The sequence below is a fragment of the Ambystoma mexicanum genome, chromosome 4p (genome assembly GCF_040938575.1).
Source record: "Ambystoma mexicanum isolate Mex_15411 chromosome 4p, UKY_AmexF1_1, whole genome shotgun sequence".
Taxonomy (NCBI): domain Eukaryota; kingdom Metazoa; phylum Chordata; class Amphibia; order Caudata; family Ambystomatidae; genus Ambystoma; species Ambystoma mexicanum.
In genome coordinates, this window is record NC_090927.1 from 208,553,822 (window position 1) to 209,130,537 (window position 576,716).

The following is a 576,716-nucleotide window of genomic DNA, read 5'->3' on the forward strand; positions in this document are numbered from 1 at the left end:
GGGGGATGAGTTTTTAATGGCTACCACAGAAGATGTAGAAATGGGAAGTGATGGAGCCATCAGTAAGGAGAGATGGCTCAACGACACATGACAAGATGAGACCATCAAATTGGTACAAACATAAATTCTGAATAAATGGCTGACAGAGGGAAGTTTGTATGGGCACATGCTAATGAACTCACTCTCGAAGGTGATCTCATGTGATATGATATGATATGATATTTTATTTATAGCGCGCCTATACACAAGTGTTTCAAGGCATGATGAAGGCAAGGGAAGGGAACAAGGGGGGGGGGACAAGACAACGATCTTACTAGGCCCAGTGACATTGACATCGCACAAGTGCAAGGGAGAGGAAATATTCATACTAAGGAATTACGTTTTTGTGATATCTGTGAGCTTGGGAAACAACTTCATTGACAAAAACAAGACCCAGGGATAAAAACTTTCAAACTCAAATCAATACCTGACAAGCAAAGTGACAAATGGTTAGGTACGCAAAAAGCTCCCTTGATGCAGATGTTCATTCTTAAGCAAGCGTGGAAAAAACTGTTCCTGGGCTTTATTGGTCTGCCCGATCATATGAACGGTGAAGACAAGTACATACTCCCCAGGGATGTGATCTACACAACATTCTTTTTCCTAAATCCACCCTTGTGATAGATTGTTTTTAATTGCCTCTATTGTTGTTTGTTAACTAATTTTCAAATATTAAAATAACCAGATGGGACGTGAGGAATGTTTTTCCCACCCCCGACTGTTAATCAATTTTGTCATTTTTAGCTATTGTTGTTTGGTTGAATGTCACTGAGTATGATGTATGGTCTGAATGCTGCACTATGAATGTTTGTTGTGATTGATGGACTAATTTTAGCCATGTTTTATGTATACCCATGTTGGTTGTCGCGTTATGTGATATAATGATGCTATCTAAAGTAATGTGTCATTAATTGACTTTTTTGAATATTCTCTGTATCATGGTGAATAACATTTGATACATTTTTGTATGTAATACAGTTTGGCTCTCTGGACATTTTTTCAGACTTCCAGAGTACAGAGTCTTCCTGCTTCTTTCTGTTATTGAAGTACATACTTGTAGCCATTCATTGTTTGTTCAAGTGGACAGAATCACATTTTGTCAATAACATTACGACTGCAACCACATTACAGATGTTAGAAAAAATATTCCAAAGAGAAACATATCTGTCTGAGCTCATCACTGACCACACTGTCCAAATGCTGTCTCATGAGATGTGAAACTATGTTCAAAACACAGGCATCAAACAAACTAGGACTGTCCTTTATCACCCAGAAGTGATTGGTCAAGTCGAAAGAGCTAACAGATTTATAAAAGAAAGTTGAGAACTAGCTGCAGCTTCCGAGTTAGATGGCAAGGAAAGTGCAGTCAAGGCTATCACTGCTCTTCGCTTGACTCTCCCAATACCATGACAGGAATAGCTCCTTTGAGTATAAATAAGAAGCGGGTGGACAGGAAGATCAGAATTGTTTCTCACATAGATGCCAGCAACTGTGGGCATTGATGTGAGCAAGATAAACATAAACATTAAACAAAGGCAAGATGGCGCAAACAATTATCAAAAACATGCCGCAAAGACTCCTGTTATATAAGTGGAAGACAGTGTGAAAGTCAAATTACCAAAAACCTTATCCAAATATAGCCCATCCCAGTTAGTGGCCAGAGTCCACAAAAATCACATGGAAGTTGAAAAAGGCATAAAATGAACCATAGATAGAGTTTTACCCTGTCCGTTATGTTATGGTGCTGCATGGAGGTGGCGCAGTGTTGAGCCTGGGTGTTAGCGCAAGCATTACAAGTGCTGAGAGTGTGGAGTAATTGCTGCTGTTTTCCCCTCTACCCCATCTGTCCACCTATGTCCAACCATTGCAGTACTTAATCCAGTTTGAGTCTGCCGACATTTCATCTATGAAGTAAAGTAAAGCTGATGTTTGAATGCAACGGATCACAGAGTAGTTTCTGTACTTTAATGAAGTGAAGTTTGATATAAGAACGGTCGGGCTAACCACAGTGGCGGCTAATCGATCTGCCTGTTAGTGGGGCTCAAAAGTTCAATATCACACACATATATATATATATATATATATATATATATATATATATATATATATATATATATATATATATATATATTATATATCCACCGAATGTTCACCATATGTAAGAATGGTGGCATTTTAGGAACTGTGGTTGGAATGCTACTGATGGCCATGCTTGGCATGTATCCTGATTTTCTTTACGGTGCTTTGTGGCACTTTACTACCACTTGCCCCCAGCGCTAAGAGACAAATACTCCTTCCTTGCCTTCCGTTTCAAAGTAAAATCCTGGCTCTTCGCCACGATCCCTCCCAACTAAATCAACACCTATGAGACCATACGATGCCTGTATATTCTGTAAAATTGCCTAATACAGTCCCTCAACTTGTAAATTCCTGTATTATCCTGTACATTCTTGTATTCTTGTACTGCCCCTACTGTATAGTCCTGTAAATTATTGTATTGCTGTACTTATACCTTGTTTGTAACCAGCTCCACAAAATATTCCTGTAAACTACTGTATTCTTGTACTTAAACCTTGTATGTAACCATCTCCATAAAATAAGTGCCTAGCTACCTCAGGGTTCAGCGCGCTATATAAGCAAATAAAACAAACAAACAAACTTGTTTCCCCACCCCGTCACCCCGCACAAAGCCTTGTGGCACACTTTTATGTATCATGCACTTGCTATTGTTTTCCAATTAGCAGTTTCCCACCTTGTGTTGCCCCCTTGCATGCAACTAATCCGAAGTGTTACAAAATAATGTGAACATTGAGAACCTGTATCCTCTCCCCTTTTCTTGGAACTCCACAAAGCAATTGTACTGGCAGTGGTTGTCTTCCAAATCAACAATAAATACAGAGAATCAGTGCAGTATGTTTTCTGTGTAGTACATTTGAATAACTCTACAGTGGAACCTTGCCCGCCACATGGACCTGGGTGTGGTTCCTTGTCATCATAAAGGGCCTACCTGGTTCAGAGCGTCCATTGAAAATAACTTGGCAATGCAGTTGGCATATGTGCTGATGCTTCTTCCTTTAACAATAGTTAAAGAATTGCAAATTACAAGGGGATTAGAGAATCACAAGTTAGTTGGCACCGGGTGTGTTGCTAGGTCTGGAAAAGATCAGGGGCTACTCTAATGTTGAGACTGTCGGGACTCGGGGCTAGCTAGCCTTTTTGGCTGTAACCCCTGAGCTTCTATCCAAGGCAACAACCAAAATACCCAGGGCTATAGTCCCCTAAGCCGCACCCCACCCCAAACCCCTACCAATGCCTTTGGTTGGCACAGACTTTATTCCCTCACTACTAACTACTGTCAAACTTTCCCACTCCCGGAGATTGTCCGAGGTCCTTTCAAACGTGCAATTAATAAACTATAAGGGAAAAGGCACATGGTTTGAAATGGAAACAGTGTGATAGAATCTACCCAAACAACTAAAGAATTTACAATTAGCAGGTTAGAAGCTGTAGTTCTAGCATCCAGCAACACAAACATGGAAGATGGGTCAGGATTCTAACCCACTCGAATTTGATGGCTTGATAAATTGACAAGAAGTGTTTTGATTGTGTGTTGCTTGCTTTTATACAGGAGGATCACTTGAGTGCTTGTGGGTTAGGAAAGGCGCACTGGATACACAAGAACCTTCATTATTAATTCTATACAAACTGGTTCGACATTAACCAAAACACTCAAATATGCTTTTTTTGTTGATTTAGATGTTCCAAACAATACTAGTGGTTCAGGCAAAGGGTGTTGGGTGGTTTGGACTACAATAATTTAAATAGGGCATGCGTGGTTCAATTTTTTAGGCAGAGACAGAGGCCAGGGTTGCTAGAACAACTGAAGAATAGGGTTGTTGACCTAGAGAGTAAAGAAAGGAGAATCGACTTGAGTCGAGTCAGCCGCAGAAATCTTATTAACAAAACATTGTTGGGGACTTCCTGTAGCTACCAGCCTATATCAGGGAGTGGAGGCCAGCTCTGTGGCAGGCTCTCCTTGGTGGAGGGCACTGCAACCAACCTAGTTTTGAGCACTATGGGGCTCCATGATTTTGCACTGACTGTCAGAATCCGAGTCCTCGGATTCGTGACTCACCTGTTTGCTTCTTGTGGATTTCTTCTTTGAGTTTGCGGGTTTCTTTTTCCTGGATGAGCGTGCCTTATAAAGGTAAGCTCTAGAGTCTTCTGAATCCAGTCGGCTGGGCTCCGGAGAGCGCGCACGTCCGCGACTCCCGGTCGCGGTGACGCCAGGGCTCGGGTAGGTTCAATCGTTCCAGGAAGAGTGCAGGACTGAACCGGAATAAGGAGACAGGGCAACTGGGATCCGAATGAGCAGTAGAATGGAATAGGAAAGGGGGGAACCAGGAAGGATGGAAGATGGATACCAGGATTTGCAAAGGGAAGGGGGCTAGACACTAGAACACAACTTGCCCGACGAGACGCAGGCAAGCAGAGCGTTGAGATGCGCAGAGGCGCGAGGACGTGTCTGTTTTCAAGGGAGCATGGGTCCGCACAGGCGACTAGACCACACTGAAACATAGCGTCAGCCATGTTGAAGGTGAACGGAGTAATGTCTATTGGCTGAGGGACCAGGCAGACCAGAAGGGTCGATATCGCTGATTCATGAAAGCATGCATCCTCCTAAACTCCAGTCCACGCGGATGAGCCCGATGAAAACGTTGCAATAGTTGTGGTGCATTCATATTGGAGACTGGTTCCCAAGTTCTTTCACTAGGTGGGTATCCCTTCCATTCCACCAAATATTGGAGACGACCTCTTCTGTATCTGGAATCACTGATCCAGGACACTTCGAACTCGGTTTGATTGTCAACAAGGAGTGGAGGAGGTCGAAGACTTGACTTGGTTGACTGGTGGAAGGGTTTTAGCAGTGATGTATGAAAAACAGGGTGGATCTTCTTCCAAGTGGTGGGTAATTGGAGTCAGAAGGCGACTGGGTTGATAATCTCTATTTCCGTGAAGGGTCTGTAGAAGTGAGGAGCCAACTTGTTGGGTCTTAGGTGTCTGGGTAGATAACGCGATGAGAGCCAAACTTTATCTTCGACAGTGTAAGAAGGCCCGGGATGCCTTTTGGTATCCGCAAACCTCTTTATGTCCATTCTGGCCTTTTCTAGATGTTCCTTAACTTGCTTGTGAATGGAGATTAGTTGAGCAATCCAAGCGTCTACTGAAGGAGTCAACGTGGGTGGTGGCAGGAGTGTGGGTAACACTGAAGGGTGAAACCCATGGTTACACAAAAATGGACTGATCCTATTCGTGGAATGATCTGAATTGTTGTAAGCAAATTCAGCTACAGGAATGAGGAGTGACCAGTCATCTTGTACCTTAGATGCAAAACAACGTAAATACTGTTCCAGGGTTTGGTTTACTCTCTCAGTAATCCCATTTGTTTGTGGGTGGTAACCTGATGACAATGCCCATTGAATACCCAATTGCCTACAAAGATGCTTCCAGAACCTGGAAACATATTGTGATCCGCGATCAGAGATGATTTTGGAGGGTAGCCCATGCAACCGGAATATGTGAGTAACAAAGATCCCTGCCATCTGGGGCACTGATAATGGTGACCATTATGGTGGTAAATCCTCTGGAGGGAGGAAGGTCCATGATAAAGTCTGTGGCAATGTTTTCCCAGGGTCAAGATGGTAATTCTGGTTGCTGAAGCAAACCTACTGGTCTCCTGTTGTCGATTTTATTCTGGTTGCAGATTGAACATGCTTGTATATAGGCACGTACGTCAGATCGCATCTGAGGCCACCAGAATTTTCTTCTGATTGTCTGATAAGTGGCTGTTATACCACGATGCCTGGAATGAAACGTGTCATGACAGAGACTCATGATCTTGGATTGAATTTTCGGGGTAGGAATAACTAAATATTTGTCCTTAAAGAGGTATCCATCCATCATTGAGAGAGCCCAGGGATTATCTGTTAAATACTCCTTCCAAATGTCCGATGTAGCAGTCTAGTCTCTTCACGTATCATTTCTAAAAGTGAGTTAGCCTGAGCTATGAACACTTTGTCAGGAAACATCTTGGGAAGGAGTGGTACATCCTCTTTTATATAATCCGATCTTCGGGGGAGTGCATCTGCTATTACATTGGATGGACCAGGAATGGGTTGAATGCTGAATTGATATTGGGCAAAAAAGTAGGCCCATCGTGCCTGGCGACTGTTTCGGCATTCCATGGCCTGTAAAACCTGGAGATTCCGATGGTCGGTCCTTACCACGACCGGATATCTTGCGCCCAAAAGGAGGTGACGCCAATCTGTGAAGGCTTGTCTGATGGCGAGTAGTTCTTTTTCCAGGACTGAGTAATGAGTCTCGCTAGGCTGTAACATTTGCGATAAATAAGCAATTGGGTGTTCCAATCCGTCTTCGGTAGCTTGCTTAAGGACTGCCCCAATAGCATGTTCGGAAGCATCAGTTTCTACCAGGAATGGTTTGGTAGTGTCTGGTTGAGCCAGGATGGGTTCGCTAGTAAACAGATGTTTGAGTTTCTGAAAGGCTGTTTCTTGGCTGACAGTCCATTAGAAGAGAGTATCTTTCCTTAGCAGACGGACGATGGGTTGAACAATAGCTGAAAACGAAGGAATGAATTTACTGTAGAAATTAGCAAGTCCTAGGAACGACTGCACCTGTTTCACTGGGGTTGGGGCCGGCCAAGAAAGGATTGCTTCCACTTTAGATGGATCCATGGCTACTCCTTGGGGACTCAAAACAAACCCTAAGTATTTGACTGTGGACACATGGAAAATACACTTCTAGGGTTTGGCCAACAGATGGTGTTGGCGCAATCTTTGTAGAACCATAGAGACGTGTTTCTGATGCAAGGCCAAGTCTTGAGAGTAAATCAAGATATCATCTAGGTAGACGATGACGAAAAGAAACAACATGTCAGAAAAGACCCGGTCCATGAAGCGCTGGAACACGGAAGGAGCATTTGCTAGGCCGAATGGCATTACCAGATATTCATAGTGACCGAAGGGGGTGCGAAAGGCTGTCTTCCATTCTTCGCTTTCCTTTATGAGAATCAGATGGTAAGCCCCTCTTAAATCCAGCTTAGTGAAGATCACGGCTCCACGTAGGGCCTCCAGGATGTCTGAAATGAGAGGCAAGGGGTATCTGTCTTTCAAAGTACATTTATTCAAACCCCGGTAGTCCAGGCATGGACAGAGTTCCTTAGCATCCTTCTTAGGTACAAAAAATAGAGATGCTCCAGCTGGGGACTTGGATGGACGAATGGTTCCAAGGCAACTTTCTCGGGTTCTGATAGAATAAACATCCTTCCAAATGGAATAACTGCATTCTCTTCTGTGTCAATTGCACAATCTTCAGGACGATGAGGAGGGAGTGATTGAACAATAGCAGAAGAAAATACATCTGAAAATTGATGGTACACCTCGGGTTCCTGGGTAATGGCAGAGACTGTGAGATGTTGTGGTTGAGGAAGCTTCACTCCGGCGGACTGTTTGGGTTCCCCAGATAGACAATGAGTGAGACAGAATTTGGAACCCAGGAACAAGGATCCAGCTGCCCAGTTGATATATGGATTATGTTTCCGCAACCATGGCATGCCAAGCACTATGGGATAGTGAGGTGCTCTGATTATGTCAAAACGCAATATTTCTTGGTGATTGTGAATAGAGAGCATAAGTTCAGATGTTTGTTGGGTTATGGGACTGGAGGATAAGGGCCTTCCATCGATTGCTTCCACTACCTGGAAGACCTCCTTGGCCTCTCGGGGAATATGATATTTCTGTGCCCATTCGTCATCCAAAAAAAGACCCATGGCACCGCAATCCACCAGGGCTAGTATAGAATATATTTCTTTGTTGTGTGTTGAAAGGTTCATCTGGAGTAGCACTAAGGAATTGCTTAAAAGACAGTATTGTAAAGGTGAAATATCGGAGCAAGATTCATTTTCCCGAAACTGGGCTCCATTCAGGATCGGGAGCTGGCGTTTGCCGAGCGACAGGAAGGGGCAATCGGACAATTACGCACTTAGTGTTTATCCGATGCACAGTACATGCAAAGACCGCTATTGATCCTTTGTGTTCTTTCCTGGGTTGAGATGGGGCCTCTCAAGGACCCAAGCTGCATGGGTTCAGGTTCAGATTGACCTTGGAGTGAGGTTTCCTGTTCCCCGGGACTATTGTATTCAGGCAGAGGTTTGGGTGGCAAGCTCTGTGTCTTCTTCTTTTCTGCTTTTCTCTCTTGTATCCTGAAATCTATCTGTAAGGACAGACCTAAGAGGGCCTGATAGGAGGCTGGGCGGGCTACGCTGGCTAATTCATCCTTAACTTCTTTGTTTGATCCGTGCCTGAACGGTATCAGGTAATAATATCGCCATATATATGGTCGCCGTAAATAATATCGCCGCGAAAATGTCGTGGCGATATTATTTGGGTGACCATATATATGGGGACAGGGGCAAAAAAAAAAAACTTTAAAAGAAAAAAAACCATTTTTTAAAAGAAAAAAAAAAGTTTGGGGGTTGCGGGGGTGTCCCCCGCATGTTCTATGCAATAATGTCACCACAAAAATCGGCCATTTTTCGGCGATATTTTTGCATGGCGAGATGTTTGTGGCGACATTATTACATGGAACCACCTGAACAAGGTAAAACTGGCTTCTGGGGTCCAGTTAGCGTCCTTAGCCAATTGTTTGAAGCGGGTAACATATGTCAACATATCCTGATTTCCCTGCCGGAATTCTAACAATCTTTCCTGGGCGGAATACACCTGTTCAGAGCGATCGAACATGGTCTTGAGGGCAGAAAAAAATTCATCATAATCATCAAGTACCGAATCCCCAGCGGAGACCAAAGGAGTAGCCCAGGCCAGTGCGTTGCCAGATAGATGAGAGATCATGAACCCCACCTTAGCTCTGGGGGTAGAGAAGTAGTATGGTTTAAAGGTGAAATGAACCAAACAAGAGTCCAGGAAGGAGCGCAAGGTTTTTGGATTCCCATCATACTTGTCCACAATGCCTCCTACCGATGCACTTTCCTGATCTGCTGAGTCCCTGGATAAGATAAGCTGTTTTAGGGCCGCATTTTCAGCCTTAAGATTCTGCACTTCAGTAGTGAGTTCCTGCATGCCTCTCATTAGGTCTTGAACGGCCGCCTCCATGGCGGAATCAGTTGTAGTCTGTTGGCGTCTCAAACTGTCAGAATCCGAGTCCTCGGATTTGTGACTCACCTGTTTGCATCTTGTGGATTTCTTCTTTGAGTTTTTGGGTCTCTTTTTCCTGGATGAGCGTGCCTTATAAAGGTAAGCTCTAGAGTCTTCTGAATCCAGTCTGCTGGGCTTCGGAGTGTGTGCAGGTCCGCGACTCCCAGTCGCGGTGACGCCGGGGCTCGGGTACATTCAATCATTCCAGGAAGAGTCCAGGACGGAACCCGGATAAGGAGACAGGGCAACTGGGATCCGAATGAGCACTAGAATGGAATAGGAAAGGGGGGAACCAGGAAGGATGGAAGATGGATACCAGGATTTGCGAAAGGAAGGGGGCTAGGCACTAGAACACAACTTGCCAGACCAGACGCAGGCAAGCAGAGCGTTGAGACGCACAGAGGCGCGGGGGCGTGTCTGTTTTCAAGGGAGCATGAGGTCTGCACAGACGACTAGACCGTACTGAAACATAGCGTCGCCAGCCATGTTGAAGGTGAACGGAGTAATGTCTATTGGCTGAGGGACCAGGCAGACCAGAAGGGTCGATATCGCCGATTCATGACACTGAGTTCCTAATGTCTTTTATATAATCCGATCTTCGGGGGAGTGCATCTGCTATTACAAAGGATGGACCAGGAATGGGTTGAATGCTGAATTGATATTGGGCAAAAAAGTAGGCCCATCGTGCCTGGCGACTATTTCGGCATTCCATGGCCTGTAAAACCTGGAGATTCCGATGGTCGGTCCTTACCACGACCGGATATCTTGCGCCCAAAAGGAGGTGACGCCAATCTGTGAAGGCTTGTCTGATGGCGAGTAGTTCTTTTTCCAGGACTGAGTAATGAGTCTCGCTAGGCTGTAACATTTGCGATAAATAAGCAATTGGGTGTTCCAATCCGTCTTCGGTAGCTTGCTTAAGGACTGCCCCAATAGCATGTTCGGAAGCATCAGTTTCTACCAGGAATGGTTTGGTAGTGTCTAGTTGAGCCAGGATGGGTTCGCTAGTAAACAGATGTTTGAGTTTCTGAAAGGCTGTTTCTTGGCTGACAGTCCATTGGAAGAGAGTATCTTTCCTTAGCAGATGGACGATGGGTTGAACAATAGCTGAAAACGAAGGAATGAATTTACTGTAGAAATTAGCAAGTCCTAGGAACGACTGCACCTGTTTCACTGGGGTTCGGGCCAGCCAAGAAAGGATTGCTTCCACTTTAGATGGATCCATGGCCTCTCCTTGGGGACTCAAAACAAACCCTAAGTATTTGACTGTGGACACATGGAAAATACACTTCTAGGGTTTGGCCAACATATGGTGTTGGCGCAATCTTTGTAGAACCATAGAGACGTGTTTCTGATGCAAGGCCAAGTCTTGAGAGTAAATCAAGATATCATCTAGGTAGACGATGACGAAAAGAAACAACATGTCAGAAAAGACCCGGTCCATGAAGCGCTGGAACACGGAAGGAGCATTTGCTAGGCCGAATGGCATTACCAGATATTCATAGTGACCGAAGGGGGTGCGAAAGGCCGTCTTCCATTCGTCGCTTTCCTTTATGAGAATCAGATGGTAAGCCCCTCTTAAATTCAGCTTAGTGAAGATCACGGCTCCACGTAGGGCCTCCAGGATGTCTGAAATGAGAGGCAAGGGGTATCTGTCTTTCAAAGTACATTTATTCAAACCCCGGTAGTCCAGGCATGGACAGAGTTCCTTAGCATCCTTCTTAGGTACAAAAATAGAGATGCTCCGGCTGGGGACTTGGATGGACGAATGGTTCCAAGGCAACTTTCTCGGGTTCTGATAGAATAAACATCCTTCCAAATGGAATAACTGCATTCTCTTCTGTGTCAATTGCACAATCTTCAGGACGATGAGGAGGGAGTGATTGAACAATAGCAGAAGAAAATATATCTGAAAATTGATGGTACACCTCGGGTTCCTGGGTAATGGCAGAGACTGTGAGGTGTTGTGGTTGAGGAAGCTTCACTCCGGTGGACTGTTTTTGCATGGCGAGATGTTTATGGCGACATTATTACATGGAACCACCTGAACAAGGTAAAACAGGCTTCTGGGGTCCAGTTAGCGTCCTTAGCCAATTTTTTAAAGCGGGTAACATATGTCAACATATCCTGATTTCCCTGCCGGAATTCTAACAATCTTTCCTGGGCGGAATACACCTGTTCAGAGCGATCGAACATGGTCTTGAGGGCAGAAACAAATTCATCATAATCATCAAGTACCGGATCCCCAGCGGAGACCAAAGGAGTAGCCCAGGCCAGTGCGTTGCCAGATAGATGAGAGATCATGAACCCCACCTTAGCTCTGGGGGTAGAGAAGTAGTATGGTTTAAAGGTGAAATGAACCAAACAAGAGTCCAGGAAGGAGCGCAAGGTTTTTGGATTCCCATCATACTTGTCCACAATGCCTCCTACCGATGCACTTTCCTGATCTGCTGAGTCCCTGGATAAGATAAGCTGTTTTAGGGCGCATTTTCAGCCTTAAGATTCTGCACTTCAGTAGTGAGTTCCTGCATGCCTCTCATTAGGTCTTGAACGGCCGCCTCCATGGCGGAATCAGTTGTAGTCTGTTGGCGTCTCAAACTGTCAGAATCCGAGTCCTCGGATTTGTGACTCACCTGTTTGCATTTTGTGGATTTCTTCTTTGAGTTTTTGGGTTTCTTTTTCCTGGATGAGCGTGCCTTATAAAGGTAAGCTCTAGAGTCTTCTGAATCCAGTCTGCTGGGCTTCGGAGTGTGTGCAAGTCCGCGACTCCCGGTCGCGGTGACGCCAGGGCTCGGGTACATTCAATAATTCCAGGAAGAGTTCAGGACGGAACCCGGATAAGGAGACAGGGCAACTGGGATCCGAATGAGCACTAGAATGGAATAGGAAAGTGGGGAACCAGGAAGGATGGAAGATGGATACCAGGATTTGCGAAAGGAAGGGGGCTAGGCACTAGAACACAACTTGCTGGACGAGACGCAGGCAAGCAGAGCATTGAGACGTACGGAGGCGCGGGGGCGTGTCTGTTTTCAAGGGAGCATGAGGTCTGCACAGACGACTAGACCGCACTGAAACATTGCGTCGGCCATGTTGAAGGTGAACGGAGTAATGTCTATTGGCTGAGGGACCAGGCAGACCAGAAGGGTCAATATCGCCGATTCATGACACTGAGTTCCTAATGTCCCAGTGAAGTACAGCGGGCATGTTGAAGTCAGGCACATTCACAAACTCAGCTACAGCCAGCAAACAGCTGTCCATGTCTCTGTCTGACCTTAATATCACCCCAGTTTTGGACAGGATTCTACTGATGACATCACACACTGTGATATACCAGCCTCTTTGAATCAGAAAATAAAGGGTCAGTGCACCAACGAGAAGGAAAAGTCAAGAGGCAACTGACTAATTGGAAGTGATGTGCTTACCTCTGTGAGTGCTACATTCTCGAGTGCTGGGGTGAGCCGGATATCAATCTAAAACTTGCCTTCCGGAAATGTCTAGTATGAATCTAGATTTTCAATATCTTTAGCCATCAAAACTCACTTAGACGTAGTCAGATTTGGCACCATGTCAAGAACACAAGGAAATTGAAGAGGATAATTATGTTCATATAAATGATATGACATGTATGTTCTCATTATAGAGACCCTTGTGACATATACAGTCAATAATCAAACTCTTTCTTCTTGTGGGTACCTCTTTACAAGAACTGTCCTTTCCTGTGGGTCCCTGTTTATTAGAACTGATCTTTTGCATTAGAAACATCAAGAAATGTCATATGGTACTTTCAGATTTAGAATACACACTTTAAAAAATAAATAACGTTTTATCAAATAAAATGTGCTATATATAATAGTTCAAGAGTAAGCAACTCACACAATTGTTAATTGTACATTCCCATTGTTTAGGCTCGATGTCTGTTTCTTTAATGGCACACATCTATTTACTTATGAAAATGTATGTGTAAAGGAAATACACATTAATTGCTATAGTCTGAAACATTCTCGATAATTTAACATCCATCCCTTTTCTGGTGAAGTAACTGTGCACGCCCTGGTCACTTTCTGGCGTGCTACAAACAGAAAATCTTTGGAACAAAGCCATGTTGTATTAGGCTCGTTGGAAGGCAAAAGTAAAAAAATGCCTTTCAAGATTAGTTGTGCTGTCTCTTAAGAATATTGTGCTGGTGTTGCTTCCCTTAAACAAAATCTAGAACCCTTGGCCGTGTGTGGAGTGCATACGTTGCACAAGGCATTGCAAGTATGAGTGTTGAGAAACCCATTTGCAATACATTCAGTTAATTTAACACTGCATGCAATTCGATAACCCACAACATAATTACCGTGCTTAGAAGCTGTGAGGGGTCAGAAATGTGAGGCGGGATGCCAAGATGGGCGCTTAGTCGGGAGGACGCACCGTCTTGCGCTCCCGACCTGCACACACTAGCATAGCCCACACGCCGAACCAGCTGCCCTCCCTGGCGTCTGAATGGGCTGGTGCCGGCCCCCTGTCGTGACTGGTGTGAGCTGGGTCATGAGCTGTGGATACCCGAGGATCCGGGCCTGCAGAGGCATTTACCAAGCGGCGCCGGAGCGGGCGAGGTGTGAGCTTGGGCCCCGCTGGGGCGTCTGGGGTGCCCCTGCCGGCGCCCCACCAGAGCTTTTTTGCTAGCCCCTCGCCCCTTCGGAATTCGGTCCCCCGAGTCGCGGGGGTGGAGAGTGGAAGGGACCAGGAGCTGAGCCCCTGTTGAGGACACAGCTGCCGGCGCCGAAGAGGCGGCGGCCTGTAAGCTCGGGGCTGTCCAGAGCTGAAGCGGTAGAGCCTGGGCCCTGTGGAGCACCCTGGGGAGCCCCGGGCGGGGGACCCGCCGGAGGAGTGTGGCGGCCCCCCCTGGGCTCCAGGAGAGGCACCGTAGTTGTGGCGGCTTGAGGGTCGGATGCCGATTGGACCTGCAGCGGCGCCTGACGGGCGCTTCGGAAAGTGAGCGGGGAGTACCTGAGGCCTGCGGAGAGGCCCGGGGAGCCCGGGCAGCCGCCCCACCGGAGGACTGTGGCCAGTGCCGGGGCTCCAGGAGGATTGTTGTCCCGCGCTGCGCCCGCCCATCGGGGCCGAGTGGAGAGGCCGCGTGTTTGGAGCGGCGCGGGCCTGGAGGTTTGGCGCTGGGAGCCCGGAGGAGGAGTGGCAGTCCTTTCCCCGGCTGGGCCCCTCGGACTTGGGTGAACGGGCAGGCTTCTGGGGCCCACCAGAAGGTTGCCCCGTCAGGTTCCCCTGCGTGGAGGTGGCGTGGGGATCGGGCCACTGGTCTTCTGCAGGAGAACTTGCACTGTGGAAGGGTGTAACAGCAGTTGGTGAACATTGAGGAGCAGGTGACAACTTGAGCTGCATCAGCAAAATAGAGGACCCCCAGTGCCACGGGGAAAGGGTTGCCCCCGCGGTTGCTCTGCTGCCATTGTGGGCAACAGCTGGGGGGGAGTCTCCCCGAACTGGGGTGGGCCTGGGTGCGGCTGGAGGTCTCTGAATCGCTTGCCCCGGAGGAACGTGTGGGTCCGGTGCGGCCCTCCTTCCTGCCCCTGCGCCGCCCCTGCCCAGGGGGTGTCTTGTGGACGCTGTAACGTCTCCCTGTCTTTCGCCATTTGGGCCGGCCATGTCCAGGAGCAAGGGAAAAGAACATCCTTCCTAGGGAAAACCGTCCAGAAAAACTACAGAGGGCCCCCTCCTGAAACTCTGGCCTGAAGACATGGAGCTAACGGAGGCTCGAGATTCGGTCCGGGGGGCTGCCGGGTCCACCCCCGGGCCTTCCCAAGATGGTCAGGATCAACCGATAACCCAAGAAACACTCTTGCGCTTCATGGGCGAATTGTTAGAGAAGATCATGGCGGCAGGGCGGCAACAAATGGACAAGTTGCGGGAGGACCTAACTGAAAGCCTAAGAGACCTCAGAAGAGACGTCAATAAGGCCGAGGAGAGACTTGACACTAATGAGCGGGCCATTCAAGAACTGACGGAGGACGCGAGAAAAGTGGATACCCTGCTGGAGACCTTGGCGGTGGCTACACAAAATCTGGAGTTGCAAGCAGAGGACCTGGAGAACAGGTCTAGAAGGGCCAACATTAGAGTTAAATTGTTGTCAGAGGACATTCAGGACCAAGAGCTGCCGTCAGTGTTGAAAGGAATATTTGTAGGCCTGTTGGATGACACTTGACATGCAGTTTGACAGGGTCCACAGGGTGGGTCCGAGACGATTGGAACTGGAATCCAGACCACGTGATGTGCTGGTAGGCTTCCATAGCTATGCGACAAAGGAGAGAGTTATGGACAAAGCGAGAAAGGCGGCTCGGATCACCTACAACGGTCAGGAAATCGCACTCTATCAGGACCTGGTGAGGATTACGCTCATAAAGAGGCGACAAATGGGTCCTGTCTTGTCCTTCCTCAGATCGCAACAGATCGGTTACAGATGGGCCCACCCATTTGGTTTGTCCTTCGCCTGGCAGGGCTCCCAAAACAAGATCGCAACTTGCGACCAGGGTTTGGCCTTGCTAGGCCTGGAGGACCAGGCCCCAAACCCCCCATGCAGGGAGATATGGAGCAACAGTCTTCGCGCAAGCCTTGGGAGTGGTCCACGACTATGCGCAGGAGGGGACGGAGGAAGTCTTTGGGCCTGGATCCCGGTCGCCCATCTAGCAATGACATTCACGGAGACTTGTCGGGACTGAGTAGCCCCTTGGCTGCGACATAACAGGCCTATGGTTTTATCAAGCTTGAATAGAAGCCGGGGAGGGCTCTAATAGATACTGTTCAAGGGCTTTGGCTGGGCTGTTTGTTTATGTTGTATTGGGCTGCAGGTTGGGGAAGGGAGGGATTGGCTATCTTGGAATGGGATTGGGATCTCCCGTGTGGGTTTTTTCTGGGTCTGTTATTGGGGTCGGCTCTCGTATTCATTGTATGAGGGGGGCTGAGAGTCAGCCGATCCCGCCTAGAAGGGATGGAGGGGGGCAGGGCGATGGGAGGGGTTCAAGATTCACGGTTCGAACTTGAGTGGACACAATTGGGACTCATGGCGGGAACACTTGGAGCATCTAACGACTGGAATAGGGGTTAGAAGGCTCACAGGGACTCTCCAGACTCACATGACACGGGCGGATGGCCAACGTTAACGCTTTAAAATTTATTTCTCTAAATGTGAATGGGCTTAATTCCCATATTAAGAGGAGAAAAGTTGAGTGCTTTCTTAGGCGGGAACAGCCCCACATAGTGGCATTGCAAGAGACCCATGTGCAGACAAAAGATTCGTATAGGATTACATTTTGGGGCTATTCAGGCTACACAGTCAAGTAAGAAGGCAGGAGTGTTACTAGCTATACGTGATGGCTCAGGGTTGACTATTAAAGACATCCAGAAGGATAACCAGGGCCGGTATCTCGCAGCGTTGCTAGAGGGTAAGGGTGAGTCCTTCACGGTAGCAACCCTATACGTGCCCAATCAAGCTCAAGACCCTTCCATACAGAAATCCCTTACTCGTCTGGGTAAATTTGCTGGCGGGAACATCCTCCTAATGGGCGATTTTAATTTAGCTTGGGGCCCTGCCAAGGATAGGAGCTCCTTGACGTGGGATAAACAGGGGGGCCCTTCTGGGGATTTGTTGAGGAAAATGAGCGATCTGGCCCTTGTGGACACGTGGCCCGAACTATATGGCTCGGCTGTGGGGTATACTTTCTATTCACATGCACGGATTGATTATGTTTGGATCTCGAAACCACTGCTGGGAAGGGAGTTGGCACTAGAGGTGGGCGCGATTGTCTTGGGGGACCATGCCCCGCTCACCCTGCTGTTGGAGGTGCCCAGAGGCCCTCCAGCCATTTGGAAGTGGAGATACCCGGTTTCCCTATTTTGAGACCCTCTCCTGGTTAGCGAGATAGAGGAAGAGGTGGGGGAGTACTCTATTCATAATAAGTGGGAGGATTCCACTCCTCAGATTTGGTGGGACGCCTTTAAGGCCACAATCAGGGGCAGGATCATCGCTATCAAAGCTAGAAGGGAAAGGGAGTTAAGGCTCGAGGAACTTCAGCTGGAGGGACAGCTCAAGGAGGTTATGTCTCGTATGAGCCTTAGAATGTCAGCGGCCACCAAAAAAAGAGTATAGGGCGCTCCGGGGTCAGTTGAACCTCCTACAAACCAGAGCTGTCGAATGAAATCTTTGCCGCCAGCGACAGAGGTTCTATGTTAAGGGCAACAAGGGGGACCGCTTACCAGCTAGAAAGCTCTGAAAGGAGGCCGGGGATAGGACCATACTAAAAATAAAGGGCGAGGGGGGGGGCTTGCTCATGTCACAGTCAGATATTGAGGGTGCATTCACTAAATCTTACGCCGCCCTTTATAGTTCAAGTTGCCCTGAGATCGCAGAGCAGGAGGCATACCTCTGGGATACTGCCGTCCGACGGTTATCGCCAGATGATAGAGACACGCTGGAAGTCGAGATCACGCCAGATGAAGTGAGGAGGGTCATCAACAACCTTCCGTCGGCTAAAGCTCCTGGCCCTGACGGATATCTTCCTGAATTTTATAAGACCCACAAGGAGGTGTTGATTCCCATTCCCACTAAAGTATTCAATTGCATAGGATCCTCGGGGAAACTCCCCGGATCCATGAATGAAGCCAAAGTGATCTTGATACATAAACGAGGTAAGGATCCGACTGACTTCATGTCCTACCGCCCCATAGCACTGATGAATGTCGATGCCAAAATCCATGCTAAAGTCTTGGCCAATCGTCTAGAATCTATCCTCCCCAAGCTAATTCAAGGAGACCAGTCAGGGTTTATAAGGGGTAGACAAACCTCAGATAATGTTAGACGTTTGACGCACCTGATTGAAAAGTCCCAGAAAAAGAATATTCCGGCCCTTCTTTTGGCTATCGACGCCGAGAAGGCGTTCGATCGGGTTGAGTGGGGGTTTTTGTTTTTGGTCCTGGATCGGATGGGTTTCGGATCGGCCTTTATAACACGGGTGAAGGCAAGTTACCGAAACCCTGTCATACATTTAGCGTTAAATGGCCAGGTTACAGCACCGATACGTGTGGGAAGGGGCACCAAACAGGGATGCCCGATGTCGCCGCTCCTATACGCCCTCCACTTGGAGCCGTTTTTGGAAATGGTTTGTGCGGCTGACGACATCAAAGGTATCCCATTCGGAGGCGAGACCCATAAGATTGCGGCTTTCGCTGATGATTTGATCTTCTCCCTAACTTCCCCAATCGTATCCTTGCAGGCGGTGGCAAGAGAGCTGTACAGATTCGGTCAAGTGGCAGGCCTAAAGGTCAACGCCCTCAAACCTAAGGCTCTCCCCCTGACCCTGACGCCCTCTGAAATTCAGGACCTCAGGAAGGTGTACAAATACAAATGGGTGGAATCCTCGCTGAAGTACTTGGGGGTATACCTGACCAAGAACGTGGACCGATTGTACGTAGCGAACTACCCCCCGCTCCTTCAGAAGGTGAAATCTAAGTTAGTGGACTGGGGCACCCTTGAGATCTCGTGGTTGGGTAGGGTCAACGCATTAAAGATGTCCATTCTGCCCCTGCTCTTGTATCACTTCGTCGCCCTGCCGATACATGTTCCTGCATCCTTTTTTAGGGCTCTGCAAAAAATAACTAACAGGTTCGTTTGGAATGGAAGGCGCCCGAGGGTGGCGGCTTCCATTATGAAAGCTTTGCCTGAGAGGGGGGGAGTGAGGCAGCCGGATTTCCGAGTGTACTATTTAGCAGCGCATCTTAGGGTAATTAGGGACTGGCAAAGGAATGACAGGGACAAGGTGTGGAGACCAATGGACAGAGCGGTGGTGGGCACAGATCTGGAAGGCGTTCTCTGGTTGCCGAAGCGAGATAGGCCATACAGAATGTACTGTAGCGCAATAACATCGGCGACTGGCGAGGCTTGGGACCAGGCAGTCCGTAGAGCCCAGATGACTACCTTCCCTTCCCCATATTCTCCCCTGCACGGCAACCCGCAATTCACTCTGGCGGCCATTTCCGGACCAAGCTTTGATCCATGGTTTTCTGGGGGATGTAGGATGCTGCAGGACTTGCTCGTGGAGGGGGAGGTGAAAAGCTTCGAGCAATGTAAGAAAGATTTTGGCATGGGGGAGGAGCAGAGATTTTCATACCTCCAGTTCAGGCCCTGGATCACCCACCCGTCTGTAAGACAGCCAGGTTCTCGCTCTCTTACCCAATTTGAAAAGTATTTGGACACCAATTCGGGGGACAGGGCGGTGGTTTCGTCCATCTACAAACTCATAAAACGGGAAGAGGCACTACACTCCAGGTCCTGCAGGAGTAAGTGGGAGAATGATCTAGGAGCTGTCATAGGGGAACAGGAGTGGCTTAGGCTGGGGTCCCAAATTCCGAAACTCGCCAAGTCTATTCAAATTAGGGAGATTTGGTTGAAGCTCTTACTGAGATGGCACCGTACTCCGCTCAAGTTACACAAGATGTACCCCACGCTTCCAGTGCTTTGTTGGAGGGAGTGTTGCGAGGTGGGATCCTGGACTCACACTTGGTGGGAATGCCCGAAACTTGAAGCTTTTTGGACTTTAGTTCGGCAGGCTATAACTCAGGTGTTGGGTCCTTTGCAAGATGGAGGTAGGGGGCGGTACTTACTGGGCCTCAATGGGATGCTAGCCACCCTGTCCAACAAAGCGGACCACAAACTACATGTGATAATGATGATGTCTGCTGCATTGGTCCTGGCCAGGAAGTGGAATTCAAAGGACCCTCCTCAAGAGCATGAGTGGGTGGCGAAATTGTGGGCATTGGTGGCAATGGAGTGGCTCACTTATGTGATTCAGGGCGTGCCTATGTGATTTTACTCGGAATGGGCCACCTTGTTGTCCTTCTTAAAGGCGTGAGCCCGCCGGGCCTGGTGCCCCAAGGCGATGGAACTACTGGGCATCGTCCGCCCTCAGGCCGAATCGGACCTTTCAATTTAAAGTATGCTTGCCATGTTTCTTCTCCTATTTGTTGACCTCGGTCGCTCAGTGAACCGGTAGCATCTGGGTGCGGAAGGGGGAGGGTGGGGAGGGGAGGGCGGGGAAAAGGGATCTAGGGGGTCCTTTTGCTTATTTTCTCCCTGTTACTGTGTTTTGTTGTATAAGTTACAAACGGCTAATAAAAACTTATTGGAAAAAAAAAGAAATGTGAGGCGGACAACTTGATAAAGGTTTTTCATAAGTAACCATTTTATTAACTTAACTTAAGGTGGTGTCACCAGAAATCAGATTTAGGAGGGGCACAGAGGGGGCCAAAGACAAAAGTAGGGGGGGCACAGACAAATGAAGGGGGAGAACAGGGTCACTGCTCGTCTTAGGTAGGGAGGGCACAAGGGGGGGCACAGGGTTTCACAGGGGGGCCCGGCCCCCCAGGCCCTCCCCTAGCGACACCACTGGTGCTTAACCTAAAGAGAATGTCCCTGCCTATCCAACTAAGACTAAAGGAAAACACTCTATCAAAAGGACTCTGTCCCTCACACTTATACCTGCATCAAACTCATAAAGGAATAATATGGCAATTCAGCTTTAAGAAAATAACAGTTATGCTTAAAAATAACCCTTATAACCAGGTATCCTTGTAACTAGGGTTGGATCCCTTTCCCCAGGTACAAAACAGGATTTTCCAATTTAGAGTTCAAAATTAGAAAGTCACTTTTTGTAGCCAAGTTCAGTTTTGAATACATCACAAAGTTCTTCTCACTCCAAAAGTTTTTCTCTTGGCCTTTGGCAAAATTTGCACCAAAACAAAAAGAAAAGTCTGTATCTTCAAATTGATAGTCAATGTCTCAATATCACTTTTACTCCTTGGAAAATAAATACTTCCCCAATTCTTCTTCATCAACAATGTTTTTGTCAGAATGATCTTTCTACAATCTCCTCCTTGAAAAACAAACGCTTCTACAATTCTTCTTCTTCAACATCAATATCTCGTCAGGATGATTTTGTCACAGTTCATCAAACACATTAATGGTCTTGCCACTTTCTTTCCATCAAAACCTTCAACCACAATACAGTACCTCAATGTCCTCTTCCTGTTCCACTAATCTTCCAGGACTACCACTAATAATCCCTTTCCCGGTGTACTTGCCTGCCAGGGTAAAAGCTCCTAACTCTGCGACAAGTACTCCGTGGTGAGGTTTGTTTCACACTTTTAGAAAAGTCTTTGACTTTCAACAACATTAAGATTCACAACTGCCTCTGTGAAGACAAAATACACATATGTGCTGTTTATTCCACTAATTCATTTGCCACATGCATTGCAGGTTATGTTCCTCTCCTCCTTGAGACCTTTTACAAGTAGGGCTTCTCTCCTGCCACTTCGGATTTCCTACTTTCCCATTAAGTAACTGTTTACACGGTTTCCTTATACTTTCTCTTCTTTGACTTAGGCAATGCTTGTTGGTGTCTTACTTAACTATTGCATTTTCTTCACGCTTGAAATGAGGGTTACAATCTTTCTGCAATAGTCTTCTCTCTTCACTTTGCCAATATTGGTTACAGTCTTTCTAAAGTATTGCCACCTTTTTACTTTGCCAATACGGGTTTCTATCTTGATTCAATAGTGTCCTCTCTCTGTTTTGGCAATACTCTTGGTTTTGGCAATAAAAATTGTAACCTTTCCTTTCTTGCCCATTAGTTCAGTATTCCAAATAATGATTAGCAACTAGCGGTCAACTACGGAATATTCAGGAATGACATAATAAAGGTAAAACTCACCGGTTTCTTCATACGCGTCCGGTTGAGATGCTGCTGCCCATTTCGCTTCTTCTGATGCTTCCTGAATGACTGACTGCTTTGGTCGCATTCCTGTGGCCCACGGCCATCGTGAAAGGAGCCTCCTTTACTCCTCTTGCATTCCGGTGCTTTCCAACCCTTGGGACAAGACACGAAATAAGGAGAGTCTCTGTCTCCACAGGGATAGCCTGTCAAAACATTGTTCCGCTGCCGCGACCTCTGTACTTCAGATTTTCAATATCGAAGACACTCTCAGGACCGACATCTGCTTCAAAGACAATGGCGGCTCCAGTGTCTTTGTGCTTCTACTCCTGCATCTGGCAACTTCTTCCACTGCTCCACCTTCTGGTTCTAATGGCCTGCACCAGACTGCTCAAGTGTGGGTCATTAGAACCACTAGACTGCATACTGCAGTTTTGTACCTCTGAGTCTGCTTCCTCGTCGCAGTACTCAGGGCATCACAGGACTGGTAGTTCCCAATGATCTGGTTGCTTTTTGTATCACTAATTTTGAAGTTAGTGATACATTTGTGATGTCATCTCTGACGTCCTGGGTGTTAGCATTAGCAGTGGTGGTGTGAGTTATGGTTTCTTAGCTTACCATAAATGGCGACTTTCTGGTGGTTTTCAGTTTTACTTGTAACCCTAATGTCTCTTTAACAAAGTTTTTCCACTGAATTTCATAGGTTTATTATGAATGAAAATGTTTAATGATGGTACATCACTGTATATAAGTTATTAATAATTCCTCTTTTAATATATATCAAAGAACTGTAAACCTCCTTTAAGAATCATATTTTTTGCAACATTTACTGATGTGTGTCGTTATCAGCAGTGCATGCTAGGAATGCAAGTCATGGTTGAATTGCCTATAGCATGAGGCTCGACAATGACCCCAGCCCCACTAAACCACCCCCGTTATCCACTGCTCCTACCCTTCATCCTGGTTTTGTGTTCACTATATCCTCATAATGTGACCAATGGCCATCAATCATGGCTTGCAGCCATGGCCAGTCTCCACAGTCCATGGGGCCTGGGCTGTGGCCATGCCGCATTTCCCAATAGGCCAATCAGAGTAGACATTTGTCCTTGCCGAGGGCCCGGCCCACTGCCCAGGCATCAAAGTTATATCACTGTTTTTTGTACTTACTTTTTGACACGTTCAAAAAAGTAAAACACAGGACAGATTTGCAAAAGCATGCTTTCGTGTCCTTGCTCATGCTGCTCGCACAGGTTTGCTGCAATCCCGTCCAGCAATTGTTGAATTCTAACATCATTAAGTAGGTAATCCACACTGGCTTGGCGCTCATTTAATTTTTTCACAACGCTCACCCTAACTTTAAAGTGCTTGCAACCCTAACCAATATACACTCCTTCAGGCAAGGCCAGGATGTGTGGATAAAATAGCTGCAGCATTTGTCACTCTTTTTGCATCCGGAAACTGCCCTGCTAATTCTTTTATAAAGCATGCAGCAGCCCAAGGGAATTGTGATGCTGTTACAGAAATCATAAACATATGCTACAAGTGGAGGGCATATACATGCATTTGCAGGTGGCATAAAAGAGTACACATTTGTCTTATTTGAACAGCCATGTTTTGAGGGTTTTACAGAAATCCTCTTAGGAAGGTTCTGCTCTGGGCGAGGGGATCTGCGAATTGCATTGTTTGGCCGCAATTTAGGGGAAGCTAGCACCTCCCACTTTCGTACGTCTGACTTTGGGGAGCAGTAGTCTGTGGGTGTACAGTGTTCTGGTGGGTGTGGAGAGTGGGCTCTGATTATTTTCTGGGAGAGATAGGGCGAGGCTGAATTGACGAGGCACTTGTGCGTGATGGCCAGTGTTTTGAACAAGACCCTTTCTCTGATGGGCAACCAGTGGACTACCCTTCTTGCTGTCATGGTGTGTTCCATTTTTGGGATGCTGAGAGCTGCCCGGAGCACATTATTTTGGATGACTTGTAGTTTTTGTAGGTTTCTGGAGGAAATAGTCCAACCTTGAGCCTATGACGGCACCAATGGAAAGGCAACTCACAGACAAGAGCGGTTTGGTTCAGTAGTTTGGTGGAGTACACTGTGGAAGAGGCAATGGAGTTGACTTGGCGAGACATAGCGAGGGTGGCATCTAGGCTCACCCCTAGGGTCTTAACAGCAGAAGAGACTGGGATCTGTATGTTATCTATTTGGAAAGTGGAATATTGGCTGTTGAGTTTCTTTAGTGTCACCGGGGGACATATTAGCAGGATTTTGGTCTTATCTCTGTTAAGGCATAGACCGTTTTGCCACCATCCAGTCCTGGATGGTGGAGTAGGCTGTATTGAAGGCTTTTGGGTCATCTTTGTAGATGCCTGAGAGGGTGAGGAGGACTTGAGTGTCGTCGGTGTAGTTCGTATAGGCTATGCCAATGGAATCCAGGATGTCATTTGATTTTTTAAGTCAAGTAGCACGGATTCGGTGCCATGGCCGGGCAGAAGCCAGATTGGCATAGGCCTGGTATGTGGTTACTTCTTAGAAGCGTTGCATCTGTAGATAGGCTGCTCTAGCAATACTTTTTAGAAGATAAGGGACTTTCGTGATGAGCCTATAGTTATTGAGGGCTGTGGGATCTAGTGAGTTTTTTTGGGAGGCGGGGAGTACCCAGGCTTCTTTAAGGCTTGATAAGACAAGCCCCAAAGTGAAGGAGGCATTGATGAAGGCTGTGAAAAAAAGGAGTTAGGATGTCAGAGCATTCCTTAATGATCGTGGCAGGACACACATCTCCTTTGCATTTCGATGGTTTGAGGTTTTTTAAGATGGGGAGGACTTCGAATTCTGAGACGTCCTTGGAAGAGAACAGAGGGGTGTCTGGGGATCTGGGGAGGATGTGTTAAATGCAGAGGCTGCAGTTAGGTAGTGGGGTCAGCCCGGTCTGATCTGGTTGTTGCATATTTTATTGTTAAGCATGTGTATTTTGCTAATCATGGCGGTTTGGATGTTAGTACACCAGACTTTGTCTTTGGTGATAGACTGTGAGGCAGAAACTGAGGTCTCAATTTCTCTAAAGATGGTGAAGGTTTCCCTGATGTCTGATTTTGCATCTGCTTTGCTGGTATTGAAATAAGTGGCTTTGACTGAAATAATTGCCTGTTTGTACACTCTAGATGCTTTTGAGAACTCTATTTTAGCTGAGTCAACTGCAATTTTTATCCAGGTGTATTGGGCTTTCCATTTTTTGTTTCGGAGTTTGAGTAGCTCAGAAATGAGCCATGAGTTGCAATGCCTAATGGTTTTGGTCTTTGAGCTGTGAGAGGGGCAATAGAATGACTGCCTGCTTAATCCTGGAGGTGTACAGGTCTGCAAGTATGTTGGGATCCTTGGAGAACTGAGGTTTTGAAAGGGATTAGGTTATGTTTTGTCAACTTCCGTGCACTGTGGATGGTTGCGTGCTTGTGTTTCTTGGGATGGGGGATGGCGAAGTGGATGATATGGTAGTCTGACCACAGGCATGGGGAGTTTGATGTAATGGATGATGGACAATTGAGGTCCGCAATCCAATACAGTTTGTAGCCTTTGTTATGCATGGGAGTGGTGATGCGATGTATAAATCCTAAGGTTTCGAGAGCTTCGGTGAGTGCCATGGGTTGTGTGTCCTCAGGGTCATTGAGGCCTAGGTTCATGTCAGCTAATTGGAAGATCTTGGAGGAGTTCATTAGGTTGTCATTAAGGAGGTGGAGGAGATTGTCGTGGAAGCTGGACAAGGGGACAGGGGGGTGGTAGACAATGTGAAATGTGATGGTGCAGGTGGGAGAGATGGTGAGCTTGAGCGACAGGATGTCTCCATTTCCTTCTAGAGAGGTGTTGATCTTTCTGAAGAGAAGGTAATACACGTGCTACCCCTCCTCCTCTGGCATTCATTGGGGCGGTCTTGGTGGTAGATTGCGTAGCCTGTGGGGAGAGGTAGCAATATGGCGGGCAGGAGGCCTCCTGGAACCAGGTTTCTAAGATGGCCAGGGCATCCAGGTTCTGGGAGGTGAGCAGGTCATTGTTGTCCAGGGCATGTGTTGAACGGAATTGGGTGTTAATGAGGGCACATTGCAAGGGGTGCATGGCAGGTTTCTGATTCTTGTGCCTAGATAGAGTGGCTGGGTATTTGGGTGGTGCCTGAGACGGTCGTAGTGGAAGCATCAGCAATCTTGGGAGCATGTAGGCCTGCAGTAGTAGCATGCAGGGGTTTGGTGGCAGCATTGGGGTGTCTGCCAGAGTTAACATTAGTGAGCATTCTGGTAGAACTGGGTGTGGGGCTTGCAAAGTCAGCTATGGGACTGTTTTCTGTTTCGGCATGAGGTGGATGTGTGTCATCAATAGTTGAAGCATTGGAGCAACAATCTGGGCAGTAGATACACGTGAGATACACGTGAGTCAGCAGTACGACTACTACTAACACTAATAATAATAATAGTTATTATTATTATGTATTCTATCATTGTAATCATGGGTGATTACTTTAAAACACAAACAAATATAATAGCGATGATAGTAACTTATTTACTTATTTCACTTTTCATTTCCTTGTTTATCATCAATAACATAAACACAAATACTACTTGATAATGGCATGTTTAGATTGTACCGCATGACTTGAAGGCTTTATATTCTGCATCTAGTCTTTGATTCATTAAGAAAGAAAGAAAGAAAGAAAGAAAGAAAGAAAGAAAGAAAGAAAGAAAGAAAGAAAGAAAGAAAGAAAGAAAGAAAGAAAGAAAGAAAGAAAGAAAGAAAGAAAGAAAGAAAGAAGGAAAGAAAGGAAGAACGAAAAGAAAAGTAAAGTAGAATAAAAGAAATAAACAGAGAAAGAAAACAACCACTCCAACAATTCCATCCCGTAATGTCCCTGTCAAACCACCAATCAATAGCCATCTTGTCCTTTATTTGTATTAATTTCTTCCAAAATGTCCTATTGTCTTACTGCTCCTGTGTTTCAGTTAAGCATGGGGTTTTTGTTTGCTCACTTCACTTTTGTCATTGTAGGTATTTGGCATTGTGGTGTCTGTGAGGCAGGGCTGCAGACCTCTTATATCATGATCTCCTAAGGTTTCCTGGGGCCGGTGGTGTGGCCTGTGTGCATGCATTGGGATATAGAATCCCCCAGCTCAGTGTGTTGTGGAATGTGTGAGAAACCTGAGGGTATCCTCACTCGTACTCCCCCTGGATCTTCTTCTCAGGTGGCCAGAGAAAGTTCATTGCTTTTGGATCCTGACGCCGGGGGTGGAGAAGTGAGGGAGGATTACCTGAGTGGAGGGTTCTTGGAGATTGGGAAGAGGGTACCCACAAGCAAGACATAGTATCCTCCTTTCCCTTCTGAGAACTGACCTAACCCTCCCCCAGCCTTTACGGGCTACTGTGAACTAGCTCCCCTCAATTTTCCTCAATGAACCTACTGTAGTACTGAGACAAGGAAGAGGCGACCAGGAATAGTCTACACCAGCAGATATTTTCACCACTCAAGTACTGTGACGAAGAAGATGATTATGAAAGAGTACCATTGGGGACGTCAGGCATGTCCAACAAATAGGCTGTATAAAGGTCACACAATTAAAGCTACTGACCTACACCTGTGGACCTTTAAACACTCCTAGGGACAGGACTGTCACAAGGTGTGGTGAGGCCCGGAGTAAAAGATTTGGTGACGCCCCCTTATGATTATTTGCACTGGCCAGCGGCAGCATGGCCGGAAACAGACATAAGACATATCCTCTTGAGTTTTTGTCTGGAGGAACCGAAATATGGTGTATTCCTACAACTGCAAATCAACTACAGCAAAGTTAGGTTTCTCTACTGAAGAAAGGTTTTGTCAGACTAACTTTTGTATCATATGCATAAATATCTATAGGATGGCATGCAGATGTGTGGTGCCAGGTGCCAGCTTAAAGAAGCACCCATCCCTTTTATTCGCATTACAAAACACATTTTGAACAGTGACATGTACAGTGGAGGCTGGTGATGGAGCCCAAGCCAAAAAAGGGGTGCTTGATAGGGGTTCTCACTCCCAAGAAAAGGTTTGAAATATGGGTTAAAATGGTGTATTTTACATCACTTTCTTTAAAAAGTTGAGTAGAAAGCTATACAGTTTGCAATTGGTTTTGTATGGTAGCACATGGAAAAGACCATAGTTGCAAGTCACCAACCATTCACAGGAACATTTTCAAATGCATTTCATGCTGCCTTTGTCCACAACATATGCCAGTATAAAAACATGTTCATGCTGGCTGTTCCCATGTATATCCATGCAGGCTGCACCAATATATGGAAGCATTACCATATAAGGACTCCCAGCAACTAAAAATGTCATGCCACAGAAAGTATATCCAGACTGGCTGCACACAATCAGTGTTATTACTGGCTAGACTGACCTACATTCATTGTGGTCCAGATTAGCCATGTAGTAACACTTATGTTTGCTCTACCCTTGATGCATGGTCCTGTGCATCAAGGGTAAATCAAAACAAGCATTGGCAATGGCAACAGTTTGGGCTTTCGTGTAGGCATGTAAAAGGCACTGCTGTATTGGAATTAACTGGCCGTTGATGGCAGCAAGTGCAAAATGGTTCAATAACCATCACATCTAATAACAGTGCCTGGCAAATGCCTAATACCTATGTACACACCAAAACTGTTGGCTTTGCCAATGCTTGTTTTTAACAGGACTTCAGTAAAGGACATGCATGGTACTTTTAAATAAAGTGGCTGAAGGCAGATCTGGTCAAGACATTTTTATTACACCAGTGGTGTGTTTACAGTGGCCATTAAGTCATTCACTCTAAGAAGACTCCTTTGAGAAATCACTGGCAGGCACTTTGAGTGCAACATTTGACAGTAAGGCTTGATTAAAGCTGGCAAAAAGTGTTGCCATGAGTGGGTGTTTTTTCGGGTGGGGGGTCAGGGACTGGGTTGGAACTGCCATAGGGATTAGCATGGCCATAGACAGTCAATTGGGGGCATAGGGGGAATATCCAGACAACATCTACAAGCTTTGTGCCATTTCCCGCTATCTGTACCCTAATGCAGTAGTTTCAACTTATAGCTGCCGCACCTAATAGCTCAAACTAAAAAGGATGTCATAGTCTACCACTTGGATGATTAATATTAAGGATTAATATGTCTGCATTCTTGAGAGCTGCCTACCTTGGGTTAAAAAAAGCTGTGTATAAAAAAGCACTGCACATAAGAAAAAATGAAGTGTATTGGCCTTGAAGTCAAAAGCACTTTGCAGTCTGAACGCAGCGCTGTTAGCTAGAAAGTATAACTATGTTAAAATGCACACATGAGCATAGGCTGTTGCGACAAGACATGTTCAAATCAGGCTTAATTACTGGTGGACCTATGGTGCCCTTGCAGTGTTTTCATTTCGTCAAAACAAAACTTGCTCACATACTTTGCTTCTGGTGTATCGGATACTCACTTTTATTTTTTGTCTGAATAAACCCAATCAAACTGGTCAGGCAGAGGAAAGAGGATTTACAGTCAACAAATAATCAGCATTCACAAAGTTCCCAGCTGGAAATCCTGCGAACGCCAACCTCCCACAACAACCTTGATGAGGCCTGAAGATGTTTCTGTGCTTCTGGTAGCAGCGGGGTCATGCGCCCTCGTTCTGTACCAGTGGGTGGGAAAAGCGTGGCATCCCCAGTCTGCATCACGGGTCAGGATATTGGTGGAACAGCCTCCATTTGAAACCAGTGTAAGTGAGGGGATGGGGGCCAACATCGGCAGTTCGACCGCAGCATTGAACAGAAGAAAAGTTCAGCAGAGTCCAGCCAACTGCTGCTGCAGGATGTGCAGAGGAGTCGGTAGAAGACAGGCGAGAGGGATATCAACTGGCAGAAGGCAGGGGCTGGAGGAGAGGGCACCGCGATGCCCCTCACAGGCGCGAGGCCCAGGGCAGTTTGGCCCTCCTGCACCCCCCCTCGTGACAGCCCTGCCTAGGGAGTATAAAGGTGGGGCTACACACCAGGGAGGAGAGCAGGGAAAGGAACGGGCTGGAGAAAAGGATGTCGGAGAAACCAAAATTGTGAGCTGCATGTGTTTGGAGAAGGAGAGAGACACCCAGGTCAAGTGTGGGCCACGAGAGGGTCTGACTGTCCAGGGAACACTCCGTTCCGGGGCATTCAGCTAATACTGACACATATCTGAGAATGCCAAATGGACTGAAACAACTAATCTGTGAATGCTGAGTGATCTGAATGTAATTGTACATTGTCCTGAATAATATATTGAATACTTTTGAATACTGAATGAATTGAAAGTCCCAACGATCACTTTTTTGGAAATACAATTTGAAGCTGAGCAAGTAATGAACATTTGAGAATGAGATGTTAAGCAAATATTGAATACCGAACTGAATGAAAACTTTGTGGGCAAAGCTACGGTCTGATGGAAGACAAATGGGAAAGTGCCCAATTGAAAACAGCATTCGAAATAAGAGAGTAAGTGTGGACGTTTGTGAAAGAGCATTAAAGAAAGATGGGGGAGAAATAAAACCACCACACCATAAACTCTATGCATGAATGCAGTGTGGCAAGGCCAAAGACTGGCAGAGGATATGTCACACATTGCGGCAAAGCTAAGAGGCTAACCTGGGTAAGCCAAGTGAGTGTGAACTTGCACATAAAGCCAAGATACCGACAATGAGAAGCTAAGTGAGTGTGAATCTTAACACAGGGGCAATGACAGAAGAAACTTTGTGGGTGAAAGAGCGTAGGGTTCCTGGTTGAGCTACCTGTAATGATTGTACCATGGGGTCTGACAACTGTGCCTTCACCAGGGAACCCTCGATTGTGAAAGCCAAAGACATTATTGAAGTAACCCAAGAAGGAGTAATTTAAGTGAACTGTTAATTTAATCCAGAAGGATTGTCAAATTAATCTGGAGTTGTGCTAAACATTATAAGACTAGGTATACGTTGTTAAATTGAAGTATTAGGGAAGGGAACCCTTAGACTTGATAATCTTGAATGCTGTCTGCGGGGAGTCAAGGGTGCGGGGTGTTGGCATCCCACTGGCCTTCCTATGGCCATTTCTGCTGCTGTTTGGGTGTAAGCCCCTTCCAACTGCTGCATGCTCCCCGGCCATAAGAACTACAGGCCTCCCCCGCGTGGGTAAAGCTTGCAGGAAGTCAAGGGTGCGGGGTGTTGCATCCCCTTGGGGGTGTTAGCGGGCGCCAGGGGGGTTTTCACCGCTTACTTTTTGTGATATTCTGATGATTTCCCATTGGTGTATCAATTGGGTCAGCTATGGAAAGGTAATAACTGTTGGCTGTAGCATAATGTCAGGACACATATGTAAAACCGAATTTGAATCTTTTAAGGCACTGATATACAACCATCATGGCAGCACCACTTGTTTGGGAGCCAGAGCAGGTAAACGCTGAGGAACTTGTGGAGATCCCTATACCACTCTCTGTACATGGGTGTTAGGGAGAATTCTCTCTTTAGGCTACATTTCCTAACCTAGTGAGGCCCCCAGCAGTTTTGCTGGATTTCTGGAGTTTGTTTTTTTCTCCTGCCAAGAGTGAGACTCTTTTTCTCCCACTCTTGGACATGATCTATGGTGTTCCTTTGACTGTTAATGTGTTTTATGGGCTATGGGGTCCTTTACTCCATAGGGTCTCATGTGTTTTTACTATGTGTGTTACACAGCACCCTCCGTTCAGTAACACAGGGGTGTCATAGTGACACCCCACCATAGACTCCATACCCTGGGACTGACTACTGTCTCCCAGGGCATGTAAAGTCACCATTGGCTTTACTAGTCCCAAATTATTAACAGAAACCAGTACAAACCATCATATTGTGGACGTACTGGTCAGGGCAATTCGATTGCCCCGGGGTCTGTTAGTCGAGGGGGCACGTCTCCGTCCCCCCTGATCGAGTTTTGGCTGGTGGCAGTGGAAACTACTTTTTAAATTCGACCGCAAATATTTCCCTATGGGATTTTCCCATTGTTCGAGGCTACCAACTTTAATTATTTAATTCTCATAGCCTCGAACATACCGCCGGTTTATTTAATTAATATTAATTCTCCGGTTGGTATTTTTTGCCAGGACTTGATTCTAAAATGGCGTTTGTGTTCTCTTCTGTGATTCCAACCGAAGTCGAGCCCTTTGTTCCACTTTTTGGCGGGCTTCTCCACAGTAGCCTCCAAAAGTAGTGCCACTCTGTCTGGGTACCACAGGGGGCGTGGGAGGGGGTTTAGGCACCCTGGACTGAGTTACCTTGGTAACTCAAGTTGCACTCTTGTGTGATTGGCCCAAGTGGTGAGCCGGCCGCTAGGCTGAGTGAATGGGGGTATGCTGCATAAAAGCAGGGCTTTGGGGACTGGAACTTCAGAAGTCGCCACAGGACCTGAGAATCCGACGAGGGAGAAGCTGAGCTGACCTACCACGATGACACCACCGGTGGAGCCCTGCGGAACCGACTCACCACTTCCCGACGACAGAGAAGATCTCCCAGCTGGAGAGGCTTCTTCCCCTGACTGGTGGGCACAACCAGTTTACCTTCTTCTCTTTGCACACCAGACCGGTTTGTGATCGAACTGCCCGTGCCAAACACCCCGGCAGCCGGATAGCCACTTACCACTGAACCGCGAATCAACGGACCGCTTCTTGTACCTGAGAAACTCCGCGGCTGGTTTCTTCCCTGGCAGTTCAACAGACTCCTGCCTTCCTCCGCGACGAGATCCTCTCTTCTCCCGGACGAAGCACCAACTTGCATCCGCTGCCAGGAACAACTGCACCCGCTGGAGTGTTCTCACCACTTTAAGGTACCGTGTCCGCCAGGCCTCCCTTTCTAAAGATTGCTACAAGGTAATAATAACCCCTTAACCTTCTGGACTGGGCTGGCCGCCTTGACCCTCTAACTGGTCCCTTTCTTTGGTCCAACTCCTTTTTGAACCGTTACAAGACTTTTGTGCACTGCAACCGTGTGACCTTGGACACATTTCGTTTTGATCCTCTTAAAGCAGATCCGGCCTACTGACTCTGAATTCACAGTGTTACTTTGCCTTCCTTTCTTGTTGTGTTCGTGAAAAAGTGTTGGGATTTGTTTCAATTTATTCTCTGCTTTTCTCTCCCTTTTTAAAAAGAATTATTAGAGTGCCATCTACGTTAAGCGCTCACCGCTGTCTGAATACTCTGTATACTGCCTAACTCTTCTTGAGGGAAGTCTGACTGCTCAGCCACAGCTACCAAGTGAATCTGTGTGGTATAGACTACTACCAAGTGGGTTTACTGCCAAACACCTGTAGTCCTAAATCGTTTGCAGTGGTCCCAGAGGGAACTGCACAGGTTTCTGCCTAACAATGGGCCAGGGCTCAGGTTGGATCCTGGGTTTGGTCAGGGACCCTAACGGTAAATGTTGACCCTAAAGAGGAAACTGCGAGTCAGCAAGCCACACACCTCGATTTTTCCAGATGCTTTAGTTCCGAATAATTTGGGTGTAACTGTTGCTGTGGTCTCCTTTGGGAATGCCCACCTGCTGATCACTGAAATAGAGCAGTTCCTGGGCACCTCTAGTGTCCTAGGTAGCCTGCGCCATGGGGTGGAAGCAGACATTTATAATATTATTTAGACTGAAAACATTGTCATCACCCATGCTGTCAAACAACTGCTAAATCATCTGATATTCCACCTACTATCCCATCTGTTACCCCCAAATCATCCATCTTGTGTTGAGCCCAATGTGGAGTGCATGGGGGTGGTCCGGCCTGCCATACAAATACTACACACCCATCAACCATGTCTAGGGGCCCCGCAATTGTCACTGATCTCCCTGTACCATCACGTACCCCTGTTTACAGTAACCCCGGCCGCAGGCTGTACGAATGAGCCACTGCTCTCACCTTCACCCTCACTCCCAACAGGCTGCTTTCTCAGCCTTCCCACCCACTGGCTGTAAGCATGGGTAGTATGCTAGTGGGGAGTCTGGTGCAAGCACCAGGGGCCGTCAACATAGTTTTTCTGGACATTTTTCAGAGCCAATCAACGAACATAAAAGGAGAAGCCTTTATCGTTCCTTTGGAAAAAGGGCAGGTGGGTCCATGGACAAAGGTGTGTTGTTGCCGCCACAGTCTTGTGCTCCCCAAAGGTTGGCAGTCAAGAGTGTGCTCCTGTCCCTAATGAAAGCTGTTGAAATGTAAGCTGAAGTCGGGAACCCCATATCATCTCAGGGGGGCAACAAAAGGGCTACAACCAAGCCAAATGATCCACGGTCAGCTGGACCCTCGGTACAAGATCCATGTCTTGAATTACTCGAGCCAAGCAAGGGAGTGAACAAGCACAGTAAAGTGAATAGAGCTAATCCAAATAGGGTAAATGGCCATAGGGGCAAAGGATCCGCCTATAATCTAATTTCACCTGGCTCCGCACCCACAAGGTCCGCCCATCCAGCAGTCCCACGTCCATCGAGGCAAATCTGTAGCTTTCAAGGACACAGAATCCCTAGGGCCACTAGGATACTGGCGAAGCCAATCAATGACCTATTAGGCCCACAGGGGCCTTTGCATCCCGGACTGTATTTCTCTACCCAAATGGGTCACAAAGCAGTAGGAAGTATGGCAAACAATACAAAAGAAATGTTTTCATGGGCTCCGCTCAGTGAGGGGCTGTCATTGTTTACAGCAGATTGTAGACTGTTTCAGGACTTCAAACGTGGGGGATGATACATTCAAGTCTATTGAGATAAGGCTCCGAGACAATAATATGACCAGGGGCATTTTGAACACTACTAATTTGGTAAACCCCCCTGTAAGCAGTGCAATCACAGTGAGCCCAAACTCCTGGGGAAAAATGCCACCTGGGATTCTATTGACTGGAGCAAATGCAGCCCCACTGTAGGGCAAGGTCCGCTGGACCTTTTCCACCCGTGGCCCATAGCGGTGGACAGGACTCGATTTAGTATAAAAATTCACCACATTGTGTAAAGATGTCATCCGATTGTTTAGAGCATCTTGTTTCATGCTTCTTCATTGTGCCCATGTCTGCAAGGTACGGTTTTGTATTGTTTGAAATGTATACCTTGTTGTTGTAACTTTTATCGCGTCAAGCCGAAATAAAGTTACATGAAAATTAATGTAATCTTGTCTTGAGGACGGAGCGCTCAAGACCCTTTTCTTTGGAAAAGTATTGCCTTGAACTTGAGGAAGGGAACCCCGAGGATTTGTGGATGTGTATTACTTTGAACTTGGGGAAGGGAACCCCAAGCATTTGTGGAACTGTTTTGAATTTGAGAAAGATAATCTTAAAACCATTGTGGAACTTTCTTGAATTTGGGGAAGGGGAGCTGAAAAGCAAGCTAGGATCTGGAAACAGCCAGAACTCTGTTTGATCACCATTTCTTTTATAGTTGACAGCCCAACACATTGTTAGCATTAGTTGTGAAGGCAAGGTTCGGGTTTGGACAGAGACAGACATTTAAGATGAACTTTCTGACTCAGACTTTTCTTCAGGTAGGAAAATCCTACCTTAGCATAGGGAAGGTTAGGCCTTTAACCATCCTGCCATTTGAGTTAATAAACCATTTCATTCCTGACCTTGAATCTGTTGTCTGTGTCTTGCTTCATGACGCCTTCAATGGTTGTCGTTGGCTGAGGAGCGGTGCTGCAAGGTGCTGATGCTGGGCAAGAGGGAAGGCTCTTGTGCTTTGCGCACACCACGGAAGCTGGCAATAGACTGCAATTTTGTATGTTGGATGGCTTCAGGCAGGCATCCGTCTCCATGTTCCTCGCATTTGCAAGGTTTTTCTTTGGTCTAGCTCAGAGCATGTTTTGTGAGTTTTGGTAAAATGGATGAAGAAAAGACTTTGGGCCTCATTACGACCCAGGCGGTAAGGGGTTTACGGCAGCGTAAACAGCGCCGACCCTTACCGCCTGAGTACGAGGTCCCTTAGCGCCATGGCGGATTTAACACCTGCTTTTAGCAGGTGTTAAAATCCATGGCGCTAAGGGACCATGGAGTTAATTACGCCACCGTAATTTACGGTGGCGTAATGAACGCCTTCCCCACTCCCATTATGCCCTATGGGGCAAAAATGGGAATGGGGAAGGGTAAATGGGGATTGGGGACTTACCGCCCCGCCAAGGTCGGAATGGGGCGGTAAGTCCGCCAACCACCATGGCGTAAACGTAGTTTACGCCATGGTGGTAAAGTCACGGCCCAGGCGGTAACTTACCGCCTGGGTCGTAATGAGGCCCATAGGATCAGGATTCCATTTAGGGGCCTAACATTGATGAAGAGGGTGTAGAGTCAGGATAATAACCCTATTTGGGTGACAGGTCTTCTTAATGTATGATTCATTGTTCCAGGCAATTGATAAACCTTTAGACTGGAAAATGTCTGTTTTTTACCATTTACTCAAGAAACAGTCATGCCTGCATTGACCTAATGGAATGCCAGCAAGATAAATACATTGGGGAGGTTGGCAGGAGCTAATAAAGGTTAGTAGTGGTCAGGGTCATCATGGGAGAAGGCCCGTGTGAATGGAAACCCCATATTCTAAGTATGGAATCCTCTGGTATTTATCTTAGCCTGGCAACCCAAAGGCAACGGTGGTGCCGGGTCTGTTGCTGGTAGAATGGCTATGATGGCTCACAGGACTCTTGGTCCTTGAGGAAGGATTGAAAAAGGCTACGAGAACCAAGGTCTTGGTAGCTGTGGAGCTGTCATCTGAAGATCTGAATATAGATCCTTTTCTTTTGCTGGATGAGGATATTTGTGAAGTAGAAGACCCACTTTATCTTGATAGTGATCCTTTGATTGACCCACTGGAGGGTCCATCTGTTTTTCACGCTGACTGCATTGCCCACCCTAATTCAAGAGAGTGAATCTAATCCCAAATAGTGGGGGACTATGCTAAGACTTTCTTACATAGTTGGTTGGATTCTGCCACCCATTGTAACACGAGGGCAGACTAACCTATGTCATTGCTAGCTGAAAAGGCCTCTTTTACCCCATCCACTGACCTCAAGACTGCTACCTTTTTTATCCACATATGCCTAAAATGCTACCAAGGGGGTGGACAGAGTGGTCGGGATAAACCTTTTTAACACCTCAGCCTTTTGGTCACGCTTCCAGACCCAGTGAAACAAGCAGAGCCAAAAGGAGCTTCTTTAGACCCTGAGAAGATCAACAACTGGGCTCGAAGAGTGCTTTGTTTCGTTGGAGATGCCTTTGCAGCCATGATTCTGGAGAGGCAGAAGGGTATCCTTCTTAAGATCAGCCCTTCGTAGGGGGCATGGGGATTTACAAATGGCTGGAGTACAGAGGTCATTGTGTCTTTGGTGCAAGAGTGTTAAAGAGTTTTGCAAACACTGAAGTAAGGCGAGGGATTGTTAATCTCCCCCATTACAAGCAAGAAGAGTACAAAAATATGACAAATCTTATTGTTTATTGAAAGCTTTTGAAACATGGATCAAGTTATGGACACCACATAATTCTCCAATTCTTTCGCATTGTTCTCAAGCTTGTCATGAACCTTTATGGCAACTTGACGTCACAAAATAAGCGATACATTATAAAAGCCTAAGGTAACATGGGATTGGTTAGTGAGGTAGACTACATATAGGATGTATATGGGGTTAGTAACCTTATTGGCTAAACTGTATATGGTGGCTGCTCCTGTGACCACCTTCTTAACGTTGCAAATAAAGGCATGTCAGGCTGGCACATTTCTATTAGACCTAGCAACAGAGTGTGAACTAGCGTGGACGGTGAAGAGGGATTGGCCATTGTGGGCTTTCTCATCCTGGGAAGGTTAACAGCATATAAGCACAATGAGGGGCAGGGAGAAGAACCCCAGGGTGCTTCCTGTTCCAATGAGGCTACCACTCTTTGACTCTGGTGGCCACAAGCAAAGCCACTCCAGCTTTCAACTTTATGCTGTAATACTTTTATATCATATGTCTTCAGTTGGGTGGGAACAACAGTCTCAATCTGGCTTGAATGAGTAGGCTTTGTCTTCCAGGTTCAGATCACGTGTGCTTGGACCACAAACTTAATTTTCGTGCTCACATTTATGAGAATTTTCAGCGTTTACACCTGCAGGTGTGCCATCTCTTCTGCTAATGAGCAACATTCTCTCCCTCTACGTCCATGGCCAGAATATGCCCAATGGCTGCCCTGAAAGCCTGGTGTGTGTTTCCCAGTGAAACCAGTGTGTCAGGTCTCTCCCTGTGTTCTTGCGTCTCTTCAGTGCCTTCCATTCATTTCAATGAGGCTGTGGCTTTCATCTTGATTTACATGGCCACTCATGTTAGTTGCATTCAGCGTCAGCAAGCAGTTATATGTATTCTTGTGTGATTGCCATTTCTGCATAAGAGAGATAAGATGTATGTGATCTCTATTTTAGCATGTAAGCATGTTCTTCGTGTCTGAGAGCAGTTTGGCCTAAGTGTCTTTGTAGTTTTGTGCGTCGTGTCTAACCCATCTATGTGTGTGTGTTCAGCCATGTCGCCTATTCATGATTACTTCGGTGATTTCACCTGTTTATGGTCTGTATGGCAGCTTCAGTGAGTAGTGGCTGTCACCTTGTGGTATACTTGTGGGAGTAGATGCCTCCACAACAAAAACGTTAACACAATTTTTAATTTGCCTTCTGGACATGACCCAGGCCACTTTTCACAAAATCTTTTCTCTCAGGATCCCTTTCAGGTCCGGCCGTAGCACAGTCGTTCAGCCAGCCATGGCTTGCACTTCACAGGCCCCTTCAATCATATATAGGTGGAGTACCAGCCAACCTGCCCTGCACTCAGTGCCCAAAACAAATAATGTTTCTCTCAGATCCCAGGGCAGCAGAGAGTACAGTTTCAGAGATCCTGTGGGAGAGCCAGAATTAACCGGGGTAGGCAAGAGGGCCCTGGAGTGGTGATGTTGAGGTCCTTTATGAAAAACTGGGGGCATGTTTCGCAGTAGCCTTGGGTTCTCCAGATGGTCCTGGGGTTCAGGTTGGAATCTATAGCTACTCCGGTCCAAGAAGGGTGGCCTCATTCTCAATGGAAAATCCTCAGTTAGTTTTGTGGGAGGAATTTGTTCTCAAAGAGGGAAAACTAAAAATGTACCCTAGTAGCAATAGGTAAACAGTGCAAAGTATTCAGGGCAGCAGAGGCCGAGGAGAACCGAGGAGCCCCCAGAGCCAAACATGCCACGGAATGCTGTAGAACTTGGAGACGATGGAGAAGATATTTAGGTTGAGCCAAATACAGGGAATTACCGTAATAAAGGGAACCAGAAATGAGAGGAGAAACAACCGTAGAGTGAAGATAGACCGGGAGAAAAGGGAGAACTTTCCGAAGAACACGAAATTTAAAATGTACAGCCTGGCATACTGCACTCATCTGGGGAAGAAGTGAAAGGGAGGAGGATAGTGTGACCCCCATGTTTTTAACGATGCTGGAGGCGGTTGGTAAAGGACCCAGTTCCAACGGCCAGAAAGCCACGGACCAAAGGGAGGCATCTGGCTGAGGGCGACCAGAAGCACCTTGGTCTTGTCCCCATTGAGCTATCTTTGCTTCATCCCCCAATCTCAAATTAGAATTGGACGTAAGCTTGTGATGATGTGGGGCCAGTTGCATCACCTCCTCAACTGGGGGGTGGAGGCCAGCTCAGGTTTCCTTTTGGCACACAAACAGTTTGGAAATGCTTGTCGGATCTTTTGCAGTCGGCTACTTTGCAAGTTGATTTTCCCGTTGTGTGGTGCATCTGTTGCTGCGGCCATCAGGTACAGGAAGGACTCGTTCCAAGTCCTTGTTGGACCTGTAGAGGAATATTTGGTACTTTGTGCTGGGATTGCACATAAAGGTTCATATGAAAAACCTACCTGGTTTCCAGAAACTGGCAGTCAACTGGTGCTCTCACCATTATGTCGACGCAAGCGATTAGGGGGTACATTGGTCCCTGATTCTCAGGCTCCTGTATCTGTGGGTCCCTTGCAGCTGTGCCTTTTCACATCCAGCTTCAACACTAATCTCTGAGTTCTCTTCAGCTGGAGACCGGACCCCCTTCACCACGGTGATGGATGCATTCTTTCAGGTCTGCAGGGAGGGAATTAATTTCCTGTTTCTCTCTTTTTCACTAATAGCTCATCCTCCCCTTCAGGCTCAGTTGAAAGGCACAACATTGGTTCTGTTGACCCCGTTTTGGCCAGTGTAACCATGATATATATTGGCTCTGGAGATGTCCATAGAGGCCCTGATCCTCCTTCTGGTTTTCCAGGAGCTGCTGCTCGACCCATTTCATCAGCCTCACCATCTGATTCTGGATAGGTCCTTTCATGAATTGGCTTGGTTAATTTCAGAGAGCACTGGTTCCGCAAGGTTATTTCAGTGAGGGTTTCCGCACTCATGAGGCAGTCCTGGGACCTCGGTACCATCAAGGTTTATGACGCTGCTTGAGTTGTGTGGGTGTGCCAGTGTGTGCAGAAGAGTTTGGATCCCTTGCTGACTGGTTTAATCCAGGTTGTAAATGTATTGGCTGATATTGCTGCAGATCGGTCCTATCGTGCTGTTAATGCCTACAGGTCATGGATTTCTTCTAGGCAGGTGTTGAGAACATCCTTTGGTGTGTTGGCTCCTTGTGGGTATGTTCAGGGAGTGGCCGGATGGTTCCATGTAATTTTATCGCGGGATGTTTTTTCGTGGGGTATTTACAGTGGATTTTTTAATGAAAACAACTCATCGAATTTTTATCTATTTTTTATTTTTGGGCGGTTCTCCCCCTAGCCCCTATCCCCTTTAATTTTTTGGCTATTCTGGAACACACACACCCCATATATATATTTGTCTACCCCTCCTAAAAATTTTATGAGTTTTTTTCATTAAAATATCCACGGTAAAAACCCCTGCGAGAAAACATCCCACGATGAAAGGACATCGTACAGGCTGGATAATGCATATCCCCCTCTTCAGGCCCTGCCTACTACTCTAGCCATGCTAATGCTTTGTTATCCTTCAGGATGGTGTCTGATGTCAGGGTTCTAGATCTCTGCGATCCTTCTCTCCCGTTTTGATCAGGTTTCATCCTCTTCGTTATACTAAGACATGCTCCTCTCATATTGAGTTTCCTGGCTCCCAATTCATTTGTTGTGTGATAACGATAGACATATTCGAACCCCATATAGCACACTTGTAAATGTCAGAGGATCCTTGTTTCTTCTTTCTGTAAGCCTTTCTGCCTGTCTCTTCTCCTACTCTGGCTAGGAGGGTGTGCTGCGAAATGTCTCAGGCAAGGATCTATATGTCTTCTTTTAGGGTTCATTCGGGTAGAGGTGCTACGGCTTCTGATGCCTTTTGGTCAGCGCCCAGACTTGAGAGCATTCTTGGGTCAGCTGACTGCTCTAATGATAGTCAATATGCTACATTGGTTTGCAACTCTATTGTGCACTCTTCTCAGTCTATTTCAAAGAAGCTTTGATCATGCATAATAGGAAGCCATTGTGCGGTGCTATGCCATTTAATATTGATTAGTCCAAGTAATGTACGATGGACGGACGGTCAGAATTCTATTAATGGCAAAGAGGCAAGCATTATCCGACCTAGACTTTGCCGCCCTTATCTGCCGTTCTCTTTTGCTGCAGCAGTGGAGTTCCATTTAGACCAGCCTTTTTAAATGCTGATCTTCTAGAAAGTTCCCGGTTGTTGCAGCGAATTTGGTCAGTGAGTGTATGTCGGGTGTTTCCACCAAACGGAGTGTCAAATTGAGGAGTCATGTCACAATCCAAAAGAGGACCTTTTGGAGGAAACTTACACAAAGAAAGGACTAGATGAATTTTATTCGTGTCAGACTGGGGCCCAGCAGAGTTGAATTATGGGAGTCGTAGTTTAATCTGTTGTTGAAATAAATGATTGAAGGGATGTATACTCGCCGTTGAATAGAATCCCCATCTCAGTCGTAAATTACTAGGATTAATCACTGCGATGTGCTGTCCCAGTTTACATTGTTTATTTGAAATGATAAACTTTGATTTCATTTATATTAAAATACTTTATTTATTAGGAAAAAGGGATGTGGGGCACCTTATACTCGTATTTACTGGGCCCAGTGCCCTCATGTTTCCCTGGCAATTGAGGGCTTTGCAGTGTTCAAGGGAGATTGAGTGCCTCTGGGATCTGAAAGAGGAATGATTAACATTAGGCAGAAGAAAAAGAGGGATTATACACCATGAGGTGCTGACAGGCCTCATATATCAATGTGTTGAGGTTGGTGGTGGCTGGTATGTGGCTCCTGAAGACGGGTGCGGGAACATCTTTTGGGTTGAAGGTTGATGGGGTTGTCGGCGGCTCGCGTGAGCTGAGTTTTATGCTATCAGGGTTCCTTCAGTGGAGGTGGTGGTGTTGGGGAGCGGAACTAGGGCCTCCTGGAGCAATAAGGGGTTTTGAAGGAAGCGTTTTTTGGATGGTGAAGTTGTTCCGCGTGAAAGACCATGGGATGCTGAAAGTGGAAGGAGGGGTATCCAGTGTTAAAAGACCATGCAGGAGCTTAGAGTGGTGTGGCCGGATGGATTCGCTTATAGTGTGACGGGGGAGGGGGAGGGGGTTGCAGTGGCGTTAAGTGCGCCAGTACCAGGGCGCTGAAGGAAGATGTGGGGGCATCCGCTGCTGAAGGGGGCATCATTGCTGAGGTGGACTGGTTGCTAAAGAGGTCACTGAGGAGGCCTGGCTATCAAGGTGCCGAAAGGAAACAGAGGAGGCGTGGGGGTGCAGAAGGTGAGGCGAGTGGTTGCACACTGGGTGCTGGCAAGGGGTTGGGTTATGGAGGCACTTCAAGGCCAGGCGAAGAGCGCTGGAGTGCTGAAGGGGCGCTTGCATTGGCTGCTGAGGAGACGCGAGGGAGGTCAGGCACTGAATGGGGGGTGGGATGGCAGCTGCTGAAGTGGGCAACGTGTGTGACGTTCATGTACTATGCACATGCTATATGTGTAACGAGCATGTGACATGCGAGTGATGCTCAATATGACTTAGCCATGGGAACATGCAACGATTGTAACTGAAATAGCACTTGCAAGATGCAAAGAGGCAGGAAACACCACCCCAGGCACTCAGTACACATGATAATGTGGAGCCTGGCTTTAAAACATGCAAACGTTGCACCAGGCATGCAGACTGATTCACCAACGAATACGTGTGCCTGTGCAAAGTGGTTCCACATACTAATGCGTAATTTCCCCCTAACGCAAATGATATGCGTAAATGTAGACTAACACACATATAAAGGAACGCATCTTTGTAATCAAGTCCCTGGCAGGAATCTAGCACTTTGAAGATGAAACATGGGGTGTCAAACAGTTGGGGGGAGTGAAACTCTTTCAATGTGTATGCATGGATGCAGGGGTCAAGTCCTACAGATTAAAGTGGGGCCTCATCAACAAACACAATGGTGTGTGGCGTCGCCAGAAATTGGCATATCAAGGTGAAATATGCACATTTCATTAAATTGCTTTGCATAACCACCCAAATTGCGCAGGACGAATGGCAGTTGCCTTTAATACAATTAACACACACACACAAAATAAAGAGAGGATGTTTGCTTCTAACACTGTTTTTAAAACGTTAAAAGGGGCGTGTGCATGTTTTAAACTCCAAGAACCAATACAAATGTTTTCCCTGGAACTTGCAGTACCGAAATGCGACATTTCAGAGTTAGTTGTTTGCTATTTTTCATCAAGTTATATAGTCCAGTGGTGAAGTGTTTGGCCTGCAAACATTACGACTGTTGTTCGATCCCGAGGTCATTCAATGTTTCTCATTTTAGCTGGGGGGGCTGAGTCCACCCTGTGAAAAAAGTGGGTAGACTCCGTCCACCCACGTGTACCCCCGACTTGAACCCTACAAGTATGTATGGAATTGGTTATATGTAATTACATTGAAAACAATTCAACAAATATAATTTTGTTGATTTTTTTACTTTAATTCAATTTGGCTGCAAATATATGTTGGGAGACCCCCCCTTCCGCTACCGCCCACTTCCCCATATCTTATTTATCACGATTACACAACCCCACTTACATTTCTGGCCAATTTTTATTTAATAAATTCGTCAAATTCGACGAATTCTTGCATGATGTAACCGCCCTATCAGTTTATGGGAATTCGTAACGAGTAAACCTGGTTGGGAAGCGGCTGAGGGGGGATTGTGAGTGAGGGTGCAGGAGAGCAGAAGAGCGGGGTTGAAGAGGGGGGTCAGGAGCTAGGTCGAGCTGTAGAGGAGGAGAATTAGCGTGAAATGGAACGATGTTCATGAAAAAGTTGTATTCGTCACTGCACATTTGGCTGAGGCACAACTCTGAATGGTGCCAGGTTGCGAAAGAGAGAAAAGGAGGAAGTGAGGGCTCCCTTTTCTAGCTATTAGGAGGCCCTTCATGCGTTTGTAGCAGCGTTCTTATTCTGCATATGCAAAATGGGTGTTAATAAGGGGATCAAGTGACCAACCTCTGCCTCACACTTTAACACAGATATGCATGTATGTAAATTGCATAAGCACTCTTCATTTTGAACACAAGACAATTTTGGGTGTGGTTTGGGAAAGTCAATTTTGGGTGTGTTTTGGGATAGTCAAATTTGGGTGTGTTTTGGGAAAGTCACATTTGGGTGTGTTTTGGGAAAGTCAAATTTGGGTGTGTTTTTGTTCACCTACATTGCTACCTGCTAGCCCAGTGACCGCTCCATACCTCTGATCTTGTATATTTCTCCTACTGCCTCCTCTCTCTACCTGCCCATGGCATTATCTGTTTCTCCTATCTATTCCAACTGTTTCTCTATCAACTTTCGTTCCCTTCTCACTAGGTCTGGAGAGAAGAAATTCAAAAAGGATATCTTGGTTTCTAACCCTGGTCTCCCCATCGCTGATACCTATTGCAGCACCTCTGCCAGACAGACCCTCACTGACATCCTCGTTTTCGTTCCTTCACAAGGTCTCTGGACCCCTTCATATGATCTCTGTGCTCTGTACTGTCTCTTCCTCTCCCATTAATGGTGGCACCCGCTGGGAAGTATGTATGGATCTCTTTGACTCCTCTAGAGTCTTTATCAACATCTATCTAAATGGTATTGTCATAGTTGAAGGCCCTCAGGCTAACCTCCTCCTCTTTGATAGGCAGTTCCCTCGCCTCATCAACTTCCTCTCATCTCCAGCTGTCCCCTACTCTCTTCCTCTGGCTACCTTGCCCTCCTCCGCCTCCTCCTTTGCCCCATCTCAAGCTCCTTCCACACCTCCGCAGGGCGTACCTAAGATCTGTAGCCCTCCCCGGAAGGTCTTTATGTCTGGCAACCTTCTCCATCTCACCACACTAAATTCTTGCTCGGCTGTTAAACACTCGTCTAACATCACCTACTAGAAGAACTCGACCTTGATGTCCTCGGTCTCACCGAGACATGGCTCACAGCAAGCTCTATCACAAGTTTTGACATTCTCCTCCCCGACGGCTACAAGATCCTCTCAGCTTCCAGATCCAATTGGCCTGGAGGGGGTGTAGCTCTTATCTTCCCTGAGTGGATACCTGCCTCTCTCATTCCCACTCAAGCTTACTCATCGTTTGAATGCCTAGTCTGCAGGCTCCCTCTCTCTAAGCCACTCCTTTACTGTTGCTTCTCTCTACCGGCCCCCTGGTCAAATCACCTCTTTTCTCTCTGAGTGGGCTGACCTCTCCTCTTCCATCATGGCCTCCACCACTCAACTTCTCCTCCTTGGTGACCTCAAAATTCATCTTGATTCTACCTGTCCCTCATCTTCACTCTTTCGCGACCTCTGCAATTCACTCTCCCATTCCATCCTTCCCTCCAGCCTGACTCACTTGGCTGGCCACACACTTGATGTCTTCAACTCATCCGGCCTCCCCCTCTCTACCCCTCTTACCACTCCTCTCTCCTGGTGTGATCACTGCCTCCTCTCCTCTCCTCTCTCCATCTCCTCCCCTCAAGGTGTGATCACTGCCTCCTCTCCTCTCATCTCTCCATCTCCTCCCCTCAAGCCAGGCCTGCACCAAGATTGCCACCCACCTTCTCAGATATCCAGCCCATGAAGCGTGTGTCAGTCGAGGCCTTTGCTGCAACCTTCTTCCTCCCTCCTCCACCCCAGGCTGACTCATACCCTGACACAGCCCTCTCTCATCTCTACTCCTCTATTTCTGCTACGCTTGATACTCTTGCCCCCGTCATGAGGATCCGTGTGAAGTCCAAAGTCAGGTGCAATTCTTGGTATGACTCTGACCTAGCTACACTTAAACGGAAGTGTAGGGCGGCGGAAAGAAAATGGAGGGCTTCTTGCTCATCCTCTGAAAAACTGGCTTGCCGCCTGCTCCAAAGGCAATACTGACTTGCTGTCCACACTAAGAAGAGAGTCCACATACAAGCCCGCGTCTCTGCGCCATCTAACAACTCGGCCGAACTTTTCAAAATTTTCAAGGAGCTGGCCAACCCTGCTGCCGTCTCCTCCCATCCTCTCTCCTCCCAGGTTCTTTGCAATGCCCTTGCTTCTCACTTTATCTGTAAAACCCAGGACATCTTGTCCACCTTCTCCTCCGCTCCCCCGCCTCCTCCCTCTCCTTCTCAGCCTGCTGACCCTCCCTCAGCTACCCCTCATCCCCCTTTCTCCTCCTTTCCTCTTTTCTCCCTTGATGAGATATCTAGACCAGTCCGATCTATGAAAACCTCATACCAGGCGTTAAGGAAGGCAACCACCTACCTCGTAATGAGGCCCATTAAGTCTTAGAAGACTGTTTAAAAAAAACACTTTCAGTGGAAAGTTTAATGCTAAGTCTTTATTAAAGGGACCTGATAGAGATCCCATGAGAAGGTGTTTTGGGCGAAGAGATGCAGGAATGGGTTGGAATGGCCATGGGCAGTCAATGGATGGGCAAATAACCACACACCTGCAAGCTGTGTATCCCTCAGCATATGCCATTTCTCCCCATCTCTACTCTAATGCAATCATTTTGGATTATCAGTGTTGCAAGCAACACCCAGTAGGCCAAACTAAAAATCAGGACTGGCTCCAGTTGTCACCATGGAACTGGGAAACATGGCAGCTATGAAATTAACAGATATCTCTGAATATAGACACAGACATAAAAAGGGTGCTTTTCCAAAAGCCTTTAGTAGCGGTAACTTTATTCCATTTCTTAGTCCCTGAAGTCCAATGCCTGCATTGGAAATACCAGGGAACAGTACCACATTCCAATACTAACAGTGCCTCATTGGAGTCAAACACCAGTGTATTCAGTATTAGGGGCGAGGCAGTTACTAGCTATGTCATGGAGCAATACCAACAGTGGTGTTGGAAAGGAGACTCCGATAGATGGGTCCAATACCAATAACAGTTACTACAGGTCTTTGGAGCCAGACTCCTGCATGAACATACAAGGGTGTAGTACCAGGGTCTGTCACTAGAGGTCCTTGTACCAGTCACCAGCCACAGCCACAGCCACATCAAATCAACTGAAAAGACTTTTTCAACTTAAGTATTTGCTTTCCATCCAATACATTGGCACCGGATCAGTGAATTACTATATATTTCCTGATGAAAGAGAGAAAATAAACAATGGTTCTTTTGACTCTCTGGGTGATACTTTGGGAAGGCACTCCGCAAAACACATGGTCGCAGACAGGAAGTGCTTGTGGCATCATTAAGAGATGTGCACATACAGAATACGCCCCTTGCTCTCGTGCTCCATGCAGACAGCAAACATGAAGTAGAGACAGCTTCCTGGTTACTGACATGTGCAGAGTTTGTCTCAATGTCACCCTGCCAGCCCACTCCTCCTTCAGCGGTCACAGTCGGCAGACTCTTCATGGAAGCACCGACACCGTTAGCAATGGTGCCAGCGCTTTTGTGAACCCATTCCCTATGGGACTCCACGGGAATGGGGAACAACATTTACCGGTACCTAACTTTCCGGTCCGACAGGACTTGTAATGTCACATTGCCACAAGTAAGCTAGGTGCCAGTAAAATGTTACGAGTCCGGCGGCAACCCGCCGGTAGCACTGGCAAGGTTACCGCCGGACTCATAATGAGGCCCATCGTCTATTTTCCAGCATGCTTGCATTGCAGGGAGAGCAGGGAATGAATGCACTGCGGATTTGAACAGCATCCAGCAATGCATGCAATACACTGACATTTGCTTGCAAATACCAACACACTCAAGACAAACACAAAATAAAATTAAAAAGAAAAAGGAATCATTATTTGTTGCCATGCCAGGCTGCCCCCTGCCACTGTTTCAGTCATACGAGACTCATAACAAATACATACAGAGCGAGTGTATTATTGAAGCATATCAGAGGCAAAGGCTTGGCTAATGAAAACATGTTCTTTTCATTTTATGAAATGTTTGAAAAGTTATTTACGCTGATCAACCCACAGCACATTTCATAGATGGGGGCCCAACAATGCGGACGAGTTTGCAAACGCATTAGAAAAAGAGCGTGGATCCGCAGTTCATAAACTGCACTGGTCGGCGCAAATTCAGATTGCTGTGTTAAACGTTTCAGGTGGGAATATTATGCAAGGCAGTTATGTTATGGTATCGGATTTTATACCACGCTCCTCTGGCATTTGCACGGTCTCTTGGCGCTCTGGCTGATCCAAAAGAGAGAGGGGTTGGGTTTGGTAAGTGGGGACAGAGAAAAAATGCAAGATAGCTTTGCTGTTCTCTTGGTGTGTGCAGTTGGGAAGATCCCGGGTACCCTGGGTGGTTCTGTTTCTAGGTGGTTGACATCGAGAGCACTTGAGGTGCATGGGTCCAGAGGAAAGCAGTATGTGTCCATAGTGTGACAGTGAGTCGGTGGAGAGGGCAATATATAAGTTGGTTGGACAGGTGCAGCGCTCTGATGTTTGACGTTTGTTAGAAGGAGTGGTCATAATTTGTGGGTGGCTTAGCTGGTTTGAATATTGTGTTTTGCCAGATGGAATTTGAGCATGTTAGTGCGGGATACCTTGATGGGCCCTTGGAGGATCCTTGCGTTTTGCCGATGTCTTGCCAGTGGTGCACCTCTGGTTGGGTTATTCCCAAATGTCTCTTTTATGGATCTCACTGCCCGGTCCCTGTCAAAGCCAGACCCCATAGGGAACACAGGGAAATCACAAAACAGGGAAGGGAGGCTGCACTGTTCTTGACAAGACACCTACACAAACAGAGAGCATTTTATCACCAACTTATCTTGTTTCACGCCTTAGTTCCCAATGAGAGTCTTCGCTTTGGGAATCCCATCCTGCAGCCCCTCTTACCCTTGGAGGCAGTAGTGGCCTCTCCTTCCTGGTTCTCACAGCGAGTACCCATGCACACCTGTTCTGGATTTCCCTAAAAGGTCTTGTATCTTCCAAGCAAATATCACGGATGAGGGAGGGGATCCGCTAGAACAACTCATTCTGGAATCTGAGTCATGTCATGTACAAGAACCAGAAAGCCCCTTCCAGGATTCCGGTGGGTATCCAGTGATTTTACAGAGGATTCTTTAATCGAGACATGATTTGCGGAAAAATGTTTGACCAAAAAATACTGATTTCTTTGTAAATATATACATGAGGGGTGGGTAAAGGGATAAAACAGGTGTGGAGGGGTTAGGAGGTTAAAACCATGGGTAAACGTGAGGTTTAGAGGGGGCAGTCTCCCCAAATAAAATGAAATCAGTGTTTCTTTGGGTAAAAATGTTTCGGTAAAACATGCCTTGATTGAAAAAACTTTGGTAAAATCCCATAGAACCAATTCAGAGTACTGGGATGGAAACAAGTTAGTGCAAAGGGAACCAAAGAAATAACTCCCCAGTGACTGTGAGGAAGGGAATCTGCCACAAAGTCGTGTGTCGCTCCTGGGCAAAAAAATCTAAAGAAACCCCCAGAGATTATGGGGAAGGGAATAAGCCATGGGTTCACTGGGCGGGCAAGGAAAGCAAAGACTCTTCCTCACAAAATGGGAGAAAAAGACCGGTATGGAAAAAAGCAAAAGGGAGCGCAGCGTGAAAGACCTGGACGTACCGGGGAATGTGAACAACCTGTAATCCAGACAGTGGTGCCTCTAAGGATGAAGCGAGTGGCATGTGACCGCTGAACGGGGGACGGAGTTGGGACCAGCGGAAATTGGGAGCACAAATGGGAGAGAGAAAAAGCTAAACCCTAAGCACCTAAGCACCTAAGCACCTAAGCATGGCCAGAAGCCCAGGTCAGAGCAATGGAAAATGAGATAGAAAATGAAAAGGCAAAATCTAGACACGGCCTGAAGACTCAACAACCAGAACCTGAGTTAAAGCCAAACTAACCTGTTGCCAAACAACTTCCTTCTCTGGCTGTCATCTCAAGGTGTATTAATATACCTCCTCCTGCATACATTTTCCCCATCTTTCCTCTTTTCCCTGTGTCCCCTAGCTTTCGTATATTTCCTCTCTCCCCTATCTTCTAAGGGGCCCTTCCAAACGTTTGCTCTCTCTTCCTCCTCGTTTCTGTGTTTCCTAAATGATTCCTGACAGTACTCCCCTCTCCAAACATCCGTATACTCACCCCGGGTTTTGATTGAAGCTACATGTGTAGCTCCTCACCTAACCAGTGTTGGAGTAGTTACAAATCCTGCTGGTTGCAAAGAATGTTTCTATGGCCCACAGCCTTTCCATTCTACAACGTATTTGAGATGTTTCCTATGTATTTGAGAACCAACCTTTGCTGAACGTTAAATTCCTTGTTCCCTCCTGTCGTTCCTGCTCGTCAGTCCTCCCTCTACTGGTTTTACCAATGACACAAAATAGTTGTTCCGGTAATGTGGGCATTGCTACTGGATTCATCACTTTCTGAAGCTTAATTGACCCAACAAATCTGTGTGTAAAGTAACATGATAATTTCAGATACTTGGTTGACACCCATATTTCTTACCCCATCTTGTTTGTTGGATTTGTCTCTGGAGGATAGCTCAGGGGCAACGTGCTTGCCTTGAAAGCAAGATGACATGGAGCAACACAAGTTCGAGGACGTGGAGCAACACAAGTTCGAGGACGTGGAGCAACACAAGTTCGATCCCGGTCCAAGCTTAGAAACCTCTGGGTATTAAGCACGTTATAACAATTACAATTAAAATAAATAACCAATTACAATTTGGCATCCTTCCCCTTTCAGAAAATCTCCAATAGATAACCTTCTCTTCTTGCACGTTTTATTACTTCCTTTAATGTTTCCTGTATCCTTTTAAAGTAGTAATCTGCGTGTGGGACCTCAATTAACATTGTATCCACTGAAAACGTTCTTGTATGATAGTGTCAGAAGGGTCTGCTATGTCTTCGTCCTCTACTGAAGACTCCGTCTCTCCCTCCTCCCCTTCCACCTCACCTCTGTGTTTCCAACGAAGTGCCGGCTTCTGGTTTCCTTTGGGTCGGGTTCTCTCCTTTCTTTTTGTGTAGATTATTTGCGACCGTGGAAGGACGCCACAGTGTCACCTTGTAGGTAAACTGTGGCAATCCTCCGCGGCCGCCTGAGGATGGGGAAAATGCCAGAGGCACAAAAAACCCCAAAGCAGTCGAAGTCGGATGAAGAAACAGAACCAGGTTGCTCTGGAAGAAGATCCGTGGACTGTAGCGATGGTCTGGGTATGTCAGTGGACCGGAGAAGCGGAGCAGAAAAGAGGACACTCTGAAAGGTAGATTGCAGAAGAAGACGCAGCAAGGACTAGCTTGCCACAATACAGGACACCGGAGGAAGCAGTCCAGGGACAGGCAAGGTCTGTAAACTGGATGGCTATCCGAAAGGCAAAGGCAACTCAGGGCGAGGCAAGGCAAACCTAAATACAGGCCAAGTCGGTACATAGGAGGTCAATACAGAAGGTGGGAAAGAAGAGATAAAGGGAAAAAAACAAACGGATAGACTAGGAAGAGAACCAGAAAACAGCAAGAAAACAACAGAAGGCGGGCGGAAACGGGAGGTAGGGTAAAGGGAAAGGGTTAAGCAAGGGGAGAGAAAGTAAATGGAAAAGTAGGAAAGCACAGCGGAACAGGGGCAAGGAGGGAACGAACAAGGAAGAAAACTAGCCAAAAGCTACGAGTATACGGAGAAGCGTCGGCAGCAGCAGACGCACTGGAAAACAGGACGTTGCAACGCGCCCGATGCCGGAAGTGGCGAAAAGATAACAACCAGCGTCGTCAGCGTTGCACGAAAGACTAGACCTGTACTCTGCGTTTTGCAGAACGTGATGGAAACGGTAATGGAGGGCGCCGTTTCCATCGGTTCCAAAGTCACCAGGTACCCCAGGATGTGACAGATAGCCAAATGTGACAAAAACATGAGAACTTTGTGGAGGAGTGTCTTAGATTGATATATGAAAACTCAACCAGAGGCACCTATCCAGCCCACTCATTTTGAAATTCTGACACAAAACAGTGCAAAGCTACTCCATACTTTGGTCTTTGGTTTACTCTTTCAGTTTTACCATCTAACTGGGGGTGGAATATTAGTCTGGAATATTAGTAATATGGAGGACGAGACATATAGCTTTCCCAACTGTTACCACAAACTGCACAAATGTTTGAAATGATCATTAGTGGCAGTACATGCGATCGGGCTATAGCTTCAATGAAAATATCTGCTAATTGCAGTGTCAACGGAAGTTTTGGAAGGCAACAAAAATGTGCGAAATGTGTAAGTTGTCCTTCCCGAGATTCTAGCAGTTTAACCATGAAGTCCCGAGAGATGTGTTGCTGTGGAGTTATGGGGATTGGTAATGGCTGCAACAACCCCTCCTCGCTGGCTTCCTCCTGTTGCAGATCAGATATGTTTCCTACATATTTTTCAAACTGTTGGTTTTGCTTAGGCCACCAAATCAACCTCATTAGTAACCCTTTGGTGACCCCAAAAAGGTGCAGCGTTACATAACTCCAAGTCCTAGAAAGAGTATCACAAAATGAAAGAGGTGATGGTTGGAAGGTTTAGAATTAATCTTAACCTCTGCCATAACTCTAGGCATCACTCTGGGCATCAGGCAGGAACAATGGTCGACCTCAAAAAAGGACTTTCTTAATTCCGGTTCCAATTCAGTCCATTCTTTACTTGTCTTTCCTGCAGCTATTTGAGGACTTGTACCCGCAAGGTGGCAAATACTCACCTCCGTATCTGCATATTCTTTGTTCTTTACCTGAAGTTACTGCTTGTACACCAATTCTAGAAAAAACATCCGCCTTATTGTGTCTGTTCCCTGGCTTATCACCTACTACAAAATTAAAACAAGAAAAAAACGGAATCCAACATTAATTCCTATGATTGGTGACCATTGGCAACCAGAATCTCAGTCAAAGCCAAAGTAGCAGGTTTCCAAGCACCTTCCTTATGTCCCTTCTCATTCTTAGTTGTAATCTTCAACCCAACCCTGAAAGCCTCCTCCTCTTGTTTCCTACTCTGGCATCCATCTTAGAATGGAGCCCTATACCTCTGCCTGCATACTTTCTTCCAATCTTCCATTCCTCCCCTATCTCCTAAGGGATCCTTCCAAACCTTTGTTGTCTCTTCCTTCACCTTTCAATGTTTTCTTAATAAATCCTGACAGAGAGATCCAGAGGGCTGTGCCACATTTCTGCCATAGGTCGCACTAGAAGGGCTGGACCAGGAGCCTTGAGAGGGCCAGGAATATGAAACCACGAGCTTGAGAAAGAGGGGCTGGAGTCGGAGTCCCAGAGACTGAAAGCGGTAGGAGGTCAAGAGACCGAGAGGGTGAGAAGTGAAGATGCCCATAGGGGTGAAGATCTTGAGAGTGATTGTAGCTCAGAGGAAGGCATGCTAAGAGTGAATAAGGCGGCCAGAAGGATGAAGATCTTGAGTATGATAGCAGGGTAGACGAGGGCGGTGCTCATAGGGGTGAAAAAGGTACCCAGATGATTGAGCTTCTAAGGATGACATTGGTGTTGAGAAGAAGAATACACAGGGCTGAAGAGTGTGAGGACTGTGATCCTAGGTAAGAAGGGGGGCGGATAGTAACTTCAGCACCCAAATGGGTTACGAGGGTCAGAACATTGATGCTAGGTAAGGAGGGGTGGATAGTAACTTCATACCCAAATGGGTGAAGACTGTCAGAACATTGATCCTGGTGGAAAAGGTTGGGAAAAGAAAAAAGACTACCAATACATAGACTAACATTGACTATAAAAAGAGAGCCCTGGATGACAGATATAGGAAGTTCATCAACGTACTGATAGGGGAGTGTGCCAGTGAATAGTAAGGAAGGGAGCATGAGAGAGAAAGGGTGAACGAGAGAAGGGAGGAGGAGTCTGACCCAGAGAACAAAGAACTGAAAGAACCCCATTAGAGTGAGGAAGAAGCCAGGGAAGTAGAGTGGCAGATGGAGATTCAGGAGAGAAGCAGAGACCCCCAATCACTGGTGATCAGGGGTAGCATGACAAGCCACCAAGCAGTCTACAAAGTAGATGATTGCCCTCTTACCCAGCCCAGCTTCTCAGGCGCGCATCCCAGGCTTTGTGAGAAGCCATAGACAAAAGAAAACATTTGCCATGGGATCCTCTGGTCTTCAGGGGGGAGGTGGACAAGACTAGGTGACCACCCACCAGCCCCCTAATGTAGGATGCATATATAAGCTTTGAGGCAAAAGGAGACCCCTTATCTGGAGTACATCTCCACGTCCTAAGGTTCCTAGAAGGTAAAAACAGGTGACCCAGCCTTTTCTCCTTCACCGACACCCATGCCTCCTATCTTTTACTTATTGGTGGTTTATCACGTGCTATTGGTGGTCTAAACTGCTATGATGAGCTTGACAATATCGGAATACAAACTGGATCTGGAACAAGAAGCACAGCTTTGATAGTTCACCACTAAACATCAATGCAGTGAGGTGAATATATTGTAGTATACCTGAGCTGTGAATTTGAATTTTGGTTAGATCATTTGAAAAGGAAGCAGGAAGGACAAGGGGCAAACTTACCCCATGTATTCTATGCTATGTAACTAAGGCTACAGTGCAAGGTAAATAGAGCTTAAGAGCCTCGTCCTTTGTAGCCCCCTCAGGGCATCAATGAAAGGTATGTCTGCCATCTTGGCAACCATACAGCTGGCTACACATGTGAAAGGGCCGCCATAGTGATGTGACCCAGCAACTGGAGGAAATTCGAGTCTTCCTGACGAACAATGCACCATAGGCTGACCTTGAGAGAACATTGTTTTCATGTTTTCCCGCTGCACAATATCCCCGTGCAGCCGCCTCGGATGCAAGGCTCATCACACCTTTCCCTCCTTGTAGAGTCAAGCAAGTATCAGGACATGATATATTGCTTATGTTGATCTGTTGCAGGAGCCGCCTGGATGCGTAGGGTAATCTTGATTACTCTGGGTCGAATCTTCCTCGTCATAGTCATAACAGTTAAAGTGCGTCTGCAGCCTGGAGACCTGTGTTTGCGGTCAAGTCGTGCCGGGCCACTTTTTTAAACTCCACCCCCTGAACGGCTCCATGGAAGCGATCACTTCCCAATACAGCTCCTGTACACGTAGAGAAGCAGTAGAGGAACCAAACACAGGCCTCAAAGCATGACGATATATAAGGGAGAGCAGAACGGGATTGTTACTAGGAAGTGAGTACTCAGTAAGGAAGGTACTGGTAAGTAAAAGTAATCTGACCATTAGCATCCCCATCAATTTTTAGTAGGAGGAGATAGCAAACATGGGTGCCAACTTTAGATTTCAAGAAATTCCCACACTGAGCGAAGCAAAGGAGCCGAACAATCCCAAGATCAGAACGTATTTTACAGCACATTTAGGAGCAGGAATAAAAAAAAACCATAGAATTTACATAGAGCTCTAAACATATAACATCTCTGCGACAGTCGCCTAGCCTGCTGAGCTGTCTTCGCCTGCATTCTGCTTTGGGATCCCACACTTCTCCCACGCACGCAAACAGCGTTGGCCTACTGATGATGAGGCTGCCATACCACTTTGAAGTGAGCAGCAATTACTAATTTTGCATGGTAACATTACTTCATCCAGCCTGTGCCCAGCAGGAGAGGGGCCAAAAGCCCTGCCATGCCTAGTGAATCAGGAGAAGATGGCACTCAATGTAGATTTTTCCTTTTCGTTGTTGGTTGCAGAATCTCCACGGGGGCACAGCGGATCCAGCTTCCGTTCTAGAAGAAAAGGATTAACTGCCCCCACTCCCGATGTACTCGGCACCTATGGTAGAAAACATTGCTCATAATTACAAGTGCAGTGGTGCAGTAAAAAAGTGGCAGTAACTCCATTACTGCTACTTTTTTGTGATAATGAAATTACCGCCTTTTTTACCGCATCGTCAAATTCCAAGTTTGACCTTGAAGTGGAGGATTCACCTCTGGCGTGATGCTACTGATTAAATCCTCCACTTTAAGTCCAAACATCAGCATCAACGGGGATATACACTGTCATACAGCCATTAAGCATCCAGTGATAATGCCGAGGGACCGGGTGGCGGTAACAGTACATTATTTTTGTGGTAAATTGGCAGATTTACTGCTGATTTATTACCACAACTGTAATAAGGCCCAAATTGCCACTTCAATTTTGGCAAATATATCGAACACGGGTTAGAGGACTTTACGAATGCACGCCTAGTCAATTTATAAGAGTACGTGGTTATCCTTAAAGGAATAGTGCACTCAAAAATATTATTGTCCTGAGCGTTTGGGCATGTGATTTTAAGCATACGTTGATCGATTGTAAAAACATTTCCTATGCACCGTACCTTAGTTTTCCTCACTTTCACACAGGCAAAATCAAGCAACGGGCGCGGCCATCTTGTGCTAATCTTATCCATTGCAGTATCACCCTAAGGTGAACTGCCCTCGCGGCACTAAATAATATCCCCCGCCCCTGAAGCTGACATCGCTTGATGCGTACGGCCCATTTCACAATGCGAATGAACGTCTCGTGTCAATGTTCTCTGTGCGCCAGCTAATGATCCGTCTCCTTCAATAATTTCACTGTCTTTTTTGTGTATCCTGTGGCTCGTTTCTGCTCTGTTCAGCTATCTTCGTTGCTCGTAGCCCATGCTAACAGGTACTTGTACTATCATTACTATCTATTTTAATTTTGTCGTATAATGGCAACAGTATAGCCCTACCAGTACGAGCCGGAGTATTCCGAGGCAGAATTGGTCGAAAGAGAAAGATGAGGAAACAACAGGGCTTCGGACGACAGTTGGTAGGACGAATCACTGGATCAAGAGCCTGAGCCTAGTCATATGGAAGACGTTTCCACCTGGTGTACCTGCAATCGGTGCAAGGTCATGCCAACAGAGGAGGAGAACTGCTGCTGCAGAGAAAACTCTGGATGCTTGTCCTACATATCGGAAGAAGAGCCACCGCCGCTATGCGTTACCGATCTGCATGACTTCGGGGCAGCCTGGCTCACAAGGTCCGTGTTGAGGATTATGATGGTGCATATGCACGAACTTCGCGCAACAGTTCCCCCTCGCAATCCAAGTAACAATAAGTGTACTCTAGATGTGATGTCACTTAGGCCACTAACATTTCATGTTTGTCTCCTATATTGTCGTAACTTTGATCTATCATTGCCAAAAGAATATAGTCTTGCAATTCTATACATCACTCGCGATGTGGGGAAATCATAATGGTCATCTTATGTGTCTTTCACGTACAACCAAGAAACAATATTTTTCTGTGCCCCAAACGTTATGGAATGCATAGTTGTTCACTTTTGTAATGTGTCTACACTTTAAAGCCCAAGTTGATTGATTCATGAAGTAAAATTTGTACTGGCAACTATGCCATAGGATACAAGATTTCATTTTCAAATAAGGTTTGTACACTTATCATGCTCATTTAAATACAGTTTGTATGTTTCTCTTCCACAGTTGGTACAGGCTGGTGCCCTATCGTGCGTTTACATGGTGGCTTCATGGGAGGCTTGGATACCGCATTCGACAAGTAATACCCGCCTGTGCCGTTGGTGCCATTGGTGCCGAATTCCCCAGTGACAGCTGTCAGTACAGGGGACTTTCCCACACTGTGCTGCAACCCAAAGTATACAATGTGCAGTACATTTGTGACATCAACATCAGCAACAAAATAAAATACAACAGAACTTTTCTGAATAGTTGTTTCAATTGGTCAGTGAATAAAGGACAAGCTCACTTGTACTGGCAGGGCTGACTGGGTTGGAACGGCCAAGGTGCCAAACACCATGTACACTTCAAAGGATCTTACGGGCAGTGGCCATTGTACACATGGCCTTCCCAGACCCCGTGTCTCCGGGCATGCTCCCCTGAAGCAGACCGCGCCCCAGCAATCCACATAAGTGTGTCTCCATTCAGCAGTGTTCCAGTCCTTTTCTGCACACCTCATGCCCATCCATCCCCCTCCACTATCAATGGCAATTCGCACCTGTGGCCATGCCCTCCTGAAGGGGCTGGCAGGATGGGAACGGCCAAGGTGCCAAACACCATGTACACTTTAAAGGTATCTTACACACAGGGGCCATTGTACTCACGGCCTCCCCAGACCCCATGTCTCTGGGCATGCTCCCCTGAAGCAGACCACGCCCCTGCAATCCACATAAGCGTGTCCCCATTCAGCAGTGTTCTGGCCCTTTTCGGCACGCCTCATGCCCATCCATCCCCCCTCCACTATCAATGGCAGTTCGCACCTGTGGCCGTGCCCTCCTGAGGGGGCTGGCAGGATGGGAACGGCCAAGGTGCCATACACCATGTACACCTCAAAGGTATCTTATGCGCAGGGGCCATTGTGCACATGGCCTCCCCAGACCCAATGTCTCCGGGCATGCTCCACTGAAGCAGACCGCGCACGTGTAATCCACATAAGCGTGTCTTTATTCAGCAGTGTTCCGGCCCTTTTCTGCACGCCTCGTGCCCATCCATCCCCCCTCCACTATCAATGGCAGTTCGCACCTGTGGCCGTACCCTCCCGAGGGGGCTGGCAGGATGGGAACAGCCAAGGTGCCAAACACCATGTACACTTCAAAGGTATCTTACGCGCAGGGGCCATTGTACACATGGCCCCCCCACACCCCGTGTCTCCGGGCAAGCTCCCCTGAAGCAGACCACACCCCTGCAATCCATATAAGTGTGTCTCCATCCAGCAGTGTTCCGGCCCTTTTCTGTATGCCTCGTGCCCATCTATCCCCCCTCCACTATCAATGGCAGTTCGCACCTGTGGCCGTGTCCTCCGGAGGGCGCTGGCAGGATGGGAACGGCCAAGGTCCTAAACACCATGTACACTTCAAAGGCTCCCCAGACCCTGTGTCTGGGCATGCTCCCCTTAAGCAGACCGCGTCCCTGCAATCCACACAAGGCAACGCCATAAACACGTCACTCTTTCACATACACAGCCATTTTTCTAATTCTTTATAAACCCCTTGATATTTATCCTCAGAACATCTGTGAGCACTGCAAGTCAACTTGTGATCGTGCTACCTGAGAACATCTGTGAGCACTGGAAGTCAACTCTTGATCACGCTACCTGTTCTCCTGCTACTAACTACCCTGCTTGCTGAATCTAACTGTTTGTTAGTCAAGGTAAGGGCAGGTCACTTAATCATCTCTTTTTTATCTCTAAATATCTATCTATTTCGAACAAATGTAACCAGTAGTGTAATGTTCATTCATCTCATTGCATTTACCATTGTCTTATGTTTAATTTGATCTGTTCTCGTTATATAGCAAATGTCATCAGTGTCAACTGGGATAGAATTGCATCCTTCGCGGACCATGTCTATAAGCATGTTTCCTTTTGATGCATGAAAGTACATTCAACGGACGAGTAACACGTTACGATTTGCGTCACATCAATCTTTTTGAAAGTTATCCTAGTGTATATTTGACTACACTACACAGGTTTTGCTTCTGTGAGCAAAAAAACATTGCATAGAAAACTTTGATATAATTCCATCTTTCTCACGTATTCATGTAAAACATTTTTGTAATTATATGTACTTTTTCAAGAATGCCTGCTTGTATGGTTTACGGTTGACCCATGACAAAGCTAAGGGCACAATATTGCATACATTCCTGAGGAATATATATCTAACAAGAGAATGGGTCAGATATTGTGGATTTCCACTGGACGAGCTTGAAAGTAGAGCCCAGGATGTCTTGGGGGACTTGAGGGCCAATCGATATTTCATCTGCAGCCTGCACTTTACCCCGGATATGTACACCCAATTGCAGTAAAAGAATCGACTCAGAACGTCTCGTAAATTGCTTCCAAATGCAAATCCAACTCTATTAATGCACACGCAGGACCAGGTGAGTTCCGGATGATGAATAAGCTGTAGGCCTTGGGCTACTGAACAGCTAACTACATGAACGGATTGGTGCTTTCGGTGTAAGTGTTTCTTACTATAATTTTGCATATTTACCAGATTGTATTACTTTATAACTGTACCCCATTTTGCTACACATCTAACCCTGGTTTTAGGAGCATCGTAGAAATTAATCATGAACATAGAAAACTATGCCACAGTTCCCTTCGAAATAAGCCTTATCTTTTCGTAATTGGTTGCTTCACATGTCACTTCTTTTAGATGAGCATATTGACTGAAGCACAGACCCTCTCTAGTGACAACATCACCAACATGTCTAGTATACCAAAGGTGAGTCATACAGACTTGCAGCAGTTCATATTATTGGGAGTTGGATCTTCCCACATATCTAATGCAAATCTAATTTTCCCTTTTATCACTTCGTGACAATGCACTGAAAATGAAGGAGCAAGATTGTGCATCCGTTTCTTTTCCAGAGTCAACAACAACTTTGAGCGCCTATCATGTAGTTTTATTTTGCTCTTCGATTACGTAAATGTATTATGCATGGAATTTTAAATGATATGAACTAGTTTACATATCCTGTCATTTGTTTACATAATGTTTCATTTATGGGTTTCTATGTATATGTACCATTGTCTGCATCCTATTGTCTCTGTTCAATTTCACTGTTTTCATCCATGCTAAAACAAGTACTGTGTTACAGCGGGATGCTGGTACTTCGACTACAATTACATCATCCTTTGGAGTTGGTCCAGAGTATGAGGTATGCCTACTTACAGTTCCCTTGAATGAAAGAAAGTAAATTCTACATCGGATACTATTAGACAGTGACATCCATATAAACGTGCAGTGTTTCAAACGCTTATCATTTCAGTTCTAACGTTACAATTTCTACTCTAATGCAGAATACAATGCACAATGCTTGAGTGCAACATGACAATCAGCATGTTTTACACAGTGATGTCTGATCGAGTACACTTGCCATCAATCAGGTGACATTAGAAATGTCTATATTAACTAAATGATGTTCACTGTTTAGGAGGGTATGTATGTAAGCGATGTGTGCGATGAAAGACTTTGAGTTCAAATATGATGAATTTTGTTTTTTTAATGAATATTCTATTCAAGGAATGTATACAAGATCGGGAATTAGAAGAAGAGGCACATGGATCAGAGGTGGTGGACCAGCTTGCTGGTGCGGTCATTACAGTGAAGAGCACGGTTTCACAGAAAATCAAGAAAACAAGGGTAACTTACAAACAATTTTGTTTACTAAAAGTGTTTTGGACTGGTGTTGTCTTCATAACATGTTTATTTTATTTAATGTGCTATCTAATGTATGTGTGATTTACATTGAACATGTTTTTACAACCCATCTCCTACAGGCCCAGAAGGAAAAGAAGTATAAAGACACAGACAACAAATGAAACCAAAGATACTGCTTGCCAAACAGATTTCACCATGGAGCAACTATTATTTGAGGTGTAGCGTGGTCCAGTCAATAAGCAGACTCGAGATGCTTATGCCCAATGGCCAGAAAATGAATTGAATGTGACCGGCGAAGAAAGCAAATGTGAGAACTCAACAAGATGAAGATGAAACTGAATATAAGGAAGATGCTTTTGAATTACTCACTGACCACTTCACACAATCTACACCCGCAAAAAAGGGCCACCCAATAAACAATCGATATTGATGGTTTCTCCAATTCGTGTGCAAATAACGCAAGCATAACTAACAGAGACTGAAGCTTATACGCAATTGACAGAGGAACTTGCCAAAGATCTCGACTACAGTGTGTCCAGTTTGGCCAATATGTCTACAACAGTTGACTCACAAACCACATTTATGTAGGACGATAGTCTAATAAAGGAGCCCAAATACATTGTATTCAACAGCTGCCTGGTAGAGATTGTACTGATGCTGAAATGTGTCCATCCAGTGAGAGGGAAAATATGCGGGGAGCCATTAGTGAATGTGACTCGTGTATCACAAGGCACTAACCTGAAACTCCAAGCCACCTGTGCCCAGCTCCATGGTAAATGTTCATGGTCTGCTCAACCAATGCTGGGCAAAGTGCCAGCTGGAATTCTACTGTGTGCAGCAGCTTTACTTTTCAGTGGCTCTACGTTTAGTAAATTGTCAGTTTCTGTCAATTTGTTGGACTACAGTTCTTTTCTAAAACGCAGTACTACAAATATCAAAGAGAATTTTTAATTCCTGCTATTAGTCAAGCCTGGGAAATTGAACAAATGTCTATCAAAAGGACATTCTCTGGCAAACGGTTCAGGCTAGCTGGCGATAGACAGTGTGACAGCCCCGGATTTTCAGCAAAGTACTGCACATTCCACTTACAGGATATGGAAACTAAAATAAAAAATTGTGAGTCTGGTGCTCATGAAGGTGTCTGAATGTAAATCCTCAGTGGCCATGGAGAAACATGGTTTTATACAATCTGTGGAAGATCTTCAATCTAGTGGAATGCAAATAATCCTCATAGCCACCGACAGACATGTTTCAATAGCTAAGGCCATGGAAGAGCAGTTTCCAAACATTTGCCATCAATTTGATGTATGGCACTTTGCCAAATCAATCAATAAAAAAATCACAGCTGCTGGTAGAAAAAAGGGTTCTGAAAATATTTTACAGTGGTCCCAGTCTTTCAGCAACCATTTTTGGTGGAGCTCCAAAACTTGTGATGGGTCTGTGGAAATTCTACTGGAAAAATGGCACTCATTGATGCACCACTGTTCCAACGTTCACTCATGGACAGAAAACCTACATTTTCACCATTGTACACATGGACCTTTATCTGAGGAACAGGAACGCATGAAGAAGTGGCTGGTTCCATCTTCACCTCCACACAAAGCTCTTGAGAAGATTGTGTTTGATGAAACTCTTTCAAGAGACCTGAAGGGACTCACAGAATTCTGTCACACCGGATATTTGAAGGTGTTCCACAATATGTGCCTAAAGTACAGGCCCAAAAGATTGTATTTCAGCATAGACAGGATGCAATATCCAACATTACTAGCGGTATTAGCACACAACGAGAACATAGCACACAACGAGAACATAGGGAGACAACAATTGAGAACTGCAGGAAACTTTGGGATGCTTCGTTACACAATGGCCTTTGCAAAAAAGAAGCAGAAAATAGGTGGTCAAGCCAATATACCAGGAAATGGTAATCCCAATCTTGCTTCCAACTATCGCCCCATCTCTCTCCTACCCTTCCTCTCCAAACTTCTCGAATGCATTGTCTATTCCCAACTCTCTTCCTTCATCTCTAATCACTCCCTCCTTCCCGCTACCCAATCCGGCTTCCGCCCACTGCACTCCACTGGAAGTGCTCTCACCTCTGTTCTTAACTCTCTCCTCTCTGCACATTACTCAAAACACTCCTCCATTCTTATTCTCCTTGATCTTTCCGCCGCTTTTGATACTTTTGACCATCCTCTTCTTCTCAACTCCCTCTCCTCATTTGGCTTCAAGGACTCTGTTCTTAACTGGCTCTCCTCTTATCTCTCCAACCGCTCTTTTTCAGTCTCCTAGGGTGGCTCCTCCTCCCCCACCTATCCTCTTAACCACAGAGTTCCCCAAGGTTCTGTCCTTGGCCCCTTTCTCTTCTCTCTCTACACTTCCTTCTTAGCTCCTATCATCTCCTCCTTTGGCATCCTGCACCATTTCTATGCGGATGATACCCAGCTTTTCCTCTCCTTCTCCTCTTTCTCTCCCGACATTGATGATAAACTATCTTCTTGCCTTTCTGCTATGAAATCCTGGATGTCCTCTCACTTCCTTACTCTTAATACTGAAAAAACTGAACTCCTCTACTTCCCTGCCAATTCTCTTCCTCCACCCTCCCCTCCCGATTCCATTCTCTTTCCCCCTCCCACCTCTCCTTCTCTCCCCATGCTCGTAACCTTGGTCTCCATATTGACTCTCACCTCTCTCTATCTCACCACATTTCTCTTACTGCCAAATCTTGTCGCTTTCACCTCTACAACATACGTACATTTCGACCCCATCTTACCTTTCATGCTCATGCTACTAAACTTTTAATTATCCCCCTCATCTTCTCCAGACTCTTCTACTGTTCTTCCCTTCTCTTTGGACTCCCCTCCTCTCATCTCTCCCCACTCAAATCCATGTACCACTCTGCCATCCGCTCCCTCTGCCTTCTCTCACCTCTTGAGTCCATCTCCTCTTCTCTCACCTCTTTAGGTTGGCTCCCATTTCACTCCCAGCTCAAATTCAAGTTCCTCTGTCTTGTCTTCAAATCCCTCTATGGTCTTGCCCCCCCCATCTCGCCTCCCTTCTCACTTTCTATACCCCTTCTTGTTCTCTCTGTTCTGCTAATCCTTTCCTACTCTCTCCTCCTCCACCTCTCTGTGCCTCCTCCTGACCTTTCCAACTCCTTTCTCCCTTCAACTGGAACCGCCTCCCACTTCACATCTGCTCTTCCCCCTCCTTCCCTTCCTTTCGCTCTTCTCTCAAATCTTACCTTTTTCAATCACCTCCATAGCACCCTTTGTTTCCTCTCATTCTTCTCCCTCACCTTCATTCCTCACCTCCTACCACTGCTCTTCCCTTCCCTCTCTACCTCCTTCCTCCCCACCTCCTACTCTTATATAGTCCCACTCTTTCCTCTCCTCTTCCTCATTCAATCTTACATTCCCTCTTCTCCCGCTCTTACCCCCACTAACTCCTACTTTTCCCTCACTCACCCTGCCCCTCCTACTCCCTCCTCACCTCTGCAATGTTGTAAATTGTTCTTTATACTGTTTTCGAGTTATGATTCAATTGCCATCTTATGCTTGTTGTATTTTGCCTGTTCTTATGTAAAGCACTTTGGATTAAAGGGCTATATAACTTCAATAAATAAAAAAATAAAAATAAATGGAATTTGATTTTGTGAAAGATCTCACTTTGACTGTGTTGGACATGCATACTCATGGAATCGCTCATGATTTTGTTCCTAGAACACATACATTGCCACAAAACATTGCAAACGTGCTCTGTCCACCGAAAGCAGACCTCGTCGAACAGTTCACTTCTCCGTACAAATGATTAGCAGCGATTTTGTATGTTCAACAATGTTTATACATTGTACATGACCAATGAAATCTATTTAACTTCAATTTCAAAGCTATTAAAAGTATAAGTATTAAGCGTCCAAATTGTCTTTTCAAATGTATCCTCTTTTTCCATTTATTTTGCAAGAAGTGCCTATTGGAGGATGCCATACAGTGTAACTCTGTGCTTTCCCCCTTCCCGCTTTCTGTGAGCTCTTGTGCGTCCTTCACTGATCGGGGAGGATCAGATGGATATCAGCATGAAAGCAACTGCAGGGTCTGCAGTTGCCTTAGCAACCATGTGTCCAAATAGCTGAATAAATACGTGTCTCACTAAGGAATGAGACCTAGGCTAGATAACAAACTTGGCATGCAAGAACTACTGACTGTAATCAATATAAAGCATGAAAGGTGGCTATTGGTTTGATATTGGTGCCTTCTGACCCCAATATTCTGTTAAAATGCCGTCTATGTGTTCTTTGAATTCTTCCGTCAGCTTCCGCATCTGCATCTCATTGTGAGCTAAACATACTCAGTAGCACTAACCTCTCAAGCACATCATAGACTCCAACTTTCCACAATGTTGTCTCTGTGTTTCCATTGTTTCACGTTTGTGTTCATCATTAGTTTTCACACAGTGCAGAATTAATGGGTAAATTGATAAATTAGAATAAAGAACGGCTACTGAGACACATTTCTGTTATGTTTTCTGCACAGCTATATCCAGCCATTCTGTGAATGTCATTGTTTCCAGATAACAATTGATGCTACTTCAGCAGGCATTTGCAGATACACCTAAATGGCTGGATTTCTATCACACTGTTGTGGGATGATCGCCCCGGGCCGATATGCCCTTTTGCGGTACCAGCGACAAGGAGCACCCTGACATTGTTTACGGTGGTCTAGCAACAAGCTGATACCAAAGCCTTGCGATTCACGGTGCGTCCAATGTGCTTCTTATACCCAAAGGAACACCGTGTGACTCACGATAAAGATTTGTTGGTCAAAACAAAGACATTTCAAATTTGGTTGAATATGGAGATCGGCGGATGTTCTTGGAACATTTATTGTGAAATAAAAGCACACTATGAATTGCAGAGTATTGCGGTTTCCTTTAAAAATAGTGTTTTGTATTCAGAATTGGGACGCGCTGTGCTTTGAGAGGATGTTTGTTGATATTCCGGGTTCTGCGTCAATTGACATAAAGACGTAGGTGATGACTGGGTGCGTTTGGCTATGCTGCACAATAACGTCATGGAGATAGGCAGAGAATATCGCTAGGAATGGAGATGTCAGCTTCAGGGGCGGGCATATGATTAAGTGCCGCAGGGGCACTTGAATTTAGGGTGATGGATAAACAGATAACATTAGCACAAGATAGCCGCTCCCGGCTGCCTGATTTCGTATGTGTAAAAGTGAGGAAAACTAAGGTACGGTGCATATGAAATGTTTTTACAATTGATCAACGTATGCTTAAAATCACATGCCCAAAAGCTCAGGACAATAATATTTTTTAGCACACTATTCCTTTAAAGTATGAGTCTGTTTTTGTGTTGAGACAAAGAAAACTCGAAGACGTCCAAGATTTAACAGCGGGTAAGCAAGCAAAAAGACACTGATGGATAGAATCATGAAAAGAGGGACATTACACCAAATCTGTGTATTATCAGCATAAAGATGAACCTCGAAATCCAAAGTATGATAGTAAGGAAGCCAATGATGAAAAAGTGAAAAGAAGTTGACTAAGGACAGAGCCCCGAGGACCGCCGTAAGGAGAAGAAAATGGTGAACCAAAGATCCCTCCCAAGAACCAGTGAGTGAACAATTGGAAAGAAATAGGAAGAAAACCAGTGAAAAACAAAACCAGAAAGACCCATTTATTTATTTTGAATCTTATATAGTGCACTGAGCCGAAAGGCATCTGGGCACTTTCTTACAGAGTTTCGAAGTTAACTTTGTTACACAAGACACGGAAACAAAGAAATGGAGCCTGGAGGTGGCATTACAGAGAGCAAGAGTAAGCACAAAAAAACTGAAATTTTACAGAGTAGGGGGACAAGCGAGAGCAGTTGAGGGCAGGATGGTCTGTAATGGGTAAGTAAGTTGCACAAGCTTTGCAAGAAGAGGTGCATTTTGAGTTGTTTCCTGAAAATCCATTATGATTCTTGTGCTCTGAGTGTGAATGGCAGTGAGTTCCAGTGTTTGCTGGCAAACGTGGGAAAACTGCTACCACCTGCATTTTGCAACTTGAACCTGGACGTGTTGAGGCTATGCTGGTAGGATGCTCTGGTGGTTCTGGTGCGTTGTGTCATAGTGAAGTTATCAGCTAGGTAGTCAGGGGCCATCTGGTGAAGACATTTGTGAGTTAATGTGAGTGATTTGAACATGATACGTTCGCGTACTGGGAGCCAGTGATGCTGGTGTCTGACGGCTGATATGTGTGATGATCTGTGGAAGAAAAAATAGAATAGAAATGTGGTTTTATCAACAGTATCGAATGATACACGAAGATCTAAGAGAATCAAGCTAGAAGACAGTTTTAGATTGTGGGCGTGAAGATTAGAATTTGAAACCGATATCAGTGCGGTTTCAATAGAAAAACCAGAAGGAAACTCAGATTGTAGCCGAGGAAGCAAATGATAAGTATTAAGATAAGATGAAAGTTGACAATGAACAAGCCTCTCCGAAAGAGTTTAGACAAACAAGGAAAAAAGAAAACTGGAAGGTAATTAGCCGCATCAGAAGTATCAAGAGTTGTTTCCTTAAGCAAAGGGATAACAGTTGGGCTTTTAAATGCAGAGGGAAAAGAACCCGAAGATAAAGAGAGGTTGATAAAGGTAGTAAGGTCAGGTCAAGGATATTAAGTGTTGGCAGTAGAATGAGTCAGACAAATGAATCCACTGTCCAGGGATGGCTTCACTTAGGAGTTTGTCTTTCTCTGGCCGATGTTCACGCCACCCCTGAGGTTGCCACTGTAGCTATCCAGTGTCATGGTACACCAGGATTCCACACTTTTCCAGTCCAGGGGTTGCCATGCTGTCATGGGGGCAGATGTCAGAACTCCTTTGATGCCAAGGGGGAATTAAAGAGGAAACGCATTAGAAAAGGAGGTCTCGGTGTTACATATAACAATCCTTTTGATTTCTCGCTGGGCATAAGTGTGTGTCCTTATTCGCACAGAAGAAAACAGTGGTTTTATCATTCAAAGAGTTAATAAAGGAGGAGAGAAGTAGGACAGCGAGAGAGAATGGATGCCTGAGCGAGTCAGAGGGGGTATCATACACCCTAAACCAGAGGTTTGAAACCTTTGGCTCTCTAGATGTTTGGGACTACAACTCCAATCATCCCCAACCAGCATTGTAAATGGTTAAAGACGATGGAAGTTGTAGATCAGAACATCTGGAGAGCCACGGGATGCAGGTGCCCACCATAATCACGTTTCTTTTTGTTTTGCATTTGTATTGAATTTTTACAGCACTTTACACCTAAGAGCTTTAAAAACTAACATAACGGTATAATAAAGTAAAAAATGTAGACATAGTCAATCAAACGATAAAAGATAGAGTTTCAAGTCGGATTTAAAGAGAATAATTTAATTGTAGGTATGAGTTTAAGTCCTATTGCTGTGCTGTATCAATCTTCGAACTAATATAATTGTAAATTGTACCCAATGTAAAATGTTATCGCATATCCAATTACCAGGGCCTGCTACTTGCCTCTTCCTTCAAACATGGAAGTTGTAACTATCCTTGGAGAAGATAAGTGTAATTTTAATTTCTGTGATTTTACTTTTGTTGATATCACAAGTACATATACGCTACAATACAAAATATGACAATAAATGTACAACTTTAATTTTCATGCATTATTCCTGAATTGCCTTTATGTTCGAGATTTAAATACAGACAGAGAGGATAGGGAACGTAGAGAAAGAGGGAGAAAATTCCAGTGTTTAGGAGTCAGCAGCGAGAAGGAACAAAACGGAGCAGAAGCCCAGTGAGGGCGAGGGACTGGCACGAGGAACAGAGACTAAGAACGGAGCACCTGAGGAGGTGACTAAAAGGAAATCAGAGAAGAAAGATAAGTGGGGGCTAAACCATGGTGACATTTTTCAGACAGACATTTAAATACAAGGCATATCAAATTAAAGAGCAAGCGAGATTCAAACGATAACCAATGCAAAGAACGTTAAGCAACGGCAATGGAATCACGGGTGGGGGGGATAGGCTACACAGAATACAAACCGAACAGTGATGAATGGAACGGAGAGGAGGGAGTCAATGAGGTGGGAGGCCGCAAAGAACATACAAGCAATAAATGAGGTGGGAAAATATTAAAGAAGCAATAAGAAGTTGGGATGCCTTAATAGTAAGAAACCTACGAGAATGTTATGGAGATGTAAACGATAGAAACGGGAGGTAGCCAAGATATGGGAGGAACAGGAAACAGCAGAATCGAAGATTACGTCCAGGTTATGAGCTGAAGAGGTGATGTTCTCTTGAAGAATAAAAAGTTCAGAGGAACCATTACATAAGATCCTTCTATCCTGGCACTGCCAAGAGATGAAGACATCCTCCCATCCCCCCACTGGCCATTTTGAGGAAGGATAATGCGGGATCCACAAAGCCAGATACTTGCTGGATGTAATTGTGGGCTCAGGATGAAATTTGGGAAAGACAAGCACCTCGTCTCCAGGAAACTCTCTTGGAGGCTGACAACTGGTTGGAACATAACAATGTGGCAGAAGGTGAAGCGTTGAGGGGCTGATGGTGTAGGCTTACATTTGCTAGGTAGCAGGGCATGTTTGTTGTCTTCAAAGTTCCTCTTTGTTACCTGATTATCCAATTGGCCAATGGTCACGTATTGTAGAGCCAGATTGGTTTTACCCACTAAAATGTCAGAAATAAATCACCCAGCAGGATCTCAGGAAGAAAATGACATACAACCACCTTTAAATGGGAACCAACCATAAAACATTGAATGGGCAGTTTGACAAGACCCTTCCATTTCTTCCACGCTGCTGTGCACCTAGTGCATCACGCAACTGAGACACACATACAAAGGATGATGCAACTGCTTAAATAATCCAAAATCTGCGCAGGAAGATGTAAATCTGGAAAATCATGTTTCTTTGTCTAAGGATCCAGCAAGTCCATAAGAGCTTCTATGTGTATATACCTCTCCGTACCATCCAGGCTCTAGGCCTCCTGGGTGCCTTTGTCAGCCCATCATTTATTTTCATACACAGAAGACCAACAGATGATATCTACCCTCCTAAAACCCGTCACATCAGGTGGAGTGGCCAGAACGCTGGGGACAGATGAGCCTACAGAATCTATAGTCTGACAGCTCGGCCGGTGGCAGAAAGCCTCAAGGAGGTGAAGGACAGAACGAGTCCTGGGCATCAGCATCTGGAAGCTGAACATCCAAATGCTTGCACTATAAAGGGCATTCGCCAGGTGTCTATGCTTTAGAAACAATCCCTCCTCTATTATTCTTAAATGCCATAAAAAAGCCGCCATGTATTTGTTTATTTTTGCATTTGTAAAGCGCCAAAACCCTTAGGCATCAGGGCGCCGTTATAACCAGTTTCATACAGTGAGGAACAAAAGCTGGAAGGACTGGGGTCGGCTTGCCAATCAGCATTGCCCCCAGGCTTCCACGCAGTGAGCGATTTACTGTGGAAGAGGCATGGCGGTGACAATGGTGGTGGCCCAAGCGGCAACATGATGCCACCAGGAAACCCAATAAAAGAGCAACCGAGGCACCAGCCTGGCCTACACCTACCTCAATGCATTGCAGAACAGCTATGCTAATGCATCCATGGCAGAAGGGGCATACATGAGTAACTTGATATCACATAGGAGAAGCCAAAATGCAACATACTATACCGATTATGAGACATAGACCCCTGTCGAATTCCTGTTCACCCGGATACTTGCCAGGACCAGCGAGCACATGTCAGCACAAATAGGTCCTGATATCAATTGCTAATGCCTGTCCAAGGACACTGGGAACTTCTTCTATTTCTCATAAACCATGAGTGTGTCTAATAGAGCCAGATACAGATAGCCACACAGGCACTATCAGGCTCGGAACAAGGTATAACACAAAATGCAAATGAAATAGGCAGATCCTATGATAGATTCCAACCAGGCAGGAGCAGGTCGCCCAGGCGAGCCACAATAGTAGCCCAGGCCCTGCAGTGTTTCCACAAGGATACAGTGAAAAAAGTGAAAGCTCTATCCCTTATCTTCCTTTTTAAAAGTGAATATGGCTTTGTAGTCTCTTATAAGCATGTTCAAAAGAGCATCTGGTCATAGATGTTTGATATCAATTGTTCTTTTTTTTTTACAGGGAACCATAAAAACAAGCACTAGTCAGCTGTTTTAAGATCCAGGCACTGAAATGAGGAAAGGTATGTATGTGTGGGATTTATTAAAAGCCCTTTTAAAACTCATGCCTGGTCTGTATCTAACTGCATTCTCTCTTGCATCCACAGCTAGCAGTAGATTGTAAGCCACACTGCACCACTGATCATTAGAGGATGTCACGACCCTCACCCAAAATCCCCTCTGGCAAACCCATTGGCCAGGTGGAGTCCGGACTCGGGCCTCTAGAGCCTGGCATCCTCTTCAAAAGCCCTCATGGGGCCAGTCCTGGCGCCAATGGTGCCAGGCTCATACTCAACAATGTGCTTGGGAACTACTTTATTGTATTGTCAGCAAACATGGAGACATCCACATAGCTTGGTTCGTAAGAACCAAGCTATGCGGTCTAGTGTTTTGGGTGTGGCAGCCTAGGGACTACTTTACCTGGACTATTTTGTTTGGGCTATTTATACCACACCCGAGCAAGACAACACGCTTTGCGTTACGTTGCAGCTTGCAACGTGCCACTCACCGTGTCCAGCTATTCCCTCAAACCTCGGAGAAGCCGAACCTGCAAGGAGACAAAAGGAACATCTTTAGCAGCAGCATCTTACCTGCAGTCTTCATCTTTAAACACTAGCAGCTACTGAGAACAGCTTCCTCGAATCTGCACGCCTCCTGGACAGAACAACCTGAAAGATGAAGATAGAGGCAACATTAAAGAAAGCAGTAGAGACATTTACAAATTACGAACTGCTCAAAAGGCTTACCTGGCTGGTCGCCTCTCGGCTGGCACCATTCCGGACATTCCACTCACGCTGAAGAACACCGCGCCCTACAAGGAAGGAAAACATAGGTTAGCAAAGGCAAGACTTTGCAGCGCTGCGCATAGCGCTTACTTACCGCATCATAGCGCTCTTAATGCGCCATCATTTACCAGCGGGGCTCAACCAAGCCAGTTCGCCGCACTGAAGCTCCGCATACCTAAGGGAGAAAAAAAGAAACATTTTAAACAAAGAAAGGCATGCAGGATAGCAACAAAACTAAAGAAAAGCAATAAGACCTACCTGAACAATATCAAATGGGCCGGCGTCAGTGAAGTAACTGGACTGCACTCGCCCTTGAAACAACGCACCCCTTCAAAGAAGGCAGGATGGAGAGCACGCCTAATTCTACCACAAGGTGAGGAGAGGGCGCCAGAGGGACTGAAATCATATGGGGGTGGAGGGAGGATACTTACCCCAGTCGGTCAGTCTTGCACAAAGTCCTCCTGTATTTTCAGGCAGAACCTTCCCCGCAGACCACATCAGGGCAAAGCTGAGAAGCATACCAGCGAGTAACCCGGCCTGTGGATACCAGGTGAGCGTAACAGAGGGTTCCATTTTGCAATCTGAAGCCCACCTTGCAGTACTCTGTCCAGCTCCTTACCAGCATCCTTTGATCCTGCTGCTGCTTTCTGTGCCAAAAGAGGACTGACTACCTGCTTCCTGTTTATGTCTCTTTCCTGCTGAACTACTTCTAGGTTATTTAGGGAATTGAAGCACTTTCCCTAGAGCGTCCAGAGCAAAGGGCAGACAGAGCTAAGGGCTCCTGCAAATATATTTTCTATATTTCATTCCTTGCCCCCTGTTAGCCCCTGTTTGCCATTGGGTGCCACTAAAGATGCCACAAGCAAAGCACCCCCTTCCTCACTTACAGAACACATTTTGTTTCCATGGCCCTTTACCGTTCCGACTGAACCCAAGCCAAGTATTGGATATCTAAAGGATCCTCTCTATCTCCACTCCTCTTCAACCTAGATGTACAACTCCATGTACAGACACTTAACAAACGCAATGTCCGTTTCCACTAATAACCAGAGAACACAGAAATATACTTCCAAATCACATCCCCTTCAAAATTCCAAACCCTCAAAAGCTGACTCTCCACCGCCACCCACTGCATCAAGCTAATCCCTTCCAAAACAGAATACCTCCTTATCAGCTCTACAGGCACAAACCAGACCTCAAACCCATGATCAAATAACTAGCCACAGACAACCCACACATATCCCTCTCCACACCCATCGAATTGTTCTGCTTCACTATCAAACCTGACCTTTCCTTTACAGACCATTTAGCTGCTGACACCAAAACCTGCAATCTACAACTACACCTCCAACACAAGATCAGACACATCCTTCTCCCTGTCACTGGTGCGAGGGCCCCCAAGCTGGTGCCTCCGTCACTCTTTTCTTGGTTTTCCTAGTGGCACCCTGTTGCCTCTTGTGCCACCACCAGTGTCACCACCATGCCCCTTCCACAGTTAATCGCTCGCTGCATGGAAGCCAGGGGGCAGTGCTGATTTGCAAGCCCACCCCAGTCCTTCCAGCTTTTCCAGACCATGCAGATGCACACCCCTGTCTCCACACGAGCCACCATGAGGACGCCACTCTGGACTTCTTTTCTTTGCTGGCCCACTCCACTGCCTCCAGCAGGATGGCACAACCTTCAGCTTCAAACAGGCCGCCGTGAGAATGCAACCTGGGACATTTTTTCTTTGCAACTTGACAACGGGTTGGCTGGTTGTTCCAGTGGCACTTTGCTGGCTCTCATGTCGCTTCTGGCATATGTGGCCTGGCAGTTTGAAACTAGCCTGGGATGGGCCGACAGGCCCCAAGCTTGTGCCACCTCGTCTGGGGCCCCCCACTTAAGCAGTTTTCACTGGGACCGCACCCCACACAGGGCCCACAACTTATTGCTTCTGGGCCCACCTAATTTAGCCCCCAGAAGGAAGGTCAGTAGAGGATAATGGGTAAGAAAATTAGGATAAATGAGATAGAGGTACAAATATGAAAAGTAGTTCAGCAGATCGAGTGATTGTTGCTGAGATCTGCATGTCGCTGTACCTGATTGTGGGACTGGATCAATCCCTTCCTTTTATCAGACAAAGTGATGCATATGTGTGGTATGAACATATGTTTCAATTAACACCTTTCTTATATTTTGTCAGGCTGCTATATCATGTGACTTGGTGCTTTGAAAGCCAGATTTATTGAACAGTGCCCGAGTTTAGCCTTTGAAAAGAACTTTGCAGAAAGTGTTTTCTAGCTCCTGCGCTGCGTACATTTGAAATTATTGAACTTATGTCTCTTTAGGAACATGCATGCAATGGATGGGTTCACACAATAACTCTGAATCCAAATAACTGAACCAACTCAGGAATATGGCAAGTACAGTTATATTAACAATGTTCTAAAACAGGGAGTTACAACAAACATCAACGTACGTAAGCTTGATTTCTCACAACAACTTTTTCATTCTACCTGGCAAATAATAAACAACCTACTGGGGATTGGGATATGCTTAAGGGGAATATCTAAGTACACATTATATAGGAACTATGATTGTGATTGGCTGCCCACTGTCAGGTGGGCAATATATGCCTACCTCTAAAACATAGAACCTTCAAAAACATCAAGTACATGGTTTCTCATTAGTCTTCAAACTATAATGTCCTTCGTTATATGGACCACTACATTTGGCTGGTGTAACGCTCACCTGATTCTCGCAGAGGCGCCGGTCTTGACTGGGCGACTACCGTATCTTCAAAGGTGATGTGCAGCACCCGGTTGGCTCTTTGGGCTGGACCTCTGTGCACTGTATGCCTGACGTGTAGAGTAAGATGTCTGCAGATAGAAAATATGGGGGTTAATGAACTGGGGTTATTGGGGTGTCCCTATCTCTTTCCTCTTCTCCTCTCCTGTAGACCCCCAAAGGTTAACGCTCTCACCTTAGGTAAGTGAATGCCGAGCTCTCCATCTGCCTCGGGGCAGGGTGCTGTAACCAGTTTCCTCACTGGATAGGTAGCGCAGGCCTCTTGACTTCAGAGGACTGCTGTCCGTCGTTTACTGCACGAACGGTAAGTTTCGAGTAACTCAAATGTCTTTAAAGTCTTTAATAATGATGTCTCTTGTTTTGCAGGGTTCCGGCGATGGCGGATGACGGGCTGAAGTGAGTTGAAGATGGAGCCCGTGTGAGGAATAGAAGCGCCTGGAAGCACGTAAGTAAGCGCTTGTTGCCAGCTTCACGATGCGCTCTAACTGTCTTTTTATTTTGCAGGTACAAGTTCGGAGCGGCTGCAGGGTGCCGGAATACCCACTGGGTTAGATGTGGAAAGGAGTATTGGCACGTGAGTATTAAAGTTCCCCAATGTCTTTAAACGCACCTTGTTTTGTCTTTCAGATGCGGGATGCAGCGCCGACGGCCTCCGGAGCGTGCGAAGAGTTGGTAAGCTTTTGTCTTTCAGATGCCGGAATGCAGTGTGAAGACCTCCGGAGCGCACGAAGAGTAGGTAAGCCTTTGCCTTTCAGATGCCGGAATGCTAACCTGTTCTTTCTTGTCTTTATAGGTGTTGCTGAAGACTGGATTCAGGATGGTAAGCCTTTTCCTTTCAGATGCCGGAATGCTAACCTGTTCTTTCTTGTCTTTATAGGTGTTGCTGAAGACTGGATTCAGGATGGTAAGCCTTTTTCCTTAGGCCCAGGACCGGATGCAGAAGACACGATGAGCGTTCTGCTGCAGAGGGTGCAGAATAACGCAAAGCAAGATTCATCCACCGGGTGTGGTTTAAATAGCCTCCTGTAGTGCTTAGATGTCTCCTTCCACAGCCACGCCTAAGTAAGAAAAGAGTTCCTGGTAAGAAAAGAGTTCCTGCCTTCCAGAAGTGTTCCAGTGTTCTGAATCTAGGGAGTGGCTCCAGCCCCACCCAACAGGAAAAGTAGTTCCAAACAGAAGAGGATCAGAGGCTCAACTGGCAGGCAAGTAAGCAGCATGGTCTGCTGCAGGTAAGTCCACCCAAGCATTATGAGCCCGGTGCTTCCAGCGCTGGGACTGGGCATATTTATGAGCCTGGTGCCACTGGCGCCAGGACTGGGTCCAAAAGGTCCCAATTGGGACTGGTTGGCACTCGGAACCTGGGTTATGGATCTGCTTCCAAGGGAGTTGGGAAAACCCTGACCTTTTGGAAGCAGAGATCATGACAGTACCCCCCCTCAAGGCCCCTCCCAAACCGGGCTTCTCCGGGGGTTTTGGCTTGTCAGGAAATGTTCGGTGAAATCTTTTGATTAGGCGAGGAGCGTGGACATATTCAGCAGGTTCCCAGGATCTCTCTTGGGGGCCGTAGCCTTTCCAGTCAATTAGGTAGAATAGTTTAGATTTGGAGACCTTGGAGTCCAGAATGCTTTTGACTTCAAACTCGAGTTCTCCATCAACTAGGATAGGTTTTGGAGATTTGGTTAGTCGGGTTTGAGGTTGCACGGGTTTTAATAGAGAGACGTGGAAGACCGGATGTATCTTCATGTGCGGGGGCAAGTCCAACTTGACCGCTACTGGATTTACTATGGTAGTGATGGAATAGGGACCAAGGTATCTTGGGTTGAATGTGCGTGGCCCTTTTAGAGATAAATATTTGGTGGATAACCAGACTTGATCCCCTACTTGATAGTGAGGGGCTTCCTTCCGATGTTGATCTGCTCCTTTCTTGTATTGTTCTTTAGCCCTTTGAAGGTGAGAAACAGCTTCCTTAAAGGCTTGGGTGATTGTAGAATGCAGGTAGTCTACTGCTGGTGTTTCAAGATCTTGGAGGGGATCCAACTCCGAGGTTCGAGGGTGACTGCCGTACAAAAGAAAAAACGGGGTTTTCCCAGTTCCCGAATGGACAGAGTTATTGTAGGCATATTCGGCTATCCAAAGGATATCTTTCCAAGTTTTTTCAGTTTGTTGCAGCATGCAGCGTAAATACTGTTCCAGAGTTTGATTGGTCCTCTCGGTTTGTCCATCGGTCTGAGGGTGGTGACTGGTCGATAGTCTCACATCAATTTGAGCCGACCGACAGCAACTTCGCCAAAAATGAGAAATAAATTGACTACCTCGATCCGAAATTAGAACCGAAGGAAAACCGTGCAGTCGGACGATGTTTTCGAGAAATTCTCGGGCCAGAGTTGCTGCTGTTGGCAAGCCTTTGAGCGGAATGAAATGCGCCATCTTTGAGAATAAGTCCACGATTACTAGAATCGTATTGTATCCGGAGCATGGAGGTAGATCGCTGATGAAGTCCATAGAAAGCGTATGCCAAGGGCGAGGTGGGATGTCAATAGGGCGTAAGAGGCCTGCTGGTCTTTCCTTTTGACTCTTGTTTTGGGCGCATACTCCACAGGACATTATAAAGTCTCTGATATCTTTTTTCCAAGACGGCCACCAGAAGTAGCGCTTGATCTTTTCTGAGGTCTTGGCTATACCGGGATGACCTTCCATTAAAGAGTCGTGATAACAAGAGATTACTTTTTTCTGTAAATCTGTGCTGGGTAGGTATAATCGTTCTTGGAAATACAATAAGTTGTCCTTTACTGCAAAGTCCTTTCCCTGCAGATGCCAATTCTGTATGTCTGCTGGAGTTACAAGTTGCCTGGCTTTATCCTTAACTTCCTCTATGGATTCTGTGGCGATTACACCCAGAATTCTTTGTTCGGGAATGATTGGTACAGGTTTTGGGTTAATCAAGTGTTCTTCCACTCCCATCCGAGAAAGGGCATCAGCTTTACCGTTCTTTGTACCAGGTCGATAGGTAATTATGAAGTCAAACTCGGCAAAGAATAATGCCCAACGGAGTTGTCTAGAGGATTGGGCTTTTGCGGTTTTCAAATATTGCAGGTTTCGGTGATCCGTAATCACAGTAACGGTGTGTCGGGCCCCCAGCAGATAATGCCGCCAAGCCTTAAAGGCCGACTTGATAGCCAGAAGTTCCTTGTCAGTAATCGTGTAATTGATTTCAGGAGGCGAGAATTTGCGGGACCAAAATGCCACGGGATGCAACTGATTGGTTACCGGGTCCTTTTGTGATAGAACTGCCCCCATGGCAAGGCTTGAAGCATCAGTTTCCACGATGTAGGGGAGTTCGGGGCGAGGGTGTTTTAAGATTGGTGCAGAGATAAATTTAGTCTTCAAATCCTGGAAAGCTTGTTCCGCCTCGGTAGACCATTCAAAATGTTTGTTTTTCTTTAACAAGGCAGTGATGGGCTGGACTATTCGAGAGAACTCGGGGATAAACCTGCGGTAAAAGTTAGCGAAGCCTAACATGCTTTGCACACCTTTTACGGAGGATGGTGATGGCCATTTGAGAACTGCATCGACCTTCTTTGAATCCATACGCACTCCGCCAGGTGATAATATGAATCCCAAGAATTCAACTTCAGTCACGTTGAAAACACATTTTTCCAACTTAGCGAAAAGTTTGTGTTGACGCAATCTTTCGAGGACCATTTTCACGTGTTTCCGATGTTCAGATTCCGATGAAGAATAAACGAGAATGTCGTCAATGTAAACAACAACACACACATCTATGAGTTCTCTGAGGACATCGTTCATAAAATATTGAAAGGCGGCCGGGGCATTGCAAAGTCCGAAGGGCATGACCTGATATTCAAATAGCCCATACTTGGTGCGGAAGGCTGTCTTCCATTCATCGCCCTCTTTTACTCGTACCAAGTGGTAAGCTCCTCTAAGATCCAGCTTTGTATATATGCATGCTTTTCTGACTTGGTCCAGGATTTCAGGGATCAAAGGTAACGGATATCTATTCTTAATGGTGATCTGGTTCAGGGAGCGATAATCGATACAAGTTCTAAGGTCTCCTTCCTTTTTTGGAACGAAGAACAAAGCTGAAGAAGCAGGGGACTTGGAAGGACGAATAAACCCATTTGCCAGGTATTGATCCAGGTATTGTCGAAGGTGAAGGTTCTCAGGCTCGGTGAGGGCATAAATTCTACTACAAGGAGGAGTAGATCCAGGTATCAGGTCTATCTGGCAGTCATAAGACCTATGAGGAGGTAGAGAGTTAGCCTGCTCCTTCCGGAAAACATCTTGGTATTCTAGGTATTCGGGAGGTAACTGGGGAGTCTCTGAAGAAATTGCTGCCAGTGCAACACCAGGTGGAGGGTGACAAGTAGAGACACATTCTGGAAACTGGACCGTTCTTGCTCGCCAATCGATCAGAGGATTGTGTTTCTCTAACCAAGGTATTCCTAGAATAATCTGGAACTGAGGGGCCTTGATCACATCGAACACGATCTTCTCATGGTGTCCATCTTGACTTACTAGCGTCACCTCTTGAGTGGTATGTGTTACTGGCCCGGAGGCTATCTCCGTACCATCCACCGTAGTAATGACGTCCTTTACAGCCTTGGGACAAAGAGTTAGATTCATCCTCAAAACCATTTCATGATCCACATAATTGCCGATGGCACCGCTGTCGACGTAAGCTTCAATTGCATGTAATCGATCCGGATTATCAGGGCTAATGAGGACCATAGGTATCACGAAATGCGAGGTCACGGAACTGGTTTTCACGCTCGGCAAGAGGACCTCTATTCTTGTCGGGCGAGGTCGTTTCCCTGCTCAGAGTTTGTAACTGTGGTAACTGCAGCTCCTACTGCCTTCTTGGCAGGTTTCACCGGACAGTCTCGAAGAAAGTGCCCTGAGTTTCCGCAATATAGGCATAATTGCAACTGTTTTCTCCTTTCCCGCTCCCTTTGTGTTAGAGGGCCTTTCAGACCCCCTATTTGCATGGGTTCCCCGGAGTCTACTCCTTTGGAAGGAGTTGGCGGTTTGGAAAATACTCGAGCCTCAAACTTGGAACGATCGGCCTTCCTGTTCTGCAGTCTGTGATCTATTTGAACGACCAAGTCTATATAATCCGAACAGTCTTGTGGGGGATTCACTACTTGGGCTAAAACGTCTTTGAGCTCTCCACGTAGACCTCTATAAAACAGCGTAATCCTTTTGTCCTCAGGCCATTGAGTTTCCACTATTAGTCTATTGAAAGATGCAATATAAGCCAAAAGGTCTTGATTACCCTGTCGCAACGAAAGAAGCTCATTGTCCAAGGCCTGCCCCTGTGCATGTCTTGCGAACAGTTTTTCCATACTAAGCTGAAAGGCTTGAAAATCATGGAGAACCGGATCATCTTGATTAACTAGAGGGATCGACCAGTCTGCCGCATTGCCACTAAGGTACGAAAGTACAAAAGCTACTTTAGCTTGATCAGTTGGAAAGGCTGCTGGCCGGCATAAGAAGTGCAACCGGCACTGATTGATAAATACCGCAAACCTCTTTGGGTCACCAGAAAATCGTTCGGGCGGAGCCAGAGGTACATTCCCAGGTAGGTTGATCTGCACTGGATTCATAGAGGATGTTGAAGGAAGATTTGCCCCTGATGCGGGTAGCGGGGTCTGTCCGGCTTGTGACTGTAGCAATTGTCTAGCAAGATCATCTGTTCTCTCCTTGGAAATAATTAGTTCCCTTCTTAGAGCATTTGTTTCCTGACGAGCTGCATGCACTTCTGCCCTTAGTTCCCCAAGTAACCAGGCTAGGTGGTCAGTGTCCGAGGTTTCCATAGCGCCTGGGCGAGAGTTTTGCGGTAGGCTTTGCGTTCTGTAACGCTCACCTGATTCTCGCAGAGGCGCCGGTCTTGACTGGGCGACTACCGTATCTTCAAAGGTGATGTGCAGCACCCGGTTGGCTCTTTGGGCTGGACCTCTGTGCACTGTATGCCTGACGTGTAGAGTAAGATGTCTGCAGATAGAAAATATGGGGGTTAATGAACTGGGGTTATTGGGGTGTCCCTATCTCTTTCCTCTTCTCCTCTCCTGTAGACCCCCAAAGGTTAACGCTCTCACCTTAGGTAAGTGAATGCCGAGCTCTCCATCTGCCTCGGGGCAGGGTGCTGTAACCAGTTTCCTCACTGGATAGGTAGCGCAGGCCTCTTGACTTCAGAGGACTGCTGTCCGTCGTTTACTGCACGAACGGTAAGTTTCGAGTAACTCAAATGTCTTTAAAGTCTTTAATAATGATGTCTCTTGTTTTGCAGGGTTCCGGCGATGGCGGATGACGGGCTGAAGTGAGTTGAAGATGGAGCCCGTGTGAGGAATAGAAGCGCCTGGAAGCACGTAAGTAAGCGCTTGTTGCCAGCTTCACGATGCGCTCTAACTGTCTTTTTATTTTGCAGGTACAAGTTCGGAGCGGCTGCAGGGTGCCGGAATACCCACTGGGTTAGATGTGGAAAGGAGTATTGGCACGTGAGTATTAAAGTTCCCCAATGTCTTTAAACGCACCTTGTTTTGTCTTTCAGATGCGGGATGCAGCGCCGACGGCCTCCGGAGCGTGCGAAGAGTTGGTAAGCTTTTGTCTTTCAGATGCCGGAATGCAGTGTTAAGACCTCCGGAGCGCACGAAGAGTAGGTAAGCCTTTGCCTTTCAGATGCCGGAATGCTAACCTGTTCTTTCTTGTCTTTATAGGTGTTGCTGAAGACTGGATTCAGGATGGTAAGCCTTTTCCTTTCAGATGCCGGAATGCTAACCTGTTCTTTCTTGTCTTTATAGGTGTTGCTGAAGACTGGATTCAGGATGGTAAGCCTTTTTCCTTAGGCCCAGGACCGGATGCAGAAGACACGATGAGCGTTCTGCTGCAGAGGGTGCAGAATAACGCAAAGCAAGATTCATCCACCGGGTGTGGTTTAAATAGCCTCCTGTAGTGCTTAGGTGTCTCCTTCCACAGCCACGCCTAAGTAAGAAAAGAGTTCCTGGTAAGAAAAGAGTTCCTGCCTTCCAGAAGAGTTCCAGTGTTCTGAATCTAGGGAGTGGCTCCAGCCCCACCCAACAGGAAAAGTAGTTCCAAACAGAAGAGGATCAGAGGCTCAACTGGCAGGCAAGTAAGCAGCATGGTCTGCTGCAGGTAAGTCCACCCAAGCATTATGAGCCCGGTGCTTCCAGCGCTGGGACTGGGCATATTTATGAGCCTGGTGCCACTGGCGCCAGGACTGGGTCCAAAAGGTCCCAATTGGGACTGGTTGGCACTCGGAACCTGGGTTATGGATCTGCTTCCAAGGGAGTTGGGAAAACCCTGACCTTTTGGAAGCAGAGATCATGACAGCTGGCATGCTTGTGTCATGTCTGGAACATTCAGTTCATTTAGCAGCATGTAAGCCCAAACCCACATGCAAGGAGATGGGCCTGACTCTACCTCTCCACCCAATTAGCTCAGCATCTCTCATCACCCAAGCCTTCTGCCATAAAGATTGTCTTTGAACTTCACCTTGCAAAGTATCCTTGTCTCTGAGAATACATGGGAGTGCAGGCATTCACTATTGTAATCTAGGAATCCAAGTTTGAACTCTATTTTCATTTTTGGCATCACATGACAGGAGACCACGATTTGGTGCATCAGGTTTTAAATGCTTTACATGAATACAACTTGCCACTCTTGGTGTTCTTTCTTTGCACCTTAACAAGTGATGATTTATCCTTCGATGTTTACTCCTTTCCAGAATAGATAGCCGACCTTGGCTGCTCCAATATTGACTTTAGGCCAGATAGCCTTGCCATGCAGCTCCACGATTTCAGATTATTCTTACTGCAACACAATTCTCCCTTTCCCCTTCATGGGTCCTGGCTTACTAAATTCATGATACCACTGTCAAGCTCCTATACAATGGCGGCTCCGCCTGCATCCTAGTCACTACGTATAGCCAGATTCTATGATGACTTAATCTACCTTGCGTTTCAGCGTATGTACAATTATTGAATGGTTGATTCTCGACAGCACTTCATGCACGTGTAATCTTCTTTTTCATAATTAAAAGTTCGCTCCACTCTTTTCTTCATCATTAGTTTCTGTAGGATCCATACATCCTCTTCAGCCAGTATACTGACATGTCGTTCATACACTCTTATAACATCACAGACTTCTTTCTTTGCTTTTTTTTCATATTCCTTCAGGGAGTTCGTCCCGCAAATTGTCGTCCATTTGGTGATACATTCGATCGGGTTGTCTCAATGGGTACCTTCTTTCGGGTATGTGCTGCGACATAGTCACAACTGCGGGTGTCAAACAGAGCACAATCTCAGGCTTCCAACATATAGGAGGTAGGGGGTGGGATTCCTTGCAGAGGCATCCAGCTGCTCCTCTACATTCCCCCCTCTGGTCGAGTCCTAGACCACCTCCTCAATTCTTTCCACATCCTGATATTTTCTCTTGAAGAAGTGATTCTTTGGTGTCCATATCTTCATCAACCCCCTCAGGGTGCCGGCTGATATGACATGTTCATCTACACTCCAGGTTATGTAGTTACATTGCCCATTCGGGGTACAAAAGACCCATCGTCCCACATACTTCTTATGATTCTTTGGATACAGGAACTTAGTTCCTTCAGGTGCTACAATGCTAGCCTCTATATATTTTCTGACAGCTTCATCAGTCAGCTCCTTGGCATTATGTTCAGATTTGACATTGATCATGATCTTCATGCATGCCATCTTTTTTGCCATTATCTTGCATTGGGCAATCGCTATCCTGATTACACAGAATCTGAACATCACCAGCACTAATAGTACTCCTAGAATTTTGAATATATTTGCCAACCACTGCGGAATCAATGAGAACGGGGAGGCAAACCAACTGTCATCTTCAATGTCATCCGTCGTGTCTTCCATTTTGTTATGCATATCTGTGAACAACTTTATGGACTCTGTCAAGGTCCCATTTTGTTCATCATGAAAAGGTATGAATGTGCAACATGATGGCCCAATTTTGGTGAAAACGCCTCCTTCCATTGCTGTGATCATATCAAGGACATATTGGTTCTGGAGGGTCATCAGTCATATGGCCCTCAGCTATGCCTTAATAGCTTTAAATCCCTTTATGGTAGCATTGATTGTCTGCAGAAGCTCCCATCTGGTGATCTGTAGCCACTTGGTGTTTGCTACTGTTTGGATCCCAGGCATGAATATAGTCGTCAATATCATGGCAGTCTTGCTGAACAACCAGTGTTCCTCAGGAATGGAGTCATTGATCTGGCTGTGAAGTAATCATCTCTTTTTGTTTGAAGGAGAACTTCAAGAGATGTTCTTTTTCTCAAATGGGCATCCACTTTTGGAAATTCACCAATGTTCAGCTCACTTTGAGGAATCACTAATGGTGGAACATGGATGAGCACCAAAGAACATACTCTGCCCCAATCCTTGTCAACCTCATGTAACCTCTAGATCCACAAGCCCAATATAGGTCCACATAAGGACAGCTGTCCCTTCTCCCATCGTAGGAACATCAATTGTGGTTTTGAATTATTTGTTATATCCCACGTGATTCTTTCCGTGTCTTCGGAAGCACAGTGTCACATTAACCAATGGGATTACAACTACTGGGCCTGATTCATCTTCTACCCATGTCAGTAGTTTGGAGTGTTTGGCCCATGACTTTAAACACCCATCATTCACCTTCTGCACCTCTTGTACATAATCTGTTTTCAGCAGGTGAACTGCACAGGACATCATTCCTTCTTCCCATCCCTTCTTGGAATTCACTCCTCCATAGATCAATAATTGAGTTTGTTCCCAACATCTAGGTGATCCGGCTACCGGCTATTTCTGTCACATCAGGACAATTCATTCTCTTAATTTCTTCAATGATCACCCCATCCTGTCCTGCAGCAGGATACACAAGCATCTTGTTCTTCCATCCAGGTTCCTTTTCCATTTGTAACATTTTGTTTAAGTCATCCTCGTATGGAAACAACCATTTTGGTCTCCACCGCAAGATCGCCCAGCTTCTTTGGAATTGTCCTCGAGTTGTACCTGTGGCAAGATGAGTGAGGCACTTTGCATCATGCTCTTGAACCTCTCTGGCAATGAAAGTTCGTACTGTATTCATGGCATAGGGGATGAGAGAGCAGACATAGCAACCCTCCTTAGATGCTTTCTACCCCACTTTTCCCATGTGTTGGTACCACATGTTATTCCCCAGGTGAGCTTTGTTATCTAGATAGGTATTTATCACTTCACTATCTTCCTCTGCATTTCTTTTGTGTCTCCCAAAATCTGTATAGAAATCATAGAGTGTCCTGAAGTGACACCACATCCTCACCTGAGTCTTCTTCAGATGAGAACACCACCTCTTCATCGGATTGTGTTGTTGCGCCTTTCTTCTTAGAGGTCTTCCATTCTTTGTAGAGGAATGGTCGAACCCTAGGAGGTAGCCACTCTGCCAGCTGGATAAACTTCATAGAAAGGAGATTGACCTCCCGGGAGTCGCTGTTGAAGAAGGGAAAAAGCCTGAGGCTACAAAAAAAACTTCCTTCCAGAAATGTAGGTTGGTAGATCCAAGGTTTTCCAGGTGGCTATCTGACAAATAAAGCAGGTATGTCTCCAGAAAATAGGAAAGCCACAGAAGCAGGGAAGAAAGGAAGCACCAGAGGGCAGAGAAGCCAGGTATGCAGTGGAGATGAAAGCAGAGCAGCTTACAGCACGAAGAGCGGGGAAAGGAACAGAGCTGGAGGCTGCAGAGAAAAGAAGGAACGGCAGCAGAGAGAGGCAGGGCTGAGGAGCAGCCTGCTGAAGGAGCAACAGCAGAGAATGGCAGGGCTGAGGAGCAGCCTGCCGAGGAATCAGCAGCAGGGAATGGCAGTACCGAGGAGCAGCCAAAGGAGGGAACAGCAGCAGACAATGGCAGGGCTGAGGAGCAGCCTGCCGAGGAAGGCAAAGAAGCGTGGAGAAGAATTGAAGAAAACTAGTGTGCAAAACCGGGAGCCAAAGCAGAACAGAAGAGGGGGCAGAGCAACCACTTATGCAGTCGAGGCTGGGAGAACAGAAAGACTAGAATACGCGGGTGCATTGGAATGGTGGAACGTCAATCGAGGTTCTTCCATTGTCTCCAAAAGCTCCACGGGCACTGCCCGGTGACATAGAGTAGATCTAAAGTTGTTTTCATAGTGGGGAGAAACAAAGGGACTTCTCCTTCAGCAGAAGTACTAAGAAAATAGAGACTGTGAAAGATGAGGAACAGAAAGACGAGAACAATCATGCAAGCGTATATTATACACAAGAATCTGGGCATCCATCTCTCGCGCCACCCCACTACTTGTTGAATTTGTTCACTCTCTATCACCATACCACTCTCCTCATTATTCATTCTCAATACAATCATCAAGTTTCTTTATATTTACAACTGGAAAATGTGTTCAATTATAGCAATAAGGAGTCTTCTTATCATTGGGCCGTTTTTGGGATCCTTAACAAAGTGTGAATATTAACGTCTTTTTGACATAGGGTAAGACTGAAGTATAAACACAAAGACAGCAAGCACCAGCCAATAAATGTCACTGTCGGCAGGTACCATGTGTTTTATCAATGAAACAAATAATTTCGACAAAACAAATCTGGATATTGATCTTGTTTCCAATTTCTGATCAAGAACTGACATTTAGGCAGAACTTTGATGCATTATTCTCTGCTCCAATATATTTCAAAAAGTCTGTTTCACAAATTCTGAAATTCTCGGCAAGTCCTTTCCCTTCCTACTAGAATATCAATAAGGAGTGTCTATTGAATTCCAGTCCAAATAAAGTATGTGTTAATCACTCATTGTTTTATCATCCTTCTTCTTGGTCATCGATCGGGTCTCCACACGCTGTAATTCTTCTTCTTGTCTTGCTTCTGGATCAGGAAAGGTGGGAGGGAAGGTCTTCCCTTTTTACATCTTCACATCACCCAGGTGCAGCCAAGCTCTTCTTCCTTGTACCTTGGCAGCATAAGGGGACACTTCTTAAAAGGGCCATGAAAAGGTGGCTCATACCACTTCCTGGCAAAAATCTAATCAACACTAGGACCCCAACATACAACTTAGGTGGTGGTAATAGTTTGCTTGGATTGGTTGCTGAATTGTCTTCTTCTGTGTTCTTAGACCAACCCGCGTGGCGCTTGACTTGATCTGAAATGAAAGAAATTCTAGAGGTCATACATCTCAAATAATCATGCATCTCATCCCCTAAAGTTTTAGCTACACTCTAGACATCACTTTTACTCCTAGACAGAGGTGTAAGTGGCATTCTCATACTACGCCCTGTAACTAGCTCGTGTGGGGTGCGGTGTGGTCTGATCCTGGCTAATTCCAAAGGGCATATAAGGTGACGGATAGGCAAAACAGCCATCCCTTTTTCAAAGTCAATTTGATCTTGTCAATGCTTTCTTTGAGGAGGCCCTTGAGTCTCTCACATATCCCGTTTGCTTGCGGGTGATAAGCAGAAGAAAAAGTGTGCTTTATGTTTAATAGAAGTCCTATCTGCTCAAATAACTAATTTATAAAATGCGGCCCATTATCGGATCTTAGCACCTCACACACACCCCATCTTGGGAACACCTTGCACACTAAAAACTTTGCCAGGGCAAGTGGTATCAGGGTGTGTACAGGGACCTGTCTCAATCCACCTAGAAAAGGGACACACCACCACTAATAGATACCTATATCCATTACATGTCTGCAGCATATCGACATAGTCGATATGTAAATGCTGAAACAGACCATTTGGTCGATGTATTACTCCTCTAATCGTTCTCAGTGTATGCCCAGCAGTAAACCTTTGACACACGATGCAGTTCACCATAAATAGTGCAATGTGCTCCAACAAATTAGGAATTAACCAGTCTTCTGCAATACTGGCAGACTTTCTCTAGTTACATGCGCAGGGTAATGTAGCTGTTCAAGAGTGACTTTTAATAAAGTTACTGGTATCACTGGCTTTCCAGTGCTGTCCTGTCGCCATTATGCTTCCATGGGGATAAAGAACACCCCCTTTGTTTTCATAATTCTTGCTCTTCCTGTGGCGTACTTCCTTGAATCTCTATTAATTGGGTTATTGACACATTTTTAAACCCCTCTTGCACTAGCATTGTTGTAACAACATTTTCTTTAATACTCTCAGTGTCAAAACTCAAAATTTCTGGGGAATAGGCAACCCTTTTGGCTTCTACATCTGCGGCTTCGTTCCCGCAATAGATCAAATCTGTTTGCTTAGTATGCGCTGCTCATTTAATGACCACTATGGCCACTGGGAGTTGTAGTGCCTTGATGAGCCAATCCAATAAGGATCCAATAAGGATGCATGCTGCACTGGAGAGCCATCTGCACAGAGGTAGCCCCTCCTTTCCCAATGTGAAAATACTGCATGCACAGTTAACATCACATAGGTGGAGTCACTGTACACCGTCACTTCCTGCCCTTCATGTTTCTCAAGTGCGACAATAAGCATTACTAATTGTGCTTTTTGCGCTGAAAAAGGACTTGCTACTCCTTCAAATTCTCCATTAAATCTGTGTCTTTCTACTGCGGCACCTGAATGCCTTTCCCCACTAGTCTAATCAAATTTTGAAGAACCATCAATAAAAAGAATCTCCCATCCCACCAAAGCATACTCTTTCACACCGGGTACATCATCATAGAATTCAACATAATTGGCACAGTCATGCACATGATCGCCTTCTTCTACTGACTCAGCTATGAACCTAGCAGGGTTCACTATTTTACCTCTTACGATTTTAATCGCTGGGTTAAAAATCATTACCTCGGACCAAGATGGCTGGATCTGTGTGAGCTCCCGCAGGACATGGAGAAAGGGGAGGCAGAACCGGGACTCATCGGTGACTAAGAGTGCCCAGAAGTCGGTAATGCCCAGCTAAAAGGCAAAGCAGACAGCGGGCCAAGTTTTATTCCAGAAGTGTTCTAGAAGTCCGTAAACTGGTGGAGACATCATAGCCATGGGTCCCGTGGGCTTCACAGTGTGCCCGCCAAATTGGGAGCTGAGAAGGAGAGGTGGAGTGCAGGCGAGCAGGTGCTCGCATCCCCGAGGGGAAGTGGAGCCCAACATCTGGCTGCCCGCAGTGATCCTTATGCCGGGGCCGTCCATCGGGCGAGGTGAGGTGCGGTTAAGAGGGAGGTGCGGTGGGCCCCCTGTCTCCTGCAGGAAGGAGGGAATGAAGTGGATCCACAACCGCGAAGGCTGCTGAACTGAACCGGTGCCTGGCCGGCATGAGCAGGATCGTGACAGGCGAGAGAGTCACCCCAGCTCAGGAGCACACCGCTGGCGAACAGAGGAGGGCAGACCCGTGTGGGATCAGTGGTCTGCTCCTGCTGGGCTTAGATTCCTGTGGCTGATCCAGGAACGCCCTGTGAAACAAGTGAGTCCCCTGCACCATTGCTGGCCTCTCTTCTCATGCTTGAGGTACGGCTGCTGACCCACTCCCATTGGGGCATAGCGCAGTGAACACTGGCATTGAACAAGGTGGAGCTGTGGTCCGCGGAGGCCCGTACATGTTCCACACAGCCATCAGCAGTTGGCTCAGCAGGGCCCGACCCCCCTCCCAGTGACTTTCTGTGGATAGTCTGCCAGCCGTAAGCAGCAAGGTGGGGGCTGCATTGCATACAACCAGGCGAGGGGGCCCCACAAGCCCAGCCGAGTAAGGCCATAAAAATAACTGTGCAAAGGCTGGGTGCCCAAATCCTCGCACTACAGAGTGGACCCCGCCGGGCCCCGGGGAGATACACCATGGGGAGACCTCGGACATGCGGTAACAACGGGAAAACCCTGAAATATAGCCACTAAAACATGGTTCACTGGGCAGCAACGTCACTACTCCCGACCATGGCCAAAAGTACTGGTGCAGCCCAGGTCAAGACAAAGAGAGGGACACGCCAGGAAACTTGGCGGGGACACCATGGGGGTGGGCTCAAGACCTAGTCACATGCCTGGGATGGCCCTGGAAGGATCCAGCGGCCACTGCATAGAACAGCTACACTACACTGCTGATCTACAGAAGGTACACGCTGTGATGACTGGTGAACAGGGGAACAAGCTGGGCAGGGAGCTACAGCAGCTGGGGACCAGGTTCCCCCTGACCATAATGCAGCAGCACCCCGGGGTGGCAGCACAGCTCAGATAATGTGACAGTGCCTGGGGCAATACCAAACACAACGCTCAGCCTTGGATACTTGATAGGAGTGAAGTAGAAACTGCACAGAGAATAAGGAAGGGGACGGACATGACACTGGGTTCACACCGTGGCACGAAACCGTGCCAGAGCGTGGGAAGGGGAGTCCCATCAGAAGTTATATGGCGAAGGGGAACAAGCGGCAGTCTCACCTACCATTCACCCAAAAGGAAGGGTTGCGCAAAGAAAGTAAAAATCAGGTGGCCCCTCAAGTGGCACCCAAGATGTCAATTCCTGAACCTTTGGCTATGGTGACTGCCGGACCGAGCAGAGATGCCAGACGTTGAAATTGAGCCTGGTACAGGCAGAAATACGATCTTGGTTTTGCAGCCATCAACACAAAACTTGACAGAATGCCGTACAAGCTTGATAGAATGCAAGAATGCATTGACAAAGAGAACAGCAGAACCTCTGAGGTCGAGACCAGAGTCAGTATTCTCGAGGACACCAGCAATGACACGACACAGGTGGTCCAGGAGCTGCGTAGAGATGTGAGGGTGTTTAGGGACAAGAACAAGGATTTGGAGGCAAGTCGAGAAGGAACAACATCAGAGTGGTGGGAATCCCGGAGTCTGTCCTGCAGCATAATATGGAAGTATTCATGGAAACATGTATTAAAGATGTCCTGCAGGGGGTTAGGAAATATTTCCATTTCATGTGTAAATTCCCCTCCAGTTGTGTACCCCACAACTTTTTGCTGATGTATTACACCCTTGTCTGACTTTACCCGGGGAGCCCAGCCTTCTGCTGCACCCCTCTGGGCTTTTCGCTCACTTCTTATGGGGAAACTGACATGCCCTTAAGACAGTCAGTACGAGGAGACTTTGTTTCCCTTAGTCCTTTCCAATGTTGCAACTTTTGTGCAACATGTAACAAGTGTAAAATGTACCTTCCAGTACAATACACTTGGGGCTATTAGTCATTTCCAAAGGCCCTAGATACTCTCAAAGGATTTTTTAGGAGAAGTGCAGATGTGCCTCAGACAGGGCTGGTGTCAGCTTATCGTTTTGTATATTTTTAACCCTTTACTGCCAGGTAAACCATGATTACCGCGTTTGGCACGAATAGGTGGCCTGGCTCCAAAATGGCCATGCCACGAGTTTCTTTGTCCTGTCCTGTGGCCATCTTGCCCCTTCACCTTCCCGAGGTGGAGCCAATCCAGGTCAGTCCTTATTTGGGCATGCATTCTCCCACGAAACGCTAAGCTTTTGCGGGCTTCTACATGCCTTGTGTGTGTACCTCCAGGATGTGGGCCGAAACGTCTGGTTCCAATAAACATCCTGGGTGCAGAGAGTCTGGAGTGCTGCGATTTCCTGGGACCACCATTGTCCATGATTGGTCCATGTATGGTATGATTGCATGTGAGCAGATCTCCCATTGTGTCCTCTTCATTTTGGCATAAAGGAGATTCTGCATCAGAGAAGGCCCCAAACATCCATACCATGTCGATCTCTGGAGTTCTCACGGAACGAAGGATAGGATCCGAGTATCCTGAAACTAAGAAGCTGAGTCGAGGAACTGTTGGTGACCCTCTGGAAGGTTTGGCACCCTGAGCCTGCTGTCGTCCCATGGGACCCCTGTGCATCTGGTCATCCTAGAAGGTCTGCGAAGATGCTTCGACACATTGGAATAGTGGTACCAACTATTCTTGGCACTTTCATCAAAACCTGACCAGCTTACACAGACTCTTTACCCTGATACCTCCGCCTTATATCGCTAGCTCTGTGTTCACGGCACCCTCACACCGAATTTCGTACACTTGGCGTTCCCAGGTCTGAAGTGAGAAGAGTGCGCCAGAACCAGAGCATACACGGTTACTGTGTCCCCAGCCGTGGTGACGACCTTTGCAGGTGTGCTGCATTTGTGCCCCTCTTTCCCCTCTGGCCTGGACTGGCCTGGTCCATCCACCAGGAGCAGAGAAATCACCACTGTCCCATTTGGGAATCATCGCTGTATCTTCGTTGCTGAAAGCCGCAGAGCTGCCAATATTGCCGCACTTGAACCAGCAACCGAAGTGGACTCGGCTGCCGAGGTTTGGTCCAGAGTGCACCGGGGTCAGTGAGTAATCGCATCCCTAACTGGTGGCCCCTAGCACCTCCATCCATTTTTACACATGAGTGGCCCCTGGGGGCCCCTCTCCTTTCCACTGCTAGTGCGAACTAGTGAACTATTCCCAACTCTTGGAATTGAAATTGCCCTCAAGTGGAGACCCTCCTTGAATAGTGGGAACCTATTCTTCATCACCTCACCCACCTTCCTGAGTTGCTACAGACCCTTGAAGAGACCCTGTTTGCCCATTAAAACTACTGCGTGCGCTGGCATTGCATGTATATTTGAGCATTAGGCTCCACTCTTTTTAGGGATTGGACTGGCTCTTAGTTAGGAGTGTGTTGGATGCAGAAGGGACTAAAGACTATTTGCACTGCCTGTTTCCTTCCTCTTTTAGGTTATGGACCCATTTTGTGCATTACCTCTTTAGAATCCAATGGTCTTGTATATAGGATTGTGTTGGCTTAATAAGTATTAATGTGATTTGATATGTGTGTTGAAAGCCAAAGGCCTTGAAATAAATGTATTTGTATTTTTAATATATCTGCACCTGACTGGGAGTGATTTGTATGTGTCCTTTACTCTGTGTACTCATTAACCTTGATTGCTCTGGCTTGTCCAGAAGGTTACCCTGTTCCAAGAAACTAGGCTGGCCTCCTGAAACTCTGCCCACAAGGTCAGAGTTCAGAAATCCATTTTAACAAATTGGTACACAGCGGTAGGATAGGACTGAAGGTATCCACTGCTGCACTATAGTGAAGACATTTCAAGTTATTCCTATCCAGGACACATAGTGAATTTGTAGTGATAATTGTAAAAGGCCATAGACCTGTCTATTAAAATGGAAACAAGTACCCTTATAACCTTGAATGCTTCTAGATCAGAAACATTGAGAAAGATGTGTACTGAGAGGGGTTTACCTGCTCAAGGTACAGCATTGGAAATGATTCAGAAAATCATGGAATGGCAAGATTCACAACTCAGTGCCATAGCCTCTGTTGAGAGTGCAGAAGGAGGTGGGGCTGCTCCCATTTGCAGAATTGACAGTTCTGTTGCTGCCCTCATTAGTGGTGCCCATGATGATAGGGAAGATGCTATGTCTAGTGTTTCCTCTGCAAACTCTGATGCTGAGGCCATGCTGGGATTCAAGAAGCAAGAGCTGCCGTTTAAGCAGAAGGAGCTTGAAATTCACGTGGCTAAGCTGAAGATAGAACAGGCAGAAAAACAGAAAGACAGGGATCACCAGTTGGAACTGGCCAAGCTTCAAGTTTCACCAGGATCAAGGGGTTTGAACATGGGTCTGGGTCCTTCTCTCATCAAGGTTTCCTAAAAATCTGCTCAGTGTGTATGTGAGAAGAATGACATTACGGACTGGTTGAATGCATTTGAATATGCATGTGAAGTTCAGGAGGTTGTAAATGCTGATAGAATTGCATGGTTCCTCAGCAGACTACCTCATTCTGGCTGCAGTGCCATTATGGAAATGTCAAAAGCTGAAAGAGTTGATTTTGCAATGTTGAAGCAAACTCTCATTTTGAAGTTGGGGAAGACTCCGGCCCAATACCTTAAAAGGGTCAGAGAGTATAGAAAGAAAGAAGGAAGTACTTGGGTGTCATATGTGACAGATTCATTAAAAAACCCAACTAGCTGGGTTGAAGGCTATAAGGTATCCACCTTTAAGGGTATGATATGTCTTGTCATGGTTGAACATATTTTTGCATCTTGTTCCCCTGAGCTTAAGCAGCATTTAGCAGATTCAAAGGAGTTAGAGCATAAGAAGCTGGCTATTGCAGCAGATTTGTGGGTGTCACACAGAGTGTCCCATAAGGACAAGACTCATCCTGGTAAGCAGGAGGAGGGGAAAAAGCCCAAAGAAAAGGAGGATGGGAGCTCTGATAAAACTTCCTCCCAGAAGGGCCACAAAAAGAAAAATAATGGTAAGTCACAAGAAAACACACAGGGTAGTGGAAGTTATCCTCCAAAACAGAACTCTGGTTACAGTAAACTTCCCTATGCCAACAGAACCAGTGGATCTTGTATGGCTTGTGGAGCAAGTAGCCATGTGAATGGGACCCCAGATGTAAGGTCAAAACCTTGGGGGTCAACTCTGCTAATCTGGCCTTCTCCTCCCATGAGGAAGAAGAGATGACAGGGGCATCCTTCTCCTCAGATTCCTTCCCCAGTGGGATAGATTCTGAGGTAGTTTTAGTTTCCCTGGGTTCCTGGGAGCCTAAGGTCTCAGAGGCTTATGCTAGGATTCCTGATAATACCAAGCACTACTTTAAGGACAGTGCGCTGATTAATGGAGTAGATACTCCTGCTCTTAGGGATAGTGGGTGCAGTCGAACTGTAGTGGATTCTACCCTGGTAGACCCAGAGGAAGTTGCCAGAGCTCCTCTGATGCCCACTAAGGTGGCTCATGGCCCGTGTTAGGCAGAATCCTGTGCAGTGCCCTTAGGGACCACTACACACAATTAAGACTACAGGTGGCAATACAAGTTTTACCTTTGGTACAAGCCTGTACTACTATGTTAAAGTGGTAGCAGTAGCAGAGCAGCCAGGCTTATCTCAAGAGTATATGAACAGTAGCAGATATTACACAAAGGGACCACAATTACTGTGACTCAAGCAAACACTGACTCAAGGTTTCAGGTAAAAAATATAAGTACATTTATTTTTTAAACCATCTGTTATAAACACAACCCTTCTATTAATTAAAAACCACACGTACAATACACTACAACCAACCAATTCACTTTGGTAAGCTCTAACTCAAGGTAAGTACCCTATGTTTAAACGGACCGGTGTTGTGAAACAAAAGATGTTACCGGGAATACACTTGCGATCTCTTTTTGACAGTAATGACGGTTCGGTCTTACTAAAGAAACGCGTATCCGCGGCAATAAATGTTACCGGGGCAAAAATACACTTAGCACCTGAGTTAACCAGAGAGAGTTGAGGGCAAAAATCATTGGCAATACTTTTGTGAAGGCAGACAGAATCAGAGAACACTATTTGACGGAATTCAAGAGTCAATAGGCCGGGGCCAGTGTCAAGTGGAACCGGGTTCCTGTTGTCGAGGATCACACAGTCGGACAGTTCAAGATTCAACGTTGCCAGGAGAACTTAGATATTGTCAACAGAGGAAGCAAAAGTTATAAGAAGGAGGGAAAACAAAGCCAAGCCTTGGAGGTGAAGAAAAGGGTTTCACCCTAATTCCTCAAGCAGATCACAGTACCTTATTCAATGAAGAAGCTGGTGCCACAGCAGTTGTTCCTGTTGGTTTCCTGCAGACCCATGGTTCCTGGAGCTTCGGTGCAAAGGAGGACGTCTGGAGGGGTCTGCACCACACAGGGATGAAGCTGGCAGCAGCGACGGTGAATAAAAGGTGCGCTCCGTAAAAACAGGAGAGGCTCTTCAGATGGCTATCCGGACCACTACAGCAGTGTGCAGTGATTTCGACCAAGAAGAGGATCCTCTGGCTGTGGAAGATGAGCCGGGTATCCCCACCAGGCTCAAGGGAAGAAGGCTCCGGACTGGATCTTCTCTGGTCGTCGAAGGGTAGATAGCTCGGGACTGCAGCAGGGCTTTACCGGGACGGGGTAGTTGCAGAAGCCGTCTTCTTCTCCGCTTCTCTTGGGTTCCTTGTAGTTCCAGTGGCGACTCTCTGACTTCTAGCCCAAGAGACCTGCCTTTTATGCAAAAATCCCCCATTCACACAGCCTGGCTGTCAATCACGCAGCAGGGGGGTTGTCCAGCCCGGACAACCACCTCAGCCAATCATGGCAAAGTTCGACTTGGGTTTCCTAGGATACCCTGCGCAGGGGGTGACTACACCCCTCAAGAGCGAAACAATGCTCTAGGAGGTAAAGATAAAAAGGGATACGAAGTAACCCTTTCCAGTACTCCATGTAAGATGGGGTGTACTGGATCTGTGGTTACATGACTAAGTAAAGTTAATGGAAACTTTACCCTTTTCTGGGGGACTGTAGTCAGCCCCAGAAATGGAGTCGGTGGGAAGTCCAAAAGACAACCCTGTGTCACTGCACTGAAGGTGCTGTGTAACACACTAAAGAAGGGTGCTACTGAAGTGGTGTACTCCAGAGTCCACAATCACGAAAACAGATGAAATACACATGGCAAAACGTGGGTAAGTGGAAAAAAATAACTCCAGAAATCCAGCAAAGCTGCTGGGGGACTCACTAGGTGAGGGAAATTAGCCATAAAATGAGAATGCTCCCTAACAGCCCACCTCTCCAGTTCCCGGTTATACCTGTAAATCTTACTTTAAATGGTACAGTAGTCAGGATTCCAGTGAGCCTTCAGAGAGATGTCCCAGGAAAGGTCTTGCTGGGAAATTATCTCAGAGCTTTATGTCTTGTGGGAGATACAGCAGACAGACCCTGCCCAAGGTCACAAACAAGGGCAGCCCTGGCCAAGACCATTGCCATGCCCAAGCCAAAGGGGAAACCCAAGGCTAAAGGAGGCAAAAAAGACAAGAGAGGGAAAAACATTCCCCCTAACTCACCTATCACTGAGGTGGAGATAGTTGGTCAAACACCTAGACCTGACAAGGTAGAGGTGTTACCTGAAGTATTTGATCCAAATTACCATCCTGAACTAAAAGACTTGTTAGTAGAAGGTGGTCCTGACACTGATGAATTCAATAAGGGCCAACGTGAGTGCCCATCTCTGGAAGGCCTAAGGAGACAGGCCTGCTCCCAGTTTGAGGGTGAACCTCCTGGGAAGCATAGGATTTATTGGGAAGGTGGGCTCCACCATAGGAGGTTGGTGGTTCCCCTTGCTGTAAGACCCTTCCTCCTGCAGCGGGCACATGAAGTGCCCTGTGCTGGTCACCTTGGTATCAAGAGAACCAAGCAAAGGTTATCCGTGCATTTCTACTGGCCCAAGATGGGGTGCAAGTAGAAATTCATTGCAGGAGTTGTACCACCTGCCAGTTATCTGGTAAGAGTGTCACAACAATCCAAGCTCCATTGGTACCGCTCCCAGTTGTGGAGGTACAATTTGAGAGCATAGGGATTGACATTGTTGGTCCCCTTAATCCCCAAACATCCTCAGGCAATAGGTTTATCCTGGTGCTGGTCGACCATGCAACCAGGTATCCTGAGGCCATCCCATTGAAGACTCTGACTGCCAAGTCAGTTGCAAAAGCTTTACTTGGCATATTTACTAGGGTTGGCTTCCCCAAAGAAGTTGTGTCTGATAGGGGCAGCAACTTTATGTGAACGTATATGCAGGCCATGAGGAAGGAATGTGGTGTCACCTATTTGTTTTCATACGCATATCACCCACAAACCAATGGTCTCGTTGAAAGGTTTAAGAGGACCTTGAAAAGCATGATAGAACCCCAAAGAAGAACATGGGATCTTCTGTTACCATGCTTACTGTTTGCCTACAGACAGGTACCACAAGAGTGTCTTGGCTTCAGCCCCTTTGAGCTTCTGTTTGGTCACCCTGTGAGGGCACCCTTAGCCCTAGTCAAGGAGGGATGGGAGATGCCCCCCCCCATTACTACCAATTTAGTAGACTATGTGCTAGGGCTCAGAAAAATGATGGTACTCCTGATGTGTATGGTTAATGAGAAACTGAAGGGAGGGCAAGCACTGGAGAAAGATTGGTATGAGCAGAAAGCTTCTCACATCAATTTCACCCCTGGTCAGCAAGTCCTGATCATGAATCCCATAAGGCCTAGATCTTTACAGGACAAATGGTCAGGCCCTTAAACAGTGGTGGTGTCACTGGGTGAGGTCAACTATTTAGTGAACCTTGGAAGGGCTGGACAGGCTCCAAAAGTGTTCCATGTAAATAGGCTGAAGGCTTTCATCCCAAGAGTTGAAATCGCTGCACTGCTGCTGGCTTCAGATGTTGAGGAAGGGGAGTCAGAACCTCTCCCTGTCCAAGTGGCCCCTCACCTGACTGCTGATCAACAAGCAGAGGTGTAACATTTGCTGCAGCAATTTTCCCCCTTGTTCTCACAGTCTCCTGGTTTGACACCTTGGTGCAAACATGACATTGACACAGGAGACAGTGTACGTACCATAAGTAGGTAATACAGGATGTCAGACAAAGTAAGGTCTTATATTAAGACAGAGGTCAACAAAATGTTGGATCTTGGGGTGATTGAACCCTCTAGTATTCCTTGGTCCAGCTGTGTGGTTTTGGTTCCAAAAGCCAGTACCTCTGAGTTGGGTTTCTGTGTGGATTACAGGGCTCTGAATGCTGTCACCAAGACAGATGCCCACCCCTTACCCAGAACAGATGAGCTGGTGGATACTTTGGGTGCCTCCAAATACCTCAGCACATTTGAACTCACTGCAGGCTATTGGCAAATTGCTCTTGCAGAACATGCCAAGGAGAAGACAGCTTTATCAACACCAGAGGGTCTTTTCCAGTTCAGGGTAATGCTTTTTGGGTTGAAGAATGCCCCTGCCACTTTCCAGAGGCTTGTGAATCATGTGCTGGATGGGTTGGATGAATTCTCTCTTGCATATCCGGATGATGTAGCAGTTTTCAGTGCCACCTGGGAAGACCATGTGAAACACCTTAGGATTGTGTTGCAGGCTCTTCAGAAAGCCCACTTGACCATAAAGGCCAGTAAGTGCCAGTTGGACAAGGATCAGTGGTCTACCTTGGACATGAAGTAGGTGGAGGGAGGATACAGCCTTTACCCAGTAAAGTACAAGCAGTACAAGACTGGCCTACCCCACTACTCAGACCCAAGTGAGAGCCTTTTTAGGGCTCACTGTGTACTATGGGAATTTCGTGGCAGACCATGGCACCATAGCTGCCCCTCTGACTGCTCTTACCACTCCTAAGAAACCCAAGAAGGTAACTTGGTCTGAAGAGTGTGGGAAGGCCTTGAATGGCTTAAAATACTCCTTGTGCCAGGCCCCTGTTCTCAGGGCCCCTGATTACCAAATAACTTTTATTGTGCAGACAGATGCCTCTGACACTGGGATAGGAGCTGTACTATCACAAGTAGATGAGAAGGGTAAGGAACACTCTATTGGATTCATTAGTCACCAGTTTAAGGACAGAGAGCTCGATGGTCCACAGTAGAGAAAGAATGTTTCTCTGTTGTGTGGGCCCTAAGGAAGCTGAGGCCCTACCTCTAAGGGACCCACTTCACTGTGCAAACTGGTTTATAGTGATAATTTCGACAACAAAAATGTCGAAAGTCAAAATTTCGAAAAAAAAATGTCGAAAAAAAAAATGTCGACTTTTTTTTTCAATGCATTTTTTTAAAAAAATGGGGGGGTTCCCCCCCAACCCCCCTTTTTTAAATTTTTTTTTGTTTTTCCCTTTTTTTAACTCCCGAACCCCTAAAATAAATATATAATTAAAAAAAACGAAAGTCGACATTTTTTTTTTCGACATTTTTTTGTCGACATTTTTGTCTGTCGACATTTTTTTTTCGAAATTATGACTGCCCACCGTGCAAACTGACGATAAGCCCTTAAAGTGGCTAATGAACATGAAGGGAGAGAATCCAAAGTTTCTCAGGTGGTCCATAAGTCTGCAAGGCTTTGACTTCACTATTGAGCATAGCCTAGGTGTCCAACATAGCAATGCTGATGGGTTGTCCAGAATGTTTAACCAACCTGAACATGAGACTCATCCAGGTGTGGATTAATTCCCCCTGTCCTTGGTCTGGGAGGGGCGAGTGTTAGGAAAGATTTCCATTTCATGTGTAATTTTCCCTCCAGTTTTGTACCCCCCAAATTTTTGCTGATGTTTTACACCCTAGCCTGACTTTACCAGGGAAGCCCAGCCTTCTGCTGCACTCCTCTGGGCTTTTCGCACACTTCTTATGGGGAAACTGGCATGCCCTTAGGACAGTCAGTACTGGGAGACTTTGTTTCCCTTAGTCCTTTCCTATGTTGCAACTTTTCTGCAACATGTAACAAGTGTACAAATGTACCTTCCAGTACAGTACACTTGGGTCTATTAGTCATTTCCAAAGGCCCTAGATACTCTGGAAGGATTTTTTGGGAGAAGTGTAAACAGGGCTGGTGGCAGCTTTCTTTTTGTATATTTGTAACCCTTTCCTGCCAGGTAAACTGCGATTACCGGGTTTGGCACGGATAGGTGGCCTGGCTCCAAAATGGCCATGCCATGAGGTTTTATGTCCTGTCCTGTGTCCATCTTGCCCTTCACCTTCCCCAGGGTGTGCCGAACCGGGTCAGTCCTTATTTGGGCATGTATTCTCCTACGAAACGCCAAGCATTTGTGGGCTTCTGCATGCTTTGTGTCTGTCCCTCAATGATGTGGGCTGGAACGTCTGGTTCCAATACACATCCTGAGTGCCAGAGAGTCTGGAGTGCTGCGATTGCCTGGGACCACTGTTGTCCGTGATTGGTCCACGTATGGTATGCCTGCATGTGAGCAGCTCTCCCATTGTGTCCTCTTCGTTTTGGCGCAAAGGAGATTCTGGATAAGAGAAGGCCCCAAACACCCATACTATGTCGATCTCTGGAGTTCTCACTGAACGAAGGATAGGATTCAAGTATCCTGAAACTAAGAAGCCGAGTCGAGGAACCGCTGGTGACCCGCTGGAAGGTTTGGCACCCTCAGTCCACTGTCGTCCCGTGGCACCTCTCTGCATCTGGTCGTCCTAGAAGGTCTGCAAAGATGCTTCGACTTATTGGAATAGTGGGACCAACTATTCTCTGCACCTTCATCAAAACCTGCAAGTAAGCTTTCTCGGAAGTGTCCCTGGGCCAACCAGTGGGCTGGCCAGCTTATGCAGACTCTTTGCCCTGGTACTGCCGCCGTTTTGAGGAGGCCCTCGAAACTTGGTATATCGCTAGCTCTGTGTTCACGGCACCCTCACACTGAATTTTGTACACTTGGCATTCCCAGGTCTGAAGTGAGATGAGTGCGCCAGAACCAGAGTTTACGCGGTTACTGTGTCGCCCAGCCGTGGTGACGACCTTTGCAGGTGCGCTGCATTTGTGCCCCTCTTGCCCCTCAAGCCTGCTGCAGTGAAACTGGCCTGACCCATCCACCAGGAGCGGAGAAATCACCTCTGTCTCATTGGGAAACATCGCTGTATCTTTGTCGCTGAAAGCTGCAGAGCCGCCAAAATTGTCGCACCTGAACCTGCAACCAAAGTGGACTTGACTGCCGAAGTTTGGCCCGGAGTGGGCTACTAATCGGTGAGTAATCGCAATCCTAACCGGTGGCCCCTGGCACCTACATCCATTTCTATGCATGAGTGGCCCCTGGGGGCCCCTCTCCTTTCCACTGCTAGTGAGAACCAGCAAATTAGTCCCAACTCTTGGAATCGACTTTGCCCTCAAGTGGAGACCCTCCTCGAATAGTGGGAACCTATTCTTCATCACCTCACCCACCTTCCTGATTTGCTACAGACCCTTGAAGAGACCCTGTTTTGCCCATTTGAACTACCACATGAGCTGGCATTGTGTGTACATTTGAGCACTAGGCTCCCCTCTTCCTAGGGATTGGACTGCCTCTTAGTTAGGAGTGTGTTGGATGCAGAAGGGACTAAAGACTATTTGCACTGCCTGTGTCCTTCCCCTTTTAGGTTATGGACCCAATTCGTGCATTAACCCTTCAGACCCCAATAGTCTTGTGTGTATATATATATATATATAGATTATATATATATATATATATATATATATATATATATATATATATATATATATATATATATATAGGATTGTGTTGGCTTAATAAGTATTACTGTGATTTGATTTGTGTGTTGAAACTCAAAGACCTTGAAATAAATGTATTTGTATTTTTAATATATATATACCTGACTGGGAGTGATTTGTAAGTGTCCTTTACTCTGTGTGCTCATTGAGGTCTTTCAGTCACCCGCACCCCTCCTGAGACCTAGTCTTGACTGCCGCCAAGCTACCTTGATTGGTCTGGCTTGTCCAGAAGGTTACCTTGTTCCAACAAACTAGGCTGGCCTCCTGAACCACTGCCCCCCAGTGGTTCAGAAATCCATCTGAACACAGGGCCCGTCTCTATCTTCTCAGTTCCAGGTTGAGAGAGCACACCGGGTGACACAGGTTGCCCCGAAACCGGGACAGACCCCACGCCCAGTGCTTGCGATGGTTCTGCTACGAAGAGCGAGAGAACTCAAAGATCTTACCTACGAAAACTCTAGGGTATCTTTCTACCCGGACTTCACCCCGGCAGTCCAGAAGGCTTGCATGTCCTTCCTAGCTGCGGAGAGGGCACTGTGAGACAGAGCAATGCAATACTCAAGGCAATACCCCACCAAATTGTGGGTACGACACAATGGGAGAGCCCACTTCTTCACCGACCAGTACATCAGTTCATCAAAACCCTGCCGAAGTGACCTGCCAGGCCACTCATCACATGCGCCCAGGTCGGGGCGTTGACCGGTCGTCACTCCTCAAACTGAATAATTCAAGTCTGGGCAGTGGATTGGACAAACAGAAACTATGAGTGGGGAATGTCCCGATGGATCTTGAGAATCCTAAACTAAAAATGTAATGAATCAGCCCAAGTGCAATTGAAAGCATTGATAACTGTTAAGTCCTTTCCTCGAGGTCTGAAATGGGTGGAGGTTGCTTGGGAGGCGGTTTCTGGCGCCCCCGGGCCATCACCCATGGTAAATTGGTAATTGAGCGATTTGGGTTGGGGTGATCCAGTCACTGCAGGTTGGAGGTGGGCAGTGTGGGCAGGGGGAGGCAGGGATGGAGTTTTGCATGGTCGGGTAGGGCAGAGGGGACAGTTGCCCATGTGGCAGGTTTAAGTTAACTCAAAAAGGTTTGCATCTCTCAAAAATGGCCAAGAGCCGGTACTCCAAAAGACTGAGCAGACAGATGCCTTCATCTTCAATCCCCATCCTCGCTATGGCACATAGAGTAATCATCTGGAATGTTCAGAGCCTGAACAACCCGCGCAAGGGCCGCAAGGTGGTACAATACTGTGAACGTCATGGAGCCAGGGTTGTTATGTTACAAGAAACCCACCTTAAGGGGAAGTGGAATGAAGGGATCGCTAGAAGCTGGGGAAACTGAAATATTTTACTACATATTGAGCATATTCGGCGGGGGTGATGACATTGGTGCATAAATCATTGGGGTCCGGGCCAGCGACACAGTGATCGACCGTGGAGGGAGGTATGGGATTGTGTCAGGATGCCTGGTTATCATGTTGCTCACATTTGTCAACATATACGGCCCAAATGTGGACGACCCTGAATTATTTTGTACTTTGTCAGGACACTGCCAAAAATACTTGCATACCAACATAGTGTAGGCGGGAGACCTCAATGTGACACTAGATTTGGGAAAAGACAGAACTGGGAGGGAGAGACAACGCTCCAGGGCTGCGGAGGCGGTTCTTAGCGCCATGGATACACTAGAATTAGAGGATGTCTGGAGGCTGCTGAAACCTGAGGGGGAGGAGCACCACTCAACAGCCCATAATACTTCGGCTCGGCTGGATTATATTCTTATAGGCCCCTACCTTGTGCACTGAACTGAACACTGTGTGCTGCTTCCAAGATCTCTCTAGGACCACTCGCTGGTGTTGTGGTCTGTGCGCAGAGACCTGACTATCCCTCACCCCACTGGAGGTTCAAGCCAGTGGCTATGTCGGATATAGTGTTCAAGAGTGAGATTCACAGCCTAGTCAAAGATTACTTTTGCGAGAACCTGGGCACGGTGCCGGGGAGGGGGGTGGTGTGGGAGGCGTTCAAGGTGGTGCTTCATGGTGGGTGTATGTCACTGGATATGGGGGTGTTAAAATTGATCCGTAGGTAATTGAACAACACCAAGTTTGAGGTCAAAAGGTGGGAGGGGAAGGTAGAGAGGGGTGGCACACCCAGCTCTCTCGCTAAACCGAGGGAAGTGCTTGACCATTTTAACGCACTAGCAGGACAGGAGGTAAAATACCTAGCCCGACCAGCGATGGCCCGCCGATACGGGGAGGAGGGCAGACCGGGCAGGCACCTGGCAGCATTGGTGAGACACGAGCGAGGCTATAGGGAAATAACAGCTGTGAGAACAATAGAGGGGAAGGTGGTTGTGAAGCCGAGTGCAGTTGCAGAAGCCTTCTGAGAATACTACGAGACCCTGTATGCCTCGAGGGGTACACTACTGAAAGCAGAAATCTAAGAGTATATTGCAGCGGCTGCTCTCCCAAAGCTCAGCGCCGAAGCTAAAGAGGCCCTAGCAAAGAATGTTACAGCCGATGAGATCATGTGTTCGATATGTACCCTCCCCTCCTCCAAGGTGCTGGGCACGGAAGGAATAACCGCTGAGTTCTGTAAGGAATGGGGCCCGGAGGTAGCTCAGTACATGCTGGGAGCATGGGAGGAAGGGCTGACAGTGGGACATCTCCTTCCCACGATGCGTGAGGCGATGATAACACTAATCCTTAAGCCTGGAAAGGATCCCTAGGAATGCGCCACATACCGCCCAATCTCCTTACTGAATCTGGACACAAAAATCTTTGCCAAGGTACTAGTGGATAGATTGCTCCCGCACGTCACACAAATCATTCACATGGACCAATCTGGGTTTATCCCATGGAGGTCAACATCCCTGAACCTCTGGCGTCTGTTTGCAATACTAGCCCAGATAGATCCTGATGTACAAGCGGTGGCAGCACTTCCCGACATGGAAAAAGCATTCGATTACGTGGAATGGAACTACCTGTTGGAAGTGCTGTCCCAGCTGGAGGTCCCGGCATCAGACTTGTCCACGGTGCAGCTTCTATATGCGGGCTCGAGTGCCCTGATAGGCATTGGTGGCACAAGATCCGATCTCTTTAAACTGGGACGCAGCACCAGCCTTTACTCTTCGCCATGGCAATTGAAGTGCTGGCGGCTCGGCTGTGGAGGTTCCATGGCAATAGATGTCTGGCAATGGGGGGGGGTGATAGGGAACTAATATCACTCTACGTGGATGAGGCGATTATCTATATTAAGGACCCCGCAAGTAACTTAGCCCCGCTATCACAGGAAGTCGTAGAATTCAGAAGCGCCTCTGGACTCAGAATCAACAGGGCCAAATCCTCATTATTCACTCTAAACGGCTGGGAGCAGCGCACAGTCATGTATCTCATGGCATGGGTTAGTAGAGATACCCGGACCCTGCTCGAGGACAACCACAATACATATATACAAAGTCTAAAACCCAAGGTGGACAGATGGTGCAGGCTTTCTCTCACACTCATAGGCGGAATCGCGGTAGCTAAAATTATGGTGGTCCCAAACTCCTCTATATGTTTCAGAACATACCGGTATGGCCAGGGGGTGGGTTCTTCAAAGAAATGCGCTCTCTACTGATTAAACTGGCATGGCACCTGAAAAGCCCGCGTATCGCATGGGACACACTCACGCTGCCCTGGGAGGGGGCAGTAATTGGGGCTCCAGACATAGAAGTGTACTTCCTGGCGGCAAAACTATCCTTTGCAAAATGTTGGATGCCAGGGGCACAGGTCACCCCACATGTGCGCATAGGACGGCACTCGGTGCACCCATCCTCGCCTCAGAAGTGTTGATCTCTGGTGGAGCCCCAGACAAGTGCAAATTCTATCCAGTAACCTGCACTGTGCAAGCTTGGAAACGAGACTTGAAAAGACTAGGAGTGGAGCACCCATTCAACCCTGGCATTACGCTTTGGAACATCGAGTCCCTGGTGCCAATTTCTGATGAGGCCATAATACAGGACTGGAGGGGGGCAGGCATCACCAAGCTGGAAGACATGTACCCAAACAGGGAGTTTGTCTCCCAGGAACTATTTGCAGAAAAAATGGGAAGCGTTTTCGGCACACATTGCAATATTACAGAATGAAGGCAGCATTCAGAGGGTGGTCCCCAGAGTTCCCGGTAATCCCACACATAACCACATTGCTGCAATACATTAGGAGCTCCATCGGGTGCAGAGGAGTAGTGTCGGCGATATACAAACTAATCCAGATGGATATGCCCAGAGGACCTGTGAAATGTAGGGGTAGGTGGGAAGAAGACTCTGGGGTACCCCTTACGGACAAGCAGTGGGCAGCGATATGTGGTACCACACACAATGGTGCCTTTAGCTCTCTGCTCCAGCAAATTCAACTTAACCTTGCATAGAGCATATGTCTCTCCTGCACGCACGCACCAATATGACAACACCAAAATCGCTAATTGTCCGAGATGCAATGTAAACCCTGCTGATCTGATACATATGGTGTGGGCCTGTATAAAACTGCGACCCTTCTGGAAGGAAGTGGTGGGCATTATGACTAAGGTGCTGGGTCAAGAAGTGCCTTGTGTATTACTGTGCTGCATTTTCGGGTGGCTCCCAGGGTTACCAAAACGAAGCCGAAGGTTGCTCTCAACCTGCATGATCGTGGCAAGGAGGTGTATCCTGAAGAAACGGATGAGTGCACACCCTACTGGGGTGAATGTGTGGTTGGACTGGTCGAGTGATACAGACAAAAAATACGCAACCCTGTGCGGGATACAGAATCGACCCAAAAACGTATGGAACCTCCTAACAATATATCTGTTAACCCGGGATAGCGACACTGACGACTGGCTCCTCGTGCAATGCGGCAGGTGCCAGTAAAGTGTGAGTCCAGCTGGGTCAGATGCAGGTGCACCCTCAGGACAGCGATGGCTAACTTGCCCTCCGCAAATCCCCTTCTCTATGTAATATGCAGCTATAACGCTTACTGGTTTGACTAAATGCTCTGTGTGACAGCGTGATTGTTTTAGATTGTAACCACCTGCTGCTCAATGACATAACATTATTTGATATTGAATGTTGTAAGATGTAACAACTACAAAAGGTAATTCTAAAAGAGATGTAAACCATTCAATAAAGAAATGTTTGTTTAAAAAAATAATCATTACCTCATAGGCTGAAGCTCTTTGGGATGTTAATGTGCCCTTGAGTTTCTCTATAATGGTAAATAGAGCATGCTCCACAAAGGGTCATAGAGCAACCCATGACAATACTTGTAGACTTCTCAATCGCGAACGCGGCAGCTGCCAAAGATTGTTTGCAAGGGAAGTGTCCTCTCATAACTGGGTCTAAAATCTCACTGTAATATGCCAAAGGCTTGTACGCCAAAGTGGTTCTCTCTGTAAGCACTGCTGTCATGACTGTCCCATTTGTGTGCAAAAACAAATACAATTCCTCAGCATAGTTGGGAATTCCTAAAACAGGGGCTGTGCAAGTTGCTTTTTTCAACTCTTCAAATCCTTCCTCCTTTTCTTTCGTCCATTCTAGTTTTGTTTTACCAACTTGCGCTTTCTGTAAGTGGGCTCGTATATGTGCTTTAATCAAACAACCAGGCTCTGATATAGTTGAATAAACCAAAAAACTGTTGCATCTGTCTCACTGTGTTTGGTGTTGAGTGTTTCATAATTGCCTCAGATCTCTCACGTGGCACTTTCTTTCCTTCATGCAAAATCAACTGACCTATGTATAACACCTCTTCTTGGCAGTATTGTAACGTCTCCTTGTCTACTTTATATCCCTTGTCTGCTAGAATAGTCATCAACTGAACCGAATCCTGTCTGCACTCATTTTCTGTTGTGCTGCAAATCAAGATGTCATCTACGTATTGTATCACTTCACTTTTGAGATCAATATTACCTAGATCCATCTGTAGGACTCTGTTAAAGATCGATGGAGGCGCACAGTACTCTTGAGGCAGCCTAGTATGTTTCAGTCTTTTTTGGCAAAACGGAAATGAAGTCAAGTCTTGTGAGTCCTTGTGCAATGGGATTGAGAAAAAAGCATTTTAAATATCGATCACTGTAAAATATCGGGCTTCCACCGGGATACTGCATAATATTGTTGCAGGATTAGGAACTAAAGGAAACTCTGCATCTATATTCTGGTTAAGAGGTCTCATATCCTGTATAAATCTCCATGACCCCCCTTTAGATTTCTTAAACGGATACACTGCAGTATTACACAATGATTCTGATGGCACCAGAATCTTCTGATTCATCAGCGCTGAAATGGTCTGTAATATGCCCTCATCAGCTTCTTGAGACATGGGGTACTGTTTTGCTCGAGGTAAAATCGCTCTGTCATGAATAGAACAAGGGAACTGACAGGTCACATTCTCCTATGGAGACTGGTAATGTACCAGTAAAAGGAACATGACTCATAGCTTCTTGAGCATTCATGGCAAAACGTGACATTGGATATTTTCCCTCTCGTATACACAAATGAGTTGCTCCAGTGTCTACAAGAAAAGAAAAGGATTTGCCTCCTATCGTCACATCGACCCTTGGTTCCCCTTGGGGGTCTGGTGTCACAGATAGTACTGAACACATCAAGTCACCCTGTGAGCTGTCCTATTGTGGATACAGGCTCATTCCTGTCCCTGTCTGTGAAAGGATTTCCTCCTAGCACAGTGGCACCTCCTATTCTGGGTGTCAGTGATTGTCCTGTGTTTGCATATTGCTGTGTCTGCAGAGGGGCTCGTTGAGACTTTCCGTGTGTCAGATTTAGTTGTACTTGTCCCTGCTGTTGTACCTGTCGTACTCACAGAGTTTGTGTCTGATGAGATTTGTGATCCCACATACACGCCCAATATGTCCTGTCATTCCACAATTCCAGCATACTGGAGGAACTCTCCTATCAGTCCCTCCTTGGTTATAACCTCCCTGAGCACTCTGGTTCTCATTCTGTGTACCTTGAAACCCACCTTGATTATTTTGAAATCCGCCTCCTCTTCCTCTATAACCCATACCTCTGCCTCTTGGCGTAAACCCATATCCACTTTGGTCCATAAGGCGCAGATTATTCGCCTGCGATGCACCCGTTGCTACCTGCATTCTCAATCCTTCTCCGAACTAATTTTGCTTTCTCTATTTTTCTATTCTCATCTTTCTTTTTGTTTTTCTCTTGTAATAACCGACAATGGTGTACTATCCTCAGCTGTATCTCAGCCCATGGCTCTGCTTATATCCCTATCATTTTTTCATCTGCCTCTACTGGCTCAGGCAACCCCTGACATAAAATGTGGTAAAATAATGCCACTGTCTTTTCCCATGGCTCGCAAGTTTCAGGTTGCCATTTCTCCTGAATATCCTGAATGTAAGCAATAGGGTCTTCATCCTCTTTCATTGGATATGGTACCCCTACGAGCCCTCCAAACATCTGCTCTATAATTATTAAACAACGCCTCATCAAGTGCTGTGTTTTGTGCAGTCACACTTGAATATCGCGCTCTCCTCCATATGTCATAAGCCCTCTCTCCAAGAATGGCTGCCAAGAAACCTTTTATGTTCCCTATGGCCAATTTATTTCCTCCTGTAATTTTCTCTAATGTGTATATCCATTTCCCAGCACCCAAAGTCAAACTAGGGAGCATGCATTTTAAGTTTCCTTGTCTATATGGGGCCATGGAATGTATTGCGGTCTTGCTCCTCCTTTTTCTAACAAGAGAAACTGCGTAAACCCCGTCCCATAGTCGGATCCCACTATTAGTCTATCAATGGCAGGGATAATCGTCCCTGTCCGTCTCCTTGTCAGTAATGACCTTAACCTGCTTACATATGGTGGAGACTCACCCTTCGTCCTCGGGGATGCTCAGGATATGCTATGGGGTAGGTTGTTCCAAATCCGACCATCTCACTTCCTTATCCATTTACAGACTTCCTTCAGGGGCGCACGCGCTCCCTCCCTGTGCCCCAAAACCAGACTCTCTTTCCTTGTCTGACATGTCTAGTCCCCAACTAGTGTGGTTATCATCCCCTTCACCCTTATCCAAGTTTAGCCTGCTCAAAGAAAATGCTCGACGTTCATCACTGAACAAGTTTCCCTCCTCACTTCATGATTGAAATACTGGGGATCAATCACTGTTCCCTCCAGTTCCATACTCGCTACGTCACCTTAACTGTTGATAGACTTTATGAATCCTTTCTCCAATGCTTTCCACATCAAATCTTTCTTCTTCTAGCCCTACTCTAGAGCCTGCTGGCTTTACTTCCTTTATTGGAAGAATCTCTTCCACTCTGTCCCATTGTATTTCTGTGCTCTGCCTCATTTGTTATTTACGAATGAGACTGACGTCGAGACCTTGCTGTCTACTTTTCCATTCTATTTCTTCATCTACTTCCCTTTGCTTTCTCGCATCCCTTCTAATTCTTTCTTCCTCTTGCCTTCGTTCTTCTCCTCACACCACTTCCCTTTGTCTCTGTGATCTTTTCTCTCTTAGTCTTTGTGCTTCTTCCTCCTCTATCTTTCTTTCCTTTCTATCCCTTTCTTCTATCGTTCTCTGTCTAATGTCATAATTTCTTTGTTCTTCTGCCTGTTCTTCTATTTTCTCTTGCACCTCCTGCTATACCTGCTATCGTCACTCCCTGCTTTTCCTTTTCGCTCATCTTCTTTCAATATCTTCTCTTCCTAATCTTTTCTATCTCATCAGCCGTATCCTTCTCTTCTTTCCATCTCTTAATCGCCCTGTCTATTTCTGTCGACAAATTTGACCACTGACTCTTTTCTTTCTTATGTTGTAGGATCTTCTAAATCTCTTCCTTTCTCTAATCCTCCTCTGGACTATCGTCACTACTATAAGCAGGGGGTTCATATATCGGATTACTATACCCTGTCACTGCTCTTAGTTCCTTTAAAGGATACACCTCTATATTTTCTGTAGCAACACTCTTTGCTTCAGGTGAGGTTGATTAAGCATCCACTCCTCTTCTCTTCTCTTTTCTCTTGATACATCTTCCAGAGCTCTAAAATTGCTAATTTTCTCTCTTATTTCTTCGCTGTGTATGCAGCATGCAAGTATGTGGTCATGTGTTGCAATACCGCTTTTGACAAAGATCCCCCTTGTGGCCACAGCATGAACATTTTATCTGCTGTGGCTTTCACCCATTCCGCACTATAATGTCTGAGCTTGGGCATATGCTTTGGTAGTGTCTTGCATAGGTGCATGAGAGGAGTATCCCCCATAATGACAGGTCTCAATCGACTGTCGATTCTTACCAGACTGTTAAATAAATGTTTTACCTTGGCTTAAATCACCACTTTTCAACGTTTTAAAATAACAAATATAAGCAAGCACTATTGAATTCCAGTCCAAATAAAGTATGTGTTAATCACTCATTGTTTTATCGTCCTTCTTCTTGGTCATTGATGGGTCTGTACACGCTGAAATTCTTCTTCTTGTCTTGCTTCTGGATCAGCAACAGTGGGAGAGCAGGTCTCGCCTTTATAAATCTTCACATCAACCAGGTGCAGCCAAGTTCTTCCTTATACCTTGGCAGCAGAAGGGGACACTTCTTCGATTATAAAAGTGCCATGAAAATGTTGCTCATGCCATTTCCTGCTAAAATGCTTAATCAACACTAGGTCCCCAACATATAACTTAGGTGGTGGTAATAGTTCGCTTGGATTGGTTGCCAAATTATCTTCTTCTCTGTTCTTAAACCGACCCCCCCCTGGTGTTTCACTTGATCTGAAATGAAAGAAATACTAGAGGAAGCATCTCATCACCTAAAGTTTTAGCTATGCTCTGGGCATCACTTGTACTCCTAGACAGAGGTGTAAGGGGCATTCTCATTCAACGCCCTGTAACTTGCTCATGTGGGCTGAGGTGGTGGTCTGATCCTGGCTGATTCCGAAGGGCAGAAATAGTTTCAGTGTTCGGGATTAAGAGAAATGTCCATCCTCCTGCCTGATAGTTTCCACATGCAGATGTCGGTGATCTGGAGTTTCCATCTTGAAGGGGAACAGGGCTTCAAGAAGAATGATGCAACTCTTTGTATTTCCTGGATGTAGCTTATGGGGTTTGATGCAGCACGGTGTACATGTACATATAGGATTTATAAAACGCAAACCTAACTGGGAAGCAGAGGAGTGCTTTGCGTAGGGGATGTAGCCAGGGGCTTACAACTAAGGTGCAGGGGTAGCAGCAGAGTGGGGATTGGTAGGAGTAGCAGCATAGGAGGGGAGCTGTGAAGAGGGTGAATGGGTGAAAAAGGGTTCATTGGAGCGAACAGCAACTGTTGAGATCTTCTTTGAAGAGTAGGGTCCTTAAATGTATGATGAAGGAGGTCGATCTTATCTGCATTGTTTACTTGCTCTACAGATAGGGTGCATAGCAGAAAAGGGCCTGTTTAATATTGTTCCCTCTTGCAGGTCTTTGTTTCCAGCCTGGTGCTGTTCTGGCTTCAGCTGGTGATCTGGTCTTCAGAGATGATGAGCTTCTCAGCCAGGTTAAATGATGTTTTGGTTGTGACTCCTTTGTAGTTGATGCAGACCGACTTAACTATGGTGCATGCTTGAAGAGCTAGCCAGTGTGCTGGACAGCTTTCAGAGATGCCAAGGTGGCACCTGAGAATCCTGCCAGTAAGGTATTGCCACCATCCAGGTGGGAGATGACCAGGGCTTGGACAATGGTTCTGAATCTTGGGGCAGGGATGAAAGGCTTGACTTTGCAAAGACGCACACCTGGTACCATGCTGCGTTGGTCTTCTTGGTGAGGTACATTGACGAGACATTGCAGTCAGTGGTAAAGCCAAAATATTTTGCACTGGGTGAGAGTTGAAGCATGAATGCGCTGAGCTTCATGTCAGCCAGCTAATTCTGGACTTCGGTATATTTGGTGGAGTTTCCTAGGGGAATTAATTCAGCATTTTCCAGGCTGGGCTTCAAGGAGGCGCTTGATATTGAGGTTTGGAAGATGGCGAGACAACACTTGAGTCGATAGATGTCTTTGATGCTGTGGATCTTTAGGTAAAGTTTTATATCAATCATGTAGTGATGTATCTATCGTGATGTAGGTGTTCCCCCAGAAAATGACAGGTGGATGAATGGAACCTTGTAGAACTCTGAACAATACTGGGTAGCACTGGATCTGTTGGGGCCCAGCTAGTGAGCTGTCTCTGTTGTAGAGGTAGAAGGCGAGCCACCACAGCACTGTTCCTTTGAATCTCTTGTACATGTCAAGAATATAGGGCAGTGCTTCATGGGCAACAGTATCAGAGGTGTCTGATCTGTACACAAAACCCCTTTTCTGCTCCCAGTGGATTAACACAATGCACATCTACTACTTTCAGATGCACACCATTGTCGTTCAATGACAGCTATCTTCTTGTGCCTATACCCTCTGGCCCTCTACATATGACTTGCAGTATGCTTTCAGGTCTGTCTGTCTCTCCTTGTCTCTTGTTTCTGCTCCCCAATACATAAAGGAGACCCCTAATGTTGGGTACTTCGGGTTCTACAAAACATTTTCGGGTTCAACAAAACATTCTTACAGAATTGTACCCAACAAATCTCTTCAAAAGCCAATGTGTGTCTATTTGTACTGCAATGTATGCCAATTCAATTTTTAAGGACTCTCTGCTAGTGACCAATTTTTCAATTTGATTATTACTTTTCTTCTTACTTCACTTATTTAGTGCAATTCAATGTTTTCAACATCGCCTTTTCACAAGCATAATTTCTCTTTTACAAACAACTTAGATGAACATTGCTTCTTAAACATCGGAGCTATAAGGTGGATAGCAATTTTGACCACATCCTAACATGAAAAATAAACAAAACAAGATTCCTAAAACACCTTGTGCTGTGAACACCACTAAACACCCAAATGAACTCATGTTTTAAATCGAGGTCTACGTCTCCAAATCTATAGATTAAAATGTCTCCTATTGGGCAAACGGGTGTTTCGGCGGTTCTGCAATTCGAACACCTTCCTCGGGACCTTGCACTATGTTGGGACCCTGAAAAAACCACAAGTGTGTAGAATCTATCAGTGTTATACTTAAAATAATTATTGATACTAAACTGGTGAAATTGCTAACATCCCTATCTAAAAATGAATTAATCACAAATTACTGACTCTGCACTGTACTGCTGTCCTCCTTTTCTCCCACTCATAGAATTCTGGTGTGCCTGCTGCATACATCGCATGGAGGTTTCCTGTTTAAAATGACCAAAGTTAAAAATTTAACATTTGTCGATTTGCAAACGTGCAAATCCTGTACTTTAGGTTAAATGCATGGCTCTGTCTCTTACCCTGTGTTGCGCTTTATTGTTTGATATTCAACACGCTCCTTGCCAGTGCAAGTGGGGTCGATCCAGTACTAAAGCAGTTGTGCCATGGGGCATGGTTGGAGAGATATCCATCTTTTCAAATTGCAATCTGTAAACATTTTAAGCAAGGGTATGAGTCGTTACTCTGATTGGAGTTGTTTTTGAAGGTGACCAGTTCAAGTATTGAAACATTTCACAGTGTTCCCCTTGCTGACTGACCTGTCCAATGCTATTCCGTTCACTTTGGTTCTCTGCTGTGCTGATAGTTAATTGTGTACCACTCCGTTTGATTGCTATCACGTGTCCGCGATCCGGGTCACTGTGGATTAATAGTTGTGCACTGTTAATGGGTCATTCTTTCAGACCTCGCTCACCCCCTAAATGTGCGTTATGTGCCGGCATATATGTAGCTACTACCGGCAAAGGATTCTTCTTGGGTGAATTGTTGGAGGCCGCTGTGCGCATGTGCGTTCCTTTCTGTTGTCTGCAGCGTCCTGTACCTAGACTAAGCATTGCCCTGTGTGCATGCACTCGTTACTGTGGAGCACAGAGCCTCGTCGCTTGGCAACCAGCATGACCTCCGCGCTGTGACTTTCTTCTCATGTATGCTCCAGAAAAGGGGTGCTGACGTGTGCCTCCATTTTGGAGGTTGTAGTACATGTTGGGGGTGTGTCCTGGCCCCCATGCGGTCCCGTAAGCCCCGACCCTGTAAGGACCACACTCGACACACGTCCTTACAGTTCGGGCTTCTCGGTCGCTCTGACGCGGCCGGGAACGCCCCGTTTATTTATACAGCACGCGGCGGCGTGCAACGTCACGCCGCCACGTGCGCGTCCCGTCACGGGGCAGTGCCACACTCCTCGTTTTTCGGGGGGACACACAAATGCTTTTAATAAACACGGCAAACCACTAAAACAGTTAACTAACACATTTCACACCACACTTGCCTAACACCCCTTTAATGTCAGCCACCCGGATCCCTTCACTCAGATTGACCAACCAACTGTCCCAGCATGTAATCACTGAGGTAAGCGGGTTTCCCTCGCCTAGCCCTCAGGGGGTACCTCCCGCTTACCTCCGGCACGGGAAGTCCTTCGGCAGACGTCCCCCAGACAGGGGACCCAGGTGTGCTGGAGGAAACTCCTCCATCTTCCGGTATTTCCACTAAGTCCGGCTCCTGCGGTGGTTCAGTTCTTGGGTCACCCAGTTTCTTGAAGAAGCTGACATTCCGGGTGACGGCAGATCTTCTGTCAGAGTCTGTCACCATGGTCCCCTTTACAGCCACAACATCCAATGGCTCCGGCTCATAGGGGAGCGAGAGCTTTCCATGGGGATGTCGATTACGGATGAGGACTTCGTCCCCCGGCTCGAGCCGCTGGTGGTGGAGACCCCTTCGCAGGTTCTCCTGTTCAATCCTCACCCGCCGGTCTACCTTGACTTGTTGATTGTCAATCACCCCGGGCTCCTTCTCCCCGACCTCGGGTAGCAGAACCCTGAGGCAGCGCTTGAACAGGGCCTCAGCTGGAGCCACCCCCATTGATGCATGTGGGGTGGTGCGGTACACCCGCAGGAACTGGTATAGGGCTCGTTGGAGTGGCTGTCCTTGTCCCTGCGCAATCCTGAAGGTCTTATTCAGCGTCCGCATCAGTCTTTCAGCATCTTCATTTGCCCTGGGCCACAACGGAGACACCTTCCTATGCTGGACCCCACAGCTCTCCATGAGTTCGGAGAACCGCTCACTCAGAAATGGTGATCCATTGTCCGAGCACAGGGTGTAGGGGAACCCATGGGCCGCAAACACTTTCTTCACGGCCACAAACACGTGCTCGAAGGCCACCGACTCGACGAACTCCACCTCCGGATACCGTGAATATTCGTCGACGATTACAAGGAAATGGGTGCCTAGGGACGTCGACACAAAGTCTGCATGGACGACCTCCCAGGGTCGCGTGCCTCGGGGCATTGCTTCGATGGCCAGTTCTCGCTGCAGAGGAGACGCCGCCTGGCATCATACACAGGCCGCCATGAAGTCATCCACCCTCCGCTCCAGTTCGGGGAACCAGACCTTCAGCCGCAGCCTGGCCTTGGTTTTTTGGGGCGCCCTGGTGCCCATGGTGGGCCAAGGTGATCACGTCCTTCACCGTGGACTGGGGGACCACTATCCGGTCACCTCGGAGCTGCAGGCCCGACGCTGAGAAGGACAATTCCTCCTTGACCTTCCATAGTTGCTCAAGGCCTGTCTTGGCCTCCTGGATCCGCCCCGCCAACGCTTCAAGGACCGACTTCCAGGAGCCCTGTTGCATGGAGTGCTTTAGGATCCGGAAGCACTCGTCCTCAGCAGCTGCCGCCTCCAGTTCTGACAGGGGCATTGCGTTCGGCGTGGCCGCCTCCACCACCATTCGGACGTGATCATCGGCCTCCTCCGCACAGGTGTCATACTCATCTCCCCCATGCACTCCCGGATGTCTGGAGAGATAGTCCGCCGCATTATTGGCCACCGGCCGATACACCAGGGTGACCCCGTACTCGAGGATTGCGAGCATCCACCTCTCAATTCTGGCTGGTGGTTTCGAGGATGACCCTGCCAGAATGGGAAGCAGGTGTTTGTGGTCCGTCACTGGACACCCCAAGACATAGAGCCAAAAATGCCTGCAGCCCCAGAGGACCGCCAGCGCCTCACGCTCAATCTGTGAGTATCTTTGTTCAGTTTCGGAGAGCGCTTTGCTGGTGTAGGCCACTGGCTGAATGCTCCCGTCCCGATCCACCTGGGTTAGCACGGGACCCAGGCCAAACTGACTGGCGTCCACAATGATCTCTGATGTCAGCGCCGGGTCGAAGAACGCCATGGTGTCCTCAGCAGCCAGGGCGCTCTTGATGTCCTCAAAGGCCGTTTGCTCGAGCGGGCCCCAGTGCCAGGCTGACTCCTTCTTCGTCAGAGCCCGGAGTTTTTGGATGAAACGCCCACAGTAGGTCACAATGCCGAGGAAGCTCCGCACGTCAGACACTGACTCGGGGGGCTGTGCCTTCTTGATATCCTGAACTTTCCTCGGGTCTGGCGACATCCCCCCCTTCCTTGAAGACAAAACCGAAAAACTTGATGGAAGGGCGCAGGAACTCACATTTGTCCCTGTGAAGGGTGAGGCCTAGCGCTTGCAGTCTCTCAAAGGTCTTCCCCAGCTTTCTCAGATGGTCGACCTCAGTCCTTGCGAACACCAAAATGTCATCGCTGTTGTTTAGGACACCCTCCAGATCCTCGAGGGTGCCCTGAATGATGTTCTGAAAAACTTCTGCAGCCGATGACACCCCGAAGCTCAGTCTCTTATACTGGTATAGTCCTCGGTGAGTGGTGAAGGTGGTGATATACAGGGATTCGGGATGGAGGTCAAACTGATGATAGCCCGCTCGGAGGTCTAGTTTGGAAAAGAACTGAGCCCCTTGTACTTCCGCAATAATGTCATCGATGGTGGGGGTGAGATGCCGCTCCCTCTTGATGGCCTTGTTGGGCAGTCTCATATCTACACAGATCCAGACAGAGTCAGGGTGTTTGGGCTTCCTAGCCACAACAATCGGGGACACCCAAGGGGTCGGGCCCTCCACCTTCTCGATGATGTCGAGATTCACTAGGTTGTCCAGCTCCTTATCAACCTGCTTCCTCAGATGAAACGGTACCCTGCGGTGTTTCAGGGCGATGGGCTGCACAGAGTCGTCGATGTGCAACCTCACCGGGTCGCCGGCCATCCTACCAATGCCATTGAAGAGGGCGGCATACTTGTCGAGTAGATCATTGATGTCCTCGAGGTATACTGAGTATGCGAAAGTGACAATTCCAAGAGCCTCAGCGGCAGCACAGCTCAGCAGAGTGTTGTTGCTTACGGGTGTCACATAGAATCGGGCTTTGATCTGCGAGCCCTCATGCTCCACCTTCGCTACGAAGGCACCGTCCAGCGGTATCGGTTCCAGTCCTCCAACCGCAAATATGCGGGCTCTCGGCGTGAGTAGCTTTGGGGGCGAGTCGAGAGCATCATAATGTCCCCGGGCCATCACATTGACTGATGCACCCGTGTCCACCAGCACCGGGACCGGCGAGTGATTGACCTCCACCACACACCTCAGTTGCCTCCTGGCCTTCCCTTTCAGGATCTCTACGCTGGAAACAAAGAAATGTTTTCTTCCTCTTCGGCCTCGTCCACCTGGGCATCCTCCCCGCCTTGGTCCACCTGGGCCACATTTGGTGGGCGATTTTGGCGCGGGACCCACGTCCGAGGGAGGCCTCTCGGCACCATCACGGGCAGGGCTGCCTTGCACACTCTCTAAAAATGGTGAGGCAGGCCGCACCTACCACATGTCCTTCCAACCGCCGGACACTCCGTCGGGTGGGGGAGGTCGTACCCGCACTTCTGGCACGATTCCCCTGCTCTCCCCGCTCTGTCACGGGGTCCCACACCATGCCTTCTCACTCCTCTGCCACCACGCCACATGGCACACACCTCCTCCGACTTTATTGATCAGGACCCCGCCTCCATCTTGGCTGCCCGAGCCTCCGCCACCTCATGGCACCGGCCTAGTTCCAGGATGCGGGGTAGAGTAATACCCGGCTTTCTCAGGACCTGCCTCCTGAGTTTGCCCAAGGAGCACGCCTGAATCAGCATTGTGCGCATCATGTCCTCCGTGTCTCCTCATGCACAGCCCAGGGAGAGGCGACGTAGGCGACCATAAAAGGTGTCCAGTGTTTCATCGTCCTTTTGCTTGGCCGATAGCATGACAAATCTTTCATAGTCCACGTTGGCAAGGGGCAGAAAGTGGGCCAGGAGTGCCGCCTTGGCCGCGTCGTAAGAGCCATCCCCTGCAGGAAGCGATTCAAAAATCTCCTGGACCGAAGGCCCCGCGGAGTACAGCATAGTTGCCACCCTGCTGTCATCATCCGTTACCTGGGCGGCCCTGAAGTACATATCGAGGCGCCCAACCCACCTCCTCCACCTGGGCCCGATGCTGGATGGTGGGCCCGATGCGTCAAATTCGGGGATGGGCTGCAGGGCTGCATGGGCACGTGCTTGGGCCATGATGGGAAGTCCTTGCTGAGCAACTGGTTGTACCACCGGCGGCCCCTGAGGCACAGGAGCTTGACCACCTACTTGGACTTGAGGGGGCAGCTGTGCAGCCGCCACTGGGTGTTGCACTGGAAGCACCGGAGCCTGAATGACCTGCTGTTGAGCTGCCGCCTGACCACCATCCCGGGGAAGCTGTGCGGCTGCAGGAGTCCCACCGCCTTGACCACCAGAGTCACTCATGGGTATGAGCGCACAGGCACCCTGACCTTGGAATCTGGGGGCCGCAACTCAATCACCCACCACCACCATATGGTCTGGACACCACCCACAGGCAGAGCAATAGTCCAATCTGGGTGGGGATGGTGTATTCTTGTCTTCAGCACTCCTAAGACTGCCACCAGAACCGAAGAAGCAGAAGAGAAAAGAAAAACTTACTAACTTGAGGATCCACCACTGCAGTAATCCACCCTGATGATGAAGAGGATGAAGAAGAGGCCACAGCAGCCTGGTTATGAAGGGGATGAAGAAGCACCGTGCCCCTTCGCTGCAGCAAACACCCAGGGGTGTAGGAGTTCCAAAAATTAAGCGAAGAGAAAGAACTGGGCTAAACAGGCCCAGCCATTTTAGCCCTTCTCCTTGCTTTCACTCGACGTAGGAGGCCCAAATCTGGAGGAAAATCCAAAAAACGGGCATGGGCGTGCAGGTTTGACTGCCTGCAAGCAGTATGTCCAAAAATTAGACCTGGATCACCTTCACCATCCAAACCGGAGCATGGTGAAGTTCCATGGCTCTGCTGACAAAATGGCCACCAGCCGCATGTGCGATCCGCAGCCGCGGCATGAAACGAAATGTCCGTGCGTTCCGTTTCAGGGAGAAAAATTTTCAGAATTCTTCCACCGCCGGGCCCGGGCATCCGCATCCACTCGTCGCCACTGTTGGGGGTGTGTCCTGGCCCCCATGCGGTCCCGTAACCCCCACCCTGTAAGGACCACACTCGACACACGTCCTTACAGTTCGGGCTTCCCGGTCGCTCTGACGCGGCCGGGAACGCCCCGTTTATTTATACAGCACGCGCAACGTCACGCCACCGCGTGCACGTCCCGTCACGGGGCAGCGCCACAGTACATTGTGTGACTGTGATCATTGTGCCATTCTTGTAAACTGAGTGTTATGTGTGGCATGTTGGTCACATCTCTTTATTGGGGTTCAAACATAGCTTTATTCGGCTATAAAAACCATAAAAACATCATCAATACACACATTTCATAAAGAACTATTATAAAACCAGAAATTCATCAAAAAACATTAAAAGCAGGACCTAGCAAAAGTGCATACTACAATAATCAAATATAACTTAAAATGCACCACAGCAGTCCAAGAATACGCAATCTTCTTAACCCCTTAAGTGCCAAGGATGAGTATGCTCGTCCTTTTTGCATAGACTTGCATAATAGCCTGGCACTTGCCCCCAAAACATATTTGGAGGTAAAATAAACTGCATTCAAATCATTCGTGTTTTTACAAAAATTCACAGCTGCGGCAGACAATCTAACGTCCCTCAGCCTAAAGAGAGGTAACATATAACATTCCCTCAGATCCTTGTATCCCGTGGAAAGCAATAAAAAAATGTGTTGTCGTTTCCCGAGGGAATTCACAGATCTTACACTGGCAATCATTGGAACAAGTCCACTTAGCTGTAACTGTGGCCAGCTTCTGTGTGTTATTGCACAGCAGAATACATAAGGCCTGAGCATAACTAGGACCAACACAGTCTAAGTCAAGCTCAAAACCCAATGTTTGTTTCAGTTCAAAATACAAGAATCCAGAGCTCAAATTAAGGCAAGCCCATTTCATGCTATTGATAATTGCCTCATGGCATGCTTTTTTTAACCATCACCTTAGAACCAGAAGGCAAACCTGTAGGGTTGGACCAGGAAGCATCCAAGACCAAACCCGCTAGACCCTTACGAATGAACCTAAACCAGGGCAGAGAGCCAGATCGGGGTACATTTTTTGCAATTGCCCAATTCAAGTGCACTCCAAACTCTAACCGAAGTATAACCGTTTAGTCACCAGTACCTTGGAGATTGGTTAAGATCATATTCCCAACAATTGCACCCTTTGGTTGCATAGGTAAAGATCTCAAAATGTTGTTATCAGTGAAGGAATTGTACGGTGTCTCCACAATTCTGCCCTTTACATAGTTGCCACCCGACCCTGAGATATATACAGATGTATGGCCGCAAAAACTGCTCCTTTACCGTGGCTAAAATAAAATCGATAGACTCCTCCACTATATTTTTCCAGGGTCGCTGCTGCTTTTATGTTTTGGGCCGACCAGGTAACATCGTCTGAGAACCTGACCCCAGATAGTTGTATGAGCTCACCTGCTCCAAAACACACCCTTTAATTAGGATCTTCAATGTGTTTTTCTTACTGGATTTCTGGCTAAATACCACCACTTTGGTCCTCTCTGTATTAAGCAGCATGGAAAGTTCCTTTCATTTCCCAACAAAGGATTGCAAATTGTGTTTCAGTCTCATAGGAGTAGTCGATAGTAACAACACGTCATCGGGATAAAATAACGCAGGGAGCCTATCTTTCCCCAATTCTGGAGGGTCAAGACTGCAGACTAACAGATCCTCCATGATTACAATAATGCATAGACAAAATAAGAGGGGGGCCAGCAAAGACCCCTGGCGAACCCCCCTCTCCACCTCAAAGAGCTCTCTTGTCTCCCCTCCCAGCTCCCTCCTCACTGATGCCATAATATCAATGTATAGAGACTGAATATTAGCCAGAAGGTAACCTTGTTCGTCAAAATGGACCACTGCTTACTACGGGAAACTCAATCAAATGCTGTGCAGAAATCTACAAATATCGCTTAGATTTTAGAGTGCTGTGCAGTGACATGCTTAGCTAAAACGACGCTTAACCTAGAACAATGATCCACAGTGCTTATCCCGGCCTGTAAACCAGCTTCGAGATGATTCATTTGCCCCCCCTCAGATGCCCAATGTTGAAGGCGGGACAACAGAACTTTGGCATAGACCTTACCTACAGCGTCCAAGAGAGAAATGGGCCTGTAATTCCCAGGGTGCTTCTTGTCGCCCTTTGTGAAAATAGGTAGCATTATTGCCTCACCCCAGAATTGTGGAACACTCCCAGACCTGGTGACAAAGTCAAACACGCGGGTCAGCAACAGGCCCAGATACTAAGCTCATCCTTGAGCAAGTCAATAAGGTTTCTGTCGGGACCTGGATCCTTCCCAGTTCCCAATCCTAATATGGCCTCCTCCACCTCAGTAATTGAGATTGGCGGTTAATCCTCGCCTAGATGTTCAATGCTGACACTCTGAGGTAATTCATGGGTCTCACCCTGCCCATTTTTATATAAATTACTGAAGTGTTGAAACCATTCATTGGGAGGTATATGGCAGAGAACAGGCCATGTACAATTCGAGTTTCTTCCTCCTCTGAGCTTCCAAAAACTAATCTGGTCCCCTCAGGGCAACATGACAGCAATTCATCCTATTTATTGTTTGCATGTTCTGCTTTTTTGTAGGAAGCAGTGCCTTGTACTTGCTCATTACATTCCTTAGATAAGGTTTATCAATCAAAGCTGTATTTTTCAGATACATTAACAGATCTTATTTTGTCATCAGGCAGTCCTCATCATACCAGTCCCTTTTCCCTAGGGTGATCTTTCTAATTCTCCCCACTGATTTGGTGAAATAAGGATGTAAAACTTTCACCATTTCTTTTTTCTGCTGGTTGGGGCTTTTAGGTAAGGGCGTGTCTGCTAAGGCACTTGAATTCTTTGCCTGGTATTGTGATTTTTGTGGGTGAAAGCGCTCGGTGCGCATTGCAATATTCTTGTGCCTCCCACTTCCCGGCCCGGCGTGTTACCTTCCCCCCTCATACACCTCTCCTGGTTGGTTGGCTCCAACTCGCCCTTTTGCAAGGCTGTAGGCCCTGCAGGGAGGCAGATCCAGTATTTCTGCTGGTTGGGGCTTTTAGGTAAGGGTGTGCCTGCTAAGGCACTTGAATTATTTGCCTGGTATTGGTAATTTCTGTGTGTGAAAGCGCTCAGTGCGCATTGCAATATTCTTGGGCCTCCTGCATGGGCCTCCGGCTTCCCAGCCCGGTGTGTCCCCCCCCCCCCCCTCTCCTGGTTGGTTGGCTCCAACTCGCCCTTTTGCAAGGCTGTAGGCCCTACAAGGAGGCAGATCCGGCTTTTCTGCTGGTTGGGGCTTTTAGGTAAGGGTGTGCCCCCCTTCCTCCAGCAGCACATAACAATGAACTAGCACCCTGCACCCATTCACCTAGTGTTAGCTCAACACTGAGCGCAAGAGAACAGCAAGCAGCGCCCCCTCCTTAGTCCCCGGACGTAGTATCATACTCCAACCCCCGCCCCATTAACAACCAGCAATAAGGTTGCTTCAAAGGCATAACCGCACCCCCCCTAATCAGCAGTAGCAGCCAACTGCAGTACCCTAACATGGCACACGACAAACAGACTCCTGTCAACTAGCATCAACAGATAAGGTAGGAACAATTTACAACTCACAGTTACTATTATACCATATGCCCCCTCCCACTATACAGGATTCTCAAATCTAGGCGTAGCCTCCTTCTCTGCCTATTATATTGTGAAACCTACGGTTACATTGCATATTATATTGTGAAACCCACGGTATTTGAAACCTAGGCCTCTCTCCCACTATACAGGTCTCTCAAATCTAGGTGTAGCCTCCTTCTCTGCCTATTATATTGTGAAACGTACTGTCACATTGCATATTATACTGCAAAACCCACTGTTATCTTGCCTAATATATTGTGAAACCCACAGTATTTTAAACCTAGGCCTCCCTCCCACTATACAGGACACTATACAGGACTCTCAACTCTAGGTTTAGCCTCCATCTCTACCTATTAAATGGTGAAACCTACTGTATTATGAAACCTAGGCCTCCCTCCCACTATACAGGGCTCTCAAATCTAGGTGTAGCCTCCTTCTCTGCCTATTATATTGTGAACCTACTGTTACATTGCATATTATATTGTGAAACCCACAGTATTTTGAAACCTAGGCCTCTCTCCCACTATACAGGACTCTCATCTCTAGGTTTAGCCTCCATCTCTTGCCTAATACATTGTGAACTCTACTGTATTGTGAAACCTAGGCCTCTCTCCCAGTATACAGGACTCTCAAATCCAGGCATAACCTACATCTCTGCCTATTACATTGTGAAACCTACTGTATTGTGTAATCTAGGCCTCTCTCCGACTATACAGGGCTCTCTAATGTAGGTGTAGCCTCCACCTCCGCTTATTGTATTGTGGAACCCACTGTACTGTGAAACCTAGGCCTCTCTCACACTATACAGGACTCTCAATCTAGGTGTAGTCTTCGTCTCTGCCTGTTATATTGTGAAATTCATAATACAGTGAAACGCAGGCCTCTTCCCTACTATACAGGACTCTCAAATCTAGGTGTGTCTTCTCCTGTACCCATACTGCCTCCCTCTATACAGGACTCTCAAATCTAGATCTGTCTCTCCCTTACCCGAATTGCAACGTGAAACCCTATATACAAGTTCCCTTCACACTGTAAAATCCCACTCATTCGAAACCTAAACTGCCCCCCCTCCACACGGTACAGGACTCATAAATCTAGGCCTGTTTGCTCTGCTGCACTGAACAAAGACCGCTCCAGCCGAACAACCTCGAAGCCTACAGTATGTATATCTCACACCACTGTGTGGACACAGGCCCCAGGCATGGTCAAGCATCCATGCACAGTAGAATGATGCTATGGCTATACTCTTCTGGTCTAGAATCGCATATAGCCGTCCAGACAGAAACATCTGACGTACCTCAACACCTCTGCCACTAGCATACAGCGACTACCAACCGAAAGGAACATGGTATAGTTGGCCACACATCGACTCTCTCAACAATAGCAAGCTATCGAAAACAACCAATAGCGCCCACTCACGTGCCTGGCCTCTCTTTGGGCTGCTTAGTCGAGACTAGCCAGCCACCCAAGTCCTAGACAGGCGAAATGCACACATGCATCGGCCAAGCTAAACTGTTTAGAATTTTCCAGCACATTGACTATGGTCAACTGAAAAGCACATTGAGGCCACACAAGTGGTGAAAGAGCGCTATATAAATAACCAAATACAATACAATACAATACATTACCTAGGCCTCTCTCCCGTTATCTAGATGTCTCAAATCTAGGTGTTTAATTACTGCCTACAATTCTGTGACACCTAGGTCCCTCTCCCGTTATCTAGGTGTCTCAAATCTAGCTGTTTAATTACTGCCTGCCTCTCTGTATAACATAGACTCCTCTCCCATTATCTAGGTGTCCCAACCTTGGTGCTTAAGTACTGCTTACCTTCCTGTGAAGCCTAGGCCGCCCCCTGTTGTCTCGGTGTCAGGAATTGAAGTGTTTATTGTTGCTTACCTTTCTGTGAAGCCTAGGCCTCTCTCCCATTATCTAGGTGTCCCATTTTGTGTTTGATCACTGCCTGCCATTCTGTGAAGCCTAGGCCCCCCCCTGTCGTCTAGGTGTCAGGAATCGAGGTGTTTATTATTACTTGGCTTCACTGAAGCCTAGATTTCCCCCACCCTCTGATTTCCTAAATCTAAGAGTACTATCTCATTGACAAACACCTTTGAAACCTAGGCTCCTCACTATCTTGCCTTCTCAAACTACTGGGCTTTTATCAGCACCTGCCATAACTGAGTCCTAGACCCCAGATATCCAAGAGTACCCAGCAGCCACTTAAAGCTAGTAATTAAATAAAATCAGTACCCTAGTTAACCAGCACTCCATATCCCCTTAACCAGCCACACCACTCGTCCAACGCCTAGTACTCCCTTACTCCCTTGGACATTCCCCTCTTAGAAAGAGAAACACCCTAACCCAACCGACTGAACAGACAGACACCCTTGGAGAGCATCTAGGCATCGCAAGATAAGAAAATAAACTCAACACTATCCCAGCACAATGCATGACAGGTGGTCAACTGCCCTGTAAACTCAATACACAGACCAACTTCTACCACAGAGGACTCAAAATGCCCTGACCCAGGGTTAGACGCTGACAAAGAGAGCAGGAACATAGAACTACTAATACGGACACAAATTCAACCCCCTCCAGTAGAAGCCACCTTGAATACAGAACACACCCCGCCAAATAGTACAATCAACAGAACAAACAACATAAGAGATAAATCCTTATACCTTACTGTATAAGTAACTGTAGAGGTTACTGTACCTCGTAACAACCGCAGAACCCTGATACTTCAACAACACTAACATCTCCAGACAGTCAAAGAATCCCGAATCCCCCCGAACAACCCAAAAAAAGATAGGAGGACCCAAGAAGAGAATGGGATGATACCAACCCCCTTACTCCATATATCGCAAGAACAGAAGGACACTACTGATATCAATATGAAACCACAAAAGAAGATGAAGCAGCAGAAGTCAACAACCCAATTATCAATCTAACGGACCTATTCAATGACGAAGTAGCCACCACGGAACCTCAACCAAATGGCATCAACACAGAAGCACTCCAAGTGATCACCCACAAATCCAAACAGGGAACAACAAATAAACCAAAGTACACCAAAAAGATACATTGCAATGTAATCAATGCAAGGTCAATGTTCAAACATGCCATCGAAATCTACGACCTCCGTTTGATGGAGGTATCGACATCCTATTTGCAACTGAAACATGGCTAGATGACAACTACAAGATCATTCTCAACAACTGCCTGCGTGATAACTTCAAGTGCGTGCAAGCAAACAGGAAAACCAAAAGAGGTGGTGGACTGGCAATCATCCACAAGGAATACCTGGAAATTAAACTGGAAGACCCGTTAAACATTGATGAATGCGAATCTTTAATCCTCCGCCTATCAACAAACCCCAGAACAAACCGAAAATTCATACTGATATGCAGACCACCAATTTATGATGTAACCTTCGTAGATGCCTTCAAGGAAGCAATCACCAACCCAGCCATAAAACAAACTCACCTGATTATCCTCAGAGACATCAACATCTGGTTCGATGAAGAAACCACAGCCACACAAAAATCTCCAGCCAGCCAATTAGTAACAATGAAACTACATCAACTAGTCAAAGGAGCAACCCACACCGCTGGGCATACACTAGACACAATCTTCACCAACAAAAAACGAATTACCACAGCACCATCAATTCAGATCCTCTGGACTATGACAACAGAATCCTCAAAGCACCAAACACCCAAAATGAACTCTTCAAAATCATAAACTAAATACAAAACCCACCTGGCTGAAACAACACTCCAATAAGCATCAAAGAAACTATGCAATGACCTTGCAGACCATTTCAAAAACAAAATCCTGACCATCCAACAGACCATGCAACCACAATATGGAACCCACCCACCCCTACGAGGAATGCATGAACAAACTCTGAAGCTTCCCCCAAATATCAGTGGAGACATTCGTCAAGCTGGTAAATCAAAGCAACAAAACAGGTTCCCCTGCGGATCCAAGCCCACCTGACATATCCAAATCAATCCTCTCATAGGGAACACCCATGGAACACCACAAGAACATCTTCAACCTTTCTATCTCAACAGGGAAAGTGCCACAGTCCTTCAAATCAGCATACATCAGGCCACTCCTCAAGGATACAGCAGGAAATGTAGAGGACCTCCCCAATTACAGACCCATCCCCAACATCCCGTACCCAGCTAAACTGGTAGAAACATAGATATATAGAACAACCCAATAATTCAAAGAAGAACACTGCCTATTGGACCAGGCACAAGTAGGCTTTAGACCAATGAGAGGAACGGAAAAAGCCCTTCTATCAATATGGGATGATCTAAAGGAAAACGCAGACTCAGGCAATAGTACCGCTTTGATACTTCTAGACATTCGACACAGTTAACCACGACATCCTCATCATGAGACTGGAAGAAATTGGAATCACTGACCGCGCCTTACTATGGATCAAATACTTCTTAAGAAACAGTGCAGAAACCTCATGGATCAAACCCTTCAAATCCAACCCAAGAGAATCCTCATGCGTAGTACCACAAGGATCATCCTTCCCCCTGCTATTATTCAATATCTACCTATCTCAACTAATCAAGATCATCAAAAACATGGCCTCACCTGATACATCTACGCTGACGACATACAAATACTCTACAAAATACAAGACATACAAGAAGAAAAAACAACACTAGAGAACTGCCTTCATGAAATATACAACTGGATGAGCTTGAACTACCTCAAACTCAACCTAGGCAAACAGAAATAATGATCATCACAAAAAACAGAGGAGACAACCACTACATCCCCTGGCCAATAGAATTGGGTACTACCCAGCTCCATTGTCGATTGTAAAAAACCTGGGTGTCCTGATAGACAAAGATCTTACTCAAGTGCCACAGGTTAACACTCTAATCAAGAAAAGCTTCTTTCTCCTGTGAGCAGTAAAAAGGATCCCACCATTCCCGTCATTCGCTAACAAAACAATCACTGTCATCACTCTCGTCATGTCCACAGTATACTACGCTGATAGCTTATATCTAGGCATGCCTCAGCGACTTCTTAAAAAACTCCAACCCATACAAAATGCAGCGGCAAGACTGCTCGTCAAATTGCCCCGAAGAGAACACATCACACCAGCACTGGAAATGCTATACTGGCTACCAATAAAACAGTGCATCAAGTTCAAATAAATGTGCATAATGCACAGAGCAATCCACGACCAAGGCGTAGAGTTCCTAAGAGAAAAAATAAACCTACATCGCCCAACAAGGTTGCTGAGATCCAACAGTGACATCCATTTGGAACCAAAACCATTCAACAAAAGAACATTCGGAGGATCCTCTTTCTCTCACCTCGCCCCAATAACCTGGAACAAATTGCCAAAGAACATACGTAACACAACAGATCACCTCCTTTTCTGAAAACTCCTCAATTCTTGGCTCTTCATCCCATAATCGGAAGAATGCCTACAGGGGCATATACACAGCCGAAACACTGCTGAGAGAGGAAAACGATCTTACGTATCCCCTAAGCTTTCGCCCATCAACAAAAGTTAGTGAAGAATAATATACGGCACAGCATCCTACCTATTGAAAGATAGATAAGCTAGAACAATACCAAGAACGATCACGGAGAGATCGGGATGGATGATATATCAATATCTCCCTGGCCTACAAAGTACACACAGGACGCTCTGAACCACAGACAGGAAATAGATAGGAAGGGAGCGGGTAATTGTTAAAGTACAGGACCAACACCAGAGTGGGGCATAATGCACGGCCAACCTGGTACACTAAGGTCAAAATAACACAGTTTTGGGAACTTGCCACAGCATCACTTCTAACAATAGCCAGACAGGAAATAAAGAGAAAGAATATGTCTAACCACAACAGGACACATAGAACAAGAACTATAAGGACTAAGAGACATATATCCCACTAACCCAAAGCTCACATTTCTGCATACTTAACTCACACAAAAATCCAAACAACCACCTTCTCGGTCAGCAAACCGCACGCACTCCACCACAATGCAACAACAAACAAACAACACATAAATTGCGCTGACAGCACACGAGGACTCACAACGATCCGATATTCACACCCAAGCTCAACGCACAGTGAAAGCCGAACTGAAGCTGCCAACAGCACACCACCTTTCTCACTCTCCTGTTCCCTCTTCACCCTACTAACCCACCCCGCCTTCTTGTTTGCAGATCTGCCTGAGTGCCTGGGGACCAATTCTGTTGGTGACGGTGCGCAGTACAAATACCTTTAACATTAACATATCATTATATATATCCCCAGGACTGCGAACAGGGCCGTCAGCCATACAGATGCCCACAATTTGTGAATCAGTGATTGCATAGATACAGGGCTTAACCACAGAAAGATCTCGAAAAGAACATTTAACAGCCTGTCTTGAGTGTCCCGAAATGGGGATCTGGCCCGTATCCCTCAAATCATCAGTTCTGCGGGCCCCCTCCCATTCACAGCTCAAGGCGCAGCTGAGTGGGTAATGATCACAGTCGCCACGCTTAAGAACCTCCAAGCTAACCACCATGTCCCAATCCAACAAGCTGATCAGGACATAATCGGTCCTTGAACTCCCCTGGTGTCCGGCATAAGTAACTCCTGCAGGCCTGCCCGGGGGCACTCTACCATTGCAGGTTCAGAGGCCTGCCTCATACATTACCCTGGCAAAACTAATAGCACATGATTGGAGTCTAACAGGTTTAACTGGCTCTAATGGGGGGATCCGATATGCTGCATCCTGATCATCCCAAAGACCACTTAACACATCAATGGGTTCAAACTGAACATTGATATCATCCATTGCCAAAATGAAGCGGTTAATGTTATTAGCAATGCCATAGTCCTTAATGATATGGTTCATTGCCTTGACACTTTCCAACGGTGCAGTCCCACCAGCTCTATTGTAGATGTTAAAAATCAATATATTCCTCCCATCGGTAGAGACTGCTTCCACGCATAAGAGGTCATCCGAGCCTGAGCGAATCATTTTAATATTAAGGTCCAATGCAGGACTGACCAAAATTGCCAGCTCGCCTTTTAAGTCCTCCTCTAGTGCCCTTTATAGCATCTTTGCAAAAGGAGCTGAAAAACTGCAGCTCTATGTTACCTGCTGCCCATGTTTTCTGGAGACACACAGGATCATATAAATGGACTAATCTGACCCAATCTGAATCCATCACCAACCTATTAACCCCAGCCACATTCCAGGACATCATCTTGCATTCTACTGTTTTATTGTTACCAACCAACACCAGTGGCTCTGGGGCAAGAGTCTGAAAACTCTCAACATGTGCCTTGGTTAGTCAGTCCACCCATCCAGGCCTTCCCCCCTCCCCCAGTTGGACCAGACATCACACTCGACCCGTACCTATAACTAGGGGTATTAAAACTCGACAGTGGGGTATTTGGATGAAGGGTAGTTTGGGTACAAGCTAGTGGGTAAGTACAAGACACAATTGAAAACATTCCATCTACTAGTACTGTATTCACCAGTGAAATCTGAATATAATCCCGGTCTGCCAGGGGCTTCCGTCCTCCCGTATTACAGGCCTACACCCTCTGACATGGCACAACCAGCAAATGGGTTTATTCACTAATGATGAATGATTTTCAAAGCTTCCTACACGTAACCTTGGGACATTGTACTTACCCCCATTCCTTGTATTCCCTCTGTTTTGATGCCCCCTTTTATCTGATACATTAACATTTGTCTGCAGGCGAGTATAGGGCCTATTTGTAGCAATACATGTGAACTGTGTATAAATAAATTGCAGCGTCTTGTTCCTTGGTTACGGGCTGTCATGTGCCCATTCACTCTTTCTTGTGGAGTGCAGTATCTCGTTGCTTGGCAACCAGCGCAACCTCTGCGCTGTGACTTGCTTTTCATATATGCTCCGTAAAGTGGTGCTCATGTGGGCCTCCATTTTGGAGGTTGTGCTCGGTTAATCACATCTCTGTATTTGTTAAAATACATGTGTGCTGTGCATAAGTACCTGGAGACGCGTAGCTTCATATATTTTCAGGAACACTAAATGTATCTTCATTGATTTTATATTTTATTTTTGGGGGGCTTTTCACTTGGTGCCCCTGTCATAAGTGTCCTGGTTAGTAGACTGATTATGGTCTGTGGTGTGAGGTGTGAGGTGTTTTTCTGACCCAACACTTTTAAATTGTTCATCCAAGCACAGGTGTTGTAGCGTCAGTTGTCCTTCTGACGCAACACTTTTACAGTGCCCTTCAAATCCCAGGTGGGGATATTTATGTATCTAGCTTCTTGCTCTGCTATAAGAAAGGTAGATCTTCATTCAGTCCTGTGGTGTGGGAGCCCAGTTTATGGATCCACCAGGATTCTTTGTGTAGGAGCGCCCTGGAGCTGTTGGAAGAATTCTGGACTGTGTCTGCTACTCACCAGATTAAGGGCTTCATCACGACTTGGGCGGAATACCGACTGGGATACCTCCTAACTTTATTTGTGTTAGCCCCCACCCATCCGGGGGTATTACGGCCCATCACGGGTGGGTGCGCTAAACATTACTCCCCAATTTTCGGTGCAATTACCGTGCAGTAATACTGCTGGTGGTAATTGCACTGAAATTGTAATTTTCAGCTGGGGGTAAACACGCCAGGCTCGAGATTGGGTGAAGTGGTAAGTGCGGCGGTAACCGCATTACTGCCGCATTTCAGTGCTACCGCCCAACTCGTGATGAGGCCCTAAGTCATCTGGTGCCTTGGTGGGCTATAAAGCGTGCCACTAGGGGAGCTGCCTGAGTTCTGCATCCTAGTGTGATGCTCTCCTATTCTTTTGTGTATGGGTCTGGGGATATGACCGATGTTTTTCTTACCATATGGGCATTGTATGCTGTAGATGACATTCGATATTTTACTGTTGGTGAACTGTTTGAGTTCCCAATGTCTTCCTTCTACTGTGAATAAAGTCATTTTTCGCGTGAACCTACACGCTGTGCACGATCCACATGGATGGTGGCCAGTGATTTGTCTGAGGTTCCACAACGTTGTTTTTGCAGCTTTGTTGTGGAACTGTGCATGCGTAAAATACCACTTCATGTGTTTAGACCTTTTCAGGGCCATCCTTGGTAGAGGTTCTCCAGGAAGTGCTAGTTTGATCAATGGCCAGAATATTTTGATGAGAGACCTCAATTGTGGGGTGCTTTGGCAATATGTGATGATAGATGTCACTTTTGTTTTGTTTCTGCTCCAGCAAGCAACCTGCCCACGGTGCTACCAGGTCCTGACAGCATACGTGATTTCAAAGTAATTGACACCTAATATCTGCTTTGAAGCTCCTCTTGTGGATCAAACAAATATTTCACCCGTACACTTCCCATTAACCCCTCAATTGCTGATACTAGGCAGCATATTTCAAGTAGAAGTAATTACATGCCCTTTCTGCATTTAACGATGAATGTGGTTAGCACTGTGGAAGAAATCTTACTACGTGTAATGGCCTAAAATATCTCTTAATTGAGAGCTGGCAGGTTCCTTTCACTCAATATCTGCCACTCACGGAGAACCTGTAGTGCTTCACAGAGGATGTTCTCAACAAACCTCTCTGCAGCTCAGCTCGCCTCCTGTGCATTCTCCTCTCTCCAGGCTCGGAGGCTGCTGCCCTTTTCATAGAGACTTGTTTGATTCTGGCACTCTCTATGCACTCACCCAGTCCGCATCTCGATACATAACTCCAGGCTTGGCAGGCAGGTAGCATCTGTGCACAACAAATTACAGAATCACTCCCCATTGTGGGTCTGCAGCCAATCGCTTATCGTGTTCATCCTCTTTCCTTGGCTCTGTAGTGTTCCCAGTGTTCTTACCCAAACACAAATTCTGTTAAAGGTCCTTGCTAAAAGAAAAACTACTCAGTTTCATGCTTTAGCCAGAAATCGTCAATTTGCTCCCAGAATAAGTAAACTGACTATAAATAGGTAAGGGTCCACTTAACACTGGGTTCAATGTTTGGAAGTAAAATAAATATTCCTCCTTGCCTGGGAAATCACTACATTTTTGTACTGGCTGCCAGTTAAAAGCATGCACTTTAGGAGGCAAACACCTTGTGTATCACAGAGGGGAATATTTTACTGAGAGGCATGACGGTTCAAATTGCCAAATGAGCCGGCTACAAAATCCAACCCTCACTGAAAAGCAACTGGGGAAGATAGCTCAGGGGCAACGCTCCGGTCTTGGAAGCAAGACGATGTGGAGCAACACAGGTTCGATCCCTGGGTTCATACATAGAAACCTCTTGGTATCAAGAGCTGGGTTCATACATAGAAACCTCTTGGTATCAAGAGCGCTATAAATAACCAATTATAATTCTAACTGTGCCAATGTCATCCAACCTGATGCAGTCCCACCGCCTCTTTAAGCTGAATCCCACAAAGACAGAATTTGTCATACTCAGGAGTTTCACCAAAAATCCCCAGGTCCAAAGCTGGCTTCCTGTAATGAAGGTCAACGGATTCATGTTGCGAGTCACTCCCAGCACTTAATCACTTAGATTAACCACCAAAGTCAAGCTGTTCTCCAAAGCTCACATCTCCAAACAGGCACAAGAAACCTGGTATCAGCTCACACTTCTGAGCAAGTTCAAGCCTTCAACCATAGTTCAAGAAGTTCTCTTCCTCCCTCAACGATGCCCTAGTTGCAGGTACCCCAGCCTCTGGAATTTCAGCATGCATCAGCTCAAGTCATCAAAGGCAAAAAATAAATCTGGCCACATCACGCCTTTCCTCATGGAGCACAGACTACCTCTCCAACACCAAACCACCTCCAAGAGCCTGTGTTCCTAGAAGGCAAACCCTACCAAGAAGCAAGACAAGAAGCCACGACACTGCGCGGCAGGAAATCCATAAATTCAATTTGGGGTGCATTTAAAGGCCCCAAACAGAAATCCTGCAAGCAAAAACGGCCCTGCTTTGCTTTCCCTGTCACATGAGTGGCAAGCATTCCAATACTATAAGCAAAACGGCCCTGCTTTGCTTTTATTTCACCTGAATGACAAGTAGTCAGACGCTGCATCCAAAAGCGGCTTTGATTTACTTTTAATTCACATGAGGGGCAAGAATTTCAACACTACAATCATAAACCGCTTTTGTTTTCCCTTTCACTTGAACAGCAGACCTTTAAACACTGCAAACGAAAAACGGCTTGGCTTTTCTTTTGTTCACATCAAATTAAAGAACCATTTGGAAGGGGACCTACCCCTCATTATCAATGGACCAACAGCAAATGCAAACGTGCTCAAAAAGGAGAAATCAAAGAATCCTATGACCTGCAAGACAGGATTTTAAACATTAGAAGCAAAAAGCCTGCACACGTGTGAAAAGAAAATGGCTTTAAAAAGCCACAGTGTGAAGATAGCACTGCTCATGCAGAAAATGTCAGGGAAATATAAGGGGGATGGGGAGTCTGGCCCAAGCAAATGTACATTATGTTCCAACCCACAAAACTCCAGTCACCTTTGAAGAATCACTTACTGCAGGAAAAACCAGTTCGGGCTGAAGGCAGGAACTTCATAATGACAAAGCTTCACTTCACGCGGGATATCACACATATCCTATAACAATCCCGCAATAAAATGTGATGCTGCTGAGGGTGTCATAATTCCCTCTTCTGCAGACTTGAAGGCGGGAGCTCAGAGGGTTCAAAGCAAAAGTGTGGCTGGAGCATGACCAGGAGGTGTGAGCCCTTCATGCACCCACTTCAAACAGCAAACTGCAAAGTTCAAAGGGACTAATAAAAATCTCTGGTCACTGGCTGAGCCCAGAGGAAGACAGATGGCTCTGGGGGATGAAGCGGCCCTCACACGGGGGGGACCGACACTCCCAATTGACATTAAAAGAATGATTTGACTTTAGGCATTTTTTGCAGCAATCAGAATGAGAATTCATTTTGTTTTATGCTATTTTTTCATGTAATTTCCAGGTGGTTTTAAAGAGATAAATTGCATTTACCCAGGACTTTGTGGACTGAAATGGCCAGTTAAGACTAGTTTCTGGCTGATCTGAACATGTGAGGAATGGAGCAGTTGGTGAAAAGATGGAAATTGAAATTAGGAACATGCTTGATCATTTGCAGAGTCATAGCTATTGTACATTTTATGAAAATGAGAAAAACTTGCCAAAGGGTCATGCTTCCTCATACACAGTTGGCGATCGGCTTACTTAATTCGCTATGACCAACTCTAAACCGCATATCTAGTTCATATGGCAGGGGCTAGTAGAATTATGACATTATGAGACATAACTAGTTTTTGCCAAAAGGTGGTGATGAGAACAAAGAATTGTAATAAATGCAAACAGACAGATGGTGCTCTCTTCCCTTGAACCAATCATGCCAAGGGTCGGAGAGAGGAATGGTCAACTGTCCTATCCGAGTGGCAGGGATAATTACAGGGTACTCCCCGTAGATTGTAAAGTTAGTGATGTCATTCATGCTATATAAGAGGGACTGTACTAGGATATAGAGACAGACACACAAAAATCTGAGGGGACAGGAGAAGGAGGACGGAGAGAAGGCAGCTGAACCTTACCATTCTTGAGAGTGCAGTGACCAGACCCATTGCCCTAGCTGTCCAGAGTATCCTGAGATCCAGCTGGCTTTCCTGAATCCCAAACCAAGGCTGGCTTTGTAAGTAGCATATACCCCAGCCCTAAATTGCATAAGCCCTTCATTGTTGTAGCATTGCATCTAATATTTCTCCCATTGAAAACCCAAATGAGACCCCCAAAAATTGACAGTGTAATGGAGTCACCTTCCCATAGAAGAATCTATTATTAGCCTGTGTATGTTAGCAGATCTCCTTTGGAAAACCTCTCAGTGTCTGTGTAAATCCTTAGTATATTTTTAAGTAAATCAATTAATTCCCCCATTGAAATTCACGGTACAAGATTGTTGAAATTCGAAATTAACTATCTTGTACCTGGTGTTTGTATTTAATTGTAATAGTCATTAAAGTGTTGCCTCAAAAGAATTACTCTCCTTGTACTGAAAACCGAATCTGTCCGTGTATTGTGTGCATTACCAAACAAATTCCTATTTGCATCTGCACTATCAAACGCAAACCGTGGTTCCCATTGTGAGCAATCCCTTTTTGCCTAGAAGTCTACCTGTGATGTGCCTCTGTCCTTGTCATTGAATTTTTTTCCCTATTGTAAGCTAAATCCCTTCGCTGAGCTGCCTGTCATTATAAACCCCAGTATAAAAGAATTTCCATTTGCCACTGTATTTTCCCTTCGCATTTGCTTTTCTCCCAAAACCGATTTTCCCAATTAATTTCTATTGTTGCCCTGGTGTGCTGATTAGTATTCTCGAAACTTTCCCTATCTTCTAAAGTGAAAACAATATGAGTTTTCTTCTATTCTGTCCCCTAGCAGTTGTGATTAATAATCAAAATCCCATGCTGCCATTTTGCCACAAAAACAGGTTTTCATTTTCTTTGCTGGCTTCCCATCTGGCGGTGGTGGGCTTTACCCCAAATCCGATTTTCTCTATTCCCACTCCTTGCCACTGCCTTCCATTCAAAGGAATCAAGTATATCTGATGTTTGGGGATGAGTGTTGCAGGGGGGAGTGCTAAACCTTTGGGGCTATTACTTTGTAAAAATGTATCTTTTTCTGTTTTGCCATTAAAGACCTGTGTGAACTGTAATAGGATATCTTAACCTGATGGCTCTGTAGAGATCATTGCATTTGTGTTGCCACAACATTGGTGGCTGTGTATTTTAAGTATTTTCCTTTTGTTTTCATTAAATAATAAATTAAGAAATATCTTATTGATACACACCGCCCTGATTCCTAGTCCCTTGGGACAGGGGGTGTTTGTGGATGTTGGGTGTGAGACGGGTTGGAGGCCTACTCAAAAAAGAATTCGTAGTTTATTCAAAATAAAAAGCGCTTTATTGTGCGCCACTTCCATTGTAGCGGAAGGAGTTCCCTTCCGCTACAATGTTGCCGTGGGCTGTGCAATATACCTTTGACAAAGTGGGGGCTCGTGCCATGATTGAGAAAAGAGTTTTCACTTGTGGCAGTGGAACACAGCAGACTAACCCATTGAAGGTAGTGTTAATTTTAGTGGCTAGAAAACTGGGTTGCAATGCAAAGGTGCTATCCAAAAATGTGTACCCCAGGTATCAGGGCTGTCTCTCCTAACAAAATATTGTAATCATAAACTAGGCAGGAGCAGGGTGGAGATTCTGTCCTTGCAGAGATAACCCACCAGCAGTGGAACACACTTCACAATGAGCAAAGTGGAAATTAACATGGCTAGACAGCACCTCCTATCCAAATTGTTCATCAGTGGGGAATGGGCAGAGCAAAAACATGAAGCCTGGCTATCTAGTATGATGCAACAGGTGACATCTATAAATATGGATGTCTAGCAGGACAGTGGCCTGTTACATCAAGCCCTGACCGAGTTCTATATGACGCAGAAGATCAAAGATGAACAAATGAAGATGGTCCAACTCACTGCATACATGTACTTTGTAATAACGTGGAACCGTTGGTGAGTTAAAGATACGTTTATTATTCAAGCCCGAACACCGTAAACACCATCTCCTCCCCGCTCCTTCCTTTCAAAACCCCAACCGCCACCCCGAGCGTGGAACACATCAACGTTCTATGTTTAGAACCTTTGACAAAGGCTCGCGGAAGCACGAGCAACTACTACACATCTCCCCCTGTAAACTTCACAATTTACGATTCATTAATAGAACATAAAATAAGGAATATGGGAAGTAAGGAAGAAACAATAATATACAGTAAGAGACATATATATACGATTGCTAATTATCTACAGTCCAAAATGAATCATCTGCAAATTCTAAAACAAAATCCTTATACTTTGTAGGAATCTTCTTTATTCTGGTAGGGCGATCATTCACCCTGTTGGAAGCTTCCGCTTCCTCTGCAACCCTTGTTTCCACACCAGTCGGGCCAAGAGCACTTTTATCAGAATCACATTCAGAAGATTCATCCACCCCTTTTGCACAAGGTGCTCCATCTAATGGCGCAATTTCATAACTTCTCAAGGCAGGCACCTCCAAACTTGCATCCCCCACCCAAGTATCCTGCCCGTGCACAGTCACAGCCCTATCACTCTGTGGGGGAACCACACGCTCAGATGCACCAATTCCAACCGTAGCACCGCCTCCCTCACAACACTGGTCCTTAGTATCCGCCAGCTTTCCCTTAACAAGGACCACCCTCCTCAAACTCCATCTGCTACCATCTTGCAGTTTAACATATCCATGACCTACTTTGGTCACAACAGATGGTTTCATAAATTTGGATAAACCCTTTGCTACAAATCTTGGATTTTTCACCGCTACAAGATCACCTACTTGCACACGCAAGGGTTTCTTTTTGGCAAGCTGAGATTCCCAAAAACGGGATTGTTTAATGCGCACCTTGTCAAGAACTTCCTGCATGTTGATGCAACTTTGTACACCACCCCCAAGAGCGGCCACCCGGAGTTTAGATCCTGGTTTTCTACCCCTCATTAATTCAAACGGAGACACACCAGTAAATGATGAAGGGGTAACCCTATAAGCCTTTAGGGCCTCAGTCACTACACTGCACCACGGCAAACCATTTGCCAGGGCCAACTGAACCGCCCCTTTCACAAACCGGTTCATCCGCTCAACTAATCCATTGGCCTCTGGATTGTACAAAGCCACCCTATGATGACGAATCCCTAGTTTGGAGAAAAACTCTTGCATGGCGACTGACACAAATTGGGGACCATTATCGGTGACTACTCCAGCAGGAACCCCTTCCCTGTCAAACACTGCCGACAAAAAGTCAATCACCTTCTCAGTGGTGACAGAGGACAAAGCCGTGGCCTCCACCCACCTAGATGTATAATCAACTAACACTACAAAATATCTGAAACCTCCACCCAAGGTGTCCATGGGACCCATAATGTCTACGGCCACCTTTGACCACACGTCTTGCGGCACTTCCACAGGCTGTATGGGTTGGGGCGATGTTGTTCTACTCTTATCACTGACAGAACAAGCCACACAATCCTTAACTACCTTCTCAACCTCCTCATCCATCTTGGGCCACCAATACCCCTCTCTTAGCCTTCTTTTCGTCATAGATCTACCGATGTGCCCTTCATGTGCTAACTCCACCAACTTGGCTTTAAGAGATTCAGGTGGTATTAACCTGGTACCCCTGGCAACGCCCCACGGACCCACAGACAGCTCAGTCCATACTTGTCCGAATGATTTGTCCAATTCATCCATACCAGCACCGGTAGTCAGAGCAGCCTTGATGCTGTTCAACATGGGGTCCATTGCACACTCTCTACCCCATTCCTGCTCATTGACAGCCGGAAACACCTTGGCCACCAACACATATTCATCACTCGTCATAGCCTGCGTTTCGTTTTCCGCACTTGCATCTTGGCGGGGAAAACGAGAGAGACCATCTGCAACCATATTTTTAGTGCCAGGTAAATACTCCACCTTGAAATTATATTCACTCATGTTTGCCATCCAGCGCATCACTCTAGAAGATGCCTGGAACAAACCCTTAGATGTCAATACATGCACTAGGGGTTTATGATCGGTGCGTATAGTGTATTCTACTCCCCACAAGAATGTTCTAAAATGTTTGGATGCCCAGATAGCAGCCAAGGCCTCTCTCTCTATGACTGCATATCTACGTTCTGCCTCACTCAGAACCCTAGACGCAAAAGCAATGGGGCGGTACGCTCCATCAAAACTCTGTTCAAGAACCGCCCCCACCCCATACTCGCTAGCATCCACTGTCAAAACCGTCTTCCTAGATGGAGAAAAGGAAGCTAACGATGGAGCCTGGTCCACCTGAACCTTCAAGCCTTCAAATTCAAGTTGGCACGACTCTGACCACTCAAAACGTACGCCTTTTTTGAGCAACGCTCTCATGGCCACTGTCTTGTCGGAGTATGTGGGAATAAACCTACTATAATATTCAGCCAATCCCAAAAAGGACCGTAATTGATCTTTACTGGTGGGTGGAGATACCTCACATAACGCCTTCACCAATTCAGCCTTGGGATGTATCCCCTCAGCATCCAGTGTGTGACCTAAATAAGTCACACTCTCAACCCCTATCTTACACTTACTCAGTTTCACTGTCAGACCACTCTTCTCCAAAATGCCCAAAACTCGTAGAATCCTCTCATTATGTTCCTCACGTGACCTGCCCCACACCAAGATATCATCCTGGAAATACTCCACACCTTCCACTCCACAAAACAACTTTTGCATCACTCGCTGGAAAACAGCGGATGCAGACGCCAACCCAAATGGCATACGCCGGAAACGAAAAGCTCCAAACGGCGTAATGAACGAAGTAAGAGGTCTTGATTCGGTGTGTAAATCCACCTGGTGATAAGCAGAGGACAAATCTAAGGTGGAGAAACAAGACGCCCCTCCTACAAGTGAAAGCATTTCGTGTATATTCGGTAAGGGATGCCTGTCTATCCAGATGCTTGAATTTAAATCTCTTAGATCTACGCACATCCTCATACCACCATCGGATTTACGTGCCAATACAACCGGGGCTAACCACTCTGAAGATTCTACCTCCTCTATTACACCAGCTTCCATCAGTTTTTTAAGTTCTATCTGGAGACTTTCACGCGCCATGATGGGTACACGCCTAACTCTGTGCACAACAGGAACAGCACTCCTCTTGAGCACGATCTTGTGTGAGAAACCCCGCAACTTGCCCAGGACAGAGGAGAAAACTGATGGAAACCTCTCTTGGAGAGTATCGGCCGTCAACGCGCTCCCCTCACTGGAACCACCTCCTCTTCCCTTGCTCACACACAAAACAGGGACAGCTTTGCCAGGGCGAACCTCCATCTCCAGGGCAGCCTGCTCATCCCACCCAATAACTGGATCACCCTTACAAGCTATATACAGCTTTCCTCTGGTTTTCCGGCCATGAAACTCAATATCAACCCACTCATATCCCAATACTTTAATCGGAACACGGCCATACGCACAAGGATTAATATCAGACGGATTCAAACTTGACACCTCCCTACGGAACTTGGATTCGTACATCTCAGGCGAAATCATGGTGTAAGGAGAACCTGTGTCAACTAACACACTGAGGGGAACTCCATTCACATTAAGGGTGGCCCACGCACTTTTTCTCGACGGTCCCACACTCAACAGCGCACCTTCTTTTGGAAGCACATCTGCCATAACGGAGGGACTAACATATCCTACAACCGTTACATTACTGTCATCTTCTGCAGGGTCCACCATCCGCACCACCTCCTTTTGTGGAATAGCCTTACGCATCCGGGCAAAATGTCCTCTTCCCTTGCATTTTCTGCACACTACGGCAGAAGCAGGACATTCCCTAGCTCCAGCAACATGACCCCTCCAACCACATTTCTTGCAGAAATCTCTGCTATTCTGCGTCACTCTTTGATCCTTGTCCCTGGCCCGATTTTCTTCATTCTTGCGAGGCTGAATCATGTGTACAATTTCCGTCTTTTCCGTCACTTCCTTGACGCTCTTCCTTGACTCCTCCAGGGCGCGAGCTATTTCTATCACTTTCTCCAACGGGGGATCTTTCTCTGTCCATAATCTCTCCCTAACTTTTGAGTCACTAGTCTTCATCATGATCTGGTCACGAATGTATTCCTCTGCCATGCCCGTGAACTTACACGTAGAAATGAGAGTGCGCAGTGCCGTCACATACGAATCAATGTTCTCGCCAGGACCTTGTGCCCTTGAAAAGAAATGATACCTCTCAAGCACAATGTTAGCTCTTTTTCCGAAGCGTGTCTCAAGCTTCTTAAGAGCCGTCTCAAATGCCAAAATCACTGCCTCCCCCCCTTCTCCATCTCCTTCGCCTGAAGACACAGCCAAAACATCCTGGCCAGGAAGGTGCCTGAACACCCTCAAACCCTCCGTACCAAGGCAATTGAGTAGAGTCGCTTCCTTGTCATCATCAGACATTCTGGAACCACCTGACGCTCTCAGGTATACCTTGAAAGTGTCCACCCAAAGCTCCCATGCAATGGGGGGCTCCCCCGGATTGGGAAGGAAGGCTGGGGGAGGGCGAGCATTGCTGTGCTGCATGGTCACTGGAACCGACATAGCCACTGATGGAGGCCAAAGGAACGAAACAGGCGAAAATCTCTGCGTACTTCCCTGAATGATCTTTGACAATTGTGGTCACAGAAATTTGCAGTTCCCCTAACGGCTGCACACAAGGAGTTAACTTCCTCTCCTCGCAAGTCAATCAGTGCAGACACACCCACCAATGAATAGGAAGCCTCCGGCCCCCCTTCCTTTAGTCGTGGGCGGAGCCGAACGGCGCGACTTCAGTGGACTGTCCGCGCCTTACTGGCTACAAGGATCGCAGGCTGTGCCCCCTCCCAGGGTCCACCTCTCACCTGCACTAGTCCTCACTCCCTTTTAGCTGCACGGCTTAGCCGCACCCTCCCTCAAGCCGCGCTCGACCTCCTCCGGGAACGCGGCTCGGCAGGATCCTCTCCGTAGGGACAGCGGCCGCTCAGCCGCATGCACGGCTGCACTTCCTGCCGTGCGCCGCGCTCGACCTCCTCCGGGAGCGCGGCTCGGCAGGATCCTCTGCGTAGGGACAACAGCCGCTCAGCCGCATACACGGCTGCACTTCCTGCCGTGTGCCGCGCTCGACCTCCTCCGGGAGCGCGGCTCGTCCGGCAGTTGAAAGCAAGGTAACGCTGGCCCAGCTGACGCCAATCACGCCGGGGCCGCGCTCGACCACGTCCGGGAGCGCAGCTCGGAAAACAGCTGAGACACCAGATGATGATACGGCACGGCAAGGCGCGTGGGTCAGGCTTGAAGATCCTCGTCGCCAGTGTAATAACGTGGAACCGTTGGTGAGTTAAAGATACGTTTATTATTCAAGCCCGAACACCGTAAACACCATCTCCTCCCCGCTCCTTCCTTTCAAAACCCCAACCGCCACCCCGAGCGTGGAACACATCAACGTTCTATGTTTAGAACCTTTGACAAAGGCTCGCGGAAGCACGAGCAACTACTACATACTTCCACATGATAGTCATGGAAGAAAGGTACCAGGAGAGTGTAACTTCTGGGCAGAACCAATCTGAGTTATTGGAGCAAGTAAAAGGGGAGTTAAGGCAGGTAGAAGAGAAAGTGCGGGAGAGCCAAAATTCTGAGTTAGATTTAGGAAACCTTATTCAGCGGCACAAGGAGTTGGCAGTTCAGCAACAAACTAATTCAAACAGGAGGCCAAATTGTCTGCACAAAAGAGGAGTGCCAAGAAAGAGTTGGCTCTCTGGAAGAGAGTCAACTAAAATTGAACCAACAAGTGACATAGAATAGAGCCTGTTTGGAGGATATGATTGCATATCAAAAGCAGATTAAGCAATTGAAAGAGGAGAATAATAAGTAGGCTATAAAGGAGGTCCATTCCCGGGCAGATTTTGACCAGGAGCGCCAGAAGTTGGGCGCTATAAAACAACAGAGCGATCACCTCAGTGAACAGAATAGCAGACTTTGTCAGGAAAAAGATTTCCTGTGCCAGGAAGTTTGCCAGTTGATGGCAGACCTGGAGAAAGGATGGTCAGCTCTTCAGGAACTGGCTGACCTAAAAGCATAGTATGAAAAATTGATGGGACATATGAGGCGGATAGAATTTGATCTAGAGAAGACAATACAGGCCAGAAACTCACAGAGTGAGGCGATGGGTCTCCTGCAACAGAAATGGTCTGAGTATTCCCAGACAATACAAGAAGCGCAGAAAGAAAATGAGGCCTTTGGTGATGAGAACAGGGGACTCCAGAGCCAGGTAGTAGCACAAGGGAAGGTCATAGAAGTCAGTCAAGCCCTGATAGCAGAGCACAGGGCTCAAGCCTTTGCATACTATCAGGAAATAGGGACTGAGAGAGGGAAATTCGAGAGGTTAGAAAAATAGTGTGCTAGGTTTAATAAGGACTTGAGGAAACCCGAACAGTTAGAGAGTGACAGGGCACTTCCTAATTATGGTGTTTGGCCCTCTGTACCAGGGGCCTCAAGCCAACTTACTACCTTGTGTGCGCAAGGCACTGCTAAATTCATATCTACCAGTTCACAAGAACCGGGAACCATGTGGCAGCCAGACACAATTAGGCCTAGCATGATTGAGCATGCAGGCCAGCGTCCATCAGAGATTGATGGCCATGCATCACTGCTTGAATTCAAAAAATATTTTGGCCAATGTGTCTGACTAGGAGTACTCCTATGAACAGAAGATCAGGGAGTTAGAATGGCAGAAACATCAGCTACAAAGGGACCAGCTGGTCCTCTTTGCAAATAGAAAGGAGTCTGAGATTAGGCCCCAAAAGAGTACCCTGAAAACCTCCACCCAATCACGGAGGTGGGGGAAGTTCTCCACCAATCCCGGAAGAAGGGATGAGTCAGGTGAGTACTTCGCTGTGCGCAAGAGGGAGTTCAAGGGATGTGACCCAGAGAGCCCACAATACAACAGGGGAGAAGAGACTAAGCCTCGTCATTCTGGGAGAGACTCTCAGTCTCCAAGAATCAGGGAGCACCTAGAGAATAGGGATGGGACCTCAAATAGCAGCAGCTCTGAATCTGAGAGCGAATGGACTCAGGTGCAGCGGAAAAAGAAGGCTGCCAAACAAAAAATAACTTTTTTAAAAGACCCCATTAGAAAAATAAAATCCATTAGAAACTTCATGACCTTGTACCATAAAAATGCCAAGGACTCAGTCTAGGAGCATCTGGAGCTGTATGACCGGATGATGACGTCATTTGTCATAAACAATTACCATAATTCTATGGAGTTTGCCAAGTGGACATTCTCCCCAGAATACTCCAGTTTCTTTGCTGGGCTGGAGGATCAGAATCGTTCAAGGTGGTCTACCTACAAGGCGGCCATCTTGAAGCACTTCTCTGTGCACCGAAACCCCCAGGAGGCTCGCAAGGCGGCCTACAACCTGCAGTGCGGAGAGGATCAGGCTCCGAGAAAATGTATCCAAGAATTGAAGCGGGCATTTGCACAAATCACTAGGCAGGTGCGCACGAACAGTAGGGAGTTCATCAATAGCTATTTCCATGCACTCCCTAAGTATATTATGACGCAACTGGTTAGGGACTTCCACGAAGAAAGGACCCTGGACTGGGTAACAGAGCAAGCTACTATGAGTTCCAAAAGCCAGTAGAAAATAAGAATTCCCACAAAAATCCCAAACCAACCAGCACCCCCGCTGCAGCCAATGTGGCGGAGGTGAAGGTTACCCCCATTTTGGACCTAGAAATGCAGAGGCCCAAAAAAACACCTCGCGCTAAATAAACAAAGCAGAGGCAGAGAATACCCTCTAACCAGTCCCAAGCAGGTGGCAGCCAGGCAGGGTACCCCACAAATGTTTTGCCTGACTCTGCCACCTACATCAGCCCGAGGTACCAGGGGAGTAGACTCATCTTGGGGTACATATGGACTCCCCTGGCTGAGGGGGGATCCAATCAAGTAAGTATGGCCCTAGGAAACTTTCCTATAACCCAGGGTCTGACAACAGGCAACAATGACGGGGAGAAAACCATGATGACCAACAGGTTCCAGAGGAGGAGGCTTGGGAGGAAGGGGGATGCAAAACACTAGAGGCAGCTTCATTCCTCACCTGTGAAAAGCCCATAGAAACCTCTGAACCTGAACCCTTGAAACACTTGTCTATAGGCGCGTTATAAATGCCATTTCATATCATAACCCAAATCTCCTACCCTGAAAAGCTGCAACCTAGGGAACAGAGGGTAATCAATGCCAGATCCAATATTGGCTCACACCACTGATATCGCTGACACTCTAACTAACGAGAACGTGGACCTACTGGCCATAACCGAAACATGGCTCCATGAGGCTGCAGGTCCCGCTCTTATGATAGCTGTACCAGATGGATACCAGATACTTAGAGCCGACAGACCTAATGCCAGAGGTGGTGGTCTAGCCATTATCCATAAAACTAACCTATCTCTCAGACTTGCTACTACCCCATCATACCAATCCTGTGAGACACTTACCGCCAAACTTCACCTTTCTAACAACCGGACCCTAACCATCCATGTGGTCTACAGACCGCCTGGGCCATTAGGCTCTTTCGAAGATGACCTAAATTGTATCCTAACCAACAACACTAAAGACCATTCGCAAATTCTGCTCCTCGAGACTATAATCTCGGCTTTAACGATAATGATGGCAAACATGCCCAATCATTAGCTGCAATACTGAAGGACTATGGGCTGGCGGAAAAAGTTATTACCCCGACACATACCAAAGGAAGGACCTTAGATTGGGTTGCCGACCTGAACTGTAACATTACCATCACCAACACTACACCGCAATCTTGAACTGACCATTATCTAATCTCTTTTTCCACCTCTCTTGACCTCATCCGCCCTAAAACTATAATTATGTTACCACCACTCCCCACTAGGAGTAAAAAGGACATTACGGCGGGAAAGTTACTACCATATTTTCTCCCCGATCTCAATAACTTAGCTAACAGCACAGACCCCACCTTACTAGTGGAAGTCTTTAACAGCACCATGACCAAGGCACTAGACACTATTGCACTGGTCAAAATTCGCAAAGGTAGACAGAAATCTCACCTTAATGCATGGTTCACTCCCCATTACTCCCCAACTAAGGACTCAGAAAAGAAAGTTGCAATCTATCTGGTGCCACTCGCCTACTGAGGAGAATAAAGTCAAGTTAACAAACCTTTCTAAACTGTACAAGAACGAAATAATTAGCACAAAAAAGAACACATTCAACGACAGAATATCTAAGGCAAAATCGGACACCAAGAAACTTTTTTCTATCCTTCGTGAAATGGAATCACCAATACCACAGGCTGATAACACTCCCAAGGACAAGCATTGGTGTACCGACATACAAAATGCCTTTTCGAAAAAAATCACTTCCCTCCAAATTAAAATAGCCACAAAGAAAGCCTCCCTGCTCTTACCTTCAGAGACCTTACCTCAACAGCAACCTCCTCCTATCACACATGATAGCACCACCCAACCTTTTAGCTTCAGGAAAATCTCCATTATTGAAACAGAAAAAATTACACTCTCACTTAAACCTTCCAATTGCAAAGGAGATAACTGCCCAGCCCAAATCATAAAGGATGCAGCTAGAGACCTAGCCCCTTTCATCTCGAAGCTTATCAATGCCTCGTTCATGACGAACCTAGTGCCCAATAACCTTAAACATTCCTGGGTGCTTCCATTGCTCAAAAAACAAACTCTAGACCCTTATATTCTGACTAACTATAGACCTATCACTACAGTCCCCTTCTTACTCAAAATCATCGACAGAGTAGCCTACCTACAAATACAGGACTATTTAGAAGCCAATAACCTACTAGGATCATGACAGTCTGGATTCCGCCCCCTCCATGGCACAGAAACAGCCTTGATTGACCTCAAGATTCAAATTGACGAGTTGAAGGACAATGGGAAATCAGCTATGCTACTCCTCCTTGATTTATCGGCAGCTGTTCACTTGGTGGATCACGCAGTCTTATGCAACCACCTTAGGTCAGCTACCCATTTCCCAAGTGATGCCATAACTTGGGTTGAATCCTTCTTAGCGAACTGCACAATGAGAGTCTTCTCCCCTCTAGCAGCTGCTGATCCCATACAAGTCCCCTGCGGTGTACCTCAGGGATCATGTGTCTCCCCCACCATGTATAACATTTTTACTAAGCCCTTGTTCGACAAGCTGGGCATATTGGGTGTCACCTACACTAACTACGCTAATGACGCCCAGATCCTCATCCCCCTTTCGGGCAACTTCTCGGAGGATTCGGCCTTAGTAAATAAGATATACCTCCTCATTCAGGCATGGATGGCATCTAATGGCCTTTGCCTGAATGACGATAAAACGGAGCTATTGATCCTTGGATCTGAGACTGCCATTAAAAATCTCAACCCTAGCTATGCCTCTTTCAACATTGACAGCATTGGCCCTCATTAGGACCCTGGCGGAGTGGGTTTCCGCCAGCGCTAATCGCGGCGGACCCGTCCGCCGTACTACGAGTTCCCTTAGCGCCATGGAGGTTTTCTCCGCCTGGTTTTACCGGGCGGAGAAAACCATGGCGCTAAGGGACCTCATTGTTAATTACGCCGCCGTACTTTACGGCGGCGTAATTAACTCCTTCCCCACTCCCATTATACCCTATGGGGCAAGAATGGGAATGGGGAAGGGTAAAATGGGGATTGGGGATTTACCGCTCCGCCAAGGTCGGCATGGGGTGGTAAATCCGCCAACCCCCATGGCGCTATCGACGGCTTTCCGCCGTGCTTCGCGGTGCATTTAGCACCGCGAAATCCGCCAGGGTCGTAATGAGGGCCAATGTCATTAAAGTGATGCCTGCAGTTAAAATCCTTGGCTTCTATCTTGACTCTGCGCTTACCCTCAAGAAGCAAGTCAACTCACTAGCATCATCCTCAGCATATACCTGCAAATTGATCAGAGCCTGCAGACCATTTCTCTCTGAAACTAGCCACATCACCCTAGCCAATGCACTTATATTATCTAGACTGGATTATTGCAACAGATTATACGCGGGATCCAATAAGTACAATATGGACAAAATGCAAAGACTCCAAAATAATGCGCTTAGAGCAACCCTAAATATTCCGAACATAGATCACATCTCTGCTTTCAGAAGAGATGCCCACTGGCTCATGATTAAGGACAGGATCCTCCTCAAAACACTTTCCGTCAACTCCAAATGCCTAAATAACATAGCGCCTCCATACCTTGTAGAAAGAATAAACAAGAGAACTTCCAACCAACCCACGTGATCGGCCAACACCTACACCCTAGAGGTTCCCAGATATAAACGGACTACAGCGGTGGTTCGAGTTTCCCAGTTATAGTTGCCCAATCTTGGAATGGACTCCCCTTAGAGCTTAGACCAACCCTACTCTAGATTTAGGCAAAAAGTCCTATCCTGGTTATGGACTAATGATGCCTGAAATGAATTTCTTGCTGACCTCCTCAACACCTAACTGATCCCATTCCTAGACTGCATATTTCATTATGACGCTAGGCCCGTCCATTTCCAAATGTATATACTTCCAATGTACCACCTGACTCTACTCTTTGGTTTATCCTTTGGGACCTTCTGGTACTATTGTAAATTATGCTGTAGTAACTATGTCTTTCATTGTATGTAACTATGTTTAGCAACTTATGTATGTATATAACTACCCTGTAACTAAGCTTTCAAGTATCCTTGTAATGCTCGCGCCCAGCTACCTGAGGGTCTTGGTTGCGCTTTATCAAATAAACAAACCAACAAACAAACAAACAAACAAACAAACAAACAAACAAGTAGGAGAAACCAAGGGACAAAGAAGACCCATTTTGTTAAGGAGATCAGCCTCCTCCAGTTTGAAGGGGAAGAATCCCTGGAGGATTCTGGAAAGAAAGTCTTCTCTTTCAAGGATGGGGGATTCCTCCCAAAGAGAAATGGGTCCCAAAAGACCATAACTTAGACTGGGTAGGTATGGGGACTGACCTAGTACCGCCTATCCCTGACCCCAGGATTGTCATGCTGAGAATTCAGAAGTGAATGAGGGATCCTCCCACCAAACAGGTTCAAGTGACTGTCTCTGGGAAAGGGGGAAAGCACAGAATCAAGGGAAAAAGAGGATTCTAAAATCCCACAAATCTCTGGATGCCAAATTTTGTTTACAGATTCCCGAACTCTGACACAGAAAATTGCCCAAGATCACACATTGTCGGAGTCCAAACTAAAGAAATGAACTGCCCAACTGGCCCAAAATGTCCATTCCTCTGCCCTCTGGAGGAGGAAGAAGGTAGGTTTTATGCCCCCATCCGGGTGAAAGGGCAGTGTGCAATTTCAGTGCTGGTGGATACAGGATCCCAAGCCACTCTCCTGTCCAAAAGGGCATTTGAGCAACTTAATTCAGGAAGCAGAGAGACTCATCAAATTCCCCTCAGACCTCTTCCTGGACAACTCTAGAACGTTGACGGGAATGATATTCCCGTCGAGGGGACTGTGGATCTGGAGATCAAAATTGGGCGACACAAGGTGAAACACCCGGTTATAGTTGTTACTCCAGAGGGAACACCCTGTCTCTTAGGAAATGACCCCCTTCAGAGATTGCCACCACTAATAGACTGTGTGAACAAGGTCCTCTGGACTAACCGGCCAATAAAATAATTAAAACAGAGCACCAACTATGTAAGTAGTCAATGTAAGTCCCCAGTGGTTGCAGAATGCCACCTGTTGATCATAATCCAATTATAGAGATACGAAAAAATTTGGAAGAACTGCTCACTAAAGCAGAGGAAAGCCCTGAGGTGGAAAGGGCTGTGGAAGCAAGCTGTTTGCTGTGGCGAGTGGAAGAGTGTTATTCCCATCTATCATCCTCTTGATACCTTGAGGACACCAAAGAAGCCCGTAGAAGAGGGGGAGAGGTGCGTGTGCCTTTAACAGTCTACAGTCAAGCTGTCAGCTGACCACCCAGCTGACTACTTGAGGCCGCCTCCGTGACCCTTGCGGCGTGAAGCCCTGAGGTGGAAAGGGCTGTGGAAGCAAGCTGTTTGCTGTGGCGAGTGGCGAGTAATGGCATCTACTCAATCTTCTGTGCTAAGGACCCGGGCACAGAAGCGGCGTGACGGCGCGGTGGCTCCCGACGAGATAAAGGCTACTTGCCGACTTCCACGTTCTCGTTCACAGAAAGTAAGTCGCTATCATTCCTGCACTTCTGAACCTGAGTCTGCCGAGCTCAATGAAGGTCTTATTCAAGCACACGAGGCACTGGATTTTGAAAACGCAACAATCACCATTGCTAATCAGCCCCCTCGCTCCGACGATGTATTTGACAATACATGCAACGCTAGCACAGACTCTATCATAGGTTGCACTATTACTTACGGGTGGCGCGGGGAGGAAAACGAATGCCGTGCGCTGGACGCCGGCGAGCCCCTGCAGGCGATTGAGGGACCTGGATGTCGCGGTGCCTGTGAAGCCCCGCCGAAGCCCCGCAATAGTGACAGCGACGAACCGCCTAGTTGCGGCTGTGGCGGATCTCTCATCCCGGCTCTCGTCGTAGGGTGTGTCTGTTTGGCCGCCGCTCCCGTGAGCGATGACGCCGTAGGGGCGGGTTTCGGAGCGTGTGTGGCTACGAACACGCGCGGCCAAGGTAACTCAATCTTAGTCACAGCCCGAGGTCTCGGAGCCAACGGAGCAGCACCCTCTAGCAGCAAATTCACTGTAGAGCAGGAAATTGATCAAGAGAAGGAGCTGATCACTGCCGTAAATCAGACTGCTGGGCCTTGGCCGTCCACCTATTCTTTTTTTAGCTTACCTAGCGACGACGCGGGACCTTCTCTAAATGACTCTAGCACAATGATCAGTGCGAGTTCTCCAGTGAGTGTAACCACGAATCTGTTCACAGAGGGCTCGCATGAAGAAATCGTATATACGAACGCGAACAACTTTAGCATTCAACATAACATTTCCAATTCAAGTCTGCACGGCTGTGACCGAAATTGCGTTCTTAATCTGGAGAATGGCACAATGGGCGAGCTAGAGGCACGCAATTCAATGCCCGCAAGAAGAGACTCCCTTGGGGTAGTGAATAACGTCCTGCAGAATTTAACGCTCTTGAATAAAATGTGCGCTAGTAAGACACCCAAAGAGCAGAATCTTTCAGCCCAACCGAAAGTAAAATCTGCAGTTAAACGTGATAACAGCCAGCTGTTGGGAGCAATTTCTGATATATGGCCTGACTCGTGCTACAAACGGTTAAAATCAACCGATCAGTCCCTAAAGGCCGACTTGAGGCACGAGACATCTGAAATACACTTGTCTTCCCAAAAAAGACTTGCCTCCTCCAAATGGAAGTCCTATGGAGCCATTGACGAATCCGGTGGCAACGACCACTCCTCTCATAATGACTCCACAGATTCTTCATTAATGGAACGCCCATTTCCGAAAATTCGTCGTGAGAAGGAGCTTCATGAGGCCAGTCCTTCTGAGCCTCAACCCAATTCATCTTGTATAACTCTGCCGACGATGCCTTCATCAACGGAATTACAAGCCCTTTTTATGGCCTCTTCGTCGATCTCATTAGCCCCGTTCATGAAACTGTACGAAAACATACATGAAGCCACTAAGGACTTAACAACGGTGGTCGCAATGATGAGCTCAAAACTAACTCAGATAGAAAAAACTTGCGACCGCTCGTATGTCGAGCAACACGAGTGCCTTAAAAGACTGGAAGGAGCGTTTGTCTTGTTAAACGAGAGCAAGAAAACCGACTCATCTGATAAAAGATTGTTCGCCGAAGTGGCGCGAGAGACCCTTGCCCTATTTAAACATGACATTAAAACTGTAGGCGAGCGGTCGTCCGAAGAGCGCCCATGTAGTAAGCTCCCTAGCACGAAAGTTAAACCTCAGGTTGAACAAGCCTTTACTAAAGCAGCAAAACAACAGCATTCTCCAGTGGACGCTGTCTCTAACCAAGATCCTCTTTGCTCTCAGTCGTCTCAAGCAACGCATAATACCCTAACGGAGGTGGATCTCGTTTCGACTCCTGTAAAGGCCCTTGGAGTCCCCCATGACTCAGGGCTTCCGATTATCTGACCTACTTCATCCACTGGTCCTTGCTTATCGGCAAGTTTGCCTGTACCAAACAGTGTCAATTTGTCCTTTAACACAGTATTCGAGCAGGCTAGAGGCGCCGCCAATAAGGCCTCCGTTGACCCCCAAACGGCGTCTCCTTCGGGCATTGATACTGTAACTGAAACAACTACCGAAGTTGCGAGTATCTCCACAAATGAAGGTCAACCCAAGGTCTTTTCCATTTTTACACGATCCTCCAGTGTCACAGGGAAGTTGGCAACCTCGCCTTTAAAATCAAACCACGCTGTAACCAGCAAGAAACCTAAGAACCAAAAGCTAAAGAAAAACGTCTCAAATGGATCTCAGAAATTTTTACGAAATATAAAAATGGCACAAGCCTTTTCTAGTGTCTCGGCCAAAACTTCAACGTCTCAAGTCCCTGCATCGAGTAACACCTTAATATCACAAAAAAATGCTCATTTGACCTCAGCTAAACAACCTCAAATAAAGAATACCACGCCGTCTGAGGACGGCTTAACTGAAATCCTGGATTTCTCAACTTATGACGATTCAGAACTCGTAGAGTTAGAATCTGTCTTACCGACAAGCTTTGATGTGCCCCAAATCACTGTGTCATTACCCAAAGTGGTTTTGACTCAAGGTATGGAGACGCCTGTATTATTATTGGATAAAGTTGCTTCAAAGCCTGTAATAACGAAGCAGCCTTGTACAAAGGAGGCTATTGGTAAAAATCCTATTCTTAAACACAAATCTCACGAAAGACACTGTGAATTGATTGAAGCCTGTGATAATTCGATTACTATGTGTCCGCCAGTAGGCAGCCCTGTGTTTATGACCGTGGCCGATAAACGAAATCTTTGCATTGCTCAGGCGCAAAGCAGTAGACCAACGGGATCCTTGGCATCATCATGCCCCTTGATCAAAACAGACAAGAATAAGGAGCCCGAAAAGTCTCAGCTGGAACTTGTTGTGAATGATCCCCTAGAAAGTTATCGAAGAAGCTTAAAAGAATTGGTGGGTGATAGACGTTCCCAAATTTCACACGACAAGGGCCTAAAATCAGCGCCGAATAAAGTGTGTGTATACAAACTGGCAATCGAGAGCTTGAATCCAATTGCGAATCTGATCTTGAATCGTAGAACGGTTCTTCAACTACTTCACCTTGTACCAAGCCTACGTGCAATTTCCTCGAATGACATTAAAGTCGTGGAGTTTCCAGCTGAAGGCACGAATGATAAGGTGTTGCTTCACTTTACATCGAACCTTCTGATTACGTCAATATTAGAAGAAAACATGGCATTGTTTTCATTAGGCTTTGACGTCTATAAACTGAACGACTCTGATGAACCGCGACAAAACTCCAGTGAGGTCGTCAACGATAGAAAGGAAGCTCCTTTGTTTGCCATTGCAGCACCAACATCATTGAAAGAAGTGCCAACAAGGACATTGGAAGGGTCGTTTCACTCAACAATCACCTGCACTCAAAGTCTCAAGCAATCACCGTGCCGGCCAAGGAATCCTCTTTTCCCATCTAGCGAGGCTTCCGCTAAAAGCGACGGCTCCAACGCTCAGATAAGAATAACAATTAAAAGAAAGGATTCTTTCAATGGATCCTTCAATGAGCGCCTGCACTCGATAACATCTGCAGCTGAAAATCAAGAATGGAATTGGCTTGCTGGGGCTTTAAATATTAAGAAGAGCCAATAATGCCAGGTTTCAAAAGCCCCTACCATCTGCTCTGTAGCCTCCTGGAATACTCGAGGGTTCCTGCACCTGTTTAACACACCTTGGTTAGAAAACCTCCAAATCGTGTGTCTTCAGGAAACCTGGCTAAGTGATCTACCACTCATAGCGGACTTTGAGTCAGTATTAAATCCGGCTATAAAAGCTAGGTTGGGTCGCCCCATGTCAGGGCTCCTAACGATGGTCAGAAGAAGTTCTGGCTGGCGTATCTCGAAGTCTGTTAATCATTCTCCATATATTCAGGAAACCATCATTGAGAATTCAGGAAGACGAGATTTGAAGAAGGACACGATTGTAATTCTGAACGTATATTGGAACCACCTACGTGCCGGTAAAATGGAGTTCATCGATCTGATAACCGGTGTAATTGATCATCTGATGGAAACCACAGACTCTCCAAAGATTCTTCTGTGCGGGGACTTAAACATCGATCTATGTAAGGACCCACAGTTAGTTCATAATTCACTGGCACATGCTTGGGCAACTGAAATGAAGCTACGTAATTTTCAGATGCTGAATGGCAACACGTGCGGCGATTTACCATCTAGGCAAACATGGCATCGGATGAACTCATCCTCAACAATCGACTATATGTTCGCATCCGAAGCCTTGCATCCGAGGATTCAATCATTGAGGATTTGTGTAAAAGATCAGAGCGACCATAACATGCTGCTCATGGTATTTGTATCAAACAGCACCATTCAAAGACCAAAATGGCCTCATAATCTCGTGGTCGAATCTAATAGGGTTCGCCTAAGATTAGAAGAGAGTGAAGTCAAGGGGGTGATGCTCCAGTATTGTCATCTGAGCGCAGACCTGGAATATGAACATCTCTTGACACAATTCAAAACGGCAAAAGTGGGTTCCAAAAACTCCAACATGGTTCGTGCCCACCATTTTGATATTGAGATATTGACGCAAAAACGAATGATGCGCACTGCCATAAGGAGAGCTAAGGCTCTTGATATGAACACTCGTAAACTGGAAACAAAGGCAGCAAAGCAAAAATACAAAAATTGGCTGAAAATGCACAAATACATACAAGTACAAAATGATGCAGAACAGATGTTAAATACTCTGAAAAACAAAAACACGAGCGATTTTTGGAGAATCATTAACAACTTTCAGGCTCCTCAGTTGGCTCTACAGTCCAGCATGGTTTCCGAAGAAACCTGGATTAATCACTTCGAAGACTTATATAAAGCCAATAGCCCTGAGATTACCATCTTGGGATCGACCGCGATACCATGGAATTTGACGTTTCCAAAAGAAGAGATAGTGTCTATCATAAATAAAGCAAAAAAATCAAGAGCCCCTGGACGGGACGGGATTTCCAATTTCACCATTAAACAACAGCCTGAGCTATGGGCGACCATATGCGTATCCCTATTTGATAGGATCTGTAAATCTCAAAAAACTCTGAAATCCTGGAAATCTGCTGTGATTGTCCCAATATTCAAGAAAGGAGACAGAACTTGCCCAAAGAGCTATCGTCCTGTGGCTTTACTCGACAGTTTGGGGAAAATTTATGCCACAATGTTACAACACAAACTGGTAAAATGGGCAATTGAGACTAACCACGTAGACAAAAGGCAATCAGGTTTCGTAAAGCAAGTGGGTTGTTCTCTAAACTTGCTAGTGCTAAACCTGTTGAAAATGGAAGCATTAAAATCTAAATCTAAGACCTACTTGGCCTTTATCGACTTCTCTTGCGCCTTCGATACCATTGACAGAGCCCGCTTGTGGGCAAAACTGCAAAGTTGGGGATGTCCAGTCGACTTAATGGCAGCAATACGCGAACTGCACTCTGAAACCTCCATAAAAATCCGGTTGGATCAAGCTGGAAACGTATCAACCCCAATCAAGACCTATAAAGGGGTGAAGCAACTTTAGCAGCTGCAATATTCAGTTTATATATATCCGATATTGGACTGGCAATCAATGATGTAAGATCTTTTCCGCCGAAGATTGGAAAGACCTGCTGAAGCTGGCTGCTATACGCCGACGATCTTGTTATTATGGATCTAACTCCCGTAGGTTTACAGAGGAAATTGAATGCAGTAGCACAATATGTTGCATCAAACCACTTGGTAATAAACACAAGAAAGTGTGAAATTATGGTGTTAAAAAATCTTAACAGTGGAAGTCGAAACTCGAAAAACCATCCAAGATGGTATTTGGGTAAGGAGGCTATTCAGACATCTCAGAACGTAAAATATCTTGGAATGTTACTAAATTCATCAGTCAACGACGGGCCATGGATGTCTGAAAATAAAAGTAAATGCAAACAATTGGCCAGTCAAGCAGTCATCATACGGAATAAATATGGGAAATTTTCACTAAAACCGGTACTTGCCTTTTATTATCAGAAGGTAATCCCAGTATTATTATATGGCGCAGAAAACGCCTTGGGCTGTAGTGCTGACACATGGTCTTCGCTGGAGCACTGCTTTTGGTCAAAGGTACTGGCGCTGCCTAGGGGCATTGCAACAGCTTGTGTGAGGTATGAACTTTCACTTATCTCGTTACACGCAAGGGTTTGCTGGGCCCTAATAAGTTTATTTCGGAAATCACGTCAGTGTGAACACATTCCACAATTTGATATCTTTCACGATCCATCTCCGGCAAACAGCATGGTATCATTATGGTCGAAAAGATGTGAAGATATCTTAAGAAATTATGGGATTAGCATGGACCAGCTGCATAACGACCCGAACGCTGCCAAATTAAAAATCTGGCGCGCAGATTGGGAACAAACTTGTACGCAACGCAGCACAGCTTCCATGATGAAGGATATCCCGCTCGAGACAAGGCCTTTTAATGTTTTGCAACGTTATATTGAATTATTTCCAGACCCACAGGCTCGAGAGTGTTTATGCTGATGCGGTTGAATGCATTTAAAACCAGTGAACGGCTGACGTCTTGGAGTTCAAATAAAGTTGAATCCTTGATGTGTAGAATATGTTCCAAAGACAAGGAAACCTTAAAGCACTTGGTCCTATTTTGCACTAACCTCCGCTCTGAAAGGACAATCCATCTGGGCCCTTGGGGAGCAATCTATCCCTCCCGTTGTGCGGATGATTGGTGGGCCTATATGTTTCAAGGATGTGACAGGAAGCTGATATTACCATTAACCCGATTTCTGATGGTAATTGAAATTCGACTGAACTCATTGTCAGTGGAAGCTCAAGGAGATCAATGTCTTGCATAGTTGAATGTGATCTTGGCAGGGGTATTGCTAAGTGATTGCTAAGGGATGGCTAAGGGATTGTCAACGGACAGTTCTTTTCCTGATGAAGTGTACTATTGTGTGTTTGTTTGTAAAATATTTTTAAAGGTTTGTAATAAACCGATATAAAAAAAAAAAAAAGCAGAGGAAAGAGAGATGATAACAAGGAAAACCAAAGCATTTTTACTCAATCATAAACCCAATACTCCTCACTTCTATCTGCTGCCAAAATACATAAGAGTCTCAACAATCCACCTGGAAGACCAATAGTCGCCGCAACAGGCGGCATTCTGCAACCACTGGGGACTTACATTGACTACTTTCTTCAGCCTCTAATACAAAAGACAACTACTTACGTAAAAGACAGTACTCATTTTCTAAACATTCTGGAAGAAGTACGGCTTACTGAACAGGACATCCTCTTTACCATTGATGTGACTAATTCATACACAAGCATTCCCCACAACCTAGGTTTAGAAGCAGTAGAGTGGCTACTTTTACAGGAAGGTGAAATAGGAGCAGTGAAGGAGTTCATCCTAAAGCTACTCACTTTCATATCAATGAACTCTTATTTTGAATACAAGGATGAATTCTACATCCAAACCTCCGGCACTGCTATGGGCGCTACAATGGCACCTGCATACGCAAATGCGTTTATGCATCGTTTTGAAACAACTCATATACTACAGAAACCCGAATGGCAAAGCAAACTGAACAAATGGGTACGTTACATCAACGATATTTTTGGTATTTGGCAAGGAACAAGAGAGTCACTTGATGAGTTCATGGTCTACATTAACAACATAGATCCACGCATCCAGTTTACTTCAGAAATTGGAAATCCTGGGATACACTACCTGGACATTAATATAAATGTAAACAACCAACAGATCACAACCTCCCTGGTTACTAAACCAACCGACAGGAATAATTTACTGCATCGTATGAGCTTTCATCCTCAAAACACTTTGAAGAACCTGCCCTATGGACAAATGTTACACTTGAAAAGGATCATCAGTGACCAAAGGGAATGTGAACAGGAGTTAGAGACGCTGAGTAAAAAACTCAAGGAAAGAGGATATCCCAACGAAGATCTGCAAGCAGCAAAAGATAAGGTATCTTCGACAACGAGAGCAGCACACTCCTTCCAAAATACAAAAAACAACCCCCGGTGCTAGTATACGTGTCAAAATTTTCCTCACAACGTGTGCAGATTAAGAGATGCATCAATAAACATTGGACAATACTAAAAAGCGACAAAAGAACTAAAAATTTATTTTCGGACGGTCCTACGTTTGCCTACCAGAGATCAAGCAATTTAAGAGACCTGCTAGTGAACACCAGAGACACTACAAGGAAAAGGAACAAATCAAAGAAAATAGGAACTTATCCTTGCTTAAACTGCAATAATATCATCAAAGGCGGACTAGTCCCACATCCATACACTGGTGAAAAAATGACTGTTAGATGCTATGCCACCTGTAATACAGAAAATTGCATTTACTGCATTAGGTGTCCATGTGGACTTTACTATGTAGGAGAGACAGGAAGAAAACTAAAAATTTGCATGAATGAACATAAGTCGTTCATTCGCAACCACAATGTGAACACTGCTGACGCAAGGCACTTTAATGAGAAGAAACATAATGTTTCACAAATTAAGTTTCAAGTTCTGGAAACTATTGAAGTACGAGGTTCCTATATGGACTCGAAAAAAAGAAGACAACAAAAATAAGCGTACTTGATAGACCGCCTAGAAGTATTGTCCCCACGAGGACTCAATGAGGAGCTTGATCTTAATTGCTTTTTATAATAACAATGTCGTCATGGTTATACTTACTGTGACCACAATGTACTGTTATTGAAATCACTAAGCAATATGTAGATATGTAGATATGTTAAGCACTGATCTGATATCACTAAACAACACAGTAAATATGCCAGGCACATAACACTGTGGATATGTAGATATATTAAGCAATGACCTATTATATCTTAAACAAAATGAGCCATTTGACTCCACGAGCCTTAACTTGCTCGCATAAGGTTAACACAAAAGACTCTAAATCAATACCCAATGGTATTGTTCAGATATCTCTAAGGAGGGGAGATCCACATTGGCGACGAGGATGCTGGCTGTGCTGGGGGGGACAGCACAGAAGAAGAGACAAGCACCGCCCCCCAAACCAAGGAAGACCCTCTCTCTGAGGTAAGGCGAGCGCTAAATGCAGTAGGCGCAGAAGGGCCTAGCGCCAAGGGCACAGGCGAAGGCAATAAGGAGCTGCGCCAAGGCCAGATGCCAGCTGGCCTGTCAACAGTTGGACAGGTCAAGCACAGAGAAAGTCAAGAGACGTTGGCAGGGCTGAGGGCCCATAAACATATGTAGTGATTTAGGTTTTCATGTTGTCTTTGCAGAATGAGTAGAATGCTGAGTGAGTGACATGGAATCTTGCTGGTGAGAATGTTGTTGTATGGTTGAGAGTTCTGAGTGAGAGAGTTGGTGAGATGTAGCCTACCTGGGAGGATGCCGGTGCATGTTTGCCTTGAGCTCTGATGAACTTCACATAAGAAACATAAATGTACTGGAAACTCATTAAAGGAACAATTGGAACATCAAGAGATGTCAGAGTCATCATTGGGAACCCAGAACTTTACATTGGCGACGAGGATGCTGGCTGTGCTGGGGGGACAGCACTGAGGATGGCACATGCACCGCCCCCCAACCCAAGAAGACCCTCCCAGGTAGGGCGAGCGCTTATTGGCTTTAGGCGCAGTAGGGCCGAGCGCTGGGGCCGCTGGCGCAGGATGTAGTGATCTGCGCCATGCAAGAGCCATCTGGGTTGGCCTCTCTAACCGGAAGTTGGACAAGTTAAACTCAGAGGGCCAAGAGACTGGCAGAGCAACAGTGGCAGGGCTGAGGGCCCATTGACTGTCTTGAAGGGGTTTAGGAACCCAAAGCTGTGACACAGAGGGCTGGAAGCCCATGGCAGTAGCAAGTGAAGAGGCTTGGAGTCTGAGCTATGCCTGGAAAACTTGGAAGCCATGTTGCGTAGTTGAGGGGCTTGGAGCCCAAGGCAGCAGCAATAGGAGAGGCTTGGAGCCTAAGCGGTGCCTGGAGATTGAAGGATCCAGAGGTCATGTTGTGCAGCTGAGGGGCTTGGAGCCCTGGGCAGCAGCAATAGGAGAGGCTTGGAGCCTAATCTGCACCTGGGGATTTAAAAATCCGGAGGTCATGCTGTGCAACCAAGGGGTTTGGAGCCAAAGATAGCACCAATAGGAGAGGCTTTGAGCCTGAGCTGTGCCTAGGAGTGACTAGGGGGCCACTGCTCTCTGGCAGAGGGGCTAGGTGCCCACAATGATAACTGTGTTTCTATGAAAGTCAAACGTGACTTTGGTGGAGTTTAGAGCCCATTGCAAATCAGAGCCGTGTCCCCTAAGGTACTTTTTCCTATGGATGGAGATGGCAGGAGAAGGAACATGGCTACAGAATTATTTTGCAGGAGAAGGAACATGGCTACAGAATTACTTTTGGTTATATGGGTGCATTAGATAGTATGCAGCAGAGTTTAAGTTAACATGTTGTGTTTTAATTGTCGTTTAATTTAATAGGCCTGCGATAGTGGTGATATTTTGACACTATAATTGCAACATGAGCATTTATGAGAGAATGTACACTGGATGGGAGAGTGTGGTGTCATGGCCTTTGTTTAGAGACATATTTGATGTGAGCAATGTTAGTTTTTGAAGCAGTTGTGTTTAACGCATGTTCTTTCCACAGATGGACTTTTCAATGCTATAGGCAAAGTGGATTGATATAGTTATAGTACATGGCACGGAAAATGTGATAAATGGAACATGCTTACTAATTTTCTCCTTTGCAGGTGGGACTATAAGTTTGATGAGAGTTAAGAAGCTTAGTTAGAGCTTTAAGATTTGTTAGAGTTTTGCAGAAAAGTTAATTTTGAGCAGTAAGATTTGTTAGAGTTTTTGCAGAAATGTTATTAATTTTAAGCAGTGCTAGCTTGTTGCAGTGTGGTGATCTGCATGTGGGAGTCTTTGTGGTGTGCTAGAGTTTTAGCATTTTTGTGATTTTTGTAGTTGTGCGCTTGGTGGGCAGGTGCATGGTGTGTTGTAAGTGGTTCTTCGCAGCATTGTTGTTGGTTTTGTTTGTTTTAAGGAACAGAGGTGACGGATAAGGGGTGGCAATATCACACTGTTTGTGTTGTTTGGATGTTGTTTCACTCGGACGTTTGGAACGCCCAACCTGGTTCTTTGAGTGTGAGGTGCACATCATAGTGGTGTGTATTTATTTGGCTGTGAAGTTATGGGTGGCTGTGTGTAACAAGAGTACTGTTGTTCTGGTGAAAGTGATGCATTTATTTATATATTTTTATATTGTTTGACGATGCTTTGTCATAGTTGTGTTTGGTCTTTAGGTGGATCTTTAGAACACAGGCGACAAAGTGGGGGTGGCGGCATAGGTATCTTAGCGTGCAATGTGTTATTGTGTCATTTCACTCGGGTGTTGGGAATGCCCAGCCTTGTTCTTTGGTGTGTGTGGTGCACAGTTCGGAGTTGTGTGTGTGGTGTGGCTATGAGGTTAGTATTGGTTATAGTTTTTGTGTGATAGAGGAGGAGAGAGGTTAGAGAGATACCTGAGCTGTTGAAGATGGATTGCTAGTGGTACAATTTTCATTGGTAGGTGTCCTTCCTTTACTGTGTAGAAAAGGGGAGGGGCATCGTTAGTATTGTGTTATGGTACCATTTGAAACGGTGACATGTTCAGGTTGTACGGGTGTGGTGATAGTTCATGTGGTTGAGATGCACACGCATGTGTTGGAGTGTGTGTGTGTACTATGTGTTGTGAGCATGACCGGTTTTGATAGGTGTTGTTGTTGTTGTGCAAGGGAGATATGTAGTGATTTAGGTTTTCATGTTGTCTTTGCAGAATGAGTAGAATGCTGAGTGAGTGACATGGAATCTTGCTGGTGAGAATGTTGTTGTATGGTTGAGAGTTCTGAGTGAGAGAGTTGGTGAGATGTAGCCTACCTGGGAGGATGCCGGTGCATGTTTGCCTTGAGCTCTGATGAACTTCACATAAGAAACATAAATGTACTGGAAACTCATTAAAGGAACAATTAGAACATCAAGAGATGTCAGAGTCATCATTGGGAACCCAGAACTTTACACAATGACCTATTATATCTTAAACAAAATGAGCCATTTGACTCCACGAGCCTTAACTTGCTCGCATAAGGTTAACACAAAAGACTCTAAATCAATACCCAATGGTATTGTTCAGTTACCACCTACTCCTTTAAGTAACAATTACACACATAATCTTTGGATAAGAAATATATGTTGTACAAATACACAAAGTGGATTACATTTGTTTTAATACATAACCGTATTAAACTTAATCATGGCAGAAATGCAGAAGCCTTGAACAGTTATGAAAACGTAAACACAAGTAATTTGGCCCCACCAACATGGCCGACGCGTGATGATGCACGCGGCCATGTTTGTACCAAACATTGTCATAGCAACGTAATGAACCGCGACCGGCATTCGCCGATCGTGCGAGAAGGAGCAGAATCGAGCGTCTGACACTGGCACTACAAGGTAAGACGTTTCCCAGCAGAAACGACCAGAGATAGTTTTTACAAATATAAAGGTTATGCTGACATAATGCTCAACAGTTCTCTCATGTGTGCTCCATTTGCTGCCTCGCAGCGCAGTGAGATTAACGGCATCTACTAATGATAGTAGTAAACACGGCAAACAGGTCAGTGGGCCTCATTACGACCGTGGCGGTCCGGAAATAACGGTGGCGGTAAACCCGCCGCCACCGTTGTTTCCGGACCGCCTGATCCCGACCCCTGCAGGCGGGAGGTGATGTTCCCGCCAGGTCTGACCTGGCGGGTTTAACACCGCCCGCCTGCAGGCGGACGAGGAAACACCGGCAGCATTACAAGATGCTGCCGGTGTTTCCATGATCCCGATTCCCATTGAGTCCCATAGGACTCAATGGGAATGGGGATTTACACCATTCCGCCTCCGTGATTCCCGGAAAACCGGGGTTGTGATGCCCCGGTAATTCCGGGAATCACGGAGGCGGAATGGTAATACGAGTCCGGCGTTAACCAGGCGGTTTTACCGCCTCGGTTAACGCCGGACTCGTAATGAGGCCCAGTGACTTCGAGCACTATGCATGCACTTATAACTACACCTAAGGTGCTCAGGGTATAGCATGGAGAAACACTCAAATTAGAACCGGATGCACCGCACCGTATAATTAGATTCACCAATGAACGTGACAACTAAGGGGTGAACATGGTGACAATATTGAATGTCTCTTTTAAAAGAATGCCCGCAAATGACACGGGGTAATGAGGACATTGAAGATGTGTCACAAACTAACTTTGGAGATTAAGAAATCGAATAGACTGATAAAAGTTGCTTTTCTTTCCTTTATTGTCTATGTTAAATATTTGTTTGTACACGTGGGCACCCTGTCTAATTGAAAAATGAAAATTGGAAAATGATTTATTGTTTTGCATTAATGCTTTCTACCTAATCGTGACTCTGCATTATATTTTTGAAACGTGATAACTCTTAAATCAACATAATACAATGTGATATGGGGATATTACTATGTTAGTATTTATAACCCGGCTCTGAAGAAGGAAAACATTCCGAAATGCAATAGCCGTATGGTTTTTTTTGTTTGCCTCAGCTACAGCATTAGCCTAATTGGTGAAGCTGAACAAAAAAAATTGTTATCTAAAATGACCTTCTGAAATAATAAAGGAATTTGAAAACGGTTAAAGTGGAAAGAAAATGTATATGTACTTGCAAAGAACTTGCTTAACCCTAAGTGGGCATCAAGGGTGTGCGGCCTACACCGAAGGCTCATAAGCCTAGGTCTTTTCTCTCTCACAGTCTATTTGCAGTGCCCTACACGGTGGCACTTGATAGTGGGCTGCACCCTACTAATAAACATTGAATCAGCAATATAGATACAGATGATGCAAGTAAGAAGATTACAACAAAATAAGCTGCGCACTCTCGCCCTCTCTCTTTAGTCTACAACATATAGTCAGCATCTTAGACGGTGCAGGGGAGCCAAGTTAGTCCACTGTTGCACGCCACTTCAGTAAGAGGGCAGAGCTCTAAATACGACATAAGAACATCCACAGATGGGGCGCCTTCCTCAAGAACACTTGGCGAATGTTCTAAGGCACGTACACACATGCTGTGACATAACGCTCAGCCACGGGAACAGCTCTACATGTGGCAATGCTTAAAATAACTAGAAAGAAGTGCAGGTACTCACCAAGCTACGGAGCTGGACATTGCAGCACGTTTCCGGCAGTGGCCGTTTCGCTGAAACACCTTGGGCACATGTCTTTTTAGACACACCCTGTTGTTGGCAGGCAATGCCCATTGAGATTAAATTATGTGCCAAGGATCACACACTTTGCTAAAGCAGTGTATCTGAGATCCTTTCACACAAACTTTCTATTTGTTGTTCTGCCTTGTGTTAAGAAAGTTTGAATATATATATACATTGAATTAGACTTTCGTTTTTGTGTATCAAACTAGCAGCTATCAGAGCTGTAGACTAAGCTTTAAAGGGGGAGTTTTATTATTGCTCGCTTTCACTGCCTAATAAGAAATGTGGTAGGTGACTGGAGCTGTGTGTGAGATTTTAGTGGAAAACGTTCCATCACAACTCCAATTACTTAAACATTTACATATAAGAAGAGGCACTGCTGATAACAAAGAAGCATCTTAAAAAAGTAATTCCCCAGGCTTTCCAAATCAATCCCGGCTCCGTCAAAGGACACCAATGGTAACAGGTGAAGCCTACTTAGCGAATCAGTGTTCAGCACCTGGTGTGCTGAGAGCACAGTAGCTGCATGTTTGCTGGGAGCACAGTACCTGCATGTTTGCTGGGAGCACAGTAGCTGCATGTTTGCTGGGAGCACAGTAGCTGCATGTTTGCTGGGAGCGCAGTAGCTGCATGTTTGCTAGGAGCACAGTAGCTGCATGTTTGCTGGGAGCACAGTAGCTGCATGTTTGCTGGGAGCACAGTACCTGCATGTTTGCTGGGAGCACAGTAGCTGCTTGTTTGTCCCTCCTTTTGTGCTGCAGGGTGGGCTCTGAAGGAGACATTCTGGGCACTGTGGGTGGTGGAGAGAGGAGGAGGGAGAGGGCGCTGCTTTCCCCAGCACAGGCTGCAGAAGTGGAGTCCTTTCAGTTGCGATAAAGTGAGAAGTGCTGGTACTCAAATACTCAAAAATAAGAAGTGCAGGTACTGAGGGCAGGGTGGGGCCGGCCCATTTAAAACCCCTGCATTTGGAGAGGTTGCAATGGTGCACTGTAAATAAGTTAGCCAGAAAGACCTCAAACGGCTCATACTTTTAGGATGGCCATCCTGCTAAAAAGTAGCCGACCAGTAATCATAGCTCTCAACCATTTGTGTCGCAAAGGCTGGGGAAAACACCCGATTTTGGTTTTGGCGGGTTTGAGGCCATTGAAAGGAATGGGTGTGCAGGAGGCTTGGCGGGTGAGTCAGCTGTTTACAAGGCGGGTGACGCCCGCCACAAGCGTGTGAGTTGAGAGCTACGCCAGCTGCAGGTATCCAATTGTGCAACAGAAGTGATGATTCGGCGAGAAGTAGTCACAGAGTTCACTGACGTGTATTCATCATGCCCTCACACAGGCCCAGTCAGGCTGGATCAAGCAAAGGCCTCTCCACAAGGAGGAATGGAATGGAGGTCTCGGTAGGAGGGGCGAGGCACCTTTAAATCACTAAGGTGTCTTTGCTATGAAGGATTAGGGGGAAAACCCCTGCTACCAACCAACCTTAAGGAATGCTGAGTTTCCCCTGCAACCTAGCAGCCAGACTGACCCGCCGGCAGAGGGTTCCATATCAGGCTGAGATGAGGGGTTCAGGTATATTTTTGAGCTGGCACCCAGTCCATCATTGTCTTTTTTAGCGTTTTAAAGCCTCCCTTTGGGGTTGCTTCAAGAAATTTTCGGTAGAAGGACATCGAATTCCACCTGGCGATAGATTTTAAGGACGTTAACGCCAATTCCCTTCTGAGAATCTGTATCGGGATGCTTCTTGGTACTCCCAATACTGACTTCCAGAAGATCACCCCCAGTAGGGAACATGGGGGTAATTCATAGAATTTGGCGCACAAGTGGCGCACGCGGCTGGTGCACAGTGTGCGCGTGCAAATCCCTGCGCCAGCCGCGTGCGCTAAAATACATTTCCGCGCACAGCGTATTCATGGATTCCAGCCACCAAAACCAGCCGTGGTGCACAGTGGCGCAGCGACCCTGCAGCAGCGCCTGTTACGCCCCCAAGAACGCCCCTTGCGCAGGGAAAAGCCATCAAATTCCCCAATCCAGCGCAAAGGGCTGTGCTAACCCTGTACCAGCACGGCAAGCAGGGAACGCGTATCACTGGGGATCGCGGGAAGTTACACACGCGATTGGCCCTGTGCGAGCGGGGTACGTGTATTACTGGGGTGCGCGAGAAGTTACACACGCGATTGGCCCTGTGCGAGCGGGGTACGTGTACTACTGCGGTGCGCAGGAAGTTTCACACGCGATTTCAGCAGGGTACGTGTATTACTGGGGTGCGCGGGAAGTTACACACGCGATTGGCCCTGTGCGAGCGGGGTACGTGTATTACTGGGGTGCGCGGGAAGTTTCACACGCGATTTCAGCAGGGTATGTGTATTACTGGGCTGCGCGGGAAGTTTCACACGCGATTGGCCCTGTGCGAGCGGGGTACGTGTATAACTGGGGTGCGCGGGAAGTTACACACGTGATTGGCCCTGTGCGAGCGGGGTACGTGTACTACTGGGGTGCGCGGGAAGTTTCACACGCGATTTCAGCAAGGTACGTGTATTACTGGGGTGCGTGGGAAGTTTCACACGCGATTGGCCCTGTGCGAGTGGGGTACGTGTATTACTGGGGTGCGCGGGAAGTTTCACACGCGATTTCAGCAGGGTACGGGTATTACTGGGGTGCGCGGGAAGTTTCACACGCGATTGGCCCTGTGCGAGCGGGGTACGTGTATAACTGGGGTGCGCGGGAAGTTCCACACGCGATTTCAGCAGGGTACGTGTATTACAGCGGTGCGCGGGAAGTCTCACACGCGATTGGCCCTGTGCGAGCGGGGTACGTGTATTACTGGGGTGCGCGGGAAGTTTCACACGCGATTGGCCCTGTGCGAGCGGGGTACGTGTATTACTGGGGTGCGCGGGAAGTTTCACACGCAATTTCAGCTGGGTACGTGTATTACTGGGGTGCGCGGGAAGTTCCACACGCGATTTCAGCAGGGTATGTGTATTACTGGGGTGCGCGGGAAGTGTCACACGTGATTGGCCCTGTGCGAGCGGGGTACGTGTATTACTGGGGTGCGCGGGAAGTTTCACACGCAATTTCAGCAGGGTACGTGTATTACTGGGGTGCGCGGGAAGTTTCACATGCGATTGGCTCTGTGCGAGCGGGGTACGTGTATTACTGGGGTGCGCGGGAGGTTTCACACGCGATTGGCCCTGTGCGAGTGGGGTACGTGTATTACTGGGGTGCGCGGGAAGTTTCACACGCGATTTCAGCTGGGTACGTGTATCACTGGGGTGCGTGGGAAGTTCCACACGCGATTTCAGCAGGGTACGTGTATTACTGGGGTGCCGGGGAGTCCCACATGTGATTTGGCAGTGTGGGTCCTCCCAGGTGTTCCCTGTACACCCTCCACAGCCCCTGCAGGCAGCCCACACCACAGGGGACTACCCTGCATCCCTGGTCATGTCCCGCAGGCAGCCCACCCAACATGGGCATGCCCCGCAGCAAAGGCACATGTCTCCTTGCACTACTGATCACCAACTCATGTCCCCTTGCACCCCCACCCCCCAGCATTGTGGGGCACCTGCCAGCAGGCCCCCATTCATGTCCCACTCATGTCCCTCTGCACCCCCACCCCCCAGCATTGCGGGGCACCTGCCAGCAGGCCCCCACTCATGTCCCACTCATGTCGCCCTGCACCCCCACCCCCCAGCATTGCGGGGCACCTGCCAGCAGGCTCCCATTCATGTCCCACTCATGTCCCCCTGCACCTCCACCCCCCAGCATTGCGGGGCACCTGCCAGCAGGCCCCCATTCATGTCCCACTCATGTCCCCCTGCACCCCCACCCCCCAGCATTGCGGGGCACCTGCCAGCAGGCCCCCATTCATGTCCCACTCATGTCCCCCTGCACCTCCACCCCCCAGCATTGCGGGGTACCTGCCAGCAGGCCCCCATTCATGTCCCACTCATGTCCCCCTGCACCTCCACCCCCCAGCATTGCGGGGCACCTGCCAGCAGGCCCCCATTCATGTCCCACTCATGTCCCCCTGGACTCCCACCCCCTAGCATTGCGGGGCACCTGCCAGCAGGCCCCCACTCATGTCCCCCTGAATCCCTACCCCCAGCATTGCGGGGCACCTGCCAGCAAGCCCCCATTCATGTCCCACTCATGTCCCCCTGCACCCCCACCCCCCAGCATTGCGGGGCACCTGCCAGCAGGCCCCCATTCATGTCCCACTCATGTCCCCCTGCACCCCCACCCCCCAGCATTGCGGGGCACCTGCCAGCAGGCCCCCATTCATGTCCCACTCATGTCCCCCTGCACACCCACCCCCCAGCATTGCGGGGCACCTGCCAGCAGGCCCCCATTCATGTCCCACTCATGTCCCCCTGCACCCCCACCCCCCAGCATTGCGGGGCACCTGCCAGCAGGCCCCCACTCATGTCCCACTCATGTCCCCCTGAATCCCCACCCCCAGCATTGCGGGGCACCTGCCAGCAGGCCCCCATTCATGTCCCACTCATGTCCCCCTGCACCCCCACCCCCCAGCATTGCGGGGCACCTGCCAGCAGGCCCCCATTCATGTCCCACTCATGTCCCCCTGCACCCCCACCCCCCAGCATTGCGAGGCACCTGCCAGCAGGCCCCCACTCATGTCCCACTCATGTCCCCCTGCACCCCCACCCCCCAGCATTGCGGGGCACCTGCCAGCAGGCCCTGACACATGTCCCCCAGCCAACACGTCATCACAATCTAGATCCCTGGCCCTTATGGGCAGCCTCCACATGCCAAATACCCACCCAAGTATTGCATCCACCCACTCAGAAATGCAAATTACATGATACAACCCCAATGTCAAGTATGTAAATGAACACATGTCCCTCACATACACACAATGGGTGTAAGTGAATGTCAAAACCCATATCATGATATGCATGAAACCAATGAGATGATACTACACATTGAAGTTTGTTGAAAAAAATGTATTAAAAGCAACATAAATGGAATTAAAAATCAACAAACGACAATGGGAATTAAAAACAAAAAGTAGCATGTCCGTAAAATAATGAAAAACCACAAATCATAATCCAAAGGAGAGGTGTCTAAAGTCACAGTTCCAAAAAGTACATCCAAGGGAAAAACAAAACCGAAAACCATTGCTCCATGGGTAAATCCAAAAAAAAAACATAATCCAACAGTCAACTATATACAGATAAAAAATCCAGGGTCCATGATCCCAACTGAAGAAATGAAACATATCTAAAAATACTACCTAATAAAAAAACTATATAAAAAAATGTGGTCCATTGTCCAAAAGGTCCAAAATCAATAAAAAAGCAAAGGAAACCTAACACTAACTACATAACTATTTACAAGGGCATCGGGCTAGTCCAACGGCTCACTAGTTGTTGTCATGGGCCAGGGCATCATCGAACTCCTGTTCAATGGCTTGGAGGCGGGCATGTTCCCTGGTCCCGAGGTCTCGCAGGGATAATGCAGTGTCCAGCTCCAACGCCCTGCGAATACCCTCGAGGCACTCAGCCCGCCTCAGTGCCCTCCGCATGGAGTTCTCCACCCTGACCATTGTGAGCCGTTCCTCCTCTGCCCGCTGCTGCTCCACACCTATCTGCTGGCCCAACCACTCCCACACGGAAGCCACTCCCATTCCAGGGTTCTCCTGCCCTCCGGCCGATGCCTGCACCCCTGATGTTGATGGCCCCAATCCATGATGCCTCCCACGTCGAGCCTGCCGCTGCCTTCGACGCAACTGCCTGTGCCAGCACGACGGCATCCAGGCTGATGGAATCCACCGACGCCGTTGTGCACGTGCCCTGCCCGATGATGCCGTCACATCCTCCATCTGCTAGGGTCCAGTTGCTGGTGTGTCCACCCCTGCTGGACCTCCGACTCCCGACTGTGGCAGGGATGGGATCCCCACCGAGTTGGCTGCATTGGTCGGGGCAGGTCCACAGGGGGCCCTGGTGGCATCTCGGCCGGAAGACGGCATGGAGAACGACTGGTGCATAGCCTCCACAGAGGAGGAGAGGGTCGCCAGAGTGCCCGACACATGTACGAAACCCCCGACCACGACCGCTCCCAACTGGGCCACGTTGGCACGGTGCTCTTCGTGATCACGTGCGTGCTCCACCCGGGAAGCACGCACCTCATCACGAATGACACCCGTGCGCAACGCGACACCAATCTGGACCTTCTCCATACGGCCAGGGGTCCCCTCGTCCGCAGGTGGAGGGGAGTCAGATGTCATGGACATCCCCCCTGCCTGCGGACGGGCCTGGGATGGGGCATCCCTGCTGGTGCATGGTGGTGCAGTCACAGTGTCAGGGACAGTGACATGCACAGGCACCTCCACAGCGACCTGTGCTGCCTCCTGCCCCTGCCCCTGGACTGCACCACTTGCACCAGCAGGGATGCCCCCACCAGGCCCCATGTGCGGCTCAGTAGCGGCCTCCTCCTCCTCTGTGGAAACTACCAACCTGGATGGCTCCACCCCGTCTTCCACCGTTGCAAGCCCCTGTGGGGGCTCACCCACCCCTTCCGCTGCAGCCGTGGGGGCATCCCCGCCGCTTTGCTCCACAGCGCCGTCTCCACCCTCTTCTTCACTTTGCGTTGTCTAGAGGGAGACATAGAACACAAGCATCAGGGTACTGTACAATGGTCCCCTAGACAGGAAGCAATAGCAGATGAGTGGCACTGTCAAAGATCACTTTCATCATGTCCCTCCACAACACATGGGTCAGTGCAGGCAAAACACATGCAGTAACAGGCATGGCAAATGCTATGGACATAAGCAAACATGTCCAAGGGACTCTTGAAACATACAATGTTGTTTTTGAACTCACATGCATCATGGGTCATGCCTATCACATTCACACACTTCACCGTACTTTCATCCATCTGGACTCGTACACCCCAGACATAGTGGATGCAAGGATCGCTAGGCTGCATCAGTGGATCTGAACATTGACACAGACATGTGTCATGCATCCATGGCATTCACAAGTCACAGACACGCAGGTCAGACACACAGACATGGAAACCATACATGTACATGGCATCATCACCCATCCCTCACCCCCACCCATGTCCAGGAACAGAGACTGGCATGCTCTCATGTGTCCATTCCACATAGGGCTCCCCATGTAGCATTTAAGCACATACACCAACCGTGTGCTTCACACATTACTGGTCTGACATTCATGACCATGATGTCCCTGCACACACACACACGTACATGGACTATGTCACACATACAGGCAAGTATCAGACAACCAGCACACTACAACATGCCCTGTCTCACACAGCAATGCCTGGCCACTTACTGCTCGACTCCAGACGGGTCTGCCTCTCAAGGACCTGGACGTGGAGTGCTGGGGATATGCGTTCCAGGACCCTCATCTGATCTTCCGACAAGTGGCCCCGGCGCCCCTTAGCATCCGCTGCCTTCAAGAGGCGCCGGGCCTTGTTGAGGGTCCTGGACCTGAAGTCCTCCCAGCGCTTCTTGACATGTTGGAAGTCGCGGACTGCCACCCCCTCCGCGTTGATGGCAGTCACGATGTCCGTCCAGATCCTGTCCCGTCCATCCTTGTCGGCGCGTGAGGATCCGAAGAGGGCATCATAATGCCTCAGGACATGCTCCACCAGGACACCAACTTCCTTCTGACTGAAGCTGGTGGCCCTCTGCCCCTCTGGCTGGGGGTCGCCAGTGGTCTCGAATGGTGTTTGCCCTGATATGGCGACCCCCGAGGCAGGCGTGGGTGGGCAACTGGGTCCTGGGGCTGGCCTGTGGAGCGATGGTATCCCAGTCGGGAGTCTTCTGTTCCAGCAGGGGTGGACACAGCAACTGGACCCCTGCAGATGGCTGATGTGCAGGCACCAAATGGCAGGGCACGGTGGCAGCAGGCAGGCAGGCAGGCAGGCAGCAGCAGATGGCTCGTGGGAGGCTGCTCGGGGCTCTGGGGGGCAGTAATTCGGCCTTTTGGGCAGGAGCGTGGTCTTCCGTGTGCTTATGCATGGCCAGCTTGATACGGAGTGATTTGGCACGTGAAAATTCTGCACGTCAGCGTATAATTCGAGGAAAGGCCCTTAGCGCGTAAGCCCATCTGCACGCATACGCGATTTCATTGGACCGAAGGCCCTTCAAGCGTAAGCGCCTCTGTGACTTGACGTGCGCGGGTGTGCACGGGCGTTTCAGCGCACGTGAAAAACTGCACGTCCGCGTGGGAATGCGTGTAATCCTGGAAAGGGCCCATGCGCGTAAGTGAAGTGACGCGCGCAGGCGTTTCCCTCAGCACGGGTTAAAGGTGAGCGGGGGCAGCAGTTCGCTGTACGTGCCTTTCGTGGAGACCGACGTGTGTTGCTGCTTCCTGTTGTTTCGCGTGCCATCACAACTTCACAGCTATCAAGGATGTATCTCTTCTTTTGGTGGGGGTATTGGCTATGCGTGTTTTTCTGCATCGCGCTAGTCAGACGGTGAGCCGCACACTCTATTTTTCCCACTGCGGGTGCCCCTGTGTATCGCACCCATTTTCGAGGTCATAGTAGCCTGCGTGTCCCATGCGTACGCGTTATTCATGTTACTGGGTGCCACCGCGTACTGCGGGAGGTTGATTCCACGCACGTAGGCTGCAGGGTTGCGTGCACGGTTTTACTGCAGTTTTGGGGTGCCTGAGCGTTGCGTGACCCGTCACTACATCACCGGGGTCACATACAGCCTTGCAGCTGCAGGGGGGCTGTTAACATCTTGCTTCCCACCCCCTTCACCCCAATTGCCCAGGTCAATTGTGGTGTACACCTCCCATTGGCACTACTCCATCTGTGCCGGCACTACTACATCTGTGCCATGGTTGGGAGGACACCAAAGGTGAGGGGCGCCTCAGCTGGGCGTACTCCTCGTGGCAGGCGTGGTCAGGGACGTGGCCGTGGTGACCAGGGAGTAGCGGGACTCCAGGGTGTCCAGGGCAGCCACAGAGGGGGAAGAGGCAGGGGTGCGCCACTTGAGCACAATGTTGTGCCATGTGTCGGTGCAGTCATGCCACCACCCCCTGTGGTTCCGGGGGATGCAGCTTCTGCATCTGGCACTGGCACCCGTGTGACCAGGCAGTCCGTTCCATCGACTGCCACAGGCCCAAGGGTAGTGGTAGCTGCAGGTGCAGCTGTGGACACCGCCACTCAGGCTCAGAGTCTGCCAGCGCAGGCTGCATTGGCACTTGAGGAGCCCTTGGTAGATTTCCAACAGCCCAGCAGGGAAACCATAGGGGCACGCAGGGCTGCTCTGACCAAGACACGTGTCCCTGGGGCAGTTATGTCATCTGCTGCCCCGAACAGCCGGGTGTTGGCAAGTGCAGGGGCAGATGCACCCAACAACACCCCGGTTGTGAGTCTGCCAACCAGGACCGTTGCGGTCAATGACCCTGCCACAGCGGATGTTGCTGCGCAGGGTCCATTAGAGGGCACCCAGATGCCACTGACACAAGTCAGGCCTTTGGTCGTCCCTCCACCTGCCACTCCCTTGGCTCAATCCACCAAACCCACTGGCCATACTGGTCAGGGCGGCATTAGCCAGCTAGGGTCTGCGCCACAGTCCAAGAGGAGGAAGGTTGCACCTGCAGAATAGGCTGGGACCCCACACACAACCACGACCTCCTGCACGTCAAGGAAGAAGCCTTTCTGCAAGCAGGAACAGGACTTCCTTGTGGACTACGTGCGGGGCCACAGCCGTGACATGGTAGTGGGTGCCAATAGTCAGACTACGGCTGCCCACCGTGACACCCACTGGAAGCATGTTGTGGAACATGTCAGTTCATTGGGCCATGAGGTGCGCACGGCGCAAGAGTGCAAAAAGCATTGGAATGACCTCAAACGCAGCGCTAAGGCTAAGCGTGCCTCTAATTACAACTTGACTCTGGTGACTGGCGGTGGGCCTGCACCAGAGGAGGAAGAGCTCACTCCGCATGAGGCACTCGTTGCAGAGTTCATACCACCTGAATTGGTTGAAGGAGTGGGAGAGATGCTGAACTTTGATGCCCAGTCCAGTGAGTGTTGATGCGTGTTTGTTGAGGACGTGTGTGTTTCACTTGTGGGATGTGTTGTGCATGATTGCCACTACATATGACGTGTACATGGTTCTGATGTGCAAGTAATGCAATGCTTCCATGATGCATGTCTGCTCTGCTGGATGGTGGACATGTGGAGCAGACAGGGACTGTCCGCATCACCACTATTGCACCCCACTGACATGCTGGTTACAAGTATGCCCCTCCGGTCCATGTTCCAGCTCACTGGCCCTTCTGCATGTGGCGTGGGGTGACCTATCTCTCTGCCCAGGCACAATGTCATTGCATAACTGACGTGCATGTCTCCTCTGCCTGCATGCGGGGACTCCATGTAGGCATGCTCCCTTGCCCCTCCTCCGCCACTCTGCACCCCAGTTCCACCTTTGCACTGGTCTGCTTCAATCTTGCCAATATGTACTTTCCTGTTCATGCGTCCTGTGTACATGCTAACTTCCAGCGTACAATCTGCCAGACATATGCCGTGTGGTACAGCCTTAGTACTTGATGCAGGGTATCTCACTTGTACTGTGCATAGGTCAGATGTCGTGCAGGGACATGAGTGCCCATTCATGCTCCATGTGCATTGCACGCATGCCCCTATGTGTCCTTGACTGGATGATCACTGTAATACAAGTCCTGGGTGACATACATTGCATGGCATCTCATCAGCCTTCCCATGTCAACTGTGGCTCAGTACTGCGTTGCACACATGTTTAGGGTCTGACAATCTGTGTGGCTCACAGGCCTCAGCCTGTTTAATGGCCAATGACTCTGTCCGACTGTTGTAGTGTCTTCTTCACATGTGGGCGGCCTCCAGAGTTTTCATCATGTGTCCTGCTTACTGTCCCATCATCATTTGCAGTGTTGTCACTTAAATAACATTAAGCTGTTGATGCCAGTCAACACTGCCTGTCAATACACAGGTGTATGGTCAGCCTTTTGATACCATGCTAGGCATCCCTGCTTTTGTACTTGGGTGGAGGGGTGCTTGGCTTGTATATATGCTACCCATTGAATGCACAGTGCACGTGATGCCTGAATTTGACCTTCAACTGCCTTCACATTTCCTGACACACACCATGGAGTCCTTGTACATGTAGGTAGTGAGTGGCGTACACATTTTCTGCACTGCATAGACCCACTTCCATCGGAACTGCCACCTTTCAACAGGTCTGATCACAGAAGCAATTCAAAGTTGACCCAGCATGCATGCCAGGTTATATGTTGTGTGTCACATGGCTGCCTGATGTGTTTGTTGTCGGTGTGTGTGTGTGTTGTGTGCTTCTGACATGTGTAGTGACCTTTTTTCTCTCTATTTTTCAGGTAATGACGCAATGGAGGTGGAGGATGGTGTTGTCATGCCAGACACAGGGTTGTTACCACTACATCAACCCGGCACAAGTGGGGGTCGTGGGGTGGTAGGCCACGAAAACCCCCAAGTGCTACAGTCCATCTTGTCTCTGGCTGCCTATGAGTCCAGCCTTGATGACGACTCTGACGTCCATGTCGAGTTGGATGAGCATCAAGTCCATGTGTCAGGGGTGAGTGATTCTGATGTGGACACTCCTCTGTCCGCGACACCTGCACTGAGGGATCAGACAGTCTTGGTTCCTCCGCCCGTGGTGGATCGGGACGCAAGGTCACCCTCCACACCAGTCACTGATGTGCCTGGGACATCATGTCGACGGGGGTATGTAGTCGTGCAGCCGCGGGCGGTGCCAACACAGCGAGGACACCCGGTCCTTGGGTCCCGCAGGGGTCAAGCCCAGCAACGCAGTCGCCGTGCGCAACCGCAGTATACTGAGTGGGAGCAAGACATGACTGCCAATTCAGAACAGCAGGGGGCAGCAATGGAGAACATCGCTGAGAGCATGGAGCGTGTGGCCCGATCTGTGCTCCCCCCGGCTAGGCAGGTGCTTCTCCAGAAGCAGGTGGCACGGTCCACGGCCCGCTCGCTCAGGCTGGGCATGGCAGCCTCAGACAGGGCACACCAGGCTGAAATGTCGTCTCTGCGTAAAGCAATTGCTGCTCACGCAGAGGCGCACATGGATGCCGTGAGGGAGGAGTATGCTTCCCTCAAATCCACTCTGGGTGTCCTTTTGATGTCCCAGAGGCAGCGGGCAGAGGAGAGGTTTGCACAGCTTGAGCGTACCATCTCGGCTGAGCTACAGGCTTGCCAGGAGGTGCAGCGGTTGTCCAGCCAGGCCTTGCAGGAGGAACTCCGTGTTACACGTGCTACCTTGCAAGAGGAAGCACGTGTATCACGTGAGGTTCTGCATGCAGACCTACGTCACATCGCCACACAGAACCAGGCTCACCTGTCCGGCAGACTTGCTGCCGACGAGGGGCAAGCTGCGGCTAGGCGTGGCCAGGCTACTGTGCCACGTCCTCCTTTCCAGGATGAGCCAGACTCGGACGACCATCTGTCTCCCACATAGGTCGGGCTGTGCAGGCGTTGAGCCCATGGAGGTTTTTTTTTGGCTCAGCATCATCGCATGTGGGTGTTGAGCAGCACCCTGTACCTCCTCCCTCCTGGGTGCCTCCCCTCCCCCCTGGGTCGTATGTGGCCATTTTTGATTTTTCTTTTAGTTTAGTTATTTAAGTTTCTGTTTAATAGTTAGTTTAATTAGGTAATGTAGGTTTTTCATAGTTAGTGTAATTAGTTAATATAGTTTAAAAATGCTTGTCTATTGTGCTTTCATGTGACGGTGCAGTGCTTTGTGGCTTTTGAAAGCATCCACTGTCTGTTCGAGCTGGGCCCTTCAGGCTTGTCTTGTGTATGTGTTTGCTGCTTGGGGTCCTTGACTCACGTATGCCACTCCTGCCTCCCTTATCCATGGGCTCGCAAGGATGGTTCGGTGTGACAGCCTATTACACAAGGGCTTTGGACTGTCATATCTGTTGCATGTCTGGTGCTGTGTAACTTGTGTTGACACCCCTAGTGGGGATGATGGCGGTGTTATTGACCACTGTTCAGCTTTTGCTTGATGGGGTGTTTCATGATTAATGTGTACATTCATTGCTATGCATTGTGTAGTATGTTTCTTATCTTTACTGTACACGTGCTTGTTGCAATTCATGCCGTAGATAGTGTGTTCCACACTTTGGATGTGAAAGACGGACTGATGGTGTGATTTCTGATGTAAGTCTCTGACATGGTCCAGTAATGAGATGCCTGAAGAGACACACACAGATGACTTTAAAGCATTAATCATGTGTTTCATGCCCTTTCTGCAGGGGGATGAGCCTCCAGACCACCTTTGCCAGCAGACATGGCCCATTGGACGTCTGAATTCTGGACACGTTTGTTGGTGCCCACATGCACATGTGTGCGCAAGCAGAGGCACAGGGATTACCGACCTACATCCTAGAACTGCTGACGTGTTCCAAGGAACTCCAGGCAAGGTGAGCAGCACAGGGGGGCCACAACACAGCAAAGCTTCCACCAGGCCAGTTGCACATGCAGGCTTAGTAACAGCACCGAGGGTGAGCTTGGACGAATATTGGTGTTGAAGCACACAATACAGCTCCGAAGTGTTGGTGGACTGATGGCTGTTGATTGTAAGGTTGTCTGGGGCACCTGCAGGGGCAGTGGCACATACCCTCCGGTACACCAAGGTCCATTGAGGCACTTGTATCAACCATGTAGCCTTCCGACACATGGAAAGGAGCAGCTCACAGGGACATACAGCAAGGGACATACTCGGGTGCAGTGCATTTCATTTCCATGTACATTTTGAAACATGCACTGCCTACTTTGTTTTGGTCATGGTGGAACACGACTTGTTCTGAAGTCATGCCTTGCTAAATGGGTCTGTGTGCTTACCCAGGGAACATTGCATATTGTGTGAATTGTGACACATTGGTGTTCCATTTGCCACGCACCCACCGGCGGCTGACTTACTGCATTGACTGTGTATGACCCATCACAGGGGTAATGTTACATATGGGTACGAAGCATCCACACCAGATTGTCTGTTTGTAGAGTAGTTTGTTGCTATGGGGAATATTTGGTGGTGTGTTTTTGTGTTATGGGCACGCACAGATTATTAACTGTGGCTCTCTTTGCAGCATTGAAGTGCTCCTGTAACCGGACCTGAGAGTGCGCAGGCAGGAGGCCAGCACTCAAAACCAGAGCTAAGTGTCTTGTTGTTTTTCTTTCGAACTGCTCTGCATAGGCTTGCTTGGGGGTGCACTAATGCATGGATGAATGTGTAATTCAATTTGGTATGTTTTTTTTACCCCTAATCACCCAGAGTCCTATCCAATTCTAAACCCTGTACCCTCTACCCGGTGTTCCTGCTTCCCGTACCTATCCAACCAACGTTCCCTAACCCTCTTTCCCCGCTGGGGTTGCGGATGCCTGTGTAAGCCCCAAACTTGCAGGCGCCAAAACCCTAGAGGGGGTGGTTGGTTCGTGCCACTCCTAAGCCTGGACTCCAGAGGCCATGACAATGATGTACAAGTTTGTTCGGATTGTGTATGTGTTCATGCAGGTAGTACATTTTCGTGCATTCCCTACTTTCATGTGTCATTCCTCCTCCCCTCTCCTGCCACTCATTCCAGTTATCCAGTGTGCCAACACCTGTCCCGACTGCATATCCCTGACCCTCCTTCCCCACCAGGGTCTCAGAGGCCTGTGTGAGTTTGACCTTGCAGGCACCCGGGCCACGGTGGGGGTGGTTGGTTCGTGCCACTCCTGCGCCTGTACACGGGACCTGTGACAGTACACATCCGTTCGTGGTGCATCATTCTATGTTATGTACCGCACATGGCTTACATCCTGTGGTGACATTGTTTTACTGTGCTACCTTGGTTGTTACATCATTGTGGTAGTACTTGGCCTTTGTGAGGTACTGCTACGTCAAGTCATCTACTGGAGGCTGTTCTGGTTCGTTTTTCTGCCTTGGATTTTGTGATTTTGCAAATGAAGGTGGACTCTGAGGGTGCAGGCACCTTTTTACACACAAGGTGGGAGATGGTGACGAAGGGGAAGGGTGATCCTGTGGCCAGGTGAAATTGAGGGTTGAAGGCTCCATGACCCAGGTCCAGTTGTTCAGTGGGTCATGGTCATTTGTGAGGGGGGGGGTGTTTTGTTGTTGATAGTTGCCTTGCCCTGCAGTGTGATGGGAACCCTGACATTGTAATTGTGATATCCCATGTACATGTTGTGTTCTGCTGATCAATGCCTGTTCATGTGTTGTGTTTACCTTTCAGGTGTGAGGGGATAGTTGTGGTTTGACATGCTGGGGTGTACACATTGTGAATGTTCACATGTGATGTGTAGAGGACACTGATGGGCACTTGATTGCACATGCATATGTTGAGTGCATGTCCTTACTGACCCACACACTCGCACTATGATGCACTACATGTACAACCACCCTTGGATATCCACGTGTACACTCTGTTTGCCTTCTGGTGCCCACTGTGTCCCTGCAGCACATGTTCTGTGACCAATTATGGATCCTGTACATGCCTAATTTGCTTTTTGATGTGGTTTGTCGCTTAGATGTGATGCTCAGGGTGTGCATCACACACAATAGCTGTTCACTGTGCTATGCGCTGAGCAGTGTGTTGCAGGAGTTGGACACAGCACACAGAAGCTGCAGTGTTGATTCTGCAATGCACAATGTGCATGTAGACAGGCATTCATTGTTATGTTACATCTACAACTTTTGTAATGCATTTGGGAATGACTTATTTTGGGTGGGAGGTTGTTGGTCAGTCATTTCATCTGATTCCATGTCAGGCATCATTGTCTGATGCCACTGTACATTTTTTACATGGCAATGTGTACCTTATTGGTACTGTGTTGGTGTATGGCTATTGCTTGCCATGTCATGTTGTGGTTTGGGAGGGTTTGAGTGACATAACAGTGATGGTCATGGCCTGTTTTGGAGGTGTGTGTGATTCACACCTTGCATGTCAGGGTCAGCCGCTTCTCGAAGCAACGAGCTGGGGGTAGATCTCTCTCCGCAGCAGGGGCCTCCCTCTGGAACAGCCTTCCTGCCTCCCTGGAACTTGAGGAGAACCATCTCCGGTTCCGGAAACACCTCAAGACCTTCCTCTTTGCTTCTGCTTTCTCTCTCCCTCTCCCTTGCTAAATTCTTCACTGAAACTGCACTGGATCTGCAACTGGGCCACTCTCACCGACCCCGATCCCTGGCCCAGCCACTCTCCACTTGCACTGCCTCCCTGGCAACCCCCGCACTGCGGGACTGTCTCTCTATCCCTACAGCCTCCCCTTCCCAGCACTTGTCTGCACTTACCTTTGCAGTTGCCACCAGATGGCCTATTTATTTGTTTTTTATTCTACTTACCCTGTACTGCACTCCCCCCCCTCCCCTTTGCACTTTTCCCTTCCCCCTACCCCTGCACTTGCGCAATCTAAATGACACCTGGCCTAGTAGTATCGTTGTCTGTCTTCCCTTGTTCCCCCCTCCCTGCCTCGTTGCACCTTGAAACACTTGTGTATAGACACGTTACAAATGCCATATCATGTCATGTCATATGTCATATGTGAGCCTTTTGGTCACACAGGATAGCTTGTGTTTAAGTAGCTAGGGATGCAGACAATGTGGCACTTCCATGGCAACAATCTCAGGGTGGTAAGGTTGTGACAGTTGACTGTCTCTTTGTCATCATCAATTGTCACCTGGTATGTGCCAGGCTTGTGTGCACTCCGCAGGGGTGGGAGTTTAGGTGAAAAATGTGGCCACAAGCTGGGTCTGGGCTTCCTCGCCACGTGCCCTGTCCCCTCCCATGGGCAGCGCCTGTGCCTGTGGTTGGGGATGTGGAGGCACCACCATGTCCACCGGTACGCCCTGCCGTGTTGCAACATTGTGCAGGACACATGCTGCCACAATGATCCTGCACACTACTGGGGGTGCATAGAGTAGCTGCCCGCCAGAGCGGTCAAGGGAGCGGAAACGTGACTTGAGCACTCCGAATGTGCGCTCCACTATGGCCCTGGTTGCAATATGGGCGGCGTTGTATCTTACCTAGGGTGGTGTGGTGGGGTTCCGGATTGGCGTCATCATGTGGTTGCTCAGAGGGTAGGCACTGTCCCCTGGGGAGGTGTAAATGGTTGTGATTATTGGGGTTTGTGTATTTGTGTGTGTGACATGCATGCATGTGCAAGGGCATTTGTACTCACCTAGGAGCCAGGTGTCGCCATGCTGCCCAGCTTCCAGGGCCCGGCTCAGGGCGGACATTCTGTATATGAAACTGTCATGGGTGAAGCGAGGGTAGTTTGCATAGACAGAGGTGATGATTCCCTTTGCATCGCATACCACCTGTACATTGATGGAATGCCAGTGCTTGCTGTTTCGGTAGATGTGCTCAGTGGCCCTAGGTGGACGTAGGGCCACATGGGTGCAATCTATGACACCGAGCACTTTGGGGAAGTGTGCCACCCTGTAAAAATCCAGGACAACGGCCTGCCTTTCTGCGGGGGTTCTGGGCATGTATATGTGCCTGCGGACTGAGGGGCGCGCTGTCATGATTGCCAGTACCTGGTGTAGGCAGCGTGACTGCGTGGCCTGTGAGACCCCCCCCCCACTAGTAGTCCGCTGAAATGACCCAGTGGCCAAGTAATGCAGGACATTGAGCACCTTCTCCAAGGGGCTCAATGCTTGGGAGCAAAGGGTGGGGGATGTAAGGTCATCTTCCCACTCCCTGACCAGGTCTAGGATGATATGGGGTGGAAACCTATACCTGCCGTAGACCTGGTCGTCAGGCATCCCAAAAAGGCTTGTCCGTGGTGCGAAAATGCGTGCCCTGGCTATTCTCCTCCTCCTGCGGTGTCCCACGATCAGTGCTGCGACAAATGGGGCATTCATCATAGCTGTATATACGTGTTTGTTGTTTGCGCGCACTTTTATACTGTGCGCGGGGACGCTTCCGCCTGCCTTCCTGTGGCGGACGCGTTGATGCCTGTGTGCGTCTTTTGCCGTGCGCGGGTTTCCCGTATTCGAATCCATGAATACGGGTTGTTCGCGTGCGTTTGGGCGTTCCGTGTAGTTCCCTGCAGTACTTCCCCAGTTACGCCTTCTTTTATTTACGCGTTATTCCCCATTCCGTGTGTTACGCCCACTGATCCGCCCACTTTGGTTGTGTGCGCCGCGCTATGTGCGCTTTTGCTGTGCGCGTAGCGCACGCCGTGTGTGCCCGCGTGCGCCATGGCAGGATTTGGCGCACGGACAGCGGGAAACATGCGATGCGTCTTCCTTGAATCGCACGCGTGCGCTTGCGCTGGGTTTCTCACGCTTGCGCCACCTTGCGCCTGCTTGCGCTGGGATTTTCGGCGCACGCTTGCTCCATGAATCGACCCCCATGTGTCTTCGGCCAACATAAGCGATGTTTCAGCGCTGTAGGTCAAAATCTTTGACTCTATAAAATGATAATTAAAGGAATCAACGAAAAGTGGCAGAATCTCTTTAGAAAATCTTTACCTTGCGCAGCCAGATTTTTAGCTTTTTTGCGCAGCGCAACTCTTCGGGGTGCTTGTCATCTGCTAGTATTGATGTTAACTACCAGATAGGTAAATTCCGTCACCACTCTGATTGTTTGACCTTTAGAAAACCACGCAGATCTTTTTCTGCTTCTGCATCGGTCATGGTCGCAAAAACCATTACCCTAGATTTTACTGGGTTTATTATTAAGTCGTTCGCTTCCATATATCTTTTCAGGGCAGTAATCTGACGTTGCAACCCAATGGGCATCTGATAAATAATCACATTGTCATCAGCGTAGAGGAGTCTGCCAATGGAGATATTTGCAATCTTTGGTGGAAAACCACGTGTGTCCTCAAATGCGTCTTCAACATCTGATAAGAATAGATTGAAAAGCTTGGGGGCTAGTGAGCATCCTTGTTTTAAGACCACAATCGAGACAATTGCATCTGACAGCTGCCCCTCCTGATCTAGCTTGACCCTGATGGAAGTTCCCTGGTGCAGGTCTTTGATGTTCTCTAATAGAAACCTCAGGCACCTCCATTTCTGCAATTTTGCCCATAGTTTCCTTCTTCGTATGGAATCGAAGGCTTTCGACAGATCAATGAATGCCATATAAACCTTGCATCCATTTTTCTTTTCGGCTTTAGCTTTCAGTAGATTAATTATAAAGATATTACATCCTGTGCCAATGCCTTTTACAAAACCCGATTGCCAAGGGTCACGATGGCCTTTATCGTTACTCCATCTAGAAAGTTCTTTAGTCCGATGGATCCAAAAATATTTCCCGCTATGTCCAGGAGCGCTATCGGACGGTAGTTGTCCGGGTCTGATCTTAAGCCTTTTTTAAAAATAGGGACAACTACCGCCGATTTCCACGTGGCCGGGATCTTAAAGGACTGTAAAATGCCCTTATACAAATGATGCAAAAAATTTGCCCATAGCTCAGGATTTTGCTTCATAAGGGCGTTAGTCAGCCCATCAGGGCCAGGCGCTCTTGAATTTTTATATTTCCTTATAATAACTTCAATTGATGAAGTCTCTATATCAAGCGGATAATCCTGATGACCCGGCTCGGGTGCACCACTTAATGGCCAAGTTGTTTGAGGTGGTTCTACTTCCATCACAATCCTTTTTTCTCATAGTGCGAGTGCCAAGTCCCTGCTGGAATTGGATTGGCCAACAGCGTGTCTTGAGGTGCATCCAGTGCATTTATAATTAACCAAATTTCGGCTGTGTTCTTTATTTTAATTTAATGTAACATTCTTTGGGCACCTTGGTTCAGGGTAGTCATTTTGTGTAGCTTCAGCCAATTATGATATTTCTGTTTTAATTTGTAGATTTCAGTTGACCCTTCCACAGTCTTATGTTGTTTCAGCCTGTCAATTGCTTTCCTAAGGGCTCTTTTTTTTAAAACTATCTGCTGATCAAAAACATGTTGATGGGTCATTTTAGCTCTTCCATTCGGGCCACTTTGAGTCCCAGCAAACTGCTGTAATAGTGGAACATAGTTTATTCGCTGGTTTCCCCCATTCCACTGTATGGATGCGATTTCTCTTACAAGATTCTTGGTCAAACAAGCCATGTTTTTCGCTTGAATTTTCAATCTAGTACGGCTCGGGTTTACAGCCATATTGTAGTCATAAAGGGGCGGTTTATAGATGTTACTATTGTGGCAAACCAGTTTTAGTTGTTGTGATCGCTCTTGTCGGTGATAACAACTTCCACGTTTTTTAGGATCCCACTCATATTTGAGGAGACGCATATCTATTCAAGTATTTGATTGTTTGCTACCCCCCACCATGTGGGTTGCCTCGGGGAATCACCTTTTGTTATGCCATTCAATATAATACAATCCCTGGACTCCATAGTAGTTCTCCACATTATTCCCCTCTTTTCTTTGTTGTTAACAGTGGGCGATTTGTCAAGAATGGGATTATTAGTGGTCCAAACAGGTACAGTTTAGATCACCTACAAGCAATATTAACGGATTGTTCCATTTTAGTCTTGCTTCGTCGATTAGAACTGCAATGTCATCCGCAAAATGTTAATCCTTGAGTCTGTCGGGTTCCAATACAGGTTTAACAGTATCAAAGTTCTTGCTTTGACTGTCTGAGAGGCTGGAGGTTTTATTTCAACCAACTGGATAAAAGGTGTCGGATTACGAGAATCAATCAACGACCACTCCAAGTCATTTTGTACCGCCACCAAAAGACCACTTCTTTCTCTTCCTGTAGGGTTTTTAATGGCCGGATTTAACAGTACCCAATAGCCCTCTATCAAAGGTGGATCAACCAGCCAAACTTATTGAAGGCATATTATATCGATTTCTGGTAATTGGCTTGATTTAGCACAAAACAGATGTAGAAAGCCTCTTGCGTTCCAACTTATGAGTGACCATTCCGGTTTTTTAATGAGTTTTCGATGTTATTGGTTAGGTAGTTTGTATGCCAATAAATGTGCTAACCATCTCCAGTTAGCTTCATTGCCTTCACACTCAGCTTTATGATTGCGTTGATCTCTTTCATTTCTCTCTCTAGGGAAGTCATCATTAGTTTTCATCAAATGATGATTCCCTTTTCGCGCTCCCTCTGTTCTGTCAATTCGATTTTTCATTTTTTATGTTTTTGCAGGCTTATGTTCCTTCAAGTCAAAGCCTAATGGTCTTAACAGATGGGCTTCCCTGGGCAGGTATTTAGTTAATTTCGAAGATAGGTGAATTGTCACTTTATCTGTACACCTCTCCTCTGTGAATTCAATAACTGCCAGATCTTTTGATGTAACTAATTCCAGGCTTAGTACATGGTGTAATAGGCGAATAACGTTCGCTCTGTTTAGAACTAAACCATCATCAAGGAAGAACATTCTCTCTAGGGAGAGCTTTAAGTCGTCATCCTCTCTTTCTTCTTCATTTTGCTGGTTGCGATCCTTCATAGAAGCAGCGGCCTCTGATGGTTGTTTCGTTTTAAGTTTAGGTGGGGGGTGGAGCTTCACTCTAAACCAAGCATCTCCATCATGACAATTTACTGATTTTTCAGCCTTCTTAATTGGATTCTCCTCTTCCTTTTCAGTAACTTGATTATCAGCGGAAGGACTAAACTAACTGTTCTCCTTGGTGGTTCTTCGTTAGGCCGAACTTCATTGGCAAGCTTGATGCAGGGTTGTTGTTCGGTCTTTTTATGTAAAGATTTAATAAGCTCTTGAATCTGTATCTTAATTGCTTCCTCATCTACTGAGGGTTGGATTACACTTGGGGCAAGGTTTTCATTCCCCTGTGCTTGTAAACCTCCTTTTAAAGAGACTTTGTCAGAGGTGGTAATGTTTGATTTTTTCGTCTGAGTTTCTTCGTCATTATCTGAGATATCCATTCCCGTATCTTCAGATACAATTGACTCGTTTGATGGTTCTTTCTCCTCTTCCGCATTACTATCTTCATCAGAGATACTATAGGTAGAGAGGTCCATGAGATCTGGCTCACTGAGTTCTTCACTCTCTTTGGCCACGGTCTCACTCTCCTCCCAAGCTTCTATTTTATCCATAGTTATTACCGATGCTGGATTCTTGGGTTTATCAGTTACTCGCTGGTTTACTTGAGGCAGAGGCAGGTTTTTGACAAACAGGCGGCTTCTATTTGATTTGATTTTTGAAGGCTTACCTTGATTTTTGGTTTTCTTAGTAAGAGTTGTTTTGTCTCCGTTCTTTATCAACTGAGCTGACCTTTTTTTAGTTGTAATTTCGTCTCCAGCAGTTGATCTCATATTCATGTGCTTGGTTCTGTTTTCTGTAAAGATTTGGCAGATTTTTCGAACCAGGGTTTCAGTAGTTGCTGGTAGTTGGGTTCCTGTGACGTGGTCCCTGGGATCTAGGGGAAGATCTTTTTCTATAGACGAAGTTGTATTTAACTCTTCATTCACATCAACTGTAGGTACCTGTGTACTCCTGTCTGAGTTAGGATTAGGTACGTTCTTTTTGTCTGACGTGACATCAGAAATTTGTTCTCCCACTTTAGGAGCCTTAGTGGTAAGATCGAAAGAGTTCACAGCTCGATCTCCCTCCGGGAGTGGATGGCTTATACTCACAGAAAGGCATGATAATCTTCTTTCAGTTCTCTCTTTAATAATCGGGTTGAGTATATTGTAAAGAGGTTGGGCTACACCGGCACAGCATTTATTTCAATGGCAGTAATAAAGCCTTCAATAAAAATCATCTTGGTATGTACCATAGCCCACATGGTGGACTGGTCTTTAATTGTCTCTTCCGTCGTTTCGTGTAGCTTCATATATACGGGGCCAAAATGTTCGATAAGGTAGATACTAGAAGGAATTCATTCTTATTCAAGTCAGTGGTGTCATTTAGAATTTCATGTGAGGTTTGAGCAGCATTCTGAGTTTGTGAGGACATTGAAGCTGTTGTTTTCTTTAGGCTACATGGTATTTTCAGGCTGTCCTCTCCCATTTCTATCGTTGATGTTTGTGAACTTTAGTCACTAAAGCCATCTACGACTAGTTGTTTCCTGCCAAAAGGAGTGCTCCCCCCACATCCGATGGTTCTGATGCTTTGCCGTTTTCCAGCTCCATATTCGAGGATTTTTCCAATAATAATTGGTCCGGAATATCGAAATCATTTGTGGCGTATTCTGAGGGCGGTGTCTCAGGCCCCTCCTTACCAGTCTTAGGTCCTCATCACGACCCAGGCGGTAAGTTACCGCCTGGGCCGTGACTTTACCACCATGGCGTAAACTACGTTTACGCCATGGTGGTTGGCGGACTTACCGCCCCATTCGGACCTTGGCGGGGCGGTAAGTCCCCAATCCCCATTTACCCTTCCCCATTCCCATTTTTGCCCCATAGGGCATAATGGGAGTGGGGAAGGCGTTAATTACGCCACCGTAAATTACGGTGGCGTAATTAACTCCATGGTCCCTTAGCGCCATGGATTTTAACACCTGCTAGAAGCAGGTGTTAAATTCGCCATGGCGCTAAGGGACCTCGTACTCAGGCGGTAAGGGTCGGCGCTGTTTACGGCGCCGTAAACCCCTTACCGCCTGGGTCGTAATGAGGCCCTTAGAAACTGTACCATTAAAAAAGAATCGCCGCCCCCGGATATTTCCTCCAGAGCAAAACTGGGAGGTCTCCAGATGTTATTGGCTCAGGATAAGGGGTTAGTTATGGTGGTAGCATACCTGGTTGGATGACCTTTTCTCATTCCAAGGCCGTTTTTTTGTCCGCTTCCTGGCTGGGACTAGCCTTGGGCAAGTCCCACTTCGATTTCTTTCCATTTGAGTTAGCCATTTGGGGCACTGAATCCACCCCAGCAAGATTTACCGATGCCCCCTGTTGGTAAATGACACAATTTTTTAATTTTTTTTAAATTATTTAATTTATTTTATTAACAACAAACCAAACATTACAACTTTGAGGACATTTGCATACAAGTTTTGCTACGGTATGTACATATATCAAACATTGCGGTCCTCCCCCCTACCCCTTTAACTCGAGCCCCTGTTTCCATGGTGCCCGCCTGCATATCTCATTTTACTCACTCGTCTCCCTCGTATTGTCCTCGCTGAGACCCGCCTGGGGAGTACCTGCCATTGTGGTCAACAGTTGCCTCCATTCTATCAGAGGCCCCACTTCTTCCTCCCCTCCTCTGCTGATTGCTTCATACCAAGCTGTCGTTTCTGCGTTTGCCCATTTCAGGAGGTCCGCCCACCACGCCTCTATTCTGGGGCGCTGGGCAGCCTTCCAGAACATTGCAATTCTCCGTTTGGCCAGGACGTAGGCCAGGTCTTTCATTTTACTAATGTGCTTCAGGTTACATGGCCTAGCGAACACCCCCAGCATACATGCCCATACTGACTCCACCTCCAAAACAATCACCTTCTCTGCTAAGCATAGCAGAATCCCTGTCCAGAATCTACCCACCTCCGGGCAAGCCCAGAACATATGGATCAGCCCAGCTCCGCCTCCCCACACCATGGGCACTTTTGTACTGCTGGGTTCCCAAACCTAGCGATCCTACTGGGGGTCATATATGCCCTATGGGTGACATATAGCTGTATCTGCTGAAGCCTTGCGTTGCGGGACACCTTCATGTGGTACCTTTGAACTCTGTCCCATTGTCCATCTAGGAAGGGTTCTCCCACCTCTTCCTCCCAATCTCGCCTTAGTTGCAGCACCTCCTTACCCACCTTGGTCATCAGTATCTCGTATATGCGAGATATTTCGCACCCACACTCCGAAATATTGTACATTGTCTCAATAGCCATATCTGGTTGCTCGGTTAGCACTTCCGCAGATCATCTGTCCAGCGCCCGTTTAATGACTCTTGTATAGGTAATATGTTGGCCTATGTGCACCCCGGTATCATCCATCAACTTTCTGAAGTCTAGTGCCTCACCCTCTTGCCATACATCCCCAAGGGTCACAAGCCCTGTTGGTTCCCAATATTTACGGATCGCTATTGTCAATTGCGGGTCCTCCCCGCATACCGCTACCAGCAGCGCCTGCGGGGAGCATGGGGTTGGGATTCCCACCACCTGCCACGTTTTGTTCCAAATTTCCCAGCCCAGTGTCAGGAGTCTTGCCCTCCCCTGCACCTTAGATTTTGGCAACCACACCACCTCCGTCAAGTAATAAGGGGAGGAGTCCTTGTACAAAAGCCTGGTTTCAGCGGACTCTTCTTCGGACAGCCATCTGGCCACATACTGAATCTTCCCTGCCAATTGCCAATTAGTATAGCTCAAAATTCGGTAATTTTATGCCCCCTTTGTCACTCGGGTTTTGTAACTTCCAGAAGGCCACCCTATTTCTGGTGTTGTGCCAGATGAAGCCCCTACACAAGCTGTTGAGTTTCGCGAAGAACCGTCTAGGGAGCATATATGGTATATTCATAAAGAAGTGCAGCAGTCTCGGCAAGACCACCATCTTGATCAGCGCCGCCCTACCCATCATGGCTAGAGGGAGCCTAGACCAGAACTCCATGCTGTTCTTAATGCCTGCCACTGCCCGCTCCGTGTTGTGTTTGTGTTCAGCCTCGACCGAGTGGTATATATCGATACCCAAGTACTGAAAAGTCCTAGTCTGTCAGGGTATCGGCAGGACCGGCAAATGTTTCATTGGGACCCTTTTGTATCTCCCCAAGGGGAACTTGCTCTATTTCTTGGGGTTCACCGCTATGCCCGAGAGGGTGGCATAATGTTCCATCACCTCCAAGACATATTGCAAGTTTTCATCTGGGAAGCGCAGGTAAAGCAGGATATCATCCGCATACAACGAAGTGAGGTGCGTCCCTCCCCTTGTGGGGATACCGATCTTCCCATACTGTTGTCTGAGGCAGATAGCCAGCGGCTCCAGAGCAAGGATATACAACATGGGCGACCAGGGGCAGCCCTGTCTCGTGCCCCTACTGAGCTGCCATTTGTCCGAGATCATGGCGCCAGTTTTAATCCTGGTGATTGGGGAGCTGTAAATCATTTTAACCTACCTCAGGTACCCTGGCCCCATGCCATATTCCCTCAGCGTCGCCAGCAACCACGGCCACCTCACCGAGTCGAACGCCTTGGTGGCGTCCAAAGAGACTATCCCCATTTCGCCCGTGTCGTTTTCTGTTTGCTCAATTATTTGGTGGAGTTTCCTGTGATTGTCCGTAATATTTCTGCCTGGGACGTACCCTGTTTGATCGGGGTGGACCAGTTTCCCTATGACGCGTTTAAGCCTGTTTGCCAATGCGGCCGTAAGGATCTCGCTGTCCTGGTTGAGCATGGACAAGGGTCCCTAAGATCTGCAGTCCGAGCTTGGCTTACCTGGTTTCAAGAGCGGGATCATCACCGCCTCCCTAAGAGACTCCGGCAGCCTCCCTCGTTCAAACGCCTCGTTTAACATGGCGAGCAGCGGGGGGAGCACCTCCTGCTTGTACGTCTTGTAAAATTCACTCGGGAGCCCATCTGACCCCGGGGCCTTACACGTGGGTAGGTGCTATACCACCATCTCCAATTCTTCAAGGGTGATTGGGGCATCTAAATCCTCCCGCTCCTCGTCATCAAGCTTAGGCAGTTCTATGTCCTTCAGGGTTTCCTGAGTCTCTCGCCCCGTCTCCTCCCCCATATCCTCATATAAGCGCCTGTAGTATCGAAGAAACCCCTCATTGACTCCTTCTTGGGTATCCCAGGTCTGGCCATCTTCATCCTTTATCTCCCTGATCACTGAGTGCAGCGTTTCATTCTTGTACACCCATGCCAGCAGCCTGGCCGGTGTATCTCCCCCTGCATGTTGCCTTTCAATGTATTTGTTAGGTTTAGCTTGCAGAGCCTGTCCCAGTGCCCACTGCCAGCCTGCTGGAGTAGGGCTACCCTCGCCATGTCTGCCTGAGAGGTACTCCCCTTCTGTATTATTTCTTCCAGCTCCCTCTCTGTCTCCTGTAGCTCCCGCTCTATGCCCCCCTGGAGCCCTCTAGACTTAGATATGGCCACACCCCGTACTACCACTTTGAACGCCTCCCACAGGGTACCCTCCGACTGCACACTACCAGTGTTGATGTCAAAATACTCGATGATAGCCTCCCTTAGGTCCTCTCGGAACCCCCCCCAACCAAGGGGGAGTGATCCGAAAGCACTCTGGCCTTATACTCCGAACCTATCATCTCCCCAGCTATCCCTGAGGACACAAACATATAGTCCAGTCTGGTGTATAAGTTGTGGGGGGCCAAGTAGTGCGAGTACTGCCTGTCCCCGGGTGCAACAGCCTCCACATGTCTTCCAGATCAAAGTCCCGCAGGAGGGCCAATAGTGCCTTCCCCGCAGGGGTGGGTCTCTCTAGTTTCTTATCAGATCTGTCCATCCTGGGGTCTAATGTGCAGTTGAAGTCGCCTCCCCAGATGGTATCGCTGCCTATTAGGGGGCTAATTCTATCATATAGGGCCCTGTAATAGGCCGCTGTATCTTGGTTGGGAGCATATGTGTTCACGATGCTCACCTCCCTATTCTGCAGCATCCCCAGCACCACTAGCATTCTTCCGTCTGGGTCTGGCGTGGATTGAAGCAGCTGGAATGGTACATGAGGTGCTACCCACGTGACCACCGCCCTTGCATACGCTGAGTATGTGGCTCCTGTGGTGGCCCCCCTCCATTTTCTCTTGACTAACTCTAGTTTATCCCTGGTAAGGTGGGTCTCCTGTAGTAATGCTATATCCACTTTCAGCCTTCTCAGGTACATCATCACTTTATTCCTTTTCAGGTAACTGTTGAGGCCTCTTACATTCCAAGTTACAATCCTGAGACTATCCATAGCCATGCGAGGTATGTACCGCCTCCCCCTTCCCGGGGTCACTATTCCAGTCCCGATCAGCATGAATTTGGGCTCGTTGCCCTCCCTCCCCCAACTTGGGCTCCCCAACTGTCCTGTCCCCTTACCCCCACTCAACTATTCCCCACTGCACACATCCCCTTACCTCCCGCCCCCCAACCATGCCCCAACTAATACCCAGCTCCATCCCTGGATCTCAGGCTGCCCCGCGTTTGGTCCCACCTCGAATTGCCGAGGTCGGGAACCCGGCATGGTGTCACCAATATTTGGTGACCTAACTAATGTCCTTACTGTTGGAGTTAAGAGTGCCTCCTACTTGTCTCCTGTTAATTACCATGATACGTTGTGCATTCTTCATATCACAATAGAATTTGTCACCTCTGGGAATCAACACATCTCTACACTATATTATAATCAAGTCTCAGAGTCACAATATGTACAGCACCTCAGTCCCGGGGTCGGGCATCACTTGTCCGTATCATCCTTCTTCCGGCCATCCGCTCCCTCTGGGCCATTTTGGCCATCCAACCATTCTGTTGCATCCTCCGGACTCTCAAGAAACAGGGCCTTGGCTTTGTGGATCACTTTCAGTTTAGCTGGGTACATCAACATGTATCGCATCCCCGCCTATCGCAATCTCCTCTTCACTGTCCCATAGTTCAGCCTCCGCCTCTGCACTTGAAGTGTATAGTCAGGATATGCCGAGATGGTCACAGAAGCTCTTTGTATGGTGCCCCCCTTCCTGAAATATTCCAGTATCTTCTCTCTGTCCCGATAGTTCAAAATCTTGGCGATGATCGCCTCGGGAGAGTTCCGGGGAGGGTTTCCTTGTGAGCTCTCTGTGTGCTCTCTCCACTGCGAAGCCTTGCGTGAAGACTCGACCTCCTATCTCCTGCAACAACATGTTTTTAACATAGTCCGTCGGGTTAAGGCCTTCTTCCCCTTCCGGAAGGCCCACTATGCGCACGTTGTTCCTCCGAGCGCGCCCTTTGGCCTCCTCTGCTCTGTTCTCCAGGTTGCTCACCTGCTGCCTCAGGATTTGGATCTCTGAGGCGTAAGTGGTCCGGGCAGTCGTGTTTATGGTCACTTCTTCTCCAGCTCATCTGTGCTTTCTGCCATTTTCCGCATGTCCAGTGTGAGCAAGTTGACCTCCTCCTGTACTGTGCCAATTTTGAGCTCCAGCGCTGCCTTAAGTTCGGCAGTGGCTGCCTCTAGCTTGCTTTCCCACGTTGCCTTAAGGTCTGCGATTGCTTCTAGGATCTGCCGGTCGAAGCGCGTCGGAGTGGTGTCCTCAGGTGGAATCTTGTCATTAGGTCTCGCCCCCTCCGCCTGTTGCGGGGTCTTGGTGAAGTCTTCCATAGTGGGCTGCTTCCCCTTGGATTTGGGAAGTTTGGATGTCATCCTGCCGTCTGGCATTCCCCCAGTTAAGGGCGAGGCCTGCCGGCCCCTAGCCACAGTGCCGTAGATAAGAGAAGCCCACAATCTCCCTAACCAGCCGCCGGGCTAGCCGTACATTGGGGGCCCTCTGTTGGCCTCAGCTGCCTTCCAGTCTCAGGCAGATGCTACCGCCTTATTTCCAACCACTTCCAGGGCCCCACGGGAGTGTCCTGTGTCTACTGCGTCGGGTCCACAGAGCACTTGTGCGCCGCCGGGTCTGTGGAGCGCACGTGCACTCCCATTTTTGCTGGCCGCCTGTATCCTCAACTGAGGCGGCCGCTCCTCTGCGTACCTCAGCAGCACAGCTTGGGCACTTCACGTCATCACTTGGGCCGCTTTCCTGGCTGACAAGCGATGCTTCCCCTCAAGGCGCGCAGTGAGCCCTCCTTCTCAGTCTTCCCGCTCCTTTGTTCGGCGAGCTCGCACGGCTGCCATCTTTGATTCCGAGTGCCGTCCTCCACCGCCAGCACAATTTCCGCGATAGCCGCTCTAATACTTGATGGATTTTGAGCAGAGTGCTATCAGTCAATACAGCTAGTGTTCCCACCGATTCTGGTCTATCTCAGGTAGCGAATGTTCAGGATTAAGGTGCCCATGCACCCAAGGATCATTCCGGATCGGCAGGAGACGGTCAGAAATGCGTTTTACGCCATGGCTGCCTAGCCATGCCCCCTAAATGACACAATTTTTAAACAGATTTTCGATGTCAATCTGCGCTTTTCTTTTCACTGTGAATCTTGTTTCTGTCAGTTTTGCGGGAAGTACTCTATTAGTTACAGCAGGGATCCTCGAAACCAGCACTCCCTTTTTGGTTTATTGGACAGTGGAGTCTGATATTTTTATGGTTGGCATAACCCTTTTCCTCATCATCTTGGGGGGGAGACAGCGTTTTTTCACCTCCATTTCTTTGTGCAGCTAATCCTGTTCGCTTAGGGCTCTGTTGCGTTGTAAATACTTGAAGGCACTACCCTTGGGTGCCAGTGCTAATGTTGGGGCGTCAATAGTTGGTTCCTCATAAAGCTCAGTCTGAATGGGAGCTTGAATATTAATACAGCTCGTGGTACACGCAAGCACTTCCTCTGAAATGTTAAACGGGCAGACAGCTGCGCCGGGGTGGTGTACTGACGTTGTTGTGCGCTATCAGATCAGTCGGGTTAAGCAGCTCAGATGGAGGAGGACTACCCCCCTCTTTCCTCTTGCTTGGCAAGATGTAATTAATAGCGGCCTGCAAATGCGAAGGGGATATTGCAGGGCCCCTGACTTGCAGACAACTAGTCTCTTCCATTCCGAGGCTGAGAGATTTCAATGCCACCCTCCCTGAGCAAATCCCCCGCTTACCGTTTGTTTAGGGAGAGCCTTAGCACCAATCCTCTCCGTGCCTTCCGCCTTACACCGGACACCAGACACTCTGCAAACACTCTGCTGCGCCTCGCTCAGGGGGCAGGATTTGTAGCAGGAGCAAGCGTAGGTGGAGGTGTGTCTTGGTGTCCGGCAAACAGGCGCTGGGAATTGTAGTCCTGATTTTGTAGTCCTCTCAAGTCAGTTGGCGTTCTATGAAATCCACGGCACAAATTGCCAAATTTTGGGCACCAAAGCAAGTCCAACAGAGTCCTTTCAGCACACCAGACACTCTGCAAACACTATGCCAAAACTACCAAACCTACCTGGAAGAACTAACGGGCAGAATCCACAGATTGAAGCTTACAATTGCTAGGAAGATTTCACTACTAAAGATGGTAATACTCCCCAAATGTCTGTATTATCTTCAAAACATACCAATATGGCCCAGGCGTCTCTTTTTTAGAGAACTGGAAGCATTGGTATCTAAGTTTAAAATTGAAAACACTGCTCTTCTCATAGAATCCTCTTAGCCCCCTACGCCTCTTTGCTTGCTATGTTGTCCTATTTCTCCCGTTGTCCCGGTGTTTGTGTTTTCAGCGCCCCATTGCCTGTGGGTTTTCAGCGCCTTATAAATATATTAACGGATGTACCACTTAATGCAAAGAGAATCACAAGAGAAGTGCCCGGACATTGTTGTCCATCACTGTCGCCAACTGGAGCCACAGTGCTCCCGTTTCCTAAGAACATTTGATCCGAGGACGCTCTCGCCTGCACCGTCGACCACTTTGTCCTGCCGGAGCAGGTCGAGGCTGCCGATGTGCCGAGGGGGATCCACCGGTGGGTTTCCCGCCACCTGAAGACTGCAGAGTCACAGACGACCCGACGCCCTTGCTGGCTCAAAGTTCTTCAAACTCCAAACTTCCAAAGTTATCGAGGCGCCCCGCACGCCTCTTTCTTGCAGGACGTCTACGCTCCATCGTCGACGAGCACTGCTAGGAACAAAGCTGCTGCCTCGCTGCAATTGTTCACCCTGTTCATCGCCGGACGTTCGACCCGTGGCTCCTGCCTTAAAGGGAGTGCACTCAAGAAAGGCCATCCTATACCCAACGAAGAACACTACAACGCCAGGTACCTTGGGGTTGCAGGACTATTGGAAAGCCTCTTGTGAACAATATATGGACTGGGCTTGTACGATATTTCTTTATTTACAGGTTGCCCAGGTGGGGGAGATCTCCCCACAGAACTGTGCCTAGGTATCGGGGCCAGTATTCTGCCTATTGTTCTAACCAACTGCTTTCCTCCTGTATCTATTGTTGGTTACCTTTACGAATTGATTTGTGTGACATTTGACCACAGCACAGTTGATGCACTTTAATGAGATCTAAGATCTGTCACGGTCTGTCGGGGCTTAGGGGCCAGAAACGCTGTGCCTTCACACCGGACTACCAATTGCAGCAAGGACGCATCTCGAAACCTGACACTTTCCACAAGACTCCACCTGCAGTGTAAGCAGCCCGTCAGCCGAGGTCGCTACCTGCACCTTGTCTTCACTGTGGTATGCCCGCACGTTCATTGACAATTCAGTGACACAAACTTGGTATTATTGCTGTGCCTTTACGTTCATGTTTCATGTTGTCATGCTAAAAGTACCCACATACCAGATATACTGCTTCTCTCTTACAATGCATTATGCTCTCATGCTCATGATGCTACTCTAGCACCCGCCCGCAAGTTATACTCTTCCAGTGCGGCAACCACAATCGCTGCTGATTTGTGTTGTTCCAACTAAAAATGTCTTTTTCAACTAAAAATGTTTCATTAAACTTGTTTAATAACAAGGACTGTTTTCAGTATCTATGGAGGCTTAAAATAACGGTGATATCCGTTTTAGATACACACCAGTTGGAATTGTTTAAATTTATTAAAAATGTGTTCGAGCATAGTGGATAGCATTGGTTTCATATTTTCTCTGAATGTCCCAATCCACTTTTTGCTTTAGGGACTCTCCATAATTTACTTTTGGTATGAGATTTGTGTTGTACCCCATGCTCTCGCCGCCAGTCTAGCACTACTTGCTAGAAACATTGCTCTAGTTCCCTAGTCGCATCTCATTAGCACTTGTGCTGCGCCCCATGTTCATGCTGCCAAACTAGCACCAACCTGCTGCCTAAAACATTGTACTAGCGCGCCAGCCGTATCCTATCAGTTCTGTGTTGTGCCTTCTTGCTCATGCTGACAACCTAGCTCTAGCCTGCCAGACAAATTGCTTCAGTGCTCCATTCGTGTCCTATCTGCATAGACCTGTGACCTCACACGTATATTGGCATTTCTGTACTCCCTTCTTCCATAAACTCTCAGCGCCAGTAGACCAGCTGATCATTACACCACTGTGTTGTGCTTTATGCTCCAACTGCCTTGCTAACATTCTAGCGGCCCTACCTTAGACCCTCTACTATGCTAGGCCTCCTATTAGTCATCATGTTCCCATTCTGCATTATGCCAAACAACATCCCATGCACAGGCAGCACCTTCCTCAAATTCAACAATGGACTAGCTAAACCTGCCTGCCAACACCACCACCCTATCCCTTGCCCCACCCCTTTCTTGCCCACCACTCCCTCATTTCCCCACCCATTTGAACAAAGTACCATGACACCTAACAAAGCCACCATCAACCCAGAATCCGCCTCCACTCAGATCACCTCCTCTCCCTCCTCCACCAAAGAGACCTCTAATAAGACCAAAACCATCCTGGGCCACGCCAGATACAATAGACTAGTCCCGGACAAACTCACTCCACAATGCCACATTGCCCACTCCCATTATAACCATTAACACAGTGAACAGCCTCCAACATAAACGTCCCAAGAGAGTCCTACCTAAAAAACTCTGAAGCACCAAAACCGCACCACCCGCACCTAGACCGAAAACTTCTCCACCAGATCCCTCACCAAATCTTAACTGTGCTCTCATCAATGCCCGCTCACTCGGAGCCCATGCCATTGAAATCCACAACATCATCATTGACCAACAACTCGACATACTAGTGGTCACAGTAATCTGGCTACACCCTGCCTCAGGCCCCCTGCTAGCTCTCGCCATCCCCCCTGGATTCAACATTCTCAGGGCAGATAGGTCCAACAGCCAAGGAGGCGGAGTCGCCCTAATAGCCAAATCAACACGACATATCAGAGGCTGCCCTATTAAAGCAACACAAGGATACAAACTGCTACTAGCCACATTCACTTCCAACCCTAAAACCACAACCAAATTTCTGGTCGTCTACAGAGCCCCGAACAAAAATACAAACCCAGACCTCCCTCTCCTGGTCGCCCCCCACATTAAGCCTAACACTAAATGCATTGTACTCAGAGACTTAAACCCAGGCTATAATGACCCTCTTGACCATGCAGCCACAGCTTTCTACTCTGACATGAGCTTTTTGCAACTAGTCAACACCCCCATCCACGTGAAAGGGAGAATTCTGGATTGGATCCTTACACTGAATTCGCAAATATCTCTGGTATCCGTCCTACCCACGGATTGGTTTGACCACCACATTATTAGCTTCTCCCTAAGTAACAGCGTCACTGACCCCCTAGCGACAAATAAACCCGAAACCTCTGAAACCAGAAATATCAAAAAACTCACAGCCGAAAACCTCTCCCCTGTCCTAAGAGAATCTTTAGCCTCCAGCAAGCCAGACAGCAACAATCCCGCCGAGCTGGCAGAGTGTTACAAAAAATGCCTCTCCAACACCATTGACGCTCTAGCTCCCAACATAACTAAAACCCGCAGAACAGACAAACGCACCAGCTTCTGGCTCAACGAGGAATTTGTTTCCCTAAAACACGCCTACAAAAAAAAAAACACTCCAGACACAGTCTTGGCCTTTAACAATGCCAACAAAATGTACAACGCAGCCATAATAACTAACAAAGCAAATGCATTTAACCTACGAATCACTAATGCCTCCTCCAACACCAAGGAACTGTTCTCCATACTCAGAGAACCCCTGTCAATTCACCCCCCCCCCGCTAATACCAGCAACACCTGGTGCACCACAATCCAAGATGCACTAGCTTCCAAAATACTCCTACTACAAAACAAAATCACTAGTAAAAAACAAATCTTAGCCGGCAAACATCCTCGCACCACCTCAAAGGACGCTCCACCCACCAAGTCCAGCATTCTCTTCCACTTCACCCCTGTCACCCAAAAGGAAGTACTAGATGCCATAGCCAAACTAAAAGCCTCCAACTGCACAGAAGATCAATTCCCCCTGCACCTAATAAAACTCTGTGCACCCACGCTAACCCCCATTATCACTAATTTTGTCAATGACTCTTTCAACTCCAACACGGTCCCCATCAGCATCAAGAAGGCCTGGGTAACCCCCCTATTAAAAAAGCCACCAATAGACCCCTCCATTCCCACCAACTACTGCCCAATAACAACGGTCCACTTCCTACTAAAAATAATAGACAAAATAGTGTACACCTAAATACAAAACCACCTCGAACAAAATCAACTACTGGGCAACCGACAATCAGGATTTCGCCCCAACCAAAGCACTGAAACAGCTCTCCTTAATCTGAAAATACAAATAGATGCCAACAGGCAAACTCTGTCTCCTAATTCTGCTAGGTCTCTCTGCCGCGTTTGACCTAGTCGATCATGACAAACTCTGTGCCACTCGATCCAACAACTTTAACTTCTCCAAGGACGCCACCAAATGGGTCAAATCCTTCCTAGCAGACAGGACTTCAAGAGTCTCCATTGGCAAAGCCTCAGCTGACCCCTCCCAGTCCCCATAGGTGTTTCTCAAGGATCCTGCCTTTCCCCCACCCTATACAATGCTTATACTAAGCTACTATTCGCAGCCCTGGACGCCATGGGTGTCATTTACACCAACTTTGCTGATGACACCCAGATTTGTATCTCCCTATCAGGTAACCACGAGCAGGACTCTCTGCTCATTAACCAAATGTATGCTCTAATACAAAACTGGATGGACCACAATAGTCTCTGTCTAAACGACGAGCTGCTCATAATTGGATCCGGCCCCAGACTCAACTCCCTTCAGCCCGATTATGCTGCCTTCACCATTGATGGCACCACGATCCCAGTTCTCAAACAGGTCAAAACTCTCGGTGTCTACCTAGATGCTAATCTGACTATGAGTAAACAAGTTAATGCCCTCTCTTCAGCCACCTCATACACCACCAAGCTCATCTCCTTTAGTCGCAAATTCCTCACACCAAATAATTGTATTACTTTAGCAAGAGCTCTTGTACTCTCAAAGCTCGACTATTGTAATGTACTCCTCCTAGGCACTTCCAATGCCAACCTGGCCAAACTCCAACTCATGCAGAACAAAGCCCTTTGAGCAGCACTGGGAATCAAAAAGAATGAGCACATCTCGACCATCAGGAGAAACAACCACTGGTTACCCATCAAGGCGAGAATTATTTTCAAAACCCTATGCATCACAAACAAATGCATTGCTAACAAAGCCCCCAAATACCTCAATAACGCAGTCACAAAAAAAGCTCCCACCAGACACCTCAGATCCAGCAAGAGCACTCTCCTTGCCATCCCAAGATTCAAAAGCACGAGAGGTGTGGGCAGCAGTTTTAATGTTCTTGCCCAAAACATTGGAATGCTCTCCGACAAACATCAAGAACGAAGAATCCCACCAGCTATTTAAAAAATCACTGAAAACCTAGTTATTCAACCAATTCTAAACTACCGAGACTGCATACCCTCTACCCACCCCTGCTGCTAGGACCTTACATCCCTAGGCTCTTTCCCTTCCCCTTTCTCCTGCAGGTCTCATCCTGTGACCTTATGCTGATAAAAATAATGGGGAGATGTTTCTGAACTCTCGCTTCCGACTCATCCAATTCAGAATACATAAGAGATGGCACTACACTCCCTCGAGGATGCAACTGTTTAAGCAAGATTGTGAGGCCACCTGCCCCAGGTGTATATCGGATGGGAAGACATATTTGCACATGATATGGTCCTGCCTAGACCCAAGGAAATTCTGGCAAGAGGTATGATATACACTGGGGCAGATAGTCGGGTGCCGTTTATCCGGTTTATATGATAACCCTGACGCTTCCCCCCGGAAGCTTTTGAACTTTGGCCAAAAGATTTGCCCTGCTACGATGGACACAGTGGCGTGCTCCTACCACGGATCAGTGGCCGAAGGAGGTCCTTTGGGTGAATAACCGAGCGGAAACGTGGAATTTTCTGTCGCCGCCATCTAACCAACCCACAAAGGTTTGGCCAAAGTATAAGATGTATCTCCTAAGTGTAACTCCTTGTCTGAATATAGGAAGAGGAAGAGGAAGAGGAAGAGGAGGAAGAGGAGGAAGAGGAGGAAGGAAGGAAGGAAGGAAGGAAGGAAGGAAGGAAGGAAGGAAGGAAGGAAGGAAGGAAGGAAGGAAGGAAGGAAGGAAGGAAGGAAGGAAGGAAGGAAGGAAGGAAGGAAGGAAGGAAGGAAGGAAGGAAGGAAGGAAGGAAGGAAGGAAGGAAGGAAGGAAGGAAGGAAGGAAGGAAGGATCGTTCTTGCAGCCCAAGTCAGGAGTCACTCGCACATTGTTTCGGAGTCACTGCTGAAAATTAAATGGTTGAGAAGTTGAAGCCTAGTAAGAACAATGGAGAAAGGGCGGGTCTCCACATCTCCAAAACTTCACCCAGGGGTTGCTTCTCTTCTTTATACATGTATGCATGTGCTTCCTTCCTAATGCTTATCTCCAACTTTCTACTCCCCTCATGGCCTTCTTCACTCCTTTAGGCACTTCCCTCCTTCCAGGTAATCTCCCCCGATCAACTCAGATCCCTTCCCCGTCACCCTCCTCTTGATCTTCTCCTCTCCCCATCCTGATGCGCACCTTACTCAACCCCCTGATGGTCATCTCCCTTCACAACCTCCATGTCCTGATCTTCACCTTTGTTGACATCCTGATCAGCCCTCCCGTCCACCTCATCAATGCTTTCCATACCTTGACTTCTCTGCCCTCCTCCTGAATCCCTTCAATCACTTTGGCCACAACTCTCTCAGCCCACTTGTCTCCGCTTTTTCTTTGGCTTGCTTAACTCTCCTCCACTCTTCTGGGCCACTCCTCCAGGCCTGCGGGGTCCTTCCTCCATGCTGTGGTCTTCAGGTGGTGCTTGAGCCCCATATCCTTCCCCTTGCACCATCCATCTCCAAATGAACTCCTTTATCCTTTCTTTTCCAAAGGCCTCCCTTTTATAGGGTCCTGGCGCTGCCTTCATGCCTCTATGTAGCTTAAAGGGACTGCAGGTTTGGTACGGGGAATTTGGGAGTTGTAGTTTCATTGTATCTGGCTAGGCCCTTACATGACTGGATTGCAGTTTCAAGAACTGCATCTGACACCTTGTTGTTCCTCTCCCTCTGCTTAGCGTGCATGTGTGGGAATGCTGAGGCTCCTTGGGTGGCACCAGTCTCTTCCTCTCTGGCTCTGGGATTACAAGTGGTGAGTTGTAACGGATCACATGAATGCAGGAAGGGACAGTTGACAGTCTGTGATATTACCCACATAGCGCAGGACAGATTCGCACTGAGGCCCTCTGATGCTGGGATGTTGATAAAAGGGGCACCGTGCTCCCTTGTGTCCATGTGGGGATCTCTGGCCCCCACGCATGGGGATCCGAGCGGGCAGGCGCGGCCTGCTCCGCAGGATCACTGCTCCTTCTTAGTTTCCTTAAAGAGGCAGTCTCAATAAGTGTCTCTGCTCTCTGAAGGGGTGAAAGGTTGGTGCTGGAGGGTAAAGTAAACATCTCATCCCATCCATTCATTCTCAGCTGTCCCATTGTGAGACCTGTATCATCAGGAGGTCTCATGCCTTCAGATGCTTTGCATGAGCTCACCAACGCTGACTGTTGGGGACCGTGGAGTGCCCATCGCAAGTCCCTCCTTGGGTTCACTTAAAAATGTGTCATGTGTCAGTCTACTAGGCCAGGCCATCACTTCCCGTACAAACCTTCCAAGAAGACAAGGAGTTGATGGTCAGGAAGGCAGTGGCTCTTGCCCAGAAGGGGGTTATTCAGCTGGCCCAGTGCAACCCACTTGTTTTTCGGAGGAACCTCTTTTTGATTCACAGGGACGACACAGTGCTACATTTGAGGGCAATAAACAGCTGGATGGCCTATCATCACTGCAGGATGGAGGGCATACACACGCTCAGGGGTTTCTTGCGGGAGTCCCCATATTTTGCTGCACTGGAGAATCTGCGGTTTCTCTGGGCCAGCCAATTCTTAGGTTTTGAGATCCTTCCTTTCCGTCTGTCCTTTGCTCTGTGGACCTTTACAAATCTCCTACAGCCAGGGGTGGTAGCCATCAGCCTAGGAAGTGAGAATGGTGATCTACCTGACAGAACGGGCCTCATCCCTGAGCTGCCAGGAGAATCAGTGACTCACGTGCAGTTGACCCAGGACCTGATGGAAGGCTTGGCCTTCCTCATGAACTGGCTGAGGCCAGCGTTGACACCTTCCCTCAACTTGGAATTTCGGACACGTTTTCAGCAATTTCAGACTTGCCTTCTTAGAAGGTGTGGGTAATGAAAGAGGAGGTCTGACACTTTGCTGTGGCAGGGTGTCTCTCAGGGAACTAGCCAGAATAAGGAGGAGGAGGAGCAGAGAATCCCTGGAACACATGATCATGCAATATTTCTGGGAGAAAGTAGGAGTGATTAATGGAGGTAGGAGATGACTCCTGTTCCATCTGGTGACACTTGGGTGGAGGATATGATAGGTTATTTATAACATGCTTAATACCCAGAGATTTCTAAGAGCGGACACGGGAATCGAACCTGTGTTGCTCTGTGTCGTCTTGCTTCCAAGGCGAGCACATTGCCCTGAGCTATCCTCCCGAGACATATGGCCGGCTTCTTGGCTTCCTCAAACAGTGCAGAGTGCTGAGATCAGTCAAGGTATGTCATTTATGTCAGATGTTATCCTATTCTGAAGAGGCTCCCTGGGATTGTGAAGCTTCCAAAGGGCTTCAGTGGGGGCTGAAGGCATGGACGCCTGGAACGGGTGTGCAATATTTGGCTCCACTTCAGATCCGGTGATCGAATTGGATGCCAGTATGACTGACTAGGATGCCAGGTGTTGATGCAGGGACATGGCCGGTAAGCAAACTCCATATCAATTTCATGGTACCCTTGGTGGGCCTTTTCACAATAAAAGTTCTGAACAGAAAAGGTGTGACCTCCTGCATTCTTCTCAAGATGAGTGACATTGCCACGGTGTGTTCCACTAATCATCTGAGTGAATCAAAATCATGAATGCATTCAGAGGTGGTGAAGGAATCGTGGCATGACTGCCTGCAGAGAGAGCTAGAGGGAAAGAGGAATAGTTTCAGCGTCTCACACATGTAATGGTGGCCCAGTGTTCAATTCAAAGCACCTCCGTGATATGGCGAAGGGGATCTGGACCTCAGCCTGTTTTAGATACTTCACGAAATGTGGTCGATTTCAGTTAGGTCTGTTTGCCTCCCACCTCAAAATCCACCAGCCCCATGTCGTCAGCTGGAGACCTGATCCATAAGCAGTTGCGGCAGGTGCGCTGTTTCACTGTTTGGGTCCAGGGATGTACTAGGTCATTCATGCTGATGGTGAGAGATCTAGCCAAGGTGTGAAGGAAACAGCTGTGCTGGTCCTGGTAAAGTCTGTTTCAATAGCCCATGCGTGGTTTCTGCTTCTTCTGAAACTTTCCCTGTAATCTCCAATCCCATTTGGCCTGCTCCTATCTCTTCTGTCCAGTTCTTGGGGAGGCACTCACCCCCTAGTCCTGGGGGAGAGGGGAGTTCATGTGTCTGGTGGCTTAGAAGGTGTTGGGTCGTGCTGGAATGTGCCTGTCCATTGTCTGAGTTTCGTATCAGAGGCGTCTTGGCCCCCTCCACTTGTAAGAGTTATAATACGGCCTGGTTAGTTTTGATGGTGTTCTGTTTGGGATCGAGTATTGATTGCATTTCTGCACTGGTATATGTTTTTTGCTTGCTGGCTTCAGAACAGTAAAGCTTTTCACACCATTGGTTTGTACCCACCAGCCATTCATGGTGTTCATATATATAGATGGGAACCACTTGGATGAACACATTTTGGGGTAGGCTAGCAGGGTTTCTCGGTGCTTGACCAGGTGTTATGGTGCTACCTTGCCCCAGCAACCTGATACTATCGCACATGCTCTTCTCTCTGCTCTCCTTGCGGAACCGAGGCTCACTCATGCTTGGGTGCCTGTCTCTGGATCTCAACTCCGGCTCTCAAGCTATCTGTCAGCTAATCTCGGTATTCTGCCACAAGCCCGTTCCTCCTCCCACTTCCTCACACAACGGGTACGCCGATGTTGTATCACTGAATAACTGTAACAGGCCCTGTACCTCCGGCAGACCTCCCAGCACCCTTCTGCTTGATTCTCTGGCCTCTTTCTTCCTCAACTAGCGACCTTCCTTCCAGTTCTATCCTTCTCTTCTCTACCTTGAGTGCCTCTGTCTCTTTATTTCTCAGTTCTCTCTTGCCATCTCCTTCTTACTGTATGGGTCTCTCTCATTCCTCACTTCCCTCTTCCGATCCCTTCGCTGCCTCCTCCCTATTGGTACCCTCTTGCCTTCATTAATGGTGTCCTCCTCCAATCCATGTTGTAATCTCTTTATCTCCTTATCATCTATTTGGTACTCTCTTCTCCCTGTTGTTATCTTTATCCAACCTCCCTACTACACCCCCCTCCACCTGGATCTTCTCTTCTACCAAGCTCTCTACTTTCTTCTCCTTCTTATTGATCTTCTCCAACTTCTGCACACCTCTTCCCCTCTTGCAACTTTCCCTCATTCTGCTTCTCTGCCTCCAGCTCCTACCATGCCCTTTGCACCTCCACCTCTTCCGCTCTCGACTCGCTCCACCCTTCCTCCTCTCCCTGCACCTTCCTCTCTCCATCCTTTCACCTCCTCTCCCTGCACCTTCAGCTCGCTCCACCCTTCCTCCTCTCACTGCACCTTCAGCTCACTCCACCCTTCCTCCTCTCCTGCACCTTCAGCTCTCTCCACCCTTCCTCCTCTCCATGCACCTTCAGCTCGCTCCACCCTTCCTCCTCTCCTGCACCTTCAGCTCTCTCCATCCTTCCTCCTCTCCTGCACCTTCAGCTCGCTCCACCCTTCCTCTTCTCCCTGCACCTTCAGCTCACTCCACCCTTCCTCCTCTCCTGCACCTTCAGCTCTCTCCATCCTTCCTCCTCTCCTCCACCTTCAGCTCGCTCCACCCTTCCTCCTCTCCCTGCACCTTCAGCTCTCTCCATCCTTCCACCTCCTCCTGCACCTTCAGCTCGCTCCACCCTTCCTCCTCTCCCTGCACCTTCAGCTCTCTCCATCCTTCCACCTCCTCCTGCACCTTAAGTTCGCTCCACCCTTCCTCCTCTTTCTGCACCTTCAGCTCGCTCCACCCTTCCTCCTCTCCCTGCACCTTCAGCTCTCTCCACCCTTCCTCCTCTCCCTGCACCTTCAGCTCGCTCCACCCTTCCTCCTCTTCCTGCACCTTCAGCTCGCTCCACCCTTCCTCCTCTTCCTGCACCTTCAGCTCTCTCCATCTTTCCACCTCCTCCTGCACCTTCAGCTCGCTCCACCCTTCCTCCTCTCCCTGCACCTTCATCTCACTCCACCCTTCCTCCTCTTCCTGCACCTTCAGCTCACTCCACCCTTCCTCCTCTTCCTGCACCTTCAGCTCACTCCACCCTTCCTCCTCTTCCTGCACCTTCAGCTCTCTCCACCCTTCCTGCTCTCCCTGCACCTTCAGCTCACTCCACCCTTCCTCCTCTCCTGTCCCTTCAGCTCTCTCCATCCTTCCTTCTCTCCTGCACCTTCAGCTCGCTCCACCCTTCCTCTTCTTCCTACACCTTCAGCTCTCTCCATCCTTCCTCCTCTCCCTGCACCTTCAGCTCTCTCATCCTTCCACCTCCTCCTGCACCTTCAGCTCGCTCCACCCTTCCTCCACTCCCTGCACCTTCAGCTCACTCCACCGTTCCCCCTCTTCCTGCACTTCCAGCTCACTCCACCCTTCCTCCTCTCCCTGCACCTTCAGCTCTCTCCATCCTTCAACCTCCTCCTGCACCTTCAGCTCACTCCACCCTTCCTCCTCTCCTGTCCCTTCAGCTCTCTCCAGTCTTCCTTCTCTCCTGCACCTTCAGCTCGCTCCACCCTTCCTCCTCTCCCTGCACCTTTAGCTCTCTCCACCCTTCCTGCTCTCCCTGCACCTTCAGTTCTCTCCAACCTTGCACCTCCTCCTGCACCTTCAGCTCGCTCCACCCTTCCTCCTCTCCCTGCACTTTTAGCTCTCTCCACCCTTCCTCCTCTCCTGCACCTTCAGCTCGCTCCACCCTTCCTCCTCTTTCTGCACCTTCAGCTCGCTCCACCCTTCCGCCTCTCCCTGCACCTTCAGCTCTCTCCACCCTTCCTCCTCTCCCTGCACCTTCAGCTCGCTCCACCCTTCCTCCTCTCCCTGCCCCTTCAGCTCACTCCACCCTTCCTCCTCTTCCTGCACCTTCAACTCTCTCCACCCTTCCTCCTCCCCCTGCATCTTCAGCTCGCTCCACCCTTCCTGCTCTCCCTGCGCCTTCAGCTCACTCCACCCTTCCTCCTCTCCTGTCCCTTCAGCTCACTCCATCCTTCCTTCTCTCCTGCACCTTCAGCTCGCTCCACCCTTCCTCCTCTCCTGCACCTTCAGTTCTCTCATCCTTCCACCTCCTCCTGCACCTTCAGCTCGCTCCACCCTTCCTCCTCTCCCTGCACCTTCAGCTCACTCCACCCTTCCTCCTCTTCCTGCACCTTCAGCTCACTCCACCCTTCCTCCTCTCCCTGCACCTTCAGCTCTCTCCATCCTTCCACCTCCTCCTGCACCTTCAGCTCACTCCACCCTTCCTCCTCTTCCTGCACCTTCAGCTCACTCCACCCTTCCTCCTCTCCCTGCACCTTCAGCTCTCTCCACCCTTCCTGCTCTCCCTGCACCTTCAGCTCTCTCCACCCTTCCTCCTCTCCCTGCACCTTCAGCTCTCTCCATCCTTCCACCTCCTCCTGCACCTTCAGCTCGCTCCACCCTTCCTGCTCTCCCTGCACCTTCGGCTCACTCCACCCTTCCTCCTCTTCCTGCACCTTCAGCTCACTCCACCCTTCCTCCTCTTCCTGCACCTTCAGCTCACTCCACCCTTCCTCCTCTCCCTGCACCTTCAGCTCACCCCACCGTTCCCCCTCTTCCTGCACTTTCAGCTCACTCCACCATTCCTCCTCTCCCTGCACCTTCAACTCTCTCCATCCTTTCACCTCCTCCCGCACCTTCAGCTCGCTCCACCCTTCCTCCTCTCCCTGCACCTTCCTCTCTCCAACCTTTCACCTCCTCTCCCTGCACCTTCAACTCACTCCACCCTTCCTCCTCTTCCTGCACCTTCAGCTCGCTCCAACCTTCCTCCTCTCCCTGCACCTTCAGCTCACTCCACCCTTCCTCCTCTCCCTGCACCTTCAGCTCTCTCCATCCTTCTGCCTCCTCCTGCACCTTCAGCTCACTCCACCGTTCCCCCTCTTCCTGCACTTCCAGCTCACTCCACCCTTCCTCCTCTCCCTGCACCTTCAGCTCTCTCCATCCTTCAACCTCCTCCTGCACCTTCAGCTCACTCCACCCTTCCTCCTCTCATGTCCCTTCAGCTCTCTCCAATCTTCCTTCTCTCCTGCACCTTCAGCTCGCTCCACCCTTCCTCCTCTCCCTGCACCTTTAGCTCTCTCCACCCTTCCTGCTCTCCCTGCACCTTCAGTTCTCTCCAACCTTGCACCTCCTCCTGCACCTTCAGCTCGCTCCACCCTTCCTCCTCTCCCTGCACCTTTAGCTCTCTCCACCCTTCCTCCTCTCCTGCACCTTCAGCTCGCTCCACCCTTCCTCCTCTTTCTGCACCTTCAGCTCGCTCCACCCTTCCGCCTCTCCCTGCACCTTCAGCTCTCTCCACCCTTCCTCCTCTCCCTGCACCTTCAGCTCGCTCCACCCTTCCTCCTCTCCCTGCCCCTTCAGCTCACTCCACCCTTCCTCCTCTTCCTGCACCTTCAACTCTCTCCACCCTTCCTCCTCCCCCTGCATCTTCAGCTCGCTCCACCCTTCCTGCTCTCCCTGCACCTTCAGCTCACTCCACCCTTCCTCCTCTCCTGTCCCTTCAGCTCACTCCATCCTTCCTTCTCTCCTGCACCTTCAGCTCGCTCCACCCTTCCTCCTCTCCTGCACCTTCAGTTCTCTCCATCCTTCCACCTCCTCCTGCACCTTCAGCTCGCTCCACCCTTCCTCCTCTCCCTGCACCTTCAGCTCACTCCACCCTTCCTCCTCTTCCTGCACCTTCAGCTCACTCCACCCTTCCTCCTCTCCCTGCACCTTCAGCTCTCTCCATCCTTCCACCTCCTCCTGCACCTTCAGCTCCCTCCACCCTTCCTCCTCTTCCTGCACCTTCAGCTCACTCCACCCTTCCTCCTCTCCCTGCACCTTCAGCTCTCTCCACCCTTCCTGCTCTCCCTGCACCTTCAGCTCTCTCCACCCTTCCTCCTCTCCCTGCACCTTCAGCTCTCTCCATCCTTCCACCTCCTCCTGCACCTTCAGCTCGCTCCACCCTTCCTGCTCTCCCTGCACCTTCGGCTCACTCCACCCTTCCTCCTCTTCCTGCACCTTCAGCTCACTCCACCCTTCCTCCTCTTCCTGCACCTTCAGCTCACTCCACCCTTCCTCCTCTCCCTGCACCTTCAGCTCACCCCACCGTTCCCCCTCTTCCTGCACTTTCAGCTCACTCCACCATTCCTCCTCTCCCTGCACCTTCAACTCTCTCCATCCTTTTACCTCCTCCCGCACCTTCAGCTCGCTCCACCCTTCCTCCTCTCCCTGCACCTTCCTCTCTCCAACCTTTCACCTCCTCTCCCTGCACCTTCAACTCACTCCACCCTTTCTCCTCTTCCTGCACCTTCAGCTCGCTCCAACCTTCCTCCTCTCCCTGCACCTTCAGCTCACTCCACCCTTCCTCCTCTCCCTGCACCTTCAGCTCTCTCCATCCTTCTGCCTCCTCCTGCACCTTCAGCTCGCTCCACCCTTCCTCCTCTCCCTGCACCTTCAGCTCGCTCCACCCTTCCTCCTCTCCCTGCACCTTCAGCTCACTCCACCCTTCCTCCTCTCCTGCACCTTCAGCTCCCTCCATCCTTCCTCCTCTCCTCCACCTTCAGCTCACTCCACCCTTCCTCCTCTCCCTGCACCTTCAGCTCTCTCCATCCTTCCACCTCCTCCTGCACCTTCAGCTCGCTCCACCCTTCCTCCTCTTTCTGCACCTTCAGCTCGCTCCACCCTTCCTCCTCTCCCTGCACCTTCAGCTCTCTCCACCCTTCCTCCTCTCCCTGCACCTTCAGCTCGCTCCACCCTTCCTCCTCTCCCTGCACCTTCAACCCACTCCACCCTTCCTCCTCTTCCTGCACCTTCAGCTCTCTCCACCCTTCCTCCTCTCCCTGCACCTTCAGCTCGCTCCACCCTTCCTCATCTCCCTGCACCTTCAGCTCACTCCACCCTTCCTCCTCTTCCTGCACCTTCAGCTCACTCCACCCTTCCTCCTCTCCCTGCACCTTCAGCTCTCTCATCCTTCCACCACCTCCTGCACCTTCAGCTCGCTCCACCCTTCCTCCTCTCCCTGCACCTTCAGCTCACCCCACCGTTCCCCCTCTTCCTGCACTTTCAGCTCACTCCACCCTTCCTCCTCGCCCTGCACCTTCAGCTCACTCCAACCTTTCACCTCCTCCTGCACCTTCAGCTCACTCCAACCTTTCACCTCCTCTCCCTGCACCTTCAGCTCTCTCCACCCTTCCTCCTCTCCTGCATATTTAGCTCCCTCCACCCTTCCTCCTCTTCCTGCCCCTTCAGCTCTCTCCACCCTTCCTCCTCTTCCTGCAGCTTTGGCTCACTCCACCCTTCCTCCTCTTCCTGCACCTTCAGCTCTCTCCACCCTTCCTCCTCTCCCTGCACCTTCAGCTCACCCCACCCTTCCTCCTCTTCCTGCACCTTCAGCTCTCTCCACCCTTCCTCCTCTTCCTGCACCTTCAGCTCTCTCCACCCTTCCTCCTCTCCCTGCACCTTCAGCTCTCTCCATCCTTCCACCTCCTCCTGCACCTTCAGCTCGCTCCACCCTTCCTCCTCTCCCTGCACCTTCAGCTCGCTCCACCCTTCCTCCTCTCCCTGCACCTTCAGCTCACTCCACCCTTCCTGCTCTCCCTGCACCTTCAGCTCTCTTCACCCTTCCTCCTCTCCCTGCACCTTCAGCTCTCTCTCCACCCTTCCTCCTCTCCCTGCACCTTCAGCTCTCTCCACCCTTCCTCCTCTCTCTGCACCTTCAGCTCGCTCCACCCTTCCTGCTCTCCCTGCACCTTCAGCTCGCTCCACCCTTCCTCCTCTCCCTGCACCTTCAGCTCTCTCCATCCTTCCACCTCCTCCTGCTCCTTCAGCTCGCTCCACCCTTCCTGCTCTCCCTGCACCTTCAGCTCACTCCACCCTTCCTCTTCTTTCTGCACCTTCAGCTCGCTCCACCCTTCCTCCTCTCCCTGCACCTTCAGCTCACCCCACCGTTCCCCCTCTTCCTGCACTTTCAGCTCACTCCAGCCTTCCTCCTCTCCCTGCACCTTCAGCTCTCTCCATCCTTCCACCTCCTCCTGCACCTTCAGCTCACTCCACCCGTCCTCCTCTCCTGTCCCTTCAGCTCTCTCCATCCTTCCTCCTCTCCTGCACCTTCCGCTCACTCCACTATTCCTCCTCTCCCTGCACCTTCAACTCTCTCCATCCTTTCACCTCCTCTCCCTGCACCTTCAGCTCTCTCCATCCGTCCACCTCCTCCTGCACCTTCAGCTCGCTCCACCCTTCCTCCTCTCCCTGCACCTTCAGCTCGCTCCACCCTTCCTCCTCTCCTGCACCTTCAGCTCGCTCCATCCTTCCTCCTCTCCTGCACCTTCAGCTCACCCCACCCTTCCTCCTCTCCCCGCACCTTCAGCTCTCTCCACCCTTCCTCCTCTCTTGCACCTTTAGCTCGCTCCACACCTCCCTGCCTGCACCCACAGCTCTCTTCACACCTCCTCTTCCCCCTGCACCTTCCTCTCTCGCTCTGCACCTCCGCCTCTTCATACCATATTACTCCTCTACCCCAGACACCCACACGCTCACTTTCACTTTCCCCGGGATCGTATAATGCCTTACTGTCTCCCCAAGACCCCAGCTACTCTCTTCGGCTGCTCTACGTTTGATTCGGAATTGTTTTGCGCTTGTGATTGGTTACAACATACAGTCTCAACCGTATTCAATCATTGACGGTGTGCTCTTTCTGCCTTGAAGACAGAGCTTTTAATAGGCAGTCCACCATCTTGGAACTTGTGCTCACACGAGGATGACGAAGGAGCAGCACAGCAGGGCCACCAGCTGCTCCCTGTTCTGCTCAGGGACTGTGGAACCCTCAGGACTGGGATCAACATGGAACCCCCAGTCAGCGAGGTCTACTCCTTTCTCACCCCTATCTAACTCCCATGGATCTGCATAAGCGCGGGACCTGGTGGCTGGATTTGTCTGGCAAATAAAACGATTTAAGAGGCCAGAAGCAACGGGAGCACCGATATGGCAGTCCTCGTACTCAACGTCCCTTCTCGTTGTGGGGGGAACAGGGGATTACCATTATAATTGGTCTTTTATGCTTAATATTAAGGAGTGATTTCTAAGCGCAGTATCGGGATTCGAACTTTTGTGGCACTGCTTTGTCTTATTTCCAAGGCAAACTCGTTACCCCTGAGCTATCCTTCCTCCCTGTGCTACCCCGAACCCCACCTTGCATAGCGTTTGGAGGGCCCAGGCCCCTGAGTCACCATACACACACGCACGCACGCACGCACGCACGCACACACACGCGCGCGCACACACACATGCACACTCACACACTTACACATACACACGCGCACACACACACACACACACCTATGCATACACACGCGCACACACACACACACACATACCTATGCATACACACACAGACACACACAGACCTATGCATACACACACACACACACACACATTCACACATACCTATGCATACACACACACACGCGCACACACACATGCACACTCACACACTTACACATACACATACACACACACACACATTCACACACACGCATGCACACTCACACACACATACACACGCGCACACACACACACGCACACGCACGCGCACGCACACGCATGCACACTCACACACTTACACATACACACGCGCACACACACACACACATACCTATGCATACACACGCGCACACACACATGCACACTCACACACTTACACATACACACGCGCACACACACACACACACACATTCACACACGCGCACACACACATTCACACACACACATGCACACTCACACACTTACACATACACACGCGCACACACACACACACACACACACACACGCACCTATGCATACACACGCGCACACACACTCCAAGCGAAGCAGGGCACTTTCTCACACTTCCTACAATCCACTTCCCTTGTTCCGCCGGTATCCTCGGTGTCTCATTAGTGGACTGTCTGCATCTTGCATAGATTATTTGTCTATACATCTATGCATGATGGCTTTGATGATATGCCACATTATGAGCTCTTCGGTGCATTTGGCAGGGTATAGTGTTAGATCAGCCATGTACCAGATGAAGGCGGGAGATGGCTCCTGGTACCTTCAGCCATGTTTTTTGTGAGTCCGAGTGTCATTGGGAAAGTCCTTATGACCAAGGTCCTTGCACGGGCCGTGAATGGCAAGTAAAGGTATTTCTGACATGGAAGGGAGATTACTTTGGTGGAGGAGTTTGATAACAGTCTTGTCATGACATACGATGAGTCCCTTTGCCTGCCGGTTCAATTCCATCTATCGGTAACCTGTGAAACATGGACCATTACATGTAGGTTGCAAATGTTCTCGCTGATTCCGAGCAAGGTTCATGGGTATGCAATAGGTTCCTCTTACCAAAGCCATTCTAGACAACTGGAAGACGCTGTATGGGGTCTGCCGTTTTTTTCGTCACAAAGACTTCAATGAGCTGAATATTTCTCTTCATGAGGCTGGTGGGTGGGCTGAGAGAACGAGATCATGTCTGAGACCCAGAAGTCACGGCAACGGCCTGTGAGTGCAGCTAGAACCCAATAAGAGATATGCTGACCCACCCACATAGCGCCTCCATCTCTCAAGAAAGAGGGTCTTGAGATAAACCACTGCTCAGGTGATTCACTCAGCGGGCTGTGGTCCCCCATTCAGATTCAGAAAATGGGATTTTTGGTAGTGGACCATGCCTGTGTGGAAAAATTTCACCACGGACCTCCAAATGGATGCCAGGTGTGCATCATCCATTAAGTGTTTTTTTTCTTAGCCTTAGGTTTTTCTTGTCTGATCCTTTTTAATCCTAGGAGGCTTCGCTCGGGCCTGCCTGGCCTCGAACTGGCAAACCATTAAAGGCGGTGTCTGCTCCCCAGAGCGAGGGTGAAAGCCATATTCTGTTCCTGGCTTTTATGTTCCGTTGACATCTCCTATTAGTGACACATCAGTCATCTTAGAAAAAACGCCTATACCACCTATTCAATAATTAGGCAATAGTGCATGTAGTTCCATGCATTATTGCCATTAGTATCTCAGCATAATGTCTGTGGTTGTAATGCTTTTTTAGAGGATATAAAGGTTTGCACTGGGCTACAAACCAGATGACCACCATAGAATTGGAAAAATGAGATCAAGAGATATAATTTTTTTCAATTCTATGTTGGTCCATGAGTGACCTCAGAGTGACGAGAGCGTACGACGTTGTTTCATCGTCAGTCGTTTATTTGCCAGGTGTTTTTACAAAAACACTTTACTGAAAAAACTCCTCGAATTACTTTAGGGGGGTCGGCAACGGCAGATTAAGGGTTTGGGGGGTCTGGAACACTAACATATAGGTGGGGCAGGGGATTTTGGGGGGAACCCCCCAAAAAAATTACATTTCAATGACTTTTTTTAGCAAAATGTTTTCGTAAAAACACCCGTTGAAAAAACAACCATTGATGACATGACACAGAAACGACGAGAGAGTCTCGGATCCAGGCAAGCAGAGCTGGAGGCAGCAGGTAAGTGCAATTTCTTTAAATTGTACCTTATGGGGGTGGGGGAGCGGAGAGTAGGAAGAGCAAGCCACACCAGACAAAACCTTTGTTTGGAATTTGGGGTGATACTGCTGGATTCATTCGACATTCTGTGCAAATGTCTTGCTTACCTCAACCAACTGTATGGGAGGACAGGTCAAAGAGACCCCCCCTCCCCTGCAATCCCCTCCTTGTAATGTCTGTGGCTCATCAGGGGACCCCCTGCCACCAGGGCCCAGGTGGTGGGTGGACCACTGGCCGACACATGGACCAAAAATACTGTATTAGGTTAGACCCAGGGAACCATTTTGACAACCAGAACGCCATCTTAAGACATGACTCCATGTGCGCTGCAGCACGGCCCCCACCACCATAGAATCCTCGCCTACCCTGTTGTCCTCGCTCCTTGGCAGATCCGCTGAAAGCCCGTTCCCACGAACCATCGGACATGAGCTAGTGTTAGAGCAAACACTGTATCTTTCACCTTCCGCAGTGCATCATTATCCTCAGCGTGACCCGGGTAGCGGGGCCGGCTTGGAAAATAACTGTAAACCGACCTCGATGAAACAAAAGCCTCAATCCCACACCAAGAAACTGTTCATACCTATATATATATATATATACATATATATATATATATATACTGCATTTACAATGATATCCCTTCTGCACGACCCCGTGCCAAAAATCTACAAACACTGTACGAATAGAAGAATGTGTTATTGTAGGACAACATGGTCACGACACTCAAACCCCCTCAGTTATGTGCACCCACTCAGTGCCCCTGGCCCCCTACTATGTTCTTCTCTAGAGGTAATGTAAAGAGAATGATATCAAGTCCTTATGCCATGACTACCATGATGCTGCTAGAGTGCAAAGGAGCACAAGCGCGACAGTATTGTGAGCTCATGTAAATTGTTTAACGAGATACATAGAATTGCATCAAATGTAAATGTACGAGTTTAACGTGTATTACTGCTGTCAAACCATATTGGTCTGTTGCTCCTGCGTGCTCCACCAACCCTAATGCTACCTCACGTATCGTGTTTACAATGTGATGATTAAAGCTGCTAATCTTGCAAATACTTACCCTGTATTGACTAATAGAACTGTTGATATAGTTAACGTGTTCTGAAACAACTATGAACTGATGCAAATATTATAGACGTGTAACCCTTTAGTCATTTTACATTATACATTATGCATTATTACATTATACGAATCCCTTCGTCTTCAATGCAATTCAATACAATTTGCAGCTTGCGAGAAGACTATCATCACGGGCAAATCCAAGGCCACCTCCCCTCCCTTTCCATTGAAACCTGCCAGAGAAAGCTAAGGCCCGAGCTACACCGTCTCACCTCCTCCAATTCGGCTGGAGCCGCTTCAAGCATTCATGATTCCCCCGCAGCTCACATGGCCACGAACAGCCACCTGAATTATTTACAGCCCAGCAGCAAAATCTGGCCATAACCAGAGGCCAGAGGTGCCCCCTCAGAGGTCCCACAACCCACCAGTTCACCCCAGATTAATGACGCTTGTAAAAGAAGACACCTAATATTGCACCAACATTGTGTAAAAGCATCCGTCATTACTTCTAACGAGACCCAAAGCTCGGACAGCTTACCCCGTGCCCTGAGACCAGACTCCGTGGCCTATGATACCTAGTCAACAGGATTACAGCAACCCTGTATTGATGTATCGCCAAAGAACCTCACCTAATGCGCATTCCTCCTGTGTTGTATTAACCTGTAGAATAACCTATTGCAGGATTTACAGCGCAACTGACATTGCAGCATTGAATGAATGGGGTGTTCATGGCCCTTAGGACAGAAAGCCAAGAAAGACGTCCATCAATTACACTGACCACGCCTGACCGGACAGCGCCTCCCGGATGAGGCCAGCTGACCTGCCCACCCCACGTTGGCTCCCGGCGGTGTCCACCACCACGAAGCAACGCATCACAGCTGCACATATAGTTAGTCGACGCCACCCAATCCCCATGTACAGGTGCCCCCTACAGTGTGTAGGTGCCTATGACACTTTTTGTAAATATAAACGCCTGTCTTTGCGATTGTCAAACAGAGCGCTCTCGGAGTTTGCAGAGTTCTTTGCATGCCCTATTTGACTTAGATAAAACTTTCCTTGAGCTCACCCGCACTTGGTCGTAGCCTTATTCCCATTCGTGGGAGAGTCCATTATTGCCTCTCATTGCGGGGAGCGTCGTGCTATCTGGGGACGCTTGCCTTCAGTGGTTACCCCGATTGCATGATTACATCTCCTGGTATATCCCTTCCGTCCACTCTGGCACGAAAATCTCCGGTCGAAAGGGGAGACGCACGGTACGCCTGCTCCGGGAAGCTACCCGCCTACGGCGACTGGTACGCTTAGAAGTGCGCACTCATTAGAGAAAGGGTACGGGATCCCGTTTCAAAAAATCCCCTTTGAGTACCGCTCGCCGGAGCTGGGGCTGGCCGTTGAGCGTGTGGCAGCGCCACCTGGACGAACCCAGTTCGGAAGACTCTCGGTTCAAGACGGGCATGTGAGTATTAAGTGCGAGTGATCATAAGGGATAAGGGGAGTAGGGGAAGGGAGCAGGATTAAAAAAAATAATAATTAAAAAAAACTAGGTCATTTAATAAAGTGACACGTTTGGGGACACTAAAATCAATACTATACTTTCTTTCCTTTTTCTTTGCATATGGCCATTAGGATCAAAAGGTGAAAAGAGATAAAGAGACAGGAACCTAGCTCTGCAAGGGGGTAGAAGGCGGCACCGCATAGTGCTATCTTGACTAGTACTGGGAATATATGAACAAGTGGAGAATAAGATAAAGGTGTCTGGTAGAAAAGGGAGACACAGTGAATATATTAGTAAATGCTTTTCTTTCATTCTTTATGGGTCTATAAATAAAAATAGTTTAATACTGAGCAAAGACAAAAAGAGATTCGCGTGAAAAAGGGGGACCTCGTATCAAATAAAGAAAGACTGGGTGAAACAAGGGAGGGAAGAAAAAGATTAAAGGTTAACTTTCAATATTGTAGTGACTATCATTGTATATGCATTATATGTGTTGAAACAGAGCCATGTTATGATGACTTTAGTGAATGGTAAAATGTGCATGATCATGGTGTGGTCATGGTAAGTGTGACCAGGAAACATCATAAGGTGGTAAGCCCAATAAATTAAGCTGTTTCTTTTGAATATTTGTGCTGGAAATGTTGGTAGTGTGTAAAAGGTGGTTTGCTCTTGTATGTTTCCCCTAAGTTATTTTTAGTATAAGCTACACAACCACACACTCCCTTATTGCCAAGGTGTCAAAAAAGTACAAGGTTTTAAAGATATATATATATATATATATATACATATATATATATATATATATACATATATATATATATATATATAGTGTTACACAAGCCAAACTCATACAATGGGGACAGAGACACCCCTGGGCCATATCTGTAAGAGTTTACCTGGCTATGCTGAACGCATTCGAAAATACCACGATCAGTGGGTCACAGAGTTAAAGGGAGAAGGTCTGCCCCAAATATGGCCCGAAGGAGGATCGTTTGATAAAAATGTTCTAGAAATGGTGGCTACCTGCATCTTTATGAAATATAAAGGGAAACAGTTCCACAATAGGAGGGAGATATTAGATCTCTGGCGATTGTTTGAAGAGGTGCCTCCTATCAAAAAGAAAGAGCCAACAACCAATTTTCCGTCCACCACAGACAACCCATTAATGATACCCAAAGACGATAAAGAAATGACTGGAGAAGAAAAGCCAGGTAAAGTGACATGGTTGTACCCTATACTTAATAAACCAGTGCCCGCAGAAGGGTATAGCGACCTCACATATGTGCCCCCAACTCAAGCTACAACACATGGTCCGACTGCACCCCCGCCGTATGAAAGTCATAGACAGCATGGACAGATAAGTACACCCGCAGTAGACATAGAGAAGTTAACAGAGGACTTAGATTCCAGGCTCTCATCAGCAAGAGAGGAATTATCTAGAATTAAAAATATCTGTGAGCAAAGTAGGACTAATGCTGCCCGGTTAGAGCAAACACCAAGGGCACAAAACAATGGCAGGACGATTGAGGAGGGGTGGAAGAAGGGGGAAATATTGTTCAGAATACAAGAAGAGCCCACGCGAATAATAGAAATAGACGGGGCAAGTGAACATGCGGATGATGAGATTTTGGTCACATGGGGAAGAGAGGACTTGTGGTGTGATGTGGAGGACGATGAAGAAGAAGGTGGGAGATTAAGTGTGGCAATGGGAGGAGAGAGTGGGAGGATGGATGGTGCACATCTGGGAGAACAATGGATGAGGAATGGACAGGACGGTTAAGAAATAGGCTGGGGAGAATGGCTCCACTAGGAAAGAAGGGAACGAAGGTGAGTACAAGCAAAGTGACAAAGGGGAAGTTACAACTCCCATTGATACACAGGGGAGGAGGGATACCAAACTACATACCCTGGGCTCAAATGGATAAGGCCAATCTGTTAAAGTTGTTACCACCACTGTCCGGAGGGGCAAGTAAGCGGATATATGCATTCGAGAAGCACACAGCTGGGGTCCACTGGCGGTAGGGGATGTAAAAGGCCTACTAGTATCAGCAGTTGGGGACCAAGCAGATAGAGTGTGGGTAAAAACTGTTTTCCCGGGGATAAGAGTAGATTCTGACCGTCATGATGGTGCCTCATTCAACACAGTGCGATAAAGGAATGAGAAAAAGAAATAGCACAAAAAAGATTGACAGATGAGTCCAAGTTAGTACAAACGAAACTGGTAAAGGTCGCTGCAGCAGTAGCAGCCCTCCCACATAGCAGGGAGGGAGAAGAGGAGGAGGAGGGCCTGGTAGCAATACAGGGGAGGATGGCAGTGAATTGGGCAGGAGCGGGACAACCACAGTGGAACGGACAGGAGCTGTACGGAGGTCCGCAGTGGCAAGATTGGGCCCCTCGAGGGGGACGAGGTGGGTACAGGGGTCACAGAGGAGGTGGGCAGGGGTACAATGGTAATGGAGAGTATGGGGGCAAGGCCCCAGAGGTGCACAAGGGAGCCGCTGGAACTGCGGAAGGTGGGGGCACTTCTCACGAGAATGTAGGAACAGACCAAACAACGGATTTCAGGATATGGAGCAATACGGTAACCCCCACCCAGGGAGCCCATACGGGTTCCCAATGGGAAGACAACAGAGGCAACAGGAGCAAGGGTATGTAGACCAAAGACCAGTTCAACACAATAGAACACAGGGTCACCCACAGAACGACAAACCTATGCACTACACACCAGGAAACCCTTTTGCAACAGTGGCGAATGGGGCACCTGCCCCAGCCCCCTACAGCGTTGTAGCAGTAGTGTCAGGCAATGTCCTTAGTCAAGGGGGATCCATGAGGCAGCCAGCATAGGACAGCCCACAGGGAACACTTGCGTGTCCCATCCTATCTACCACCTACAATGCAGCGGAGGAACCATTAGTAGGGGCATAGATAGGAGACAAGCAGTTCATATTTATGCTGGATTCGGGAGGCGAAAAAACATGCATACGTGAAGGTCGGTTTCCGCTTTCTAACCGTAGGTTGGAGACACAGGTGTTCTCTGGGGCTGTCGTTGAAGTTCCTTACACAGAAGATTTGGATGTGACAGTGGGGGGATAAAACAGTGAGAACGCCCCTACTGTATTACGAACATTCCCCAATAAACTTGCTCGGAAGGGACCTTCTCCGCAAGCTCAATATGACTATATCGTTCACAGAAAGAGGGATAGTTTGCTCCACCCCAGGTATATGCCCGCTGCGTTTAATGCTAGTGGTACATGCGCGAGCAACAGCACCCGAGATACGTGGCATGCCGGTAGACGAAAGTGTGTTCATTGAAGGGTTGAAAACTCTAGCCCGAGTAGTACCTGAGCTCAAAAGGTTAGAATGGAGGGTACCAACAGAATTTATCTTCCGCCCAATAGTACGCACAGACATTACACATGGGTCAGTGATATCTTTAGATTTGCATGCGGTACAGATATCAGCCAAAAGAATTGCAGTAATTGGTATGGACATAGATGGGTGTGAATGGCGCACTGTGTTATGCATCAATGCTGACATTGCCTTACGTGATCTATCAGATGAGGATCTCTTTTCTGACTCAGAAAGTGACGGAGAAATAATAATGGAAATAGCAATATCATGTGATATCTTGATACAAACGAGACAAGTGCCTGTACAGTTAATGGCTGTGTTGGGAGCACCACCGTCCTTTTTTGATGACGACATGAAATTAGTGCCAAGCAACTTGTGGACTACAGGCCCCCATGATGTAGGGTTGTTGCACGGAGTTACCCCAGTCACGATAAAACTAAAACCAGGAGCAATCCTGCCCCGAGTCAAACAGTACCTATTGTCCCGTGAAGCTGAGGAAGGGATAAAAGAAACGATAAGTGCCTTATTGGCCCAGGGAATAATAACACCCTCAAATTCCCCATGCAATACTTGCATTTACCCGATCAAAAAAGTAAAGGGAGGGGCATGGAGGATGATCCAGGACCTACGCACACTAAATGACATCATACAAAAAGAGTTTCCCCTAGTCCCGAACCCTGCATCGATACTTTGCAGTATCCCAAAAAACGCATCACATTTCACAGTAGTTGATTTGAAAAATGCATTTTTCTCCATTCCCCTGGCAGAAGAGAGCAGATACTTGACGGCATTTACACTAGGGGGGAAAAGATATGAGCATTGCAGGTTACCACAGGGTTACTGTGAGAGCCCCAGTATATTCAATCGTATCCTCCACGAAGACTTGGGAAACTTGACAGCTGAGAGCACAATCATTCAGTACGTAGATGACTTGCTCATATGCACACAGAATGAGGAAGAGTGCAGGAAGGACTCAGTTACTCTACTAACACTGCTGGCTCACAAAGGGTACAAAGTGGACAGAGGGAAACTACAATACTGCCAACCAGAAGTTTTATACTTGGGACAGCTGATATCAAAGGATGGCAAAAAGATAATACCTGACAGAGTAGATGCGATCACAGCAGTAAAAGAGCCAAAAACGGTAAAATAAATGCAGAAGTTCTTAGGAATGTGCAACTATTGCAGAGCATGGAAACTAGACTACGCAGAATACACAAGACCCTTACTACAAGCACTCAAAGAGGCCCAGCTGGAGAATAAAGAAATAAAATGGTCAAAAGAGATGAGTGACTCATTTACGTCACTGAAAGAGCTAATTTCAAGCGCTCCAGTAATCGCCAACCCAGACTATGAGCGCAAATTTTACCTGTTTTCCCACTGCAAGGAAACACTAATAACAGCTGTTCTGACACAAAAGATCACTTCGCGTGCGAACAGTCTCTCGCTGCCGCCGCATTCGCCATTGAGAAAAGTGCCATTATAGTAATGGGGTGCTCCGTTACATTATATGTGGAACACTCCCTTTTCGCAATACTGGAAAGATCAAAAAGCACACTAACAACACAGCGAGCAACAGCGTACGAGATAATATTATCCAGTGCCAACATCCACATAGTAAGGTGCAGAACAGTAAACCCAGCGACATTCATCACAGAACGATGAACAGTAAACCCAGCGACATTCATCACAGAACGATGTACCATAGAAGACATGCAAGAGCACTATTGTGCAACATACACAGGAGAACAGGGAGAGGGCCCGGTGGTAAGTGAAAATGCCCTAACGGAAGGAGAAGAGTATTTTGTAGATGGATCAGCATCAATTGATACAGCTGAAAAACATGTAGGAATGGCGGTAGTGAGATTAGAAGAAGGTGAGTATGAAGTGCTAGTACAGTATCGCCTGCCATCACACTTTTCCGCACAAGCAGCATAACTTGTTGCCCTAATTGAAGCATTACGTGCAGCCAAGGGATGCACAGTCACAATATACACAGATTCAGCATACATGACTACAACGGTACACGGTGGTCTGGCCCGGTGGGGGCGGAGAGGGTTTCGCAGGGCGGATGGGACCCCAGTACAACATGCCAAACTGCTACAGGACTTAATTGAGGCACTAAAAGAACCTACAATGGTGGCAATCGTCCAGTGCCAAGCCCATACGTCCAATACAGATATTGTATCTTTGGGAAATGCGGCAGTGGATGTTGCCGCCAAGGAGGCGTCATATTTTCAAAAGGAAGCTGCAGGTGAGTACATATTGCAGCAACAAGCGAGTGAGGAACTACCAGAAGGGTACAATGCCATGCCCATATCGCAAATACTAGAGTTGCAGGAAGGAGCAAGTAATGAAGAAAAAGCATTGTGGGAAAAAAGGGGTTGCAGCCAGTCGGCAACAGATTTACTATGGCGCCAAAATAACACAGGTAAAGTGGTGATGCCTTTAAATTGATGGAGATAGCGTTCCAGCAACTACACTTTCCAGCACACAATGCCAAACAACACATAGCAGCAGAGATACAGGAAGATTGGTTTGTGCCAGCGCTCCAGGAACATATATCAAGATTAGCAATGGAGTGCACAACGTTTCACATATACAATTCTGGGATGACATTACGGACACTCAGAGGGACAATTCCAAAACCCACAGGGCCCTTCTGGGAACTACATATTGATTACGCAGACATGGGGGAAAGGTGTAATGGGGGACGCTACATGATAGTAGTTGTATGTCCATTTTCTAGATGAGTTGAGGCTGGTCCATGTGCACGCCCTGATGATAAGTGCGCCACAAAGTTCCTAATGAGAGAAGTATTCCCACGCTGGGGAATTTGTGACGTGATTCGCTCAGACAACGACACTCATTTTGTGAACGAACTGTTCAAGGAACTTACTGCATTATTGGGGATCAAACACAAGCTTTGCTCGATTTATCACCCTCAAAGTAATGGCGTTGTCGAGAAGATCAACGGCCTGTTAAAAGGAAGATTGTCCAGACTATGCTTCTCACTCAAAAAGAACTGGGTGTATTGTTTACCCCTAGCACTATTCGAATTGAAAAACCAGCCAAGTAAGGACCACCACTTATCCCCGCACGAGATTGTGACGGGGCGACGAATGCACACGGCACATTCCCCGCCGCATAGACACTCAGATGCACATAGAAGCGCCACGATATTAGGAGATGAGTTTACTGATTATCTGAAAAAACTGACTAGGGCAGCGCATGCAATATCAAGACAGCTTTCACCGCCATTTACAAGAGAAGAGGGAAACGAAGCTGTGTCATTTGTGGAACAGGGCCCCCAAGGACAATTGATGCCAGGGGATTTTATTTATGTAAGAAGTTTTGTGCGCAGATGGAGTGCCCCAAGATTCCATGGCCCATACGAGGTAGTTTTTTGTACTCCCACAGCAGTCAAGGTTAAAGGGCTAAGGTACTGGATACATTTAGCAGACGTACAGAGGGCCTACAATAATGTTCAGGAGGAAGTGAATGAGGAGGCACAGACAACAGCAAACGATAACGAATGAAAAACATTGAATGATAAAGGTGCAGTTAAAAAGAAGTGTATCAGGTATATTAATATGCTAACAAAGAAATTGAATTACAAGTACGAGGAAAAGATAACTGAATAACATTAATGATTGAAATGAAAAATGGAAAAAGTGATCTAATATGAATGCGAAAATATCTCTCTCTCTCTTTCTCTCTGCACCCATCCCCTCTCTCTCCCTCTATCTCACACTATAATTGTCTGGTGGATACAGTACAAAAAGAAAATGTTTACATGTATATACTTAATGCACTTTTATGTTTTAAATAGGAACAACCATGGCAACAAACGGGCAGCCCGCAACGGATAGCAATAGAATATCGAGATATAGAAATGCTACAGTAGAAAGTTGTAGATATTCGTATGAATGTGGACTGTCTGTATGCATCGTATTATTTTTTGTGATACTGGTTGGCATAAGCACTTATTGGTTCATATCATTCATCTCTGTTGAGATGAATGAGAGGGGAGGGGTTAACAGAAATATTATTGCAAATGAAAATATAACAACTGAAAATGCAAAAGAAGGTGATTTTTTGGTATGGAACGGATACCAGCTTGTATGGGGGTATAACACGAAACCGCCCAAAACAATCAACCACTCCAAGAAAAACAGTGCTGAAATAAATGTTAGCATAACTCCCCTGCCAAATGTCTCTAACTACAATGCCCACAGCCTAAATGATTGCAACCCTTCTGTCATATCATGGATTTACTATACCCCCACTACCCCGCCCACACAAGTAACCACCCCTACAGCTGCCAGTACATCATATCACAGAATAAAAGAAGAGAACAAAAAGATGGCAGAAAAGTTTGCAACCCTATATGATGAATGGAAAGAGGGGGATGTGGGAAAAGGGGGGTATAGAGCACACATCGCCCATGAAGCTGCAAGATACCTTAGAAATAATAGAAGGAAAAGGGAGGTGGGAAGCAGGAAGTATGACGAGTATTATGGTCTGGGTTTAGATCAAATGGAAGATCCAAGACACCCTCACCAGACTAATAAATGGTATGCGGACATGAGCGCAACTGCCAAGCAAACAACAAATGAGAGTTGCTATGTCTGCTCCCTTATCCCCCATGCCTCAGGAACACCCAAGGTGTTGCTACCAAAGGAATTGCCTCTGATAAATGCCCAATGTCTCCTTCATCTTATGCTGTGCAGAATTAAAAACACCTTTCAGGCACACAAAATAACTTTTAGCAATCTGCAGAACGAGAAAACATGCTACCCGAAAGTGGAAGGCGTAATATGCCTGAAAGAACCATTTTTTGTAATAAAGGGGACATTATTCACAGACAACAGATGGAAAGACGAAGAAGTTACATGCAAAGCGGAGGCACTGCGAGGAGTGTCACCTGAAAAGCTGCAGTGGATCGAAAGAACGTGTACACCCATCTGGAAGGAGCACATCACAAAGTTAACATGGGTGACTGCCATTGAAAAACCGTTCAAACTGCAGAAAGAAATAACATATGAACTATGCTTCCAGGGGGAAGGAAAGACCACAATGGGAATAAACAAAGACTGCAACAGGACTCTCACCATCCCAGCCATGAGGAAGGGGACAGCAGCACTCATGGACACCTACTGGGTGTGTGGCCGCCAGGCATACTTGCATCTCCCACAATCATGGAGCGGCAGTTGCTCATTGGCCACACTACCTTCAGCACTAATGGTGATACCAGAGAGCCACATTAGCGGGGGCAGGAAATGGCAAGATGCCCCCCGCGAAAACAAGGCCCAACCAACAGAAGAACCGCAGATGTATGTTTTGTCCTCTGGCACCAAGGAAGAAATGCTGTCCCGAAACAGGCGATCATCAAACTACATTTCCAAAGCATCTTCAGAGCTATTGGCACAGATCCCAGACAGATATCGATTGTTTAGCTCTGCAGAGACTTTCTTTGCCTCACTCATTCCAAGCATCCAGGCACGGGCAAATGCTAAGTGGCTCCAAATAACACGCTGGGAGCTGATCCAGTTAGCAAACGACACTGAAGAAGGTTTCAACGTGATCAAGGTAGAGCTCAGAGCCCTGCGGCTAATGACAATGTAAAATAGGTATTTCCTAGACCTATTAACAGCAATGGACGGAGGTGTTTGCCGGAAAATTGGAAGTGCATGTTGCACTTTCGTACCTTCTGAAGACGCATATAATGGTACATTGTCCCACGTGATCGCAGCAGTGCACAACCTAGGAGTAAGGATGAAAACAGAAGGTGAGGCAGAAACAAGCACGTGGTTCGACAACCTCTTCTCCTGGGTCCCATCATGGTTGGGAATGACTGTTAAACTACTAATGCCCATGGTAGTGTTTTTACTTCTAATTGTCTGTGTGTGCAAGGTGGGCCTTCGATGTTGTGCAGGTGCAGTACCAAACGGTACATTGATGATGGTGACAATGGGCAATGCTCGAGGCACAGTGCAAGCTATGCAGGAAGTTCAAGTACAAACAGGCGAAGAGCCTGGGCCTAAATACCAGATGGTGCCGGTATACCGCAATGGGGACATAATAGAAAGATTATGGCACACAACAATCAGAGAACCGCGGGAACTTGAATGGTATACGGAGGTGTGGGTGGACTTGGAGGGGGATACGGATTGTATATACCTAACTTGTACTCCAGACAAATATGCTAGAAGGGGAGAAAGCCTGAGGGGGGTGTGCAGGGCCTGGATGCCCATAAAGGGCACCCCAGCATGGGATGAGGCGGTGGCTGATGAAAAGGAATGTGAGCGGTTGGGGGACTTACGGTATTCGTTACTTAAGTAACGAAAGGGGGAAATGTATGGGAGGACAGGTCAAAGAGACCCCCCTCCCCTGCCGCCCCCTCCTTGTGATGTCTATGGCTCGTCAGGGGACCCCCTGCCACCAGGGCCCAGGTGGTGGGTGGACACATGGACCAAACATACTGTATTAGGTTAGACCCAGGGAACCATTTTGACAACCAGAACGCCATCTTAAGACATGATTCCTCGTGCACTACTGCATGGCCCCCACCTCCAGAGAGTCCTCATCTGCCCCTGTTGCCTCCACTCCCGGGCCGATCCGCTGAAAGCCCGTTCCCAGGAACCATCGGACATGAGCTAGTGTTAGAGCAAACACTGTATCTTTCACCTTTCGCAGTGCATCATTATCCTCAGCGTGACCCGGGTAGCGGGGCCGGCTTGGAAAATAACTGTAAACCGACCTCAATGAAACAAAAGCCTCAATCCCACACCAAGAAACTGTTCATACCTATATATATATATATATAAATATATATATATATATATACTGCATTTACAATGATATCCCTTCTGCACGACCCCGTGCCAAAAATCTACAAACACTGTACGAATAGAAGAATGTGTTATTGTAGGACAACATGGTCACGACACTCAAACCCCCTCAGTTATGTGCACCCACTCAGTGCCCCTGGCCCCCTACTATGTTCTTCTCTAGAGGTAATGTAAAGAGAATGATATGAAGTCCTTATGCCATGACTACCATGATGCTGCTAGAGTGCAAAGGAGCACAAGCGCGACAGTATTGTGAGCTCATGTAAATTGTTTAACGAGATACATAGAATGCCATCAAATGTAAATGTACGAGTTTAACGTGTATTACTGCTGTCAAACCATATTGGTCTGTTGCTCCTGCGTGCTCCACCAACCCTAATGCTACCTCACATATCGTGTTTACAAAGTGATGATTAAAGCTGCTAATCTTGCAAATACTTACCCTGTATTGACTAATAGAACTGTTGATATAGTTAACGTGTTCTGAAACGACTATGAACTGATGCAAATATTATAGACGTGCAACCCTTTAGTCATTTTACATTATACATTATACATTATTACATTATACAAATCCCTTCGTCTTCAATGCAATTCAATACAATTTGCAGCTTGCGAGAAGACTATCATCGCGGGCAAATCCAAGGCCACCTCCCCTCCCTTTCCATTGAAGCCTGCCAGAGAAAGCTAAGGCCCGAGCTACACCGCCTCACCTCCACCAATTCGGCTGGAGCCGCTTCAAGCATTCATGATTCCCCCGCAGCTCACATGGCCACGAACCGCCACCTGAATTATTTACAGCCCAGCAGCAAAATCTGGCCATAACCAGAGGCCAGAGGTGCCCCCTCATAGGTCCCACAACCCACCAGTTCACCCCAGATTAATGACGCTTGTAAAAGAAGACACCTAATATTGCACCAACATTGTGTAAAAGCATCCGTCATTACTTCTAACGAGACCCAAAGCTTGGACAGCTTACCCCGTGCCCTGAGACCCGACCCCGTGGCCTATGATACCTCGTCAACAGGATAACAGCAACCCTGTATTGATGTATCGCCAAAGTACCCCACCTAATGGGCATTCCTCCTGTGTTGTATTAACCTGTAGAATAACCTATTGCAGGATTTACAGGGCAACTGACATTGCAGCATTGAATGAATGGGGTGTGCATGGCCCTTAGGGCAGAAAGCCAAGAAAGACGTCCATCAATTACACTGACCACGCCTGACCGGACAGCGCCTCCCGGATGAGCCCAGCTGACCTGCCCACCCCACGTTGGCACCCGGCGGTGTCCACCAACCACGAAGCAACGCATCACAGCTGCACATATAGTTAGTCGATGCCACCCAATCCCCATGTACATGTGCCCCCTATAATGTGTAGGTGCCTATGACACTTTTTGTAAATATAAACGCATGTCTTTGCGATTGTCAGACAGAGCGCTCTCGGCGTTTGCAGAGTTCTTTGCATGCCCTATTTGACTTAGATAAAACTTCCCTTGAGCTCACCCGCACTTGGTCCTAGCCATATTCCCATTCGTGGGAGAGTCCATTATTGCCTCTCATTGCGGGGAGGGTCGTGCTATCTGGGGACACTTGCCTTCACAACCTTGAGTGCTAATTTAACGTAATTCTCACAAATGTACATAGACCAATCTACAGAAAAGCACACTGACGCCCAGCATCCCAAAACTGTTAAAAGAGAACTCTAGGGGGAATCCTTTTCAGGGCAGGCTTCCCGGGGTGCAAAGTGGCTTTTCAGTGGTGCAAAGTGACTTTGCACTGCCAACGAACACCCCTATTCATGGAACAGTCCAAAGTGTCTTTTTGCAGAACAAAGTGACTTTGCACGGCAAAAAGACACTTTGCACGGTTCCATGAATCAGGGTTTGTGTCGGCGGTCAAAGTCACTTTTCAATAGTTTAAAGTCACTTTGAACCGTGCAAAAATTCCATGAATCGGACCCAAAGAGTGCAATATTTGTTATAAGGTGTGTACTGGAATCCCCCCACCTGCCCACAACCCCTCTCTGGCGGGATGTCAGGAAGGCAGTCCTACATACCTGTCAAATGTTTTCAACACATACACTCATCAGGGAATACTCCACTCGGGCGCGCCCATATACTCACCCGCGCTTCATTTCCAATGAAAATCAGTGGGAAAGAACAGCCCTGGAGGGGTCTGGTCAGTGCTCCCGAGCTCCCTCCCTCCCACTGGTCCTAAGACTAGAACCCAAGCACCTTAAGTTCAGAAAAACTCTCAAACCTCTGCTGTTCAGGAAAGCGCACCCAGCTGGGTGTACAGCATCCCCTGTTTTACCACTTGGCCTTGTCCCAACTATACTGTCAACCACTGAATCCCCTTAGTACTAGTTCCGCACTTACAAAGTTATCAGGACTGTAACGCCTTTAATTACACCCTACAACTCTGTAGCACCGGAACATGGTGCACTGCCAAGGTTTTGGTGGTAACCGAACAGAATTACCACCCTTTTTACAGCACCACCGAATTCTGAGTTTAGAGGTAAAGTGAACGATTCACCTGCAACAAAATACCCATGATTTGATATTAGCGGTAAATCTGGAAAAAATCCCTATGGAGTCCTATGGCGGTAAATCAGTGGATTAACCGCAAAACTCCCAATAAGGACCTCTCTCCTTTCCCCACTCCCTTCTAGTTGCTTTTCCCTGTAGAAGCATGTGACATTTTGAACAGCAACATACAGGGTGAGCAGTGTATGAGGACCTGGGTTCCTCGATTCTGGAAATGAGGGGTGCGGAGCCTGGCATCTGTGGGAGACCATGGACAGGCCTGGGTTGCTCGAGTCACTGTACCTCGCCTTCGTGTGAGAGCATTAGCTAGGCTGTCCAGTTCTGGCATGAGGCACTTTACATTTAACCAGAGAACCATTCATCGACGGACCCCCAGCCACAAAACGTTTCCAGGAGACCTTTTGTAGACTCCACCGCTGCACGGGAAGGCGCTTTACAGGGGTGCGCTTCTTTTGAAACACCAGCCACTGCGCTTGAATACTGCATTGCGGAAGCGCACTTACAAAGTGTAGTGCCGGGGGCTAGCGAATGCGCACAAGGCTGTTTCTATACAGCCTCACAATAATATGGTTGTGTGAATGCAAAGTTAATTCAAAGGAGGCCGGGCTGCATTCAGCCGCCGCGCGCGAGGCATTGTGTGTCCCCATTGTTGCCTGAGAGGCTGCTGTGGATCAGGAAGTCGCCAATGGGGCTTTGGAAGCCCGCTCGCGCTGGCGCGCCTCTTGAACTCTGGGAAATGAGATTAGTTGGCAGGGCTTTTATGTCAAGCGATGCTCGCACGAAGCAATACCAGCTAGAAGGAGCAGAGAAACCCTTGAGGAAAGGTTGTGGGGGATAAATAAATTGAGAAGAAATCATTGCAAACATAAAGATTCTTTTTTATAAGGCTCTGGCTGTAACAATAAAAACAGGCAATACAGCTATGATTATAGGCGCGGTGGAATTTGCACATGCAGTATTTCATGGTAATATGGCATGCAGTGATTACTGGCTGTGTTATGACATTTCATTCTTCCTGTTTGCAACTGCAATTTGTAGTTATGTTCAACCGTCTTAAGCATTTCTTAGACATCCACAACCTTCGAGACCCCCTACAAGCAGGTTTGCGCTCCTGTCTCCCCACAGAAACTGCTCTCATTAATGTCTCCAACTTCATCGCCTCTGCTAAGCACTCAAACGTTTCCTCTATCCTAATTCTCCTTGACTTCTCTGCTGCCTTTTTACAATGTCGATCACTCTGATCTCCTAAATACTTTGTTTCTTCTTGGGATTCGCGATCAAGCCCTTGCCTGGATTGAATCCTACCTGGCACCTCCCAATTCTCTGTCTCCTGAAACAACACCTCTCAACTCACGCCTCTAACTGTTGGTGTTCCACAAGGGTCTTTCTTGGGGCCTCGCTTCTGTACACTCTATATCTCTGCTCTTGGGGCACTTATCTCCTCCTTTGGATTCTCATAGAAACTCTTCACGAACAACACCCAAATCTTCTCTTTTCTTGATCTCTGTTCTCATCTCTTTATCAAAAATGGCAACTGTCTCTCTGCCATTAAATATCGGATGGCTTTGCACTCTCTGATGTTAAACTCAGGCAACACATAGATGCTCTTCTTCCCTGCCAAATACTCTCTCTCATCTCTTCCTCTGCCTGTCCAATTCCCACCTGACATTCTCCACTACTCTTCTTCAGCTAGAAACCTCTGCGTCATCTATGAACCTTCTCACACCTTCTCTACGTTCATCTCCAAAACTGCAATGGCAGCTCACGTCAACCTCCAAAATATTAGAAAAATCAGGCACCTCCTTCCTTGCAACACTGCAAAGCATCTCTTAACCACTCTTGTCTTCTCTAAACTGGACTACTATAAAAGCATCCTCTTTGGTCTCCCCAACTATGTTTCTGTCCTCTCGACAAGATCAGTAGCTTCCTTACCTGGACTCTCTTTGAACTCCCTCACTTCACACCTACTCCCTGGATGGCTGACGATGCAAAACAGGGCCAGATTTAAATGTCTTCTCCTGGTTCACAAATCTATCCATGGTAAGGCACCACCATATCTATTCTCTACCCAACTCTACAAGCCTCCTCGTAATCTTAGTGCTGCCTCCTCGACTACTTGTGTGGCTCCCCGCTGTCCCTGTGCTTCCTCCCGTTTCTGCTCTTTCTCTCTTCTTACTCCACTTATATGGAATTCCCTTCTCCTGGGCATTTGAGAAAACAGTCCAGACTGATTTGTTCAAAACCTAAGTAAAAGCCTACCTCCTCACCACCGAGTTACCCTCTTAACCGAGCTCTCATCTGCCTGCTAACTAACATGTGTCCCTCGCCTCTAACCTGCCTTTGTCGCTCACATCCTCTGCCTCCACTCTATTACTTCACTACCATCCCGAGCACAGCTGGCCGTACTGCCTACCTGCACTTAAAAATGTCTAATGTTGGTTGTCATTAATGTTTCTATGTCCACTTATGTATTGTTCCCGTTGACTGCTCCATTTACTCCCCTCCCCAACCTGCTCAGAATGTCCGTCAAACTCGCCCCATTGTAGGTAGCACACTGCTTCCATTCAAATCTGATATCTTATCTATTGTTTGTTCTTTTGTGAACAAAAGAGCATTGTTCCTCTGGGTAAATAAATAAATAAATAAATGTAAAACTGCGTAGAACTCCCCTGAGAAGCAAGCCTTTGCATTTGTTATACCCCTCCGTGCAAATATGGTGGTAACGGTAAACACAGGCAACGTTTGACAATCCCGCTAGCGTTTACCATCCTCCTGATGTTGGGATCAGCAGAATATTTGTGCTGTTTTTACAGAGAAGGCGGTGAAAAAAAAGTATTTCCCATAAGCAGCAAGGGCTTCCATTCAAAAAAGCAAAGTGTCCGCAGCGCGTTCGCTCCTGAAAAAGGAGAAATCAGAAGGTAAGTGGGGATGGGAGGGAGGGAAGGGCGGGAAGGGGTGAGGAAAGGGAAAACAAAAAAAACATACCTGAGTCACCGGCGGGGGGTGATAGCACAACTTCTCAGCCGTGTGGAGGCTCGGAGCATGGATAACCCCGCTTCGAGCCTCCTCATTGGCTGCGGGGTTGCCATGCCCTCCCGCTGGGAACAATGGCCATGGAATCCTAGCCGAGGTATTCCCGGCCGGGTAACGACCCGGCGAGAGCCAATCAGAATGTGTTTTACATTCTGGTTGGCTCTTGCCGGGTGCTAATATATAATTGATCATGGTGTTTTATATAGAGCCACAATTGTTGCCTTTTTGCTACCTCAATGCCATTGTGTACAGGGAGCAAGGCAGTACATACAGCATGTGTCACGTACAAACTACCGCATGCAGAAAATTTAGGGTATTCAGCACATGCAGTACTTTCCTTTGCCCAAGGCCTTAAAGTTCCCACGTAAGTGGAGTTGCTGGCAGGATAGTTGCCAACGTGGCCCATTGTAACCTGTAGGTGCTTATCCAGTCCTGTTTTTTTTATTGCATTCTGGGACTTGTAGTCCAAGTTTTATTATGGTAAAAGTGGAACTACAAGTCGCAGAATGCAAAATTAAAAAAAAAACAGGACTGGATAAGTACCTACACATTGGATTGGATCATGTTGGCAAGTATGTGGTAGGCACCTTCTGCGGTAGAAGATAGGATAGAAGCAGTTGCAAAGTTAGTGTGTCTGCAGTGGGAGAGGGCAAATGAGAGGCTTAGTGGGGATACAGCACCCTCCCCCAAAAGAGAAAACGACCCAAAAAAATGCTATTGTGTGCCTTTCACCATTGGAATGATGTATATACAATGTAGTTTGCATTGCAATTTGTCCTACCACTTTTGTAACACGGTCAGTATGCAAGCCTTTGTTGAACTATTTAAAATCTGTGCAAAATTATGCACTATGATAATTGCGACTTATGCTCAAATAAAAAATGCTTGATTGAATTAAGACACTAAGGGCCAGATTCCTGGAAAAGTGTGCAGAGATCCCGCAAACACCACGTGCCGAGAATGCCTCTGCGCGAACATGCGCACAGAATTTGTTCTGCACGCTGGGCATATTCATGGAATAGTTCCTGCAAAGTAGGCTTATCTGCAAGTCGCGGCAGGAATGCTCCCTACACGTCCCCACACAAAGCCAAAACAGCCACATTCACCTTACCTTTGCGGCCTTCCCGGGCGCGAACACACGCACCCTATGAAAAGTGCGTGGGCTCCCCCACAACCAATCCAGCACCTCGGCGACACTGTGCATGGGTTCCTGTTACTGCAACTGGTACCGGAACATAAGTACCATTTCTGGTAACTCATGTCATATTTCTGTCAAACTGCGTGCAAACCCTCATGAACCGGCCCTGCACGCTGCTACGCTGCGTATGCGCAACCCTGAGTCTAATTGGAACGCGGTCTGCGTGCACGCAATCCTAAATCCGACATGCAAACTCACCTTTGTGCTGTGAATCCTATGTGCAAGTGTCTTTACGCCTGCCTTTGGGTGGCGGAATGATCGAGGACTTTGCATGGGCATTTTGCATGCGAGATGTTGCGTGGTCGCATCTATGAATACGATTTGTCGTGCGCATTTGCAGGCGTACTATGAACTGCTTGTGGCCCGTCCCTCATAATGCCCACTTTTTCCCTTGTTCTTCCTCATTTCCTGTGTTCCGCCCCCTACACCGGTCCCTGCGCAGGCCACACCCACCCCCTGTGTGGAGTCTCACACAAGGCACTCGGCTGATCGCATAGCCGTGCCGTGTCTGTGCGAAGTTTGACCAAAGTAAAAAAAAGGTGCCACGCAGACAATTCCATGAATCGACAAGCGTAGTTTTGCGCATGGTTTGCAGCGCAAAGTCTCTATTTACCGTGCAATATATTCCATGACTGAGGCTGTAATAGTACACCTAACAATCTCAAATTACTTGGATGAGATGCCAATATGTGTTGAATTGAATTCATATAAAGAATTACTAAATAGATATTGAACTGACTACTGGTAGGAACATCTCTTTTTGTGTATTAGGGACCTCAGTCTGCAGGGTGAAAGTGAAAATCATAATCATCATCATATGGTATTTTAAAAGCAGAGTAGCAGATATTTAAAATACTATTTGTTTGCAGTTTCCTTTATACTGATGATGAGGCTCACATTCAGAACTATGGGCAATAGGTTTCAGGAATGCAAGATGGCAGGCAGAAGGCAGGCAACAGGTTAGTGGAAGATGATTGGGGAGGAATGGAGGATGGCAGGTGGTAAGAGAGCCAGTCACTTAAATTCAATCAAGCAGTATTTAGGGACAGGGGCCATTAGCTTTACTCATTTTCCACAATGTCAAGTCACTTGACAGTCGAATGCTTCTGGGAAAGGCCTGCTCTTCAGCATCTGTCCTTTCTCAAGGAGAGATCATTCAATTGATCTTCAAAGGTCATATCCCAACTTGACCAAAGTGTCAGGTCCAAGCCACCTTGCCACCACGTCCCTGCCATGCCGCCATGCTTTTCTCTTTTCCTTTTCTTCTGCCCAATGGTCTGTGATTTGGACACACAGAGACTTCTGGCTGGAGTAAAATGCAGACACAGTTTGTGTGAACGTAGTTTAGGGCCTTTGTTCCAGACCTGTGAGTGATGCAAAGCATTGTGATCTTTATTTTCGATGCCAAGGAGAGCCAATGAAGGGATTTTGATTCTGATCTCAGGTGATCCCGTTTTTTCAGTTGAGGACCAATCGAGATGCTTCATTAGAAAGATCCCAAACACACCATCAAAACTGCCTTCATATCCTTAGCGAGGGAATAGAAAAAGGCCATCATCAACGCTAAAGCTGCAACCTACAACTCCAGGATAGCCAAAGCCAGCTCCAACTATCATGAGCTTTTCAAAATCCTTAGAGAACTTGAAACCCTATCCCAGCCTCCTAAAACCATAACCAAACATGAGGGCTGGTGCATCAGCATTCGAAATCAGAATTAAAAAGAAAAGGGCAACTACCACCCTCCTAGCCAACCCAACCATTATCCATTCCACACCAGCCTTTAACTTCAGAGAAGTCGAGGGAGAAGTTGCCAACATCCTCAAAAACCTCAAACCCCCCAAATGCAAAGGCGACATCTGGCCACCCTCCATCATCAAAGAATGTGCAGAAACAATCACCCTGTTCATTACAAGGTTCATTAACGCATCCTTTTCATCTTGCCAGGTCCACAGCAGTCTAAAAGAAGCCTGGGTTCTCCCACTGCTGAAAACACCACCCCTAGACCCCTGGTCACCCAACAATTACAGACTCATCACCACAGTTTCTCTCCTCTTTAGGATCCTGGATTGGGCCGCTTACCTTCAAATTCAAACCTACCTCTAAACCTACCACATCCTAGGCATGCGCTAATATGGCTTTTGCCCAGGCCAGGGCACTGAATCAGCACTCCTTGACCTCAAAATTCAACTGGACTCACTCAAGGATGAAGGCAAACCAGCCCTCTTGCTCCTCCTCGACCTATCTGCCGCTTTCGCTCAGGTAGACCACGACGCACTGAGCAACCACCTCACACACTCAGCAAACTTCTCACAGAAATTGGCAGCCTGTATAGCCTCCTTTCTCGAAAACAGAACCATGAGAGTCTTCTCTGACATTGCACATGCCTCGCCCATCCCCATCCCTTGTGTGGCGTCCCTCAAGGCTCCTGCGTCTCCCCATTTCTCTACAATATATTCACTAAAGCCCTTTTCGACATTCTAGACTCCCGCAGCATCTCCTATATAAATTACGCCGACAACACCCGAATCCTCCTCCCTCTCACAGGCTCCTTCCAAGAAGACTCCATCACCATCAAGAAATATCTGCCACCATTCAATTGTGGATGGGCACCAACCACCTATGCCTGAACGACGAGAAAACAGAGATCCTATTAGTTGGCTTGCCCACCAGGCTCAAGGAACTCAGCACAGGTTTCTCCTCCTTCTGCATAGATGGCAACCAAATCCCATCTTCTCATTCATGAAAATGCTACGTATCCACCTTGATGCCACTCTCTCCCTTACCAAACATGTGAAAGCCATTGCATTTACGTCCGCATACACAACAATGCTTATCAATGCAGCAAGGCATTTCCTATCTCCAACTAACTGATTAACCATAGCCAGGCCTATCATTGGAGCAAAGCTGGACTACTGCAACACACTATTTGCAGGTACCTCCAAACAGAACCTTACCAAACTTCAGGTAATTCAAAACAATGCCCTACAAGCACCCCTAAAAATTCCAAAAGAGACCACGTCTCTGACGCAAGAAACAAAAGCCCACTGGCTCCTGGTCTGAGAAAGGATAATTTTTAAAACCCTATCAATAACTCACAAGTGCCTCTCTAACACATCCCCCAGTTACCTAGCCAGAAAAATTGAACGATCCCACTTGTCCAGACCAGTGAGAAACACCCAGACACACCGACTAGTCCTGCCAAAAGTGAAGAAGATAAGAGCAGGAGGGGCTAGTCTCCCCACAGTAGCTGCTACCCATTGGAACACTCTGCCGTCTGAACTATCATCCTTTCCGCAAGGCACCCAAAACATGGCTCTTTGTGTAAGGACTACCGGCTTTCCACACCTCTTACAATTAGGACCTCTCAAGCCTCACCCAAGGCCTTCAACCCTCAGCCGTCTGTGCCCCCCTCGTGTGTTTCTTCTTTAGTTTCCGTTCTCTCCTGGCTGACTGTCCCTTTTCTGTTAAGATGAAGGTAACATGTATGAAACAGCGCCCTGATGCCCCAGGGCTTGGGCGCTCTTCAAATGCAAATAAATAAATAAATAAATAAATACAATTATTCAATTATCTGACTTTGTAAGATGTCCCACACTTTGTGGCCGGTCCATCAGGCATTGCCTTAGTGCCCTCTGGATCATTTCTGAGCCTGAAGCTAGACATGTGTTGAGTGTGTTTGTTTGGGCTAAGTCTTGCAATGAGCAAAGTTCCATTTTGTCCAATAAACCCACACAGGGTTTGGGTAGTGAAAAGACTCTAATGTATGCCTTTAATTTTTTGGATGTACAGGTGCAGCTCAGCCCCCACTGGGCATCAGAGTGCTGCTATCCCATAAGGAAATAAAAGAATGAGTGAGTACCAAAGGCAGTAAATAAAGGTACAGGGGGCTGTGAAAATCGTTAAAAAGATGAAAACGATACACAAAAGAAGCAGGAAGGAAGCTATGGCCCAATGTGATTGGAAGGTGAAACAAGCCCTCTCTGGTGGAGGGAACAGGAAGCTCAGTACATTCCATGGATAATGGAATGGTTGGGCTTTACCAGGATTCTTGACGTGTGAGCTCTTAAAACATAGACGTCAACTGCTATGAAGTGGTTATTGACCTCCCTTAGGAAGGGTGGCAATTAGCCCTATAGGTGAGGGCATAGACTCCACGACCTTTTTCCTAGTCTTGTTTTTGTTTCTACATCTTCCAATTCTCCTGGGTACGTGGGATCAGGGCACGGTTTGTCTGGCTCAGTAGGGAAAATTCCCTGGCATGGTGGCATTCCATAGCCTGTCAGACACGCACGCCACAGATACCTGGCGATGGTGCTGTTAGCAGAATTGCCAGCTATCTGCGGTATGGCTGGGCGTTCTGTGCACCACCCCAAACCCATTAACCCATCCACTGACATGATCATAAGTGAGGCCATATCTAGCCATACAAGGTATCATCTCCATTGATGTAGTGTGAGGAGGCGTGCACAGTGACAGCCTTGCATATTGTTTCTGCATGCCACGTGCAATGCGTTGGGCATTGGGCACAACACAATATGGGATACTCTGCGCATGTGCAATGACCCAGGGAAGAGTCCTTCCCACATGCGAGAAGGATATCCAGAAAAGATTCTGTGCGCAGCAGTTGTACAGGAGAATCGCAGCGGAAGAAGTACAACCTGTGGTACGGTAGCTGCCCGCCTAATAGAGAGTTATGTTGGAAGAACTAAAAAGCATTGGCAAAGCCAACGGTTTTGTCTTTTGTGTATGCATGGGATAGGCATTCAACATGCAGTGCTATAATGGCACTGCCTTCGAATAACATGGTAACAGCTGGAAAATAGTGTGATTACCTGGGCATGCAATAGCACACTGCCTAGCAAATGCCTATACACAAGCTGCAACTGTTGGCTTTGTCAACACTTGCTTGTCTTTTAGCAGGACTTCAAACCGATGACTTCAGTGCAAGAAACATATATGAATAAAGTGGCTGAAGGCCGACTTAAGACTTTTTATTAGACCAGTAGCACATGATCCGTAGAAGCGCTTACGACATTAACTCTCAGTGGACAGCTGAGAATAACACTGGCAACACACATGCTGGTGTTCCATGCGCATTAGGGCGTGCTCAAGGGGATCCCAGGGGGCGGTGCTTTGGGTGGGTGAGAATAGCCATCGGGATTAGCATGGCCGGGGGCAGTCAATGAGTGGGGTAAACAACCAAACAGGAACCACAAGCGGTGTGCCTATCCTCACAAGTCTTCTCTCCCCTAGCTGTTCTCAAAAAAGATAGTTTCAGCATATATGTGGCCCTTAAGCTCCGGCTAACAGCCAAAATCAAAAAGGTGCAAACGAGTTCCTCTTTCTTCTTCCTACTCATTCGAAATGATTTTTGATGTTTTTCTTGATGTATAAGCGCCTTACAAATGCACAATTAAATGAATAAATAAATGCCTAAAATGTTCCTTCAGCTGAACGGTCTCCACCCACTAATGATAGAAATCTCTCTTACGTCACACGGCACCGAGAGTGCAAGTTCATGGCTATTTCCTTATTTCAATTGACGGTCTCTTTAGGGTTATTCTGAAGAAATTCATAGAAAATACAAAGTTCCGCGATGGCAATTTGAGTGTTAGAGGCGACCTTCGTCCACTTGAGGTCTGTCTCAATCATAGCTAAATTCTGCAGCTGGTAAGAGCTAAGAAGTCCCGTGGCCCTGGGAAAAGAAAGCCTTCGGTTTGAGTATGAGGGTGCTTCAGGCTAGTGTCACTCCTGCTGCCTTTCCACTTTCACCCTGCAGACCCAGGTCGCTACCAGGCTTGCAGGTTTATGGGGCAGTTTTCTCTTTTTGGGGGGTGCGTCCGCACTAAGCCCCTCATTTGCTTTGCCCGACTCCAGACACACTATCTTTGCAACTTCTTCTCTCCTCTTCTTTATTTGAAACTAGTGTTATAGTAACTCTTGCTTTTCACTTGTATTAAAACATTCTTCTGCAAACAGACTGCTCTCCAAGCCTCACCTCTTGCATCATTAACCTTTTCGTCTATTTCCACTTTCTGTATTTGAGACTTATAGAAATGTACATTGGCGCGATACACACACGTTGTCTCCCTTTTCAGTGGAAACGCAATCTAAGGTAGCCAGTCTTTTAATATCATGCTCAGAGATGTTTTCCTTTGCAAGCATTGGATCTTAATGTCCAGTTGGAACATCAGACTTTTCACTGTAAGAGAAACCTTTGAGACATGTCTATTCAACCAGTTCAGCGGTAGATTCTGCACTTTGCACACTGACACTGGTCAGCACCTTGTTCTAAAGTGCAAGAGATAGACATGGGGCCTCATTACGACCCTTGCGCTCCCGTAATGAAGGGTGCCGGTACGGGACCGGCACCCTTCATTACGGGATGCGCAATTACGAGGTTCCCTTTGCGGGACCCGGTAAGGACGCCTGGTAAAAACAGGCGTCCCGCGAGGGGAAGAGGGAGGTAACAACGGGACACTTGTAATGTGCTCGTTGTTACCTCCCTCCCCATTCCCATTGAGCCCTATGTTGGAATGACCCGGTAAGTCCCCATTGCAGGAACCCGGTAATGGAGCTCGGTTTGGAGGCAGCCATGGAGCTAATAGCTCCATGGCTGCCTCCAAACTCGTAATGAAGCTCCATAGCGTTGCGCAGTCATACATCTTAAGGAGAAGATAGCACACATGAGTGAAATGTGCAGCCAGCACATGCATGCAATGCAACTGATTTCCACATCTTCCCTTTTCAAGTTCGTAAATGACCCTGCAGTCCAGTCCATTCAAGAGCCGCACACTCATCGATTATTTGTAACATTTTAATTTTGTATTTTCACATTTTCATTTTGATGAAAATAGCATAGAAATTATGCATTAATGTTTCTGGCCATTGCACGCTATCGCATAGATGAGCTTCTCTTGCTTCCCCAGAAACATGCTTGCTCACTATAACCTACAAAGCACTTTCGGGTGATGCTCCACCTTACATTGTTAACAGATTAAAAATTAACCAGGCAGCACGCACACTTCGTTCTAATGGAGATAGGAACTTACAAGCTCCAAAAACCTCCCTGGAATTAGTGAGAAGGGGTGCATTTTGCTCGAGTGCCCCCATGAAATGGAATGCCTTCCCACCAGCTGTAAGAAACTGTAGGACGATCAAGGAGTTTAAAAATAAACTCAAGACTGACCTTTTTAAATGAGGATTGGGCCACCTCTCTCTGCAGTGGTAGTGCTGGGTACAGGACTTGCGCGGCCGGATGCCTCCGGGCCTTGATGGTTGCACATAACAAATAATCTAATCATAATAAACACCCCCAAAGTCTCTTTGTTTGTTTGTGGAAGATTGTTTGACCTCTTTGCAGTCACTAATAACATTACTTTTCATCTTCATATCCTGTTCTACGTCTCACTAATAGCAAAAGTCACGTTTGACTTTTGAGGGTTACTATACTCATTAAAAAATCTCTCTGTGTGAGATGTATGTGGCCAAAAACTGGTCAGCAACTTTATCTATTCATTCTTTTAAATGCTCTAGTATTCTGCGAGTACATTACTTACTTTAGAAAACCGTGTTAATCAATTCAAAGCTCAAACAAACAATTTCCTTTTCAAATGAAAAGCTTTCTTTATGAGTGCATCTAATGTTCTTTTTTGAAGAAATTCTGATGTTGAAACATTTTTTTGAGGACATCTTTAATTCTATTGCGCACAACAAATGAACTAGGAGTGTGTCTTTCTTTCTTACTATTCAATTGTTTCCTTCTGTGTTTCAAGCTACCACGTCTAAACATTGAAGTAGTGTGTGACTAATATTCCTTTTGGTTCCACTTCTCTTTGTAATTTGGATACAACCGGCGGTAACCAATGGCGCTACTAGCGCCATGGTTGCTGCCGGTATTGTAATGAGTCCGTCAATGGTAAATGGGGAAATACTGCCCCATTCCAAGGTTGGCGGGGCGGTAATTCCCCATTTACCATTGGCCCTTCCCCATTCCCATTTTTGCCCCATAGGGCTCAAAGGGACTGGGGAAGGCGGTAATTACGGTACGGCAAATTGTGGTACCGTATTTACCTCGAAAGTCCCTTTGCGGTCCCTACTTTAAGGGCTGTTCCAAACCAGCCGTTAAGGTCGGGAGCCGCAAAGGAACCTCGTAATCAGGCGTTAAGGTTTTAACGGCGCCGACACCTTTTACGGCGCAGTTAACCCCTTAACGCCAGGGTCCTAATGAGGGCCATTGTTTGAGCAATTCTGCATTTGCAGACCCTTGTTGCACAGTGGGTGTCACTCATAAAGATTCATTAGATTCCTTTCCAGGGCATGCAACAATGTTATGAACATTTTTACTACTTGAAACCTCACTTCCCTAGAAGTAGTATTGTTTCCTTTTCAAATGTTTTTTCTGGTCTTTTGATGTCATTTCCAATCTAATTCCTGACCAAAAAAGAAAAGAAATACTCTGAATTGACAATTACAACTACAAATAAATAAGTACATAACTAAATAATTCCAGAGGAAGAACAATAGCTCAAACACAAAACAATGGAGTAAAGAACACAGCAAGAAAACAAGGGGAGCAAGAGTCGTGGCCTAGTGAGGTAAAGTATACCCACAATGAGCAGCATTTCAGGTAGAGAGCAATGGGCAAAGTAGAGAGTGAAATACCTCAGTTATTAAGAACATATACAAGTACCATTCTATCAGAAAAAGGTGATAGGTCAGAGGGTGAAGCAATGCTCTTCAGATCAAAGAAAGAGCAGCAGAAAGAGCACAGAGAGGAAACAGCGCAGAGAAAAGGCATAGAGGCAGTGCTTGTCCTCTCTATACACTTTTTCACTGTTGTGTTACATAGCTCAAGTTTGAGACCTATCTAAAGTATTCTAAGTGCCCACTAGTATTTTCGGACTATTTGTATGGGAGCCATATTGTTTTGCACTTGTTTTCAAGTGGCATTTTGTTTATTTATTTCTTCGATCCTGACAACACTGCCCCCCGCCCCCAGGTACCACAAACAGTTAAAGTGGTGCCTTGTACCCGTGTGGAACACTGCATTCAGCACAGGGTGAGCAACTGTCATGTATTTTGTCGGGGTGCCCTGATTGCAGGGTCTATATCCCACGTCCCATATACAGCCTGTCCAACAGGGATACACGTCCTAACTTTGTTACTCTGAAGTAGGACCAGCTCTGCAAAGCATTCCGAGCTTGCGATTCATACTTTTCCGTGGGATAGATCAAAAAGATGGGAAGCAAAGTGTCTAGACAAGGACTATTAAAATGTGGGAGTGCTATGTGATATACATTGCAGAGAAGCATAACTCTGCATACTGTGTGCAATAATGTCTCAAACATGGTCACCCATTATGGATTTGCACATTTCTTTCAATGCAAACACAGTTGTAAAGCCCAAATATTTTTTTAGGCTGGTATACCTTTGCAGCAGGCTCCTATAAACCTACATTCAGGATGGGATCAATTAAACGATATTAATAATGTTTACTTAATATGTTTAAATGACCATGTATATGTCAGTTTCGTTTCTTTTGTGATTTCTCCTCCCTTAAGTGCCAAGGACGAGTATGCTCGTCCTTTTAGCATAGACCTGCATAAGGCATTGCTGTAAATTAATTAATTAATGACTTCACACTCAAACCTGAACAGATACATATATAAAGTGTAGGTGAAGAAATAGGTGGTCAAGTGCTTACATCATACACTGGGCCCAAATCAAGATTTCACAGCTTTAAGCAATTTGAGTAATCCTGACCAAATCTTTCAAAATCACTCTCCCAGATTTGCGAACATGAGGAGTCCCCAGATGTGATTTAGCTCCAGTTGCTAGATATCCACAACAATGAGCATTTCTATAATGCACACCTGAAGGTTATTTCTCTCCTCACTTGCATGTGAACACCTCTTTTAATGTCACTACCAATGATGCCCTGGAGTCTCGATGACTCCTGACATTTAATACAACCTCATCCATCAGGAAGTCACTTCTCATAATGCTCAATCCATATTCAAAGGTGGGGCAGGGTGGCCATATTTACCCAATAGTGTTGCGGTACACTCCATAAATGGAGCTGCATGAAAAGCAGCATGCAGGGTACATGGTGCTCTACAGTCTAATTAATGACCATCTCGTCACCCCCTACATTCTTGGACATGTCATGCTTACACATAGACATCACAAAACAAAAACTGTAGGACCATTATACATCCAGGACAGCAACCTGTCAGATTTCGCTCAGAGATTCGTCCTGGGATTTCCGGGGAACTGTGTGGCAAAATGAATGTAAACCTCCTAATTTCTTTATGTACTTCCATCAGAAGTAACATCACAGAAAAGGACATTACAATGTCCTCACCCTGTGAACTGAATCAAATGCAGGGGCTGCACATTATACAGTGATTACATGATTTATTTACTTACGTGGGGATGCCGCGATGATGTTGATGGAAACCATTTTTTTGGAATGAAAACACCAAAGAGAGGGTCCCAGGAATGCCCCTCCTCGCCCCATGAACATGACAGGCTGAAGAGCCAGGAATGCTCGAAGTCACTCATCCTTTTTCGGAGAAACCCAAGTGCACCACTGGCTGGCACGTATACGGAAAGGTATCCCCTCAGGCAGCCATTCCAACCTTATCCAGTGCAGATCCTTCCAGATCCAGAGAACCTGATGGGACAAAAGGAGCAGACTCAGACTGCATAGAGAGCAACCGAGCTCAGCCAAGGTCAGAGATAAACAGTCATATTCCAAGCTCCAGACGACAAGGGACCAGCTGCAGACAAATTGGATAAATCCTCATAAATGCAGACCCAGAGAGCTCGATTTTGTGGTCTATAATTACGTGATGCAGCTGAACTAGATAATGGGCATTCACCCGTGGTGGGAAGACGAGCCGTTCTCAGCGATCCAGACGAGAAGTGAAACAAGTGTTGCAACATGGAAACGCACTCTCACAGGCAAAACGTGGTCTACTACCAGATACAATTCAGACACATAGGGGGTAACAACAAGGTTGGAGGTAGCCATGTCGCAAATAGCGGCATGGCTACCCCCTTACCGGGTACCGGGTCCGGGTTCCTCGAATGAGGAATTACTGGGCCATTCCAACCTTGGAGGACCCGGTAATTCCTCATTCAAGGAACCCAGACCTGGTACTTCCCCATTCCCATTCAATCCCCCATAGGGCCCCCATAGGACTGTGGGACGCCTCGTGGATTTTGGGAAAACGGGGAAAGTGCATCCCATGTAAATGCCATCAGGAGCCAGCCTGGGAAATATCCTGCCCGCAGTCCATGAGGAGTCAGGCAGACCAGACAGGTGGCATGGCAGCTTTGGGGGACGTGGCAGCCGGGCAGCGTCAGCAGATCACGGAGTCTAAGTATTGACTCAGCCACACAGCAACTGAGGGGAACGGGAAAGTAACAGGGGTGCAAGGGTTGTATTAGGTATTGTGGAGTACCTTTGGTGAGTATTGTCTAGTAGTGTGTGGCATTGTCAAGAAACAAGGGTACACTTGAATAGGTGAAATGAAATTTACCTTTGCACTCTCCTTTCGCCCTGTAGCCGTAACAATTAAATACAGACACTCAATTTGCGATACCCAGGTGGGGTAACTTCTTAAATTTTTATACAGTTCAGCAAGATGCATTGGTCAAAAAACATGAATTTTTCATCAATTTTCCTAGCAATCATACAGAATGAAATAACACAGAAGCATAAACAATATTTAGACCAATTGCTTGTGTATCAAAAAAAGAAGTGAATCCTTCACTGTCATGTCGTGTTGTAGAGGGGGCAAGTGAACATTTCTAAACAAAGACAACAGGACAAATAACACAATGTTCTTTCAGGAGACAGTGACACTACACTGTGGGTTAAAAGGTGCATCTACACTGGGGTGTTTCAGCCGTCTGCGCGGGCTAGGTGAGCCTCGTATCTAACACAGCCTTCATCAGGACGGGGTCTGTATGCGAAGTAAGTTCGTTGAGTTCTGTGGACAGGGAGAAGGAAAATTGTTCAGGGGAGTGCTCGAGTGAGAGTAATTTATATACAAATGAATAGTTTGCTGTGCCATGTGAAAAGTATCATGGAAAAACAGCTTACCTATGTGGACATTTTTTTTCTCAACAGGCACTTGTATGGGCAACCGTCTCAGGTTATAGTGGTCCAAAAACTGCTCCTAATGGCAAAATGAGGGGTGACATACTAAATATGGACTCCTCAAAAAATTGCATGGTCTCAAGAGAATACGTGATTAAATGTACATAATGTCTGTTTGAGAGATTACCTCTTAATGGGGGCTGTGGTCTGTGATCTGGATTGGCCTTGCGGCAATAATAGTCCTAGAAGAGGTCAATGGATCAGTGACCTAATTAAAAATGCAACTAGCGTGAAAGAACTAATGGCATCGGTTTCATACCTTTTACTTTCTTACACACGCGGCGCTCGCGGGCCGCTCCATGCAGACGAGGTGCTGCAGAACTCTGCACGAATTGCTGAGTCACTCCGTGAGTGGCAAAACAGGAAGCACAGTGTTGCGTTGCTAATGCCGTTGCTAATGGTTAGATCCTTTTACACAGGCACCATCTTGAAATGTCTAACACGGTCGTGCCGGGCCGTAGTATCAAGTTTAAAGCAAAAAGGCATTCCGAATTCTTTAAATAAACATTATTGGTTGGTGCAATGTTCCCTCGGAAAATTATGGTCAAGTTTAGTAGGAGCAGGAGTGGATATAGATGTGATTTTTGTGATTAGGGTGCATTTGGTTTTGAGGTAAAAGGTTCTGGTGAACAACCTAGACTATTGACTCGAGGGCACGGATGATAGAAGTTATGTACATTTTCCTGTGGGTTGGGTGTTTTAACTCGGGTCATAGATGATGTTATTCCGTAAAGTTTAGCAAGAGAGCTGGCCTAGATTGCGGAAGGTTATTCGGCTGGTTAAGTCTCGCGGAGGCAGTTATCTACAAGGCGACGCTGAAGGTACAGATCGAACACAAGAAAATAGTGGTATACTCTGCTAGGAGGCAGGAAGACAGCTGTGGGTTTATGTTGGGGTTGTGTGTATTTTTGGGTAACGAGATTCTAGCATTGTGCGCACTGTAAGTGATTCTTAGCACTACCTTGCTTAGTGAATTGGTGACATAACCCGTAGGTTTGCGCATAGGACTTTGAGAGCATGAGGTGGTGTGAAATCGGTGTTAAGAAACTTGAAATTGACCAAGGAGGCCATCCAGTGGCTGTGCACGGAAGGTGCATGCGCGGGTTTTGTGGGCGTGCCTAAGGAGGCAGAGATTTGTGAAAGGTTGTTGTGGAGCCAGAGACGCTCAAAGGAAGTTGAAATAATGACCATTGCACTGTGCTGTTTTCACATAACAGTGGATTGTCGAAAACCTAGACAGAGGAGAGACGGAAGCAGAAGAGAGCTGCAAGAGGGAGGAATAGAAAGAGCAAGAGAAACAAGAGAGGAGGAGGAGGAAGGAGCAAGAAGAGATTGAGAAACTAAGGAAATCAGATGAGAAGGAAATGCAAGTGTAAGTGGACAGGGAACGGAGGAAGTGGCAGATACAGTGAATTATGAGAGAGTGCAATCGGAAGGAGGAGGAGGTACGTGCGCTCAGGGGGAGGAGGTAGGCGATTAGAGCCAGACAGCACAACCCTGCCGAGCAGGAACACTACAGTATCAGAGAGAATGGGTATGGGGTCCTATGGGGGTAGGGGTGCCATAGACTTGATCGACTCTAGAGGGAAGCCTGAGGAAGACACGACCTCTAGGAGTCTGAGCTTCATGGTCTATTTTTGCAGCAATATGGAAACCGATCTGGAAGAAGACGCAGGGGGAAGTGGAGTCGAGGGAAAAAGGACGACCAAGCACAGGTCCCTGGGGGACAGCGCAGAGAGGAGCATGACATGGGAAGGGGGAAGGAATACAGGGACGACTAAGGACAATAGGGACGATCTGACACCAGAGACACATCACACAACTCTGACCGCTTGCTCCCATACATTGAGAGACTCATAGATCTTCCAGGACGAAGGAAGGGGGGTTGGATAAATGCACTCGACTGACATGAGGGCCGAACAGGGAGGTTGTGGTTCACACAGCTGCCCCTGTTGGAGAAGGGAGGGGGCTAGCTCAATGTATACCAGGGAAACACACAGACAAGGAAAACTTGAGGTGTAGGCTACCCTCGTTAACCGAGGGATCAGAGAAATGGATCTACAAAATGGAAAGAATGACAGCGGGACAGAAGTTAGAAGTGGGGGACATAAAGGGACTAGTAGTGGCAATCCTCGGGGAGGCCGCTGATGATGTATGGAGAAGGGCGGGGTGCCCAAGAGTGACTATTCAGGACATAGCGCATGATAGTTTGCCATTTGCAAACTGCCGAGCAGCAGTATGGCAAGCCCTAAGGACACAATACCCAGATATGTCAGACATTAGTGCAATTATGGCACGCAAGATGGGGGAAGATGCAGACCCCTTACACAATGTTCAGACGATTCAAGAATTTGGCGCCTTGGAATGCAATTACCGTGCGACAGAACAGTAGCATTATTTCATCACATATTGTGCCAAGGACTACCAGAGCTGGTACAAAAGCAGCTTAAGAAATTAGTGGCCATGGAGGTAAATCCTTGGCCACAAAAACAGCTCATGATAGTATATCACTGCAGGCTATTGCAAGAAAATGCGGGGATTAGGAAAGAAAGCAAGAGGAAGCAAAGTTAGTGCAGTGGAAGTTATCTAAATATGTCATGGAAGGGGCAGTGCTAACAAGCACAGGAGGACAAGGGACATCACAGCCACAGTACGCACAGCCGCCTGTAGGGGTAGGATTCATGGGGTGGGGGAATCTACAGAATGGATTTCAAGGAAGAGGGGGCCCACCCAGAGGAAGCGGGTATGGGCCACAGATACACCACAACCAGGGGGATTTATAAGGGGGCTCGTGGATACAGGCAGCAGGTGCAGCAGGGCCCAGAGTAGCCTTTTGGGGGTTTTCCAGGCCACCACAGTGCTGGGGGTGTGGCCAGATAGGGCACATTTCGAGAGTGTGCAAAAGCAGGGGGGTGCAACAGAATGGGGCGATCCAATACTAACCTGCATATTGGGGGAACAGGATGAGTACTATACACAGGATCAAACACAACATCATGGACAGGCACCACACGCATACTCACAGCCACACCAACCCATGACTCAGACACCGCAGATGCAAGTGCCTATACCACAGTATTTGCATTCACGGCAGATACCCCAGACTCAAGGAAGCGCATAGCACACATACGGCACAGCAGGTGCCACAGATACAGAACGACACACAAGCAAACAACGGGTCAGTGGGACGCACAGACTCCATAGCCACAGCCCCATTAGGAACTTGGGGGAGGTCATCAGAGTTGGAAACAATCCATTTTCAGAGAATGGGATATCCTTATACCCTCAACGGGACAGCCCACAGACAGACTTGATGTGTTCCATCCTGTCAGTTACACCCAACCCTGCGCAGGAAGCACACATAGGGTTTACGATAAGTGACAAGACTTTTTCCTCTCTTGTAGACACAGGGGCGACTACATCCTGCATCTGTGAGAGGAAATACAGACTGTCAGGTGATGCCATGAATACCCAAGGATTCACTGGGGCTACGGAAGTGTTTCCTTTCGGGGTTTTGTGATCTATCCTTACCTTTACTCTACTCCTGACAGACACCTGTAAACGTCCTGGGGAGAAACATTATGAGCAGACTCAACATGACGATCTCATTTACGGACAGGGGGATAGTCTGCTCCATACCAGGGATACACATTCTCAATGTAAGGGAAATCATTCAAGCCTACTGTGGACAAAAGGTACAGAAGGGGTGCCGGTGGATGAGGAACTGTTTTGATATGGGATTGCGATTGCAATAGCATGGCTCCTAGGGATCCAAGGGAAGATGTGACACATTCCAAATGAGTACCTATTCAGACCAGAGATACCATTGGATGAAGCAGAAGGGACAATAGTGCCACTAGAGCTGGAGGCAGTGATTGTGGGAGATGAGTGGATAGCAGTGCATGGGACGGACGATACAGGGCGACCATGGAGAGCAGTGATCGCTGGAGCTGAAGGATACAGGCTGACCACAGTAACAGACAAAGAATTATTCAGGGACAACAGATCAGACCAGATCATAACATGGTATTCCAAATAAGCATCACATACTGAGTGAGGATACATTACAGGGAGGTACCACAGAGAATGGCGATGTCACTGAAGGCACCAGAACCTTTATTGAGGAGGATTTGGCCAGGGTACCCAGCATCCTATGTCCCACTTGTCCCTATGATGTGGGGCTTGCTTCTGAAGGGGGTGGGAGGGTTGAATATCAAATTGAAGCCAGGAATAATTCTATCACGAGTGAAACAATACCCACTTTCAAGGGAGGCAGACAAGGGCATCTATAAAACAATTGCAGCACTAGTAAAGCAAAGCAACCTAATACCATCAGAATCACCATGCAACACTCTGTGTTCCCTGTTAAGAAAGCAACAGGAAGGTCTTGGCATTTTATACAGGACTTGTGACCTCTGAATCATATTGTAGAAGCAGAATATCCTTTAGTTCCCAGCGACAATCTTGTGCAGCATTCCGGTGGAAGATGCCTGTTTCACGGTCATAGACTTGAAGAATGCCTTTTTCTCTATAACTCTACACACAGACTCACAAGATCTGACTTCCTTTCTGTATAGAAATAAAAAGTGGAAACATACAAGACTTCCTCAAGGGTACTGTGAGTCACCCTCCATATTCAATAGGGTCCTCCAGATGGACCTAATCAATGTACAGATGGAGAGCACGGTCATACAGTTAGCCTCATTACGACCCTGGCGCTAATGGGTTAACAGCGCCGTAAAAGGCTGAGGTGCCGTTAACCCATTAGTGCCTAATTACGAGGTCCCTTTGCGGCTCCCGACCTTAACAGCTGGTTTTACCAGCCGTTAAAGTAGGGACCCGCAAAGGGACCTTGGTGCTAAGTACGGTACTGCAATTTGCGGCACCGTACTTAGCGCCTTCCTCTTTCTCATTGAGCCCTATGGGGCAAAATTGGGAATGGGGAAAGGCCATGGAGAAAGGGGGAATTACCGCCCCGCCAACCTTGTAATGGGATGGTAATTCCCCCTTTCTCTGTGGCGGACTCCAGCATAGACCATGGTGCTAATAGCGCCATGGTTTAGCGCCGGAGTCGTAATGAGGCCCAGTACGTAGATGACATTTTGATCTGCAGCACGACAGAAGAACAGTGTAGAAATGACTCAGTGCACATGCTGATAGTGTTAGCTGACAAAGGATACCAGGTGGGCAAAGCCAAATTACAGTACTGTCAAAAGGAAGTGCTATACATTTAAAGTATTATCTCCCAAAATGGCTGACAGGTGACGCCAGAAAGGGCGGAGGCAATACGCAGGACAGCAAAGCCCATGACAGTCAGAGCGATGCAGCAGTTTCTGGGGTTATGCAATTACTGTAGGGCATGGGTCAGCAACTACAGCACTTACACCAGACCCTTGTTGAGTGCACTAAAGGAAGCACAAAAAGGGTGCAAAATGATGCGATGGTCAACATTAATGACTGAGGCATTCAATGAGCTGAAGGAAGCAATATGCACAGCTCCGGTGTTAGGGATCCCAGACTATAAAACAGGACCAAACACAACATCACGGACAGGCACTGCACGCATACTCACAGCCAGACCAACCCATGACTCAGACACCGCAGATGCAAGCGCCTATACCACAGTATTTGCATTCACAGCAGATACCCCAGACTCAAGGAAGCGCATAGCACGCACACATGGCACATCAGGTGCCACACATACTCTGATCATACAGATACTGTATGACCATGCTCTCCATCTGTATATTGCTTAGGTCCATCTGGAGGACCCTATTGAATATGGAGGGTGACTCACAGTACCCTTGAGGAAGTCTTGTATGTTTCCACTTTTTATTTCTACACAGAAAGGAAGTCAGATCTTGTGAGTCTGTGTGTAGAGTTTCAGAGAAAAGGGCATTCTTCAAGTCTATGGCCGTGAAACAGGCATCTTCCACCGGAATGCTGCACAAAATTGTTGCTGGGTTCGGAACGAAAGGATATTCTGCTTCTACAATATGATTCAGAGGTCGCAAGTCCTGTATAAAATGCCATGACCCTCCTGTTGCTTTCTTAACAGGGAACACAGAGTGTTGCATGGTGATTCTGATGGTATTAGGTTGCTTTGCTTTACTAGTGCTGCAATTGTTTCATACATGCCCTCGTCTGCCTCCCTTGAAAGTGGGTATTGTTTCACTCGTTATAGAATTATTCCTGGCTTCAATTTGATATTCAACCCTCCCACCCCCTTCAGAAGCAAGTAGATACAGATATGCTTCTCATCTATCATAGCACCCCCTCAAACAGATAATCGTGAAATTGTACCACCTCAGCCTACTAGAAGCAAAAAAGACATCACTGTGGATAAACTACTTCCTCTACTCCTATCTGCCCTTACTGCTAGCGCCAATAATCCTGACCCTAACTCATTAGTCGAGACATTCACCAGCTCTATGGCTAAAGCGCTGGACACCATTGCCCCTATCAAACTACGTAAAAGTAAACAAGAATCACACCTCAATTCCTCATTTACCCCCCACCTCAAAGAACTACGAATCCAAAAATGTAAACTCCAAGCTATCTGGAGACATTCACCTTCAGAAGAGAATAAAACCCTACTTACCAACTTCGCGACCAAATACAAAAAAGAAATAATCCAAACCAAAATAAATGCATTCAACGAAAGAATCAGCAAAGCCAATTCCAACTCTAAGGAACTCTTCTCCATCCTCAGGTAAATGGAAAAACCTACTGCTCCCACGGACAATGTACCCAAGGACAAACAGTGCACTAGCAAATAAGATAACAAAGCTACAATCCAAAATTGCTACGAAGAAAGCTTCCTTGAACTCCGTAGGAATGCATACCACCCCTCTGATAGAAACACCAAGTACAGATGGATTAGGCAGTTGTATACCATTCAGGTTTACCAACATCTCCATACTGGAAACTAAAAAGGTCATCTCATCCCTGAAACCATCTAATTGCCAGGGTGACAACTGCCCTGCTCAAATAATCAAGGACGCCGTGAGAGACTTAGCACCCTTCATCTCTAAGTTAATCAATGCCTCCTTTAGAACTAGCACTGTGCCCACTAACCTTAAAGAATCATGGGTATTGCCTCTCCTCAAAAAGCAAACCCTCGACCCAGCCATCCCGACTAATTATAGGCCTATCACCACGGTCCCGTTTCTTCTTAAAATCATTGACAGAGTAGCTTACCTCCAGATCCAAAAATATCTGGAGACGAACCAACTACTAGGATCACGCCAATCCGGATTCAGACCTCTTCATGGTACTAAAACAGCCTTAATTGACCTTAAAACACTGATCGACGAGTTGAAGGACAAAGGTAAAACAGCTATGCTCCTCCTCCTTGACTTATCAGCAGCCTTCGACCTAGTTGATAATGCAGTATTATGCAAGCATCTAGCGTCTGCCGCCCATTTCTCAAGTGAAGCTATAGCCTGGGTACAGTCCTTCCTAGCCAACCGCACGATGAGAGTCTTCTCCCCCTTAGTCTCAGCGGATACGATACAAATCACCTGTGGTGTCCCACAAGGTTCATGTGTCCCTCCTACTATGTACAATATCTTTACTAAGCCACTTTTCAACAAACTTGACAGACTGGCGGTAACCTATACTAACTACGTGGACGATACGCAGATCCTCATACCACTTTCTGGCAACTTTGTCGCAGACTCAGCCCTAGTAAACAAGATCTACCTTATCATTCAGGCATGGATGGCCTCTCACGGCCTCTGCCTGAATGATGACAAAATAGAGATACTGATCTTGGGTTCCGACTCTAGCCTTAAAAAACTTAGCCCTAGCTACTCGGCCTTTAATGTATATGGTAACATAATCAAGGTGGTAACCGAGGTTAAAACACTTGGCTTCTACCTTGACTCTACACTATCCCTTAAAAAACAAGTCAACTCCCTGGCCTCATCGACAGCCTACACTTGCAAATTAATCAGAGCCTGTAGGCCTTACCTCTCCAAAACTAACTGCCTCACCCTAGCCAACGCCTTAATAATGTCTAAACTAGATTATTGTAATGCCCTATACGGAGGTGCTAATAAAACTATCATAAATAAAATGCAAATAATGCAGAACAATGCTCTTAGAGCAGCCTTAGACATACCCCGTAGAGAGCATATCTCTAACATTAGAAAATATCACCACTGGTTAAAAATTAGTGATAGAATCCTCCTCAAGACACTATCTATCACCTACAAAGGACATAACAACTTAGCGCCACCATATATAGCGGCTAGACTGACTAGAAAAACTACCAGCCACCACACCAGAGCCTCCAGCCACCTTTTGCTCGACACCCCTAGATTCAGACTTACTAAATCGGGTGGCGCGAGCTTCCCCGTTAGAGCTGCACAAGCCTGGAATGCACTTCCATCTGCACTAAGAGATGAACAACCATACTTTAGATTTAGATGTAAAGTGAAAAGCTGGCTCCAGACTAATGACACCCACTAAACTGATCCCCGGCCTCAACCATGGACGTAGGCATGTAAATATTCTGAAACTTGTACTTTTCTGAAACTTGTAACATAGACTATCCCCATGCGTGATTTGCTGTACATTTGCACTGTAAATACTGTTATAATATGTATGCATTTACTGTATGTAAACAAGCTTAAGCATTCTTCTACTGTTGTGCCCGGCTACCCCTGGGTTTTGGTGCACATTATCAAATAATAAACTAAACTAAACGACACACAAGCAAACAACGGGTCAGTGGGACGCACAGACTCCATAGTCACAGCCCCATTAGGAACTTGGGGGAGGTCATCAGGGCAGGGAACAATCCATTTTCAGGGAATGGGTTATCCTTATACCCTCAACGGGACAGCCCACAGACAGACTTTATGTGTTCCATCCTGTCAGTTACACCCAACCCTGCGCATGAAGCACACATAGAGGTGATGATAGGTGACAAGACTTTTTCCTTTCTTGTAGACACAGGGGCGACTACATCCTGCATCTGTGTGAGGAAATACAGACTGTCAGGTAATGCCATGAATACCCAAGGATTCACTGGGGCTACGGAAGTGTTTCCTTTCTTTCGGGGTTTTGTGATCTATCCTTACCTTTACTCTACTCCTGACAGACACCTGTAAACGTCCTGGGGAGAGACATTATGAGAAGACTCAACATGACAATCTCATTTACGGACAGGGGGCTAGTCTGCTCCACACCAGGGATACACATTCTCAATGTAAGGGAAATCATTCAAGCCTACTGTGGACGAAATGTACAGAGGGGGGTGCCGGTGGATGAGGAACTGTTTTGATATGGGATTGCGATTGCAATAGCATGGCTCCTAGGGATCCAAGGGAAGATGTGACACATTCCAAATGAGTACCTATTCAGACCAGAGATACCACTGGATGAAGCAGAAGGGACAATAGTGCCACTAGAGCTGGAGGCAGTGATTGTGGGAGATGAGTGGATAGCAGTGCATGGGACGGATGACACAGGGCGACCATAGAGAGCAGTGATCGCTGGAGCTGAAGGATACAGGCTGACCACAGTAACAGACAAAGAATTATTCAGGGACAACATATTAAACCATAAAATGGTATTCCAAATAAGCATCACATACTGGGTGAGGATACATTACAGGGAGGTACCACAGAGAATGGCGATGGCACTGAAGGCACCGCAACCTTTATTGAGGAGGATTTGGCCAGGGTACCCAGCATCCTATGTCCCACTTGTCCCTATGATGTGGGGCTTGCTTCTGAAGGGGGTGAGAGGGTTGAAGATCAAACTGAAGCCAGGAATAATTCTATCACGAGTGAAACAATACCCACTTTCAAGGGAGGCAGACGAGGGCATCTATGAAACAGTTGCAGCACTATTAAAGCAAAGCAACTTAATCCAATCGGAATCACCATGTAACACTCTGTGATCCCTGTTAAGAAAGCAACAGGAGGGTCATGGCATTTTATACAGGACTTGCAACCTCTGAATCATATTGTAGAAGCAGAATATCCTTTAGTTATGAACCCAGCAACAATTTTGTGCAGCATTCCGGTGGAATCTGCCTGTTTCACGGTCATGGACTTGGAGAATGCCTTTTTCTCTATAACTCTATACACAGACTCACAAGATCTGACTTGCTTTCTGTATAGAAATAAAAAGTGGAAACATACAAGACTTCCTCAAGGGTACTGTGAGTCACCCTCCATATTCAATAGGGTCCTCCAGATGGACCTAAGCAATGTACAGATGGAGAGAACAGTCATACAGTACGTAGATGACATTTAGATCTGCAGCACAGCAGAAGAACAGTGTAGAAATGACTGTACTGTCAAAAGGAAGTGCTATACATTTGACAGATGATCTCCCAAAATGGCTGACAGGTGACGCGAGAAAGGGCGGAGGCAATACGCAGGACAGAAAATCCCACGACAGTCAGAGCGATGCAGCAGTTTCTGGGGTTATGCAATTACTGTAGGGCATGGGTCTGCAACTACAGCACTTACACCAGACCCTTGTTGAGTGCACTAAAGGAAGCACAAAAAGGGGGCAAAATGATACGATGGACAACAATAATGACTGAGGCATTCCATGAGCTGAAGGAAGCAATATGCACAGCTCCGCTGTTAGGGATCCCAGACTATAAAAAGGAATTATTTTTGTTCTCACACTCTAACAGGGTAGTGATGACAGCAGTACTGACTCAGCAGTGAAGTTTGGGGCACAAGCCACTAGCATACTACTGTGATGAGAGGACATTATCCTTTTGAACAAGCTCTGACTGCAGCCGCATTCGAAGTGGACAAATCAGCAAGGTGCAGCCATTGGGTGCAGCACCACTCTTCATGTTTAGCATGACCTCTTCGCAATATTGGAGAGAACAAAGAGCACACCCACAGCACAAAGAGCATCAGGATACAAGGTGTTACTATCAAATCCAGCTCTCAAGGTAGTGAGGTGCAGACATGTCAAACGGGCAATTTTTCTCGCCGACGTGCCACTGGATGGTGACTACGCACATGACTGCACAGCAAAATGACAAGAATTCAATGACACTCACATGGTATAGGAGGACGCACTTGAGGGGGGAGACGTGCTTTAGATTGACGGGTCGTCAACCATTGACCAGGCAGATGGGGTCAGACATACAGGAACAGCAGTGGAGAGGCTAAGGGAGAATGGAACAAGTGAGGTAGTGGCCAGCTGTAACACTTACCTGAACTCTGCAGGGGCCCTGGAGACCTCTTCTTGATTTGGCCTTGGGAAGGGATTGGATTGGATGAATGCTGGTTCTGCAAAAACACAAACCAAGAATGACTGACCTATAGGGTTCCTGACCAGTTGGCCCGCCCTCCCTTCCAATACCTTTGCCCTGGTGTTTCGTAACAAGGGTGTGTGCAAGCTCACCTGAATAATTAAATAGTGAGCTCTCCATACTGTCTTTTGCAGGGGTGCGTGTTCCTGAAGATGGGCTGCTGACCAGTTGCTTCACTAGTTCCCTTGACTTGAGATATTCAGCCCAGAGGGATGATTGTTTAACCAGTTACTTCACTGGTATGCAATGTGTTGTGCTGAATGCGTCATGCGCGAACGTTCTGGCTGCGTGCTTCATTTTTTAATAACAATGTTCTCTTCTTTCTTGCAGGTGCCGAAGATTAATAAGAGGAGCCTTGTGTGCTTGTGGGATGCGTAATCAGGTACGGTCAAGGTCCAATGAGCGATTAAGGGCTGCTATGCGAGTAAGCGTCGGCCTGCTAAGGCAGAAACAACGCGAAGCACGGGCTCATCTCTGGGTGTGGCTTAAGTACCAGCTGCCCACCCAGGAGCCATCTTACTAGAACCAGGAAATGCCTAATTCCCCAATGGTATGAAGTGCCTAAAACTGCATACCAGGAACGCCAAGCCAGCACCCACTTATCCTCCAAGGGAATGTTCTGGGACCCCTTAAAACCCAAAGGAGAGGAGTGCCCTGATGATAAAGTGGTACTTATGACACCAGCACATGATTACTGTCACATTATTCAGCACAAGCAGCAGAACTAGTGGCCTTAATATTGGCATTAAAGCACAGCAGTAAAAAGGACGTGGCGATGTGCGCAGATTCAGCCTACGTGACATCCAAAGTACATTCAGGATTGTCACGATGGATGAGCAGGGGTTTCAGGAGGGCTGATGGGTCACCAGTACAGCATACACTTCTATTCGGCAGGCTAATAGACGTCATACATTCTCCTGAGCAACTAGCAATAGTGAAATGCCAAGCACACATACGAGGGGAAGACCCTGTCTCAAGAAAAAATGAAGCAGCAGAAGCAAAGTGTGCCACATATTTTGGGGAACTCCTGGAAATGGAGGCCTCATCACATGCCTGTGACTATGCAAAGGCAGTGATACTAAAGGAGCGGTACAAGGTATTGCCAGCAACACAAATAATGGAGCTGCAGGGAGCTGCACCCTGGGAGGAGAAGAACCTGTGGACTAGGAGGGGATGTACAGTATCTCCAAAAGGTGCTCTATGGTGGCAAGACAACACAGGGAAGGTGGTTATGCACAGCTACATTATCCAACACATACAGGGAATTAGGTGCTTGCCGACCATATTGGAGAAACGTGGTTCTGTCCTAACTTGGTAGAACACGTGGCTGAATTTATGAGCAACTGCTTGGTTTGCAAACAATTTACTGCAGGACATTCATTGATAGTTGTGAGAGGAGCCATACCTCGCCCAGTTGGTCAATTTTGGCACCTCCACGTCAAATATGTCAACATGATCCAAGTCTGCCAAGGATACTGCTTCATGATAGTGGTTGTATGCCCATTCTCTCTGTGGATTGAGTTTGGGAAGTGTTCCCATGATGGGGCGTGTGTGAGGTCCTGCGGTCTAACAATGGCCCTCACTTCGCCAATGAGATGTTCAAGCATATCACAATGTTGCTGGGCATCCAACACAAATTATTCTGTGCTTATCACCGACAAGCAAACTGAGTGCGTGAATGCCTCAACGGTCTGCTGATAGAGTCCATTGCCAAAACTAAAAAGAGTACCAATAAGAACTGGCTACATTGCCTACCTCTAGTCCTGTTGGCATTGCGCAACAAGTCCAGGTCCGACAACCCTTTAAACCCACATGAGGTGGTGAAAGGACGGTGCATGCAACTTCCCCTGGCTCCTCCCAACAAGGTACTCAATGATGCACAGAGTAGTGCAAATGTTTTGGACCAGGAAATGTACGATTATATTGCTTCCATCATTGCTAGTGCCTCTTTTATATTTTGACAGATACAACAACACCAGGGAGGCCTTGAAGCCAATGGAGAAAGTGACAGTCTCGTCAGCACAGAAGACTTACTTAAACAGCCACCTGTCTTTCTTGGGGATAGTGTCCTCCTTCAGAATTTTGTTTGGCACAGGGATGCACACAGATTCACAGCCCCCCCCCCATTGTCAAGGCAGTAACTGAAAGAGCGGTAAGGCTTGAGAAAAAAACTGTCTGGCATCACATGAACAATATCAAGCCCTACAAACCTGTAGCCTCACCAGGCAACGAGATCGTCAGGGCCAACGATCATCAGAAAGAGGAACAAGGAGATAATTCGGAACCAGCACTGCCGAGTGGAGGACACCCAATGGTTACTCGCTCATTAGCAGCAGAGTTAGGGCAAGGACTTTCTACACACCCAGAGTGAGGGTACACTGTCTGTTGGTTATTTTTCTCTCTACACACATTTGTTGAGAAAGTGCAACTGTCTTTTGTATAAATTGTTCATGTTGCCCAATGATTCACAACCTGATACTTTTTCGGGCCAATTCGTCCACTTTAATAGAAGGTTCAACACATTTCTACATGCCCACCTAGTGTGTACTACCATGATTTCCTAGCATGCTTGGCCCAAGCTTACCCACATATGAATGAGGAAACCCATCTGTCCTTGCAGTACTTAGAGACCCTAGAATCAGAACTGTGTGGGAACAGCTTTTCATATTCGCCATGAGTGACTATATGATTCACTGGGTAAAAACGAATACAACACTAATCAATTAACACACAGTCTTTGCGCATTTCAGGTGGGCAACTGATATCTTCAAACTGCACAAGGATCCAGCAGCACAGGTAATGGGTGATATAATGAAAAATATGCTTATTTTGTCGTGTCTTTTATTCCCAAGTGGGGTTCTTGCATTCATCTTTTGGTGAATATTTCTTGTGTCTAGCGAAACCGCTGTATCCTCTACTAACATGACCCCAACTCCAGCAGCTGGAATGACCATTTCACGTGGACAGGGGAGCAGTGTAAGCACGGTAAGCAGAGGTAGGTGCAGTGCTGACACAGTCATGGGGGAGTGGACATGTATCTCATCGACATCTCACCGACACTGCTTGAGTGTCTCTAACATGTGGTATAAACACATGATCAAAGTAGGTAAGGAAACCACAGAGGGGAGCTGTTATGTCTGCTCACTAATCCCCTATGCCATGAGTGCCTCCAGAACGTTTGTAGCAACTGAAATACCAGCAGCAAGAGCCCAATGCCTCAAGTACCTATCCATGGTTACAACACAAGGAAGATTCCAAGGGAAAACAGCAACATTGAGATGGATGTCTCAAACAATATTCCCCTATGAAGACAGTTACATAAAGTTAGACCAAGCTATAGAGTGCATAACTGATGGCCCGCAGAAAGGAGACACAAAAACCATAACCCTAAAGAAGCTGCCCTGCCCGAAGAGGGGTGTGAAGGAAATAGAAGGAGAACCAGGATGTTGGGAAAGACCACACATGCTCGTGTATGGCCAAGTATACACAAAGGCGGAAAACAATGGGATGCGAGTGCCAAGTTGCTCACTTGGGTAGACCATGAAGCTGGACTCTCTGGAGTCAGAAGCATCCCTAGATGATATACTGCCTGAACATAGGTTATTCAGCTGGAAAGAAATGTTTTTCGCGTCAGGGGTTTCAGTTGTCCAGACAAATACAAAGGTGAAATGGCTAAAAATAACCAGATGGGAGCTGATGCTGATAATAAACTCTACAGATACGTTCTAGAACTCCACACAGTGATGGAAGGAGGCGTTTACCCACAAATTGGGAGTTCCATGTTGCACATTCGGAGCTGCCAATGACGGAGAAAATGGCACGCTGACACAAGCAGTGACATGACTATCGAAGATGCATGTCAAAATGGAGGAAGAAGCCAAAGGGACTGGAAAAGACCAGAGCTGGATAGCATACCTATGGTCATGGAGGCCTTCATGACTGACGGACGGACTGAAAGTACTCTTGGGGGCATTGATACTAGTACTAGTTGGACTGTGCGTGATAAAAATCTGCATCACTCAATGCAGCAAGACGACTGAGAAATCGATAGGAATGAAGGTAATAATGGATGTGAATAAGGGAGGAGAAAAGGACAAGATAGTGGACGAAAGAGAGAACCTGAGAAAAAGAATAAGGGGATGTCCACTGTTCCCAACTGAGGCGGTAATGTTCGACAACCCATTCGACAACAAGATGTATGGGGGAAATGTGTATGGTGCAACCCCAAAGGAGAATGCAGTTACATGACCTGGAGTTTTGCGGATCATGCAAATTACCATGGACATCTTTGTGGAGTGATAAAATTGTGGCTACCAAGAATAAAGGTGAAAGGTATGGTGGAGTGGTCGACAAGTCAACCAGAGGGGGTGGGAGGCTGAAGAGAGGGTCCCAGGAATGCCCCTCCTCACCCCCATGAACATGACAGGCCGAAGAGCAAGGAACGCTCGAAGTAACTCATCGTTTTTCGGACAAACCCCATGTGCACCACTGACTGGCACGTATACAGAAAGGTATCCCCTCAGACAGCCATTCCAAACACATCCAGTGCAGATCCTTCAAGATCCAGAGAACCCGATGGAGATCGTGGATCCAATCACTATAATGGACTGCATCGATTAAGAAGCCACTGTGCTGACGTCACTAGTGACACCACCACATAGCAGTGTTAGTCATGAAGCACACTCGCAGCCCTGCACCACATTACATGGACATACATTTGCATACATGAAGAACATGCTTACACAGTTCTGTAGACAGAGGACGGATACATATAAATACTGTCAAAGTTTTTATAATTTTTCTCATTAGCCAAATGTAGTAATGCTGAAACGCAAGGCAACAAGAGATCCTGAGAAAGCTTGCAGATGCTTATGGCATTTAAATCTATGGAAAAACAGGAGTATATATGGAGCCTGGCAGAAACACGCACGGCTAACTTATAGGTAACATAGCACAATGAGAGCATGTAGAAATCACATAATAATTCTAAGGAAAATTACAGAAGGCCTCAAGCCACAGAACACGGGACAAGAGGTGCAGGCTCAGGCTGCAGAGCGAGCAAACCGAGCTCGCAGCCAAGGTCAGAGATAAACAGTCACATTCCAAGATCCAGACGACAAGGGACCAGCTGCAGAAAAATTGGATAAATCCTCATAAATACAGCCCCAGAGAGCTCAATTTTGGTCTATAACCACGTGATGCAGCCGAACTAGACAATGGGCATTCACCCATGGTGGGAAGACGAGCCGTTCTCAGCGATCCAGACGAGAAGTGAAACAAGTGTTGCAACATGGAAACGTACTCTCACAATCAAAAGGTGGTCTACTACCAGATACAATTCAGCCACATAGTCATTTCACATCACCTTGAAGAGGTGCAGAGAGGGCTGAGAACCGAACGGGGTCCCAGGCTTGGGGATACAAGATCTCCTAAAAATACAAAAGGCCATTGGCTGCTGCATCACCCGCCAGATTTCCTGTTCATGCGCGATTCCTGCCGCAATCTATCATTCGTGAAGAACATTTTTCAATCGAGCTGAAATTACAAATCAAACCTTGACAACTATAACCAACATTCCCACAACCAAAGGGAAAATAAAGAGTTTGTCTGTATTTCAAAGCATGTTTTTACCTGTACTCACCACATTACCGCGGGAGTGGTGACACACCTAAAAAACTCGAAATGCCATTGGCTGCCGTAAGATTCCCGATTTGCATGAGATTCCTGAGGCAACATTTTAATTTTAATTTTATTTTTTATTGTCATTGCGTTTTGAGTCTCAAGTAAAATACATGAGAAACTTTCACAAAATAAAAATTAAAAGTTAAAAACACATGATTGTTTAAAATCCAAAATGAAAAGAATGTTGCCAAGCATAAATATAAAATGGGGTAGATAAAGTAAGAAAATATAGAAAAAGAAAAAAAGAAAAGGAAGAAAAAAAAAGTATAAAAAGCCACAATGACAAAACTTAACTCATTTACATCTCGCATAATTGATGAAATCGACAAGATCTAAGCATATTTCATCTCCCCTTTAGTTCCTCCACTTTAGGTGTAAGCTGTTTTAGTCTGTTCAGTAGACCATAGAGGAAATCACACAAGGCCAAACTCAGTCCCTGTGATTGTCCATTCATAAAACTGCTCCCCCAGGCTACATTTCCCAGTGACAAACTTAAATGGTTCCCCCGTTCTTCCTCCATTGCTCTACACCCCATCACCCAATGTTTGGAGGTTTCTTTCATTCCCACCGTACAACAAAATCGGCAGCACAAATTTCCCGGTAGCCCTTTCCAGTTGGCCGTTCTTTCCAGCATTGGCAATTGGTTTAAGGGTGATCTTCTTGCACACGGGAAAATCAATATGTATTTAGAGATTTGGTCCCGTTTGTAAAGTAATTTTGCATATTCCATATAAAGGGAATATTGGGCCAATTCATCTATTGTTTTCCCCCAATCGTGTTGATAGAGCTTTTTTTTTACCTTCGCTGGAGTTATGGTAAGCTCTTCTCTCGAAGATCCTCTTTCTATTAACAGTTTATGCATTTGCTGTTTTCAAGGCTGTGATAGACGCCCCTGAAGCGCTTACTTGCGCTAATCCCCCCTCCCCAATTCTCATAAAGCGAGTGAGCTGGTGGATTAAACAATTTTAAATATACCAACATTTTCTTCCAAAGGGCCCTGGTTGCCAATGAGACGAACCCGAACTCATGGCGAATCACAGAGTTTGGTAGCGCCATTGCCAACCTCAAGGAATTTTTTTCAGATTAAACCCTTTACCTTGTTTAGTCTCTCCCCTAAATTGTTAGGATTTATGTCGAGCCCAAACAAAATTATTGGCTCCACCTGCATATGGTAAAATTGGACGAATGGGGTCAAGGAAAATTCACATACTCAAGGGAAAAGAAGCACGTCTTCAACATGGCCATATGAAATACTGGCTCCTCATTGGCTGCCAAGTCTTCCCACGAGAATTCGGCAAATTCGCTCAAATGGCTCAAAGCTTTCTCATTGCTATTCTAACTTTGGAGTATTGAGTCTTCTTTTCAAACTATACTACCCATAGAGAAAAGCAGTCACCCATCCTTTGTTATCCTTTTTGTCATTCCTCACACGCTCTTCTTTTTCTTGTGTTGTGTTTGTTTCATATAATTTATTATATTTATTTGTTATTTTATTTGTGTACACTTTTTGTTTATGTGGCTTTGTCTTTTTTGAAGTGCCTATTTTTTCTATACATTTTTCCTCCCACGACCCACTTTAAAGTCAGGCTGGAACATGACCTTAAAATCTTCAGGAGAAATTTGAAAACTTTTCTTTTCAAATTAATGTTTTCTAACACTCTTTCTTTCTTGTTAACCCTGCTTGTCTTGTTTTGATTGTTTAGTTCAATTGTGTCTATGTATGCGCCCCGATGCCTGCGGACTGCTGGCGCGTTACAAATACATAAATAAAATAAATAAATAAATATAATGCTAGGACAAGTAAGCAGCTCTTCATCTGGTGACAGTGCCAGCGAGGAAGTGTGGCAGATGCCGGTCATGCATGTCGGGGTCCCCTCCTCATCACTACCACGTAAGAAGGCAAAGACATCAATAGCTGGAGGTACTTCCTGTGCTTGGGCGCGGTGTGCAGTCATAAAATCGAGAAAAAAAAAATCGAAAACATAATGCCGAACCAAAAAAAGTCGAATGATTTATTTTTTTATTTAGATTTATTTTTTGGCTCTCGCATGTAAAAAAAAAAGGTAAAAACAAAAAAGTAATAAAAAAGGCGGGTTGGGGGGACCATTTTGAATAAAAAATGTAATAAAAAAGAAATGTGACTTTTTTTCGACATTTTATTTTCGATTTTTTGACTTCCGACTTTTTTGTTTTCGATTTTATGACTATAAGCCCTTGGGGGCCAGTTCCTCAAGGAGGTGGAAGTAGTGCAGCGCGCCTTTTGGCAAAAGGTGCTGCGATGGGGGCAGCCCACGGTGCCTTTACTGAGTTTGGGCACGTTGTCCCTGATTCAACACCTGATCTCTGTCCACTGGGACAAAGTGCACGAGCCCTACCAGCAGGTTGCACACCAACAGAAGAAGACGAAAGCACACACATAGCAGGTGGCACACCAACAGAAGAAGATGAAAGCACACACACAGCAGGCGGCACACCAACAGAAGAAGACGAAAGCACACACAAAGCAGGTGGCACACCAACAGAAGAAGACGAAAGCACACACACAGCAGGTGGCACACCAACAGAAGAAGACGAAAGCACACACACAGCAGGCGGCACACCAACAGAAGAAGACGAAAGCACACACACAGCAGGCGGCACACCAACAGAAGAAGACAAAAGCACACACAGCAGGCGGCACACCAACAGAAGACGAAAGCACACACACAGCAGGCGGCACACCAACAGAAGACGAAAGCACACACACAGCAGGTGGCACACCAACAGAAGAAGACGAAAGCACACACACAGCAGGCGGCACACCAACAGAAGACGAAAGCACACACATAGCAGGTGGCACACCAACAGAAGAAGATGAAAGCACACACACAGCAGGCGGCACACCAACAGAAGAAGACGAAAGCACACACAAAGCAGGTGGCACACCAACAGAAGAAGACGAAAGCACACACACAGCAGGTGGCACACCAACAGAAGAAGACGAAAGCACACACACAGCAGGCGGCACACCAACAGAAGAAGACGAAAGCACACACACAGCAGGCGGCACACCAACAGAAGAAGACAAAAGCACACACAGCAGGCGGCACACCAACAGAAGACGAAAGCACACACACAGCAGGCGGCACACCAACAGAAGACAAAAGCACACACACAGCAGGTGGCACACCAACAGAAGAAGACGAAAGCACACACACAGCAGGTGGCACACCAACAGAAGACGAAAGCACACACACAGCAGGCGGCACACCAACAGAAGAAGACGAAAGAACACACACAGCAGGTGGCACACCAACAGAAGAAGACGAAAGCACACACACAGCAGGCGGCACACCAACAGAAGAAGACGAAAGCACACACACAGCAGGCAGCACACCAACAGAAGAAGACGAAAGCACACACACAGCAGGCGGCACACCAACAGAAGAAGACGAAAGCACACACACAGCAGGCGGCACATCTTTTATCAAGCACCTCCACCACCTGCAGCACATCCACATCATCCACTCCTGCACCACCGCCGCAACCTGCAGCACCTACCTCGGCCCATCAAGGCTCAACAAGGCCCACACAAGCCTCAAACTCCATCTGCTAGGGATAGCAGGAGCCCCTGAACCCTCTTAACTTCCTACCCAAACTAATCTGCCCAAGCCACCTCTCCTGCTTTCTGCTCACCGGATGGCCCCATGTAATCTGTAATTATGCAAATACTGGCCAGAGGCACTTAATATCACACATGCATTCATGTGTGTCCTCTTGTATCTGGTATGCGTTCTCATAATCAACCCTTTGTCAGCCGGTCTAATTCATTTAAGCTATATGTGCCTTTTGTAAAGGCACTTTGCACAAGGGCTACCTCTGCTATTCGAGCTTACTTTGTAAGACATTTCTGTTTGAAATGATACACTTGTTCTATAAAACGAACATGCTAATACAGAACAAAATCACTAAAACATATTCAAAATATTCCACTAGGTGGCACTATAGGCCTGTACAATCTCTATGCTCCACACAGATGATATTTTCATACAAGAATCAACTGTGAAGAACTGGACTCTATCTTTCTCAGACCAACAGAAATATTGTAGGATTGCTGTTATGGTAATTCATCCAGCATTGCCACAGTGCGGTATTGCACCTCAATGTTTACTCATCCGACCATCAGTGCAAACAAATCAGGCAAAGGACATTGTTTTAGAACCTTATCCCCAGAGTTGTATGCTTGCTTAGCAGGAGGCAGCCCTAGTATAGTGCAACATTGGCTATTGATAAGAGAAAAGACCCTGCTGTTATTAAGAGAGAGACATCTGTGATTCAAGTCAAGCCACCATTTAACACACAATCTACCAATAACATGCGATGCTCTATGACATAATGACATCTCATAATGCAAGATTTAAGTAGAGAGCGTATTTACTTAACATATACGAGTTCAAATTCCAAGACTAGATGAAAGGCCAGACAAGCTTTGTGTCGTCTCCAACATACGGTACTCACACAATCCAAAGAGATGCAACAGAATGCACCGAAACTGAAGCGCCCGCAATTTCAAGTAATCCGTTCTGGGCTCTGCTTGGCTGCAAGATAAGCTGGCAACCAAAGGAGGGTTTACCACTGCACCTGCAAGAAAATGATAGGTTTCAGCTCTACACTACTAAAAAGAAAAAAGGATCCCGAAACGTGATTGTCCTAATTCTGGTCAATCACAGATGGGTGAAATCCTGATTCCACCTCGATGGGATTCAAGCATGTGACCTATAGATTGCATTCTGTGCTCAGTCAGCAGGATTTGCTCAACCCAGACATCTATCCCAGCTAGCAAACCTAACATTTTTCCCTGGCCTCTAACCTGCCTCTGTCCCTCACTTCCACTGCCTCCACTATAGTACTTCACCCATCATGGTCACTTCCTAAGCGCAGCTGGCCGTACTGACTACCTGCACTTAAAGATGTCCAATGTTGGTTGTCCTTAATCTATGTATGTCCACTTATGCGGTGCAGCCTTGGCGCAGTAGCGAAGGTGCAGAGATAGTGTGGGGCATTCCTGTCCTGGTGTTAAGTGGGTTTGATATGAGCCTAAAATGCTGCCAAGTCTCCAGATTGGCCACTGATGCCTGCTGACTGGAACAAAAGCAACCCTGAGATCCTGAGTGTTCTTCTGCCACAGAGAAAACAAGATGCATGTAGTGCCTGCTTTAAGAGTGTCACACCAGAGACCACTGCTGCATACGCAAGACAATAAGATTGGGAGGGAGGAGCATTGGGAGATGTGCAAATCTCACCATAGTTTGGTAGTGCAGGTAAATGGCATGGCGTCTTGCTTCATCACAGAATGGCTAAGTAACCACCTTTGGTTGACCCGGAAATACTTGAGCCTGCACACTTACTGGTAGTCTGTTCTACTGTCCCATGGAGTGTATTGGAGGAGAGTTCACGTTTCCTGTGGGGCGGGCACACCTTGCTCATCGGCTGGTGAGGGCATGAACACTTAAGCTCTATTCTGTTTCAATCAAGGAGGTAGCTAATCAATGATACACAAAATCAAGCGTAACTTGCAAACATGTCCCAGGGCCTGCCCTACCTGCAATACTCACCAGCCGCACCTTGCATCTCTGTTATGTGGTCCTTATGCTTCAGAACATGTGAAAAGCTATCCTAGCTGACAGACCTGCTTGCTGAGAAAAGAGGAGCCACCCAGCAAGGTCAAACTTGACCTAAACCAACAGAAATGCTTGCTTACCATTTCAAAAGCAGGTGGAATGTTTAAATGACAGTTCCTAAGTGGTAAGAAGACACTTCTACAAGCAGTTCATGTATTCTGGAAGCATTGACATTGATTTTCCCATTGAAAAAAAGTTTTTCAAATCAGGCACATACTGTTTACTAACAGATAGCATTGCCACACAGTTTTGTTTTTGTGTGTCTTTATGACTTGACTGAAAAGCTGCATAATGCATAGAGGATTTTATTAGGTTGACATCATTTTCCATTCATATACTTATATTCTTCCATTCCAAATAGGGAAAACAAAGTTACTGTCATACTATTTTTGGTTCACATAAGTATTTATATATTTGTCATTGTGGTTTACAATGTGATTTGTCTACAGAATCCCGCAAACACACAAAGGACAGTGCTCATAATCCATTAGCACTGTCCTCTGTGTGTTTGCAGGATTTTTCTGGCACTTTGGATTTCTAGTTCCCCACTGCCGGCATATGCCACGCTGCCGACAGCGGGGAGCTAGAAAGCCAAAGTGCAAGCAAAATCCTGTGAGCACATAGAGGACATTGCTCACATGAGCACTGTTCTCTGCATGTTCGCTAGATTTGGCTCACACTTTTTATTTCTAGCTCTCCATTGTCGTCAGCGCGGCGCATGCTGGCAGCGGGTAACTAGAAATCCTGAATGTGAACAAAATCCAGCGAACACACAGAGGACAGTTGGTTTAAAAGTGGTGGGTAAGGAAAACAACGGACAGGGAATACATCGATGGGCAAAAATAGAGGTGGGGTGAGCCAGACAATTTATGTGTGAAGCCGAGCACAAGCAGTTGGATTGCGGGACCATGCGGGGCAAGCTTTTGCATGACCCTTCTCAGCTAACAGAGGCAATCATTAGCCAGTAAGGGTTTGAGCACTACATGACATGTATCACAACATGGTACATTTTGTGTTGTAAGACATTGATACATATTAAAACCAATTTAAAAAGGACGAGCAACAGCCCTAGCTACAGTAAAGAAAAACAAGGAAATGAAATGCAGAAAGGACAGAAATAATTATTGCTGTCGAAAGTATTGTAAATTACTTTAGCTATTTAAAAAAGATTACACTCACATGGTTCAATGTATCATTTTATTTGGAGGATGTATGGTATTTTTCCTATTCAGAGAAGGCTGCTATTTTCGGCTTGTTTCAAGAGAGCTTCCTTAGAGACAGTCATCCAAGATGGCTGCCTCTATGGACGAGCTCAAAGAACTCAAAGAGTTCAGAGTTGGGCAGGAATGTGTGGGGTTAGCCATAGGGATTAGCATGGCTAGAGGCAGGGAATGGGAGGGACTCAATAACCTAACAACTGTGTATCCCTCCTCAAATGTAATCTCCACTGGAAAAGCATTACAGACGCTTATTCAAAGCCAATATTTGAAGCTCTTAAATTAAAGCTCCTATTTTAATGACAATAGTTTTGGCTTAAAGGTAACACGTTCAGCACCACCTAATTGCCCAAACTAAGAAGCAGTGTAGTGCATGGCTTCTCAAAGTGAACAGTGCTGCTGTAGTCGCTTGACAGCAAAACAGAATGCCTAGAAAGAATTAGCAGTTACATACAGTGTGCTCCTGCTGGCAACTTCCATATCACCAGAAAAGAAACAGTAACTTTTCAAAAGCAGAAAGCAAAACCTTAAAGAGACTACTAGAAAATGAGGACATTATCTTTAAACCGGCAGACAAAGGCGGAGCACTGGTCCTGATGGACAAAACTGATTATCTAGAGGAAGTGAACAAACAGCTTGGAGGTGAGGGGACTTACAAGGAGAACAACTTTGACCCTACAGACAAAGTACGTGACATCATCAGAGGGGTCTTGGAAGAAGCAGAGGAGAGAGGAGTTATCAGTGAAAAGATACATACATTTTTGGTAAAGACTCATCCCATCATGTCAGTGTTCTACATTCTACCCAAATCAATAAGCGCTTAGACAAACCGCCAGGTCGTCCTATAATTGCGGCAACTGAGAGTATCTTGGAACCACTTGCCAATCACCTGGATAAAGTCCTGCAACCTTTAATACAGAATAGCCCCATGCATTTTATAGCCCTGCTAAAAGACATTTGCTTTGTTAAAGGACGTGACATCCTGTTTACCATGGATGTCATGTCTTTATACACTAATATAGTCCATGAAGTGGTCATTGAGGCAGTAGAGTGGCTATTACAGCAGGCAGATTCGTACCTGGGAGACAGACTCTTTGTTTTAATACTCCTTAAGCTCGTCCTCATGAATAATTTCTTCAGGTTCAAGGACAGATTCTTCTTGCAATTGTCTGGCACAAGATATGACCAACTGTGTTTCTCGAGGAGACTGTAGCTTTTCAGTCGCTGGGCCAAGACTATGGAATAGCCTCCCACTTGATTTAAGAACGGCAAATTCTCTACAAATTTTCAGAGCAGGTTTAAAAACCTTCCTGTTCAAGTAGATGCAGTAAATTTGTTGGCTTTTATGCTTTTTCATCAGCACTTACACCTATTCGTATTGCTGATTTTGCTCCCAGTTTCTGATTCCAACTGCGCCAGGATACTATTCAGTTTGTTGTGTGCGCGATACAAATAATTCAAATCAAATCAAACAAGCATGGGGGCAGCAATGGCACTGAGCTGCGCCAATGCACTTATGCTATACGTCGAGACAGAACATGTCCTATATTCACCTCGATGGCTAAGACATCTATTTATGTTCATCCGTTATATCAATGACGTATTTGGAATTTGGACAGGTCCAACAGAAGAATTGGAAGAATTCTTCTACATGATGAACAACAGGAACCCAAGAATAAAATTCACGACTCAAACCAGTGAAACCACCATTAACTTCCTGAATGTACGAATTTACTGGGATTAGGACTGTCTTAACACAAGAATCTATACCAAATCCACAGATAGAAATAGCCTCCTGTTGGCAACCAGTTTTCACCCACAGAGTACTCTGGATAGTGTACCCCTTAGCCAATTTCTAAGATACAGGTGAAACATCTCGGACATTGATGACTATAGATGCCAGTCCAAGACATTGGATACGAGATTCATCTACTATCTCCACGGTAGCATGAAAAGTGGAAGGTATACAACGAGAAACCTTACTGGAGCTCAAATCCAAAAACTCTGAGCGACAAATGGTATACGTAACCACTCACTCTCTGCAACGTAACAGAATTAAGAACATTAGCAAGAGAAACTGGTCGATGTTCCAACTGGATCCACAGTTACAAAAGCTTTTTCCCCGTACACCCATTTTTTTTCTTACAAGAACAGCAAGGCCATGCGCAACAGTTTGATAAAAGCGGAACTCTCTGAAGAACACACTGGCGAGACCAAACATTGTGATACACAACCGTGCCACAATTGCCAACACTGTGAAACATTATCACTGGAGCATAGATCACCCACCCATACTTGGTAAGGAACATTGAATTGAAACACTCATGTACTTGTGATGCCACCAATGAGGTATATGCTCTGAAATGCCCATGTGGTCTGTTCTACGTGGGGATCACCACCCGAAAGGCTAAGCTTCGATGGACTGAACATAAGTCTAACATTAGGACGCAGAACATGAAATCACCAGTGGCAACACACTTTAAGGAATCCAGACACACACTGGCACAACTGAAATATGTAATCCTAGAACAGGACAAACTAGGACCTCGGGGAGGTGATTTACAAAGGAAGCTGTTGCAAAGAGAAATAGCCTGGATAGACATACTAGACGCGCTTACCCCTAGGGGCATGAACTGTGAGTTCAACGTAATGTGCTTTGTTTAACCGCAATATGGTCGAATAAGGAAAAAAACTGTGAATTTGACCGATTGTGCTTTGTTGGACCCAGAATATAGTCCAATAGGTAAAAGACTGTGAGTGGGTTACAGACCTGCGAGATAGTATTGAGTTGAGGTTGAAATAACATCAGTTATCTGTCATATTTTTGTATGTTATGTCACATTGTATTTTTCCATCAGTCACACGATTGTAACTGCATATTTTTTAACATAGCTAACCCTCATCTCCATTGAACTACATCGAGACATAAAGTGTGCGGTCACACAGTTATATCAACCCTTACAAAAATAAGGGGGCCTGAATACCCTAGAACTATACTTTTCCTCCATGTATGATATATTCTCCATAATAGTCTGGTGACACATTAAGCTCTTAATTTTTTACACGCATGTAACAGCACCTTATTGGACAATGGACCCACATCACCTGATGTGGATCGGTTTACATTTGAAACAAATACGACATGACCAGGGATGTGCCGGAGGGGCATCTGGTCCTCAGCCGAGGTCCCCCCTTCTATTGCACTCACAGTCTTGTCAGAGTTAGATCCCGTCAGGATCTGTACGACGCACCGAATCCCGAGCACAGGGAGTAGGTCATGCGCCACACAGAGACGACGACTTAACACCATTACACATTTGAGAATGTTCCACGCTTGAGGGTTCATGTGTATGATAATTCACTTACAGATCCCACAGAGGAAGAAAATAGTCATCATGACAATGCCTTAACAACACACAGTCTCACTCCCACACTAAGATGGAGTTCAATCGAGTCGTCTAGATACGCGCATGCCTGTAATCACCATGACAACCTTTAAAACTGCCCCGAATAGACGCGATCACACGTTTGGACACAGACAATCTAGTCTGGTAAGCACCACTAATGTATTTAAACACCACTTAGGATTGCATGTATATATTTGAGCACGCATTATTTCATCGAACTATGGCACTTCATTAGACCGGTATGAGCGTGGTTCAAATTAATAATACAGGGAATGGTGGCAGGCAACCGACCACATTAGTAGGAAGAATGTTGCTCACAACTGCTATCTGTGGAAGCATAGATATCACCGTATGGCAAAAACATTGAATAGTATGAGAAAGAAGCAATGGACTTGTGGCCTTTTTCTAGCTCACCTATTTGGGTAAAATGGAGGACGATTTGAACAATGAACGTCATCTTTTGACATTTCTATCATCCAGAAATCATGACACCTTACCTTATATCTTTCATTTGGGAAGCTCCCATGAGATCCCGTGAGCCTTTCATTACCATCCGTTCACACACAGCCCCGCACAGAAGACAATCCCTGCGGGGAGGCCGAGTACACTTTTGTGAAATCATTCTATTTTTTCACCTGCCTTTGTCCCACAGAAAGGCAGGGACAGAGATGACTGTCCTTTAATTTATAATACAAGTATACCTTTCTCTAGTAGCTTAGGAAACTGACCATGGCACCTTTGTGGTTTTTCCCGTAGGTGCACGCACTAAATGACATTTATGACATATAGAAAAAGGTTAGTACCTTGCATTTTATTTAAATTCCTAGATTTGAATTATGTTTAAGAAAAAGCTCTCAGGACCTGATGAGGCTAATTAGCACGTATACCTGTTACACTTACAGGATGAACAAAAAAAGTGGAACATTTAATATCACATGCCCTGAAGATGAACTAACAGTTCGAAACACGCTGCCAATAATTGTTTGACACCAACAATGAATTGAGTTCATTTGGACATTGCATCTTTCAGGTCTAAGGATGCAACATTGTTGTGAAGTCTTGTGAAACGGAGTGTATGTTGAAACAACGAGCTTTACTATTGTTAACACTGATGAGGTGGAGAAGAATGTGCACATATGTAAGATGTTAATACATTGCTGCTGGTTTTTTGAAAATACCTTGTTGACTGAATTTATTTGCATTTCGCTTTTCTGAGAAAACAACACACAGGACAATATGCCCCAATTGGATTAAATACGTTTACTTTTCTGCGTTGAAAATTCCTTCTTTGCGTGTATACTAATGGTTTGAATTGCCATTTGGCAACAGAAGCTTGGATTGCTTTGAAAATTTGAGTTAAAATACAAAAGTGTACATATTGTAATTATAGCCAGGGCGTAGCCCCTGAAGGAGTGCAAGAAGGCTCCCCCGTTGGCAACAACGCGCCTTTTGGTGTTTTCCAGGTGGCAGTGTAACCCCTGAGGGTTACTCACTGGGAGTAGCAGAACGGAGCAGGACGTTTTGGCGTGACCGTTTGGGCGCGGGAGGTTCTGGCACGGACGCTTTGCCGCTGCACCCCTTTCGGCGCGCCCTGTTGGCCGTGGCAAACAGTACGCAGGGACCTTTAGGCGAGAGTATGTTTCGGAGTACAGAAACATGCCATTAATATGACATGTACTCCCTCTAGTGGTCTGAGACAAATGTGACCTCCGTTCCATGCTCTTGCCTAAACATGGCATACTGGTGGAATGTGCTGAAGTCACTGCACTGATAAAACACTCGATAGAGGCAGCACTGCACATGCAGACCCAAGGCAGCCACGGCACGGAGACAATGATAGACTGCAGTGCACTGACCATGCTGCGGTCACTGCAGAGGCTACACAGTAGACCGCACGATATACAGAGACCGCACGCACTGCGCATTACATGAAACAACTCCAACTGTCTGTGTCAGTGTCCTCTTTCTCTGACAATCCCGCTCACTTGTTTCTTTGCTCCCTCAGGGGTTGCCACTCTCCCCTACTCTTTTTAATGTATATATCGTACCTTCGGCTGCTTGCGTGTCACCGTGGAACTAGCATCACCTTAATTCTAATAAAAACGGAAGTTATGGTGTTTTGGTGTCTGATTGTCCAGGGGATACTCCGTTCTGGACTAACCCTTTGGGATGGAGCAATGGACAATTGTCTACTCTGACAAAATCTGCTTTCAAGTTAACACCACTTTATCATTTACACCGCAGATTTTCCTCTTGCACTTTTGTATTCGTTTTTTGAATCAGATTGGTTTTGTCTTTCTCTGCTACAGTTCTGGCTGCCCCTGCTTTTGGGAATCAATAGGTTTGCAGCCGGGTGTACTGACATATTAGTATAATATGGTGCAGCCATTTCAATCTTGCCATAAATCCAATAAAAGAATGTTTGGATGGCCACCAGCATCCAGACACGCTAAGGAGCCCCGGACGCCGAAAGGCCCAGCGGAATAAAGTCGACAAAGTCTCCAAAAAATTGGACGTGGACAAAGAGAGGAAGTTGACCGGATCGTAGGAACTAGCCATCATTTCCGAGAACAGTCAAACTAGATCAGCTTCATGCAGTCGATTTCCCGCTAAGGCATACAAGATCTCGGTCATCCCTAACCATGGGATGTTGGAACAGCAGAGGTTAGCAACACCTACTAGCCAAATGTGACGTCAACTTGGGGACATTTGATCTCCTATGCCTGCAGGAAATATGGATGACTGAGAAACCAGAGCTGGCCGGATACGAACTGATCTTTACCGAAGCACAAAAAGGCCAGAGGGGCTGGTCATCTGCGGGGCTGCTAATGGCGATACGCTCAGGATGTGGCTTAGAGGTCCAAAAGGTAACCCATTCATCGCACCTAACACAAGCAGCTATTTTAAACTGGTCCCGCCCACAGGGGAACACGGGAAAGAAAGTGAAGGAAAAACTTCTTGCAATCAACGCATATTGGAATCCGGCACTGATTTCAAATGAAGACTTTCTGAACGGGATTGCCGGAATATGGGATAATACAGCAACAGTCCCTCAATGGCAACATGCCATTATAAATGGAGATTTCAACGCAACCTGCGTAGGTGTGGGAACAGCTAGCAACACTGGACACCGGGACGTTCCCTGTGCACTAAGAGGTAACTTACTAGAACCCTTCATGGCAGATAGAGACATGCATAACCTGTATTGGTTAAGGGGGAAAAGCAACTTAAAAATTCCTACATGGCAAAGAGACTTCCAACAGAAGACGATAGATCACATCTATGTATCGCAAGAATTACTAACGCTTATGGAGGCATCCTCAGTGACTGCAACAGAACGCAGTGATCATAACATCTTAACGGCCACATGGTCTGCTCCGTAGGGCCTAGAACCATATGCACCCTTGGAGATTGAAGTAGGATGCGGTGGGTCACGATTGAAACTCACGGAGGGTGCTATTCAAGAAATATCAAAGAAGTACAGGAGTCCCTTGGCGGGAAGATCCAGGAATCATACTATAGAACGGTTGGACTACGCCCTTCTCCTTACAAGATACTTTAAGCCCAACGGAAAGTCTAGATGCCCACCATCAAATTCTAACCATCAATACAACTGGGAAGTGGCCAAAAGGCGATGAATATTTCATCAGCTAGGAAGAGTAACAAAAAGAACACCAACAGAAGAAAACCTAAAAAGGTGGAAAACCGCCAAAAAAGAGTATAGAAACTGGTTACTCCAACATCGACACAACATGTACCAACTAGACGCCGAAAAAATGCTACATGCGCTACACGGGAAACAATCTAAAGACTTTTGGAACCTGATCAAAGGAACTACAGAGTTCAAACGACAAACTTCAAAACAACGTAGGGGAAAAGCAATGGTTGACACATTTCTCTAATCTATATTCTCGGCCTATGTCAGGAACAGACTTTCCAGCGCATACTCCTCAAACACAAATGACCAAAGAAATAAGATCTTGGACCATCTGTAGTGATGAGGAAATTATCTTGAATATGGTCAAGAAGCTCAACAACTCAAGGTCACCAGGACCCGACGGGCTGAGTAACTTAGAGTTAAAAAAACATCCAGAACTGTGGGCCAAAATGACCAGGAAGATCTTCAAAAATTGTAACATCAATCGTGCGGTCCCACATTCATGGACTAAAGCATTCGTAGTCCCGATCTTCAAGCGGTGGGTGCCGGATGACCCAAACCAATACCGGCCCATCGCACTGCTGGACGTAATCGGCAAGGTCTTTGCCTCTTTGGCCTTGGAAAAGCTTCCAAAACTGGCTTGGCAAAGTAAATCATGTGGACCAATTCCAATCAGGTTTCACTAAGAATGCAGGAACTTCGGTTAATATCCTGACAATAAACACAATTAAGTAAAAGGCGTTCCAAAGAGCAACAACTGTGTATATGGCCTTCATTGACTTGGTCCAAGCCTTTGACCAGGTCAACAGGGAACGTCTCTGGAACAAACTACAGGCTAGACACTGTCCAGCATCAGTTTTGGAACCAATCCAGGCACTACACGAAGGGACCTCAATGAGGGTTCGCCTAAGCTGTGATGGCGGTCTATCTGAAGAAATAAGAGCTAAAATTCAGGTTCCTCTGTCTTGTCTTCAAATCCCTCCATGGTCTTGCTCCCCACCTTTCCTTCCTTTGTGGAATTGGATAAAATGAGGAGCCTTGGATTGTTATCGTTATGATGAAATCATAGTCTCTCTGTAGAGAATCATAACACCCATTATTAAGACTCACTGTTAGAATCACCATTACCCATTCACCATTATCCAATCATTACTCTTTGCTATGGAATCATTCCATTATTGCATTCTGTTTAGCTATCCATAGTAAATTGCTGTAGTAGACACCATTACCCAATCACATATTAGACTGATGCATTTGCAATATGCTTTTAGAATGATTTTGTATGCATATAGTGCTTGCCATTTACGATAAAGAAGCATGCTGCCACTTTGCACTTTTGCCATTTGCAATAGAATGACACTTGCCATATATTTGAAGTGCCATGTAGTGTTTTAGAGACACGATATATACTCACCATGATATGCTATGTATTCATGCTTGCATTAGAAATAGCGTTTAGGCTGAGCATTAATGAACTAGGCCAGGAATGACACACACAGTGGCATATTTGAAATGCCATGGAAAGCCATTTAGAATGACACACATTGTTATGCTTTGTAGAGACACATTTAGAGACTGTCATGTATGTATAATTGAGTATCGATGTAGAATGAGTTTTGCATTTAGTTAGTGCTTGCATTGCGAGAGAAATGTTAAACGCTAGAAAGCATTTAGAATGAGGCCTATGATCCATTTTCTGATGGAGAGACAGAAGTTGTTCGCACTGGCCAGTGCAAAGAATTGTTATGAATTACCAGGGTACACTGAGAAGGTATTTGTAAACATTTGCTTGGCAGGAACACAGATAGAGCGAGAGGGAAGCTTCTCAGCTTGGCTGGTGTGCTTCGCAGAGACTGCAAAGGTGGGGGCTGCGCCAAGGGAGTGGGTAGACAGGAGAGAGGGAAGCCTTTTCACACAGAAGAGGTGCTTTAAGAACGGGGCCTAAGAGCCTTTTATAATGAAGAGAGTGCCAACACAGTGGAGAGAATAGGTATGAACAGTGAATAGATGGAATAGATGGGGTATTTCGCAACAGACTCGAAAGGCCAAGGCAGAGAGATATGATGTCACGCTGATAGCGCAGTAACAGGACATGCCGTGCAAAGAAACACGCAAGGAGACAGGCAGGCATTTTGCCAAACGCTGAGAGAGACATTCCATAGACATTCCGTGCGTCATTGGAGACTATAACTAGGAGTGGCTGGAGGGAAAGGAGTGAGAGAGTTTTGGGAGGAGTTCGGGGAGTTCGAGAGAGTTGTTGGAGAGAGCTGAGGAGATCGAGGAAGAGACACAGAGAGAGGCTGGAGAGATGGTGCAGTGCTAGATGCGATGGGAGAGGTGTATTGGTGCAGCAAGGGAGATCGAGTGACCAGATCTTGAGAGGCAGACACTGACTGACCTGGAACATGCAGAATGGGAAGTATGGTTGGCCTAGGCTAAACTGATGGAACAGACAGACACACACACACACACACACAGAGCTTTGGGTGAAGAGGGAAGATCAGACAGGGTATTGTCTAGAGTGAGAGTATGGATTGGTGTGGATTGAAGGAGAGGGTTGGATGCTTGAAGCTTGCATTAGATTGCATTAGAACCACACACTTGCAGCAACATAGTTACTGCATAGTAGCTTTGCACCAAACGTATATAAGGTGCAAATTAGACATTGCATTAGACCTGCTTGCATTGTTATGCATTGTGCTTAGCTGTATGTATATAAATAAATGCAATCCATTGTATTATAATTGAATCGATTCTTTGTGTTTTCTTTGTGTCTTAGTGTTATTTGTTATTTCCCATGGTAGTAAGATAGGTGTAATCTAGGAGTACACACTGCATGTGGCCTGATACGAATGCAGTCAAAGGGGGTGTATAGTGATCCACACCCCATTTGGAGATTGTCCAAGTTTGTCTGAAGACCGGAGCGTGCTTGCCCAAAGGGGGGGGCAACACGACGGTTAGGGGTTTGGGGTTTTCAGACTGACGCCTTCTTACTCTCTACTCCCCCTCTCGTTCTCTTCGCTCTGCTGATCTTTTCCTACTCTCCCCTCCTCCGCCTCCCTGTGCCTCCTCTTGCTTCCGCTCTTTCCTACTCCTTGCTCTATTCCACTGGAACAGCCTCCCCCTACCCATCTGCTCTTCTCACTCCTACCCTACCTTTCGCTCTTCTCTAAAATCATATCTATTCCATTCCCCCTAACACCTCTCACTTCCTCTTCTACTTCTCTCCACCCTTGCCTCACCTCCTACTTTTCCACCTCTTCACCCTCTCCTCCTCTCTACTTCCCCTTTATCCTACCTCCTGCTCTTACCTAGTCTTATCCTTCCCTCTCCTCTTCCTCACACCCTCTTGCCTCCCATCTTACGTCCGCTGACATCTCCTCTCACCCCTCCTAGTCCCTCCCATTCCTTTGTCCCTCTACACTACATCCTCACATCAGCAATAATGTAAACTGTTCCTTTTTCCGTTGAGTTGCGATTCAATCACCATCTTATATTGTTATATCTCCCACTCCTTCTTATTCCTTTGTCCCTCTCCACTCCCTCCTCACCAATAATGTTAATTGTTCCTTATAACGTTATCAATTTGTGTTTCAATTATTACCCTTTGTTTATTGTCTCTCCCCTCCTCCTATTCCTTTGTCCCTCTCCACTCCCTCCTCACCTCAGCAATAATGTAAATTGTTCCTTTTACTGTTTTCGAGTTGTGATTCAATTACCATTTTATGCTTGTTGTATTTTTTGTAGTTCTTATGTAAAGCACCTTCGATTAAAGTTCTATATAAATTCAATAAAATACAAATACAAATACAGAGGAGTGAAGGAGGGGTGCCCGTTGGTGCCCCCCCTATACAACGCCTATATAGCCGACTACGAGGAGACTGAGGGAGAAGTCTGATTCTTTCCGCCAACATTGGGCAGGGAAAAAATCTCAAGGCTCTTATATGTGGACGATTTTATTCTCCTGGACATCACACCAATAGGGCTACAATGCCAACTGGAGAACCTGGTCTCTTATCTTGAAATCGACAACTTACAACTAAACAAAGCAAAGACTAAAATCATGCTGATGGGCAAGATCAAGAAAAACAGACGAAAATTCACCTGGAAGCTAGACGGCCAAGAACTGGAAGAGGTCCTCAGCTTTAAATATCTCGGAGTAACGCTGTGCAACCATCAAAAAGAAATAGCTATGCAGGAAACACTTTGGGTAAAGCTGAGGTCCTTGACAGCACAAGCGACATCAATGGACCGCAAATACGGATGCTTTTCCCTCATGTCCCTGTGTTGAACTTTTACAAGATGAAGCTGGTCCCGTCCCTAACTTACGGTGTAGATGCAATGCCATGTCTTCCGGATGGAATTTGGTTGAAGATGGAGAGTCATTTATGGAGAATAATACTAGGTCTGGCGAAGACAACACCAATTGTATTAACGAGGCGTGAACTATGCCTACCATCGCTTGCAACTACAAAAGCGAGATCCTCGCTAATGCTCTTCATAAAATTGCTGTGTACTCAGAAACCTAAAGCATTGGACCTGATAAAGAAGGACCTAGACTCAGACTCCAACACAATGTTAACAAAATGGAAGGAAGAAAACCATCGACTCCTGCAAGATCTGGATTGTTCGGAAGAACTCCTAGTAAACAATCCAAATAAAGTCACAAAGAAGTTGTATGAAACTGACTGGATTCTCATGTTGGAATCTGCTAGCATGTACCGTTTGACCTTTACTATTCCAATGCCCGCAATGATAATACAAGAGGTGAGAGGTTACCTAAAGAAATGTCCCAATAAACAAGTGAGTAGACTATACTTAAAAGTCCGTCTTAACCAGCTGAGAACAAGGGAAATCCAAGCTTTGAGAAAGCAATCAGACTCTGCCATCTGTTGATTTTGCTCTCAGAAAGACAGGGTGGAACCAGTCGTCATTTTTTGTTGGAATGTAGCCCATTAAAATAGGCTAGATTAAAATACCTAGGAAGGGCCTTAACAAATTACTCAACCCTAAATGAAAATTAACTATGGGCACTTCTGACAAGTGGGGAAGACCACAGATGCGTGATTGGTGTCACCCAGTTTTTAAAACACTTGGACTTAAATAGTGGAGAACCACAGGGATAGATGGACAAAACCTAATGGTTAGACTTGGGGCCTCTAATTGTGACCACACCAGGGGAACTGCAGTTTTAAGCGGTCTCGAACATAGACTTTTAATTATGTTCATTGTAAAAATTGCTAAGCAATTAAATCAATAATAAAAAAATAAAAAAATAAAAAAGAATGTTTAAGCAACTGTAATAATCTTAGGTTAAAATAAGCCAGCAAGACACTGCTATAGCCTTTTAAAATGAGGGAACGTTGTTATTGTGACATAATGACTCCACTGAGGTCTATGAGGCTATTAACACTTAACAGTAAAAACACAATATGGTTTTGAGGAGGGGCATGCACCCTCCAGACTGAGGGTAATCCACTCTGCTTTGGAAACCACTTGAGGTGCTAGCGCTGTGCCTTATGGTCGCAGCTCGCTCTGATACTAATCCAATATGCAAACTTGGTTGCCCCTCATCATGTTCCCGTTCTGCATTCTCCCCAACCACACACCCTGCTTGGGCCACTACTACTGGCCCCATATTAACGGTCTCAGCAAGCCGGCATGCCCCCGGCATCACCCTATCCCATGTCCTACACCATTCCTTCCCTCTACTCCCCCATTCCCAAACAACGCAAGTCTCACCCCCAGGACCGATCAGAATACCATCAAGCATCATGCTATCAGCCCTGATCCAATCTCACACGCATTGCCCATTTCAGAGTCACCTCACCACAGCCATACTGAAAAATTCTCTAACCCCGTGATAGGTGTAGCAAGACACTTCCGATTAAGGTCTCGTACCTTCAACCACCCCAACCCAGTCAAATATGAACACACACCTCCCAAACAAACTAGGCCCAGAGTACTTCCCCCTCATCAAAACCATACTCCTAGCCAGAAACCCAACACTACCTCCATACCAGCTCCAGACACCCCCAATAAATTACTATCCACCTTTAAAGGAGCGCTCATCAATGCCCGCTCCTTAGGGGCGCATGCTATAGAAGTGCACGACCTCATCATGGAATCACAGCTCGACATACTAGTAGTCACAGAGTCCTGGCTCCATCAAGCATCAGGTCCCCTACTAACTCTGGCAATCCCATCCGACTACACCATATTTAGAACAGATAGGACCCACTCACAAGGAGGCGGTGTCGCTATTATAGTTAAGACTAAATTACAGCTTAGATCTTGTCCAATCGAAAGTATAGAAGGGTATGAAACATTACTCGTAAAATTTCCCATAAATGCTAAAACTACTATTAATTTAATAGTAATTTACAGAGCACCTAGCCCTAACAACCACCCAGAAACTGAAATTCCGTTGCTATTAGCTCCACTAATAAAACCTAGCTCGAAATACATCATCCTGGGTGACCTCAACCTAGGTTTCAATGACAGCCAAGATGCCAAAGCAGAATCACTTCATTCCGCCCTGAAGGACATGGGTTTCAGACAACTAGTTAATGCACCCACACATATCAAAGGCAGGACCCTTGACTGGATCCTCTCCCTTAATACCCCCATAACCATTGAGGCCATCTCCCCTCTCTCTTGGTCCGATCATCATAACATTGTTTTTACAATCAATCCCGCCAAACCCACACAAAAGAAACCTAAAACTATGATTACCTATGAAACTAGAAACGCCCGCAAACTCACGCCAGAAAACCTCACGCCTCCTCTTTCAAAAATCCTAGATTCTACCTCGATCACTAGTGACAACCCCTGTCACCTAGCTGACTTATATCACAACTGCCTCACTGCAACCATTAATGCTATAGCACCGCTTACCACCAAGGCAAAACGCTCAGACAAGCGATCTAGCTTCTGGTTCAATGAGGACCTTATCGCCCTCAGAAGAACCAAACGCGCGCGTGAACATGCCTACAGAAAGCATCCTAATGCAGAGGCAGAAAAAGCTTACCAAGAAATAAACAAAACCTATAAAACAGCTACTATTACTTATAAATCTAATGCATACAATAATAGGATCAGCAATGCTACCTCAGATACCAAGGAATTATTTGCCATCTTAAAAGAATTGGAAAACCCTACCCCAGCCATAAACCCAACCATCCCCAGCAAGGAATGGTGCACCACTATTCAAGACGCACTAACAGCCAAAATTGAACTACTCCAAATAAAAATCACAACTAAAAAACAATCACTAGCCAATAAACCTGCCCTCCTTAATCTAAATCGACCACACCAGGAATTCACCAGCTCCCCATTCCATTTCACACCAGTATCCCAAAATGTAGTGTTTGACACCATCGCCAAACTTAAAGCCTCCAACTGCAAAGGCGATTCTGTCCCTGCATCAGTAGTCAAATCCTGTGCCCACACCCTCACCCCTATTATCACCAACTTCGTGAACGCTTCTTTCAATACCAACCTAGTACCAGCTAGCATCAAAGAAGCTTGGGTCACCCCTCTCCTGAAAAAACCTACCCTAGACCCCACAGTGCCCACTAACTACAGGCCAATAACAACTGTCCCATTTCTCCTCAAAATACTGGATAAACTAGCATACAACGAAGTCCAAACTCACCTCGAACAAAACCACCTCCTTGGCACGAGGCAATCAGGCTTCCGCCCCAACCATAGCACAGAAACGGCGCTCCTTGACTTAAAAATCCAAATGGATACCATCAGAGATTCAGGAAAACTCTGCATCCTCCTCCTACTCGATCTCTCCGCAGCGTTTGATTTAGTAGACCATAATAAACTGTGTGCCACTCTATCGAAAGACTTTAACTTCTCCACCGAAGCTACTACCTGGATCAAATCCTTTCTTGCTGACCGCACCTCCAGGGTCGCCATAGGTAAAGAAGCCGCCAACCCAATCATAGTACCCATTGGTGTCCCCCAAGGGTCCTGTCTCTCACCAACATTATATAATGCATACACTAAACTCCTCTTCTCAGCGCTAGACGACATGGGTGTCATCTACACCAACTTTGCAGATGACACCCACATCCTCATCCCTTTATCGGGAGATTACACTCAAGACACCGACACTATCAACAAAATATATGCCATAATCCAAAATTGGATGGCACTAAATAGCCTCTGCCTCAATGATGAGAAGACTGAGGTTCTCATTGTGGGCTCCCAATCCAAAATAGAAGCCTTACATCCTGATTACTCATCCATCAACATTGATGGCACAAACATATCAGTACTCAAACAAGTCAAAACACTAGGTGTCTACCTAGATGCCAACCTCACCTTGACCAAGCACATTAACGCCCTCTCCTCCTCTACCTCCTACACCGCAAAACTTATTGCTCTCAGTCGCCAATTCTTGACACCCACCAACTGTATCACGCTGGCAAGAGCTTTAATCTTATCCAGGCTCGACTACTGCAACGTACTCTACCTGGGTACCTCAAAAGCCAATCTAAACAAACTACAGCTCATCCAAAATAAAGCCCTTCGGGCGGCCCTTGGAATAAGGAAGTCAGATCATATCTCAAATATTAGAAGAAACCATCACTGGCTCCCCATCAAAGCCAGGGTCACATTCAAAGCTCTGTGCGTCACATACAAATGCATCCACTCTTGTGTCCCCATCTACCTCAACCACGCCATCACCAAAAAAGTATCAAAGAGGCCCCTCAGATCTAACAGTCAACTACTCCTAGCCATCCCCCGATACAAGACTACCAAGGCAGGAGGCAGTAGTTTCCAATATCTCGCACCCACATATTGGAACACTCTTCCCCTCCCCATCAAAAATGAGCAAACGTTCTCAGGCTTCAAGAAATCTCTGAAAACGTGGCTATTTAACCAAGACTAAAATCCCCTTCCATGCTCCAGGAAATATCACTGTACTTAAGCCCTGCATTTAAAGTTGTCATGTATGATTATTTTGTATTCTCATGTACTGCGCCCGATTGGCAATTTCCAAGTAATGTTTTTAACCAAGCTGTCTGTAACATCGCCGTGGTACCTAAGGGTTTGGGAGAGTAACAAATGCAATAAAATAAAATAAATAAATAAAATAAGGTTGCATATTCTTGACTGCGGTGGTAGGGGAGGGACTTCCACACCCCAGATTGAGTGTATTCCATGCTACTTTGGGATGTTGCACGTTCTTGCACATGCAGTGGAATGAGAGACTTGCGCACTCCAGACTGATAGCATTGCATGTTAGTACATGTCTGAGCATGCACCACAGGAGTGACGGCTCGCGCGAGACCTGCCATGCACGCTCCGTTTCCACCATTACACTTGCTTTGATTTCTGTATTTGCATGCACACAATGGATGTACAGTATGGTCAGGATGATAATGATTAGAAGCGCTTAGAAGCATTCGCAATTGCCCCATCTGTAGCGCCTAATGGTCATTACTAGAATAAGATGTGATGGTCAGGCGACTACAGTTTCCATCATTACGTGTCTTTTCAGCTTGCTCAAACCATCCATATTCCTTAGAATCTGTGTAACTGGCCGTGGTGGTGATGCGGCGTTTCTCTTTTTTTTAGGAAACAGTTGCATTTAGGCCAGGCTCCATTTTGCACTCTAGTCCGCACACGCTGAATGCATTAACACAGGCAGGCCCATTTTTACACGAGGGCCATTTGCACATAGGCTGCAATGTCAGTCGCGTCCAAACGAACCTTGCGCCCAATCGGTCCCACTACCTGCTAGCGGACCCTCACCGCCCAAACTCGAGTTAACGATAACAAACACAGACTACCCTCCACCTGTATCTGTGTTATGAAGGAGATGATTGCTGACCTTTATTGCACTCCACAGATCAATGTCTTGGTGCTCACCACAGTGTGCACTCCGAAGAGTTAATTAAGCCATGTCTAGTGATTTCAAAGAGACATAGGATCTTGGGTTTCAAGACCTATTGAATAATAGAATTGGCTATCAGCCACATTCACTGTGTGTTATTTTGTGCTCATTGTTGTTGTGCTATGTGTACGCATGGTGTGGATACCTAGTGTGTGTGGGAGAGGAATGATTCAGATTGGTTACTACTTACTTTTTAGTTTTTGCAATGTCTGTCGGAGTAACAGACATAGTTTGATGGCGAACCTTGCATGATATGACTCAATAAATGGTTGTGTACCTTTAATTAGTTGTGGCATGTCTTGTGCTTAACTTAAAATGGATGTCCGGACATTTCATCGAAACAAATTCGTCGACAGGACATTTGGTCGACGTAATTTCGTCGAAAACCAAATGGTCGAATTCTTTTAAAATTTATATATATTTTTTTAAGGTTGTAGTTTAGGGAAAAAAAGGGTTTTTTAGAAAAATACCCCCCCCCCCAAAATAAAGGGTAAAAATAAAAAATCAAAAAATTCGACAATTTGGTTTTCGACCAAATTGGTTCAACCATTTGTCCAGTCGACCAATTTTTTTCGATCAAATGTCTGGTAACCCTTAAAATGCTATAGGGTATGCTCTGTGTCTGAGAAAGCACTCCTGTGCTGCGGGATTTGCCTAATATCTGATGTCCCCTTTACGTTGAGTTCCCTAGACCGCGCATGCCTAATAGAACAAGCAGGGGCAGGTCTGTTTGCTGCCCCATGCTTGCATGGCCCATTGGGCATTCTGGTTTGGGCTTCGCGCAGACTTCACTGCAGGCGGTGGCATGGAGTTCTGAGACGGGCAGGTGGAGTAGGTAAATACAAATAAAATTGTGTGCCTGTGTGAGTGTATATATTTATCTAATGTGTGTGCCTGTGCACATGTGAACGTGTGTGCTACTGTGTTATGTGCATGCAATGTGTATGTGTATGTGTGGGGGGGGCAGTGCTTGTGAAGGGATTAAGGAGGAGGGGTTTGAATCTCACCACAGCCGCTGCTGCGCTTTATCTTTCCAAAATGGAAACATTGAGGGTCGCTGAATGGGGTATAGATAACACCATTATTACAGCACTTAGAAAATGGAGGAACCTGGCATGAGGTGCTTTATAAACATGGGAAAAGAGTACTGCAGTGAGGACCTCCCGGTGTTCGCGGGAGAAGGAATATGTCTTCTCATGTCATATCGGGAGCAAAGTGAAACAATGAGCTGGGCGATTCTCCAGATCCTAGGTCTTCCTCGACAGAAGCAATCATCCAAAGTTGCTTAGCTGGGATTCCTTGCCTCACTTGAACTTTCTAGGGTTCCTCCAGGAAGGGGCTACAGAGACATTAAAACCCACCAGGGCGTTCCATCGGTCCTGTTACGGCCCAAGCACAGCGAGGGAGATTAATGAGGGTGAGGCAGCATCAATGACATCTGGAATGAGTGGCTCTCGCTTAGTTTCCTCCTCCCATGCTGCTCGTGCACATTGTTTAAGTCTACATGGGTCGCGGTAGTCCCTTTTCTGTCTTCATTAAAAGTGTTCTAAGGAAGACTGAAAATGGCATGCATTGCTCTGGCTTTAAGTGAGGAGAACAGCATGGAACTAGGAAATGACGTCACCCTTTGTAAAACCTAACCCGCTCAAGGCCACCCGCCCCTTTCTTCACTGCCACCCAGTACAGCTGTACCCTTCTTCAGTGCCCCTCTGTATCCCACTCCCCGCTGTATATCTGCTCTGTTACCTATGTGAAGCGTTCCGTTATGCATCTGTACTGTGGTATACCTCTGTGAAGCGCTCCGTTATGCATCTGTGCTGTGGTATACCTCTGTGAAGCGCTCTGTTGCTTCTTGAAGCTAGGTCCACGCTCAATATATACAATAATAATTATAATAATAATAACACATGGACATTAAATTAAAGCAGTAGAAAATGAAAGGCAGTGTCAAAAAGTGCCCCTCCTGAGCTTTTTGATTGGCTGGCATGCCCTCTAGGGTAAGCCCTTCAGCATGGGTGTAAATGCTTGTTGCTCAGATGTCCAAGTGGATTCATCCGTGTTTGCCTCATCCGAACCACTGAACACCGACACAGCTCATTGGATTTCCCAACACGCGCAGCTCCTCAAACAAATGGACTGCCAAATCATTGCATTGTCTGTTTCTGTTACACTCAGCGAGCTGAGGGGCGGGTCGCCTAAAGCGAGAGTAAGGGTAGTGGCAGTATGGTGGCGTAGCATGAACCAAGGCCAACGGGCTGGGGACATGGAGCAGGTGCAGTGCAGGCGGAAGAGGGAGCATCGCCGGGGGCTATCATGGCAAAGAAAGGGACGCAAGAGAGAGAGAAATGGCGGCTGGTGGTTGAGGGTGCGGCAGCAAACAAAGGAAGGCATGAGAGTGGATCCCCCCATTAAGACATAAAACTGTAAGAAAAATGCTGCGGCATTGGGGTGAAGCAGCAGAACAGAGAGAAAGAAAGAGATGACCAAGAGAAGGTCCCCCAAGAACACGTTTATAGCAGAATGTTGAGGAGGACAGAGAGCTTGGATTGTGAGCCTGCAGAACCAGTCCCCTGAGGGAGGTGGGGGCCTAGAGAGGAACCTCTAATACCAGAGATGTCTTTATGGGAGGGCAAAAGGGGCACTTGCCCCGGGCCCCCACCTTGTAGGGGGCCCCACAAGGCTGCCTGAGCTGAAGAAGTCAGTTTCCTTTGTTCACCACCAATAGCACACGTTAGGATATTTTATGGCATACTGCTGAGGATCTAAACCTATTGCCTCTCCTGTTGACAAATACATTCTGATCTAATCAATTAATCCGGTAATGCTTTCTGTGTTCACCTTGGTATACATAGTTTGTGCATTCACCACGGCTCGTTTTGATTTCTGCGAGGCAGCATTTCAAGCTATGGGTTGTGAAGGTGATGAGGGGGTGTGTGATCAGATATTCTGGATCCCTTCATTCGGTTCGGTGGAGGGGACCCCCAAAGAGGTCTGTGCCCCAGGCCCCAAAAGTGCTTAAGATGGCCCTATCTAATACTATTGTGCTCTGCATCAGTTTATGGCCAGCTCCAGTGCAAAGCCAACTGCAGGAGCACCATCAAGCTCCAGGGCAAAGCCAACTGCAGGAGCACCATCAAGCTCCAGTGCAAAGCCAACTGCAGGAGCACCACCAACTGCAGGAGCACCATCAAGCTCCAGTGCAACCTGAGGCCATATTTTCGCTGCACAAGAGCAACGCCAAGGAGATTACAGAGACTGAGACTTTGCTTATGGACAGAAATTACAAGAAGCTGCGTGAGAGGCTCTTTTCCTGGAATTCTTTGTTTATTTAGGACACTCATCACCCATTCCCACATTCGGTTTTGTTTGTTAAAGATTCTGTGAAGGGCCAGGGCCCAGCCCTAACAAGACGTGTAGGAACTTTTTCTTTGGAAGCTTTTGAAACTTCCCTGGAGACAAGGAGCAACATTTATCAGAGAATGATGCTGCCTCATTGCGTCACTCTATTTGTATTACAATGTATTCTTTTATTTAGGATTTTGTGAAGTAAAATAAATAGGGTCATCCCACTCTGTGGATATGTGCTCTGTTCTTAAGTAGGGCTTACTAAATAGGACACTATTTAGTACCTGGCAGTGTCGCAAACCTTAGGACTGTCCTCTGCGCAGAGAAGAAAAAGTGTGCCCTTCAACAAAAATAGTACAGAGTAAAACTAATGCCACAGAAGTGGAGACCACTGTAAGTGAAGAGGTAGAAATGGTCAGTACTGACAGGGCTGGCACAGGGTGAGGTGAGGCCCGGGGCAAAACCTTTGGTGAGACCCCTTTTTTTTTGCACTTGGCCAGGGGCACCGTAAACGAGTGAAGTGAGAAATCTCTACCTTAGTTTATTTATGGAAGAACTCGAATATGGTATATTTTTATGACTGCAAATCAACCAAAGCGTGTTTCTAAGCAGAAGAAAAGTTTATTCCAGAATTTGTTTTGTATCATACGCATTGAATATAGATTTGCATGCATTTCTTTTTAAAAGAGACTTATTGTCATACTTGCCTAAAAGTTCCATAAGACCAAGAAAGGTTCAGTTTTCTGGACTACCAATTAAAGAACTACTGCCTTTAAAAGACAGGTTCTGCCGCACTAAAAAGAAAGTCACATCAACCTAACGGTCCAGCAATCCTTTCCATTTCTGGACCTCAGCAACCATTGCAGTTTGCATAGCAGCATTGATGGCTTTTTCCTTTAAACTGTTCCGTCTATGTTGCCTCTCTAGAAATTAAAACAAATGAGGTTTGCTTTGCTCATGTAGTTCTATTTTTTCCTGTATATTTTGATAAGCACTAAATCTTTGAACAATGTATCCATTATGAACACTCACGCTTGATCTTTGTGCAGAATATTTGTTAGAAAACCAGCAAAATGGAAAACAAAATAAAGCTTGTTTCTTCTCACTCCACCATAGATAGTTTCAAAAACATTGTTCACCATTGGGGAGAACACTGAAGAGAACAGTTTTAGGAAACATTCTACTATCACCATCTATTGGGAGACCACTAGCCTTAATCACTGGTGGTTCTTCTTTTTTTTTCAAACTTTATTTATATTTCGGGACAATACAATTAGAAAACAAAACTTGATCCGCCCAACTGCGGGTCAGACAACTTGCACCAATTCAGTCCCCGACACCCGCCCGACCTCCCCCGCGCCACTGGACTGCGTGTAGTCTTTGTTTTCTTTCTCCCATGCCTGATACTGTTCTCCTTTATTATTTCTCCCTTTTGCACCAGTTCGTTATTTTCCTCAGCTTGCTGATTGAATTGGGGATGAGGGGGATGAGGAGTCTCCTTTGCTGGTAATCAGGTATGCTACATAGGGTCCCCAAATGTCTGGGGGGCTTGCGTGCAAGGGTAGAGTTTTAATAAACTCAGTCTCCACGTCTTGGCAGTAGAGTACATCTTTCTACTACTTTGCAAATGTGGGAGCTGGGCCTTGACCCCAGGACATGGCTATTTTTCTGCGTGCTAATACAAGTAATACATTTGCTAGTTTCCTTATTGTAGGTGTCAAGTGTTTTGTTATCCCAAGTAACGCTATTGTGGGGATGGGCTTTAGTTCTTCTCCAATTATTGTTTCTGTCTCTTGGAGGACTTGTGACCAAAAAGTGGTCAGAGCCGGTCAGCTCCAGGCAAGGTGAAGGAAGTGGGCTGCTGGCATTCCACATCTCTCACATTTCGCCGCTGACTCTGGTCTGTGTATGCAGCATTTAGCTGGGGTGTAATATGTTTGGTGCAAGTAATGGAAATGGATAAATTTAAACCATGAATTCAATGTGACCATCTGAGTCTGATTAAGCATGTATACCCATTCTTTATCAGGGATGGTAGCCTGCAGCGCTTTTTCCCACCTCTCTTTTGTGCGTGCATTTTTGACTCGTTCTATTTTAATGTGTGGCCTGATGAAATGAGTGGAGTACCAGTAACTCAGAAAATGTGCCTGCATGGCCCAGTAGTATCGTTCGAAGGCGGGGAGCGCAAGCCCACCTCTTGTCACCAGCAGTATGAGTGTCGTGTAGGCCACCCTCGCCGGTTTACCGGCCCAGATCAGTTCAAGTGTGAGGCTTTTTAATTTCCCTAGGTAAAGACGTGGGAGTAAAATTGGTATTTTGGTAAACAGGTAGAGGAGTTTAGGTAGGATTACCATCTTGACCAGTGACGCTCTTCCCCAGAGCGTCAGTGGCAGTGACTTCTATCTATTTACCTCCTCCTGGAGTGATCTCAATGTGGTTTCATAGTTGTCTTGGAAGGTGTGTCGGTGGCTCAGGGACAGAAGATTTCCGAGGTACCACACTTGGGCGCACTCCCTCTTAAAGTTATAATCATCTGCAAATTTACTGGTACTAGGGGTTAGGGGAAAAAGTATCGACTTAGAGTGGTTGATTTTCAGACATGAGACCATGCTGAATTTAATTATCTCGTGCATTATGGGGTTTAAGTTTTCCTTAGGGTTTTGGACGAATAGCACTACATCGTCCGCGTAGAGAGAGATAATCAATTTATGGGGTCGCATGGCAAGACCTCTTTGGAGGTACCGTGATCATAGGCCGGAGGCTAGCGGTTCCATCACCAGCGCAAATATTAGCGCCGATAGTGGGAGGCCCTGTCTTGTCCCGAGCTGGAGTTGACGTTGCGGATTTCGTTGTGCCAAGGATATTGGTTGATTGGGGTTTATTATACAGTAGCGCTACTAGTTTGATAAACTGGTTCCCCCGATCCGAGTTGTCTGAGTACCGCAAACATGAAGGGCCACTCGACAGAGTCGAAGACCTTTTCTGCGTCGAGGAGGACTGTGACCACCTGGTGTGTGGGATCTATTGCCCCCATGGCTCCGAACATTCTTCTTATGCCGAACGTCGTGTTGCGGCCGGTTATAAAGCCCGCTTGGTCAGTGAGTATCAGTGCTGGCATCAGGGGGATTAGTCTGTTGGATAAAATTTTGGCCAATATCTTGTTATCTAAGTTTATTAAGGAAATCGGTCTGTAGGAACCGCATTCCTTGGGAGGTTTGTCTTTTTTATGCAGGAGAATTACATTGGCTTCCCTTAGGGTTTGCGGGAGAAAGCCTGAGTCTAATGCTTCCTCGTAAACATTCAAAAGGAGGCGAGCTAGTAAAGAAGTGAATGCTTTATAGAATTCACCAATTAGGCCGTCGGGCCCAGGGGCTTTTGTATTGGACAGGCTCTTTATTGCTTCTAGGATCTCTTTTAGAGTAATGGGGTAATTTAGCGGTTTGCGGAGTTCTCTCTCTACCCAGTACAATTCCGTGTCTGCTAGGTAGTTGTGTAAGAGTTCGGAGTCATTTGAGTGTTTTGCACTGTAAAGGTCTTGGTAGAAGGCATGGAAAACTTCAACTATTTCTTCTTCCGTGTGGACTAGTGTACCTTGTGGGGATTGGACGCTTTCCACCAGGGTGGGCTTTCTGCCAGCGGCGATCAGGCGGGCCAGGAGTGCTCCAGGTCGTTGCCCCTCGCCATATTGGCGTATCTGGTGGGCGCGTCGCAGGAATTTCAGCTCTCGTTCAGCTGTGTTTCTGAATTTGAGTAATTCTTCCTTGAGTTCCGCTTGGACGTATTGTTGATTTGTAGTGGTGTACTGTAATTCTAAGGCTTTCAGGTGTTCTTCGCTTGTAGCTAATTCACGTCATATTGTTTTTAGAATTCCATTTTCTTTGGCAATGCATACACCTCTTATGTATCACTTTAAGGTTTCCCACAACATTCCCGCTAACAAGACTGAATCTTGATTGACGTCCAAGAAGGATATGATTTCCTCTTGTAGCTCAGCTGCGAATACCTGGTCTGTTAGTGCTCCGGGTTTAAAGCACCAGTGTGGTGCACTCGGTTTTGCGTTGGGGAGATTACCCGCAAGTGTCACAGTTGCATGATCTGAGAAGGTTTTGGGGAGGATTTGGCATTTACCCCATTGGAATATACTTTGTGCGGAGACGAGTAGGTACTCTATGCGTGAGCTTGTGTGGTGAACATCTGAGTGAAAGCTGTACTCACGATTCCCCCAGTTTCCGTGTCTCCATATGTCAACTAGGTTGTATGCTCTGCACATCTCTTGCACTTGAAGACTGGCCTTGGACGTTTGGGTCGTCGTAGCCTGTGATTTGTCCTTTTGTGGGTCTAGGTGGGTGTTAAGGTCACCTTCCCATATTATGGTTGCTGCGTCGATCTGCGTAAGATGTGAGAGGACCCAGTCAAAGTTATTTGCTCCATCCATGTTGGGGCCGTAAGAGTTTACGAATGCGATCTCCTTTCTGGCTATCACCCCCTGCACCAGGAGGGCTCTGCGTTTTCCCACTTTTATCAGGTAGAAGCCGGCTTTAGGGTTGATGAGAGTGGCCACCCCTCTAGCGCACGATGAATAGGAGAAGTAGCGGTGGCAGCCCCAGTTTCGAGCACAGAGGTGTTCTTTGTGTGGGATCAAGTGAGTCTCCTGTATCATAGCCACGTCGACATTGTGGCACTTGAGGTACTGCAGAATCTTTCTTGTTTTGGATGGAATGTTACCTCCTCTGATATTCCATGTTGCTACCTTGAATTGAACGGGTGAGTTTCTTGTTCACGCCGTTTGGGCTGAGTGCAGACTCCTAGCGATCTGTAGTGGTATAGCGGTCTATCCGGGGGCATGGTTGTGCTTGTTCGGCTTAGCCTCTGTGAGCAGAGGGGCGAGGCGGTGTGGGAACAGGGCCAGTTGGTGCCTAACCATAACAACTCTAGTGAACAGTACCTTACACGGACAACCCCCAACTCGTCTATTCAGTCTCCCCCCAAAATAAAGTTAATGCTGCTGCGCGTGGGGTGCTAGCGACCGCCCAGGGGTAGGTGCCCCTTTCTCGATCTAAGTGTGATGTCCTGACGTCCAGTGTTGTTTTGCTGTGGTTTCAAAGCGTTAATTATTTGTGGTTCATGGTGGGTTTCTCTCTCTGCTCGTTCCTTCCGTGGAGCCGCCGGTCCGTTGCTTGGGCCCTGGCATCCTTGTCTGTCGAGGAATAGGGTGGCGTAATCTGGCAAATTGAAGAATTGAACTTTCCCCTCAAATTGGACATGAACTTTTGCGGGGAACAGCATTGAATATGCAATTTGGTTGTCGCATAGCCAACATTTGACTGCTGTAAAGGATCTTCTTTGGGTTTGGACTGTCGGGGAGAAATCAGGTAATATTTGTATTGCATCCCTGTCGTACTGAAGGTTACCTTTTTCCCTTGCTAACCGCAGAATGGCATCTCAGTCTTTGTAATTCAACAGCTTGGCTATAATTGGGCGAGGGGGTGCTCCTGGAATGGGTTTAGTGGTCGGGATCCTGTGTGCCCTCTCTATGACGAATAGTTGTGAGAAAGCATTGTTGCCGAAAAGGTCCCGGCACATTTTTTCTACGTGGTCCTCCATTTTGTTGTGTGTTGGTTGTTCCCTGACTCCGACCACTCTTATATTGTTTTGACGAGAGCGTCCTTATAAATTTTCGTTCTTGGCCATGACCGATTTTATTTGGCTTTCTAATGTTGATACTCTTCAAGGTTAGTGATGTTGCACCATCGTCCAGGTCCGAGATTCTCTGTTCGGTGTTCTCCAATCTGTCTTTGTGTTTGTCTAGGCGATGTTGAAGTAAGTCTACCTTGGACGATAGCATGTCGATCTTGCTGTCCAGGTTCCCGATCCTTGTTTTTAGGTCCATTAGGATCTCACGGATGTCCATCTGCTGTGGGCATTCTTCTTCCAAGCCCTCGTGGTTTTGTGGAGGTCCCGGGTCGTTTTCTTGTCTTGGGGTTTTAGATGCGGGCCCTGTGTCGAAGTTGAGCTTCCGCTGCGATTTGTCGGATTTGCCCATTTTGTTGCTCGCCACAGGGCCTCTTAATGTGGGCAGATGTGGAGGACCGTCGCGGGCCGGGCCCAGTCCAGGCGTGCTGATGAGCCTTATTCTGGTAGGGGGGGGCTTGTGTAGACGGGCCTCTTGGTGCTTCTATTTGGTTTGAAAGAGGCTGTTGGCAGCGCGGTTCTGGCGGATGGTCTCGGGGGCTGAACACCATTGGTAGCTGTGCCGTAGGGAGAGGCACCAGTGCCGCGGTGCTGTCTGATGTTGGCCCCGGGGCTGGGGCGTGCTTCAATGTCCCTCCGTGAGGTTCTGGGCTGCGTACAGAGGGGATCCCGTTGCTGCATGTCTGCGGGAGGGACCCGTCAGGGAGTTCTGTGTTGGCAACTCTGAGGCTAGGGTTTTTCAGCTTCCCGTAGCTGGTGTTGCTTGTACCATAAGCGCACTGTGCGGCGGGAGGGTCTGGGTTCTTTCAGTGGCCTGGCTCTGAGGGGATCAGCTGATGCTTTGCTTATGGCCTGCTTTGTTGGAGCAGCTGGCCCCAGCCTCCAAAGCCCACACCCGAATGCAAATATCTTCGGAGTGGGGTGCTCTTCCCCACTCTGTGATTGGGCGGGGAGGGGAGGTTCTGTGTGCCGTGGCGCTCCACTCCGCTATGTGCCTCCTTACAGTTCTAGCTTTGGAGCATGGGTGGGGGAACAGGACGCTGCGGGGAGACCGCCCGCTCTCGCCTTCCTCCGTGAGTCTGTTGCGCACGATGGGTTCACTCTCCCCGCCTCCTGGTACACGCTCTGTGCTCCCCCTCGCTCCGCCGCCGCACCCTTCACCTTTCAGATTTGGCTAAGGATGGGGCCAGCTGTCACGACCTGGACCGGTGCTCTCTCCCCCACAGCTCTGCAAGCTCCAGCGCTCGGATGTTTCTCGCCTGTTCAGTTAGGAGACGCCGTGGAGGCGCGAGCCCTGCCTGCCGCGTCCCACCAGCTCCGTTGGCGCAGTGGGCTCGCATCTGATTCTGGGTTGCTGCTGTTGCCACCCGCGGGCTGGGGTCCGGCTTGGTGTTGTTCCGAACCCCAGTGGGTCAGTCCAGGCCTCGAGGGCACGGCCCGTTATGGGATCTCCTCCCACGTCGTGGCCTCACGGCATCCATGGTTCCCTGGGACAAGTTTCTCCCAGATTTTGGGCTTAGCAGGTGCTGCGTTCTTTGAGGGGTCCCTGTCTGTGTGTTAGAGATGACACGGTATCAGGATTGTGGCGATTGCTCAGGATTGATCAGGAGTCACTTGGGAGCTCACAGAGGAGCCGCCATCTTAGTTGGCCCTTTAGCCGACCCAACTGGTGGTCCTTCTTTAATGAGAAAGTCAATTTCACCTTGTGTAAGAATCTCTCTCCATGTTCCTGGATTAGAAGAAATGTTTGTGGCTGTTTGTCTTAATTGTACAGCAGCAAGCGCTATGCTAAGATATTATTCTGTACCACTGTCAAGTTGTAATTGAGGATGAGGTTGAAATTCCGACGATTGGGCTAATAGAAGGCGATTAGTTGAAAATGTAGGTTCCTGATCTTCAACTGCAGGTTCTTTTACGCTATCCTGGTGGATCCTCTCTTCCTCATGTGGTTTAACAGTTTCTGGTGTCTGCTCCTCTGCTTGGGCGATAGGTGCCTTCTTTGCAGTCTTTGTGATACCAAATTCAAGTAGAGTCCTTCTTCTTCTGTTAGAGCCTTTTCACATTGCAATTTCACAGACCCACTTTCATGCTTTCTTCCGATATCACGCATACGACCCATGTCCTCCCTGGCAAATAATTCTGCATAAAAGGCAAATGGAAATAGATCTTTAAAAGTAAAATATTCATCCATCCTTGGAGAAAGTACATCTTTTGTCTTAGGGACGTTGCAGTATTGGTTATTGGCTAAGCAACAATTCTGAAACAATTTCTAAGCACTGAAAGAGTAAAAGTAGGTATTATTGATTGGTACTTCATTTATCAACCTCAGAAAGATGAAAGGCTAATTAGCCCAGCTGACATTTATGGTATGCCAAAAAATTAGCATTACTTTTAATTATTGAGTAGTAAAAAACTCAGTGCGAAGAGAGAGCATTGCACCTCTCTGGACTGGGACCGTTTGATGAGTTACTTTACTATGCCGCTAGTAGTTTTAACCATTGTGGCTGGATAAATATTGTTTAAATTACACAATTTGCATCATAGTCTATCAAAAAACTTCCCGTTCCCCTATTCAAGCAGTCTATCACAAAAGGAATGGACTGCCATTTGCGCCTATGGCCACTTTTTCATTGGTTCCCAAGACAATCATTTGCCCCAGTCCTACCCAGTCCTACCCTCGTGACGGCCCTGCTTGGGAGACAGGTGTACCGTGTTCCCCACCTTCAATGTTCCTCCTCCAATCGTTGAATGTTGCACAATGCTTTTAAAAATCTTGCATAGGCATCCACTGCACAATCTCCACGTTTGCCATGGCAATGTACATGGCAGGTCACCCAATCCATATGCTTTCCTCCAGTGCCTCCATTACAAACATTGCTCCAAAAGTCAGAGAAAACCTCTTCAAGCCAATGTAATTTAGTATGAATCGGGTTAACGTAGCCATGTTTATTCAGGCCTGCAATAAGTCTAGCAGGTGAGTTGTGAAAAGGTTGAATTTGGGAGAGACCTGAAAAGGGGAGCCCTAAATACAGAGCATCGTCATAGTCAAGAAGCACGTGTGTGATGCTGGAAATGCATCTGGGGGACAGGGCCTCTGAATCCTTGTCCTTTTTCTGTTTCTACCGTGTGTTCTGCCATGTTTTCTGCCCAGGAGTCCATGTGGGACTCCTGGCAGTGCAGCTCTCTCTTTTGGTTTGGTGAACAGACCCATGGGATACCCTTATGGCACCCATGGGTAGGGGTACAACCCTGTGCCCCTAGTGTATGTTTTTGGGCACCTGTGGGTGGCCCACAGAGCAGGGTATGGGCTGGTGGCAGCTCCATGCTGAATCTGCCAGGTGCTCTGAGTGTCCTCCATTTTGGGACACCCAGGCCCTGCCATTGGGATCAGTTGATTCCTGATAGAAACAAGATGGCCCCTGTGGCCTCTTGCTTTCTATTGCCTGTTGTCTTGTTTTTCCCAAAGTCCTGGGAAGCCCTGACTCTGTCCCTTCCCCCTGACTGGCTGTTGGGTGGAAGTTCCATATATGGTGTTGTTGTGAAGGCCCAGCTAGACTGACTGGAGCCTTCCCATTGACTGTATGTTGTGGGTACCTCCTGTGGGTGGGACCTGGGTGAATGGAGTGGGTGACCAATATACACTCCTTGTTGTGGTTGTCTGGTTTCTGGCATGAGAGACAAAGACTGAGACAGCCCTGCCCGAAACTGGCCTGAATGCAGTGTGTAGTGTTGAATGGCTGGGTACTTGTCCCAATCCACATTTCTTGTTGTGAGTGTCTGGAAGGGAGGAGTGTGGCCTGAATGCACTGTGTGCCTGATTGGCTGACTGACTGCATGAATGCCCTGCAGTATGATTGGCTGCTGAGTGTGTGCCAGCAGCGTGGATGAGAGAGAGGATAGTATATCTGGGGACCTCTCACCACTGGAAAAGTGTTCAGAAGGAACCATTGGTTGAGAAGCGACCATTGTATTCAGCAGCGTTCTGGAGCTGAGTCTCCACTCTACGAGTAACTGGAACTGCTGATCCTCGACGTCCAGCTGGAAGAAGAAGACTTGCTGCTGCATTTGCTTCGACCGATCCGAAGGCTGCCGTGTTCGTCGAGGACTGACCCGAGAGAGGACCTGGTAAGGCGCCCTCTTCCCGTGCTCCGAGGGACCATCGAGCACCGCTCCATCTTCGCCGAAGCACCCTGGAAGACAGACCCTCGAAAGGTTGTCGACCCGAGACAGGACCGCCGAGGAGATCGAAGTGAAGCACCCGGACATCGACGCCGTCGAAGTCCATTGCCGTCGACCAGGGTACGCAGGTTTGTGTAACCGCTGGAGGCCCGTCGAAGTTGTGTTGCCCAGCCGTGGGAACCACTTGACGCCGTGCCGCCGACGACCGGAGCCGTCCGCTCCTTTGCCTAAGAACATCCAATCGAAGGACTCTCTCGACCGCTTCGCCGACCTCTTATCCTGCCGGAGAAAGTCGAGGACGACCAACGCGCCGAGGAGAAACCTGCCGGTGGGTTTCCCGCCACCCGACGACCTCAAAGACTCGGACGACTCGACGCCCTTGCTGGGCTCCCGTCTCTACAATCTTTGCGGTCCAGAACTATTGTCATCGAGGTGCCCCGCACACCTCCGCCTTGCAGGACGCCGACGCCCCGACGCCGACGAGCACCGCTCGGACGAAGCTGCCGCCTCTTCGACATCGTTCTACCTCGTTTGTCGACGGACGTTCGACGCCCCGTGCCTCCCGCTTGAAAGGGAAGGCATTCAAGAAGGGCCGTCGATTCCCCGTCGCCGAACAGCGAGTCCTTCGACGTTTGTCGACGCCTTTTCGAGGAACTCGACTCCACCAGGTACATTGGGGGGTAAAAACATTATAGGGGAAAATAAGACTTGCAGAGCAATATATGGACTGGGCTTGTGCTATATTTTTCTTTACAGGTTGCCCAGGTGGGGGGATCTCCACACAGAACTGTGCCTAGTGGTAGGGGTCAGTATTCTGCCTATTGCTCAACCATCTTATTTCCTCTCCTCTCGCTATTGCTGGTTTCACTCTATTGGTCTGTGTGACATTGTACAGTACTGTTCATGCACTTCAATGAGATCTAGGGTGGTACCACTTTAGGATTGTAAATATTTGTCATTGTAGATTTTGCCGGAGTACAAAGTGAGTTATCATGATGAATGTACATAACCTTAACTATTGATTATATAAAGACTGTGTTCTAACCAATACAGAGTGTGGATATTCCTTTGTGGGGGCTTGGGGTTACCAGCCTGCATCACCTCCTGAGAAGCTAGGCCTTGATTGCTCGACCATTGCTACCGAATAGAGAATCTTGGCTGGGGTCTCCTGTGCCTCCCCTCCACCATATAGGGAGCGGAAGTACAGACACCCCCCACCGGTCGTTGAGATCCGTTCTCTCACACTGGTGGCAGCGGTGGGATGCTTATGGTTTTAAGAATCAGTGTATAACCGTGCCACTTACAAAGGATATTTGCCCTTTATTGAATTAAGGTTTAGTTGTGTACAAGGTAACTGCATTACAAATAATGGAGTCTATTGCGAATGGCAAATTAACTCGGATGAGCTTGGAGGCTCTCCAGAGTGCTTGTGAAGCTAGGGAGTTAGACTTTGTGGATAAGTCTAGGGCTGAGCTGATAGCTGCCCTGGTGGACTACCAGACTGATAGTGAAACTCTTGATGAGGGGGGGAATGCAACCAATGAGGACTCTGCCCCTGGGGTTTCAGCTGAATCTGTTTCTGGGAATGCCGCCATTCCTGCTGCCTCTGTTCCAAACTCCAGCAATTCCTTAGAACTTGAGTTATTGAGGATGAAATTGGCCTTTGAATACCGCAAGTTGGAGATAGATGCTGAGCTTAAGAAAGAGGAATTGGCTCAACAAGTGGAGCTCAAGAATAGGGATCTTGAACTCAAAAATAAGGACCTTGAACCCAAGAGCCAGGACACTGAATGTCAGAGGATCCAGCTAGAGAAAGCTAGAGTGGAGACTTCAGCTAGAACCAGTGAGAGTGTCAGGTCCCCAGCCACCAAGTTTATGAAAGATTTGGTTGGTGTATTTGTGGAGGGTTCGGATATCCTCCAATGGATTGAAGCGTTTGAAATGGCTTGTGAGATTCATGATGTGGATAAAAGAGATTGGGCGAAGTGTTTGTTAAGCAGAGTGCCTCAAACCGGGTATGACTGTATTCTGAAGCTGAGTGTGGAAGAAAGGGGTCAGTACGAGTGTATGAAGTCTGCTTTGATTGCCAAGTTCGGCAAGACACCTACCCAATACCTTAGAAGGTTCAGGGATTTTAAGAAAAAGGAGAATATGTCTTGGGTTGACTGGGTGAGTGCTGCGCACATGAACAGATGGGGTGGATCGATGGATACAAGGTTAAGACTTTTGTTGAATTGTCCCACCTCTTGTTTTTTGAGCATTTCTCTGAAGCCTGTTCACCAGAGCTGCGTCAGTTTGTGGCTGACCAGAACATTTTGGACCCCTTTAAGCTGGCTAGGTTGGCTGACAAGTGGGTCTCCCACCGGGTGTCCCCTAAGGACTCCAGTGGGAAGGACAAGGACAAAGAGAAGGGGGCCTCTCAGAAAGCTGAGGAGTCCCCCAAGCAATCACAGTCGGGTAAACCAAAACCTTCCTCTCCTAAGACCCAAAAATCTAGTGGGGATAAGTCATCTGGGGGTGGGAATAAGAGTAGTGGTCCACCTGCTGCAAAGCAGGCTCCCAGTGGTTCCAGTACCGTACCCCGCACTCCTGGCGCTTGTTGGGACTGTGGGGCTCTGGATCACAAAAGGGGTGACCCCAAGTGTAAAGGTAAGGCACTTGGAGTACAGGCTGTCAGCCTGACCTACCCTTACCCCGTGTCTGAGGTGGAGGCCACTGTCCTCCCCTCCTCTGCCGGTATCACATTTGGTGCTCTGGTGGAGATTTCCTTAGTGTCCCTTGGGGCCTGGGACCAGTATGCGGAAGTACTGGCGACTATCCCACAGAACACCCGTAGGTTTTTGAGAAGTGTCCTCTTGAATGGCCAGCCTTCTACTGGTTTGAGAGACACTGGGGCAAGCATGACAGTGGTGGACAGGACCCTGCTCAGGCCAGAGGACTATGAAGGTGCTCCTCTGCAAACCACCAGGTTAGCTGGTGGGCCTCCCAAATTATCCCCTGTAGCCTTAGTCACACTCATGATTGGCGACAAGACAGCGAAGCTTCCTGTCCTGGTTCAGGACAATGTCCATGCTAACATTTTGTTAGGGAATGATCTAGTAGAGTTGGGGTTGATCTTGGATGGTCTTCCCATGACTGCTGCTGCCGTCACTAGATCACAGGTGACATCGGGTCTGGCTGTGGGTCAGATACCCGAGCCAAAGGCGAGGCCTAAGGCAAGAAGGAGGAAGACCAAGAAGGCCACCCCTGTGGAGGGAGCACCTTCTCTTCCTGCCGCACCCATTGGGATCCATGCTCCGGACGGGCTGGGTCCAGTGGAAAACCCAAACTCAACTCCTTTGGGAGAAGAGGCAAAAGACTCTCCTGTGGGAGAGGTTCTTAACCCGGAGGATCATTCCGACCTTCAATGCTTGTTAGCTGAAGGGGAACCCTCCCGGGCGGACTTCTGTAAGGGACAGAGAGAGTGCCACTCTCTCGAGGGACTGAGGAAACAGGCCCTGGCCCAGGCACAAGGAGAGGTGCTTAGGAATTTCCGGATTTATTGGGAGGGTGAGCTCCTTGTTAGTGAGCCCACTAAGCCTGAACCTGGTGCCCGCAAGAGGTTGGTGGTACCCCAGGTTTACAGGCCCTTCCTACTGCAGTTGGCGCATGAGGTGCCCTTGGCTGGTCATCTTGGGACCAAGAAGACTAAGCAGAGGCTCTCTGCCCATTTCTACTGGCCACGGATGGGAGTAGAAGTGGAGTCCCACTGCAGGACCTGCCCAACTTGTCAGTTGTCTGGCAAGACTGGAGGCAGTGTCATTGCCCCACTGCAGCCGTTGCCAGTGGTTGGCACCCCATTTGAGAGGGTGGGCATCGACATCGTCGGTCCCCTTGACTCTCCCACTTCAGGTGGACATCGGTTCATCCTGGTCTTGGTAGATCATGCCACCAGGTACCCTGAGGCGATACCCCTTCGGACGGTTACGGCCAAGGTGGTTGCCAGGGCTCTCCTGGGCATTTTCACCCGTGTTGGATTCCCCAAGGAAGTTGTCTCTGACAGAGGATCCAACTTCATGTCGAGTTACATGAAAACCATGTGGAAAGAGTGCGGGGTAACCTACAAGTTCTCCACCTCTTACCACCCCCAGACCAATGGTTTGGTTGAGAGATTTAATAAAACTCTCAAGGGCATGCTAGGGGCTTTGGAAGAACCCCTAAGGAGGAAATGGGATCTCCTCCTGCCATGCCTGCTGTTTGCTTACAGAGAGGTACCTCAAGAGGGTGTTGGTTTCAGCCCCTTTGAGTTACTCTTTGGACATCCCGTGAGGGGGCCCCTCGCCTTGATCAGAGAAGGCTTGGAAGCCACCCCTCCAGGTCCCGCCAAGCAAGTGGGGGACTATGTGTTAGGCCTCAGGCGGAGGATGACACAGATGATGGGCCAGGCAACAGCAAATCTCAAGGCCAGCCAGGAATTGAATAAGTACTGGCATGACCTTAAAGCCTCGCAAGTAGATTGGACTCCGGGACAGGAAATCCTTGTGATGGAGCCTACCAAGCCTAGGGCTTTGGCAGACAAGTGGACTGGACCCTTCAGGATCATCTCCAAGATGGGCGAAGTCAACTATCTGGTTGACATGGGATCCCCTGGGGTAGCTCCTCAGCTATTCCATGTCAACAGGCTCAAGCCTTTCCACAGGCGAGCAGAAGTCTCATGTCTCTTGCTAGCTTCTGGGCAAGAAGAGGATGAGAGTGAGCCCCTTCCTGACTTGCTGCATAGCAACCCTCAGGATGGCTCAGTGGAGGGAGTACAACTCTCTCCCGATTTGACAACAGAGCAACAGAGGGCCTGTAGGGCTTTGCTCCAACAGTACGCCTCTCTGTTTTCACTGAAGCCAGGCCTTACACCGTGGTGTAAGCACGAAATTGACACTGGTGACAGTGTGCCTGTCAAAAGCAGGTGCTACCGTATGTCAGATATCGTCAAGAACCACATCCAGGCTGAGGTCGCCAAGATGTTGGATCTGGGTGTTATTGAACCCTCAACCAGTCCCTGGTCCAGTCCAGTGGTCCTTGTCCCCAAGGCAAGTTCCCAGGCGGGCACCAAGGATTGGAGGTTCTGTGTGGACTACCGAGGAGTCAATGCCGTCACCAAAACTGACGCGCACCCATTGCCCAGGGCTGATGAGCTCGTGGACACCATAGGTGCTGCCAAGTTTGTGAGCACCTTTGATCTCACTTCAGGCTATTGGCAAATAGCTCTGACGGACCATGCCAAGGAAAAGACGGCCTTCTCAACACCTGAGGGACTCTACCAGTTTAGAGTCATGCCTTTTGGGTTGAAGAATGCCCCTGCCACCTTCCAGAGATTGGTCAACCATGCGCTCTTTGGGCTGGAAGCCTTTTGTGTGGCTTACTTAGACGACATTGCCGTCTACAGTTCCACCTGGGAAGAGCATTTGACACATCTGGATAAGGTGTTGCAGGCCTTAAAAAGGGCTTACCTCACTATCAAGGCCACCAAGTGCCAGATAGCTCAGGGGAAAGTTACCTATCTTGGTCATGAGGTAGGAGGGGGTCAAATCCAACCTCTCGCCAGTAAAGTACAGAATGTACAGAACTGGGAGACTCCCACTACTCAAACCCAGGTGAGAGCCTTTTTGGGCCTCACTGGGTACTATCGCAATTTCATGGCAGACTATGGAACCATAGCTGCACCTCTGACAGCTCTAACGTCACCCAAGCAGCCTACGAAGGTTAATTGGACCGAAGACTGTCAGAGGGCCTTTGATGGCTTGAAAGAAAGTCTGTGTAGGGCACCTGTGTTGAGTGCGCCTGACTACAGCCGACCCTTTATCGTCCAGACGGATGCCTGCGACACCGGAATTGGCGCTGTCTTGTCCCAGTTAGATGACAAAGGGAGAGAACACCCTATCATATTCATCAGTAGACAACTCAAGGGTAGAGAACTTAGGTGGGCTACTGTTGAAAAGGAGTGTTTTAGTATAGTTTGGAGCCTTAGGCGTTTTAGGCCCTACCTTACATGGTCTACTTTCAAGGTCCAAACAGATCATAAGCCCCTGAAGTGGCTTATGCAGATGAAGGGTGAGAACCCGAAATTGCTCAGGTGGTCCATTAGCCTGCAAGGGCTAGACTTCACCATAGAGCACAGACCAGGGAAGAGTCACGATAATGCAGATGGCCTTTCCAGAAGGTATGTTGACCGTCTGGATGAGGGTGTCTATCCCGTGGGAGATTAGACACCCTCCACCTCAGTCTGGGGGGGCGACTGTGATGCTGGAAATGCATCTGGGGGACAGGGCCTCTGAATCCTTGTCCTTTTTCTGTTTCTACCGTGTGTTCTGTCATGTTTTCTGCCCAGGAGTCCATGTGGGACTCCTGGCAGTGCAGCTCTCTCTTTTGGTTTGGTGAACAGACCCATGGGATACCCTTATGGCACCCATGGGTAGGGGTACAACCCTGTGCCCCTAGTGTATGTTTTTGGGCACCTGTGGGTGGCCCACAGAGCAGGGTATGGGCTGGTGGCAGCTCCATGCTGAATCTGCCAGGTGCTCTGAGTGTCCTCCATTTTGGGACACCCAGGCCCTGCCATTGGGATCAGTTGATTCCTGATAGAAACAATATGGCCCCTGTGGCCTCTTGCTTTCTATTGCCTGTTGTCTTGTTTTTCCCAAAGTCCTGGGAAGCCCTGACTCTGTCCCTTCCCCCTGACTGGCTGTTGGGTGGAAGTTCCATATATGGTGTTGTTGTGAAGGCCCAGCTAGACTGACTGGAGCCTTCCCATTGACTGTATGTTGTGGGTACCTCCTGTGGGTGGGACCTGGGTGAATGGAGTGGGTGACCAATATACACTCCTTGTTGTGGTTGTCTGGTTTCTGGCATGAGAGACAAAGACTGAGACAGCCCTGCCCGAAACTGGCCTGAATGCAGTGTGTAGTGTTGAATGGCTGGGTACTTGTCCCAATCCACATTTCTTGTTGTGAGTGTCTGGAAGGGAGGAGTGTGGCCTGAATGCACTGTGTGCCTGATTGGCTGACTGACTGCATGAATGCCCTGCAGTATGATTGGCTGCTGAGTGTGTGCCAGCAGCGTGGATGAGAGAGAGGATAGTATATCTGGGGACCTCTCACCACTGGAAAAGTGTTCAGAAGGAACCATTGGTTGAGAAGCGACCATTGTGTTCAGCAGCGTTCTGGAGCTGAGTCTCCACTCTACGAGTAACTGGAACTGCTGATCCTCGACGTCCAGCTGGAAGAAGAAGACTTGCTGCTGCATTTGCTTCGACCGATCCGAAGGCTGCCGTGTTCGTCGAGGACTGACCCGAGAGAGGACCTGGTAAGGCGCCCTCTTCCCGTGCTCCGAGGGACCATCGAGCACCGCTCCATCTTTGCCGAAGCGCCCTGGAAGACAGACCCTCTAAAGGTTGTCGACCCGAGACGGGACCGCCGAGGAGATTGAAGTGAAGCACCCGGACATCGACGCCGTCGAAGTCCATTGCCGTCGACCAGGGTTCGCAGGTTTGTGTAACCGCTGGAGGCCCGTCGAAGTTGTGTTGCCCAGCCGTGGGAACCACTTGACGCCGTGCCGCCGACGACCGGAGCCGTCCGCTCCTTTGCCTAAGAACATCCAATCGAAGGACTCTCTCGACCGCTTCGTCGACCTCTTTTCCTGCCGGAGAAAGTCGAGGACGACCAACGCGCCGAGGAGAAACCTGCCGGTGGGTTTCCCGCCACCCGACGACCTCAAAGACTCGGACGACTCGACGCCCTTGCTGGGCTCCCGTCTCTACAATCTTTGCGGTCCAGAACTATTGTCATCGAGGTGCCCCGCACACCTCCGCCTTGCAGGACGCCGACGCCCCGACGCCGACGAGCACCGCTCGGACGAAGCTGCCGCCTCTTCGACATCGTTCTACCTCGTTTGTCGACGGACGTTCGACGCCCCGTGCCTCCCGCTTGAAAGGGAAGGCATTCAAGAAGGGCCGTCGATTCCCCGTCACCGAACAGCGAGTCCCTCGACGTTTGTCGACGCCTTTTCGAGGAACTCGACTCCACCAGGTACATTGGGGGGGTAAAAACATTATAGGGGAAAATAAGACTTGCAGAGCAATATATGGACTGGGCTTGTGCTATATTTTTCTTTACAGGTTGCCTAGGTGGGGGGATCTCCACACAGAACTGTGCCTAGTGGTAAGGGTCAGTATTCTGCCTATTGCTCAACCATCTTATTTCCTCTCCTCTCTCTATTGCTGGTTTCACTCTATTGGTCTGTGTGACATTGTACAGTACTGTTCATGCACTTCAATGAGATCTAGGGTGGTACCACTTTAGGATTGTAAATATTTGTCATTGTAGATTTTGCCGGAGTACAAAGTGAGTTATCATGATGAATGTACATAACCTTAACTATTGATTATATAAAGACTGTGTTCTAACCAATACAGAGTGTGGATATTCCTTTGTGGGGGCTTGGGGAATACACTGTACTTAAGAACCAGCCTGCATCACCTGCTGAGAAGCTAGGCCTTGATTGCTCGACCATTGCTACCGAATAGAGAATCTTGGCTGGGGTCTCCTGTGCCTCCCCTCCACCATATAGGGAGCGGAAGTACAGACACCCCCCACCGGTCGTTGAGATCCGTTCTCTCACAACGTGTCACAGCAAAGCATTTGCACTGTTGAAAGTAGTGAATGCATTATCTTCATGCGCTTATTAGATACTACATATCTATATTAAGTCGCTTAAATTGTCCACATCCCGATTTCACCATTTAACCAAAGTGTGTGATCCTGGGCAGATCATTTAATCACACTGGGCCTCATTACGACCCAGGCGGTAAGTTCCCGCCTGGGTCGTACCTTTACCACCATGGCGTAAACTACGTTTACGCCATGGTGGTTGGCGGACTTACCGCCCCATTCCGAGGTTGGCGGGGCGGTAAGTCCCCAATCCCCATTTACCCTTCCCCATTCCAATTTTTGCCCCATAGGGCATAATGGGAGTGGGGAAGGCGTTAATTACGCCACTGTAAATTACGGTGGCGTAATTAACAACAAGGTCCCTTAGCGCCATGGATTTTAACACCTGCTAAAAGCAGGTGTTAAATCCTCCATGGCGCTAAGGGACCTCGGAATCAGGCGGTAAGGGTCGGCGCTGTTTACGCCGCCGTAAACCCCTTACCGCCTGGGTCCTAATGAGGCCCACTGTGTCTTATCTGCAGCTCTGTGATTCACTTCAGAGCGTATGTTAATATATCAAGCTGTTATTTAAATAAAGCCTGACTATAGAGTAGCTCCATATAGAACAATAGTGCAATTTAGGTATTTTGCACCAGTTATTTGCCACTTGGCTTACATATGGCAACTTATTCTAAAGTCGCTTCCATGGTGCCTCCAAGTATGAAAGGCTGATGATGCTCCTCGCAGTGTCATTTTCTGTGAAGTCACAACTTCTGTTGGTGCAATCCATATGCAAATTAGGAGGTTTGCATGTATTTAGCTCCAGAGCGCCTGGACAGAACTCTAATAGATGAGTTTCCTGCATCTGAAATGAGTCTGCAGTTTTATTTACTGTTGTGTTAAAATGCCATCTGCCACTTACGTCACCCAAAAAGTAGTTTGGGGCAGGGTTTGGCGGTTTGTGGGCACGAATGAGTCCATATGGAAATCGGCACACTGCATTTGGGGGGAAAGTAGCAGGATTATTTCATACTTGCCAACCCTTTTTAAGCAGTCCTACCGCCTACCGATTTATTAGCACCAAATACCGATTTTGGTTGTTTTTGGGGGGTTTTTACTTTTTTTTTTTTGCCCACGCCAGTTCGGGGGAGTCTTTCAAGGGCTCCCCCGAGCTGGCGTAGCGGGAGAAGGCACGGCATGCAGGCTTTTGATGTCAAAGGCATCCACAGCGGCGGGCTAAATGCGCCCCTCTGCCGTGGGTGCCTTTGAAAAAAGGCGCCATTAGCCCCCCACCACGCCAGTTCAGGGGAGTCTTTCAAGGACTTCCCCAAGCTGGCGTAGCAGGAGAAGGCGCAGCATGCAGGCTTTTGATGTAAAAGGCGCCCATGGCGGTGGGCTAAGGGCGCCCCTCTCCCGCGGGTGCCTTTCACAAAAGGCGCAATTAGCCCCCCACCATGACAACTCGGGGGAGTCTTTCAAGAGCTCCCCCGAGCTGGCGTGGTGGCAGAAGGCGTGGCAGACGCCTCATTGTCATTGAATGCACCCGCGGCGGCGGGCTCATTCAATGACAATGGGCTGCTGACGCGCCCTATTCCTATCATTACCTCCTCGCCTGACAATTTTTGAAACTTTAAGATTCCTACAGATATTTGGTCACAGAATGTTGGCATGTATGCTATTTTCGTAGCTCCCCCCCCCCCCTCTCTGCATACCCCTGTATGTAACGCTTCCGTTATTCCCGTGAGCACACGTGACCTGACAAGCCATCACACCCAGCCCGGCAGCCCGTGCACCAGCTCTATTAGTTTGGCAAGCACTATCAGAGGCGAGAGGGTTTGCAGTAGGGGGCCTGCATGCTCTTAGCTGCTAAGTGACCCCACGTCGTGCTTGACACATCTTGCGGCAAGTCCTCACTTTCCACTTTGCATGCTGGGTCTTGTAGTTGCTACACGGCCAGGCACGCAAAGTGAAAATACAGAGCTGCCTTATGGCGTCACTCGGGGCCGGGGCGTGACGCCACTCGGCAACCATGTGAGCTTCGCTTTGCTGTCGAGGGTGACGTGATTAATTATTAGAACCATGAAATAAAGTAAGCTCTGCTGTCTACTTTGTCTAATGCCATCTTTTGCAGCTTTCGATATTTGGAGACGTAGCATCCAGCATCGTTAATCCCGACATTATGCTTCTGACATTATGCGTCTGCCTCCCTCCCTCGTCACGCCATTGGCTGAAACCCACGCAGGAGATATATACCGCTTTTTCCCAATGAATCACAGAAACGCATTTCTGAGGAGCTAAATTTACCTGAAGCCAATCCCCTATTTATATTCTCGTGGAAGTGCTCCTACTTCTGCAGATCTAAATTAGAGCAGGCCAAAAGGCTGTGGTGAGGGAAGGAATGGGCTATTTATTTATAAACATATCGTTTTATAATGTCGACTGTTTGCACGTGCACACCGGATCCGTATCGGAAATCTATAGCCGTGATGGGATTCTTTGCTGCAGTCACACTGGCATCTCTCTCCAGTCCCAGCCTCCCAGGCATCATGTGCTCAAGTGTGGTGGAACCATATCCAGCCACACCCAATGCGCATGACAGGCAGCCTGGCGTCGGGTTGCTGGGACTCAGGAGCAGTAAGTGTCACCGATTGGCTGCTGGGCCTGGGCCGAGCAAGCTCACACATCCCTGCCAGGGGGCAGACCAGGCCAACCCATCTTGTTTATGAAGTGTGAAAATGACAACAGTCTTGAGTGTGCGGGCTGGACCCCTGCCTCCCCACCCATGCTATGTGCTGCACTTAACTTTTGTTTTGCATCGTCTCTCTGCTGCAGGCTGGCGCCGCAGCCAGCAGATCAATAGCACCTTGCACAAAATCTATTCTCGTGACACCCCATGACCCAGGCAGCCGCGAGACCCCGCCTGAGCGCGAGGCCTGGGGCAGTTTGCCCCCCGTGTATTGCCCTTGTGACGGCCCTGAGTACTGGTAATAATTAACCTAAAACATTCAACTAAGTAACAATAATCATAAAATAGATCAACAGAAAAAGGAAACTCCTTCTGGTCAGTAGGGTGCAGAGCAGGCAGGGAGTGTTATCTTCAGGCTCTTCGTCTCCAGAGGAGGCAGGCTGAACGTTATTGGCGGTCCTTGTATGGTTCTGAGGCTAAGCGGCTCTTATGTTAAATCTCTTCTCTTTAGCATAAAACTATTCATGAAGCTTAGCGTGTCCATTTTAGACACCGGGTTGAAGGTTCCCCTAATCAAGCCAGAGAATTGTTCAGACTTGTGCACTCCCTCTCCTCTTTCTCCCCTGTGGTTATTGTGCCCTCTCAGTCCCTATGCAATTCTCTCTCTGTTTTTTGTAAAAAAAGATTGAGATCCTTCGGATTGTGATCCGCTCCACCGGGCTTCAGACTGATGAGTCTCCTTGTGTGACTCCTATTTCTAAGCCGCCCTGTCTTCTTTTCCTGTTTTATCCCTGCAGGAATGTATCACAGACGTTACGAAGCTCAAATCTATTTCCCCCGGTGGATGCTATTCCTTTGTCTGTGATGAAGGAAGCTATGCCTCTAATTGCTCCTCGGATTGGACAGACTGTCAATGTTTCACTTAGCTCTGGCCATATTCCTGCCATTTTGAAGCACACACTGGTCATTCCTCTTTTGAAGAAACCTTCTCTGGATCCTTCTGTGGTGGCCAACCTTCGTCCCATTTCTTTACTTTCCTTTCTGATGTAGCCTTTGGATTCCTCAGTGGTTCCTTGTCTTACTTTGTTTCTAGAAGGTTCTTTCTTTTTTTATCCCTCTGTAGTCTGGCTTTCGACCAGGCAGAGGCGCAGAGGGAGTATTGGTCTCCATGGTTGATGATCTTGCACGGCTGCAGGACCACAGCGGTGTAGGAGCTCTCATTTTACTTCACCTCTTTGCTGCCTACGACACGATCCATCACGCGGTCCTGCTGGAGCGCCTCACTGGGGCTGGCCTCTCCGGTACTGTTTTATCCTGGTTTAGATACTTCTTATCTGACCAGACACAGACTCTTTCTCTTCCTTCTTTTCATTCTGTTTCTGTTCCTCTTACCTACGGTGTCCCTCAAGGGTCAGCCATTTTACTGTTCTTGTTCAACATCTACATCCAGCCTCTGACCAAGCTCATCCTCTCCCATGGCTTCCTCTGTTATTCTTATGCTGCCTATACCGATATTATCATGTATCTGAACTTCTCATTGAATAAGACTGCGTCCAGACTTAGGGCCTGTCTAGCAGATGTGGTGAGTGGATGGGCAAACATTAGCTGAAGCTGACTGGTGAAAAGACTCTTTTTGGACACCTATTTTCTGACCATCTTCACTTGCCCCTTTTCCTTCTCCTGTGACAGTTGTAAACGATCTGAGAGTAAAAATCTCTGACACTCTTTCGGCTGAAAAGCAGAACAGTGCTTTATGTGAGAAAGGCCATTTTCAGCTCAATGTTTTCTGAAAAGTCATTCCATTTATATCGGCTCAGTTCCAGGCTATGGTGGTTGCCTCTCTTGTCCTATCTGCCCTGGACTACTGTCATACCCTTTTTTGGGGACAGCCTGCCTATCTTATTCACCGACTTCAGGTTCTTCAGAACTCTGCAGCCTGAGTGGCCGCCTCGTTACTCTCATGCTACTCCAGTACTAAGTGGACAACATGGCTCCCTGTAACAAAGCACATTCATTTTAAGACCCTTTGTTTGGTGCAATGTGCTTACATTCCACCTGGAAATTGTGCTCGGCCTACATTTGTCTAGTTCCGGTCCCTCGTGTTAAGTTTGTACGTATTGGTGGCTGAGTGTTTTCTGTCGCTGCCACCAAACTTTGGAATTCACTTCCTTTGTGACTTTGTTCCACAAGCGATCACATTTAGGCAGTCTTTGAAAACCTACCTGTTTTGAGGTTGTGCTTGGTAGTTCTCTACGGTTATTGCCAAGCACCAAGATGCCCCTGGGCGATTGTCGCACTTTACAAATTCCCAAATACAATACAATACAAGTGCAGTGGAGAGTTGAAAGAGTGCTTGCAGTGCAGCGCACTACTTCCCCTTTGTTCGAAGTATGTGGTATGCCTGGAAAGCCCAGGAGGCGCACCATATAGTACTACTTTCCATTAAAAAGCAAATATAGGAGAGGCCACCAGGGGGCGCGGGCAGGATGGACGCCTGAACGTCGAGCTCCGCACCCAGCCCCGGGTGAACTGCGATTTACCGGCGGAACGAGGGTCCCATGCGCTATGTGACCCCCACCAAAAGACGTTGGAGCCTGTAGCCCCCACCTGGACCCAATTCTGGTCCCGATCCGACGCTCCTGTGCGGAGTTACACGGACCGAGGCGGCATCAGCTGCCCCTCCCCCACGACCTGGCGCGGAGTAACGCAGGAAGCAGCACGAGCCGCGCCGCCCACGAATAGGCCCGAGAAGGAGGGCCCACGGCGCTTCCTCCCCTGGACATCTTCCACGGCCCACCGCTTGACCCAGGGCCCCGACCCAAGGAAAGTCGTCCGCCCGCCCAGGGAGCACACGCCGGGGCGGCCCTCTGCGCCCAGGCGCTCCGCGCCCGGCGCTTCTGATACCCGAAGCCCGGCCCGACCTGGAGAGGACCATCCGCCGGTCCTGGGAGCTACGGTACTGCAAGGGGGCCGACGCGGGAGCACGCCCCCCCACCATCACAACACTCGCCGAGACGGCCCGCGGTGCTCGGGGGCCCCACGCCTAACGAGACACACCCGGTCACAGGGAGGCCCAAGTCCACCAGCCCCCTCCACGGCCTCAGAACTCGATCTGTTGAGGGCCACCCACTCACCCGTGGAGCAACGACGGGGCCGGAATAAGGGCACCAAGGACACCAAGGACTGCGTGGAACACACCGACAGCGTTGTAAGACCTTGGGGACCCCCCAGTTGACTTGCCGGGAACCCGCCACTAAAGGACCAACTCAACCACCCCTTCCCGGCTCCCCAGTCGACGAAAAGGCGGCGCCCGCTGATAAGTGGCCGGCACGAACCTTCCATGCACTGGAAAGAAAACCTGCAGAAATACCAGTTCGTTGCCAAAGAAAGTGCCATGGCCACCGGTAGCCCCACTCCCCCACCCCCAGACCTGGGGGCTATCCAGAACAACATCCAAACGATTCTGGAGGAGATACGAGGGATGAGGACAGACATGGGGGCCAAACTGGCCGACCTCACCACCAAAGTCACCACCCTAGAAGACCGCGTGGAGGGTGTCGAAAATAATCAACTCTCAGTAACACTCCTCGAAACCCAAATGGACATGAGACTCCGAGACATGGAAAGGCGTGAAGAAGAGCTTCGGCTTAAGGTTGATGACATGGAGAACAGGGAGAGGAGGAACAACCTTCGAATCTTTGGCCTGGTTGAATCCGAGGGCGAGTCCACACAAGGTCTCAAAGGCAAAGTGCACGACATCGTGAGGATCGCCCTGGGAACAGAGGGCGTGGGGACGATCAACTTCGACAGGGTGCACCGAGCAGGGGGGGGAGGCAGAGGCCCACGCTCGGTCCTGGTTCGGCTGCACTACTACAGAGATAAGGTCAGAATCCTGGAGAAGGCGAGACATCTTGGCATCATACAGTACGGCGACTCGAAGGTATCCATCTTTCAAGATCTATCGGCCCTGACCCTGTCAATGAGGAGGAAATGTGGCACACTTACAAGATGGTTGCAGGGAAAAGGGGTCCGATATCGGTGGGGGCACCCCTTCTACCTGGAGTTTGAGTGGCTAGGTGAGAAACACCACCTGGTGTCGGAGGAAGACATACGGAGAGCCACGGATGATCTGGTGAGTGACCAGGCGGGCCACTCGGGCGCCCAGGAGGGAGGACCACGGGACCCCCCCAGGGGCCCCGACAGACTAGGAAATCACAGCGGGAAATCTAAGGTCAAGGGGGCCCGAAAGTTTCGGAAAACCAGACACCTGTCGACGAACCTGGAAGACCACCCAAATTCATGATAATAGCGTTCGATTGGAGGTGGAGAAAATCACGAGGTGAGAGATGATTCGGGGTGCGGGCGATGGAGGCCCTGGGCCCACGAACTGCCTTTAATGGACGCCGCGGCGGCGCTGTGTTTAGCCCGCTGGACTATGGGACGGCAGAGCGTTTTGTTAAAAAGTTAACTGTTTATTTGTGTTGCCCCATGTCTGAGGTTCAAGTTATGGGTTGGTGGCCTGGGGGGGAGGCTCCGGGTCCCAGAATTCTATCTCGGCCATGTCTACCGAAGGCCTGAAGGGGCCGACCTGAATCAAGTTTGCGATCTGGGACTCTCCAAACACACGAAAACCCCGGGGCTGGGGTTAGAGTCCTTGGTGGTTCGTTGACCAACCCCAACATATGTTGGGGAAAGTGGACGGACGCCTTATGTTTCAAGGGAGGGGCGGGGGGAGGGAGGGCACAGGGAGGGGGGTTTGGAATAAGGGGGAAGGGGGTAGGAGGGACAACGGGGCAGTTAGAGGGGTTCAGGGGGAAATTCAGTTCAAACCACAGGAATACGCTTGGCAATGGGCTCTAAAATTCAATCACCACGAGGGGTTCAAAATGCACGCCCGGAATGATGACAATGATTGAAGGGAAGGTGGGCACGTTGAATGTCAAGGGTCTAAACTCTCAAAATAAAAGGTCCCTCACGGGTAATATGTTCCGTAAACAACACCTGACGGTCCTATTCCTACAGGAAACACATTACAAGCGTGGGAGAGAGTCCAGAATCAAGGGGAAAGATATCGGCAGCAATTACTGGGCTTCACATCCGACCTCTAAGAAGGAGGGGGTGGGCATTCTCCTGGGAAGGGCTCTCCAACTCACGGGGGTGGAAACCAAGAGAGGATTTGGGGGTCGATTCCTAGGCTTTAAGGGGCTTTGCGAGGGGCAACGAGTCACTTTTGCCACTGTATACGCACCCAACTCGGGTCAAGTAGAGTTCCTCACACGGATCTTTGGCGTCATGGATGAATGGGCTGAGGGGGCCATGATTCTCGGTGGGGATTTTAATCTCATAGCCGACCCCCAACTGGATTGGTGGTCCGCTAGAGGTGGGACACCCAAGGGGATCTCTAGGGACAACCTGGCTTTGCAAAACCTCCTGAGGGATCACTACTGGGTAGACGTTTGGCGCAAGGCGTACCCGGCCCAGGGTGGTTACACATTCTTTTCTCCCCCACACTGCACCTACACCAGAATCAACCTTCTGCTGACCTCAGAGGAGGGGGATGGGGCGGTAACCCAACCAAAGGTCGAGACCATAACGTGGTCGGACCACGAACTACTTGTAGCTAACTGGTCCCTGCCCATCGCCCCGAGATCGGCTCGATGGCGGTGTAACGACACGCTCCTTAGGGATCCAGTATTCCGTGATTTCATGAAACAAGAAATGCTGGCCTACTTCGAGATAAACGACACCGGGGAGACGGACATGTCCACGGTATGGGAAGCGGGGAAAGCCACCTTCAGAGGTCTCCTCATAGCGGAGGGCTCGAGGCGTAAAAGGGAAAGGGGCCTGATCGAGAGCAGACTCCGAGCGGAGTTACAGATCCTGCGGGCCAGACTGGGCATCCCGGGGGTGGACCGGAGGGCACTATTGGACGAGATGCAGGGCAAAAGACAGGAGCTCCACACGGTTCTCATAGGTGAGGTGGTTAAGAGGATGCGATATACCAGACAGAGATACTATGAACAGGGCGACAGGGTAGGCACTCTACTGGCACAGAGGTCGAGGGGGTGTAGAGCGGAGAGAGGGATTACCCAGCTAGCCGACGAGGAAGGCAGAATTCATGGGAACCGGCAGGAAGTGACGGAATGTTTTGCTGATTACTACAGCAAACTCTATTCCAGGCAAGTGGGTGAATCACAGGAGGATATTGCCTCCTACCTGGCAGAACATCCCCTCCCCAAACTGACCGACCAAGACTTAGAGGCCCTCGAGGGGGAAATCCTAGAGGAGGAGGTGGAGGGAGCCATTAAGAGACTGAAGGCCGGAAAGGCTCCAGGCCTTGACAGCTACACAGCGGATTTTTATAAACAGACCCAATCCACCCTAGTGAAACCCCTGACTAAATTGTTTAATCAAATTAGGGGCAACGACACAATCCCACCGACTTTCTTACAGGCCCTTATCACTGTCATACCCAAACCTGGTAAGGACCGGGCGGTCTGTGGGTCCTACAGACCCATCTCACTTCTCAACGTAGACGCCAAGATTTTTGCTAGGATCCTGGCCTCCAGACTGGAAAATTCCCTCCCACGCCTGATACATCCAGACCAGGCGGGATTCGTCCTTAATAGACAGGGTTCCGATAATCTAAGGAAAACACTTCATATACTAGCCACAACCGAGGCCAGAAACGAAGGCACACTCCTACTGGCTCTCGACGCGGAGAAGGCCTTTGACAGGGTCAGTTGGGCTTTCATGAGGGAGGTTCTCATGTCGGTGGGGATGGGGCCAAGGTGGTTGGGATGGATATCCGCGCTCTACTCCTCCCCTTCGGCCAGAGTAGTGGCAAACGGGATTGAATCTAGAGAATTCCCCCTTGAACGTGGTACGAGGCAGGGATGCCCCCTGTCCCCGTTAATCTACGCATTGGTGATGGAACCGTGGGCAATCTCGATCCGCAATGACATGGCCATCAGTGGTGTGCAGATGGGGGATATGCACTGCAAAATCTGCCTCTTTGCGGACGACGCCCTGCTCTACGTTACCAGACCGTCCCATACAATCCCTCGGCTACTGCAGGGCCTCACAAGGTATGGAGAACTATCGGGGTACAAAGTCAACCTGGACAAATCGGTGGCATTTATGGGTGGGAACCTGCCGGACACAGAGGTAGCCTTTGTGGAGGGCCTCCCCTTCAAGCGGAACGATGAGGGGTTCCGTTACTTGGGAGTCCAAATCACACGTAACCTTGAAGACCTGTATGGGGCCAACTTCCCCCCCCTCTGGTCAGCAATCAGGAGAGACATAGAAAGGTGGGCGGGAACGGGTCTCTCATGGATGGCACGCCTTAATCTCATAAAAATGGTGATTCTCCCAAAATTCCTGTTTCTCTTCCAAATGCTCCCGGTGCAAGTCCCTAAGGCCTTTTTTGATGAAACAAAACGAATCCTCCTTAGATTCCTCTGGCAGGGCAAAAAACACAGGATTTCGTATGAGGTATTGACTAGGACCAAGGAGGATGGGGGGGTGGGCTACCCCGACCTCGAGACGTACTATAGGGCATCCCAGTTGAGGATCCTGGTTGATCACTTCACACCGGGAACGAAAAAACAGTGGGTAGCCATGGATAATAGGCCCCTGGCGCCCGTCACACTAGAGGAATGGCTCTGGGTCCCAAGGAGTACGATCCCCAGAACCGCCTTGAACCACCCGATCCTGAAAGTATTGTGGTCTCTATGGAGAGAGGGAGGTTACTACAGATGGCTCACGACATGGCCCTCCCCCTTGAGCTGTATATGGGCCCCCCCTTTCCTGGCCAAAATAGCAGAACCAGCAGCTTACCAGACGTGGTTCGAGGCGGGCCTTAGTAGGACCGGCCAATTGTGGGTGGGGGGCTCCTTCCTCCCCCTGAAGGACCTCGAGGAAGCCCTGGGAATAGGTACGCTTTCCCCGTTTCGTTATCTTCAGCTCAAGGGTGTCCTCACCGAGCCATCTTGGGGCGATACCCTCAGGAGGGAACTCACAGACTTTGAAAAGCTCCTTTTGACCGCAAAGGGTTCCAAGGGGATAATCTCTCGCCTATACAAGCTCTTTCAATTCTCTATCCCCCGAGACCCACCACCAGCATGCACGCAATGGGGTAGGGACCTAGGCGAGGAAATCGATGACGAGAGATGGACAGAGATGTGTAGACGGGCTAATCGGTCCACATCCTCCCTCCAATATCGCCATCAGGCCCTCAAGATACTACACAGATGGCACTACCCCCCGCAAAGGATAGCTAGAATGCGGCCAGGATATGACCCACACTGTTGGAAATGCAAGACAGAAAGAGGTGACTATATCCACATGTGGTGGGGATGCCCAGTGGTTCAGAAATACTGGGACAAGGTGCGGGCCTGGATCAAAGGGGTGGATGGGATCGAACGGGCTTCCTGTCCTTGGCTCCTCCTTTTCGGGATTAGCAACGGGGAGGACCGGGATAGCACTCAAGACCACATGCTCCAGGTGATGCTGGTAGCAGCTAGATGCTGCCTGGCACAGAAATGGAAACACCCGAAAATGCCAGGGGAAAAAACCTGGGTGACCAAAGTAAGAGCCATCTACGACATGGAGTTCCTCACACACCTGCTTGATGAGTCCAAGTCCAACATCGAGGAAATCTGGCTCCCCTTTTTTGACAAATACGGCCGAGTGGTCTAGGACCTGGTGGTTGAGCTGAGGGATCCCCCTCCTCCCCAAGGACACGGGACCATGGCCCAAGGACCCGGTTGTGAACCGAACCCGTTTGATCAGCATGACTTTGACGTGCCACGCGCACAATGCACTGACGCCTCTATCACTAAGAGAGCCCGTTGCGCAAGTAACTACCTATGCTATGAACGCTCGAACTGAAGGGGGTTGGGGGGAGGGAAAAGGAGGGAGGGGTAAGGGGTGTGTTGCGTTTGGTTTTTTCTATATGTTAACTTACATTAATAAATGCAATGTAATAATGTAATCACGTAATGCACAAAGGAACCTAATAAAATCGATTTTCAAAAAAAAAAAAGCAAATATACATTTTTTAAACAAAATACATATTTTTTTGTTTTTTTTGTTTTATTGGTTTATATCAAACCTTTAACAATTAGTCCTAAAGTAAAACATAACCTTAAGGTACAAAATCTAATCATGACATACCATAAAGAAGAATTAAAATAAAATTTAAAAAAAAAAAAAAAAAAAAAAAACACATCCAAATTCACATTACACAACAGTCACATTCCAATCAAGTGCCCTTAAAATCTGAAACCATATCCATAATCATATCAGCATTGCAATTCAAAACAGAGGCAGTTCCCTCTCCATAGTCTAGTATCAAAGCTAACCTTTCAGAGGCATTCCATTAATGAATGTTATCGTCGCAAAAACTGCTGATTTACTTTCACCCCTTACAAGCATTAACCACCAAGCGTCCCTCCCCAATGTTGGTGCAGAAGCAATTATATGTCCCAAATATAAAGTATGACGATCTGTCCAACCTGCATATGCAGTCAAATGACTTTCGAAACCGTGAAAGAGATTTCCACAGTGAAGCACAATCCAAGGATCAGAGACCAAATTCAAAGCGAATACAAACATCGGCAAACTCTTTGGCAGCACCAAAATTCTCTTCCAAAAGATCCCTTTGAAGATTTCCCAGAGTTGCCATTGGAGATTTAGGCATGTTTCTGCCCCATAGGAAAGAATGGGGATTACCTTTTGGTTGTAGTATGTATCAGGGGTATCATAGAGAACTTGCCAAATCGCTGATGTAGAATCATACACTGGGCCGTAAGATTTTTAACTTTTAAGAGTTAGAGGTTAGCCCATGGAGTTTCTGCCACACTCTGGTTAACACAGACTCCCAGGTTGATAATGGAATCTACACATTCCATGGGGTGATCACTTACACAACATCTACATTTCTGGAACTTATTTCATCTAATTCCCCAGTTTAGTAGGATCAAGATCTTTGATTTTTTTTTCATTAACTCGCAGGTCATTAACGGTCATGTAGGAATGGAGAGCATCCAAATTCTTCTGTAGTTCTATAGGAGTTCTGTCGATTAATAATAGATCATCAGCATAAATCATCCAAGGCAGGGGGATTCCATTAAGCTTTGAGGGAAAACCACGGATCCCCCTTGCGACTTTGAAAAGTCGGACAGATAAGGTTAAAAAGAATGGGGGCTCCTATTTACCCTGATTTCCTTAGATAAGGGGCCATGGCAGTTCAGACATGCCTGCATAATAGAAACAAAGTAGCAGGCTTGGATAGGTTCCAATAGATCTTCAGGACATTACCGGTCCCTCAATTTGACCAACAGCCGCTCACGCTTTACACTATCGAAAGCTTGCTCCAGGTCAACAAAGGCAATATACAACTTGGTCTTGCCCCTGCCAACACCTCTAACAATACCAATTTGTCTAGGGTCCTGATGATCTGAATCAATGGCCCATCTTGTCAGACATTTTAACAGGATAGATGCAAAAAACCTTCCCCAAAGTGTCAAGAAAGGCCAGAAACTCATATTTAGCTGGATCATTTCTTAACCCCTTTTTGAAAATAGGAATGATAATAGCCTTCTTCCAGGACACAGTGATTAGCTTTTCTTTCAAGACTTTACAAAAAAGAGTGCAAGTGAATTCTGACCAGTCATCCGGGGCCTGCTTTAATGCATAATTGGAAAGGCCATCCGGTCCTGGGGCCCATGACGTGGACATTTTTGAAATCACCACTAGAAATTCTGATCTATGCAACTTCCAGTCCCAATCCCCTTGTCTACCTAGGTGTTGAATTGAAGGTGTAATTGACTTGTCCGTAAGGATTGAGTCAAAGTGGTCGATCCACTGTTGCTCAGTGACCATGAGCATTTGTAAGGCTACCTGTGGTGTTCCCACCTTATTGATCCACTCCCAGGTAAGTCTAGAGTTCTTCTTAGTTAAAATGTCCAACATAGAGGCCCCATACACCTACCAGAGTTCAGCCTTGAAGCTTCTCAACCAATTCTTATATTGTTGCTGACACTATTTTTTGTTGAACACCCGATTGATCAGGGGGAGAGTTTTTATGATCTTAAGGTCAGCTCTATACTGCCTACATTCAATCGCAAGTCTACCATTGTATTTGTGCTTCCGAATAAAGTTTGGTCTAGACCCTAGACCCTGTACTTGGACATATTTAGCCAACAGTGGAACATAATTTGGAGTGCCCTCAATTGAATCCAGTCTCGATTGCAGCAAGGAGGAGACTTCTAAAACATCCTGTCTGCAGAGACAGATTCGATTCCATCCCTGGGAAACCTCAGTCAGCTGCATTTGCTCAACCTCACCAACCCTCCAAGGGTTAAGACAGGTAATTTTAAGGAGTAGATGATCACTACACTCCAGGGTCATCACTACCAGGGATTCCATCTCACAGTAAATATCACGGGAGAAAAAACAATACTCTAATGTCGCCTTTACTGAACCACAGCTTCATGAATACCCAGCCGGCATGTCCCCTTTGATGATATTATTTAACATGAGCAGATTGCAATTATGCATCCCTTGAAGCCATGCTTTAGCCTTTAATTTACTGGAAGTGTTAGAATTATCCCTACGTTTACCTTGATCTCCCATGGGAACACATCTAATGTTCAAATCCCCCACCAATATGATGGACGGATTTTCCCATTCCAATCTTGCTTCATCGATCATTGAATTACAGCCTCAATAAAGGTGTCAGCTCTTACTTTAGCGGGGTTCCAGTGCTGATTAATAAGTACCATTACCACAGAAGCCTTCTGAGAATTTGACAACCCCTTTATTACAAGGACCTGGACCCAGGGATTAGTAGAAATGTGCCTAAGAATTTCAATAGAGAGAGACCTATTGATAAGAATGAGCAGGCCAGTAAAAGGTCTCCCCTTAATCCCTTTTACAGCAGCATTTAGAAAGGGGGTAAAGCTTTCACACAAGGAATTTCACGTAACCATGTTTCCTGGAAGAAAATAATATCATAAAGAGACCAGGCCAGACGAATATCATTCATAAGATGAACAAACCCCCTTGTGTTCCAGGATCCAATAAGTAGTTGACTCTTTCCACAGATCTTTATGAGCTAATGGTTGCTAGACCGGGCCACGGCAGAATGAATCCAGGACCCATCTTCATCTGAGGAAGCGGTTGCCGAGAGCAGAGTATCATATTCAACAGTTCTTAATTCATTAGCCTTCCTATGAAAAGTGATTTTCAGGGGCTGCTCGAGAATATTCGCAAACAATACTGTTTTGAGAGTAGCTGTAGTAGGAATTCCAACCTCAACCCTCTCATGTCTTTGGAGCTCAGGCTTTGAATGACAGATATCCTTGCTCCTCTCCGCCCTCGGTTTTGTCCTGAGCAAATTATCAGAGATCAGTGGATCGCTAGTCTCAACTTGCCTGAGATCAAAATTAAGAGACCACAGTAAGGGGGCCGCCGCCTATAACATTTCCATAATCAAATATGATGGAGTCTAACTCTGTCTGATCAAGCCTCATCAGTAAACTCCACCACAGGAATATCCCTTGATGAAATTGAGCATATCGCCGGTATATGATGAAAAAGGATCATTAAGTTTGCTCTGTTGAGGATGAGACCGCCATTCTCCGAATTTAAATGCTCAAGGGAGAGCACCAAGGCCTCGTCTTTCTTCAAAGCTTTTGTGGGAGCCATTTTAGCCACCCAAAGTTTTTGGAAAGAATGAAAGCCAAGAACTGGTGGACCTTTGGGAGAAGTGAGGAACAGGACCCAGCCATTGACTGGGACAGCTCCATCCGACAGCAGCGATCAGCCAAGGTCATAAAGCTCTCTCTATCAGAGTTAATCAAGATAGGTTGCCTTGTCCTAAAAGCTCGCTGCAACCTTGTTAAAGAAGGGTCAGGCAACTCATCCTGGATTGAGGCCTCTAGATCTGGAGAGTTCTGATTGAAAATCTCTTCAGAGGATTCGATTGAGTACGTGGAAAGGTCTAGCAGAGAGGCCGATACGCTGCCCTCTAGATCCTGTCCACCAGCATTCATTATTCCATAGCCAGAGATGGGCAAATCACCCCTTCCCTCCTTGTGCACAGGGCTTGGCTCTGGTCCGTCTTGCTGTGACTCCCTCATATCCTGTTGAATGGTAGCAACAGGCAGAAGAAATTTCAGGTTACGTATAAAACCTCTGGAGGAATTGAATTTACCCTTTTTGCATTGGGGCAAGTTCTTAGATTTCTTATTCACCTGCAATAATGCACATGGTCTCTTTTGTTTCATCTTTTTTTCAAAGATAGAGTAATTGGATTCCGAGGTTCCAGTTCCACCAGGTGACAATAAAGAGGTTAAGATGGTCAATGCCCCAGTCAGTCTTTGGCAGTCCTCAATGTTGGCAGGGGGCCATAGGAAGAAGCAGTGCCTCGGCTGGGGGGCCCTCAATCGCAAATGGATCCTTCAAAGTCGATCCATGCTTGCCAGATTTGTCAGATAGGACCACTGATGTAGCCATGGCTTGAAGAGTAGAAGGAACAGCTCTTCCTAGTGGATCAATAGTAGTACTCTGGAATATGCAAGGAGCAGCATATTGCTCTGCCTGGGGTTGCCCCATCACCCTTACACTTCAGGCATCACCTTAAGCGAGTATCAACACACCGTCTGACCCATTTTTGGGAGTCCAAGATTGCTTCCATCATTACAGTCTTGTCTGACTGTTCGTCTCTCACCATATCAGTCAATCTGGTTTGCCACTTATTGGACTGTTCAGCTTCATAATCCAGCCTTGCTTGCACTTTTGTTGCTGATGCTTCCAATTTTTTTTATTTCGAGTGGACCATGGCTAAAAGAGTGGCTTGGTCCTTAAAGTCCCCATTTATGGCTTTGTAAAGTTTGATGAAGGGAGCCAAAGAAATTGATAGAGCAGACATAATCATGGCCTGGATTTGCTGCATTGAGGATTTCCCATCTGAGGGTCTTTAAGTATGAAAAACAGGGGAAAAAGCAGAGTCATTCAAGAATGATCGCCTAGATTCTGACGTGGAAGCTTGCAAGATTGCAGAGACAAGGGGAGATCTCCTCCTATAAGCAATCACTCAACATCCAAGGCCGAGGAATTGGCCCTAACTACTCCACCTACTGCTTTCGCGCGCAGAGTGATGTTACTGTCGTTAATTCCCTGCAAAAGGTCTGACATTTGAGCTGAGGAGTTGGGCCTTTTCCAATTGGCCTTGTTGTTCAAGGTGGCCTGGATGAGAGCAATGTCCTGAGATGGGCGGAGTGCCGGTGAAGAGCGGGATAAACTGCTCGGGGTAACCGGCGTTCCCTCCCGCCTTTGATTAAGGTTTTTTCCAAACACTTAATCCCTTGTACATACGTGGACTGCATGGAGAGTGGCTGTTCATTCTCCGTGTTCAATCCTAAGGATGTCACCCCCGGTGTAGCAGGCAGGCAGTTCTTCCCCCCTTGCAGTTAAGCTCTACTTAGAACCATCGGTAGTCTCGTTAACCAAGGGAGGAGACATCAACCTGCTTATACCCGACCCGGGCCCCTGTTCAAGCATAATAATTGTCTGGACGCCCAAGAATGGCGTTGTAAGCTCACTTTTCAGTGCAGAGGAGCCGGGACTCCGGGCTCCGCGATGAGCATTTCCTCATCAGTAACATCAAGCCTGGATGATGCATGCCGACATATTGGAGCACAAGGATAAAGTTTGAAACCAGCTCCCAGCGTGAGCGGTTTATTCCGAATAGCAATTGGTGACAGTAGTCCTGCCGTAAAATTTGGGGGGAGGGTAACGATGGAGACAATAGTTCAGAGTGGATTTCATTGCATTTTAAAGTCACAAAAAGGAGGGCAATCTCACCTTTATAACGTGTCTGGAGCCACGTTCGACCCTGTGGCATCTCTCCAGGTGGCGCAACCATATCCTCAAAGACTGTGGTATACATGGCGGTTTCTCGCAGAGGTCAGGTAGTTCACCCATGGCAATAGGGGCAATAGGGGGTTTTAACCCCTCCTCTTCCTAATAGACTGCGACAGCAGACTGTCAGGATTCCAAAAATGCCAGCACAGATACAAGGGTCACAGCACGATATTACTGTTAACTGCGACTCTGCAGACTCCGCTGCGCTCTGCGCTGCAATAGGGGTTTTAAACCCACCTCCTCCTAGTAGACAACAACAGCAGACTGTCAGTACTCCAAAAATGCCAGTACAGACATGAGGGTCACAGTAGGGTATTACTGGTAACTGCAACTCTGCAGACTCCATATTTGTAAAGAGTGTCCTATATTATGAAGCGCAAGTAGAACAATAGAAGTAGTTATTTTTACTTTCTACATCCAACATTTATTTATTGCTTCTGTTTAAAGTACTTTCTGTGTAATATTAGTTTGTGCTGTCTATTTCTTTTTAATTCTTCTTTTTCAGTCTGGGTTCTCCTCATGACATTACACAGCACAAAAAACTCTATGCCATATTCCTCTCAAATCCTTGTGTGTTCACTGATTCAGTCAGGAAAGAGTCAGGTGATTATGCTGACCATGAGCGCTACGCAAATGACATCATTCATTTATTGAATCATTTATTTATTTATTGTTTGTTTGGCGCTTATACAATAAGAATATACTATTTCAAAGTGCCCACAGGGCAGGGAAGGAGGTTGGGAAATACATTACAACACAATATTAAGAGCAGAGGGGGAAGAGGGAGAGGAACAAAGCTACTATGCCTTGTGAGTATTCAGAAAGTGCAGGTGCATACATTCAGTCATTGGTGCAATCGTTCTTTCACTTTTGTATTCATCCATCCATTAAAAAAAATGCTGTCTTTAACAGCTCATGCATTGAATGTTTCCATTCACTCATGTCAAAAATATCAGTTTTAATATCTTCAAAACATTTTAGCATTGTCACTTGCTGAGTGACAGCTACATACACATTGAAAGGGCGTAATCCTGAACCACATGGCTCCCTGGCGAGGAGAAATACACAATGAAGAGCAGGGTCGTACTGGGGCATAACATTGTCTCGGGCACCAATGAAAACGTGTCCCACAGTTGCAAATGGCAATTCATTCCTTTTGTGAGAGACTGTTTGAGTAGCATGCAAGGGGGAGGTTTTTCATAAAATGTGATGAAAATTGTGCCTTTTAAAGAATATTAATTCACACTGGGCAAAACTACTAGCTGCATGGTGAAGTACCTTATCAAACTGGCCCACATCATGGGACAAAAAAGTGGGCTAATCCGATCCAAAAAAAAAAACTGGCCCACAATGGCATTTTCCCTTTCTGGTTCGGTTATTGCCCCATAGGCCAGTCCGAGCCAGCGTAAGAGGACATCGCTCTTTTTATCTAGTACCCGGTTTTGCAAGGAAAATCTGTTAGTTCTCGTTAGCCCTTGTTATAAGTTTGGGGGAATTTCACCCGCCATTAATAAGCCTGGGCGTACTCATTTGACTGAACTCTGTATCACCTGATTTTCAGCTGATTTTGGTTCTGACACATTTTTAAGAGATTCAGGTGACCAATTAATACTGAAATGCGCTGCACAAAGGGGACAGATGAAACGTTGCTGTAAAAAGTGAGCTGAAAAGGTCAGACTCTTCCTGGCCGAGACATCCAAAGAAAGCAAATGGTGCACTGGCCAGTCCCCTCTCCCGACACTAACCTAGGACGGGCTCCCAAACCCCACGTAAGTGCTGGGAGCGCATTTCAACATGATGTGCCCTGAAAGGCCTGTCATTGCGAATTGTATAAAACTGAAGGGCATCATATCCAGCTTAGTTCCAGGCATATTGATGTAAGTGGGAGAGTAGCGCTTCCCATCACTTACCAAGAAGTGCATGAAACAGTCAGAAATGACCCTGCTGTGCATTGAGCATCTACTGCACCTGCTCCTAACAGGCGCATGGGAATGTGTTTGTTTTCTGTGCATTTGTCAATTCGGAATGCAAATGTGCAGACACCTGCCCTTATTCGCACATAGGGGATTGAAAAGGGCATATGCTGCGCACATTCAAATGCCCTTAGTGATTAGTGCACATCTTTTTTGGTGCCAGTGATGATGTGAACTATCGCATCCCAGCACTTGCACCAAAACTGTTTTGAGAATTGTCCCCTTACTGTAGACATATGTAATGTTTTTCTACCCAGGTACAGAGCTCATAACATTGGAAATGCTGGAAGAAACTAGTAATCCTTCCTGACCTAGCCAACGCACTCCTTCAGTCTCCTCCCCCTACCTGCCTACTCAATGGACAACTAACCTCTGACACCTTTGACTCATGGCTCAACACCTCACTAATACGGCACACACCCTCTTGCAAACCATCAGTCCGCTGGGGCCTTTTCCCTAGATTGTTCACACCTGGACTGAGAACCACTAAACAACTATATAAATCCCTAGAACGAAAATGGCGGAAAGACAAAACCCCCCTGAGCAGATCGACTTTGGCCCGGCACCATCATCAGTACAAGGCCGAAATCCGGAAAGCAAAAAAAGCCCATTACAACTCCCGAATCCTAAACTGTAAAAACCCCAGCAAAGAACTTCACAAAATCATCACCGAATTCATCAAACCATCATGAATCACCACCCTCCCGGCCCCCTCACAATCGCTGTGCGACTCACTATCTCTCCACTTTTACACCACAGATCTCAAAAGAACAAATGCTCTAACCAACAAACTAGCTCTCTTACACCCACCAGGCAATCCACCCTCCATACCAGCCAACCCAACCCCTGTAACCACTACCCAACCAGCGTTTGACTCCTTCGGTCCAATATCAACTGACCAATTTCTCAAACTTCTCTCTGCCCGCAAACCATCCGGCTCTCCGCTGGACCCTTGCGCAGCCACAACCCTTAAAGAAATTTTTGCATCTACCTGCGCGGGAGAACACGCAAGAACCAACATAAATGACTCCCTTTCCTCGGGAATCTTTCCCGACGCATTCAAAACAGTTCATGTCAAACCTTCCCTCGACCCTCTTGAGCCCAAAAACTACCGCCCCATCTCAAACACCAGATTCCTTGCTGAACTCATTGACCGAACCGTCTACTCCCAACTAAATACCTTTGTCGAAGCCAACAATCTCCTAGACCCCGCTCAATCAGGTTTCAGAGCCCGACACGGAACCGAAACCACCCTAACCTCAATCTGGGAGGACCTTAAAAACACAGCAGACTCTGTGGGAGGCGCTGCATTAATTCTTCTTGACCTATCCACCGCCTTCGACAAAATCAACCACTCAATCCTCCTTGACCGCCTCCATTCCCTAGGAATTTGTGGAACCGCTCTCAAATGGATAGCATCCTTCTTCAAGAATAGGAACCAAATAACCCTACTCTTCGCCTACTCCTCCCAAGCCCGACCAGTCAACACTGGAGGTACACAAGGAGCATGCCTATCAGCCCTCCTTTTTAACGTCTACATGGCCACCCTCCCACCAATAATTCGCTCGCACAACATCCTGTGCTACAACTACGCTGATGACACACAACTAATTCTAAAACTCCTGAACTCAAAACCCAACTGCCGACCTGACCTCGCTTCCTGCCTCCTCGACATAGATCTCTGGATGACCACAAACCACCTCTTGCTAAATCCCTCCAAAACCAAAATCATAGTATGTGGCAACACCGAACTACTTCCACACCCTCTACCCTGACCATCCACCTTGGCAACTCCCCGACACCCTCTAATTCAGTAAAAAACCTTGGATGCACCCTAGACTCAGACCTAACCCTCTCACGCCAAGTCAACAACGTCTCCAAGTCCTGCCACTACCACCTTAAAACTCTTAGGTGCATCTTTCCATACCTCTCCTTTCCCAACAGACTCTCCGTGGTCCAATCCATTGTTATGTCAAGACTGGACTATGCTAACCCCCTCTACCTCGGAGTCCACGCATACCAACTGACTAAACTACAAAAAGCACAAAACGCTGCAGCCAAACAGCTACTAGCGCTTGGCCCAAGAGACCACATCTCCCCAGCCCTCAAAACTCTGCACTGGCTTCTGGTTGCCCGAAGGGTGACCTTCAAAACCTTATGCATTTCTCACCGAGCACTGCATAAAACCGGACCCCAATATTTTCAAGACAAGCTAAAACCCTGTCACCCTGCACGTACTCTAAGATCAAGCTCAGACGGCCTCCTAGTGATACCAAAAACAAACTTAGTCAGGTAAGGTGGATCATCATTCTCAGCTTTGGCCCCCACTCTGTGGAACGCACTCCCACCCCACATCCGACTCACCGAGGACCTCATGTCTTTTCGCAAATTACTGAAAACATGGCTCTTCCCCTAAAACCGACCCCTAACTCAAATTGGATAACAGCAACTCAATGACATTTTCCCAAAATGCTAGATCATAAATAACAATCCAGCATCATGATCATGATCCGAGCAAGAAATCGAATACTAATAACCGCTAAGGTAAACTAAAAAGGACACTCAAAATAGAATGAGTAAAAAGGATCAAAGCAGTGAAGTGGATAAAAAAGAATAAGTTGTATGAGAGCAGTAAAGTGGTTGAAATTAATGAAAAGGATGAAATAAATGTAATGGACAAGAGGATCAAAGTGGACGAGAGGAATAAAGTGGATAACAGCAACTCAACTAGCCAAAACTACTAGATCATAAAAACAATAACATAATTAATAATCCAACATCATGATTCCAAGCGAGAAATCGAGAACTAATAACCTCTAATGTAAACTAAAAGGACAAACAGAATAGAATGAGTAAAGTGGATCAAAGCAGTGAAGTGGATAAAAATAATAAATTGTATGAAAGCAGTAAAGTGATTGAAATTAATGAAATGGATGAAATGAATGTAATGAATGAGAGGAACAAAATGAATGCGAGGAATAAAGTGGAGAGGATGGAAAGATGAATACATGATCCGGATGAGTGCACAGAGTAAAAAGAACTGGTAGAGCGCATGAAACATGGAATGTATGAGGGCATGTATAAATGGAACGAATAGAGTAGACGATTCAAGTGCATGAGACGGGTTTAGTACTTGGGACAGATGGAGAACATGGGACGGATGAGTTGAACTGATAATGCATGATGAATGGATGAAGTGAGTGGAGCAGTTGAAGTCGGTGGAGCAGTTGAAGTCGGTGGAGCGGATGAAGTCGGTGGAGCGGATGAATGTGGGTGGAGAGGATGAAGTGCACAGAGCGTATGAGAGAGTAGAGCGGATGAGAGCGCAGAATGAATGAGGGCGTGGAGCGGATGAGAGCTGACGCAGGTTGTGGAGCGGATGTAGGGTGTGGAGCGGATGTAAAGTGTGGAGCGGATGTAGGGTCTGGAGTGGGTGTAGAGTGTGGAGCGGGTGTAGAGTGTGGAGCAGGTGCAGAGTGTGGAGCGGGTGCAGAGTGTGGAGCGGGTGTTAAGTGTGGAGCGAATGGGTGATGAATGTGACCAGAACGGGTGATGGATGTGACTGGACCGGGTGATGGATGCGACCGAAACGGGTGATGGATGTGACCGGAGCGGGTAATGGATGTAACCGGAACGGGTGATGGACGTGACCGGAACGGGTAATGGATGTGACCAGAACGGGTGATGGATGTGACCGGAAAGTGTGATGGATGTGACTGGAACGGGTCAAATATGTTGAATGGAACGGGTTAAATATGTTGAATGGAACGCGTGAAGTATGTGGCTGAAGCAGACAAAGTATGGGGTTGGAACGGATGAAGTATGTGAGTGAGCGGATGAAGTATGTGAGTGAATGGGTGAAGGATGTGAGTGAACGGATGAACTGGGTGGAACGGATGAACTGGGTGGAACGGATGAACTGGGTGGATGGAACGGATGAACTGGGTGGATGGAACGGGTGAAGTATGGGGTTGGAACGGATGAAGTATGGGGTTGGAACGGGTGGAGTGGGTGGAACGGGTAGAGTGGGTGGAACGGAAGAAGTCTGTGGACGAAATGGGTGAAGTGGATAGAACGGATGAAGTGTGTGGACGAAACGGGTGAAGTGGATAGAACGGATGAAGTGAGTAGAATGGGTGAAGTGGATGGAACGGGTGAAGTGGATGGAACGGGTGAAGTGGATGGAGCGTGCAAAGTGGATGGAGCGTGTGAAGTGTGTGAAACGGATGAATGTGGATGAAACGGATGAGGTAGGTGGTTGAACGGATGAAGTGGGTGGTTGAACAGATGAAGTAGGTGGTTGAACGGATGACGTAGCTAGATGAAGTGGGTGGAACAGAAGATCAAGCATAAAACGATCGAAGTGTATAAAACGAGCGAAGTGCATAAACAAGCAAAGTGCATAAACGATCAAAGTGCATAAATAATTGAAGTGCATAAACGATTGAAGTGCATAAACGATCGATGTGCATAGAATAGTTGGAGTACATAAATGATCAAAGTGCATAGAATGGTTGGAGTGCATAGAATGGTTGGAGTGCATGGAACGGTTTGGGGTGCATGGTATGGTTTGGGGTGCATAGAACGGTTTGGGGTGCATGGAACGGTCTGGGGTGCATGGAACAGTTTGGGGTGCATGGAACGGTTTGGGGTGCACGGAATGGTTTGGAGTGCGTGGAATGGTTGGAGTGTATGGAACTATAGGAGTGTGCTTGACCTCAAGCACCTAAGGTAAACCACCATATCACATCTCCACGCTTACTCTCTTCTTCACACCACCACACAACTAGAATACAGCGATACTATGACACCATTCGGCATAGCTGTTCTCATACCATCACTGGACTTATACTACCCATAATCCTAATAAACACAGCTGGTTACACACCCTCCAGCCTAGGCATTCTCCTCAGCCCTAACGCAGCCAGAATTGGTCTAGATAACAACCTGCCATATCGAACACATACTCTTGATCTCCCAACACCACACCTACCGCTAAGAAGCAGCCATCACACATATATCACACCTGCTGCACACATATCCAGTGCTCACACGCACCTTATGACTCTCTGTCTCTCTCTCTACTGACCTGAACTTCGGTTCCCGAGGGCGTTCAACCTACCAGCGCCTTGAGATCATAGCAATGGTACATAAATTGCTATATAAATGCAAAATAACATAACATAACATAGCAATACTGCCAAACTAAATGGTATTCATTTAAGCAAAGTCAGAGGGTGAAAATCTGCATCATGGAAGCTTGCCAGGTGGCTGCCCCTTCTTCGGCCCTACTGGCCTCTACACAGTGGTGCAGAACAGAATTTGGGGGCCACCCTACGAGCCATGCTGAAACGGCGCCAGCGTTCCTTCCGGTGCCAACATCTGGCTCACGGCAGTCTGGAGCTATGTCTGCCATAGATGGTACTTCACAGCACTGTTCTGTAGCTTTGCTGTACTATTGGGGTTTCATTTAACTGGCCTTCCTACGGATACCTTTCAAGAGTCTGGATCCATTTACGAATGGGACTATATTTTAGCATTTGCTGCTAAATGCTGCATTGACTGCACTTCTGCAGAGGGCATATTGTTCAACCTCAATCCCTTTTATACCCTTGGCCACTATCTGGCAGTGGGTCATCTATTATTTCTGGTCCTGATGAAAGTATAGAATTCCATCTATTGCTTAAACGTGTGGGATGTGCCTTTCTTCATACTGGACCTTCACAATTGTCCACTTCTCCTGGTATGGCCTAGTAGATGCGCTCCAGCTGCATCTATATACCAAATACATGATATATCGGGGCACACCAATATACGTAGACCTGTGATGTTTAGCAAGATTGTTTGCTCTCTCCAGCTGTGTATAACCAGTGCCTGAGTTAATCTCGGGAATATAATTATTTTCTGTAAATATAGTTCATATATTTGTGATCTGCTATTAAGACTCAATTGTTAGATCTGTTTTTTTGCTAACCCCTTGTTCTTGTTTTCTTTATTTATTTTTTTAAACATCTTTTTATTAGTATGTTAACCAATAAATTACACAGCAGTACAATACAGAAATGAATAACAATCAATTAACAATTCAAAAGCATTTAACTAAATTGCATATCAATAAACAAACATCACAATCAAGTAACCCCCCAGACATACTAAGAAACCTTTTAATTTATGTCGACAATAAAAGAGCAAATTATAATAGTTGAAAAACACCCAATATAGGGCACACACACAAACACCAACACCGCACAAACAACACCAGAACAAACCCCCCAAAAAATAAAAAAATAAACATAAATAAATAAATACATTTTATATCTATTTTTAATTTAATACAATGTACCCACTCCTTACATTTAACCACAACCCACAAAATCAATCATATAAGGTATTGAACGGTCCCCAAAATAGATTGTATACCTCGTCTTTTTCTTTTACTTTCAACGAAAGCTTCTCAAAATTCAATAAAGTATGCAATTCTACTAACCAATCTTCAACATTTTGTTTCTTCCTAGTTTTCCAAACCCGAAGGATCAGTCTCATAGCTATTAATAAAGCCTTATCTATCCAATTGCTATATTTCAAAGAACGTTTACACCTATCTCGGTGTAGAAGTAGGATAATATTCCCACCGGATCTCTGTAAAACTACATCCAAAATCAAATTAATCCTATCAATCACATAATTTCAAAAATATCGAACTCTTGAGAAACTCCAGAGAAGATGTAGAAGGGTACCACTTTCATTTCCACACCCACAACATAAATCATCCGTTTGTAGTCCCAGTTTATACATTTTAACTGGTGTCCAGTACACTCTACCTACTACTTTCTGTCTGATCAGACGCAAGTTCAAATCAGTACCCACATTGGCACTCACCCTAAGTATACTCTTCCATTCCATATCTGTGAAGTTCATGTTTAGATCATCCGACCATACCGTTCTCAATTTATCCCATGCCACAACATGCTTATTTTCTAATTGCATAAAATTCATATATGTACGCACAGAATATTCCTGTCCAGTAAGCAGTTGACACAATGCGGGTTTGGTGTCTAAAGAATTACCAATCATGCTTTTCCTGAGATTAATCAGGGAGCGCAGTTCTTCATATTTCCGTCTTTCTCTTTGATAAAACCCAAACTTCCTCTGTATTTCTTCAAATGTCAAAAGACGATCTCCATCTAATACATCACCCAGTGTCAAAACCCCCTTCCGCACCCAACTCTGCCATATCAGACATCTGGTGTTTAATTGCAATACTTCATTATGCCAGAGAGAAGCATCTTCACTAAAGCCATATGATTGACTATTCTCTTCAAACCATAACTGCATGATCTGCCTGCTTGCCACCATTGACTTTAACTTTAATCTATTGACTGACATATTACCCATAGTGTAAAGATTATTCAAACGATACGGACGGCAAACATCCCTCTCCATGCGCAGCCAGATAGCACCCTTAAAATCATCATTTGCATAATAATAAGTTCCCTTCTTGAGTAGAAACGCCTTACAGTACTTATTTAAATCCGGATAACTAAAACCTCCTTCTTCCACACTCTGCATCAACATAAATCTCGGAATCTGCTGTCTTTTTCCCAACCCCCACAGGGAACATTGAAAAATGTTATCAATTTGTAAAATTAGCATTTTGGAAATTAAAAATGGAATTGACTGAATTATATATACAATTTCTGGTAACAAAATCATCTTTATCGCATTTATCTTCGCCCACAATGATAAATGAGCCTTTCCCATCTTCTTATTGGATACACAATTTTATACATAAGTTTATCAATATTATATTGCATAATTTTCTTCAAATCACCAATGATGTAAATACCAAGATACTTAACCCATTAAGGGGACCATTTGCACTCACATATCTTCAGAATGTCTTTACTACACTCTTTAGACAATGGGAAAATCTCAGTCTTGTCCCAGTTAATCTTATGAGCAGAAATCTCACCCACTTCTTCAAACATCTGTTTCAGAACCAAACCACATTGTTCTGGGTTAGATAATAGGACCAACATGTCGTCCGCATAAGACAAAACTTTAACTTCTACTCCTCTAACACATAAACCTTTGATTTCTCCACATTGCCTAATATAAGCAGCCAACGGTTCAAGTGCCAAGTCAAACAAAAAAGGCGACAGAGGACACCCTTGTCGCGTGCCTTTGGATAATGAAAAAGACTCTGATATTAAACCATTCACAGTCACCCTTGCTTTAACCTCATAATGAATACACTTTACATTTGCATAAAGGTTGGTCCAAAGCCTATTTTTAATAGGGTGTATTCCAAAAACCTCCAATTAACCCTATCAAATGCTTTCTCTGCATCAAAAAACCCAATGACCCCCTTTAATTTTTTATTATGATGCATCCCAATGACATTCAAAACAGTCCTGATGTTATCATATCCATATCTTAAAGGAATGAAACCCACCTGAGACTCATCCACTAGATCGCCCATATTTACCATGAGCCTATTTGCTCATATTTTCATATAAATCTTAAAGTCTACACACAACAATGAAATCAGTCTGTAATTACTGCATTTTTTGTTATTTTTATCAGGCTTAGGAATGACAATAATCCCTGCATCAGTCATTGATTCACATACAGTTCCTGAATCTGAAAAATCATTAAAGAGAACACATAAAATTGGCGAAATTTGCTCTGCAAGTTTTTTATAAAATTCTGAAACAATCCCATCCGGCCCTGGTGACTCACCATCTTTCAATTGCAATATAGCATTAGTAACCTCGGCCACATCTATCCTAGATTCAAGAATCAATTTTTTGTCACCCCAAAGTCCTGGAAGGTTAATTGTATCAAAAAAAGACTGCAAATCTGATTCATTAGGGTGTAACTGCTCCTTATATAACTCTTTATAAAATAGTCTAAAGTCTTCACAAATATCATCACTCCTATGATATACCTCACCTACATAATTTTCAATTGATGAAACACACTTGTCTGCTATCAGTCCATTAAGCTTATTTGCCAGAAGTCTTCCATTCTTGTCTCCAAATTCCCCAAAAAGTTTTTTTGTATAAAATATGCTCTTCCCTGCTTGTGATTGCAGAAGTATCTTTAATTCCCCTTCTAATTTGTTCAATTGTTTCATGCAATTCTTTTCCACTTTTTGTAAATTCAATTCCTTTGTAAAGCCACAATCTCCTTCTCTAACCTTTCAATCTTTTCTTCCTCTTTTAGCATGTGAAATTCTACAAATCAATTCACCCTGCAAAACAGCCTTAAAACAGTTCCATACAATCTTAACGTCTGCTGATCCATTATTTTCCTCAAAATATTTCCGAACAAAGTCATCTAGTCCTTCATTAATCAACGGGTCCTCAAGAGAATTGGCTTGCATTCTCCATCTGTTATTCTTTTTACGAATTGAATGCAAATTGACTTTCAAATCTATTACCGCATGATCAGAAATACATCTCTCCCCACTACTGGAACTAAACGTCTGATCCACTAATTTATCACTAATTATAAAGAAATCTAACCGTGAATACGAGTTATGTACCATCATCTAATTGGTTCTTTTTAACCAAATCACCATGACACATAGCATTTACTAATCTGAATACATTTTCCTTTTTTGAACCCTACCAAACCACATTATATATCAAATATGATGGTTTCAACTAGCATTCCATTATGGTGTCCATCACAAACAACAGATTGCTTGTTAACACAATCAACCCAACACTTTCAATAGCACAGCGGTCACAAAGTCAGTTATTCCGCAACATATTTTTAAAAATATACTAATTTATACCAACATATATATCCTTCAAGCTTTACTATGGGAGGCCTCACAAACCACCCATGAACTGTAAGTAACTAAAGTAACCAAAGTACAACAATATTCAGAAACTATTTGTTTTGTCAGTCCTCACCAAGACAGGGAGAACCCCCTTATCTCAACTCAGCACATTTTAGGCAATATATAAAAAAAAAAAAAATTCAGCAAACATTGAGATGAATGATTAAGACACCAGAGGAGAGAACGTAGAGCAGTGAACTACCAACAAATATGAAGACATCCTGTCTGAAGTGAGCACAGTAACTAAGTATCACACCTTCTAATACACATACCCCATCCATGCATATATTATTTAGGCATGTAGGCAAATATAAGCATACTCAGTTACAATATGCGGTATTGTCAAGAGAGTAAATTGTATTACAGTAACAATATGTAGTATCTTATATCCACTTTAAATTTCAACTTTTGCAGAGTTAATGATACTACATCCCAATAAACCATTGAATCCTGAGTAACAAGGTGTTCTGTTATACACATTTTACATAGTACATAGCCAATACTTCGCCCTCCAATATGAATCCAGAAGTACCAAGATAGTTCAGCACAACAAAATGGTGCCCAACACCTGAACAGATAATTAAACAACTATAAATCTGGCATCATACATAAAAAAGACAAGGAATAGCTGGATTTGTATCTTGTGGACTCCACAAGGAACCTCTTAGTCCCATCTTATCCCTTCACATCTAAAGGATTGAAGAACTACATTAATGCACAGGAAGAAGAAATAAATAAATAAATAAATAAATAAATAAAGATGCCCAAAATCGCAGTAGCACACAAAATCCAGAATGGTACTCAACCACGCCATGATGACACTGGCCACATATAGTTTTCCACGTTTTGCCAAAAACAGTCTGCCAATATTGATGATATAGTATAATAGAGTAGTGGTCTAATGATTAACCCTTGTCTGAATGCATTCAAATCAAAGTTTTTTAAAACCAGAGAAACGGTCCACAACTAGAGCCAATGTCCAGTGCCTGACACCAAAGGAGATGATTGGCAATACAGGGAAGCAAGCATCTTTATCATCAAGAGGTATCAGATTAGAAATGAAGTGCCAGCTGTTGTTGAGTCAAGGACAAATGTCAAGCCCAGCATATAATCATAGACGAAAGGCGTTTTAACATTTGCATGGCTGCCATTTCATGAATCGTTTATATAGATCTATTTTCCAGCTTACTGACAATTGAACCGGATAGTACACTGTTAAACATGACCATTACCCCAGCAACACACTTGTTATTTCAACAGAAAGCAGTTTCAAGACTCATGAACTCTTATGCTCAGATGGCATTACAGATGGAGTAGCTGTAATATGAATTACAGAGTTGGATCACGTAAAATGTCTCCGCAGTATTCGAGTTCGGCATAATGATTGACAAATGTGGTGAAGTGAATGCAGCATGTTCACAAAGCCACAGCATATATGGATCACTGTCTCAGCTCCCATTGTCTGATCTATTGCGACTGCTCTTTGTGATATGTTTAATGCAGAACTGCAACAGGGCTGTGTACTGAGATGCCTTCCAATTTAAAGTACACTCTGGTATCAACTTAAACAAAATGGGTTTAAACAAAATGTTCTTTACGGTGATCATCAAAAAACCTGCAAATCTGCATGCACTTTGATCTCAGATACCTGAATGATATGGTGACATTTCGGGCTGACCAACCTGGGGCTTGCATCAGTTGTGACCCTCACCTTCCTTTTTACTGATTCTTTGGGAGGCTATATTACTTCAACATGGAATAGTGCACACATCAACGGTTTTGTGATTTACGCTCACTTTAAAAAAAACATGTTTTTATACTTCTGCTTTCAGGTGCCAATGCCACCCGCCACACCCCTCCCCATGCCCTGCAGGCAGCCCATCACCTCTGCACATGCCCCACAGGCAGCCCATATGGCACCATGCACTTGTGAGCCCCAACACAAGTTCCCCCCACCAGTGACGGGCACCTGCCAGCAGGCCCCAACGCATTTCCCCCCACCCCACCGCCATTGATAGGAACCTGCCAGCAGGCCCCGACTCATGTCCCCCCCAAACCCATTGACGGCAACCTGCCAGCAGGCCCTGACTCATGCCCCCCCACCCCACCCCCATTGAGACAACCTGCCAGCAGGCGGCCCTGACTCATGTCCCCTCCACCCCGCCCCCATTGACGGCAACCTGCCAGCAGGGCCCGACTCATGTCCCCCCACCCCACCCCCATTGAGGGTAACCTGCCAGCAGTCCCCGACTCATGTCCCCCCCGCCCTACCCCCATTGAGACAACCTGCCAGCAGGCCCCGACTCATGTCCCCTCCACCCCACCCCCATTGACGGCAACCTGCCAGCAGGCCCCGACTCATGTCCCCCCCACCCCAACCCCATTGATGGCAACCTGCCAGCAGGCCCCAACTCATGCCCCCCCCAACCCAGCCCCATTGACGGCAACCTGCCAGCAGGCCCTGACTCATGTCCCCCCAAACATCAAGTGATAACTATACAGACCCATGGCCCTAATGCCAACCCAAATCCCCCCCCACCACCCCTCAGTGCAAACACCCAACGATCCACTGCACCCACTCCAGGGTAAATTACCCATGCCATGAAAAGAACCAGCATGACCATCAACAAATGTCCTACAGAGCCACACAGTGCAAACACATGAGTGAGCCAATGCCCATGGAGACATGCGCAAAATAAATCATAGTACACCACACTAATAATGTAGAATAATGAAATGTATTACAAATAAAACAAAATGACAAAATGAAAACCACACATGCAAATGAAGAAATGATGAATACAATATGAAAAAGAAAGTGAAATCCAAGGAAAAATAAAAATCCAAAAAATGAAAAAATTAAAGTGGTCCATCCTCAAAGTCCATACAAAAATATCCTAAGATGAAAAGCATAAAAAAACATTACTCCATGTGAATATCAAAAAAATGAAGTATGTATGGACTTTTGAAAACGAAAGTCTGAAGGGTCCATTATTCCAAAACAAAATGAAACCTACCAAAAATCCTATCTAAAATACAACTATATACAAAAAGTGGAGCAAAGTCCGTGGACTCCAAATCATAATAAAAACCAAATGAAACCTAAACCTAAATAACTATATACAAAGGCGGTGGGCTTGTCCGACGGCTCACTCATTGATGTCTCGGGCCAAGGCATCATTGAACTCCATGTCGATGTTCCATAGGCGGGCCTGTTCCCTAGCCTCGAGGTCTCGCAGGGATAAAGCCATGGTCTCCTCCAACTCCCTGCGAGTTGCCTCGAGGCACTCAGCCTGCCTCAGTGCTCGGTGCATGGAGTTCTACGCCCTGACCATTGTGAGCCATGCCCTCTCTGCCCGCCGCCGCTCCGCATCTATTTGTTGGCCCAATCCTGGTCCTCCTGCCTGCCAGCCGATGCCTGCCCTTGGGATGTTAATGGCCCCAAGCCATGATCGCTCCCACCAGCCTGCTGCTGCCATGCACGTGCCCTGCTTGTTGATGGCTGCATGTCCTCCATTTGCTGGGGTCCAGTTGGTGGGGTTGCCACCCCTTCTGGACCTCCGACTCCCGACTGTGGCAGGGATGTGTCCTCTACCAGCCTGGCCGCTGGCTCAGGGGCAGCTCCACAGGGGGCCCAGGTGATACTTGGGCTGGAAGATGGCACGGAGGAAGACTGGCGCATAGGGGGTTCAGTTGAGGAGGGGGGCGCAAGAAGATCCAGCACACGGAGGAACCCAGTGCCAACAACCTGTCCTAGTAGGTCGACGTGGCCAAACACGTATCCGAAATGATGTGCATTGTCCTCACAAGAACCCTGCACGTCATCCCAAATACCACGTTGGCGCAACACCACACCAGCTAGGACAGGATCAATCCGGTCACGGATTGCCACGTCCGCAGGGAGAGGAAGGCCAGTTGTTGTATGCACATCCCCTCCCTGAAAACGGGTCTGGACGGAGCCATCTCTGCTGGTGCCGGATGATGCAGTCATGGGATCAGGGACAGGATAACACACAGGCACCTCCGCGGCGGCCTGTGCTGCCTTCTGTCCCTGCCCCTGAACCATTAGCCCCAGTGGAATCCCCCCTTACAGGCCCTGTACGAGGGGCTTCCACGCCCTCCTCCTCAACCAAACCGCCCACCAACCTGGATGACTCTGTGCCATCTTCCTCCGTAGACCCCTGTGTGGCTCAGCTACCTCTAATGCTGCCGAGGAGCCCACCTCCAACCTCCGCCTCTTGGACCTTCCCTCGGCAGCTGCGGCCATGGACATGGCACCAGACTCCTCACTCCCGGAAGATATCAGCACCTGGGAGGGGAGCTAGGCCTTGCGTCTCCGGCTGGTGGTGGAATCCCTGCCGCTGTGCTCCACAGCACCATCTCCGACCTCTTCACCAGTCGACGCTGCAGACAGGGAGAGACAAAACACAGGCATCAGGGCACTGTACAATGGTAGGATACACACATGACAGTTGCACAAGAGTGGCAATGTCAAACTTCACAGATGGCATCACACTCCCCAACACTCATATCATTTGAACCCACACACATGCACAAATTCACATTAATCGTGCAGCAGGCAGAAGTACCCATACACACACAAGAGTATGAACATCCGAAGGTTGGCATGACGTCACAAGCAACATGGGGAGTGCCAAACACAAGAACACACGCCACCAGACAGACATGCATCTGTACATCTCCACTACCTGTCACAGTACAATCATCGGCAACTATGTCACATCTGCCAATCGGGTTCCTATATGTCTGTGTCACATGCATCCATGGCGTATCACAGTCGCACACATGTCAAACACACACATGCACATGTACGCCGTGCACGTACATGACGGTGGAACCAGCATCCATGTGTCACACCCCAACCATGGCATAGTACATACACAGAAATGCTAACATGTGTGCATCTCCACATGGAGTTGTGCATCATGATTTGGGACACATACACCATTGATGTGCATCATACATGACTGGACACACATGCAGCTCGGTCATGTCCCTGCACATACACATCCATGCATGGGCCATTTCAGATATATGTCCAAGCTGCACACTCCTGGCATACCTCAACATGCACTGCGTCCAATGAGTACGCATGGACTTTTACCGCTCGACTCCAGACGGGTCTGCCTCTCGAGGACCTGGAGGTGAAGCACTGGGCAAATGCGTTCCAGGACCCTCATCTGGTCGGTGGTAAGGCGGACCCGGCACCCCACTGCATCTGCTTCGTCCAAGAGGCGCCAGGCCTTCCTGAGGGTCCTGGACCTGAAGTCCTCCCAGTGCTTATGGACGTGTTGCAGGTCGCGGGTTGCCACCCCCACCGCGTTGAGGGCAACCACGATGTCCATCCAGATCCTCTTTCGTCCATCCTTGTGGGCGCATCGTCGTCCGAGGAGGGCATCATAATGCATCAGGACTTGCTCCACGAGGGTGCCAACTTCTCCTGCAGTGAAGCTGGCAGCCCTCTGCCTCTCTGCCGGGGGGTCGTCACTGGTCCCAGATGGATTTTGGCCCGACATGGCTACCCCAGAGTCAGGTATGGGTGGGCAACTGGGTCCTGGTGCTGGGCTGTGGAGTGATGGAACTGCAGTCAGGAGTCTTCTGTTCCAGCAGGGGTGGCCGCAGCAACTGGACCCCTGCAGATGGCTGACATGCAGGCACCAAATTGCAGGGCACGTGGCCAGCAGGCAGGCAGAGAACAGCAGATGGCTTGTGGGAGGCGGCTCGTGGCTTTGGGGGGCAGGAAATTGGCCTTCTGAGCAGGAGCGTGGTCTTGAGTGTGTTGTCGTGTGGCCAGCTTGATGCAGAGTGAATTAGCATGTGAAAAAACAGCACGTCAGCGTTTAATCTGAGTAAAGGGCCTTAGCGCATAAGCACGTAAGTGACGTGATGCGCACGGGCGTTTCCCTCGTACGGGTGCATAGTGAATCCGCATGTGCAAAAACAGCACGTCCGTGTGTGAATGTGTGTTATTCGAGCAAAGGGCCTTAGTGCGTAAGCGCGCCAGTGACGTTACACGCGCAGGCGTTGCCTTCAGCACAGGTTAAAGGTCCAGCGGGGAAGCAGTCCACTATAGGTGCTGTTCGTGGAGACCGGCGCGTCTGTTTATTCTTCTGGATTCACACGCGATCACTTCACATCGTTTGAAGTTCGTACCTCTTCTTTTGGCGGGGTGTTGCCTACGCGCACAAGCACGTGTGTTTTTCTTTTTCTTTTCCACGCAAGGGAGGCAGTGAGTCGCGCACGTTATTTTTCCCACTGTGGTTCCCTCTGTGCATCGCATACCATTTTTGAGGTCATAGTGCGACAGCGTACTGCTGGAGGTAAAATCCACACACGTGGGCTACCGGGGCCGCGTGCACATTTTTCTTTTGACATTGTACTAATTTTTTATTTTTTTTTGGGGGGCCTGAGCATTGCGTGACCCGTCATTTTTCCCCAGGTGTCACAGAAAACCTTGCAGGAGCACAGGGGTACCTATTCCATCCAGTACCCTGCCCCCTTCAACCCAATTGCCCAGGACAATTGTTTCAGTGCACCTCCCATCGGCTATTTACCATCTGTGCCATGGTTGGGAGGCCACCAAAGGCTAAGGGCGGCAAAGCTGGGCGACCTCCCAGGGCTGGGCGTGGTCGGGCATGTGGGCGCGGCGTCAGGGGGACAGTGAGTGCTGGGTGGCCAGGGTGGCTACAGAGGTGGAAGAGGCAGGGGTGCCCCACTGGGGCAGGATGCCCAGCCACGTGCTGGTGCAGACATGCCACCACCCCCTGTGGCTCCTAAAGGTGCAGCTGTTGCATCACAACTTGGCACCCATATGACCCAACAGCAACTTACATCTGTTGTCACGGGCCCACCGGTGGTGGTAGCTGCAGGTGCAGCTGTGGGGACCCCCACCCGGGCTCGGGATTGGGCAGTGCATGTTGCGTTGCGTGATGAGGACTCCCAGGATGATTTCCATCTTGTCAAGAGGTGCGGGTCACTTGCGTCCAGTGTAGCTGTGACCGGGGGCACACGTATCTGGGACAGTTATGACATCTGCTGCCCCAAGCAGCCTGGTGGTGGTAACTGCATTTGCAGATGCAGCCAACACCACCCCAGCAGTGAGTCAGACCCAAGCCAGACCGTCCTCATTCAAACACCCACTCCCTTGGTCCAGTCCACCGGCGCCACTGCCCCCACTGATCAGGGCCACATTGGCCACTCAGGGTCAGCACCACTGGCCAAAAGGAGGAAGCGTGCTCCTGCGCAAGAGGCTGAAACCTAAGACATGGCTCCGGCTTCCGGCACATCGAGGAAGAAGCCTTTCGGCAAGCAGGAACTGGACTTCCTTGTGGACTACGTGTCGGCACACAGACGCGATATGCTTGTGGGCCCACTATGCCATACAACCCCTCCCCAGCATTGGGTCCACTGGCAGCATGTTGCGGATGGTGTGATAGCCATGGGATTCCAGGTGCGCACGGCTCAGGACTGCTACAAGTGTTGGAATGACCTCCGACGCTGTGCAAAACAAAAGCGTGCCTCCAATTATTCCATGTCTCAGGTGAGTGGTGGTGGGCCAGCACCAGAGGAGGAAGAACTCACTCAGAATGAGGAGCTCACTGCAGAGTTCATCCCGGAAGAACAAATCCATGGAGTGGGAGAGAGGATGGATTATGATGCATCGTCCGGTGAGCATAGATGCATGTTACTCAATGACATGTGTGTTTGGCGTGTGTGACCCTCCCAGCTACAACTTGGGTCCTTCCTTTCATGAATGTCCCTCTCTACCTGTGGTGTTCACCAGGGGTCTTATCTCTCGGCCTGGCTTTCCAAACAGCACCTGGCAGCTCTCGCCTACTGCATTTTCATTTTCTGCTACAACTTCCTATGCTATGCTGATGACACTCAACTCATTTTCAGGCTGCCCTCGGCCACCTCTTCTCCCTCCCTCATTTCTGATAGCCTCATTGCCATTTGAAATTGGTGTACTGCCAGCGATCTCTGTCTGAATGCCAGCAAGACTGGCATCCTACTCATCGGTACACCTTCACCATCCTTTCAACTCACTCTCTGGCCGGCCTCCCTTGGACCACCTCCTACCCCCACTTCCAAGGCCAACACCCTCAGGGTCACCTTTGCCTCCACAAATTCCTTCTCCACACACATTTCTGACGTCTCTTGAGATATATTAAGTTCTTACTTAACCTCCTCAGGGGTACTGTGCCTTTCCTCTTGTTCACCTACAAGCTCACTGTCTCTCAAGCTCTGGTTGTCTCAAGGTTGGACTACTGTGACAGGCTCTTTCAAATTTCTACCTGCCTCCACACTCCGCCCTCTACCACTAATCCAGTACAGGACTGCAAGACTTGTCCTTGGCCTCAAGCCCTGGGATCCTATCTCTCCAGCTCTGACATCCCTTCATTGGCTACCAGTGAATGCAAGGATGACATTTTAGACCCTATGCATTGTGCATAAGGATATCTGGGGCCTGGGTCCAAAATACCTTCAATTATCCTTCTGCCAATACCTCCCCTCTCAAGTCCTTTGCTCCTCTACCTCACACTCCCTCTGGGTCAGTCGTTTATCGGAGGATCAAGCTGGGGGCAGATCTGTGTCTACGGCTGGGACCTCCCTTTGGAACAGCCAACCTGCCACGTTGAAACTTGAGGAGAAACATCTCTGCTCCCGGAAGCACCTCAGACCTTTCTTTTTGCTCCTGCTCTAGCCCCTCTTTTCCCCAACCAACTGTTTCCTCTCTTGGCACTGTTCACCTGGACACCCTCTGTACTTCGGGCACAGGTACCTGCTCACCCTGCCTCCCTGCTGCACTGCCTCCAGGCCTCCCATTGCAATGGGTCCTGTACGTGTACCCATATAGTCCCCCACTCTTCTTCTGCACTCATCAGATTTGCCCTATCCAAAAGATCTTGCACTTGCCACTATCTGGCAGCACTACCATCGATTGAATGCATATTCTCAAATTGGACTTCATTTTCATTCTTTGGTCTCCTCTGTTTGGCACGTTCCACTTCTCCCCCTTCCAGGGACTTCAACCCTTTATCACTTGCATGTTCTCAATGTCACTGTGCCCAGTATGATTGTTGTTTTCATTTCCTTTTCACCCTTGTTCCCCTCCCTTTGCTTGGTTGCGCTCTGAGCCACTTGTGTACGAGGGCAATCTTGATGAGATGTCATATCATGTTATATACATCATTTGTCCTTGGTGCAGTGTGTCTCACTCTGACTGTGCGGATGGCAGTGGCTCCCCGTGCACATGTGTGCGCATTCATGCTCCATGTGCATTCCATGTATACCCCTAGGTGTCCTTGACCGCCTGCTCATTGTAGTATGTCTCCAGGATGATCCAAGTGTCATGTTATTTGGACAGCTATTTCATGCTCACTGTGGGTCTGTGTGTCATCACGCACGACTTTAGGGTTTCCACATCTGTGTTGTGCACATGGCTCCCCCTGTTACAGGCCCCCTGCCTCTTTTCAACTGGTGTTGTGTCTTCTGCATGCATGGGTATACTACTGATGGTTCTTTTTCTGTCCTGCATCATGTCCACTTCTCATCGGCTGTAGTGACATTTGACTGACGACATGCAATAGACGCATACCAACACTTTATGACAATGCACAGTTCTGTGGTGAACCTTTCATTGCCATGCAGTGCCTCCCTGCTATTGCCCAGAGGGTGGGTGTTTCACAGTATCCATGCTACATGATGCATGCCATTTACACATGATGGCTGCAATTGCCCTTACACTGCCGTCACGTTTGGAGATTGACATCACTACGTATGTGTTGATGTTGGAAGTTGAGGGGTACACATGCACTGCAACGCACACACCCTCTCCTGTGCCAAGTTCAGCCCTTCAACATGCCAACACAATGCTGCTGTGTGATAGTGACCTGCCATGTATGTACCCATGTCCTTCCTTTCACTGTATCGAACAGTAGCGTAGGTGCCTCCTGTGACACATGTACTCTGCATAGACAATGGTTGTTGACGTTGCTGCACGTGAGCACGCATTTAACATGCGTCATGGTGTGGTTGGTGTGATTGCCACCTGTGGCTATTTGTGTGTTCCCACATGCTTATGCTACATGCCATCTCTTTGTTGCCATCTCTCATTTCTGCCTTGGATATGTGCCTGCTAGAGGTTGTATGTGATGTAGGTGATGGGCAACATGCAAAACATGTGTTGGCTTCACATTTTGCACACATCCTTTTCTACTTTCGGCATACCCTTGCATTGCAATGCCACTGGATGCATGTTGGGCTTTGAGTTGCGTGTAACATGTCTACTTCATGTGTTGGCTGTCAATGTTGTGATCTGTATGTGTGTGGTATGTGCTACTGATATGCGTGTTCTTGTTTCTTTTGTTTATGTTGCAGGTGATGAAGCACTGGAGGCAGAGGATGAAGATGTCATCCCAGACACGGTGGTCAGTTCACATGACCAACCAGGCACCAGTGGTGGTTGTGGGGTGGCAGCCCATGAGAACCCACTGGCGCTCCAGGCCATCATGCTCAGAGTGGACTCTGAGTCAGGCTCTGATGTATCCTCTGACCACTGTGTTGAGCCGGATCTGCATCATGACGTGTCGTCGCCAGTAAGTGATCCTGTGTTGGATGATCTTCTGTCTGCGACACATGCAGTAGGGGGCTAGGCGGGTTGGAATGTCCGCCTGTGGTGGTTACGGGTGCAGGGTCACACTCCACACCAGTTGGCCATGTTCCTGGGGCATCAGGTCTGACGGAGGGATGCAGTCCTGCAGCCGTGGGCAGCACCAACCCAGCAAGGACCACGGCTCCTTGGGCCCGGCAGGTGTCATGTCCGGCAACGCGGTGGCCGTGTGCTACCTCGGTGAACTGAGTGGGAGCATGCCGTTATTGCCATAGCACAGCAACAAGGGGGAGCATTTGAGTTTATGGCTCAAGGTATGGAAAGTGTGGCCCTTTCCATCCTCCCCCCTGAAAGGCAAGTGCAGCTCCAGCAGCAGGCTATGCGGTCCATGTGCCGCTCACTCAGGTGTGGCATGGTGGCCTCTGACAAGGTGCGCCAGGCTGAAATGGTGGCTCTGCATCAAGCAATTTCTGCTCAGGCAAAGGCACACCGTGAGGCCCTGAGGGTCGAACAACAAATCCTCCGAGATACTCTGGGTGCTCTCATGATGGACGACAGTAGGCAGGCAGAAGACAGAATGGAGCGGCTTGAAAGAACCATCTCAGCTGAACTCCATGCAAGCCGGGAGGTACTCTGTATGTCATGTGAGGCCATGCAGGCAGAACTCCATTTTACATGTGAGCCCTTGCAGGAGGAAGCATGTGTGACACGTGAGGTAATGCATGCAGACCTACGTGTCATTGCCATGCAGGACCTGGCTTACCAGACCCGCATGCTTGCTGCCGCTGAGGGGCAAGGCGTGGATAGGCATGGTGAGGCAACTGTGCCACGTTCACCTTACATCCAGAGGGTGACGACAACAACCTATCTCCCACATAGGTCGGGCCGTGAAGGCGCTGAGCCCAGTGAGTTTTTTTTTTATCTGAATATCTACACATGTGGGTGTTGAGGTGCACCCTGTACCTCCCCCCTCCTGGATGCCCCCCCACCACCCTGGTCATATGTGGCCATTTTTTTTTTTTTATTTTTTTTATTTCCTGCAAGTAATTATTATTTGTTCTGTCTATTGTGCATTCATGTGACAAATGCTCTGTGGCATTTGAAGGCATCCACTGTGTGTTCAAGCAGGGCCCATTCAGGCTTGTCTCGTGTATGTGTTTTGCTTGGGGTCCTGACACATATGCTACTCCTGCTTCCCCTTTCCATGGGCTTGCAAGGATGGCTCGGTGTCACAGCATCTCACACAGGGGCATTGGGCTTCCGTCATATCTGTTGCCAGCCTGCAGTCCTACTTGTGTGCACACCTCTAGTGGGTATTTCGGATGGCTTCTCCAATGCATGTCTGCACTTCATTTTGGTGAGTATTCTGTTGACTGTGCATTTCATCATGTTGGTTATGTTTTCTTTATGAGTTGACTGTCTATGTTCATGCACTTCCTGCTGTAGGTGGTACCATCCACCCTTGGCCTGTGTAATACACACTGATGGTGGGAGGGATCTGTGTGCTGACAATGTTGCATTGGGACACTTGGCCTATGTCCGGTCCTGTCTTCTCCATCTGCGGAAGATGCTGAGCCCCACAGATCCCTCAAGAATGTCGAACCAACAACTGATCAGATATTCAGCTGAAGACTCAACTCTCCCGGGGGAAAGGGGAATTTGGAGAAAATAATAAAAGACAGATGCCTGCTTCTGATCGACCGCAATCTGTAGAAGAAAACAACTTGGTTAGACAAGAATTACATTTATTAGTTCAATTCTCTAATTTTAGTAATTTCTATTAACCATACCTGTCAACCTCTGTTTTATAACTTGGAGGTTAAAGGTTAGGAACTTCCAGTAACATCATTGAAGCAATGTAGATATCTAGAAATTCTTTGTTCTCAACTTGTTTAGTTCATAACACTCTAGAAATGTTCATATACTCTTTTACGCTAGTACACATTTTTACCCAACTGGCTGTGTTCATAGATTCTTAGTTTTGTTGCTCAGAATTAATTCGATCTGTCAGGATCAGCATTTAAGATCGTTTCCCAGTTCATACATAAAAACAGTTCAGGATTTCTACCCACTCGCCACGCTTCACAACCGATAAATAAAGTTTTCAATCTAATACGCGGCGGCGACTAAAACAAATCTTCGTTGGACTTTCTCTGCAATACGCATGCTCACAATATGAACGGGACTCTCTTCTCACATGCGCGTTGAAAAAAATAACTGCGCCACTAATCATAAAAACCTGCGCCGCTGCAAAAAGTCTTTTCAAGTGTCAACACAAGTCCCTGACACATGCGCAGCAGTCTTGAAATAAACACGATAGAATAACTGAAACACTACCGCTTGACAAGCTTACTGAAACTCCTAATAAACACCTTTTGAGGTGAACATTTGAACTAATGTGCTGCCGCTTGCTGAACATTTAGCTGTTCATAAAGAACGTCACTTGAGACTTTTCTCATCATCAATTGCGCAATGAAATTAAGTATTAATCTAGCGTTTCTTAGTAAATTGCTGCACAGTTAACATCTGCTCCTCAAACATGGAAGTTAAGCAGTCTCAATCTTAAATGTATACGCAAGAACATAAAACGATCTCTTTCCAGTAGATGTGACGATTTGATAATAATAGTTAAAGTCTTAATAAGCCAGAAATTCTTATATCCGGAAGTCTCAATGTTTTGTCCTAAATACCTAACTAACCAAATACCTACAATAAGAATTTTCAAAGTAAGTAATGAAGTTTCTCAGCTAAAAAACGCTGCGCTCCCACCAAATCATCAGCTGAGCTTGTCCCACGAAGATCGGCACTCTTTAACAGTGAATATTCAAAGTTTTCATAAGCAAAAACTCTCTCTCAGAAGGTCTTTTACTGGAGTCGAGCAAAACAGGACCTTCCCACATGAGGAGAACAATAAAAGGCAGTTTAGAATACTGGTGGAGGTCTGAAGCTCTCAAATCCTCCAATCAAGATTCAGCACCACCTCCACCGTTTTGACTTGGGAACCTCTCATTCTGAAGAATAGTAGTTAAGAATAATAAATATTAGAATACACTTTGAACCCGATCACAACAACCAGATACTCTCCACTCCTTAATCAAAACCTGAACTCCTAATGAAGTCAAACACGCAAACTTCTCATTCAACCTAATCACCAATTACTAAACCCACCAGACATGACAGTCTACAGTGATTTTGATATGCCACATGAACGATGCACGCTGAGTTATCCTTGTCACCACGTGTTTCAACGACCCCCAATTCCTTGCTTCCCCTGCTTTGGCCATCTTGCAGCCCTGCCTGGTGTTTTGTTGTGCCATTTGAAATATGGCTGCATTGCTTTTGACATGACTGTCATGTTTGTGGCCTGGACCTGCTCCCCCCTCCCATTGGTTGCACTTGGCCCTTGTGACAATCTGGCCAACCACTACCAAAGGCCCACAATGGAGGCCTGTCTACCCCTGTCCACCCCTGTCTCTCACCCTTCTGGGTCCATTGATTGTCCCCCTGTCTCCCCTGCCCCCGCCTGTCTCCACCTGCCTCCCGCCAGTCTCCCTCTGTCTCCCCTTCCCCATCCAACCCCCTCCCCTTCTGCACCATCTTCTTTCCCTCTGCCCCCTGTGTGTGCTTTCTTTCCCCCTTCCCCCCTTCCTGCCTTTACACATTGGCCCCCTCCTCCCTTCTCTCCTCCCTCTCCCTCTCCACCACCCTTTCCCCTCCTCCTTGTCCTCTGTCTGTCTTTTTCCAGCACTACCCCAATTGCAGCCAGGCATGGTGATATGTAGCCACTTGTTCTTTGCAGACACTTCCCCCTCTGCCTCTGTCCATCCACCCCCCACCTTCACCTTTTTGAGTTTTATTTCGGCACTTACTTTTATCATCAGTCCCTCCACCACTGATTACAGGTCGTCTGTTCCCCCCTTCCCTTTTGTGTTTCTTCTCCCCCTCCCCCTCCCCAACAACATCTTGATTATTCATTGACCTTCCATTGTTTGTCACTTGTTTTGTTACTCTTCTCACCTCTTCCCTCCTCTTCCCTCACTCCCCTCCTTATGTGACTCCTGCACTGCAACTATTGCTGTCAGGCATAGCAATGTTGATGCTAGTTTTGTTTTCCCACATTCCCTCCCTGGACTCTCCCTTATTGTTACAAGCACTTGTACTATGCACTTTGATCTGTTCTTTTTCACATTCTTGACTGTTTGAAGGACTTGTAGGAAGGTACCGTTATTCTCCCTTGTTCCCTCGCTCCTTGAGGCGCTTTGATGCACTTTGTTTGTAGGCATTATAAGGATTTTCAATGAATCAGTGATTGCTCACTGTCTGCCATTGTCGATGTGGGGTACTCTGTACATGATATGTTCTGCTGGTCAATGGCTGATCCTATGTTGGGTTTGATTTTGAGGTGTCAGGGGATTGGTGTGGTTTAACACACCTTGAGTGCAATGTTCACATGTGCTGTGTACAGGATACTGAGGCTCATTTAATGTTAACATGTGCTGTGTACAGGATACTGAGGCTCACTTAATGTTAACATGTGCTGTGTACAGGACACTGAGGCTCACTTCATTTCACATGCATGTATTCGATGCATGTCCCTACTGACACAAACACGTAGGCAAGGCCCCCCAACACCAACTACGGCGACACCATACACACACATGCACCCAGATTGCCTTCTCAGGCATGCTGTGCATCACAGGCTACTATTTTGTTGATTGTACTTATTTTTCATGATGCTCAAGGGGTTTCCCCAATGGAATGCACACTCACTGTGCTGTCCGGTGAGCGGTGTGTTGCAGGGGACACACACACAGCACACAGTGTTTGTTATGCCAATTTGCTATTGTCCAATGTGCATGGCAACAGATGTTCTGACTTGTGTTGCTTGCACCACTGGTGGCATGCATTTGTGCCACAGTTTTCAGGGTGTGAGTTTTTGGTCAGTCATTTCTTCAGATTCCATGTCAGGTGTAATTGTTTGGTGCCTATTTACATTTCGCATGTAGCACTTCATGACTATTGTGTCATGTGTTGTGCATATGGTTTGATGTTTTGCCGTTGCATACCATGGTATGGTGTGGCAGACGCGGGTCATGAGGGTTGGGAGGGTTTTGGTGGCATACCAGTATTTTCATGCCCTTTTTTGCAGGGGGGTGGGTGGGATATGCACATTGCATGTGTTCCTTTTGGTCACATGGGATAGGTTGTGTTTAAGTAGCTACAGATGCACACTATGTGGCACTTCCGTGGACACATTCTCAGGGTGGTAAGGTTGTGACAGTTAACTGTCCCATTCTCATCATCGATTGTACCTGGTATGTGCCAGGCCTGTGTGCATTCCGCAGGGGTTGGCATTTAGGTGAAAAATATGGCCACAAGCTGGGTACGGGCTGCCTCGCCACATGCCCTTTCCCCTCCCATGCGCAGAAGCCGTGCATGTGGTTGGGAATGTAGAGGCACCACCATGTCCACCGGTACGCCCCGCTGTGTTGCAACGTTGTGCAGGACACATGCTGCCACAATGATCCTGCACACTACTGGGGGTGCATATAGTAGCTGTCCGCCAGAGTGGTCAAGAGAGCGGACGCGTGACTTGAGTACTCCGAATGTGTGCCTCACTGTGGCCCTGGTTGTAATATGGGCTGCGTATTGGTGTCATCATGTAGGTGCTCAGAGGGTAGGCACTTTTGCCTGGTAAGGTGATAATGGTTGTCATTAGTTGAGCTTGTGTATTTGTCTGTGTGTGACGTACATGCATGTGCACAGGCATTTGTACTCACTTATGAGCCATGTGTCGCCATGCTTCCCAGCTTCCAGGGCCCGGCTCAGGGCAGACATTCTGTATATGAAACTGTCATGGGTGGACTCTGGATAGTTTGCATAGACAGAGGTGATGATATCCTTGGCATCGCATACAACCTGCAAGTTGATGGAATGCCAGTGCTTGCGGTTGCGGTAGATGTTTTCAGTGGCCCCAGGTAGACATAGGGCCACATGGGTGCAATCTATGGCACTGAGCACTTTGGGGAAGTGTGCCACCCTGTAGAAGTCCAGGCCCATGGCCTGCCTTTCTGCGGGTGTTCTGGGCATGTATATGTGCCTGCGGACTGAGGGGCACGCAGTGATGATTGCCAACACCTGGTGTAGGCAACGGGACTGCGTGGGCTGTGAGACGCTGCTCACTATTGCAGTTGTCTGCTGAAATGACCCAATGGCCAAAAAATGCAGTACATTGAGCACCTTCTCCAAGGGGCTCAATGCTTGGGAGCACAGGGTGGGTGATGTGAGTTCATCCTCCCACTCAGTAACCAGCTCTAGGATGATATGAGGTGGAAACCTATGCCTACCATAGACCTCGTCATCAGGCATCCCAAAAAGGCTGGTCCTGGGCAAAGAAATGCAGGGCCTGGCCATTCTCCTCCTCCTGCGGTGTCCCACGATCACTGCTGAGAGGAATGGGACATTCATCGTAGCTGTATATGCTTGTTTGTTGTTTGCGTGCACTTTTATGCTGTGCGGGGGTGCTTCCGCCTACTTTCGTGTGGCGGACGTATTTGTGCGTGTGTTTTGACGTGCGCAGGTTTTCCCTATTCGATTCCAAGAATGCGTGTTGTTCACTAGTGTGTGGGCGTTGCGTGTGTTTCCCAGCGGTACTTCCCACATTACGCCTACATTTTCACGCGTTGTTCCCCATTCCCTGTGTTCCATCCCCTTTTTAGGTGTGTGTACGAGAAGTTGTGCGCTGTCCCCGTTTGTCATGATCACTGCTTCCAAGGAGTCAGGACCAGCCCAACGTCCTTGGAAGCAGGCCCCTAACCCTGATCCTAGGCACCAGCCGGTCCCCACAGGGACCTTTTGGACCTTGTCCTGGCGCCGGTGGCACCAGGCTCATCAGAAGCATAGGTCCCGGCACTGGAAGCGCCGGGCTCATCATTGGTGTGAAGGTGCTTGGGTGGACTTACCTGCGGCAGACCATGCTGCTTACTTACCAGACTCTTAGAAGTCCTCGGTGAACTGGGACTACTTTCTTACCTGGGTGGGGCAGCTCCACTCCCTGGATACAGCACTGGAACTCTTCTGGAAGCAGGAACTCTTTTCTTACCTAGGCGGGGCCGTGGAAGGAGATGCCTCATCACTCCTAGGCTATTTAAACCACACCCGATTGATGAAACGTGCTTCGCGTTATTCTGCAACTGCAGCAGAACGCTCACCGAGTCTGTTCCAGCCTTTCTTTTTTGGATCCTGAACCTGCAAGAATTATACTTACCATTCCTGTACCCGATCAACATCAGCACCTGCAAAAGACCAGAAACACAGGTTAGCAGAACGAACTTTAACACGCAGTGCTTACTCACCTGATCCATCGGCAGCCCCGTGTCTCATGCTGCACCTTCGCCGGCAAAGATAAACAGCATTATCATACTTACTGGCACGCTGTGCATTCGGCTTCTTCACGCTGCATCTTCACCTGCAAAGATAAACAGCATTATCATACTTACTGGCACGCTGTGCATTCCGGCTTCTTCACGCTGCATCTTCACCTGCAAAGATAAACAGCATTATTCAACTTACCGGCACGCTGTGCATTCCGGATTCTTCACGCTGCATCTTCATAGACAACAGCAGTGTTACACTTACCGGCACGCGGCGAATTCCGGATTTCTTCATTCTGCACCGTCGTCTGCAAAGACAAAGAAAGAGACAGTAAGAGTGCTTGCCATACTTACGCAATTCCAGGCGCTTCACCGCCACGCATAAAAAGACTATAAAGACTAAAGGTGTCCAGAAACTTACCGGTCGTGCAGACAACGACGGTACCCATCCTCTGAAGTCAAGAGGCCAAGGTTTCACCAGTGAAGGAACTGGCAACGGCACCCTGCACTGACGCAGATGGAGAGCCCAGCATTCACCTATCTAAGGTGAGCACGTGACCTGGGAGGGGGGCTCAACAGTCAGGCTGGGAGGAGAGAGATAGGGACATTCACAACCCAGACCTTTAACCCCCATATTATTTCACCTGCAGAAACCTCACCCTTCGAGTCCGACACACAGTGCGGAGAGGTTCGACCCCAGAAGCCAACCGAATCCTGCACATCACGTTTCGTGTTACAGACACCTTCCTGCCAAGACCCGCGCCTCCGTGGGAATCAGGTGAGCGTTACACCATTCCTGTCGCGCACTCGTTTGGAAAGTCGCAGTGACATGTAAGATAAGCGTGGATTTGGCGCACATCCCGGGAAAAACACGCGCAGGGCCTTCCATGAATCGCAGGCGTGCGATTTGCATGCGTGCGCTAGCTTTTTTACGCTTGCGCCAGCTTGCGCCACAAATTTCGCTGCACAATTATTCCATGAATTACCCTCAAAATGTTTTGAATAATGTGTTAAAATGTTTGTGTGTAAAATTGGGTAAAAGGCCAGATAGTTTTCAATCGGCTTTGTAGGATGTAGGGTAACTCATGAACAAAATACAACAGATGCAAGTCACCAAAAGGGTTTAGGCCTGCTTGGTCGAAAATATTTAACCTATTTATTTTCTTCGTTATTTTGTTTGAAAATTTGGGGGAAACTCCCCGCAACTCCCCTCCCACTTCTCCTCATTTTAACCCATTCCCTTACTCCTCCCATATATTTATTTAATTTAATTTGACCGAAAAAACAATCAAAGAAATTCAGTCAAATCAAAAAGATCAAATGTTTTTCGATCAAGTGTCCTAATACCACCAAAAGTGCACAGTCGCATTTCCCAATTTCTTGTCATGCTTGCCCTTGCAATATATGCCACTATAAAAAACATTTTCATGCTGGCTGTGCCCAGACATTTCTATCCTGGCCTCACCAACATATGCTAGCATTCCCACATAAGAACATACTCATGTTCACTTTGAGATGTTTTTATAGTGTCATTACTGGCTCTAAGCACAAAGCTGTCTCTGCCAATATATGCCAGTACTCCTATGTAAGAACATACTCCTGCTGGTTTGGCCATTCAAAGTGCCATGTCCCAATAAGAACACATGCCCAAACTGGTTACAATGTTAGCCAGTCTAGACCCATAAGAACACTTCACGTGCATGCTTCATGATAGATGCTCAGTTAATAAGAAGGCATGCTACAGTAAGAAATAGATAGACAGCTACACCAAAATGTCAGTCTAGCAAGATAATAATACTTATGCTTGCTTTATCAAAGATGCTGATTAATAAATATCATGACACAGTAAGCAATGGCTAGACTTGCTGCACTAAAATTCCAGTCTAGCCTGGTAATAACACACATGAACTTCACTTTGCCCGAAAATACCAGTAAAACATGAAAAGTCAATAAAGTATGTTATCTAAAATGTTCTAGTGATCCCCAGCCTCTCAGGGCCTTACACACACATGCGTGCATCACTCACCCATGCATCTCCTCTCACACTGCATTCATCAGGCAGGCATGCCCCCACCCATCCATAACATTCACACACACAATCACATCGATAACCCATTGCCCCCAAGTCACTCACCCATATATTGTGTCTCACATACACTCACACAGAAACCCACACAGAACATTAACACACACACACACACACTGACATTACTACTCACTCACCATTCACTGCCATTCACTGACCCATACATCTTCTCTAAGATCCACTCACACTGCATTCTCCAAACAGGCACACGCCCACCCAGAACATTCAAAAACACAGTCACACACCATCACATTTCTTCTCATTTACCCACCACTGACCCATAGCACATACATGCATCTGGCATGCACTTCACACATGCAAAATATACATCACATAAAAGCTTTTTCAGCTTAGGTCCGCCATTCCAGGCCACGCTCAGCTCCTCTGTGCGGCTCACATACAGGAACCAGGAACCTAGGAGATCTTCCTGGTTCCGGTAAATGAACCGGAGGAGAAGGGGTTGGAGCTGAACGTGGCATGTGGCACGTGCCACACGTCACGGTCAGCTCCAACCCCTACTGAGCGCATTCCTCTTGCGCTGCGAGGCCCAGCCTTCACCCTTATGGGTGGGGACTGGGCCCGGGCCCACCCATACCTTGTGTGACAGGGTCCCCCACACCATGGGAGCTGCAGGGGGCCCCATTACGCCAGTCCCTCACCATAATTATTGACTTGCAGCGATAGGATCACCCTATCATAAACAAATTAACCTCAGTGGTCCTCTTGGAAGCAAACTCCGTGGACGAAACTTCTTGCACACCTAATGTATCCCTGCAAGGCTTTTTAGCAGTTCACGTCAGTAGTTTATTCCATATATTGTAATAAACTGCAATAATACTCAATATATTGACCTCTTATACATAAAAGGCAAACCCAGGTATACCAGAAATGTGCTGACTCTGCTGGTGTTAGAAACCTTGCAATTGCGAATTTCAACTTTACTAATTTTATAAACTTTGGATGGATTAAAGGATGAGTTCCTCTAACCAAGATTCAAGCCTGTGAACCATAGGTAATGCATACATCTCTGTGTTATGCGCGTTAAACTACCGAGATGTCTTACTGCAGCGTTTAATGTGCTGCCATACTTGGATAACATTAACAGATGCACAAGCCTACATTTCCTCTTCCTAACCCCCACCCCCACCCAGGCTCACACCCAACTCTTTCTTCCCCTAAGCTTTATCCCGCTTTGTGAAGCCTTCAAGGTTATTTCTTGCATGGCTTTGTTCCCAAGAATTACCATTACTGCCTGCAGGATTATTGGGAATCTGCCTGAGTACAGGAAATCCACCTGGTTCTCAGTCATGGAAGTGGATGTCCAGAAACACAACACACAGTATTTATGAAAATCTTCGGCCATCATTTTTCAATCCCTTGCCACCTTTTTTTGTCAATGGAAATGGATTGTTCTCTGTAGTGGAGAAGACTACTACCTTAAAATGCATTAAAATGCTGACTTCATGCTCACAGTCCAAAAGGTTTCGGAAGTGGCTGCTAGCCCAGTTAGAGCGGCTTGACGATATGTGGTCCTTTTCTTTAGCTTCCTATAGATTGCTGATTGAAGAGCGGTGTGGTGCGGGGAGGTGGGCAGTGTCTGGAGTTGTCTGTGGGCGGGCGGCTGGTGGTCAGATGATTGTCGGAGGGCAGCGGCTGCGGACTGCGGTCTGTGGGTGGTTGGACGGTGGCTGGTGAGTTTTGTTACTATGTAACGCCAGTCAACAAGTTTTACAGTAAATCCGCAGAATACATCACGGCCAGATCCGCCGCCATGTAGATTCGCTGTGCTGCTCGAGTCAGACAGTACAAGCTGCATCAGTGGAGACCTGGATCTCTATTGGAAAACAGGTTGGATATTAAAGTGTGACAGGCCTCTGCGGCCAGCAACCTTAATCCCTTTTGTATTCCATGATGTACGCCTTAAGTAGTAAAGCAGCTACGGCCATTGATCCTTCTAATTTAAACAGTCAAGGTGTTTTGGAGATGCTGCTTGCAAGTACTCCCTATGAACGCTCTACTATCTATAGTTGCGTGCCCATTCAGTTTGAATGACGCTCAACGCATTGTAAATATTTTCCCTAAAAAATTGATATGGTGGACACCATTGATTTATCAGGTTGGATCCTCCCCAGGTAGCCGACAATTTAGGAGAAGTCATTAATATCATTCATTAGGCTGTGGCACGCGCTGCGCGTATTTCCTAAGATATATCTCCTCTCCTCCCTACGGCTACTTTCCCTCAGCCTAAGGACATGACGTTGCAGCAGTTGGATCTGCCTGGAAACCAACAGGATCAGCCTGGCTCTTCACCTGGTGTATCTGTAGCTTCACCTTTTCTCTTCAGGGACCATCTTCTTTTGACTTGTCACCAAAAGGGGCCCAAGTCAATCCACCCTCTCCAACACCAGGGAGTTCGTATTAAATGCGCCATTCATTTCAGATGGGCGCAAATTCTATCTCTGTCTGAATACTGTATTAAATTCATTAATAAGCATTTATGATAATATCAGTGCTGATCTGGAAGATAATAAATTAATTCTGAACACTTTGAACTCCAACATGTGTTTTCTGGAGGGTTTTATTCTGGCCGAGAAAGCTAGGCCAGTTCCATCATTTGATCATTCTAGGTTGATAACTTCTGCCATAAATTCATCCAAACCCCTGGTTGACCACCCCAATACAGTGGCATCTATTGATCAAGAACCCAGTACGAGTCACATGTGTGAGAGGGGAGCAGAGAGGCCCCTGCCGCAATGTCTGGTCCACCCCTTTCTCCTGAATCATCCATCCAATGTGTTAAACTTCTCACGGATCAACCACAAACTAGGAAAAAGGGGGAAAAGTAAAAAAAACATTAAAAACATAGCTACTTCTAAAAAACCGGGGTTTCCATAGGTTTCCAAGAAAAATGAAGAAAAAAAACTCCAAGTGGACTAACAGCCACATATTGTTCCCCTGTACCAGGCTCTACTAGTAAGAAAAGAAAGAAAAAAACGTGGAATTGGAAATCTCAAGAATCATGCAGTCAAAATCTGATGTCTAAATTGGTTAGAAATGGATCCATAATTCCTTTCATACAGAAAGAAACTGAAAAAACGTAAGAGGATAAATCGAGGAGAATCACTTTTGTCTATGGACTATGATTTGTTTTTTTCCACACTGTTCACTTGAGGCATTTATCAGATAAGCCCAATTGTCTAACTATGGTAGGTGAGTCGACACATGGTCAGGCTAGTTACGTCGACTTAAAAATGGCTTGTGCTATAGAAGGCTCTCCAAAGAGATCAGTTCCCTTTAATGCCGAGTCATCTGGTTTGGTTACACAAGTGGCTGATTGGTCCTGGCTTTCTGCCGGTCTATGTTTAAATAGGGGCATCTGTGGTGACACCCGTCATTAGATTCAGAATCTGAAGGCCCTCTGCTGGAATCAGCTTTTCGGTCCCCATGCAGGCCTGGATCATGTATGTGATCATGTTGTCATCACTCTATAGGAGGTTTGGTTGAGGACTTCACCCTGCATGGATGGCTTTCATGTATTTTTAAAAACCAGCCCGTAACGGGGAATTTGGTTGACCTTTTGGCGGCCTAATTACTGCCATCAGGCACAACTTTTGTCTGTAGAGAATGGCCAACCTTTCACCCTGGTCTTTTGGTTGTCGAATGTGTTATGAATGATTTGAATCACTCCCCTCCTGCTGATATGCTTATTATAAATGTTTATTGTAATCAAACTGAAAAACACAGGATTTCAATATTGGACTAAATGGTGAAATTCGAACTATCTGGTTTATAAACCATAACTGAAATAGTGTTATTATCATAGGGGGATCTTAAGTGTGAATGTTGGCACCATTGAGTCTGAATCTAGGGGTACAGTATGTAAAGAGCCTGGGTTGGATCAAAGTAATGGCTTTGCTTGGAGCACTTTGATGACCACCTGGAATTTGTGTTGCTTGAATGGCCATGTAGGGGGCGATCTCGATTTAAAACCTACCTGGTATAGAGGTAGATCTTCGTCTGTGATTGATTATAGGTTTGTGACACCCTCCTGGTTCGAAGTGGTCTCTGATCACTTAAGTGGCCATTTTGCACTGATTGCTGTCTTCGACATTTAAGCTAGATTTCTAAGGAAGACATCTTCCTATTCACTTACTGTCAACTCGGCCAGCAACCGCATAAAATGGAGTAATACTTTTCTGTACACAAATTCAGTCATAGACTATGTTTTTTTTAATAGTGGAAAGAGGGGTATTTTCTCTCCACATTCCTTTTGCAACTTTTTAAAATGTTTTGACCACTAGTAATGAGTGCCCAATCAAGGGGTTCATCCTAAGTAGTGACCGTGTTAAACACAAAGTTGATCAAAACAATTCAGGACAGGAAGAAGGACCTCCATAGAAATACTCACTATTTGGCACGTTGTGTTATCCATGATTTGCCTAGGGACAAAAAGTTGTTCAAACAAAACTAGAAAAATTGGTTGAAAAACTAAATATATGATAAATTAAGATGGGACAGTGCAGCGATGCCTCAGATTATGTGCTCTAAGCAAGTTCATTATTTGTGTCAATTAATGAAGGCGAGCTAGGGGTCCCCAGTAGAAGCTCAAGTGAATTCATCGCTGAACACACCTGGTTAAGTTATCTCGCACAGCTTAAGCCAGCCAGCGCAAGGTATCTTTGGCCGAATCCAATTTGGGGAGGTAGTAGGTTGATGTTGACTCGGAGGACTTTATATTCCTTTTTGGTAATCTGATCCCTCCAGAGCGGACGCCCCGGCGGTATTTCCAACCAAACGATGAAAGGCGGTATTAAGCTTTGGGCTGGCACTCTTCTTACACTCTTTAATAACATCTTGGCAGAGGCGTTTGCTCGGATGCATGGAAGGAGTCCTACCTGACCCCATTTTTAAAAAAGGGAACCGGTGGGACCCCGCAAATTATCGTATCATGACTCTTTTGGATATTGGTGGAAACTTTTTTGCCTGTATCCGCCGGGGCAAGTTGGATGTTTGGGCCAGGTAAATTGGTCGTGTGGGCATATGTCAGTCTGGTTTGTGTAAGGGAGTGGGCTGGTCCCTAAAGGGCTTTGTTTTATTCTTGCTCCAACAGATTTGTTGGTGTAATAAAAGACCTATATGATGCTTCAATAGACCTTGCGAGAGCATTCAACAAATCGAACACAAATAAGCTTTGGTGTACGCTGAAAGGCTGATTATCTGTTGGGTTCCCTGATTGAGCTTCACAGCAAGAAACAAAGTTCCCAAAAGTTAGGGAACTCCCGCCCCCTGCACCCTAACACTAGCTTAACAGAAAGCCAAACAGGGAACTCCCGTCCCCTGCTTTCTATCACTAGCTTCACAGAAAGCCAAAGAGTCAGGGAACTCCCGTCCCCTGCACTCTATAGCCAAAGAACTCTGTCACTAGCTTAACAGAAGAGAGAAAGCCAAGCAATTATTTGGCTTTCTGTTAAGCTAATGACAGAGTGCAGCGGACGGGAGTTCTCTAACTTTTGGGAACTTTATTTGTTTCCTTATGTAGTTTTTGTCCATGTGCCAGGATCAATCGATCAATCTTTTCTCCCCCGCACTTCTAATTACATCTAATTCCCATGTTGCTATAACATGGGAATGCACTTCGTGAATATTGTGAGCTTCACAGCAATACAAGTTTAAGGGTGCAATTGGATGGACAGGGCTCATTATCCCATTCAGTAAAGACCTCTAGAGGCCATCGCCAGGGATGTGTGCTGGAGCCTGCCCTTTCGAATCTGTACATTTCTGATAAAGGCATTGCCACAAAAAGAAATCAAGTCATTTCCTCCTAAACTAGGCACGGCTGTGTTTCGCTGGCTAGTCTATGTTGACGACCTTGTTGTCTCAGATCAGACTCCTTTTGGCCTTCAGCGCAGCTTCAATGCGCTAAGTTCTGCATGGAATCTAATGGCCTGGAAATGTATTGTAGAAAATCCAAGGTCATTGTGTTCTCCAATAGCAGAAAGACGGCCACCTTTAGCTGGCCTGTGAACTACCGACCTATGGAGATTCGGGTTTTCCAGGGAAAAATGTTTAGGGGATCACACCAGGTCCTGTCAGAGGCCAGGGGGACAACTTTTGCGTAGGCAAGAGGAAGCCTACATCTTCAATTCTGAATCATTTTCAAATGCTCTCCATCCTTTCACACCCAGGCCAGTGAAAATGGTCACGAAAAGCTGCAGAGCCGCCCTGAATGATCCCTGGCTCACTGCTGGGATTGTTGAAATGTGCAGAGATGAGCAGCACTGCCGCTGACGTTAGTGAAGTTGCCTCAAGTAAGAAAGATCTTATGTTTAATATGTTTAATATGGAAATCACTTCCACGACGGAGGGCAGACATGGCCAGTAACGGCCTGCCAGAACTGAGCCTAGACAAGGGGGTGATACCCATTCGCCCCGGGGTGCAGATGGGTTAATTTCTTTTCTCCGGGAGATATGCTCTGCGCATATTGTGCAAGCCCATTCTATGTCAAGACGGAGGCGAGCATTATGCTTCATCTTCTCATTTATTTGCTCTCCAGCAGTTTCAACAAAATCAATAAAATAAACATTTTTTTTTTTTAAACTTCCTTTAAAAATTTCATTTCCCATCAACCCTATGTCCCTGTTCCCAGTGTCCTGGTCATGTGACCTAGTCCTTCCTCTTCCTGTAACCTCCTCTTCTTTGACTGCTTTTCAACTGCAATCATAACCAATACTGAACTGTCAACTTGTTCCGCAAAGTCTCTGAACTGTAGACCTCAGCGGAAAACGATCCTGCTCTCCAGAGATAAGTACCCTTTTCATCTAGCTGCGTAACACCACAGCGTTTGTATGAGGGTTTGATAGTATTTTAGTTTATATTTTAGAACTGTATATGAGCATATGAGCTGCGAAGGCAGGGACCGCGCAGCGTATCAGTCCGAGTTCGGATTAGGTAGTTTTGCTAACGCGGCGGCCCCGTGCTGCATTTTCAGCACGTCAGGGGTGGCGCCAGAACGTTCCGGTTTCCCAGCGCCTGCAGCGCGAAGGAACCGTGAGCGGACCCGGAGGAGCCTGTGAGGGTCTCCTCGCCTCACGCTCGCAGTCCGCAAGCGAAGGATTGAACCCCACCCTTCGGGTGGAGGAGGACAGAGGCTTTGAGCCTGTCAGCGGCGCGGCCCGCTCGCACGCGAGCACGGCAGCGGCCCCCACCCTTGGGGGGGCGGAGCGAGAGCTCGAACAGAGCTCCGCTCGCAGCCCCCACCTTCGCGTGGGTGGAGCCTAACGCTGAGAGACCGGCGTTAGGATTGGAGGAGCGCTCGGCCCCCTCCCTTGGGAAGGAGGAGCCGGAAACGCTCCGGAGCATTTCGCGGGCATTGCGCTCCGGTCTCCCGTCTGTGACACTCGTGAATAGTTTTACCTAGAGGCACGGAGCCTTCAAAGAAAATAATTCAAAACGTAATATTGCAGATTTACAGCTCAGTGAGAGCTTCTCTCATTACTACAGTGCCCTGCACTCACCATCATAGAAACTGCCTTGCAGCACAGGTGCAGCCTCAGGAGAGAGTGACTAGTGGACGTGCCAAGACACCTACACAGGTATTACAGGGCACCAGCCAGCACACACATCATGTCTGAATATGAATGGAGTGAGGAGGAGCAAGAAGCCACATATTCAGAAGACTTAGCCCAAAGCTTCAAAGATGTGCTAGGCGAATCACTCATAGAGGCAGTGGCTCTTGGGGTTAGACCCCTGCAGGAACGCCTGTACACGATCGAATCTTTCCTGAGCCAAAGAGATAAAAGCACCTCACCACGACCTAGCACGTCCACGAGGGCCGCGCCAGAGGGCCCTCAGGGGTGTAGTAAGGCCCAGAAGAGCGCAAACTCTTCTGACCCCCCGGGCCAACTTGCCGGGGTAGATTTTAAGGCCCCAGAGGCATCCGATGCTTTCCTTAGGCTGAAAGAAGCTTTTATGTCCAAGTCGGGGGTGCCATGCCTCATGACCCCCTACCCAGGGGAAGATAATATGGGAGATACAGAAGAAGAGGTCCCTCTAGAAGAGGAACCCGCCGAATCTCCGACATCCTCGCAGGAGGAAGGTGAGAAAGAAGGAGATGACGGGAGCTTGCCACCTCCAAAAAAGAGGCTGAGAAAGTTGAACAATATTGAGGCGGAAACCTCTGACATGTTTCAGCCAGAGGAGATCAGAAACCCGAAATCTTCAGAATGGGTGCCCTCTCCGAGAGTGGCGCGATATATGACACATAGGCTTCGAAAAGCACTGGAAAAGGAGGTGAAGCAAAGGATGAGGGCGGAATGCCCCAGACCGGAACTCCCAGGAAAGGTGGCAGAAGCACCGGAATTAGACCCCAAAATGCTAGCCTTTGTAGCTAAGTCAAATAAAGATCCGAGAAAAGGGATTGACCGCTCCTGGAGGAGTTGCCAGGAGAAGGTCCTGGATCTAGCTGGGCCTCTGGCAAAGATTATGGACCTAGCAGAACGAGCGAAGGATACAGGAGAAGAGTTCGACCCGGAAGTATTGGCAAACTGGGCTCAAAGAGCCGTATGTCTGTTAGGGAATGCAAACTGTGCGATATCTTCAGAGCGCAGAAGAGGCCTACTCCTGAAAATAGACCAGAAATTAGGAGACCTATCCTCTTACGAGGCGGGCGAGGCGGCTCAGGGCCTACTTTTTGGTGAAACATTCGGAAAGGAGATGGGGAGGTTCGTAGGGACCTACACCTCGCTAGAAAAAGCACAGGCCTCAATAAGAAAGATTTTTCCCAGAAGGGTTTTTGGAGGGACCGGTCGATACAGAGGCCGAGCGGCCGGTCGCTATCTAACGTCCAGAAGGCCTCATTCAAACAGAGCACAATACTGGGAGGATAAGAAACCAGACACCTTCTTCCAACCCAGAGGCAGTTTCCCCCGAGGAAAGAGAGGAAGAGGTCAAGGAAGAGGACAGTACGTCCCCTCAGGTGAGAGCATCCGTATATCCTGCAGTAGGGGGGAGGACAGCGAAGTACTGGGAAAACTGGCGTGTGCTTTCCAACGACGCTTGGGTGCTGCAGTCAGTCAGAGGTTTACACATACATTTTATCCAGACCCCGACCCAGTGCAATGCCCCTAGACCTATAGTGACAGCAAGAGTAGAGAGAGAGTTGTTACACGCAGAACTGCAGAGCCTAGAGAAGAAGGGAGCTATCGAGCAGTGCAGGGCTCCGAAGTTCATCAGCAATATGTTCCTGGTTCACAGAAAAGAAAAAGTGAGACCAGTCATAAATTTAAAGGACATGAACAAGTGGGTAGTTTACAACCATTTCAAAATGGAAGGGACGCACCAACTGAGAGACACACTCAGACAGAGCGACTGGCTGGCCAGAATAGACCTGAAGGATGCATATCTCACGATTCCAGTAGAAAAAGAATACCAATCCTTCCTGTCCTTCCACTGGGACGGGCGATTATGGCAGTTTGCCACGATGCCGTTCGGGTTGGCGTCCGCTCCCTGAGCGTTTACGAAACTGATGAAGCCAGTAGCAGCGGCGATCAGGGAGAAAGGAATACGGATTATCATCTACCTGGACGATATCCTAATAATGGCGAGCAGCGCATATATTCTCCGTTACCAGACCAGCTGGGTAGAGAACTTCTTAACTTCCCTGGGTTTCCTCGTGAATATAGAGAAGTCGGAGATGGCGCCAACAAGAAGGATAGAATTCCTAGGTTTTATCATAGATACCAGGACAGCGACCCTGGAAGATCAGAGACATAAAAAGGGAGATAAGGAACTGTCTCGGCAGCCCGACCACATCTCTGAGAACGATAGCACGGATTGTGGGCCTGTTAGCAGCATCGATCCAAGCGATCTTTCCAAGACCCCTGCATTATCGAGCCCTGCAGAGGCTGAAGATAAGACACCTGCAGCAGGGGCTCGATTATCACCAGCAGGTACCGCTGGACCAAGAGTCCAGAACAGAGCTGGAGTGGTGGCTCCAGAACATGGAGGCATGGAACGGCAGAGCCATTTTCGGCGATCGCCCAGACATAGTGATAGAATCGGACGCCAGCAGAGCAGGCTGGGGGGCCCGATGTGAGGAGCTCCAAACGGGAGGCAGATGGAGTTCGGAGGAACTCAAGCTGCACATAAACTGCCTGGAGATATTGGCAGGCTCTTTTGCAATCAGAGCCTTCACGAAAGACAAAGTGAATTCTTGTATACTGCTGAAGATGGACAACATCTCGGCAGTCAGATACATAAATCACTTAGGTGGCACGAAGTCCAGATTGTTAGCAGAGATAGCCAAGGATTTTTGGCACTCCTGTCTGGAGTCCGGGACGGCAGTGATAGCAGAATATTTACCAGGCACCCAGAATGTAGTGGCGGACTGGAACTCCAGACATCTAACAGACTCCAGCGACTGGAGACTAGACAGGACAGTCTTTCTACAGATAGAAAAGCTCTGGGGACCGATTCACACAGATCTGTTTGCGTCCAGACTGAACGCTCAGAAGAGCAGATTTTTCAGCTGGAGGTTAGACCCAGCAGCAGCAGGGACAGATGCCTTCCTCCAAGACTGGAGGGAGGAGATACTCTATGCGTTTCCACCATTCATAATGATAAGCAGAGCTTTGACGAAAGTCTGCAGGGAGGCAGCGAGTCTGATAATAGTAGTCCCGATATGGAAGTCGCAAGTATGGTTTCCAGCGCTGATGGAACTAATAGCAGACTATCCGAGAATATTGCCACAAAGAGAAGACCTTCTCACGGACCCAGTTGGGTTGTATCACCCACTGAGAGCGAAGGGGACGCTGCCGCTGATGGCGTGCAGGATAGCAGGAGACGCTGGAATCTCCCAGGAATTTCGGCAGAGGCTGCGAGTCTCATCGCAGAGTCATGAGCTCCGTCGACTAGAAGGAGCTACGACGCAGCATGGAGCAGATGGTCAAAGTGGTGTAGGAGGAGAGGTTTTCATCCTGTTTCTGCCCCTTTAGTAGAGATTCTGAATTTTTTAGCGGAGCTTTTGCAGGATGGCAAAGCCTATAGAACGATTGGAGTGTATAGATCCGCAATATCAGCAGGTCATACTCCTATAGAGGGATCCCCAGTAGGGGAGAATGTAGCAGTAATTAGGCTTCTAAAAGGGATTAGATTTAGGAAGCCGCCGCAGCCAAGATACAAGTCCCTATGGGACGTTACAGTAGTATTAAGGCTACTAGCAGACTGGCCCAGTAATAGATACTTGTCATTAGGCAGACTGTCAGAAAAGCTAGCAATGCTTTTGTGCATGATTTCCTGTAGAAGAGTAGCAGATGTCAGAGCCCTTGATATAGACAGAATGGTATACGGCCCAGATGGAGTGACTTTTCATCTGGCCAGGAGGACGAAGACAGATTCTGCATCAATATCTTACCCGTATATGAAAGAGCATCCTAAATGGTGCGTGGCCGCATGTATAAGAGAGTACGTGCATAAGACAGCTGAGCTAAGGCCGATGGGGACGACGCAATTGCTGATAGCGCGCAGGAAGCCGCATAAAAGCGTAGCGACAGCCACCATAGTGAGGTGGGTTAGAGAAGTTATGACGCTAGCAGGTATAGACATGGCGAAATTTGGAGCACACTCAGTGCGAGGAGCAGGAGCATCCAAAGCGCTGAAGCAGGGCGCAACGTTACAGGATATACTGAAAGCAGCTGATTGGGCTAGTGATAATACGTTTAAAACGTTTTACTTTAAACCTATTAGCTCACTAGCAGAAGCTATGGTAAAAAGCTTTGAACAAGCATAATGCTCGCCTCCGTCTTGACATAGAATGAAGATTCCCCCTGCTAATAGCGCAGGGAGCTCTTGATTCTATTAAAGACAAGGAGGCGAGCATTACTTTCCAGACCTAGATACGAAGGAGAGACCGAGGGGGGACAAAGTAATGTACTGTGTTATGTATCTGAATGTATAACAAGATTTTCCTCTCAGAATAGGGTGTGTATCCGCCGCCCTAACATGTATTGTTGTTTCCGCCTTAGGAGACGATTCGAAGAACAACTGAAGAAGTTCAAGAGAAGAACGAGACAAGTTGATCAAGATCGCAAGTTAGAAGGCGAGGGATCGTTTTCCGCTGAGGTCTACAGTTCAGAGACTTTGCGGAACAAGTTGACAGTTCAGTATTGGTTATGATTGCAGTTGAAAAGCAGTCAAAGAAGAGGAGGTTACAGGAAGAGGAAGGACTAGGTCACATGACCAGGACACTGGGAACAGGGACCTAGGGTTGATGGGAAATTAAGTTTTTAAAGGAAGTTTGAAAAAAAAAAATGTTTATTTTATTGATTTTGTTGAAACTGCTGGAGAGCAAATAAATGAGAAGATGAAGCATAATGCTCGCCTCCTTGTCTTTAATAGAATCAAGAGCTCCCTGCGCTATTAGCAGGGGGAATCTTCATTGTTCTGGAAAAATAAGTAAAGATAGGATAGCCACCAAGGTAGGAAAAGGAACTTAGTCTATTTTCCATTTCTATGGTTGCCTCTGGCAGGAGAAGTCTGGGACCAGAGCACAAAACTCTGGTCCAGCAGGTAAGTGGGGCGGGAGGCGGGTGGAGAAAGGGTAAGGGTAGTTTTTGGGGGAGGCGACATGGGTTCAACTGTGAGAGGCTCCCTGTTGCCTCATCATAATCAAGATGGCGCCTTGGGTGACAGGAAACAGTGGGCAGTACATAGTTATTCTCGCCCCAGCCACCTGATTTGGCTGAGTGATTTTCCATGGGTGCAAATGACTGATCTTCCTCCCCTTCATATCATTAGTCATCACTTTTATATTATATTAGTACTCCTCTTTAGTTTGAAGCACCTGTCCCCTTCGGTTAATGTTATCTTTGTAAGTTATCTGTTTTCCAGTCACACATTCCACAACGCCACCTAGTAGCCATCGCTGGAAGTTCTCCTCCAGTCCTGAACCACAACAGCAAGGCATTGTGGGTATGCAAATTAGCTCACATGCAAAGCTTTTTCTCCAGGAAATTGCCTTTGTCTAAGAGGGCAGTGCCACTAGGTGGCGTTTCTTTTGTTTGGTCCCTGCAATATGTCCCACTTTATCACATCCTTGTAAACTAGCTCAACACTTGTTCTCAACTGTGTACTATTGTACAGGCCTCCTTCATGGGAATGCTGCCAATCTCTGTAAATGTGTTATTGTAAGTCATTTCTGATCGAACTTGACATCCTTGTTCTTCAAATAAATGCAAATAAATAAACTTTGCCCACTACAATCTGATTTCGCATTTTGATGTCTGGGAGTTGTAGCTTTGCCTTCTGCATTATAACTATGGTCCTAAGAATCTCACTGTATAGCACACTAATGGCTAAAAAGAAAGGCCTGGCTGGAGATGACCCTCAAGGCCTGGTGTCAGATGCAGCTGTGCAGTTACATGTCATAACATACACATACCCTGGTCTGCTTTCACAGAGTGGAGTAATGCAGTAATCTGTAGTAGCTTATTTTGGCCTGTAGGTGTCATTTTACCACCGCCTAGCCCAGCAAGTCAGAAATATGTCACTGCTGAAGCACAAAAGGCCTGCAGGCATCCTCAGGCTGCGCCATCTTCGGTTTTGGCTTCATTTCATTTGACGCTTTTGGTGATGCTTCCGAGCCACTGCTGCATAGTTTTGGCTCATTGGTGTTATGGGCTCTGGGGAGGCCTGCCCCTACTCATAGACACATATATTATTGAGACGCAGAGTCGGCTTGCGAGTGGAAGCAACTGGCGAGGTAACAAAAGGTTAAGCTTCGGCATCTCCTCAGCGGCAGAAGTTTTCCAGCAGGCCATCCAGGAGGTGATACAGGGCATCCCCGGAGTACTCAATGTCAGCAATGGCATCCTCATCCACGCCAACGACAGACACAAACACATGCATCGCCTCGAGATGGTGCTCAGCAGGCTGGAGGCCGCAGGACTGAACATCCACCTGGAAATGTGCGAATTCATGAAAGACGAGATCACTTTCTTCGGATACGTGTTCAACAGCACAGGGGTGTCAGCCAACCCACAAAAGGTTGCAGACATCAAGGAAGCCTCTCCCCCAACCCCACTCACAGAGGTACGTGGCTTCATGGGGATGGCGACAAACTGCAGGAGGTTCATCCCCAACTTGGCAACAATGTCCGAGCCACTCAGAGAACTCAGAAAATCCAACATAAAATGGGCCTGGAGCCCCGGCTGCCAGGAGGCATTTGAGCAGATCAAAACATCCCTCTCTGCCAAGACAACAATGGCATACTACGACCCCACACTGTTGACAGAACTATACGTTGATACCAGCCCTGTCGGCCTCGGGCGATCCTCGTTCAAGCTGCACGGACAGGAGAGACAAAGCCAATTGCCTATGCGTCCCGCACCCTGACTCCATCCGAACAACGATACTCACACATAGAGAAAGAAGCCATTGCAGTATTGTGGGTCTGCCGCCATTTCCTCATATATCTATACGGACGGAGGTTCAGGGCCTACACGGACCACAAGCCCCTCATCCCTATATTCAAAGGGATCCTCCTCGCACCCCCCATCCAGAATAGGAAAGTGGCTGCTACACCTGCAGCAATACGAGTTTGAGTTAACCTACTAACCAGGAACCAGCAACCCAGCGGACTTCCTATCCAGGCACCCTAGGGCTGCCACGTCAGGCGAAGTATATGTGGCGGAGGAAACTGAGGAGCACATATGCCAGGTTGTGCACACCATGAAACCCAGGGCGGTCAACAACAAGGACATCGTAGAAGCCACCCAAACCGACCCCTGCTGTGACCTAATTAAAGACTCCATCATATCAGGCAAGTGGAAATCCTTCCTCCAAAATATACATAACCGCACACCCGAAGCCAGAGACTTCCTCACAGGCATATTCCCGGTACGACAAGATCTGTCAGTCACCAGTGAAGGCCTAATCCTGAGAGAAGCACAAATCGTGATCCCCAACAGCCTAAAAGACCGTATCATAGCGCTGGCCCATGAACGACACCAAGGTATGGTCAGGACTAAAGCCAGAATCCGACACCGAGTGTGGTTCCCACACATCGACACTAAGGTGGAACAACTCATACCAGCCTGCCTCCCGTGCCAGATAACAAGTGCTCCACCGAACCACGAACCCATACAGGCGGCAGAGCGGGGGTCCTCACTATGGGACGCAATCAGCATTGACTTTTGCGAGGTTCAAGAAGGCACGTATAGTAGCTATCAATGACCATTCACGAAACCCAGAGGTAGAAATTGTGTCATCCACATCAGCAGAAATGGTGATACCGGCCCTCGAAAAGATGTTCGCCACCCATGGCCTGCCACGACACATCAGAAGTGATAAAGGACCGTCCTTCCAGAGTACGGATATCAAGAAGTACTTGGATGACCTGAACATTCATTACCACCACATCAAGCCGACATGGCCACAGGCCACGGACGTAGAGAGGTTCATGCAAACCATCAACAAGGTGCTACGCCTATCCCAGGCCCACTCCAGCCCCAGGAGGGTGGACCTGTACCGATTCTTAAGGAACTATTGGGTGACACCCACAGCACTACGGGGCTACCACCGGCAGACATCATGTATTGGACAATTATAAACTCATCCATTCCACGCCACCCAAGCAGGGGCACAGACACCTATGACAGCTATCACACCCATCAGAGGAGATTGACTGCAAATGAGTGCATGAGCATTAGGAGGCAGGCACGGAAATCGGAACACCAAGTGGGTGACCAGGTGTTGGTGGTGTGAAACCCCACGAAAACCAAGCTTGACACAAAGTATGACTTGGTCCCCTGGACTGTAACTCGAAGACAGGGAACAATGGTTACGGCAGCACGAGGGCCTCGCCTAATCACAAGGAATGCATCATGGTTCAAGAAGGTTCCATGACCAATGTGGACTGATGGGGACCCGCAGCACTCGGAGGAAGTGGGCTGTCGCTGGAAGACGAGAACAACCAACCTGAGGGAGAGGTGACTTCGAGGCATGAAGCAGATGAAGCACCGGATGGACAGGATGAGGCGTCCCCAAATGAGGAAGGTGAGGCACAACAGGATACAGGTCCGGGGACGGCCCCTAAACGAGGGCACTTTGCTTTAAGAACAGCATTGAGAGCCCCGGAAAGGTTAAAAGACTATGAATGGTAAAATGACATTCGAGGGAGGGGGAAAATCTGTGCTGGACTAGAGTGCACAGTAGAGTTAAGTCACTTTTGGGTAATACAGTTACGTGGAGCATGTATTATTTCAAGTTGTTGGAAAAAGGGAGGAATGTTATGTACGCCTTACGTCCCGCGAGCGCGGTGACGTAAGGTGCCTGTAAATAAAGGGCCCGCCCCACTACGAGCGAGGCAGTTCCGGGCACGATCCTTACTACGTGTGTCTGCATGATTCACTGCTCTCCTCCTGCCAGGCCTACCACACAGGGCCTCACACGTTCTCTCTTCCACCGGCGCACCGGCAAGAGAGAACACAACACTCTGAAGTGCCGCGCACACGCAGGAACTTCAAGTCCCTTGTCGCCAGTTGTTATGGGCTCCAGGGAGGCCGGGCCCTACTCATAGACACACGTATTAATGAGACACAGAGTCAGCTTGAGAGTGGAAGCAACTGGCGAGCGGGAAACTGCTTGCCGTCTTTATTAACGTATTCCATGTGATCACAGCCGTCCTAGTGAGAGAGGTGATGTGATCACTTCAACAGCAACACGTGACTGCACGTGCCTAAGTCACAACAACTGGTAGTGCTTGAGCACCTCAATGAAAGAGATACAAACTTAACACTGTGGAGGCTGTTGAGAAAAGAGGGCCCAGTGACAATATTAATCTGGGACATAATGAATGATTTGAGGACCAAGATTTCCAAAAGCTCCTTCCTTCGAGAACATTCAGCAGCCCAATCCCTCACCCAATACGGCACTGCCTTAAAAACACGCTTTTTATAATGCACACCTCATCCCCTCACACCCCCAACACATCATGGTATGGTATCTTATAATGCCTTTAACAACCCAGGCTGTCTAGTTGGTATCTTCAAAGCCTCCTTCCAAAAAAGGAGGTCTCTAGCCATCCTCTGACTAAAAGCCAAATCTGATGAACTTACTGACTGCCCTTGGGACATTACACAGCCACTGTAGTGGCTGTGTAGTTATGGTTAAGTTGCTGTTTCCATAGGAAGAGCACTTTTGGGTGGCCTATAACTCTGCTCCCCTGGACGAATCCTCTTCAAACTTTGCAAAAAAAAGTATATGGGCCACTCTTGGTGATGTTTGGTCCAGGGGGGGGGAAGTTATAGGGGGGGTCCCAAAACATCTTTTTTTCCCATAGACTGAATGGGGGAAAAACTTTGCGCACGGCTACAGGGGAAACCGCTGGATGGATTTTCACCAAATTTGCGTCAGGTACAGGGGCTTGGTCCAGAAAGCATGCTTTTGTAAATTTGGTGTTCTTACGTGCAGTACTTTTCTTTGAAATGACCAAAAAGTATGTCTCAATAAATTAGTGATATCTATGTCCGCTCTGCGGTCACACTTCCCTGTTCGCTCCACGGACAAGATACCGATTGGCTAAGGGGCTGGCGTCATGACCGCGGACATGCGACGTCTCTGCCGATTGGCTGCACAGAGGCGTGTTCTGCGTCAGATTGTTTGGATGCGCCCGACATCTTGGATCCGCCGCCAGCGGAGCGACAACCAGCGGCAACATGCTATTTCGAAATCTCTTTTGGTGTGTCATAGTTTTTTGGGAAAGGTTCAGATAGTAAGACATGGGTGAGAATTGTATTTGTTTTGGCGGTAGGTCTTCCTGATGTATATTGTATGGGTACCTTCTTCGGGATGCAGGCACAGAAAATGTTTGCAGGCACAGAAAATGAAGGGTCTAATGAGGGTAGCATTTCAGTCCTTGCTGCGCACAGGGAACTTGACAGTGTTGTAAGGACACGCGTGGTGTTAGCGAACATTGAAATTGAGTACATGCCTTCATTGCATTATTTTTTTGCTATGGGTATGCCATACATTAGTGCACCGCCAGGGGTGTGACATGCTGCGGTGGTTGTGGCCAGGCCCTACCGTCTTGCATTGCATATCGATTACCTGGTTGTGGGGAGTGTGTACAGTCTTGGGTGCATGGCCAAAGGCCATGCCCCCAAGAACAAAGTTATAAGCACTGCAGGTCCAAGGCACTGCACACCCATACATTGCAATATCTATGGACATACAGCTAGGAGTCCAGCCTCTGGCCAGAAGCACTGTAGCACACAGTATGAGCTGGGTGAAAAAATGCATTTGGTCTGGCGGTAGGTCTTCATGATGTATTTTCTATGGGCACCTTGTTCGGAATGTTTGTACGCACAGATAATGAGGAGTCTAATAAGGGTTGCATTTAATTCCGTGCAGTGCACAGGGAACTTGTAACTGTTGTAAGGACATGCGTGGAGTTAGCGAACATTGACATTGAGCACATGCCGTATATGCATTACTTTTTCCTCTGGATACGCTATTCATTAGTACACCGCCACGGGTGTAACATGCTACGGTGGTTGTGGCCAGGGCCTATAGTCTTGGATGCATGGCCGTCGGACCTAGGCCGAAGGCCATACTTCCAAGACTGTAGGCCCTGGCCACAACCACCGCAGCCTGTCACACCCATGGATACACCTGTACTATTGCGTATCAATTGGCTGGTTGTGGGGAGTGTGTACAGTCTTGGGTGCATTAGCACTGCAGGTCCAAGCCGCTGCACACCCATACCATGTAATATCTATGGACATACAGCTAGGAGTGCAGCCTCTGGCCAGAAGCACTGAAGAATACTACCCCTATACATAAACCCCAACTACCGCACGTCACTGAGGTGGTTGTGGGGAGGCCATGCACCAAACAACAAAGTTATAACCTCTACACTTACAAGCCAACATGGGTTTTATCAGTGCAGTGGTTGTGGGCAAGATGTACACTTTTGAATGCATGGTTGCAGGCTGTATGCCATACACCCAAGCATGTACACACTGCCCACAACCACTGTAGCTTATCACATTTATACATCACAACCATACAATCGATTATGCATCTCGCAGGTGTGGGCAGGTCCCAGAGTATTGGGTAAAAATTGAGTACATGCTACATTTACAATGTTTCCTTCTGTGGGTGTGCTACTGATTTTTAAGCAACCATGGGTGTAATATGCTGCAGTGATTGTGGCTAGGCCCTACAGTCTTGGCTGCATGGCCGTAGGCCGTAGGCCGCAGGCCATACTTCCAAGACTGTAGGCCCTGGCCATAGCCACCGCAGCATGTCACAGCAATGGGTACATCTGTAGTATTCATTATTAATCAGATGGTTGTGGGGAGTGTGTAGAGTCTTGGCTGCATGACCAAAGGCCATGCATCCCAAAAAGACAATTCTAAGTACTGTAGCCATAAGCCACTTCACACCTAGGACTTTAGGTCCTGCCCACAACCACTGCAGCATTTCACAGCTACAGAGACACCCGTAGTATTGAAGATCACTCAGGTGGCCGTGGGGAGGATCTGCAGTCATGAATGCATGGCCAAAGACCATGCACCCAACAGCACAGTTAGACGTAGTGTACTTACAAGGCGCAATGGGTGTGATATGGTGTGGTAGTGCATCACACAGGTGGCTGTGGGGACGGGCTGCAGTCATGGGTGCATGCCCGAAGGCCATTCCCCCAAGAGCACATTTGTACATAGTGTAATTATACGCCCCAATAGATGTCATATGGTGTGGTAGTAGTGGCTAGGACGTAGAGTATTTCAACAAAGTAATAAGCAGTGCCGTTGTAAGCAACTATGGATTTTACATACTGTATACCCATACATTGAAAAATCTATGGCCTCACACACAAGTCTGTAGCCTTTGGCTACTAAGTACTGCAGAATATCACAGTTATAGGTACACTCGTACTATACAACATCATTCAGATGGTTGTGGGGTGGGCGTAGCGTATTGGGAGCATGGCCAAAGGCCATGCTCCCAAAACCAACTTTGTACGTAGTGAAATTACAAGACACAATGGGTCCAATATGCTGTGGTGTTTCTGTACAGGACCCAGAGTCTTGGCTGCATGCCCAAAGGCCGTGCACCCAAGACTGAAGTCATAAGCAGTGGAGTTATAAGTGAACATGGGTGTGTTGTTATGCGGTAGTTGTGTGCACGTCCTAGTGTCTTGGCTGCATGGCTGGAGACGATGGTCCCAAAAGTAAATTTATAAGTACTTAATTTACAAGAACCATGGTTTTGATATGCAGCAATGGTTGTGGGTAGGAACTATACTCTTTGTTCCTTGGTCGTAAGGTGTAGGTGGTAGGTTGTACAACGAAGATGCTAGAGCCAGCCTACAGCCACTGCAGCATATTAGTGGCATAGATTAGACGTGTAGATTTGCATATGTATGAAATGACTCTAAATATACTTACTGCTTACTTTGTTTAGAATCCATATATGCCTTACATGCCTTCAGTACTTGGCGAAAATATTCTTTTTTAAATTTCTGTGATAAAAGAAAAAGCCATGTTAGTCTTTGCGTTTTACAAAACTTTACTACATTGCATAATAGACAGTGTACCTTTTTTTTAACCCTCATATTTAGATTACAAACCAGTGTACTGTGCATTCTACTCAGTTTCTGTGTTTGCTTTTCTAATCCTTGGGTCTGGGGGGAAAGAATCTTTGTTGGATTAAAAAAAAAATGTATTTGCTATGCTACTAACTATTTCTTTGTTTTCTTTGAGTGTTTCCTCCTTCTTCCTGAATAATGTTATGTCTGTTGCCTTGCTGCCGATTTTTAACACCAGTTACATAGCTGTAGGCGTATTCTATCAGTGCATTTGTTCTTACAGATCTGTGATATTCATTTATTTGTGTCGTTGTTATATCCTCTTGGGCAGTTAGATACCTGTTGGCGTATTCTAACTGTTTGTAGTCTTTCACGTAATTTTTTGATAATGTTGAAGTACACATTAGTTATTAAATTTTGGCTTTAAGAAGATTAAATACTATCATTACAGTCGAACCATCCACATTTCTTTTTAATGTATGCAGTATAATGACCTGCATTGGTTGTTGCTACTGCATGGTAGATTATACCTATTGTTGTAAAGGTTTTTTTTCCAAGTGACACTTGACCATGTGTGAATCCAGTCAGTTTGCAGTTGTTTTTGGTACCATCTGCATTATAACGTAGAAGCATAAGTATTATGTAGGCACGATGTGCTTGTATCAGTAAGGTGGAGCGATTGTCTGAATTGCAAATAGTACATAATCTGCCATGATTTGCATTCTGTACAAGTTGCTGAAATGAAATAGATTCACAATTAGGTATGGATAAATATACAAATCGCTCATTTGGGATTTGTTCCTGTATCACATTGCTACAGAGAGTGTATGTATGTTTCCACATGTACGAAATCTGGAAGATTTCATTTACAGGTATGCTTTTGTTTTCCAGTACTAGTAATAAGTGCATTAGACATTCTTGTGGATCTTCCTGTGAGTTTATAGTGAATCTCACCATTCCAGCACAGTCGTCCAATTCCTGCCTTATTCCATGAAACTGTATGTGTTGTCAGGATTGTTTGTTGCGTTTCTATGAAGCACTAACATTTGCAAACACAATTGGTCTGTACTGTGTAAGTAAATATTGTTAACAATTTGTGGCAATTGAAAAAGAATATTCATTGCTACATTTGCATAGCAACTGAGCCCAGTTTCATTTGCAAATTTGAATGGACCAGCTAGTTCTGTGTCTGAGTCCATTTTTCTGAGTTTCTGTTCCTTCTTTGAAGAAGTACCTGGTTTACATTCCCTATTAGGTTCATCTTTGTTTGTGGTTATTGATGAAGATTTAGCTTCTTTTGTTTTCTTTGAGGGATTTGCTGTAGGATTCTGTTGCACTTGAGTTTGATTTAGTTTTCTTTTACCACGTTTTACTTTATCTGGAACAGGATATTGTTTCAGATGGGGGTGTACAGTGAACGCAGTCTATTGTATTCTAAAATGCAAGGAATATCAGCGTTGACTTTACTTGCATCAAAGTTCATTAGCAATAGACCGTCAAGTGTATGTAAGCGTGATAATGCTACGTAGCTCATGCCTTCTTTAAAGACTGTGTTTCCTATATCTGTCAATGCTTTATCTAGGGTAAGACCTTGGGATTTATGAATGGTAACTGCATATGCAAGAGTTAGAGAAAATTGCTCTCTTCGTACGTACATGTCTTTGAAGATAAGGAATCGAGCAATTGAGCACCCTATCCTTTTCACTTCTGATAATTTATCAAAGCGAATATTGGCAAACTGAATGTTGCTGTCACGTGGGTATGATTGAAAGCCAACAACTGTACCCAGTGCTCCATTAACTAGCCCTTGCTTGACGTCAAGGTTACGTTTGAGCATTACTCTACAATTTAAGGATAATTTTAATATTTTTTCCACCCCGCTGTGTTGGAGAATGAATTTTCTAAAGTATTTAGTCTTGTTGTGGCTTGCTCACACATGGGTACTGTCATACCATGTAGGTCTAGTTTGTCTGTGGCGCTAATTTCAATCATTGGTTGCATTTCTTTATTTAACATTGTTTCATTGAATTTGAAACAGCTTGCAAGAGTTGGCATTAAGGCCATACAATTGACATTTTTGTGCACTAATTGTTCCATAACATCAGTCACACATGCATTATCGCCATAAAGTGCATGAATGTGCCGGTTTATCAATACTGCTTGTGCTTCTTGCGATAGTACACCAACTCTAATACTCTTTAAGATGTTGGCATAAGTGAGATCAGCAGATTGCTGCATGTTTTCTGTTAATTCTCTGTATTGGAAATGTTGGCAAAGGTTCACATTTCCTATGCTGCCAACAGTTTTACGGCACAGTTTGTGTCCTATGTTATTAAAAATAGGTTCCCCTTTCACTGGTGTCAATTGCAGAAGATCTCCGAAAATGATAATGTGTTTCCCTGCAAAGAGTTCTTTGTAGTTACTTTTAAGTACTTCTTGCAATCTGAGGTGGATCAAAGCCAACATTAGGTTGGAGACCATGCTCACTTCATCTATTAGTAGCATTTTCATTTGTTTTAATACTCTGCGTAGTTCCATTGCAGCTTCTGCAGAAAGTTTGTAATAGTCTAATTTATTTTGATGCTCTACTGGAAGGAGTAGTAATCGGTGTAAAGTGACACCGCCTATGTTATAGGCAGCTAAACCTGTGGGGGCTGTTACAACATTACGTGTTTGTCAATTGTTGAAGGAACTTGCTGATGATTTTGATTAGGAATGTTTTTCCTGATCCAGCTTCACCACTGACGTACAGCAGTATAGGTTTGTAATTTTGGCAGCACATTCTTTATTTTCGTGTTGTACACCATGTACAATTTGTTTTGTTACGTCCTCAAAAATGGTACGCTGATCTTTGTTAAGTTTTGCTTGTTGTACACTTAAGTCTTCTGTATCTTCTTGATACTGATACTGATGGTATTTTCTACTTCTGCCATAGCTACTTCTGCCTCATTTGCTATTGGTGGTTGTCCTAGTGGTTCTTGACTTCCTGTTACAGAAGGTTGACTACTGTCGGAAGAGTCCTTATCTAGTTGGGCCTGAAGTTCTTCTTCCTGTTGCTGCTCATTGTGTAACATTGTTTTGTACTGCGTAAAGTTCACATCGGTGATATCGCTTTCATTTGCTTTGTAAGCATCTTCATAGCAGTCATAGTTATCTAGTATGTCTTCCTCTTTTCTCCATGGTTTAAAAAGTTGTAGCAGAGACATGTAATATAGTTCTTTCTGTTGAGGAGTTTTGAATGATAATTTTACATGATTAATTAAGCTTCGTTTGGTAAATTTCACTAAGCTGCCTTCACAATCGGTCACTCTATATCTACGTTTGCTTTAATCGGGTTTTATATTATTTTTGTATGCAAAGTTTTGAGCTATGTGGTATAGACATATGCTTTCGAAAGTGCCACTCCTGTTCGAATAGTATGTGTCCAGTAAATTGTTTTTTTAGAATGTCTTGGCTGTTGGGATCATTTCTGGCAATTGTTTCTATGTCCTCATATGATTTCAGCACTCTTTTCCTAGATTTAGCAGGACCAACACTTAGCCATACAATATTGTCTGATTTTCCATACAAAGCAGTACCAGTTAAACGATCTGCTGCTTCATAGGCACCATATTCTCTATGAGAGAGCATTTTTATGCCTAGGCTGTACAATTTCTGTGATAGTGTTTTGTCTGATGCTAGGTCATCCCAGGGGTTTTGAAGCTCTGTTTTTTCTGCTTTTGTTAAGTAGGCTGTAACATATCGTGCAACAGCAGTAGAATTGGGTGCAATGTACTGCACATCTATGATACAGGATGTCAAAGACATGAAAAAAGATCCAGGACAATGCTCCCTTTAGGGTAATAAAAAGTGTTGTATTTTACTTGCTTCCAATTTTGGAACATCCAATATGACATACCTGTATCACAGTTTATGATGGGTTTACCTTGGCTTACCGTCAATCCAGTGACCTGCGACAAAATATTATATATTGGCAGTAAGGGGTTATTCCTGTCCCCAGCCTATATCTAGTTACAAACAGTGATTTTTTTTAACCTAAAATAGGTAATGAGTCGCCCAACCGACCAGCTGTACCAAGAAGCCTAGTTTTTACTGCACATCTATGTTTGTATTCCATAAGAGGGCAATGATTGCATTGTAATCATTGATATATTTTTATTCTTCTGTTCTTTTTATGTAATACATGTTCTTAGGGGATTTACCTTTAACACGATGTCGAACTGAAGACATGAAGTTGCTTACTTCACCTGTTTCTGTAACTGGTCTAGGGAAACCAAAGCGGCATTTGGTGTAGTATTTACCTTTCTTTTTGTATTTGCGACGACAATATTTGCCACATTTGTGTCTTTGAAATTGTAAAATCTGCCCATGCAGCTCACTATGTGTCTGTTGTGAAGGGATTTCACAAGTGACATATTTTTGGATGAACTGCAAAACAGTGCTTTCACTGTTGTGACCAAATTTAGGTGCACCTTTGATCCATAAAAACATGTGAATATGTGGTGCGTCTCTCGCTTGATATTCTTTTCTCCAAAAGAAGTGTTCCACTTCTCCAAGGGAGGAACAGTTTTATTACAAATAAAGTGTAGCATGGCAATGAAACGCTGATGTAAATATTGTGACACATTAACTGGATCTAGAGAGCAAAGTTCTCCAGGTGTTAATATATCTATGTTGTTTTTGTTGCTGTTTGCTATGCATAGCAACTCATGTAAATCTTTCCATGCATATTCTGCACATCTTAGTGTAACAAACCAAGTCGGTGGTCCAAGGTTTCTGATCATACTACGCACATCTCCGTGCCGTCGGAACCAGTATTCTTTTGTACCACGCATGTTTGCAAACAACTTTGTTATACTTGATTGTAAAACCTCATCTTTTTCCTGTACTTTTTGTATTAACTGCGTATCTGACATATTTTGAAAGTGAGTTCCAGATTTCAAAATGTGTGCAACTCCGTAACATAGCGTTACTAATTCACTTTCATAGAGTAGGTGGAATATGTTTTCCACATTTTGTCTAAATCTGGGATCTTGCGAATACATTCGTAATGAGCTGTATTCTGATGCCCCAACCTGAGTGGGTCTATCATCGTACCTTCTACCTTTGCCAGTAGGAAAAAGCAATGGAAAAGCACATGCTGCCATACTTTTTTCTCATATACTCATTGGTGAACCTTTGGTTTGTCTCATTTGGTAAGTTTCTAGTGCATCATCTATGCTTTCATTGGAATGCAATGGATGAATTGCATACTGGTCCAAAAGAGTGGATTCTGCAGCAGGATCCAGAAGTTCGAATTGTACAGTTTATGATGGCTCTTGAATTATTTCAGTTATTTCCCTTAAGCTTTCTTCAATATTTATTTCCTTGTAGTACTCGTTATTATCTTTTAGATATTGCAATGCTTCTCAAACTTTATGTAAATCCACCAGTTGTTGCCAATTTTCTTTGTCTTTTGTTAGTACACCATTTACCAAGACTATTAAAGAATGCTCTATTGAACGTTGCACTCCTAGAGTGTGTACATTTTCCGTTAGATCTAATGGCAAATAAACTACTTTGCCACAAATGCCTTTCACCAATTCAGAGGGATGTAATTTTTTCTATTTTTGGATGAAGGCTTATAATTGCTTGAAATGGGTGAACCGTTTGAATTATGATGCTCTCATACAAATTGAGTTGTTGCAGGATTTTTGGTAGTGGGAACAATTCCAAATTATTATGCACGTGAAGGAGTGCAGTTGTTGTCTAATTTTGTAGTACAGTAACTGCAACATATTAGGCGTTCAGTTACTTCATATTTGTTTTCTGCTAAAAGGTAGAGAGCTAATTCAAACCATTTGGAATCTTCATTGTTTTCTATTTTGTATGCTATGTCTATATTTTTTGTGTTCCTTTTGTAAAACATTCTGCGTCAACACACACACACATGGTTTGGTACTTCAGCCGATGCCCTTTTAAATTTTAGTATTTCTTTTCTGTATGTGTGTAATATAAGGTTGCTATGTGCAGAATTGTTGCTACTCTGTTCTAACACTATTGCATTTTGTAAGTGGCTTTCGCTTCCAAAATACTTTCTCTAGATACGGTCAATTTCTTCTTGTAGGTATTTGGGTGTACCATGCAGAAGAGTGTTATTTAAATTGCCTAATTCTGAAGCTGGACTTTTCGCATAGTCTATTTATTTTATACACTAGATTTCTTACATTTGAATGATGTATTGATATGCTTTTTCTATCATGGAAGGTGCTTTTGCAGATAGGTCCAGAAGTGCAGGATAATGAATGTCCTTGTAGTCCTGTGTATTTTTGCACTGGACAGATATCCATATTTTGCAGCACTTTCATTTTAATTTTGTCTTTACCTTTTACATACTGATTGAGGAACTGACGTAAAGATTTGAAACATTTGTGTGGAATGGCACACATTGATGTGCACCGCCATTTGTATACTGGACGGTCTGGTTCTGTCTAATCGAGAGGTAATTCTGAGTTTTCAGGGGATACTTTTCTAAGCAGTGTTTCTTGTTCCATGATGGTACTATTGATTTTTCCACACCCTCGTCCACTGCTATGGATGGCAATCGTGTTTGTTTGATTTTGTTTGTATGCTTCTTCATTAAAATATGGTTCTGTGGTTGTCATGTGACTCCATTCACCTCCACAAATATTTAAGAAATTATTTTTGTTCACATTCTGTTTATTGATGAGTTTGTTTTGTAGTTTGGTACTTAGTTTTTTTAGTGGTTTCATCCTATTTAACACTAATATAAACAACTTCCTTTTGAGAAGGATTGCACTGTCCACGAGAGCTTGGAGGATTAATTTTCTACGGTAGGTTTTAAGGGTTGAGGATGATTTCAGACCTCTTCTTATTAAATTCTGAAGGAATCTGTGGTGAAAATGTTTTGCTAAAATACTTTTTTTACTATGGGTTCTTGTTACTATATCAGGATTATTAGGAGCATTGCTAGCTGTACTGGTAGCCGATTGTTTGCCAAGATTTTTGTGTTTTGTGACACATTTTGTTGGAGGAGGTAAAGTTTCGGTAGTTGAAGCTTCTTTTGTTTTACTAAGCGTCTGTATTAGCTGGTTTGTTCCAACGTTCTCTACAAACTCTACTACAGATGGATGCTTAGATTGGACACTTTTCTTTTTATTTGCTCTAATTCTGAGTTCCTTTCTACGGACTTGCTTTTTGGTAGGCATTCTTTGGTGTCTGTTGAAAAAAAGAAGGCATGCTTTGGTCTGTTGTACAATGTATGTGTGTTGTGAGCATGCATGCATGAGTTTGATGGGGAAGCTGTTTGTCGTGGTGTGTGAATGTGCATTGGACTCTTACAATGATTTGGGAAGGCTATTTTTCTGTTTATATAGTACTACAATGTGCTTCAGATGACAGTACAATGTGGCTTAGTGGTGAAGAGAAGCATTAATAGTAAACGAAATGGCATACAATTGAAACAGCTATTTATTTTCTAGTACTAACATTCTAATGATCCTGTATGTTATTTGAGTTTCAAACACACAGGGATTTGTGAGTCATTCTGTCTGTTATTCTTTGTTTAACAAATGGGGATTTGTGAGTAGAATGGTGCAAAAATCAATGTTTTCTTTGGTGCCCAAAGTAAACAAATAACCCATGCAGCCTCTTTGAGGAATAGTTAGAATATAAAGGTAGTACTGTACTTAATTTTTTTGTGAAAAGACCAGGTTTCTTCGGATATGTCGTTTGCAGTGTAGATGCTGTTACTTCCCAGCAGAGTAGTCTTCACTGCGATTGAGAAAAAAAAAATGTGTCACTTTGTGTGTTTAAAGCAGTGATGATACTGTACACGTTAATTGTGCATCATGTGTCAGAGTATTCTCCTTTTGTATTGCAACACAGGGCATGTGTGCATTTCACTTCACTATGTGCTGCCTTTGTATGTTTTTTGCAGTATGTTACTTGCAAGTCCTTCAGAAATGAGAACAATTTTAAGGTTATGAAAATGCCTTGTATTTTTAAAAGCTGTATTATCTATAGGAGAAAGGTTTGTAAGCGATAGGGCATTATAGTAGATGGAAAAAAAAAATGTCTTTCAAATTATAAGTACGATGCCGAAAAATCGGGAGACCCTCAGAGGGAGATGTCACCACAGCAATCGGGAGCGCTTATTTTTCCCATACGATCGAATTGCAAGTAGCATTACTGTAGGCCGTACACAGTACACAACTCAGACATTTTGTTATGTAAACTCGAGTTTCGCGCTAAATAGGCATGGCTGTAACATATGCATCGGTTATGCGGGAGACAGTAAGAAGTAGTGCGGTTTGCCAATGAAAAATCAGACATCTTGCACTTAAAAGGGGAAGCGTTGGTATGTATTGCCTATGCAGATTTAGTAGCATTAATTTGTTTAAATAAAATCATAAGGGTTGCACATGTTATCTGATTTAAATATGCATACCTGCACTCTATACTCATGCATGTGCGCATGCATGTAGGTGTATGTAGAAATCTGCGATACTTGCACAGTAGTTTGTGAGGTAGGTGCTTTGCAATGATATGCGACTTCCATTCAGAGTCATCGATAGTAAATTTGAAGTGCGCAATGTTGCTGACGGAGTTAGATTTAGCGATGTTCAATGTGATTGGTGGATGCTTGTATGACTGCTTAGTAGTGTCCAATGAGGGACTGGATTTGCGACTGATGTGGAAAGGGTAGAAGGACTGGGTAAGAATTATGTGCCACATGTAGACAACGCTTGTCCGCGGGTGGGGCGTCTCACATACGGGTTTCTACAGCAAATCCAGCATGGAAAGGGGACTGTAGGCATCAGCCAATCAGATGTTCACATTGCTCTTTTGTGTCGAAAGACGGTGTGTATATTGAAGATGGCAGAGGTGGAGAGGGTCAGGCTTTTGGTGCTTGGAGATATTTTTGTCCATGGCTTACAGCACTATGCCGAGAGTAGGCATGTGGCACACCATTTTGATGTAAGAGGAGTGGAGGTGATATGGAGTGCTGAGGCTGATAGCAATGTTGCGGCAATTCTGCAAGTTTGCAGACAAATTCGTACGATGACCACTCCTCATGTGGTACTTTTTCACAACGGTGCTTGCCATTTGGGCTACGTGAGTTCACGTACTTTGTTGGAAGATTTAAGAGAGTTGGTTCAAGCACTCATGAACATCTTTCCAACTGCGTAATTAATTTTTTCTGGTTCACTCCCGAGAGGAAAATGGGACAACAGTTCTGTTTTCTGTCCAGGTCAAAGTATTGGGAGGTATAACATCAATCGCGGCATGTGTGCTTTCATGTTACGAGCTGGTATGTTTTTCTGCAGCCACGACAACATTGATCCCAGTAATGCGGATCATTTTGCAGCAGATGGTGTTGGTTGAAGGTGCATGCAGAAAGTTGCCGTCTATCTGCAGATCTCGGATTTCGTCATGTGGAAGTGCACTGGCATGGCGTGCGTGGAATGAGATGGCTGGACTTGGTACCTCTCTGTGTTACTTTACTGACAGAGCGTCATCCTGATATACTTATCATTCATTGCGGAGGAAACAGTTTAGGCCACGTCTCTAGAATTTCTTTGCAATTTGCAATGAAGGAAGGACTTGCGCAGGTCATGGACATGTGCCCCAATTGCCACATAGTTTTTCCCCATATTGCACAAAGACAAATATGGCTGCATTCTTCTGCATTTGGTCCACAAATGGAGAAAGCGAGACGCAATGTGAATAAGGATGTTTGTGCTTTTCTAAGAGATGTTTGCATGTCCTCATTCCACAATGAAAACATTTTGTTTCAGAGCTCTTTCATTTTTCGCCGAGTTGGCGTCCATCTCACATATGCTGGCAACCACATTTTTCTTCACAATGTACAAAATGCATTGCACTCTTTTTTGGAATCACACTAACCTATTTGCCATTCTGTTTTTACAATGTACAGTTTTTGAAGCACACACAACACCACCAAAGGCTCTTTTCAGAGCCACCACTCACTCGCAGCGTAAAGTCCATTGGTTTTACTCCGCGTGCACCCTCCATTTTTGTGTCCTACGACTGTCTGCGGATTTTTTCAAAAATGCGCGGGGGCCTATAATGGTCACTTGCTAGTTCTATTGTTAAACTGAGAAAGGCGGCTCTGAAAAGAGCCATTTTTTAAAATGTTTATTGTTTTCCACTTCCTACTTTTAGGCACACAACACACTAGGAGAGGAGGGCAAAGGAGGGTAAGGAAGGGACACCAACCACGGGCATAAGAAGGGGCATGTGGGGAGAGAAAGCTATAGGGTGAGCTTTACTTGGGTAGAAAGCAGTTATTCTGATGCTCGGTGACCGTAGCCTCGAAAGCTCTTCGAAAACTCTCCCCCCTGCAGAGTGCTGCGTCACAATACATACCCACTATTGTCACCTTTGAAAGAGAAGGGTCAATAGTATTTCGAGTGGCTTGTGAGGCAGCTGGAGGGAGGCGCTCTCCCACAGGAGTGTCTCTTGTGGTGAGAGGATCGGACACGGAGGATGCTGTGGAAGAACTTAATCTACTATGTTCTTCACATGGCACCACCTTGCGAACGTCTGCACTGTGGAACGAAGTTAGGTGGCGCTTCATGGTTGTAGTACCAAAGCTGTACACACCAGGTCTCCCGTGACGCAGCACCAACTGGCACTGGTTACACCTGACCCGGTTCGCACGTGTTTTTGGTACGTTCCCACAAACGGAAAACAACCGCCACACCCACGACTCCCGGCGAGTGCTTGTAGTGCGCAGTTCCTCCAACTCATTCTCTTCTTCCTCCTCTTCCTCGATCTCTACATCCTCACCCGTATATCCCTCTCCAGGCCCTTGGGGAGGTGGTGGTGGTGGAGGGTTTGGGGGTGTTGCTGAGGCTAATGAAGCGATAGTAGCCATGGATGCCATAACAATTAGTTTCCTATTGGTCGCTACAGCAGTGAAGGCAGCACAACTCAATCTGCTATAGGCAGAAGCACAGTGAAGATGTGCTCGGGGGTGTGGACATTTATAGGGGTGGAGGGGTGCGCCTCATGACCATCTTGATCACTCAAAAGCGTTTAAACAATACATCCACCGGTACACCTATTGTATGGGGCATGTGAAATGGTTATTTTACACTGTGAAATAACTTCCCTTGTGTGTATAAATTCTTTTGTAATGTCGCGGAAGCACACAAACAGCGCAAATTAGTCCACACGCTCAGCTTGGGTGCAGTCACATGATGACATCCTGAACATATCCGCGAGGGAAATGGGTGCCCGCTGGACAGCAAATGTACACTAACAAACGTATGCATACGCGCAACTGTCCTACGCACAGTGTTCGGGTCCTCAAACTAATTACAAGTGCGCCACAAGGGAGACGGACAGTTAGGGACAGGCGCAATGTTTGTTGTACTTGTGGGTATACTGTGCATGTGCATACATCATTTGCTGACTGCAAGGACAGGTCCACTGTCCTTAGGATACCTCCATTTTGTTTGCCCATGAACATGCCGCCCACCACGCTTGTTCTACGGATGGTTCCATCTTGGCTGCGGACGATACGGACAGGTATACTGTCCTTAAGACACTCCCATTTTGCTCATTTACAGACATCCCGGACACCTGAAAAACTCTACGAACATGTTCTATCTCGTTTGTAAGCAGTACGGAGAGGTGTAATATCAATAGGGTGCCCCTTTGTTTATTTACGCACACCTTGCACATATGGTGCGTTCTAAGATCAGTTCCATCTTGGTTGATATTGGTATGGGTAGGTGTGTTGTCATTAGGGCATTCTTATTCTATTGCTTAAGGGTAGCTCGAACAGGCGCGCTGTTCGCGAACATTTTAAGTCTTTTTTTTTTAAAAAATGTCCTCCACCTTTGCACGAACAACAAATATACAAAAACTTTCCAAAAACTCACACACAGTTCATTCAAGAGAAATACAGGGGGAAGCAGATACTGACACGAATATAGGGGAATTAGGATTCAACACGGGCTGGTTATGAGGGGATGATTTGTGAGGGGAAGAAGGGATGGATGTTTCATCAAAACGTGTATGTTCTTCTGGAAGGTTTGGGGATGGTTCACTAGGAAATGGAGAAGGGGGGCAGGTACAGGTGGAACAGTGATAACGTACTTTGCCTCTCACAAAGTCCTCCACAAATTCCCTTAAACTTTTAAAATTGTCATTCAGTGTCTCCATTTTCTGTTCAATCCTTTTCAGCATGTCTTCCACTGTGTCGTGTATTGCCCTTTCTTCATTTCTTTCCTGCTCTGTTAAAAATAAATATACATATGTTAAATGCCTATAAAATACTGATCATTATTTTGCTTATGCAGAGCAGTGTGTACCATTATTGTTGCTGTCTTCGGACATTTCCCCAAGCGGAAAATTCTCCTCCAACCACTCCAAAGTACTGGCCATTTCTGTGTCAAAACAACAGAAAGAAATTATTTTTTCTGCCCCACATACCAAAAAAATGTACACTCACATATAAGAAAAATGAAGTTCCCTTACTATTTTGTTGTACTTTCCCTTCGTTGTAGTGCGTGTGTCTGCTGTCGCTCCTGGCTGCAGAGTTTCTGTAAGGTACTTACGTTGGAGGCATACCTTTTTTTGATTATGGTATAGTCCAATTCATTCTACATGATCATTAAATGCATGGTTTTATTTTCACACATTTAGGTTCCCCTACTTCTTTATTGGTAATTTTAATGTCTATATGTGTCCTTTTTCCTAGGTGCGCATTTTTAGTGTACGACAATAGTAAAATTTCAGGGACCCCCTGCCTGTTTGGCCACTGTTGACCTTGTCCACGCCCATCCTCAAACAGGCGCTCAGTCCATGCCTATCAAATATCAATAGCGAGGGGGTTCTGTATGTTCTATGTTACATGCATATAAAGTAAGTAATTTATACTATATGTCTTCCAAGATCACATCATGATAATGTATAGTCAACAAAAAAACTTTATTACCACGATCTTATGATTAAGTTCCCCTTCAAAAAAACTGTGAACTGCAGCACACAAAAAACTTTGTTAAAGGGACATTATGGTTACGTTGCCCTAGTGAAAAACCCCTAAAATTCACTACAAAAACAACTTTGTTAAGGGGACGTTATGGTTAAGTTGTCGTACCAAAAACCTGTCCATTTCACTAAAAAACCCTTTCTAACGTCCCATTACGGTTCAAATTACAACCGAAAAACCCCTGAAATTAATCAGGTATGGTAGGCTAAGCACCCATTCTTGCCATCAACCCCTATGCACTGCTAACTCTATCACCCAGGACATGAAAGATTCCATCACAAATGTCATTGATGACATCACTGACGACATCACATGTTTATCCCCTTTGTTTTTCTTCACTGCCACATACAGATATGTATATTCAGTGAAACAGATTTGTTAAAGGGACATTATACGTCACAGTAAAACCGAAAAACACTTGACATTCCCTAAATATGGTTCGCTAAACAACCGTAACTCCCGCCTCCTACGTGCATTGCTAAGACTAACACCCAGAACATCAAAAATGACATCACAAATGTCATTGATGACATCACTGATGACATCACATGTGCACATAATTTTCATGCAGAGCCCCCACAAGGGATTGTCATTATAATATTGCCAGAAAAGTGTCAGAGATTATTGCGGAACTATGTTATGCCAAAAGTTCATTAAGCAATCCATTGCTCAACAATTCCATTGCAACACAGACTTCTTTCCGTGCATGAACGACTTCATGAAGACCCGTAGTCATTGTTGCAGCATGTGCTATAGAGATACAATATTCTAAATCTTCCCATGTTAGTTACTACATTGATATATCCTTCCATTACGGATTTTTGCATACTGTGCAACATAAGCATCTATGCCTGCTTCCCTCACTGTATAATTGCACTATTAAACACAAACCACAAAGAGACCAAAATGCATACAAAAATACGCATATACAGGGAACGCAAAGTAAGTGAAAAAACCTGCAGCATTACCAGGAACTGTTTATAACCAACCTCATTCCCTTCATGCACAGTAGAAATTCTTGTATCTCGGGATTCATTCTTCTCCTATGTATACGTTTGCTATGATGTAAATGTCTCCTAAGGAAAATATTGTAAGAACATATGAGAAGGGTTGGGACTACAAATATAGCACTTTTCACTTTTTCAGTTAATGACTGACTGTGAACAAATGCACCTGGCTTACATATGTCAGTGACCAAAAATAGAGGCAGCTAGACATGTGATGTCATCAGTGATGTCATCAATGACATTTATGATGTCATCTTTGTTGTTCTGGGTGTTAGTCTTAGCAATGCACGTAGGAGGCGCGAGTTATGGTTGTTTAGCAAACCACATTTAGGGAATGTCAAGTGTTTTTTGGTTTTACTGTGAGGTATAACGTCCCTTTAACAAAGTTGTTTCACTGAATATACATATCTATATGTGGCACTGAAGAAAAACAAAGGGGCTAAATATGTGATGTCATAAATGACATTTGTGATGACATCTTTCATGTCCTGGGTGGTAGAGTTAGCAGTGCACAGGGGTTGATGGCAGGAATGGGTGCTTAGCCTACCATAACTGACGAATTTCAGGGGTTTTTCGGTTGTAATTTGCACCGTAATGGGACGTTAGAAAGGGTTTTTAGTGAAGTGAACAGGTTTTTGGTAGGGCAACTTAACCATAACGTCCCCTCAGCAAAGATTTTTTTTATATATATGTCTGCATATGACGGTCCCCGTTGTATTACCTATAGATACAACCCAAAAGGGCCAGATCTTGTGGTGGCACGAGGGGAAGGGGGTCGGTGGATCTGTGTGCCATATTCTACTGTCTGTGGGCACATTTATTTGGGGAAGTGGCAATCTGGGTCACTTTTGTAGCACAAAGGAAATCTGTAATGCTCATCCACGAAAATGAAGGCGGTTTCAACACCAAGAAGTGATCACGTTTCCAGAAAGTGATATATAAACAAATAAACAGCACCCGCAGCTGCACCCCACACTGTTGACGCATTTGGGGTTAAACTACAGCTCACACCTGCTCATTGGTGTTGATGGATGCTCTGCCTGTCATTACTTCATAATCAATATGAGTCTGAGACAATAAGTGCCGGTGCTCATAAATAACAACCACACACATTAAACACTGAGCACCGCTGAGAGGAACTTGCAGTAGTCAAGGAGGCCATAGAGTTGTATCTCAGTATCACGTGTGTAGAAGCGATAAGCAAAATGGAAATCGCTGAGTAAGACGGAGGCGTTATACAGTGTAGGGGTACCATGCGGGCCACAAATGTGTCCAAAGGGTTTGAGGTGGAGGGAGGGTCTTCTTGAATGCGGATGGAAAATGCCATGGCCTTACTGAACGGCACTATAATGAAGTTCACCAGTATGGTTCCCGCGGTTGGAGTCTGGAGGGTTTGACAATTGGAATCGTTTCCATCACAGAAAATGTCCCTGAGATAAAGAGCTAACTAAAGAAAAGTTACAATCTGTTGTATCTTGAATGTGTGAGGCATGAGGGAGTGACGGGAGCAGGTTGATAGAATGGTGGAAAGCACGAAATCCTGAGGGTCTGCGCTGACTGGAGGTCCCATGGATGCCTAGCCACCCATTGGCTACACACTATGACCTGCACTTCTCCCTCACCCCTCCCTTTTGCACTTCTCCATCCTCCCCTGTCCCTTTTGCACTTCAACCCTCCCTGCTCCCTGCTCATTCTGAATGACAAAAGACCTAGTAAGATCGTTGTTTTTACCTCCTTTTGTTTCCCCCTCCTTGTCTTGTCGCATCTAGAAACTCTTGTGTACAGGTGTGTTATAAATGCCATATCATCATACCCTGCCTGTTAGAGGTGCGATCGAGGTTGGATGGATGGATGACTGTTGGGTGTCAACCTGGTGCCTACTTAGGACTACATATATCTGATGACCTGACCTGCTTGCTATAGAGAACCCATTGCTGTCCTTCGGAGACCTGGATCAGAGTCTTCTGTGAGTGCTACTTGTATATAATATTTTGGCAATGAGGTAAACCAAAGTTGCTGATGAGTGGCAGTCAGAAATCGGCATCCACCGTCCCCGGGAGAGATCATTCATTCCCCCTCGCAATCCCTACCACCCTTGAAGAGCCATTGAGCATGCATCACAAATCAGAACCCATTGGGACAAGCCGGGGGACGGGGGAGAGTGGAGCCTGCTGTGGGAGACCACAGTGCGACTTTCAGCCAGGGGTCGAGTCCTAAAATAAAAAGTAGGGGTTCTCATTAACATACCAGTTCAATGTGGTGTCACCAGAAATTAGCATATCAAAGTGCCCTCTGAAAGTGGGGGGACTTCTGAAAATAGTGGGGGGACTCTGTCCACCCGGGTGTACCTTTAACTTGAGCCCTGATTTCAGCCCAGCTATTGGCAGTAAAAGACCACCCCAACCAGGGGAGTATTGCCAAGCCTTTGAGCCACCATCAAAGACACCAGAGACCCTGTATCTACTGCTTCCTGGATGAAGGGTCCCAAAGCAGCCATTGGGCCAATTTCCTACCTGCCTGGACACGCTCATCAACATTTACCCTCCTGCCCTGCTGCACCAAGAGGGACAAGCAGTGCTGAACCACTGGGCGGGGATAGGGTAGAAGCCAACATGCCACGCTGAGGAGACAAGGCCTATAACCTACCAGAATTTAACTCAACTGACTATAGCGCTGCGAGGCGCCACAGAGCTTTGAAATTCTTACTGACTGAAAATGTAGAGACCTTCTCGTCAGTGGACTGTCTATGAGAGATGTCTGCTAGTTTGAGAATTTCATTAGTCAAATGGGAACATCTTTCCAAAATTTTTTGCGAAAGCCTTTGAAAAGGCCTGTGCATTCAATACTGCTTTTTTGAATTCAGCCTCTGAACACCAACTCACCACTTCCAAACCATAAAGTGCAAAGACATGACACAAGCAGGAAAAACATAACCAAGAAAGCACGAGCCATTGCCAGTGGGCTCTACACTATTTGTGCCACCATGGCAATGGGGCGCACAATTTCTCAGCCACAAGCCGGCTTTCAAAAAACAGCACAAAGACGTATCATCCAGTAGCTAACATCGCATCAACAATTTAGAACAGGGCCTAGATGAACCTCCTGGTGCTCTGACACCATGGGGCCAAATTTACTAAAACATGCGCATCTCAGTGAGATGTGCCATAGCGCAAAAGAAGTGGCTGCGGCATTGCGCATCTAATTAGGTGTCTGTGTCAAATTCACATAAAATACTTAGCGCAAATGAGCATGTTTGCACTCAAAAAGAGTGCAAATAAAGGCACATCTCTGAAATCTGCAAGTTTGTGGCACATCTACAAAATGGCGCTCAATAAAAGACGATGCTCCAGAAAATGAGCGCATCTACTGAGATGCCCCTAAAACAGCCGCAAGTGATGTTCCACCTAAGACGATGTGCCAAAACAGTATGCAACACGTGAGAGGAGGTAAAGAACAGGGGCAAAAGCCTATAAAAAGTGGAGACGTTCACAGAAACACTGAAGAAAACCCTGGTAGGCAACAACTTTCCATCCTCTTGCATCCAGGATAATCCGATTGCCGAGTGTCGGGTCAAAAGCTTCCCGATGAGGAGGTAGAAGGGCCATGAAGACAACCCCTTCAGCTTCCCATGCCAACGTCCAGGCATTGCTTGAAGAGGAGTAGACTCTCTCGCCCTCTGGTGACAGACAGGCGAATATGGCATTTCGGGACTATGCCCCGCCCTCCTGTCTAAACATTGTAAAAGTTAGGAATATTGGCCATTGAGTCTGCCAGGCAGATAATACATTAGAAAATAGGCACACAGCAAATTGAAGATAACAATAATAGGTGACACTGCACACATTTATTTAATAAAACACAAAACAAAAAGAAATTCTTACATTGCACACAGCATAAATAGCACAGAATATAGATTTTTGATTTAGAATATAGATGAGCCAAAGGCAGATATTTTTCCCAAAATGGATGCCACATCATGCATTACAAATGGCTTGCAGGCCTTAAGCTTTAGGGAAATGTAAAAGTGTTGAACAAGCAGAAAATATAGGGTTGTGTGGAGCTCATACAAATAACAGTTCACACCAAGGTTATTAAGAGGGAGGGCTTGGACAGAAGACCACATGCAGTGATTTAGCAGTTGAAAGGGTAGGAATATACCGTTTTCAATGGTGCTGCTCACAAATGAAAGTGGGATATAGTCAGAAAAAGATAAGGTAGGGAAACTGGCCAATGAAAAACCGGACAGCTAATCCATGTCCTTGGCAGAGTGTGCTAGAGTCTTGCTCAAATGTACATCATCCCAGAACTGCTTTTTTCTAGTTCTAAAGTTGCAACATATGCCTTGTGGTTCGGTAAATGTGGAAAGCAACCAGTCATGCCAATCAGCGTAATATGAGGTCATTGCAGGAATGAAGTAATCATGTGTGTCAGGCGTATCAGAACAGAATTAGTGTGTAATGCTTTGCTTTCTATAAACGTTTGCTCAGGTTGGACAAACTCGGAGTCTTTCCATGCTACCTAATCATCTTTGGCATGAGGAATTCTCCCAGCCGGCTGAAAAAATAAAGGCTTTTTTGTTTTCTGCACAATTATGTCTCTGAATGGTTTTCATTGAGTTGTGACGGAGAAATGACGTCTTCAACACTTTCAGGATGCGGCACTCTGGGCCAAACTGACAACCAATGTCAATGTCCTAGGTGTTATGTGAAGGACCATGAAAGAGGGGAAGATGTGAAGGGGGATATGAGGTACAGGACCAAATAGAAGCTGGTGGACATGCACAGCCAGACCAGGGATATGGGAGGGGGACTGTCCACCCAATGAACCCTGACCCCAATGGAGGAGGAAGTTGCTGTCATGATCCCCACAGTGACAGGTCTCAACATTGATGGACCAGACACCGTTGCAGCACCACCAGGATGAGTCATACAAATGGATCATGACCTGCATGTGCCCACATCTGTGGCTTGTCTGGCCATTATAGTAATATTTCCACATTCTGGCATTCAGTTATCATACACCTTGGCCTGTAGAGCAGAATGTCATTCCTGCGGTGATGGTGTTGTGTCCTGTATGTGTATCACATGACACACCCTACCAACTTGGATGACTTAGAATTGATTGCAATGACATCTGTGTGTTGTATATTTCAGGGCACCACCTTTCAGCCACTCTAAGGAGCTCATTTTCTTGAGTTCCGGTATTTGTCGACAAGGACCCGTTACTTCTTCCACTTAGGTGGAATTTTTATTATTTGCATGGCGGAGTGCAAAAGTTCAGGGCAAAAGGTGGCGCTCGCAAGGCTTTTACACCTTTCATTCAAATTACAACACCGAGCAAAATGAGCTTCTAAGTAGCGAAGCATTCTTGGTGCATTACCATTCATGTATGTTGACCTAAATGATATGTACAACATGTGCACACCTCAGGTATGTAGCCCATGCATTCTTTTCCACAGATGACAGGTCCCTGGATGACACTGATCCAGAGATGCTGGCCCTTGATGGGCAAGAGGAAGAGAAAGTGGCAGGTGCACTGCAGGGCATCGCCACACAGTGCACCATCACAGGATGGGGCTGGCAGAGGCCCCCTTGGTACCAGCGGCCAAAAATGGCTAGGCCAGTGTATGTCATGCAAGACGCGGCAGCGGAAGCATCTTCAGGGCCAGAGGACGAAGTGCCTGTGAGACCTCCAACATGGTCACAGGTAACAAGGGGGCCCGTACCAACCCACCATGCCAAAAACCATACACTAATGTGACACCATCAGCTGTCTATCCGCATCCAGCTGACATCAATGCGGTCCACACTGGGTGTGGGTCCCATGGGACTAACCAGTCAAGTGGTCTCTACCAAGGAGGCCCTAGTGGGAGAGCTGCAGGAGCTGTCAGAGCTGAGGCATGACTACATGCACACGCTCCGCAGGACGGTCAGGCTGCGAATGCGCCAGCACGCAGACAGCATATCCACAGCCAATAGGCTGGCATCTGCCCTGGAGGGTTATGCCACGGCCATGACCACCACGTCCTGCAGGAGCTCCAGCCCCACTGTGGTATCCTCAGGGCCACAGGCACAGCCCCTTCCTATGGTGTCTGCAGCTCTATCTTGCGCTCCAACCAGCAGGAGCCAAGGCACCGCACTGAGGCATAGCCAGCGCCATTCTAAATAGACATGTTTCTATGGTGATTTGGCTTCTATTTTTGATTGTTGGATTAACATTTTGGGAAACTGGGGATTTGGGTGCATTCTTCTTTATTTTTATTTCTGTAAATATTTGTTTGTCTGAGGTGAAGACTATTACATTTTGCTTTTAGAAATGCAGTTGTGTGATGCATTCCATTTCTATTTCCCGTTCATTGTGGCACTGTCATCATGGAGGCTGGCGTGGGTTCTAGATATACTGTGTGGGGTGTGTTGCACGGCCGGCATATCATCGACACACATTCCCGGTACATTCAATGAGGTGTTGGTGTTGATCTACAACGTGTAGGGGAGAGATGCATGTTGCCACGTGATATCAGCAGGCAACCCCATGTATGGCGATGCTGGGTTACAGGACTGCTCTTCATGTATACGCTGGCAACGTTGACATTGGCAGGTAGCGCTACGGATTTCTGGTTAGGTCATTAACATTAGAAGCAGCCATTCCCGTAGGTAGTGGTATGGAGAGGCCTCGCATTGTGGTGTAGTAGGGTGGATCTAACTCTGGGGGCTATTATTTGTCCTTGAGATGGACAAAGGTGACAAGTGTCTGGCAGTCCTAATAGCCTGACTGGCCTCTCCTCCTACACATTAGTTTTTGCTGCTCTGTGATACTTACTGCATCAGTCATTCCAGAGTGTAATGCCAGAATCACTGTGCTGCCCTTACCTGTGTGTGGTGCGCTTAGCTGGGAGCGTTCCATTCACTTTTTTGTGGGGCTTAGGCATTTGCCCACTTTTTGAGGGCACATGCTACTGTTTGTGTTTGGAGCAAAAAAAAAGTGTGCGTTTTTTGGTGCAAATCAGGAGGCCAGGATTTGTGAATTAGAGATTTGGGGCATCTTTGCTACCTTTTAGTGGTCACTCCCCTCTTGCCTGCCTGATTTGGCTCTTTTACATGTTTTCAGCCCGCTTTGCGCATCTTTAGAGCACATGTTGCACTCATTTTCTAAAGTGGTGCATCTCTGAGATACGCACTTCTGCGCATTTGGTGCATTTGCTTCTGGCGCAATTGTGTCCTATTTGTGGCGCATCTTGGATTTGCCCCATTTTTTTTGTGTGAATCCGGCCCACAGAGTCGTTGAATATGTACTGCACATAGGCAGCAACAGGAAGTCGCCTTGACCATACGCGCAATCACACAACGCCACATCACTGCATCGCGGGCTGCAATACAAGGAGGAGGGGCGGGGAGAATAGTGTCAAGGACGTGGCACTTTAATCAGCTGAAAGGATCTGCAAATGCAAGTGACATAGGAGAGGCTAGCATTTATAACGAAGGTGGGGTTAAATATTGAGCGGAATGTGAAATTAAACCAAAGGGGCACTGTGCTATGTCCAGAAGACAAGCACAGAGCTGCACATTGGTAAAGTACAAAAGTGCATTGGCAAGGTAAAGCAGCACAGGTGTAAAATCCACACAGGTGCATTGAGACTGAGAAGTAATGTATCAAACGTTCAGGCCAAAAGGTGCAATTCATTGTTCAGCAGAACGGTGCTAATTGCTGTATGCGATGGAACTCTAATTGTGATATCACAAATGAGTCTTCGCACGCAGGTGCACGGTGCACAAAGGGGAACAATTGCATCCATAAAACACACATGTGCATTTGGATTTATAAGGCACAGTGGAGTGTAACCCACATGAGGATGTAGGATAGCCACAAGATGCATGTTCAATTGTAAAAATCAAGAAAGCCGCAGAGCATCTTGGATGGAAACGTGCCATGTATTGAAAGGTTTTTTTCTATCAGGGGTGGACTGGCCATTGGGGTATTCTGGGGAGGCACGTGCTACCCCTGGAATCTGATTGGCCACCCCATTATCCTAAACTATGATCATTATGTATGTGTGCGCTCGTCCTTCATGCCATCCCTGCATACGTCAGTGCCCCATTTGGGCCACCCAGTGAAAATACTCAGGACACGTCACTGGGACCGGCCTCCAGGGAACTCGGGAGATGGCCCGGTGGTCCTGTGCATCATGGGCCTCTTTTGTGTGGTTACCTCTTTTATTTCTATATTTTATTATGGGAGAGATGTTGGCCTTGTTTGTTTGTTTATAATTTGTATTGCGCACCAGGCCCGGAGGTATCAGGGTGCAGAGGTTACAAGGAAATTCACAGCTTGAGATACATGCAAAAATACAGGTTACAGGGAAGTTCTTAGGTTACAGGCATAAATACACAAAGCAGTGTATGGGAAGGTTTGCGCATAAAAGGCAATTTGCAGGCCTAAATACAGGCATAGATACACAAAGCATTTTGCATGTCGGACACAAGCAGGTTCGCACTTGCGTGAAAGGATAAATACGTGAAACAGTTGTGGAACAAGTTTGTGCAGAGGTAGCATACACTTGCTCACACTGTGTAATATGGGACCACTCTGAAAAACATTTCCAGGGCCTCTTTTGGTTCCCAGTCCAGCCCTGTCTGCTATTGAATTGTAATAGAGGAGCGGGGGCCCGGGCAGGGGCCTGTCTGGGATGCCTGGTGCGCACGGGAGTGTTTGAGCATCCTGAGAGCCTGCGTCCTATCGCGTTACCTAGTCGATGTGGTGGCCCTTTGTACCTGCACACCCCCTGGCGGCCATCTTGAGTGAGTGATGGGAGCCTGAGCAGGAATGGGGTGATGGGTGCGTCCGGAGAGTGTATGTTCCGTAGATACCACTTAGACCTGAGAGAATGGATGGATGAGCAGTGGATGCCAACCTGAGACATACCTCCTAAAGTTTATATCTGGTGCCCTGACCATCTGATTAGGAAGAATAAATCCCTGGCCCGCTAGGGCCTGGAACCTGGATCATCTGTGCCTGCTACTCGATTACAATAGCTTCATTTATCATCACAGTGCACGGCGCAACCTGCTCCCATGCACAGGTGAGTGAACTGGTGCAGTTCCCCAGATCCCAACTCACCGCAGACATTTCCCTGCATCTTTCGCAGCATTTTTATGGGGGCATGCCCGCAATACCTACCTTTTTATGACCCCTCCTGTTATCCAACCTCCAACTACCCTAAAATATCATTTCAAATATACCCCAAACCTGAATCTTTGATTTTTTTTTTAATAAATGGAAAATCTCGAGGTTTTATGAAGCTTGATACCAGAATGATAAGTGATGGCCGTTTGCTGTGGGGTCTTTTCAACCACCTCTCTTATGACTTACATCAGGCTTCCGGTACTCGAGGCCTCACATGGATTATTTGGCATGGGGAGGTCTAGAAAAGGTCATACAAATCTTCAACAGTTCGAGGTTGCCAGCGCAGCAGCATTTTCCATGGGGTTGTTTTCAGCCAGAAGGAGGTCTGACATGGTGTGCTGCGCTGAGGTCGTCACCGGAGGAAGACGTTCACGTGTCCATGCGTTCAGCATCTTCCCGTGACATTCTTGCTCCATCTTCTGCCAACATGGTTGGAAAACTCTGCAATTAAGGATTCCGATGACTTACATTATTTCAAGGGGACATACCAGTAGTTTTCAGGGCCATCACCGGATCTCCCAATATAAAAGTCCTTAACTTTGCATCTGAACTGTAATTGGCTGGCAGCCTTCCCTGGCTTCTACTTGATGTGTTTGCATTCGTGTACAGACCAGGGCCATGGGTTCCTTGATTTAACAAAGTGGATGGTTTCATCGCATTGCCCGCCTGTTCACCCGGCTCTCTCCAAACATGCCTAACACGTGCCGGTGGTTTCATCAGTAGACCGCTCAAATGGGTACATTCTAGTACTGGCCTTCAGGGTTTTTCATATCACATATAACGCCCAAGGAGTCAGCTTATCCCTAGCAGCTTGTGTAAAATATATATTAATACTTTGTTAATTGGCTCCACCGGTCCATTTGTTTGCGGGTGATTAATATATGTTATTAGATTTTTTTTGTTGTAGAAGTGTTTTCACTTTATTCGCGGGCCTCAACATAAAACTAGTTCCCTGATATGCCAAAGTCTGTCAGGGAACCGAAAAATCCCAGATGGGAGAAGGTGGCACAGTAGCGCGGAGCAGGTGACACTCTGCCAGGTGCATATTATAGTTTTTCTCTTGTTAGTCAACCGTGTACAGATTTCTTGACACTGTGGAAGGAGTGTTCACAGTCCCCATCTCACAGCAGCCTCACAAGCTTGGATCAACTTGAATGAAGCATATTTTCGGTATGTGCAAGACCGGCAAAGAAACAAGAAGGCACCGACCCCGGCAGAGTTAGAAATTCCCAGCATATATGGACCAAGCAAGAAAGCTCGGTGTGGTGTCGCCACTGCACTCACATCACGTGAGGAGTACCAGGGGACCGAGGGAAGGGGAGGAGCCAGGGAAGGGAACGGCGCCAGTTCCTGGCGAGCACTGTAACAACAAAGAGGTGTTGCACCCCAGCTGCGTGTCGGCCTTCTTCTTATGAGAGTGCAGAGAGGCCGAGCATGAATGCAGCGTGAGGCGGTCCCCTCCCCAACACTACCCTCTGCAGCCTGGTAGAAGATGCCTTTTAAGGATATAAGGTCTTTAAGTGTTGTGAAAGGTATAATTCCAAGCCTAACTTACTGACAGCCATTTTAGCTGTGCTTGTTTTCCACCCGCCATTTGCTCAGAAGCGCCCATCGGGATTTCTTTTCTTGAAGGGAGCTGCCTGGTGACACCTGTAATCTCAGGTATCAGTTCCTGTCTATTCTAGACACCATTCCAATGGAATGTCTTAGGAGAGAAACGTCTTGTTCACAACAAGACCTCCTGGCAGTGGAAGGAAAGCAGATTGCTTCTGAGATGCCAAATGAGCGATGGCGAGCTGGTACCTGGCTTCAACACCCATTGCCATACAAGCCATTTGCTCGTTATTGGCATTAAAAAAAGGCCAGTAGGCCCTGGATTAACTCCCAGTCAGTGATGGACTGGCCCACCGGGACACCAGGGCTTTCCCCGGTAGAACTCAGGGGCCTCTTTTCATGCATGGGGGTCTCGGTGGAAGGATACATACATTATTACCATCTCATCTCCCCTTTCTCACCTGATGCAATTCCTGCATTCTTAGCCCACGCTGCATAACAAACGCTTCGCTATCCGCCTAAATAGCCTCATCAGCACCGAGCTGCACATGGTACGTAACTTAACTGCAACTGCCCTGATTTGACAACTAGCCTTGTGCTTTATAGGTAAGCAGAACATACCGGATTTGTCTATTAGCCTCTGTGCTATATATGTACCCTTACATGCACGCAACCTACTGGATTGGACTACTAGCCTTGTGCTGTAAATGTAACCTTTTGTGCCCACAACATACCGAACATGACTGTTAGCCTCTGTGCTATATATGTAACCTTATATGCCCGCATCTCACCTGATCTAACTGATAGCCTTGTGCTACCGATTTACCCAATTTGTCTGTAACCATCCTGATTTGATCTGTACCAACGGTAGCTAGCGCTTAGATGCCTGAGGGCTTTGCACGCTGCTATAAATGAAAAAAAGAAAGTAAATAAAATCAATGTTAAATTATTTTGGGAACAAACATCCAGGCCAGCCTGAGCCAGCCTGGTTGGTTCCCTATCACTGGCCTGCTGCATTTCTTTTCTGCTCATGCCAGGGCCTACGGGCCGTGACGGCCCGTGGCTCACGCCTGCACATTTGTTAGGGCAGCGCCCAGGGTTGCGCATCAACCGCACGTGCCCTGACTGCTGTGCTCGTATCATATGCGCTGCTCTCACATGCGCAGGTGCAGCGATGCTCTCACATACGCAGGTGCAGCGATGCTCTCACATGCGCAGGTTCAGCAAGCGCTGCACTCACATGCGCAGGTGCAGCACAGCCCGGGCTGTCCTTGCCGACCCATGCTGACTCTGCTGCTGAGTGATTTGACGACGAGGCGAGCAGCGCGCTCAGGCGCTGCCATTTCAGGTGCGATTACTACGAATATGTTTGTTTTTTGGGCTAATCTTCATTCAGAGCTGTAGTCGATGAAGTGAATGTTTGCTGCTGGTGCCCGTCTCAATGTTAGCAACTCCAAGAAAAGAGTGGGGTGGCAGCACACGCTAAACTAGATTTTAACCCAGGGCCTTGCCTTGATATTCAGTACTAGCGAATAACGCAAAGACGAATGCACATCACAAAAGGCGCTGTCATTGTCACTGGGATCACTCCCACTCGCTGACCTGTGGCCAGGTATCCTGCGATTTCCTCCTTGCACTTACATTCTCGACCGAATCATCCGGAAACAAAGTGCACACTACGGAATCATCCGGAAACAATGTTCACAACGTAGGGGCCGAATTTGTGCGGTCACAGGTTCTATCTTACACTCCTAATCGACCGCTGCGCTCATCTAATACATTTTTGCTACATGTCCCCAGATTTCTTCGCGCCAGAGCTGGAGGAAGATCTTTCTCGGTTCTTGACCATACACTCTGGAACACTCTACCTTTAGATCTTCATAAGCTCCATGAGTTCCTCCCATTCCACAAGGCTCTAAAAACCCTTCTCTTTTAGTTTCACAGACCAGTCCTCTCTCACCCCTAGCGCCTCGATACATCACGGTCTTTGAGCACTCTATAAATATAATATATATATACACACATACGGCCCACGCGCATTCTAACGATGGCTTCCGAAGCAATGATTAGATTTCCTTTCCTAAAACGACACGATTTTAAAACAGAAACATGGTTCCTAATATGGTTCTCTTTTGGTTTCCCACTTCCAACTTTGATTTTTCGAAGTTTTCAGGCAAACCACACCTCTTTGAAGTAATTTGCGACTGCAATGTGTACATGGTATGCTTTAAGCAGAATCATGGCACGATGATGCCATAGGCCTGGGTATGATATGATATGGCATTTGTAACGTGCCTATACACAAGTGTTTCAAGGCGCGACGAGGCAAGGGAAGGGGAACAGAGGGAAGACGGACAACAATCCTACTAGGCCAAGTGTCATTCAGATCACACAAGTGCATGGGAGGGGGGAGTGGGAAAGTGCGGGGTAGAGGGACAGTGAAGTACATGGGATAAATAAATAAGAACAAGTAAATAAGTACGGCCAGCAGGTGGCAAGTGCAAGGGTAAGTGCAGGCATCGGGTGTCGAGTGCTGGTAGTGGGACTAGGTGGGATACAGAAACAGTCCCCAAGTGCAGAGGTTGCCAGGAAGGCAGTGCAGGTGTGCAACTGACAGGGGAGGGGACCTGGGCCGTAGATCAGAAGGTGGCCAGATAACCAGTGCAGTGTCAGATTCAGTCAGGAAGTCAGCAGGGGAGAGAATGAGAAAAAGCAGAAGCAAAGAGAAAGGTTTTGAGGTGTGTCCGGAACCGGAGATGATTCTCCTCGAGTTTCAGAGAGGCAGGGAGGCTGTTCCAGAGGGAGGCCCCAGCCGAAGAAAGAGATCTACCACCAACCCATTGCTTGGAGGAGCGACTGACCCTGAGGGAGTTGGAGGTGGATGAGCGAAGGTCTCGAGAAGGGTAGGTGAGATTTCAGGGAATAGTGGGAAGAATCAATCAAGGATATCGTGATGTTGGCATCTGTCATCACCACTCTGGCTCAGGTGGACTTTCTATCTGATGAGCAAGTGTAAGTGCACGGTTGAAGGTCCCTTGGTATCTACATACTGGGCATAAAATCAGAAATATGCAGAAAGCTTCACAAGCTTTGAAATTTGGCGGCCCGAGGAAGTTGATGGCCAGGGCAAATGCCAATGTCTGTGGTCAATGCAGTGCTCAAAATTAAGCAAGCTAAAAAGAAGGGTTGATAATACACACAGCAACTCCTGAAAATAAGAGGATTGACAGTCAAGCTCTACAAAACTGCAATTCTGGGCACTGAAACAAATCACTGAAAACATTGTCCACACGATTGGCGTATTCTTTTTTTTTGGTTCATTGGGACAAATTGGTAAGGCTTTGTTTCAGCCTGGCACTCACACAAAAGTAATGTTTGTGAAAGGGGCAGAATGGGCTGCTTTTATCAGCAAAACAGTGACTGCGACCAATACCAATCTTTCAAGGCATTGCCCTTCACTCAAAATGAATAATTTTATAATACCTTTACATCCACCTATTTATAGTTGTGTTACTGAAAATTGATAAATGTGCAAATGTCTTAAAAAGTATACTCGACATTCCAATGTAAAGTGCCCAACATATTTAAATGGGAAAAACGTGTTTAATTAGAAGAAAAGTAAACTGTGTTACGCTTTTCGCCTTCCTTTATGATTATGGGGGAATGTTGGCTATAAATGTGTAAATGGAATGTTACTGAGTGGCTTACATAAATTGTACAGTAGAAAGCATGTGCTCCAAACATTGGCCCGCATTACAAGGTTGCCGGCCTACCGGCAACCTCGGCTTACCGTTTCCGCCACTCGATATCCCAGTAATACCGGGATATTACGGCAACGGCAGAATGGTAAGTTCCCATTCCCGCGCACTCCACAGGAATGGGAACACTGAAGCACCGGCACCGTTGTTACCTGTGCCGGTGCTTCAGTGATTTTTCTGCCTGTAAGGGCTTGGACTTCCGGCAGGTCAGGCCTCCAGTAGTTCACAGCCCCTACCAGCAGATTCGGAGTGACCCGGTCTGGAAAAGGTGCCGGTAACCGTTGTTACTGGCACTTTTTTCCGGACCAGGTCAATCATGATGAGAGCCATAGCTTAAAGCAGTCTGCAGTCTCAGGTGTTGCATATTACAAGGAAGTGCTGCGTGTGTGAGTAGTGGGCGCGCTCTGCGGCGGGCGGGAGTGCGCCTTTTACAGTCTCTTATCTTAGTTACCAGACCGGAGGAAGTGATCATGGGGGAAATGAATCGCACTGCAATACTGGCAAATGGCACCTGAGAGGCCATATGCTTGTCCTTGAACACGGGGACACACCGTTACCTTGTCATCTTCACATCAGCGAGGACTTCTTTCAGCAAGTCTTTGTCTGAGGCGCCTTCTAATGGGGTGCAGCAGTCACAGTGAAGCCGCACACATGTCCAATATGTCACCATGATTTACCCCACTGATCTCCTGCACTCACCCTCATCCACTCTCGCCATCTGTCGGCCGTCCTTGCACAATGTCACCCCCAGTCATCATTCACATCTACACTACCAGACAATCCTGCACATTGGCCCTCATTACGACCCTGGCGGAGGTCCATGGTGCAATTTGCACCATGGTCCATGGCGCTAAGCTGCCAACTCCGCCATGGGGGTTGGCGGACTTACCGCCCCATTCCGAGGTTGGCGGGGCGGTAAGTCCCCAATCCCCATTTACCCTTCCCCATTCCCATTTCTGGCCCCATAGGGCATAATGGGAGTGGGGAAGGCGTTAATTACGCCACCGTAAATTACGGTGGCGTAATTAACAACAAGGTCCCTTAGCGCCATGGATTTTAACGCCTGCAAAAAGCAGGCGTTAAAATCACCATGGCGCTAAGGGAACTCGTAATCAGGCGGAAAGGTACGCCATGGTTTACGCCGGCGTAAACCCCTTTCCGCCAGGGTCGTAATGAGGGCCATTGACGAGTTTTGTATATGAGAAGAAAACATGTCTTCATTATAATTATTCATTATTCATTATACTTGTTTTTTCTATTATAATTGTTCTTTTATTATAATTGTATGTCTCTTTATAATTATTAATGAATTATAAATTATACATGTTTTCTTTTATAGTTCTTTACTTGGTGCCCCAACAATGTCATCATGTACCGTGACTACACACCCACCCCATGTTTGGATATTATTTTGGAGGTACGCTGCTGAAGGAAGCCCCAAACTTTCAATACAGATTTCACCTGAACAAAAAGTGCAACATGCAAACACGTTGTCATTGGCGATGTGGAGCCACTTCTAAGTGTACCATTATGGTTCAATGCACAGGCGCTGAGCCACTTTTTCTGGACACTGCGGGCGCTTCATTGGCATGACTCACTTGTCTCATACCAAGGCAAACTTGTTGCTAGTTTTGGCGAAGGTGCCCCCGATAAGCTAAAACTATTGCATTACAGCTTGGGAGAAATATCATATGAGGTGGGACACAACGTTTGTAGGTGTTGTTTGGTTATTTACCCTCCCATTGACTGCCCATGACCATGCTAAACCCTATGGCCATTTCCACCCACTTTGTGCCCCTCTCCACCCAAAACACGTCCTCTTGGAATCTCGTGCATCTAGCTTTATCAAGCCTTACCATCAAACGCTGTGCTCAAAGTGCCTGCCAGTGTTTTCTCAAAGCAGTCTTCTGAGAGTTAATGACTTATTTGGAACTGCAAAAGTGCTACTGGTTTAATACAAATGTCAACCAGGTCTGCCTTCATCCACTCGATTTATAAGAACTATGCCTTGCCTTCACTGCAGTCCTGTTATAAACAAGCATTGGCAAAACCAACAGGTCAAGCTAGTGTATCAATATTAGGCATTCACCAGGGACTACATTTATACACCCAGGTACTCTAACCAATTTGCAGCTGCTACAATAAAAGTTAATACCAGCACACCAGTGCCTGACAAATGCCTTTCCCATGCCTACACAGAAGCCAAAACTGTTGGCATTGCCAATGCTTGTTTGAGAATGCCTTTTACCCTTCCCATGGGAATAGGATTAAATGCATTAGGGATGCATGTTGTCTGGGCACCTTTAATACCACCTTGTGAATTAGTGTTTTAAATCTGCAAAATGCGTTAATTCCCAGGTCACTCTATCATTGAAGATCTACTTTGAGAGATCATTAACTTATTTACAACAGTACTTTTTATTCCATATATGTTTGAAACATGCTTCAAATGCACTCATCTTGACTAATGATATTAAACATTTTCTTGGACGATGCTCACAATCCCCTCATAGAAGGGTAAGGTTCAAGGGCTGTGCTCGCTTGTTCGGCGAAATATGGGACTACTTTGAAAAACATGTCTTGGGCCACTTTTGGTTCCCAGTCTGGCCCGCTCCCAGTTACATGTTATTTTAGGAGAAAGCCCTGCTATGCTACAGTAGTGTGTATGGACTGAAGTCTACCTTTAGACCTTGAAAGCCAAGCAGCTGCAGGGAGTCTTTCCGGCGACGTCTGTGCATGGCTGGTCATTACCCATTTTCCATGATACTGAACACGTCTTGGTTTGGGAATAAACCCAGGCCCAACAAACATGTTTTCATGGGAATTAATCGGCTGATTCAAGATAGTATGTGGGACCCTCAGGTTATGCTTTTCATTTAAGGTTTCACCGTGTGGAGAATGATGGCATTGGTCAACATTCTTTCAGATTTAGCATTATCGATCAATCTATTATCCTATTTCCTCTGTACCCTGCAGCAGTGAAGAATTCTGGAGTGGTGTCAGGGCCATGTAGGGCTGAGTGCTTCATTATAACCCTGCATGAAGTTACATATCCTACCCTTTATGAATCCTCAGTATCGAACTCCAACCCAAATATGATGTTGGTACTTAAGAAGTAGAAATAAAAGGGGATGCGGGGGGGCGAGTAATTAACAGAAAGTGTAGTAATTAAGCAATAATCGGAGAGCCAGGGGGGCCTTACCGAGTCAAGTAATGCCCCAGGGCCCATAGTTACAGGCCTGAGCATAGCTTGGGCCTTACCGATCGCCCCGGGGCATTACCTGATCCGGTAATCCCTCCCGCCGACGAGGGCATTATTGCTATTAGTACCCCCACCCATTGGACAGGGGTGCTAAAAGCTTCTGTCTTCTTTGTGAAATGCTAGTTTCGCAGGAAGAAGAAAACAAAATGGCCACTGTGGACGGTAAAATTAAGTCTGTTGTTCCTTTCCATGGTGACAATTGAAAATAATGCAAACAAGTAGATCAACAAAATGGTCATATAGGGAAAAGGTCAACAAAAAAAATAGCCGCCATGGAAAGGGAGAAGGGACTATGAGTAGTCCCTTCTCCCTTTCCATGACGGCCTGTTGTAGATGGGGAGTGGACGTGCTGGGGACCAAAAAGAAGGTAAGTGGTGGTGGGAGCAGGGTAATTCCTCTGTCCCAAGCCTCCTCATTGGCTGAGAGGCTGCCACAACCCCTCCAACCCTCTGCCTGGTACTAATAACCAAAAGGAAAGGAGTTTCTTACAGTGAGATGCTTTGCACTATGTAATAGGCTCATAATGCACTAGCCATTATATGTCTGGTCAGGAAGTGGGACTGGGCCTCACTTTTTGTAAGCAAATGGGAAAAGATTTCAGTTCAATTTGTAAAATCTTCTGATGCATCATCAACTGCAAACTTGCACCGATGACGACAAAAAGAGGGGTGGCGGGGGGGTTTGCCCATGGTCGATCTTGTGCTTATCAGCTGAAACAAGAAAAGAAAGCAGGACAGCGAGAACAAACAAAGAAAAAAGGGAAGCAAAAAATAAGAGGTAAATGTAGGAGGAAAGAAAGAAAAAGAGATCAATGAAGGAAAGAGGCGTTAGTGCATGGAATGTAGATTAACTAGGGAGAGAAGGAACAAAGGAAGGAAAAAAGCAAGCGGGAGGGACAGATAGAAAGAAAGGAAAAGAAGAAAAGTAGTAGCAAAAAGAAGAGAAAGAAGGAATGAAAAAGTGGTGAAAAAAGAAAGATGGAAAAGAGAGAAGAAAAAAGGGCAAAAGGTAGAACACATGAATGACAGATGGACAGGTGCCCAACTGCTCAACATAAGGGTGCAAAGTAGTGATTCGAGGTCTGAGACCAGGCATGCAGTAACCACTTAATCAACTTTGAAGAACACGCCAGCCAATGGCCACGCGCTTGCAGCGCCACACTAAACAGAGACGTGTGTTTCGTAGTTTTGAGCAAGGTAAGATTCCAGACGCACTATTCTACCTTTTGACAGTAGTAATTACAAAATGTGATGAAAATGCGTTACATTAGAGAGGCTGTGGTATGTAAATGACACCAAATACAAGAGGCTCCTTTTTCCTGTTACAGCTGCGTTTGCCGGGATACATGGGACGCATGATTGTTGAAAATGGCACTGTGAATTAGAGCGCTGTCTCAGTGTGATGACCGCGCACGAGCCACTCGGAAATATAAAAGGAGCACGCGTTTTGAAACAAAGTAAAGTGCTAATACAGGTATGAATTTGTAACAGCTGTGTCACAGCGCAATATTTACTAAATTTGTATTGTTGTATCGTGGGTGAATATAACCAACTGTCTGTTTGTACATTTTAGAACCTGCCCTGAGGATGGACATTATGTCCGACATGCATTGGCTGGGGTCCCTGCTATAATGAGTAAACATTTCAAAATAAAATTATTATTTGAAAAAGATATATGAACAGTTGAAGAATGTTTTTTGGGTGCAACCTCACAGGTTGGATTAAAATTAAACTAATGGAGCAATTGGTTTGAGTTTCACGCAGTAGTGTTCACTACACATAAGGCGTCTCCAAAAAGCCCAGTGAGAGATTCAGAGCATTTCTGTTTAGATGCAAAATAGTGATATGCATGCACTTGTGCCCTGTTAATGCACTCCCAAGCCTGTGTCCCTTGTGAGTCCAATACGACTTGGCGTCTTTCTACAGTCGGTGTTGCGTGTCAGCAGGTCCCAGAAACCCCTCCTAAACCTCCAGTTCCTCTTTGCCAAGGACTATAATGTAACGTTTTGAAATTAAGAACACGAAAGCCAAAAGCTCTGCCTTGTTTTGAGTGTATGCGTGGTGTAGTGTGAAGGGAGCTATGTTGCATGGATGTGTGGGTTGATGCAGATCAGGAATGAGCACTGCTACTGAACACATGACGGGCATCATTCCTTTATAGCTTTCGATGGATTGAGTCTGGTTTTTAGCTGGTGCTCTGTCCCCGGTTCTTCACCACTCAGGCACATTGTAAACTGCTCCCTGGGGATTTGAACTGTACCTTGTTCTGCGCTCTGCGCCTCTTGCGCTAGGTGTGCACTATATAAAACACAAATACAAACACAAAGTGCAAGAAAACCAGGCACAATTCATGAAATCAACCTTCTCCAGGGGAATTGGTACTTGCATGCAGAGAAGGTGTGCATTGGGCTGCGTCTCCCACTGCCACACTTGACCAAGAACACGCTGTGCATGTTTAGGAATTCTGAACAGGAGTGCACATTCCCTGTACTGCTCGGCAGAGGTCGAAGTGTACGGAAAGAAGTAGTGCAACTATGTTCCCTGCCAGGGCCGGCCTTAGTGGTAGCATTGCCCTGAGCTGGTTAAAAAAGAATTGGCTCCCCCCACTCCCCGCGTGCCCCTGGTCAACAGGGCGAGGGGTGGGGGGGTTGAGGGCAGGAGTCAGGCGCATGGCAAGGAGTTGATCACTGGAATAGGGTGCTCATGCTAACGCATGAGCACCCTATTCCAGTGCAAACCTCCTCACTCCTGCATCGGAACGGGGAAGTAATCAACTGATTACCCACCGTGGGCGCATTTAATAACAAAAGGCCGCCTGCCGCGCCTTCTCCCACTACGCCAGCTCAGGGGAGCCCTTGAAAGACTCCATCGAGCTGGCGTGGCAGGGGGCTAATGACACCCACGGGTGCATGGTGCCCCGGGCGGTCGTCCGGTCCGCCCTAAGGATGGCCTTCTTACCTGCTGGCCTGCCAAAGCTCCCCACAAACCCCATGACCGTGCCGATCCCATGTGCAATCCAAACCCCCAAACAAACACCCCTGCTGTTTAAGGGAACGTTCAGCGCAGTGCGCTGAAGCGCAAGTTTCAACTTCTTTGTACACTCTTATTTTAAAACAAAGCCATTCCAGAATGATTACGTTTTTAAATAAAGTAGAAGAGCACCGCTCCCAAGCACTCCCACCTACTCCGACCACTACTGCTCGGCAGATGAATGTGCAAATGCAGAGACAATTTCACAGTGGTATAAATATACTTTAATATTCACAAATATGTTTGCAGGTGGTATTTTCCCTTCCGCCACTTAATTCAGAATGAGGCACTTGCAAGGTGTGAGGGAGAGACTTTCTTCCCTGTAGAGCCACGTTCATGCATTCCTCCAAATAGAAGCTGCACTCGTCTTCTCTGGCTGGATAGCTCACGAGTTAAGTGCCCCCATCAACCATGGGGTCAGCCTACAATTTGTAAGTTCGAATGCTGCTGCAAGGCCTCATCAGTTCTTTATTCTTCAACGATTTGAGAAATAATAGCACCTGTTTGTGCTATGCTTAGAACAGGTAGAAATCTGTCTGTAAGAGCACGCATGATTATCTCACCATTCGTCTTTCTACATGGTATCCTTCCCCATAGAAACCAGTCTTTCTTCTATGTTCATTACTGCTGCTGTGCATTGTCGTCTTTATTATATCCCGTGAAAACAATCTCCAGCTCTCAGTTCGCCTCGGCTCCTGCCTGCTTCCTGCAGCTGGGTGGGAGGCTGGGGCTTGCACAGCTGGAAAGGAGACAGGCTGATTTATTCCCCCACAGGCTTTCTTTGAATGCATTGTGCACCACGTGCCCGTTATTGTGGCCGGCCAGCAGTGCCTCAGGTCCTCACAATGCCTGCAGGAAAGATAAGCATCAGGCAGGAGCGCCACTCATGCGGGTGGCTGCTGCTGTTTAATAATATGAGGCCCGTGGGTGCTTTTGAAGAAGGCGAAAGCCAGTGGCCGTCCCCCATTTCGCCCTGCTAGACAATAATGGAGAGCTCTGGGAAAGGTCAGATATGGTGGCCAGCCGGCTGGAAGAACCTGCGATTGCTGACCAACGAAAGGAGAGACTAAATGTTTCACTCAGTCCTGCAAAATGAATGAACGCTGCCTGTCATTTACGCAAGGCAGGCATCAGCTTGCGTAACCCATTGGTTTTATATCAGCGTGAACATGGCCTGGTTGTTGAAGGCGGGAGGGAAAGGAAGGCAGAAATGTAACTCGTGTTCCGCAGGCCCCCACAGCTTAAAAAACACAAACATGCCCCAGAGCCTGAATTACAGTGGTGGACTGGCATACAGGGAACTCTGGCACATTTCCGGGTGGGCCGCTGCACCATGGGCCTCTTTTGTGTGGGTACCCTGGTTTTCTGCCCCTCTTACTCTCTCTCCTATGCACCCCTCATCCCTCCTTCCATCTCTCCTCATCTCCCACATCCGTATGAAGTGAACTGTTTTTTTTATAAGGCTTCAAGTATGTTATTCCTGACTGTTAACTAATTTGTAATCCTTATTTAAGTACATATATGCTTTACAATTCGCTAATTGGGAATTTCTTTCTCCAAATGTTCTTGTTGAAGGCCCTGCCCCCCCCCCCCCTCAACTGTGCTCATAGGGTTTGGGTTTGCTCACACAGTGTAATATGGGACACTTTGAACAGCATTTTCAGAGCCTCTTTGGTTCGCAGTGCGGCGTGGTGAAGGTAGGTCTTGAGGCAGGCATAACAGGTCTCCAGTGATACGGTCGCCTGGGAAAAGGTCGCCTGGGGGAAATATTTCCCCAAATTTGCACTCCCAAGAACTTTCCCCAAATATTCTAGAACTGGAGTTCGAATAGTAAATAATGCCCACCCTAGAATGTGTGGGGGAAGGCTTTTAGGGATGCAGGGTATATAAATGCCTACCTGGCGACTTTTCCCCATGGAACATTTTTACATCGAGCCGCATAACACGGTCACGCCTGTCTTCGACACTTTCGTATACGCTCCAAGGACTTGGAAAATGAGCCCCACTACGTTGATGTTTGCAAAGAGCATCCCTTCACGCATGGGACAAAGTGTTGTCATGCAATGGGCAACAATAATACCTCCACAATGTACCAACTGTGACGAATCAACTTCTGGGGCAACAGTGGCCCAGAGATGAATATCGTTTTCTAAACCATCAATCAACCCCACACCTCTACTACACCAGAAGGGATCCGAACAGATTGGAATACAAGTGATTTATAAGACATCCTTGTCCAATTTTGGTAATGTGGACGGAACAGCAGGCTTATCTCCGCAAGTTCGTTGATCATTGGTTAGTTCCAACAAAGTGAAAATACAATTATTACCCAATGATAAAAGGGACTGTCCAGTCAAGGTTGTATAACAATATCTACTTTATTATTACTACAGTTCTAGCACACTACAATTACAACCCACACTGACATTTTTTAAGCTCCACTTTCTTTTAATGTTAAATTAACAGAAAAAATCCATTTGAATTTTGATAAGGGGTTAGAGAAAAATTGATAATGCAAAGATTTGTGCATGCTGACAAGATCAAAGAACACAATCCTTTTTGCACATTTGGACTAAGCGCAGTAATCGTTTAGAAGGGAAGTGGGTGTTGGAAACACACGAACAACGTGGCCTGTGTGCACAAGCACCTTTTTATGCAACTATGCAGTGTACTGTAATGTTCAAGTGAACGAGGAACTGATCACCTGACTGTAGACTACACACATGCAATGACGTTACTGGTATGAATGAGAATTTCAGAAAGTACACAAATCAATGAACCAAAAGCACAGGGATCGAAATTGGAATTTGTTGACTACGAGCAAAAAGCAGCTCCTGGGTATCAGGGATAATGAGTGAGGCAGGAGCTCCCTCTCGGGAGCCAAGAGCTGGTACAGAGTGTGCAGCAAATTTAACTTGACGCACGATGCAAACTCTAACCTTTTGTCCATTTCATGTTATCCAATATGCTCTTAATTGTGTTCTTTATCATCCATTAGATACATCCCCAAACATACATAGTTAAATCACATAGCTAGGTTTCTATGGCACCACTTGCACCAGGAGTCAAAAGTAGCTCCTGGTAGAGGTTTGTTTCAAGTTTACCAGGCTCCCCTTGGCTACAACCAGGAACTAAATAACTCCCAGCTCCTGGCAACTTTGAACCCAGCGTTGTGCTTCCAAAATGAATTTACAAAACAAGAAGAAAATCCGAGCACAATTGTCCACTTTGATGACTGCATGGTAACAGCAAGCACTGACAAAGCCAACAGTTGTGTCCTGTTTTAAAGGTATGCATTGTGTAGCGTTTTGTGTGACAGGTTTGTGTGGGTGTTGCAGTGTCTGATTTCAGTAGGAGCAGCTGGGTAAGTTGATGGATATACGGTTAGAGTATAGGAATGGTGCCATGTACAAACTAGTGCCATCATATGAGTATTGGGATAATATTTGCATTTGTATTTGCATTTATTGAATTTAATTTCTATTATTATTAGTAGGGTATTTATAGAGTGCAGACCTAGCTTCGGGAAGCAACAGAGCGCTTTACATGTGTAATAAAACAACACACCTAGGAAGCAGAACAGGTGGCACAGGCAGCTGCTGGGTAAGGTCACTTTACAAAAGACTGAGGATAGCTGAGTGAGTAACTAATTGATGAGGGGACAGGATAATGGGACATATATCGAGGAGAGGGACCAGGAAGCAGACATTAATAACACAGACATATATGCCATGCAAATACTCAGACCGTTTCCCACCTATGGCCAGATACATCCTATTACCAAATACTGCAACCAAATGATAGGTACTGGCATCATATGGTCAGTTACTCCTACCATACGCCAGATATTGCCATTATATGCCCATGATTCTCTTGTCCAATACCAGGTATTGCCATGACATGCCAGGTGCAGCCAGGAGATTAACATTAATGCTTACCTCTTGTGCCTTTGCATTCTACCCAGTGTGATCAGATAAGCACTTCATATCACAGGAAGATGGCATCACAAATGACATCATGTGGAATACACTGCCATGCTATGCCTGTGTGTTCCCACTGGAGAAATAGACGCAGTTTCTTTCTCTGCTGTCCTCTCTCTGTATCTCTCTCTCTCTCTCTCTCTCTCTCTCTTTCTCGCTTCTCTTTTTTACCTCTGTGACGAATCAACTTCCGGGGCACCAGAGGCATTGCTGGGGGGGGCTAAGGGGGCTATAGCCCCTGGGCTTTTGGTTGTAGCCCCGGATAGAAGCTCAGGGGCTATAACCAAAAGGATATAGCTAGCCCCGAATCCAGCCAGTCCAGACATTAGTTTAGCCCCTGATCCTTTCCAGACCTAGCAACACCCTTGCGGGGCACCAGTGGTCCAGGGATGAATATCGGTTTCTAAACCATCAATCAGACCCACCACACCTGAAGGGATGCAAACTAATTGGAAACACAAGTCAATTATAAACCTCCTTGTCCAATTTTGGAAACGTGGAAGGAATGGCAGGCTTATATCATGGATCGTTGGTTAGTTGCAACAGAGCGAAAATACAATTATTAGCCAATGATAAAAGGGACTGTCCAGTCAAGGTTGTATGCAAATATCTACTTTTTTTATTATTCGACAGACAGTTTTAGCACACTACAAAATACAACCCACCCTGTAATAAAATGCAGAGGACAGACAGTTTCAAAAAGGAAAAGGGATGCCTTCTGAATACTGACAGGAGGGTATTTAATCTCAATAGTTCAAGGATACTCGGTTTCAGCAAAAAGGGAGCAATGGACCGTAAAACATCGCTAGGGGCCTTCAGAGAAGGACCAGGGGGACAGAGCCACAATCAACCTTGTGTGTGTAGAAGTTCTTGGTGTTCAACAGTATGGAGTCGGTTTCAGAGCACTTTGTAGCTTCTGTGATAGAGTTCAAGATTAGGGGACATCTGCTGGTATCAGGCGGCAGGCAGTTCAGCGAGCGAAGCTGGCGGGCTGCCATACACAGTGGCTTGGGGCAGGAATCGCCTCAGTGCTGGTCGGCGGTTCTGAAGCACTGGTCGAGGCATCTCCGACTGCTTTAGCGACTGCAGCGTGACAACAGTCAGTGGTAAAGTCGGTTGCAGCTCGAGGGGCTTGACTGTCTCAAAAATGTCCTTTCAGGTGGTCACTGCTAGGTGCTTGTCGATGCACTCCTCCTAGCTTCTTCACTGGCCTCGTGTTGACCTTTTAAGCGGATGGCCCAAAGCTGAGGAGGGTGTTGGTTACAGGCACCAGCCTTGTCCTTGGTTTGGTGCAGAGACTCTCTGGCACTTCCCACCTAAGAATCCTGCTGGCAGAGCCTCGCAGGGCATGCTGTGCGTTGGCTGGGTACTGGTGCTAGAGCTGCTGGATGGTCCTCTGGAGTCAGTATTTCCCTCTGTTCCCTAGGAGATGTTTAGGGGAGGGATCTTGCATCCCGTTTTGGAAATCCTGGACTTCCTTCACTCGCAGAAGCTGTAAGGCAGACTGTACTTTCAGCCAGGGTCCAAATGAGTTCTTCTTGTGACTCCTTGCAAAGTCTTTAGATGATCGGCCAAAAGAGTGGCACAACCCTCTTTTAAGGCCAAATGGGCCCCAGTGATTGGTGTAGTCTAAGCCTATCTTAGTGAACCAATCCTGGGTCCCTACCAACAATCATCTGTTATGCGTGAGGTCATATCCAGAGTGCTTTGCAACAGGAAAGGTAAAGGCATGAAAATATGTACTACTAAGTCCCACCCATCTTCCTGTCTGTTGTGGATCCAAGGGTCTCTACGGTTAATTGTGCTCTGTTTAGTTCATGATTAAAGGCAGGTCTCCCATGAAGTTGTGGCGAGAACAGACTTTCTGTCTCCATTGAATCACATACTCCTACCCCCTGAATGGGGGTCCGCATGCAGGGGTTGCCTACTGTAAACACATGTACAAGACATGACACTTCACTGCCTATTATACTGAGGGGCAGGAACTGGCATTAGGTTGACACAGATGCATATCAAATGTGTTGGGTTCTCCTGTCTCTTTTGTCAGCTCTGTGACCAGGCCCCTCAAAGGCCTGCTTTAATTACCTCTCATCAGTAGGCACTGCCACCAGAAGGACTGACAATGGGCAGGGCGGATCCATGGAGCTGTTGATAGTTAACTAGGCTAGCAATGGCCGGAGGAAGGTTATGCCCTCCTCCTCTCGAGATGTCTTCCTGTACTCCTGGCTGTCACATGCCATCTAAATGGGCCAGGGGGGGGTGGTGCCTGTAGGCTGTGTCCACCCAGAGTACACAGATCTATGTGTTTGTTGTGTGGTAAGCATAGGCAAATGTGTACGGTTTAGCCCCACACATTTTCTGAGGTTGATCTCCCATCATTCAATTTCTTTAAAAATTATCAAAAATGCCCAGGCGAGTGCACACCCACCGTGCAGATGGTCGAATTCCTCACACCCTCACATATGCACCACCAGTCATACAACTGTATACTGAAACAGTCACACAAAAATGCTGGCACTCAAATGTACATACATGTCCATGGGACATGGGGAACAATATCCCATAACTGTGTCTGGGACAGGAGTTTCCTCCTGAGAGGAAAATATGGAGTACCATGTCTCACCTGAGAGGATCTCACTCCCACTCCTCAGGGACCCTCCACCCAGGTGCTCCTCCCTCACTTCTCCACCCCCAGGGTCAGGATCCAAGAGCGATGGCCTTTCGCTGGTCACCTGAGAAGAGGATCCAACAGGGGTAGATTTGAGAACGCTCTCAGGTTTCTCACACTACCTATACTCTAATGCAATAGTTTCGGCTTATTGGTATCGCAAGCGACACTTAATAGCTCAAACTAAAAAGGAGGTAAAAGTGTTTCCCATTACTTTTTGCGAACCGCCTCTTTTTGGTGCATTTTTCAGGTGGAGTTAGGTATTGGGGTGGGCATAACATGTTCATCTTCATTTTCTGCTCCACCTGACGAATGTGGGTGTCTTAACACCAGCATGGATGTTCAAGCTTGCGATGATGCTATGAATTCCTATGGAACCCACCTGAAATAACCACCTGGTAAAGCAGGTCATTCCATTGTAAAGGCCTCCTTGAATCCTTAACTGCGGGAAGCATTCACACCTGTGTACCGATGTAGTGAAAAGTGAAGTAGAAAGGCGTTTTTACCTCTGTTTTACTCTTCAGATTTCCACTACTTGGTGACAGTTAGAAAGCTAGTACGGAGGGGAACTTTTCCACTCAGGTGCAAACAGAGGTGGTCCTCTGCATGTCATTTGCTCCTGCAATGAAAATGCCCCACTATGTATCTATAGTTAATATAAATTACAGGGACAACACGGATTATCACGTTACAGAAAAGGCCCAGTGTACAAGGGAATGAGCAGCCATCTGAAATCTTATGCGAGTTCCCCGAATGAGCAGCAACCAAGATAATCCCCCAAGAAGGATCTGCAGACATGGCAAAGCAGAGAGCAGGGCAACGGAGACGCCATCTTCCTACTCAGAAGCCACACACAAGAGATCAGATAGAGGGCGCTAGACAGAGAGAGAAGGAGATGGAGCAAGAGAGAGAGAGGGCTAGAGGGAGAACATGACCTCCTCAAAGGCAGACCTCACGCAGACAGTCCACATGGCCATGTACAGAGCATCTCCTACAGGGCAGTGACCAGGACACCTTGCCAAAGGGTGGGGGAAATAGACACAGTACAGGACAGTCACCACAGCTCTGCAAGCATAAAGATTCAAAACATGACGAGAATCTCCAATGCTGGTATGCCATGACACTAGGCACTGGGATGCCATGACCACATGCTCACTCTACATGTCAAATAGGTACAATACACCATATGTTGGGTACTGACATTTTTTGCTGTGCCATGCCTAGGTACACGTACCAAATGGCAGTTTTTAAAATAAATCAATAGGCTTACTACTGCCAAAATAGGTCTTTGTGCCATCATATACTCTGATACTCGAATCATACTTTCAGGAATTAAAATTAAGATAGCTCAAGGGAAATGTGTTTGTCTTGGAAGCAAGACAACGCGTCGCAACACAGGTTTGAGTTCCGATCCCACGCTTAGAAACCACTCACTGGTATTAAGCACGTTATAAATGAACAATAATTAAAAAAATAATAATAATGATATATGTCATTGTAGATGCTGGCACTCACTTCAATTGCCATATGCCCATTACTGCCTAGGTACACCTCTCTGCCCCCCCCCTTATGCACATGTGCATTCTCATTACCAGGCATTCAGGCATTCTGACTCATGCACCTGTTCATTCCTATTCCCTTGCACATGTGCACTCTCACTTGCACACACACACCCATTCACACCGTCGTACACAGATTTTCAGGGACTCACACAAATGCACACTCCGGTGATTCACCAGAGTGTTGGACCATAGAGATGTGGTGCCGGGGTCTGTCTTCCGTTTTGATGATCAGGGTCACAGAGAACACTGTCTAAGGGTCAGAAGAATCATAGGAAGAAGGTTCAGAAGTCTTTGACTTGTAGTATACATCCTGTACCTCTGACACTGTGGCAGAAAGGACAAACCTGGAGATAGAACGTGGAAATGACCCCCTGAGCCTGCCACCCTAGAGGAGAGTCCGAGGAGCCCTGCCAGAAAGCTGAACATACCAGGTATTTCCCACTGAAAATCTCTCTCTTGTGAGGAGTACGATACTTTTGTTGTCATCTATCGTGAATAGACCCCGCGTGCTGCATAAAGAGAAAACCTGGCCCAGTTTCAGAACAGGTACCGGAAAGAAGATGGCCACGACAAGCAGAACTGGTGAAAATCAAGGACAAGCACAGGAAGGAAACTCAGGGTTCTGCAAATGCAAATGCCTTATGGAGACGTGGCTACAGGCCAGCTCAGGCCCTCATCTCCTTCAAGCTATACCTCCTGGCTTTTGTGTACTCCATGTTGACCGTGAGCCACCACATCATGGTGGTGGAATTTCAGTAATTTATAGAGCAGAGGTTATGATAACTCATCTAGAATGCCCTCACAATATCCCCATGGAATCCTTTCTATTTCGATGTGTGAGCAAATTCACCACTACCTGTCATTTTCTGCTTATTTATCGACCCTGGGGTACTTCTCAAAGTAGCTTCCTTGAAACATTTCCTGATCTTGTGGCTACCCTTCAGGTCCAATATACTCATCTGGTGGTTCTGGGGGTTTTAAATGTAAAATACAGGTCGTCCGGATTGCAGGAAGCAGAGGCAGCAGCATAATCCTGAAGCTCCAGGCCCTCTCCAGCTCTCGATTATAATGGATTATGAACACTAAGAAAAAGATCAATGTGGCTGAGAACCCTATACCTAAAATACCAAAGCCAACTTCGGGGATGGATGAAGTTCCTAGCACTCAGGATTTTTACTCTTTACTTAAAATGGCTCAAAACTTGGGAAAGGTGGTCCAGGATGTGGGAGATGTTAAATCCTCAATGGGTGACCTATCCAAAAAGGTCTCCCAATTGGACAGTAGAATTAACATCCTGGAAAATGGTTCAGCATCTATGTCTTCAGAAATCACTGGAAGTTTTAGAGCTTATAACACATTGAGGGATGAAATTCAAAAAGGAAGAGAAAAAAGCCTGGAACTGGACTTGAAGATTAGGAACAAAAATCTGAGACTTGTAGGAGTTGAGGAAAATCTAAGTGAAGATTTATTACTTCTGGTACTGGAAATAATGAAGTTCTGCTATGGCTGTGAACAACTAGTCCCAGGTGATATAGACAATGTCTATAGAGTGGGGAGAAAATCTGGCCCATGGGCTAGACATATCCTATTCACATTAATGAATTCCAGGACACAGGATGCCATCCTAGGAGCTGCAAGAAAGAAAGGAAACACCTATTTTAAAGGTAGCCAAATATTTGTGTATCCTGACTATCCAAGAGAGACTTTGATTATCTGGAAATCATTTAAAGAGGCCAAGGACTTATCAAGGCTGTTGAGCGATTATGCGGCAAAGGTAATGTTCCTAATCGGTGAGTGCCGCTGTATTTTGTTTATTTACTTACTGAATAACTACGTTTTGCTGCCGATGGAGAGAGGCATTTCCAGGGCTTGGCTCACCTCTCAGGAGGTCGTCTGCGGGGCCTGGAGGGCTGAAGATTCTTCTTTTATTTTATTATATATATATATTTTTTTTTTTTGTCTCGAGCGGCAGGAACATCTCTGAGGCGAGCCACTGTCTGAGCTCACAGCTCTTGGAGAAGGGGCTGGGTCTTGTATAGGCCCCCTTTCTGTCAAAGTGCCATGCAATACTGAAGAGCTGCGGCGTACAACACAGAACTCAGCTGACACTGTCATTGACACTGTCTGCCGGCCATTAATTCCCATACGCTTGGGGGTTCACTACCCAAATACGGTCATAAATGCTCCGCTGTTGTGCAGCTGAATGTGGAAAGAACTTCTCAAAGGAAATGTGCGGAAACATAGCAATTCATGCCTGCCAGTTTCAATGGAGTGAACTGTGCGATTTATTTTAACATACATTGATAACGCTTCTTAATCCCAAAGCCAGGTTGTAGCGCTAGCCCATCTGACAGGACTGAAGCACTGGGAGTGGAGCAAGGCAGAAAGGAGAGCCCCAAAGTGTGCGTTTAAAATGTTTCATATAAGTATCCTAGATGCAGCTTCTCAAACAAGGCCCCCTAATCCCCTTCAAGTACCACTTCATTCTGCGTCCCTGCTGGTCTTATCCTCATTTTAGCAAATGAATGGGCCTCATTACGAGATTCACGGAACAGGTTAACGGGCTCCGCTAATGGAGGCGGACCTGTTAAACCCGTCCCGCGAAATTACGAGGTCCCCTCGCGGGACCCGGTAAGGACGCCTGGTAAAACCAGGCATCGTTACCGGGTCCCGCGAGGGGAAGAGGGAGCTAACAACGGGCCGGTCGTAATCGGCCCATTGTTAGCTCCCTCTCCCATTCCCATTGAGCCCTATGGGGGCTCAGATGGGAATGGGGAAGGTCCAGCCCCGGGTTCCCAGAGGGAGGAATTACCGGGCCCTCCTTACTCGGAATGACCCGGTAATTCCCCATTCTGGGAACCTGGTAAAGGAGCCAGTTTGGCGGCAGCCATGGAGCTAATAGCTCCATGGCTGCCGCCAAACGTGTAATGACGCCCAATGACTCTGTATGCATATACATACAATAGGCACATCCCTTTCGGATTCAGCATGCTAAATCCATTAACCTGGCCAACTATGTTATACATCAGAGGTCGCTGTCTCTGGGAGAACATTATCTGTATTGAGCAGTTGAACTAATACTATGGGCCTCATTACGAGGTTGGAGGTAGTCATGGCGCTGTTAGCGCCATGACTACCTCCAATACCGGTACCGAGTCGCCCTCGTTCAATGAGGACTTACCGGTCTATTCCGACCTTTGCGGGACCGGTAAGTCCCCATTGAAAAAGCCATTCCCCATTCCCATTTGAGCCCCCATAGGGCTCAATGGGAAGGGGGAACGCGCTAATAACGCTACCGCAAATTGCGGTGCCGTTATTAGCTCTGAAGTCCCTTAACGGGCCCCGTCCATAATGCCTGGTAAAACCAGGCGTTAAGGAAGGGACCCGCTAAGGGACCTCGGAATAGGGCGCAAAGGGATTACCGGCACTAATGTCCTTAACGGTGCCCGGTATCCCTTTGCGCCCACCTCATAATGAGGCTCGATGTGCTTGATTCTGATGTGCATGGAGTTATGATGTCTTGCCTTATGCTGCAGTGTCTCAAGTATGTGCGTCAATTTTTCGCAGTCTTTGCACCGAACACATTCATTCAGGACGTGTTCAAGGCAAGGAAGGGGGAAAAATGCACAGAAGACATGATGATAAACAAGGCAATTCCAGAAAAACTTCCAGTTATGAATGTCCAGAAGGCTCTTGTTTATCTATCCAAACTCCCACATGGTCCAAACAGTACATTGGGGCCCGTAACAGAACTCTCCTACTTACCTGAACCATTAAGCAGATGAGGAAATGACCAGTGACAGGCAATATTGCCGAGGGGGACAATGACACTCATGGGCTCCGGGGAAAAATATGATTTTATAATGCTCCATTAAGCGGCCTTCATCCTCAAAGGGGTGCCAGGAACTTCAGGGAGCGCAATAAATGATCAGACTAAAGGAAGACTCTATCAGCTGAGAGAAAGTGAGATAAGAACTGACAATTTCTCATTAGGAAGCCGTTTTCGACACATATTTACATCAAGCTCGTTTGACTTGTATTTTTCGAGTTTCCTTCATTTGCACTTTCCTCTGTTGCTCCTGATTTACCATTCTTTTCGCTATTCCTATGCCTGCAACTTCTTTCCGTTTTCTTTGGGACTTCTGTTTTAACAGTGGACCTGATATATTACAAGCACGTTTCCGATGTGAAAGAATAAGCGAAGCTAATGTCATGTATTCATTGGAACAAATGCTCATTGAATTGTGTAGGTTGTCATATGTCTTTCCCAACTAGTGATTCGGATTGTATAATAAGTATATGTTGTGAGTAATAGACATTTTTCAAGGAATGGTTTTATATTTTTTCTGGATAACTCACATCTGCCCGGTCCTCTGATATGTTTATTGCACCCTATGTATCCATCACTACATCCTACACAGTTATCCCGAAGGTATCTGGGTAATATTGGGGTGGATGGTGAAGGTTCATTGATATGTATTACTACTTATAATATGATATATCTTGAAGACTTGAGATCAGTATTGGTCTAATTGGTTTTACTATTGGTTAGATTGTCAGGGTTGGGGGGTCTATGTGAACAATGATTGGGGAGGTGGGGTTGCATAACAGTATTTGATGAGGGACAGCCTTTTCTAAATAACCGTATTGGACCCATATTTTGGTATTATACCTACACCCCTCTAATTGACCCATATATTTCTACCAATCCTCATACTTTGATATTGATTCTCAGGTGTGCATTTGGGGAATTGGTTGATACTTAGGAGATGTTGGACTAGTCATGGGGTAGAGGGTGGGAGAGTATAAGAGGGTTGTGTGGAACTAAGCATTATTATTGAGCTGTGAAGATAATGACCCTGATACTGGGAGCTAGGCCAGTTGCTTCGTATTGACCATGGTTACCTATGTTTGAGTTTGATGAAATGCTACTACTGATTCCCAATCTTTCAACTGTTCCGGGTACTCATTTTCCTATTGCCGAGTATTAATATACTTGTTATGTTTGATATATATGATATGCGATTCATGAAGGTGTCTGTAAATCTGTCTGAGATTCACATGTGGTTTGGGGATCGCTGATGAAATTAATACTTATTCATGATAGAAGCAAATGATATAGTGACATAAGCTTTATTATGAAGGTTGAGTAATAAATCAGTGATAAACGGGCCTGTGCGTTAGTTCAGAGAGACCAGGTCCACTTGGACAACCAAGATCTTTTTTGCTGTTGCTGGACTATACTTAATGGGTATCAGAACATGTTGGCGGTTTATTTGAATGAGGTGACCGATATATATATATATATATATATATATATATATATATATATATATATATATATATATTGGCAGTTATGCTTGATGAAGCTGTATTTGAGTACTGATTATTTAGGATAAAGAAATTGGTCAAGAATGGGCAATTCTTTTGGGTTACAAATCATAGAGTTTTTTTTTAACAGGGTGCATACAGAGTAGAGTTTATGATAAGATGGTGCTTAATTGGGAGTATGATCAGATTGAAAATAAAAGTGATGTGGTTTGAGTGGTGAGTGGCTTAGTTTAGTTGTTGAGACAATTTTATCTATTGAATTGATTGATGAGGGGAAGGCTATTACTTAGATTAATGAGCAGGAGTGATGATTATTAGTTCTAAATTTAATATAGTTGGGGTGATGTTTGTCTACTATAAGGATTTTTCAGCTGAATTAATATTAGTTGAAAATGTTCATAGGTTTATGGGAGAGGAGTCCAGGACACTGGACTGTTTAAAATGTTATATTTAGTTTGTAAAATATATCTGTTGTTGCTGACTTGCTTCTATTTCAGAGGGGGGGAGGACAGGTTCACATCTGTTTATCGTTTATTTGGGTTACTACGTTTGGATGAGGTGCCTTTTCTTGAAAATTTGGACACTGACGGTACAGTGAGGAGAATGGCCAGTGACCTACGTGTGCTTACCCTCATTACGACCCTGGCGGTCCGGAAATAACGGTGGCGGTAAACCCGCCGCCACCGTTGTTTCCGGACCGCCTGATCCCGACCCCTGCAGGCGGGAGGTGATGTTCCCGCCAGGTCTGACATGGCGGGTTTAACACCGCCCGCCTGCAGGCGGACGAGGAAACACCGGCAGCATTACGAGATGCTGCCGGTGTTTCCATGATCCCGATTCCCATTGAGTCCCATAGGACTCAATGGGAATGGGGATTTACACCATTCCGCCTCCGTGATTCCCGGAAAACTGGGGTTGTAATGCCCCGGTAATTCCGGGAATCACGGAGGCAGAATGGTAATACGAGTCCGGCGGTAACCAGGCTGTTTTACCGCCGCGGTTACCGCCGGACTCGTAATGAGGCCCAATGGCTTAAATAATTTAAAAAAAGGCTGAAGGTTATGACCCATTTAAGAGATCTAAAAAGTGACATTTGTTTTATTCAAGAAACTCATCTTCTTAAAGATGAAATTGAAACCCTGAAAAAAGGTTGGATTGTAAGGGTCTATGGCTCCTCCTTCTCCACGAGATCAAGGGGAGTAGCAATTTTGATTCGCAGAAATCTTCCACTAAAGGCATGGAGAGAAATGTCAGACCGAGAAGGAAGAATGGTGGCATTACTGGCTAATATCCAAGGATGTATTGTAGCTCTGTGTAATATTTGATGCCCTGTCTGTGGATGATGGGTCTTTCTATAGGAAAGTGGCTCAATCATTACAAGATTTGGGTACAGATAATATCATTCTAGGTGGTGATTTTAACACTGTTTTAAATAAAGATTTGGATAGAAGTGTATCTGTGAATAACAGGCAGACTGATCGTCACTATCTATCTTTGAAAAATCTACTTGAAGAGTACGCCCTGCAGGATTGTTGGAGGTTGGAACATACATTAACTAAAAAATATATGTGGTCATTACGACCCGGGCGCAAAGGGATACCAGGCACCGGTAATGACACCGGTGCCGGTAATCCCTTTGTGCCCTATTCGGAGGTCCCTTTGCGGGTTCTTCCTTAACGCCTGGTTTTAGCAGGCGTTAAGGACGGGACCCGCAAAGGGACTTCAGAGCTAATAACCGTACCATAATTTACGGTACTGTTATTAGCACCCTCCCCATTCCCATTGAGCCCTATGGGACTCAAATGGGAATGGGGATTGACATTTTCAATGGAGACTTACCGGTCCCGCAAAGGTCGGACTAGACCGGTAAGTCCCCATTAAACCAGGGCGGACACGTTACCGGTAATGGTGCCAGTCATGGCGCTAATAGCGCATGACTAGCACCAACCTCGGAATGAGGCACATAGTTTTTATTTAGGCGCACACTCTGTTTATTCTAGACTTGATATGTTACTGACAGCTTGGAAAATGACAGAGAACCATAAAACAAGTGAAATAGGCACCATTCTATTGACTGATCGTGTACATGTAAAGATGTGTATTAAAATGGTTTGTGATGGACAAAGACAATATATTTGGAGAATGAATAATACAGTCTTACAAGTGGAAGAGGAAGGGCAAAAATTGAGGACCGAAATTGATTTTTTCATGTCAGAAAATCACAAGGGCGATTTGAGACCGGAGATTGTATGGGAAGCTTTCAAATGTACCATGCGTGGTTATTTGATTAATTTAACGTGTGGTTTAAATAAGAAACATGTTACTGAACAAAAGGAACTTGAGATGAGAATTAGTGATTTGTCTAAGAGGACAATAGCAGACCCCCGTGACTTGGATGGTATTCCCGAATTGTTGAAGTTGAAGAGGAAACTGAAGAATATAAATGAGGAGCGGATGGAAAGGAAATATCATAGCCTGAAATGTGTGTATTTTGAGAAAGGGGAGAAATGTGACTGATGGCTGGCCTATAGGCTGAAGAAGAGGGAGTCGGAACGTTCTATTACATCAATTCAAGACAAATATGGTCGAATTACCTTTCATCCAGAAGAAATCAATAAAATCTTTCGGGAATACTATGTAAATTTATACCGGAATGAACCTGACATATCCATCGATGGTGGCAATTTTCTTGAGAAGGCGAATCTTTCAAGACTTGAAGACAATGATTCACAGTTACTTGAAGCGGAGTTGACACTAGATGAGATCAAAGAGGCTATTAATAGATTGAATGTTGGGAAGTCACCAGGACCCGATGGCTTTCCAGTGGATTTCTACAAGTTACTACCTGTCTCAGCCCTTGAATTACTAAATGATATGTATGAGGCTTCTTTGTCAAATGGTCTTTTACCGACATCAACAAGACATGCAACAATATCAGTTTTTCCTAAGAAGGGGAAAGTTGAGACACTTCCTGCGAGCTATGGACCAATTAGTTTTATTAACATGGATAATAAAATTCTGGCAAAAGTCTTGGCTATTAGACTGGAAAATGTTCTTCCAACCTTGATCAATGAGAATCAATCAGGTTTTGTGAAAGGGAGAAAGACATCAAGTAACATTAGGAGGCTATTCCATACGATTGCTAGAGCGACTGATCCGTTAGATGGCACTGCTGTTTTTTCATTGGATGCAGAGAAGGCATTCGATCGAGTGGATTGGAACTTCCTCTTTTTAGTCCTGGAAAAAATGGAATTTGGGGTAAAATACAGATCATGGATTAAACTACTATACTCAGACCCGACAGCTGATGTCAACACCAATGGTAGACGCTCGGATCCTTTCCTGGAAAGAGGGACAAGACAAGGGTGTCCTCTTTCCCCGTTGCTGTTTTTACTTGCGATTGAACCCCTAGCGGCTATGATTAGAGATGATCCCAATATACATGGATTGTCATGTTGGGGGAGGCAACAACATTATGGTTGTTTGCTGATGACATTCTTCTGGTTCCCAGGGACTTGGAGCAGTCATTACCAACTCTAATGGTCGTTTTGACTTTGTTTCACACTATTTCTGGCTATAAGGTAAACTGGACAAAGTAGGAGGTGATGCCCCTGTTACCTTGTTGTAATAAACAATTCATAACAGGTCTAGGGTTTAGATGGTGCCCTGATTAAATGATGTATCTTGGGATCTGGATTACTCCAAAGATCAGTGATTTGGTGAAGGTGAACATGAATACGATTTATAAGAACTTTCAAACTGATCTGGAACGTTGGGGTTTATTGAATCTTTCACTATGGGGAAAGGTTAATGCTTTAAAGATGGTATCGTCCCCTAGGATCAATTATATCTTGAGTATGATCCCACTAAATATTGATACTCAGTACTGGAAGGAATTGGATAGGCTTATTCAAGGTTTTCTATGGGACAAAAAAACTCCTAGATTAAGTTTGTGGAAACTACAATTACCATTGGAGAAAGGTGGACTTGGAGTGCCAAACTTTAGGGCCTATCATCTGGCATATATTTGTGGTTTTATAGTTGAATTCTTGGCACCGATACCTGATGAATGGGCTATGGCACAGGCAAGTTATAATGGTCCTCTGTCACCAAGAGCTTTACTGACCACAGAATCAAGAGTGAGAAGTGTGAAAGATCCGTTGACTGTCTGTCTGAGAAATTCTTGGAAGAAATTGACTGGTTGGCTGGGTGTGGACACATAGAAAGATCCTAGTGCATCAATATGGATAAATCCTACTATTAAGTTGGAAAACAACATGTTATTCTGGCCAGAATGGTTTTTGAGTGGTGTGAGTTGGATTGATGATCTATTTAAGGAGGGTAAATGGAGGAGTGCCCGAGAGTTACAGCAAGAGTTTCATATTGAGAATTTCAGGTTTTCGCATTACAGGAAATTGAAGATTGTTGTTGGTGAGATCGATTTCCGGGCTAGGCTGAATCTGGATATTCTTACAAGAGAATCGTTGGTAGGTGAGGGTGGCTTAGCTAGCTGGCTGTATAAACAGATAGTGGCTCAATATAAAGACAATGATTAACTCAGGTATGAGTGGGGTCGAAGGATTGGCTCTGACATTTCCGTGGAGACGTGGACAAAGATGTGTGCAAATGTCAAATTTAGTTATTTGGGTTTGACTGAAAGAACAAGGCAAATTAAGATCTTAAACAGGGTTTATTTGACACCAGAAATATTGTGGAAGAGAGGTTTGAAAGATGATCAGGAATGTTGGGCTTGTGCTCATGAAACCGGTACACTGGAACACATGATGTTGGATCGCAGGAAGGTGCGTGGATTTTGGAGAGATATTGGTGACATTTTGGAGAAGGTCTTGAATGAATCGATTGGTTTTGATTTTGAAACGATATTTGGAAATTATGCTACCTTGGAGTTACTCACTCAAAGCTAAAAGAAGTGGTTATTTAGAGGTGCCATGGTGGGAAAAAAATCATCCTTAGAAATTGGAAATCTGACATAACTTTAAAGAAGGAGGACTGGTTGATTGAAATGTATGACCTGGCAGATGTGGAAAGATTTATATATAGGAAAGAGGGCAAAAATGGGTTGTTTGTGAAGATTTGGGGTAAATTCCTGGCATTGGATTGAATCTGACATTTGCGTATTACATGATGTGAACCGGGTGACTATGGGGGGGTTATATCTATATTGTTTTGTAATTATGTATATAGTTTTTTGTAATTATGTTGACATTTCATGAATTGTTGTTATAGTTAAATGAAAATAAAAATTCCCAAAAATAAATAATGTAAAATACAATGTTCCCAGTTCCCTGTTCTGGATCACTTTGCTGAGAGTCTGACAGACTTCCATCTTCATCAACACATTGATAGCCCTACTCATAAACTGGGCAATATGCTAAATTTGATCCTTTCCGAAAAAACCCTCCCAACACTTCAGTCAGTTGAACCTGTTTTGTGGTCCGACCACTGTCTGATCTCGTGTAGACTTGAAAATATAGGTAAGCCCACTAACATCTCAGTAGAAAAAATCTGGCAGCGCTCCTGGCGTGCAGTAAACACCCTAAATCTGGCTAGTGTAATTCAAACGAAATGCGGTAAGGAATCTACAGTGTCTCCACCTTTATTAGCCGAGGCTATCGCTAAGGCTGCTAATGAGATGGCCCCTCTTCGGTGGTCCTGGAAATGGCGTAGGACCTATGATCCCACTCTTAAAGCACAATATAAAATATGCTCAACTGCCTATGCAGTTCAAATTAAAGCTGCCAAGAGGCAATATTTTACCACTAACATTGAATCTTCCCTATCTCAGCTGAGGGCTCTGTTCTCTGCGGTCAAGGCCCTTGCCTCGATGGAGAGACTTACCTCTACAGTTACACCAACTCAAGAACTATGCAATGCATTATCTCGCTTCTTTATCACGGAAATAGAGACTATTAGGCAAAATATCTCTTCTACTATGATCGGGCGGCCCCGACACCTCCTATTTCTTCTCCCGTCATGACTGCTCCTACCACAATCAATACTTGGTCTACGTTCCCAGGTTTTTCGGAGTTAGCAGTTTTGACGACTATTAAGACAATCAAATCATGCTCCCCCTCAGATGCCATCCCTCTGAGGTTCATGAAATAAATAGCTCCATATCTACTATCAGAGATCACCAATGCTATTGATAATTCCCTTCTGACAGTGTTCATCCCACGGGAATTGAAATCTGCAAGAGTAGTCCCTCTGTTGAAGAAACCCACTATTGACCCCGCTATCCCATTTAATTTTCACCCTATTTCTCTTCTCCCTTACCTGGCTAAACTCCTAGAATCACTGGTGTCCCCTCTGCTCTCTTCCCATCTTGAATCTAACAAGCTTGGGACCCTTTTCCTTCGGCATCAGATGCTACTCATACGCCGATGACACCCAGATATTGATTTGTTTAGATCTTGATCAATCTGAGGTGTCGTCATGCCTGTGGGGGTGTCTGGCAGCGGTGGGGGACTGGATGGGCCACAACTGGCTCAAGTTAAACGGGGATAAGACTGAGGTGATGGTGGCAGGCTACCCTCCTAATCTACACTTTGGGTGTCTTCCTTCTGGCCCCATTTTTTTGGGTCCTTTACCTACCCCGGTCAAGAAAGTTATAAACCTGGGTGTCATGTTATCTGCTTCTCTGTCTATGGACCAACAGGTTACGACACTTCCAACTAAAAACTCTTAGGAAGGTTTTTCCTCTGATCCCAGGCCTACTTCGTCCCCCGGTAGTTGCTGCCCTAGTACTATCGCGGATAGACTACTGTAATTCTTTATATCTGGCCCAACCTAAGAAGCTGATAAAACGATTGCAGCGTTTATAGAACCTGGCCGCTCGGGTGGCCACTGATACTTCTTATGGAGCTCACATCTCACCGGTGCTTCGGACCCTGCACTGGCTCCCAGTGGCCCAGTGGGTGGAGGTTAAGGCCCTGTGCATTGTCCATCGTGCCCTTCATAACCAGGGAGCTGAATATCTCCAAGCAAAATGTTCCCGCTATTATCCTACACGCAATCTTCGTTCCGCAGCTGCTGAAATGCTTCTGGTACCTAAATACAATTGGGAACGTGTTGGCGGTCGAGCCTTCTCGATTGCCGCAGCATCCCTGTGGAATAAACTTCCACTGGCCATCAAACAAACCTCTAAGTATCTTCAGTTCAGAAAGAGGATCAAAACCCACTTTTTCTAAACTCTCCTAGGTGCTTGCTCTCTCTCTCTCTTTAAGCGCCATGATGCCTTCGGGCGACCGTGCGCTATATAAGAAGTGATGACATAACATAACATAACAAATGCATCCAGGCCATAGAGGATTCAGAGGATCCGAAGAAAGAGTACCCAGTCCCAAAATCCAAAGGAGTAACACTGACTATAATGGATAAATAAGACAAGTCAAAGACCCTTGACAGATAACATTAGTAATTGAATTGAAATGCAGCACATTAGGAGATTGCGTCTCGATGGCAACAGTGAAGCGAGAAAAAAACGTGTTCATTGAATCCATGAATGTTGGTGAGCTGGGCCTAAACGCCCACTTGGAAAGCACTGGAGGACCGAAACTCTGCATGCTGGGAAACAAAGTATCGAAGTCTATGGGAAAGCGTTGAGTACTTCTGAAATCAAATGCTGCAGGTGGGGCAACTGAGCGATAAGGCCCATTGAGAACTGGGAAGGAATTCGAAGAGTGACTTGCTGCACATAAGATAGTTAAGTTCCATATCCCCAAAATACTCAGAAAGTGTTTGAGAACCATTGTATCATTGGAAAATGAGTAATGACGCTCATAGCAAATCCTACATATGGGGGAACTAGGTCTCAATGGCCCAAGCATAGTGAGACTGTGCGAGCACTAAAATGCTGTCAAAGAACTGAGTTCTGTAGTGGATATCGAAATAAATACATTGCATGCTGGGAAACCAAGCCTCCGCTCTCGAGCATGTGAATATTAAAATGTTGCAGGTTTGTTGAAACAAGTGACTCAAACAGCTGGGAGGACTAATAAAGACTGCTGAATGAGATGATTAGATAACAACACAAGCACCATCCTGACCCAGCCCTGTGCTCATTCCCTAATAATGCTACATTTAACTAGTACTATTGAGACCATTATTTATCTCTATTATCATCAAGATGGTCCCAATACCTATACATAACTGCCCACATGCGTACAGTAACTCACATCACCAACATACCCACACATAATCTCACCCATGAAATCGTCTCGGGAGGATAGCTCAGGGGCAACATGCTCGCCTTGGAAGCAAGACAACACGGAGCAACTTAGGTTTGATCCCGGATCCGTGCTTAGAAACCTCTGGATATTAAGCGTGTTATCAATAACCAATCATATGATATCATATCTCTCACATACATGCATACACAAAATAGAACAAAGAGGTACACATGTACAGGTGCACAGCCTTCACTGAGCTATACACACACACTCATGCACTGACAAGCTCATATATCCATGAACATTGACATACACATGTACAAACAGCTGAGGAGGCAATTGAATATTTAGATATCAGCTGGTGCTAATACTCCAAGCTCTACTGTTCCTCCTCACAGTCCTTACTTGTAAGGTACCAACCTTCATGACTGGAACCTTATTTCGATATTATGTATTGCCTGTCCCTCTGGAGTTATAATATCTTCTCTGTCTCATAGTTCCCTTTATGACATAGGATCATGGACCATTCCACTCCATGCTGGATCGGTGAGGTGAGTCATATGAAGTGTGACCGGGAAAAATAGGACTTTGAGTGATAAAGATTACCCATAAGTAATCTGATCATGACAAACCACACAGACCAACATGTATGTTGCGCAGCATACCATCACCAATTTGTTTTACATACAAGTTTTATTGCAGTTTTATTAAGAACACAAATACACCCAGTTGTTTCACAAAACTTTTAGGGGGAATGTAGGAGGGAAATGTGAACATGGGAAAAATAATGGATTATATTTTACTATTCTGCAAGGAGGTGATAAACAGAATGTGTATTTCTCGTTATCTTATAGAGTGAGATAAAATTGGTGATAGGCATACACTGAAATAATTTGGCATTACCAGTAAAATAACACAAAGAGAGCATTTTCATTTTACCCGTAACTTAAAAAATGTCACCTTAGTTTCAACTCTGAAAAGATTGATATGAAAAGATCAATTTCCTGTACAACAGGCCACATTATCAATCACTGTGACTAAGCCATTAAACGAGATTTACTCACATGGCTGTGTGTACCAAGGAGAAAGGCTTGTACGTAAAAGAAATTAAATCAAAATTCAGGATTTCCATGGTCCTAAAATGTAATGTTTTGTAGGATGGCCACCCAGGAATGACATTGATGAAAGCATGGCCAGTCAGTCATGACAATGTTGACTAGCTGAGGCCCCAAACAGACCCTGAACCCTGACCAGACAGAGAAAAAAGGCCACATCCATTATGTGTCTGCTTCATGCAATGAAAGCAGCTTATTACAATTATTCCTTTGTTTCACTGAATATATGTCTCCGCAGCTGTGTTTTCTGTTGATAGCAAGACCCACAAAACAGGAAATAATGTGCAGCATTAGCAACAAAGTGTTTTTAAAGTGAATAATCAAACACATTATTGGCTCTCATTTCTAACTCTTTGTCTAATTTAAAAAAAAAAAGTGGATAGATTTCAATTCAGTGGCCCAGTCATATGACTATAAGAAAGATATATTAAAATGTCTGATTATGCAATGACATAATTTGATAACTCTCTTATGTATGCAGGCACAACAATATGAAGGATGTCCCTGTATTCAGAATTGTCTTGCAAATATGAATATATTGTACTTTTTAATGCCATGGGTCCATATAAGAAATTATAAGGACAAGACACATTTTTGACTAATTTGCCTAATTTGATCATAATTTCTGAGGACAGGGGCAACTCATTGCTAAATAAAAACACTTATTGGCATGTTTAAATCCATTAGGACAATCAAAGCAAAGAGGAGGACTCTACTGGGTGTCAGTAAGTAAAGGAAACCAATTAAAGGCTATCTCAAAAACAAAATTGCCAAGTCAAATGATGCTGCATTCGTGGAGTTTGCTGGCTATTTAAAATCAAACATATAGGAATACAAGGTGAGTATTTTGGAAAGCAGCAAAGAAAGAGAGCTTGCCCAAAAGCGAATTGGGGTTCCAAATGGAACGAGCTTTGGAATCAGATTGATTGAGAGGGATTTGGAGAATATCAATTCAAAAGGAATCCCGGTAGTTAGTGGTCCACTGCAAGCGTGAAATCCAAACAAACTACTCTGTCTATACCCGGGAGGGGAAAACGTGAAAATATTTAGGAGACAGAGCTCAAGAACAGGTTATACACCGTCATCAGAAGGTTAAAAAACGTATAAATCTTTATTTTAATACACATAAAAGTACTCAAAATACTAACATAGATACCTACAAATAATATCTGTTAAGAACAACAATTAAAAAAGCACGGATATCGTCAATTCCCATCAAATGGTGAGGTAACACATAAATATACAGTACATTCAGAAAACAAATGACAATGTACTTTAGTTTCTGTTTATTGTTTGATAACATAGGTTAGTCTAATCCTGTACATATTCAGGACATTGTCTCTACATGTTTCTGTTCTTGGAAGGTTTACTCAGGGAACTTTCATCAGGAGAATTTTTCAAAATTATGAACATCCAACTTAAAATTATCCACTGTTATGTAAGTAGAACAATGTGGTGTGCACGTGCAACCTGTAGATACAAAAATAGGAGGGACAGGTAAGGAGCTACTAATAGCTAAAGTATATCTGTCAATTACCCCAAAAAAAGGGGGAGTAGGAGAACCAGAACGTAGGGTTATTATTATTTTTCGTGGTGATAGTGGGGGCTCACAACATATGTAAATAGAGTTGTAATCAGCTAGGCAGTTGCTGACAACCTGTAACAAATACATGAGAAAAACTGCATAAGTGTTTTTCATTGGAGCTTAAAAAACGGTGTTCGAGAATTAAAGTAAGTCACGGCTTCTTGTTAAAGAAAGCTTGGCCATAAAGAGGCTCACCTGATAGTTGATCCACTAGTGGATTTATCGTACACTAGAAGGAGGAGGCACTAGGCAGAGTTCGTTAAATGCATTCACTCAACCAGATCGACTGAGGCCACGCTTAGTCAGTTAGTTGAACTACGATGTGAGACCACGGGTCGTGGGATTCTATGAAGAAACACATACAAAAGGGTGGTCTAGAATGTGTATCCATCTAAAACCAATGAATAAAGCAACCTCGTAAATGTATAACAAGGCCCAAGCAGATTCGAATAAAAACGACCCATAACACCCTTCCCACCACCCACCAGACACTGATGAGGCCCAACAAGGCTGAAACACGAGTATGGGGTTGCTTTGGGTACTCTTGTTTAGAGAGAAATTGCCATAGCATTTCGGTGCTGGACTGCCCATGTGGGCGGGGCAAAGATTGATATGCAAATGGCTATTTCCCATCTGTGAAAGGTACAGTGAGCAAAAAGCGTGTGCTGCAAACTCTCATCTCAGAACAGGTTATCATGCCATGTTCTTTCTGGAGAGGAGCGCCTGCTACCATCTTTGAAATGTTTGCAAGGAACTTGGGGTTGGTCACCCTGAGTTACCTGTGGGCAACCAGACGTGGACTCCCTGCTCACTGTGCTCAGAGAGACAAAGCTTCACCTCACTGATGAGGCTCAACAAGGCTGAAACACGTGTATGGGGTTGCTTTTGGTACCCTTGTTCAGAGAGGAATTGCCATAGCATTTCGGTGCTGGACTGCCCATGTGGGCGGGACAAAGACTGATATGCAAATGGCTATTTCCCATCTGTGAAAGGTACAGTGAGCAAAAAGCGTGTGCTGCAAACTCTCATCTCAGAACAGGTTATCATGCCATGTTCTTTCTGGAGAGGAGCGCCTGCTACCTTCTTTGAAATGTTTGCAAGGAACTTGGGGTTGGTCACCCTGAGTTACCTAGGGGAAACCAGACGTGGACTCCCTGCTCACTGTGCTCAGAGAGACAAAGCTTCACCTCACTGATGAGGCCCAACAAGGCTGAAACACGTGTATGGGGTTGCTTTTGGTACTCTTGTTCAGAGAGGAATTGCCATAGCATTTCGGTGCTGGACTGCCCATGTGGGCAGGGCAAAGACTGATATGCAAATGGCTATTTCCCATCTGTGAAAGGTACAGTGAGCAAAAAGCGTGTGCTGCAAACTCTCATCTCAGAACAGGTTATCATGCCATGTTCTTTCTGGAGAGGAGCGCCTGCTACCTTCTTTGAAATGTTTGCAAGGAACTTGGGGTTGGTCACCCTGAGTTACCTGTGGGCAATCAGACGTGGACTCCCTGCTAACTGTGCTCAGAGGGACAAAGCTTCATCTCACTGATGAGGCCCAACAAGGCTGAAACACGTGTATGGGGTTGCTTTTGGTACTCTTGTTCAGAGAGGAATTGCCATAGCATTTTGGTGCTGGGCTGCCCATGTGGGCGGGGCAAAGACCGATATGCAAATGGCTATTTCCCATCTGTGAAAGGTACAGTGAGCAAAAAGCGTGTGCTGCAAACTCTCATCTCAGAACAGGTTATCATGCCATGTTCTTTCTGGAGAGGAGCGCCTGCTACCTTCTTTGAAATGTTTGCAAGGAACTTGGGGTTGGTCACCCTGAGTTACCTGTGGGCAACCAGACGTGGACTCCCTGCTAACTGTGCTCAGAGGGACAAAGCTTCATCTCACTGATGAGGCCCAACAAGGCTGAAACACGTGTATGGGGTTGCTTTTGGTACTCTTGTTCAGAGAGGAATTGCCACAGCATTTCGGTGCTGGACTGCCCATGTGGGCGGGACAAAGACTGATATGCAAATGGCTATTTCCCATCTGTGAAAGGTACAGTGAGCAAAACGCGTATGCTGCAAACTCTCATCTCAGAACAGGTTATCATGCCATGTTCTTTCTGGAGAGGAGCACCTGCTACCTTGTTTGAAATTCTTTTAAGTGGTATTTATTGTTCGTACAGCTGGTCAGGCAACACCTTTTAAATGCATGCAAAAGCTGTGTAACATGTTTTTTCCCCCAAACATGTCAATTTGTTCTACCTTGCTCCATGTATCCAAAATCTAAGAGACATTGGATTGTTGGAGTTGTGGTCCATAAATTAGGCCGAGGTAGGTTGGTTGGGGAACAGCTCTCAGGCCTTCTTTGTCTGGTGGAGTTTGTAAGGCAGATTGTTTAGTTACCGTGGCTTGCCTAATCTGATGCTACTACATAAAGGAAATTGTACCATGTCTTTTATTGTTTGCTATTTTTTATATGTTTCATTCATTGGGTTCCTTCATATGCAAGGGTTCCCTGAGGTTGGCCCTACTGATCCAGGTTGAGGCACTTTGACTTAAACCATCCAGTTACTGACCTGGAGTGCCTCAGGTGGGATATTCATTTGGATACCCTGTACCCCCATCCAGGTACTGTGCAATATAGCGCTCCCATGTTACATTGAGGGAAAAGGGGCTACACTTTTATCGTATTGTTTTTATGTTTTATCAAGTCTATTTGGCAGCAGCAAAAATATGATTATGGTGATGATAGTGGTGAGATATTCTTTCGTGTAATGCAAGTTAGTCGGCATATACAATTCTCGCACCTTTGGAAAAACATTCCCAAGTGTCTGATAATCCAGGCCAGGGGGCACATGGGCAACCGTCAGGACTTTTGTCAACCGTGGGAGAGGTGCCAGCTAATCAGGTGGCCAGGAATAGGGGCTTTATTGGACAATTAAACCCACTTTCCATGCTCGCTGCTGGTACCTCTCCCACGGGCTGCCATTATCTAAAGTCCACTGGAATCTCTGCCCCACCCCCAACCAGAACCCTGCACCAGCTTCCTGCTCCAGCCCACCATCTCTCACTGTCCTCTGCACGTTCTGAGGACCCCTTCACTCTCCGTCCACAGCCACAGCCAGAGAAAGAGAAACAGGACTAACTCATGAACTCCTGTTATTGTTTTCCGGTTACTATTTTTGTTTGTGTGGATGTTTGCACAGGCAGCAACGTTACTCCACTGCACACAGCTGTTGTCCACAAATAATTGGGCCTCATTACACGGATGGCGGTAGGGATTTAACGTTACCGGTAATGTATTACCGGTAATGTTAAATCGCCATGTGGATCACGACCCGGCACACCGCTATTAGCGGCACCGCTAATTACGGTGCCACTAATAGCGGGCAGGCCGCGTGCGTGCGACCCTCCATCCCGTTAATTACGCCATGCCGCTATTAGCACAGCATCACAAGGCCAGTGCACATGCTAATAGCGGCATGGTAAATCCCCCCAAAGCCCTTACGGCCATGGTGCAAATACCGGCATCGCGGACCACCCGTTAAGGGAAATGAGCAGTGTTCCCACCTCCCACAGGTGGACCAAATCAGCACAGGTGAAGGCAATGGAGACTGTGGCAGCTCAAAAGGAGCACACCACACCCCTACCCACACCCCTCCCCACACCAAGATGGTTCCAATACTGGCAGCATTACATGGCCTGGAGGACCTCATTGCAGCGCAGCTGCTACAACAACAGGCAGCACAAAGGAGACGCAGGAGGAGGAGGAGGAGGAGGAGGGCAAGACAGGCACAGCAGGCACCACAATGGCACCTAATCATACCACAGAGGCACCCACCAATACCCACGATCAGAGCCAGTCCATTCAACCTGACCCCTGAGCAGATACACACCCTGTACCGTCTGGACAGGGCTACCATCACCAGCATCGTGGACATGATCCACGACGACATTGTGAGCCTCATAGACATCAGAACTGCCATTCCCCCGCTACTGAAGGTGGTGAGTGTGCTCCACTTCCTGGCCACAGGCACCTATCAGCATACAGTGGGACAGATGCATGGCATCTCACAACCAGTATTCTCACGCACGCTCAACCAGGTACTCGATGCACTCCTGAAGCATGCACCTGAACACATATCCATGCCACAGACTGCCCAGGAGATTGCAAACACAAAGTTGGCTTCTATTCACTGGCAGGCATTCCAAGTTGCATCAGGGCCATCGACTGTACCCATGCAGAATTGGTGGTCCCACATCACAATGAAGTAGTGTACCGAAACAGGAAGCAATTCCACTCTATCAATGTCCAAATGGTATGTGACGCCAATAAGATAATCACACATTGCTGTGCCAGATTCCCAGGATCAACACATGATTCCATGGTTCTGCGGAACTGAACTATCCCACGCTACATGGAGCGACACACCGGACAACGTTTGTGGCTACTTGGTGAGTAGCAGGGCAAGCACATGGCAGCGTGATTTGGGGGGGAGAGATACATACTCCAACTGGGTGTGAATGGGGGGGGGAGAGATACATACTCCAACTGGCTGTGAATGGGGGGGGAGATACATACTCCAACTGGGTGTGAATGGGGGGGGGAGATACATACTCCAACTGGGTGTTGACTGGCGTCCGTAGGGAAAATGGACATACAGATGTACGCCAATGTCCTTCAGGGAAGGCCACGATGTACCTGAGAATAACCCACATGCAATTTGAAGGTGCACGACTATAAGAACAATGCAGGCTGCAAAATATTACACATCCATCCCCATTGCACATCATTCCACGCCACATATTACACAAATCAGCAACATGGCGTCAAGATGGTAATACAGAATCAGCGCATCACAGCATCAATCCAGCAATGTACCCTTGAATGCATGCAAAGGGAACACCCCTAGACATAGCACTGAACCACACACCTATAGCACCACTGAAGTGATGCTTCACAGCATGGCAACATTGGTGTCAGAATGTCAGTACACAAGTAGTGTGCTACAAAATTTGCCTGGGCAGGGACACCTAAGACCTGGCCACACCCAGGACATGTCAAAATTACTGTTGTAGGCATTATTGTGGCATTTCTACTTGCAGGGTCGGCCACACACTTGCACGTTGCTGTCACACAGACCATCTGCATGTATGCTCTCATTTTAGCACCTGCATCACAATGCTATGTCAATTTGTGTGATGTGAACAGGCCGCCCTTGAGGTGAACAGTAACAGGACCCCATTCAGCCCCCCATACAGGTGATGCGGCCTATCCCCTGAAAACCTGGCTCCTCACACCTGTACAGAGACCACAGAACAGGCACGAGGAGGTAATCAATCATGCACATACCCGTACCCGCATCGTGACCGAGCAGGCCTTTGGACATTTGAAGTCACGTTGAATGTGCATTACCAGGTCTGGTGCTGCTCTCTTGTATGGACATGAGAAGGTGGCCAAGATCACCATGGCATGTGTCATGGTGCACAATATGTGTGACAGATGGAATGGCCCACTGCCCCCTGACGTTGGAATAGAAGCACCTGATGAGGATGATGATGTTGATGAGGACGGAGGTGAAGGGGATGCAGGTGTTGCAAGAGGGGATGGCCAGGAGGCACGTGCTGTGAGTCAGCATCTGATCAGCCAATCAATCTGCGGAACATGTTTTCGTACTGTCACATGGATATGGGGAGGAATGCACTGTGTATGTCCAAGTCTGTGTTTTCATCAGAAACCAGTGTATTGACTAACATAAAGGTGAAGAAGTGCAAGCCCCACAACATCCCACCACCCTTCCCACCCCCCCAACAGACCCATAACACCCATCCCACCACCCCCCGCAACAGACCCTCATGTCTCTGCCATTTTTGCCATGGCCAATGCACACCGAGGTATCCCCATCAACCCCCTAATTTCCATTGTCCTTGGAAGGGTCTTGAGGGTTGCCAGACGTGCGCCTGGTGGTTCGCATCGAGCGCCTGAAGGGGCTTGTTTGTGTTGACCCGGAAGACGAGGATGGGGCAGACTGGCCTTGTTGGTGAAAGTGGCGGTCCATTGTGTCTGCCATGCGGACAAGCACCTCCCTAAGCCTTGCAATTTCATTGCATATCCTGTCCGTGTTGGCGTCCATGCGCTCAGTGGAGTGCCTCACCGTCTGGACAATGTTCTCACTGAGATTGGCAGCCTCAGCGACATGCTGCCCAACCAGCACGGTCAGCTCCTGTTGGCGCTGCAGGAGGGTGGAAATTTGGAGGTCAGTGCCGGGTGACCGTGCACTGGATGCCGTGCCCTCAGATGGCTCCAATGCAACAGGTGATGGTAGCATGGGTGACATGATTGCAGGGTTGGTGTCCTCGAAAGTCCCATCAGAACCAGGGGTCTGGGATGCCACTGCCTCTGGGCTTCCTGAGGGGCTTGGGTTGTGCATCTCCATGTGCTGGACTAGGGTGTCCTCTGGATCAGATAGGGGGCCAGTGGCGGCTGCCTCACCAGCAGAGCTTGCCGCAGCTGATGGTGGGCCCTGGGTGTCTGGCATTGTTGCCAGTGGGTTTGCCTCCGGTGGTGGGGCCACAGTTGGTGGTGCAGCTACTGCTGCCCTGGCAGTGGCACTGTGACGTAGGCTGCCACTCTTCAGGTGTGGCCTTCCCCCCTTGCCCCTGGATGTTGCAGGGGTTTCCTCCGGCTCCTGTGCCCTTGGCCTCTTGGATGTAGGTGGTGCCTTTGATGCATCAGCGGCATCCTCCCCATCTGTATGTGAGCCTGTCAGGGACGAGAAGGGGGATGGCATTGGTTGCGTTTCAATATACTCAATGTAAATTACAGGAATGATGCAGTTGTGGACATTGGGACTTAGCAGTTGTGGATGCAGGTGATGTGCCAGTTCAGTGCCTCATCCATGCATGGTTGAGTTTGGGACTTGTCTCTGGTGATGTGTGCATGTGTGTGTTTGGGTCTGACACTGACATGGTGATGGATGGGTGCATGTGTGGATGTGTGTCCATGCATGAGTGGGGTCTGTGCTCACATATGGGGGTGACTGTACATTCACACCGCATCCTGTCATGTGTACACTCACCTCCATCGGAAGTGGTAGCCACGCCGACCTCCATGCTGCCCACTCCCTTGATGCTTTCGGTGCCAATCATGTTGGCGCATGTCTCCTCCCATTCCTTCAGGTGTATTGGGGAGCCATCTCCACCGGCACTGGCAATGTGGTGGTTCTCCGCCAGGATGCCCCTCACCCGCAGCCTGAGGTCGTCCCACCTCTTCCTGCATTCGCGCACAGTGCGCGTGCTGCTGCCCACGGCACTGACTTTGACAGCCACCTCCTCACAGATGGCTTTCTTCTTCAGCAAGGTAGCGCGGCGCATGTCATTGGCAAAGACTACCTCTGCATGCTCTGCAAGGGTCTGTGTCAACATTAGTATATTTTTCCTTCCGCTGCCTGTCACAGGTTTTCTTCAAGGCCTTGGGCATGATGCAGGTGTCACGGATGATTTAACACAGCTCCCAACTCCAAAATGGTCCAGGGGGAAGAGGATGGCAATGGATTGTGTTTTTAAAGATGGCCGACGTGCTCTTTCCCGTTCCGGTGCGATGACGCTATTTCCGGTTCCGTAATTTAACGGTCGATGCTAATAGCGGTGACCGCTAATGGCATGTAGAGTGAGGGCGGAGGTGCTATCAGCACTTTGGTCGGGCCCGGTAAGGTGCTTTTGCGGCATGGCGGTAGGGTCATTTACCGGCATGGCCCTATGCGCGTGTCCGCTTACTTGTAATGGTACGCTATTGGCGGTCTCCTGTGAGGGCGGACACGCTAATAGCGCCATGCCGGTAAATCCCGTTTTTTACCGCCTATCGTGTAATGAGGCCTAGGGCTGTCATTAGCTAGTCTGCCTCCGAACCTCCTCCCTAACCTAGGCATCCTTAACCCATGGTTAGTTTTACCGTATGGTAAACCCACCTGTCTACAATCTAAACTTTCTAGCTGACCCTACTCTAGCAATAGATTAGTGTCCTAAAGGGAGTTGGATAGTGCCTTATACCTCTAATATTCAAGCTCGATGAGTCATGCCCACCCACTTCTACTCCTCTACACTTACTACTCAACGTACTCCTCCCAAGAGTTCTTCGTCCCTCTGATCATTAACTCCTCCTACCCCCTGCCTCCACCCTTTGATGTAACCATTCCTTTCAATCCACGACACTACTCCTGCTCTGTATCACTACTTTCTTCCACACTATTACCCATCTCATCTGGCTACTCCACTCTTCCTTCCATTACAACACTCCTCCTCCCACCTACACAGAAACACTTCCTTCACCTAACACCAGTAACTTCACATTCACTCTTTCCAATAAATGTTTCTACTCACACGCCACACAAACACGCACACTGAAACTGCAGAACCACGTTCACTCCGTAACCAATGCCTCACCTGCACAAACGCTCTCCTTCACATGCCGCTGCTCCTTCCTTCCTCCTGCTGTTCTCTTGGTCGTCGTCCCCCTCTGACGTCACCTGGTACACCCAACACTTCCAATTCCTGTTCCTCCTTCAAATATCTTTTATTGCCTAGTGATTGGTTCTCTTACCTTAGCCGATCTAGGCTGCCCTCCTCACCCTGAGATGTGCACAGATAGTCTTTGAAAAAGGTGCTTAAGCCAAGGCCATTGCTTCTGCAAGTGTGTGCCGCATAACGTTGGTGTACCAAGTTTGTGATAAGAGTTTGTGTTCTGGGAGCTGTTTTCGAGAGTCAGCAAATCCTTTTTATTGTCCCTGTTGGTTTAGTGAATGATTATATGTGCCCGGGTTTCCACCAGTGTTTCCTGGTGGGACCACCAAACTCTGTAATTGACATGTATGCCAGCATCTTCCTCCTGTAGCTCTCTCTTTCTGCCCCTTTCTCGGTGCAGATCTGCCCAGTCTCTTCATGGTATGTTATTCACTTTATAGCGCCTAGCGGTTTCTTCAGGTTTTGCCGGTTTCCCTGCTGTTATTGTTTTCTTTTGTTTGGCAGGCTGTCCCTCTGGCATTACTGCAGATCTGCATCAGTTTGGCACAGTTGCATATGAAAGGTTGTTGAGGTTTCCTGACTCCTTTGTTATCCTCTTCATCCAGGCCCCATGTGGGACTGTTTGAATTAAACTCTGATTAGTATGTGAATGATGCCACCAGCTACAGAGGTCCACAAAAGGACAGGGCGGATCCATGCAGCCTTTGTTAGTTAATTAGGCTGGCCATAACAGGGGGGAGGTTTGGCCGTCCTCCTTCTGGAGATACATTGTGTACTCCACCTGTGATATCCCAACTAATTATGTCAAGGGGGACTGTGCCTGCAGGCTGTGTTCACCCTCAGTACACAGGTCTATTCGTATGTCGTGCGGTGAGCATAGGAAAATGAGTGCGGATTAGCCCGAAACATTTTCCGGAGGCTGATCTACTATCATTCAATTTCATTTCAAATTTAAAAAAAGCCCCGGGGAGCGCACACCCACTGTGCGGATGGTCGATTTCCTCACAGTGCTTATAGTGTAAATGGCCACGGGAATGGACTTACTCAGCCTGTAATGGCCCTCTGCCCTTAGTGAAGGTTGTGCATCACGTTGGGATAGAGGGCTATTAATGGCCAGGTAAGCATCCCCACCCCCTGTGGTCATTAACGCTTAAATCGATTATTACAATTGAGTTATGATGTCACAATGCCTACTGACACAGTCAGCACAGAGAATGAATGGCAGTGCCCTCTGCAGAATTCCAGCTGCCACTCGAACACTCAAATGAATGGAGGGCAAACTTTACAGACTGCTGTATTCTGAGTTGCCTTTGCCTAGCAATTCACAGTCAATAGTTGATAATGAGACATTTATGATAGTGTTGTTATTCAGTGCAATACTTGAGGTTATTAAAAGGGAAGCAGAAGTTTGTCTCCACGTTACCACTCGTCCTAAATCTCAAAGTCAGCTTTAAAATTGATATTTGCATCTGTTTGCAACACATAACATGCTGCATATCCCAAACTCAAAGATATCACATTTATTCTACAAATACGCAGCTGGAATATCTCTTTCATCAGAGTAAGCAATAAACCGAAAAGGATATAATGTTGGGACCATGTATTAAAAAGATAATACCAGTCGCTTCGAAATTCTATGGCCGTTTCGTCTATGTGGCCACTACTTGCCACTAGGACGTGCAGCATCCTCATAATGCCTGGTAGAGGGAACTTATCTATCTATATTTATAAAAGTGAAAATGTGTGGGTTTGTGGCAAACTGCTGTTCCTTATACAATTCCACACCATTTCACCAATCTGCACCAAATGTTGCATAGTTACCCCTGTTAGGACCCTCTGTTCTGTTTAAAAAGTATACCTTGCCCTGTCTCACGCTTGCACAAAGGGGCATCCCTATTGTTTCTATAAAAAAATACTTGCTATATGACATTTGGACCCCCACCCCGTTCCCTGGATTTCTGCACAAGTCAAAATTTGTTTCTGGGTTTGTGTTTTGGCAAAGCGTTGTTCCTTATACAATTCCACACCGTTTCATCACTCTGGACCAAATTTTGCATAGTTACCTGTTAGGACCCTCCGGACATGACTGGCTACATTTGGACACCCCACCTCTGTCCCCGGATTTTAGCACCTTCACACATGAGAGGGTTGCCTGAAATCAGCAAAACATCAATGTGGTCGTAGAAGGACCGGTCGCCGACACGAGGAACACAACTCGAGGTCACCACGTTTCAAGGCCCTAGGATGCACGGTTTCTGAGAAATTGGCACCGCAGCAAACTTCCCCACACCAGGGTGAGTAAATAGGAGGGGAGAGAGCACAGAAGGTCCCAGTATGCAGCAGTACACCAACTCTCACCTCCCCCCAACATCTGCTCCGGGGTATGTCAGCCAGCCACATGCGCCCATTCTCAGTGCAGTTTACTTCAGGGTGCAAAGCACATCAAGCGATAATTGAATCGGAAGAGCGACCTAGAGAATCATTAATTTTCAACAATTGATGAGAGTGTTATCATGTCTGTCTACAGAACCCGTTCGGAGAACGGGTACTTTTGCTAGTGATGTATATTAATTAGTTACGGTACTATACTGCGTGCCCAGGGCACGAGCATTAACGGAATAATAAGGCTCTGGAAATGAGCTAATGTTGCTCAGTGCTGAAAATCTGTTGACCAAAGCAGCCCACTGCTCCTGCACTTGCTTGAGCACGGAGGAGATGGAAATTTCCAGAAAACCGGGGAAGGAAGTGGCCTATTGTCTGGTGCAATGCCGGAGAAATAGAGAGGGCTACCTCACCTTTTATTTGGCATATTGGCAGCTGCACAGCTTTTCTACCGTACTGGGGAAAAAAAAGTGAACGCACATTGCAAGGAACGAAAACAACATAAAAAATGACAGAAAAGAAACAATTCTGCAGGTTGACAATAAACAAGGTCACTCGCCCCCGTCGGGGCTGCTGTAAACAAGCTTCACAATAGCCCCCCACTCTAATAATAGAGCCCCTCCCTCGCCTCCCTCATCCCTAGACAGGTTGCCACTGACAGAAAAAAAAGTCCCCCTGCCACTTCCTGCAGAGAAGCCCTGTCTTTGTGCGGCCCTGCTTCCTCCTGGTGTGGGAAACTCGCCTGCCAGACCAACATCTGCAGGGACAGCACCGCTTTCTCATATTTGTCAAAACTGACTAGATGGAATTGTAATTATGTTGCTTACATCCAAACAATAAGGGGAGCTGTTCTCCAGGGTGCTCGGCAAGTGCTCCCAGCGGGCACGTCGCGGGTTTATTTCCTCTTTTCACAGGCCTGTTTTTATTTCTATTTGTTTCTGCACGTGCCACTTCAGCAGCAGCAGTTTCACAGAAGGACTCTTGTGGCTTTTTTTCAGAAATGCACTGTTTATTGCTACTGGGCGGAAAAACAATTACCAACAAACAAAAAAACAATGCTTCCCACTTGGATTGAAAGGTAAAGCTCCCATTATTGGAAAACGTACATGACAGTGCCAGACAAGGATGGGAAAATGTTATCCTTCCCATGTTCATTCACACATAGCAGCGACAACCCACACCAGACTTCCGCATGTCAATGCCGTGTAAGCAAAACCCCCTACCCCGCTCCCCTCCACCTCATGCAACAAATAACATAGCCTGGTCACCCTCCAGCGGTGTTGCGAGGTTTGGAAAAGATCGGGGTGACACTAATGTCGGGACTGTCGGTTATCGGGGATAGCCAGCCTCTTGGTTGTAGCCCTTGCAGTGGTCGAAGTGGGCGACATCAGTGCTCCTCTACTTTGTTAAATTAAGTTTTACTGTTCCTATACTTTTATTTTAAAAAGCAACTGGTTTTGTTTTCAAATAAAAGTGTAGGAAGAAGTGGAAACTTGCAGTTTCAGTGCACTGCAATGCACATTCCCTTAAACAGCAGGCACATGTGAGGTGTGGAGATGGGTTTTGTTAGGAGCGGGTGCAGGCCAGTAGGGAACGTAGTTCCACTATTTCTTTTCGTACACTTCGACCACTGAGCCCCTGAGCTTCTATCCGGGGCTACAACCAAAAGACCCGGGGCTACAGCCACCTTAGCCCCTCCCTAGCAACGCCTCTGTCATCCCCAACCGCCAAACCATGCTAGCCCTCCCAGCACAATTCTTGATTTCCCTGGAATAAGGTGACAATGACAACGCGGTGAGTGGCAGGAAAACTCACGCGGCGTTCTGCTCTTAGGCAGAAGTTATCTTACAGCTGCTCCGCGTGGCAGTCAGCGAATTCTGTTCTGGACTGGTGTGCTGGCTCTGCCTGGGAAGAAAATCAATAAACCCTAGTGCAGTCACCTGGAATGCATCCCAAGGAATAGCCGCGCAAGCACTCTGTTCTCGGGGTACAAGTTCCCCCAGTAAATGACTGACAATCCCCCTCCCTTACTAATATCTCTCTCTATCCATCCCTCCACCCATATCCATGTTCCAGGGCCCGCCCAAAGGTCTTCTATGCAAGGGTGTGGGGATCTGGTGCGTGGCTCCGCAGTGCCCTTGTGATCCCTGCCAGAACTTTGTATGTGGATACGCCATGTGAGTCCGCCACGTCTTTGAGGTGGCTGCCAACGCCGGGGAATGACCCTATCGAGAAGTACCCTCGTACTGCTATCATGCCTCCTCCCATGGTCGAATGCAACTCACCTTCCCACACATGGTACATGCCATTAGTTGCCCCCATGCAATCCTAATAATGAGAAGGAGAGCGCACCAGGTGGACTGGTAGAGGCACGTCCTCCCTCTTCTCCCCCTGTATCCGCTCCCCAGACTCCCGATTATCCGTAAGAGAACAGAAGGTGTGTGTGCCCAGTCAGCTCTACCTTACAATGAATGCTCGGATATATGTGATGTCAACTAATAACATTTCAGAGAATGGTTTTTTTTCCGAAACATTTTAATAAAAAAATATCGAATTACTTGTTTAATTTTATTTGGGGGGTCCACCCCAAACCCTCTGTTTACCTAGGCTTTTAAACCCTCCTCAAACCCCTCCCCAATCGTTTTTACCCCTTTAACCCACCCCCATATACATTTTAATTAAAAATGCAGTATATTTTCGTTATTATGGTTTCGGTTAAAAGGGTCATTCTTTGTTTTCTATTGGCTAAAATTACTGGATACCTGAATGCTCGTGTACATGCAAGTACCAATATCCGACAGATGGAGCTGGTTCACTGCAGAAATAACCCAGGATGCCAGCATAGTCAGTGGATGCCTGACTGACTGATTACCCATACACTTCTGGGATTTCTCATTCACAGCTGCCCCTAAATAACCCAGGATGCCAGCATAGTCAGTGTATGCCTGACTGACTGATTACCCATACACTTCTGGGATTTCTCATTCATTGCTGCGTTGAAACGTGGCTTGGACCCCTAAATAACCCAGGATGCCAGCATAGTCAGTGTATGCCTGACTGACTGATTACCCATACACTTCTGGGATTTCTCATTCATTGCTGCGTTGAAACGTGGCTTGGACCCCTAAATAACCCAGGATGCCAGCATAGTCAGTGTATGCCTGACTGACTGATTACCCATACACTTCTGGGATTTCTCATTCATAGCTGCGTTGAAACGTGGCTTGGACCCCTAAATAACCCAGGATGCCAGCATAGTCAGTGTATGCCTGACTTACTGATTACCCATACACTTCTGGGATTTCTCATTCATAGCTGCGTTGAAACGTGTCTTGGACCTCTAAATATCTCAGGGTGCCAGCATAGTCAGTGGATGCCTGACTGAAACGTTTCCCATACACTTCCATAATTTTCCATTCATACTTTTGTCCAAACCTGCCTTGAACCCCCTCTGCACCTTGCGCGATCTCGCACTTGTCCAGCCTTCCACCAGCGGTTGAATGCCTGCAAGCCAGTGGTCGAAGTGGGCAGGAGCGGTTGGGAGCGGCGCTCTACTTTTTAAAATTAAGTTTTGCTGTTCCTATGCTTTTATTTTAAAAAGAAACCATTCCGGAACTGAACGTTACCTTAAACAGCAGACGCATAGGGGTTTGTGTTGCGTGCGGGGGCGGAGGGGCGGGGGGGAGGGTAGGAAGTCGTGGCGATGGGGTTTGTGGGGAGCGGAGATAGGAAAGCAGGGAACATAGTTCCACTACTTTTTTTTGTACACTTCGACCACTGCTGCAAGCCACGAAGGTCAACAAACACGCCTTCCCACATGCATCACGTTTCTTGAAATCACAAAGCGTGGAAAAAAGAGCCTGACCTGCAGCCCGCGTAAATAGGTAGAGGCCTCTGCACCCCTTCCTGTACAAGCCTGCCGGCGTTGCACAGGGCATCTCTGAGATGCCTTGGAGTACATCCTTGTGAATCACATTTGCACGTGTGCATCTCAGCGATGCTCCAGCCATCGCCTGATTCCCTTTGCTTTTAGATGTGTTGAATCCAGTATTCAGAGAGCCCTGAGCGGCACCCATCACCCACAACCCAGCCGCACCTTGGATTGCCTCGGCACCCTGGACACCAAAAGGGTGAGGCAACCACTAGCTGGATTGGTCCAGTAATATCTTCGGTATGCGCATTAAGCATACTTTGCTTTGATCCCCATCCTCGCTCCGAACCGCACCGTGTTGTAGGCATTGCCTGACCTTGTCCACCTCTTCCGCCTGACTTCAAGATGGCGGGAGCATCGCGGCACCAGAGCGAGGCTCTGGCCGCGGGGCTTTGCAGCTAGGCAACTGAAGCCTTTTATCCTTCTTCTTCCGCCGGCAGGCGGAAACGCCGGCCACCGACAAAGGCCCACACCAAGGCCCCTGTTTGCCCCCTGTTCGCTCCATGGCGCTTCAAGTGGCAGACTAAGAGCAACGACCATTCGCTCAGCACCCGCGGACACACTAGTGCAAGGCACTATAACTTATAAGGTAACTTCGAAATAATGGTCACTCTCTAACTCACTGTGAAAATGATTGACAACAACTGCAAAGACTCTGCAAAGCCTCGCCCCAATCAATGTACAATATCTACCGAATCTACATCATGTGCCTAACATGTGTCAGATATGACATGCTGCTAATCAGTTTCCTTGCATTAATACTAAATCTGTATTAGAGCTACACTATGTTCTCTTGCTATCCAGTCAAATTTACACCAATTGTCGTACTGCTCAAATAGCATCTGATATCTCGAATTTATATGTATCTAGACATGTTGGCAGCTCTCGAATCTAGTCATATTTAGACATACTGTTCAAAGATTTATACAAGATGTATTCAGCCAACCTGCGCTATCTCTAACTCTGAGATACTTAGACCTACTGCCTTGTCAAACAGAGAAGCACTCAGCCTGCGGGCACGAGGTGACCTTAGTAGCAACCTTGTGCCTAACTCACTGTGCAGCCTCTCTCCCAAGCTCAAAGGGCTTACACACGTTCCCTTACTAGCACCTATTCAGTTATGAACTTACCTCCAACTCTATTTAGAATGCGTCTACCTACCATAAGTTTACATGCCTCCGTCCTTATCCTCCTGAACCTCGCTACTTATTGTAAGATGGCACCACAATCGTCCACATTGCCCCCTCCTTCTAGCCTCACCAACCAGACTCCACCCCTTACAGAGCCAGCCAACTTTCTGCTACTACCTAGTCTCCCCGTACTACCATAGACAGAAACCTAACACTTAGAGCTAGACTAGCCAAAATGTATGAGCCACTGGCCCGATCACTGCCTACCTTACATAAATCCTCAAAGCAGTCTCCCCAACTCAGCCCCAATATTACAATTGCTAACTCACATCACAACCTCACCTCCAGCCCCATACTCATACACCCTTGCCAGAGTACACCTGGACCAACTCAAGATAAACGACACACAAGTACTACTGAGAATACAACTACTACTACAAATACAGTCAGCCCTAAAATCAAAGGAGCCTTGATCAATGCTAGATCCTTAGTAGCACATGCTATAGAAATAGCAGACTTGATCCTCAAAGACGACCTAGACTTCCTGGCTATCACCGAGACCTGGTTACACCCTGCAGCAGGCCCCACGATCATGCTAGCAGTCCCAGATAAGTACACCATCCTGAGGCAAGATCGCCCTAACTCCAGAGGAGGGGGTGTCGCTATTATACATAAACTCAGCCTACCCATGAGACTTGCTACACCCAACATTGTCCAATCCTGCGAAAACCTGTCAGTCAAAGTCCCACTCAATAACACCCAAACACTTACCATACACCTAATTTACCGTCCGCCAGGACCCATCAGTACCTTTGATGAAGACCTCAACGCCATCCTAACTAATAATCTTAAAACCTCATCTCAAGTCCTCACCATGGGGGACTTCAACCTAGGCTACAATGACCCAGCAGACCCTATATCTAATTCTATTGCTACCACCCTTGCTGAACTAGGCTTCGCGCAAAGAAGCATGGCCCCCACTCACTCGAAAGGTAGAATACTTGATTGGGTGGCCGATTACAACTGTGTAGCAAACATCACCAATATCTCACCGTTAATCTGGTCCGACCATCACCTAGTCTCGTTCTGGCTAACTACCGATAGACCGACACCTACGCCTACCACAACAGCCCCACCTATCCTCACCAGAAACAAGAAAAACATTACCGCAGAAAGACTCATCCCGAACCTTCTCCCCATCCTTGAGTCACTTCCGGACAACACAGACCCAGAGATCCTAGTTGAGGAATATAATAAAGCCATGGCCACAGCACTGGACCTCATCCCCCCTCTCAAACTCAGCAAACAGAAAATCACACCTCAACAAATGGTATACACCATTCCTCAAAAATTTGAGGCAACAAAAGAGAAATTGCGAGACTACATGGAAAAAATGTCCCTCAGCTGCTAACAAACTCAATCTATCTAAAATAACTGCACTCTACAAAAAAGAAATATACATGGCCAAACGAACTTCCTTTGACTTTCGCATATCATCTGCCAAGTCCAATATGAAAGAACTCTTTTCCATTCTCAAAGAAGTCGAAACCCCCATACTACCCCTTGATACCTGCACCAAAGATAAAAACTGGTGCTCAGAAATTCAGAATGCCCTGGCCAATAAGATCAAGACCCTCCAAACTAAAATTTCTAGCAAAAAAGCGACCTTAAAAGACTTGCCCCCCTCCAGAAGACCAGACAAGTGCGTAACCACAGACCCCACCCGTTTCAAATTTTCAAAAGTCAATACTCTCGACGTAGAAAAAATTATCTTGTCCTTGAAACCCTCTAACTGCCAGGGAGACCTTTGCCCAGCACAGCTTATCAAAGACGCTGCTCGCGATCTTTCACCCTTCATTACGAAACTGATCAACGCCTCTTTCACCACTGGCTCCATCCCCACGAATCTAAAACAATCTTGGGTACTTCCATTACTAAAAAAACCTACTCTTGACCCAGCCATACCTACCAATTACCAACCTATAACAACTGTTCCCTTTTTACTAAAAATCCTAGACAAGGTCGCCTACGTTCAAATACAGAGGCACCTGGAAGAACACCACCTCCTAGGATCCAGACAATCAGGATTCCGCCCTCAACATGGGACTGAGACTGCACTCATCGACCTGAAAGCTCAGATTGACACACTCAGGGACAAAGGACAAGTTGCCTTGCTCCTCCTCCTTGACCTTTCTGCTGCTTTCGATCTGGTCGACCACTCTGTCCTATGCTCACATCTCCACACAGCAGCACAATTCTCGCCTGAGGCCATCTCTTGGATCACCTCATTCCTTAACGGTAGAACTATGAGGGTCTTCTCGCCCACGGCTGCAGCAGATCCCATACCCATCACCTGTGGTGTACCACAGGGCTCCTGCGTCTCCCCTACACTGTACAACATATTTACCAAGCCCCTTTTCGATGATTTGGATCATCTTGGTATCACCTACACTAATTATGCAGATGATACTCAGATCCTCCTTCCGCTTTCTGGAGATTATGGAAAGGATTTGGCCTTGCTAAATAGGGTGTACATCATCATCCAGGCATGGATGGCCACTCACGGACTATGCCTGAATGATGAGAAAACAGAGCTTATCATCATGGGCACAACACACAGTCTAAGGAAACTTAGCCCGGCCTACAACTCTTTCAAGATAGATGGGAACAACATTAAAGTTGGTCAGGAGGTTAAAACTTTGGGCTTCTACTTAGACTCTAACCTCTCCTTCAAAAGACAACTGAGCTCACTGGCATCCTCATCTGCATACACGTGCAAACCTATCCGCTCAGCTAAACCATTTCTGTCAGATACCAGCTGTCTCACAATCGCTAGAGCCCTTATACTATCCCGCCTTGACTATTGTAATGCCCTTTACCTGGGATCCTCCAAGGCTACCACTAGCAAGATACAAACTCTCCAGAATAACGCCCTGAGAGCAGCCCTAGGGATCCCCAGAAGAGAGCATATATCAGGACTCAGTCAACAGAACAATTGGCTCTCCACCAGAGATAAAATTCTCCTAAAAACGGCTTCACTCACCTACAAATCCCTTAACAATGCCGCCCCGATCTACCTGATTAACAGGTTCCATAGACAAGTTTCCGCGAGACCCCTCAGAACGGCTTACAAAGACCGCCTCTCTGTCCCAAATTATAAACTCGCCACCATAGGAGGTAACAGCTTCCCGGTAAAAGCAGCCAAACTTTGGAACTCCTTGCCCCCTAACCTTAGAGCAGACATGCCCTACCTGAACTTCCGCTCTAAGGTCATCTCATGGCTGAAACTGAAGGACCTCCCAGACAATTAAATGCCAAGGTTATTCCTCATGTGATCCTTACTGGTATGCATGCCATTTCTATTGTGTATATATTGTATATATTGCTTGATTTCTCTGCTGTTCTGTACATTCTCCCCACTCCAATTCGTACTTTTACACCTTGTAACCAAGTTTCGCATATTCTTGTACATGCTGCGCCCTGATACCCCTGGGTATAACTGCGCAATATAAATAATAAACTACTACTACTGCTTACGGCTACCTCCAGATTTGCTCCAGTGCAAACCTTTCCGAATCGGGCCATGTGATTGAGAAGGCTTTGCATGGTGCGCCTGGATCTCAAAGGTTTGCACTGGAGCAAATGTGGTGCCCCAGAGCACGTCGGATGAGCTACAGCATTTTATTTTATACCTGATAATGAATGAGAAAATGGGCCTCATTACGAGTGCGGCGGTAAGGGGTTAATGGCACTGGTTAGGATGCCGGTGCCGGTAACCCCTGACCGCCGCATTCCGAGGTCCCTTAGCGGGTCCCACTAAAGCCGGCTGGTAAAACCAGTCGTCCTTAGCGAGATCCGCTAAAACCGGGCGCCCTTAGCAGGTCCCGCTAGCAGACCAGGGAGCTAACAACGGGCACCATTATTAACGGGCCCGTTGTTAGCTCCCTCCCCATTCCCATTGAGCCCTATGGGGGCTCGAATGGTATGGGGAAGTACCGGGTCTGGGTTCCCTGAATGGGGACTTACCGGGTCCTCCAAACTTGGAATGACCCGGTAAGTCCCCATTCAGGGAACCCGGACCCGAGTTTGGAGGCAGCGTGCCGCAAATAGCGGCATGGCTACCTCCAAACTCGTAATGACCCCCATTGTCTTCTCTCCCACCTACGCTTTCATGAATATTTCCTCCCCCTACCTCCCTATAATGACCTCTCTTCTCTACTCTACTATTTTCCTCCTTCTACATATATACATCCCCAACCCCTGACTCCCATACCTCCTTGTGAGAACTGGGGACTTCTATACAACTGCACGTTTTCCTGTGTTGTTAATAATTATGAAATTCACTTTCAGCTGGCCATCCTGACTTCATGAGCACGAGGATTGGACCACCCTTCATAGAACCACTAACTCACCAGATCTTTCCATTTGTATGGCTTTGCAGACCAAGGGGCTCATTACGGGTGTGCTGGTCCGGCAAAAATGCCTGAAAATATTCCAGTACTACCGGATCCAGCATTTTTACCAGATCGGCACACTCTGAGTTTGTTGGTAGGGGCAGTGAACTACTGGCAGGCATGACCTACTAGCAAATAATTACCCCAATCACTGGCACTACTACTAACAGTGCCGGTGATTGCAGCAAACCCATTCCATGGAGTCCTAATGGACTCCATGGAATGGGAATTTACCGCCATTGCCGGCACCCATAATATCCCAGTAACACTGGGCTATTGGGTGCCCGTAACGGTAAGTCAGGTTTGGCGGTAACACACCGGAATCACCGGCAGGTTTCCTGCAAACTCATAATGAGCCTTTAAGTCTTTACTAAGGCAGTGAGAATCGTCATGGTCACAATGAATGTGGAATCTTTGATAACGGGGCGGTAGGGCTCATGGGGCGCTTTGCAGGATTTGAAGGAAAGGGACCAACTGACCACCATATCCCTGACTGAACTAATAATGATGGTCCAGCATCTGAACTGGAAAGAAGCAATATCTTTTACAGTGGATCTGCCAACCACAAAATCACTTTCATTGTCACATTCGGTGTAAACGAAACCCTGGATGTTCTGAAGGTTTTGTAAATATGTATTTTATTTCTTGTTTTGTAGGGTGAAGGGTGTGTTGTAATATTTACTCACACTTCGAACCATGGACTGTTATATGGAATGCTCCTGTGTGATTAAACACTGTTAAGGCTCGGGGGACTGCTCTGCCCTCCCTTGCAGTACTTGCCATTCACCACTCTTCCATCTGCTATAGCCTACTGCGTCTGCTCTGGTTTCTGCCCCACTAAAGCCAGGAACGTTGATTCACCAAAATGCCTGGGGTCACGGAAGTGACATCACATACCGGATGACATCACAGGAAGTGACGTCACTTGAACTTAAAGCGACCCTTCTCAGGAGCGCTAATTCTGATTGTGCTTTGCAGGGCCTATTCCAGTATACTGAGAAGCTGCCAGTGCACTGTTTGGGACTCAACACATTGAGGAACCGTATAGCCCCAGCCTATATTTTCACACACCTGTCTTGGGGTAGTCACTTCAGATATACTCTTCTTAATGTGGGGCGAAGGGCTACTGGGTAGGCGTTCTGGCACAAATCCCATGAGAGCAGCAATGTATAGCTCTGTGAGGGTATCCAATCTTTTTACAGATGAGTTTTCACCACAACATTTTTTACCTCCAATGTTTCCTGGATTTCTGCTGTAAAAATGCAAAGGGAGTGTTTGGGTCAGGCAACATGGTATAGGTAGAGGGTGGGTGGATTAAAGGGTCGCCTGAGCGTGGGGAGAGTGTGGAGGGGCTCCCAACACATTTTTGAGGCAAATACATTGGTAGAGAAATTGCGGTAAAAAACACGGTGGTGAATAATCATCTTTAAGAAGACATGAAACCTTCTAGAAAGGAGTGCATGCTGGGATTGTTGCTTAGGCGATCCTAGTGCAGTAGTCCTACAAAACGAAATCTTGACCGGGTACTTAAGTTCTACCTGCCTTGGCTGTGATCACCAGCCTGTTAGGTTAGTAGGGCGACTGCGCGCCAGTCGGGTGTCTACAGCATACAGCGTTATTTAAGGAGAAACATAGCCCGGGACTTCATTACTGCTCTGCCGAGAGCCTTGCCTTGCCGACAAGCCTCTCTCTAGGCTAAGAACCTGGAATTTCCAACCGGCCACTGACTCCTAGTGGCCTGCGGCCCGCGCCTAGTTGGGAATTGGAGGGAGTTGGCCACTGACTCCTAATGGCCTGCGGCCCGCTTAGTTGGGAATTGGAGGGAGTTGGCCACTGACTCCTAGTGGCCTGCAGCCTGCCTAGTTGGGAATTGGAGGGAGTTGGCCACTGACTCCTAGTGGCCTGCGGCCCGCCTAGTTGGGAATTGGAGGGAGTTGGCCACTGACTCCTAGTGGCCTGCGGCCCGCGCCTAGTTGGGAATTGGAGGGAGTTGGCCACTGACTCCTAATGGCCTGCGGCCCGCTTAGTTGGGAATTGGAGGGAGTTGGCCACTGACTCCAAGTGGCCTGCAGCCTGCCTAGTTGGGAATTGGAGGGAGTTGGCCACTGACTCCTAGTGGCCTGCGGCCCGCCTAGTTGGGAATTGGAGGGAGTTGGCCACTGACTCCAAGTGGCCTACGGCCCGCGCCTAGTTGGGAATTGGAGGGAGTTGGCCACTGACTCCTAATGGCCTGCGGCCCGCTTAGTTGGGAATTGTAGGGAGTTGGCCACTGACTCCTAGTGGCCTGCAGCCTGCCTAGTTGGGAATTGGAGGGAGTTGGCCACTGACTCCTAGTGGCCTGCGGCCCGCCTAGTTGGGAATTGGAGGGAGTTGGCCACTGACTCCTAGTGGCCTGCGGCCCGCCTAGTTGGGAATTGGAGGGAGTTGGCCACTGACTCCTAGTGGCCTGCGGCCCGCGCCTAGTTGGGAATTGGAGGGAGTTGGCCACTGACTCCTAGCGGCCTGCGGCCCGCCTAGTTGGGAATTGGAGGGAGTTGGCCACTGACTCCTAGTGGCCTGCGGCCCGCCTAGTTGGGAATTGGAGGGAGTTGGCCACTGACTCCTAGTGGCCTGCGGCCCGCGCCTAGTTGGGAATTGGAGGGAGTTGGCCACTGACTCCTAATGGCCTGCGGCCCGCCTAGTTGGGAATTGGAGGGAGTTGGCCACTGACTCCTAGTGGCCTGCAGCCTGCCTAGTTGGGAACTGGAGGGAGTTGGCCACTGACTCCTAGTGGCCTGCGGCCCGCGCCTAGTTGGGAATTGGAGGGAGTTAGCCACTGACTCCTAATGGCCTGCGGCCCGCCTAGTTGGGAATTGGAGGGAGTTGGCCACTGACTCCTAGTGGCCTGCGGCCCGCGCCTAGTTGGGAATTGGAGGGAGTTGGCCACTGACTCCTAGTGGCCTGCGGCCCGCGCCTAGTTGGGAATTGGAGGGAGTTAGCCACTGACTCCTAATGGCCTGCGGCCCGCCTAGTTGGGAATTGGAGGGAGTTGGCCACTGACTCCTAGTGGCCTGCAGCCTGCCTAGTTGGGAATTGGAGGGAGTTGGCCACTGACTCCTAGTGGCCTGCAGCCTGCCTAGTTGGGAATTGGAGGGAGTTGGCCACTGACTCCTAGTGGCCTGCGGCCGACTAGTTGGGAATTGGAGGGAGTTGGCCACTGACTCCTAGTGGCCTGCGGCCCGCCTAGTTGGGAATTGGAGGGGGTTGGCCACTGACTCCTAGTGGCCTGCGGCCCGCCTAGTTGGGAATTGGAGGGAGTTTTTCCACTGACTCCTAGTGGCCTGCGGGCTGCCTAGTTGGGAACTGGAGGGAGTTGACCACTGACACCTAGCGGTCTGCCGGCCGCCTAGTTGGGAACTGGAGGGAGTTGGCAAGCCTGCTGGAGAACGAGGAGCTCCAACGTGTTCTTGAACCATGACACCACAAGGGTTCATAGGAGGCTGAGAGTTCTAAGGCTGGAGTGTGTGTGTTTGTTTGGATGGCATTGTGTCAGATAAGCCCTTTGATGTAGGAGTGATTTCCCTCAGGTGGATGACAGTGTTCGGTGTTGGAGTTTTCTGAGCCTCTCAGCTGGAAAGCACTGCTTGTAAGTGGATGGAACCATAATATTTACACATGAACGATGTAAATAAAAAAATAAACCGTTATATTGAAAAGCTTAGATCGATTGTGGGTGAAGCATCATTTTATTTGGGGGCGTGTTGAAAGTTGGTTTCCTGGGGTCCTCTGCCATACAAACTAGACGGACACCGATTTGTCTTTGCAGGAACGTCGCCATTGGATGCTGTTGCGGTGTCATTCACAAGGCCCCACACGTAGGAAGAAGTACGATAGAGGTTTCACTTATCAATGAGTGGCACCTTTTGAGTGTCTTTTATTTGCATAGTTTTAATCAATGTTGATATACTAGAAATAGATTCAGAGAAGCGATTGAGGCTTCCATCAGCGCAATGGTTTCATTTCTCCTCAACTGTGTATGACTGTATATATCACTGCTGTAACATTGATGTATCCTAAGAAAAGCGCCCAGATACCTTTGGGTTCCGTGCGCTCTATAAGCAAAAAAAACAAACAAACAAACTGTGCAAATCCATTTCCCTTTAAGCCTCCCTTCCTCGTCCCACAGCCTCCCTTCCTATCCTCCTTTTTCTCTCTCTTTTCCCCCCGCTTTTCCCTTCACTCCCCACCCGTGCCCAGCCTCGCTTCATCTTTTGGGGCCCAATGCTAGTGCCCAGCCCGTTTCTAAGTACTCCTGCCAGCAGTATTTAAGGGAAATGAAGAATATAGAGGCCAGAGATTACACTGTTCTGGTCAAGATGGGATGCCAGAACTTTCAGACTAGGTAGCTTAGTCAGTAGACCGCATCTCCTAAATTTCCTTCTAACCATTTCTGCTCCTATTAATGCCGTCCTCACTTTCTTCATCTCTTTCTACCACCCCCTCCCCCTCTTTGATTCATTGCCCTGCCGATGGCCTAATTATCATCATCGGACTCAAACATGGGGAATAATAGAAAGTTCTGCATGACCTGGAATCATGGAGGCCTTTCCGGGTTCCCAGTATTTACTGTATGTGGCAACGGTGACATCTGGTTATAGCAAAATCCGGGCACCTGGCAGCTTCTTCCGCCTCAAGTGGATATTACTGACCCTAGTGTGGGTGTGAGTGAAGGTCAATCGCCTGCTGTTATTTGAAGCCCGGTCTGCAGCTTCTCCTCAAAGGTGACCGCAACATCCTACATTTCCTACAATTCCTCTGCGCCCAGATGCAATGTTCGCAAACATTGGCATCTTGCTCTACCTCACATCTGGAATATGTGTCTGCAATCTTACCTTGCCTCCGCCCTATCGCTGCCTAAGAACAAGGCTAGAGTCTGGCTGTGCTACAGCTTTTTCTCAGGCAAATGTTAGCATCACTGGACAATCTCCTCTGGGAGCAATGCTTCCGCTGATTGACAAATCAGCAGAAGTGTCAGCAATCTCTACGGAGCATGCATCAGATTAGTCAGCAATCTTCCCTGGGAGCAAGGCTTCCGCTGATAGACAAATCAGCAGAAGTGGCAGCAATCTCTGCTGAACATGCATCGGATTATTCAGCAGTCTTCCCTGGGAGCAAGGCTTCCGCTGATAGACAAATCAGCAGAAGTGGCAGCAATCTCTGCTGAACATGCATCAGATTATTCAGCAATCTTCCCTGGGAGCAAGGCTTCCGCTGATAGACAAATCAGCAGAAGTGGCAGCAATCTCTGCTGAACATGCATCAGATTATTCAGCAATCTTCCCTGGGAGCAAGGCATCTGCTGATCGACAAATCAGCAGAAGTGTCAGCAATCTCTGCGGAACATGCATCAGATTATTCAGTAATTTGTTTACGAGTATTAAAATTGCTTTCCCATGGTACTTTTTCATAATATTGATCCACAAAAGATGGCCCTGTACTGAGGTCACAGTGAATGCATTCTCTGCATCTCCTCCCAGCACTGTGGCCACTTGAGCCACCTATTCCTTAGCAAAGAAAGAGCTTAATGTACTTGACTACTTGACACATTTGCAACCTAACCTTATTGCTCCCATGGAAACGTGGCCATCCTCCTCACTCATCGCTTGACTTAATACACGCAATCCAGGCTGGTTTCAAAGGCCCCCATCATGACCTCTCTCGCTGTACTGGGGGCGAGATAGCCATCATCATCAACGATCATCTGCTCTTCCATCACATTGCTATACCGCCACCATGATGTATGCCATGCTGGCTATACTGTGTTTTTCACCCAGGAAGCCATTACCTTCGCAACCTTCTAATGCCCCCCACCACATCCATGACTCCAATTTCCCCAAACCACGCTGTTCTAGTAGAAGATCCAACCCTATTTCACGTCATACTCCTAGTACTCAGTGGGTTTCATTTTTTGGCAGAACTGTCCTCCGTCCACACATTGAATCCACCATGTCACGCATCGAAGCACTCGATTTCCATCAGCTCAATCTGGGTCTGATTCAACAAGGCAAACACACCCTGGACATTACTTTTCACAGACCAGACTTGATCATGCCTTAATCTCTTTCTTGATCAATCCCTCTTCCACCCCTCCCCTCCTGCAAAACTACCTTAGGGACACCGCAGACAACTCAAGCCTGAAGTACATATCTCTGAATTTGCACCCTCTCTTGCCTGCTCTGCGTACGCCCTCTGAGCACCCTCCCGCCCAGACGGACACTGAGGTCTTATTCAACTCTTGCGTCTCTTGGAACATCTGGGCTCATCCTTCAAAGGACTCCTTATAAAAATGTTAAACACCCCCTTTTAGTCCTAGCACTCTGAAATCAAGGCAAGCGAGGAACGCAACCACTGTCGCTGCAGCTCCTCTTCTGCCAATATTCATGAAGTTCTCTTCACAGTCATTAAGGAACTCTCATGCAGACGGGCAGCTGCCTTGGTCTTAATACCAATCGAGTTGCAATCAGGACAAACTGCCCCTTCGGCATCAGTATGCATCCGTCCATCTACACCCCCATTCACCCTCTTGTCAGCCTACTCTGGCCCCACCCACTGGCAAATCATCTGCTTTCTGCATTCCCCCTGCTTTCAGCCCTCTGACACAACTGGGCTGCTATAGCTCCTCGAATTGGGCTCGTCACTTCACCCATGACTGTTCTCCATTCCGAAATGACTCCCTCAGGCTTTTTTTCTCTGGTTCCATCATTACCTTCCCAGTACTAGCCAGCCGCTGAAAGAAAAACCTTGTCTTGGCTCTGTCCAATGATACCAGTAATGGAAGAGTACATCCGTAATAGATTCATCCAATAGGTACAGTACTGCCAGCCAGTGTAAAAACAGTCTTGGATTGGCTCAATATTACCAGTGCTGTATCTTTAAGATCACTCCTGTCTTGGCATTGGCTAGCTCAGCCAACCTTTGTAAGCACACTTCTCTTGCCTGTGTCCAGTAAAGTTGTTAGGCAGAAAGCCCACTTTACCACATGTGGTAGGCCCCGCTACATTGTGATGGTTTTTCTGAGTTTGTAATTTTTTTTTCTCCCGGCTAGGCTTAATTCAAAGCTCGACTGAGAATGCGGCTCTGTGTTTGTTTCAAAATATAAAGACTATATGAACCTTGTCATATTTGCTATGTATTAAGAGCGGCACTGTAATTGCGAACCATCCCACTCCACGTCCTGTGGCATTAAGCCCATGTTCCAAGTGCTGGGGCCATTAACGAGGGCTCTGGGCCATTACACCTGTTCCAGCACTTTGAACAGGCGCTTAAGGTCATTAGCACCCTGGGCTACCAAAGCGGTAAACCGGGATGCTAAATAAAAAGGATTTTCCTTCGCTCAACAGAACGACACGCGCATCCCCTTGAACGAAGGAAAATCCTTTACAAAGATGGCCACCATGGTGGCCTGTGGGAGGCAAGGCGAAGGAGCAGATGCGACTGCTGCCGAAAATAATTTAAGTAGGGGGATGGGGTTATGTAAAATAAAAAGGGGACTAGAAGGGGGTGGGAAGATGGCGGTGGGAGGAGCCGGCCAACAGGTGGCATGGATTGGCTGGCACCCCCTTCCAGGGTGCTAATGAGAGTAAGGCTTGTGTTGCCTTGGACGTATACCACTTGGTGAGTCTGATTATCCTGAGGGAATCGCTGGTAGTACCTTATTCAGGAAGATTTACCTCAGGACCCTGACCACAGGGCCTTAAGGAAAATCTCCCTAATACATGCCAGTACTGTCACTGCAAAAGCACAGTCATGATGCCTGCTGCCTGGTTGTGCTGTGACTGCCCTGCAAAACACATTTCAATCGAGCGAGGCAGCCCCCCGCACACATATGCACACACTCACACAGACACACACTCACTGTCACTCACACACACATGCACCCTCATTCAGACAAATGTTTTCTCCCACACACATACATTCACGCACACGTGCATAATCATTTTTAAAACCATTAACTTTGCAAGGTGGTGATGACATCTTCTCTCTCTCACATATACTACCTCCAGACCCCAGCAACATGCAGCAGGTCAGGGGTCAAGAAAATCCATTCACAACCCCTTCTCCTTTACTGGAATCGGGCCAGTGGTGGGGCCAGATTTCTGACCCTGCAGCCAGCCTTAGACAGGCAGAGAGAGAAGGGACATCATGCCCTCAACATGCCTGATTCCCAGCACCCTACGAGGACTACGAAACCTGACATGGGTCCGAGCCAAGGCACTGCCCTGAGCCATGGACGCCACCAGTCTTAGGGGGCTCATTACGGGTTTTCTGGTAATCCGCCGGTAATTCTGGCAGGTTACCAGCAAACCCGCCTTACCGTCTCCACCCCCCAATATCCCGGTATTACTGGGATGTTAGGGGTGTCAGAGTGACAGTAAGTTCCCATTCCCATGGAGCCCCATAGGACTACCGGAATCACAGGCACCGGTGGTACTTTAAAATACTCATTTACATTGTGGTCGGGGAATGTAATGGACTTATTCTGTGAATTGCTGGAGCCTTTGCGGCAACGGGCTCGGCAGAAGACAGGGGATTGGATGTTGGAACAGCCAAGACGACACTGGTGACTGCTCAGTGAGGGCGGGTTGCACTATGGGCCTTCCAGTGATGATGCTGGCACCATACACAATACGGGCAAGCCTCAATGATGATGATGGAGAGCAGGTACAGAGGCACTCTAGGGCTGTGAGTGTCCCATGGGAGGGTGAGGGAAGGAGGCATGCCTATATTTGACAGTAGCAGGTTTTGGACTGTGGATTGTGCCGGTTCTTGTAGGTCTTTCTCTATTGCAATGTCGTTAGTCCTTGCCCTGTGCTCGTGAGAGCGCATAGGAATGAAGATTTTCCAGAATAACGTTTAGAAAAGTCGTGATTCTATTAAAGACACAGAGGCAGTCATTATGCTCCTCTTTCTTTAATACAACCAACTCAGCAGCAAGATTTTGACCAAGCAAAACTGCTTAAGTAATCCTCAAAACCTGCTTGACTGCTAAAGCCTTCGAATAACCAAAACTTCCTGAGCAAAACAATGAACGTTGATGATGAAAGAACAACAACTAATCTACATTTCCCAAAAGTCTTTGCCAGTCTCTCACTACAGTTACTGTAACACATGGCCTCAAATCACCAATCCCAATGGAACTAGCCCCCTAAAAGTACGGAGCCCTCTTTCTGCGACCGCTTTTGACACTGCCAGCCTCAGGCCACTCCACACTCCTAACTGAATGAAAAGCCTGTGCTGATCAGGTACGCTGCCAATCCCCATGCTCTCCTCAGCTGGGCTTATCCTCAGTTTATCCTCAGCTGGCGGAAAAACCACAGTATGAGATAAAAGGTACTTCCCCATGTGACATCATCATAATAATGGCAGCGGGAGGGGAATAATTTGCAACATAGCAAGACAATAACATTGAAAAAACAGATATACCACAATATGTTCACAGTTACATCACAGTCAAAGCACTGTAGGTCTTGTCTTTATCACCGCAACTCAGAATTATTCCATTGCATGGGAATAATGCTTGCCTCTGTGTCTTTAATAGAATCAAGACTTTTCTAAAAGTTATTCTGGAAAATCTTCATTCTATGTCAAGACCAGAGGCGAGCAAGATGTTTGTTTATAGCTTACTCACCACTAACAATGCCGGTTGCTCCACTGGAATAAGGTAAAATTCCTTAAATATTGACTCGTCTGCCCATATCTTCCAGTAATCTAACTCCCACTTGAAAAGCCTTAAAGGCCATGGCACCTCAGACTGAGTGGGCCCCAAATTGAGTTGTATCGATTCCCTCTTGCGCAAGCATCCATCGCACCCAGTGGGCAAGGGTCAGCACTGCAAATGCCTTATGAGGTTTGAACAAGCCCATTAATAACTGATCCCTCCTGTCAGTACGGAGGTGAGCCGTCATCTTCTCGTATGCTTTCAAGTATTTCATGACACACAGCTTCGGCTGATCCCTGAAAGCGGGTACATAATGACTCTGGTGTTACACTTTGTCCTCCTAGAAATGTTAAACACCACTCCACCCAGAGAGTATACTCAACCCGCCAAGTCCGGCCCCCTCACATCTGAAACTCACCTGCAAGACACTAGGCATAGCAACGTGGTGAATTTACCTGACAGGGCAGTGCGGGACGGCTCTGCGTTATGGGGTCAAGAAAGGAACAGATTCAAAACGCCCCATAACCTGTTGTAACAAGCTGGGAGAGGTGCCAACAGACAGATACCCTTCAGCATCTGGCATACTAGATGATGCTCTCTGACTGGGAGACTATCCACCAGATTGTGTCCGGACGAAATTGAGGAGCAATAAGCGTTCATTGTTCTTTATGCTAAGCCATGCTCCGCATGTCTGTCTAGAAAGTTCAGTACTTCTGCTAAAGAAGCTGAAACTAGATGTGCACCCTGTTCCACACACCAGCGCGTCCATGCCTCCCATGAGTCAGCGTATCTCTTAAAAGTGGCAGGTGCCCAGCTGTCTTTGATAAGGCTGACTGTCTTTCTCGAAATGGCCAGGATTCTCCATCTTGACCTGAAATCCTCCAAGCGCCAGGGCCAGCATCCTGCTCCTGATGAGGGGTTGCCACTCCCTGCTCTGACCCGAAAGGAGATCTGGATTCGGGGGTAGTAGGTTTGGAGAATCTGACGAAAGTTCCAGAAGCACTGGATACCAGGCTCTAGAGGTCCAGACTGGGGCTACGAGGACCAACTTTGCTTGTTCCCAACGGACATTCACCAGGGTCCTTATTCTCTTTCCTGTAGACCTTGTATTCTTTATCCACTTTCAATATATATTTTGTATTGAAGGCAGCGGGCCCGGTCTGCTCATGACACCCATCGCGCAAATCATGGCTTCTCTTCAAAAGGAAGAAGCGGAAAACGCTTCACTGCACGATGGGAGAAAGACGCAGAGGAAAGGACCTCTGTGCCTTGCTATGGTCATCGAGACCGCGTGAACCATAGCCCGTCCTCTGAGGATCCCCCAGAGGGGCTGAGCCCACGGCTTTCTCCCGCTCTAAGAGGCACGGTACTGCTGGCGCTGCTGCTGGTAAGCAAATACCTGGCCCTAAAGGCACTCATGCGCGGAGGCCCTCTGGAGCACCGGAGCATCGCAGAAGGCGCACTGTAGTCAGGCTGTCTCAACTTCTTTATCTGCCCCCACTTATGGGCAAGAGTGAAGCAGCAGCTTCCTTTGCGCTCACCGAGTTTGGTTGTGCTCAGGCTAGCACGGAGACCACACGCTCGAGCAAACACACACTGTTCAATTCAAAATGATGTAAAGCAAACACACACTCTCAATTGGAAATAGTGGAAATAAAAAGGTACTTATCTTGTTACGAGCAGCAAAGAAAGAGGAAGCAAAAAGAGGGGTCTGGATTTTTAAGGGGCTACTTCTATGTGGATTGGTGATTTTCGGTCACGTGTTACAAAGGCTGAAGTGAGAGACTGGCAAAATCTCTTGGGAAATGGAGTTCAGTTGTTGTTTTTTCATTGTTCTGGTCAGCAAGTTTTGGTTATTCGAAGGTTTTAGTGGTCATGCAGGTTTTAAGGATTACTTGTACAGTTTTGCTTGGCTAAAATCTTGCTGCTGAGTTGTTTCTATTAAAGAAAGAGAAGCAAAATGCCTCCAGTTTTTACATAGAATTGCGATTTTGTGTACTGTCTAGTCCTATCATGACAAGGAGTTTGAAAATCTGGTTCCCAAATGTACCAGGCAGAATCTTGCTATTAGGATATTATGGAAGGTTTGGATTTTTCAGTAACAATTTTCCTTACTCCATCTTCAGGTCAGGCATCTTAATCATTTTCATTCTAAATAACTGGACTGGAGCATAAGTATTCATAGGATATTGCAAATATACTCAAACACCTGGGTGTACATCAGGTTGCCGGATCCGATGAATCCTGCAGAATCCTCACAAAATCCCTTCCTACAGTCTCCTCCCAGGTGACTAGGGGAAGGCGACTGCTACCTGATCCTAACCATTGGGGTGGTATTAGCTGGGTGGATTACCTGGGAGGAGAAGGCCCACAAGGGAACAGGAGGATTCCGTTGGGAGAGACGCAGTATTTGTCTTCTTTAGAGGGGGAGATTTCTATGGTGCCAGGATGTTTAATGGCTTGTTGTCAGAGTAAGACTTCCCTTTATACATTGGCGGTTGCTGGGCTCAAATTTGTTCCATATATCATAATTGTCCTATCCAATCGAAACAATTGGTGACCTCCAATTCTAATGTGTGAATGCTGCAAATTCCTATCGTTTGGATGATGGACCTAAAACATCCATCTATGAATCAAGTCTTTTTGATTATCTGAAATATTCTAACAACGATCAACCTTTGATCATCACTGATCACACATTGGAATTGGAGGTCACCCATTGTTTGGATTGGATAGGACAATTATGATATATGGAACAAATTCAAACCCATCAACCGCCAATGTCAGCACTTAGGCTCCTTAATGCAATGCACCTTGGCAAGACTAAATCCAGGTTGTGTCCTAGTGTTAAAGCAGGCTATTTATGGAAAGTGGATAGCGAGTTTCAAGTAACAACTCAACATTAATTTAAGAAATCCCTGAGGAAGACCTGAGGTTTCAGGTCGAAACACGTGTTGGCTACCCAGTAAAAGAGAAATACACCAACAAATTATGAGTCACTGATTATTTTAATTTATGAAATGTCACTCAATATTGTTTACGGTGTAGCGCTCTGGTCTCACAGTTTAGTGTATGTGGTTTCTGTGGTGACCTTGGCTAGTCTCACTTGGTGGGACCACTGCAGGCAGATCACCCTCCTCTACAACAGAGCAGTAAGTCTAACACACGATCCTTAGCTCGATGGAGTATTAGCCCAAACCCTGTTGATCTATTTTGAAATACACCTATGAGAAAGGGGATGGGGGAAATAGAACCAATGAGAGCTCCTGGTTGCCTTATATAAAATCCACAGGCATTTTGGGAACATAAGAATGACCACAGTTCTTCATAGTTGACAACTAGGTCTGTGATTAAAGGCTTGTATGGTTGAATCAATAATTACATAATTCACTCTGCGCTTGCTGCTTATTTGATATTTCACAACTCACACCATAGCATTAGCATGTTTGTAAGCATGAACAATATATTCTCATTCAGACCGAATAAGGGCTTGGTTTCTGTATTAAAATGAATGCAGAATCCATTGCTCTGCTAGTGTCCTTGGGCGGTCTCGCTTCTTGCTTCTTGTTTCTGGAGAATTTTAAAAGAGCAGGGTCTCTGTGTGTGCATGCCCAGTCCCCATTGCTCAGACATCCTTAGAGAATTGTGTACATAGGATATTGATTCGACCTGAAAAAAAGGCCATGCATCAGAATAATATTACATAAAATCAAATGACAATGAAAACATGTGACGAAGTTGGAAGAGACAAACATTTGATAAAACAACAGCACACCAACAAAACACACAGAAATACAACATTTAAAAGAAACAATAGGTAACATACAAACATACCATTAACCTTAGGGGGCGATTGCTATAAAAAAATTACATTATTAGGCATCACTGGAGGAAGTGGTGGGGTCATGTAGGGAGGATGGGGAGAGGGCAGGGGAGCTCCCTCTTTAACAAGAAAGTGAGGGTTAAGCCGAGCTTTGAAAAGATTCACAGTCGGGCTGGCTTTGATTGGGATGGGCAGTGGGTTCCAGTGGAGGACAAGTAGGGAGAAAGAGTGGCAGCGAGAGGAGGCACAAGGAAGGTATAGGACAATGAGGTTGAGGTTGAGTGCAGAGGAGGGTCAGAGGGAACATGATGGTGCGTGAACTGACATACAGATACAATCAGACAAGTACTGAGGAGCAAGGCCGTTGATTGCTTGGCAGGCTAGGAGAAGGAACTTGAAAAGCAGCGGCTATGCATGCAGAGCCAACCAGCATGTTGTCAGTAGGCAGAAGTGGTTGAGGATCTGGGCAGGTTGTGGAGAGTGCAGGTAGCAAACTTGAGGACTTTGTCTAGAGGGAGGAAGGAGTGGCGAAGAAGGCCAAGGAGTAGGCTTGATCAGTAGTCAGGTTTACTCAGCACGAAAGTGGAGACTACAGTTTTTATAGAATTATTATTGAGAAAGGGACGAATTTTCCCAATGTTGAGGAGGTTAATACGAGCAGCAGAGGTTACTATGGATTGTTGCAGTCAGAGGTCGCTGTCAAAGACGACCCCAAGATTGCGAACCTTGTGCGAGGGAGCAAGAAGTTCAGATGGGAAGGAGATGGGAGAGGGGAGGATAGGGAAGGCATTGGAAGCCAGGAGAAAGTTGTCTTCCATTTTTGAAGAGTTCAGCATGAGGCAACGGAGAGCTATCCAGTGACAAATCTTAGATGTTCGAAAAATTTACCATTATGCTGTTACAGGCTGAATCCTCGACTCTGTATTTTAAAAATCCTGCTACAGCAGAGCTGCATATGAAGCCAGTGGCATGGGTGCAATAATACATACATTTATTCTGTGCATTCCATCATTCACATTTTAGTGAATTTATTCGTCATGCAGTATCTTGTTTATTGCCTTTCTGTTGTCCTGCGTCCTGCCTCATTACTAGGACAGCACATGAGCCGCAACAAGCAATGTTCATGCCCTAGCCTTGCCTGCTCACCAGCAGCGCTGCCAAGGACCAAACAAAAGCTGGAGTGTCAAAACAAAGTTTGTTTGTTTATTTATTTATAATGCGCGCCAGACCCTGAGGTATCAGGGCGCAGAGGTACAAGAAGGCTTTAAGCTTACGTTACAGGAAAGGTAGAGAATGTGTACTGTAAACATTGTTTTGTTGATGCCTTGCAGGAAATATTTAGAATCCATGAGATGCATGGAAGGTTACTAGAAATGATTTCCAATTACATTAGCCAGAAATTGACACACGAGAAGTTGGCAAGATCCAAGAGTCATGATGCCAAACTGACTAAACAGCGACAGAGGAACAAGCATATGCCAATTCTGAAAAAAGAACAATAGATTGTGCTTTGAACGTTACACAACTAGATAATCTTTTCACCCTTGAAGCTCGTTTATTTTGTCTAGTTGAGAAAAAATGCAGTCCTGAAGACTCTTTTAGTATCGAAGAAAGAGCATTGTCTGAAATCAAAATCTAATGTATATGGTTTAGTTAATCATTCAGGACCCTGGATGGGATACTCAGACAGTCAAGTTGCTCGACACACTGCTGTTATATTAGCAACAACCTCTGAGCACTGGTAATGGCCTGAGATATGAGGTCCTTAACAAGGACCCAATGCCATTGCCTAACTGGTAATGTTCCCTAATGAGAGAATTATAGCTATTAGCACACTGGCATGACTTCTGCGGTGCTCATAATGTTTTGGGTTAGTTCAAAAACAACATGGTTGCCATTGCTCAACTTTAGAAAACTACAAAACAAAATGGCCACCATGGATGGAGGGAGAAGGGAACTACAGAAAGTCCTTTCTCCCTTTCCGTCACAGCCATTGCCACAGTGGGGAAGGGGCGGGACAGCAGGAGTGGCGGAGAGCTGGTGACGGGTGACATAGTTGTAGGTAAGTGTAGTCTGCAATAGAATCATGCTGGGATCAGGTGGGGAGGAGGAAATTGTGAGATGGTGAAGGGAGACTGGGTGAGTGAAGGTTTTCACCCGGGAAGGAAAGATGGCAGCCTCCCACTGCTCAGACGGCTCAGATGGCGAGCAATACCATGAGGTAAAGCCCACGCTTTCAGCTTCCGATTTGGCAGATATGTGCCCCCTGGGTGCTATATGCCACTACATAACTCGCTTTAGTGGCCGCCAAATAATTTCAAGCCCCCATCTGCCGCTATTTCCCCAATAGCCCTCATGCACCCTCCAGCACCCCAATAGCACCTGTGATGGTAAGAGGTAGTTACTGAAGCCATTTTTACAAAAATGAAATAAAAATAAAACATTGCCCATATCTGTGTCATTGAGTCGAAAAGCTTTAGTATTCTTGTCTTTGAATTGTAATTTCTAATGGCGATATCTACATGGGCAGGTGGGTCAACCTGTCGCTAACAGCACTGCTACTGCTTGCACTAAATGACCTTGTACGCTTGGACCCTTAAATTGGGGGACGGGCTGTCACTGACAGGAATGGCCTGCTTGTGTTATATATTGCTTGTCTTGTTGTGCCATGTCATCTGGGGATGCAATATGATTCTGGAGTCTCACGAGATTCCAGAATCATATGATCAGAGAAGCGAGAGAAAGGCAGCAACTGCTTGGGGTGGGGGGGGGGGGAGACCTCATTATATAAATACAAATAATAAATACAGGTTTCAATAACCTACATTGAGAGTCCAGTTGATCATTTCACGACAATTTGGCGACGAGGACGGCCCGCTCCGAGGCCATAATTCGAGGTCCCCAGAAAGAGGAGAAAGTACGGAGATGGCATATGAACCAGAGGTGTAACATATTCTTCAAGTGTGGATGAACGAGTGTGCAGGATGGAATGGGCACGGATATTATCGGAAAGAACAGATTTAGGAAATAGTATGCGTGCATAACGGTAGCGAACTGCATCTTTTCAATGAAGCGTGAGTGTGCTGAATGAACGATATTAGAGGAAAGACCTCTGAAAACATCAAATAACGTGCGGCAGCCATCTTAATGAGGGAGTGTGACCGTAGCAACCCATACAAAGCATATGAACAAAACTACACTATGAAACACGGTACACGTGGAATGGAGGTAAACATTGAAATAAGGATTTAGGGACAGTATGATCTAGCGGTGTTGCAAAGAAAGGAGCATTGTTGACAACAAATTAAAAAAAATAAAAGAAAGGGAAAAAGAAAAGAGATACTAAATCAAAGAAGTGGTTCATGCTACAGTGAAGCACATGCATGGGAAATTACTGTGAGAATGTGTAAATAAAAGTGCAGAAACAAATCAAATTGCGATTAAGGAATTCAAGGTACAGTGCAGAATATATACATAACAACTGACTGTAGGAATGTACAATTAGAAGTGCAAAAGCAAAACTCATTGTGAATAAGGAAAATACCAACAAATACTTATACCCAAGATGCAAAACATTGCTGCACCGATGAAATTTCTGGCACAGCCAGGAAACCCAGTGTGCAGTTGGGAACAATGGTTGGACAATTTTCAAGTGTACCTGAGAGCAGTGGGAGGTGCAAAATGTAATGACGATCTAAGAGAGGCCACATTATTAAACTGTGTTGGTACTGAGGCTTTAAGAATTTTTAGAACTCTGCCTGATCAAAACAATGTGGATGAAGGATCTGAAGAAGTAGCCACAGGTTTTGGAAACAATAGGAAATATGAATTGGCAGTGGCTAAATTGACTAAACATTTTGTAAATAAAGCTAATATAGTACTGGAGAGATACCATTTCTTTCAAGAAGACAAAACAAGGGAGAGACTGTCGATGCATACATGGCTGCTCTGAGGCGATTGATATTTACATGTAAGTTTACTGGACTGGTGGATGAGTACTTGAGAGATCAATTGGTGTTGCAGGTTGCCGACCCCAGGATACAACAATGCTTATGGCAGGCAAAAGACCCAAACTTAGAGCAAGCTATGGATATTGCCAGATCAATGGAATTAGGAGAAAGATGTATTAAAGAAATACAAAAAAATACACAGTGGGCCTCATTTCGACCCAGGCGCTAATGGGTTAACGGCGCCGTAAAAAGGCTGTGGCGCCGTTTACCTATTAGCGCCTAATTACGAGGTCCCTTTGCGGGACCCGACCTTAACGGCTGGTGTCGACCAGCCATTAAAGTAGGGACCCGCAAAGGGATGTTGGTGCTAATTACGGTGCCGCAATTTGCGGCACCATACTTAGCGCCTTCCCCATTCCCATTGAGCCCATGGAGGAAGGGGGAATTACCGCCCCCCCAACCTTGTAATGGGGTGGTAATTCCCCCTTTCTCCATGGCGGAGTTGGTAACTTACCGGCATGGACCATGGTGCTAATAGCACCATGGTCTTCCGCCAGGGTCGTAATGAGGCCCAGTGTGCTGAAGTGAAATGTGCACGAGATGTTCAGGAAAATATTTTTTGTAGAGAAGAAGAAAATTTGGATGCAGCGATCAGAAAATTGTCAAGAGATAACTATAGTAGCAGCAACATAAGGAAAGATAGAGGGCCTCATTACGACCCAGGCGGTAAGTTACCGCCTGGGTCGTACCCTTACCACCGTGGTATAAACTATGTTTACACCATGGTGGATGGCGGATTTACCACCCCATTCCAAGGTGAGTGGGGCGGTAAATCCCCATTTCCCATTTTACCCTTCCCCATTCCCATTTTTGCCCAATAGGGCATAATGGGAGTGGGGAAGGCGCTAATTACGCCACCGTAAATTACGGTGGCGTAATTAGCACCATGGTCCCTTAGCGCCATGGATTTTAACGCCTGCAAAAAGCAGGCGTTAAAATCACCATGGCGCTAAGGGACCTTGTAATCAGGCATTAAGGGTCGTCGCCGTTTACGGCGCCGTTAACCCCTTAACGCCTGACTCGTAATGAAGCCCAGAGAGCCTGCCAATAAAGTGCAAAACAGGTGCTATAAATGTGGCAGGTATAGACACAATAACAATGAAAAAAAAAGCCCGACATTTTCGGGGGAATGTTACAAATGTGGCTATGTAGGACACTTTGGAAAAGTTTGTCGAAACACCCGAGGAAGGGGAAGGACTATAAGGACATTTCCCATGAATAGAATGCAAAGAGAAGGGGGTCAGGTTACAAGAAGTAACATGTCAAGCATAAAGTCAATAGAAGGGAATTTGTGTCTAAGCAATTCAATGTCTATGGTTAGTGAGATGGATGAACATGTACATATTCTGACATTGACACCATCTGAAGGAGGTGTAGGATCATGGGTGTCCATGTTAGTGAATGGTGTGCCACTGAGAGTGATGGTTGACACAGGGTCGCCATACACTATGGTGGATGTACAAATGTTTGAAAATGAACTGCAAGGAAAGAAAACAGATTTGAGAAATAAATGAGTAAGAACAACTGGATATGGGAGACACCTATTAACATAATTGGATACACATGGGTACATTTATGTTTTAAAGAAAGAAAGACTTATTGTAAACTTTGTGTGGGCGAAAATGGATTCTCCATTGTAGGATGGAGGGAGCAAGCTTCACTACAGATCAAAATAGATCCAGGAGAGGTAGTTCCAATTCTAGGTATCACTGAACAAATGTGTGAAACTGGTGAGAACTTAGCAAAGAGTTTTCCAAGAGTATTCAACGAAAGCATTGGCACAGTGAAAGGATTTAAACACAGAATTATATTAAAGAGAAATGCCAAACCAGTGGTCCATGAAGTGAGAAATATTCCAATCGGTACAAGGGAGGCCCTACAGAAAGAATTGGCGAGACTATGCGAACAAGATGTTATAGAACCTATAGAAAGTTCTGAATGGCTTTCACCAATTGTCATTGTACGCAAACTAGATGGATCAATAAGGATGTGTGTAGACTTAAGAGACTTAAATGCAAATATTTGGGTAGACAGACACCCTCTACCAAATATAAATGAGATGCTAACAACGATGAAGCTGGCAAATTATTTCACAACATTGGATTTGTCATCTCCATATCATCAGGTGGTTCTGGGTGATGAATCAAAACACCTCACATTGTTTTTACCCTGTTAGGTGCATTCAGATATAAAAGGATGCTTTTTGGATTGGCGTCGGCGGCAGCCGTATTTCAAAGGTTAATGCACCAAGTGTTTGATGGTCTGCAAGGGGTTAATTTTTTCCAAGATGATATTTTGATATCAGCAATGACTGAAGAGGACCACAATGCAAAATTGCCAGGTGTCTTACAAGTTATTTAAGAAAGGGGTCTCACACTCAGAATAGAAAAGTGCAAAATAAAGAAAACTGAAGTGACCTATTTAGGTCATTCTATAAATGCAGACGGAATAAAACCAAAGAAATCTTTAGTTGATACAATTATGGGAATTCCAGAGCCTACGAACAAAGACCAACTATGCAGCTTTCTAGGGCTAGCAGAGAATTATTCAAAATTTGTATATCAGTTTTCTGACAAGTCATGTCATATGAGAGAACTGATGAGCAAAGGCATGAAATTTGAGTGGTCAGTGTAATGTAAAAGAGAATTTGAATTATTGAAAGAGCTGATCAACACTGCTCCGACCCTTAAAATGTTTGATTATGGTGCCAAAAGTATCATCTCTGTAGACGCCAATTGAATAGGATTAGGTGGAGTTCTTGAACAGGTACAGAATGGCATGGTGGTGCCTATCGCTTTTGCCTCCAGGATGTTGAGAGGGACAGAAAGAAATTATTCCACTATTGAGGGAGAGGCGTTGGGAGTGAGATGGATTTTAGAACACTTTAAAGGTCTTATTTGGGGTGCACCGATTGAATTAAGAACAGATCACAAACCATTAATTCATGTTTTAAGTTCTAGGAACATTCAGTTAACATCACCACGCATCAAGAGGTGGATTTTATACATTATGCAATATAATGTCATGGTGAAGTATACACCAGGCAAATCAAATGTTGTGGCAGACTGCCTGTCACGGTTGCTTTGGAATAGCATTGAAGAAGAAATACATGTAGTGAATGTCTGGAAGATCAAGATATGGACTGTGTAATAGCACAGATCACCTCAGGTTTTTCAAAAGAGGAGAGGATCAACACAAGAGATGAGGATGTTGAACAAGAACATCTAAAAAAAAACTATCAGAAGTGATTGGAAAAATGTTGATCAAGATATCAAGTTTTGGACCAAGATAAAAGATTAAATCTCTTGTGACGATATGTGTGTATATAGGGGAGATCGTATTGTTCCTCCAATTACATTGAGAGAGAAAATAATGCACATTGTTCATGAAGGACATGTAGGAAGAAGCCTTACAAAAAGAAGAGTAAGGGAAGTATATTGGTGGCCTGATATGTGGAATCAAATGGAACAATTGGTAAGAGAGTGCACAGCATGTGCCATTAGTGATAAAGGGAAGAAGACACAACTCACCTCACCACAACAACCTGTTGAAGTTCCTAAGGATGCATGGACCAAATTGACAATAGATATAACAGGATCATTTGAAACTTTGGAGTCTCAAAAAGTGTACATTTTAGTTTTAATGGACTGTACGTCAAAATGGGTAGAGTGGGGTGTGGCAGAGGAAACTGTAACTGCTGCCAAAGTAGTGAGATTCCTGGAAGAAATCTTCAACAGAGAAGGAGATCCTCAAGAAATAATATCAGATAATGGTGCTCAATTCATATCCTTGGAAGTACAAAAGTTTATGAGAGAAAGAGCAATTGAACATACAACAACAGCCTTAAATCATCCCATGGCAAATGGACTAGTCGAGAGAATGAATGGATTCATAAAGGGTATAATCCAATTAGCAATTGCCAATAACTTACCATGGAGAGATACTCTCAAAGAGGCATTAAATACTCATAGAGTTACCCCATGCTCAGTCACGGAAGTAGAACCATTCACATTGATGAGAGGCAGAACAGCTTCCAATAGGCTAAGGCCTACTTGGCTTTTGTTGAAGAAAACCAAAGAGATAAGTATGGATGAAATTGTGGAAAGAGTAAAAAAGAGACAGGCTAAATACAAAAGATACTATGATGACAATAAAAATGTGAAATAGAGTTCCGTCAAAGATGGAGATTGGGTTTGTGTGAAAGAACCAAGGAAAATGTTGAAAGGAGAATCCAAATTAAGGTTTCCACAAAGAGTAGAGAAATGTTCAAATAAGTCTGTAATTCTTGATGATGGAAAAAAATGGTCCTGTGATGACATAGCATTGTCAAGAGCAAAGATTCCTGTGGAGGAAGAGCAAGTGGAAAAGGACATGATATGATATGATGTGATATGATATGATATATGATATGGCATTTTTAACGTGCTTATACACAAGTGTTTCAAGGCGCGATGAGGCAAGGGAGGGGGAACAGGGGAAAACAGATAACGATCCTACTAGGCCAGGTGTCATTCAGATCGCGCAAGTGCATGGGAAGGGGAAAGGGAAAAAATGTGAGGGTGAAGGGAGAGTGGAAAGTGCAGTACATGGGATAGTAGAATAAAAGATTAAATAAAACGACCAGAGCTGGTGGCAAGTGCAAGGTAAGTGTAGACATAAGTGCAGGTAAGGGGACTGTAGGGATACAGAAACAGTCTCTCCAGGTGCAGGGGTTGCCAGGGAGGCAGTGCAGGTGAGCAACTGGTGGGACCTGGGCCCGAGAGCAGAAAGGGTGGCAATGTAACCAGGACACCAGGAATAGTAAAGCAAATAGTAATATGTCTTCAAGAAATAGAAGAATTATACAGAACTTTGAAAAAGATTTTGTATATTATTGAATCCACATGTTACCAACACATGCACAGTTATACCAAGAAATGGATTCCAGAATATATCCTTTTGAGTTTTATATTGTTATTGTTATCATTTTAGCTGTATAAGTTATATATTATTACTTCTCAACCTAATGTTCATTTGTTTAGGGGAGATGTTATATATTTCTTGTCTTGTTGTGCCATTTCATCTGGTGATGCAATATGATTCTGGGGTCTACGAGATTCCAGAATCATATGATCAGAGAAGCGAGAGAAAGGCAGCAACTGCTTGGGGGGGGACCTCATTATATAAATACAAATAATAAAAACAGGTTTCAATAACCTACAATGAGAGTCCAGTTGATCATTTCATGAAAACGGAGTCATTACCGGCATGGAGGAAGTAGCGGGTCCGTGCTCCCTTGACGCCGCTAATAGTGGCTGATTACGAGTGCGCAAGCACGCGCGAACCCCCATGCCGGTAATGGGCATACCGCCATGCCACTAAAGGCCCTCTGACCCCCTGATAGCGGCATCACAGGACCTGCCGATACCGCCTCCGCCAAGGAGCAACCCGTTAATAACGACCCGGTAATAACACCATGGTAATACCGGGCTCGTAATACCAGACCCGAAAGTAACATCATCGCGTCGGAACGGGAAATGCACCGGTGGCCATCATTAAAAACACAATCCATTGCCATCCTCCCAATCCGGCAGTGATTCCTCCCAATCCGGCAGTGATACAGAGGAGAGATCACTGCCATACCACCCAGCATGTCGAAGGCTACCTGCAAAACCATCCCCGCCTGTGCAAGAAGCACTTCTCCGATGAGGAGCTAAACATGCTGGCTGACACCCTTGCAGCCAATGAAGAAGAGGTTTTTGCTAATAACCTCAAAAGGGAGGTCCAGCTGAGGAAGAAGGAAATTTGGGAGGAGGTTGCACGCAAGGTGTCAGCGGTCGGCACTACCCCCTGCACAGCCAAAGACTGTAAATGAAGATGGGACGACCTCCGTCTCAGGGTCTGGAACATCCTGGCCAGCAATCGCAGAGAGGCCATGGCCACAGGCGGGGGTGCCCACTCACCATTGAAACTGATGCGCTGGGAGGAAACCTGCAGCACGACCATCCAAATGGAGGCAATAGAGGGCTTTGGCAAAATGGAGACGGGTGCCACAACATCGGGAGATGGCAGTGAGTGACCCTGCAAACCCCAGCAGTCCATACCATGACGTAGTACAACTGATGTGAAAGTGTGCCAAGCCAATGCATGGCCCATCATACACACATATACAGATCCATGTCCATATGGAGGCCCAAACCCTGCCACAATGAAATGCATGATGTGTGCCAATCCCATTACCAACAGACACCCAACACACAGGGACCATTTGCATGTCATACATCACACAAACCTCAATACAATGGCATGCCACCTGGTACGCATCAGTGCCGAATGGAGATGCCACGGCTCATGCCAATATGCCCTCCCTTGAAACTACCCTGTGTGACACACCTATAAGATTGCAATGCATGAGAAATGTTATACTGTGCAGCACCAACTCATGCATCTTGCATGTAACACCATCACTGATGCCCTGCATCTCTTCTTCCCCACAGGCACTGATGCAGAAGGTGAAAGTCAGGACCCTCACCCAAGGCCATCTACATCCAGGGCCAGACCACAGGGCACTGGCCATTCCACCTCCGCGGCAGCACTGCGGCCCACAGTGCAACCCAGGGCACGTGCACAGGCCAGGCAGGCACATGAGGAAACCACAGCAGCGGACGAGACTGCGACTACTGAGCTGCCAACAACAGCTGAAGGGGAGGCTGATTTCACCCAGTCCGCTGCCACAAGTTCAGTGGGTGAGGCAGCAGCCACAGCCCCACTCAGTGATGTGGATGTGGAAGTGGAGGAGTATGCGGACCTTGATGGAACAATCCATGTGGAATGTCCCCACACTCCAAGCCCCCCGTGCACCCCCCGACACACCACTCAGGGCACACTGTCCAGCCCCATGCTGGATTCTGCAGTTCAACTGCACAGTCTAGATCTCACAACCACCCCAGAGGCCAGCCCTGCAATGGCCCACCCAGCCGCAGCACCCTCTACCTCCACAGCCCCCACTGACATTGAGGCATGCCTGTCAAGGGTAGAGGCATGGCAGGACTCGATGATCGAGCTGGTGCGCCAATATGTGGCTGACGGCGAGCAAACACGCCGAGAGATCCGTGAGGCCAATGCTGGGACCATTGCGGCCATAAATTCTAGAGCAGTCATGATCCGTGACAGTTTGGGGGCCGTCACGCAAATCCTAACCAGCATGGGCCAAAACATGCAGTGCCAACAACCTGCACCGGCGGTGCAAATCCCATACGCATCCACCCCATCGTCCACACCTGCAAGCTCCGCTCCCTCCAGCCCTGTGCGGATGACATGGGGCAGTGCTAGGCAGACCGAAATGCTGCCCCCGGACACAAATAAAACCTGGAAATAGGATGGGGTGACAATGGGTGAGGGGGGAGGTGGTGTTGGTGGTGTGGAGGGGAATAAGGGCGTGTTCATTGGTGGGTATGGGGTGTTTATTGGGGGTATGGGGTGTTAGGGGGGTATGGGGTGTTTGGGTGTTTTGGGGAGAGGGCGTGTGAGTGGTGGAGGTGGGAAGCACTTTTTTTGTAAATAATCTTAATACACCTTTTGTGTTCAAAATCATTTAATGCCTGGACATTGTTCATTTCGTGTGTGGCCATTCAATTCACGACAGCGCACAGTGCCAACTCCCTGTGTCCATGTCCACACAGTCCCAATGCTCAGTGTAGCACTGACACATAACCATCAAAGTCCCTGTGGTTCAGAAGTAATCGTCAATCAGTGATTGGCGTACAGCACGGCCATCTTGTGCATCACGTACTGGCAGGGGTGCTGCTTCTCCGCCATCACCATCCTCATCATCCTCACCCGGTGCATGCATGTCAATGTCAAGTGGCAGTGGTACATTTCTCCGGATGCACATGTTGTGCAGTATTACTCAGACCATGGTGATCTTTGCCACCTTCTCAGGGCCATAAAGGAGTGCTCCACCTGACCTGCTTAGGCAGCGCAACCGTGCCTTCAACAGGCCAAACGTCTGCTCAATCACGACACAGGTACAGGTTTGTACCCGATTTTACTCCTCTTCATGCCTGTTAGGCGGGTTCAGCACAGGGGTAAGTAGCCACGGCTTCAAGGGATAGCCTCCATCACCTGCATGGGAGCACAAAGAGGTATGTGTGAGTCAATCTGAGCTGACACCTTTAGAATTCACCGCCATGGCTGCAGCTATTTGGTGTTGACATGCACATGTACCTGTATGTATGTGCACAGGTTCATTTGATGCGTTGTGTACTGCACTATGGTCTGCTAGTGTGGATTGCGTTGTACAGATGATGCAGGGTGTTCTCTTGCATGCTGATGCGGATGTACTGTGGATGCGGAACAATGTCTTGCCACCCATAATTGTATGCTACTCTGTACCTAATCACACTAGCGGCATTGGCACAGTTGTAATCGTGTTCAGTCATTCATCGCCTGACATACCCGGGGTGGCCTGCTTGTGCGTCTTGCATGTTGTCATTGATGTACGGCATTGGTGTTATGTATGCAATTGATTTGTCATGTTCAGGTTGGGATGTTCAGGACAACAGTGTTTAGCTCAGAATGCATTGTCCACTCACCGCCCAATCCCACCCAGATGGAGTATGCACCCCCCAATCCCACCCAGGTGGAGTATGCATCACCCCCCAATCCCACCCAGGTGGAGTATGCATCCCCATCCCCAATCCCACCCAGGTGGAGTATGCATCCCCCCACCTCACCACTCCTATGTACTGCCATGGCCCAGTTAGGCAACTTACAAAGCAGCCAGGCACATCGTCCAGCATGTCGCTCCATGTAACAGGGTAGCGTGGAGTTACTCAGCACCATGGCATCATGTGTAGATCCGGGATATCAGGCGCAACAATGTGTGATGATCTTGCAGGAGTCACATACCATCTGCACATTGATGGAGTGGTATTGCTTGCGATTGCGGTACACCGCCTCTATTGCATGAGGGACAAACAATTCGACATGGGTGCAGTCGAGGGCACTGACACAACTGGGCACGCCTGCCAGTGCATGGAAGCTTATTTTAGTGTCAGCAAGCTCCTGGGTAGTCCGTGGTAGGGATATGTGGGTGCTAGAGTGCTTCAGGAGGCCATCCACCACTTGGGTCAGCATGTGTGAAAAGAGTGGTTGTGATATACCATGCAGCTGGCCCACTGTGAGCTGGTAGGTGCCTGTGGCCAGGAAGTGGAGCACAGACACCACCTTTGGTAGTGGGGGATGGCAGGGCATATTTCTATGAGGCTGACGATGTCGTCATGTTTCATGTCCACTATGGTGCTGATGGTGTCCCAGTCCAGCCGGTGCAGGGTGTGGATCTGCTCAGGGGTTAGATTCAATGGACTGGGTCTGATGCGAGGGATTGGTGGCTGCCTACGTGGTACCACTGGCTGCACTGGTGGAACTTGCTGGGCCTGTCTCGCCCTCCTTCTCCTCCTGCGCCTCCTCTGTGCTGCCTGTTGTTGTAGCTGTAGTTGTTCTTGCTGTTGTTGCTGTTGTTGCTGTAGTTGTAGTAGTACTTTCTACTTTCACCACCCCACAATCCTTCCAAAGAAGACTGTGAGAGAGTACAAAAAGCTTTTGCTGCAAAAATTTCAAAAGCCAGAACCAATATAATACAAGCAAGGGAGTCCACCAGCCCAGAAACCTGCACTACTGAAGAGTCCAGATCAGGAATTAGAGAAAGCTTTCAGTTCGAAGCCATAACAGAGGAGGATTTCTGTCAGGTGCTGTCCAAAATGAAGCCAACATCTTGTGTGGAGAACATCCTGCCCACAAAGATCATTCTGGATAATAAAGAGCTTTTTGCACCCACCATCAACAAAATAATGAACGCCTCATTTTCCGAAGGGAAAATACCTAACACCATTAAAGAAGTAACGATAACTCCTCTGGTCAAAAAGGCGGGCTGGATCCGAAAGACCCTAGCAACTTAATCCCAATAACAAATTCCAATTTTGTACTGAAGATTCTGGACAAAATTGCCATGAATCAGTTACAAAAACACGTGGAAACGCTGGAAATGTTACACACCCAGCAATCGGGCTTCAGAACTGCCCATAGTACGGAGTCAGCTATGTTTGCCCTACAATCCCACATGCTAGAGCTGATTGACCAGGGCAAATCAGGGATGCTCATGCTGCTGGACCTTAGTGCGGCTTTTGATCTAGTGGATCACCAACTACTACAAGCCGCCAGTGGTCGAAGTGGAAGAAAAATAGTAGTGGAGCTATGGATTTTGTAGAAAAATTGGTGTTGTTTCCAGCGACGGCTGGTGGATTTTATAAATGGGCGGGACTGGGAATAAAAATTTACCATAAATACGTGGTAGCAACCAAGCGTAGCAAGTGAGCCTTAAATAAATGAGATGGGTTCCGAGGGTTTTGCCCATGAGAATTATTTTTAAATAATGGGTTAAACAGTGCTTGTTTTGCAGCACATTTTCAGAGAAAATTGGGTAAAAAAATAGAAAGTTTACAAACAGATTTCTAGGGTAAGTCGTGAAAAATCAATTTGATGCAGATTCACCAACAGTGCCCAGGAGCATTTCCGAACACATTTTCATGATGCCTTTTCCCACTACAATGTAATTTTCTGCCATTGTAAAAAAAGTAATTTAATGCTGACTGCACCCATACATGTCCATGAAGGTTAAACCAATATATGCTAGTATTTACACATAAGAATGTACTAGTGTTTGCTTTGACCATATTAACAGTAAAGATACTATAGTGAAACATGTCCATACTGGCAATTGAAACAGGTCCTGACTGGCTGCACCGTGTTGGCTGGCGAGGCCACATAGAAAACACTCATCATGTTGGCTTTGCCCTTAACGTCAGTTTAAGATGGCATGCCACAGTAATAAAACATGTCCGTGCTGGAAGAACAAATTACAAATGCCCACACCACCCATATTATGGATACACTTCATGATGGCTTTGACCTCTCAACACAGATCAAAATGCCATGCCATAGTAAGAAAACCTTTCCAGGTTGGCCACGTAAGAACACTTATATTGGCTTTGCGCTTAACCCCAGTATAAAATGCAATTTATAATAAGAAATAATGTTTTAATTTGATGCATAAATGCTACTGCAATGTAAGAATGTTCATTTTATTTGCTTTCCCCGCTATGCCACCTGATAAAACATTTCAGTGCACCAACACTCCCTTAAGCCCCAACCTTCTATGCAAACACATATTCATCCACATTCACACCAGCAGGCATGCACCCATACAGGTTCTCTCAATCATTCACACACGCACAGAATATTCACACTACATTTGTATTCACATGCGCACCTATACCCACCAGTCAAACTGTACTCTTATATACCCACTAATACAGACACCTCTTGCCAAAAGACATGCACTCACATCTGACAACCACAGATGAATACACAAATGCTTTTTTTACCCATTACTTGTTTTCCTGCAGATCCGAACTCAACGAAGCTCTTCAATCCAGGCCTCCGGCTCCAGGATTCCACATATAGGAACCAGAAAGCAGGGTGAGCTTCCTGGGTCCTGACATATGTGATAGAATCACAGTACCTACATCTCATAGCCACATAGACTGAAATGCGCTGTGAGGCGCAGGAGCACCCTCACAGCATATTTGAACCTGCAGGTTGCCAGCCTGCATCCCGAATGGGCCATACAAGACTGGGGAATCAAAATACCCTGGCCTTGCTTTGCTTATTGGGCATGCGTGCTGGGGCACTGCAGATTAAAGGGAAACCAGTCCTCATTACATTTTGGTGGATTGCCTATAATGTGTGGCATCTGGCAGGTTCACACCCTAACTCCCTTTTCAGACGGTCTGCTCCTGTTTTTGTGCAGGAGGCTTGTTGGGGGCATGGCTAAATCATTCAGATCTATCTTTCTGGCAATATTTCACTTAGCTAGAACTACTATCAGGGATGCATAGGTATCCATTCAAAGAAAAGGAAAAGATTGTACTATAAATCCATTTAGGGCTTGATTTTGGATGATAAGAACTGCACGGCTGGCTCTAGAAAAAGCATGTAGGTTCGGCTTCATTGATTGGTGCTGCTCAGAGTATTACAGGCGAGTACTGCCTTGTCAACCTAAAGCTGTAGCAGCTGAACAATACATATGAACTTGGCTCATTCAACAACATGCTAACTTAATAGTTGAATTACATTTTATTTTACACTTCAAGCAGAGGCAGCTGTTAATTAAGCTTATAGGCAGTAGTACTGACATAAATATATACAGAAAAACTATCAAAATAAATATTGTAATTTACATTTAAATATGTATTTAAACATTGGTACAGAGTGCAATGATATTGTGTTGTATTCCATGTACGCTGATGCTAAGGGACCTTTATTCAGAATTGTTTTGTTGCAAAGGGAACTTGTGCTCAGAAAGTAAAAATTATTCACTGGCCAGAACGTTCCAGATGTGCTTATAAGCTGATTCATTAACAACTTGTCTGCGAGCCATACAGTTTGTGGCATCAGCGCTTCTCCTGCCTTTTTGCAACCATTTCCTTACGTAGCAGTGTGGGATAAACTCTGTCACAGGAGGCCCAACAATTTTTAAGAACATTACAGAGGACAATCTAGTAACTGACATCCTATTGCGCAATGGGGTAAGCACATCATTCATCACGCTAAAGCCACGCTCACAATCAGCAGTGGATGTGGAAAATGTTTCCACAATTCTTGCTAAAGGTTTCAACTGTATAGGTATCATGCAATCTTTATTTTGTTTGTAATCCCTGAAAGCGTTTATGTACTGTCGGGCATCAAAAACATGTAACTTATCACAAAATGCCTGCAAATCAGCATCACCATACTGAATATCCACAGGAACGGGCCAATAATGTGGATTCAGAAGCTTGTATGCATCTATCAGCTGTTTGTACTCAATTTCTCCCTCTCTGTTGGAGGTATTCTTTGAAAGATTTGATGCTGTTGCTATTGTCATTCTTTGGCAAATATTATTTGTCAAACTCCTAAAGAACTGAGCTCTTGATATGCTAATACAACCTTTGGTGTTACTGTGCTGCAGTTGTATCCCATTAAATTTCATTTGTTCGACAGCAGTAGCTGTAGCTGTAGCATAAGGCCCAGGTGACAATGCCATTGATTCAAAGACATAAATATGCGTTTGGATTATTCTGTCTGCCTCATATAATGTCATGTCACGACGCTGCAGTTGTCTGGATAAGTCACCCAGTTCTGTCAGGGCATCGAACATTATCCCCAGGTTCTCCACAAATACTGTAGATGTTAACATTCTGTTTAAGCCACAGTATTTGTTACGCTCAATTTCACTCCTCGCTGTGTCACAAGAAGATTCACCAAAATGCTTATTTAGAGCTTTATAATTATTCCACACAGCCTTTACTGACCTTTCGCTGGAGGCCACCCAACGTATATCTAAAATCTTTCCTATTTTGAGAAGCCTCACTTCTACCTGTGCTGCACATTCCCCTAGCTCGCGCTGATTTTTTGGGGAGGCATGGTAAGTTGCATACAGCTTGTCAAAAAAAATCTTAAGTTGATTAATCCCTGTGACTTCTTTTGAAACATCGCCAACCGCAAGCTCTAATTTGTGGTTAGCACAGTGCCAAATAGTCAACTGTGGATACTTAATCTTAAGTAGTGTTCCTACACCAGACTTCCTTCCTATCATGTTAGAAGCCCCATCAGTCACTAGCTGAATCAAATGCATTCTTAGATAGTCATCTGTAAGGCCATAACTCTGCAAGCATGCCAATAACTTATCAAAAATTATTTCTGCTGAAGTACCAGGCAGTTCAACAAGGTCCAAGAAAAAGGTCAAAGGTGGATCCTCCTTCTCAATGCATGCTCGTATACAAATAATTAAAGTTGTTAGTTTACTGAAGGTGGTGGATTCGTCTATTAATACAGATATTTTTGATTCATTTTGCAAGATATGGTGAACCAGTTTTGCCCTCATCGTGGTTGCTATGTGCTCAATAATGTCAGCACAGCTGTGGTCAGAATGCAACACTCTTCCCAAATCAACACCATTCATTCTTTGAACATCTACATCCAATGGTAGATCAGTAAAAGGACGTTCATGTTTACCTATTTTGTAGGCACTTCTAAATACACGGCATGTGTCTTCATATAATTTAACTTGCATTCTGGAATTTAACTGAGTAATGGATTCACAAGTCCTTACATCTAAAATGGCCACTGCTTTCAAATGGCAAGCGCTGCTCTTATGGAGATACATTTTTTTACGCAGGGCGCTGTGTTGTTTCTCTTTAGTGGGACCATACGAGCTGACTGAAGAATTCACCCATTCCAGAGAGAAATGCACACCTTGACTTGTTTCTGTTCCAAGATTTTTAACTTCCCTACAGATTTTACATCCAAGCTTCCCTTTGGAAGAAGTAAGCCAAGGGTATTCTTTGCATTTATTTTCATACTGTTCCCATGACCAGCAATCAGGATGCTCACTTCTTTCCTCCTCCTCCCTCACATTTTCCTCTTCACCAAGGACCAGGTCCATTACACTGTCTCTCTCATCGGAAGCTTCTATCATCACTGGCATAACCTCTTCAGGGGGTACTTTTCTTTTTTTCTCAGGTACCTTAAGCATTTCATCTGTTCTACTTGCAGGCACTGGACTAAAGTTGCTTTCCCCGCCTAGATTTTCTGCCACTGCTGGGTCTTCTACTCTGACATCTGAGCTCTTTTGAGCTGTTTCCATAGATGTAGCTGGAGCATTTTTCTTCTTTAGCCACTTTAGCATCCTATGTAAATAGTTTTGTAAAGAAAGATACTTTTATAAATGCTCGTTATAAGCTAGTAGCTAGACATACACGTCACTTGCTATTATTAATTAAAGCCAATTCTCTAAATTCAAACAGTCTTTCTTACTCGCCCAGAGTGAATATTCACTCGCCCATTGCGAACAGTGTCTCCATGTTTTGTGGCCTATTACATCAATGTGTTTTTCCGATAAATGAATCATTCAGTTGTGTGCAATGCATTAATCCTGCATGGCAGGATAGAGATTGAAGTTGCATTTCACAATGTTTTTATTGTCTCTTTAATCAATCCACTTTATGCTTGTGTTAGGGGTTTCCCCTACCTCGGATACACCTGTACAATATAGGTCTGAGTCGAACTATTCAGGAAAGAGATAGCCCTACCTCATGGGGATATATATCAGATTTAGATATTGAAAACCCTATTCTTTGGTAAGGGTGAGAAATGCAGACCAATTTGCATGGCAAAGAGATTTATGCTTAAATCTGATTCCCCAGATTTATTTCTCTCTTTACCTTAGCAGTGATTTGAGTAGACTGGTTACAAGAGTGGGAGACTTCAAAGACTCTGGCTAAGATTGGGGATGGCTGCAGCCATCTATGGCCCTGCTAATGAAAAAGTCCTGCCTTTCTGTAGCTCTGTGTCAAATTTTGCCTCATTAAGTGGCCATATGTGTTCTCTTTTGGAAAAAATGGAGTGTAGAATCTCAGCCCACAGGCCACAACCCACAAAATCATGGCAGGTTAAGGGGTACACATGATCTGAGAGGCAAGTGGATACACCACCACAACAGCTACACCATGGATAATCTGCAGCTGCTTTCTACACATTCAGGAGCCACGTGGGACGGACTAGTAGCTATGTAAACAGACTGAATGGTGTCTTCCTTCAAGTGCTTTATCACTAATAACATATGGAAGATATACAACCATGTTCTCTTACCTTGAGCAGTCTGGAAACAACACTTCCTAAATGCCTCTGGGTTGGCTGGGCAGGATTTCAGTCACCTGGTTGTTCTCTTGTGGACAGATGAATCCCTAGGGAATGAAGAACAGGCATTCACATGTTAGAGAATGTTTGCAAAGCTTGAATCAGGTAGTCTACTAAGAGAAGGATGCGTCCAGGAAAGAGTGAAGCTTGAGGTTGAAGGATGTGGAATACTGATAAGGGCATACTCATTCTAAGAGGCTAGGAAGTCGAGTATTTAAGAAACCAGGGCACTACGAGGAGCATGCACACACGAGTGGGATCCCATGTATGGTATTCCTCATGTGCTTGGTACTCAGACCATTTCCTAGACATTACTTTACACAGATACTCTTTATCATTTGCTGGTCTTATCATGAACATCCCTTGCTTAAAAATGTGTTAAGAGCTAGGTGGGGTATGGGATACAGGGGTGAATATTTCAAGTTCCAAACTACTAGCTAGCCATAAAAAAATCACTTACCACCTCAATTGCACATATACAGCACACCATTTTCCAAATGTATCTATATAATAACACTTCTGTATATCCAGTGGGAAGAAAAAACACAGCGAGCACTGCAAAGTACACATTTCAAGCCCCAGAATGAAAATAGAGAAATGTATATATTGCAGTGTTACAAAACTGATGACTGGCAACACTGGGACTGTTGCTGGAGGGGCCCACTTGACATGAAAAGTTTGAAATGCCCTGACACTGTCCCTGTCACAGCTCAATGCATTTTATTTAGGAACTCCACTGTGCTTCCAGAAATATTTCCCTACATCGAACTTTGTTTTTCTGCTTTTGTGGGGTTGGGTAGGAAGCTGATGAAATACCCACACATCACTGCTTCCAAAGCTCATCAACTTGAAAATAAATACGTTTTAGGTAACAAAAAGAATACTGCTTTTGTATTCTGTTCAAACCTAGGATGTTTCCAGATCCTGTAGTAATGGATGACATTAATATTACTGCATTCAATAGTATTCATTTGTGTTAACTTTAGAAGGATAAAAGTCTGTGCTGGTCCTATTGGGAGGCTATCCTTTGATTACATAACATTCTTTGCAGTCGCCACATAACCCTCCTTTGACCTATTTATTAAGATTGCTTGCTTCCCCCATCCATTACATTCTCTCCCAAAGAGTCAACCCCAGAAACTCTCCCTTCTCCCGGCAATCCACTCTGGAGCAATGCAAAGCATGTAGTGTGTTACAAAAAAAAAACTAATAAATAAATGAAATAAGCATCAGCTGAAATCCCATATCTACATTTTACACGTAAATTACTTTCAACTGTGCATGTCCCCAATAAAGTAACAAGAAGTTTGAGATAAATGAGGGTGCCCAATAGCTTCCAGTTGGGGGTATCTCTTACGTAATGGGCTGCCCTGCCGCAATGGGGACCATGCAGTGTATTCCGCATGCACGTTGATCAGACTCACATCAGCACATCACAACATGCATCCATTTTCAATTATGTGTTCTTTCATTATTTAGGCAAGTACTTCGTTTTGCAGGCTGCTGTCCTTTTAGAACAGGTTGTCTGAGAATGCTATAGGGGTGCACCTAGTCTAAAATTATAGGGCGGGGCGAACCCTTCAAATATTGGAAGAGGCGCTAAATTACTTGTGTAGGGGCATCTAACTTCATTACCAGTAATGAGACTATTCTAGTGCAGCTTCAATGTAACAAACAGTTAGCTCTCTCCTTTATGTCTGAAAACACCCACTTCTTGCAGATCCTGAAGATCCTAGAAAGTGTGAGAATGTCAGATGGTGGCGTGCAATGAAAGACTCAATATCATAGCATAGCAGGACATAGAGTGTGGGGCAGTACTCTGGACGAACCAAGCAACTTCAGTGGCTGGGAGCAACAGAGGAGAAAATGTAATGTTGGTTCAACCACAGTTAGTGCGCTATACTAGAATCTCTGGTGTGCTGATTCGCTGTTGAGACTATGTCTACCTGTCAAATCAAGCCCTATTCTAAGGTTTTAAATGTAATCACTTATACACACTCACATTTTTGCAGTTGAAGCCAGGGTGAGATTACATTATATGCTCAGGATCACACACTTAAGCTAAACAGTGAACAGGGATTTTAACCCACTGTGCAATTTGGGCACAGCCATCTTCTTCCATGTTTTAATCGGAACAAATATTTAAGTTTTGGGTCTCAATCAAGACCTATTATAATAATGTCCTATAGAGTTTACTTGCAAAATACACAAATTGCATAGTAAAGCATCATGACAACATGTACATTCGTATAGCAGCATGTTGGGCCAAAATAATATCAGTGTACCTTTTATTTTCCACATCCTAAATGGAAAATAATAAGATGCAAGAGGCAAAATATCTATTTACCCACTTTATTTTCAGCGATTTAAGACACACTCACAATAAAATAAGTTGTGTCATGAACTCACTTAGGTTTGGAGATTCGTCACAAACCTCCAGCGTGACGTGTTGTTATGTATGGTTTTAAGAATATTCAACTAAGGACATCAAAGCAAACTTTAGTTTTTAGCATCAAACTATTAGACATTATGGGTGGCCTGGCTGGCCCCTGACCTCCTGCCGGCACCCTGCCAGGATGAGACTGAACATCCCAGGAAACTGCGTTGGTGCTCTGACTTGGGGGGCCTTGGATCAGTGTCCTCGGGGGCAACACGAGCGAACTATCTCAGCAACCCCCCCCCCCTAAAATTAATTCTCATTCTACCACCTGCATGGGACCGGATTAAGGTAAGAATCACTTTCCATTTACAGAGGACTTTGAACATGTTTAATAAACATTTACTTAGAGCTGTACTGCATTTCCCATTATATTGTAAAAAAGGTAGTGCGGGTTTGCTTGTGTTACCCAGTGCAATGCAGTTTAATTATTCGCCTGTGTGTTCTATTTTTGAAGCATTTTTATAATGCCATGGTTCCTGGATAGCTTCTAGGCGCCTGGCTATGCTCGCATAGGTAAGAAAAGCAATGGATGCCCTCAGTCTGCGAATGCTCTGGGTTTTTGTGGTCTCCAGCCTTACCCTTCCACTCTCAAATTGTATTCATTTTCCCCCACGGTCAGACTGGACCATAAAATTGTCTTGGGCACTAATGAAAAAGTGGCCCAAAGTTGCAAATGGCAATTCATTCTTTTGACACTGTTTACCCAAGGGGGAGGTATTTTTATAAAACGGGACAAAAATTGTGCATTTTAATGATTATTTATTCAGCAACACTGGTCAAAACTACTATCCGCATAGTTAAGTAACTCATAAAATTGGCCCATATTGGCCCAAAAAGTGTCTCACTCCTGCAGAAGTGGAAACACGCAGCTTCTGGGCGCTATCCTCTGAACTCATACTACTGCAGTGCAGTGCAGTGCAGTACAATATGCTTGGGTCGGGAGAGAGGGACAACACTGAACCGTCCTTCTCTCGCGACCCAGCACCTGGCCCTGTGTGACCTCACGCCCGCACCAAAACCAAATAAAAAATGCTCAGGTGACCATGCTCTTGTGAGCTTCATTAGTGCGGCACCGACAGCTAGAGCGGAAGTGAAACTTCATTAACAGCCGTGTTTCTAACTGTGAGACAGTTTGCGCTGAATGTGATCGCGTCTAGGGATTCCTAAAGGGCAGTCCGTGGGCACCGAGGTTTATTGGGAAGGCATCTGCTGTAGCGCTTCACAGCACAGGGTGGGCGGAACCAGGACAGAGGCGCTGTATCTTCTGGTGACGTTGGTCCTATCCATGCCTTGATTGTGTTGGAGGTCACACCTATACTCGCATGACACGTTATTGGCGGGAATAACACCATTCAATTACAATAAGTGAAAGAGAAATTAATGCTACAGGACACTCTAGGGATCATTATGAGTTTGGTGGTCACATTGGTGGTGCTAATACCACAAAGCTGAAATACCATTACCACCTGTGGTAACAGTGGTGCCTCTGTTTTATTATGAGATTACCATTATTCTCCATTCCGTACTCCTAAAGGACATTAAGGGGAATAGAGATATTACCAGTGGTAGTAAACTCACCATCATCCTGTGTCTGTAGGTTATACTATCATGTACATGCATGCGTTTTTCCTCATAATCAGGTGTACTTAAAAATCAGATGAAGGTGCCCGCCGCACCACCTTTATTTTCAGTTACCGCCGAGCTCGCAATGCATGAATGTGTGCCCCATGTGTGTCGATGAGAGCTAAGACTCTAATTGCAAAGGTCGAATGAGGTCATGCGAAAGTGGAAGTTCATGATTGAAACTACTAGGGGAGGACAAAGAGACCCCATGCAAGCTACCCACTCGCAGACTATACCTACACTAAGGAGAGACAGCCTCACACCAAGGCAAGCACACCACACTCCACACTTACACTCATGCCCACACACCAGTTAGGGCCCAATATACTGTAACCTCTTAAGCACATGAACTAATCCTTCCCAATGAGACAATCCGAACCAACCACAAAAACAAGGTTTCCAGAATATGGTTACAACCATCTGACCCAGCCACATTCCCTCCTGGTACACCTTTCAATATCCCAGTGGCCTCCATCCCTGTGAACCCAAATCCCTCTGAGCAACACCCCTCTCCTGCCCACCAACCATCTGACCCAGCCACATTCCCTCCTGGTACACCTTTCAATATCCCAGTGGCCTCCATCCCAGTGCACAACACCCCTCTCCTGCCCACCAACCATCTGACCCTGCCACATTCCCTCCTGCTATACCTTTCAATATGGTCAGGAGAGAGGGACGGCACTGAACCGTCCCTCTCTCCCGACCCACTAGTCATCTGGCCTGGCTGGCCCCCGACCTCCCGCCCACACCATGCACATGCACTGCACTACTGCAGTGCAGTGCAGTACAATATGCTCGGGACGGGAGAGAGGGACAGCATTGAACCGTCCTTCTCTCCCGACCCAGCACTTGGCCTGGCCCTGTTCTAACACAGATTCATCTAACGGGGAACCAATGAGCGGTTCTCCAGTGGCATTCTTTAGACTTCTCTGTCTCGGGAGGATAGTCTCAGGGGCAACGTGCTCGCCGTGGAAGCAAGACGTCATGGAGCACCACAGGTTTGATCCCCGGGTTCGCGCTTAGAAACCTCTGGGTATTAAGCGCGTTATAAATAACCTATCATATCAAATTAGCCTTACCTTTTTTATTTTTCCTCAGTTTAATTAGATTACTATACATGAACGCATAATTAGATTTAGGCTTACAAGGTGCGGCATTTGTTCGGTTTTTTTTGGTCTCAGCATTTTCTTTATGGTGTACCATTTTCAATCCAGATGTGCTGGTGCTGCGTTCACATCCTACTTTCCGCCCAATGTTCATACTTTTGTGTATTAGCAGTGCCTGTATATCAATTTTTTATTCTAACCGTGCACATTTTGCCAAGAGATCTGTCAGCAGGTTCTCAAAGGCATTCAACATCATACTAGATGTCATAGTGCTATCGCCAATACTTTCATTCTTACATATACTCGGGTCAGGCAAAGCCTTTGACAGTGGAAGCGCATTAGGTGCAGAATTGTGCATGCCTGCACCCCATGACAGACCACCAGAAATAAACCCATCTTTCAAGCCACTGAGAACGCTAATAGCGTTCATTGACCCTTGTGGGAACATCACATCCACTGCTAATGGGGACTTTTTTTATATCAACTAGAGGAGTGGAGGACTCACAAAAGGATTGGGACATGTTCTGCCCAGGAAACTGTACTCCGTCGTCCTCCAACTCACATATGGGAAGATCTAATTTTAAGTTTACACACTGACTATTTATAATAGTCCTATGTACTTGGGATATAGCGCTTAGGCTATTCCCTTCCAACTTACATGGTGGATACACTGTGATCACCTCAGTTATGCAATTACTATTGCTGGATCTCTCATAAATAACGGAAGGTGCAAGGCCAGTAGACCCCACAGAAACAACTGACCTCGTAATTCAAGGAAGTGTTAGTTATCAGGGCATTTGTTACCTTTTGACTACACAACATTTGGTGCCCCTCGCCACAAATGACATCATCTAACAATTTTGAACTTACACAACCAAGATCAGAAGTGAGTTTGCCTTGATTTCCACATATTATACTGCACTGCACTGCAGTAGTGCAGTGCAGTCAGGGCTCAAGTCGAGGGTACACGCGGGGGGACGGAGTCCACCCACTTTTTTCAGTGGGTGGACTCAGTCCCCCCAGTTAAAATGAGAAACATTGAATGTGCTCTTTTAGTTTATGAATTAAAGCCAACCTCACGGATCGAGCCACAGTCGTCAGGTTTGCAGGCCTGACACTTGCCCACTGCACTATATAACCTGATGAAAAATAACAAACAACTAAAGGTGAAAATGCCCATTTTCGGTACTGCAATTTTCAGGGAAAACATTTGTTTTGGTTCTCGGAGTTTAAAACATGCACACCTTTTAATGTTTTTAAAAACACTATTCGAAGAAAATATCCTCTCTTGGTTTTGTGTGGGTGTTGATTTTATGAAGGGCAAATGCCATTTGTCTTGTGCAATTTGGGTGGTGGTTATGCAAAGGCAGTTTAATGAAATGTGCATATTTCACCTTGATATGCTCATTTCTGGCAACGTCACATCCCATTGCGTTTCTTGATGAGTCCCCCCACTTATATTTTTAGGACTTGACCCCTGACTGCAGTGCATGTGCATGGTGCGGGCGGGAGGTCGGGGGCCAGCCAGGCAGATGACTAGTGGGTCGGGAGAGACGGTTCAGTGCCGTCCCTCTCTCCCGACCTGAGCATTTTTTTTTTTGTTTTGGTGCGGGCTGCACCAAAACAAAATAAAAAATGCTCAGGTCGGAAGAGAGGGACGGCACTGAACCGTCCCTCCGAGTCCCGACCCACTAGTCATCTGTCTAGCTGGCCCCCGACCTCCCGCGACCCGCCCGCACCATGCACATGCACTGCACTGCAGTGCAGTGCATGCAGTAATATGCTCGGGTCGGGAGAGAGGGACAGCACTGAACCGTCCTTATCTCCCGACCCAGCACCTGGCCTGGCCCTGCTGTGACCTCCCGCCCACACCGAAATAAAATATGCTCAGGTCGGAGAGAGGGGCGGTTGGCACAGAACCAACCGTCCCTCTCTCCCGACCCACTATACACTCGCCTCCATCTGCCCCCCCCTTTACCTACCTGGCAGCGCAGTCTGCAGGAGGTAATGAAATTCTAGGCCTGCTGCCTGGCGAAGTCCATCTCCGACAGAGGCTGCTGGTCACTGGCCCACGCCTGCGCATAGTGAGGGGCACGTGCAGAAATGAAAGGCACTGCATCTCAATGCGCAGGCGTGGGCCAAGGCTCTGCCATCAGCCTACTGTTTGCAGCCTGCATCAGACAGTGCAGTGCTGCCACCGTTCCTATACTTTTACTTTAAAAAGGAACGCTCCGGAGCGGTTTCTTTTTAAAATAAAAGTATAGGAATGGTAATGAAGAAAAAAAAAAAGTAGAGGAGCACCGCTCCCATCCGCTCCCGCTCACTTCGATCACTGCAAGCCGCACTAGATAAAATTTTAGGCTGCTCCCCATCAGCCTGGCTTGGATAACGTCCTTTCTAAACGATAGGAAGGCACGTATTCATTGGAGAGATAAATTCTCAGAAGCAGCACTCATCCTACCACAGGGAGCCAGTCTGTCTCCTCTGCTCTTTAACCTTTACATGCGTAGCCTCTGTGACCTATTGGAAAGCATTGGTGTGTTTTTCACAAACTACGCTGATGATACACAGCTGTTTTTTGAAATGACGGGAGATTACACGACAGATAGCGCTAAAATAGAGGAGGTTTACAAGATCATTGACATATGGATGCAGAGGCACTGGATGTGTCTCAATAATAGCAAGACAGAGCTCATGATCTTTGGATCCCAGAATGTAAGATCCAAGTTAGGAGACCAATACAGGGAATTCATGATAAAAGAAGCCAAAATTCCAGTACTATCTCAAGTCAAAACATTAGGGATGATGGTAGAAGCATCAGTGGGGGCTGAAGCACAGGTAAACTATCTATCTAAAAATAATGCATACTACTTGCGCCTGCTGAGAGCCATCAGACCACATATTAGCGAAGCAAACGCTGCAAACATTGCAAGAGCGATCATTTTGTCCGGGCTGGACTGTGACAATGCGTTACTAGTGGGTGCCACCAAGAGAGAGTTGCAACAATGCCAGGTCATGCAAAATGATGCCGTTCGTATCGTCAAGAAAGCCAAATATGGAGAACACATATCGGCTGCAAGGAAAGATCTTCATTGGCTTAGAATTGAAGAGAGAGTCAATTTTAAGGCCATGACAATTGTTCATAGATGCTTATATGGCAAGGAGCCAAGATACTTTAAAGAGAAATTCTCACTATATACACCTAGGAGAAACCTTAGGTCAGCCAACATAGGCCTCCTGGCTATTCCAATGGTCAGACGAGCAGCAGGTGGAGGCAGAGCTTTCCCGACCAGAGCAGTCAAGTTTTGGAATAGCCTCCCAGGGAACCTAAGATTGGAAGGAAATTACAGTAATTTCAATAACCCCCAGATAAACCAGGGTGTTTTCCCTATGCATTTCACAATAGACTCTGACCTTCCTTATCTCTTTTCGGTTTTCCATCTTCCATGTCATTTTCCTCTCTCAGGATGTCTCCGCGCCCTGATGCCTGCGGGCTGTCGGCGTGTTACAAACACATAGAAAATAGAAAAAATAGAAAATAGTGCAGGCATGTCCTCCAACCCCATTATTGCAACAGATAGTGGTATCATTTTGGTGTAGGAAGGGGTGTGGTGTGTGGGTGTACTCCTTTTGTACTGGGACAGGCTCCATTGACTCCTCCTGTGTTGATTGTGTGCACCTGTGGCGGTTGCCTACACTGCAGGTTGCTATTTACGGGTTGTCCACGATGCCTGTATTGACGCCGTCGTGCAGGTCCTAATTACTGCCTTCGGGTGGCGATATTGGCGGGTTGTCGGCTCGTAATGGCCCAGACCCGTTAACGATGCCGGTAATACCATTCCGCCTTCCTTTTTTCATTACCTCCATGCTCGTAATGAGGCCCGTAGTCATTGAGCTTCCTGTAAGAGTCCAGCACGAGCTGCCGGGCAAGGGCTAGATGGCTAACTCTCACTAGCCGTCCCTGTGGCACCTGAGGATGTCTGTTTTCAATAAATGAATAGTAGGTTTCATTTGCTATGAAAGAGAAACATCTTCTCTTTCCTGGATGGCAAGCTGATCAATGGATCAAACAAGCGGGCAGCACCGAAAGGTGAGGAAAAAGAGGCACAGCGCCTGTACAGCTGCAAGAACCAGGGGGTTAGTCAAGGCAAGCAAGAGTAGCCTCTGCATTAAAAGGAGCAATAGTGTTATCAAAGGCAACTTTTCATTAGAAAGCAGTACCAGAATGGACTTTTTAAGAATTTGAATAACTATCACAATAGTAGTACTAGTGCAAGAAAATATCTGGGTATACCTAACAGCAAGGAGCAATGTAATGCTTTAGTGTACGATAACAGGAAATGGCTTCTCTTTATAACCCGGAAGTGCATCTTTGCCGTTTTGGATTCAGAAACTCCTGATGTGCCTGCCTGGAGAAAGCATGTGAGAAGGATGCAAGCCCTTATTCCCAAAGCCCTGCGGGGTCTGTGCCATCCTAGTCCTTTCAAGTCCTCTCCTGGCCCTTGATGGCCGCAGCACGCCCCTTGCCGATCTTACTGAATGGTAGGTGCACGTGGATGACCCTGTCCCATTCTTCTGCGACCTCATCAGGAGTATACCATCTATCTAAAATCGTGATGGGAACCAGATGTCTGGGATTTCTTTCTATGCTGGGTTGGCCTGGCCTCCCACTCTGGGCGCTTCACACGGAAGTTCCCCTTTTGCTCCCATAAGTGCAGCAGTTAAGTGAATTTGGGGAGGCGGTATTCTATTCTCTGGGGAATTCAATCCAGGTAGACTCATCAAAACTGGAACCTGCTCGCAAGCATGGGGGCACGGGGAATGGGTCACACGCCTCGGCTCTTGACACACGGTTGCCAATGGCCCTCTAATCTTCCAAAACATGGACCAGCATTGGAGCAATGTTCTCTTATCTTTCAGATAGCAATATTTTCCACCAGAAAAATGTCCATGAGATTTGGGTACGGAATTAGGTGATCCGCTTCACACGTGTCTCATCTGCACTTCAGTACAAGTGTGAATGTGATTAATTTCAGCAAGCTTCCCAGTCGTTTAAGCAGATCACCTACCAATCTAACCTCCCCTCGCCCCCTCACCCCCCTCCCCCCCGCCGCCACCTCCATTCACACCTGTATTCACTAAGTGGGAGTTTATCCAGCTTGGAATGAAGGAAGGTTTACAGCTTTAAGGCTATTTTTCAGAGGTGATTGTCCTGAAGAGGCCTCATTGAAATGCACTGACAATAGCCCACAGGCTGGCCAGGTCCTTCGAGAGTTATACGTGACCTACAATATGGTAGACTATAGGACACATATGGGTCGATTACTGAATGTGATGGGTTTTTGAAGTGCCAGGCCTGTATCAGGATTCATTAATTTCTTAAAGGCTGCTTTACATAGGATAAGTAAGACCACCTCCTTTCAACTGTGGAGGGGCCTCAAGATACTCTCTCGCTCGCACTCCGGTGCTTTACTGCATGTATCTGCAACCTGGCATGATATGATATGAAATGGCATTTATAACGTGCCTATACACAAGTGTTTCAAGGCACAAAGGTATCTACTGCAGAACCATTCACTGACTCTTTATGCCTCTCCGCTGATGGCAACCGGCTCATTATCAGTGTATGTGTCCACGCGAGTACCACCGCACCGCTCTCTCACTGTATAACCACACAGTCAAGGACTGGATCATATCGAACAGGTTCTTCTTCAATGCCGGCCAGGCAGGAATATTCAGCCTTGGTTCCACCCTTCCAGCCCACACTTTACTCGTCGAGCACCTTAGGTCCCACCCCTACTGGCAAAGCCACAAGTCTAGGTATTGTGTTAGCTTCGAATATCACTCTCACTATGAATGCACATACTGAGCTTCAACCTGGCACAAAAATTGCACCACCCCTCGAAATGGGTCAGAAGGTGGATCTGATCCGATCCCTGGTTCTGAAAAATCAAAATAATTTGTGGAGGTCCTTGTGTTGGTCACCTTAACAGTCAAACCAAATAAATGCAATCAGTTTAAAATAGTGCAGCTGAGTCACCTGAAGCTTAGATAACCGGGATCACCTCATCTCGCCATTTAATTCCCTGCACTGCCTGCACCTGCGGCTGAAAGGAGGCTACAACTCAACGATCTTTTGCACGACCCAGAGAATCCTTTGGATAAAAAGGCCCAGCATGGTTCACAAGCCTCATGTGGCACTACAGCACCAACGCATGACTCCCTCAGGCTCTCATCTGAACAGCGAGTTCCTCAAACTCATGCCAAAAAATCAAGAACGTGTGCATGACCGCTGTCCACTCAAGGTTCTTTACTTTGAATGGTACTCCCGCACGACCTAACATGCAACAAAAGCTTTGATCATTCACGAAGCAAGCTCTCCAATGAAATCCCAGCATCTTGAAAGTTGGCCACCTTCCCCCGTAACTTGCACCAGGAAAGCGGTCTCAACATCCCCGTGAATTGTTCTGCCTGTAACGCACCCCCTCTGCTATCACATGTTCCCTAGTGTCTTCTTACCTCTGTCCTCCACCCCTCAGGCTCTCTTAAATGGCAACTTTATGTGAGGTCTGTCTATGAAGCACAGTCGACAAATGAACAGACACATAACATTGACCTTTCACCTGTCCGTGGTAAGCAAGGTCATGGACCAATGCATCCACTGGGGAGATCAGTGTCTCCCCTGAACGTCACAGGTTACAATTAGGGCCGCGTCGCTCAGCCTTTCATCCTTCCTTGGTTGATACTTTGAGTACCATTGAGCTGGGTAATAACACCTTAGTCAGCCGATATAGATGAGCCAAACTGGAAAGTGCACAATATTAGTGTAGTTGTTACTATTATGGGTGGAAAGGGATGGCTATGTATAGATTAGACGTTGGATCACCCAATAGTCAAGTAGCAACTGGCGGCGCTAGATCATAAGCGTTGGGGTGACTCAAATGGTTCTATAGAAAGCCCCTCAAGCAGGGTGGCCTTGTGACCACACCCTCTGTCATGCACCAGTGGGAGGGAAGAAATAGTGCAACATATGGGATGATATTGCAGAAATGTGTCACTGGTGCAAGTGCAATTAGCACTAGGGCAAACAGTGCACCAGGGCAAACAATGCACTAGTCTAGGACAAAAAACATTCTTTCAATGCATTTTTGCACAATGGCAAAGTAGTAGAATTAGCGCACACATTGCCCAGGTACAAATAAAACTGGCAGCACTTCAAAGTGTCCATAAAAGCACTCATGACCTTGCGTGGATCTCATTTGCATTTGTAGAAAGCAAGGGAAATAGGTAGAAGGTGCTTTTTCGTGGTAGCTGACCCCAGAAAAGCTGTGCGCTGTCTCTACTCTGTTGCCCCCTGAAACATACTGGGGTGGTGTGGTGCGAGTGGTACGTTTTGCCAACTGCTACACTTCGGTAGAAACTTCAGTTTCCTTCGCTCTGTGAGTGGGTTGGCATCCATTGAAAGCCTTCACCCGAAGAGTTCAACCACAGCTCTGGCACTGCGCGTTCACGCGGCGGCGCGGAACTCCCCAAAAGTTGGCAGGACTGCTCTCCCTGCACCATGAATGAATGGCAGTAGGAAAGGAAGCACCTGCTGTGTGTAGGAAACCCAGGGGCACGTTTATTATCCCCTTTCACAGGTCTATTCAGAAGTGCATTGGGGATTTCCTCTTTCCTCTTCTGGTACTTCACACTCATTCACAACAAGAAAGGCATTGTCCCCATGAATAATATGCCAAGGAATATGACTGCACTTTATGGAAGCCACTGCCAATAAAACTATTTATAATATTTTTACAAATGAATGGACTTTTTTTCTAAAAGTTAAAGCCTGCCAACCAAACATTGTGATCAAAATGCAAAAAGGGATTATGTTCTTATGGTCAACATAATGTTTCCCATATCACTTATTTTCAGTTTCCTTCCTTACACCAGTCCCCCCTTCCACTGTCGCTCACATTCAACCCGACACAGGCAAAAAGCTAAGCATAGAAATGACAATAGCACTTCTGAGTATTATTCCAAAGGACGTCATCAGACAGTGCCAGTGCCTCAAGGAGATACAGTGGAGTGGTCTAATGCCATCACCAGACAGTGCCAGTGCCTCAAGGAGATACAGTGGAGTGGTCTAATGCCATCATCAGACAGTGCCAGTGCCTCAAGGAGATACAGTGGAGTGGTAATGCCATCATCAGACAGTGCCAGTGCCTCAAGGAGATACAGTGAAGTGGTCTAATGCCATCATCAGACAGTGCCAGTGCCTCAAGGAGATACAGTGGAGTGGTCTAAAGCCATCATCAGACAGTGCCAGTGCCTCAAGGAGATACAGTAGAGTGGTGTAATGCCATCATCAGACAGCTCCAATATCTGAAGTAGGAACAGTGGGGTGCTATAATGACAACATCAGACAGTGCCAGTGCCTAAAGTAGATACAGTACAGTGCTGTAAAGACAACATCAGACTGTGCCAGTGGCTCAAGTAGATACAGTAGAGTGGTGTAATGACATCATCAGACAGTGCCAGTGTCGCAAGTAGATACAGTGGAGTGGTGTAATTACATCATCAGACAGTGCCAGTGCCTCAAGTAGATACAGTGGAGTGGTGTAATGACATCATCAGACAGTGCCAGTGCCTCAAGTAGATACAGTGGAGTGGTGTAATGACATCATCAGACAGTGCCAGTGTCGCAAGTAGATACAGTAGAGTGGTGTGATGCCATCATCAGACAGTGCCAATGTCTCAAGTAGATACAGTGGAGTGGTGTAATGACATCATCAGACAGTGCTAGTCCCTCAAGTAGATACAGTAGAGTGGTGTAATGACATCATCAGACCGTGCCAGTGTCTCAAGGAGATACAGTAGAGTGGTGTGATGCCATCATCAGACAGTGCCAATGTCTCAAGTAGATACAGTGGAGTGGTGTAATGACATCATCAGACAGTGCTAGTCCCTCAAGTAGATACAGTAGAGTGGTGTAATGACATCATCAGACCGTGCCAGTGTCTCAAGGAGATACAGTAGAGTGGTGTGATGCCATCATCAGACAGTGCCAATGTCTCAAGTAGATACAGTGGAGAGCTGTAATTACATCATCTGACCGTGCCAGTGTCTCAAGGAGATACAGTAGAGTGGTGTGATGCCATCATCAGACAGTGCCAATGTCTCAAGTAGATACAGTGGAGTGGTGTAATGACATCATCAGACAGTGCCAATGTCTCAAGTAGATACAGTGGAGAGCTGTAATTACATCATCTGACCGTGCCAGTGTCTCAAGGAGATACAGTAGAGTGGTGTGATGCCATCATCAGACAGTGCCAATGTCTCAAGTAGATACAGTGGAGCGCTGTAATGACATCACCGGACAGTGCCTCAGTACATACAGTGAAGGTGTAGCTGGAATGTCACTTAGATTGGGCCAGCAGCATATGCCTTCGGTCCCAGGGCAGGAGTAAAAATAAACTAAGGGAGACACTTTCAGTTTGAATGTTTATTTTTTGTGCCCTTCAGCAACCAGGCACAGGTTTGAACACTTAAAAGATCCATCGCATTTTAAATAACAGATGTTACTATTACCCAAGTAAATGGTGCTCATTAGTAAAGGATTCGAAAACATGCATGCCGATTCCACAAAGGTCCTGTATGTGATCGTAGCCCAGGTGATAGACCCTATAATTGGCCTCCCCTCCCATGCGTTCTCTGTCTGCTTTCTCTCCCTTTTCTGAGCAGAGCCCCATTGCCTGGTAGCCCGGTTCACGCTATATTAACCCCTTATGGAGACACACATGCTGGCCTGCTTTTTCTTTTGGCACAGAGTAGTAATATACATTTAGAATAACTGCTGAGTTTGACAATTCTACAACCAGCAATGAAGACATACCACTGTCCACTTTTCTCATCCAACCTGTTCATTCACAGTTTTGCTCATTTTGCTTTTCTGTGCAGTTTACAAATACAGGACTACAACCACCCAGTTACAATATGATGTGAGCCTTAAGGGCAAGGCTGATTTTGTATTTCACAACTGGCATGGGACAACCCTAGATTCTGCCCAATGCGTTGTACTTCTTTCAAAACTTAGACACAAACCAAAACTGCCTGTATGATTAAGTCACATGCTTGTAGTCATTTTCTGACACAGTGATGCAACTTGTTTCTATACACTAAGTATATACATATTCATGCACCAGGCAGGCAACTATGTTTCCTTATAATCTGTCCTGCACAGCTGAGAATAGCTTGGCTATATTCAGAATGGCAAGCAGTGGCCTGTGGCAATGCGGGTGGGCTTTTCCCTGCATACTACACCAGGTCTGTGCCACTGAGCAGGCATTTGCATAATTGTTGTAAAACTAAATTCCTGATAAATCATACAAATGTACTGTTCTCACGTTTTGTATGGCCCTGGAGGTGTAGCATACACCCCTGGTCGCCATATACAGTTCATATATTTCCACTTATTCAATCCAGTGTGAAGGTTATGAAAAGCACTGCTGTTGTATAAAACTATCAAAACACCAAGGTTCCTGTTACATCATAAATCCTACCTGTCAGGGCGAGTGGCCTTTATTTCTGTCCAGACGGCAGACTTGGGCTTAGGGAGATTGTACCAATAAACCCTCTTTATTCTTTAGGACTACAACTCCTATCAGCCCTAGCCAGCATTGCCAATAGTAACGGATCATGGACGTTGTAGTCCAAAGCATATGGCGAGCTGCAGTTTGCAGACCACTGGCTTAGTGGAATGGAACAATGCGCTACCCCTCCTCCCTTTGCCCTGTAGAGGGGATAGGGTAGAACCTTGGGGCACCTGTGTAGGATTATCTGCCTGACCTTGCTCGGGCAAAAAACAAATGGAACTGGTTTGTTTTGGAAATGCTAATGTGGGAGAAGAGCATGGTGAGTGAGCAGGACTTTGTGATCAACATGTTAAAGGCAGATCATAGACCTTCTGGCACAATTAGTCAGCGATTGCCACTGCCATTGAGCCCTCTGCGGAGCGAACCGTGTGTTTCAACATAAAACACATTAAGAACACAGCAGTCATCAGGGAAATCCTGTATTAGGTGCTGCACATTAGAAGGAGAGGTTGTGTGAAAAATGGACTCGTTACGAGGTTGGCGGTAATCTGCTGGTGCTGCGGGCGGCTTGCCGCCAACCCCGTAACACCGATTCCACCGTCTGATATCCCGGTGCCACTGGTATATCACAAGTGGCAGAGGAACGGTAAGTCACTATTCCCATGGAGTCGCACATGACTGTTTGGGAATGTGGACACTGAAGCACCAGCGCCGTTGCTAACCGTGCTTCAGTGAGAGGCAATACCGGTAGGGGTCTGAACACCCGTCAAGTCAGGCCTGCCGGGGGATCCGTGCTCCTGCTGGCATTCTCGAAGTATGGCAGTCCGGAAAGGGTGCCGGTACGTTGCTACTGCCACCCTTATTTCCGGACCGCCATACTTGTAATGAGGCCCATTGTGTGGAATACAAAGCACTGAGACCTGGGCTGAGACTGGACACACCACACGAAACAGTTTGAGGGGACGGGATATGTACAGGATGCTATACACAGAGACGCGGTACGAGCTTGCGCTCCTCCACAATGTGAAGCCTTCCATCCCTGCCGCTAATTTCAGAACAGTTGTCCAATTCCTGGTCATCTCCCAACTGGACTGTGGCACTTTCCTACTCGCAAGAGTCCAAGAGGGTGAAATCCATCCACCACGCTGCAGCACGCCTCATCACAAGACTTAGAAAATTCAACCACATCACCATCCATCCTCAATGATCTGCATTAGCAACCCTTGCAAGCATGCATCATGGTCAAGACTGCCTGCATCCTCTATAAAACAGCCACAATGAAAACCCCACTGTGCCTGGTCAGGGCACTCACCAACTCCGGAGGCCATCATAAGCCACGGCGCAGCCAGATGGGAAATTAAGAACTGCAAGAGGGAAGTCATTAGGCAAGGTGCCTTTTTTCTGCTATCCTGCTTGTCTCTGGAACAAGTTACCAACACACATTAATCTGGCCCCCTCCATCCTATGCTTCAGGAAGGACCTAAATAACCTACTCTTCAAAGAACATCTTGCGATCGTTGCAACCCACTGAATGCCTCCCCTATAAACAGCTCTTGGTTATTTCCCAGCTAGGTTTGTGCTTTGTAAATCCCATAAAACACATACATACATTTACAGTAGTAGCGGTGGGTTGGCACAGGTGCTGAAGACGAGCACATCCGCAGTAGGAGCGGCGGGGTGGCACAGGTGCCGAAGACGAGCACATCCACAGTTGTAGCGGTAGGGGGGCACAGGTGCTGAAGACGAGCGCATCCACAGTAGTAGCGGTGAGGTGGTACAGGTGCTGAAGACGAGCGCATCCACAGTAGTAGCAGTGGGGTGGTACAGGTGCTGAAGACGAGCGCATCCACAGTAGTAGCAGTGGGGTGGTACAGATGCTGAAGACGAGCGCATCCACAATAGTAGCGGTGTGGTGGTACATGTGCTGAAGACGAGCGCATCCACAATAGTAGCGGTGTGGTGGTACAGGTGCTGAAGACGAGCGCATCCACAGTAGTAGCGGTGAGGTGGTACAGGTGCTGAAGACGAGCGCATCCACAGTAGTAGCGGTGGGGTGGCACAGGTGCTGAAGACGAGCGCATCCACAGTAGTAGCAGTGGGGTGGTTGAAGACGAGCGCATCCACAGTAGTAGCGGTGGGGTGGTTGAAGACGAGCGCATCCACAGTAGTAGCGGTGGGGTGGCACAGGTGCTGAAGACGAGCGCATCCACAGTAGTAGTGGTGGGGTGGCACAGGTGCCGAAGACGAGTACATGCACAGTAGTGGGATGGTACAGGTGCTGAAGACGAGCACATCCTCAGTAGTAGCGGTGGGGTGGTTGAAGACGAGCGCATCCACAGTAGTAGCGGTGGGGTGGTTGAAGACGAGCGCATCCACAGTAGTAGCGGTGGGGTGGCACAGGTGCTGAAGACGAGCGCATCCACAGTAGTAGCGGTGAGGTGGTACAAGTGCTGAAGACGAGCGCATCCACAGTAGTAGCGGTGGGGTGGCACAGGTGCTGAAGACGAGCGCATCCACAGTAGTAGCAGTGGGGTGGTTGAAGACGAGCGCATCCACAGTAGTAGCGGTGGGGTGGTTGAAGATGAGCGCATCCACAGTAGTAGCGGTGGGGTGGCACAGGTGCTGAAGACGAGCGCATCCACAGTAGTAGTGGTGGGGTGGCACAGGTGCCGAAGACGAGTACATGCACAGTAGTGGGATGGTACAGGTGCTGAAGACGAGCACATCCTCAGTAGTAGCGGTGGGGTGGTTGAAGACGAGCGCATCCACAATAGTAGCGGTGAGGTGGTGCAGGTGCAGAAGACGAGTGCATCCACAGTAGTAGCGGTGGGGTGGCACAGGTGCAGAAGACGAGTGCATCCACAGTAGTAGCGGTGGGGTGGCACAGGTGCCGAAGATGAGTACATGCACAGTAGTGGGATGGTACAGATGCTGAAGACGAGTACGTGCACAGTATTGGGATGGTACAGATGCTGAAGACGAGCACATCCTCAGTAGTATTTTGTCAGGTGGGAAGAAGAAGTAGATGGATTGGCTCAGGAGGAGATCGACATAGTAGTCGAGGCAAGTGACTACCAGAGTTAGTGTGAGGGAATTGTTAGCGTGTTAGGGGAGTAGAGGGCAGATTTTCTTGATATAAAGGGGGTTGATTCTGGCCACAGTAGAGATACTAGTAATCTTGTGCTTTAGGTGGAGATTGGTGATGAAAGGGACGCCAAGCTTCTGTAGCCCGTGGCCCGAATAGGGCCTGGATTGGCAGGGCTACATACTTCTCCTCAAGGGGAATATAGAAATAAACACAGACACCAGGGTGTAGGAAATGAAATCCTTATGTTGGTGATTGTGTGTGTGTGTTTTTGGCTTGTGTTTTCCTTAGAATGCTTAGCTATACTGATCCACCCAGGCAACGATGGGACTGGGTGTAATGTGGCAGAAAATAAAAAAAATCCTGCCCAGATGGGGCTTGAGCTTGGAAGAGGGAACGTTCTGAGGAGGACCGCTGAAAGAAAAGAAAACGTTGAGGGAGATGAAGAGAGAAGCCGCTACTATTAGGACTCTCTGGGGAGCCACGGCCTCGAGCAGTCCCCTAGGGTTTCATAAAACGTGTGTTTGGGGGGCGACCCAGCATCATCTGCAGGCCAGGGCTGCGGGCTCAGAGCAGCCCGCGCGGGCATCCGCAGGGCCTTGGGGACTGGCTCCCCGCGTAGGCCGCATCATCAAAATTCATGGGCTGCATGTGTGAGGTGGCCAGGGGGAGAAGAAGGCGTACCCCTATCCAGGCCACATGGGCTGTGGAGCCTGAAACGAGTAGCATGGCTTTGCTCCCTGTTGGCCCACCCCGTGGCCAGGTGAGGCGGACCGTGAAGAGAAGTCCTCCTGGCCGGGAGTGCTAGGCAGCCCAGGAGTAGAGGCAGTGGTGAACGTTGGGCAGCCAGGGTGAAGCAGGGAGCCCTGGCACGTCAGCCGGAGCACCGGAAGGACCACTGATGTCACGGGGGGGGGCAGCGATTGATGATGGCGACTTATCCATAGCAGTGGAAGCACCCCCTGAAGAGGAAATGGGTGCTGGCTGCAGCGGTGGTCTGGTCGTGGGCAGCCCAAGAAGATGACAACGGGCCACTGAACGCAGCAATGATCGTGGGAGGTCCCCTAGAGCACAGGGCCGCCCAGAAAACGAGAAAGGGCAGCAGGAGCAGTGGTGGCTGCCTAACGACTGTGTGCTTGCACAGACACACACAGCGAGTTTGGGTGCAAGGGCCCACCCAGAAAAACAGACAGCAAAGGGAGACCACCTCCACCACCGAGTTCCCACCCAAAGGTACAAGAAATCGGTGACTAGCTGCAGCAGTCACCTCTATGTAGCACATTATATCTTAATATGCTGCTTGTGGTATATGTAAATATACAGCTATCTATATAGTTATAATAATGTACATTAAGTTATTTTTTATAGAGTATTTTTATAGTTAAGTAGAGAATGTATAGGCGGTTTAATTATATCATGTTGGAGGAAGGGAAAAGGAGTTGTGTGTACCCTGGCGCGGGGCAGGTGAGGGAAGTGGCGGCCTGATAGAGGCTGCTGATGGAGCCGGACCACCCACTGAGGCCATTCTCTGGTCTCTCTCTGCAGTGGGTGTTGCCAGGTGTAAGTAATTGGTCTATGCCATCAGTTCCACCCACTTCCAGAAGGGGGGATTCATATTAGGAGTTAAGGGTAAAACTGTTTATTGATGCATGGATGTACGTGCTTTCTATAAATAAAGAGAGGTCCCTGTTGGATCCCTACTCTATCCACCTTGCTGTCTGTATCCCATTGGAGTAAGTTAAGGACCCGGGGCGTAGCCCATCTCCTGTTTAACAGTGATCTTATTTGCAGGTGCATAGCCCCTCCCTGTCCAGCTGGCCTAGGGGGTGCTGGGGGTGGTGTGTCCTCATGGGGACTGCCCGTGGTCTGGGCAAGGAGAGGTGCATACCCTAATGCCAGACCAAGGCTGGAAACAGGGGCTGCACTTCCATTCCTTAGGGCAGGGGGAGAGCATGTCAGGCTTGAATGAGATAAGTGAGAGGAGAGGTTTTGATGCAGCCGGGTAGTTTACTTTGGTCTTGAAGGAGGTAGTAGTAGTAGTAGTAGTAGTTTATTATTTATAGGGCGCGCCATACCCTGGGGCATCAGGGCGCACAGGACAAGAAAATGCTCGGCTTAGTTACGAGTACATAGTAAGTGGTAACAGTACAAGGTATCATACAATAGTACAGGGTATCATACAATATACAGTATATAGTAGGCATAAATATACGCGGCCGGAGCTAGGTCCAGAGTCAGCGCAGTTTTACAGGTGTGGGTACACTATCAGGAATATACAATAATATCTACAGTAGTAATATACATACAATATATAGTGTACAATAATATATACAGTAGTAATATACAGGTATCAGGAACATTCTAGTGCAAAAGGGAGTTGATTTAGATAGTCTGGTATAGGGGTGCCAGTGGAGCTTCAGTTAGTATATCAATGGAAACAGTCAGGACAGGGAGGTAAGTTAGTCGTCATTTACTCTCAGCCAATTGATCAAGTTCTGCCTGAATTTCGCAAAGGGCTGGGGTTCTCTGATGCCAAGGGGAAGTGAGTTCCACAGCTGCGCTGCCTTGACTGGGAAGCTCTGTCCTCCTATAGTCGCAAGTTTAAAACGAGGGACTTGTAGGCAGTTAGCATTTGCTGTTCTTGTGGGTCTGGTCGAGGTTCTAGGGTGTAGCCTATCCTTGAGATATGGTGGTGCTTTGTTATTGAGGCACTTGTGGGTGAGGGAGGCAATTTTAAGTTGAATTTTGTCCTGAGTGGATAGCCATTTATGTTCTCTTCTTACCGAGGATATGTGCTCCTTTCTACTAATGTTGAGAGCTGCTCTCAGGGCATTGTTCTGGAGGACCTGGACTTTATGAATAATCTGTTTATTAGCCCCAATGTATAGTCCATTACAATAATCCAATTTGGAGAGTATGAGGGCTCTGGCAAGCGTGATGCTTGGGGTTCGTGGCTACTGTGAATAGTAATAGATGGTGGTCAGTCCAGATCTGGGGTATAGTTTCTGTGATGATTACTCCACAGTTATGTTCCGCTATCCAGTCTAGGATGCGGCCTTTGTCATGAGTAGGAAGGTTAACTTTCTGGGAGAAACCCAGTTCTTCAAGGACCAGAGCTGTGGCTGTGGATTGGATATCCTTAGCGTCATTATAGCCTAGGTTGAAGTCCCCTAGCACTATTGTTTGGGAGGTGCTTTTTAGATTATTGGATATGGTTGTAGATAGGTAAGCATTAGACGCGTGCCAGCCAGTGGCGGACAGCAGAGAGGTCATTGCAAGGCCAGTTACAGGCATAGCACTTTTGCCTGCAGCAATGTCTCCAACGCATTGTGGAGGCATTGGCCCTCATTACGACCCTGGCGGAAAGGGGAAAACGATGGCGGAAATGCAATACCGCCATCGAAAAGCGCTCGGTGCGACTATGACCCGTCACCGCAAAGTACGAAGCCATTAGCGACACCGTAGTGAACGCCAACGCTAACTGCACTAAGCACGCGCGCGCGCACCATGCCAAACCGCAAACACCACCATGGTGCAACGGTACGCCAATTCCGACCCTAGCGGACATGTACCTAACGCCATCAGGCATGGCGGAATGGACCATTCCGCCATGGCGAGAAATACGGCATCGTGAACCAACCGTAAATGGCCCACTGAGTGCCTGTACTCCACTCCCTGGCCACATTGCACAACTCCTGGCAGGCGCAATGTACTCACACCATGCAACCAGTGAAATCTACAATTCACCCATGCATGCCAACGTAGAAATGCATGCAGGTGTTCGAAGCGCCCCGTGAGTGGGCATCCATGTACGGCATTTCACCATAGCCGTACTGATGCAGCACAGGCATGTGAAGGTACAAGACATCAAAATGGAAATCAAGAACACATGACACAAAACAACAGTAGTCCCCCATCGCTTGCCACCAGCGCAAGGCAACATCCAAAACAGCATCCTGAGGGGGATTGCACCAGACCTGTACTCTTGCCAGTAAACAAACCAACCATCAGCAGAAGCATGTACCACACAAGTTGGCAGAGTGACTGAGCAGCCAGGCACATCCCAAGAGGGGCCGATGGGAGCTGCAGGGCACAGATGGCATGAATACAGAAGCTATTCCAATGGACATGACCCCAGTCCCCCTCCAACAAACGCACGCAAACACAGGCACCTGTGACCAGCCACATTCTGAACATCCCATCATACCATCAATCGACCTGGCTGACAGGCACCAGTCGGCCAAAAGCCAATCCCCCGCCCCTGAACAGCACATCATGTAAACAGTCACAATGGCAGCCCCTATCCGTGACCACACTGTGCTACGTAGGCAAAAGCGGCCAGTACTGTACCACACAACTCAACTCAGAAGGCGGAACACAATGCAGATCATCTCGCAATACATACCGCCACAAATCGAAAATCGCCACATCACCTGCAAAGAATAACGCAACACGCCAAATATCGGAATACAATTTAAATGCACATCCAAATGACAAAGGCCTCACAGCAATTTGTAAAATAACACCAAAACATCCATCATCACCGAGGGCTGCATCTGCAATAATTGACCAGCTTCCACTTGTGTGACGCCCTGTACCATCATGGCACACAGGGCCAACATCAACGTTCCAAAAGGCAACATGGAAGCGGCAAGAACCGCAGGTCCGTCCCATGAGGCAGGCACTAGTCCAGCTGAAAGGCCGAAATGTTGCACCTAGCCACCAGAACAGCGTAAGGGCATGTGGCCCATTGGCGATCGTCCCATAAGATCGTAATGCTGCTCCACTGATTCACCCGAAGCTGCAGGTGTCGAGAGTAAAAACCATCTGGAGGAGTGGCGTACAGATGGCATCTGCAATAGGGCAGGAGATACCTGTCACCAAAATGAAACACAAATTAACCGATTGCACTACATGACACATGATGCATCACTATCTTCATTCAACACACCAAATCCACACCCATATGCATGCTAGCCCACTCCAAAGGAATATACACACCCCTAAATCAGTATCGATACATAACGAAACCAATCGAGGTTAATACACCATTGGCAACGTCGGTTACTGTGCATGCGTCCGTCAAGATAGAACCCATGACATGGGATTAGTAACGTGCCTAGACACAAGTGTATGAAGGCGCGTCGAGACAGGGAGGATCCGACAAGGGCAGATAGACGTAAGTCCCACTATGGCAGCCTTGCATCACATAGCGCAGGGGAAGGGGATTGAATCAAAAAACACATGTACATGGCAGACCCTAAATGGAATCATCTGTCCATGCATCCATTCATCATTCCCTCATCCCGCAATGAAAACGCATGAACATTCACTCACATAATATGTGAAACTTCCATCGCGTCTGTGCGTAATGCAGTCTGCAAAAACCACTGTGCTCCTGGCCGGATCTGTAGTGTCGTGAAGCTAGATGGACTTGGGAACGTCCTGCCTTATCGTCCACTACGCTATTGCGCATCCCATTCAATTCATGTCATTCATTGCTTGCTCGTTATGGGCCCTGTCCCAAGGACATTCAACAATAGAACGTTACATTTCCAGGCAGACCTGTGGGCGTCTCCTCACCGCTACTTCGCAACCAAAAATCCTGGCCTTCGAATTCCTCACTTGCAACATTACGTCGAAAAGGCTTCTGTGAACGCTTGCATTCACAATTACATCAATGTAGTGCGGCTGTGTGTCATAATGCTAACTGGCTGCAATCACAAATGGGACGCCACGCCCGTCGGTGAAGTACGATACTGTGCTGCATGAGGGTCGGCCATCGATCGAGCCCTACATACCACTGACTCTTCACAGGTATGTAAGCGGCTGCAATCATAGCATGTGTAACAATGGGAGCATAGCATGAAAATCAGTCAAAGTACATCACACTGCCATCGGGATTTGATACATGATTCCAATCCCAAGATGCCATGCGGCCAAATGCAGCCTTACGTGCGGGACGTGCTCGGCCAGAAGGGATTGCATCTGCCACAGATTCATTCAATCAGCACAGGTGGAGGCCATACAGGCCGACAGCACATATATAGCAGACCCAAACCCCTCCCACAACCACTCCCACTCCAAAATGCTACCGGCAGGACTAGCGATGTTGGGCCTGGGGCACCAGATAGCACTGCAAGTGCTACAACTACAAGAAGACGACGAACAACAACAGGTACAACAACCGGGCGCACAGGGGAGACGGAGGAGAAGGAGGAGGAGGAGGGCAAGGCAGGGTCAGCAAGGCCCACAAGCACTGCCACTACCACCACGCAGGCGGCCCGCAATCCCACGCCTCCGAGCTGATCCGTTCAACCTCACTGCTGAGCAGATCCACACCCTCTACCGTTTGGACCGGGACACCATAATCGCCATTGTGGACATGACACATGCTGACCTCGTGAGCATGATAGATAGCCCAACCGCCATCCCACCCCTACTGAAGGTGGTGTCTGTACTCCACTTCCTGGCCACAGGCACCTACCAGCACACAGTGGGACAGTTGCATGGCATTTCACAGCCACTGTTCTCACGGACACTCTCCCAAGTGCACGATGCCCTCCTGAAGCACGCCGACGACCACATCACACTACCACGCACGTACCAGGAGATTACCAACGCAAAGGTGGGATTCCATGCACTTGGCGGCATCCCGGGTTGCATTGGTGCCATCGACTGCACCCATGTTGAATTGGTTGTCCCACATGCCATGGAGGTCCAGTACCGCAACCGGAAACAATTTCATTCAATCAATGTGCAAATGGTGTGTGACTCCAACAAGATCTTTACGCATTGTTGTGCCAGATTTCCAGGATCTACCCATGATTCTATGGTCCTGAGGAACACAAGAATACCACGCTACATGGAGCGACACGCAGGGCACAGATCCTGGCTACTCGGTGAGTCTCATTCCATGCATGACATCGTGGCCCATTTGATGCGTCAATGACCTTGCAGGAGGGGGGGGGGGCTACTTAGCACTATCATTCCACTGACACCCTTTATTCGTCCCATACAGGTGATGCCGGGTATCCACTGAAGAGATGGCTCCTTACACCAATCCGGAACCCACAGAACCAGCATGAGGAGGACTACAACCATGCCCACTCACGTAGCCGTGTGGTCATTGAACAGGCATTCGGCCTACTGAAGGCTCGTTTCCGCAGCCTCAGCAGGTCTGGCGGGGCACTCATGTACAGCCATGAGAGGGTTTCTAAGATGGTCATGGCATGTGTCATGCTGCACAACATGTGCATACGTAGGAATGTGCCCATGCCCCCTGACGCTGTACTGCATGCACCTGAAGATGATGATGATGAGGGTGGGGATGTGGAGGCACCCCAGGGAGTCCATGAGGCACAGGATGCACGTGCAATCCGACAGAGCATCATAGATGCATGCTTCTAGCAACCACGCATGGTGCCTATTACACGGAAAGGGGACCTGTGGCACTGTGTGTGTGTAGTACAGGCACATAGTGGACTGTACGCCTATGAAGGCCTCGTACGCAAATATCAATGTCCACACATGTCATTGGATGATAATGAAGTGCTGTATTGTTAATGTGATTTGATTCATACACCCTATGGACCCGCCACCCAGTGAAGCCCAACACACCCCCTCCACCCTACTTCCTCCCCCCCCAACACCAGTGTCCAGATATGCATGCTGCCCGTGGGTAGACGCTATTGCAAGCCCCCTCTACGGGTATCAGGGGCACCCCTGCCCGTGGAGCGCAGGTTCCTGCCAGATCTGCGTTGGGGGCTGCCCTGGACGGAACTTGCCACGGATGACGTCTCTGCCTGCTCGCGTCCATGCATGTCTCTGAGGGTTTGTGAGAGCTCCGAGAGCACACGGCGCACAGCAGCAAGTTCAGCACAAACGTCTTTGGACGTCGCATGCAGTTCCCCCCTCAGGCTCTCGGTGCTTCTCTCCATTTGTGCTCTCAGGCTCTCGGTGCTTCTCTCCATTTCTCCCCTGAGGCTCTCACTACTTTTCTCTATTTGTGCCCTGAGTGTCTCGGTGGATGTTTCCATGGCTGCCCTGGAACCCCCGCATTCATTTGCATGGTCCTTGAGTAGCGTGGACGCTTCCTGCTGTTGCTCGATCAGCAGGTCGAGGGACTGTTGCCTCTGCTGGGCCATGGACATTTGCGGTGGTGTGACAGGGGGGCTGCTCAACACATGTTGCCTTGGCACAGGACTTGTGGGGGTTGGCCAGTCGTCGTCTTCAGGGTGCCCCTGCGTGGTTTCGTCATGGTGTAGGGGATGGAACATGCAGGGGGATTGGGAAAGGTCATGGATGGTACCTACGTCGCCAGCACTGTTTTCCGTGTCGGAGCATGCTGGCATGACAGCTGTGTCACCTATGGTGCTGCTACCACCAGAGGCAGTGCCATCAGATACGTTCTTTGGGGGGACCTGTGGTGCTGGGGTTGTGGACTTGCTGGCTGCTGGGGTGCCTGTTGCAGTCCCCTCCAGTGTGCTGGCACTTGATTCCTGCTGCTGCCGTGTCTTGATCCTTGCACCTGAGGTGGAGGCTCTTGGGACGTTGGTCCTGGCCCTCTTTGCAGGCGTGCTGGTAGGGGTGTCCTGCAGCTCGTCGTTGGTATCGGACCCTGTGGTGGAGTAAAGAGGGGCGAGCGTTAGTTATGGGTCTGTCGGATTTGGAATGGCAACGTGTCAAATGCATTGGGGTGGTACATGAGGCTGATATGGGACTGGGCCTTGGAGGTGGTCTCATTTTCGTGTGGATTGAGGATGCATTCATTTGGCTGCCTGCAGTTAGGGGGTGCATGCTGCACATGTAGGGGTTGTTTATGGCATCTTGATTAATTTGTTTATTCATTCTGACTTTTAGAGGGCGCTGTCAGGGCAAAGTATGTATTGCACTATGGGGTCACATGGTACTGCACATGTTCGTGGTTTGTGGATTTCGCATTGTTTCTCTTGGCAAACCTACCTGATTCTCCGGATGTCGGCACTCCTTTCTCCATCCCTCCGACTCCCTCTATGCTCTCCATTCCTATGGTGGAGGCGCAGATCTCCTCCCAGGGGGTCAACTTGATGGGCGACTCTGATCCCCCCCCGGTAGCTGTGGCGATGTTCCTGTTCGCAGAAAGTATGCTGCGTACGCGGATCCGCAGGTCGTCCCACCGCTTGCGACATTGCTGTGGCGTGCGGGGTGTTGTCCCCACCGCACTTACGCGCTGTGCCACAAGGGCCCATATGGCCTTCTTGTTGGCAAGGGCCGTCCTGGTCATTTGACTGGAGAAGACGACGGCGGCATTTTCCTGCAGGGTCTCGGTCAGCACGGTCAGTTCCTCTCGGGAGAAGTGGACCTGCCGCTTGCGATCACACGCTTTCTTGGCTACCTTTCCCATATTTATTTTTTGAACTGGGGTTGCTAACGGGTTGGGATGTGTGTCAGGGTCGGATTTTTAATGGTTGTGTTGGGATTCGGATTTTATAGTTGTGCGGCGTGCTGTTTCCCGTTCCGGCCACATGCTTTTACTTCCGTTTCCGTATATTTACGGTGCCCGTAATTTGCGGTGCCCGCTCATTACGGTGCCCGCTCATTACGGTGACCGCTAAGATGGGTGGCGGTATTGCACCTGGTGCAGCGTACGGCGGCGGTAAGGGCCGTTTTGGGGTCATTTCCGCCATCGCAGCCTTTCGGATTCCGCCATGGCGTAATGCTCGTGCCCGATGGGTCGTAATTAGCCGCACTTTGCTCCTTCGTGCAATGGCGGAAACGCTATTTACGCTGTTGCGGTCCGGTCAGTCAATTTCCGCAAGGGTCGTAATGAGGGCCATTGTCTGCAGGGGGAGAGGTGGGGTGGGCACGGATAGGCTATGCGGGCAGGCTATTGGGCTTCTGGCAAACATTCTAAGGGATCTAAGGATCAGGCTGCAGGGTTTACAACTGTGTTTGTTATTTTCTCTTTTCTTTAATTATTTTGTCCATACTCTAACAAAAACACAGTTTCAATGGAACTATCAACCGACACGTTGCCAGCATGCAAAATTAAACAGTGCCTTGGTGCTCACTGCACGAACATATCATTGGTTTTCACCTCAGCAAGACCCTTTGCAAGAAGGAAAGCTATTGTGAGAGATAGAATGGTGTGTAGTCTCGACAAAATTAGTTATTAAAAAATATCATTATATATTTTTACTAATATTGTAAAATGATTATTTTTAAAAAAGTTGATATGTTCCTTTCTAATGTTCACTTTCAGTATATATTGCACTCATAATATGAACTTTACACTTGTCCCCCTGAGCAAAGGTCATTTGCAAAGCCTAGAATAACCATACACATTATTTTCTGATAGAGGTTTATCATTCCAATATAGGCATTCTGGTGCACTCCTATTGTACTCTTTTGGAATACACATAAGGGGGATGGGAAGGTAACAAATAGCATCAATGTAGGTTAGTGGCTACTTTGGATAAAATCAAAGAGCATTTCTGAAACCTATGAATAACTAGTACCTATCTTTCTATTTGACAAATATGCCCTTGATAAAAAGGGTTGTATGTTTGAATCTCTATTTACAGCATGCACACTAAGCATGATGCTTATTTCACTTCTGACAACTCTCGTCATAACATTAAAATGTATGCAAAAATGAATCATGTGAACTCAATATTTAGATGGGAGGATAACATGACTGTAACCGCTGTCACCTCATTGGGGTCTGAGGATCATTGAGCTTCTCATTTTGAGGTGATGATGTTTTCTCTTCCATATGAGGGAAGCCTTGCAGAAACCCAGATGGAGAGGGGCTGGCCCTACGTGTGGCTCTTTCCAATGCCCGGACATCCATAACAAATTATACACAAAGGATAAAGAAAAGGGGAGGAGGATGTCAGAACGGACAGAAAGGGGGGCTAGAAGGGATCCCGCTATGCTGCATTAAAGAAGGTAGGAAATAAAACAAATCTCCCAATTCAGATGAAGTGAGATGGCCTGAGGTGAAATGTCCCCAAAACGAAACTATTCAGGATCATTTTAGTGTGCTTAGCAAAGAGAGTTTGCAAAACAAGGACTTGGTTGATTTGGCTTGCATTGAAGTGGCTGCGTTGGGCTGGGCTTGCAGTGAGATGGAGCATTGAGGTGTCCCAGATCCGGGCCATTGGGAACTTTGAAGGAACTGGCGGCCTTTGCATGTAGATTGGCTACAGACTGCAAACAGAAACAATGATGGGCCTTGTCCCTAAGCATGTTCACCCCGCATCTTTCCTCTACTCGTGCATGGGAACCCTCTTTTCCCTGATGTAGTGATTGTCCGGCAGCAGATCCTATTTCCACATTATATCAATAATAGTTTACATTGCCGTGTCGCCATGTCGCGGACTGTGCTCATAACAGGAAGTTATTCTGCTTACATTTCAAAAAGTCAGGGTACACAATAGAATCTGAAACAAAGCAAATGTAAACACTGATTTGGTTCAATGGCCACATCTAATAGCAGGTTGCAATATTCCCTTTCGGCGAAAGTTGCTGCATCCGGTTTCAATCCACATTCAGCCTCTTTGGCACGCTGCTCCAGTTGCTATTCATTCGTGCGGGGGGTGACCCAACATGTGGAACTCTCTGCATGGAAACAACTCGGGCCAAAATGAACTATATACATTCATAGATAGCTGAGGAAGATCTGAAACCCCATGCCCATTGCGATGTCAATCACCCATGCCCATCATGCCCATTGCGATGTCAATCACCCATGCCCATCGTGCTCATTGCAATGTCAATCACCCAGGCCCACCATGCTCATTGCAATGCCAATCACCCAGGCCCACCATGCTCATTGCGATGTCAATCACCCATGCCCATCAAGCTCATTGCGATGTCAATCACCCAGGCCCATCGTGCTCATTGCAATGTCAATCACCCATGCCCATCATGCTCATTGCGATGTCAATCACCCATGCCCATCAGGCCCATTGCATTGTCAATCACCCAGGCCCATCAAGCTCATTGCGATGTCAATCACCCAGGCCCATCGTGCTCATTGCAATGTCAATCACCCATGCCCATCGTGCTCATTGCAATGTCAATCACCCATGCCCATCATGCCCATTGCGATGTCAATCACCCATGCCCATCGTGCTCATTGCAATGCCAATCACCCAGGCCCACCATGCTCATTGCAATGCCAATCACCCAGGCCCACCATGCTCATTGCATTGTAAATCACCCATGCCCATCAGGCCCATTGCATTGTCAATCACCCATGCCCATCAGGCCCATTGCATTGTCAATCACCCATGCCCATCATGCTCATTGCATTGTCAATCACCCATGCCCACCATGCTCATTGCATTGTCAATCACCCAGGCCCATCAAGCTCATTGCATTGTCAATCACCCATGCCCACCATGCCTATTGCAGTGTCAAACACCCTTGCCTGTCATGCTCATTGCGATGCCAATCACCCAGGCCCACCATGCTCATTGCATTGTAAATCACCCATGCCCATCAGGCCCATTGCATTGTCAATCACCCATGCCCATCATGCTCATTGCATTGTCAATCACCCATGCCCACCATGCTCATTGCATTGTCAATCAGCCATGCCCATCAAGCCCATTGCAATGTCAATCACCCATGCCCATCATGCTCATTGCATTGTCAATCACCCATGCCCATCATGCTCATTGCAATGTCAATCACCCATGCCCATCGTGCTCATTGCATTGTCAATCACCCATGCCCATCATGCTCATTGCATTGTCAATCACCCATGCCCACCATGCTCATTGCATTGTCAATCAGCCATGCCCATCAAGCCCATTGCAATGTCAATCACCCATGCCCATCAAGCCCATTGCAATGTCAATCACCCATGCCCATCATGCTCATTTGTATTTTATTTATTTGTATAGAGCAACAAACCCGGAGCATCTGGCCATCTGTCAATCAGGCATGACCACCATGCCTATCGCTGTGCCCATAAAAATGTCTATCATTCAAATCACTATGCCACCTCACCCATGACCGCCATGCTTATCACAGCCCCCATCGCCATGTCCATCAGCCACGTGCATCACACCTCACAACCCCATGGCATTTATCCCTCACCCCTTCAAGCTATAACGTAGCACTTCCTCCGCATTACTATATCATGCTATATTGTCCTTGTTCCTGGTTCATGTTTCTACCTCCCTGCATCATCTGGGCTTATATCCACATCCTCACACCCATTGTTAAGGACACTGGTCCTCTACTCTGTAAATCAATGTTAAGATATTTTGCAAGCATTTTTGTATCAACATTTAAATTAAATACATTAAATATGTATCCCTTGCTACACCCATTTGCACTGCCTTTCGGATTGTTGCAATCCCTTAGGCTGACCTACGTCGATGGACCACATAACAGGCAAAACAAACAGCTGTATGCATTATAGCACAACAAACACATCCTCACGCCCATTGTTAAGGACACTGGTCCTCTACTCTGTAAATCAATGTTAAGATATTTTGCAAGCATTTTTGTATCAACATTTAAATTAAATACATTAAATATGTATCCCTTGCTACACCCATTTGCACTGCCTTTCGGATTGGTGCAACCCCTTAGGCTGACCTACGTCGATGGACCACATAACAGGCAAAACAAACAGCTGTATGCATTATAGCACAACAAACACTGCCACATTTCATGAGATGAGATCACATTTGACAAATAAATTAACCAAAGTCTGATGGCGTCCCAGGGAGGAGACATTTACCAACCAGGCTCTTCCAGTATGTGTGAAGTCTTTCCCAGGTTGTGATCACAAAATATGTATAATAATGACAAACTTTCAAGAACACAACTTTTACCTTCTTCAAATCTTCCTGCCTGGCTGGAGTCAATAGATGGGAGACAGGCAATACAGGTCGGCATTTCTAGAAAAAACACTTTCCGCCCTTTCTTCATATTTGTCTGTTTCCTCCAGGAAAGAAATCCTCCTCTTCCTGAATATTGGATCAGGTTAAACATAGTAAGTAGTAGTTTAAAATCTGTTTTAATTAAATGCTATTTTAAAGGTCAAACTGACATAGACCAACTCTCCGGGCCGCAAGGCCACGGGTAAGTTTCAACCGTTTTGCAAAAAAAATGGTGGTTTTGTCTGACAGAAAATTATACACTATTTTGAAACAGTCGCTAATGTGTTGTAGGAGCATGAGCTGTGTACGTTCTGAGTACATTTCGTGTGAAAGCTGCACAGTCATTTTGGCCATGCACCAAATACATATAAAGCATGTCTCCCAGGAGTGGCTGTGCCATAGGATTGCATGTCATAGGAGTGCGTGTTTTTGGAACTCATGTTGTAACAGAACATGGTGTAGCAGTGTGTGACGTAGCAGTGCACGTCGTAGGAGCCCTTGTGGGAGTGTTGTAACAGTGTGTTGTAGGACCATGTGTTGCAGGAGCACATGCCATAGAAATGTGTAGTAAGAGTGTAATGTTTTATTGAGAGACCACCCTCAACACAGGGATTTCCTTCCCTCCCCACTCATGGTGTCACGCAACAAACTATTTAACAGATTCTTTTCTTCGGCCCTACTTCAGGCGCATATCATGCCCCTTGGATCCCTCTCCCGTGAGCTAACAATGAGCCATGACCCAGGCCGGTGTACTGGAAATATATTGGAATTTATTTAAATAAAGTAATAGAAATTAGCACAAAAATGTCAAACACCACTTTATCCATGTCACAACACAATCATCTTCTCTCAGCATAAAAAAATCACAAAAGTGAGTTGAAATAAACACAATTCTTCACTTTCTGCAAATTTAACTTCAAGAAATAATTACACTAACCAATAATGGGAGCAATTATCATGTAGTGTTGTGCGATTTTGATTTTCCTGCAGGCTTAAAGGCTAGCAGTAGGACTTCAAGATTGGTACAAATACATATGGCAATTATGATTTCGCCCACACTTTTGGTTTAAAATAAACACAGGATGATTTAACAGTTTGTTTTTCAGACCCCCCTACTTTGGTCTGTATTGGGGAAGTTGGACAGAAACATTTGAATGATTTGGGGAATTGTGGATTTCAGACCTCCCTCCAGTGAAAGGCCTGCTTTGGGGAAGCTGGATAAAAAGATTGGACTGATTTAAGAACAAAGACACCCCTCTGCCTTAAAGAAGTCTGGATCAGCAGGTCAAAAAGGATTACCCAATTAAATTATAGGCTATAGTTTTCAGCGCACACTGGGAAGTAAGCTTTGTTAATTTCGAATTTTCACAAAATTCACCCCGTAGTGTTCTGCCAAATGGGGAATTAATTAAATTCATATTTTTGGTTAAATAGGATAAGGAACTACGCAGATTTGCCCCTCTCCCCCTCCGCCCACTACAAAGGGAAAAGATTGAAGGCAAGCAGACTTCCCCACCTTTTAGTTTCCCTGGGGTCAGTTATACTTACATAGAACGCCTCTGTTTAAAGTTCAGTAAAGCCAGCTGCATCTCAGGACACTCTGGAAAAATAGGGCAGGGGTTTGGTCACTCCACTCTCAAAGATGGCCTCCTGCTCTCCACCATAGCACACAGTCAGCTTTGGGGCCTTCCTAGAAATAGACAGCTCTGCCCAGATGCAATCTCAGCAATCTCCTCTGGTGTTTCCTTACAGTTGTGCAATGGTAAGTTTCAGCAGCCTTCCTGATGGTCTGTCTCTTGTTTGTCTGTCTGTGTCTCCTCTTCCTAGTTCAGTCCCCCTTATATAGCAGCGATGACACCACCAATTTACAATCTTGTGGAAGTACTCTGCAATAATTTCTGCAACTAGGTTTAGACAGTTACCCTTCTCTCTCCTCACAAATCCAGTCTCCAAGTCAGGATTGGATTAGGGGTCTGGACCAACGTATGGCAATTCCCATTTGTAATTGCCATTTGTTCTCCTTTTAACTTTTTGGCAAAAACTAGTTATGTATCACTACTTCATAATATTACTAGCAACTGGCATAATAAAATCTGATTTAGCTAATCATGGAGAATTAGATAAGCCGACCACCAAGTCTGTAACATGTAGCACAACCATGTGGCTCCTTTCTGCCGTTTCCATAAAAAGCACAACAGTTATGAATATGTACGTTATTACACATATCCCTAATTGTATTCCCCACCCGCTCACATAGTCTCACATTTGGAACATGTTCAGATCAGCCAGAAACACATCCTAGATAGCCATTACAGTTCCATGAGTCGCAGGCGGAGGAATTTTATATCTTCAAAATCGTATGAACATTAGCTAAGAAATGGTACATAGATTAAGCAAATCCGCCCTATGATTACCGAGAAAAAGGCCTAAATGATAATAGTCCTTTTAAATTAATTGTGAATCTTTATGTGGGACAAATGGCCATTTTCCAGCCTGCCGGCCATTTGTTTTCACTGGGTCAGCCTGCCCCTAAAGTTTTTTCTATCTTTTTGCTGGAAGCTTACTCTTTGAAGTTGCTGCCCCCATTTTCACAGATATTAGTCATGCTCCAGCCAAGGGGAATTTCTCCTGTAGTCAATGCCTTCAGAGCCAGCAGGTCTGGAGAACAATGAATTTCGACACCTTTAGCAGGACACTTTATTGAAGTTGGTAATTAGATGGGACTGTTGTGATGCTGAAAATGCATCAGAGGGACAGGGACTCCGTATTCTTGTCCTTTACTGCTTTTTATCGTGTGTTCTGTCGTGTTTTCTGCGCAGGAGTTCAAATGGGACTCCTGGCAGTGCAGCTCTTTCTTTTGGTTTTGGTAAACAGACCCATGGGATACCCTTATGGCACCCATGGGTGGAAGTACAACCCTGTGCCTCGAGTGTATGGTTTTGGGCGCCTGTGAATTTTACCACAGAGCAGGGTACGGGCTGGTGGCAGCTCCATGCTGAATTGACTGGTGCCCTGAGCGTCCTCCATTTTGGGATGTCCAGGCCCTGTCATTGGAATCGGTAGATTCCTGATGGAGACAAGATGGCCCCCGTGGCCTCTTGCCCTCCATCCCCTGTTACCTTGATCTTCCCGAAGTCCCGGGAAACCCTGACTCTGTCCCTTCCCCCTGACTGGCTGTTGGGTGGAAGTTCCATATATGGTAGTGTGGGGAAGTGCCGACCAGACTGGCTGGAGCCTTCCCAACGATCGTATGTGTGGGTACATCTGTGGGTGGGACCTGGGTGAATGGAGTGTGTGACAAATATGCACTTCTTGTTGTGGATGTTTGGTTTCTGGTGTTTGACACAATGACTGAGACAGCCCTGCCCGAAACTGGTATGAATGCAGTGTCTAGTGTTGAATGGCGCAGTATGTGTCCGAAATCCACATTCTGTGTTGTGAGTTTCTGGATGGAGAAGAATGGTCTGAATGCACTGTGCACCTAATTGGCTGACAGACTGCTGAATGCCTTTCACAGTGATTGGATGCTCGAGTGTGACCCAGCGGAATGAATGGGAGATCAACAGTATATCTGGGGACCTCTGACTGCTAGGAATCGTGTTCAGAAGTGTTCAGAGCTGAAGTCCAAACTACAAAGAGTAACTGGCGTGAAACTGACACTTGACCTTGAAGCCCTGCTGGAAGAGAATAATTGCTGTTGCTCTCCTTCATCAATCTGAAAGCTGTTGTGTCTCCAAGGACTGACCCAGAGAGGACCTGGTAAGGCACCCTCTTCCCGAGCTACAAGGGATCATCGTGCACCAGCTGACCTTTGCCAAAGCTCCCTGGTAGACAGACCTACGACAGGCTGCCAACCGGAGAGAGGGACTGCCACAAAATCCCAAAGAGAAGCGCCTGGACTGCTGTCCGCCACTGTCGACTACTGCCGTCGCCGACCGAAGCCGCAGTGCTCCTGTTGCCCAAGAACTCTTGACCCAAGGAGGCTCTCGTCCGCATCATCGCCCGTCTTATCCCGCTGGAGAAGGCCAGGCCTTCGACGCGCCGAGGAGCATCCAGCAGTGGGTTTCCCGACACCCAAAGACCACAGAGACACCGACGACTCGACGCCCTTGCTGGGCCACAGTTCTTCAAACTCTTTGTGGTCCAGAACTATCAACATCGAGGTGCCCCAAATGCCTCTTCCCTGCAGGACGTTTACGCTTCCCTGTCAACGAGCACCGCTAGGAAAGAAGCTGCCACTTCACCGCCGTAGTTCACCCTGTTCTCCGTCGGACGTTCCACAACCCGGGACTCCTGCCTTAAAGGGAGGGCACTCAAGAAGGGCTGTCGATTCCCCGACCAGGAACGCTACAACGTCAGGTACTTTGGGGTTGCAGAACTATTGGAAAGTCTCTTGTGAACAATATATGGACTGGGCCTGTGATAAATCTTTATTCTACAGGTTGCCCAGGTGGGGCAATCTCCACACAGAACTGTGTCTAGGTATCGGGGCCAGTATTCTGCCAGTTGTTCTAACCAACTGCTTTCCTCTCATATCTATGGTTGGTTTCCTTTACGAACTGATTTGTGTGACATTTAACCGTTGATGCACTTTAAAGAGATCTAATGGTAATTGTGGTACCACGTAGGTGTATTTGCCATGATAGATAACCGGATACAAAGTGAGTTATTATGATATTTATACATACCCTTGAATATTAATTATATAAAGACTGTGTTTTAACTAATACAGTGTGCAGACATTCCTTTGTGGGTGCTAGGGGACTACACTGTACTTAAGAACCAGTCCGTATCACCTCCTGAGAAGCTAGGCCTTGATTGCTCAACCACGTACCAATAAAAGAGAATCTTGGCAGGGGTCCTCTGTGCCTCTCCTCTACCATATAGAGAGCGGGAGTACAGACCCCCCCTGCGGTCCTTTACACTGGTGGCAGCGGTGGGATGCTTATGGTTTTAAGAATTAGTGTATAACCGTGCCACTTACAAGGATATCTGCACTTTGTTAAATTGAGGTTTAGTTGTGTACAAGATAACTGCATTACAAGCAATGGAATCTATTGCGAATGGTAAAGCTAATGAGCTTAGAGGCTCTCCAAGATGCTTGTGAAGCCAGGGAGTTAGACTTTGTGGATAAATCTGGGGCTGAGCTGATTTTTGTAACGAAAGGGATAGCCTGTACTCGGACAAGATGGAGTGGCTAAACAAATATCTTGTACAGAGGGGTGGTCCTGTCCTCAAACATTTAGACTACACTTGATTTTTGTAGTTGCAATTTCTGACACTTCTCCAAATTAGTGTTAATGCATTTACCACAGTATGCAATATTGGAGGAAAGTTCAAATCCATAAACTGAAAAAACAGTTGTAGTGTCCTTTATTAATTAGGCCACATGTAAACACATTGGTAATTTGGTGTAGGAAACTCAAAATGTGTACATAGAAAAATAGGTAAATTGAACATAAACCTAGTCACCAGTTTAGTGAATAGTGTAGATTGAATAACATATATTGTAAATAGTTAGTGCATATTATAAAGACATTCCATTTACAGTGGTGGCAAGTTGTCACTAGATATGGACTGTTTGTTGTCCGTGCAGTCCAGTATTCTAAAGTGACTCATTTGAAAATATTCTTAAGATTCAAGATTCAACAAGTTGGGTACAGTGTGTTAACTGCACACAGCTGTACTGGTGTTGTGTAGTGTTTCCTGTGTCCAGTATTGCAATATTACATCATATTTGCCAAATGGACCGTGTATTATCACAGTAACATACAATATTTGCACAACACCAGGCTCATAGCTTAAAGAAACCTAAAAATAGGGTCTGCTAAAGCCTTTATATTGCATACTGTGGTAGATGCATTAACACTCATTTGGAGAAGTGTCAGAAATTGCAACTACAAAAATCAAGTGTAGTCTAAATGTTTGAGGACAGGACCACCCCTCTGTACAAGATAGGGCTTAGCTGATAGCTGCCCTGGTGGACTACCAGACTGATGGTGAAACTCTTGAAGGGTGGGGATGCAACCAATGAGGACTCTGCCCCGGGGGTTGTCGCTGAATTTGTTTCTGGGAATGCCACCATTCCTGCTGCCTCTGTTCCGAACCCCAGCAATTCCTTGGAACTTGAGTTATTAAGGATAAAATTGGCCTTTGAATATCGCAAGTTGGAAATAGATGCTGAGCTTAAGAAAGAGGAGTTGGCACAGCAAGTGGAGCTCAAGAATCGGGATCTTAAACTCAAAGATAGGGATCTTGAACTCAAAGATAAGGACCTTGAACTCAAGAACTGGGACACTGAATGTCAGTGAATCCAGTTAGAGAAAGCTCGAGTGGAGACTTCAGCTAAACCAGTTGAGATTGTCACGTCCCCAGCCACCAAGTTTATGAAAGATTTGGTTGGTGTGTATGCAGAGGGTTCTGATATCCTCCAATGGATTGAAGCGTTTGAGATGGCTTGTGCAATTCATGATGATGATAAAAGAGATTGGGTTAAGTGTGTGTTAAGCAGAGGGCCTCAAACTAGATATGACTGTATTCTGAAACTGAGTGTGGAAGAAAGGGGTCAGTATGAGTGCATGAAGTCTTCTTTGATTGCCAAGACGCCTACCCAATACCTTAAGAGGTCAGGGATTTTAAGAAATGAGAGAATGTGTCTTGGGTTGACTTGGTGAGTGCTGCACACATGAACATGATGGGGTGATTGATTGTTACAAAGTGAAAACGTTTGTTGAATTGTCCCACCTTTTGTTTTTTGAGCATTTTTGTTCGGTTGCTGACCAGAACATTTTGGACCCCTTTATGCTGGCTAGGTTGGCTGACAAGTGGGTCTCCCATCGGGTGTCCCCTAATGACTCCAGTGGGAAGGACAAGGACAAAGAAAAGGGGACCTCTCAGAAAGCTGAGAAGTCCCAGAAGCAATCACAGTCGGGTAAACCAAAACCTTCCTCTCCTAAGACCCAAAAATCTAGTGGGGATAAGTCATCTGTGGGTGGGAGTAAGAGTAGTGGTCCGCTTGCTGCAAAGCAGGGTCCCAGTGGTAACAGTATCATACCCCGCACTCCCGGCACTTGTTGGGATTGTGGTGCTCTGGATCACCGAAGGGGTGACCCCAAGTGTAAGGGTAAGGCACTTGGAGTCCAGGCTGTCAGCCTTACCTACCCCTACTCCGTACCTGAGGTGGAGGCCACTGTCCTCCCCTCCTCTACTGGGATCACCTTCGGCGCTCCCGTAGAGATTTCCTTAGTTTCCCTTGGGGCCTGGGACCAGTACGCAGAAGTACTGGCAACTATGCCACAGAACACTCGTAGGTTTTTGAGAAGTGTCCTCTTAAACTGCCAGCCATCTACTGGTTTGAGAGACACTGGGGCAAGCATGACAGTGGTGGACAGGAGCCTGCTCAAGCCAGAGGACCATGTAGGTGCTCCTCTGAGAACCACCAGGTTAGCTGGTGGGCCTCCCAAATTATCGCCTGTAGCCTTAGTCAACATTACGATTGGAGACAAGACAACAAAGCTTCCAGTCCTGGTTCAGGACAACGTGCCTGCGAACATCTTGTTAGGAAACGATTTGGTCGAGTTGGGGATGATCACGGATGGTCTACCCATGGCTGCTGTGGCGGTCACCCGATCGCAGGTCACACAGGGTCCAGCTGCGAGCCCGGTACCCTCGCCGATGGGGAAACCCAAGGCGTGAAGGAAACGGAAGAGTAAAAAGGCTACCTCTGTGGAGGGAAGCCCCTGCTCTTCCTGCAGTTCCGACAGCACCCATTGGGATCCATGCTCCGGACGGGCTGTATCCAGTGGTAAACCCTGTCTCAACTCCTGTGGGAGAAGAGCCAGAAGACTTTCCTGTGGGAGAGGTGCTCGACCCGGAGGGCCACCCCGACCTTCGATGCTTGTTAGCTGAAGGGGGACCCTCCCGGGCAGACTTCTGTAAGGGGCAGAGAGGGTGCCACTCTCTCGAGGGTCTGAGAAAGCAGGCCCTGTCCCAGGCACAAGGAGAAGTGCCTAGGACATTCCAGATTTATTGGGAGGGTGAGCTCCTTGTTAGTGAGCCCACTAAGCCTGAACCTGGTGCCCTCAAGAGGTTGGTGGTACCCCAGGTTTACCGGCCCTTCCTGCTGCAGTTGGCGCATGAGGTGCCCTTAGCTGGTCATCTTGGTACCAAAAAGACTAAGCAGAGGCTCTCTGCCCATTTCTACTGGCCTTGGATGGGAGTAAAAGTGAAGCCCACTGCAGGACCTGCCCAACTTGTCAATTGTCTGGCAAGACTGGAGTCAGTGTCATTGCCCCACTGTAGCCGTTGCCAGTGGTTGGCACACCGTTTGAGAGGGTGGGCATCGACATTGTCGGTCTCCTTGACCCTTCCACTTCAGGTGGACATTGGTTCATCCTGATCTTGGTTGATCATGCCACCAGGTACCCTGAGGCTATGCCCCTTTGGACTGTTACTGCCAAGGTGGTCGCCAGGGCTCTCCTGGGCATTTTCACCCATGTTGGATTCCCCAAGGAGGTTGTCTCTGAAAGAGGATCCAACTTCAAGTCTAGTTACATGAAAACCATGTGGAAAGAGTGTGGGGTAACCTACAAGTTCTCTCTCCACCTCTTACCATCCCCAGACCAATGGTCTGGCAGAGAGATTTAATAAAACTCTCAAAGACATGCTAGGCGCTTTGGAAGAGCCCCTCAGGAGGAAATGGGATCTCCTCCTGCCATGCCTGCTCTTTGCTTACAGAGAGGTACCTCAAGAGGGTGTTGGTTTCAGCCCCTTTGAGTTACTCTTTGGACATCCCGTGAGGGGGCCCCTTGCCTTGATCAGCGAAGGTTTGGAAGCCACCCCTCCAGGTCCCGCCAAGCAAGTGGGGGACTATGTGTTAGGCCTCAGATGGAGGATGACACAGATGATGGGTCAAACGACAGCAAATCTCAAGGCCAGCCAGGAATTGAATAAGTACTGGCATGACCTTAAAGCCTCGCAAGTGGATTGGACTCCGGGACAGGAGGTCCTCATGATGGAGCCTACCAAGCCTCGAGCTTTGGCAGATAAATGGACTGGACCCTTCAGGATAATCTCCAAGATGGGCGAGGTTAATTATCTGGTTGACATGGGAGTCTCTGGGGTAGCCCCCCAAGTATTCCATGTTAACAGACTCAAGCCTTTCCACAGGCGAGCAGAGGTCTCATGCTAGCTTCAGAGCAAGAAGAGGATGAGAGTGAGCCCCTTCCTGATTTACTGCATAGAAACCCTCAGGATGGCTCAGTGGAGGGAGTGCATCTCTCTCCCGATCTGATGACAGAGCAGCAGAAGGCCTGCAGGAATTTGCTCCGGCAGTATGCCTATCTGTTTTCACTGACACCAGGCCATACACCTTGGTGTAGGCACGAAATTGACACTGGTGACAGTGTGCCTGTCAAAAGCACGTGCTACCGTATGTCAGATACCGTTAAGAACCACATCCAGGCTGAGGTCGCCAAGATGTTGGATCTGGGTGTTATTGAACCCTTAACCAGTCTCTGGTCCAGTCCAGTGGTCCTTGTCCCCAAGGCAAGTTCCCAGGCAGGTACCAAGGATTGGAGGTTCTGTGTGGACTACAGAGGAGTCAATGCCGTCACCAAAACTGACGCGCACCCATTGCCCAGGGCTGATGAGCTCGTTGACACCATTGGTGCTGCCAAATTTGTGAGCACCTTTGACCTTACCTCAGGCTATTGGCAAATAGCTCTGACGGACCATGCCAAGGAAAAGACGGCGTTCTCAACACCTGAGGGACTTTACCAGTTTAGGGTCATGCCTTTTGGGTTGAAGAATGCCCCTGCCACCTTCCAGATATTGGTCAATCATGCGCTCAGTGGGCTGGAGGCCTTTTGTGTGGCCTACTTAGACGACATTGCTGTCTACAGTTCCACCTGGGAAGAGCATTTGACACATCTGGATAAGGTGTTGCAGGCCTTGAAATGGGCTAACCTCACTATCAAGGCCACCAAGTGCCAGCTAGCTCAGAGGAAAGTCACGTATCTTGGTCATGAGGTAGGAGCGGGACAAATCCAACCTCTCCCCAGTAAAGTACAGGATGTACATGACTGGGAGACTCCCACTATTCAAACCCAGGTGAGAGTCGTTTTGGGCCTCTCTGGGTATTATCACAATTTCATGCTAGACTATGGAGCCACAGCTGCACCTCTGACAGCTCTGACTACACCCAAACAGCCTAGGAAGGTTAACTGGACTGAAGACTGTCAGAGGGCCTTTGATGGCTTGAAAGAAAGTCTGTGTAGGGCACCTGTGTTGTGTGCACCTGACTACAGCCGACCCTTTATCGTCCAGACGGATGCCTGCAACACCGGAATTGGAGCTGTATTGTACCAATTAGGTGACAAAGGGAGGGAACATCCTATCATATTAATTAGTAGACAACGCAAGGGTAGAAAACATAGGTGGGCTACTGTTGAAAATGAATGTTTTAGCATAGTTTGGAGCCTTAGGCGTTTTAGGCCCTAATGTACAGGGTCTACCTTCAAGTTCCAAACAGATCATAAGCCCCTGAAGTGGCTTACGCAGATGAAGGGTGAAAACCCAAAACTGCCCAGGTGGTCCATTAGCCTGCAAGGACTAGACTTCACCATAGAGCATAGACCAGGGAAGAGTCCTGATAATTCAGCTGGCCTTTCCAGAAGGTATGTTGACTGTCTGGATGAGGGTTTCTATCTCGTGGGAGATTAGGCACCCTAACCTCAGTCTGGGGGGGCGACTGTGATGCTGGAAATGAATCGGAGGGACAGGGCTTCCGTATCCTTGTTCTTTACTGCTTTTTATCATGTGTTCTGTTGTGTTTTCCACTCAGGAGTTCATGTGGGACTCCTAACGGTGAAGCTCTCTCTTTTGGTTTTGGTGAACAGACCCATGGGATACCCTTATGGCACCCATCGGTGGGGGTACAACCCTGTGCCCCTAGTGTATGTTTTTGGGCACCTGTGTGTGGCCCACAGAGCAGGGTACGGGCTGGTGGCAGCTCCGTGCTGAATTGACTGGTTCCCTGAGCGTCCTCCATTTTGGGATGCCCAGGCCCTATCATTGGAATCGGTAGGAGATGGAGACAAGATGGCCACCGTGGCCGCTTGCCCTCCATCGCCTGTTACCTTGATCTTCCCGAAGTCCCGGGAAACCCTGACTCTGTCCCCTCCCCCTGACTGGCTGTTGGGTGGAAGTTCCATACATGGTAGTGTGGGGAAGTGCCGACCAGACTGGCTGGAGCCTTCCCAACGACCGTATGTTGAGGGTACACCTGTGGGTGGGACCTGGGTGAATGGAGTGTGTAACAAATATGCACTTCTTGTTGTGGATGTCTGGTTTCTGGTGTTTGACACTATGACTGAGACAGCCCTGCCCAAACTGGTATGAATGCAGTGCCTAATGTTGAATGGCGCGGTATATGTCCGAATCCACATTCTGTGTTGTGAGTGTCTGGATGGAGAAGAATGGTCTGAATGCACTGTGCGCCTGATTGGCTGACAGACTGTTGAATGCCCTTCGTAGTGATTGGATGCTCGAGTGTGACCCAGCGGAATGAATGGGAGATCAACAGTATATCTGGGGACCTCTGACTGCTAGGAATCATGTTCAGAAGTGTTCAGAGCTGAAGTCCAAACCACGAATAGTAACTGGAGTGAAACTGACGATTGACCTTGAAGCCCTGCTGGAAGAGAAGAATTGCTGTTGCTCTCCTTCATCAATCTGAAAGCTGTTGTTTCTCCAAGGACTGACCCAGAGAGGACCTAATAAGGCACCCTCTTCCCGAGCTATGAGGGACCATCATGCACCAGCTGACCTTTGCCAAAGCTCGCTGGTAGACAGACCTACGACAGGCTGCCGACCGGAGATAGGGACTGCCGCGGAATCCCAAAGAGAAGCGCACGGACTGTTGTCTGCCACTGTCGATGACCGCCGTCACCGACTGGAGCCGCAGTGCTACCGTTGCCTAAGAACTCTTGACCCAAGGACGCTCTCGTCCGCATCATCGCCCGTCTGATCCCACTGGTGAAGGCCAGGCTGTCGACGCGCTGAGGAGCATCCACCAGTGGATTTCCCGCCACCCAAAGACCACAGAGACGCTGACGACTCGACGCTCTTGCTGGGCCAGAGTTCTTAAAACTCTTTGTGGTCCAGAAATATCGACATCGAGGTGCCCCGCACACCTCTTCCTTGCAGGATGTTTGGGCTTCCCCATCGACGAGCACCGCTAGGAAAGAAGCTGCCACTTCACCGCCGTAGTTCACCCTGTTCTCTGCCTGACGTTCGACGACCCGTGACTCCTGCCTTAAAGGGAGAGCACTCAAGAAGGGCTGTTGATTCCCCGACGAGGAACGCTACAACGCCAGGTACTTTGGGGTTGCAGAACTATTGGAAAGTCTCTTGTGAACTATATATGGACTGGGTTTGTGATAAATCTTTATTCTATAGGTTGCCCAGTTGGGGGGATCTCCACACAGAACTGTGTCTAGGTATCGGGGCCAGTATTCTGCCAATTGTTCTAACCAACTGCTTTCCTCTTATATCTATGGTTGGTTTCCTTTACAAACTGATTTGTGTGACATTTAACCATACAGTTAATTCACTTTAAAGAGATCTAAAAGTAATTGTGGTACCACGTAGAACTGTATATTTGCCATGATAGATAACCAAGCACATTCCTTTGTGGGTGCTTGGGCACTACACTGTAATTAAGAACCAGCCCGCATCACCACCTGAGAAGCTAGGCCTTGATTGCTCGACCACGTCTCGATAATAGAGAATCTTGGCAGGGGTCCTCTGTGCCTCTCCTCTACCATATAGAGAGCAGAAGTACAGACCCCCCTCTGGTCCTTTACAGCTGTGACATCCACACTGGGAGTGGGAGATTTACTTTTTTTTCCCACAGCCAGCAAAAGGTTTGTCTTGGGCTGACATTTTTTCATGAACATAAAGTGGCTTTGCAAATGTCTCTGGAGTTTTGTATATGAAACCAAACATGCATTGCTTTTTGTCAACCCGTACATCATGTCTATACCCTGACATTTTTTTGTTAGCAGTGATACATTTTCACATTTAAACTGCTTTTATTTGCGCACACTAGTGCCAACCGTTTTTGGTGTCGCTGTTTAAAAATCCTGTTTTCCAGGTGAAAGGGATCTTTGATTTTTCTTTTTTTGTAAATTAAAATGCTGCTTTTCCTTTGGTAATAACAGGTAGGCCCCTTTCCACATCGCTCTTCAATTTTACTTGAAAAAAAACAAAGGCCAAGCCATTTTTGTTTCAGTGTTTAAAATTCGGCTGTTCTTGTGAAATGGACTTCTGTTTAGGGCCTTTGAATGCACCGCACAAGAGGGTGTCCGGTGGGGGAACGCATGCCATAGAAGTGTATAGTAACTTGGTGTCGTATATGCAAATTGTCGTAGGAGCACATTGTACCTTGTAGCATATGTCATAAGAGGATGAGTCGTAAGGGCTTGTGTATTAAGAGCTTGTAATAAGTACATGTCATAGGAGTGTGTGGTAAGAGGGTGTGTTGTAGGAGCACATGTTGTAGGACCACATGTTGCAGGAGCACTTGTAGTAGAATCACTTGTCATAGGAGCACTTGTAGAAGCCCTTGACATATGAGCATTTGTCGTAGGTGCACATGTTGTAATGCACTTGTTGTAGGACCATGTGTCATAGGAGGGCATGTCATAAGAGCTTGTGTCGTAGGAGCGCATTTCATATGTGCAAATGTTGTAGGTGTGTTTGCCGTTCCTACACATGTTTTGCAAGTGAGCGTGTCATAGGTGCGTGTGTCCTAGGAGCGTGTGTTGTAGGAATGTGTGCCTTAGGTCTGCTTGTTATTGGAGTACATGTTTTAGGAGGGTGTTGTAGGAATGCATGTCATAGCAGCACATGTTGTGTGTCGCAGGAGCATGTCTCGTGAGTGTTATAGGAGCTTGTGTCAGTGGAGCGCATGTTGTAGTAGCATGTGTAGTAGGAGTATCCATAGTAAGAGCGTTTGTTGTAACTGTGTTGTAGGACCTTATGTCATAGGAACGCATGTCACAGAAGTGTGTTTTAAGAGGGAGTTGTAGTACTGTGTGTCGTAGGAGCACATGTTGTTGCATATGTAGTAGGAGAGTGGGTCGTAGGACCATGGGCCTCATTACGAGGTGGGCGGTAAGGGATTACCGGCACCGGTAAGGGCACCGGTGCCAGTAATCCCTTACTGCCCTACTACGAGTTCCCTTTGCGGGTCCTGCCTTAACGCCTGTTTTTTTCAGGCGTTAAGGACGGGACCCTCAAAGGGACTCTAGAGCTAATAACGGTACCGCAATTTGTGGTACCGTTATTAGCACCTTCCCCATTCCCATTGAGCCCTATGTGGGCTCAATGGGAATGGGGAATGGCCCTGGTGAATGGGGAATTCTGCCAACCTTGGAATGGACCGGTAATTGCTCCATTCACCAGGGCGGAGTCAGAAAGAATTTGGAGGCAACCATGGTTCTAATAGCGCCTTGGCTACCTCCAACCTCGTAATGAGGCCCATGTGTACTAAAAGCTTGGCATAACAGTGTGAGGTGTAGGAGCATGTGTTGTGGAAGTGTGTGGTAAGAGGGTGTGTTGTAGGAGTGTGTGTTGTAGGAGCTTATGTTACAGGAGCAATTGTGAACTTGCTCTGGGAGCTTGTCCCACAAGAGCGTGTTTCGTGGACCCCTTGTAAGAGGAGCGCAAATCATAGGAGCATGTGTTGCAGGATAAAGTCTGGTAAGAGTATGTCATAGGAGAGTGTGCCATAGGAGCCTCGTTCATAGGCGTAGTACAGCTATGTAAGTAGGTATTATGCACAGGCACTCCAGCATGCACGTGGTGACATGAGAAGCGCATTACCACAACAGTAAAGGAAATTGGCCTGCGCATGTGCATACAGAAATCTAGGTGATGATCCGCTGGCTTACTACGTGTTATTTCTGGCAGAGCCAGCAGTCAGACAGCCTAAGGACATTCAGCCCCTGCAGGCCATGAGTGCTCCTTGGGGACATCCAAGGCTCCCTGGTCTCCATGCAGTATCAGATAAAGGTGAGAGGCCTGGCAAGTGGTTTCCAGCTAACAACACCGAAGCGACCTGGGACCCCTGTCCTTTGTGGACCAAGGGACATAACAGTCAGGAGGTTTCTGTTTCCATTAATGTGGGACTGTCTGAGATGTGCTGGCAAGGTCGACATCTTTATATCCTAAGTCTGTCTGCAATGACCTGGTGGGTTTGAGCCTTTTCCTTTGATCCAGATGCAGGGCCGCCATTTTAGGTTCTTGACCCCTCCCCACCAACACAGTTGGTCATCTAAAGTGGATGTCAGACTAGGAGAGGTCCAGGTAGACGTCTTGGAAACAAACAATCTGGAGACCCCTATTGGTGGCCAGTCATGTGCACACAAGCCAAGAAGGAGGGTAGCTGACCGTGCTGTACCTGAGCCATAGCTCTTCTCCAGGTACCATGGCACATCTTGTCAAGCTGTTCTAGTCACTTCCCTCCTGGAGGGAAGTGCCCTGTAGAGTTGGGGGTAGTTCTGGCGTATGTCTGCCCCCTTAGAGGAGTAAGCCTAGCTGTTTAGCGTTTGGGAGAATGTCCCAGTATCACTGCTCCTCTCTGATCCCAGCTATGCCATCTGGGAGGCCATTGACAAAGAATGCTTTGCTGACTCCCTCTAGCAGCAAGCTTGCCTGAGGTCCCGAGGATACCCTGAATGCAGGCTTTCTGCTCCTCTCTGATCCCAGCTATGCCATCTGGGAGGCCATTGACAAAGAATGCTTTGCTGACTCCCTCTAGCAGCAAGCTTGCCTGAGGTTCCGAGGATACTCTGAATGCAGGCTTTCTGTTTTTATTTTTGCCTGTTCGACCTGGAGAGATTCCGTTTGGGCTCTGTCTCCCTCCTCTCTTCTGAGAAGCTTGGGGCGATTTTGCTAGGGCTTTTGCTGATTATTTATAAGCTTTTCACAGAAGGAGTTTTCAAACCATCATAGCATAGATTGTAATGGAAGTTCTGTTTGGCTAGGATTGGTAGAGTCTTACCACCTGGCATGGGGTCTCTGGACTCTCATTCTGCCCCACTTGGGCCACGTAGTCCAGGTGTTAAGTCTAGACCGATCCATTATATGTTGGGCCTGTTAGGGCTGAGATGGTGAACATGGCCTGTGCGATCAGAACCACAAGAGAACTGTAAGCTCTTTCCTGTATGTTCACTTTATAGTTTTCACTCATTATATCATTAATTAACAGTGAGCCAGAGCAGTTGTTTAGGTGTAGTAAGAGGAACTAAGGGCTACCCCTATGCTAGTCCATGTTACCGCTTTCCCTAGTCCTGCTTCCCCAACTAAGACGTCTTCGTGAATGACGGACACATTTTGCTGAGATTTAAAGATCCCAGAAGGATGTGACCAGATACGCTAAAAATTGATAACTCCATAGGGACCAGTGTATGATGATGAGAATACTGAAGCAAGCCAAACAAAACAGAGGCTCTTGCATTTGACACATCTCCCAAGCATGGACCCTCAACTAGTGACCTGCTCACCTTGCATCTTGTCAGTGGCCAGCAATGAAGATGGAAATCTTGCTGTTATTGTGGACAGCAAACTTCCATTGTAGCAATAAGCAATCAATGTGGGTCAAACTAGTCGGATACTCAGATGCTTATTTGAATATCTTGTTAGACCCCAGTGATGAACTTACACATTGACTTCGGTCCTCTGAAGATTGATTGTGTCAATGGTGTCTATTTGGTGATTCCAAAATACAAAATATATTTTTTTTTATTGTTAATGTGTTACAGCCTAAATTAAATTTTGACATAGATTTCATGAAATAAAAATGTGGCAAACGAAAGAATACATTTTACCATCAATGGAAATTAAACATGATTTGTTGCAAATTTTCAGCCCACCAATCCTCGGGTATTTGAACTTAACACTCCAACCATTAGGTGCTAAGATCAAGAAATGTAAGGACTTTTAAAAGTTCAATCGATAGGGAGGTCTCGTTACCTGAGGAAAGTCTCTGCCAAAATTCCTCTGTGTCTAAGCAATTTTCACAGTGAGCAAAGCGGGCAAAAGAGGAAATCATTAAGTCTCTGACCCCCAGACATTCTATGAAAACGTGGCGCATAGTCTGTTTCAAAGTGCACCCGAATGTTGGCCAGGAATCGTTCAAATCGTTCGACTTAATTCTGCTGGTTCTAATTCCTCCCATCAGTAGTAAGTTTAAACAAAACCTTATTAATGTGTCTCTTCCACAGGCATCAGGGAACTTCACCAAATACACCGGTACAAAACCTTTAGTTTTGTCCAAGAAATAATGGCTCCTATGAAGCTTTTGCACACAGACTTTGTCAATTTTCTTAACCCAATCAAACTCTAGTAGACCAGTCTTTGTCTGTCTTAACAGGATCCTCCATTAAGTCTTTTAATGTTCTGGTGGACCCCGCTAGGATGTCATTAATAGTCTTTGACAGTTTCCTCAAAGAAATATTTCAGTGCTTGGACTCGTCCATAGACACTTCTTCAAACAGTGTGTTTTCCATCGGGCACTTAATGCATTGATACAACTGGACCAATCTCCAGTGCACATGGGCCCTTAGTGAGTTCAAGCCCAGCTCATAACGGAGAGCAGCCATTGGCAGTGACCATGGGAGGTTCAACAACCTCTTCCAGAATCTACTGTCAAGCTGCTCCCAGTTCATTCTCCAGGCCTGACACTCAATGCCCATTCTGTATTTCAAAGTCAGTATCACTTTGCCTTTGTAATACCTAATCAGTGGTAGAATCGAATATTTACAGTACAAATGCTTGATCAATTTCATTTGTGAGAAGGCTTGATCCACTTTTGCCTCTTGTCCTTCCTCCACCCATTTCTTATTTGGACCTGCCAATATACGGAAACTGAGGTAGGTACAATCCCTGCTCAATACTATTCTCTGCATTTGCACAGACCAGCTGAGATCCACCTTTCTTCTTGTTGGATTGGAAATCCTCATAATCTGGGTCTTTCCAGGATTGATGAGAGGTTCATCATCCTCTGCATATCAACATATAGCTGACACCAATTGCAGCATTCCTCTAGGGGTAAAGTCTGGCATACTAATATCGTCAACATATGCCAACTAGGTAATCTTTCTACCACCAATTTTAGGGCTTGCTAAACCATGCTCCATCAGAAACCTATCCAGGACCACCAGGTATAAATTAAAAAGGCAGGGTGCCAGAATGTAACCCTGCCTTACACCCCTTTCTGTGCTCATCATAGTAGATAGGTGAACCTTGGCATCCAGCCTGACCTGAAATGAAGAATTCTCATGCAGATAGATAATTGCTGCCAATAGGCCAGAAGAGATACTCCAAGATCTTAATTTCACCCATAAGTGTGACCTTTGTAAGGTGTCAAATGCCTTAGAGAGGTCTGCCATGGCCATAAACAGAGGGCTCTTTCCTGCTTCCCATACGCTACCTCAAAGCATGTTAAAATTAGACCATTTACGCGAGTGCACATGCCCATCCAGAATCCTATCTAGCATCTAACCAAAACACCATTTGTCTCAGCCCCGCTATCCAGTTTCAACAGCACTCCCCCCGCAAAGATCTTGTAGTCTACGTCTAGAAGGGCAATCGGACGATAGTTGATCGAATCAGTCCGATTGCCCTTCTTGTGTATTGGAGCAATAATAGCAGTCTTCCGACTTTTGGGGCACTTTCTCAGGGCAAAGATGTTTTCAAATAATGCATGCAAGACGCCAGACCAAGTAACCACATCCGATTTCAAAATATGGTTTGTCAGGCTATTAGGATCCATAGGTCTCGATGAAGAAGTCTTTTTTTATCAATCATTCCACTGTTTCCCTTGGTATCTTAAATGACCATGGAGTCTCCTGGAAATGTACGATACATTCTTTCCCAGACTTACAGAACAGGGACCCAAAGAGCTCCAACCATACCTCCTCTGAGACATTATTACTTTGATCCTGCAACTGAACATTTTCCCCTTTTTTACTAATTCCTAGAAATGTCTAGAGCGCTTTGTTATACGGGCATTCAGCATAGTTCCGCCCTGCCTTTATAATTTTAGATATTTGTTGGATCTATTCAAGCAGTTTTTCCCCTTAAAATGTTCCCAGATCGGAATGTACTTTTTAATAATCTCAGGTTTTTCCAGTGGACTTTTTTAAGCATTTAACTATTCCCTTCTGAGGTTTATCCAGTGCCCATGTGAATGACTTAAAGCAGTCGGGGTCGCAATCTCAGACTAATTGTTCCTCGGTTAGAGTCTACCCTTTCCTTTTAGTTTGCTATTCAATTATCAACCATTCCCATTCAACCTAACTAGCCTGTGAACACCCTGATTTACCTCTAAACTGCAAGATTAACCGTACTCGGACACCTCACCGGGGAACATTAGTCCAAAAGTTAGCACGTTCTGATCACTTTTATTTGTTGTTTTTACTACAATTTTTCCGCATCTCTCAAAAATGTCTCCAGAGCCTATTATGTAGTCGAGAGTTGAACCTAGTTTCCCATTCTTCCATGTAACAGACGGTTCTAGATCACCCTCCACGCTCCCATTACACATGAGAAGGACCCAGTCATGCACAAATTGTAGCCACTTGTTTCCATTCTCAAATACAAGAGATTTTTATTTTCAATCCTTAATATGGGAAAAAGGTTCAAATTTAGATCGCCAAGTATTGGTATGTGAGCTTCTACTTCATGAGCTAATCCCCCCATAAGCACTTCAGCAATCTGTCTAAAAAACTCCTGTAGGTCGCGGCATATAAGATTGTAATACAGATTTACCACCACCATACATCTCAGCACCCTTTCTGAACGAAAATATAATTTGGCTGCTGAAATGCCATAATGTTCACACTTTAGACCAGTCACTTTTTTGGCATTTCTCCTGGCTATGTTAAGGCCTCCAGAAGGGCGGCCCAGCACATTGCCAATTGCAAATTGCTCCAATATATTGAAGCCATTCAATCTTAATTTGTCTAGTAACTATGTCTCCTGTTATAGAACTATATGAAAGGTTTCTGAGATGTCTTTCCTGGTGGCATCATTGATAAAACTGCTGTGTTCCCTGGTGTTCCAACTAAGTGCATTTATATTATCATTTTGGTAAATTGATTCATTCTTGGCCTCTAACGTTTGAAATATTTTAGTTAAAATATCTGGAAGTATTGACCACACATTGCTACTAGTTTTCCATGAGTTTTGGGGATATTTGTTTGCTCCTACTTCCAACTTTTCCAAATCATTATCTGTGGATATGGCTATGTTGCTTTCCTTCCTCGCACAATCCTTGATTCTAGCATTTTCAAAGCATCTGTACATTGGTTTTTTAGTAGATACCTTATAACATTTAGCTAGAAGATTATTACGGCCCGCTAAGAAGGCGTTCACCCCTAAACGTGATTGTAGGCCTATTTCCACTATATTTGTACAATGCTCATATGAAAAATTAATAAAATCCAAATGGTGGGAATGCAGCAGGTGTAACATTTCTATTCAGAGTACATTGCCTAATTCCCACATCTACCTGTTCTAACTAAACATGTGGGTGTGCAAAAAAGAAGTTTGAAAAGTCGTCTTCGACTGAGGCCTTTCCTGATGTTTTCTTGTCATTAATATTAGAACTGTTGGCATTTGTTAAATCCTGACCTTTTCAAGAGGAATCTCCCCGTTGCAATGTCAACTGATTCTTGGATGAATTAGTCTGTTCCTCAGGGGCTCGAGATACTTGTGGAGTATTGGTCGGTATTATTAATTGGGAAGTGGATACTGTGCGTGGCACGCTTTTGTTTTTCCCCATTTAAAAAATGGGGTCCCATCTGACTAAAGCATCTCAACCTGTTTTGGGTATTGTCTTTCACAGACGATGGCCCCGCCTGGATCTCAGGATTAATCCACCCAATTTTTGCTAGAAAATGCGTTTATTGTGGTTCATTATCTGTTTGCTGTTCTGCATTCTTTGTCCTGCAGCATTTATCCATATTTAATTCTTATTTTATTTTGCACTCAATGATTTGTCTATATGTATTATCGAAGGTCGAGACGTTGTGCTGGTACCTACGTCCATGGTACTCTCTTTCGGTATAGTGCCATTACTTTCAATTCTATTGTCGTTCTCATTTGAGGCCATCAAAAGATTTAAAAGTCTCATGTATTTCGTGGGACTTTTGCTGTTTCTCAGATGCTTTTTCTTTTCTTTTTGTGTTTTTTTTTTGCCCTGTTTCATTATTTCTATCAGATTCTTCTTTCAAATCCACTACGGAAGGCATGGAAACAACTCCCCCTTCAAGCCCTCCATTTGGGGAATCTTCAGGTGCCAGCTCGTGCAGAACCATATCTGGATCTAAATCTTTAGATGTGCTTTACAGATGACCCTCCTCTGATCTGTGCTTGAGGTCTTGTTGGGTCGTACTTTGTCTGCTTCTCTCTTGTTGGAATTTGGTTGCAATTCTATTCGAATGTCTTTCTGCAAGATTCTGTTTAAGTTCCAGTGTAGATATCAAAGACTGGACTTTCTGATTCAGAGCCGCTAACGTCTCCGATGTAGTTTTTTGAAAGTTCAGCATCGATCTGCTCTGTTTTCCTAGATGTTCCTGTAACATGCTCAGTGTGATTTTAATTTCACTGGACTGCAGGACATTGGCAGACACAGAGGATCTTAGCAATGAGTTTAAACCTGAAATCGATGGAGAGGTCAGTCTAATCCTGCATCCATTTATTTTAGACTTTCATGCACAGAGTGCCTGGATACAGCATCAGGACAAAGAATAGAACTGTTTACTGGGTGTTCGGTCAAGATAGAATCCTGGTCTGTGTGAAGGACTCCCTGTGATTCTCCTCATGTATTATGTTCAATAGTGTCAATGATGCTTAAGCCTGGAGAAAGCAAAATAAAAACGTCCATTCTAGGCAGGGCTTCTACTATACTTCTATTCGAAATACCCATTTCCAGACCTCTGTCTCCCTTCTTTAGAAGTTCCCTTGTGGTGGTTGAAGATTTTCCTAATTTTCATGTTACCCAATTCAGCTCCTTGTAATTGGCCTCCCAGTGAGACTTCATTTTGGATTGAATGCACCAGTACTTTGGTAAGTGCATTAGTCTGATTGGATTCCAGGGCAGGAGGCAGGCTACTAAAGATATTATCACTGGGCGGTTCTTAAACCACACGCACGATCATCCCTGTCCTCCGTGGAATTTCTTTCGGGTCGAGGAAGACGTTTTTCTCCGCATGTTAGCTCCGGCACCATTTCCCAGTTTGAGAGACTATTCTCTGGGGTCTAAAAAATGGCATTTGTCAGGGCAAGGGACAATTTCATCCTCTATGTCTCCATGTTTATCCAATTTTAATCCCAAGAGATGGGGGGCGGCCGCTTCTAAGATCTCCTTATCACAGTCGCCGCCACCGCTGTTTTGGTTAGAATCGTGCGATGTAAGCGATTCTGGTGGTTCTTGCAGAGCTGTCTATGATTCATTCATGTCAGTGATCTTCTCCACAGAAGCCTCCATGGATGTTTGCTCCATCGGATCGACTTGGGACCATTTCACTAGGCAATGAGAAGCAGTGTTCCTTTTTGCTTGGAAGCCGCCTTCCAGCTGGTTTTTGTTATTCCGTAAATTGTACATGCGCAGGCACAGAGGTACGCTACCTTATCTTTTCCTTCCATCTAAGAGTCAGTGTTTGAGATATTCTGGTTATCACTGTACTTATGTGCTACAATCATGCGTTGAAAGATAATCCTGCAGTCACACCCAACAAAAAAGCAGAAACACCAACTCCACCTATCACTCAGCTGCGGCTGTAAAAGTTGAAGTTGAAAAGACCCAACTTCCAGCGAGGGAGCACGCACAAAGTCTTTCGATTGTAGGCTTATTAGATTGTTTCATTCACATTCGTATAGTTCAAGGCAAGAGTCTTACCTGCAGCATGCCACGCGCCCCTCGCTGAAAGGCAAAAGAATGCAGCACACTTGTACTTACACTTGCTGTGAGCGCGCACGCATGAGCGCCGAGGGCTGCATTTATAGCTTGACCCAGGATAGTCATAACACCCCATTACTATGGTTGCAGACTTCTCAACAGTGAATGCTGCGGCTGCCAACGAATGTTCCCAAGGGAAGTGACCCCTCATTACTGGGTCCAAAATCCCAATGTAACATGCCAAAGGCTTGTACCCCAATGTGGTTCTCTGTGTGAGTACTGCTGTCATAACTGTTCCATTTGTATACGAGAATTAAAAGAACTCCTCAGAATAATTGGGAATTCCCAAAACTGGCACTGTACATTTCATATTTTTTGGTTCTTCAAACCCCTCCTCCTTTTCCTAAATCCATTCAATTTTTTCCTGATTCACTTGTGCCTTTTACAGGGATTGCAACAATGGTCTTCTGTAAGAACTATAATCGAATACCCATGCTCTGACATAATTGCACAGTCCTAAAAACTGTTGCATTTGCTTTATCGTGTGTGGTTTTTCTGTTTTCAAAATTGCCTTAGCTCTTTCAGGAGTAACCTTCTTTCCTTCATGTGGGATTAACTGTCCTATGTACAACACTTCTTCCTGGCAATACTGCAATTTCTCTTTGTCCACTTAATATCCTTTCTCTGCTCAAATAATCATTAGCTGAATCGATTCTCGCCTGCACTCTTCTTCTGACATGCTGCAGACTAAAATGCCATCTACGTATTGCAGTACAACACTTGGAAATTAAATATTGCTTAGGTCCATCTGTAGGACCCTATTGAAAATCGATGGAGACTGTGCTCCAGGGCCACCAACCGGCCCATAGAGTCGGGGGTTGCCCAGAAGCACTTTAAGACAAGATAGCAGCACTCGTGAGATGGATGGCGGTGCAGATTTCATACTCCAACACCAATCAATACGGACAACTCAACGGTTTGGCAAATGGAGTCCGTTTAATGACAAGTACAAAAAATGGGGAGTCATGAATATCAGCAATGGTGCTATCTTCCTTCTCGCTTCAACTGCAATGAACTTCATAAAAATCCTAACATTTATACTAAAAACTCGTCATCCTTGACGTGTAACACTCCAAAGTTGACATGCAATTCTATTGGTTCAGAAAAGGTAACTTTACTATAGGTACTATATCTGTATATGGTAACGGAGTGAAGGGATTGGGAAAACACTGTCAGGTGGGCATCTAAGCCCTTCCTTCAAAACTGACTACTGCAGATGCCACTAACAGTATGACGTCCCATTGGTTCTACTAACTATAGGACCCTAGATTACTTGGTCCACTGTGATTGGGTTGGCATCAACGCCATGCATACTTTTTCACTTTTCTTAGCAGCACGCAGAATGGTCGGCCAGGTGCAGGATGCCCCTCAACTCACCCGTCCTTTCTTCAATTAATCATCACTTTAGTGGCTATGTGTCAATTATTTCACTGTGGTTGGCCTCGACACTGCATCTTCTGTCTAGATAGCTTCTCCTGGCTCACAGCCATGCGTAGGTGTGGGGGTCTTGCTCTGTTTTTTCGGCTGGTCACATGATTCAGACACTGTGGATTTGCTTTTTCCTCAACAATTAGTGTGTTGGATTTTATGTTCAGCCACCACCTGCCTTTGCCTTCTTATCTTGCCCCTTCAAAACAGTATATTCTGGTCCTTGCTTCAGTTGATTGTGGCTACTGCTCATTCATTTTGATGAATACAACCTTGGTTCCTTAGGCACGAGTTGCCTCTGCTGAGTTTCGTTTCTGCTGCTCAGCTCCTTATTCCGTTGAATGTGAAACCTTTCTCGAATGGTCTTAGTGGAAGTATACTTCGTATAAAGTGCTTTATTTGAGGTAGATATGTATATGGCACTTGCCGCACTATCCCTCTACTAAGCATAGCAAGCCGCACGATTCTTTTAGCTTTCCTGCGGTTCCAAGCATATGTACATGTGTAAACTGGTGAAATATCTTTGCCATGCTTACAGCTTAATCTTCTTTCATTTCACACTCTAAGTTCACGAGATCCTTGTTCATGGCGTTTGGTCTCTTTGCGTCAATCTCTGGTCGTCATTTCTTCTACATGTGAGTCAGCCCGGGTTCTTGTGACGTCACCATTCATCTTCCATTAGGACCTTCTTGGTTTCTTCAGGGTCTGTACTCTGATCTTCAGTTCGTCTCATTTGTTGATATGGCTTTCTCAATTGGTACCTTACTGTCCATGGTTTCCTCGGTACTGGTACTTCAATAGGTGCTGTTCTTCTAATAGGTACTGGGCAGAGCCCTACCGTGGCTCTCTGCTGGTTTATTTGCTCATCATACATCACATATCTTGGTGTGAACATTCTTGGTACTTCAAAATGGACGGTTGGAGTGTGGGCTGTATTTGGGACCTCCTCTATACTCCCCCCACTGGGCGATTCATCCACCACTTTCACCTCCTTCTTTGGATCCATCTTCTTTGGTACCTCTGTATTCACCTTCACTTCATCGCCTGGGTCCATTCTTTATTCATCTTCTGGGTCTATACAGGATGGTCTGAAGAAATGTCTCTTTGGAGTCCATATTTTTATGACTCCTTTTAGGCTTCCTGCTGTTCTCACGTATTCGTCTTTATTCCATGTCATCAGTTGACACTGTCCATTGGGCTGAAGTAAAAACATCTTCCCACATAGTTTCTATGCTTCTTGGGATATAGAAACCTAGTTCCTTCTGGTGCATGAATGCTAGCTTTCACAAAATCACTTATTTCTTCGTCAGTCAAGTCTTTGGGCTTCCATCCTGGCTCGACATCAGTCATGATCTTCATCGCTATGGCTTTTTTCGCAGTTTTCTGGCACTGGAAGATTATTATTTTGATAACACAGAATCCTAGCAGTATCATCACTAACAAGGCTCCTTGACACTTGAATGCATCTGCCACCTATTGTGGAACCCATGAAAATAGTGATCCATACCAACTGTCATCATCAACTTTGTCCGTCAATTATCTGGTTCTGCAGTTTTGTCCGCATACTTATGGCTTCTGTTAGAGTTCAATTTTCCTCATCGTGAGAAGGTATAAATGTGCAACATGATTCTCGGATTTTTGTGCAAACTCCTCCACCCATGGCTGTGATCATGTCAAGCACATATCTATTCTGGAGAGTCATCAGTCGGACTGCTCTTAACTCTTCTTGATTGCGTTGCATCCTTTTATGGTTTTGTTGATGGTCTGCAGTAACTCCCATCTAGTTATCTGCAACCATTTAGTATTTGCTCCAACTTGAAATCTTGGCATGAAAGTTGTTGTGAACACTGATGAGGTGATGTTAAACAGCCTGTCTTCATATGGGATTGCATGAAAGGCTTCTTCTGATTTGGCAGAGAAGTAATTCTCTCTTTTCATTCGGGCCATCAGTTCCACAGATCTTCTTTTCCTCAGGTATGCATCTGCTGTTGGGAAACTGTTGGGAAACTGTCAATATTCAGGTCAGTTTTCGTGCATATGCCTCCCCAGTTTCTCAGCAGTCTGATGTATGCTTTGGATCCACATGCCCATTAATGATCCATAATCACTGCAGGTCCATGCAGCTCCATGCATCATTCCTGGAGCATCAAAGGTTCGTCCACAGTGTTCCATCTTCCTTGTGCCATTATTCCTAAAACACAATTTTGAGCTCTCCAGTGGTACTATCTTCGCCCCATGTCAGCAGTTTTGCAAGCCTTGGCCATGATGGTTTGCATATTCTTTGTGAATTTTTAATTGCTTCTTTGCAGGCTCTGTGGACCATCCATGCCCTGCAAATTACTACTCCTTTCTCCCATCTGTCTGGTGAAAGCACTGTTCCCCAAATCTGCATTTGGCTCTGTTCTTCCAACTTTGAGCCTCTTCTGGGGTTTTTCCTTGGACATTTAGTTTCTGGTTCACTTGCCATCTGATTTCTGCCCCTTTCACTCCAGGTTTCTCGTACCTGATCACACGATTCTTAGTATGAGCTATGTCTCTTGTCTTTATGTCTTGAACATAATCATCTTCATCAGGATCAGTTTTTTCAGTTGCCCATTTCAGTGAGGCATCAGTACCCATGAACTGGCCTCTGGTTTTGCACATTGCTACATGTGAAAGACAGTGTGCTGTCTGGACAACAATTTCTACAGCTACGAAGATCTTGGACTTCCCCATGCTGTATGTTAGGAGTGCATAAACAAAGCATTCCCCCTCTGAACTTCGTCTTCCCAGCTTACTTCATGTGTTGGTAACAAATGTTGTTTCCCAAATGTGCTGTGCTGTCCAAGTAACCGTTTAGTTCGTTGTTTTCTCCGTGCATGCTTCTCTTGATTCTTAAAGTTTTCATGTAGTTCGCTATAACTACATCCCTGAATGCATCTATATGGCTCTTTCTTACTGGAGGATTTTCAGGTATCCTGGTCCATGGTACAGGCCTCCTCATCTGTGCCATTTGAGTAGACAGCAGTCTGGCAGCTCTTTCCTTGTCCTCGTGTGTCTTTTTTGTTCTGGTTAGAAATGTCTGCATCCACTCTGGCTTGGGTTCAGTGTATGGCTGTACTGTGGAACTTGTACTTGTCCCTTTTACTGGAACATATATGCTCGGCAATGTTGCCTCTGTGGGTTTATTCTTCAGATCCTCTAGTCTTTTCCTTTCTCTGGCTATGAATGGCCATACTGTGTCTGCTAACAGTTGTGCTCATGCAGAGATTTTCTCCGAGTTTGCTCTTGTCTTTCTTGGTGTTGGCTCAAGAGTTTCTGATACAGCTGTTTCTGTTGGCGCTCTTTCCAACTCTTCCTGTGTTTCCACGACGTCTGCTTCCTTCATTTGGTTCTTTATTTTACTCGTAGTGAAATTTCCCCTAGTAGGCACTTTTCTTCTCCCATGCTTGGGATTGTGGTTCTGCAGTCATTGACACTAGGCCTGGTGTATGTGCATTCAATGTTTGCATGCGTGTGGTTGTCAGTAACCTTTTTTTCATTCATACTCTGCCGACCCTGTCTCCGGCTTTTTGATTTGCTTGTTACCAGAAGTGTGTGTTTGTCATTGCTAATCACATCCATCTCAATATAAAGGGGCTGGGTGCTTTTGTGGGTGCTATACGTACATCATTAGGTGGATGTACTGGGGTTGGAAAACTTTGTACACCAATATAAAATGCAGTTCTGATCATTAATGACAGTAAAATGATGATGAATATAATACACAAATACAGTATGCCCCTGTAGGTTAGGCAACAGTATTTACGTCCAGGAGAACTGTGACTGTCTCTCCCCCTGAGGGAGGACTAGAGTATTGTTCTGGACCCCTATCTCGATCATCTGTAAAATGTGTTAACTTTTAATGCAAATTCTAAATAATATTGTCTCTGGATCCTGTTTGTTCTATTTGTGAGCTGTCGAACTTAAACAATTTTCTCTCCTTGTCAGACCACTGGATTTGTCTATTAGTTCTGGATACAGTTTTCTTGTTTAGGCTATGGGGAGTGTCAAGATCAAGCAATAATTCAACAAGTCTCTTTACTGTGTATGTTCAAAATGTATCAGCTCCCGGTCTACGCCTCTGATCTGCTTCATTCCTGAAGACATGCTGTGTCCTTGTCAGTACAAAAATAAAATAAAAATAAAACAATGAAATCTTTGACACTGCTCTCTCGATTCGTCCCTCAGCGGAAAGTTTAAAATCTTCTCAAATAGTTCTGCTGATGGTTAGAAAGTTCGATTTACATCACAATTCCATACAGGAGCATGCCCATTTGTGTGGAATTTGCTGGGGCTCTGATGTATGTGAGGACATCAACATCGATCGGTCTCCCCACAAGCTCTGGAAAATCCTCGATTAGGCGGAAGAACACATTGCTTGCCAACCTGCGGTCTTCTGGTGATAGGGACATTTGCCCTGTCTTTACAGGAATTTGGGACTTTTCACTTCACTGTGAACAGTGTCTGCAATTTCCGTTTGCATGAAGAGCCACTTGTATAACTATGCTATTTAGGATGATGCTCAGACGTTCTGTATTTGCTGGATCTCGAAGAAAAGTTAATACATCTGTCGTTCTCCCAACAAGTTCTGGATACTCTTCGATTAGGTGAAAGAACAATACGCTGATAAGCTCATTCGCTTCCTTCCCTGCTTGGGACATTTGGCTTTTCCTCGCTGTACTCAAGAAGTAGGAGGAGCTGCTCGGCAATCACAGTGAGCAATCTCCTTATAGTCTTTTTGTTTTCAGGATCTTGAAGAAAGTCACTGACACTGGTGAGCCTCCCAACCACTGATGGGTATGATCTTAGCACTAGATCGAAGTATGTCACCACATCTTTGGTGATGTTGCTACTGTGGGACACCATAAGTGATTCCGAACAAGGTTATCATGCGGAAAAAGTCAGGATACTGGTTTTTCTTCCAGCTTATGTGTCCTTGATCAAAATTTTGCATGTTCTCTTTTCCTTATTAAGGCTTCAGTGTACCTCAGTCCACAGTTCAAATTCGGCAGGCTATGTTGTGGCTCATAAATGCAGTTTTCTTCTTCACCCTGCAACAAGGATGCACAGAGTGTCCATTTTTTTTGCCCTTATCCTCCTTTTTGCTCAAAGAAATGTCCAAAGTAAAAGCACAACTTTTGCACAAAAGCTCTTCGTCTTTGCTTTGCTGCTGCTCATGCGTCCTTCTTCCTCGTCATGGATCTCGTTTGCAAGTGCTGTGGTTCTTCCCCATCGTCTGTAGTCTCTTCGCGCTGGGGTGCAGGCAGGGGGCCTTCTCTGATGTATGGCTTGACGTCGGCCAAAAAGATCCAAGCTCTTCTTCCTTGTAGTTTTACTGCAGAGGGAGTGCAGTCTTCCACTGTAAAGGGACCGTTAAACCTTGGCTCATCCCACCTTTTCCTAGTACGGTTTTTTACCAACACAGTGGGCCTCATTACAACCTGCCAGTCCGGGACCGTGCAAAATCCGTGACGGCGGTAAAAACGTTTCCGTGTCCGCAAGGTTGCGGAAAAACCGTCCGATTACACGCTGTCGGTCGCGCGCACCACACGGACTCGGAAACGTTGTTACCGCCGTCACGGAAAACCCCACGGAAATGGAAATAACGAAGCCACAAGTGGCGCAAAACCCGTTTCCGCCTCCGCCACCACGGAAACGGAACCGGAAATACCATGATCGCCAAAACAGGAAACAGAGAGGCGGCCATCATATAAAAGCACAATCCATTGCCATCCAGAGCCAGCACAAGCACAATCCTAACTCTGAGAAGCCAAAAGGGACCACCAGCATGTCTGCCAGGATTCCTGCTCAGAGGCAGCGCAAACAGCGCTTCAGCGAGGCGGAGCTAACCGTCTTGGTGGAGCACATTGTGGACAATGCTGAGATGCTGTTCAGCGCCGACCAACGGCGTGCCACACAGCAGCGGAGGAAGGAGGTGTGGGCCGAAGCTGCACGCAAGTGCACCGCTGTGGGCGTGGCAGTGAGGAGCGTGAAGGACTGCCACAAGCGTTGGGACGACCTGAGGCTGAGGGTACGCAACGTCATTTCCACGCACCGCCAACGCAGCAGTGGGACAGGCGGAGGACCCCCTTCCCCACTGAGGCTGCAAGCATGGGAGGAGCGTTGCAGCAGCGTCCTCCACCTAGAGGGAATCCATGGGATCGGGCAGGCTGAGGCAGGAGTGAGCCCACCTGCAGATGCCGGTAAGTGCCCAAACATGAATGCCACATGTAAATATGCAGTTGTGAGTACTGGGCCAAAGGACCCATTAACAACCCCCCCCCCCCCAGGCAGTGCATGTGTGGGCCAAAGGACCCATTAACAACCCCCCCCCAGGCAGTGCGTGTATGGGCCAAAGGACCCATTAACTACCCCCCCCCAGGCAGTGCATGTGTGGGCCAAAGGACCCATTAACAACCCCCCCCCCCAGGCAGTGCATGTGTGGGCCAAAGGACCCATCATGATCCGTATGGCAACCAATATCACTGAATGCAGACACCAGCAATCAGATGCATGTGACAAACACTATTCAATGTACAATCTTAATGACGCATGTGATGCACCCATCTGCCACCACAACAACACTAATTGCATGCCCTTTGTGTCCCCACAGCCGTTTCAAGTGACAGTGATACTGCACAACAGGCCAGCCAATCTGCATCGGCAAGTACACTAGCCACCGCCACCACACAGGAGGATGCTGCCGGCAGTTCTGCACCTCTGGCCACATTACCAGCCACTACAGATGTGCGGCACACCACCACCACCGACATCCCCACCGTCTCCACACTGGCTGAGTCTAGACAGGTGCCACGGGAACCTATCATGGACACCCAACACAACACCGAAGGCAGCAGCACTGCAGAGGCCTGCAGTGATAACAGTGCCCCGCAAGAGCACTCTGAAACGGGGCCACAGGGGGAGATGCCCACATTGGAAGACCTGGGCTCCTTCCATGAGCTGGGGTTCAGCCCCACTTCACTGGGGAGTCCCATGAGGTCGCCCACCCCATCCATGGCCGAACTGAATGCCCGCATGCAGCGGATGGAGGACCAGCAGGCTACCCTCACCCAGCTGGTGGAGAGGCAGCTAGAGGAATCCAGGCTGCAGAGGGAGAGCTACAGCACCTCAGTGCGTCGCCTGTCGAGGTCCATTGGACGCTTTGCGAGCACCATAGTGACCTTTGCATGCCATGTGCGGGAGGGCAACGACCACACCTCCAGGCTTGTAGAGGCCATGTTGGTTGGCCAACAGGCAAATCTGGCACGGATGCCCTCAATCCCAGATTCTGGCCCAAACACTACCACCCCATCCAGCTCCACTACTGTCAGTCCAAGGAGGCGCTCGAGTAGGCTAACGGGTCCTTCGGGCAAGGTTGCACAGGCACAGAAGCGCACACGGAAGTGATGGCATGTGTGTGGGGCAGTGCAGGACACATGTGGACTACAAGGGTGTGAGAGGGGTGGGCACGTTTGGGTGGTGGGGTAGGTAGTTTTGGGGGTTTGGACAATGGGCTCTGGGTGGGGGTGGGCACATTTGGGTGGTGGGGTAGGTAGTTTTGGGGGTTTGGACAATGGGCTCTGGGTGGGGGTGGGCACGTTTGGGTGGTGGGGTAGGTAGTTTTGGGGGTTTGGACAATGGGCTCTGGGTGGGGGTGGGCACGTTTGGGTGGTGGGTGGCCCCGGGTGTACAGCTTCCCTAACCAATGCACCTTCTTCCCTGTTGTTATCACATCAATACATCACCATTTCAAATCAAGACATACATGTGTGGACATTGATCATTTATTTTGCAGTGCAACTATTAATTCATTGTCGTCACCATGTTTGTGCATTTCTGTGAATGTGCAGTGACTCAAAAGTAAATGCGAATCAGGGCATCCCGTGCTCTCTGGCCATCATGTGGACCCCCAGGGGGAGGCGGTGCCATCCCATCCCCATCTCCATCCCCATCCCCATCCCCATCCCCATCTCCATCCCCATCCCCATCTTCCTCATCTGCGTCTGGTGGACTTGGGATGTTCCTGCGCAGGCATATATTGTGCAGCATGGCACATACGAGCGTGATTTTGCCCGTCTTCACTGGGCTGTACAGCAGTGATCCGCCAGATCTCCTCAGACAGCGGAAACGGGCCTTCAGCAGTCCAAATGTCCTCTCAATCATTCCACGTGTGCGGATATGTGCCCTATTGTATGCCTCTTCATGCCTGTTCCTTGGTCTCCGTACAGGTGTCATCATCCATGGCGTGAGTGCATATCCCGCATCACCTACATGGGATGTAGATGGGGGAACATGTCAGTGTTTGTGGCATCATGTCCTCATCTGCTGCTGTGCATTCGTGTATCATCATTCATTCATGCATATGTACCATGCAGTGTATGGAGGTATGTCTTGGGCATCACGAGGTATGTCGCTGACTGCATATGGGCCTACACATTAACTTGCATGTTTACTGTGCCCTGCGGGTGACATTTGATTGTGTGCATGTCATGGTGCAGTGCTGTCCACACATGGCAGAGTGACTCCACTGTACGGAAGTAGTGAATACACGTCGTCTCATTTACACGCCTCTCATGCTTTTTGGGGCAGTGTTTCAATTGAGGGTGGGTGTCTGCAGTGGCACAGGGTTCATGGGACAGTGACGGGATTGGCTGTGGCAGCGTGTGCACGGGCACATTGTGGTGCCCTGTCATGTCTTCCTTCATGATGTTTGGCATCCGCTGTGTATTTGGTAGATGGAAGGGGGGTGATGCATGTGCGGTCACAGCGGCACACTCACAATGCTCATTGGCCTGGACACACACACACCACTCCGACAGGGTTGTAGCATCGTCAGCTGTACTCACCCAATAGCCATGTGCTTTGTCCGGCATAGCGTTCCATGTACCGTGGCAACGTGGAATTCCGCAGTACCATTGAGTCATGTGATGAGCCTGGGAAACGTGCGCAGCTGTGTGTAATCAGTTGCATGGCATCACAAACCATCTGGACATTCAAAGAGTGATACTGTTTCCTATTGCGGAACACCGCCTCAATTGCATGTGGTACTGTCAGCTCGACGTGGGTGCAGTCAACTGCGCCTATGCAATTTGGCATGCCTGCTATGGCATGGAAGGCCAACTTGGTGGCAATGACCTCGGGGAGGGTGCGGGGTAGGGCTATGTGTTCCGACACATGGCGCAACAGGGCATCCAGTACCTGTACCAGGATTTTTGAGAAACACGGTTGTGATATGCCGTGCAGCTCACCATCGTGTGTTGATAGGTGCCAGTGCCAAGGAAATGCAGAACTGAGACAACCTTCAAGAGGGGGGGATGGCGGTGGGGGTGTCAATTAGGCTGCTGATGTTGTCCACAATCATGGCGGTGATGTGCAGGATTGTTGCGCGGTCCAGCCGGTATAGGGTGTGGATCTGTCCTGGGGTGAGGTTCCAGGGTGAGGCCCTGATGCGTGGTATTGGTGGCTGGCGGCGGGGTCGGGCTGGCTGGGCAATGGGGTTTGCCATAGCTGCAGGGTTGGCTGGTTGCCGCCTGCGCCTCCTCCGCCTACGCCTCCTCCTCTGCGCCATTACTGCCACCATGTGCAGTGCTGCCTGTTGGTTGAGTAGGCCCAGTCCCAGTGCTACTAGACCTGCTGCCTGCATGGTTCTGTGTTGTGTTGGGCTGGGTGTGGCCCTTTTGTAGGCTCCCAGTGGCCTGCTAGGTCCAGCTGGGCTGATTTGGTGCACCTGTGCCCTGATTCAGTTCAGCAGGCAGTGTATAACGCCATGTTCGCGGTGGCGGCGGTTCCGCCACCGTGATCACGGTATTTACGCCATTTTTTTGCCGGTATTTCCGTGTCCGCGCTAGTTGTGATGCTCACGGTGTTTCGTGTTGACGGTAACGGAGGGGTTTCCGTGCAGACGGACTTAACGGGAACCCTATTTCCGCGGTGGCGGTTTAGGGTGGTGCTATTACCGGGGCCGCGGGTCATGATTGCGCGGACATGGAAACGGTGCCGGTATGGTTTTACCGGCAGTGTTAATTCCAGACCGGAGTACTTGTAATGAGGCCCAGTGTCTCCAGTGAAAATGGATGAAACACAAAGTCCTTGAGCTGTGCCTTCAGTAATAGCTCCTTCTGTGTTCCGTGCTGCCTTGCACCCTTTTCATCGTCGCCGCAGCTGGCCTGAAATTACAGTAAGACAAGATGTCATGCAATTCAAGTAATTTTGCATTTCAGACCCTAAGATTTCTCCTGTTGACTGGGCATCACATCTTGCTCTGTCTCGGGGTGTCAGTGGAGTGTGCATTCTTCTTCCTGTGGCTATTTCGTGCAGTGTAAGCTGATGGTCGGAACCGGGTTGATTCCGGAGTGCATACAATGCCAAAGGAAAGCAGTGCAACCATCCCTTTCTTAGAGTAAGCTTCAACTTGGCTATCCTTTCCTTTAATAAGCCATTGAGCTTCTTGCATATTCCATTACCTTGCGGATTATATGCCAATGAGAACTTGTGCTTTATACCAAGCAACAAGCTGATCTGCTCGAAAACTTTGTTTACAAAGTGGGTCCCGTTATCTGAACTCATGACTTTGCATACCCCCCACCTGGGAAATACCTACCTCAATAGAAATTTGGCCGCACAGGTAGAGTCTGGTGTGTACATGGACCTGCTTCTATCCATCTAGAGAATGGACACACAACAAAAATTAAATACCTGTACCTGTTACATACTTGAATCATATCGACATAATCGACATGCAAGTGTTGAAAAGGCCTGTTAGGCCTTGGGATGACTCCTCCAATTACCTTCAATGTGTGCCCAGCTGTGAACTGTTGACAAATTATACAGTTCACCAGAAAAAGTGCAACCTGTTCCGCTAAATTCGGTATGAACCAGTCTTCCGCAAGCGTTGCCGCTAGATTCTCTTTTGTCATGTGTGCTGGGTAGTGTAAACGGCTCCAGTGCTAATTTTAACAGGGCTATAGGCATTACTGGTTTACCAGTGCTGTCTTGTCACCACAAGCTGTCAGAGGGGTTTAAAGAACACCCTCACTGCTTCCATAAATTATTTTCCTCCTGTGGCGCCTCCCCTTGGCCTTCCATCAACTGTGCCTGTCCCATATTGTTGCAACCTTCAGGTGTACTTCGTGCATTAGTGTTAATAACTTCCATGTCCATGATTGTCTCATTCTTGATGCAATATTCTTGGCTTCGTGTCTGCTGCTTCATTTCCTCCTGAGATCAAATCTGTCCTCTTCGTGTGGGTGGCACATTTCACGACCGCTATGCCCACTGACAGCTGTAGTCCCTTAATCAGTCTGTCTAACAAGGCTGCATGCTGTACTGGCGTACCGTCCGCTCAGAAGTAGCCCCTCTTTTTCAGCATGCTAAGCCTGCGGGCACTGTTGACATCACATAGGCGGAGTCACTGTACACCGCTACTTCCTTGTCCATGTGATTCTCGATAGCGAGGATCAACGCCAATAATTCTGCAGCTTGTGCTGAATAATGAGATGGTATTCGTGCACTGAGAAGCACTCGAAACTCTCTGTTTGCTCTGTGCTTCATTACAGCAATGCCTGTATATCTTTGTCCATCATTTTGATCGATTCTCTAAGAACCGTCAATGAAAATAATTTCTCCTCCTGCCAGTGCATTCTCTTTCACCCTGGGAATTTCATCATAGAATTCTTCATAATTCGCACAGTGATGTATTGGCTCTCCTTCAGTGACTGGCTCTGCTATGAACATAGCTGGAATCACTATTTTGCATCAGACTATTTTGATTGAGGTATTCGATATGATCACTTCATAAGCAGAAGCTCTCTGAGATGTCAGTGTGCCCTTTAGTTTCTCTAGAATAGCAAATAGCAAGTGCTCGACGTACAAGTAGCCTTCTCCATGGTGAATGATGCGGCAGCTAAACTTTGTTCACACGGGAAATGGCCTTTCATCACTGGGTCCAAATTTCCAATATACTATGCTAGGGGCTTGTACCCCAATGTGGTTCTCTGTGTGAGTACTGCCGTCATAACGCTGCCATTCGTGTTGAGAACAGGTAAAATTCCTCTGCATAATTGTGGATCCCTAAAACTGGTGCTGTGCAAATGGCTCTTTTGAGCTCAGTAAATCCTTCCTCCATGGTCTCAGACCATTCAATATTTTCTTTTGTCACTTTTGCCTTCTTTAGGGCCTGAAGCAATGGCTTTGTGTAGGAGCTGTAGTTGAGGACCCATGCCCTGACATAGTTGCAAAGGCCTAAGAAGCTCTACATCTGCTTTACTGTGTATGGCTTGGCTGTGTTTAGTATGGCTTGAGCTCTTTCTGGGGTAACTCTTTTCCCTTCGTGAGAGATAAGCTGACCTATGTAGAGTACTTCTCTTTGTCAACCTTATATCCTTTCTCAGCCAATGTAGTCAATAGCTGGACAGAATCATGTCTGCATTGCTCCTCTGTTGTGCTACAAATTAATATGTCGTCCACATATTGCAAGACAACACCCTCTACTGTAATATTGCTTAGGTCCATCTGCAGGACTCTGTTAAAAATAGAAGGAGACTCACAGTACCCCTGGGGTAATCTCATGCTTTTCAGACGCATTTGTCTGAACGTGAATGACGTTAGATCTTGTGAGTCACGGTGAAACGGGATTGAGAAAAATTCATTTTTCAAGTCAATCACCGTGAAATATTTTGCCTCAACAGGTATATTGCATAGAAGTGTAGCCGGGTTCGGGAATAAAGGGAACTCAGCCACAACAATATAATTTATCGGCCTTAGATCTTGAATTAGCCTCCAAGACCCCCCCTTTTGATTTTTTGATAGGGTAAACCGCAGTATTGCATGACGACTCTGATGTCACTAAGATGCCTTGCTCCATCATAGCCGCAATTGTCTTAAAAATCCCTTCATCTGCCCCTCTGTATATGGGATATTGTGCTATCGGTAGAATTGCTCCTGGCTTCAGTTTGATCTTTGCTTCTACGACTCCTTTCAATAGGCCTACGTCATAGGGTCCTATGGTCCACACTGAAACAGGCACCTGGGCCATGTCATTCTCAAAATATTTAAGGCGGTTCTGTGCTAACATCATTCTCTGAGGCACTTGTCTTTTGATCATTTTCACCCAAAAGGTGAGGCTCACCTCCACTGTTGTTTGTCCTTTGTCTGCTTGTTCATCAAACAGATCGTCATCAGTGACATCAGTCAATCTATACCCCTCTTCAATGGCGATTACTGTGCACTATTGTCGGCCTTCATTATCATGACCATCGATCAAAACCTCCTTCCCTCGTATCGCCAAGGGAAATACTTGTCCCCTTTCCTTGTGCATAGGTATTCTCGGCCTGAACAAAAATGTATCTGGCGTCCTCATAGATTCTTAGCAAGGCCTGGCAGCCCTGCCATTAGCACACGTATTCCATACGCGAATATTTCTGTCTCTAATGGAATCGGCTCTCATGGCTGTGTGTCCTGCGTATGCTCTCATCATTTTGCATGCATTTGAACAGTGCTTTCCTGGAGGTGTGCATACTATTCCCTCCTCCGTGAACAAGATTGTCATATTTAGTTTTGTCATTAGATCTCAACCCTAAATCTTTACTGGGGTTTGTTGTGAATATAATAGAGATACATTCATCTCACATTCTCCTATAGAGACTGTAAGTGCATTTGTAAAGGGAACACAACTTGTAGCTCCTGTGAAAAACTCTGAGTATTTATAGCATCGCCGGACAAGGAAAACTTGCCTTCACATATACACGAACGTGTTGCACCCGTGTCATTTAAGAAGGAATATTCTTCATCCCCTATAACGACATCCACCCTTGGTTCCCAGTGAGGGTCTGGTGTCACTGATAGGATAGAACACATCAGGGTTCCCAGTGAGCTGTCCTAGTCCATATATAATTTTTTCCCATCTTGGGCGAATGGACTTCCCCTATCGCCGGTGTTACTTCTCATACCAGGGTTCACGGTCTGCCCTGTGCTCACTGTCTGTGACAGTTGCATCGGTGCCTGTTGGGACTGTCCTTGTGGAAAACTCACCGAATTCTGAGGCTGTAAGCCTTGTTGTGTTCCTGGCACCTGTTGTTGCACTGTGTGATTTTGTGCAACTCCCTGCTGTAAAAATGCAGGAGAATTTGCTGTACCTGCTCCTATCCCTTGGCTGTTCTGCATCATGCCTTGGTTCCTGCATATTCGCGCTAAATGCCCTGTCATCCCACACAACCAACCTACTGGCAGTGGTCTGATCACTTGCCCATTAGACATATCTTGATTGCCATTTTGCATATTTTGAAAACCCCCTTGATTATTCTGGAAACCTCCCTGATTGCTCTGCCATCCTCTCCCTCGAAATCCGGTTGCCCTGGGGTAAAACCCAGTATTGCCATGATTATTCTGCTGTGGATTATTAACTTGTGGCATGCTCGACTCAGCTGTGTTAGTTATCAAGCATATTTTGACAATTTCTTCTGCACTAATTTTGCCTCTTCACCCTTTCGTGCAGCTTCCTTTTTGCGATTCCTTTCTTGCAGCAGTCTCCAATAGCGTGCGATGGTCAACTGTTTTTCTGACCATGGCTTGGCCTCGATTCCCACCAATTTCTTAAGCTGTTTCTGCACTGGTTCTGGCAGTCCTTGGCACAATATGTGGTAGAACATGGACATAGATTTCCCCAAAATTCCCGAGTCTCGAGTACCCAGTCGTCTTGAAAATTCTGTATGTAAATCAATGGGTCTTCCGACTCCTTCATTTTACATGTCATGATAGCTCCCATGTCGGAAGTATCTGGGTATAGTACTCATAGTGCTTTCCATATCGCAGCTCTGCAATTGTTAAATGGAGCTCCGTCATGCGCAGTATTAACTGTGGTCACACCAGGGTAACCCGCCCGTGTCCACACATCGCCTGCTCTGTCACCAAGTATGGCGATTAAGAGACCTTTGATATCCCTGATAGATAACGTGTTCCCTCCCATCATTTTATCAAGCTTGTGTATCCATTTCCCGGCTCCCGATGTTAACATTGGAAGCTTGTTTTTCAGGTTTTCTCGATCCATGTTTGGCCATGGAATATATTGTGGTCTTCCTATACCTTTCTCAAGCAATGGAAATTGGGACACGTAGTCCTCTCCCTCCTCTCACATTGCTCTTCTGTCTATTGCAGGCGTAATATTCCCGCATCGCTGTCTACTGGGAAATGACCTTAGTCGGCTCATATAGGGTGGTGGCGACACCCCCCTCTGACCGTGAGATACTACTTCGTGCCGATCTGACTGTGTCACAAATTTGGATGCCCTCTGTGTAGATTCCCTAGAGTCTGATCTTATCCCTTTCCCTCCTGACACTCTCTTTTTGAGTCTTCTCTCCGTCTCTGTTTCTTCACGCTCCTCTCTTTCGGTGTCAGACATTGTCTGCCCCCAACTTGTGCAACTTCTTGCATCCTCCTTGCTCCTGCTTATTTCTAATCTATCTAGGGAAAGTTCTCTATTCCCACTGCTTCGGGAGACATCCTCCGTGTCATAAAGCTGAGTGCTGTTCAGGCGCTCATTTTCCCCCTCCACTTGGGGTACTTGTTCTAACCCCATTTCATCATATATCCTATTGATCTTTTCTCCGATGCGTCTGGTGTCGAAGTCATCCTCGATATTTGTTCTAGATGTGCCTGGTACTGAATCGTACTCAGGAAAGTGCTCTTGTATGTCTTCCCAGTCTACTACTGGCTCAGGCTTTTTAATCTCTCTTTCCAGATATTCAAGATTGCATGCTCTGTGTCTTCACTTACGTTCTATATCGTCATCGAACTCTCTGCCCTTCCTCACTTCCTCTCTGACCCTATCTTCCTCCTTTTTCTTTTCGTCCCTACATTTGGTTGCCCTTCGGATCTCCTCATCCCTTCTTCTCTTTATTCTTTTCTCTCAAATCTTTTGTTCTTCCTCTAACCTTCGCTGCTCCTGTCTGTCTTGTTCAATGGCTGCTTTCTGTTTGTGATCGCGTTGCCTTTCTTGCTCTTTGTGATATAACTGTTCTCCTCTCTGTCTATCTCTTTTCTTTATTCTTTCATCTCTCAATCCTTGTTCTTTTTCCCTTTCTTTCCTCTGTACATCGTCTAACTTCTCCTTTTGTTTCGCGTCATCAATGCCCTTGCCGTCAAGCTTCAATAAAATCTGCCCTCCTATCCATTCGTCCTGTGCAAGTGCTATCTCATCAGTTCTATCCTTGCTTCCTTTTCATCTTTTTCCTTCTCTTTCCTTGTCAAGAGATGTACTTGCCTGTGTCTAGTCTCTTCTCTCATCATCGTGTCTCTCCTTGTCCCTCTGGACTTTGTAGGTGATATCTCTATCTCTATCTTTATCCGGATTTTCATCACTACTTTGCGTAGGTGACTCATATGCTGGGCTGCTATACCCTGTGGCTGCTTTCAATTCTCTCAGCGGGTATAACCATTCGTCCTTATCATTCTCAATCTTTGTTTCAGAGGGGGCAGGTGGCGCTGTGGGCGTCTCACCCCCCTCTGTGCATACATTAAGTATCCAGTCTGACGGCAGTTCTTCTTCCTTGTCTTGTTGATACATTTTCCACAATTCTAGACTAGCTAGGCGTTTGTCTAACTTTTTGCCCGTGTATGTGGCGTGCAAGTATGTCGTCATATGTTTCAAAACTGCTTTAGATAAGGACCCACCCTGTGGCCATGGAATAAATATTTTGTGGGCGGTTCCTTTAACCCATTCTGCACTGTATTTTTTCAGCTTAGGTGCATGTTTCAACAACTGTTTGCACATGTGCGCTAATGGAGTTATGTCTTCCATGCTTAAATCTGTTCCCTTTCCCTTAAATATATAACTGGTCAATGTTTTACGTGACTTAAACAATTCCAATAATATGAGCGAGCACCAATCACTGCAAGCTCCAATCCCGATTTTTCAACAAAATTTGATGTCTTCTATTTTACTCAATAAACATCAGGTTACCTTCTACAACCTGCCAAATATCCAATCGCACAGTTTTTATGCTAGTTCCTCGAGAGAAAAAGAGAAAGAAAAAAATCTTTCCATCCTATGACATCACATCAATCAACACATAAAACAGATGTTTAACATACTAGATGAACTCCAGCTGGTCACATGTATCTCTGCCTCTAAAATTACCCCGACATGGAGTTTAAACATATCCCTTTCACGGCGCCTTTAATCGCTGTGGTGGCCTATTCTTTCCCCTTTATTTGGGATTCTGGATACAAGTTTCTTCTAGCCACTTGTATAAAAAGCGTAGGAATAAGGCGGATCCTCTCTCTTCTAGGGAGTCCTCCTCGGTATCTTCCCTTTGTCTACTTGATTATTCTCGACTCATTATTCCCTTCCCCATATATATATATAAGGAATGCACTTTTGCCAAAGCATTAGTCTTTTTCACTCACCGTTCGCATGTTTCCTCTCTGGAGCCTCGGGATCACCACCTTCGTCACCGCCTTCTCCGGCCGTTCTCCCGCTCTGCTGCCCGTAGGAGTGGCAAGGGGTTATGTGGGGAACACGGGTCCCTTCAGACCTCATTCTGCAGGTTTTATTTTTACTCTACCACTGTCTACGGGGAGATTTATGGTCTACTCAGCTGAATGGCAAAGGACTCGTGATTTTACCGAGGACCTAGAGTTACTTTATGTCGACGGTCAATAGGTGTCTTGTCTAATCGATAATCGATAACCATCAATCTCTGCTGAGGACCCCCAAATTTGTGTATTTGATTTTATGTTTATCCACCACCTGCCTTCGTCTTCTTATCTTGCCCCTTCAAAACAGTATATTCTGGTCCTTCCTTCAGTTGATTGTGGCTACTGCTCGTTCATTTTGATAGATACAACCTTGGTTCCTTAGGCACGAGTTGCCTCTGCTGAGTTTTTTCTGCTGCTCAGCTCCTGATTCTGTTGAATTTGAAACCTTTCTCGAAGGTTTTAGTGATTTTTGTTGATTCTGCTTTTGTGCAAAGTGGAAGTATACTTCGTATAAAGTGCTTTATTTGAGGTAGATATGTATATGGAGCTTGCTGCACTATCCCTCTACTAAGTATAGCAAGCCACACAATTCTCTTAGCTTTCTTGCGGTTCCAAGCATATGTACACATGTTAACTGGTCAAATATCTTTGCCATGCTTACAGCTTAAGCTTCTTTCATTTGACATCGCCTTCACACTCTAAGTTCACGATATCCTTTTTCAAGGTGTTTTGTCTCTTTGCATCATTCTCTGGTCGTAATTTCTTCTACATGTGAGTCATTCCGGGTTCTCGTGACATCACCATTCGTCTTCCATTAGGACCTTCTTGGTCTCTTCAGGGACTGTACTCAGGCCATCTTCAGTTCGTCTCATTTGTTTATATGGCTCTCTCAATGGGTACCTTACTGTCCATGATTTCCTCGGTACTGGTACTTCAATAGGTGCTGTTCTTCTAATAGGTACTGGGCAGAGCCTTACTGTGGCTCTCTGCTGGTTTATTTGCTCATCATACGTCACATATCTCGGTGTGAATGTTCTTGGTACTTCAAAATGGACGGTTGGAGTGCGGGCTGTATTTGGGACCTCCTCTACAAGACTCACAATACCCCTCGAGCAATCTTGTACTTTTCAGCTTAGTCTGACGACACGTAAATGACGACAGATCTTGAGAATCCTTATGTAACAGGATTGAGAAAAATGCATTTTTCAAGTCAATTTCCGTGAAATATCGTGCCTCAACCGGGATACTACATAGAATCGTCCCCGGATTTGGAACTAGAGGAAACTCTGCCTCTACAATCTGGTTAATCGGCCTCATGTCCTGAACTAAATGCCACGGTCCCCCTTCGATTTTTGTTTTGATAGGGTATACTGCGGTATTGTAGGGTGACTCTGACGTCACAAAGATGCCTTGATCAATCATGGCTAATATCGTTTTTAAAATTCCCTTGTCTGCATCTCGAGACATGGGATACTGTTTTCCTCGAGGTAAAATTGCCCCTGGCTTCAGCTTTATCTTCACCTCTCCCACCCCTTTTAATAGGCCTACGTCATAAGGGCCCATAGTCCATGAAGAAGTTGGCACTTTTTCCATATCTTCATCAAACAATGCAGGACGCTGCCGCACTATCATCATTTTCTATGGGATCTCTCGTCTCTCTGTCCGGATCTAATATGTAATGCTCATTTCAAACACTACTTCGTCATCTGACGGGTCGTCTCAAACATATCCTCGTCAGTGACGTCAGTCAATCTATACCCTTCCCCATTAGCAATCACTGTTCTCCATGGTCTACCGTCATCATCAAATCCTTCAAGCATGGCCGATTCCCCTCGCACTACAGCTGCCTGTAACTCTAAGGAAAAAATCTGTCCCCCCTCGTCTTTCATGGGAATCTGTGGCCTAAACAAGAATTCATCAGGTATCCTCATAACCTTGCCCACTAAACCCGGGAGCCATGTTAACAAAATGCATACCCCATAGTGATAGACTTCTGGCTCTAATGGCGCTCCTCGCTTGGCTATTTGTACTGTAAATGCCATGATAAATTTGCCCATGTTTAAATAATGTATTCCTGGTTTTGAACACACTATGCCTTCATCAGTGAAGGAAATTGTTATATTTATCTTCGTCATCAAATCTCTACCCAGAATATTAAGCGGTGTCTGTTTAGAGTACAACAATGAAACAGACATGTCACATTCTCCTATAGAGACTGCCAATTCCTCAGTAAAAAGAACTCTACTTGTAGCTCCTGATTACCCTTGAGCATTCATGGCATTACCCTATAATAAAAATGTTCCCTCTCATATAAATGAGTGAGTTGGCCCAGTGTCTACTAAAAAAGAAAAGGATTTGCCTCCTATCGTGACACTCAGCCCTTGGTTCCTCTTGAGGATTAGGCATCATAGATAGTACTGAACACATCAAGTCACCCAATGAGCTGTCCTGTTGTGGGTACATACTTATTCCTGTACCTGAAAAAGGATTTCCACCCATGACAGTGACACCACCTATCCTAGGCGTCAACATCTGTTCTGCATTTGCGCTCTGCTGTATCTGCATGGGCGCGTGCTGTGACTGCCCTTGCGGCAGATTCAATGGTGCTTGCTGTGTTTGCAAAGCCTGCTGTGCTGGCGATGCCTGTGTTTGATACCCTGTCTGATCTTGGGTGAACCTGTCCATGCTTTGTGGGATATATGCTGGAGGATAAGCTGTTCCCCATCCGCTCTTGAAAACTGCCCATTCTGTACATACCCTTGACTCCCACATGTTCGCGCGATGTGCCCTGTTATTCCACATGTCCAACATACAGGAGGGAATCTTCTAAGCTGCCCATCCTGCATGCTTTGATTATCGCCTTGGTTATTTTGAAAACTTCATTGATTATTCTGAGAGTTTCCCTGATTATTTTGAAAGCCTCCTCTTCCACGGAAGTCTCGCCTGCCTCTTGGTATAAATCAGTTCCCTCCTTGTTCAAACTGCCGTTGGTTATTCTCCTGTGTCATACCTGATACTTGCTGTGATCCTATCCCTTCTCCACTAGTCAGCATTGCCCCTTCTATAGAATACTTCGACAGTTTCTTCTGCACTAAATTAGCTTCCTCAAGCTTCCTAGCATCCTCTCTCTTTCGATTTTTCTCTTGCAACAATCGGCAATGATGCACGATGGTTAGCTGTATTTCTGGCCATGGTTTTGCTTCCATACCCACCAGATTCTTGAGCTGTCTCTGTACTTGGTCTGGCAACCCCTGACATAAAATATGATAGAATACAAGTATCGATTTTCCCCACGGCTCTCGAGTTTCCAAAGACCACTGCTCTTGAAAATGTTGAATGTAAGCAAGTGGAACTTCCCCTTCCTGCATCTTACGTGCCTATTGGAGCCCATATCCAACATATCAAGATGTTGTACTCTGAACGCTTTCCAGAATACCATTATACAATTATTAAATGGTGCACGACCATGCGTTGTGTTCTGTGCTGTGATACTTGTGTACCCTGCTCTCGTCCAAATGTCATCAGCACTCTCTCCAAGGATAGCTGCTAGAAGACCCTTAATGTCCCCTATAGACAACCTGTTTCCTCCTGTCATGTCTTCTAATTCATAGATCCATTTTCCGGCACCCGAAGTCAAACTCAGGAGTTTGCACCTTAGATTATCCTTGTCCATTTGGGGCCACAGGATATACTGCTGTCTGGCCCCTCCTTTTTCTAACAAGGGAAACTGTGAAATCACAAAATCGCAATCGGCTTCCATTTTCTGCCTATCCATAGAAGGGACAATGGTTCTGGATTGCCTTCTTCCTGGCAATGACCTTAGTCTGCTCACGTATGTTGGCGAATTCCCCCTTACACTATGGGATCACCCTTTAGGTCGATCTGGCTGTGCCATAGATTCTGGCATTCTCGATTTAGGTAGGTCCAGATCTGACCATCTAACCTCTATATCCGTCGGAAAACATCCCTCGGAACCACATGCACCAGCTCCCTCCTCCCCACGGAAGGTTTCCCTGTCTTCGTCTGACATGTCTTGTCCCCAACTCGTGTGGCTATCCTTTTTCTCATCTCTGTTTAGAGTCAGCCCGTCCAAAGACAAAGCTCTGTGTTCAGTACTAAACAAGCTTCCTTCCTTACCGGATGACTGGGAAATCTCAAATCGATCATCTTTCCGTTTATTTTTTAATTCACCTTTTGACCTCATCTCTCGATAAACCTTGTCAATTTTATTTCCTATATCTCCTATCTCAAAATCCTCCTCAAGGTTTATCCTAGAGGGCCTTGGCATTGGTTCTTGCAAAGGGAAGAACTCCTCTATGTCCTCCCATGCTACTACTGCATTTGGTTCCATTAGCTCTTTTTCAATGCAATCAATGTCATGTACTCTCTGTCTTGTCTTTCGTTCCATCTCCCCATCAAATGACCTTCGGTTCTTTGCTTCATCGCTAACCCTCTCTTCCTCCTGTCTCTTAGTGTCTCTCCTCTCATTAGCCTTACACACCTCTTCGTCTTTGCATTCTTTTCTCTCTCAATTTCTGTTCTTCCTCTTCTTCTCTTTTCTTTTCTAGTCTGTCTCGTTCTTCGATTGCTCTCTGCCTGTTATCATATTTTCTTTGCTCCTCTGCCCTTTCTTCCTTTCTTAACTTCTCTTCCTGATCCAATTGCTCTCGCCTCAGTCTACTCTTCTTTTTAGCCTTGTCTTCTCTTAATCGTTTCTCTCTTTCCCTGACTTTATTATCTTGCTCGTCTCAATCTTCTCCTTGCCGTACTTCCTCAACGCTCTTCCCATCAAGTTTGAACAATATCTGACCGCCCTTCCATTTGTTCTGGATGAGCGCTATCTCATCAGCTTTATCTTTTTCTCCCTTCCATATCTTTATTTCCCATTCTATATCTAGAGTCAAAGCCGGTCATTCACTTCTCTCTTTGTCCTGTGGGACTTTAGAGATCACATCCCTTTCTGGAGTTTTTTCTGGACTTTTGTCACTACTATATGCAGGCGGATCATGCGTCGGATTACTATATCCTACCGCTGCCTTAAGCTCTCTTAATGGATATACTCCTTCATCTTTTGTACTGTCATCATTTTCTTCAGGCGCGAAAGGGGGAGCCAAAGGCTCGTCACCCCCCCTTACACTGGTTGAGCATCCAGTCTACAAGAGGTGGGTCGTCGCTTTCCTCCTGGTACATCTTCCAAAACTCTAAACTAGCTAACCTTTTTTCTAACTTCTTTCCTGTGTACGCTGCGTGCAGGTATGTGGTCATGTGTTGCAAAACTGCTTTTGTCAGGGATCTCCCTTGTGGCCATAGCATGAACATCTTATCTGCCGTGCCCTTAACCCATTCTGAACTATATTGTTTTAACTTTCGGTGTGTGTTTTGGCAGCTGTTTGCATAGGTGCATAAGTGGAGTAACATCTTCCATCATGACAAGTCACAATTGACTATCAATACTTACCGCCGTTTTACACAGAAAATACTTTTTCAGAAAAATAACACAATATGAGTGTGCATCAAACGTCGCAGCTCCAATACTCTATGTCACACTTTACTCCAGTCTACCTGTTTTGGTCAATACCTTAACTAAATAAATAAATAATCTACTCTCAGTCTTTAACCACACTCTATGGGTTGTCGCTCTTCGACATTTTATCATTTCTTTATCACAAATAATATATACAAATACACAGACAGACAGACTTGTCGGCCCACATATACCTCCGCCAATGCTCCTCATGGCTTCTCTCACCGTTAATAATGACTCCAATTGGAGTGTGCATTGTCTTCTCTCACAAATCTGTGTGTGCGCAGCCTAGTTTTACCCGCTCAGGTTTTAAGACAAATTCCTTCTAGACGTCCCTGGACATAAGATTCTGGGTTTATCTTCATGCATCGCTCCTTGTCCTCAACTAAATACTTCTACTTGACGCTCTTTGTCATTACCTCAAATACCCCTCCAGCTCTCGGTTACTTACTCCCCATTGTCACTTTCTCCATTTAATACACAGTTATGCTTTGCCAGCTCTCTTAATCTACTCACCATTTGCTTTTCATCTCCTGACCCTCGGGATCGTCTCCTTCTCAACCGGCCACCTTAGCCTTCGGTCCGCTCAGCTGCCTCTAGAAACCGGGAGGGGAATTTCATGAAAGAGCGACCTGTCCCACCTGCTTTGTTTTCTTGCAAGAATTTTTTGCACTATCCACAGGAAGCCTTGCGGTCCTCCAGTTAAATGGCGGAGCACATTCAATATTTCCGAGACCCTTAAAAGCCTACTGGGTCGGCGGACCTCAAACCATCATCTCTCTGCTACCACGTGAACCCATAGACCAAGGGCCCTTTAAGACGAGGTAGCAATACTTTGAGATGAATGAGGATGCAGAAGTTACTCAAACATCAATAATCAAACCGACTCAGGAAGTTGGCAAAACTCAATACTGTTTTATTTGCAATTGTCTAAAACAGGGAGTTACAACGAACATCAACGGACGTTCGCACAATTTCTTTCAGCGTGTCTCATAAAAAATGCAACTTTTATAAACAAAATATGTCAAAAGTGACGTCACACTATGTGGCAAACTACAAAAACCTACTTGGGGATGTGATAGGATTACAGGGAACATCTAAGTATACGTTCCATACCGACGGGGGAAGTGATTGGGTTTCTACTGTCAGGTGGGCATCTAAACCCATGCCTAGTGCAAATCATCTTTCGTGTCACTCTAATACTTGACACTTCATTGGTTATACAAACTGTAGGGCTCTTTGATACATGGCCCTCTACCATTGGTATGGCACCTTTGCACCCTTCTGGAATAATCCTCATGCTAGCAGCATGCAGACTACCATACCAGGTGCATTGACGGTCAGCATGATCATGCCTCCCCTTCCAATTAGCCCCACATCTATCATCACTCTTGCAGTGTGCCAGACAATTAGGCTTTGAACTTGGGCTTGTAGAGGCTCTCTGTGCCTGGGAAATAAAGGGAATAGCTTCCTGATTTCGGTGTAGCTCGACCCAGTGTCTATTTTGATCTGACCATGTGACTGGGAGACTGCATTTTCAAGCCTTTTGCAGCTTTTAATTCTATTAAATGAGGCACTCTTGACGCCTTCAGTGTTTTTCCATTCCATTTCAAACAGAAGTTTGCTTCTTTCTCACATTCATGTAACTACTGGATAGACACCCAGGCTCACGTGGCCTTGTCTTCTTGGTGCTGGGCCAGCCAAGCCTTTCTTGTATTTCTCCATCGCCTTTAGTCATTTGCCAATTGTTCCACACTGAAAACTCTTTCCAATCATGGGGTTTCAG

At 46.9% G+C, this 576,716-nt stretch overlaps 1 protein-coding gene across 1 annotated transcript; it reads right to left on the reverse strand.

Annotated features, from left to right (window-relative positions):
- Window positions 1–491,368: 491,368 nt before the first annotated feature.
- On the reverse strand, window positions 491,369–493,726 carry LOC138452813 (E3 SUMO-protein ligase KIAA1586-like). The gene has a single exon (XM_069605152.1). It carries the CDS (start codon window positions 493,724–493,726, stop codon window positions 491,369–491,371), a length of 2,358 nt encoding a protein of 785 aa, XP_069461253.1.
- Window positions 493,727–576,716: the final 82,990 nt, after the last annotated feature.

Bases quoted from the DNA above. Each gene is read 5' to 3' on its own strand.
- LOC138452813 (XM_069605152.1), bottom strand. From the start codon at position 493,726: ATGCTAAAGTGGCTAAAGAAGAAAAATGCTCCAGCTACATCTATGGAA.